Source organism: Odocoileus virginianus, chromosome 15 (assembly GCF_023699985.2).
Source record: "Odocoileus virginianus isolate 20LAN1187 ecotype Illinois chromosome 15, Ovbor_1.2, whole genome shotgun sequence".
NCBI classification, from domain to species: Eukaryota; Metazoa; Chordata; class Mammalia; order Artiodactyla; family Cervidae; genus Odocoileus; species Odocoileus virginianus.
The window spans coordinates 65,909,575-66,396,233 of record NC_069688.1 but is presented as its reverse complement, the minus strand read 5'-3'; the positions used below and the strand labels follow the sequence as shown (position 1 = coordinate 66,396,233).

Here is a 486,659-nt window from a genome sequence, read left to right as displayed (position 1 = left end):
ACAACATAAGACCCTCACTGATAAATGAAGATATATAGGAAAATCCATAATAGATCTAAAAACCATCAAAGATAAAATGATGATAAAAAAATACAGTGACATCTTAGTTGGTATAAGAAACAGGATGATTATGAAAGCAAAACCAACAATCATGTACAGGCCTTGGAAACCTGTGGCTGTCACGAGTGTAGACTTTTATCCTTCATCTGAGGTTGTAAAAAGTGCTTTGTAAAATCCTGAGGTTTGCAGCAGTTGTAACCTCCTGAAGAGACTGCAATAAAAACGGTTTCCAGAACATCCTGACGATTTCCATCTACTAGGCTGTGGTGAGCTCAAGGAATACATACTCCAGAGGACAGAAGACAGACAGGTTGGGAAGACTTCTACTGCACTTAGGGAGAAAGGGCATGTGGCTACTCAGCCTAGTACAAGTGCAGAAGCAACACCTCAGTGATTAAACCTTTAAAGACTCGACAAATATGAGAATGACTGGTATGAATAAACCTTCAGAAGTGCCTTCTCAGACCTCCCGTCATAAGCACAAGCATAATAAAAAACACTGAGTTTTCATGGTCTCACACAAAATTAGACTCACTTATGACTTTGCTTTGAGAGGAGTTGAACTACTCATTGTTAAAGAAAAATGATCCTTTCTTCTCTGAAGATTTGTTAATCATTCAGTTGGGTGTGGTGAATAAAATACTTAAGGATCTAAAACATAAAAATGCAATAGGCAAAGCACATAGAATTTTTGTTCCCTTTCTCAAAGGATGGAATATTTTGTATTTGCACTGATTTTATGTCTTGACTCCATGTACAATTATATATTGATATTTTTAGTTGAAATACAATAGGACTAAAAATATTGATATAATACTAATAAATCATGTTGGTATGTGTGGTTATCACTTACGATTCACAGGAGATTTAAATTCACAGTTGTCAATGTAAAGGATTAATGCATTTAGCTTCTTCATGAATCTATACCATGAATGAAGAGCTTTTCTCAAAATATTTCACTGAGGGAACTACAAGGATGATAGGCATAATACTATGCTTCAGCTCATGGATTTCTAAGCATTGCTCACAATACAGATCTGATTTTCAACCTTAGGGTTCTATCAGTGTCCTTGAACAGCATTTGTTTTTCTGAATACAGAAGAAAAAAACTCATGAGTATCAAACTTGTTCACGTAAAACAAGTGTATGAAATGTTATCTTACCAACCCTGGAATCAAACCCAAATCACTTCCATCTCCTGCACTAGTAGACAAATTATTTACTGACTGTGCCACGTAGGAATCGATATATGTATTTCAATAACCACTGCCACCAGCTTCTACTGTTCATGAGCGAAGGAGGAGAAATAACATTGGAAGAAGTACTCATAAGTCAAGGAACTGTTATACTGGGTACTCCAGTTATTACTGGGACAAGTCAGTTCCTCCAATGATGAAGGGTATACCTGAAAAATTATTACAAATTCATGGGATGCGAGGTCTACACAATAAATGTGTTCATCTCATGCTACTGCTTCAGGTATGCCTACTTCAGCATGAAGGACCGCACTTAAAGGGATGCCTACTATTCCAGCTCAAGCAACAGATACTGAAGTACAGATCATTGTCCTTTGTTGGAAATAATCAGCAGTTTGACAACACATGTCAGATGCCAGAGCAAGCCTTGGGATGGAACTCTGAAAACAGGTTAGGCCCTCTTTTTGCCAAGCCCTGTGATAAAATACAAATCAAAAAAAGAAAAATAGCATCGATTTTCTCAGGCAGGACTTCCTCACCTTTTCTTTCTGGATGGCAGGAAGCAGACATTGGGGCCAGATGACTGCAGGATTTAATTGTGAGCTAACATTGGATGGGGTGGAAGCTCATCACTCTAATAATAATGTAACTCCATTAAACCATTTAACTTTCATTCAATTCATGTACATAGAGTTCTATAATCCTTCATTAAGGAATTAAATAAGCTATACTTCCTTACACCTTCACAATCTCTTGGTTTACACTAATGTAAATTCCTAGTCCAGCACTTATATGATGAGTGTTACAGGTAGTAATAGTGCATAAATGATGATGAGCAATGACAGGAAGTTTATTTATTCTGTTTGAATTCTCAATTTTTTATCTAATCAATCAGTGAAATATACTTACAGATGTGAATATTTTAGTGGTATGTATAAATACACATTGAGTAGTGCTATGATAACTCATAGTGTTGGCACAATAATTATCATGGCTATTATGGCTTTTCCATATATTCCTTTTGAGATTCTGTTCCATTATACATTATCATAAGATATTCAATACAGTTTCTTAAACTGCACAGTAGGTCCTTGTGGTTTCTTTCATATATAGTACTATGTATTTGTTAATAATTCAAACAAAAACTGGTACACAAATATTCATAGTGACATTATTCACAATAGCCCAAAGGTAGAACCCATTCAAGTGTCCATCAGTGGGTGATTGAATATGCAACACAGGATATATTCAAAAGCTTGAACAGTATTCTACCACATAAACTAAAATGGTGCTGCCACTGTGCAAGACATTACGGTAATTACTCCAAAACTAACACATGGAATAAATGTATATTTCCATTCTAATTCATGCTATGTACCCAAAAGGTTTGGGAAAGGGGGCTGAAAAAATTCACATTTCTGCAGTCATATTCACAACAGCATGATTCACACTGGCCAACAAACAGAAGCAATCTAAGTGTCCATGGCAGCCACTTCCATAAACAAACTGTGGTATACACACAAGGGAATATGATTCAGCCCTTAAAAGTCGGTAATTCTGACAATGCTACAATGTGGACGAGCCTTATGGTCATCATATTACGTGAAATAAACCAGACCGACAAACGTTCTGATTCCACTAGTCTGAGATATCCAAATAAGTCACATTCAAAGCCAGAAAAAGCTTTGAAAAAAATAACTGAAAATCTCAGTAACACTCTAAAAAGAGAAAAAAGGATGAAGATGGGGAAAAAAGATATATTCATACAATTGAACAATTGCTGAAAGTGGAAGTGGTGCTGTGGATTACATTACAATGTAGAAATCATATGATTTCCTGATTTTGGAGATTATGTGCTGGTTCTGCAGGAGAATGCACCCATTTTGGATGAAACACATAGAGTATTTTAAATGATGTGGCAAATGTGAGTACTTTTTCCCATTGCTAGGAGTTTTCTGTACATTTTAAATTACTGGAAAGTAAATTATGTTTCAAAACAACCATGTCAATACCACAAAAGAAAATCAGATTAGACAGGCATGAAACTTTCTTATACAGGCCAAGACTTACCCAGAAAAAGTTCAAGGGAAGCTGTGATGCTCACCGCCCTTGAAGGAGTCCACATGGAATGAAGAAGGACTGTGGGAAGTCTATTAGTAACCACCATGTCTTGAGTCCTCCGGATGACCTATTGCAGGAGAAACAGATTTTACAAATAAAAATTTCCACATGACTTCACAAAAAGGTTTTCAACTACATTCAGTAAAACTGAATCATTTCAGATCAATTTACAATCATATAAAATACTACAATTTACAATCCCAATCAATATACAAAAACCAGTTGCGTTTCTATACACTAATAACAATCAGAAACAAAAATTAAGAAAATCCCACTTATAACTGCATCAAAAAGAATAAAACATCTAGCAACAAACTCAGTCAAGGACATAAAAGACCAGTAGTCAGAAAACTAGAAAGCAGTGATAAAGAAACCAAAGGAAGCACAAATAAACAGAAAACTATTCCATGCTCATGCACTAGAACAATGAAGAAGTAAAATTTCCATTCCAACCAAAGCCATCAACAAATACACTGACTGCAATCACAGAATAATATTCAATGGCATTTTTCACAGAAATAGAAATATTCCTAATATTAGGCTGCTAGTATTGAACAAGACCTTAAACAGCCAAAAAGACTCTGAGAAAGAAGAACACAGCTGGATGCATCTTCCTCTCCGACTTCAAACTACATCACAGAGTGGTAGGAAGCACCACAGTGAGGAACTGGCACGAGCACAGACGCGTGGACTCGAGGAAGGCATAGAGAGCCCAGGAGTGAAGCCACATGTACACGGTCAGTTCATGAACATCAAACTGGGAACGAGCGAAGAGGAAAGGACAGTCTTCTCAAGAAACAGTAACAGGAAAACTGGCCACCTGCACTGAAGAACATCACTGGTCATCCTCTAGATCACCTAACAGAAATCTAACTGAAAACCCGCCGTTTTGCACATGGAGCTCTCCCCACCCCCCCCCACCCCCACCCACCCCCCGCCCCGAGTCCTCTGAGATGCACCTCCGGTCAGAGCTCACCTGGACACAGGAAACGTCTACTTCGTCCTCATTTTTCCCTCCTGCAGCGCCTCCCTGCTGGGGCGCTGAGGCAAGCCCGCTCCTCTCAGCCTGGACGCAGCCCTGTTATCCAGAAGCCCGAGCCCTGGCGGCCCTGAGCCAGCTGGTCACCCAGCCCAGTCTGAAGGCAAAGCGTCCTGCGCCCGCGGGTCAGAGGGGGCTTTGGCGCCCCCTGCGGGCCGCCGGAGAAGAGCGGGCAGCCCCGCGCTCACACAGCCCAGAGGGCTCCCCCAGAAGCAGCTCTGCGGCGAGCGCTCAGACTGGAAGCCCAAACCCAAATGGAGCCGAATAGCTCCACGACCCTCCTCAAAACATGGTAAGGAACAGTCAGAGCCTGCATGGAATGCGGCCACAAAAAGGATCACATTGGAGGCACTTCTAATGAAGTGGATGAACCTAGAGCATATGAAACAGGGAAGTCAGTCAGAAAGAGAAAAACCTGGACTCTAGAAGGATGGTCCTGACGAATCTGTTCACGGAGCAGCAGTGGAGATGCAGACATAGAGAACAGACTTACCGACAAGGGTGGGGAACGAGAGGGAGAGGGTGAGATGAACAGGGAGAGCAGCACAGATGCATGCACACCAACCTAAGCTGGGAATTTGCTGTCTGACTCAGGGAACTCAAACTGGGGCTCTCTGATAGCCTGGAGAGGCGGGAATGGGCAGGACGTGGAGGGGGAGATTCAAGAGCGAGGTGGCATACATACACCTATGGTTAATTCATGCCGATGTATGACCAATCAAACCAATATTGTAAAGCAATGATCAACCAACTAAAAATAAATAACTGTAAAAAAAACCATGCGGAATGAAATGAACGTAAACACAAATAACTCACCACCAACAGTTATGCAACACCATAACTCAATTTAAAAAACTATAAAAATTTTAGAAGACAACAAACATGACCTTTGGTCTGGTAATTAGTTCTGCTGCTGCTGCTGCTGAGTCACTTCAGTGGTGTCCGACTATGTGCGACCCCATAGATGGCAGCCCACCAGGTTCTGCTGCCCCTGGGTTTCTCCAGGCAAGAACACTGGAGTGGGTTGCCATTTCCTTCTCCAATGCATGAAAGTGAAAAGTGAAAGTGAAGTTGTTCAGTCATGTCCGACTCTTAGCGACCCCATGGACTGCAGCCCAACAGGCTCCTCCACCCATGGAATTTTCCATGCAAGAGTACTGGAGTGGGGTGCCACTGCCTTCTCCAGTGATTAGTTCTAACACAAAACAAAAGAGCCAACTTACCAAATTATTAATATAAATGATTTAAAACACTGATTTTTACAATTTTATACATTTACTCTGTCAAGGACCTTACTCGAGAGAAGCAAAAGACAATCTTAAATGAACCACTGACCACCCACCCTTGCCAAGCAACAGAGAAGAGAAAACACTTGCAGGAATCATCTTAAAACAGGAGGTTCTGGTAAGGAACAAGGAACTAACAAGCTACCACCAACGAGAATTCTGGAGAGGTCAAAAGGAGATGGGAGACTCCAGTCCAGAGGTCCTACCAACCTCCCAGGATCCTCCTCGCTGGAATCCATCTCAGCTGAGTGATGCGTGTGCCCCCAGGAAAGATCCCAATTCAGAATGACTGGCAAGAGACAAACCAGAAACTAACCCAATGACCATAAAACCTGAGACTGTGAGGCACGTGGCAGAGCAGTTCTCTCCATTTCCCTCACCCTCCTGCCCTCCGCCCCGGCAGCTCTTCCCAATAAAGCCTCTCGCTTGGATAGCACTCCTCTCCTCGAACAACTCACTTCCAAGTGTCAGACAAGAACCCACGCTCAAGCCCTGGAAGGGATCCCCCTTCCTTCATCAAAACCAATGTCCAGGAGAAAATATCTTCAAAATGCTATCTTGCAGAGAAGGAAATGGCACCCCCTCCAGTATTCTGGCCTCAGAAATCCCAGGGACAGAGGAGCTTGGTGGGCTACAGTCCCACAGCAGGGCATTTCTGAGGGGAGGAAACAGTCCCAGGGAAGTTGAGGCACTCGCCAAAGGCCCCAGAGCTTTTGATAGCACAGCCAGAACTGTGGCTGAGGATTCTCAGCTGCCAGGCCTCTTGATCCCGGCCTCTTTCACCAGATACATGTGTGGAAAACTAGAATCTAAAATATGCCCTGGTGGCTCTGTCGTAAAGAATCTGCCTGCCAGTGCTGGAGATGCAGGTATGATCCCTGGGATGGGAAGATCCCACATGCTATGGAGCCCGTGTGCCACAACTGTGGAGCCTGTGCGCTAGAGCCTGGAAGCCACAATGCAGAGCTGACATACTGCAACTCCTGAAGCCCGGGAGCCTGTGCCCCACAACAAGAGGAGCCGCTGCAGTGAGAAGCCCGCACACCACTAGTTATGGCCCACGCTCACCCAAACTAGGGAAAAGCCCACACACGAAGACCCAACACAGCCAAAAATATATACAATCGCTTTCCTTAAAAAATGCATGTCTGACAAAGAATCTGTACTCAAATTGTTCAAGAACGCTAGAGCAAACAAGTCCATTCATAACTGGTAAAGATTGAAATAGACACCTGGCCACAGAGGGTATACTGATAGTAAACTATCATACAAAAACATACTCAAGATACTTGTGGAATGCATGCACAGCCCCCTTTGGAAGACAGTCTGACAGTTTTTTCAGTAACCACATGGGACAAGCACTGAATTCTATACACGACAAGTGGTGGAAGCCAGGTATCTTACCATTGGAATGGGAAGTTACAGATAAACAAAAGGAAAGGCTACAATATCCATGTCATGGTGGATCAGGTTGCAGACATCATCACAAATTACCTTTAACTGAATGTGTTCAAAGGTAAGCTGGGAAAAAAAAAAAGGTAAGCTGGAATACACGTATATATTTCCATGTATTGTCAGCTGAACATATTTAGCTCCTACATGTATGTTGTAAATATCATTCTCTAATAAAAGGGAACAGGAAATGTCCCTGTTGGCCCAGTGGTAAAGAATCAGCCTACCAATGCAGGGAACACGGGTTCAATCCCTGGTCCTAGAAGAGTCCACATGCCCAGGGGCAACTAAGCCCCCATAAAACTATTGAGGCTTGCATGCTCCAGAGCCCAAGTTCTGCAACCAGAGAAAGCACTGCAATAAGCAGCCATGGCACAGCACCTAGAGAGTAGACTCTGCTCACTACAACCAGACATCCAGCAACAAAGCCCCAGCACAGTCAAAAATAATTTAATGGTAAGAAAAATAATGAAAGGACAGAAGTTCTTTGAAGAAATGGCTGAGACTAGGGGTGAGACAGTAAATATACTAGCCAGGGTAATCTTAATTTATGAGAAAGTAAAGAAAGTAAAGACAACTCTCAAGCTGTCCAAACTGATAAAAAATGAATGATTACACAGTTTTATCTGTATACACTAGCAAATAACAATCTGAAAAGGAATTAAAAAAAACAATTCCCTTTCAATAAAGTCAGCATTAATAAAATACTTTGCCATGGATGTGATGAGGATGACAAGACTGGCACACTGGAAATCCTACACAATGCTGACAAATGTCCTAGATACATGCACACCTATTCCATAGCAACGGAAAGACTTAGGATAGAAATACCAGGGAATGCATCTTCAATCTGAAATGAAGATTCAATCTGAATTACAAAAGACTGAAAGGTTGTTGCTGGACCACAAAAGGCACCAGGATTCTTGGCCTCCAGAGGAAAAGAGTTCAATCCAGGGCCAGTTGACGAAGCTTGATCGCTCAGAGCTTCTGTGTCATAAAGTTTTATTAAAGTATAAAAGAGATAGAGGAAGCTGCTGACACAGACATCAGACGGGGGCAGTAAGAGTACCCCCTGCTAGCCTTTAGCCAGATGTTATACAGCCACTAGCAGTCTGCTAATGAAAGAAAGGCAATGTCTCAGAGAATGGCACCAGGCCCCTCACCCACAACATGCATTGAGATAACATTGGCAGCAGGTGAGTCATCCCAGGCCATAAAATGATTGACATGAATCTTGAAAAAAGGCAGATTTCCAAGCAAATATATAGTTTCATGAACATAGATTAGGAGAACAAGGTACGAGTAAAATACTGGTTTGTCAAGTCTGTTCTGAGCCTTTAGGAGGAACAAACTTGAAGACAGAGTCTAGGATAAATACATAGTGTATTAACATAGCTTAAGACAAACATTTACATAAGAAAAATGCATTGCTTAGCTCAAGGTCTGAGAAAACTTAAATTCAGGTGGAGCCAGGAGTCGTCATGGCAACACAGAATTTTAAGAGAAACCTCCTTTTAAATTTGTATCGAGAAGGGGAAAAAATCTAACACTAGTTTGTTTCCTCCTGCCTCTTAAGAGAAAGAAAAAAACATCTGACACTTGCAGCCTATTTTCTCTGTCCGGAGACCCCTGGCCTTCCTGCCTGTTACCCTCTGGAGGCCTTTAGGAAGCAATACACAAGCTGACCCTAACATATACGTGGAATGACAAGGGACTCCAAAGAGCCAAAACAATCACATGAGTCTGCAGCTCAAAGGTCCTCTGGTATGCTGCGCTAAGTCGCTTCAGTCACATCTGACTGTCAGAGCCCATCAGGCTCCTCTGTCCATGGGAATTTTCCAGGCAAGAATACTGGAGTGGTTTGCCATGCCCTCCTCCAGGGGATCTTCCCAATCCAGGGATCAAATTCCTGCATTGGCAGGTAGGTTCTTTACCACTAGCACCACCTGGGGCAAAAGTGTCTAAATGGAGAACAGGGAAACCCAGTTAGGAGAAGGGACTCAGAGAAAAGGAAGTGAGGGAAGGAGATTCTTAGTCACATTCAGAGAAGCCCAGCAGGTAGTTCTGCAGGTGGGAGAGGAGGAGGAAGCAGGCTGGAGCTGTGTAGAAGATGAAAGAGGGAACTAAAGCAGGGGCCCCCAACCTCTAGGATCTAATGCCTGATGATCAGAGGTGGAGCTGATGGGATAATGTTCAGGAATAAGTGTTCAGTCATGCAGTCATGCCCAACCCTTTGTGACCCTACGGACTGTAGCCCACAAGACTCCTCAGTTCATTGAATTCTTCAGGCAAGAATACTGGAGTGGGCTGTCATTTTCTTTTCCAGGAGATATTCCCGACCCAGGGATTGAACCTGGGTCTCCAGTATTGCAGGCAGACGCTTTACCAACTGAGCCACCAGGGAACAGAAAGAGAAATAGAGTGCACAATAAATGGACTGCACTTGAAACATCCCCTAACCTTCCCCCATCCCTGTCTGTCAAAAAATTGTCTTCCAAAAAAAATTCCCAAGGTCAAGGAAGAAACTGCAAGTGTACTCATCTGTCCCAGGTTGCTGGCTTAGGGAGAGGCTGAAGCAGGGGTGTCCCGAGAGGTAGACCCTCCCTTGTGTGGGGTCCTCAACAGACCTCCAAAAGCCTTGGTGATGATCAGAGAGATTTGTTTCATTTTTTTTTAAATATCCTTGTGGGATAAACTTAAAACTTAGCTATTCTGTTACAGTCTTCCTAAGAAAAAGTTTTCTTTCTTTACTGATCCATGAAGTACCAACTGTGATGATCACTGTTCTACTATACCTCATAGTGTTGCTGACACTATGGATATAATTGTGTGACATTGAACTTATTCAATAAAAATGATGAAGCATCTGCCCTGTGCCCACCACTTTCCAAGGGTTGGGGAGTACAATGAAAATACTCCATAAGATGCACAGCTGGTAGGCACATTCTTTAAAAAAGCCTTTTACACTTCCACCAATAGTTTATTCTCAATGTCAACACTTGCCAATTAATGACCATGCTGGGTAGAAAGCTCATTAAAAACCCAGGAGCCAGGGTTCCTGGAAGGATATCCCATTCTCCCTTGGACAGTCCTCCACCCTCTCTGGCTCTCAGTTTCCTCATCTGCAAAATCATGGACAACTAACTATAATTCATCCCTGGAACCCAAGTCTATTGAGAGATGGGAAATATTACTCCAAGGCCTGGATGATAGACCAGATTTAAAGAAAAATATGTCATTGCTGCTTTTCAGTCAAACAGACAAATAAAATGAAGAAAGGAGTCCCTGGCCCTGCGGGATTTGCCTAGGGGTCTAGTCTGGGAAATTCTTACACATCAGGAGATGGCTCTGAGCTGGATTTCCACAAACAAGAACACCCATGCAGAGGACAAGCCTGCAGAGCTCTGTGCCCATCGGTCACAAGAGCCTGCCTCCTGACGGCCAGCAGTATTCACAGGTGACCTCCTAAGGCCTTCGCCAAACCACAGGGGCACCTCTGGCTTTTCTGTTTCCCTCACTTTTCTGACTCTTTTCTTTAAAAAAAAAAAAAGCAAATTTCTTCATAGAATGCCACAGTGGAAGGAAAATAGGCCTTCAATTTTTAGACCTCAGTTTGCTAAAAAACTTGGAGCTTTTTTTTTAACTAAAGCACCATATAATTAAAAAATTTTACATGTTCTAATTATTCAGCTCCAAAACACCACACTTATTGCACAGGGTCCCTATGGAAAGGCCCCCTTTCAGCAGGACAGCCACAGATTCCACCACGAAAGGGCAGCAAGGTTCCCTCCTCCTTTCTTTTCTGCCTGGGTGGCCACCAGGTTTTTAAATCCATGCACCCTACTACGTTTCTAGGGTGCAATTCGTGGACCCTTCCCTTTCCCATCCCAGCAGGTGATTAAGGGCCCACTGGACTGCAAACTGCCGGTAGCAGAGCTGGGCTGCCCGGCCAGCCAGAGTAAGGGTTGTGGAGTGCCCAGTAGGTGAAAGAAATCACCAGGCAAGATAAATCCCTTGGACTTCCTGGGGACCTCACTGCAAGCAATAGGCTGCTTGGGAAAATCATGAGGGTCCGAGCTTTATGCGAAGGGGTAAAGTGGTAAAGGCCTTGACCCCAATGGCGTGGCCTTTCTGTGACCTCCAGGTTAGGGGGCTTTGAGACTATGCCAACAGAGAGGGCGGAATACGTGGTTCCCTGCTCCACCCTGCACCACCGAGCCCCAGTCCCCTTACCTGTGGCCTTCACCCCTCCGCTCTGCTCACTGAATGCCGATGGATGGGGACCCAGGAGCCCACAAAATGGGCATTCCCAGCCGCAATGGAGACCCCTGAGACCTGGGACCCACTGCCTAAGATCTCCGAGGAGGCACGCTCCGCCCCCGATGACAGCCAGGTGTGCTCCGCCCATACGCCCACTTCCAGGAGTGGCTACTGCCGCCAGGTGAAATCCATCCAGGAGCCGGCCAGGTGTGCTCCGCTCATACACCCACTTCCAGGAGTCGCTACTGCCGCCAGGTGAAATCCATCCAGGAGCAAATCCACCCCACTGAGACAACCCACGCTTTTTATCAGCTGATCTGTCTATAATTCAGGGATAAAACTATGACTACAGAAAGGAAAAATGGCCTGACCTAGAATGGCCATGATATTCTATAGAACCAGAGAAAATTGGCTAAAATAAAAAAAAAAAATTGTCTTGGAAACTGTAAAGCTGGTTCTTTTGCATATGCAATTAAAAACAATTAGCTTGTTAGAAAGGCCTGCCTAAGGGCAAAGCTTGAAGTTAACCCTTTCCTTGAAAAACACTGCCCACTTTGCCTGAGACCTGAGCCTTGGGCAAATGAGAACTTCAAGCCCCCCCCTCCCCAAAAAAAGGAGGTCAAAGAGCTATTTTAAATCTGAGGCGGAAAACTAGAAGATCTCTGTCTGTGTGGATTTATGTATGTCTCAGTGTGAGTCTTCTGTTTTTTAATAATATTGCTGAAGTTGTGAGTTCTTATTTAAGTAATCTAAAGAAAAGGAAGCCCTTACAAATCAAATAGTTCTAACTACAAGAGAAAATTGACCTGAGTAATTTTTAGATTCATGTGAGCTGGGAAATAGTCAATATTAAATATCTAGTATTATTTTCCGCTGCTCTAATCTAGACACGTCTAAGAGTCACTAACAGTAAGCATAAACTGTCACAGTGCCCGGGTTCATCATGAGCTAAGTATTGCTACATTGTTATATCTGTCACAAGCTTGTCAGCAAAGTACCTCTAAATACAAACAAAAAAACTCCTAAAAAATGTAAATGGAATAGGAGCTTTTAGATAAACTATTAAAAATAATTATACTTTAAAATATCTGTCTATAATAGTCTTGATTGAAGGCAGAGGAGAAGGGGACAACAGAGGATAAGATGGTTGGATGGCATCACTGACTCAATGGACATGAGTTTGAGCAAGCCCTGGGAATTGGTGATGGGCAGGGAAGCCTGGCACCCTGTGGTCCATGAGGTCGCAGGACATGGAACAACAGACTGGTTCCAAATAGGAAAAGGAATATGTCAAGGCTGTATATTGTCACCCTGCTTATTTAACTTATATGCAGAGTACATCGTGAGAAACACTGGGCTGGATGAAGCCCAAGCTGGAATCAAGATTGCCAGGAGAAATATCAATAACCTCAGATATACAGATGACACCACCCTTATGGCAGAAAGGGAAGAAGAACTAAAGAGCCTCTTGATGAAAGTGAAAGAGGAGAGTGTAAAAGCTACCTTAAAGCTCAACATTCAGAAAACTAAGATCATTGCATCTGGCCTCATCACTTCATGGCAAATAGATGGGAAAAGAGTGGAAACAGCAGCAAACTTTATTTTGGGGCGCTCAGAAATCACTGCAGATGGTGACTGCAGCCATGAAATTAAAAGATGCTTGCTACTGCTGCTGCTAAGTCACTTCAATCGTGTCTGACTCTGTGCGACCCCATAGACGGCAGCCCGCCAGGCTCTGCTGTCCCTGGGATTCTCCAGGCAAGAACACTGGAGTAGGTTGCCATTTCCTTCTCCAATGCATGAAAGTGAAAAGTGAAAGTGAAGTCGCTCAGTCGTGTCTGACTCTTAGCGACCCCATGGACTGCAGCCCACCATGCTCCTCCATCCATGGGGTTTTCCTGGCAAGAGTAGTGGAGTGGGTCGGCATTGCCTTCTCCGAAAAGATGCTTACGACTTGGAAAGAAAGTGATGACCAAACTAGACAGCATATTAAAAAGCAGAGGCGTTACTGTGCCAACAAAGATCCATCTAGTTAAGGCTATGGTTTATCCATGTGTCATGTATGGATGTGAAAGTTGGACTATAAAGAAAGCTGACCACCAAAGATTTTATGCTTTTGAACTGTGGTGTTGGAGAACACGCTCGAAGGTCGCTTAGACTACAAGGAGACCCAACCACTCCATCCTAAAGGAAATCGGGAACTGAATATACATTGGAAGGACTAATATGAACCTGAAACTCCAATACTTTGGCCACTTGATGCGAAGAGCTGACTCACTTGGATGTCACTTTGATTCCCCTGTGAGTGTGGGAGCCCAACCTAGGCGCAGGGCCTCAGGGGCTATTGCCACTGAATAATGACGTTAAAGCAAGCCTGTTCCAGCCCTCTGTGACTCTCAGCACGCAAGAGGCTGGGAAAGCTATGTCTTGGAGGAAGGAAAGGCAGGCGACAGAATGTGTTTTCAGGGGTTTGGCTCCTCAGAGGTCGGACCTCCAAGCCTGCTCCGAGGGCCTCAATTCCCAAGTAAGGGCCGTGTGTCACCCTGCACATTCCCAGCCTTGCAAACACATTTCTAGGTCAGCACAGTACTGTCCATGGGGAAGGAGGCTGCGGGAGTGTGTCTGAGGGAGCCGGCTGCCATTCTGGGGTCACATGGCCAAGGGCACCTGGCACCTCCAACGGGACCCCGGCAAAGAGTGGTGGACTGGCACCTAGTTTGCGAAAAACCAAAGCAGGTAGCAAAGCTAGCTCTGGTAGAAGGAAGCAAACAGCCATGGGAGGCCTTTGCAAGCAGTTGCTGGGCTGCCCTGCGTTAGGGCTCCCCTGGCGAAAAAAGCCAGTTTGGGCCCCAGGTCCAGGCTCCAGGTGGGCGCCCAGGGTGTTCTGCCCGCAGGAGCTGAGCACAGTGCAGATCGGCCTAGGCTCGAGAGCTCACTCCTGCAGAGCAAACGTGACAAAACAGCTGTGTGGAGGTTGGCTGGACATTCCCTGGGAGTGTGGGAGCCCTCCCTGGGCGCGGGGCCCCAGGGGCCAGTGCCACTGCAAAATGACCTCCCAGTCAGGGCTTCCTAGCCAGGGGTGACTCTCAGACCGCAGGCAGCTGGGGATGCTATCTTCCTGGGAGGCAGGAAAGGCAGCCCCAGAGAGTTGGTTTTCAAAAAGGCCTCTGTCACGCTCCTCAGACACCAGACCTCCGGGCCTGCTCCAGGGCCTCAATTCCTGAGTCAGGCCCGGGTGTCTGCCTGCAGTCTGCAAGCCTTGCAAACACATCCCTAGGTCAGTGCGGTCCTGCCCATGGGGAATGAGGCTGTGGGAGTGCATCTGAGGGGGCCGGGTGCCATGCTGGGGTCACCTAGCAGAGCCACCTGGCACCTCCCATGTGTCCCCAGCGAGCGGTGGCAGGCCAGCCCCTGGCATGCCCAATGCCGGAGTGGGGAGCAAAGCTAGCTCTGGCAGAAGAAGCAAACAGCCACGGGAGGCCTTTGGAAGCAGATACTGGGCCGCTACACGTTAGGGCTCCCCAGGCGAAAAATGCCAGTTGGGGTCCCTAGGCCCGGGCTCCAGGTGGGTGCCCAGGGTATTAGGAAATGCCAAAGAATGTTCAAGTTCAGTTCAATGCAGTCGCTCAGTCATGTCCGACTCTTTGCGGTAGTTTAAGCATTCTTTGGCATTGCCTTTCTTTGGGATTGGAATAAAAACTGAACTTTTCCAGTCCTGTGGCCCCTGCTGAGTTTTCCAAATTTGCTGACATATTGAGTGCAGCACTTTCACAGCATCATCTTTTAGGATTTGAAATAGCTCAACTGGAATCCCATCACAATTGCACTCATTTCACATGCTAGCAAAGTAATCTTCAAAATTCTCTAAGCCAGACTTCAACAGTACATGAACCATGAATGTCTAGATGGTCAAGCTGAATTTGGAAAAGGTAGAGGAACCAGAGATCTAATTGCCAACACCTGCTGGATCACAGAAAAAATAACAGAATTCCGGAAAAACATCTACTTCTGCTTTATTGATTATGCCAAAGACTTTGACTGTGTAGATCACAACAAACTGTAGAAAATTACACACATACGCACACACACACACGCACACATGTATATATGAAGTAAAGTGTTAGTCGTTTAGTCCTGTCTGACTCTGCGACCTCATGACCTGTAGCCTGCCAGGCTCCTCTGTCCATGAAATTCTCCAGGCAAGAACACTGGAGAGAGTTGCCAGCCTTCTCCAGTGCTCCTGTAGGGGAAATTAGAATTGGACACCTCCAGTCCAAGTGAGAACCCCCCTCCCCCGGGATGTTCATGATCAGAGTGTTCCTCTCCTTTGTAAAGCACTTCTGATGGCCAGATTGTTTGTGAGCCATTCAGGTGCCATTACTCTTCTGATCTTAACATATCTGATATGCACCCCAAAGATATTTCTTTCAGGATAGAGGAAATATTTCCTATTTTTGTGAGCTTTATAACAACAAAACACAAAATATGCAGACAAACTCTAACAGAAATGGCACAAACAGATTCCAGCATCGATGCATACAGACGAACTGATTCCCCGATAGGGTAAAACAAATTAAAGAATTCTAACTAGGCTACTGACCCCCACAAAAGCTGGCTCCCAGACATAAGTCTAGGTCTACCTGTATTCCATGGAACAGAAACAAAACAAAGCAAAACCCAGGTCCTCACTTCATCATGCATTATCACATATTACCATTAGATGCCAGCAGTGGAAAAATAACCGTGTAGTCCAGGCTGCGTTTTGTCTTTTTTTTTTTTTTTTTTTTTAAAGGCAGAGCAGGACCGCACTTGGGAAAGGAAGGTGGTTACACGGTGGGAGATGAGAAAGTACTGTGAAAGAACCTTTCAGTAGTTAGCTATCTGATGGCCACTTGGAGAAACGCCTCTGGGTGTTCAGCAAGTGGGAATGAAGAACAATAGAACAATACTCCCTGAAGAACGGGACACTGTCTGTGCTCCTCCTTGCTGTATCACAAGCCTATTAAAGTGATGTTCTGAGCTTACTCAGTCACTCTGTCCTGTCCAACTCTTTCGCGAACCCCTGGACTGTAGCCTGCCAGGTTCTTTTGTGCACAGGATTCTCCAGGCAAGAGTACTGGAGTGGGTTGCCATTTCCCCCTCCAGGGGATCTTCTCCACCCAGGGATGGAACCCACGTGTCCTGTGTCTCCTGTATTGGCAGGCAGATTCTTTACCACTGTACCACCTGGGAAGCCCATAATTTAAGTGATATCAGAGGTATAAAAAAACATACTGCAGCAACTATGGTCTTGCAGGTCATCATGCCTCTGATTTAAGATGAGGCAAGTATTTTAGGCAAATCAAGGATACATTTGGTGGAAGTTTCACCTGAGTAACATCTGCCAGGTGTAAACTGAGCAGGACTTACATGCGCTCCCTTTGCGTGGAGCCAAGGGCAATGGCCAAGAGAAGAGCGATATTTTCAAAAGTGTAACACTGAAACTAATAAAACTCAGTCCCCTTTGAAGAAGTAAAGCAGCCAGTGTTAAAAAAGAAAAACTAATTTATCTAAAAGAGCAAAATTGGTAACTGCGACTTCACTCAGCCAGTCTTAGTCAGCGTTCAGCTCTAATCACAATCTTCCTGAGCGAGAAAGGAGCTGCAGACCGAGCCTCTGCAGGAGCAAGCCTGGGTGCTGAGACCCACGGCGTCTGTGGCCTTGGGTGGAGCTCTCCGGGCGTTGGCTGTGCCGGGTGCTTGAATTATCACCGCACCTGGGTCTCCCAAGGACACCGTCTTATCACCCTCCTGCCACAGTAGAGGAAGCCAAGGCTCACAGACCCAGGGCCCCACAGCTACTAAGGGGGGAGGTGGAGAGATGCCAGGTCCGAGGCCAAGACTTTCTCCTCCGCCAGGGCAGGGTGTGGAGCAGGAGAGACAGCACCACCCGCTGAGGGCTCTGCGCTCAGCGAGGCACCCCTCTCCGCCCTGAAGTCAGGCCCATGCACCTCAGTGGCAGGGAGAATCAGAGGAGTGGGAGGTGGGGAGGCGTGGATCCTACCCGCCGCCAAACCCCCAAGTCTGCCACTGCGCTCTGCCTCCATCCACGGTCGTGGGCAGCTCACATCTGCGTTTACCGTGGAGGGAGCCTTTTCTGTGCTACAGCCTTGTCACTTGCGAAAAACGGCCTGCTGTTTGTTTGTTTGTTTGTTTGGGGGGTGCATAGCTGCTTGACAATGCTGTGTTACTTTCTGCTGTACAGTGACGTAAATCAGCTGTAGGTGCACGTATATCCTCTCTCTTGGCCCTCCCTCTCACCCACCCCGCATCTCACCCATCTAAGTCACCTCGGAGCGCCAAGCTCAACCAGGAGGAAAATATCGTATGTTAATGCTTATATGTGGAATCTGCTATTTGTTTTGTTTTGAACATCACATGCCTACTTCCATCATAAAATTCCTCAAAGGTCTTCACTTAATGGCTTTGTCAGATATTGATGACTGGAATGGAGTCATCAGAATGGAGGGAACTTTTTTATTCAGCTTTGTGGAGATTTCACTGACATATAACACTGTGTAAATTTAAGGTGGATGCCTGTTGACTTAACACACTTATATGAACCCCCACCCCCTTGGCAACCACAAGCCAGTTCTCTGTGTCTGTGAGTCTATATGAGTTTATTTGTGTAAGAGATCTTATATTTATTTTTGTCCTTAGAATATATCTCCCTAGGGATGTACAGTCTAAATATGTGTTTCAAAATCATTTGCTATAGTTCTTGAGATTGTTATGCCAGAGAATTAATATAAAGTTAGGCTCATTTTTTCCAGTTTATTTCAAAATTTTAGGACTTGTGATTTTCTCTTTGCTTTTAATTGGGTGAAATATTTACATGATTCCAAAGTCAAATTGTTTCATAAAGAAATCTATATCTTTTTCACATCCTCTACTTCCTTGTTCCCTCCATCCCATTTTTAAATTAAATGTTGGTTTATCCAGCTACAGAAATTATACATAAGTGTGTATTTACTATGTCTTCTCCTTTCTTATCTAAACTACAACATTGTGCCAATTCCATGATGCATTTTGTTTTTGTTACTTAAAAATGTGCCCCAGCCCACTCTACGCTGGGGTGCAGAGGGCTTCCTGGCTCCTTTTCACGGGTGCATAACATGGGTTGCGTGGCTGCTCCGAGTTTGTCTGCCTCGGCTCCCTTTGATAGACATCCGGGTCATGTCTAGCCTTTTGCTGCTTAGTTTTCTACGTTTGTCTTATTTTGCCCTTCGAAGAATCCAGTTGCTTTGCCTTCTGTGAGTGTACTCAATCTGTCAGTTTGTGTCCAACTCTTTGTGACCCCATGAACTGTACTCCACCAGGTTCCTCTGTCCATGGGATTTCCCAGGCAAGAATCCTCCTCCAGGGGGTCTTCCCAGCCCAGGGATCGAACCTGCGTGTCTGGGTCTCCTTCACTGGCAGGTGGGTTCTTTACCGCTGTGCCCTCTGAGAAGCCCCGCGCTGTGGCTTGGTCTTGTTTGACAGACGAGCAAACAATTGCTTAAGCAGCTGAGGATTCGACCAGAGTCACAAGAGTTAAGTGGGGAGGAGCAGACCAAGGATTCTCCTGCTTCATAGTTTCTGCTCTTTGCTCAAATCTATACAATTCGCACTGTGGTGTAAGTAGCTATTAACACCTTTATTTTAGAGCTGAGGGGGATGGAGAGGGGAATACGTGCTTTGCGGTAGATTGTGGAGGAAAATTTAGACTTAAGTTCAAGGCTGGAATGTCAGGTCTCAGCCAGCCCGTGGGAGGAGTATCTGAGGGAACAGCTGGCCTTTCTGGCACTGTCCCCAGTCAGAGGAATGCCAGACATTCACAAGCAGGTGGGTCTATTTTTGGCAGAAGGACCTTCTCCGTGTGCCTGCTGAAGTCACATCATGTCCCCTTCTGTCACAGTGCACTGTGCTCTCCGGGTAAATCCACTCAAGACTCCCTTTAAAGGATATAAAGCAATCCCTTCTCAACCCTTCCCTCCCCCAGGACTGCTCCCTGCCTTTTTCTTCTTTCTTACTCGGCAGACCAGTCGGGGCAGTGGCAGGGGTGGGGCGGGGGGAGCTATGTGTACTAAACCACACAGAGCAAGCACAGCTCTGATAAGTAAACATCATTTTACAGTCTTCTTATGGGAGAAATTAAGCTGCTATTTACAGGAAGCCTTAAGGCTTTGACCAGAATCCTTCACTAATTTTCCCTTTTTACATCACTCTTTTTTAGGGGCAGTGTCAGTTCTGAAGGAACATGAGTCCCTATCACTATGTGATTTTAAAGTGAGCATCTCAAGGTGGCACCTCATCTCAGAGTATGTTTACCCCAATCTCCTCTACATGCTCCCCTCCAAAGTAATCAAGTTTAGAATAAAGCACAGACCCCACTGTAAGATCGGAGGCTCAGCAGCTTTTCAACTTCAAGACACAAATCGTGTTCACCGCACAGGTGACCAGGGCGCAGCAGCCACCGCATTTTACAGAGACTTAAACAGGGTTAAACAAAGGCGCTGTCAGTTCTCCTGGGTAGTGAGAACGCGCCGTCCCCTGCGTCGTCTTGTTGATAAGGCTGCACTGTGCCACTGCTGCGCTTCTGAAACCAAACACACTGGATGGGCCTCACCACCGCCCTGCAGTGGACTCGGCAGCCGGGGCTGACCCATGCGGATCGGATCTCCTCGTGGGTCTCACCAGCCTTCCGAGCCAGTCTGGCTCAGGACTCTCCCAGCTCAACTGGGTGGGCCTATTCAAGTAAAAACAGTGCCCCGGAACTCTGACTTCTGTCTTGTCAAGACCCAGACTTTGACACACGACTCAGTGCCTGAAAGTTCACCCACTCAGTGTCCGTGAAATCATTTTCTTCAGTGTGCTAGGGACAGGGAAGAGAGTTGGAGCAAAACACATACACTCCCTGCTGTCTGAGGAAAACGGGGAGAATGGGGATACAGAAGCACAGATCTGTGCGCGTGTTATGGTACGGCCTCGAGTAAATTTGTAAGCTCTTTGTGCCTGTGTGTGTGCACGCCTAGTGCGTCAGTCGCTTAGTCGTGTCCGACTCTTTGAGACCACTATGGACTGTAGCCCGTCAGACTCCTCCGTCCATGGGATTCTCCAGGCAAAAATACTGGAGCAGATTGCCATGCCCTCCTCCAGGGGATCTTCCTGACCAAGAGATTGAATGCGCATCCCCTGAATTTGCAGGTGGGTTCTTTACCACTGAACCACCTGGGAAGCCCTTGCCTGTGTGTATTTACTTGTAAAGGAGGATGATACAAGCAGCTAAATCACACAGTTGTTTCAGACACATGGTAGGTGCTCCATATATGTTAGAATTAATTATTACGAGAATTTAAAGTTAAAGGAAGGCTCGGTCTTCTCCCTAAACTTCCTAATGTATATCTTTCTCTTCCAGGGTTTCATTTAATGAACCCAACAAGCCTGTAACATAGACGCTACCCACCTTTGAAGAAGCTGAGGCCATAGAGATGAATGGGCTTCTCCAACTCTTACGCCTCATATGAGCAGAGGTGGAACCCAAACTAACCCACATCAGTTCAGCCCTCAAAATTCCTTATGCTTTTAACCCATACCTGGTGCTACGTCCCCTGTAAGAGTCAAAACCAGGAGTAAATACACAGAGGAGAGAGAGACTAACCCCATGAGGAGGCATCTAGAGTAACTTGAGAAAGAAAATAGAGCACACACTGCCTTGCTAATCCTCCCAGGGCTCCCCACTGCCTTGTTCCAACCTCTTACCGGAGCCAGAAACCCTCCTTTCCCTTCAGCTCCCGTATCTAAGTCGCCAACAAATCCTGTATGTTATAGTCACAAATTTTATCCCAAAACATCCTTTTTCTCTATCTGTCTACTGCTACCACCCTAACCCAAGGCACCACTGTCTCATGTCTGTTTAGGTTCCCCTACTGACCCCTGCACCCCTTCCAGCTGACCTAAAACCCGTTCTCTGCATAGCAGCAAGAGTAAGCTTAAAATCCAAAGCAGACGCTGGCACTCTCCCACTTGACAGTCTTTCAATAATTATCCTGTGTATTTAGAATTGGGCTTCCCAGGTAGAGGTAAAGAACCCGCCTGCCAATGCAGGAGACATACAAGACATGGATTTGATCCCTAGGTTGGGAAGATCCCCCGGAGGAGAAAATGGCAATCCACTCCAGTGTTCTTGCCTGGAGAATCCCATGGACAGAGGAGCTGGTAGACTACAGTCCATAGGATCACAAAGAATTGGACATGACTGAATCAACTTAGCATATGTATTTAGAATTCTAAATTCCTTTCCATGATGCTAAGCAAAAATATCTGGGGCCTGCTTAGCTTTCCTACTTCTTCTAGTCAGTGTCTTCTCTCCAGTCATTAGGCAGAAGCCATAAATACCACCTTTATTTTATCCAACCGGAAGCATTCTCTATCCCATCTCATGGCTTAGCACTTGTTTTCTCTGCCCAGGCTACCATGGTCTTTTCTTCTGGACTTCTTTCCTCTTATTCTTCTGATCTCAAATGTCATCTCCTTAGAGAGACCTTCCCTAAACCCTCCATCTAAAATAGAACCTCATTTCTGCCCCTCCCACCCCCACCATCATTTTCTGTTACTGCACACTAATTCCTTTAAGACATGAATCATATGCTATAATTTTTAATTACATATTTATTGATTGACTGGATCCCCCATTGAAATGTAAATCTCCAAGGGGGTGGGGATTCGGTCCATATTGCTCCATATCCTGATATGACATTCATGATATATTTATTAAAAGGATGGAGGGGAGGGAATAAAGGAAGGAATATCCAACTGAATTTTTTTCAGAAGTGTAATATTTGAGCAGGCAAATGTAGAAGGAAAGTAGGGAGGCAATAAACAGCAGAAGGAATAGCTTGAACACAAATCTCAAGTCAGATGAGTTCAAGATTTGTTTAAAGAAGAAAAAGTGTATTAATGTGCCCAGAAAGCAGCTGTATAAGGAAACTAGAATCATGGGCCAGTTTACAAATAGTTGTCAAATGCCTGTGATATCTCAGACATCCTGTGCTGGATGCCCCCATTACATACTGCTGCATAGCAGATTACCCTAAGACCTAGTGGCTTAAAGCAATCACAACCATTTATCTTCCTCCCAGAACTGCAACTTGAGCCGAGCTCAGCAGGGGTGGCTCGTCTGTGATCAAGGGGATGTTGGCTTGGGAAACTCAACTGGGGCTGGGAGATTGATTTCCAGGATGGTCCACTCACGTGGCTAGTGAGCACTGGCTGTCGTCTGGGAGCTCGGCTCCAGCTGCGGGCTGGGGCCCTCACTTCCTCTCCCTGTGGCATTTCTACAGAGGGCTTCAGTGTCCCCACAGTACAGTGACTGGATTCCAAGAACAAGTGTCTGAAGAAAAGAAGCAACAGTGTGTGGTATCTTGATGACCTACCCTTGAAAGTAACAGAGCATCCTTTCAGGTCTATTGTTTGAGAGAGTCACAAAGTTCCATCCACGTCCAAAGGGACGAGACAGGGAATCCAGCTCTGGAAGGGGTAAGGTTCTGGAAGAGTGCTTGAAATAGGAGCTATCATTGCAGCCATCTTTGTGAAATACAATCTACTGCTCAGGAATACAGCAGTGTGCTTGGAGTTACAATACCTGCTCTCAGGAAGCTCAGATTATAATGAGGAAGACAAACCCATATGGTTTTGTAATGTGTCACTTCAGTGGTGGAGAATAAACAGTGTTAGGCTGAGAACAAATGATCTATTGCTACACTCAGAATTTAACCCTTGAGGGAAGGAGAGGGTGGGATGAACTGAGAGATTAGTATTGACATATACACGCTGTGAGTGTGTGCACATGTGCACTAAGTCACTTCAGTTCAGTCGCTCAGTCGTGTCCAACTCTTTGTGACCCCATGAATCACAGCACGCCAGGCCTCCCTGTCCATCACCAACTCCCAGAGTTTACTCAAACCCATGTCCATCAAGTCAGTGATGCCATCCAGCCATCTCATCCTCTGTTGTCCCCTTCTCCTCCTGCCTCCAATCCCTCCCAGCATCAGGGTCTTTTCCAATGAGTCAATTCTTCGCATGAGGTGGCCAAAGTACTGGAGTTTCAGCTTCAGCATCAGCCCTTCCAATGAACACCCTGGACTGATCTCCTTTAGGATGGACTGGTTGGATCTCCTTGCAGTCCAAGGGACTCTCAAGAGTCTTCTCCAACACCACGGTTCAAAAGCATCAATTCTGCTCAGCTTTCTTCACAGTCCAACTCTCACATCCATACATGACCGCCAAAAAAACATAGCCTTGACTAGATGGACATTTGTTGACAAAGGAATGTCTCTGCTTTTTAACATGCTATCCAGGTTGGTGATAATTTTCCTTCCAAGGAGTAAGTGTCTTTTAATTTCATGGCTGCAATCACCATCTCAGTGATTTTGGAACCCAAAAAAGTAAAGTCTGACGCTGTTTCCACTGTTTCCCCATGTATTTCCCATGAAGTGATAGGACCAGATGCCATGATCTTAGTCTTCTGAATGTTGAGCTTTAAGCCAACTTTTTCACTCTCCGCTTTCACGTTCATCAAAAGGCTTTTTAGTTCCTCTTCACGTTCTGCCATAAGGGTGGTGTCATCTGCATATCCGAGGTTATTGATATTTCTCCCAGCAAACTTGATTCCAGCTTGTGCTTCTTCCAGCCAAGCGTTTCTTATGATGTACTCTGCATTTAAGTTAAATAAGCAGGGTGACAATATACAGACTTGACGTACTCTTTTTCCTATTTGGAGCCAGTCTGTTGTTCCATGTCCAGCTCTAAGTGTTGCTTCCTGACCTGCATACAGGTTTCTCAAGGGGCAGGTCAGGTGGTCTGGTATGCCCATCTCTTTCAGAATTTTCCACAGTTTATTGTGATCCACACAGTCAAAGGCTTTGGCATAGTCAATAAAGCAGAAATAGATGTTTTTCTGGAACTCTCTTGCTTTTTCAATGATCCAGTGGATGTTGGCAATTTGATTTCTGGTTCCTCTGCCTTTTCTAGAACCAGTTTAAACATCAGGAAGTTCACGGTTCACGTATTGCTGAAGCCTGGCTTGGAGAATTTTGAGCATTACTTTACTAGTGTGTGGGATGGGTGCAATTGTGTGGTAGTTTAAGCATTCTTTGGGATTGCCTTTCTTTGGGCTTGGAATGAAAACTGACCTTTTCCAGTCCTGTGGCCACTGCTGAGTTTTCCAAATTTGCTGACATATTGAGTGCAGCACTTTCACAGCATCGTCTTTCAGGATTTGAAATAGCTCAACTGGAATTCCATCACCTACACTAGCTTTGTTCATAGTGATGCTTTCTAAGGCCCACTTGACTTCACATTCCAGGATGTCTAGCTCTAGGTGAGTGATCACACCATTGTGATTATCTGGGTCGTGAAGATCTTTTTTGTATAGTTCTTCTGGGTATTCTTGCCACCTCTTCTTAATATATTCTGCTTCTGTTAGGTCCATACCATTTCTGTCCTTTATCAAGCCCATCTTTGCATGAAATGTTCTCTTGGTATCTCTAATTTTCTTGAAGAGATCTCTAGACTTTCCCATTCTGTTGTTTTCCTCTATTTCTTTGCATTGATCACTGAGGAAGGCTTTTTTATCTCTCCTTGCTATTCTTTGGAACTTGCATGCAAATGGGAATATCTTTCCTTTCTCCTTTGCTTTTCACTTCTCTTCTTTTCACAGCTATTTATAAGGCCTCCTTAGACAGCCATTTTGCTTTTTTGCATTTCTTTTCCATGGGGATGGTCTTGATCCCTGTCTCCTATACAATGTCATGAACCTCCATCCAGAGTTCACCAGGCACTCTGTCTGTCAGATCTAGTCCCTTAAATCTATTTCTCACTTCCACTGTATAGTCATAAGGGATTTGATTTAGGTTATACCTGAATGGTCTAGTGGTTTCCCCTACTTTATTCAATTTAAGTCTGAATTTGGCAATAAGGAGTTCATGATCTAAGCCACAGTCAGCTCCCAGTCTTGTTTTTGCTGACTGTATAGAGCTTCTCCATCTTTGGCTGCAAAGAATGTAATCAATCTGATTTCGGTGTCGACCATCTGGTGATGTCCATGTGTAGAGTCTTCTCTTGTGTTGTTGGGAGAGGGTGTTTGCTGTGACCAGTGCGTTCTCTTGGCAGAACTCTATTAGCCTTTGCTGTGCTTCAATCCATACTCCAAGGCCAAATTTGCCTGTTACTCCAGGTGTTTCTTGACTTCCTACTTTTGCATTCCAGTACCCTATAATGAAAAGGACATCTTTTTGGGGTGTTAGTTCTAAGTTACTTCAGCCATGTCTAATTATTTGTGACCCCATGGACTGTAGCCTGCCAGGCTTCTCTGTCCATGGAGGTCCCCAGGAGAGAGGACTGGAGTGGGTTGCCATGCCCTCCTCCAGGGGCTCTTCCCAACCCAGGGATCAAACCCATAGTCTTATGTCTCCTACACTGGCAAGAAGGTTCTTTTCCACTAGTGCCACCTGAGAAGCCCATATACACCCTGCCAAGAGTAAAACAGATAGCTCTTGGGAAGCTGCTATGAAACACAGGGAATCCAGCCCATCCATGGTTCTGTGATGACCCAGAAGGGTGGGACAGGTGTGGGGAGGGAAAAACAAGAGGGAGGAGACACATGCACACTCACGGCTGGTCTGTGTTATTGTTGGAAGAGACCAACACAGCACTGCCAAGCAATATCCTCCAATTTAAACAACAACAACAAGAAAATTTAACAAATTAAAATGATAATCTGTTGCATTCTCAGAGTTTCAACAGGTTAGGAACTCAGGAGTGACTCGGGTGGTTCTGGTTCAGAATCTCACTTGAGGTTTCAGTCACAACATCGGCCTAGACTCTAGTCACTGAAACTCTCCACTGAGGCTGGAGAATCTGCTTCCAAGACTGTTGTAGGCAGGAGGCCTCAGCTTCTTGCCGTGTGGACCCCACTGTGGTGCTGCCTGAGTGGTCTCAAGAGATGCGAGCTGGCTTCTCTTAGAGTGGGGCGACCAAGACAGAGGGCAAGGAGGAAACCACAACTCCTTCTACGACCTAGTCATGGAGGCCACACACCATCACTTCTGTTATATTCTCTTCTTTGAGCCCATACTCAAGGCTAGAGAATTAAGCTCCACCTCTTCAAGGAGGAAGAATTTGTGAACATGTTTAAAACCATCACAGACCTTATCTATCATGGAATGGAAAGAAATTTAGGAAACACTGCAGGGGCAAGGGAAAAAAAGGAGATCCCACCCTAACCTCCTCTGCTCGGACTGAGCTATCCCTAGTGATGCTGGCAAACAAGCTCTCCAAAATAAACAAACACAGCCCTAATCTGTGCTGTGACTACTCCCATCTTTTCCAGTTTCATGGTCACAACAGTTTAACAACCAATTCAGAAAACTACTAGATTGTTATAGTCAACTGGCTCTAGCATACTGGAACTATGCTTCTGGCTTAGCAGTGAATCACATGACCCAGATCTAAACCAGTCATCACACTGAATGCCTTCTCGTCAGGTGGTTAGTTCAGAACTGGACATTTCAGCCAATTGGAGTCGATGAGATACTAAGATTTTTGCTATGCACTCTGAGAAAACACTTCTGTTTTCCCTTGACACTTATAACCGAGAGATGATGCAGCTGCACTGTTGCGCCATGTGAAACTGCAGAATGGAGACAGCTCTGTGCAGAACAGAGCCAGAGATGGAGAGAAAGTGAATCCAGATGACACTATTTAAGTCATAGATCCAGCTATAGCTAAGACTAATTCTATTCATAGACTTTCCAACTAAGTTAGCCAAGAAATTCTGTTTCTTTTTCTCTTCTTTTCTTTCTTTTTTTCTTCTATAAGGAAGTTTTGCTTTGCCTTTCTTTTACATTGAGAGTTTCTCAGCTGATGTACTGTTGACATCCAAAACCTTGGTTATACAAATCTGAATCTTAGTAGACAAGCTCAGGATCAATAGAATTTAATGAGTTTAACCCATGAGAAGGAACAAATTTACCAAGGGAAAGAACCATCTAGATAATCATAATTTTCTTCAAATTCTATAGAATAGGAAATATGGGAGTGACTTTAGAGATTATCCAGTCAAACTCTTTCACTTAACAACTACAAAAACTGTGTCCATAAAATGTTCAATACTTGGTCCACGGTTACTTGGCTCTTTAGTCTTTAGAGACAAGGCTAAAGCCCTGATTTCCTATCTCAGATGTAGCCCTTTTCCAAATCATGGCAAATTCTGAATTAGCAGGATCTAACTTACTTCAGCAAGTATATGTTGTGTTTATATTATGAATCATGAAATGTATCATATACCATTTTTCAGTTTAATGGATAGCACGTTACTATTTCAAAGCACTTAAATAATTTAACCTTCTTGCCAACACTGTAAAGTAGGTGGGATAATTATTTTAAATATAAGAAAATCTCAGCTTGGACTACTTGAATGACTTTTCCAAGGTTAAATAGCCAGTGAATACTAAAGCCAGTGATATTAATAGAATCCAGGACACTTGATTCCTTCCTCCAATGCCCTTCCTTCTGCCTCTCACTCAACTTAAGGACTTTCCATTGCAACTGGTTAAGGTGTAAATTAGATAACACAGTTTCCTTGGATTTGGGATGGCTTCTCATAATCCTCATAAGAATACATTTGTGATGCTCATCCTGCACTAACTCTATTATTCTCCAGGCTCTTAGGACTCAGTCTGCTCAGTGAACAAGGCATCGGCGCAGATGGTTTCAAAGGAAATGTATCGGTTTCCAGGGCCACTGTAACAAATATGCAACAAATATTACATAACAAATATGTAACATATAAGCAAACTTGTTGGCTTGCAGAAATGGAAATTCATTCTGTCACAATGCTGGAGGCCTGAAGTCCACAGTTAGGATAGTACTCCCTACAAGGACACTAGGGGAGAGTCCAGTCCATGCCTCTTCCAGCATCCAGTGACTGCTGGCACTCTTGGCTATGGCCACACCCCACCAGTCTCTTCCCTCATCTTCATATAGACTTCTCTTCATTGTGTCTCTCCTCTGCATGTCTCTTATAAGGATACTTGGCATTGGATTTAGGGTCCACTCAGACAATCCAGAATGATCTTCTCATCTTAGTACATCTACAAAGACCCTTTTTCCAAATAAAGTAACATGCCCAGGTTCTGAGGATTAAGACATGGATGTATGGGGGTGGTGGGGCGGCTACTATTCAGCCCACTATGGTCGGCAAAGAAAAAGGATTTTTATTTATTTTAGGAGAAGAGTTATTTATCCAAAGGCCAGACACTTTATAAGTGGAATGAATTAAATATTTGCTTGTACCACCAGTTATGACAAAACACTCTTTTCCAAAAGTGGCCTAAAACTCATTTTGAAGTAGCCCAAGTAGGCCGTAACACAGGCTCTGAAGTGATGCTCTGCCAGCAGCTTGGTTGGCTCACTGTGGGCCAGGGGCTAGAGAGTAAAGATGTGTCCAGCAAGTAGCGACTGGCCTACATGCTTCAGCATGTGGCCTATTTATGTGATACCCTCTGCCAGAGTTAGCTTCATGCCAAGAGGCAAACTTGAAAAGCCACTGTTGAAACAAGAGGTCCTGTTTATATCTGACCAGCGTAACAAGCTCTCTGTATTGTTCTCTCTCTTGGAAAATCAGCCACTAGCTGTCTGTGGCCCTCCCATCGCCCTTTAATAAAGATTGACGTGTTTGTTTCCAACGGCAGAGCTGTATCTGTGAAGTGTCATAAACTACAGAACCCACATATAAGGCACAGTCTTTCAGAGACTAGTAATAGCTTTTTGTGTCCTTATTCTTCCATGGGAAAGATACCTTCTTGTCCGCACTCTCAGAAAGAGGAAAAAAAGTGAAACAACACTTACGGAGCCTGGTGGGTATGTTCAGTTCACCCCCAGATCCCCCTCCATCTTTCTCCACTCCACTCCTGGATCACGTCCTGTGACCTTAACAGACTCTCTTATCAGTGGCGTCATCACCCAGTCCCCCAGCGATCGCCAAGAACTGGCCCTGTCTCTATGGAGGTCTCTGTGCCTCTCCGGTAGCTCCCTTGACACAATATCCTGTCTCCAGGTCCCAGGAAACTTGCTTTTAACCAAACCTTCAGTCCTGAAGCTGGTGTCCCCAGAGGATTTCTTTTTTTTTTTTTGGAAGCATACTTGATCTATGATGTTGTATTAGTTTCAGGTGTGCGACTATGTGATTCAGCTGTACATACATATATAAAACTGAATATATATATATATTTGTTGTTTTTCAGATTCTTTTCCATTTTAGATTATTACAAGATATTGAATATAGTTCCCCATGCTATATAGTAGTCCATGTTATTTATCTGCTTTATATATAGTGGTGTGTATTGATTAATGCCAAACCCCTAATTCACATCCCACCTTTTCCCCTTTGGCAACCATAAGTTTGTAGTTTGTTTTCTAAATGTGTGTCTTTTTCTGTTTTGCAAATAAGTTGGTTTGTATCAATTTTTAGATTCTACATATGAGTGATATCATACAATAGTTGTTTTTCTTAGTATCATCATCTCTAGGTTCATCCATGTTGCTGCAAATGGCATTATTATATTCTTTATAAACCTGAGTAATAGTCCTTTGTGTGTGAGTGTGTGTGTATATATATAAACACAGACACATACACATACATACACACCACGTCTTCTTTATCCATTCATGGGCTGATGGACATCTAGCTTGCTTTCATGTCTTGGCTATTGTAAATAGAGTATTATACCATCTTTTCTGGTTTTCATACAGCTTATCTATACATTTTTTAAATAGTCCTGCTGCTAAACTTTCCTCGAATTTTTCTACTTTGAATGGGCCATCTGTTTCCTACAGGAACTTAGGCTGAGGAAACCCAACCCTTTCAAGGTTTTCTTCTAGACATCCCTTTATTTCAGTGATTATGGCAGTCCTACAGGGTAGGTACTCTTAATCCCATGTTATTGATGAGGGAACTGAAGCTTGTTGAGACAACATAACTTGTCCTTGGAAACAAGCTAGCAAGTAAGGATGCAAACCCAGCTTTGTCTAACTGCAAAGCCCATGGATTTTTAGCTATTTCTCCTCAACACTGAAGAAATGTCTTTTTTATTATTGAATTATAATTGACACATGATATTGTATTAGTTTCAGATATACAACATCGTGATTTTATATCTCTACACATTACAAAATGATCTCCATGGTTGCCATCTGTCACCATAAAGGGTTATGAGAATATTATTGAGTGTATTCTCTATACTATACAATACATCCCATGACTTATTTATTTTATAGCTGGAAGAAATGTCTTAAAAGGGTACCTGGAGAAACAAGGAGTTTTAAAACACAAAGGTGCCAGAATGGCTTCAGTGCTTCATTCAAAGTTAAACTTTATAAAGTCATTCTGAGCCCCCATCTCTTTTTAGTATGGCATAAGGAGGAAAAAAAAAAAACCTACTTAGCTGTCACAATAATTGGAGTGTAATTTACATTTTACTGTGTTCTCCTAAAAGAAGGCCAGGAGTAAATCACATTTACAATGTAGAGCCAAACTTCGTAAAAGTCTCTTTCTTTCCTGCATGATTCTTTCTATATTTCAGATACGGCTACTCACAAAATCTTTTTCCAACCCACCCCCAAGCTCCCAAGATCTCTCCCAACAGGCTCTCTGCCTCCATCCTTTCTGTATTCTTTTATCCTTTCTGTATTTTCCCCTTTCTGCCAATAACTCTGCCTTTTCCAATAAAAATCCCTCTTGTCTCTTCCAGGCTTTTCCAGATTTCCCTTTGGCTGCTTGTCCAGTTAACACGACTAAAGGGCCAGATCGATTTACCAGAGTGGCACAAACATCTGAGGAGAGTAAGAGTTATGTAAATATTTCAATAATAATTTTTTTCTCTATAGTAATAACTTTTCTCTACAAATTATAGATTTACTCAGTTTACAAGGCAAAAAGGTTGGTATCACATATAAGATCTACACTAAGGATGAAGTATAAACTATAAGTACCTGGAGCAGGAGAAGAGAAATGAAAGAGGGTAAAGGGAATATTTAATTCACATCTTATTCATTCCCTCAATTTCCCAGTGGGCTGCACAGAGTCCAAATATTTGTCTCAATTCAACTGTGTGAAACTCCAGACACGTTTTATTTGAGAAACAGCACTGTGACTACATTTTTTTATCCATCATCAGTTCTGTTTTCACTTAAAATTATAACGGTATTTATTTTTTAATAATGATATTTATTTCCTGATCAGTCAATTACCATCTGTTCATCTAAGTCTCATCTCTAACCAGGTAACCACATAGTCATCCTAACAGCACCCCTAAAACAACCTCTGCCTCCTGCAGAGTGATTATAAAATCCACCACTTTTCAGTTCTCCTTAATCACCTCAATTGATGAAAATTCAGGAAAAGATAAAGTAAGTCAAGATGATCTATTCGCAGTAGGCATTTTATTGCTTGGGTTTTTTTTTTAATAGCATTAATGGGTTAAAAGTAGTTCATCTGGAAGTATTTTCTTTGGCAAGGCAAAATGAAAAAAAAAGTTGATTAGCTCTGGGACATAAAAGACAGACCCTCACAGGAACATTGAACAATAAACCAATTCATCCTGAATCCACCCTCAGTTCATAGGATGACAAGGATCTTCATTTTTCTGGGCCCAAGAAAAGCATCAACCAAAGCTGAGAAGTAGACTATTTGTTCTTTTTCTAGGGTCCTGTAGTGCAGGGAGTAGAGAAAGCGAGAAAATTATCACTTGCTGAGCCCTGAGCCTCTTAAATAAGTTAATAGCTCACCCTTTGTTGTTGTTGTTTAGTCGTTAAGATCTGTCCGACTCTTTGCAACCCCATGGACTGTAGCCCACCAGGCTCCTCTGTCCACGGTATTCTCCAGGCAAAAATAGTGGTGTGGGCTGCCATTTCCTTCCCCAGGGGTCTTCCCCACCCAGGGGTAGAACCCACATCTCCTGCATCGGCAGGCGGATTCTTTACCACCGAGCCGCCTGAGAAGCCGCTGACATCTCACCCTGTCCTATGCCGAGTCGCTTCAGTCGTGTCCGACTTGTTGCCAGCCCTGGGCTGGAGCCCTCCAGGCTCCTCTGTCCATGGGATTCTCCCGGCAGGAACACTGGAGCGGGCTGCTGTGCCCTCCTCCAAGAGGTCTTCCCAACCCAGGGATTGAATCTGGGTCTCTTACAGCTGGGAGGTGGGTTCTTTACCACTAGCATGACCTGGGAAGCCCAATAACTTACCCAAGGTCATACCACAAAAAAGAAAATACAGAGACTCAGAGTTGAGGAATACTGGTATGTTTATCATCCAGTCCCTCCACCTCCACTGCCCTAGGAAGCTGTCATGTCTATGGAACAAGAAGCTTGTCAGTCTGTTGCTGAATCCCCAAAGCCTCGGAGTACTGGGAACTTAAAAAGGAGCTCAATGAAAATATGCTGGATAAATGAACAAATGAATGAGTTCTTTTTGACTTCAAAGGCCAGGGTTATTCTACTCTACCTTACTTGTGGCTAGACAAGCAAAACTCAAATGGCAGTTGCTGTTAGATTCTGAGATGTCTCCTCTGTGGTGTCAGGATAACAGGACTGAGTTTCTTTCTTTACAAACCCAACGTCTCCACCCATATAAATTAGCACTGAAAACTGCAGTGTCTTCAGATCAGAAGTGAAAACCACAATTCCTATCTGCAAACCCAAAACATCTTTAATGGTGAGGGGCTCCCCTAACTTCCACCTCATAGTTAATGGTGAGGGGCCCCCTCACTTCCACCCTCATAGTTAACTTGGGGGCAAATTGGAAACCAGAAAGAAGGCTTAGCACAAACAATTTCGTTATAATGAAAATTCCCATGAACTCCTAATGCCGCCTTAGGTTTGCTTTGGCTGTATTTGCAGCCAAAACCCTGTCAATCAACCAACTGTTCACCCTACACTACACCAAGAGTGATTTGTCTGATTTGGGGATTTTTCTGTGTCATTGAATTGATGAATTGCTTTGGCATCAGGTAGCTGGCTTTTATCTTGGGAAATCATCATCTTCTACTGGGAGAGCTATTGAGCTGTGTGGTAGCACTTTATCACCAGCTGCGCAGAAGTGGCCTGTTTGCAACTCGATAAACGTGCACAGAGGCTCAGAGGTCCCCAAACACGAGTCTGACATGTAAACATAGCCAAACCGCACTATTCACCAGGGGGCTGGGTTGCGATTGCTCATCCTTCTCTGTCGTTTCAACTTCTCAGTAAATATCCTCGTGCCTCATTCTGCACAGGCAAAGGGAGGGACATTTTTCAGTCTTACGTGGCATTAGAATAAGTGTTAAATATTTCCCACCTGTTCTAAACTGAATTTGTGATTGGAGAAAAACCACATCAAAACAATTTCATAAGAAACTGGAGCTCTTCCAAAGGCTTTTAAGCTCATTTCAAAATACTGAGCAGTACCTAAGGAATGCGTAAAATAGCTTATTCTTTCAGCTTTTCTCTACCAAAGACTTTGGAATCATAGAACTTCAGATTAAGAGGAAACAAAAGTGCCAAACACACACACAGTCTTACACACACACACTCACACACACTCATCCCCTTTCTAGACAACAAAGTTAATTATTTAAAGCCTCATGAACAATTATGCCTTTTCTCATTTGAAGTATTATGAAACTGAAGCAGAAAAATGAAGTAACTTGCTGTATGTCCTGTATTTGGTAAGCGCCAAAACTGGAACCCAATCCCATCTCTAGGATACAACTAATACACTGCGCTGCTTTGTTCCTATGATATTGCTGCCAGCCTATGCTCGACATCCTTTTTTGGTCGTGAACTCAGTACATCCAATCCTCAGACATCGCTATTTGAGTTGCCTGGTCTGTGTCAAAAGTTGCCTTTCTATACCTCCTAACTACTGAACCCAGATGTGGCCTGGGGCCGTACAGAATAAGCGTAATCTCTCTTCCAAGTGACAGGCTTTTGAATATTTGAAGTTGGCAATTGTGTCTCCTGGAGCCCTCTTTCTTGTGGGTAAATATTCCCAGATCCTTCAGCCATCCTTCATATAACATGGTTCACTCTCTTAATTGCTTTCTATTTTAGACATGTTCCTCTTTAACTGTCACCAAGAAAAGCAGATATCTCACCATCCTCAATTTATTAATGCAGCAAAAATAACATTAAGATTTCTCCATCCTGCACCAATCCTGTGTTTTGAAACCTCCACTTTATGGGCACACATCTTTGCCTCAGAGTCACCCAGCCCTCACACAGAATGCCAAATCTCTAATAATGCTCTCCTAAAAATACAAAGAAAAACTGATATGAAGTTATCAGACTACCCAATGGGACTCCGTATTATGACTCAGTTCAGTTCAGTCACTCAGTCATGTCCGACTCTGCAACCCCTGGGACTGCAGCACACCAGGCCTCCCTGTCCATCACCAACTCCTGGAGCTTGCTCAAACTCATATCCATTGAGTCGGTGATGCTATCCAACCATCTCATCCTCTGTTGTCCTCTTCTCCTCCGGCCTTCAGTCTTTCCCAGCATCCGGGTCTTTTCCAGTGAGTCAGTTCTTCACATCATGTGGCCAAAGTATTGGAGTTTCAGCATCAGTCCTTCTAATAAATATTCAGGACTTCGATCTCCTTGCAGGCCAAGGGACTCTCAAGAGTCTTCAACACCACAGTTCAAAAGCATCAGTTCTTTGGCAACCAACTTTCCTTATAGTCCAACTCTCACATCCATACATGACGACTGGAAAAACCATAGCTTTGGCTAGATGGACCTTTGTCAGCAAAGTAATGTCTCTGCTTTTCAATATGCTGTCTAGGATGGTCATAGCTTTTCTTCTAAGGAGCAAGTGTCTTTTAATTTCATGGCTGCTGTCACCATCTGTAGTGATTTTGGAGCCCGAGAAAATAAAGTCTGAAATAAAGTTTGTCACTGTTTCCATTGTTCCCCCATCTATTTGCCATGAAGCAATGGGACTGGAGGCCATGATCTTAGTTTTCTGAATGTTGAGTTTTAAGCCAGCTTTATCACTCTCCTCTTTCACTTTCATTAAGAGGTTTTTTCGTTCTTCACTTTCTGCCATAAGTGTGGTGTCATCTGCATATCTGAGGTTATTGATATCTCTCCTGGCAATCTTGATTTCAGCTTGTGCTTCATCCAGCATTTCACATGATGTATTCTACATATAAGTTAAATAAGCAGGGTGACAATATACAGCCTTGACATACTGCTTTCTCAACTTGACTCCTAGTCCACTTAAATGTCCTGTCTGTCTTCTCAAAGCCCCATAGCCCAAGGATACCCTATATCCAAGGAGTTCATAAATTCTTAAATGTCTGCCACAAACCCAGTTACCCTTCCAGGAAACTGGTCCCAAGCGACTTTCCTTGCCAGAGTTGTCATTAATGTTAACAAGATATAGTCACTCATCACCCTTGCCCTTGCTGATGAGACTATCCAGGGAGTGATGCTTGAACTCAAGGGGCTGTACAAGGTCTGGCTTCCCTCAGCAACTATCATGAACTAAGGAGGAAAACGTGAGATTATTATCAAATGGTGCCAAAACAGCCTCACTATATGCTCTCCTTAGAAAACATGTCAGAAATGTATTCTCCAAGCTGAAATGTATGAGAAATATGTATGTTTTAATTTTTGAACTTTATTTGTATTGCAATTTTACTTACTTGTAATTACTAGATTTACTCCAGATTATTAGAGGTTTAATCTTAAGGAAAACTAGCTGATCCATCCTAAAGGAGATCAGTCCTGGGTGTTCATGGGAAGGACTGATGCTGAAGCTGAAACTCCAATACTTTGGCCACCTCATGCAAAAAGTTGACTCATTGGAAAAGACCCTGATGCTGGGAAGGATTGGGGGCAGGAGGAGAAGGGGACGACAGAGGATGAGATGGCTGGATGGCATCATTGACTCAATGGACATGAGTTTGGGTAAACTCCAAGAGTTGGTGATGGACAGGGAGGCCTGGCGTGCTGTGATTCATGGGGTCGCAAAGAGTCGGACACGACTGAGCGGCTGAACTGAACTGAACTGAATCTTAAGGAACTGAGGAGTCTCCTTCGTGGGGGCCACCTCTAATCTGAGAGGACTTCATGGGCCCTACTGCCTCCTGCCTTATTGGGGTGAGAGCATCTTATTTGGTTTGTTATTTAACTTCACAGGTGTCAGTTAGGCTGACTCCCTTTTGAGGTCCTCTTCCCTGTCTTCAATCATTGATCCCTTCACGTTTGGAATATGTCATCCCCATTCATTTTAAATTTTTTTTAAATTGGTGTATAGTTGCTTTACAATATTATGTTGTTTCTGCTGTAAAACAAGGTGAATGAGCTCTAAGTACACATATGCTCATAACTACTTTTGTGACAAGCAAAAGATGCAGCCAGGAAAACCATAATGGAAGACCATAGTAAACTATTGTTATGAAGAAACAGAAAATGTATACTGCCACAAAAGCATGTTGTGAGGGGTGAAGAGAGAATGGGGGGAGGTCAAATCTAATGGGGGGGTGGTCAAAGCTTAAGAATAGATCTCTGGAACAGTTCCTTTGGGCTGAGATCTGTAAGGTTGCATAAGAGCTAACTAGTCACCAGGAAGAAAGACTAACATGTGCAAAGGCCCTGAGGCAGTATAATCACAACTTTGTGCAGACCTGAAAGAAGGCCAGGAGGCCTGGAGCAAAAAGAGTATCAGGGGCACTGGTGAGTGATGCTAGAAAGGGAAGCAGAAGTCACTGCTGGCTGGGCCTTTTAAACTACATGAATAAATTTTACTAGCAATGGCCATCCCATCAGAAGAACCTCAAGTCCTGCATTTATATTATCTCAAGCATTAATCATGAGTGAACTAAACAGACTTCAACTCACAAGGTATAAAGTCTGATTGTTTCAACTTGGCTGAAGTAGTCCCCACTTACCCAGTCGGTAGGAGTGGATGGTCGTGAAGACCACATGGTCATCAGAACCAATCATCATGAGGAGGAACGAGTGTTCTAACACAAATAAATCTATGAAACAGGCCACAGAGAGCTACACTGACCAGCATCTCTGAAGTTACAAGATCCCCAGACAAACTCAGGTTTACCTTGGGCAATCGGTTTTACTGAAAAGATCAAACGGGACATTAAGAAAAACCTGATGTTCATTCAGAAAACACCCGTTAGCTCTAGCAATCCACCAAACACAGGGAAAGCACCAGTCATTCCATCACATGATCAGACTCTCAGCAGCAAGCCTCCAGCTTGAACACTCTGCCACTAAGGTTTCTTGGCAAGTCTTGGGCTCTGCCGCTTCTCCTATTGTTGTGATGTAACTCTGCCTTCGGGTCCAGTTCCACAGGCTTCCCCGCTGAGGGGTAGGCTTTCCACGGGTCACTCCTGGGGGGAAGGCTGATGAGACCTGCCCTTGCCCAGCGCCCGTTTCTCTGCAGCCAGCCCCAGACAGCACAGGGGTGCTGCAGGCCCAGCACGAACCCTTTGTGAGGGCGCTGCCTGCAACAAGGAGGTTGGAGCCCGCCACAGACAGGTCTGGTTTGATTTGCACAATCTTGGCTCACATAGTATTGTTTTCATTTAATGCTGAGCCAGCATTTTTTTAGATCTATTCATTTATTTAGGGCTCACAGGCGTTAGTGGTCATGACGCACAGGTTCCAGAGCACAGGTTCAGAGGTCACAGGCGTTAGTGGTCATGACGCGCAGCTTCCAGAGCACAGGTTCAGAGGTCACAGGCGTTAGTGGTCATGATGCACAGGTCTCAGAGCACAGGTTCAGAGGTCACAGGCGTTAGTGGTCATGACGCACAGGTCTCAGAGCACAGGTTCAGAGGTCACAGGCGTTAGTGGTCATGACGCACAGGTTCCAGAGCACAGGTTCAGAGGTCACAGGCGTTAGTGGTCATGACGCACAGGTCTCAGAGCACAGGTTCAGAGGTCACAGGCGTTAGTGGTCATGACGCACAGGTTCCAGAGCACAGGTTCAGAGGTCACAGGCGTTAGTGGTCATGACGCACAGGTCCCGAGGTTACAGCTCAGGGACTCCCCAGCCTGGAGAGCGAACCTATGTCTCCCGCGTTGGCGGGCAAATTCCCTGCCACCAAGCCACCAAGGAAGCCCACCTTATCACCTTAGGAAGTTTCTTTCCATCTCTTTCAGGTCAGCACTTCTCTCAGGGTTTGCCCTAGTCCAGACATTTAGCCCTGGTTTTGCGCAGAGAAAAGCCGCTCGGTCCCACAGGTGGCTGCAGGCTTTCAACGTGAGTGCAGTTGCCACTGTTGAGAGTGAAGCCATCTGGCCTCCTCGGCTAATTCACCACCGGAGCATCCCACTGTGCTGCCACATGCCCTGACCACTAACCCTGCGAGGCCAAGAGGGGCTGGGCTGACTGCAGCTGCTGCGGTCTGCAGGCACGCGGCGTGGGAGCAGAAAGAACCTCTGTGAACCCAGGAGGGGCCTCTCTCCTGGGGTATATGTTGCTATGGGGAGCTCCGCCTGCCAGTCCCGCCTCTCAGGTCAGTTTTCATATTACTGACGTCTGGGTTACCTGGTTGATGTTTAGATTGTGTGTGCGTGCTCAGTCACTCCGTCGTGTCTGACTCTTTGCAACCCATGGACTGTAGCTCACCAGGCTCCTCTGCCCATGGAATTCTCCAGGCCAGAATACTGGACTGGGTTGCCGTTCTCTTCTCTAGAGAATCTTCCTGATCCAGAGATTGAACCTGGGTCTCTTAGATCTTCTGCTGATTGGAGGCTGATTGTTTACCATCTGAGCCACCAGGGAAGCCCATATTTAGGTTGTAACTAATGTTTTGTCTCTCTCATCCTTGCTTCCATCAAGAGTTGATTCACTCAACACTGATTCTCCTTTGTTTTCCTGTAACATAGATAAGAGAAAACTAAGTATTGCACTTTCCTGGCTGCATTCTAGTTAGCGATGGGAATGCAGCACAGTTCTGACCAGTGATGGGTAAGCTGAGTGACACACACTCTCAGCCATGTTCCCAAAGCAGACCTCCCATTAAGCATGGCCTAGTTGGAAAGTGCTTCCAACGCCGTAGCGGTCTGTGACAGAACCATTCTCTCTGGTTCCTCAATCCCCCAGGTCCCTGGAGGCAGAGAAAACCCTCTCTCTCACCTCTCAAGCCTGTCTCCTTCTATTGAATGAGCTTGTTTCATCCATGGGAATGCCACACAAATGAGTAAAGGGGACCGGACACAGGGTGAATGCTCCTCTTCACCTTTTGATGCTATTTGAAATTTTAGCGTGCATATATATTATTTTCCTGTTTAAAAAAATTACCATCAATGAGACTTCCCTGGTGGTCCAGTGGCGAAGACTCTGTGCTTTCAGTGCAAGGGATGCGGGTTCAATCCCTGGTCGGGGAACTAAGATCACACATGCTGCACAGCCTGGCAAAACAAACAAAAACAAACAAAGAAGATTCTACCATTAGTGTCTGAGGTTTTCTTCACTAAGGTATTAGAAACAAGCAGCAGAGCGTGTAAAGGTACGTGTATAGCTGTCTCGAGCACTTTGTGTCTGAAACGAACACTACAGGGTTAGAGAAGCAGGCAGAAATCTAGAGTCTGTGCTCAGTGAGCACAGCACCTTGCTGAGCCGCAGACTTGAGGCTGTGAGCTGCCTGGGTTTAGCCCATTCTGATCCCGTTTCAGACCATTGCCTGGTGTGTTTTGGGCCTTCAACCTGGGCAAAAGGCAATATCTGTGACCCATTTTTGAGTCACTACAGCTTATTGGCTGATGCCGAACAACACCTCTTCTGTTCTTAAACAGTGGATTAACGTGGAATGTGCTGTCTCTGCTATGACCCCTGCAAAGGGCCACAATGACAGAGCTGAGCAAGGCCACCTGAGGGGAGGCTAGCTCTCGCTGCGTGAGCAGCTGGCAGCCCTCTCCACGTGGCTCCCAGCCCCCTCCTCTGCGGCCACACGGTGTCATCCTGGGGGTCCAGCCAGAGAACCTCCGGACATGCCTCTCAGCGGCACAGCCAAGGCCAACGCCGCACAAAATTTATTTCAGCTGTCTCCCAGCTCAGTTCTCACCTCTACAGAGAGAAGATCCTACTAATGGAGCCCTTTGGTTTCAATGTCAGTATGAGATTGTGCTGAAATAGGAGACTTTCTAATGTATGAATAGAGAGAAACTTTAATTCATCAATCAGTAACTTTTATTTTCTTTAAGCATTTGCTGAGTATCTGGCACTGGGGCAATACATGAGTGCAGTGATGAATAACAGGTCCCAGAGTCAGAAAGATTTGGGTCTGAGTACTGTCAGATATTTGAGGTTGAACCACATGATATGTACACAAATTCTTTTTCACATTTTTCCTTTACTTGCTTACATTTTCTGTCCATTTTACCCTGTCTATTGGCTATAGCTTTATTTACAACTTATGTTTTTTCTCCTTCCATTTCAGAACGCAGTTTTTCTAGAGCTTCTAATACAACTCTTTCAGTTTCTCACTCATGATCTGACTTCATTCAGTCTTTAAAGTCACTGAAAATGTTGGTGTATTTCTTGTGACACATGCTTTGACATGCTCTGTCACTGATAAGTCAGGATGCTCCAAGGCAACGTTCTTGGTAAATAGGCAGTTAGTTTCTTGGTCTAAGTTGATATGGGAATTTTTGACTGGCTGAGGCATTGTGGAGCTTTCCTGCTGGAGTTTACTTCCTCTGTTTCAGGCTCTGGTTGTTATTTTTTGGTTCCACACTTGATTACATCATCCTTTCTTTGCTCTCGCTTCTTGAGTAACCTTTAGCCGCTCCCTACTGGTGGAGAAGATGCTGGATTCTACCTCTTCCTGCACGCAGTCCATCATTCCAAAATGTACCTCAGGGCAAGGAGTAGGCACATCCTCTCTCAGCATAGCAAAATCAGACAAAATGGGTCTATTTTATTCTAATAGGAAGAAAGGACTTCCCAGGTGGCTCAACGGTAAAGAATCCTGTCAATGCAGGAGACACGGGTTCAATCCCTGAGTTGGGAAGATACTCTGAAGAAGGAAATGGCAACCTACTCCAGTATTCTTGCCTGGAAAATTCCATGGACAGGGGGGCCTGGTGGGCTATAGTCCCTGGGGTTGCAAGAGTTGGATACAACTTACAACTAAAACAGCAACAATAAGAAGAAAACTAATCTCTCAAGAAGGATGATAAAAGCTGTTTTGGTGAATGAAGCTTTTTCACTTGCCCATTAATTTGAATATCTACCCTGTGATATTGTTGGGGACTAGGGTTTTCTACCCATTGGCCCCACTGTCCTTGTGATGTGACTCTCGTTCTCAGGAGGGCAGGAGATCCGGCACCTTCAGCCGTCATACCTGCTTCCCAGTCAGGGAGAAAGTAGAAGGGCCACTGGTCTTCTGCCTAATGGAAGCCCTTCCCATCAGATTAAGCTGGCATTTCATTGGTCAGAACTGTGTGCATCACAGTTCTAGTCGCTAGCTAGATTGCAGCTAGGAAAACTGAATGCTTAGCTTTTTTGTCTCTGTGTTAGAGCAAAGCAAAGGAGAATCAGTGTTAAGTGAACCAACTGTTGATTAAGGCAAGGATAGAAAACAGAAGACATGCGTTATTCAATAAGTTATTCGCTTATGTTCTTTTTATTTCCACAATAGGATGAGAAACTAAGGTTCAGAGAAGTTGCAACAATTACCCAACATGTAGTGGTAAGGAGTCCAGCCCCAGTCATTCCAACCCCAGTGTTTTGGTTTTAAAGGGCTCTCCTTGCTTTAGATAAGAATCTAGCGTTTCCTGTTAGGCACCTTAGGCCAGGGCAACGTCCTCCGTTACAACGTGAAGGAGTAGCAGCTGCATCTGCAGTCGGCAAGATGCCTCTTTCATGGCTCTGGGACACAATGGGATTGACCGTTGACTACCATTGACCAATAATTAGTTGATTACTCAAGGTAGAGGCTTGCAAACCCTACTAGGCATCACAGCTCCTGATCTCTTAGTAGACTGGGCAGAAATATATCTATTTTGTGGTCAAAGATTAGGTTACCAACTTGATTTAAGTACCAGTGATTTTCTTCAATGGGCTTACCTGGTGGCTCAGTGGTTAAGTGTCTGCCTGCCAACACAGGAGACCTGGATTCAATCCCTGGGTCTGGAATCCAGCTCTTGTAATGGTTTAAATAAATGATTTAATATACCATCTGCAGTCATTTTCTTTTAAGATGTAAGCAGAAGGATGTTTAAACCATTTCCTCAAAAAGTAAAAAGCAAAAAGTTATTGTTCTTGAGGCTTCTACCAAAAGCTGATTGACAAGGCATATGAACTATGATTGCTAAGAGATTAGTGATAGGCAGAGTTAGAAGGATTTGAGTGGGCTTCTTGATATTGTAAACTGTGAATAAACTGGGACCCAAAGAGTATGTGGAACAGAACTTTAGATTAAAAATGAACCACAAGTGAGACTCTGTAGTGATCCAGAGGTTCAGAACCCACCTGCCAACACAGCGGACACGGGCTCAATCCCTGATCTGGGCAGTAAGATCACACATGCCATGCGGCAACCGAGCCCGCGGGTCACAGCTACTGGAGCCCACGCCCAGAGCCTGTGCTCCACAAGAGAAAGGCCGCATGCAGCAAGTGAGAGCCAGCGCAGCCAAAAATTAAATGCAATGAGCAAACCACAAGGGCAAGAGTTCTCATGTTGTTCAGGGGACAAGGCCTTCTGCTTACTCCAAGGCCTGGTTATTTAGATGGAAGGTTTGTCTTCACTGTGTGTTGCCTAATGGTGAGGACTGGGCTTCTTAAAATATAGAGAGGTATCATTTCAAGATAACATTTACCTTCAGAAGGCTCTGCATCACCACACAAAGGTAAGCCATGAACACAAGCATAGTACTCACATCCTTGAAAGCAGAAACTAAACTATGGTCCACAGAATAAGGTGTACCTCTGTAATGCTCATTACATAAGTGACAGAATCAGAGAATCAGCCTTGGAAATTGGTCCATAGTAAATGACTCACTCACTCATTCCACAAACCTTCACTGATAACCTACTGAGCTAATTGCTGTGGCCCTATTTGGAATAATCTGATCACAGGCAAAGGGAGACAGTGGCTGCCTTAGCATGTGTCCAGTTAAACCAGACATCATCTCACTTATTAACAGCTACTTTGTGAACAAACCTGTCTCATCACCCTTTTTAAGAGCAAGGGGGAAATGAGCCCACAAAGACTAAGAGCATGAAAAACTAATTCTTACTAGGGCTTTGGAAGGTTTTGAAGTCTTAACAGGCAAGAATTTTTTGTTAAATAATCAAACAATTAAGAGATTTCTGAGAACCACACAAGACTTATCCCAAAGTAAGCAAAAAGCTATTAGTCACCTGCTGGGTAAGTCAATTGTTTATTCAATATGGTCCTTAAAGTAACCAAACACATACAAATTGAATTTTTGGAGATATTCATGGTCGTGAGGCATGAGCTGCTGACCAACTCCACTTAGCTCTTTCCTGAATTGAGTTGTTGAAAGAAGCACCAAATTCATGACTTCATGTACCCCAGCCCTCATCAAAATAGCAAATTTTGTGTTATATTTAATCTCCTGCACTATAACGTTCTCTAAAGGCTGGGAATGTTCCTTATTCATCTCTGTACACTCAGCAGCTAACACAAATCTTGGCATATAGGGATTCTCAATTCATTATTTAATATATGAATATATAATCTCATTTTTTCTCTCAGAAGTAAAAATCAGAATTGGTTGGGGAATGACTTTTGTCAGAAGTATAAAAATAACTAGACTTAAATCACTTTAATTAAAATAAAACAGGTGGATGAATAATTTTATTTGAAACTGTTAGTTACATTCTCATTTGAGCAAAAACAGCAACAAAATCTCTCCACGTATTTACATGAAAAGGAGAAGCCTTGTCTCATTCTCCGTTCATGCTGCCAAAACAGAATACCATTACTACAGAGCACCGTTACTACAGAGCACCATTACTACAGAGCACCATTACTACAGAGCACCGTTACTACAGAGTACCGTTACTACAGAGCACCGTTACTGCAGAGCACCATTACTACAGAGCACCGTTACTACAGAGCACCGTTACTGCAGAGCACCGTTACTACAGAGCACCGTTACTACAGAGCACCGTTACTACAGAGTACCATCACTACAGAGCACCATCACTACAGAGTACCGTTACTACAGAGCACCGTTACTGCAGAGCACCATTACTACAGAACACCATCACTACAGAGTACCGTTACTGCAGAGCACCGTTACTGCAGAGCACCATTACTACAGAGCACCGTTACTACAGAGTACCGTTACTGCAGAGCACCGTTACTACAGAGCACCGTTACTACAGAGTACCGTTACTACAGAGCACCGTTACTGCAGAGCACCATTACTACAGAGTACCGTTACTACAGAGCACCGTTACTGCAGAGCACCATTACTACAGAGCACCGTTACTACAGAGTACCGTTACTACAGAGCACCGTTACTACAGAGCACCATTACTACAGAGTACCGTTACTACAGAGCACCGTTACTGCAGAGCACCATTACTACAGAGCACCGTTACTACAGAGCACCGTTACTACAGAGCGCCATTACTACAGAACACCATCACTACAGAGCACCGTTACTACAGAACACCATTACTACAGAGCGCCATTACTACAGAAACACCATCACTACAGAGTACCGTTACTACAGAGCACCGTTACTACAGAGCACCATCACTACAGAGTACCGTTTACTGCAGAGCACCATTACTACAGAGCACCGTTACTACAGAGTACCGTTACTACAGAACACCATTACTACAGAGCACCGTTACTACAGAGCACCATCACTACAGAGTACCATCACTGCAGAGTACCGTTACTGCAGAGCACCAGTTACTGCAGAGTACCGTTTACTGCAGAGTACCGTTACTACAGAGCACCGTTACTACAGAGCACCGTTACTACAGACTACCGTTAACTGAGTGGCTTATTCTCAGCCCATGCTGCCAAAGCAGAGTACCATTACTGACTGGCTTAAATAGCGAATGTTTGCTTCTCATAGTTCAGGAAGCTGGAAAGACCAAGTTCAAGGTACCAGCAGATACAGTGTCAGGTGAAGACACTCTTCTTGGTTTGCAGACAGATATCTTCTCATTTTATCCTCACATGGCAGAAAACTGACAGTAGATGCAAGTTCTCTCATGTCTCTTCTTATGAGGGCACTAATCCCACTCATGAGGACTCCATCCTCATGACCTAATTACCTTCCAAAGTTCCCATTTCCTAATATCATCACTTTGGGGGTTAAGATTTCAACACGTGAATTTTGTGGACACAAACATTCAGTTCATACAAAGCTTTCTAAGGTGACATTTTAAGTGGTGTCTTTGTTCCCAAGAACACCAGGCATAATTTGCAACTCACACAATGCATAGGAACAAGTCCACAGAACCTTGTTCCATCATTTCACTGCTTACTTCTTAGATTTTTCTGCAGGTTCACAGCAAGCCATGCAGGCAATCTCAGTAGCTAATAATTTGGAATTTCAAACAAATGTTCAATAGCTACTTATCTGGGTAGGAAGAAAGAGATTTTTCTCTAAATAAAATTTATACTGAAATAGATTCACTTACTAATTCAAATTTACTTAACAAAGTAGTGAAACAATTTGGCATAACCTTGTATTCCCTCTGTAGTTCTTGTTTCTCTTGCATTTTCTCGTGATATTTCAGAAACAAGTCACCTTCTTGGGAGGCATATTAATATGTGCAAAATTTAGATAATAAAACAAGTTCTGGAACACAGCACTATATCATGCATTATTCATTTTTAGAATTTCAGCAGACTTTCAGCTATGCCTTGACATGTGAGTCACAACACTCAACAGAGATAGGTGGGTGATAACAAGGCAGACCTTTCTCTTTTTGACTTGAGGATGCTCTCTGTTTTGGGAGGAGCAAAACTAATTAAGCCTCTCAAGTTATATGTAGTAGAAACTAGAGACACCATAATTCTGATTTATTTTAGGGATACTTTACCCTCCCTGACCCTCAGACTCTGACTGGACACTAGGATGCTGCACTTGAGGCTATATAATCAAGAGAATTGAAAACATTCAAGTAGCTAGAAAGGGAAGGGAACTTTATCAACCTAATAAAGTGCATCTATGAAAAATCTTCATCAACCATACTTAATGTTAAAACTTTATGCCTCAAATCAGTAACAAGATAAGTAATCAATATTCTACTGGAACTTTGAGCCAGGACAGTTGTTCAGGGATGGGGAGAAGAAGGAAGAAAGCAAGGAAGGAGAGAGAGAAGAAGGAAATAAAAGGATATACAAATAGAAGAAGAAGTAGTAAAACTATCTCTAGAGGACACGATATCATATAGAGAAAAACCTAAGGGATTCACACACACAAAAAAAAACTACTAGGACTAGTAAACTGGTTCAGAAAAGTTTCAAGACACAGTATCAACATACAAAAATCAATTTTTGTGTATGGTGTTAGAAAGTGTTCTAGTTTCATTCTTTCACCAGCCCAGGCTGGATGCATGAGACAAGTGCTTGGGCCTGGTGCACTGGGAAGACCCAGAGGGATCAGGTAGAGAGGGAGGTGGGAGGGGGGATTGGGATGGGGAATACATGTAAATCCATGGCTGATTCATGTCAATGTATGATAAAACCCACTACAATATTGTAAAGTAATTAATTAGCCTCCAACTAATAAAAATAAATGAAAAAAAAAATCAATTTTATTTCTACACAGTTGAAAGTGAAAAACTCAAAGCTGAATTTAAGAAAACAACTATAGGGACTTTCCTGATGGTCCAGTAGTTAAGAATCTGTCTGCTAATGCAGGGGACATGGGTTCTATCCTTGTCTGGGAAGATCCCTCATGCCACGGAGCAACTGAGCCCAAGCATCACAAGTACTGAGCCCTCGTCCTCTAGGGCTGTGTGCCGCAGCTTCTGAGCCCACACACCTAAAGCCTGCGCCCTGCAGCCAGAGAAGCCACTGCCGTGAGAGCCCACAGGCTGCAACAAGGAGCAGCCCCTGCGCCCTGCAGCCAGAGAAAGCCCCATGCAGCCATGAAGACTCCGCACAGCTACGAGTAAAGAAGAGTTTCAACAAGAACTCTTACAACTCAACAATGAAAAGACAAACAACCTAGCTAAAACTGGACAAAGAAGTTGAACTACTTTCTTCCAAGTAGTTCTGCAATTGGCCAAGAAGCACATGAAAAGAAGCTGAATATCATTATCATTAGGGAAATATAAATACAAACAGTAATAATATGCACTTCACACTCACTAGAAATTAAAAACAAAAATAGGAAACAAAGTATTGATGAGAAATTGTAACTCTCATATATTTTCAAAGGGTTGTAAAATATTGAAGTCACTGTGAAAAACAGTTTGGCAGTTCCTCAGAAAGTAAAACAGGATTACTATATAATACAGCAATTCCACTCCTAGGTATACTCAAGAGAATTGAAAGCATACGTTCAAACAAAAACTTGCGTATGAATTTTCATAGCATCATCTTTCATAACAGCCAAAAAGGTGAATCAGCCCAAATGTTAATCAACTGATACATAAGCAAAATGTGGTATATCCAATCAATGGAATATTATTCATCCATATAAAGAATGAAGTCCTAATATATGCTACAACAAAAAACCTTGAAAATATTATGCCATGTGAAGGAAACCAGAAATAAAAGTCTACCTACTAAATGATTCCACTTATTTGAAATGTCCAGAATAGGCAAATCTATGGAGACTGAAAGCAGGTTAGTGGTTGCCAGGAGCTAAGGGTCAGAGGGAATGGAGGGTTATTGCCGAGCGGATACAGGGTCTCTGTGCGGTTGATGAAAAGCGTTCTGAAATTGATAGTGGTGATGGTTGTACAACACTGTGAAAGTACTAAAAGCCACTGGATGGTAAAAGTGGTAAATTTTATGTTATGTGAATTTTAACTCCATTATTTTTTTAAAAGTTGACAAATACCACAAATGTGACAAAAATCTCAAAAATAACACACTATACCTCTTTTACACTCTTTTCCTATATTTTTCTCTGTATACTTTTTGTATCATTATCCCTTCACATGACAATAATTTTATACTATTATTTTCTATGGAGAGAAACAATTCAAATGCAATTTAAATAAAATCACATTACTTTGAGCTGCATAATTATTTAATCAAAGTATCCTTATCCTATGCATGAATACAATAATTTACATATGTAGTGCCTATAACTAACGATACTGTATTGAGTACTTAAAATAAGATGGTACAGAAAAACTCGAACAAATTTTTTGGCCAACCGTTAAGAAGACATTGAATAGCTCACAGACTTGATTAAACAGTAGATAACCAGCTTTGCATCTAGGAAGCAAAGAACAATGCCCAAATGTATGCCACAGAACTCTCCTAGAGAGGAAATCGCCGCTGCTGCTAGTAAGCCCTGCCCACTGCCATGGGCAGACACCACCGACCTTGACATCAGAACATCCTGCAGTTCCACTCCCTCTGCTGTTTGGGGTTAGTCTTGCTTTTACCACTGCTGCCCCCAAAAATCTTCCTTGTGGTCCCCGTTCCTTCCAGTAACTCCAAGTCTGCAGAGGATCCATATGATGTGAGAAGACTGAATTTGTGCCCACCCCCATCGTAGCTGCATTAGAGGCCAGGGAAACCATCATCCAGCACCTTTTTGAGTCTCCTGAATGAAAAATTCTTCACAACATAGGATAGATTTCTCAAGTTGGGCAGACCAAAAGGATGACAATATCCAAACAGACATACCAAGTCAATCGATCTGTGATAATACATCTGAAGGGCTTAGCAAGTAGCTGGCTATAATTATAGAACACCTGCTGTTTGCCTCTCAGAAGGCTAAGGACTGTGTTGGATCCAATGAAGTCAGGGTTCCTAAGCTCCGAAAAGTGACAATACACCCCTAAAGTGGTCCCAGATTTGGGACCTTCCCACAAGGTTTTCCCACGAGGTCAATCTGTTTAGCACTGTCCTGTGTCCAGGGAGAGCAAACTCTGCCTTTTGGTTTCAGAAGACCTCATTACTGTTATTGGAAAGAACATTTTGGTCAGAGATAAATAATGTTTTCACCTTCCTGTTTGGAAAGCTATTTAGAGAAGGGAGAAGAGAGGGAGCAAGGGTTTCTGGAGATGTGATGGATGACAGAAGGCATTGCTCCATGCCACAACAGCCCAGAAAAGGCTGCAGTCACACACGTAAAGCTCGTTACTGCTGATGGGAGTTGGGTCTGGCATCCGGAGAAGAACATGCCCTTGGAGCTGTGCTTCCCTCTGTGGACAAATTGACATTGAGGGAACCTTTGTCATAAATAATGCCTGCCACTCAAAAGAGCATTTAGCCCATTGCTGCAGAGGGAAGACAAAAGAGACACTGAAGTTTCACAAACACTGGGAACTCTCTAGGAAGACAAACAAAGGCACATCAGGCCCCAGCACTGCAGGGACAGATAAAAGATTAAAGAGGGGGCTCTGAGCTGCTGGGACTTAAGATGACTGTCCTATGTACATATATGTCAAATGTCCAGGTGCAAAATGAAAAATTCAGTACTGTTCCCAAAAGCTACAGTCTACTGCTTTGCGTTACATATTTTTAATTAGACAAAAAGTAAAATAAAAAGTAAAGCATGAATTCAGAGTCACAGTCCATTCTACCAAGAATTCTACCCCTGGAAGACTGTTGAAAGGTATTTTGGTGAAGGGCTCATGTTATGTGATTTAACAGATAAGTGAATGAATTAAGGATTGTTGTTCATTTGCTAATTCATGTCTGACACTTTGCGACCCCATGGACTGCAGCATGCCAGGCTTCCCTGTCCTTCGCTATTTCCCAGAGCTTGCTCAAACTCATGTCCACTGAGTCAGTGATGCCATCCAATCATCTCATCCTCTGTCTCCCCCTTCTCCTCTTGCTCTCAATCTTTCCAAATGGAAAGATAAATAAATATTAAATGGAAGATAAATAAATATTAATACAAGGCTTAACTGCCAGCTTCCTTGAACTTCTTTGCCTGCCACTCATCTCCAAGAAGCTTTCAGAGAGTTCATTTCAAAATCTTCCAAAAGAAGTCGACAACCAGTGGTCTAATGATCTTCAAACACAACTGTTCAGTTTTGACAGTAAATCTCATGAGACTGATAAGTACTATAGAGTGTTTTTTCACAAAACCATGTCTAAAAGGAGTCCAGCTTGTTGGAACCTTCAGTTTGATGATCTGTACCAATCCTCTCCGAATCTCTTGTTGAATACCTCCTTCCTTCCCACGCTCCTTACGCTCTGACTACATTGGACTTCCTTCCATTCACTGAGCAGAGCGAGCGCCTGCCTGTCTGCCTTGGCTGAGCCCCAGCCCCACACCTCTCAGCCCCTCACCAATGAGAAGACCATCTGGCCCCGTCCTAAGTGTCACCATCACAGGCAAAACCCCTATGATCACTCCATCGACAGCAGACCTGCCCTCAGCCCAGCCCTCCGTCTTCATAGCACTTCTGATCACTCGTACTGAAGGACTCGGGACATGACACCCTAACACAGGCTGCTTCTGCACATGAAGTATTTTGAGGTGAAGGTAGTCAGATTCAACAGATGCCAGAGAGCTCTTTATCTCCCTCTTAAGTGCCTAAAACAAAGCATAAATTTCCTCTTTTGTAAAGGAAATTTGTTTTTATAAACAAATTTTCCGTTAGTAAAGGCATCTATATTAGGAGAAAAGCTACAGCCAGAGACAACTTTTTTATCTTTTACCCCAGAGACTCTTTAACTGCAAAACAAGGCAGCCTTTAAGTTACCAGATGTTTCCTTTGCTCGCCTAATTCACTTCCCCAACCAAGCATCAAAACCCTATTCCTTTCCATAATTCCAGATAGTATACAAGTCTCAGCTGGACCCCTCTTGACTCTCATATTATTATGAAACTCTCCTGTGTATATATGGAATTAAAATTAATTTTTTTCTCCTGTTAATTTGTTTTATGCCAATTTAATTCTTAGACCAGTTACAGAACCTAGAAGCAGAGAAGGAAATTTTTTTCTCCTTTATGGCATCCTTATTTGTACATGCTATTTCATTTTCTTTTTTCTCATCTATAATTCAAGCACCATGAAGACTGATATCAGGTCTACCTAACTCCTTATCTCTTATCCTTAGGGCTAGCAGAGTGATTATCATGTGGTATGAGATAAATGTTGAATAAACAAAAGAATATATTCCCCATTCCTCTCATTACAAGTTTAGGAAAACGAGAAAACCAAAGAAAACAAGTTCATATTAAAAGATACATTCAAAACAAAAATTTTCAGCATACGCCTTGTGGGCAGGAAATATTCAACCTAAGTATTACTTCTTTCACATTTGTAACCGAACACTAAGTGGAACTAGCTCACTCAATAAAAAATATCTTGAAAGGGAACTAGCATTTATTTATCTCTCCCTATTACAGGACTTTTCACTTTTATGCATTGGAGAAGGAAATGGCAACCCACTCCAGTGTTCTTGCCTGGAGAATCCCAGGGACCGGGAAGCCGGGTGGCCTGCCATCTATGGGGTCGCACAGAGTCGGACATGACTGAAGAGACTTAGCAGCATTACAGGATCTATGTCAATTCTTGCAGTTCTTCCAATAACTCGGGGATAGACATAATCAGGAAAACAAGTCATAGCACTTTACTGTCTTTCCTCACGTGCAGATATGAGACCTGAAAGTAAGAATATGGAGCAGCACGTGCAGATCTCATGCTTCAGGGAAACTGGGGCTGACACAGACTGCAATGGCCAGAGGTCTGCACAGAAGACACGGGGCTCGCACTGTGTCTTGAAGAGTGAGGAACACTCAGAAGGTAGAGAAGTGGGTGCTCAGTCCATGAAGACAGCAGATGGGGAGCAAGGTATAGCCCTGGAGGAGGACACAGCGACCCCCTCCAGTGTTCTTGCCTGGAGACCCCCAGCGACAGAGGAGCCTGGCGGCCTGCCGTCCACAGGGTCGCACAGAGGCGAACACGACCGAAGCGGCTTAGCACGCAGCACTCACAGGAGTCTGCACAAAGCACTGAGAAAAGACAAGCTGGAGAAATCAAAATGGCTGGTGGGTCACGACAGGGAGACGCTAGAAAGATGAGTTTTGTCTGCATTCTGGAATTCTTCAATTCAGGGCTGAGGAGACCAGAATTTATGCTCCACACAAGAACAAACCACAAGAAGTTTGGTTATGATGAAAAACATGCAATAAAAACATGTAATTTGTTTGTGAACAGGTGAACTGAAAACAGCAAGTCTTCCCACCCAGCACGTCCCACAGTTAGCTACTTTAACATCTTGACCGTCTTCTCCATTTGACAGAAGTTTGCTTTCCTTTTCATCTCAGGTCCTAGTCCTCGCTGTTGTGAATGCAAATAAATCTGTTTGCATTATTCCAAAAAAGAGAAGCTGGAAAAAGTTGGGACATAAATAAGTATCAGGAATGCAATATACAACGTGGTGATTATGATTGCTGTATGGTATATTTGAAAGTTGTTGAGAAAATAAACCCTTAAATTTCTTATCACAAGGATAAGTTTTGTTTTGCTTTTTTTTTGTAACTGTATGAGAAACGGACATTAACTAAAGTTTATGTGAGTATCAGTTTGCAGTGTATGCATCATGAGGTACACCTTACACTTAGATCTGTATGCCAATTATATCTCAATAAACTGGATAAAAATACTAAGTCTTCCAACCCAGAAAAAAAAGAAGCTGGGAAAGGGGAGACTTCTTTAAACCTAAGTCACGTCCAGCTTTTGCAACCCTGTGGACTGTAGCCCTCCCGGCTCCCCTGTCGCGGGATTTCCCAGCCATCTCCTGCGCTGCGGGCAGAGGCTTTACTGCTGAGACACCAGGGAAGCCCAGTAATGTCCGTATCTAGGTTTTCAGCAGAAGTGAAACAAAAGTGTTTAACTTTATCAGTCAGGGTCCATTCAGAAAAACTGCAAGTATTTTAAATAGGAGGAATTTAATACAGAGAATTGGCTACATGGATGATATAAGAACTGAGACGTAAAAGAGGGGACAGTGAGGCAAACCAGGAATGAATAGCATCAGGAAGCTGTCACCGCCTCCAAGGCTGATGCAAAAATGGTAAGAAGGGTCTTACTGGAGTCAAGGTTTGGGGGCCTCTTAGAAGCTGGAGACAAAGACAGCCTGCCAGGACATAGAGGCCGTCTGTCAGAACCTGGAGTCGCGCAGCAGCCCTAGCCCATACTGGAGATGCAGCGGCTGGATAGAGAACGCAGAGTCTCAGGGCCTGTCCTTCCTTCAGGCGCTCACTAGTGCTCTCTTTGGTGGAACCTAGACAGAAGGCAACTGACAAGGTATTTTGGGAATGCTTCATCGAGTTGAAACTGGGACTCTAGGACTAGTAAGTTATTGATATAAGGCTAAAGTAGAAAAAGTGTCCAGTCATGCTTCAATCATACTATGAACAGAAAAGAAAGAAATTAGGAGAAAAGGTTTACAAAGAAGAGCATCATTTTGCAGATGATGGAGTTAAAGATCAGAAATGTAAAGTTATCTGGCTAATGTGATGCAGCTTTTTGTTGAATGAATTCTAGGTTGAAATTGGCATTTTCTTTCAGGTAGTTTGGGGCTTCCCTAGTAGCTCAGCTGGCAAAGAACCTGCCTGCAATGCAGGAGACCTGGGTTCGATTCCTGGGTCAGGAAGATCCACTGGAGAAGGGATAGGCTACCCATTCCAGTATCCCTGGGCTTTCCCTGGTGGCTCAGTTGGTAAAGAATCTGCCCAAAATGCAGAAGATCTGGGTTAGATCCCTGGGAAGATCCCCTGGAGAAAGCATAGGCTACCCATTCCAGTATTCTTGCCTGGAGAATTCCATGGACTGTATAGTCCATGAGGAGTCAGACATGACAGTGACTTTCACTTCGGGTAGTACAGTGCTTTTTCCATTACACACAGTTGCTCAAATTTTGTACACATTCCTCTCACTGTAAGATTAAAAAAGAAAGAAAGAAAGAAAGAAACTGTAGGAGCAAATAGACAATCTTCAACTGAAAAGAGAATTTATCAGACTTGCCATTCATTCAGAAAACATTTTTAACTTTTTATTTTATATTGGAGCAAGTTGATTAACAATACTGTGACAATTTCAAGCAGCAAAAGGATTTGGTTATACATATACATGTATCCACTCTTTTTCAAATTCCTTTCCCATTTAGGTTGGCACAAAATACTGAACTGAGTTTCCTGTGTCATTGTGGGTTTTTTTTTAATTTTTAAATTTATTTATTTTTAATTGGAGAATTGCTTTACATTATTGTGGTGATTCCTGCCACATATCAACATGAATCCGTCTTAAGTATACACATATCCCCTTCCTCTTGAACCTCCCTCCCGCATCCCACCCCATCCCATCTCTCTAGGTTGTCTAGAGCACCAGGTCTGAGCTCCCTGCGACATACAGTAGATTTCTACTGGCTTTCTAACGTTACATGTGATAGTGCACATGTTTCAGCGCTGCCCTCTCAGTCCATCCACCCACTCCTCCCCGCACTGTGTTCACAAGTCTGTTCTCTGCGTCTGCATCTCACTGCTGCCCTGTAGACCAGGCTCATCAGAACCATCTTTCTATATTCCACTAACTGTGTTAATACACGGTATCTGATTTTCTCTTTCTGACTTCACTCCATAACAGGCTCTAGGTTCATTCACCTTATTAGAACTGAGTCAAATTTTTATGCAACAAGTCTTAATAGAAATTCTCCTTTATCCATATTTTTGAATGCATAATTCTGTCATATGCAGAGAAAATGGTGGCTTCTATGAACACTAAGGTTCAAACTGTGCACTAAATGCTTGCAAAAATAATTACCACGTGAGTGACATGCATCGTGAGGGATGTCTTTCCAACTTGGCTTCAGATATTTCTTCAAAAAAAAAGTCTATTTCCTGCCATGTCTTTATGTAATTACACACAGCATGATTAGATGGAAATAAAGATTCCCTAAATACCATGTACAACTAGAATGAAATTCTAATCAACTCACTGATTTTAAATTGTTTCAAAATATTTCCTGGGTACTAAAACAACCATGCTTAACTTTTCTTATTTTAGCAGAAATTAAATTTTATTTTTCTTGACCAATACATTTCTGCTCAAGATACAATATTAAGATCCTTAAAATCCAAATCAGAAAATACAAATTAAAGTGAGATATTACCTTTTGCCTATCAGGTTGGTAATGACTAAGAATGAAAGTACCTAGTTTAGCAAACATGTGGGGAAGGCAGAAATCTTATATTTTTCCAGAGGAAGTCTAGTCACTACACTTTTTTTTTTTGGTGTAGAATTTGTATTTCACATCTTTCTCACAGAAAGTTTACAACAGCTTTGCAAACTAATGGCACTTGAGTCTATCTTGAGTTTGCACATCTGCGTCATTCACTTTTTTTAAAAATTAATTTATTTATTTTAATTGGAGTCTAATTACCTTATAATACTGTAGTGGTTTTTGCCATACATTGACAGGAATCGGCCATGGGTGGACATCCTGAAACTCCTCCCTCCTCCCTCCCCCTCCCATCCCTCAGGGTCGTCCCAGTGCACCAGCTTTGCATGCCCTGTCTCATGCATCGAACTTGGACTGGTGATCTATTTCACATATGGTAATATACATGTTTCAATGCTATTCTCTCAAATCATCCCACCCCATGCCTTCTCCCACAGAGTCCAAAAGTCTGGTCTTTATATCTGTGTCTCTTTTGCCGTCTCGCATATAGGGTCATCGTTACCATCATTCTAAATTCCATATTTATAGCATTAATATACTGTATCAATGTTTTTCTTTTTTACTTACTTCGCTCTGTATAATAGGCTCCAGTTTCATCCACCTCATTAGAACTGATTTAAATGTGTTCTTTTTAATAGCTGAGCAACACTTTAGGGCAAGTGTAGGCACTATAATCTTTTTGCAGGCCAATTTGGCCATATGTATTTAGAGCCATGGGCTTCCCTGGTGGCTCAGCTGGGAAAGAGTCCACCTGCAGTGCAGGAGACCTGGGTTCGATCCCTGGGTTGGGAAAATCCCCTGGAGGAGGGAAAGGCTACCCACTGTAGTGTTCTTGCCAGAGGAGCCTGTAGGCTACAGTCCATGGGGTGGCAAAGAGTCAGACATGACTGAGCAACTTTCACTTTCATTATATATACATATATATATATTATACAGATACATATAATTGACATATATAAAAGGTATATTTAATTTATTTTTATATTTTATTATATATTATAGGGCTTCCCTGGTGGCTTAGTGGTAAAGAGTCTGCCTGCCAATTCAGGACACGTGGGTTTGATTCTTGGGTTGGGAAGATCCCATGGAGAGGAAAATGGCAACCCACTCCAGTATTCTTGTCTAGGAAAGCCCATGGACAGAGGCACTGACAGGCTACAGTCCACAGGGTCTTAAGGAGTTGGAAAAAATGTTGTCCTTAAGACTGAATTACAAACATATATATATATATAATTGACATATGCAAAATAAAAGATGTATTTTGTTTATTTTTACATTTATTATATATCTGTATATTGTATATATGGATATGTATATTTTTGTACTACCTATACATATGCATATACATACATGTGTAAAATATATACACACAATCTCCCTATCAAAGGGCCTGGGAAATAGTAGAATTCGAAGATTGCCAGTTACCTTCTTGCCTTTATAATGCTTTCCATATGAAGCACCACCCCACATCATTCCATGTCTAACATGATTTGGCTCCAAGAACTCAATCAGAGATAGAAAAGTACCTTGGGAAGGGAAATAAATCAGGCAGAAAACAAATACACTTCTAGAACTCTTTACAAGGTCTGCATATGTCCTGTAAAGCCAAAGCCTGAAGCTTATTCCAGTTTTCAAATGATAGCAGGATGACAGGTCTTCATCACCCACTTATATTAAGGGCTACCTTACTGATGAACATAGACTAAGGATAACCTCTTTTTCAGAAGGGGGTCTCTTAGTACCTTTTAAAAGCATGAATCAGACCCTGGAAAGGCTCCGGTTCATTACTTTAGAATAACCACGTAAAGGAACTTATAGCCACATATCCAGGCCTAATGGATTCTGCCCCATAAAGAGGCATAATTTTGAACTCTCCTTCTAAATGCCTGTTGAGTTTCCATGGGAACAAATGTCTGGAGGTCAACCCTATTCATCTTGAGGTTGGGGAGCTATATGAATGGGTGAGAGACAAAATCTGTCCCCTTTGGGAGCTGATTGGGTCTAATGATGGGCATATATTTAGCCATACCAGAGGAATGAAAGGACTTGATGTGATATGGGATTTTCAAGGTCAAGCCGTGAATACTTCACAGAAGCGAGACGTAATTTTTAGCTCTTCCAAAGGGCCCCTGGCAAGCTGTTCCCTGACCACCTTTAGTCTGCTTTCCCTTTTGTTCAAAGAAAGGGTAGATGGTATCTCTTTAGGCTCCTGAAAATAAAGGGAAAACCTGCTTTCAGACCCCATCATGCAATCTGGTTTAATGGAAATGAAAGCCAAATGGAACAACATCTGACATACATTATATTACAATAAATATCTATCCAGATAAACATTTACAATGTATTATTAAACAAAAATAAAGCTCTTCTGCACTATGTGTATATAATATTCTAAAATAAATACATATTAACTAAAGTATAAGTTCTCATTCTTTTGCTTCCAGAGTAACTTGGATCAAATCACTTAATTTCTCTGTAGCTAAATATCTGCATCCTTAAAACGGTGGGAAAAATATAGTAACCACACAGGGCATTTTCATGAGAATGAAAGGTGAAAATTCACATAAAACATTTAGCATAACCTTTACTATTCATTAAATACCAGTATAGGTGAGCTTTAATATATGCACATAACTGCTATATATTATTATCTCACAAACATGGGCAAAAAATACATTAAGGACGTAGATCAGATTTTTAAAAAGAATTACTTTGTGGATAAGAAAGGAAAGAGAAAAAGGTAACCAAGAAGTCAAAAGCTACACCAGAAAAACAATAGGTACAATGACATTTATGAATTGTAAAACTATATCTATATATTTTTAAGGCATATTTTCAATAAAAATGTCTTATTTTTAAGTTTATCTTCTTTATATGTGCATATTTTAAAATATTTTCTGCAATGAAAATGTTGCCTAAAATAAAGAATAATTTGAAACTGCATATTTCACCTCCGCAAATATAAAGAGCCCTGAAGTATCCATTTAGTATTCAGTGATTATGAAATTTTATTCTCTTAAAACCTATTCTAGCCACTGATTCCATCTTGTTGTTGCAGGTGATTGCCTTTGATTTGAGGGCACTAAAATGCTCCCATAATCTGGCCCTTATTTCTGCTTTAAACATTCAAGAGCTGAAATTCAAAAAGAACCTCAAATGTGTCCAACCACAGTGAAAGAGGCATGGTGATGGCAGTTTAGTCTCTAAGTCATGTCCAACTCACGAGACCCCGTGAACTGTAGCCCACCAGTCTCCTCTGCCCACGGGGTTCTCCAGCAAGAATACAGGAGTGTGTTGCCATTTCCTTCTCCAGGGGCTCTTCCCAACCTAGGAATCGAACCAAAGTCTCCTACATTGCAGGCAGATTCTTTACCAATTGAGCTATGAGAAAGACCTAAGAGGTATGATATTATTAAAAATAATAGCCAAGAAAATTAACAAATAAAGAAGAGCTTTGTATTTAAGCGGTGTAAACTCAGAGTCAGTGGTAGATATCCCCCAAAGCTAATTTATGTAATTAAATAAGAGAAATCAATCTGTTATAATCCGCACAATTGCACATACCTCACACACTGCTGCTGCTGCTGCTAAGTCACTTCAGTCGCGTCCGACTCTGTGTGATCCCATAGACGGCAGCCCACCAGGCGCCCCCATCCCTGGGATTCTCCAGGCAAGAACACTGGAGTGGGTGGCCATTTCCTTCTCCAGTGACCTCACACACTAGCAATGCTCAAAATTCTCCAAGCCAGGCTTCAGCAGTATGTGAGCCATGAACTTCCAGATGTTCAAGCTGGATTCAAAAAAAGCAGAGGAACCAGAGATCAAATTGCCCACATCTGCTGGATCATTGAAAAAGCAACAGAGTTCCAGAGTTCCAGAGAGTTCCAGTAGTTCTACTTCTACTTTATTGATTATGCCAAAGCCTTTGTGTGGATCATAACAAACTGTGGAAATTTCTTAAAGAGATGGAAATACCAGACCACTTTAACCTGCCTCCTGAGAAATCTGTGTGCAGGTCAAGAAGCAACAGTTAGAACTGGACATGGAACAACAGACTGGTTCAAAATTGGGAAAGGAGTATGTCAAGGCTGTATATTGTCACCCTGCTTATTTAACTTATATGCAGAGTACATCATGCAAAATGCTGGGCTGGATGAAGCACAGGTTGGAATCAAGATTGCCAGGAGAAATATCAATAACCTCAGAAACACAGATGACACCACCCTATGGCAGAAAGTGAAGAAGAACTAAAGAGCCTCTTGATGAAAGTGAAAGAGAAGAGTGAAAAAACTGGCTTAAAACTCAACATTCAGAAACCTAAGATCATGGCATCCAGTCCCATCGCTTCATGGCAAGTAGACGGGGAAACAATGGAAACAGTGACAGACTTTATTTCAGACTTTATTTTCTTGGGCTCCAAAACCACTGCAGATGGTGACTGCAGCTATGAAATTAAAACATGCTTGCTCCTTGGAAGAAAAGCTATGACCAATCTAGACAGCATATTTAAAAGAAGAGACATCACTTTGCCAACAAAGGTCTGTCTAGTCAAAGCCATAGTTTTTCCAGTAGTCATGTATGGACATGAGAGTTGGACTACAAAGAAAGCTGAGCACTGAAGAATTGATGCTTTTGATCTGTGGTGTTGGACAAGATTCTTGAGAGTCCCTTGGACTGCAAGGAGATCCAACCAATCAGTCCTAAAGGAAATCAGTCCTGAATATTCATTGGAAGGACTTATGCTGAAGCTCCGATACTTTGGCCACCTGATGCAAAGAAGTGACTCATTTGAAAAGACCCTGATGCTGGGAAAGATTGGGGGCAGAAGGAGAAGGGGAACACAGGGGATGAGATGGTTGGATGGCATCACCAACTTGATGGACATGAGTTTGAGAAAGCTCTGGGAGTTGGTGATGGACAGGGAGGCCTGGTGTGTTGCAGTCCGTGGGGTCACAAAGAGTCGGACACGGCTGAGCAACTGAACTGAACTGAATCTGTTATAATTACTCCCTTTTTTAAAATCAAAAGTGCTCAAACAACACTTTCTAAAACACAGGGGAAGCATGCTTTAATACTGCATTATGTAATGACAGGGACAGGTAGAGGGAAGAGAAAATTAGGAAACATGCAATATTGAACTCTTCAAGTTATTACCCAAAGCAGAGAAGTCTTCGGGTCATGAAGGCATATCCAAAGATTGTGAATGCAGACAAGAAATCTGAGTATAGAAACTATTTGGAAGGAAAAAAGTTGAAGTCATATCCTAAACTAACTGAAGGTCAAGATAGATAAGAACAAAATCAAGCTTTTGAACTAAAAAGGATTCTTTAAATAACAGCTATATTATAGGTTCTGTACTAAGTCTATTACGAATGTTATCTCACTCAGTTCTCACAAACAACCCTTTCTATTTCATTATAGAGAAATTCAGAGACAAAAAGGTTAAATTAGTTCAACTCCTTGAACTTTCTCATTGCTCCCATGGTAGGCAAGTTGGAAAAGAGGAATCAGATTTCAGGTTTTGCCTGAGAAAATCTATGCTTGGGTGTAAAGACAGAGTTATAAAGTGGTATTTAGAAGTATCCAGCCATCCCTGAAGACCAGATGAGTTTTGAATGAATTTTTTTTAAAGGAAGAGGTTTAGATAATAATGTTAGCATGATAAAGCTTGAACCCTTGTGATATTTGAGCATATTGATTATATCAAAGAATGCACAACGTATGCAGAGAAAGCATTTGAAAAATTTCAGTGCCCATTAATAATGTTAAAAAATTAAAATAAATGCTCAGCTAAGAGTAAAGGGAAACTTTCCTCAACTAATAAAAACATGTCTACTGAAAAACCTACATAAAAAGCTTAGCAAAAAAGAAAAAGAAAGTAAAAAAAAATCTTAGCACTTCTGAATTCAGCAAACATTAAATAGATTTAATTATATGACACCAAAACTATGGAATATAAAAGAAAAATTATTCACAACAAGGCCCTACCATATAGTATAGGGAACGATATTCAGTGTCTTGTGGAAAAGAATCTGAAAAAAATTCAGTTATATGTTCATGACTGAATCACTTTGCTATACACCGAAATCATTTGAATCAACTATAATTCAATGCCAATAAATAAACACTTCCAAAATAAATAAATATCCCACATGCAAAAAAAAAAAAAAAAAAAACCTTGGCAAATTTTGCTGCACTGAAATTTAAACTTTTGTTCTTCAAAAGACTCTGTTAAGAATTTTAAAATGTAATCACAGATTAAAACAGCATCCTTACAACACAGGTATATCTGACCAAGTATTTTCATCCAGAATACATAAAGAATTCTTATAACACAATAATTGGAAAATAACCTGATTTAAAAATACATATGTAAAAACTATACTTCATAAAACAAGGTATACAGAGGCCAAATAAATTCTTGAAAATATGCTTATCATTCACGTATTCTAAAATCACAATGAGATACCATTACATATCTATTAATCTAAAATCAAAAATGTTGACAATACCAACTATTGACAAATATACGGAACATTCAGAGCTCTCTTACATCATTAGTTGAAATACACATGGGAAAACAGTGGGGATTTCTCTTAAAATTATACATCAGTTCAGTTCAGTTCAGTCCCTCAGTTGTGTCCAACTCTTTGTGACCCCATAGACTGTAGCACGTCAGGCTTTTCCGACCATCACCAAACCCTAGAGCTTCCTCAAACTCATGTCCATCGAGTCAGTGATGCCATCCAACCATCTCATCCCCTGTGTTCCCCTTCTCCTTCTGCCCCCAATCTTTCCCAGCATCAGGGTCTTTTCAAATGAGTCACTTCTTTGCATCAGATGGCCAAAGTATCGGAGCTTCAGCATAAGTCCTTCCAATGAATATTCAGGACTGATTTCCTTTAGGACTGATTGGTTGGATCTCCTTGCAGTCCAAGGGACTCTCAAGAATCTTGTCCAACACCACAGATCAAAAGCATCAATTCTTCAGTGCTCAGCTTTCTTTGTAGTCCAACTCTCATGTCCATACATGACTACTGGAAAAACTATGGCTTTGACTAGACAGACCTTTGTTGGCAAAGTGATGTCTCTTCTTTTAAATATGCTGTCTAGATTGGTCATAGCTTTTCTTCCGAGGAGCAAGCATCTTTTAATTTCATAGCTGCAGTCACCATCTGCAGTGGTTTTGGAGCCCAAGAAAACAAAGTCTGAAATAAAGTCTGTCACTGTTTCCATTGTTTCCCCGTCTACTTGCCATGAAGCGATGGGACTGGATGCCATGATCTTAGGTTTCTGAATGTTGAGTTTTAAGCCAGTTTTTTCACTCTTCTCTTTCACCATCATCAAGAGGCTCTTTAGTTCTTCTTCACTTTCTGCCATAGGGTGGTGTCATCTGTGTTTCTGAGGTTATTGATATTTCTCCTGGCAATCTTGATTCCAACCTGTGCTTCATCCAGCCCAGCATTTTGCATGATGTACTCTGCATATAAGTTAAATAAGCAGGGTGACAATATACAGCCTTGACATACTCCTTTCCCAATTTTGAACCAGTCTGTTGTTCCATGTCCAGTTCTAACTGTTGCTTCTTGACCTGCACACAGATTTCTCAGGAGGCAGGTTAAAGTGGTCTGGTATTTCCATCTCTTTAAGAAATTTCCACAGTTTGTTATGATCCACACAAAGGCTTTGGCGTAATCAATAAAGCAGAAGTAGATGTTTTTACGGAACTCTGCTTTTTCAATGATTTAGCAGATGTTGGCAATTTGATCTCTGGTTCCTCTGCCTTTCCTGAATCCAGCTTGAACATCTGGAAGTTCACAGTTTACGTACTATTGAAGCCTGGCCTGGAGAATTTTGAGCATTACTTTGCTAGCCTGTGAGATGAGTGCAATCATGCAGTAGTTTGAACATATCATGCAGCAGTTTGAAAATTATACACAATCTAACATATACACAGAAATTCCAAGAGATATGGAAATGTTAGTCTACACTTATACTCAAAAGGAGACTTACTCACAATAACCCCAAATTGTAAAGAATTCGAATTTCTATTAACATCTAATTAACCTACACAGATTGTGGTATATATGCAGAAACAATGAAATGTGAATATCAATATGATTCAGCAATACAAGGAAATGACCTACTGATAAAAGCAGTAACATAAATAAATGTCAAGAACATTTTTGCAAAGTAAAAGCATTCAGATTCAAAAGACTACACATTGTATGATTTAGTTCAAGTAAAATTCTAGAAAAGCCAAAACTATAGTAAAAGAAAGATGACCAACAGTTGCCAAGAACCAGGAGTCAGGAAGAGAAAATTGACTTTAAAGGAACATAAAGGAATTTTATACAGCAGGATCCCTATCTGATGCACATAGTGTCCAGGTCTTTTCTTTGAAACATCTTTTTTCAAGGCATAAGTAATAGTATTACGTGTATTAGGTATAACCTACCACGTATTAGGTTCTGTTCTAACCACAGGGCAGTGGTTATGTCCTTTCTGTTAATAGCTCACATTTAGAGACAGAAAATAAGTATGAAGTATATTGTCTTCAGATGACAATAAATCCTGTTGACCCATGAATAATGCTGAAGTTAGGCGTGCTGAGCCTCTGTACATTTCAAAATCTAACCTTATAGTCAGCCCTCTGTATCTAGCTCTGAATCCTAAGATCAACCAACTGCAGATCTTGCTGCATGGATTTGTTGAAAAAACTCACAAGTGGACTCAAGCAGTTTAAACCCTGTTGTTCAAGGGTCAACTATAAATGAGGAAACAAACCAGGCTGATGGGCCAGCGCTGGGCTGCCCACTGCAGCAACCGTTCACCACATGTGGCAGTTGAGTACTTAACACGTGGTTAGTCCAAGGAGAAATGTGAGGGACTTCAAACCCTTAGTGCTAAAGAAAAGAATGTAAAAATCTCATTAATCATTTTATGTATTTAGTACATGTTGGTAAGGAAGTCTTTCATATATAAATCAACATATTTACCATTTCCAGTGTTACTTATTTTTTCAAGTTTTGAGTTGTCATCTGGTATTTTGCCTTCCATACTAAAAAACAAACAAAAACAATAAAAACTTCTAAAAAATATTTTTTATAGTGCAGGTCTGCACTCAGGTCTGAATTCTTTCAGATTTTGGCCTCTGAAAAAGTTTTTCTTTCTTTTTTATTTTTAAAGGTATCTGAACTGAATAATGGATTCTGAGTTGATAGCTTTTTTGTTTTAAGACTTAGTCTGTACCATAGATTTTCAAAAATGTTATTCAATATGACATTTTCTTTCCTTATCCTTGTTGGGAGTCTGTTGAGTATCTTGAATATGTCTATCAATAGTTTTCATCATGTTTGCAAAATGTTTGTTGGTGTTTCTTCAAATAATTGTCTAGGTTTTTTTTCTCTACATTATATAAAGTTCTGATTACACATATGCTGACATTTGATAATATACCCTGGCCAGCAAGGCTCTGTTCCTGTTGACTTCTTCCCTCTCTGCTTCAGGTTACATAGTTTCCATTGTTACTCTTCCAAATTCAGTGATTTTTTTTTTTTCCTTCTTAGCTTCTAATAGTTACTAATCCATTCCAATGAATCTTTCCATTTCAGATATTCTTTCATTTCTAGAAATTCCACTTTTTAAACGCCTTCATTCCTCTTCTAATTTGGCTTATATTTTCCCTTTAAATCCTTGAAGGTTATTAGCTATTTTAAGATTCTCATCTGCTAATTCAATTACCTTTGTCATTTTTATTTTGTTTATAATAACTGTTGCTTCTTCTTGTAGTAGACTGTACTTTTTCTGCTTCTTAAAACATCTAGTATTTTGCTTCTGTTAAATCTTGGACACTGTGCATTTTGTAATGTTGAATACTGGATTTTCTTTTAATATACATTCCTTTAAAAGACATTGGACTGCATTCACTTAAATTACTTATTATTCAGTCTGAGATTTGCAAAGTTTTCTTAAAACCTTTTTAGGGCAAGTTTTGAGTGTCCTTTGCTCTAGAGCTAGCTTGCTCTGACTCACTACGCATGGTCCTCCAGCATCCTCAGGGCCTCAACACAAACTCTCTACTGTGGTTGACCAGAACTCAGACATCTCCCAGCCCTGTGTGTGTTCTAGCAACCCTTCAGCTTACAGTTCCTTGGTTGTTTTTCTGCCTAGCCTCATGGAGGCTCACCCTTCACATCTGTCTTCAACACAATACTCAAAGGGACCTTATGTAGATTTTGGGGTTTTTTTCTCCAGGCAGCTCTCTCCTCCCTGATACTCTGACCCTTAAATTCCAGACACCTCACTCTTCCAAAACTCCACTCTCTCTCTCCTCCTGTGCTTCGCTTGAGCTTCTCCTCCCTTCTCTGCAATCTGGAAAGTGCCCCCAAACGCACAGACCAGATGAACATAAGGTTCACACTGTTTCTTTTTTTTCCCAAGAATCGCAGTCCTGCACTGCCTGTTGTCTAGTGTCCAGAAACAGTTGCCTCATTTATTTTATGCAGTTTTCTCACTGTTTACTGTGAAAGGGCTTGTCCTATCACAGTTACTCCATCACAGCCAGAAGCAGAAGTAAACCTGTATGAAATTTGGCCATTTATAAAAATTTAAATGTCTTATTTTATCAAAGTAAATGCATTCCAAGGGCATTTCATCATAAGAAGCGTTTAATCTGGCACACTGATATTCAAACTTGGTTGCACTTTGGCATAACCTGGAATATCACTCCAAAGTTTCTGATTTAAATATTCTGGGATGCCACTTGGGCATTAAAAATTTTTTTAAACCCTCTTGGTGATTCTACTGCTATGCAGCCAAGCTTGAGAACCACTGATGTGATGTACTGAACTATTCAATTATACGACATTATATACATGTAGTTAGATTGACTTTATACTACAAAGGAATGGATGCAGTGGGTTAGTGTGTGTTTAGATGTTTGTGTGCACACACAACGGAGTATACATATATACATGGACTATACCTTCCATCTAACTCTCTAGATCAGCAGTTATCAAATATTATTGTGGGAAAAACATGGCTCAAGGTAAATGCATAGCAAATTGTATTTTTCTAGCTCGGATTACCTAGCGAGCCCCAGAGTGAGGGTGATGATGATGCTCAGGTGGGTGAAGGCCTCAGGGGCCGCTGGTGTGAAGCTGGGTGTCTCACGGATCAGCCCTTTGACCATCTGCTCATCAGCATGAGTCAGAGGGACCGCACAGCTGTGTTCCACCAGAGAAGGCATGCTTGGCCCATCAGAGCTCAGAGAGCACTCACGTCCCTATCCCCAGCTTTCCAGTTGTTGCGATTTTTCAGGCTGTTCCCAAAGTCCAGTTCAGGCACCTGATGCACAGTGAGGCCAAACAAGCAAACCAAAAAAATATCAGAATTGGGAGCAGGAAAAGTTTTTTGTAGAGGTATTGAAGGAATAGGGTGGCTCATGTTCCCCCCAAAACCTGAGCTCCCTGAAGTGTCTCAGCACAGCATTTTTAAAAGCCAAGTGAGGAAGCAGGGTTTCAGGGCATGTGATCAGCTTATGCCCAATTTTCTGATTGGTTGATGGTGATGTAACAGGACTGTGTCACAGGGGTTAGTTAACATTCTCAATCTTTAGCTACCAGTAGGTCCAGAGGCTACATGCTTATGGTCACCAAGTAGTTAATTTCTTCCATGTGGTGAGGTTTTTAGCATCTGTAAAACAACCAGAGAGTGTGCATCGTATACTGCTATCCAGGTCCTCCAGAGCGGAGCTGCAGAGGGCATGGGGGTGGGTCTGTCCTGGGAAGGCTCCACAGGGCTCCGCTCAGTTCCAAGGCCACAGCCACACTTAGGGCACTACTGACGGTGAGAGATGTAACTGAAAAAATTCATGGCCTAAGCTGGATTTTATTCTCTGGATATACTCAAGAAGAATGAAAATAAGAAGAAAATATATATTTATTGAGAGCCAGTTATTTTATATGTGAGATCTCAACAATAGCACCAACCTTCCTAAAGGATAGGACAGTCTCACTTTAAAGAAGAAACCAGAGCTTTAGAGACTTCTCTCTCATCATTTTATTTGGTGAGCACAGAGAAAAAAGTAATAAAGCTGATTAAAAGTGTATCTGTCCTCAAGAAAACAGATGAGAATGTCTAAGCCCAGCCCATATATCTGCTCCTCATGGAGTTCCAGATGTTTCTGTATGGAACTCCTGGGGCTCCACTGAACACAGCAAGAAAACTCATTCCAGGTCTAATGTCCTACAGTCCTCCAGTTACAGCATCTTGCCCAGATTAAACAGTCAGTTAACATACATAGATCATAATTTTTTCTTTCTTCATCTCATAATGGGATCCTTCCCAGCTAAGGATACTGGTCCCCTAGTTTCTCCCATAAATACTCATCCAGCCTGGCATAATGCAAAGGACATAGGCATTGGACAGACCTGGCTACAAACCCCAGAGCCAACTATTTCTAGATGTGTGAATGTGGGCATGTTACATAAAAATCTCTAAAATTCACTCATCCCATTTATAACAGGAGAATAAAAACACAGTGCCTGGGTCAATCAAGGTAACAGCAGGATAACAATGACACCATAAAACTGATAACTGATGAGAATTTAATACAAGGACTATTGGAAAGACATGGGCAGGGTCTAGAGGGGCCCGCAGCCTGGAGCAGTTATGGCCCCAGGCCTAAAGGGCAAGGGAGGTGCTGGGACCACAGTGTTGACGGATGCAGCCTTGCAGTGACCCAGAGAAATGAATACCCCGACCTTGTCTCTTTTTGCCTTCCATTACCTATCAAAGTCTCCCATGGACCAAATCCAATAGGAAGTTAAAGGATAAAGGAGAAGGCAGGGGAAGGGTAAAGAGTAAATCTTTTTCGGCGGGGTGGGGGGGGGGGAGGTTCATATAAATGTAATAACACCTACATAATGTGCTCAGAGGGTTAAATAAAATAGCCAGGCTATAGAGGATGCATGGTATTCATGTGACAGCTCATTGCCTTTTCCCTTTTTGGCACTTACTCTCCTTCCTCTCCAGCTTCATCTCTCATCATCTGTCTCCTCTCCTGTGTCTCCCTGACTCCCAGTCCAGTTCTTCCTGGAAAACTGGCTCCGGCCCTGCATGCCCAACATTTGCTAATCTCCATCTGTTCTTGCCACACTTGACTTTCTTGAAGAATTGTTACTACAGTTCTTCATATTCACTTACCTGGAGGTCAGTGTGCCTCTCACTAAGCCCCCCTTTCCTGGCTACCCTAAAAACACCCACAGTTGAAGTAAATGAGAAAATAGAATAAATAACATCCTTATTAAAACGTGCACTTTACTCAGTGGACACGAGACCTCGGCTAGTTTTAACTTGTTCAATCATCTGATTGTTAGGCCAGAAAAACTAGCACCTGCAAACAGAAGAAACCAAGGAAAGAGAAAGAAACCAAAGAATAAACCAAAGGAAAAGAGAAAGAAAAGACACATAAACATGGCAGAAGTGATTATTAAGATTCAGACTGAGAGGAAAGAGAGAGACAGAAGAAACAAACCCAAAATCCCGAGGACATTCATGAGCAAAAAATGAGAATGTCCCAATCCTTGATAAAAGGTAAAATTACATTCAATGTTGTCTGGTTAAAAATGCAGAAAATAATATATAGTCCTAGCATATGATTTCTCACTGTAAAAATGATGAAAATCAAAATTGTATTGAACATTGCAGAAGCATTACCTCAATTACCTGGAAAATTCTCTCATGTGGCCTGCCTTATTCTGAGGAGAGGACATAGTTAAAAAGTTAATATACTTTCTTAACACACTGAGTCACTGTTAATATACTGGATCACTATTCTTTCCTTTATTTCGTTCTGTCCCCTCAGCTCTTTGAGTATTGAATTTCAAAGATTTACATTTATGGATCCTTTCTGAGGCTACTATAGAGGAGATATATAGTAGTTGTTCATGGTAGAAGAAGAAACAAGTGTAGAATCAAGCAATCGTGAATTCAAATCCCAGGACTAAATAATATCGATTAAATCAGAATACGATTGTCTGAAAGTGAGTCTCTCAGCTGTGTCTGACTCTGCGACACTGTGGACTGTAGCGGATTCTCCAGGCAAGAGTACTGGAGTGGGTTGTCATTTCCTTCGAAGACTGGTCCAAACTGAGGAGCAGGATGAGGAAGAAAAGAAGATAAAATTTATTTTAAAATGTCCCTTTGAGACTTTCCAGAGGTACGGAGGTGAAGAATCCACCTGCTACTGCAGGGAGCACTGGCTCAGTCCCTGGTCTGGGACAATCCCGCGTGCCTGGAGCAGATGAAGTCCACGAGCCTGCGCTCCAGAGCCCATGAGCCTGGACGCCTGGAGCCTGCGTGCCTGGAGCCCATGCCCCACCGCGAGTGGCCCTGCTCACCTCGACTAGAGGAAGCCCGCACGCAGCAGTGAAGACCGGTGCAGCCAAAAAAGTTAATTAATTAATTAATTAAAAGTTAATTAAAAATAAGATAAAGCGTCCCTTTGTAACATGCATAAGTCACCCCCACCATACACTGAATCATTTGAAAACTGATTATTGAAAGTCCCTAGCATCTAGAAGGTTTTCTGGCACATACACTCACTTATTAAGAACTTGGGCACTGGAGGTTCAAAGACAAGAATGGTGGGTCACTGTTATTGAAAGTTCCTTGGAAAGCAATGAGAAAGACTTTGAATTACTTCCATCTTTTTTCCCACCCAGAGTCCTGAATATCTTCCCACCTCTGCAAGCCTTGGGTGCAAGGCTAACTTCGGAGCCCTTTGCGGAGTTCCACAATCCCTAGTCTTGAGAAGGCTTAATTATTTATCAGCATCACCTAAGGGATTATATCTGATTGTTGTTGACCTGATTTATCCTTCTAATATGTGCTTTTTATCAGTCACTTCTAAGTTGTATGATCACATTCAAAATTCATGAGATAATATTATGCCCTAGGAGATATTATTCCCATTTTACTGATCAGAAAACTAAAGTTCAGATACATAACTAGAAATAAAATTTCAAATCACACAAGTAGAAAAAATGGAACAAAAATTCCAATCAAAATATCTGCCTTTCATATATTCCAGTGTTCATATCATGGGTACAACAGAACAAACGATCTTTTGGAATTGGGAGCCAGGCATGGCCCTTGGTGTTTACACCAGACTGCTAAGATCTATTCAGCTTATTCAAGTTCAAATGCCAAAAAAAACGACTAAGACAATTGTGACCTAAGAAGAGCTTACAAAAGTATTTGCATACAATCAGATCCCAAAGATGGGAGCCTGATGCAATGGGAAGAACACTGTGGAGTTCAGACACCTGGTTCTTAGACCTGACTGTATCAGAACATGTTAATGGTGGTACAGCTACTACTTCTATTTTTTAAGTTTTTTTTCTTGACATGGATCATTTTTAAAGAATTTTTTGTTTGTTACAATATTGCTTCTGTTTTATATTTCAGCTTTTGGGCCACAAGGCATATAGGATCTTAGTTCCCCAACCGAGGGTCCAAGCCACCCCACCCGCATTGGAAGGCGACGCCTTAGTAGCTGGACGGCAGGGCAGTCCCACGAGCTGCCACTGACTGTGCTTTTTAAGGGGCTCACACGAGGTGGTGACGAGCAAATCACCATAACCACATAATTAGCTACTTCTTTTAGAAAAAGAATAAAAGAAAAGGTGCTCTTTAACATTAAAAAAAAGATTTGATGGAAGAGGAATTTTAGACCATTGGTTACAGTGAGTTTTCATCTATTTTCACTTTTCATTTATCCTGGCCTTTTTTTTTTTTCTATTACTCACTAAAAAGACTTGATAAAATCTAGTTCAACATTCTGCACAAACGTGTATGTTTGGTATGATCACAGTATGTTAAAAACTAGAAGATTCATTTTTTAAGAAAACTGGAAGAGAAACACATGCAAATGTTAACGTTGACTATCACTAAGTGATGAGAATACAGATAACTTTTTTCTTTTCACAAGAGCAGTTTTTTCATAATGAGCACATATTATTTTCTTAGTGAAAAAATAATACCTGCTCATTTTAAGTCCTTTTAGTACTTATTCAAACGTGTTAACTTGAAGCAAACAGCAATGATGTAATTAAACAAGAAAATAATATTTCAAAAAGTTCTTATCCTTAAATATATGATCATTTTTTATCTACTTACAGATAAATGAAAAATGAGAGGGAAAACTATCCTGAAAAATGTAACCATAATTTTTATAGCCATGACTATAATTCTGCAAGCGATATAATGTGGGAGTGACACCATCCTTAGTTGTGAAAGCAGAGACTTCTTCACAGAATACTTCAACATTGTAAAATACCACAAACTGTTACACCCAAAACTGTGACCACAGAACAGAACAATCAGCACAGGCTATTAATCACTCGGTGGACACATCTGAGTATCTGCTTCAGCCTGGGTTTTCTTCTGTGTTTGCTGAGCTGGGCAGCATCAAATTGGAAGAGCTCATGTTTGAAAGCACCATGTATATTTTTATTTTCTTGGAATATAGGAATTATTCACAATGCAATCATAGGGACCAAGTTCAAAGTGTACCCCCACCAGACACACACACACCGTTGCTTTAATACTCAACATTAATTGATGCCCATCTTGTCAAAGGCTATCTGAAGTTCTTCATCTACTCACCACTCCTTCACCAACTTCAAATATTTGTTTAGTTTCTAGCTTAAGTCATTTTTTTAGGGAAAAAAAAATAAAAGAGTGTTTGGATTTAAACCCAATTGTCAAATGTTCTGGACTAACATTTACTCATAACTTTTATAAATAAACTCAAACAAACTAAATAAACTCAAAAGATAGCGGCCTAAATAAAGTCAAAAGATAGGTAGTCACAGGTGACTGTGAACATATTTCAGGGAGCCTGCTGTATTTGTAGACAATTTACCTTTCTGCAAGTTAGTGATGACGCATTGGTAATTTAGTGTTGAGTCATCATTGCATCATGAGACATAAAGTAGCTTCATAATCACTTGTCATTTTTTCTGTTTGACAATTAGTTTATTATTTTCTCTCTAACCCTTGTTTTCTTCCTGTTTGAGAATATTTTCTTAACAACTGTTTTGAACAAAGCACTGTCATCTGTTGTAACAAAGAGAATCAAGGCTAATCTGTTGGCACTTTTGTCTTTGCTCCAGCCTCCTAAGGGAATGTACAGTGTGTGGGCTCCTCTTTCAGAAGGTTTGCTTTCCTTGTTATCGCTACAGTCCACTTCTGTCATTTCCTAATAGTGACAATTAAAAGACTTTTAAAAATGCATCTTACAATTTTCTCATGTAATACCCATAGGATTATTACTGGTTATGTTTTATGATGTAAAGATATTATAGATGCCTATATTTTTCTTTCATTCTGCAAACATGTGAAATGGTGATAAGTTAAAACCCTGGAGAGTGAGGCTTGACCAATGAAAGATGGGAAACAAGAAGGAACCTTGTCTAAATGAATTCCAATTGATACTATGTATAAATATACATGGTCTATACATGTATATATATTTATATATATATAAATATACATGGATTATACAGTCCATGGAATTCTCCAGGCCAGAATACTGGAGTGGGCAGCCTTTCCCTTCTCCAAGGGATCTTCCCAACCCAGGGATAGAACCAGGTCTCCAGCACCGAAGGTGGATTCTTCACCAGCTGAGCCACAGGGAAGCCCCTATGTGTAAACGGACGACTGAGAAGAGCACAGTGCAGGGAGCTCTGTTTCAGGCACTGAGGTGACCTGAATGGTAAGGAAGTCCGAAAGGACTACATACAGCTGGTTTATTTAGGGTGCAGTAGAAACGAACACAACATTGTAAAGCAACTAAAATCCATCAAAAATAATTTTTAAAGTAAAAACTAAATGTATTTCACAAATATGAAGTGAGCACCTAATATATTTCCAGCATCATACCAGCTTAATGATAATTACATGAACCTTTGACTTAGACCACACCATCTTGCTTCTGTTTATGGTAAAAGGAAATTTTTTCTCCTTTATTCTAAAAGCTACTTTAAAACTGAAATTTGTGGGAATAAAAGAGTTTGCATGCACAGTGCCTTTCAAAAACAGCCGTTTCTCTTAATGATAGTAAGTCTTGGAAATCTTGCTGGAAGCTACATGACTTGTTTAAAAGTAAACCAGAACTCATCTTACCAAAATGATCATTTCAAGTGAGGAATAAATTTTAGAGATCAAGTGAATTACAAGGGCCAGAGACATTTCTAAAAACAGTGAACCAGCAAAGAAATGCACATTTCCAATTTTTTATTTCCAAGGACAACATTCAAAAGTAAACTCAAAGTACTATTACCATAATTTCATATATAAAAATCATTTTAACACTGGTAAAAAGGAAATTATCTCAGAATTCTAAGATTCTGCTATAAACCTAATATTTTTAAAAAGTCATTAAATATTAGTTTTCTCAAACATTGGAAAAATTCAAGGTTCCTTCTGTCCTCCTTTAGTAGTTCACGTTTTAGTTTATTCTTCACCCATTTATTCAAAAAAACTGCTGAGTGCCCAACATAGGTTTGTTCTAGGCATTGGTAGCAAAAGATGGAGATCTCTAAATACTGTCAAAGCATGATTTTCAAAAGTTGAGAACATGACACACATGATCAGTTTATGTTACTAACTTATACAGAAGGATCAATTTATCTGATCAGCTTAAGAGGGAATCAGCAGAATCATAAAATGGTATCAAATAGCAACTAGAATTTACCGGGATTAAAGAACACTGAAGTAAAATTGCTAGGTTAGGTAGAAAACAAACTGTCCCCTGCAGCTAAATTTTCTATTGGATAGAAATTTGCATTTCTACTAAAAAAAAAATCTGCTAAAAGGTACCATGACAGAGTTAAGGCCCTGATCCATAAAAAATAGAATATCACATACAGGCATTTTCCCTTGGAATACGAAATAGTCGCTGGGGAGGTTATTACTCCGTGTGTCTGGGTGATACTGAGAGGACGCGTGGTCCTCTTTGCCGTGTTTCTAAGTATCAGATGACGTTGACTACTAAAAGCAGATTATATGGGCTGATCCATTACAACCATCCTTTCCCAGCTTCTGGAAAAGAAAAAGAATGAAAGAGGTTACGTCCTCAGAATAAATACACACCTAGAACTTACATATGCCACTTTGATTCTCACACAGCTGAGCAAAGCTGTTATCATCGAGCAAAAGAACAAGTGCACGGATACCCAGGGGGAGAGGTGGGGAGGGGGATGAACCGTGAGACTGAGGCTGACTTGTGCACACCACTGACACTGTGCATAAAATAGGTCAGTAAGAGGGCTTCCTGTGCGCACAGACTCTACTCAGCGCTCCGTGCTGACCTAAACGGGAAGGAAATCGAAAAAGAGGAGATGTATGTGCACGTACAGCTGATTCACTTTGCTGTGCTGTGGAAACTAACACAGCACTGTAAAGCAAGTACACTTCAACAAAAATTAAGTCAAAAAAATAAAACAGACAACCAACAAGGACCAACTATATAGCACAAGAAACTCTACTCAATATTCTGTGATAATCTAAATAGGTACAGAATCTGAAAAAAGGATGAATATATGTATGTGTTAATTGCTCAGTCGTGTCTGACTCTTTGCAACTCCATGGACGGCAGCCTGCCAAGCTCCTCTGTCCATGGAATTCTCCAGGCAAGAATACTGGAGTGGGTTGCTATTTTCTTCTCCAGGAATATGTGTATAGGTTTAACTGGATCTCTTTGCTATATGCCTAAGACTAATGCAACATTGAAATGAACTATAATCCAAAATTTTAAAGAAATAAATAAAAAAAAAAGAAGGAAAAATTGAGGCTGGAAGCATTGAGCTCACATGGAAGGAGCCATTATTCTAAATCCATACACATCTGGTGGAATCTTCAAGCACTTTCCAGTAGAGCCACAAGGGCACTCAAGAAATTCACAAATGTGCTGAGCCACTCGTTCACTGGTTAATTCCTAGTCATTTATTGATCATCTCCTCCACACTCAGCACCTCAGGCCTGACCCTGAAGCAGAGAACCAACAGGCTCAGGGGCTTCCCAGGAGGCGCTAGAGGTCAAGAACCCACTTGCCAACACAGGAGACTTAAGAGACACGGGTACGACCCCTGGGTCAGGAAGACCCCTTAGAGGAGGGCACGGCAGCCCGCTCCAGTATTCTTGCCTGGAAAGTCCCAAGGACAGAGGAGCCTGGTGGGCTGCAGTCCATGGGGTCGCACAGAGTCAGACACGACTGAAGCACACTCATCAGCTCACTTTCTAAGGGGCCCCAGGCCTTCATTTTAGCCAGCTGTCACTCAAGTATCCCCCCACCCCCACTCACACAAACACACATACACATGCACGCATACACATGTATAAATTAACTGGCAGTCATCCCTTCTGGAAGTGCGCCCCTCTTTCTGCCACCCCAGCTCACAGACACCGCCCCTTTCATCCTGCCGCCTCTGCCCTTTCCTGCTCCAGCTCACTTTTCCCTTCCAAAAGCCATCTCTTTCCCTGAGGTCAGAGCTGCCAGCTTTCCCTGTAAGTCAGACACTTTACGCATTCTATGCAAAGGTTTCAGACGCCTGAACGGCCAGCAGCTGCTCTTCTGAAACCTGAGCCCAGAACCCTTTCCAGCAAGGGCTCCAGGAATGGCCCTCCCCTCTGGGCCAGCCTGGAGGGCACTTTCACAGAGGGCAGGCATCTGAGGAAGCCGGTCTTTACTATAAAGTGTCTCAGCTGCCTGGCCAGTGGGAGCATAGTGCAGGCCACTCTCCTGGTGGTTAGCCACAACAATTAGGTCACTGGTAAAAACAGAACCCAAAAGTCCCCAGTGTCGAAGGGCTTCAACAAGCTTTGGCAAGAATGCAAAGCAGAAAAAGCAGTAGCTTTACAACTCATGGAGACTGTTCTTTACTTCCAGGGAAACGGGTAAAACTCACCTCCCACCGCTGAGCTACAGTCATGTGACTGTGCATTGTTTAAATAGCAGACTTGTCCGTGTCTGCACTTGCTTAGTGGTGTTTGACTCTTTGCAACCCCATGGACCGTAAGCTGCTAGGCTACTCTCTCCGCGGGATTTCCCAGGCAAGAGTACTGCAGTGGGTTGCCATTTCTTTCCCCAGGGGATCTTCACAATACAGGGATGGAACTGAGGTCTTCCAGTACCTGCATCGGCACACGGGTTCTTTACCACTCGAGCCTCTTGGAAAGCCAAAACAGCAATCCACAAAACCCTAATCTAAATTTGAGACCTGTAAAGACTCCACCAAAAAGAAGAAGAAAGAAAACAGTGGCTGTTGAGGTGATGGGTATGTTAATTAGCTTGATTGTATTGATCATTTCACAATGTGTACATATACAAAACATCAAGCTGTCCACCTTAAATATTTACAATTGTTGTCAATTATAATTTAATAAAACTGGAAATAATTCCTATGTCTGCTTTTAGATGTAACTCCACCAGATCCATAACATTAAAATCAGAGAAATCCAGTCAGAGCCCAAGGGAAGGGGGCTTCCTACCTTCCCTTCAATCAACCAGTCCACAGTTTAAGGCAACTCTGCTACCAAACACATTTTTCCCAGGGCACAAGTGAAATCCCTCAAACCAGAACCAAATTGTTTCTTTTTCCTGTTGTTCTGTTTCTGTAGAGGTGACATAAGACGGGTTGGTGTCCACTGAGGTATGCATGCTCAGTTGCTTCAGTCATGTCAGACTCTTTGCGACCCCATGGACTGTAGTCCACCAGGCCCCTCTGTTCATGGGATTCTCCAGGCAAGATTACTGGAGTGGGTTGCTATGCCCTCCTCCAGGGGATCTTTACAACCCAGGAATCAAACCTGTGTTTCCTGCGGCTCCTGCGTTGCAGGCAGATTCTTTACCGCTGAGCCAACAGAGAAGCCCGCACTGAAGTATATAACCCGCTGCAGATATGCAAGCACAACCTTCTCTAAACATTCTCAACCCCCAAGTATCTAACATGACATGACTGTTACAGATGAGCTGTGAAGCGGAGCTAGAATCCTCTGTACTTGTCTCTGTCAGTTCTCTCAGGCTCTGAAACAGGAAGCTCTAACCTGTGTGAATAAGTATTTTTTACTTCCTCCAGAAGGACTAACGAACAGAGCCAGGCCGCTCTTATTATTCCCAGACCAAAGGCCAGGGGACAAATAGAGGGCCACACACCATATAACAGTGTATTTTAAAGGTACACATCAAGCTGGCAGACGTTGGTTAAACTCGGTCCTATGGGACTGCCCTGGCCATCCCGTGGGTAAGACTCTGCACCCCCACTGCAGGGGTTCAGGTTCGCTCCTGGTCAAGGAACTAAGGTCCCACACGCTGTGCGGCACAGCCAACAAATAAATAAAAATTTTAAACATATGTGTTCTATCCTGCTTTTTGAAAAGGAAACCTTCATAATGACAAAACTGAAAAATATTTTTAATACTATTAGTTTTAAATGATCAAAAGTAAGTATAACATCAAAGATAACTGAATTTGATTCAAGTGACAGAGTTCTGTTGGCACACTGCCCATGTTAAAATGAATTCTAAAGACATGCCATTCATAAATTATTATATTTTTCATAAAAATATGGCTTGCCTTTATTTCAGCACACTAATTACATTGTTAAAGATTTTTTGTATAATTTGGGTAAATTGACAGCAAAGCCAAATTAGACAAAACATTCTTGAGTCATTGTAATTCTTAGTTTTTTTAATTAAATTCAATGTAGAGAAACTTCCCTCGCCTGAGGAAATAGCAATTAACATTGTCAATGAATTCTTGAAGCAAAACTTAGCTTCAGAAATTAAATATAATTTTACATATCATTTAAAACATTTTAATGTGATCACATATAATAAATTAACACAAAAGATAGCTCAGTTGGTAAAGAATCCACCTGTAATGCAGGAGACCCCGGTTTGATTCCTGGGCCAGGAAGACCCACTGGAGAAGGGAGAGGCTGCCCACTCCAGTATTCTTGGGCTTCCCTTGGGGCTCAGCTGGTAAAGAATCTGCCTGCAATGCCGGAGCCCTGGGTTCGATCTTCCCAGGGGCTAGAAAGGTCCCCTGGAGAAGGGAAAGGCTACCCACTCCAGCATTCTGGCCTGGGGAATTCCAGGGATTGTGTAGTCCATGGGGTCACAAAGAGTCAGACACAACTAAGCGATTTTCACTTCACATTTTATGATGTCATAAAATATCTTAATTTTATCACATAAACCACAGTGCACTGTAAATTTAGCATCTCTGTACGAAACATTCAAGTTCATAAAACCGATGTCTCGTTTCTCTCCTCTGGTGAATCTCATATGTTAAACTAAATTTAATTTTGTTGCTTTAAGAGCATTTAGCAATTTTTCTTAGCATATATCTGAGAATAGTTATGACATCAGATTTGATACGTGTTTCATCAAGATGTCCTTCCACTCACTAGATCCAGAGAACATAGTCTCTGAGTTGTTCCCAGCATCATTTCTATGAGCATCACTGAGACCATTCTCCTAGTAACAGGTTCAGAGGCTGCACCCCACATGGCACACAAAATACTTCTCTATTTCAACGAATATTCTCCTTGGCACATTTTTTTACCTTACCTACCGTTTGGTGCCTTCATTTTAGGCCTTTTCTGACTGATCTTTTAATTACTTAAATAAGCTGAATACTTTTTGAGAATTTATTAAATCATATTAAATATTTGTGTAAAAATAAAACTTGCACAATCCCAGCTTCTGTATCAACCTAACTGCCAATGTAAAAAATCAGTGTCATGCTCCATGTTTGTTACATCTAGACTGATGCTGTCAAATAGGATTTTATGTGATGATGAAAATGTTCTGTATTTGAACTGTCCAATATGGCAACCACGCTCCATACAAGGCTGTGGAACACTTGAATTGTGGTGAATGGGACAGAGAACCTGGATTTTTCATTTTGTTTAATTTCAATTTATTTAAATCTAAATAGCCACCATATTGTATAGCATAGATCTTGACCAATGTATAAACAAACTAAAAAACAGTATGAATTTTTCATATTGCAAAATATTTCTCAGTTGGCACATTGAGCCAATTAATGAATGCCTTCTTGTCCCTTCCTGGAAATTCTATCTCCTTAAATCTATTGACTTTATGCTGTCTGAGAGAAACAACTTGTTAATTAGTTTGTCTTTCTCTTATTTATGAGTTCTGCCACTCAGATTATTTCCATGCCCTGATAGAGTATCTGTCTCCATAATCTTGTCCCACCCATGACAGGGAAGTAGAAAAGTTGTTTTTTCTTCTTGTTGTCGTTGTTAAAGCCTTAGCTACGTGGGTATTGCAGGGAAAAAAAAATTTTCCTGCAACTTGCCCCCATTGGGTGTATACAGTTGCTAAGAAATACATGAAACCTACATATGAACAAGTGGACCTGATTGGTAAAAAAAGATACAGAAAATGGCAGTAACTGTAGAGTGTCTGGCTATCAAGTGCCACTGGACTCAAAGAGCAGCAGTTATTGGAGATGTGACGCGAGTATACAGTGGTTTTCAAGGGCGCGCTATCATATTTTATGAAACAAAGAAAGAAGCCCGGAGTTGTCGCAGAATGTGGCTGTAAGGCAGGATGATGCCCAGTCGTTACATGGAGACATTTCACGGAAGCAAAGGGAAATCACCCTGAAAGGTTTTAGAAATGGAGATGTTGGTTGCAACCAATGTTGCTTCACGTGGGTTAGATATCCCTGAGGCTGATCTGGTTGTTCAACATTCTCCACCAAAGGATGTGAAATCCTACATTCATCGTTCTGGATGAACAGGTAGAGCTGGGAGGACTGGGGTTTGCATCTGCTTTTCCCAGCACAAAGAATACCAGTTAGCCCAAGTGGAGCAAAAAGCGGGAATCAAATTTAAATGAATAGGTGTTCCTTCTGCAACAGAGATAATAAAAGCTTCTAGCAAATATGCCATCAGACTCTGGGGCTCGGTGCCTCCCACTGCCCTCGGTCACTTGGAGCAGTCAGCCGAGAAGCTGACTGGGGAGAAGGGAGCCCTGGAAGCCCCGGCAGCGGCCCTGGCCCACTTCTCCAATGCCACGTCAGCTTGAGCAGCTCAGAAGCGGGCTTTGTGACCATGATCTTGCCGTGCTCGATTGAAATGCCAAACATTAGTTATGCTAGTGAAGGGAATGGTCTTTTTCAAAGAAAAGCAGGGTGTTTGCTTTGACATCCCTACTGCATCAGTGACAGAAGTACAGGAGAAGTGGTAGGATTCACGGCACTGGCAGCTTTCTGCAGCCACAGAGCAACCAGAGCTAGAAGACCCACGGGAGGGATATCGCAACTTCCAAGGACAGCAGGAAGAGGGGACAGCACGCGGACAACCGAGGTGTCAGGGAACAGCAGGAAAGAAGCAGGAGCTTCAGAGGACAGTGAGCAGGAGGGGGTAACAAAAGTAACGGATTCCAAAACAAAGCAGAAGCGGAGTTTTAGTAAAGCATTTGGACAGTAATTTGAAGTAGAGGATTTATTTGGCAAAAACAGAACTATGTTCAGCAACGTGGACCTGAACATTATTTTCCATACAAAGTTAAAAGCACATTGTATTTCCTTCCTGACCACTTGCCCAGTCAGTCCCCACCTCTTCGTGAGAGAAAAGCTTCATCTAAATTATTTCATCTGGTTGATGACTGTCATTTATAAATTTATTGCTACTTCTGTCTTGGGTATTCCTTCGGAAAAGGTGTATGGATTCATTGCACCTTTATTCTAGTCCAATATTCTAAAGTATTATCTATAGATTATAAGATAAAGTCAAGCATGTATCTGCTGATACTTTTTAAGTTGACCTGTCCTTATACTTAGCAATGTCTCTTAATAGTAGGCTTCCCTGGTGGCTCAGTTGGTAAAGACTCTCCTGCAATGCAGGATCCTTGGGTCAGGAAGCCGCCCTGGAGAAGGAAATGGCAACCCACTCCAGTAATCTTGCCTGGAGAATTCCATGGACAGAGGAGCCTGACAGGCTACAGTCCATGAGGTTGCAAAGAGTCAGGCATGACTGAGCAAATATCACTCACACTCACACGTGTGGGTGTAATATATAAGACCTTCTAAAACAGAGGCTTAGGTCAAAGGTTCTTCTTGTCCAAATGTGGGTAAAAAGGAAAATCTTGAGATGAAAAAAGAGGAGGGGAGAAGAGAAAAGAAAGTAGGGCATATAGTTTGGTTTCTCTACTCAGGATGCCCAAATGTGGAGAAACACGGTAGTTGGCATCATGGTAGTTAGCTAAATAAAGTTAGCACAGCTTTCTTTCCACGAAAACGTTCTGAGGGAGGAGAACAGAACTTTGCATAATCAACATTCAATAAGTAATAATTGATTAAATGAATCAATAAAGCCCACGTCCATCTATGACACCCACTATGTCGATAAGAGAAGGGACTTTTAGCCACTCTTTGGGGTCCAATAATTTAACACATGAAGTTCTAGTCCTGAGAACATCTTGGCAAAATATACCACCTCCCTGGGATTCACTTTTATCTATAAATCAAGAAGTTTGCTTATTGGAAAACAGACCCCATCTTCTTGATCTTCACAATGGCATTATGTTCACTGTCTGGACTTTTAATGGCATTGTTGGATCTGTTACATGTGGTCACATTAAGAAGTGGCACATTCAGACAGCCCTCACCATAGGAACACCATTTCAGGGGTACCGCAATTGTTCGCTAAGGCTTCATTAACCAAGTACCACAGCCTGAGTGGTTTAAACAACAGAAAGATTTCGTCTCGTGTCTCTATAGACTGGTAGTCCAAGAGCAAGCTGTCAGCAGGACCATGCACCCTCTGAAGGCACTAAGGCAGGATTGGCTGCAGCCTTTCATAACTTCTGGTAGCTCCATGGGTTGTGGCGGCGTAACTACAGTCTTCACGTGGTGTTCTCCCTGCGTGAGTGTGTCTGTTCATATTTCCCCTTTTCACAAGGATACCAGTCATATCAGCTCAGAGCCTATTCTACCCCCAGACAACTTCACCTTAACTAATTACAATGGGAACAACTCTATTACCAAATAAAGTTCTATTGTGAAGTTCTAGATGTTAGGACTTCAACATACAAACTTGGGAGGAACATAAATTAACCCACAACACACAAATTCCAGATTTATCTATTTTCAAATATATTTCTCTGTTGCGTTCACATAGTACTTTTTTCTGTCTGCTAAAAACTTTATGTATTTTCCAGGTAGATTATATATTACCTCCATTTTATAGGTATGGAGTACAAGGAGCATAAAGAAGAAAACTGGCATTCCTAAATTCACACAATTGTTGTCAACACACGTTTCCAAGTATCCTGATTTCTAGACCAGTGATATTACTTCAAAATGAGATTATATTTCCTCTTTTCCATACATGATTTATTTTTCTAACACCATCTTTATTGCTATTGCTTTCATTCCTATCCAAACTAAATGCTTAAAAGGCACTTAATCTTGCCTGTTTTCTGTGCCTATAAAAATTCCAACTTGAGTCTTTGTTATTGTGTTTGGTCTCAAGAACAAGATAAATTATTTCCAGAGACTGATGCCAGGTTCTGAGTCTTCCTGCAGGCAAATGAAATGATTGAACCACAAGCCTTGGCTCCTTGGAGTAATAGGAGTATCCCTGAGCATCTAGCTGATGGATTCTCTATAATTCCTCAGGGGCAAACCATACAGACAGTAGACAAAGCTAAAAGATTGGAAGTGAGGCAAGATCTGTCTAAAGTCCCACCATGGCCACATAGTAGTTGTAAGTAATATCTCAGACTTCATAATACAATCTTAGTAGCACAATGGGATTTGTCAAAATACATATAAAAGACCCAATAAATTAGAAAGGGCTTCCCAGGGGCTCAGTGGCAAAAAAAAAAAAAAAAAAAAATCCTCTTGCCAATGCAGCAGACACAGGAGACTCAGGTTTGATCCCTAGGTTGGGAAGATCCCCTAGAGGAGGAAATGGCAACCAACTCTGTATCCTTGCTGGGAAAATCCTATGGACAGAGGAGCCTGGCGAGCTACAGTCCATGGGGTTGCAAAGAGTTGGACATGACTGAGCACACACACAAGCATGTCTTGCTTTGTGCTGCATGCAAGAGGCAGGCAGAGGCATAGTCTATTTAATGCAGGTACCCTTCAGGAATTTCACAAGCCAATAGCACACAGAGTTGTTTTTGTTGTTCAGTCACCCAGTCTTGTCCGACTCCATGTGACCCCATGGACTGCAGCATGCCAGGTCCCCCTGTCCCTCACCATCTCCCAAAGTTTGCCCAAGTTCATGTCCATTACATCAGGGATGCCATCCAGCCATCTCATCCATACTCTGATGTCTTCTTCTCCTTCTGCCCTCAATCTTTCCCAGCATCAGGGACTTTTCCAGTGAGTTGGCTGCCCGCATCAGATGACCAAAATACTGGAGCATCAGCTTCAGCATCAGTCCTTCCAATGAATATTCAGGGCTGATTTCCTTTCAGACTGACTGGTTGGATCTCCTTGCAGTCCAAGGGACTCAGGAGTCTTCTCCACACCACAGCTGAAAAGCATCAATTCTTTGGCACTGCTCCTTCTTCATGGTCCAGCTCTCACAACTGTACATGACCAATGGGAAGACTATAGCCTTGACTATATGGACCTTTGTCAGCGAGTAATGTCTCTGTTTTTAACATGCTGTCTAGGTTTGTCAAAAGTTCCCCACTCCCTCCTGTAGTGGACCACATTTTCTCAGAACTCTGCACTATGACCCGTCCATCTAGGGTGGCCCTGCAAGACATGGCTTATAGCTTCACTGAGTTACACAAGCCCCTTTGCCTCGACAAGGCTGTGATCAATGAAATGGTTATGAGAGATGGGTAGGGAGTTTCAGATACACAGAGTAGAAGGTAGTATAAAGGTTAAGCAGAGAGAGACAGATCTGAAGATGCTACTCTGCTGGCATGAACCAGAGGTCTCCCGGAAACCAGAAACCAAAGACAAGGAAAACAATTCTCCCCCTGAGCTTCCAGAGAGAACACAGCTCTACAAACATGTTTGATTTTGGCTCAGTGATACTGACCTTGGACTTCTGGCCCCAGAGCTCTAAGGGAATATGTCTACTGGTTTAAGCCATGAAGTTCATAGTGACTTGTTACAGCAGCCATGGGAATCTAACATATCTGAGTTCAAGTTTTCACCTGTTGATTTGGGAGTGGAGGCAGGATAGATTGTTAGTTCTCAATTCTCGCTACACAACAACATCAGCAGGAGAGTTTTAAAGCTATCCTGATGTGGATCTGGCTCCAGAGATTCTAGTTGAATAGTCTGAGGTGGGCTGTGAGTATCCATACTTAGAAAAGCTCTCCAAAGGGTCACAGGATGCAAAGAAGCTTAGGAGTCACTAGACTAAACGGTTCTTCCTGAATCTAACGTGCTCCCTTTCTGTGTTTTCTTTACTACCACGAACTATCTGAGTGTGGGATAAGAAATCTCCAGAGAGAACAGGAGGAAAGAAAGCCTCCGGGAGAAACCAAGACAAAACTGAGCCATACAAAAGAGATCCAGAAGGATATCACAGCGAATTTCAACATGTCCCTTTGGTATTCAACAGCCTTCCCTTCCTGGGTAGGATGAAATCACCCCTAGCAGCAAAGAAACACTGAAGAGGTAGGTGACTTTCAGAAAAGCTAGCTCAAATGTCAAGTCAATTTACTTCCATGCTCCGCCGGAATGAAAATCAAAGGACTAGCAGGAATTCAAAGGACTCCCTTTCTGAACGATACATTTATCCCTTTAGGAAATATTTATTACGGTACTTTCTCAGATGCCATCCAAGGCTCAAGCATTCAACAAATACACACAGGGTGCATGCTAGCACTATTCTAGGTATCATGTGTGCGTGCGTGCATGCTCAGTTTTGTCCGACTCTTTGCAACCCCATAGACTTTAGCCCTCCAGACTCCTCTGTCCATGGACTTGTTCAGGCAAGAATACTGGAGTGGATTGCTATTTTCTACTCCAGGGGGTTTTTGCCCACCCAGGGACTGAACCTGTGTCTCTTGCATCTCCAACATTGGCAGGTGGATTCCTTACCACTGCGCCACTACGTATTGAGTTCCAGAGAATAATCAGAAAGATGCTATCCTTGATGAGATGGTGTGTGGGGGGGATGTTATGATGAAAAATAAATCAGGAATGGGGAACAGGAAATGGGATCAGAAGTAATGCAGGTGTTTGGACAGGGAAAGGCTCACAGAATATACATTTGAGCAAAGCTCTGAAGTGGGTGAGGTAAAAGCCTTGGGTGTTCACTTAAAGAGCTTTCCCAACAAAAGAAGTAGCAAGAATTCATGGTTCTTAGAATAAATGTAGAGAATCTTCACTCCTCAGAACTTGAATACTTGATTCAAGAATCACATTTAGTCTCTTCTGCTTTGCCATATTTCAAAATTATTTGGAAATGGAAAATAGAGGGGCCTCCCTGGTGGTCCAGTGGTTAAGAATTCACCTTCCAATGCAGAAGACCCAGGTTTGATTCCTGGTCAGGGAACTAAATCCAACATGCCATGGGGCAACGAAGCCCTAGAGCTGCAGTTAGAGAAAGCCCATGCACAGCAACTAGAGAGAAGCCCCGAGTGCGGCAACTGAGGGAGGCCGAGAGCCGTGATGAAGACCCAGTGTGGCCGAAGGGTAAACAATAATAACTAAAAACTACAAAATAGGAGACACTGTTTAAGTAAAGCTCAAGCACAGAGGACTCTGCATTGAAGAACTGGTTCTATGAGTAAAACCTTTTTATGCTACTTTTGGGCTTCCCAGGCAGCACTAGTGGTAAAGAACCCATCTGTCCATGCAGGAGAGGTAAAGAGATGTGGGTTCGATTCCTGCTTTGGGACGATCCCCTGGAGGAGAGCATAGCGACCCACCGCAGTATTCTTGTCTGGAGAATCCCCAGGGACAGAGGAGCCTCCTGGAAGGCTACAGTCCATGGGGCCACCAAGAGTTGGATACGACTGAAGCAACTAGCACGCATGCATACTATTTTTAGCAGTAAAGAGAGCAAAAGGGACTTTTTCAGGCAAATATCCCAACAGCAAAAGTTGAGCCACCATGGGGCTTCAGTCTCCAGAGGGCAAATTTCTTTACAAGAAGCTCAAAGAAGCTCAAGGGATGAACAGTGACCGAGGCGGCGGAAGCCCCTGAGCTCCACGCTCCTTTTCAGCACTGGGATGCAATTTCCCTTTATCATTTTTGGTCCAGTCCCCTTTCCAATTAGGGACCACAGCTGCTAGGAATAAAGTGGTGTCTGTTCTACTGGCAGAAGGCACAATGGCCCACTCATGTCATCAATGAAGTCATTGTTCGGGAAATATTGCCACTGAGATATTTTTAAATGCTAATGAATTAATTTCTGTTTCAATGCTGATTGCCACTCAGTTCCTTTTGTTTTTAAAGACAGGAGGGCTTTTTTTTTAATTGAATGGATCCAAAACATTTCTCATGAATATATAAATTTAGAATTTCAGGAACCATTAATATTATTTATGTAACCAACTCACTTATAGAAGAGAATGCAGCCCAGAAAAGCTGAGTAGCTTGGTTACAGCCCCACTGCTTCTTAACGACAGACTTGGAATTAGGAACCAGTCTTCCCTCTCCATCCAGCATTCTTTTCATGGTAGCATCCTCTGCCATTAGAAATATTTTTATTAGAGGGATCTGTAATTCCCCATTAAATCTTCTTGCCAAATAAGTATATTCTCCCAGTAATTTTGTTCTTAGTACTCAAATATCAAGTCCAGTCACATTTCTCAAGGCCTTCTCATCGAATCAGTGCCCTCTTTTTCACTCAAGGGGAGAAAGCCCTTGCACACTGGACAGGCTCGGGGAATTGAAAGAGTGTGCATTCTTTCAGATTCAGGCGTGTTTCCCGACGCAGCCTGTTCTCTGGCTCGTGTGGACATTAGCTACCAAGAGTCTCTCTCCTTAGGTGACCTGGTTAATGGTTTGTTGCTGGTAAATCATTGGATCACTCTTTCCAGAAGCTGAGGGTACTTCAACCATCTCAATTCATTGCCCTGAAGACTAGATATTCAGTGAGACTCACTGGGAAAAAGGGGGATCCCGCCAGCATTCTGGAACATACACATGTGACTCAGTTCACACTTTTACTAAACAAGCTGTACTTTATCTGTGTACCAGTCATTAAGTCATGTCTGACTCATTCTGACCCTATGGACTGAGACCCACCAAGCTCCATGGGGTTTCCCAGGTGAGAATCCTGGAGTGGGTTGCCATTTCCTTCTCCAGGGCATCTTCCCAACCCAGAGATGAAACCCACCTCTCCTGCATTGGCTGGCAGGTTCTTTACCACTGAGCCACCAGGGAAGCTCATACTCTATCTGCATACCCATTCTTCTGCTGTCTTTAGAAGAAAACACGACCCTGGTTTAGATATGCCACTTGAGCACAATAAAAATAGCAGTGACCCTGGAGGTCAGAGAATTTTTGCTTCAAGTACTTCATTCAATCATTTATTCAACAAAAATGTTCTAAGACCTATGAAAAGCCAAGGCCTATTCTAGATGTTGTTAAAAAGAAAAAATTATTCATGACATTTGTTAAAGATGAAAGACAGATTTCGTTCAAAGCGAGATCATTGAGATTGGCTGGGGGACCATGGTAATAGGGTCTTGTAGTGGAGAAGAGAGAGTGATCTCAACTTTGAACACAGCCTGGGCAAGATGGAATTTATAGCCAAGGAGTAGGATGGGGGTCAGTAGATAGAAAATTACTAAAAGAAAACATCTGGGGTTAGGGAAGATTCTTGCTTAGCCCACCAAACGAGTCTTATTGAAGGTAGTCCAGGGTGATCAAACATCACTTGAAGGATGGTGGAAGGTGAGAAACCCAATTAGATATCAAGAGTGATCAGATATTGAGGCTGGGAAATTCTAGCTAAACTGACATTGTAGGATTCTAGCTAAAACTGGAAAATGCAGAAACAAATATGGAAATCCAAGAGTTGAAGCCTAGTTGAGAAATAGTTCAAGTGAGCTTGGAATTTAGTCAAGAAGAGAATCTTTGTTACAGGTAATAAGGGATGATGCTGACCTAAGGCAGTTTTCTTGATTTGCCTTGATTTGCAATGTCGTGAACCTTGGGAAATCCATTTTATGTATCTTGGCCTCAGTTTTCTCATCTTTAAAATGGGAAGTTCGGGGACTTCCCTGGCTGTCCAGTAGTTAAGACTCCACACTTCCAATGCAGGGGGTGTGGGTCAAAAGCCTGGTTGGGGAACTAACATCCCACATGCTTCAGCTTGTATGAAAGTGAAAGTGAAGTCGCTCAGTCATGTTTGACTCTTTGCAACCCTGTGGACTGTAGCCCACCAGGCTCCTCTCTCCATGGAATTCTCCAGGCAAGAATACTGGAGTGGGTTGTCATTTCTTTCTCCAGGGGATCTTCCCCACCCAGGGATTGAACCCAGGTCTCCCGCATTGCAAGCAGATCCTTTGCCACCAGGGAAGCCAGAAGCCAAATAAATAAATAAAGGTGGAAATATGAGAATAAAAAAATGGGAAGTTTTTATACTTGCCATAATATGTTCACACATGAACTATTCTCACAAATAACAAATACTTTATAAAGTGTGAATCAAATTTCAAATGCAAACAGATTTTAAATACTGTCCTTCCAGGGGATGCTAGTAATAACAATAATGTGCCAAGCCCTACGATCATTTTCCCATTCTAACATCCTGCCAGGCAGGCAGCATCATTTCCCTAACACCAGCAATAACTGAGGCACAGGAAAGTGAAGCGTTTGCCTAAGTTCCCAAGGACAGGAGGTAAAGGATCTGGGATTTAAACTATGTGACTCAGCTCTGAAGTGTGAAGGTCATGCATATGTAGTTTCTGCACAACAGACCACGAAAAAGCCATAGATGGCTGTAGAACTCTTGGAGTAAACAAACCAGACTGGTTTATGAAGTTTCACGCACTTACCGTGACCTACATCTCTTGCCCCCAGCAGTAGAAAATGTCTCCCAGAGCCGAATGTCTTATCTCTAGATACGAAGTCCAGAACCATCAAAAGTAATAATTGAAATCCTATCTCTGGGTCAATCAGTCTACAAATTTGACAGCTTAATCAAGAGATACGTGGTCACCACTGTCAAAAAAATTTTTTTTGTGTGTCTAGGCCCAGGCAATTTTAGTACAATAAATTCAGATAAAGTTTAACCGCAGCTCTCACAAATTTCAGGAATTGACCTTTTTCAGGCCTAAACATTTTTTTTCTTTTTTAGCCACAAGTGGGAAAAAAAAAATAAAAAACAGCAAAATCAAAACAAATATAACTGAAAAAACAAGCCTGAAATACTGACAACAAAAATTTCCAATTCAGTAACTGTTCTTTAGAAACTTTAACATCTAGGAAGAATTATCTAGAAACAAAACTTTCTGTGGGTTTGCTCTCATCTTAAGGTGGTGTTACCATTGATTCTATCTACAGAAGCAAATTGTAACTGTTCGGTGGTCAGAGTCGAAAAAGGGGAGTCCAAAATGGTGGTTAAAAACTGGCAGCTAAAAGGCAAACAAAGAAAGAAAAAAGCCTGAGAAAGAGAGAACAAAGGAAAAATCCAAGGATCGGAGTGGGAACCTCCAGTGGGAAAAAAAACACACCAGCTTCCTGATGGATGGCCTGTACAAGCCCCACTTTGCAAAGGGCAACACCAATCAGGCTCTGGGGAAGGAGACAAAAAGCATAAATAGAAGGAGCTAAGACAGGTTGAGGCCACTTCTTCAGGGTCTGCCTGCCCTCACCTCTCAGGGGTGTATGTATGTTCTGCTGTCTGCTTAATAAAAGCTTGAGCTGTAACCGAGCTATAACACTGGTCCATTGTTTCAAATCTTTGCTGCAATGAGACAAACCAAGAGAAAGAAATGCACGCACCTGAAAAAAATCAATTTCATAAGCAGCCTTGACTTAAGTCAAGGAAACAGTTCCATCACCCCCTGGCAAATTTGCAGCCTCATTCTTGTCCCACATAATAATCCAAATCCTAATCTGTAGCAAACTTGAAATGTTAGTTGCATCTGTTTTAGGTGGACTGAGGTAGGGGAGGAAAATCAGCTCATCATCAGATGTGCTCATCTGCCAACTGGCTTCCTCTGAGTGCCTGAAACCGAAGTTCTGGCACCTGGCTTCCGGGAGACTGAAACATCCATCGAGTTAAGTGGAAAGTGGAAGTGGAAGTCATTCAGTCATGTCCCGGTCTTTGGGACCCCATGGACTGTAGCCCGCTAGGTGTCTCTGTCCATGGGATTCTCCAGGGAAAAATACTGGAGTGGGCTTCCTTTTCCTTCTCCAAGGAACACACCAAATACAAAGAAAAGAAAAAAGCAAGCAAAGACTAAAGGTGAAGCCAAGGCCACAGAGCAATAGTTAAATTCAATTCCAAATAATTGTCCAGAACCAATATTAATGTCGCTCTTTCTAAACCCTAAAAGTGGCTTTTAATTAACTCATTAAAACAATTTAATTACACCATTTTAAAATTCTTATTCTTAAGCTTTTTGTTCTTCTATGTTTTGTGTAGTCCATCTGCCAACCACAGAGAGAGTGCTCACTTGAGCACAAATCTTCACTTGGCCCACAAGTATGTTGCATGTGTGCCATATTTATGCCTGAAGTTGGATATAAATGTGTTCATTACCACGCTATGAAATGAATAAAAACACCCGTGCTGCTTTTCACACATAGCCAACTCCTTCCATGTCCCATCTCTCTTTCTGCTTAGCCTTAAAACCATCCTGCAAAGTAACTAAAAAAGGCATCACCACTCCCATTTTATAAATTAAGAAAATGAAGACTCCAAGAGGTTAGGTGAGTAGCCTTGGAAAGGCTGAAAGACTCAATGCTGTGCTGAAAGTACCTGGATCCTGGAACAGAACAGACCAATCACTAGTGCTTACCACCTGCTTTCCTTCCTTTCTCCCTCCATCTGTCCCTTTCTCCTTTATTCTAGAGGCCAGTAACTATTGGACTCTGAAGTCTGCCAGCAGACATCTTATTCAGTCCCTGACTGGCAAATTCATAGCCATATTCCCATTCCAGTCATCTAAAAGTAGTAACCCCAAATCTGACCCAAAATTTGAAATTGTAGCTCCATCATGTCTTCCAAAACCTGACCTTTCAGATATTTTTGTTGGCTAATTCGGATAAATATGCATATTGCTTAACAGTCCTCATAATTTGCACAACTGTGTCCATTGTGATGAACATTCTTTTGTCACCAAGTATCCTTGGAAACAATGATTTAGGGCAACAAAGTTTGGGGTAATGAAAAACTGAGCAGACTTCCATATATGAGAATGACTCACTGGAAGCTGAAGGACGAGAGAGAAGCTTCATCCCCCTGTCGCCAGCAAGATGACATTTCTTTCAAACACCCTCACAATGCAGCTACTATCTTTTGTTTCCAGCAATAATGCAGGGTCATTACTGTTGTCCTTAATCACATGACCTCAGCTTCTGACCCCTCATCCTTCACTTATAAAGTGAAGAAACATACCAATTGCTTCATTGTAAAGACATGAATGAGACGCCCTGAAGGCAATCAGCAATTTATGATTAATATCATTAGCAGAAATCAGTGAGCTATGGAAATGGGAACTGAAGAGGGAAAGAAAAAAGAGAAAGGAGAAGCGGTTGTATGGGAAACTACAAAAACTCTTTATAAGTCACTTACCGATTTCCACATTTAGTTCCCCTTGAAGGAAGAAAAATTAGTCTTTTCCAGAGTATGTGTAAAGGCTTTACCACACACACAAAAAAAAAGGAGGGTAGGGTAAGACAGGCCTTACAGTCAGTAAGACAAAATAAAATTTGAAATTTTCTGTATTTGTAAACTTTAATATGTGAATGGTAAGATACTGTGAGTACAGAATATGTTGGTTTTACCAGATTTATGTGATTATGAAAACATTTTCTCACAGTCTATGTCACCGAATGTTCTATTCTGAGGAACACGCTAGCCCAGTTAAGTCTATTAAAAAGCAGAAGAGAGATAAGAACTCCAGATATGATAGAGCTGAATTTCTCACATTCACATAGGAACTTCCAGTTTGGCAAATACTTAACTGACATAATCTCAACACAGGATTTTTTTAATCTCACTGTGTGTCATTCAGTCATATCCGATTCTGCAATCCCATGGACTGTAGCCCACCAGGCTCCTCTGTCCATGGGATTCTCCAGGCAAGAACACTGGAGTGGGTAGCCATTTGCTTCTCCAGTGGATCTTCCTGACTTGGGGATCAAACCTGGGTCTCCCACATTGCAGACGGATTGCTCACCCTCTGAGCCACCAGGCAAGCCTGCTGCCCCCTTGAATTTTACCTAATTCCATATACCCTCAATGAAAACAGCTTTCGACCCTTGTAAACACAGGAGAATTCTTTCTCCACCTCCCTCCAATTTCTCTTGTTCTTTTCATCCTGTGTTCTCTCCTTTTTCTCTAAGGACTGGATGCAAAGCTGAGAGTAAACCACTTCCTTCCCTTGAACCCGCAGTTCCACCGTGTTCCTGGCACTTGGAAACGCTAGAGAAAAATAGCAACAATCAGGACAGTATATGTGTAAAGTAAATTCCAATTAGATTAACATTCCAGCTTCACTGCTGCTTCTGAACAAGAGAAGGAGACAAAAAAAAAATCTTCTGTCACTTTATACTGTAGACATTGATGGTGACTGCATAAAATGTGTAAAAATAAGTATCTGGTAACCTCTGTGTCATTTTTGCTAACATGGTGTCTATAGGAGACAGTTGGAAGCTATTTTGAACATGGTTTCTCTCAACTCTTGGTCTACATGATGTGGAAAGAATGAGCGTGATCCAGGGACTGATACACGGCCAGACAACTCCCGCCGTTGGTCACAGGAATCAACTGAAGCATGGGCACATGACGTCAGGGGTCAATCAGTGTTGACCCGTGGAACTTTGGCTGAAACTCTTGGGGAAGAGTAGTTCTTTGTTCTCTGTGATCGTTAGCTGTGAGAATGATGTAAGCCTAGAAATTTTGGTGACCACGTTAATGACGACATTAGCTTCATGAGAGTCAATCCAAAACTGGGGAAGGCAGGGCTAAGATAGAAAACAAGGCAATTTCCTGGATACATTATTTTAGCTACTGAATCCAGCCCTTCTGAAGCTACAAACACTTCTGAAGTTCTAGTTTTATGAGCCAATAAATCCTTTTTTGCCTAGAACAGTTTGATTTGTGATTGTAACTAAATGGATTTTGATTAAAGTACTTTGGAATTTTAACTCCTATAAAGAAACTGAAAAATATATGCTTTTGCTCATTTTGTCAAAGTTGATCAGAAAGATTTCAAAAACCAAATGCTTACTTTCTCTAGAAACTTAATATGCAGGACATTTAAAAATTTTAATAAAATTGTTAACTTGGAAAAATAATGTGACTGTCATTTTTAGAATGGTCTGTTTTCTCTTATTTTAAAAATCTATTGGCATAAAAACATTTATTGTAATTTACTTTTTAAAATCTCTGTCATTTATACTTAGGTACCCCTTTTTGCCAGTCATGTTATCTTTCAGTATTCTCTCTTTTTTTAATCAGCTGACACACAGTTTTGTGCATGTAATTATTATTTTTCACATTGAATCAATTTTGAGGTTTTTTTTCCTCTCAAGTTTTTGTTTTTTACTTTACTCGCTTCTGCTTTTAAATATATTATTCCTTTTTCCTCTATCTGTTATATGTTTTAACTGCTGAGATTTTTCCTAGGGATATAAATTTCTGCATAATACTGCTTTAGATTTTTGATGTGTAAAAAGCTCATGTATTGCAGTTCTAAGTATTTTACTAAACGACATAATGACTACTATGTAATCAATGAGTAAGAAGGAAGTTTTGGGTTTTTTTTTTTTTGGCTCATTTTGCTTTCCAATCACATCTGGTAATTGTTTAGCTTATTTTTGTTGTAGTCCTCTAATTGCATTGTGGTTACAGAAGAGAGTCAATGTATTACTACTGCAACTTTGGTTTTCACTGAGACATGCTTTAGAGGTAGATGCACAATTGATTCTGGCAAGTGATCAATATGTATCCACAGTGTAATTAGCAAATGTATAGTTGCTAATCGTTAAGTCTGGAGTTCGACATAAATCCATTAGATAAAGCTCCTTAGTTGAATTTTTTTAATTTTTCTAGGTTTCTCCTTGTTTTTATTTGGGCTTGATTCATACATCCACTCATCCACTCAACAAAGGCTTGAGTGACTTCTGCCTGTCAGGCCACTTCTTCACACCCTTGAGGTAACATGAAAGCAACAATGAAAACAAGAGTTACTGTCATCAGAAAGCTCCCTATGGGGGAGAATCTCATTATTTCAGAGGGAGGGACGGAGGTGGGAAAGAAAGAAAGAAAGGAAGGAGAGGGGTACAGCATCTGAAGTTTCCACTCACCCAACCCCTGACGCGGAACCGGCAGATTCAGAGAGCCGACTGTGCTGTCATCTTTATAAGACTCCTGAGCATTGGAATACTTCCCTGTGGCTCAGATGGTAAAGATCCGCCTGCAGTGAAGGGTTCAAGCTCTGGGTCAGGAAGATCCCCTGGGGAAGGGAAAGGCTACCCACCAGTGTTCTTACCTGGACGATTCAACGCACAGAGCAGCCTGGTGGGCTACAGTCCATGGGGCTGCAAAGAGTCAGACATGAATGAGTGACTTTCACTTCTTTTCATTCTCTTTATAAGAAAGTAGTAAAACTAACACTTCCACTTTCACTCTTCTTTGAGCATTGGCAGATTTTGGTGTTCTGGATGTCCCAAAACCAGTCCCTCTCAGATGCTGAGGATGGCTTCAGAGAATTTCAGATGGTAGTAGGCACAACAGAAAAAATAAAGAAAAAATATAAAGAGTGCAAAGGTGGGAAAAGGAAGCAGGTTGGACTATATGTAGGAGTCACAAGAAAGAGCTCACTGAAAAAACCACACTTGAGTAAAAACTCTAGAAAGTGAGGGTGTGGAAAGTCAAAGTTCGTGACAGTGTTAGCTGTCATTCAGCCCTGTCTGGCTCTTTCGACCCCATGGACTGTAGCCCGCCAGGCTCCTCTGTCCATGGGACTCTCCAGGCCAGAATACTGGAGTGGGTTGCCATTCCCCTCTCTAGAGGATCTTCCCAACCCAGGGATCAAACCCAGGTCTCCTGCATTGCAGGCAGATTCTTTACCATCTGAGCCACCAGGGAAGCCATTTTCAGAAAGGCCTTACAGTTAGAACATTCTTGATAGAATCAAAGAGCACAGGGACCCAGGAAGCAACCACACAGTAAGTAAGGGAGAGAGGAGGTCATGATGAGCTCAGGAGGGAAGAATGCTGGATTATAACGAGGAGGAAGACCACGTGGAGTCTTTCAGCTGTTAATATTTTCAGGGCTTGCACTTAACTTTTTAATTGGAATATAACTGCTTTACAATGTTGTGTTAGTTTCTGTCATACAACAAAGTGAATTAGGTAATTCAGACTTAAATTGAAGGAAGTGGGGAAAACCACTAGACATTCAGGTATGACCTAAATCAAATCCCTTACAATTATACAGTGGAAGTGGCAAATATATTCAAGGGATTAGATCTGATAGACAGAGTGCCTGAAGAACTATGGACAGAGGTTTGTGACATTGTACAAGAGGCACGGATCAAGACCATCCCCAAGAAAAAGAAATGCAAAAAGGCAAAATGGTTGTCTCAGGAGGCCTTACAAATAGCTGAGAAAAGAAGAGAAGCTAAAGGCAAAGAAGACAATGAAATATATACCCATCTGAATGCAGAATTCCAAAGAAAGGTAAGGAGAGATAAGAAAGCCTTCCTCAGTGATCAGTGCAAGGAAACAGAGGAAGACAACAGAATGGGAAAGACTAGACATCTCTTCAAGAAAATTAGAGATACCAAGAGAACAATTCATGCAAAGATGGGCACAATAAAGGACAGAAACAGTACGGACCTAACAGAAGCAGAAGATAGTAAGAAGAGGTGGCAAGAATATACAGAAGAACTATACAAAAAAAATTCTTCATGACCCAGATAACCACGATGGTGTAATCATTCACCTAGAACCAGACATCCTGGAGTCCGAAGTCAAGTGGGCCTTAGGAAGCATCACCACAAACAAAGCTAGTGGAGGTGATGAAATTCCAGCTGAGTTATTTCAAGTCCTTAAAGATGATGCTGTGAAAGTGCTGCACTCAATATGCCAGCAAATTTGTAAAACTCAGCAGTGGCCACAGGACTGGAAAAGGTCAGTTTTCATTCCAATCCCAAAGAAAGGCAATGCCAAAGAATGTTCAAACTACCGCACAGTTGCATTCATCTCACACACTAGAAAAGTAATGCTCAAAATTCTCCAAGCCAGGCTTCAACAGTACGTGAACTGTGAACTTCCAGATATTTGAGTTGGATTAGAAAAGGCAGAGGAACCAGAGATCAAATTGCCCACATCAGTTGGATCGTAGAAAAAGTAAGAGAGTTCCAGAAAACCGTCTACTTCTGCTTTATTGACTACACCAAAGTCTTTGACTGTGTGGATCACAACAAACTGTGGAAAATTCTGCAAGAAATGGGAATACCAGACCACTTTACCTGCATCCTGAGAAATCTGTATGCAGATCAAGAAGCAACAGTTAGAACTGGACATGGAATAATGGACTGTTTCCAAATTGGGAAAGGAGTACGTCAAGGCTGTATATTGTCACCCTGCTTATTTAACTTGTATGCAGAATACATCATGTGAAATGCCAGGCTGGAAGACGCACAAGCTGGAATCAAGATTGCCAGGAGAAATATCAATAATCTCAGATACTCAGATGATACCATCCTTATGGCAGAAAGTGAAGAAGAACTAAAGAGCCTCTTGATGAAAGTGAAAGAGAGAAGTGAAAAACCTGGTTTAAAACTCAGCATTCAAAAAATGAAGATCATGGCATCTGGTTCCATCACTTCATGGGAAATAGATGGGGAAACAGTGGAAACAGTGGCTGACTTTATTTTTTGGGGCTCCAAAATCACTGCAGATGGTGACCACAGCCATGAAATTAAAAGACACTTGTTTCTTGGAAGGAAAGTTATGACCAACCTAGACAGCATATTAAAAAGCAGAGACATTACTTTGTCAACAAAGGTCCATCTAGTTAAGGCTATGGTTTCTCCAGTAGTCATGTAGTGATGTGAGATTGGGACTATAAAGAAAGCTGAGTGCCAAAGAATTGATGCTTTTGAACTGTGATGTTGGAGAAGACTTTTGAGAGTCCCTTGGCCTGCAAGGAGATCCAACCAGTCCATCCTGAAGGAGATCAGTCCTGAATATTCATTGGAAGGACTGATGCTGAAACTGAAACTCCAATACTTTGGCCACCTGATGTGAAGAGCTGACTCATTTGAAAAGACAGTGGTGCTGGGAAAGATTGAAGGCGGGAGGAGAAGGGGACAACAGAGGAAGAGATGGTTGGATGGCATCACCAACTCTATGGACATGAGTTTGAGTAATCTCCGGGAGTTGGTGATGGACAGGGAGGCCTGGTGTGCTGCAGTCCATGGGGTCGCAAAGAGCTGGACACTGAGCGCCTGAACTGACAGATGCTTGGGTCCCCTCCGTCTTGGGCCTCCCTCCCACTCCCCTTCTGGGCCCACCCCGCTAGGTCATCACAAAGATGTGAGCTCCCTGTGCTACTCACTAGCTTCCCACTAGCTCCTTTACACGGTGGTATATATATGTCAATCCTAATCTCCCAACTGTACCACCCTGGTCTTCCCCCACAGTGTCCTCATGTCTTTCTGTGTCTGTGTCTCTATTCTTGTCCTGCAGATAGGTTCATCTGTACATAAGTGAGGTGGAAAGTTATTGGAGATGTGTGAAGTGATCAATAGGAATAGTATTATAAACAGGTTGTTCAGACATATTTTGGGGAAAGGGGGCAGGAGGGAGGGTGAACAACACTAGGAGGCCAAGGGCAGAACCAGGGAGAACAGTTAAAAGGTGATTGTGTAAAACACTATTGTAGCCCAGGCCAGGATGGTATCAGTGAAGGTAGTAAGATGAATGTATTCAAATATGACTTGAAGATATAGCTGGCAAGATTTGCTAACAGATTAGTAAACTTGGAGACTGAAAAAGAGAAAACAGTAAAAAAATGACTCTTAGAAAAGTTAATCTCTTCCTTCTTTCTGTAACACTAAAGAGATTTCGAAAACTTTTACTCTTATCATGCCTCTCCTTTTTCTATGTATTAGTTTTCCAGTATTTTACTTCCAGCTTGCTTTACACTGTCCGAATGAATCACTGTTATCTTTATTGTCTTATATACAGCCATTGCCATTTAGATTTCCCCACAGTATTATCTGCTATTTTCTTTAACCACCCCTGCCTTCTTGGATCACACTCCTTTGTTCTGCAGTCAACTTCCTTTTATCTAAAGTTTATGATGTCCCCTGTCAATTTATTACTTCTCGTCTTGAAATTCACCCTTCAGTCTGTGTTCTGCAATGGTGGGGGAAACTCCTTTCCGCCTTTCTTCTGTCCAGTGAGTTGAGGTTTCTGGACAGAGGGCGTGGATGGGGCGTTGAGTAAGGACGCACTGTCAGGAGCGGCACAGGTGTACGACATCCAACGGCGCCTGGCCTCAGCCACACCCAGAGCACACCTGGTTCTTCGGTCTGCTCTGGTGACCACCTTTCACGGTCCCAACGGGGACTGTGCAGGTTCTGCCCACACTGGCCCCCGCTCCCTCTGCTGCCCTCCCTGTCCCTGGAGGCTTGTCTTCGATGAAGCTGTGGCCTGTGCATCAGGCTTCCCGTGTGCTCTGGCATCCCGGCGCACACTGCTTGTCTCCGCTCTGAGAAGTTTGCCACTTGCAGCCCTGTTGATGCCACAGCCCTCTAGACAGAAACAATGCATGGTGACCTCCTGCCCACCCCGCAGACCTGTTTTCCTGGCTACTGCCTGAAGCAAGCCTGCAGCTGGCCTCTGCACCCTGGAGAGTTTAGAGGGCACTTTCTATTTTCATTCCAGCTGCTTTTAAAATCACCTCCTGTCTGGGCTCTTCTGCAGGCTGAAAGTGATGTGTTTAAACCCCTCCCCACCTCTGTTGAACCAAGCAGGCCCCTGTGGGGCCTTCCTGGAGACAGATCCCTGTGTCTCCCACTTCTTGTTTGTAGAAAAACTTGTTTATAGCCTCTTTCCCTGAGTTCCAAAGAGCAAATTTAGGCAGAGAAGTGAGAAAATGCAGAAACAAAAGAAAACAGTCAAACAAAACAAGATAATAGTAGTTACCACCAAACAAATCAAGGACCTTGAGTTCCTCCTCAAGGGCTATAGATAATATCCCGAGTCATAGCCTTCAGTTGCAGATACTAAACCCTCACCAGTGAGAGAAGTTAACTCCCTGCTGATCACCAGCACACAGACCCCAGACTGGTTGAAACCAGAAAGTTGATGGTTGAGATTCTTGGAACATCATTCTGTTACCTCATCATCAACCAATCAGAGAACCAGGCATGAGCTGATCATCCACCCTGAGACGCTCTCCCTCACATTGTCTAAAAGGCACCTCTTGGGCCGATTCATACTGACGTATGGCAGAAACCAGCCCTATATTGTAAAGAAATTTCTCCCAATTAAAATAAATAAGTAAATTAAAAACAAAGCTCCATTTCCCTGAAAGCCATTAAGGTGTTTGCGTCTTGTGGACACGAGCGTGGCAGTCTGCAATAAATGCTATATTTTCCTTTAACGCAACCCAGCGTCACTAGATCAGCTTTGCCGCATTTGGGGCAAGAGGACCCAAGTTTGGTTCAGTAACACTCTTACACTCTTCTTGCACTTCCAAATATGAGAACCCAAGTCTTCCATTGATTCCGGAATATCCTCACCCATTTTGTCTTCCAACATTGCTTCTTTTCTTATTCTCCCCTCCTTTTCCTTCTGTACTCCTGTTCAACACACATTAGGCCTCTTCTTTCTAAGTTGCATCTCTTTAACCTCTCTTTATATTATCTATTTATCCCTCTGTTCTGATAATTTCCTCAACTGTACCTTCTACTTTTCCCCATTCTCTCTTCCAATGTATCTAATCTACAACCTAACTTATCCATTGAGTTTCAAAAATAAATGACTCCATTTTACATTTATAGAAGTTCTATTTGATTAATTTTCAAGTTTGTCTTTTTTTATAGTTTCTTATTCTTTGTTTGCTTTTCTGAAGTTCTTTTTGTAGTTCTTTAATCATCTTACATGCCCTTATTTCATCATTTGAAGCCCTGCTATTTGTTTTGTATGCTGATTCTAAAGGATAATTATTTCTTAACTGATTTATGATTTATCACTGTTGAGTTTTTCTTCAAAAAGAGAATTTCTCAGTAAAAATCCTATGTATCATAGTTGAGAGTACATCCTTCAGGAGAAAAATTTGACCTTCTGAAAAAAGCTAGAACCATTTTTGTGTTAATTAATCATCATGGAATTTCCAAACACGCAGACAATAAAAAGTATAATCTCTTATCCAAATGAGAACATGTCAGTGGTCACATTTATCAGAAGCAGCCTTGTTCCCACTCAGACTCCAGGATGACAGATAAGGTTCCTGGTCGTCCTACTGTGACAATGGTTCATTTGTGTCTAATCTATCCTTTCACTGAAAGGGTAGCCCTTGAAGGGTCAGGCCTAATACAGTGGTCTCGGGTATAAACTTTTGTCTCATGTTGGCCCATTTCGTCCTGCCCCAGTGTGTGCGCCTGAAACCATAGGTTATTAACACTGACAACCACCAACTTTAGCACTTCCACAGTTCCGTATCAGCTCCTTTTACGGTTCACTGGCACCTCCTGTCTACCTTACTCATTGATAACTCAGAGGATGAACTCAAAAGGTATTGTCTGTATTTTAACTGGCGTTTTGAAATGTTTTTGTTAGGAAAGTTTCAGACTGTCTATTCCATCATGTTCCAAGGTATAAACATACAACAATTATTTTAAAATATGTTTCCCATGGTAAAATGTAGGTTGTCCTCATTCTAACACAAACAACTGCAAAAACTTAAAAAAAAAAAAAAAGTTGTATTGCAGCTGGCATAACATCTGGCAAAGGAGAAATGTAATTTTCCTACTGATCATTCTTTGCTTCCCAAAGTGCTTCTGTTGAACTAAAAGTCTAAGAGCATAGAATATATTTTTATTTGAGTCTTCTGAGTCATATTAATTAGGCAGTGTTTTCAAAGCGCTTTTTGAGATAAAATCATTATTCATCAGCAAACCCAAGTTTTTGTTAACATAATGATGGCTTCTTTTAAAGATGCTAATTGGCCCACCTGCCATGAAAGAATAATTTCACCTTTGCATTAATGATTGGAAACATACATAGGTATCCTATTTATGAACTCATAAATAAAGGCTTCATAGGCATATATATGTATACTTTTAAGATAGCAAGGAAAAGTCATCGCAGTGAAAGTGAGCTCTTTGGCAATGCTATGTACCTCCTGAAAATAGAAAGTTGCTTGTGTGGGAACCACAGGAGAAAACCCATTATTCTCATTGTTTCCATATCATTGTTTCTATTTACATGAAAAATATTTCCACATTTCTCAGCAGACCAGAGCTTATTGAAGTGGTCCATTCCCAACACCTGCCCTATGAATACTGTTTTATGCTAGTTCTATTCTATTTCTACAGAGAGGAAAGAATTGTTAAATGAGTTTTTCAGCATATAAGTGAAAATAACAATAATGAGTAATTAAGCAGTAACAAGAAGGTTTCTCTCAGGTTCTTTTCTAACTTGCAAAGAGAATATTATGCTCACTAAAATGGTATCCAAAAATTCCTTGGCATTTTTTTCAAAATTATACTTTTATCCACATTGCATTTCTTTGGATATCAAATGTTTGATATGGCATTTGAACTTAGTTAATTTTTTTCAAGGGCTAAGATGATTTTTTTTCTAAATCTTCCCTACAGAATCAAAACTATTTGGAAAGCAACATTAATAGCCTTCTCTTCTAAGAAATGTGAGAGGGCTATAAAAATCTAGCATAGAGAGCCAAGTACACTACAGCTCCTATAAACCTTAAATCTAAAAATAAACCTTTTCATGACACTTGTTTGAAAAAAAGAGTTGTTCTAAGAGAATATTCTAGAAATAAATTTAATCCAAATGTCTCTTTTCAAAAAAGTTAGTTTTGAAGTCTTTGTTCTGTAATAAAACAGCCTAGTATATAAGCAGTTTGCTAGTTGTAAAATAGGCTTTTGAGGATGTTGGGTTAACTCTTTTGTGAATCCAGAGGCCTGAGTACCCATTTATTAAATGGAGCCCCAGAGTCAGAAAAGCTAAGAAAACAATGAAAAAATACCTAAATTGTCAGCAATGAGATTCTATCCCAGGGTAATCCATCTGGTTCATATATAAAATAAATCTAAATGAAATTTTAAAAAATCATGATATATAATATTAAGAATCTGGTCTCTAAACAGAAGTCTTAGCTGTTCATTTCAAAGGACTTCCCTGGTGGTCCAGTGTTTAAGCATCTGCCTGCTCATGCAGGGGATGCGGATTTGATTGCGGGTCCAGGAAGAGTCCACGTGCCACCAAGTGATCCGGAGCCCGTGTGCCTGGAGCCCTGCTCCACTGCTAGAGAAGCCGCCACAGTGAGGAGATCACGGGAAGAGGAGCCCCTGCTCACTGCAACTCTGAAAGCTCCCCTGCAGCAACGGAGACCCTGAGCAGCCAGCAATAAATAGAGACTAGGCTTTAGAAATTGATCAGGTTGGCTTATGAGTTTTCATACTATAATAAGCTCCATGGTGCCTAAATTAGAAATTTTAAATAACTGGGCAAAGAAATCTCTCCCATCAAGGGAGTTATTTAAATGCACGTTAGGGGGCTGCAGATGGGTCTGTAATTTAAAACGTGGATGTTTACCTTTACATATTATACTAAGTGTTGGGTACATAAGAGGTGAATATAATACATTGGTCCCAACTCCAGACAGGAGACAGACAGATAGAGCTGCTGTTGTGATGGAGGGGGGAAAAAGGAGTGATCAATTCTACTTGAGAAGCTCAGGGAAGACTTCTAAAGGAGATATTTGCAGTGAGATTGAAGGCTGAGTAGGAGTAGTGTAGGTGGACAAGCGGAAGAAGGGACATCCCAGCAGAGCTATGAAATTGGATTGCAGATTTGGAGAACTGTGTAAGTTCAGTATGATGGGAACATTAAATACACCCAGGGGAACAGTAGGAATTGGGGTTCCAGCAATATAAACATACATATATTTACACTTTAATATTTCAACCTTTTAAAAAAGGTGTCCAAGGATCAAATTATAAGAAGGATGTGTTATGTACATTGATGGCTAAGAATAGCACACATTTATCACCTCACAATTTACATGGGTCAGGAGCTGGGCCCAAGCTTGACTGGGTCCTCTGCTCGAGGTCTGACAAGGACACGGGTAAGACCCCCATTGCTACATGTGCACCCGGAGTCTTATCTGGAAAAGAATTCGCTCCCAAGCGCATTCAGGTTGCCGGCAGAACTGACTCTCCTGTGTTGTGGAAGGAAGGCTGGCAGCTGGCTGGCATGGCCCACAACATTACCAGCTGCTTCTCAGTCAGAAGAGAGTCCGGCTCGCCAGTCTGCTGACAGCCTCATCAAAGGGATGATACCCCAGCACCCTTATCACATTCAATTGATTGTAAAGAATCCACTTGTCTTTACTGCACTCACAAGGAGGGAATTACGTGTGTGGCTCTTTCAGGGGTCACCGTAGGGTGTGTATACCTCAGAAGGCTTGATGGAATCTTCAATTGGAATCAAAGAGAAATGGAATATTTGAACTGCTTTGGTTATCAAAATTCCTAACTTTTCTATAACTCACATTTGAAAATTAGAGGTACATTCCTTTGGAAAATGATCGGCTCTAAGATATAACAGCATGACACATAGAAACATAGCAAACACTCTCAAGATAAAATAATAGGAAATAAAGCCTTGATGAGCTAATAGTGCTCAAAATAGCTTAAAAAATTCAGACATTACAAATAATATTATTCCATGTTTGATGGAATATCAAACTAAATATCCAAAGGAAAGCAAAAATGGGCCCTTAGATTCAGTCATCACAACCGCTCCTTCCACAGTCCACAGTGAAGTAACAGGTGCTGAGAGCCAGCCAGAGCTTCGTGGAAACTATTTGGCCTCTGGGAATGATCGTGACTGAGTGAGGTGTGAACTAAGACAAGGGAAGTGGCAATTCCAGATGCAGCGAGTGAGTCTATGAAGTGGCTTATTTGTTAATACTAAAACCAGAGAGAAAAGAACTGTGAAAACTCCACTTATTTATTCAACAAGTATTGATATCTCCTGCATGCCAGCCATTGTAACAGGCACCACAGACATGATGGCAATCAAGGCAGACTCAGTTCACATCCTCAAGGAGTTCTCGTGACCTTGTGATGTACAAGTACAAAGGGGCTCCTGCAGTCTTGCCCTGCCTGACAGGGTACCCATGGACCACACTGAATGCTTACAAGGATTGAGATCATTATGATCCATACTGTATATTACTATGGACTATCCTGGGTAGCTCAGTGGGTAAGGAATCCGCCTGCAACACAGGATACATGGGTTCCACCCCCAGGTTGGGAAGATCCCCTGGAGGAGGGCAAGGCAACCCACTCCAGCATTCTCACCTGGGAAATCCTATGGACAGAGGAGCCTGGTGGGCTACAGTCCAGGGGTTGCAAGCAGTCAGACACGGCTGAAGCAACTGAGCATGCAGGCACACATGTATTACTATAAGGGTAAGATGAGCACTGAATTTCACAAATTTATATAAACTTCACAAGTATATATAAGCTCTCTTAGTAATTCTTTCAGTTCCAAGTTAAAACAATATTTTGTGCATTGAGTTAAATAAATATTTACATAAATAAAATACATCATTAAAGTTAGTTTCACCCGTTTCTTTTCATGTGGCTTATATTTGTGGCTTGCATTGTATTTATATTTATTTATTTGTAATGATCCAATTTTATTTATTTTTGGATGCTCTTCGTTGTGTCTTTCTTTGTTGCCGTGAGGGAGCTTTTTCTCCAGCTGTGGTGCAGCGGCTTCTCAGTGCCACGGGCTCCCTTGCTGCAGGGCGTTTAGGACAGGGGCTCAGGAGTTGAGGCGCGGGGGCTTAGCTGCCCTGCTGCGTGCGCAGTCTTAGCGTCCAGACCAGAGACCGAATCTATGACCCCTGCATCGGAAGGCAGATTCCCAACCTCTGGACCACCACGGAAGTCCCTGCTTGAGTTTTTATTGGACGGAGCTCTCGACAAGGGACTTCTCGCCTCTGTGTCTTTTGCGCCTGACATGGTGCCTGTCGCACAGTTTAGGCCACACTCTTCAGGGAGCCCTGTCTGTGAGGGCAGACAGAAGGGGCCACCTGGGACTATGCAACGAGGCAAATGAGAGCGTTATCAAGATTTCTCTTTAAGCACTGACATTCTTGGAACTAGACAGTAGTGATCTACCACTAATAAATCCGCCTGCCAGTGCAGGGGACTCAAGAGACCAGGTTTGATCCGTGGGTCAGGAAGATCCCCTGGAGTAGGAAAGGTCAACCCACTCCAGTATTCTTGCCTTGAAAAGTCCATGGACAGAGGAGCCTGGTGGGCTATAATCCATGGTCTCGCAGAGAGTCAGATACAAACAAGTGGCTGGGCATGTGTGTGCGCGCGCACGCACACACACACTTGTCTCTTCTTAGTTTTCAGATGGGGAAAGTCAAAAGTATTTCTTAACTAGTATTTTTGTTTATGAATTATTTTGGAATCTTTGTTGCCAGTTGTTGCTTTTGTGCTATAAAGTAAATAAGAAGATGTGTAATCGGTGGAAAAAACTGAAAAATAGCCTCCATCCAGGAAATACTGACAGCTTCCCAGGAAAACAGTTTTCCAGATTCCTCTGCAATTTATTTCCCAACCTCTTCCATTTCACATCCACTTTGCTTTTGTCTTCTTACCTTTAGTATCATGTCTTGTTTGGGATTCTCTTCTGCCCTTTGGACAGGAGTCAATATTTGTCTTTGCAAGCTTTGTTGTTTGATGCTACTAAAGAAATTGGTTCTGTCCTTTTCTGGCCTTGAGCAAGAGGTATCATAGTTCAGTTTTAGCCTCTGAACCTTGCCACCTAATTATAAATTGCACCCACAGAAACAAGGTGTTTGACTGAAGGAACAATATTGCCTTGGGCGTGATGAACCATTCCTAAGGAAAAGAGCATTAGCTCCCATGGTCCACTGAGTACCACAGATGACGTGGCAGGTATGACAGATTTCCGGAGCACAGTGAGATAATATAGAGTTCCATTCCTTGGGAATCACTTATTTGGTTTTCATATGAGGAGCAGCCACAGGCTAAAGGGAAACATTTTCCTCCACTACTTCATGCTTCCAGAAGGGTAGTCCCACTCTAAGAACACTCTTGGCCTTCTTCTCTACCCTTTTACTCACTCTTCTCAGCAAAGAAATGGTTATTTAGGAGATTATTTGAGAAACTTGGGAGAAGAGACAGGACAACTCCATCCCTTAAGAACTATTGAGTCAGGGACTTCCCTGGTATTACAGTGGTTAAGATTTCCTGCTTCTAATGCATGGGACATGGGTTCAATCCTTGGTCAGGGAACAAAGATCCCACATGCCACCTGGCTTGGCCAAAAAATAAATTTAAATAAATAAATAAATTTCCTGTCCAAAATTTTGTTTAAAAAAAAAACCACAATTGGCCCAGCCCTACTTCTGTGATAGGTAGGGAGGCTTTCTTGGCTCAAAGACCCTATGGTTGAGTGAGTAGACCTATCTAATCCTAGAGTTCAGTATTAGGAAGCAACATCCTCCAGCCTGGTGGCAGGAACCCTTAAAACTCCAGCACTACTGTGTTCTATCACAGTGACAGCCATTGGGAAGACAGACACAAATAGGCCATGGTCCCTTCACTCAAGAGACGTGTGTGTCATAGGAGAGACCAAGCGTACAAGTAGATAATTATAACATAAAGTGGTAAGTTCAGTTCAGTGCAGTCGCTCAGTCTTGTCTGATTCCTTGAAACCCCATGAACCACAGCACACCAGGTCTTTCTGTCCATCACCAACTCCCGGAGTTCACCCAGACCCACGTCCATTGAGTAGATGATGCCATCCAACCATCTCATCCTCTGTCGTCCCCTTCTCCTCCTGCCTTCAATCTTTCCCAGCATCACGGTCTTTTCAAATGAGTCAGCTCTTCACATCAGGTGGCCAAAGTATTGGAGTTTCAGCTTCAACATCAGTCCTACCAATGAATATTCAGGACTGATTTCCTTTAAAATGAATTGGTTGGATCTCCCTGAAGTCCAAGGGACTCTCAAGAGTGTACTCCAACATCACAGTTTGAAAGCATCAATTCTTCAGCGCTCAGCTTTCTTTATAGTCCAGCTCTCACATCCATACATGACCACTGGAAAAACCATAGCCTTGACTAGATGGACCTTTGCTGGCAAGTGGTAAGTAGTGATGGAGAAAAGCACTAGATTCTGAGTGGGGAGGACACAGAAAAAAGACACTTGGTATGACTTGAAAAGTAAGAAAGCTCAGGAGGTAAACTGAAGGACTTCCCTCACGGTCCAGTGGCTAGGACTCCTCACTCTCAATGAAGGGGCCTGAGTTCAGTCCCTGGCTGGAGAACTAAATTCCACACGCCGTGACTAGGAGTTTGCATGACACAACCAAAAAGATGCTACATGCTGCAACCGGGACGCAGCACAGCCAAATCAATAAACAAATATTAAAAAAAAAAAGAAGCAATCTGAGCTTCAATGAAAATTACAATTTAGTTCTCAAAGCAATAAATAACAACAAACCTCCTACCATTTATTGACAGTGTGCTACATTCCAAGCACATGCTTTATGTGAATTATCTCGTTTAATCCTCATAACAATCCATAAAGCAGATTATTATTCCCATCTGGACAATGAGGGCACTGAGATTCAGCTCATACAACTTGTCAGTGATGAGGTATGTCTTTTTTTTTTTTTTTTGGTACTTTAAATCAGGATTCAGCAAACGTTTTCTGTAAAGGGAACAGTAGGAAATGTTTTAGACTTTGCAACTACTCTTGACTCCACTGTTACAGAGTGAAAACAGCCAGGGAGCCCACATAAACCAGTGGGCAGGCACAACTGTGCTTCAACTAAACTGCATTTATGGATATGGAAATTTGAACTGTATACAACTTTTCTGTGTCACTAAACATTCTTCTTCTGAATTTTTTCAAGTATTTAAAAATGTAAAGCCCATTCTTAGCCATATAAATACAGGTCACATTCAAACCAGTGTTGGGTCAAAATTCACCTATGGCCCGTCCACTGCTATCCCCTCTTTAAATGATTTCTTACCCGAATTTCTCTCGATTATTTCTTGCCATTTTCTTCTCCTTGGTTTCAGCAGGGACCTTTGTTGGTTTTAGTTTGTTGCTATTAAAGTGCGAGTTACTGGATTTTCTTTGATGTTTTTTTCTAAAGTAGAAAATAATCTCTCACCTTCCCTGCATGCCACTTAGCTGACAGTAAGAATGCTGTGGCTGCTGCTCACGCCAATTAGAGCCCATCACAGTCTCTGCCCTGGTGTGACTCTGGAACACTTGGCAGAATCTTCCTTCTTGCTCTTCCAGCCCATTTTGTTTTTGCCTCACTAGTCCCAGGTACATTCCTCTGAGTTAATAAGTTCATTCCTTTATAAGTCCAGGTGGGGAGACTGATAATAAGTGAAGTGATGTCTTAACTGTTGGGTGACCCCTAAATCATTCCTCCCCATTTTCCAAAGAAGAGAATTAAAAGTGCTAGCAGACACGGCAGTGTGGATGCCTTCTTGTAGGAAAGGCCCAGATAAAGTGAAATTGTCAGAGTTCAAGTCTGATGCTTGTAATAATGGCGAAGGGGTAGAACTTACTTTGAGCACTTCCGTTCTCTCTTAAAGTCTATTACACCTCCTCAGCACCCCTTATCAACCTGTCCCCTTAGCCCAGTGTCCTTAAAATGCCCCTTGTTCAATGGCTCAAAGTCACAGGCAGAATGACCTTTGGTATTTTGATACTATAATGATGAGACTCCATCCTTAACACTCAGAAATGGATTGTTTTTGGGCAGAACTGCTAGTAACTTATTCTAAAATCCATTCTCTCTTTCTGCCTTACTAATAGAACCCAAAACTGTCCCCCAAGCAAACGACTGTCTAGAAAAAAAGATGAATTTTCCTAGCTTCCTTACAGCCAGCTGTGAATAAAAGACTACATTCTGGACAACTATACACAAGGAGAACTGCTGTTTAGCAGATTTCAAGAAGCACACTCAGGTACCCAGTGTCTGCCCCTCCTCTCCCTTCTTGTCGAATCCTTCTCCTTGAAGTAGAGATGATGTGGCTGGCACTCCAGGAGCCACTGCGACCGTGTCTATGAAAGGGTGGTGGTGGAGAGCTGGAAGGAGTGTCAGTCCCTAATTTCATTTGGCCAACAAATTATCTCTGGACTGCCTCTGGATTTTTCATACATGGGAAAAGGGTAAATATTTATCTTACTTAAGCAACCACATTATTCTGTTACCATCATACACAGCCCCTGCCCCCCAAATCTAACTGATACTGTTGTCAAGTTAACCAAACTCATATGGGCAGAAATATTGAATCTCTGACTTTTTGAGGCAATTCAACTCATGTACCGCCAAGTACCCAGAGGCTGGTAACGGTGATCAGGGGCACCTCCAAGACTGCACAGTGACTTCCTGGCTCCCTCTTGTCAGGCCCAGATCATTTCTCAGCTCAGCCTTGAACGCTGAGGCCTTCCATCCTACCTCGAGATACAGGCTAGGATGGAGGTCAAAGCAGAAACTCAGGACTCACCCATTTCTGCTCACCCTCTTACTCGCTGTGTGTCCTAGAGTGGGTTAAGCTCTTTATGCTGCACTTCCTCCTCACTAAACTGGTGATCTAAATGGTAACTACTTCATTATTCTAGGGCTTAAATGAGTCACTCTGTGCTAAACAGTGTCTGGAACAAAGAAGAGCTACTTAAGTGTGTGCTGTTATTATTAATACTATTATAATATTATTATCATTAGCATTTTCCATGCTTTGGACTTTATGTTGATAGCACTTGATCTTCCTAGTATAGAGTTACTGTCTATTTTATCCTTTATACATTTGTTTAGAAATGTTGTTTAATTGTGAAAGAAATAAGCATTCATTAAAAACATTCAAACCACATATGTCAGTAAATCAAAATTCAAAATGTTCCTTCACATGTTGGTCTCCCTGTCATTACCAGTGGCAATCATTAACCATCACACATGCATCTTTTCAGGTATGTTCCATGCATTGAGAAACATACATAGACATATGTAGAGATATAGACAGACATATGGATACATACACTCTGCTGCTGTTTCATAAAAAAAAGCTCATACTATACCTATTATTCTATTATTTGATTTTTGATTTAATATTATTATTTTTATTGAGATATAATTTACATATAACATTGTATTCACTTAGGGTATGCAACATAATGATTTGATATGCAAAATGTGTATTATCACAAATTTAGTGAATATTTATCACTATATATAGTTACAGATTTATTTTCTCATGATAACTTTTAAGATCTACTCTCTTGGCAACTTTCAAACATACAACACACTATACTATATATCCCCAGGGTTTATTTATCTTATAACTGGAAGTTTGTATCTTTTGACTTAATATTATTTTGACAACCTTAAAAATGTTTCCATGGTATTCCCTATTCATGGCTTTCTAAACTGTCTCCAGCTTTTTACTATTATAAAATACACAGTACCTTTGTACATTTGTGTGAGTATATCTGCCAAAAAAATCCCCAAAACAAAAGAGCTGGGTCAAAGTCCATGTGTATCATAGAAAGTGCTGACAAATTCTCCAAAAAGTTTTCTTCAAATTATAAACCATGGATAGGGAAAGTGCATTCTATCTTCCTACGCCTTCTTTAAGATGGACTGTTATCAAAGGTCTTAAATCTTTGTGAACCTGAGAGGTAAAAAGACAATGATTTATTGTTTTAATTTTCATTGTGAGTGGAACTGAGAAGTTTTGGGAAGTTTATAATTTATATGTTTTGTTTATTTTTTATGTGAAGTCTTTTGTTTATGTCCTTCCAGTATTTGAATCTTGCCATTACCTCAAGGGGCTTCCCCGGTGGCTCAGTCGGTAAGGAATCTGCCTGCAATGCAGGAGAGCTGGGTTCAGTCCCTGGGTTGGGAAGATCCCCTGGAGAAGGAAATGGAACCCACTCCAGTGTTCTAGCCTGGAAAACCCATGAACAGAGGAGCCGGGTGAGCAGTAGTTCATGGGGCTGCTAGAGTCAGACACGACCTAGCAACAAAACCACCATTTCCTCAAAGGTTCCAGCTCCCCATGCCCTGGGCCACCACACACAGGGGCTCCTGTTGTAACACGGCCCACCTGATTTCTGACACCGGCCGTTCGTTCAGCTGCATCTTGTTCCGAGTGTCCTGGTTCCAAGGGCCCTTGTAAGTAGATGGGAAGGGTCTCTGTGGCAGATTTGGACACACTCATTCTAAAGAGTTAAGTGACAGAATGAAAACTATCGCCTTTCTTTCCCTGAGTTCTGTCTCCTCTGTGAGAGGAAAGGGCTGTATTATCCTGTATAATCCTGAGCCTCTCCAAGCTGGTGTGAATCCTCAGGCAGAGTCCAGCATCTCCAGCGGCACCTGTTTCCTAGTGAGAAGCCATGACGACTCTTAAGGGCAGACTTTGCCAAGAGCCCAGCAAGCCCTACCTACAGTCATCCTGTCAGAGGGGAATCCTCTGGGAACAGTGGAAGGGGACAGGGTCCTCCAGGCGAATAGGTCCCACGGCCTTGGGAACATCCATAGCTCACAAGGCTGACTCTGACTAATAATTTTCCCAGGGCTCCTGACAGCACTTCCCGGCAATAACTGAAGCTTCGGAATACAAAGAATAACAGAGAAATTGGAGTCTACCATATGAAGCTCTAGCTCTGCAGAGGACATCTGTGGGCTGTAATTTAGGTAGGTAAACAATCTGCAGAACCTGTTTGTAGGAACCTATGCAAAGCCTGGTTTTGCAAGCATGCAAAGCATGCATAAGACCTTCCAGAGGCCTCTTACATGCTCCTTCACTGTGCCCTAAGAAACAGCACGGTTCAACCCAGTCTGCCTTGTTCAGGGAAGCCCCTTCACTCTTCTTTCACAGATATTGCAAAATTGGCTTTTCATCCACTTCAGGGAGTACCTGAACTCAGGAAGCCAAAGCACTTGGCAAAAGCCACAAATTCTCCTTTAGAACAAAGAGGCACAGTTGTAAATCTGGCTCTGAGAACAGGCCGTGCTAAGCCACAGCTCTCCAGCCAGGTAAGCCATCTGACCTCTGAGGGAGACTGTGTATCACGGTTCTAACCAATCACCCACCCACTGCTCAGGCTTTCTCAACCCACCCGTGCCCTCCTCACTGCTGCTGGGTCGGCACCAAACCTGCCCTCCGCTTTCAAGTTCCAACTCAACACTCACTTCCCTGGCCTTGCCCTTCTCTTCTGGTTGCTCATCTTTTACATTTTCCTGGACAATGAAGTGTTCAGTCCTCATCAAGATGGGCTCCTGTGTGTTCAGGAGTCAGAACGGCACAGGGCTTTGACATCTGGCAGGAGCAGAGTAGAACACCAGCTCTGACATTTGCCAGCCATGACCTTGGGCAAGTTACGTAATAGCTTCCTCCGTTGTCGGGTGGATAATCACAGTTGCCTTGGAAAGTTGTTCCGATGATTACATTAGATAATATATGTAAAGTGCTTAGCTCTGGGCTCAATTTGTGCTATGAGATCTATTATTCTTACTTGACCTCTCTTTTCGGCTAGTTTCACACATAATCCTTTTCTTTCAAATCCAAATCACCCATCCCTTGATCGGAAATCAAGTCCTATGAAATTTTTTCAATTCCATAAAAGTGTCTAACACAGGTTATTTATAGATTAGTCAATAGTTGTTTCTGAAATTATTGGAATATTGACATAATATTATGGTGAAAGGTGAGAGAGTCATGTGAATCAGGTTTAAAAGTTGATGGCCTCAACAGAGCGTTGACACAGTATTGTATAGAGAGTATGATTCTCCAGACTCAAGGAAAACAGTGAAATTTGACTCAGAAAACCAGAGTTACAATAATCTTGAAAGTGAAAGTGAAGTTGTGAAGATGAGTCTGACACTTTGCCACCCCATGGACTGTAGCCCGCCAGGCTCCTCTGTCCGTGGATTCTCCAGGCAAGAGTACTGGAGTGGGCTGCCCTGCCCTCCTCCAGGGGATCTTCCCGACCGAGGTATCGAATCTGGGTCTCCTGCATGGCAGAAGGATTCCTTACCTTCTGAGCCACCAGGAAAGCCCATAATAACCTTGGAAACCTTGATAAAGTTTCACACAACCTTGTGTTCCTGTCAATAGATAATGCTTAGCAATATCTGACCTGCCTGCCTTTCTGGGACATTTTGAGGTTCAATCGCCACGATCTGTGTGAAAACACTTTCAAACCATAATGCAGTCTAAAATGAAAGGTCTGAGAATGGCCAGGTCCATTAGACTTCTTATGATGACCTAGGGAGGGAAGAACGTGGCACACTTTCTCCGGGAAACCGTCCCGTGGCTGAGCAGGGTCAGGATCCGCAGCCTTGAAATGTGTACATGATGCGATCCTCTCCTGGATGACCGAGCGTCAGGCTGTACTTCCCAGGACTGCTCAGAACCAGATCTGCTAGCTCCTTCCACTCAGCCCCTGTGCCCCAGCTAAGCCTGCAGTGGCTAGGGTGAATTTCTAAAATATTAGGAGTCTTTATGGGGAGTAAAGTGCAGGCACTAACCCAGAAATGTCCTCTGAATTGCCTATGTTTCCAGAAAAGGTAAAGTGCAGAGAATCCTGGGATGGCCTCTGGATTCAGATGAACCCCAAATTTCTTTCTATTCAAGTTCCGTTGTTAGCACTTTTGGATCAAGTTGGATTTTGTGTGTTTTGCTTTGTTTTTGCTGCAAGCTTGTGGAAGTGTTTGACTCGACAATTAGGAGTTGGGAAAGAGGTGGAAAGTTACAGTGTGAGAGCTGCTCTGTGCCTTTATTTCAAGAACCTAACATAAAAACATCGAGTCTGGAGTTGAAGCATTATAGTAGAAAACAGAAGAAGTAGAAAACATCCTACTTCTGTCGCGAGTTTGGACAGTGGTGTAGGCGGAAGGTGCGCCATGAAGCAGAAGGAAATCCAGCTGGCTTGATGCCATAAAACCTACTTGTGGCATTACATTCATTGTATGAACAGGGGTGGGAACTTCTTGGGGCTCAGAGCTTTCATTCTATGCTATAAGAGCATGAGATTGTATCAGATTATGTACTGAAGACAGACCAACCATGTGCAGACTTTCCAGAGATTGAGATAAAAATCCAGACCTCCAATTCAGTTACCTACAGTGGGAGATACAAAGTCATGACTCGAAGACCAAACTCCACCTGTATGAGTCTTTGTTTTGCTTGTCATTTATTTTATTTCTGGGGCTAAATAATATTTTATACAAATTTGAGTCAAAAAATTTTTTCCACTTTTATTGTGATACCATTGACATATAACATGAGGCAAGTTTAAGATGTACAACATGATGATTGGATAAACATATTGTGAAATGTCTACCACAATTAGGTTAGTTAGCATATCCATCACTTCACAGTTGACTCTTTTTTAATCATCAGGACTTTAAAGACCTTCTCTCTTAGCAACTTTCAAGCAGACAATGTGTGCAAGTGCGCTCAGTCTTGTTGGACTCTTCGTGACCCCAAGGACTACAGCCCACCAGGCTCCTCTGTCCAAGTGATTTTCTAGGTAAAAATACTGGAGTGGGTTGCCATGCCCTCCTCCAGGGGCTCTTCCCCACCCAGGAATCAAACCTGAGTCTCATGTCTCCTACATTGGCAGGTACATTTTTACCACTAGCACCACCTGGGAAGCCCATTTTCCATAGCAGCTGCACCAACTGCTATTTACACCAACAGTGTGCAAGAGTTCCCTTTTATCCACATCCTCACCAGCACTTGTTAGCTCTTGACTTTTTAATAATAGCCCTTTAAATAGGCTGAGTCACATTTTAAAATCATCTAAAAGTATATTTCTTGATTGTCTTAGAAAGTCAGAGGACTTGGTCCTTATGCTTTTCCCACATGACCACAGTCGCTGCCTGCAGCTATGCGGGGCTGTATGCCCACAGTCGCTGCCTGCAGCTATGCGGGGCTGTATGCCCACAGTCGCCGCCCGCCGCTGCGCGGGGCTGTATGCCCACAGTCACGCCTGCTGCTGCGCAGGGCTGTATGCCCACAGTCACACCTGCCGCTGCGCAGGGCTGTATGCCCACAGTCGCTGCCTGCTGCTGCGCGAGGCTGTATGCCCACAGTCACGCCTGCTGCTGCGCGGGCCGCTGCGCGGGGCTGTATGCCCACAGTCGCCGCCTGCCGCTGCGCGGGGCTGTATGCCCACAGTCACGCCTGCCGCTGCGCGGGGCTGTATGCCCACAGTCACGCCTGCTGCTGCGCGGGGCTGTATGCCCACAGTCACGCCTGCTGCTGCGCGGGGCTGTATGCCCACAGTCACGCCTGCTGCTGCGCGGGGCTGTATGCCCACAGTCACGCCTGCTGCTGCGCGGGGCTGTATGCCCACAGTCACGCCTGCTGCTGCGCAGGGCTGGCCCTTTCAGGAAGCTCGTGTTCTCCAGGTGCATACACCTCTCACCTCTGATTATTACCCAAAACTGGAATCATTTACCGTGTTCTTTGTGGAGAAAGAGCTCATATATACTTAAGTCTCTATCAAAATTTTGAAAAATTAATAGAAAACTGGAGGGCGGAGCATTTTAAGAAAACTGAAAAAGGACATATTTCCTTTTGAGGGTGAAAAATAAACATTCTCATTTTATATGTACATATAAAATTGTCAAAATCATAAGCTTCTTTGTTCCCCAAAGCAAAATTGCAATAACCTTAGTCATGAAAAAATTTCAGAACTCACTGATTATAATGGATGTTTTGTGACAGCACCTAAGTTCATTCTAAACAGATTTTATTAGGAAAAGCAAAATTCTTTCCTGAAAAAAAAAAAAAAAAGAAGAAGAAAGAAAGAAAGAAGTCTCCAAACAGCCCCAAACAAAATTTGCAGTTGCCTGACTTTCTGGAAAGAAAATAAATGGCAATAAAGTATTTTTGCATCCATAAAAAATGTGACTCCCTTGCTCTGGTTGTAAACTAAAGCTGTTTTTTCTTGGGGGCATTGGTGCTGGTGCCACTGAGAGAGAGAGCCACAGGTTTCTTCACCTTTCAGAAAGCCTGTGAGACAGAGTTTAAAACAAAGCGGCGGTAGGGCTGCCGAAGACTCAGTCTTTGGAAGAGAGGTTGATCCTCTTGGGGGTTTCCCTTTCAAAATGACTGTAAAAGCCCTCACTCAGACGCCTTCGGATGCAAAATCTGAGTTTCAATCAACTGAAGCTTAAAATGTGGTGAAAGTGGCAGAGTGACTCAGTGGTACAGGGATATTTGGTGGAGTTTGTCAAACCTAAGTCTGAATTTCAGCTCTTCCCCTAAAATTTATGTAACCTTGAGTGGGCTTCTGTCTTTGTGTTCCACATACTATTTTATAAAACTTAGATGATTTCTACTTCACAGAACTGATGTGACTATTGCATGAGAAAAGGTAAATTGGCCCAGAGTAGGCACACTCAAGTGTTGATTCTGATTCTTTCTGGTTTGTTTCCTTTATATATAGTTACATTAGCTACCATGGACTGGAATGTTTACTATTTGCCGGACCAATGCCCCTTCATCTAAATTTCAGGTTTCCCCTGCTTTTAAAGTTGCTCTAATCCTTTTCTTATATTTGAACACACTAGAGCAGGGGTCATTCTTTTTTTTTTTTTTAAGTCTTTATTGAATTTGTTACAGTTTTGCTTCTGTTTTATGTTTTGGTTTTTTAGGTGCAAGGCATGTGGGGTCTTAGCTCCCTGACCAGGGATCAGACCCGCAGTCCAGCACCAGAGGTGGCGTCTGAACCACTGGACGGCCAGGAGTGCCAAGATGGTGGGGCAGGGGGTAGTGCATCCTTTTTCTGTAAAGGGCTGGGTTAGAATATTTTTATATTTCTGATCATCTCTACTGCCAAAGGGTTCAAAGGTCAGAGGGCTCTATAATCTGTCAGATTTATTCAATCCTGCCTGCCATTGCAGTATGAAAACAGTCACAGATAATTTACAAACAAATGTCCGTGTTCCAATAAAACTCTATTTACAAAAACAAGAGCTAGACCAGGGACCATAGTTTGCTGCTTCAGAATCTCCTTGATAAAATGTATATTTCCAGACTCTACCCAAGATCAGAATCATCAGAATCTTTTGGAGTGGGGCTTTAAGTTTCTGCACTATTACTCCCAACTCTATTTTTTTTTTTTTTTAATATGAAGCCTACCAATAATTTGAAACAATCATACAATGAATCCCCATTTATCTCTCACTGGATTTACTTACTATTAATTTTGCCACATTTGCATCATAGTTCTCCTTCTCTTTCTCTTATCTGTCTGTCTCTATATTTGAAAGTTGGTTGATACTCTGCCACATTTTCTTGGTAATTCCTCTCTTACTCCATCTGAAACTCAGTTACAGACATCATTACAGTGAGAGACTTTTATTCTTTTGGGGGCTCCAAAATCACTGCAAATGGTGACTGCAGCCATGAAATTAAAAGACGCCTGCTCCTTGGAAGAAAAGCTATGACCAACTTAGACAGAATATTAAAAAGCAGAGACATCACTCTACTGACAAAGGTCCATATAGTCAAAGCTATGGTTTTTCCAGTAGTCATGTAATGATGTTAGAATTGGACCATAAAGAAGGCTGAGCACTGAAGAATTTATGCTTTTGAACTGTTGGAGAAGACCCTTGAGAGTCCCTTGGACTGCAAGGAGATCCAACCAGTCCATCCTAAAGGAGATCAGTCCTGAATATTCATTGGAAGGACTGATGCTGAAGCTGAAACACCAATACTTTGGCCACCTGATGCAAAGAACTGATTCACTGGAAAAGACCCCTGATGTTGGGAAAGATCAAAGGCGGGAGGAGAAGCAGATGACAGAGGATGAGATGGTTGGATGGTATCACCAACTCAATGGACATGAGTTAGAGTAAACTCCAGGAATTGGTGATGGACAGGGAGGCCTGGCATGCTGCAATCCATGGGGTCACAGAGAGTCGGACACAACTGAGCGACTGAACTGAACTACAGACACCATTTCACCCATAAACACATCAGCACATACCTTCTAAGAAGAAAAACTTTCTATGATTATTGCCCCCAAGGAACTTAATTAACATGGATGCAATTATATGATCAAATATACAGTCTGTATTTAAATATCTTTAATTGCCACACACATTAAAAGTCCCTGCAGTTTTTCTTTGATAACTGAATCTAAGATCCTACAATTTATCTGGGTTTCATGCCCCTTTAGCTTGCTTTCAGAAAATTCCACCCTGTGTTTTGTCTTCCAAGATGTAACACTTTTGAGACAACCAGGCCACTTGTGTTATAGAATCTGTACCATCTGGGTCTGCCTATTTGCCCATATTTAAATATTTAGATGGTGGGTTGGATCAAGTATCTGTATGGTGATATGTGTACCTTTCCCGATACATATTCTAAGGATAAATGAACTGCAGAGACACTTTGAACTTACTAAGTAGGTTTGCTGTTGGTGCTGCTATCAAAATACTAATAGTTATTTCTGAACAATTTCTTTCTGTATTGTAGGACACACCAAAATGAATAACTCTATTGACATGTGTGAAAATCAGATTTCTCACGTATCGAGAGACATAAATATGGAATAAGGAAAAGTAAGAAAGTACCTTATGGCGTAGGATTTAAAATGAGAATATGAATATGAACTCATATCTGCCTATTATCATAGCATAAATAAGTACACCTAGTCTCCATATCTTGGTTTTTAAATAATTTTCCCACTAAAAGGAACCAGGGCTCCTTAAGGAATGACTGATCCCAGGGCTGGGCATATAAAATACAAATTAATCCTGAAAAAGCTTGTCATGCCAGAAAGCAAAAAGCAGAAACTTGTAAAAAGTGCTTAAAGACAATGAAGACCCATCAAAAGAACATAAGAGTCAGCTTAGAGAGGCTCATACTGGCCAAATTTGATATATTTAAACAGAAAACAGGATAATGATAGTAATGAATTAGAACACATTAGATAAGAATCTAGATCATAGTGAAATTAAAAATCAACAACAAAAACAGCTGTATATAGGGGAATTCCCTGGAGGTCCAGAGGTTAGGACTCTGTGCTTCCACTGCAGGGGTCACAGATTCGATCCCTGGTTGGGAAACCAAGATCCCACATGCTGTGAGGCGTGCCAAACAAACAAACAACCTAAAAACTGTGTAGAGAAGAAAGTTCCTCCTTGCAGAGGTCTGTCTGCTAATAAGTGTGGAAGGAATTACTGAATCCTATACCTGCCTTTCTAACATGGCCCCGGGTGGTTCTATTTCCCTCCCACCATTAAGAACAATTGCCAGGTGTTTCCCTGAAACTGCAGTTTTATAATAGCCATGGAATCCCCAGTGCTGGAGAAACTAACATGGAAAAGAGACATATGGAAAACATAAATTCTAGTCAATCTATGACAATTTGTTTTCTCCTGTAAAATACTTCCGAAAGTATTTTTCCCACGCTGTTTAGCTGAGCCGTCGTCCTGGCTGCTCCTGAGACCTGCCTTTCTATTCTCACAGGTCCTGAGAGCTTCCCTGCTTGCTTTCACCACAACCCCCTCCCCTGCAGTGCATAGCACCCACCGAGAAACGCAGGCCGCTGCCTGGGACTGCCTCCAGGCCCAGCCTCTTGCTTGCTCTAGTTTTGGGTTTTTTTTTTGTCCCTTCACCAAGCAGATCAGAGATTTCAGACATCGACTGCCAACTTGGAGTTTAGTCCAGTGGCTACTTCAAGTAAATACAGTGTCTTATGATGCCTCAGAAGGCTTGAATTTTCATTTAAGAAGTAGGGCAGTAGCCCTTTGCCTTTAAATACGTCTTCTGTCTCTGGGTTTCCAAGTTTTCCAGTCAATTGGGGCTATTTTTGTGTGGCTCTAGTTTAGTTATAAAGAGAAGCAATTCAAAAGTTAGCATAATAATTATGAATTTCTCTCCCCATAAACACTCTTTGCTCCCATATTCAAATACATTGCCAGACCAAATCAATTCTGCTTTCAACATTTTCCAAGTATCATCCTTTGACTTTTCACTTCCTTGCTATTTAAAGACGTGTATGAAAGAAACTTTTGATTTCTTATTCCTCTTCACCTGTTTACTGGGACATCTTCAATGCCTCCTCAGGCCAACTTGCTAAGGTTCCTAGTATTTGGTGGGATGTATCTTGTCCACCAGAGTTTTAGACTCATTTTATTCAATGTCTTTAGTGTGATGTCTCACCTATCCTTCTACAGTTTTCAAAAAAAATCAAATTTAAGATCCTTTAGGAAAAGTGACTTAAATTTAGAGCACAGATATTAAAAGACTGGATATGGTTTGTCTCAGCAGAAGCAGTTATGGAAGAGAACCAGAGAGAATGGAACTCAATAAGAGGAGAGAGTGGATAAGCATCTAATTACATTACAATTCTGCCCTGGGCTAGCTCTGCTCCCAAAAAAGTCACCACTACAACATTCTCAACACAATGAGCAATCAAATAATTCACCTGACCAACTGGCTGGTTGGGAGTCTGGGTGGTGGTCTACCTAGTTTACCACGGATCCACCCAGCTGAATACCAATCTCCGCAACAGAGGGTGTTGGCCAACCAGTCTACAATGAGTGATGTGCCCGTTGGCCTCCTGGGGCGTGCCAGCGCTCTTCACGTGTCTCATTCCCCAGTCTCGGTACTTCATCTTGAAAGTAAGAGTCACTCCTCATGTGCTTTGAAGAAGCTTTGAGAGCCAGTGTGGAGTTTTCCATGGGTCTCCTCTTCTTACAGAAAGTAACTAGCCTTGTGGGTCCTCTTGGGCCAAGAACTGCACCAGGGCAACTTCTGGTTTCTCAAAGATGTCTCTGTTACCAGTTAAGACGCCTCAGTAGGTCCCCATGAGGCTTCAGTGGCCTCGCAGCAGAAGGTCAGATCAGGGCATGACTGGGCCCCCTACTGTCAACTTCAGCCTTGTTCTGGCTCAACCAGCGATGACGAACAGCTTTGCTTCCATACAGTGCCAGCACATGAATCTTGTGAAAGATGCCCTGTTGTTACTTGTGAAAAACCTTGCCCCGAGTCACTCTAGACCCTCTTGCTCTGTTTTAGTTTCTTCCTGGCACTTACTTCTCCGTGAAAGCATCTTACATCTGCAGTCTTTCTCCACCTCCACCCTGTGGCCCACTACGAAGGACGCCTCCGAGGGCACGTCCTATCATCTGTCTGCTCCCCGGTCACAAGCGCAGCCCCTGGAACAGCTCCTGGGACAGGGCAGGGGACAAACCCCTTTGTGGAAAGAGAGCGGACACCACCCCTTCCCCACGGGCTGCTCCTGCCCCTCCAGCCATCCTCACCCGGCGGCCGAGCACTTCTGCCGGCCGAGGTCCAATCCCCTTGCAGGAAAACACCCATCCCACAGCAAAGAGGCACCCACAGAAGATCCCACTTCGGGCTGGGTGGAGACGGAAGTCAAAAGCAGAGGACCAAAGGAGGAAACAGAACCAGAGACAGAGCTGAGTAAAAGAAATCTGGTTAAAAAAAGGAGGAGGGGACTTAAGGTGTCGCTTCCAGAAGGCTCAAGGTGGCCGGGTAGTTGCGCCAGCCCAGCTGTGGCTTTGTCACAGACCGACCACGGGGCCTTCACGCCGTCACTGCTCTGCTCAACTTCACATGCCACACTCCACACTTGTAAAGTGAGGACGCGGGGAGTCTTTTCAGAACTGTTCAGCAGCCATTCTTCACAAGGGGAGATCGAAGAGAAGGGGAGATCTGTCCTGGTTGTATGTATTACAGGGCTACTGCAGAGTAGTCCCGTATATTACCAAGAAATTAGATCAAGCTTACCTTTGAGAGCCAGCAGCTTTCCTAATCAGGCCAGGTGTACAAAGGTGTCTGTAGGATAAGACAGGGCTTCTAGGGCAGCAAGACCACAGCAATCAACAGCTCCAACCTGCTAACACGTCTGAAGAAAAGAACGTGCTAACTCCAGGACAGCGGGTGTCCCCTGGCCTTGGGGAGCAGGAGAGGCTGGAGAGACGGCTGGCTGCGCCTCACTAGCTGTTGTTGAGTTGCCACGTCCCGTCTGACCCATTCAGCCCTCCGGGCTACAGCCTGCCAGGCTCCTCTGTCCAGGAGGCAAGGGTGCTGGAGCGGGCTGTCACCTCCTTCTCCAGGGGATCTTTCCAGCCGAGGACTTGGACCTGCGTATCCTGTACTGGCAGGCGGACCCTTTAGCACTGAGCCCTCTGGGAGTCTGCACCTGTCTGGGGAAGGGTCTTAACCCTCAGGGCCTCCCTCCCAGTAGACATGCTGTGCCCAGTGCAAGCTGAACATCGGAGCTGACAGGTTCTGAGCATTCTGTAGGAGAGCAGAGGATGATGGTGAAGAGCCCAAACTCTTCACACCTGGGTTTGTATCCTGACTCTATTTATTAGCTACAGGACCAGGGCTAGTTTTAAAAATTTGCGTCTCCACTTTTCCACCTGTGACATAGGAGTTGATGATAATAGGAAGTGTTATCATCCCAAGAATTCCCGGGAGGATTAAGTTGACACACGTAAAGCGTTTAGAATAGTGTTACGATTCCAATTCCACTGGCAAAGCCGTGTCTGGGTGACACGCAGGTCTTGGACCTAAGGATACTGAAATTTGCTCTGCTTCTGATGCCACTTTCAGCAAAGCAACCTACTCCTTCCCAAGTAGGTTTGCTTACCCTGAAGAAATGTGCTTATTGCGGGGATTCTGAGAAACTGCCATCCCAGAGCTCGCAATTTCTAACGACAAATTGATACATTACTTCTAGTTATGCCTGGGCCTCTGACATCACTTGACCACAGAGGTGAGATCCAGGTGTGACGTGAACGGAGATGTCAGTCCCAGGGCAGAGCTGGTTTGATTTCTAAATCATCACACTGGCCTTCTGGTGCCCACCTCCATCTCAGCGCACTTGGCAGACGCTCTGGACATGTGTCCTCAGCCTCTAAACAGAGGGCAGGACCATCCAGCTTCCCACCCAGCCGGGCGCTGCCCATGCTGTCCCTGCCGTGAGAACTGCTAATGAGAGGATAAACAGCTTTTAGAGCCCTGTTGGGTTAGCAACATTGGAAATGAGGATGCTGCAAACAGAAGTATAAATCTAAGCCTTCCCCTTGACCTACCTGCAGTGACTTCAAAAAAAAAAAGAAAAAGAAATCCAATGTTACCATTTTATCCTGGGTCCTGGCCTGGAATACCAACCACCCAATCTTTGGGGATTGGTCTGGGTATTCAAACATTCTCATTTAAAAGTGTGAGAGTCATGCTGGAAGGGTTAGAAGTTTCAGTCATGATACTCATCAGTGGGAACGTGTTCCTAAGACTTCTTTCCTTCCAATGCTTTGCTGGGTCAGGTTTCCATTTAGGAATTCTGGGATTGGTGAATTTTTCATTTGTTTTTGATTAGAGGGCACAGAGAAGTGGGAAAGAGAGGTATTAATAACTGATTAATGTGAAACACTTCCAGAGCTCCATGAGGCCTGCTGTAGGGTAGAGGAGAACTTGAAGAGTTTCAAGGACTAGGAGGGTTCTGGAAGATTCATCTAAGGGTTATGTTGGCACTTCCAGTGCTTACCTTACCACTGGGAAGGTAACCAGGGATTATAATGTCTCATCCCAGGAAAAAATGCAACTTGAGCTGCAAATAAGTCACCCATAAAGAAACTTTGGAGACACAATCCATTGCAACTGCGTTCTTTAAGATGGACTTTCTCTATTGGATCTTCGGAATAAAGAAAGCCACAGGAAGCATTTGGGGTGACGTGGGGGGTGGGGAGATAGGTCAGAAGCAGAGAGCATATATTCCATTAGGACTGGAAGAACTTCTGTTCCTGGGGCCTGGGGCAGGGGAGACACATCTCCCAAGACCCGGCACAAAGATGTCTTGCCTTTAAAGGCGATGTCCCGCACTCGGGTTATCCTGACATTTCACTTGGGATTCATGGGCCAGCCTTTCCCTTGTGACTCTCGGGGAACCCGGGTTCTCTGAGTCCACCTGGGCGTCCCAGCGGAGAGGAGAAACAGGTAAGACCTCGGCAAGAGGAGGAAGCGAGGAGGCTTGACTCTAGACTCGGCTGGGGTTCGGACCAAGGGGCGATCCGGCAGAGGGTGTGAGGGGGGAGTAGGCTTGGGAGCTTCCGGGTGGGACCGGCGCGGGACACCCAGACCGCGCGAGGCGGCGCGCGCCCGAGGTAGGGGGGTGTCCGGGGCGGGGTAGGAGTCCCTGAGGTGGCGTGGGTCCCCCCGAGGCGGGGCGGGGTCCCCGGGGCGCTGTGGGGGTCCTCGGGGCGGGGTCCCGGAGGAGGCACGGGGTCCCCGGGGCAGGGTGGGGGTCCTCGGGGCGGGGCAGGGAGAGGAGAGGGCCAGGGCTGCGTGGGGTTCCCGGGGCTGCGTGGGGTCTCAGGGGCAGCGCGCGGGGAGGGGGGGCTGGTGGCGGCGGGACAGGTGAGCGGCCGCGGGCCCCGCCCGTCCCCGCCCGTCCCGCAGCCGTCCCGCCCCCTCGGTCGGGGTTTCGCAGCTGGCTCTTTCCTCTCCTCTCCTCCCCTCCCGTTCCGTCTCTCCTTTTAGGTCGCTCCACCCCGCCCAGATCTGGCCGGGGGCCGGCCCGAGCGCGGCCGCCAGCTCGCGCGGAGCGGCTCGGCTAGTCCGGAGCGGAACCGCGTCCTTCCCGCAGGCGCGCTCGGCGCTCCCTGCGCGGCCCTCCCCGCGTTCCCCCGGCGCGCTCGTCGCTCCCCGCGCGGCCCCCCGCACTTTGCCCCGCGGGCGCGCGTTGGAGAATGCCGGAAAGATGGCGGTAGCTGCTGGGCCGGCCGGCGGGGGCGGCCGCGCGCCGCGCAGCGGGCTGCTGGAAGTTCTGGTGCGGGACCGCTGGCACAAAGTTCTGGTGAACTTGGGCGAGGACGCCCTGCTGCTGAGCTGCGAGGACGGCGCGGCCAATGGCCTCGGGGCGGCCGCCGGAGGCTTGTCCCGCCGGGGCGCGGGGCCCGCGGAGGCGGCCGCCGGGGTCCGTACCGCCTTCACCGACCCGCCGGAGCGGGTGCCCGAGGCTGTGTGCAGCCAGAAGCGCGGCGTGAAGGTGCTGAAGCAAGAGCTGGGCGGGCTGGGCATCAGCATCAAGGGCGGTAAGGAGAACAAGATGCCCATCCTCATCAGCAAGATCTTCAAGGGGCTGGCGGCCGACCAGACCCAGGCGCTCTACGTGGGCGACGCCATCCTCTCCGTGAACGGCGCCGACCTGCGCGACGCCACCCACGACGAGGCAGTGCAGGCGCTGAAGCGCGCGGGCCGCGAGGTGCTGCTGGAAGGTGAGCGGCCGGCGCAGGGCAGGCGGGGAGCGTCCCAACACCTCACCCCACCACCCCGCCCCGTCCGCCCACCACCACCCCCCCCAGGGGCCATCGCGGGGCGCGCGGCTCGGGGTGCGCCCCCACACCCCCCCACCCCACCCCACCCCACCCCCGTCCGCACGCCCCCCGGGGCCATCGCGGGGCGCGGGACTCTGGGTGCGCTCCCCCCTCCCCCTCCCGCCTGCAGCCGCTCTCCGGGGGCCGCAGCGCGCGGAGTTGTGACAACTTCTACCCTCCTGGGGGCAACTCGTCTCCACACCAGGGTCGTCCGGGGCGTTGAGCAGGCAGCGCTGGAGGGAAGGGTCGGGCTAGCGAGCTTTCTTGAGCCCCTACCCAGTGCTCGGCAGAGGACCGGGGGTGTCCTGCACGTTGCCGCGCTTTTATCCTCGCGAAATCCCGGTGTTGTGTAGGGGCTGCAGGTGAAGCTGGCGGTGAGGGGTTCACGGCCACGTTACGGAGCCGGCTCACCGAGTGATCGCGACTCTGACAGTTTTCTGCTCGGGCACGATTTTCTCTCAGAAGCCTGGGCACCCCGGCGTAAAAGAGGCGGTGGGGTTTGAGTCCCACAGGGGCCGGAGAGAGGGGGCCACGTGTGAATGCCAACACTTTCACCACCCTTCCCGGCTTCCCTCCTTCCAAATTGGAAACGGGGCTTCTGGTTAGTCGTGCCAAGGGCTGGGAAGTGTACTGCAGCTTTACGCAAAAGTTTGCTTCTGCTGCCAGGTGCCTGGCCGGTCGGTCTGGATTCCAGGTCGCTCTGGGTGGAGGGCTGCTGGAGTGTTTTTTCCTGCCTGAGTTTTCCCCATGTTTCCCCTGCACCCCCTCGGAGTGGTGTGGAAACAGCTTTAGATTTGTAAACAGTTTCCCCTGCTCGTGAAGTGTCTTAGCACCACCTGTCTTGAGACCTGAAGTCCCCGTTCCCCCGGTTACAGAGTGTGGGTAGAATGGTCTGCGGCGTGTGTCCTGGTGTGGCTGTGTGTCCGTCTGTGCGGAAGAGGGGAGGTGGGGGCGCTGATGGGGTGGACGTCTTTGCCCCAGCCGCGCTGCTGTCTCTCCCTCGGTGTCCCTGTCTGCCGCTCAGCTGCGGAGTACATACCTCTTTGTGTGAAATGTAAGTGTCTGTTTGGCCAGCTGCCCCCACACTGTAGATTGTCTGGGGTCTTTTATTTGATTATGGGTCCTCTCCCTTGAGCTCCATATCATGCCCGCTGAGTAAATGAATAAATGAAACCATGGCCATTGATACAGAATGTTTCAACTGAGACCTTGTAAACTGGTGGTTGATTTAAGTCCTAAATTAAGAACTTGAGTCAATTTCCTGCTCATCAGTTGCGGTGTGGCCTGTGAAACCGAGAAAGTTTGAAGTTTGGAAACCAACTGCTCTTCTCTGTAACAGCTGATGCAACTCTGATCCATGGTGGCCCACCTCCTGGACTAGAATACAGAAGCTTTCCCCCACCCCTTATTTGTCTAGAGTATTTGTGATGTCTTCATATTTAATTGCAAGCTGGGATCCAGAAAGTGTAAGGCTATTTGCTTTGGCTTGATGATTAACATAAGTAAACAGCAGAAAGTTTCTTGATTCAAGTGTGTGTTGGCTTGTGTGACAAGGGGCAGGTGGAATCTGGAGCAAGTGTAGTTTGGACTATAAACGGCTGGACACCTGCTTGGCTTGCAGTGTGACTGCAGAATATCAGGGGGTCATTTCTATTTCAGGTACTGCCCTTGATTATGTCTTTTGTTTTATTCCCCCTCCGTTTCCATTTAGTGAATAGTGACTTAGCAAAGAAATAAATAAAAAAATCTACCTCACCCCAAAAGAGGAAGAGAATATGACTCCAGGAGTTAAAAATAAATTTAGTTAAGAAAATAATTCAAGCAGTTGTCACTGAAAAGTGAGTCTTGTAAAAACCTCTATATGTAACAGTCTTATGACAGATTATTGTGTGTTCCAGGCAGGAGCTTTAGGGGAAGACTGTGGGCTTCAGACTGTGGGCACAGACAAGACCCACCTGGGCTTTGGGCAGCAGTCTTATTCTAAGCCTGAGTGTTCAGAAATCAGCTGCTATTAAGATAAACCAGAAATCCCCTCACCAACAAAACAGTATCTCTTCTTCTGAGAGTATTGATCCTGAATGAGGTGGGCATGGTCATGTATCATCAAATCCAGTAGCACATAACTTCTCTCTTGTAGCTTGGCTGGCACTAGGACAGGGTTCCCAGTTTAAGGGACTTGCCAGAACCACCGGAAGGGCTTTTAAAACTCACCTGTGCACTCCTCCTGCACGGAAATGCAATCTGATTCCAGAATTTCTACATAGGAAAGACTGTGCCTATGTAATCTAGTTGGATGAGAGGGCTAAGGGAGCTGCATTAAATATATATTTATATGGCAAACACTTTTTTTTTTTTTTACTTAGTTTGCTTTTTCTGGTCTGTTTTTTGAGGGAGCAGATGGAGACCTGTTGAGTTCTTCAACCAATGCCAATACGACTGCTCATTTCATGACATGTGCCCCCTAGTGGAAACTCACCGCCTCAACTGATGGCGTGTGGGTATGCCTTGCCCATTCATGTCGACTCTGCAACCCCATGGACTGTAGCCCCCCAGGCTCCTCTGTCCATCTGCAAATAGTACATCTTCTGAAATGAGGCCCAGCAAATTTCAGTGCCTGTATTCTAGTCTTAGATTCTATCGTAGAAGGATCTTAACCTCCCCAAGCCTCAGTGTCTTCTGAAAAATGAGAATAAATAAATGCTTATTTACTGGGCTGCTGTAAGGAAGAGCACTCTGAGAATTTTCTTAAAGGGAACTGGGGGCATATATCAAATGCCTGCAGTGCTTAGTTATTTTTATAATTCAAATGAAGATGTAACTGTCCCTTTCTAAGGAACAGACTTTTCCTATTCCTCTACTAGAGTTTATATTTTTAAATTTTTGTTTTTATTTATTTTTTTCTTGTACTATAGAACTGTAACGTCAGGAGACCATTGCTCTGGGCGAAAGGAATCACAGCAACAGCTCATATCTCTTGAGGACTTAATATATGCAGGGCTGCATTTGTTATATTTGTTACCTATGTTGCTCTTACACTTTGAGTAACTCTTGGAGGCTAGTGCTACTGTTGCTAATTTTACTGAATGGAAACTGAAGTTGATAAACAACAGGTTATTTGCTTCAACTAACAGAAGATATGCGGGTCTGTCAGACTTAAAAGCTTGAGGTGAGACTGCTACTGACTTCTGCTTCAGCTGTCTGCTTGAGTCAGTCGAAGCGTCATCAGTTACCGGACTCAAGATGCTCTTTGCACTCCTCGCGTGCTGACATCAGGCGGCAGCCTGGAACCGGAAACAGTCATTGTGCAGCCACCCAGAGGGAGAGGCAGGAATGGACACTGAGCCCCAACTTAATCACCGAGTGTCTGACTATCCAGAGGGAGCTGCCGTGATATGGCCCAAATTTGCAATGCGATGGAGGCTCCATTGTTGGACACGTGGTGAGCAAAGAGACTAAACTGCAATTCAGACTTTAAATAGTGAATAAACTATGCCAGTTAAGTCAGTGTCAGACCAAACCTGCATCAAAGTTAAGATCAGAAATCTTCACACTAGAGACTCATTTCCCATTTTAGGGAGTGGAGAACAGGGACCCTTCATTCAGCCGTGCAGATATTGTGCCCCATAACTCCAGGGGTGCCCCCTCTGGAATGGGTCAGGGCACACGTGCACAATTGCCTTTGGAAGCTTTGGGTAGGGGACCGGGAGTGGGAGAGAGTTTTTGCCCTTATATTAATAGTAAAATCATAATTTGAACTCTATCAACCTTTTTGTACCTGAAATGACAATAGTCAGTTTCTTCAGAATTTGTCGAGATCAAGGAGTGCAGAGTGTTCTGAGAGTGGAGGGGTGGACAGAATTATCCTCGAGTACAAAAGTCTCCCACGGAACTGGACTTGCAAATGGAGACTCAAGCGAGACAGTCAGAAACGGTTGTTGACATTCACCCTGCCCCTCAAAGTTCCTTCCTTAGTACCACCCAAGAATGCTTGGTGTGGAGAGTCTGAAATGTCACTTTTACAACAACTTTCTCCAGTGCTGGGGGTGGGGGGGGCAGTGGGGGCTGCAGGGGAAGGGTAGTGAGTTTGTTGGCATATGACCTCAGAACTGGATGAGAATTTGAACTTCAAAAGGGCATTACGGGCTGCGGTGTTTGCCCATGGGAAGGGAAGCTGAACCCATCTTGGGCTAGGGGAAGGCCAGTGCCTCAGCCCAAAAAGAGTTTGGCCATCAGCTGTAGCCAAGTGTGAGTGGGAAGAATGTACCCTTTAGACCTTGCTGAGGGGCAGGAGTGAGAAAAGACAAGAGGTTCGAGCAGGGTCAGGGCTTGTAGGGCTTGTTAGAGTTGGATTTCATTCTGAGGGTGAAGTGTTTGAGGCAGGGAAATGTCACACTTGGTTTCACATTTCCAGAAGCTCACTCCCTCAAGCATGCTTCTAGCGTGAAGTTGGTGAGACTTGTGAGGTGAGTGGCCCCCTGCACCCACCCAGCCGCCCTGGGGTGCAGGCACCTGATCCTGAATTCTACTTGGGGGCACCTCCCTGAGCAGGAGTTAGGTTTGTAGAGGGGCTTCACATGCATTATGATTTTGTCACCAGGTCACCCCTTTGTGGATGAGTGGACAGGTGTTATAATTCCCCTTTTGTACAGGAGGAAATTGGAAATGCCAGGGTTGGGTGACTGGTCCCAGGTTACCTTGTCAGTGATGGAGCTGGAAATCAGGTTATCCAACATTCCATCAACTTTTCTGCTGCACACTGACACCAACCCAAGACATCATGCAGGGACTAGGAGAAGCCTGAGAGGAATAAGACGTAGCTTCTCCTTGCAGTGAGCAGGGAGGTAGGGCATTTAAGGCTGATTGTGCAGTACTTGGAGGGCTTCCCAGGTGGTGCTATTGGTAAGGAATCCCCCTGTCAATGCAGGAGATAGAAGAAACTCGAGTTTGATCTCTGAGTCAGGAAGACCCCCTGGAGGAGGGCATGACAACCCCCTCCAGTATTCTTGCCTGGAGAAGCCCATGGACAGAGGAGTCTGGCGGGCTACCGTCCATAGGGTTGCAGAGTCAGACACAACTGAAGCAACTTAACATGCATGAATGCGAAGTAGTGGAGATTAGTAAGACAGATAGGGTGATTTTTACCCCAGCATATAAAGCAGTAGGACCTGGTATACATTGGGCTTACCGGTGGCCCAGTAGTCAAGAATTCGCCTGCCAGTGCAGAAAACAGGAGACTCAGTTCAGTCTCTGGGCCGGGAAGATCCCTGGAGGAGGAAACAGCGGCCCCCTCCAGTGCTCTTGCTGGAGAATCCCATGGACAGAGGGGCCTGGCGGGCTCCAGTCCATGGGGTCACAGAGAATTGGAGTTACTGAGTGACTGAGCATGCATGCATGCACCTGGCCTACACTAAGCTGTTAAATGTGTTAGGGATGGGAAAAAATGGCAGGACAGGCAGAAGGAAGGAGGGAAAGAGAGAAAGAATTTGGGGACTTATCAATGACCCTTTTTTACGACTCCCATCCTCCAGCACTCATGCTGTTAGACTATGGAGATAAACATTTGGCATCTGGTAAGGAAACCATACCTTTCCCTGTAGAGAAGATGAATGAAGAAGGGACTTTTTAAACCCAGGAAGCACTTACTTAACATAGACCAGTCTTGAAAGACAGTTGACAAAAGAGGAGCCAGACATGATTTTAAAAGTGATGGGAAAGGGTAATTACCCTTTTCATGCTATATTTAGAACCACTTTGCCTTTGACCCCCTGTGGCTCAGCGACCTCCATGTCCAAATAAGTAAGAAGGCTTTCTACCAAAGGAGATGAAAACTGTCTGCTTAGATATTTTAATTGTTTCTTTTTTAAGCTTGTGTATCAGTCTGAGAATTCAGACCATGTTCCTTAAGTGAAGCTGATCTTTTAGTTCCTTCTTTCTGCTGGGGGTGGGGGGTGTTGCTCCTCTCATTTAGTGGTGCATTTTAATACATACCATGGAGTATGTATGAAAAATAACTCATTGCATAGGGTCTACATGTGTGAAACACATCTAACCAAGGCTACCAGTGGTCTGTGTGGAGGGGAAGTTCTTCTCTAGCAGCCTGTGGCCTACTGAGAATTCTACTTCAGATGATGCATTTCAAAGCAGCTAATGTTAAAGAAAAGCCAGACTTTCCCCCCACATTTATAACGTGTTTTATATACCAAACCTCATTACCCACTTCACTGGCTTTGATCTATAATAGCACTTGCCTTTAGCTCTGGCCTGCAGAGTGAGACTTACGAGAAAATATGTAATGTGCACCATGAAATAAATGTCCTAACAGACCCACGCAAATGAGCCCCATCCCCAACATGAAATAGACAAGATGGAAAAGTTCATGATTAATCGTGGTTGTCATGGAAATTAAAAGGATGACCCATACTTCAGCTCAGTGCTTTTTAAAACTGCTTCTCCTCCCTGTGGACTGAAGTGTCAGCATGTGCATAAATGCAAGAGGCTGTGACTAAAATTTAACAGTTGCTGAGGATGGCTGCAATTGACATGTCCAGTTTGTTTGCATTGCTGTTCAGACTGCCCTTGTTTCTTCCTGTTGCAATTTTTTTTTTCCTCAAAGAGGTAAACAGCAGTGGTTTAGAGAGTAGGCTTTAGATGTACTCTGTCTAGGCTTAAGTTTGCATGCTGCTGCTTTCTAGCTTGCGATCTTGTGCAAGGCGTCTAATGACAAGCCTCCGTTTCTTAACCAGTAGGTTCATCATGAGGAGTGGAGTGACTGTGTATGTGGAGTGGTTAGCTCATTGCCTGGAACCTGGTCTGCACTAAATGGTGCCAGGCCACACAGTATGTCAGGTCTCCTGCTTAGCTCCGTTTTTGGATAGAGGGTTCAGTCACAGGTCCTGTGATGCAGGCACGGGGGACAGTTTGGGATTTACCACGCGAGGAAACTGGCTGATGTAAGAGATGGCCTAGCAGAGTTTGTTTGCCATGTGGGGGTGAGTTACGATCCCACAAGAGTGTATTTCATTGATGATTTTTAGTCGAATCAGATACTTTCCTTCCACCAAACCACAACGTAGGCTGCTGTGGTTTTTAGTGGAAAAATGTGAACTGTGTCTTAAAATGCTGATATGCAGGAACATGCAGAAAAGTGTTTTGTGAAAGGATAGTGGGAAAATAAGGATTTAACCAACAAAGCAAAATTCAGAACTCTTTTAAAATTTTTCTAGTAATTATAGGAATGCCAAGATCTTATTAGCCCAAAGAAACCCAAGTGTTTTTATTTAAATATGTGAAATATATAACTGTCACTAAATAAAAATACACTTTAGTGGGGTTTTTTTTGTTATTTAGTACTGAGTTTTGTGGAATCTAAGAGACCATCAGGTGGAAGATAAACTTAATGTCCTCAGGAAAGAAGAAACAAAGGGGGTCTCACGGGAGCCTGCCTGAAACTGGGCACCAGAGTGTGAGCCTTCAGTGCAGGGCTTGGTGAGGATGAAGCCACCACGTAGGTAGGGACCGCAGAGGAACTCACCCCACACTTGGTACTGCTGGAAAGAAGGAGAAATGCATCCCCTGTGATTGTGATTCCAAGGTTTGTTGTTGTTTAGTCACTATGTCATATCCAGTTCTTTGTGACCGCATGGACTATAGCCCACCAGGCTCCTCTGTCCATGGGATTTCCCGGGCAAGAATACTGCAGTGGGTGGCCATGCCCTCCTCCAGGGGATCCTCCCAACACAGGGATTGAACCTGCATCTCTGGCATTGGCAGGCAGATTGTTTACTGCTGAACCACTAGGGAAGCCCTGAATTGCAAGTTGGTTCTAATAAATATTTAGATCTGAATTTAGAATGTCAGTGTGAATGTTAACAAGTACTTAGGCAGATAATCTAAAGTGTCCTCAGATTGGGAGGGCCCTCGATGAATGAGAAGAAAAATTATAAATACTCTGTGTAAGAACTTGCTTTCCATCCAGGCCTTCAGAAACTTTAAGGCCATTCCCTAATTCAGAGATGATCAAATATGAAGGAAAAAAAAAAACCAAAACGGGCAGTTTGAATTGATGAGTTATGGTGTAAAATTGTTACACAGCCCGTTATTAAAACCCTTTTCCAGTACTTTCCTGGTGGCCCAGTGGCTGAGAACCCATCGTCCGGTGCAGCAGATGTGGGTCCATTCGATCCCTGGTCAGGGGCTCCGTGCAGCGCCCCGTGGAGCCCGGCAGCTGGGGGAGCCCCGGGGCTGCTCTGAGAGAGAGCTTGCATGCTGCAGCAGGAGCCCCGTGCACCAAAGCAAAAACAAAGAGAGAAAATCGTTTGTCTTCGGATGGTTAGTAAGGTGGGACCTTGTTGGTAGATTGAAGCAAAAATCTATAGGGGAATGAAATGAAATTCCCGCTCTTCTAAAATGGAACAGCCTGGAGAGGGAGACAGGGGTAGAATAATAAACTGCATTTATATAAATTACAGATGAGTTCTATAATCATATAAATTACAAAGGAGGAAATCTTGTAACAGAACTTATGGAATATCTGAAGGTACTAAGTCTACATGAAGTGGAAAGGAGTGCTTCCCAGAAGAGGTGACTTGCCCGGTAGGGCCACACAAGGAGACAGGAACTAAAATACAGGAATCACGTGGCTCTTTGGGGCCCTGCACATCATGCAGTTTCGTCTGAAACACTGTTTCATCTGCGTAGAAGATCAAGTTAATGGCTTTTCTTTCTTGCTTGTGATATCCACATACCATCCTCTGTTCTCTACTTCATCTTTAGATTTTTCTAAATCAAAATAATATATGTTTATAGCATTCCTTCCCCGTCCCTCCCTCGTATCTTCTCTCCTGTTCCCCAGAATATTAGAATATATCGCAATATAGGCATATTATTTAGACTATTTTAATAGCAGTATGGGCAGATTATTTAGAATACTGGAATACATATTTTTACATACTAGAATACATATTCTAATATTCTGAATAATATGCCTATACTGCTATTTCTTGATATATCAAATTTAGCCATTACTGACTAAATTGCTTTATGTATATAAAATTATAATGATGTCAGTATTGCTCCATTTTCCAGTTAAGTAGTATTCTATGATCAGGATTCTCGCAGTTATTAATACTAACAGTTTTCCTCTTTTTTTTTCTTTCCCATTTGCTTTGTTTTCTTATGCCTAGCTCAATTTTTATTTTCCAAATGCAGCAATAACGTGTCAAATTTCTAGCAATAATTTTTTCAAATGTTCACACATATCAAATAATGCACCCATTCTGTTTGTTTTTCTCCTGGAGCCCTGCTGCTCTGGACTGGCTTTGTCTTGGCTGTCCTTGGCTTTCTCCTGTGTCTGCTTTCCTGATCAAACATCACCTCCATGTTTTGTTTACTCCCTACTTTCGCTGGAGCACATCCTTCAGTGGCTTTCTGAGAAAGAGCGTCTGGGAAGCCGACATGTGATAATATCTTTGGTCTCTTTTCTCACCAGTCTTACGCCATTCTCTTTCTTTCACATGTGAACTGTTTCTTTTCTCTGGAAAGTCTTAATAATTATTTTTTATCTAATAGTCTCAGTTGTGTAGAGTAACTTGACAAGGTGTGAGGCTTTTGGTAATCATTTTTCTAAGCACTTAACGGACACCAATAGACCAGAGCGGTAGTTCCCAAAATGTACCAAGGTTCCACAGGGTGCACCAGTGAACTCAGCAGGACACCATGTGGAACATTTTAAAGTTTCAAGGAAAGCAGCAGCATCTGTTGTACACCAGGCAGACCGCTAAAGGGAGTTTCAATGTTAAATTGCTACATTCCTTCAGTGATATCAATATCTTTGCAAAGATGGATTTTCTGCAATTGCTATGATAAGAAATTAAGAAATTTCTTAATTTAAGAAATTTAATTTAAGAAATTAAGGAAACTTAAGAAATTAAATTTATATTAAAATAAGTGCTAAGTGAAAAGTAGTGTGGAACAGAAAATGGAGGCAGCAGTATCTAATATGATTTCAAGGCTTGAGAAGTTGTATAGTGCCCAATAAATGCTAATTTTTCAGGACATAAAGATGTATTAGGGGCTTCCCTAATGGTTCAGATGGTAAAGAATCTACCTGCAATGCAGGAGATCTGGATTCAATCCCTAAGTGGGGAAGATCTCTCAGAGGAGGGGATGACTACCCAGTCCAGTATTCTTGCCTGGAGAATCCCATGGACAGAGGATCCTGGCAGGCTTCAGTCCATGGGGTCACAGACAATCAGACATGACTGAGCAACTCACCCTTTCATTTTTTTTCAAAGATGTACTATGTTGTTAGGACTTAGCTACTTAATAAATTGAATTGTTAGGTATTTCTTTGTGCCTGGGGATGTCGTGAAGAAAAATAACTAAGACATTTAGGGGGCCGTTTACTGAATAGATTGGGACCTGGGGTCTGAAGGCTGCTTTGCTTCAGTTCTGGAACGCATTACTGTGTTTTTCCTTTGGCAGCTCCTCTCCTCTTGTCACTGCTCTTGGGGTGCAGATCCTGGTGCTGGCTACAGGACCCTCTGTACTGACCCAGTAAGAAGCTAGTCTTTGTTGTTACTTTTCTCTCTGGCTGCCATTCTCTGTTGTGTTTGTTCATTTTCAGGGGCAGTTACTAGATTTGTATCTACAGCTCTTGTATTGAATCTTTAGAAATCTTATCTGTTCTGTTGTTAAGTTCCAGAACATTTTCTTGGTCTCCTTGTTCATTCTTTTTTTAATATATGTGTATAGCATCCTCTTGTTTTATGATTGCAGTGACTTGGCTGTTCTCTATGAATCTGTGAATAATGGTTTTTTGAAGATATATTTTTGCACCATTATTGACTCTGATCTCTCTATGTACTTTTCTGTCCACTTCATTTTCCAGTGTATCATTCGTATCTGATAGTGTCACATATGTCGAGATTTGTTTCATTTTTGTGTTCCCTAGAAGCAGAACCTCAGATGAGCATCTCAGTATAAGAATTTTATTTGGGATAGAACCCCAGAAAACGCTTGTAGCAGAGCGGGAATGTAAGATGATGATGGAAATGAACCCATAAAGACCCCACGGTGAGCACTTAGCCACTCTGGAATGCATCAGGTCCCATGAGAGGTGAGGAAAGGAGTAAAACTTCTTTTACCAACTCATCTTTTCATTTAGGTTGGCTGCTGGGGGTGTTACCTTGCTTATACTCTTGCTGGTGTCTCTGTGAGGGTCACCAGCGTGTGTGTGCTAAGCTGCTTCAGTCCTGTCCAACTCCTTGCGACCCCATGGACTTTTGGTAATCATTTTTCTAAGCAGATTCTCCAGGCAAGAATGCTGGAGAGGATAGCCGTTCCCTACTCCAGGGAGAGGGTCACCAGTACCTCCTGCCCAGAAGATGACATCCAGGCAGAGAACTGCAAGTATTCACTCTAGGTGCCATTCACTGCTTTGGAGAAGGCATGGTGTATCAACTTGGGCTTCATTGGAGTCTCATTTCCTGATTTAAAGTGTTCAGAAGAAAGCATGATGGAAGATTTCCATCCCAAATATCCTGGAAAGGCTGGTTCAGAACACAACCAAGATTGAGTACATTACACCCAGGAAACCCTGTGAGGCAGACTTGGCCACCTTCACCTGGTCTTTCATTTCTGTGAGCGTGAGGTTAATGCGAGAGACTTGCAGTTCTACTTAGTTGACTGCACAGTCCCTGCAAGTAGATTGTGCACAAGTTAGATCAGTTGAACCAAAAGGGATCATTGCATTTCTCACCGTCAGTGCCGTTGACATTTTGGACTAGATCAGTCCTTTGTAACGTAGGATGTTTGGCAGCATCTCTGGCCTCTACCCACTGGATGCAAGTAGCAGCCTCTGTCCCTACTTGTAATAACAAAATGTCTTCAGACATCACCCAGTGTCCCCTGGAGGGCAAAATCGGCACTGGTGTACAGCCTAACACTGGTTCTCAAACTTGGCCATGTGTTAGAGACATTTGCTTGTGGACCTAGTCAATCATTCCAACTCTTTGTGCAGGGACTGTAGCCCCCCCCAGGCTCCTCTGTTCATGGGGTTTGTTTTTCCAGGCAAGAATTCTGGAGTGGGGTGCCATTTCCCCCTCCAGGGGATCTTCCCAACCCAGGGATCGAACTCATGTCTCCTGCGTCTCTTGCATTGGCAGGGTTTTTGTTTGTTTGTTTTTTTAACTGTGGAACCACATGGGAAGCCCAATGTCAGAGACACTTAGGAAGCTTTAAAAATCCTCATGTCTGGATCCCTCCCTAAGGGATCCTGATTTTAATTAGTCAGAGATTTATTCTGGGTATTAGTCAGTTTACAGGCTCCCTGGGTGATTTTAATGTACATTCAGGGCTGAGAACCACTGGACAAAAACACCTGCTCATTAACTGCAAAGTAGTGAACAGAGTCTGAGAAAGCCAGGAGCGGTGGAGTTCATGGTGAACTGGGCTAATCGATTCGTCTTCAGGTGGGCAGCTGAGGCGCTTATGCAGTGTGGAAGACTTCTCTTTTCTGTTTTGTCTCTGGATCTTGTGGGTTGATTTTCCTTTATTTACACTTTAGAGTACACAAATGATATGAACATCATACCCTTCTTTTGATCTACCGCTCCTGTTATGGTGACAAAGGAGCTATTGAATCTCAGAGTGACAGACCAAGGTAGACTCTGCGCGAGCAAAGTGGACAAACCCAGCGTGTGACCTTGGGCAAGCCTCCCCTGTCTAGAGCCCAGCTTTCCCCTCGCTCACCTGGGGTAACAGCGGCACTTTATGGGGCTGACATGAGAACTGAAATAGTGAATATAGAACCGAATACAGTATTTAGCTCCGTGTTTTGTACCAAAGTACCAAAGGGTGTTGGTTATTACTATATTTGTTCTCCCGCACTAGACTAAATGACCGTGAGAGATCAGGCCTTATCCCCCGTAAAAAATTCAGTGGGCTGAACAGCACTGCCTCATTGACAGCTGTCTGCTGATCGTGAGCCATGGCCCTAACTCGGCAGGATTGGGTAAAGCTGAGGACAAGCAGCTTTGGTTGGTGAGATTCATAGATTGCTGAGTGAGGTACACTGTTGGTGGCGGTGTTTAGTCGTTAAGTCATGTCTGATTCTCTTGCGACCCCATGGACTGTAGCCCACCAGGCTCCTCTGTCCGTGGGATTTCCCAGGCAGGATTACTGGAGTGCATTGTCATTTCCTTCTCCAGAGGATCTTCCTGACCTAGGGATCGAACCTGTGTCTCCAGCATTGGCAGGCGGATTCTCCACCACTGAGCCATCAGAGAAGCCCAAATAATGAACATGTGTTGGATCTTCAACGATTCAGCAATGTCTCTATGTAGGTCTTCATTGTATCAATACCTGATTGAAAGAGGAACTTAATTAACAAACCCAGGTGCTCTATGCTGATCCGTCTAACACTTGGGAAACAGAATTTTGAAATAGATTTAGTGGTTTTCCAGTTTTTGAATACTACAATTTTTATGTGAGTACTTTTCATTTTCAATTATAGGTGTCCCAGAATCATTATTTCTCATTCTTCCAGAAAATGTACTCTCCACAAATTTATCTTTGCCTCAGTAATTATGAAATAACTGGAGACTGTGTCCCCAGTATGCTTATCAGCCTGTATTTGTCAGAGGAAAAAATGAATATAACTTTATAACTGTTTCAAGTCCTGAATTAAGTTATATATTCTTTGAAAATGTCCATAAGGCCTGGAAGGATGATCTGAAACAATTTTAAAGGATGAATCTCAGACACTGATTTATAAAATACATTCTCAGCTACCTAGTGTTTTAAGATGTATTCATATTTGTGTATGTGTGGGCATACTTTGGGAAAATGGAAAGTTTCGCTGGTATAGCTGTAGAGAAGGAACGTACCTAGAAAGCGCGCCTGACACAGAACGGCAGCTTTGCTGAGTGAGTGTTCCGGATAGTCAGTGCTGCACGCGTGATGGGGAGGGATCCTGCAAGCGGGGGACAGTACGGCATGCTCTCGCAGAGCCAAAGCCTGAGCTGGACACAGAAGAGTTTGTTCTTGTCCGCCGCTGCCTCCTTCCAGCCTCAGGGAAGCCGCGTCCCCGCTGCAGTGCGGCTTCTCTGTCTCCGAGGCCCCTGAGGCCCAGGCGGGAATAGTGAGACCCCTGGGGCCATCCCAGCCCCGGCGAGCCTCCTGCCCCCACTTCACAAGTTCCCTCTGTCAGGTTTCCTGTCCACACTGGTCTCCTTGATTTTTGGCTCTCCTCTCCAGTCTTGTTTTAACACATTTACAGATTCTACTGTTTGTTATGAGTTAAATATGTCCCCTCCCAATTCGTGTGTTGAGGTCCTTTCCCCCAGTATTTTGGAAATAGGATCCTTGCCATTGTAGTTAGTTAAGACAAGGTCATACTGGAGTAGCGGTGGGGGGCCCTGGCTGTATCCTCATGCAGAGCGGGGGTTTGGAAACACACGCACAAACACACACCCACAATGCCACGTGGCCAGTCAGTAACAGAACAGTGAGTCACTAGAGGAAACCAGTCAGCGGTGGGTCGTTTAAAGATGGCTTTGTAAGGACGCACGAGAACCAGGAAGCGGCACAGAAGGTATGACTGTGGCCCTTCTCGAGCCTGTCTCAGGAGACGAGTGTACAGCTTGGAAGATGCAACTCCTTCCCTGAAACCTTTGCTCTTTATCCCCAGTGTCCCAGGGATCGGGATTACGAGCCTTCACTGAGAGGTGGGGATGAGGGGCAAGCTCTAAGAGCCCACAATCTAGAATCATCCCTGAATTACTGACTAAATTGCTGGTAAAAACCAGAACTACCAAATGTGAACTAAAGTAGTTATCATCTGAAAACTGAAGAATTGGCATCTTGAGGCAAATTAATAAGATCGTTATTAATAACAACCTCCTTTATATCTTTACCCTGATTTCTTCCTACAGCATCATAGTATTGGGTTAGCCACAAAGTTCATTTGCGTTGTTTGTAAGGTATGGAAAAGGGTGAGCAAACTTTTTGGCCAATCTAGTACTTACTTATTATATTCTTCAGTACAGTCGCCCCTCAGTATCCTTGGAAGATGGGTTCCAAGACCCCTGTGGACTCCAAAATTCACTGACGCTCATATTCGTTATGTAAAGTGGGGTAGTGCAGTCAGCCCTTGGTAACTGCAGGTCCTATCTCTCTAGACATGGAGGGCAAATGTGTGCATGGTATGTGTGTGGGCTTCCCAGGTGGTGCTAATGGTAAAGAACCTGCCTGCCACTGCAGGAGACCTAACAGATACATGTTCAATCCCTGGATTGGGAAGAGCTCCTGGAGGAGGGCATGGCAACCCACTGTCATGTTCTTGCCTGGAGAACCCCATGGACAGGAGCCTGGCGGGCTACAGCCCGTGGGGTCAGACACGACTGAAGCAAGTTAGCATGCGTGCACCCATGTATGCATGTATGTGAATGTATGTAAATAGTGCATGTGCTACTTTGTATTGCTTCTTGGTTTCTTATCTGAGTCCCGCTATTGGAAGCTATATTCCAGTGTTTAGAGGATTACTGGGAACTCAGTGGGCACTCAGTAACTACTACTTGAGTGAATGAATGAATGAGCAAATTGCTCTCTTTAAGTAACCTTTAGGTTAGTCAACTTGAAAGAAAGGCCTGACCCTCTGAGCTTTTTATGTGAAGGTCTGAAAAATTTCTGCTGTTGCAAACTATTCTGGGCTGGTGGGGGCTGAGAGCAGAGGTGGGAGGAATTTAGAGAGGGAAGGATCCTTTGTTCCAAGACTTTGCAGCATTCCATTCCTAGTTACTGAGTTGTGTCAGGCTTTAAGACGTTGTATGGTCTAACGAACTTCTCAGAGCCTCTCCAGCTTCTTGCTAACCAGTAGTGAAGTTAATATTGGATTCACCAACTGTTTCCTGTTGCCTCCAGTTGGTTTCATGAAGGGGAACAGAGGCACACGGGAGAGGTTTCATTGCCTGGATCATACCCTATTATTGCCGTAACTAAACCGGTTGCGGGATATTTTCCCTTTCTGCGGCATTAAAAAAAAACATGATCGTGCTTGACCTATATTAAACATAAGTGGAAGCATATATTTATCTTTGAGAAAGACACTGTGAGCTAGTCACACTTAGGAAAGTTCTTTCATGTGCTTCAAATAAATATATAATGGTGGGGAAAAAAAGCCTAATAATTTTTTTGTTCCTTGGCAACAGCATTAAAATTCAGATTAAATCTTTGATTGCTAATGTGTTCTAGAATCTTGTAAATAGGATTTTTTTTAATCACCTTCGAAAATCTGTATTTGACTAGTTAAAACAATGTAGGGTTTGAAGTTAAATAGGCTGATTTGCAGTTGTACAACTCCCTGGACCGTCACTGCCTACATCTTCATAATTACAGTTATCAGAAGCCAAGGACTCTGGAAGAAAAAAAAATTTTTTTTTGAACTGGAGTTGGTCCCTAAAGTGGAACACTTGATGCATCACCCTCGGGAACAGCGTTTCTCCCTGGGCACCCGGCGTCGTCTCTCTCAGATCTCACTTGCCTTATCTTTTCAGCTGCATGATTAGAAGCAGTTACTGCAATCACTGTGGGAAAATCCAGCAGGAGGTTATCACATTTAATGTTTCAGAAAGCTTCCTTTTGAAGGCGATAACAGTATTTCCTAATCGCTGTGCCGTTGGGCAGGCACAGGTGTGTTGCATACCGTTAAGTCACTCTCTCCTGAGGACAGAAGGTTGTTCTTTGAAAGTATTTGGCTCTGCTTCCACTCCTTTTTCCTCCCACCCCGTCTTTATGCCAGAGAAGGCACCTTTCCCAGACTTACACTCCACACCCAGCAAGGTGTTCTTTCAGAAATCCTGGGTGCTTTTTTTTTTTTAACTCTTTCCATTCCAGTCGCATCCTCAAGCTCATGAGGCATGTTTCTTATTCAGTTCTGGTCCATAGGTACTGACTGAGCATCTCCTAAGTCCTAGCATGATCGCAGCTTCCAGAGGGGCTTACGGTCCCCCAGGGGGAGAGACCTACAGAACAGCCACGTTCTCCTCTTTTTTTCATTCGAGTTGATCTTGCACTGAATCAGGGAGAACCATGATGTAAACAAATAGCTCAAGTCTACTAATAGAAAGAGTGTGTTGCAACTGTAAAAAGTTCCAACACACAAGATTCAATCAACTTTGGTTGCACTCAGAGCGTGAGTATTGAAGACAAGTGAGGGGGAGCAGAGTTTCTTCTTTTCTGGAGCTGTGTTATGTCTGCTCTACTGCGGTGAGCCAGCGTGTGTCCACACGTCCCCCTGTGCTGGGTTTCCTTCCCGTCCAGTTGCTGTAGAGCAGAGTCCCCTCTGCGGCACCGAGTCCTTTCGCTTGTCTGTTTTAGGCACAGCAGTGTGTGTCTCCGTCCATCCCACGTCCCCCTTGGCATCTCTGAAGCAGACGGCTTCTCGATGTGAGTTCGCTTTTTGTAAAACAAGCTAGCTTTTCATTTTAACTGCAAGACACAACCCTCAACCTTGATCTGTCCTCAGAATCTGCTACAGTTTTAGCCTCGTCCTAGTTTCATCTTCCCTCTTGAACACGAGGCTTTAGCTCAGTCTTGTTCTCGCCTGCTGAAAACATGGTGTCGCATAAGCTCTGCCACGGGACTTGACAGCAGCGGGAGATTCGTCAGCATTTGGAGTATGAAGAAGAAAATTGACGCGAATGTAGATATTTTCCTCTTCCATTTCAATTTTAGACTTTTGAGAGAGAGGAAATCTGACTGGGATGGTTCGGGTCAGGTGTCTCCCCTTTGTCCAGATAGTTGTGTCCAGGAAATCTGGCTTCAAGGCCAGGTTCTCAGTGGGCAGGAGTTTGGAGGGTCTACTCTGGGAAAGGGGTCATGAGAATCACTTGCCACACGTCTGAACGCCTTAAGGAACAGAGTTCCTCAAAAGATTGTGGAAGATCAAGTGTCTGTGTGTACCCCAAGATTCACTGCAGCACTGTTTACAATAGCCAGGACACGGAGCAACCTAGATGTCCATCGGCAGACACAGGGATGAGAAAGCTGTGGTACATATACACGGCGGAATATTACTCAGTCATTAAAAAGAATGCATCTGAATTAGTTCTAATAAGGTGGATGAAACTGGTGCCTAATATACAGAGTGAAGTAAGTCAGAAAGAAAAACACCCATACAGTATATTAACACATATATATGGAATTTAGAATGATGGTGATGATGACCCTATATGCAAGACAGCAAAAGAGACACAGATGTAAAGAACAGACTTTTGGACTCTGTGGGAGAAGGTGAGGGTGGGATGATTTGAGAGAATAGCATTGAAACATGTATATTACCATATGTGAAACAGATCGCCAGTCCAGGTTCGATGCATGAGACAGGTGCTCAGGGCTGGGGCACTGGGATGACCCAGAGAGATGGGATGGGGAGGGAGGTGGGAGGGGGGTTCAGGATGTACACCCGTGGCTGATTTATGTCAATGTATGGCAAAAACCACTACAATATTGTAAATAATTAGTCTGCAATTAAAATAAATTAAAAAAATAATTTATATAAAAAAATGCTACACTCAAAAAAAAAAAGAAGATCAAGTGTCTGGCAAGGACAGGGAACAAGGAGTCTGTCAACTTCTTCTCTTTGCCCTTGAAGTTGGACAGTTGCCCTTGAAATTGAAGGACAGATCAGAATTGGACTTACAAAGAAAGTGATATTTTCAGGGGAAAGCTTTCTGTCTGGGCAAGTAGGAGGAGGAGAGAGTGTTTAAGAAAAGATTAAAGAGAAAGAGAAAACTTCTTTTTTTCATCAGTAAACATAATTCATTTTAGTTTATGCTTTGTTATGGGTATTGACATAATTTTTTCATTATCTCATTATGATATTGATTTATGGAATACACAAGACCAAGTCTGCATGGGTAACATTGCCCGTATTTTAAACGATGCATTCCAATTCCAAACAATGGTGTTATAAATTGAAGGAAAGTAACCCACTTTGGGGTTAAGATTCACCTATAATTGTTGAATGAGTCTGTGAAAAGTGAGTGAATGAGTGAGTAAATATAAAACAGATAAACTGAGGGTCAGAGTGGGGATATTTGGAAAACCATCAGCTTTATATAATTTACTCTTGTAAGAAGTATTTGCTATGTTCTATCAGTTTGCTGCCAGAGCATGTTTTCAAGATTAACCCAGAATAGCTGTCCCAAGTTAGACAGATTTGCAAAAGCTTTTTAGGCAAATGTGCAGTTGCATATTATGGGAGAACTTGATCAGATGAACCAAGCAGAAGGAAGAATGTGCCCTTGTGAACTTGCTGTGAAGACCTGTCCAAGAAGAGTAGAGTGGAAATCGAAGGCGGGCTCGTCGTCCTTGCTCTTCTTTCTGAGTGGAAAGCAAAAGGTAAACAACATGGTCGAATGGAAAAGTAAATTGGATTTTAAATTTTTATATGTGTTTCCCCAGTCTGAGGTGCTCAGGCTTCATTCAGCTGTACAGTTAAAATTGACAAGATCCTTCAAAATGTGACACAGCCACTGAAGGGGTGAACCTCTCAGTGTAGCTATTGAGTGGATGTGTCTCCATGTTTAGATGTAAGCGTATTTATTTATGATTTAAATTATTCTTACTTCCTTCAATCCTAAATCATCCTAGAGTATGTATGTATCTAGAGGAAGTAATGCTATGGTTAGTATTTTCCATTGTATTTGATAGAGGATTTAACAATGAATGGCAACCCACTGCAGTGCTCTTGCCTGAGAGTCCAGTGGACAGAGGAGCCTGGTGGGCTACAGTCCCTGGGGTCGCAAAGAGTCAGACACCACTGAGTGACTAGCACTTTCAGACTTTCAAATGGAAAGTGATTTTCTTACTTCAAATCTTTTTCCAATTAATTGTCTTTTTTTAAAAAAATTGTTAATTTATTTGTCCTTGCCGGGTCTTAGTTGAGGCATGCGGCGTCTTTTATTTTCCTTGCAGCACACAACTCTTTAGTTGCGGAATGGAGAATCTTCAGTTGCGGAATGGGGGATCTTCAGGGAATGGGGCATTTTCAGTTGCAGAATAGAGATCTTCAATTGTGATGTGAGAACGCTTAGTTGTGGCAGGTAGGATCTAGTTCCCTAACCAGGGATCAAACCTGAGCTCCTGGGTTGGGAGCTCAGAGTCCTTAGCCACTGGACCACCGGGGAAATCCCAGTTTTAGCTTTCAATGGGACATATTCCTGGATAAAGAAAATCTTCAGTAGACTCTGTACATGTTTGGAGGAAGGCTTCAAGGATCTAGGATCTGGTCATTTTCTGGTTTTATAGGTTAAACTGTGTTCTCCCATTTTCATATGTTGAAGTCCCGGTCCCTAGTATCTCCAAAGGTGCTGTTGTTGACAATTGAGTTGTTGCAGGTGTAGTTGGGCTTGCCTGGTGGCTCAGTAGTAAAGAACCCGCCTGCCAAGCAGGAGACAGAGGAGACCTGGGTTCGACCCCTGGGTTGGGAAGATCCCCTGGAGGAGGAAATGGTAACTCACTCCAGCGTTCTTGTCAGAAAAAGTCTCTGACAGAGGAGCTTGACTGGCTAAGTCCATGGAGTTGCAAGAGTCTAACATGACTTAGTGAGTAAACAGCAACAACAGACAGTGTAATTCCTTAAGATGAGGTCATCCCGGAGAAGGGCAAGCCCATCCAGTGTCACTGGTACCCTTGTAAACAAGGGAAATCTGGACATGCAGGCACGCACAGAAGGAAGACCTTGGAGGAGACCCGGAAAGGGGCAGTTATCTCCAAGCCGCGGTGAGAAGCCCAGAACAGACCCTCCCTCTCAGCCCACAGAGAGAACCAGCCCTATTGACACCATGGTTTGGGGCTTTTTTGTTCTCTAGAACTGACAGACTGACTTTCTGTTGTGTGAGCCGCCCAGCTTGTGGTGCTTTGTGATGGCAGCTTTAAGAAATGAGTCTGCTTGGCTATGTGATCAGCTAAGCGGGGGTGGCTGTACAGGTGCCATAGGTGCCCCCTCCCCAAAAACTGACTTCGTTTTGGAAATTGCAGCTCCATACCCCACCTCTTAGTACTTTCCTTTTTCTCTGTAATGTCAGATATTTATGTCTGATGAGGCCGAGCTCTGATATAATAATTTCCCAGGGAGGTCTGTGGTATAATCTGACATGTCCTGAAAGAGAATGAGTCCATTCCCTGCTTTGTGAGATTTATAAGCAGCAGCTTGAGACCATGTGGATAAGGTACAGACCTCATGGAGGGGCTGGATTCTTACCTTGACTCTAGCTGTGTGACCTTGGACAGTTCACTTAACTTACCTGAGTCTCAGCCTTTTCCTTTCAAAACAGACGATCTCTGTCTTTTTGTGACTCTGTGAATATAAATTCAAAAACCTGGACTACACAGGACAAAGTAAGCATTGTTGTTTAGTCTCTAAGTCATGTCTAACGCTTTTGCAACTCCATAGACTATAGTCAAGCCAGGCTCTCTGTCCATAGGATTTCCCAGGCAAGAATACTGGAATGGGTTGCCATTCCCTTCTCCAAGGAATTTTCCCAATCCAGGGATCAAACCCTCGTCTCCTGCTTCACAGGCAGATTCTTTATCACTGAGCCACCAGGGAAGCCCACAAAGTAAGCGTGCATGCAGTCATAACATGTAGCAGCTCTTTTCCACTTTCATATTCTCCAAATAAAAATGCTCTTGGTTGCAGAAAATGGCAAAGTACAGCACATCTTATAATGAATATCACAGGCTCCTGCTTCAGCCTAGTTACAACTTGTTTTAACGAATCCCTGCCCTCCTTGACTCCTCGCTGACTTCCCAGAGGAAACCACTTTGAACAGTCTCCATGTTTAGCTCTTTCAGTGGTCACCGCCCTCTCTTTAATGATATGCTTGCGCTACATTTCCTTGATGATCAACTCCAGACATTAGCTCTTTACTCCCCACCACTTACTAGTTTTAAAGTGAAGAATCACTGATTCAGCAGACATTCCTGATAGCCTGTGGGTCAGCAGGCCCATTCAGGAGTCTCACTCTCTGTGGATCTAATTTGAGAATAGAACTGTAGCTTCTGTCAGAGGGAAACCAGGGATTAGCTGATTTCCACAGGGCATAACACACGATGTCAGGAAGGAGTTTGGCTTAATTACTCAGCCTCAGATCAGGCCCGAGTTGTTTTTACTCCTTTCTGCTTTTCTGTCTGCACATGTTTACTTTAAATGAAATATAATAAAATATTATATGTTATTTTTATAAAAAAATTATATCTACCCTGATCATCTTTCATAAAAAAATTTGAGATGCTCAACAGGTAAGGTGTTTGATTCTTAAATACTGACGCAACTGCTCTGAAAGTGTCCGTTGATATTCACTTGTAATACTAATTTGATTTGGTTTTGCAACTGCTCTTTTTCAGAAAATTGTAATTGACTATCCAAAGAGTAAGATACAGAGTTGAAGAAACCATTACTATTTCTTGGAAACACAGCATTTCTGCAATACATTTTTTCTGGAATTGCTATTACATAAATGACATTGATTTATAATTTAGAAAACCTCTTTATCATCCATAATGTCAATAAAATATATTTTATAAAAATTATCATGTTGACCACTTGGGGTTTCTTTGAACTTGTTCAGATAATCTGACCCATGTCTGCTGTTCCTTTCTAACTCTTGATCATGTTAGATGTCCCCACCAAAGTGGGGACAGAAAACACTGACATTGATGGAGTTGTAAATTTAACTATCATGCATACCATTGCCACATATTAAGATATATATTAACTGACAGCTTAATGGGAGATGTTAAAGGATGTGTCTACAAATGGGACAAACAAATGTGGTGGTGGAGTGAAAAGAAACGTATACGCACTGCTATCTTTAAAATGGGTAACCTACGAGGACCTACTCTACAGCACAGGGAACTCTGCTCAATATCATATAACAACATAAATGGGAAAAGAATGTGAAGAAGAATAGATGCGTGCATGTGTACAACTGAATCACTTTGCTGCACACCTGAAACTAGCATAAAATTGTTAGTCACCTGATCTCCAGGACTCCGATGTATAAAAAGAAATGCAGAAGGAAGAGTTGGGTTTTCAGCACTTTTTGCTATTTTCTAGTCCCCTTTCTAGGACTTCCCTGTGGCTCAAATGGTAAAGAAACTTCCTCCAATACAGGAGACCTAAGTTCAGTCCCTGGGTCAGGAAGATCCCCTGGAGGAGGGAATGGCAACCCGCTCCAGTGTTCTTGCCTGGAGAATCCCATGGACACTGGAGCCTGGGGGGCTACAGTCCGTGGGGTTGCAAAGAGTCAAACACGACTGAGCAACTAACCCAAACACAGCCCTCTTCCTGGAAATTCTCTCTTAGTTCCCTAACCGGGGCTCAAACCCCCATCTGCGGCAATGAGAGCTTGAGTTCCCACCAGTGGACTGCAGGGAAGGCAGGTCCCCCTCGCCTCGTTGGCCTCGTAATAGCACCCTGTCCTCTCCTGCTCTGCCTTCTTTTTTCCCAGTAGCTCACCACCCCCCATGTGTCCCTCATAGACTTTGGCAAGGGTCTGTATGTAAAATCTTTTCTACTTCCATAGTTTCAGCTGTTATTTATTTGCACACAATTATCAGATCCCTTTCTCTAGCTGTTGCCCCCTATTGTGAATGAATGGCATGCTAAATGGATATTCCTGCCTGAGTGAGCCAGAAATTTCTCAAATGAGGTATGCCACAAACAAAATCATCATCTTTGACTCTATTCTTCAGACTTGCCTCCTCCCAGTGCACTCAGTGGGGTTGCAGTCTCATGTTTTGCCCATTTACCTGCCCCAGGAAACAGGCTGGCACACTGCATCTGCTGGTCTCTGAGTGCAGTTCATTCTGCCCACATGGTGTGACCCTGGTCCTCTCTGCTCACACACACTGTGTGATCCTGGTCCTCTCTGCTCACACACACTGTGACTGGTCCTCTCTGCTCAAACACAGTGACCTGGTCCTCTCTGCTCACACTGTGACCCTGGTCCTCTCTGCTCACACACACTGTGACCCTGGTCCTCTCTGCTCACACTGTGACCCTGGTCCTCTCTGCTCACACACACTGTGACCTGGTCCTCTCTGCTCACACACACTGTGACTGGTCCTCTCTGCTCACAGTGTGACCTGGTCCTCCTCTGCTCACACACACTGTGACCTGGTCCTCTCTGCTCACACACACTGTGACCTGGTCCTCTCTGCTCACACTGTGACCTGGTCCTCTCTGCTCACACACACTGTGACCTGGTCCTCTCTGCTCACACACACTGTGACCTGGTCCTCTCTGCTCACACACACTGTGACCTGGTCCTCTCTGCTCACACTGTGACCCTGGTCCTCCTCTGCTCGCCCTTCGCATCCCACCCAAGGATTCTCATCCTGCTCCTTGGCTGCAGCGGTGTCTTCAGAGGTGCTGTCAGCCATCAACTCCCCTCATCCTCCACTGTTGAACTTCATTTTATGTCAGAACTCTTTTACTTAGTAGAAGTTGTGATCATCATATTTGCTTGATCACTAGCGACTGTCAGGATGCCACCAAAACGTCACAGCCTGACATCCACCGCTTCCTCTTCTGTCCCCACTGGGCCTGGCACACAGCAGAGGCCTGAAGAATAAATGAATAATGAGCAAAAGAAAGACTGAATGAGTAAATGGATGAATGACTCAACAGGTATTGAGCCTGCCAAAGATATTCTTATCTCATACTGCCAGGAAAGCTGTTTCCTCCTTCTAGAATGGGTGAGATTCCAGCCATAAACGTGTCATCTTTGTGAAGTCTTTCAGACAATCCAGACTCAGTTTTCTCTCAATTTCTGATTTGAAGACATGTTATTCTTACTACAGTCTTAGCGGTTAATAAACATCATGGTTATTTACGTGTGTGCTGGGTGTTTAGGGACCCTTGGATGCTTTAAGGCAATGGAGACTCAAACTCCTAACACAAAGCCTGGCACACGTGGGAAATCAATCCATGTGTGGATTCCCACCACCACTCATTTCTTTCAGACTCTCATTGTATCTCTCCTGAAGCTCTGTGATGCCGTCATAAGAATTTACCCCATCTTCACTCTCCCATCCTGAAATCTATTGCCAGGGATTTCCCTAGTGGTCCAGGGTTTGAGAATCTGCTTTCCAGTGCAAGGGCTAGGGTTCGATTCCACACGTCCTGCAACGAAGACCCAGCACAGCCAAAATAAGAAAAGGGAAGAAAAACCTCTACAGAAAGGCTTCTCTTCACAGCCCTGCTCACTTAATCGTTCTGTCCTGAAAATGAGAAGTTTGCAAAAATGCAAGAACACTGATGAAATCAGGGGTCAGGACTCTTGGTTTAGAGATTGTTGCCTTTTTGAAAGCATCTGAGTTTCCTTCTTTTGGAACTCTGATAGTTTTAGAGTAGTAGGTATATGAGGTTACAAAATGAAGAGAGTGTCATTTTGTGGGGCACAGGAGGTCTTTCAATGAATCTTTGCTGCCTCACCATTTTGCAGTATTTGTACTTTGAGAGTAAATATAGAGTTAGCAGGAAATGTTACTGGGAACAGGAAGGAGGCATATCTCAGGCTAAAGTGAGATTCATCACTCTGTACTTTCCCTCCTAAGAAGTCTTGGAAACCACCTGAGTTGTAGCAGATAAATACAGTTATTGCAGTTTGGGGCTTCCACTGTGGTTCCGTGATAAAGAACCCACCTGCCAATGCAGGAGACATAAGAGATGTGGGTTCAATCCCTGAGTCAGGAAGATCCCCTGGAGGAGGAAATGGCAACCCACTCCTGTATTCTTGCCTGGAGAATCCCACGGACAGAGGAACCTGGTGGGCTACAGTCCATGGGGTCGAAGAGTCAGACGTGACTGAGCGGCTTTGCATGCAGACATTGCAGTTTGAGGAGGTTGTGCTCATGTGTGCACAGTCTTGATGTGGCTGAAGCAAACGACTGGATGTTATTGACAGAGCTGAAGTTGGCAGAATAGCCAAATAAGTTGGAGACTTGAGAAAGAGGAGAGTCCAGAGAACCATCCTCTCACCAAAGCATTTCTGCTGCTACTGCAGATGCCACTGCTTACTGGAGTTGCTTATTACTTCAGTTGCTTTTGATGGTGCTTTAGGGGATGTCGTTGCCCTTGTATTATCTAAATTTGTCCCTGCCACCAGTGACTGGACAGCCTAGGGCGTTTTCACAGGCTGCCTGTTACCTGAGAGTTGGCATCAAGTTCCTTGTATTAGAAGTAGATATTTCTCCAGGGATTTAACCTCCTGTGCAAAGTCTGAACTACTTTGGTGGGAAGAATGTGTTCCTAATCATGTTTGACCATCACCTGTGGCTTGCAGCGTGCTTACTGCTTATTAACTCATTAATCCTCTCCATGAACCCTGTGGGGATGGTGGACCTCAACTCTTGCTTTCTTCCTTCCAATGGTTGTGAATTAGAAACTCAGATTTGCACAGGCAGGATAAGTACAGGCATGGCCAATCTTGGGAAATGACCATACCATTTAAGTGCATGGAACTGACATATTTTAGCATCTGATTCCTTTCTTTTCCTGTAACACCTAGATGGCTCTTTACAGCCACCAAGCAGAAGTCCTCATTCAGTAAATCTGTCAAGGAGAAAGGGCTTTCCAGGTGGCTCAGTGATAAAGAATCCACCTGCCAATGCAGGAGATATGAGTTCGATACCTGGGTCAGGAAGATCCCCTGGAGGAGGGCATAGCAGCCCACTCCAGTATTCTTGCCTAGACCATGGACAGAGGAGCCTGGTGGGCTACAGTCCATGGGGTTGCAAAGAATTGGACATGACTGAGCACACACACACATAACTGAAACTGGGATATTAATTATTTCTACTTCTAGGTAACAGTTTTATTTTTGTCCCTTAGATCTGAAAGTTGAAGGTGATTTCTGAGGATCTGCTTGGTCACAGGGCCTGATTTAAGTCAACATGCTTCTCAGATAACTATATTGCCTTCTTATCATTTTCCTAATGAAGTGTGCAGAGCCCAAGGGCATGCAGACCGTTGATGCATCTGTGTGTGCTTTGATTCATGTGACAGCAATGTGCTAAACTCCTGGGGTGCAGAGATGGCCAGGCTTAGGAGAAAGAGCAGGTGGGCTGTTTAGCTCCAGGCCTACGTGTTCATGAAAGGCCTCACATGGAGACACCTGACATTGTCCCCAAATAAGTCTTTATTTTGGTAGTGAATAAAGGTAATTTGTGAATTATGAGCATTTTAGACTATTTGAGAGTTTTGGTCATCCTGCTTTGACATGTCTTAATTCCATAGCATAATGAGAGTTTTGAAAGTGGAAGTGAGCAGGGCCGGGTACCACCTCAGGGAGGTTTAAGGATTGGCTCAGACACCCTCCCTGAGTCTCACTGCGACACAGGATATCAGACATCCTTTCCTGCAAGAAAGAAAGAAGGTGGTTTGCCGGGATGAAGCAGCATCTCCCGGTAGCAGCCACGAACTATAAATGTTAGATGGCTGGAAAGGGCTGGAGTCGGCCTCTGGGGAGTAGACCTAGAAGGTGCGGGACGTCGTAAAGCCAGCACGGTGGCTAATGGCAGAGTGAGACTGGGCTGAAGACTTGCTCATCTGATTGCTCAGACCTTTCCTCCATTCAAAGGGACCCTCGGCAAATGATACAGTGCTTTCCCTTGCTGGTGGTCCCCTAGCTCGCTCTGCTGGATCCCAGCTGACTTAAGTTTACTTCCCCCTCCCTCCCTTTTCTCTCGTCCTCTCTTTCTGTCTCTCTCACTTTCTCTCGTTCTTGTTTGATGGGGTGCATCCTGCTTTGTACTTATTGCCAAAGTCCTCTCACCACCCTACTCCGTTGTCCTTACCAACAGTAGAGGCTGGGCCACATCAAACGCCCAAAGCTGGGTTTTGAACAGAACAGCGTTTGTGCTGCGCCCTTTGATCTCGCCTCTAGTGCCTGGGGCTGGAGGAGGGCTTCTCGAGGATGAGGCACTGGCTGGGGCCAGGGTGCCACTAACCTGAGCAGAGAAACGGTGCCTCTTGGATGAAAAGCCTGCAGCCAGGTTTTCTCAGGGAGTCCCAGCTGCATGGGGAAGAGGGAGGGGAACAAAACACAAGCCCCCGCTAGTGCCCTCAGATCACACCAGACAGCCGAGGCGGGAGTGACACGTACCTTCCTGTCCCACGTTTACTGGGTCTCTCTTTGGGTTTCAGACCAGTGCGGAATGACAGAAGTTTAACCCTGTTTCCCCTGGGGTTCTGGAATTATCGTTAAGCCGCCTGGTGGGGAGCGTCACCCAGTGTGCCGGAGGCTTTTCAGGCTCAGCGTGCAGACGGCCTGCAGCTGCTCCCCTGGAGACATGCTCGTGCTCTTCGGTTTCAGACTGCCGCCAGGCCCCCGGCAGACTCCCCGGGCTGAGCCTCGGCCCCCGGGCTCAACCTCGGCTCCCAGGCTCAGCCTCGGCTCCCGGGCTCAGCCTCCGCTCTGCGCTCAGCCTCCGCTCTGCGCTCAGCCTCGGCCCCCGGGCTCAGCCTCCACTCCCGGGCTCAGCCTCCACTCCCGGGCTCAGCCTCGGCTCCCGGGCTCAGCCTCCGCTCTGCGCTCAGCCTCCGTCCCGGTCTCAGCCTCCGCTCCCGGGCTCAGCCTCCACTCCCAGGCTCAGCCTCGGCTCCCGGGCTCAGCCTCCGCTCTGCGCTCAGCCTCCGTCCCGGTCTCAGCCTCCACTCCCAGGCTCAGCCTCGGCTCCCGGGCTCAGCCTCCGCTCTGCGCTCAGCCTCCGTCCCGGTCTCAGCCTCCACTCCCGGGCTCAGCCTCCTCTCTGCGCTCAGCCTCGGCCCCCGGGCTCAGCCTCGGCTCCCGGGCTCAGCCTCCACTCCCGGGCTCAGCCTCCTCTCTGTGCTCAGCCTCCGCTCCCGGGCTCAGCCTCGGCTCCCGGGCTCAGCCTCCACTCCCGGGCTCAGCCTTCACTCCCGGGCTCAGCCTCCACTCCTGGGCTCAGCCTTCACTCCCGGGCTCAGCCTCCACTCCCGGGCTCAGCCTCCTCTCTGTGCTCAGCCTCCACTCCCGGGCTCAGCCTCGGCTCCCGGGCTCAACCTCCACTCCCGGGCTCAGCCTTCACTCCCGGGCTCAGCCTCCACTCCTGGGCTCAGCCTCCTCTCTGCGCTCAGCCTCGGCTCCCGGGCTCAGCCTCCACTCCTGGGCTCAGCCTCCTCTCTGCGCTCAGCCTCGGCTCCCGGGCTCAGCCTCCATTCCTGGGCTCAGCCTCCTCTCTGCGCTCAGCCTCGGCTCCCGGGCTCAGCCTCCACTCCTGGGCTCAGCCTCCTCTCTGCACTCAGCCTCCACTCCCAGGCTCAGCCTCCACTCCCGGGCTCAGCCTCAGCTCCCGGGCTCAGCCTCCACTCCCGGGCTCAGCCTACGCTCCCGGGCTCAGCCTTCACTCCCGTGCTCAGCTTCCACTTCCGGCCACAGCCTCCCCTCTGCGCTCAGTCTCCACTTCCGGCCACAGCCCCGAGTCTGCGCTCAGTCTCCGCTCCCGGGCTCAGCCCCCAGTCTGCGCTCAGCCTCCACTCCGCGCTCAGCTTCCACTCCGCACTCAGCCTCTGCTCCGCGCTCACCGGCTGTCATCTGTGCCCCTGTCTGTGAGTCGGTTTCTGCTGCCTTACTCCGTGGTCCCCGCGGCTGCAGGAGGGTCTGTCCAGGACGCAAAGCTGGAAGCGCCAGGCTCCCTGGCGCCTGAGCACCCGGACGCTCTGAGCGCTCTGAGCACCCGGCCCGGGAGCGGTACTCCCGCGCGCTGCAGCAGCGGGGCCACGCAGGAGGGGACAGTGCCTTCCCCGGGCAGGTCGGGCGCCTCGGTCCTTTGCTTCAGAGCGCCTCACCCCCGGGACATGCCTTCACCATGGTCACATCCCACTTGTTCTCAGATTCAACTCTACTCTCTCCGCTCTTTATCACATCTTCTGAACCTCTCCGTTAGCTGGTGGCCTCATCCTTTTACCAGGAGTGTGGCTTATTAGAAAGAAATGGGCTTTGGAGTTAGACCAAACAGATCTGGAGAACGCGTTTTGCTTTGAATCTCGGTTATGTCACCCATAGCATCCATAGCCAACTTTATAGACTCCTTGATAGGATTAAACAAAATGGCACTGTTTCCAAGAAAGATTAATTTCCTTCTCCCAGCAAACTTACAGAGATAGAGCACAGTGATTAAAGGAATATGATCCTGGACCTCCCTGGTTGTCCAGTAGTTAAGAGTCCGCCTGCCAGTGCCCGGGGACGCGGCCTCGATCCCTGGTCCGGGAAGATCCCACATGCTGCGGAACAGCTAAGCCCGAGCACCATGGCTCCTGAGCCTGTGTCCTAGAGGCCAGGAGTTGCAGCTACTTAAATCTGCGTGCTCTAGAGCCGTGCTCTGCCTGTCAGTGCTTTGTGGGTTACTTGGGAATATGAAATGAGATAGATGTGACGTTATCCTGTTTGGCACTTGGTGATCATGCGGTGGATGTTGGCTGGACTCATTTTGTTCCTGTACTTACCATTTGTTTATGTTGTTCTTTCCTCATCAACTAGAAGTTTCCTAAAGAAATCAGACTATGCCAGCCTATGTGGGTATCCTAAGGGATAACCAGGAAGCATGGAATAAACATTCAGAAGTTGTTTCTTCAAATGGATGAAACCAGGAGCATTTCATCTGAAGTTTTCCTCCTATACTACAGTTCACAGGCTTTCCTGGTGGCTCAGTTGGTAAAGAATCTGCCTGCAATGTGGGAGACCTGGGTTCAATCCCTGGGTGGGGAAGACCCCATGGAGAAGGGAAAGGATACCCCCTCCTTTGGGGATAGTCTGGAGAATCCTGGACTATATAGTCCCTGGGGTCACAAGGAGTCGGACTCGACTGAGCAGCTTTCACTTTCTTTCACTTTCACTACAGTTAACAATACAAGTTGGGCTTCTTCTGGGATGTTTCCCCATTTTTCTGTCCACCCCATCCCCTCTTCATGATCCATTAAAAACTGGCTCCTCTATGAGGCTTTCCTCATGTTTCCCCAAGTCCATTCAAATCTCTCCTTTAGATCTCAGTACCTGTTTTATTACTTTTTTGTTATTCAGTTGCTAAGTCCTATTTGACTCTTTGCGACCCCATGGACTGCAACACACCAGGCTGCCCTGTCCTTCACCGTCTCCTGGAGCTTGCTCAAACTCATGTCCATTCAGCTGGTGATGCCATCCAACCATATCATCCTCTGTCGCCCCCTTCTCCTCACTCTTCCCCAGAATCAGGGTCTTTTCCAATGAGTCAGCTCTTCCCATCAGGTAGTAAAGTATTGGAGCTTCAGTTTCAGCATCAGTCCTTCCAATGAATATTCAGGTTGATTTCCTTTAGGATAGATTGATACTTTTAAAATTAATTATTCTTTTGCAAGGGAATCCTCTGTAGAATTGGAGACTTGGAAACAACAGGGACTGTGTTCTCTGGTCTGTGAGTGATGTTGGTGCCACCAGAATCACTTGGTGGTGCTTTTAATGAAAGGTGTTACCTCTTAGGCTGCTTCCTGTAACAACATCTTTTCTTCCCCTTCCTTCCTTCTCTTCCTGTTCCCTCCAAGGGATTTTTTTTAGCCTTGAATGAGTTTGTTGATCCCTGCTTTCGACCGAAGAACTTCCATTCCCACACTGGACCTAGAATCTATTTAAGGTCTTTCTTTCTTCTCCCCTGTCTGAGGCAGGCACACACACAGTGCTGAGTTTTCCCCAGTCTTCTTATTTTAGCTTAGTTGACCCCAGAGGTACTGGATGCCAGGAAGCATTTATCTACCTCCTTTGTTATTCTTTGTATTAAAAAAAAAAAAAAAAAAAGTATGTCCCTAACCTTTATATCTGAAAAGCAATCCAGATGATTCTGGACAGGAGAGATATAGGACAGAGATAAAATATGTGTTGTAACGTCGTTCCCAGACAGAACTCAGAGCAGCTTATTTTGGAAAATTTCTGTTAGTAGGGCTCAATTCTGTTCTAGAGATGCTTGGAGAATCTTGATGTAAATTAAAGCTGTATGACTTGGGTTAAGTTTCAAAGAACAGAGGCATGATTTTGTTTTGTTTTAAGCATGTTTTTACCATTGTTTTCAAATCAGACCCTCTAGTTGAAAATGATTCTTGATTGGGAGGAAGACAGAAGCCCATCAAGGACTTCTCTGGTTCAGACTGGGTGACTGTTTAAGAGAAGCACATCAGTCCTTGCAATTTGCAGTGTCTTCGTTGTATTCACCTTCTTAGCAGAGAAACCTAAATGCTTGTGATCTAATGAAATAGAAATTGCTTATGCATTTTCCTCTGAATCTGTAGCTTTTCTCTTTAGTTTTGTACAGAAACAACATTTTCAGGGGCATTTTCCTGAAGAGTAATTGTTTCTCCACTCTGCACATAAGAGAAATAATAGAGACTAAAAGAAAACACCACCCAAGGTTTCCTTTAATTCGTAAATTCTGACCTCCTATGACCTCATTCTCTGAATTCTGAGATTCTGATTTTTGACTGAGTCCCGGATCTTTCTCTTTCCCCAAAACCCTCTTCACCTCCCTCTGGGACAAACAGTTTCCTTTCTGGGGGACACTGGGCTGCAAACCCGATCCCACAGAAGATCTTCCTGATCTGCCCGCATGATGCTCCTCTCACCCTTCCACTGAGGCAGTAATCTGGAAATACATGGGCCGGAGGGACTCCTCCTGTTGAGGGAGGCCTGGGACCTGGGGCCCTTCACTGCAGTGCTGCGGTGCATACACCTGGACACACCTCTCCTCGAGCAGCAAAAGGCAGAGAATTTGTAACTACGTGCATGAGCAGCTGGGGCACATTCAGGACCCAAAATAGACAGCGAGACTGAAAAGCCCAACTGCCACTTTTGAAGAACGTGGAGCAGAAACAGGGCCCCACACATGCCGTGTGTTCAGCACCACCTCAGGAGCAGGCAGAACACCTCAGCCACCCCCGGACTCACATTCCTCATAACGAACAGGGTTGTTCCCACCTTGAGGAGCCAGTGGACAAGGGAGCCTGTTGTTCGGTCTTGCTCCTCCTGCTGCAGCAAAGACCCCAATAAAACCTTGCCTGGACTCCTTATCTGGGCTGTAGTCAATTTCTAGTGATTGGAAAGGGCAAGAACCCTGGTCAGGAAGAGTTAGAATTCCGAGATCATTACTCCATGCCTCTGCCTGTTTTCCCCATAACTCAGCTTAATTTACATGTGGGTAAAGATTGGCACCAGAAACAAATCGCTGTGAAACGAGCGCGGTCCATTACATTATAGGGCTCCACAGTGACGAGACCGCGCTTTAGGAATTACGTCCTGCACATGGGATTTACAGTCTCCCTCTTAACACTGACGGGTAGATTGCTTTGAGGTCCATGTTTTCAGCAAGCCCTTGAAATCAGGCAAAGGAAAGGTGGATATTAGGCGTAGTTCCTATCCACCCTTGATAGAATAGGGGTGGTTATAAGAAATGAAGGGGAGGGGAGGAGTCACACTGACTTTACTTTCTGCAAAGTGAATGGTCAGCGCCTTCCTTGGGGTCAATGTCTGTTGGGAGGAAAGCCACTTGGCAATGTGGGGTTACTAGAAGACAGCATCACAGGGCTGATTACTGTAGCCAGATGCTGGAACAGTGACAGACATTGGCTGGAACGTTTCGTGATCACAGAATACAGTGGCTGCTTTGAACCAGCTGCCCGGTGAGTAGCGGGAACAACTGTGTGGAGCGGTGAGAGCCCTGATCGGGCCGGGGCAGGGGCTACCTGCCCAACAGCAGATCTGTGTGAGTTTGCGTTCATCACATAATGATGTCATATGTGTAGGAATATGCTGCACATTTTGAAAGTGTTTTATACATGCTGGTGATCTGTTGTGTCACAAACCATCCAGTGCTTGTGCTGTGCTAGGACTGGAGCCGTCAGTCTCCTCTGTCCATAGGATTCTCCAGGCAAGGATACTGGAGTGGGTTGCCATGCCCTCCTCTGGGGGATCTTCCCGACCCAGGGATCAAACCCTCGTCTCCTGCATCTCCTGCATTGCAGGCAGATTCTTGATTCTTGGGAACACTTAGTAACTTAAAAAAAAAAAATTGCCATTCTCTTTTACATTGTGCTCAACTGGGTAGTTCTTTTTTGGGTTCCTCCATGCAGTTGCAAGGGCTTCCCTGGTGGGCACTCAGCGTAAAGAATCCGCCTGCCAGTGCCAGAGATTCGGGTTCGATCCCTGGGTCAGGAGGCTCCCTGACCCACTCCAGTATTCTTGCCTGGGAAATCCCTTGGGCAGAGGAGCCTGGCGGGCTACAGACCATGGGCTCACAAAGAGTCCGGCACAACTGAGCAACTAAACAAAAATAACTGTTTGTGAAAATGGTTCAGTGACAAAACCGTGATGGACAGGGTGATCGCGTGATGAGACATGATGCACATAGAGCTGCAAACAGATTGTAAAGCATCTGAAGGCTTCAGTCATGCGTCTGCACCTGGGCTGGGATGGCTGGACCCGCTGTGGGCTCTGAGCCGCTTTGTCCAGTCTGTCCTGTGCCCAGTCTGGGCCTCCTCACGGCGTGCAGGACTCAGACAGCTAGACTTCTCATGGCTGTTGGCCTCCCCCAAGCAAGTATTCCAAGCGGCAGGCAATGGAAGCCCCTCTTAAACCACTGGCGCCAGCCTTTAAATCTGGGGCCAGAGACTGTCACAGCATCATTTCCATCAGATAGTCCATAGATAAAAGCATTCCCAGAGTTCACCCAGGTTAAAGGGGAAGAGAGATTGACCCCACCTCTCAATAAAGAGAGTGTCAAAGATTGTATGGTCATCTTTACCTCAAGGCATTATTGAATACTCCTGTTAAAAGTTCCAACTAGGGTCCTTTTCCAGAAATCTGTTTGTAAAAAGATAGTTGTAAAGGATAGTCGCCAAATGAGGATCAAAATAGCACCTTTATTGTCACTAAAATTGTGTTAAAAGCCATAACCTGCTCTAGCTGAAATAAGGACTTTCTACCCCTTTCCCCCCTGAATTGAAAGAGGTGGAGGGCGGGGACTGGGGTCTAAATGGGTAACCCTCCAAATCCCATGTCTTGCCCAGAACCAGGAAAGTAGACTCCTGGCTGGACCTGCCAGGTGAAGCAAACAAGTCAAGGCTCAGAGATCCAGAGAGAGGAGCTTTTGAGACACTCACAAGCAGCTTCAAAGTGCTCAGCCTCTCCTTGTGGTGGGGGTGCCATGGAGGTGGACCAGAAGTGTCCTCTTGGTCCTGCTCTTTCTTGAGAAGTAGAGCAAAAATCTCCATCTCTCGTCAAGCTGTTGGGGATCACGGGGGGTTTCAGGCAGTCTTCCTTCCTGTAACATTTCACAAGTCCATGCAGGAGACTTTTGCAGAGTATTCAGTTAAGTTCAGTCACTCAGTCATGTCCAACTCTTTGCAGCCCCATGAACTGCAGCACACCAGGCCTCCCTGTCCATCACCAACTCCCGGAATTGACTCAAACTCATGTCCTTTGAGTCAGTGATGCCATCCAACCATCTCATCTTCTGTCGTCCCCTTTTCCTCCTGTCTTCAATCTTTCCCATCATCAGGGTCTTTTCCAATGAGTCAGCTCTTCGCATCAGGTGGCCAAATTATTAGAGTTTCAGCTTCAGCATCAGTCCTTCCAATAAATATTCAGAACTGATTTCCTTTAGGATGGACTGGTTGGATCTTCTTGCAGTCCAAGTGACTCTCAAGAGTCTTCTCCAACACCACAGTTCAAAAGCATCAATTCTTCGGCACTCAGCTTTCTTTATAGTCCAACTCTCACATCCATACATGACTGCTGGGAAAACCATAGCCTTGAGTAGATGGACCTTTGTTGGCATGGTAATGGCCGAGTATTATTGGCCCTCTTTTGCACTGGAGGAAAACTGAGGCTCAGAATAGATTTGCTGCCTGGCCAGGGTCACTGGCTGGCAGGCGGAGCGCCTCATGCGCTCTCTTTCAGCGTGTTAGGTGGAGCCTGCTGTGTCTGGCGGGCCTTACCCCTGCCCCAGCATGCACCGCTCCCTGAAGCCCTCCCCGCTTACCTCTCTCCACCCCCCCGTTACCATCCCACATAGTCCAGTGTGCTTTTTCGTGTGTGTGCTGTCTGCCCTCTCACTCAAATGTGATCAAAGGTAAAGGATGTGGTTGGAGTCTAGTAGGTGTGCAAGTACAAGCGCCTATTGTTTGCACACAGGGCATTGTTCCCTATGGTGTTCAGTGAGCAGCTTCTGCCTTAGGGTGCCCCCACAATGAGGCTCTGTGGCTGTGGGCTGCCAGCGTCCATCACTCCTGGCTTCAGGGTGCCGGCGTCCAGCCGCGGGGGCTCGTGATGGGTGCTGGTCCCCTGGAGCGTGAGTGGTGTGGGGCCAGTGCATCCCCTGGGACACTGGTGCGACCTTGTATGGTGGGTTAGGCTCCACTTCAGGGTCCTGCAGTTGTGACCACTTTCCCGAGGGATCCCTGCAAGTCTTTGTAGGAAGTAAAGAAATAGCATCTCTTTTTTCATTCATCAGAGTCATTATTTACAGTTTATCAAGAAAGAGCTGAGTGTTGAAAAGTGCAGAAGGATATAAACAGCAGCTACTAGTGTGTTTATAATACTACCACTGTGCTCCAGAGTCTGATAAAAGCCTAGTAATAGAAGAAATGTTTTACTGAAACATCTTACAAGGGATTTTTGTGTTTTATCACATTAAAGGCTCCGAAGAACCCTCTGAGAAAGGAGTCCTTCCATTCAGTGGTGAGCAGCCTGAGGCAGAGACACTCAGGGCTGGGCCCAGGGTCACAGTCAGAGCCCGGGTTTGAGCCAGGATAGTCTAGCTATAGAGCCTGAGTTCTAAAGAACTGTATCACCGGATCCTTTTCCTGTCTTTTCTTTCTTTTTTTGTTGATAACATTTTCAAGGTCTAAAGACTGTATAAGCAAGCCATTTAATACATCTCGCAAGTGAGCTGTTTGTATTCTTGAACTATGCAAGCTTGGTGTGTGCGCGAACAATGTGTAGACATTGCACTCAGTTGTCAAGTATGCTGGAGTGGGGAGGGATTTTAGAAGCAGGGTATTTCAGCTTCCCACCCAATTCAGGAATCCGTGAGCGTCATCCTTCAGCTTGGCTTGAACTTTAAGGTCAGGTGAGTAAAAATACTAACAACCAGCAGAAGAACGGATGCTAATAATTGCTGTACCATGGAGACAAACTGGAATACACATGACAAAAAAAAAGAATTCTTAAAAGAGATTAAAACACACACACATGGTAATGACTAGATTTGGGAACTCAGATAAATTAATAAAGACTGGATAATGGAGGACAGTGGTGTTGAGAGATGACTGAATGTCTAGGCATCTATTAAAGATCATGAAATGCTTTTGTTTGATCCTTTGTTTTGGTTTGATAAATAAGATATTTTGTGTGTTTGTGAACAAAACCCTAAGATGACCCTTCGTGTAATTAAAAATAAGATGCCTGTCTCCCGAGTGGATATGGGGCATAAAGGATCTGCTACAGAAAACAAATGGTAGAGAAAAAAATGCACAGAGGGACTTCGGTGGCAATCCAGTGGCTACAACTTTGCCTTCCGATGCAGAGGGTGAGGGTTCAGTATCTGGTTGGGCAGCTAACATCCCACATGCCTTGTAGCCAAAACATGAAAACATAGCATAAAACAAAGCAATATTGTAACAAATTCAATAAGGACTTTAGCCCACATAAAAAAATAATAATAATAATAACTTAAAGATAAACAAGGAAATAAGCAACAATAATAAACCCCAACAGTGTGTGCATTATGGCAAATACATAGTTTTAAATTCTGTTAAAACATAAAATAATTTGAAGTGGACTAAAAAGCAATATTCAGTTATTTGCATTACTACCCAGTGAGTAAAATAGTCTTGTCAATTATCACATTGTACAGTACTTTGTTAGTTAGTATTGTCTCTAATTACCTTGAAGACAGACTTTATGTCTTACTCACTTTGGTATTGCCAGTGTATAGTTGGTATATGGTTGTCAAATATGTGTTAAGTGATTTAGTTATAAAAAGATAGTAAGTGGATAACAATATGAGAAAACTAGTATTTAATCAAACAGTATTATACATAAGAGAGTGAGTGGTTTCACATTGATAAATGGTATAATCAATAGTGAAGACATAATGGATTCGAAAGTTTATGTGCCAAAAAGCTTAACTGTAAAATATATGGAGCAAAAGCTGTTAGAAATACAAAGATAAATTGGTGATAAGAGTACGGGCTTTGTCATCAGTCATACCTGGCTCTGAATCATAGCTTTGCTGTTTATTAGCTTGAAGCAATTATTTATCCTTTCCAAGCCTTATTTTCATCATCCGCAAACATGGAGATAACCTCACTGTTGTGAGGATTAAACGATGGAATGTAGGGGAGATACTGGCCCCAGTAGTCAGCCTTTCCTCCCCCAGTTCCCTTAATTTTTCGGATAAAATGGGAAGGAAGGCAAAAGGCAGGGAGGAAGGGAGGCGTGGGGACGGGGCGGGAGGACCCTGTTCTGTGTGATATGTGTCACTTCCTGGGTGTACTGTTTTTTATTTTCTTGATGACATCTTTTTGGATAGTCATTAGGTTTTGCTAATATTTTGCTATCATAAATTAGACTGTAATAAATATTCTTAGAAGTATGTCACTTTGCAAATGTGTAAAAGCACTCCGAGCATTAACTTTCATGCTAACACAAAAGGTATGTGACTCGTGACTTTAGACTGTTGCCACATTGCTCTCCAGAACTATCGACAGTCCTCACTCCACAGCCAAGTACCGAGAATGCATTTTCTTCATTCTCTTGCCCATTGCACTGTGTTATCAACTTTTTGAACTTTGCTCATCTAATCAGTGGGGGAGGAAAAAAAAGCACTGAAGCTTTGATTTGCATTCCACTTATTTTAAATGAGGTTAAGCCTCATCCTGTAGACTTAAGAGCCTTTTAATATTTTTTCCATTTATATTCTTCACCCATTTTTTTGTTAATGTTCTTTATAGTTTAAGGAAACTGACCTCTTGTAAGTTATAAATATGTTTCCCATTTGTCTTTTGACTTTGTTTTATGGTATTGTCATGGAAGTGTATGCGCCTCGGTTCTTTGTCTCGTCACGACAAAAATTTGGAGTGACGGTATATTTTTCATGAAGAAATTTTTTTAAATGTTTATATAGTCAAATTTATGAATCTTTTAAAAATGACATTCTGGATATATGTCCTAGGTAGAAGGACTTACCTCCCCTTAGATTATTTTAAAAGGTCATTTTTTCTTCTGATACTTATTGGTTCCATTGTTTATGTCTTGATCCATCTGTAATTTATTTTGTTGAAGGTATATTATTTTAAAATGACCTCTACATTTTATGTGCTAAAAAAACCACTTATGCTAATAATTCCATGCCTTTTGATGTCTAACACAAAGATATGGAAACCAGGCAACCAGTTCCAGATACCAGCCAGGTGGTTGTTGAAAGGAAGTATGTCCAGACAAAGATTTGTATAACTATCAGTTATGAGAAAACAAATTTCTGCTGTTTCAAGAAGAAAGAACATTTTAACAATTAGGCTTGCAATGGAATCAGCTTTATTGCAGGCTTCTTTGTGGCTGAGTGAGCTAACTATTTTTCAGAGTATTCCAGGAAGCCTGCATTCCTTTGCCTGCTTTTTAAGAATAGCTTTGCATTTTCCAATGGGCATCATTAGCAAGCAGTTCTTGGGAAATAAGCACCTACAGTAATGGGATATGCAGGACTTTGACTGTCTAGGTAGCAAAATGAATGTCCTGGGAGTCATGTGCCTCGTGCTGGAGGTGGCCCTTCCTGAGGGAGCCCACTGCAGTGATCAGACTGTGCTTCAGAGGGCCTGCACACAGCCCTGAGCCGCCGCCCCCTTCCTTCTCGCTGTAACACTTATTTGCTGCATCGGGTCTTACTGCAGCCTGCAGGCTTCTCTCTGGCTGCAGTGCGTCGGCTCAGTAGTTGAGCTCAAAGGCTCAGTTGCTCCTTGGCATATGAGCTCTTAGCTCCTCGAGGACTGAACCCTGCATCGGAAGGCGGAGTCTCAACCACGGGACCCGCAGGGCAGTCCCTGGGCCTCCGTTCCTTCGTCTGTAAGATGGGAATATAGTACTACCGACCAGAAGGGATTGTTGTCAGGCGCTCTTGAAAGTTCCAATCCTCAAGAAAATATTACTGTTTTTAGTATTATCCTGTTTTTTTTTCTTTCAGCAAGTATATTTAATGAGTGCCCACTGGTTACTAAACACTATACTGTATTCTGGGGCATAAAAAAGATTAAACCAAGTGCCTGTTATCACAGACCAGGGTTTTAGGTTGTACAGAAGTGTGGGAGCAAGATGCTAATAAAAATCTGCTATTAGATCAATCAAGGCAAAAGCAGTACACACACAGGACAGCACGCAGAGCAAAGTACCGTACGCTGGCAGTCAGCCTGTGCGTGAGCACCAGCTGGCAGGAAACTCATGGGGTTTCCCTCCCACCCCCCCAAACCCAACAGCCCTTCTTTCATGCAGGTAACGAGAGATGACAGTGCAGGATCAGGTCCCAGTGCACAGACGTCCATGAACCCGGCTCCTCTTTTCATCCTGATTAGAGAATAAAGGAAATGGTTTCCTGGCTGGGCTCATCCTGGTAAACATTTTGCCTGCTTTGCAGAACCGCCACCCTAGTGAAGTGCAATTTGCTGGACCTGCAGTTGGGAAGCAGCAGGGCCTTTGTCAGGGAGCAGGGCTGTGGTGGCGGGGAGGGCTCCACACAGACGCTGGCGAGTCTCTTGCCTCATGCCAGCTGGTGCTATTCGTGCTCGTCCATGTAGCTCTTGAAATTCACTCTAATCAGTTCTGAGAGTAAAGCCGGGGCATAATGAGTAATCAAATTCAGTTCTCTGGAGTCCAGAATAGAGTTGGTTTTAAACGTGGGTGTTGTCTCATTGGAAGAGGAAAACCTGAGGAGCTGAGAAAAAGAGGTCGATATTTTTGTAAAGCATCATATGGGTTCCTTTCCAGTGGTTTTATTTTGAAAGAACCAGCAGTCCATGAGCTGAAGCACAAATGTCTTAGTCTCTGCCAGCTGCTTGTGACAAACAGAAATTTCTTTCTCACAGGTCTGGGGGCTAGAAGTTCAAAATCAAGGTGTCAGTGTGGGTGGGGCAAGGGCGCTCTTCTGGGGTGCAGACTTCTCATTGTACCCTCACCTAGCATGGAAGGAGGCTTGAGGGGTTTCTCTGGGGTCTTTAGTAAGAGTGTTAATTGCATTCATGAGGGCCCCACCTCACTTCCTAAGCACCTTCCAAAGACCCTGCCTGTTCATCACACTGGGCATTAGGACATCAGCATGTGAAAGGGACAGGGAGAAACATTCAGACCGTAGTAACAGGGGTAACTGGAGCCCACAGTTTATGTGAATCCTGCAGAATGACCGGAGGTGCCATTTTGATAGAAAGAAACACTTCTATTAAAGTTTCTAGTGGCTTCACAGGGCGTCCTACATTGAGCACAGGGTGCATTAATGGTGACCCATGGGCCACTTCCGGTTCACACCTTTCATTGGGTTGTTTATCTGCCAGGAATGAAGTTGTGTGTGTTGTTTCCTGGCGCTGCGGGTGTCAGAGGCTCAGGTCTTCTGATGTCTTTGTTTCTGAGTTCTCTGTTGTCTCGAGTTTCCCTGGAGACCCCTTTAGAACTAGGCTCTGAGCCTTGGAGTCAGCAGTGATCACCTGTTAGACGGCAGCCGAATTGATGCCGTGCAGAATGTGTGGGAGGGAATGCACTCTTTTTTTTTTTTAACATATTACAGTCTTACTTTTTATTGAATGATACATGCTTCAGTTTTTCACACTTGTAATTATTACCGTATTCCTCCAGTTTTATTGAGATATCATTGACATGAAACATAATTATTTCTTTATCATTTTATCACAAGCTTTCTGGGCTTCCCTTGTGGCTCAGAGAGTAAAGAATCTGCCTGCAATGCGGGGGACCTAGGTTCAATCCCTGGATTGGGAAGATCCCTGGAGAAGGGAAGGCTACCCTCTCCGGTATTCCTGCCTGGATATCCCATGGACAGAGGAGCCTGGTGGACTACAGTCCATGGGGTCAAAGAGTCAGACACGATCAAGTGACTAAAATAACACACTCTTCTCACTCTACACTTCCGTTTTATGTTTTGAAACTTCCTTTTTGTATTGGAGTATAGCCAGTTAACACTGTAGTGATAGTTGCAGGTGGACTATATATTCATATGTGTATACATGTACCCATTCTCCCCCAAGCTCCCCTCCCATCCAGACTGCCATGTAACACTGGGCAGAGTTCCCTGTTCTGTACAGTAGATCCTTGTTGGTTTCCATTCTAAATACAGCGATGTGTGCATGCGGATCCCAGACCTCCCTAACTACCCTGGGGAGCACTCTCTTACCTTTGGCGTGCTGTGCTTTCTGACTCAGGGTCCATCACTGATAGCTGTGGACACCTGTGACCACCTTAGTTTTGTAATGCCACTTTCACACAGGCACGGTGTGAAAGTGTTAAGTTGCTCAGTCATGTCGGACTCTTTGCATCCCCATGGACTGTAGCCCGCCAGGCTCCTCTGTCCATGGAATTCTTCAGGCAAGAATAAATGTGTTCAAAATGTGGTTTTCAACTCTTAAGTTACCAAGAAGTACACTGCTTTTGGGAGGGAGTGTGCTCATTTATCAAAAAAAATATTCAAAGCAGACCACCAACGTAATCTCAGGAAGTAATAACCAGAGAATGGGGAGAAGTTCCTGGATGTTTATAAACAGGTGGACCTACGGGAGCTTTTTGGGCTGGTCCTGGCTCTGTTGGAGAAGTTCCTGGATGTTTATAAACAGGTGGACCTACGGGAGCGCTCCGGGCTGGTCCTGGCTCTGTTGGTCGTGTATGCTGCTCTCCTGGTCTTCGAAGACTGCTTTGCGTTTCATGCAGAGAAGAAGCTAAACCACTCTGATACAGAGTGAGTTTACTATGATCTCCATAGAGAACAGGGACTTCAGAACTCATGGCCATAACCTGTTTTTAACTCTTGCAGTCCTTATGTTGTGCGTGGTGTTGCTGTTCACTAGCCCAGTCCTGTCAGACTCTGTGTGACCCCATGGACTGCAGCACTCCAGGCCTTCCTGTCCTTCACCATCTCCTGAAGTTTGCCCAAGATCATGTCCATTGCATCCTGATGCCGTCCAGCCATCTCATCCTCTGACACCCTCTTCTCGTTCTGCCCTCAATCTTTCCCAGCATCAGGGACTTTTCCAATGAGTCAGCTGTTCACATCAGATGAGAAAAATACTGGAGTATCAGCATCAGTCCTTCCAACAAGTATTCAGGGTTAATTTCCCTTAAGACTGACTGGTTTGATCTCCTTACTGTCCAAGGGACTCTCAGGAATTAGGCTTGTGTATAACTAACATAACACATAGCTATGTGTATTATAGCTGTGAAATATCAGATATACTTCTTGATCTTAAGTGGGTTGATGCAGGGGAAGGTCTGTGATGGGCTCATATAATAGGGTGGGTATAGGCATCAAGTAATATACAATCTAGATTTCCTTATTCATTGAAGATAGCTTCCATGAGGTTCAGAGTCTTGAGGAAAGTGAGGTGACCACAGTAGCCTTCCGGGTCCTCTTTGGAGGCCATAGAGTTAAGGTCAGCCTAGTTCATGATTCAATAGCAGCTTTGAGTTTTCTGGCTGTGTCACCAAATTGCAGCCTTGATTGCACAGTATGCTGTGATTTGGCACGGAAACAAAGGTGTATTTCTTTGCCTTCTCTTAGATTCCTTATCAGAGTGATTGTGAAATTCCCCCAGGAGGTCTTGTAAGTGAGCCATCAACAGATGACTTTGCATGTAAAAGGAGCTGGAGGAATAGTGAAGCCGAGAACCCCTGCAGGAGTGACTGAGGCACAAATGAAGGGCATGTGCTTGACTGTCCTGAAGTTCTCAAAGAATTTAGACTTGTTGAAGACTTTCAACTCAGTGCAGAAATCACCTGCATGAAACCTGTGTCTTGTGACCATCCTCAAGGCCCTTTTCAGATGTGTCCAGAGGTGGAGAGCTCAGCCCTCATCTCAGCCCATGTGCGGGACAGCTCACTTTGGTTACGTTAGCCAGGGAGCTCATGGTTGCAAGTGACTCCACACTTAAACTCATTTTAGGAAAAAGCAACCTTTTTCAGGTCTTGACAGAACTGGGAAGGGCAGGTTTCAAGGATGAGTAGCAGCCAAGTTTGAAGCCTGGAAACCCACCGTTTTCCATCCTGCGCCCCGTCTCCCTCACCCTTCCTCTCCTCTTTCCATCTCTGAGTCTTGCTCATCTCCTCCATCCTGAGCAGGGGTTAGCTTTCTCCGCTTAGTGGAAAACACGGCCACCCGAGGCTTCCTTAGTTGATGTATCCGTGCTTCACTGTTGGAAAGGCTTCAGTGTTTTTCCTTTCTGGTTCTCGTGCTCCCTGTTGAGGGGACGATCTCGTCAGCTTACGTTCCATCTGGTCTCTGTGCTCATTCAGCCAAAGTAGCCGGGAAGGAAGGACACCCCCGCTGGAATGCTATGGTTGGAATAAAAAGAAGTCTTTCACAGTAAAAGGAGGAGTGTCAGACCGATGACTCTAGGGGTGGACATTAGAGACATCTAGGGTGCTTGAGAATGCTTTCCTAAATAAAAACTGAATTTTCATACTTTGAGTTTTGTTTCCTCCTGAGACACAGAATGCGTTCGTCCTTCCTTCTTTGTGACCTTTCAGATCTGTGAGCAGTGGTCCCTCCTCTGGCCATCTGGACTGCTGCAGAGTCCCCTGGCCTCGGGTCCCATCTCTGGTGAGCTTCCCCTTTCCCTCCAATGCCTCAGGAGCTTCGTGAACATCACCCCCCTCACCCTCTTCCCGTAGCGTCCCCTTCACTGTGCTCTTGGCAGCTGTGGGCCTGTTACCCAGTGTCCTGTAGGAATGCGGTTCTTTCAGTAGAAAACAGGTTTGGAAACCTGATAGATCTGTTTTGATTCCATCTCTCCCACTGAGTAAGACTGTGACCTCGAGAAATAGACTCAGCCTTTCGCAGTGTTCTCATGAAGATTTTGAACTAATACCTAATAGCCCCAAGTCTGGCATTTAAGTAGGCACCCAAATAAATGCCCACCAGGCTCCTCTGTCCACAGGATTTTCCAGGCAGCAATACTGGATCGTGTTGCCATCCCCTTCTCCAGGGGATCTTCTGACTAGCGATGGATTCCCAGTCTCCCGCCTTGCAGGCGGATTCTTTACCATCTGAGTAACCAGGGAAGCAACCCCCACCCCCACCCCCCGCAAATAAATGATAGCTGTTGTTATTGTCATCATGATTGTTACCTTAATTCCTGACATTCCCACAGGTAAGGGGCGTGTGGTCAGAGACCCAAACCTCTGTGGTTTGTCTATGGAGAAAGAGATGAGGCTTTTTCTAACCCGGAAAAAGAAAAAAAAAATGGCAGGCACAAATTGGACCTTGGGGCTTCAATTTCTCTTTCCTGCAGGCTTCAGATTTCAATCTCTTTGCTTAGGCCTCTGGGAATGTAGCAGGAGGTTTTCTCTTGTTTTCTACCTGAGGCCTTAGGCCAATTGTCTTGAGGGAAATAAAAGCTCCATTATCCCAAGCTGGGGAATTGGACGGGACTTGAATTCCATCCAGGAAGGATGGACCCTAAAGGGTCTTTTCTGGGACTTTCCTGGGAGTGCCAGCCCAACTCATTTGGCTCAACTGAAGGAAGATGGTTCTCATATCATTACTCTGGGTAAATGTCTTGGCATTTGAATCTCTCCAGATTTTGGCCCTGGCTTAATTTTCTAGATTTAATTCCCTTTACTTTCTAATACTTACCTTCTGCCATTCAGAAAAGGGCAATTTAGTGTCCCGAAAGCTTGCTCTGTAAATGAGTACCTCTGAAATTTCCCTACGTCATTACCCAAGTGGTTGTCCTGCACCAAACTAAATCCATGTTTACCACCTTATCCATTCATCCATCCATCCACATCCATTTGTTCATCCATTGAATAAAGTAATATTTGTTCTTTTCTGTTATTAGTGTTCAGTTCCAGGTACTGGTTGTGACCAACATCAAGTTCTTGGCCTTGTGGAGTTTACATTCTAGTGAAAGAAACAGAAAACAAATACATAAATAGATGCATTAATGTCAGGAGTGTTGAGTGTTGTGATGAAAATGGAAACAAAGTGAGGAAATGGAAAGTGATATTGAGGCTGAGGAGGGTAGGGGAATAATTATGAGATACGCTTGTTAGGAATCCTAGAATCTTACTGATTTGGAGGATTGAGAAATGGAAGGTCAGCTAGTCCAGAATACCACCTAATTCTCTGGCAGTACCTAGCTGTGGGGACAATACATCGCTCTTCAGAGCAGGCCGTGGGGCCTTCCCTGGTGGTCCAGTGGTTAAGTCCTCCCCTTCCAGTGCAAGAGGTGTGGGCTCCACCCCTGACTGGGGAGCTTAGATCCTGGGCCTTGTGGCCAAAAAACCAAACCATAAAGCAGAAGCAATATTGTAACAAATTCAATAAGGGCTTTAAAAATGGTCCACATTAAAAAAACTTAAGAAAAATAAAAGATCAAACCATGGATTCACCTGAGTTTGAATTCCAGCTCAATCACTTGTCCCTTACTTGCCACTGTCTCAGAGATGAGATTTTTTTTAAATGATATATATTTAATATTAATTATATATTGTATTTATTTTACATTTGATAATGTGGGCATGTGTGTGTTTGTTTTTTGCTAAACCCTATTTTTCTGGGAACTTTAACTTCTCCAAGTTCCCTGACCTGAGGTCAAATTGGATTTTTCATTACCGTTTTGTCTAGTAAACAGATTAAACCTGCTCTTCTGTTAGACTTGGCTCCCGTTAACTATCTCTTTAAATTTGATATCATTTTCTCACTCTGTGTGTTGTTTCTAATGAGACATATACATCACATAGTGTTTTGGGGAGGTTTACAGGCAAGAAAAATACAAGACCATCACTGACAATGGATCACAGGTTATAATGTCAAGATTCTCCAAAACATCCCAAATGAACCGCATGTTGGGCAGCACCATTAGTGTCTGACTGCTTTAAGCTAGCACAAGGTGAAGGAAGGAGAATGGGTCAAAAGAGTTACCTGATCATAACAGCTGACATTTGTTGGGCACCCACTGTGTACAGACACTGGACTCAACTCTTCCCGGATGTTTCTTTTTTAATCCTCATACTATTATTTCCCCAGCTTCCAGAAAAAAAAAATGGAAGCTTAAAAAATCAGTACCTTAAGAGGTTATAACAAATAAGTGATGGAGCTGCTGGTTTAAGAACTTATTCTTTAATCTAAAATAGTTCACTGGCCCACGAGGGAAGAAAGCTTTAATCACAAGCCAAATGCAGGAGGGAGAAGAAAAACCAGGACCAGATGTAAAGGCAGGCATTGCTTCCAGGGCCAATAACAATATTGTCACCACTGCAGGCAGAGACACGATTGATGAGGATAGACTTCTTGCACGTAAGATCTAACCTTTAACACAGAGAGCAAACTTGTGACTGCCGGGGGAAGAGTGAGGGGAAGTGGTGTTTGGGGAGTTTGGGATGGACAGGTATACACTGGTGTACTTAACAGGGACAGCCAGCAAGGACCTGCTGTAAGCGCAGGGACCCTGCTCAGTGTCACGTGGCAGCCGGGATGGGAGGGGAGCCTGGCGGAGAAGGGGTGCGTGTCTGTGTGGCTGAGTCCCCTGCTGTCTGCCTAAACTGTCACAGCATTGTTAATCAGCTGTACTCCAATATAAAATCAAAAGTTTAAACAAATATCTAGGCTTTGAGATTTAATTTGTGTGGATATCTGAAGGAACTGTGTAAAAAAGTGGAAATAAGCACATATAAAGTGGCTTTGTTGAACTCTTCCGTCCCAAACTCTCTCTTCTACCCAGTTGTCATGTCTGAAATTCCTTCATTAGTGACTAATGTCCCGGCATGGTTTTTCTAGGTGTCCTGGTAATGTGGGCCACACATTCATAGCCTGTCAGATTTCATCAAAATTCAGAGCTTCCCCTTTCACACCTACTGCCCCTGATTTCCTGTCCTGAGGTAGCTTAGCATCCTCTCTTGGTCCCGAACTTCCAAATGAGTCTCCCTCCATCCACACTTCTGCCTCCTGTGACTCTGCCCCGCTCCTTTGTTCTCTAGAGCAGACAGTGTGTGATAGTGGGTGAGTTATTAGCTGGGATCCCTTAGCCATAGATAGTATGACTCCTCTCCTTAACACACAGGATCATCATGTTTAAGCAGCAGGCTAATTCTGTGAGTCTTCAGCATCTGAATCATAGCAGCTTAGGTTGAGGGAATGGCTCGAGGAAGCAGACAGGGTTCTTTTAAATTCTTCAGGAACCTTTCCACATTCGTGAGTCACAGTCCCCTTTGTGCATAAAAGCTGGTTCTGCTTATAAAGTGGAAACCAGCCCTTTGTGTTCCACCTGACACCTCATGATAGATGGAAACATCTCTTCCGCTTCTCCTTATCGCTCAGCATCCTTCTCTGAACAGATGAGCATCCATGACCCTTAGTGAGTCAGTCCCATTTAAACAGAAGGCCAGATACACCCTGGTGTATTCAATTATTTCATAATCAATTCCCTTTCCTGCAGCATCTTTCTTCCAAGGGTCAGAGAGCACTTTACAGACTATTGGCAGCATTATCACAAGTCGGAGCACAGTGACCAGCATCTGAGGACAGTGATTTAGGAGAGAGTGAATATAAAGAGACGATTCGATTTCGATCAATGAAGGATAAGCAGTCCTCGTGTTACCTCCGTAAGGTGACACCTAGAGAAACCAGCTTAACAGATTCATCCCTGGTGAAGGAATTTCAAGCAAGCCCTGTTGGTACTGGGGAAGTTAGAAACAGCAAGTCATTTCACACTGTGGATACTTAGTAAATCTCTGTAGAATGATCAGCCATAGAAATGCATTAGTTCAAAATGTTTACGTTCCTGCTGTGTGACAGACACAGACTCAGCCCTGGGGAGTATAGAGGCTTGGGGACACCGCTGTGGGAGGCAGGAGTGCATGAATGCACCGTGGCGCTGGGCTTCAGGGAACTCGGATGCAGACGCATGAGACGTGTCCACGTAAGCGAGATGGTTAGAAGACAGGCGAACAAACCCAGTGGAGATGGAATGTGTGGAGCGGAGGTCACAGAGCCGGCATGTCTGCAACAACCTGCTCGGAGAGTGAAAAGTCGTTTTGCGGGAAATCAGGAGGTCACACACACCTGCCCACCCAGCCAACTCCCATAGACACATGCACGCGCCACAGATTTTGAGCTTCTTTTGACTTTCTCAGAGCTGGGAACATGAGCCCCTAATTCCACTTGGGACATCTCGCTTGGAGACGGCCGGCTCACAGAGCCACAGCTGCCCGCCGCCTTGTGCACTGTGCAGACAAGGGCACAGACGCAAGTGACCTCTTTTGCATGTACATGCCTGGTTGCCTCCCCAGTTTGAAAATGGTGCAGTGGGGAATGAAGAAGGAAGGTGTCAGCCCTATTTTGAGAAGTGTCAGAGAGGAAGTGACTTGAGTGTTGTTAAAAGCTGAAGTGTTAATTAGGTGGCAAATGGTGGATGAGCATCCCATGCAGAGGGGACTAGAAAAGAGAAGTCAAGCAAATGCGTGAACTGTCAGCGGAGCTGTGAAGTTTTTCCTGAAGCAAGAAAATGTCGTTTCCTGGAGAGAAAGAGAAAGGCCAGATCTTGGGGGACTTTGCTGGGTCATCTGAGAAATGTGGGCCTGTTGACAGCCTCCTTCTCTCGACAACACCTTCTACCCGAAGGTGACTGCTGTTGTTCAGTCGGTAAGTCATGTCCAACTTTGCGATCCCATGGACTGCAGCAGGGCAGACTCCTCTCTCCTCTACTGTCTCCCGAAGTTTGCTTAAATTCATGTCCAGTGAGTAGGTGATGCTGTCTAACCATCTCATCCTCTGCCATCCCCTTCTCCTTTTTCCTTCAGTCTTTTCCCAGCATCAGGGTCTTTTCCAATGAGGCAGCTCTTCGCATCAGGTGGCCAAAGTATTGGAGCTTCAGCTTCAACACCAGTCCTTCCAATGAATATTTAGGACTGATCTCCTTTAGGATGGACTGGTTGGATCTCCTTGCAGTCCAAGGGACTCTCAAGAGTCTTCTCCAACACCACAGTTCAAAAGCATCAATTCTTCAGCACTCAGCTTTCTTTATAGTCCAACTCTCACATCCGTACATGACTACCGGAAAAACCATAGCCTTGACTAGATGGACCTTTGTCAGCAAAGTCATGTCTCTGCTTTTTAATAGTGAATTCAACTTCTAAAACAAATGAGTTAAAGATAAAGCCACTTAGTTACTAAGGCCAGAACCCTGAGCCCATTCTTATCTCTTCTGTCTCTACCCTTTCATAAAGTTATTATCGAGTCCTGCTAATGCCACCTCTAAATATTCCTTGATTTCCATCCCTTTCCATCATCATCTCCTGTTTACGGCACTCCTTACAAGGCCTTGCACACTTCCCACATGTGGTTTTTTTTTGGTCACCTCAGGTCTCCCTACATGCTTTGTCTCTGCCTAGGTCTTAATTTCCCTGTAACAAGCTCTCAGTCACCACCCTTCAGGTCCCAGCTTAACTAACTCAAGGTACCTAGCTCTGAACTGGCCCTGCTCACTATTTCTTCTTGCACAAGATACGGTTTTCCACTGTATGTTCTCAAAACATCCTTATGCTTCTCCACCATAGGACATGTAAAGATTTTATTGCTTGTGTGATTATCTGCGAGGTGGCCCTCACCGTTTATTCAGCTGTAAAGTCCAAGAGAACGAGGGTAGGTTGCTATTTGTCTTTCCTACTCCATCACCAGTCCCATCCCCAAGTTGGTTCCACTGTATCATATGAGTCATGTTATCTTTGTGGAGTAAAACTCATAGAAACAATGGTAATAAATAATGAAAACAGTGCCTTGCATTACTGATGGTTCGGCGGGGTATAGTCCCTGCCACAGAGTTTCTGAGGGGCAGTGACAGAGCGGCTGGCCGTGTGAGCAGAGGAGTCTATTTATCCGTGTTCCATCCATTCTGACTGAATGCTCTGGAGGCCCATGGTGGGTCTGGTACTGCTTTAGGAGCTGGAGGCCCATGGTGGGTCTGGTACTGTTTTAGGAGCTGGAGGCCCATGGTGGGTCTGGTACTGTTTTAGGAGCTGGAGGCCCATGGTGGGTCTGGTACTGTTTTAGGAGCTGGAGGCCCATGGTGGGTCTGGTACTGTTTTAGGAGCTGGAGGCCCATGGTGGGTCTGGTACTGTTTTAGGAGCTGGAGGCCCATGGTGGGTCTGGTACTGTTTTAGGAGCTGGAGGCCCATGGTGGGTCTGGTACTGCTTTAGGAGCTGGAGGCCCATGGTGGGTCTGGTACTGCTTTAGGAGCTGGAGGCCCATGGTGGGTCTGGTACTGTTTTAGGAGCTGGAGGCCCATGGTGGGTCTGGTACTGTTTTAGGAGCTGGAGGCCCATGGTGGGTCTGGTACTGTTTTAGGAGCTGGAGGCCCATGGTGGGTCTGGTACTGTTTTAGGAGCTGGAGGCCCATGGTGGGTCTGGTACTGTTTTAGGAGCTGGAGGCCCATGGTGGGTCTGGTACTGTTTTAGGAGCTGGAGGCCCATGGTGGGTCTGGTACTGTTTTAGGAGCTGGAGGCCCATGGTGGGTCTGGTACTGTTTTAGGAGCTGGAGGCCCATGGTGGGTCTGGTACTGTTTTAGGAGCTGGAGGCCCATGGTGGGTCTGGTACTGTTTTAGGAGCTGGAGGCCCATGGTGGGTCTGGTACTGTTTTAGGAGCTGGAGGCCCATGGTGGGTCTGGTACTGCTTTAGGAGCTGGAGGCCCATGGTGGGTCTGGTACTGTTTTAGGAGCTGGAGGCCCATGGTGGGTCTGGTACTGCTTTGGGAGCTGGAGGCCCATGGTGGGTCTGGTACTGTTTTAGGAGCTGGAGGCCCATGGTGGGTCTGGTACTGTTTTAGGAGCTGGAGGCCCATGGTGGGTCTGGTACTGTTTTAGGAGCTGGAGGCCCATGGTGGGTCTGGTACTGCTTTAGGAGCTGGAGGCCCATGGTGGGTCTGGTACTGTTTTAGGAGCTGGAGGCCCATGGTGGGTCTGGTACTGCTTTAGGAGCTGGAGGCCCATGGTGGGTCTGGTACTGTTTTAGGAGCTGGAGGCCCATGGTGGGTCTGGTACTGCTTTAGGAGCTGGAGGCCCATGGTGGGTCTGGTACTGTTTTAGGAGCTGGAGGCCCATGGTGGGTCTGGTACTGTTTTAGGAGCTGGAGGCCCATGGTGGGTCTGGTACTGCTTTAGGAGCTGGAGGCCCATGGTGGGTCTGGTACTGTTTTAGGAGCTGGAGGCCCATGGTGGGTCTGGTACTGTTTTAGGAGCTGGAGGCCCATGGTGGGTCTGGTATTGTTTTAGGAGCTGGAGGCCCATGGTGGGTCTGGTACTGTTTTAGGAGCTGGAGGCCCATGGTGGGTCTGGTACTGTTTTAGGAGCTGGAGGCCCATGGTGGGTCTGGTATTGTTTTAGGAGCTAGAGGGCCATGGTGGGTCTGGTTCTGTTTTAGGAGCTGGAGGATGTGCTGTCTCTGCCTGTGTATGCCCCTCGATCAGTGGATAAACGAAGGAGGCAGGAAAGGATGAACAGGAAAGAAAGAAGGGAGGAAAGGTAGAATTATTAGGCTAAGTGATGGAATAATTTGTCCCTAGTATAGAGGCCCAGGCTGGAAAGAAAACATGAGCTTTCTTAATACTCTTTTTTTAAAAGATAGTTCATTTATTTATTTGGCTCTGCTAGATCTTGTTGCAACATGAGGATCTTTGATCTTTGTTGCAGCACATGGGATCTTTATTTGTGGCAGGTGAACTCACTTGTTACGTGTGGGGTCTAGTTCCCTGACCAGGGATGGAACCCACGTTCCCTGCATTGGGAGCACAGAGTCCTAGCCACTGGACCACCAGGGATAAGACTTTTTAATACTGAAAATAATCACTGTTATGATTATTCGGTTGAAAAATTGAAAGTGGAAGTCTCTAGCCACATCACATGATTGCTAGAAATTAACAAAGTGCAGTCTTTAAAGCTTGGGAAGAACCAGGTAACATCTTTAATGCAAAGATTTGAATGGTCTGTTCACCCAGGGAAGAAACAATGGACTCCTAAGGAGTTAGGTTAGCTCACACATGGGCACTTCAGCAGACAGGGACTCCTAGAGCAGCACAGACTTTTCCATACTAATGTGTGTGTTGTGTATTAGTCGCTCGGTTGTGTCCAACTCTCTGCAACCCCGTGAACTGTAGCCCACCAGGCTCCTCTGTCCATGGGACTCTCCAGGCAAGAATACTGCAGTGGGTTGCCATTCCCTTCTCCAGGGGGTCTTCCCACCCTGGGACTGAACCCGGGTCTCCCCCATTGCAGGCAGATTATTTACAATCTGAGCCCCCAGGGAAGTATCTCAGGCCAATCCGAGTGTTACAGCTGCTAGACCCCAGAAAGCTGGGCTTTCAGGGAAGAGGTAAAGATAAGAAGAACAGCTCGCTCCTAACTTCCTCCAAGTCTGTTTCATTTTTCTTCATTGCAAACCTTTATCAACATTTTTCACAAGACTTCCCTAGTAACCAAGAAACTCACAGGCAACCACAAGACAGGGGCCTCTTCATAACGTACACACAACCAACCACAGGATACTACCAGAGAAGCAGAATGAAAGAAGAACACCAGGCACAGACAGAGACAGACCGTAGTTAGTTTATAAACAGCACACATGGAATGGAGTTTTCCTGGTGGCTTAGATGGTAAGGAATCTGCCTACAATGTGGAAGACCTCAGTTCAGTCCCGGGGTCAGGAAGATCCCCTGGAGAAGCACATGGCTTCACTCCAGCATTCTTGCCTGGAGAATTCTGCAGACAGAGGAGCCTGGTGGGCTATAGTCCATAGGATTGCCAAGAGCTGGACATGACTGAGTGACAAATACTTTCACAAACTTTTGACTTTCACATACATGGAATACATGTATTCAGTATACTGAATACGGTAAACAACTCCTATACATAGAAAAATCAATAAATGTAAATAGTCTTAAAAAAGAGAGAGAGTACTTTGGCTTCTTGATAAGCAGACTGGTCAACTGCTAGCATATGATATAGGGAATTATTCACGACAGCCTTGGTCATGTCAAGATTCTACAAACGAATAAAGAAGAAAGAGATGGCTTTTCCTTTCTCTTTTATTTTCATCTTTAGCCCTTGAACTGTTGGAAGGTTTGCCCTAGCAGTTAATTTTTAAAGTTGAGAAAAGCATATTGGAAAAACTAGCTAGAAATAGGCTCTGACAGTCCTCCTAACGAATCCCTGAGAGGTTGTCTTCTAAACTTTTTCCAGACTGTCCTCTGATTCAGCGCTTGAAAAAGCAGGCAAACTGGAAGATTATTATGAATATGACCAGTGTTTGAAATAATATTTGTATTACTTACATTTCAACTCTTAGTGAAGTAGCCACCCTTTACCATTTCCTTTCTGGGTGCCAGGAACTGGACTACCCTTTACACATATGACTACTAACAATGATGAAATCGCTAAAGGGTTGGTAGTTTATTTCTTTTATATTTAGAGAAGGGAAATGAGGTCCAGAGGGATACAAACGACTTAGTCAAAGGCCCACAGCTGTCAAATCACAGGGCTGAGGACTCCCAGTGCTTGGGTCTGTCTGCTTCCAAAGCCTGGGCTATTTCCACCTCACTGGGCTTAATGAAAACAGAGCACTGCCCTCAGTGAACAAGCATATGGCATTAGTACCATTCTGGTCTTTTGCTGGACATTTAAGTATTAATGACATTACCCCAGAAGACATTTTCTTATTTTATTTTCCTTTGGAATTCTCTGCCGTGACAGGCACTAAGCTGCCTCCTCTTCTCTGGGCAGCTCCAAAGTGGTCCTGTGGCCCCTGATGCAGGAATCTGACTTTCCCAGACACCGTATCACTTGACCATGCTTCTTCCTCTCTCATCTTTACAATTCCTGTATGTGCCAGATGCTTCAGAAAACAGATCCTTTGTATTGAATTTCCAGACCACAGTTCCCAGACTGCGGAAGGACGAGGACCAAAATATTTTATTCCATCAGCTCCATTTTTGGTGGATGGATGTATTTTTAGAGCCAGTTGAAAAGGAGGGGGGAGAAAACCCCACCCCCAAACAAACAACTCCCTGATCTAATACAGAGAATGCAGGCCTCTTCACCTCCACTAGAATGGACAGGATGTCAGCTGTTGCTTCAACAGAGCTTGTTTGAATAGAGTCAGAATGTCACATATCTGAGAGAAGGCCTGTGTGCAGAGCAGGAAGTGGGGTGAGAGGTTTGGGTTGATTAGAGAAGTCACAGAGCACTCTTCAGCAGGCATCAGACAGTTCAGCTCTGGCAAGAAGTCCATTTAAGATCTCATCAAGGAGAGGATCAGTGCCTAGTAATGTGTAAAATGTATTTTGGGGGAAAAATTAGAGAAAATGGAAAAAAATAATCACTTTTTTCCTTTCCACTCAGAGACAATCATGTTGAAAAATTGCTATATTATTCCGCCATTTTTACTTGAAAATACAACATGGATCTCACTGGTTGAAAAACAATTTTCTTTCCTTTTTCCTTTGTTTTGCTGATGACTCGAGGCTTATGGGAACTCAGTTCCCTAACCAGGACTGAACCTGGGTCACAGCAGCCCGAAACCCTAACCACTAGGCCAGTAGGGAACTCCTGAAAGCAAATGTTTTGCATGATTGTTATTCATTGCTTCAGAAAATTCCTTGAGTTAATATACTAGACTTGTCTTTTTATGTTGCTTTCTACCTACCTTTTATAAACTATCCTTGTCGACACTCTTGTAGGCTGAATCCTTATCCAGTACTGATTTCCTTAGGATGAATTAATAAAACTAAAAGGCATTTATTGGCCTAAAAGCTCTGCATATATTCAAGATTAAACTGTCCTCAGAAAAGTCTACAGTCTGAATATAAGAAATGCCGTTTCTCTAAATCTTCACTAACACTGAATATACATGATCCTGAGTAATAAAACGAAAATCATCTTTTTAAAAGCCGGCTACTTACTTTGGTTGGCAACCCGACAGATGGCAAAATTACTCTTCAGACTGCAACTTTTATTTAGGAAAACACCTCCTTGACCTCTTTAGGCGAGGAAGGCTAGACCCAGGGGGTGGAAAACTTTTTCTGTAAAGGGTCAGATGGTGCATATTTTAGGCTTTGTGGGCTGGAAAGTCTGTTGCAACCGCTGAAGGCCATAGTGAAGGCCTGTGGCGGTCCTAGCAAAACCATTCACAAACACAGGTTGATTCGAGCCATACTTTGCAGCCCGTGGGCCGGACCCTCAGAGGGTTGTTAGGACGGGACTGACACACAGCAGACAGCAGTGCCTCGCAGCAGGGAGGCGCTGGCTCCGGGGGAAACTCCTGTAGGACTGGCAGGAATGAGAGGCGCGCAGGCCTGGGGAGGCGGGAGAGAAGCCCTGCGCAGGGCGGTTATGAGGCTTCGGAAGCCTGCGGAGAGCAATTCCCTCTGGGGGGTGGGAGGCTGAGGAATTTCGTCCCGTCTAAGATTAACTTTAACTTGTTTCCTGTTACGCTGTCCGCAGGAGGCCGCCCCCATCTTTCTCAAGCCTCCTGTAAGGTTTCTCTCCATTCCTGCATTCGGGCGTGTGCTTTGGAGAAAGAGGGTGACGGGGGGAGAGGGTTCCCGGGGGGGGGAGAAGAGACATTGGCGGGACGCTGTGACGGGCGAGTGTGTGAGAGTGACGCCCAGGAAGGGATCCAGGCAGACGGTGGCTGGAAAGTGTAACCCTGCTTCTGCCCGAGTCTCAGAAGGTCCGGGAGGCTGGACCTCCGTGTGTCCGTGGGCCGGGCCGTGCCAGGCAGTCCTGGGGGGACGCGGAGGACACAGAGGCGTGGCTGGCTCCGGAACAGCCGGGCTGCGGGGCCCGGGGCCGCAGGCGTGGGGTTCAGAGCCCTCGGCGGGGGCGCTGGGGTGCACACTCGGGCGCCAGGGGCTGTGAGGGCAGCACTGGGGCCTCGGAGCTTCGCCTGCAGCTGCTGCCGCCAAGGTCGGGGCTGAATGCAGGTGGAGGGCTGTTAAAGTGACCGCTCAGACCTGCTTGTTCTGTCTTCGACCTCCTGCCTCTGCTCGCAGTGGTCAGACCGAAGCCGCACAGGTCGCTGGGCAAGGACACCGGAGAAGGGGGTTCACAGGGTCAGTCTCCGGGAAACCGGGAGGCACCGCGTGGACCTGGGGACGGGGAGTTGTAATTGGAATACTAATTGGGGACGGGGAGTTTAATTGGAATACTATTGCATTTTATTTGGATACTTTTTTAAAAGGGTATATCAGAAAACTGAAGGCCTTGGAATATCTGGGTTTAAAACCATGATATTTTAGTATTTTAATTCTTTGTTTTAAACATTGCATTAATACTAGATACTTTAGACAGAGAGAGAAAAAGGGGACAGCAGATGTATTTATGATTTGCACTGACTGCTTACCCTTGTTTTGGTTTTAGAAGGCTAAAATATGCCCCCAATTAGTCTATGTATGGCATCAATTCAAAGTTTCTTTTGTTCTGAAAAGACTCTACCAACACTGAAATCTAATAATAGAATATTAAAATAAAAGGAAAATGTTATGCTCAGTTACATCCGTTATAACTATATGTTATATTTACTGGTAAAACGCTGCATCAAATCTATTAAGAACTTGTGCTCCATCAAATATGTTAAGAGCCACTGAGAAGCTTAGTTTTGTATTCTGGTGGCGGGCGGGGGGTGGGGGTGGGGTGGGGGGGGGTTGCTGTTGGTGTGAAGGATCCGCTCCCCCAAGGCTGGCAGAGGGGCCCAGACAGAGGACAGTTCCTGATCACCTTCTCACACAGCTCAGAGTCTGTATAAATAGGATCTACAGAACCCTTCTATTTCCATAGAGTTGTGATGTTAGTATTCATCTTGGCATATATGAATCTGTCAGCTTTTAGAAGGAGGTGGGGGGTACCAACCAGTTAATTTTTAGTAGACTCACCTTCTTCCAAAGGTTAATCAAATCCCCTTCCTAATGAAATCAGAAATAAACGGAGGTGAAGACACGTTCCCCAGCACGTTAGTTCCTTAGGAGGGATTTCGGGACCACGATGAAGAAGCACGGAATTTTCTTCTCCTGGCCCAGTGGTACAATGGTACTGTGCTCTGTGCTTTAACCTGGGACACGCAGTCAGGCAACAGATTGAGGCTGTTTGGCACCGTCTGCCAATACAGTTAACGATGACATCCACAACATCCAACCTTTCCCATAGCCCCTCAGTTGCTAGACTACCTGCTGTTAGTTGAATGATTTATTCATAGGTTGCAAAAGGGTCTTACTTTATCAGGAGGTAGAGAATTAACACTTGGACCATTGCTGCAAGTCAAACTCCGTGAGATTTTCAGCTTCCTTCATGGACACAAACCTTTGCGTGAGCCTTCCCTCAGCATTCTGTCAACATGGTCTGATTACCCCTGCTTGCATTACAGACCTCACTTAACTAGAGTGATGCCAGCCAGGTATTGGGAATATCGGTCAAGAAGCCAAGGAAAGGGTGTCCAGCACTTGTTTTTCGTTACCTCTGTGTTCCATGCGATTTCCGGACTCCAAGTGATAATGAAACACAGACCCTCAGTGTCATTTTAAGATTCGTGTCCTTTGAAGATTAAGCTTCATTGGACTGGTCCTCACATACTTTGTCCCTGCTAGTCAGACGTTTCTTTGCAAGATGATTGAGCAGAAAGACCAACAAAGAAGAATCTCTGTTTCCATAATACGGTCACTGACTTAGAACCCAAAGGTGCCAGAGCAAATTGCTAACTCCAAACCCTTTTTAATACTCACAGGAGAAAAACAAGGGTTGTATTAATGGAATGGCCAGAAACCCAGCAAGTAAGAGCATGTTTGACATTAGCTATCTTCTAAGAACAGCTAAAGTTTTGATAGTTATCCCAAAAGAGTGCTGGTTCTGTTGTCAGCATCTGACTGTAGAACTTTTGACCTTTCCTTTAGGAGTTCTGTGGTTTTGAGGTTTTGACTGTGCGCAGGAATTACTTTAAAAGTTTGTATACATAATACCATGTTAGGTACCTTGAGAAATTTCTCATCAGTAATTTTTTGGCCTTACATTTAAGAACCGAAAGCTTCCTCTACTCTCTACATAAGATGAGTTGTCACCTTGTTCAGCAGAGTAAGTCTGTAACCTGGTTCTGCATGTATTCAAGGGTCTTCAGCCTCTGGTAAGTGACTTCTGATTGTTCTCTTAGTCTATTCAAAAGCATGTATACACACTGCTATATTTAAGATGGTTAGCCAACAGGGCCTACTGTAAGCGCAGGGAACTCCGCCCAATATCCTGTGGCGCCTGGATGGGAGGGGAGTTTGGCTGAGTGCGTTTGATGTTCACCTGAAACTGTCACAACACTGTTAATCGGCCATACCCCAATACAAAATAAAACACTTTTTTAAAAAAAGGAGGAAAGAAAAGATGATAAAAAGGAATAAAGGAATTGCTGTATTAAAAAAAAAGTAAAAACATATACTACTATAACAACAAAAACAAAAAGCCCCATAGACCGAGTGGTTTATGAACCTCTCACCGTAATTTCCCACAGTTCTAGCCAGCCAGAAAGTCCAGTTAGAAGTGCTGGTGCTTTCTGTGTCGGGCCAGCGCCCACTTCCTGTTCACAGTTGGTTGTCTTCACAGCGTCCTCAGGTGGTCAAGGGAGCTTTCTTGGGCCTCTTTTATAAGAAGACTTAAGGGTGGGGCACCTTCCAAAGGCCCGCCTCCTAAATCCTCACCCTAGGGGTTAGCATCTCAACGAGAATTTCAAGGTGGGGAGGGGACACAAATATTCAGTCCACAGCAATAGTAAAAACAAACAGAAAAGGCTTTTTAGCCATTATTTTAAACCATTTTAGTGACGACATTTTTTAAAATTAATTTATTTCTATTTTTCATTTTTGGCTGTGCTGGGTCTTCCTTGCTGTGCATGGGCCTTCTCTTGCACAGCAGCCTGAGGAATCTTCCCAGACCAGGGATTGACCTGCCATCCTCTGCATTGCAGGGTGGATTTTTAACTACTGAACCGCCAAACCACCAGGGAAACCTGCCCAGCGTTTTCTGATGATAACACACAATGGGTGTAGTGTCCGTGGCGGGGGCAAGACCAGAACAGAAGACTTGCTGCGCTCAGCCTCAGGTGGTGGCTTTAGGACGCTGCCTCCTTGCTTCCTCCACGCTGTGACCTCCACGCTGGTTTGGCATCCTTTCTGTGGGGTTGTCATCTTTCCCCAAATGCATTGTTTCCATCTGCCTTCACGGAAGGCAATACCAATCCGTCTGATCACTTCCAGAAAGAAAAAAGATTTTTTTTTTAACTCTGAAAGGCAGATCCATGCTTCCAATCTGTCTGGGAATCTTTTAAAGCTCCTGAAAGAGACAGCTGAATGAAATGCCACCTGTGTGGCTTGAATAGTTAACAGATGTTGAAAAGATGATTGGGGGGGGGGGGGGGGGAGCTGGACCAGGAGTCACACCACCGGGCAGGGTGCTTCGGGCACCTGTCCATAAGTGCCTCTTGCTCTGTAGGAAGATAAATGGCCTCAGATAGATGTGATGCTTTCAGTTGGAAACATCCTCCAGGGCACGTGAGCTGGTTGCCTCTCTCAGGAACGTATCCATTGCCTGGTAATCCTAAATTGGTACACTTTTCCTTATATCTCGTGAATCCTTTTAACTGCTTTTTAAACCAACACAATGTAATGCCTAGGAGACAGAGGAAAGGGATTTTTAAAGGCACAGTTTTATACCTCAAAATGCTTTCCCTTAAGCCAAAGGCCATAAATTGGCAGGCAGTGTTCTGCTTGGCAGGAAGAGGCTTGACTTTTTTAATTAAATGTCTTTGATTTTGTTTCCTTGTTTCAATAGGCCCTGCCATTTCCTACTGTTTTTCTTTTCTTTCTTTCTCTTTCTCTTTTTTTGGCCAAACTACCTGGCATGTGGGATCTTAGTTCCCTGACCAGGGGTCGAACATGCACCCTCTGCAGTGGAAATTCAGTCTTAACCGCTGGACTGCTGGGAAGTCCCCATTTCCTGCTACTTTTCATGCAGCCTGTTCACCTGTGTTCTACCTCGCCAGGCCCTGTGGATCCTTCCGCTTTGTGAATCTTACGTCCTCAACTGTATAAAAGAAAATGTAACTGTGGTCGCCTCTCCATCTCCTGTACAAACTAAACTTCAGTCCTGACCCCAGGATACTTTTAGAGAATGCAGAGTTACTTAATGTATTTTGATGTATTTTGTCCCATATGGTTTGCAAAACTGACAGTGTTTGCCAGTTTCCATGGTTAAACCCCCTCACCGTGGCTGAGTCCATCCAGTGCTGACTCGGGAAAAGATGCTTAGAGTCACTTGTGCGGGCCACCTGCAGAACCACTCATCGCTGATGCCGTCAAGCCTGTGACCTCTTTGATTTCTTTCCTCAGAATGAGCTAATCAGATGAAGAGCACTTAACTTTAATCATGGACGAAGCAAAAGGCTCAAAGAAAAATATAAAGTGTTTTTCTCTGATAAACTTTAGACATTATGTAAAATATGGAGTCAGCAAAATTTTTTTCCCTATAAGTGGCCAAATAGTAAATGCTGTGGGCTTTGTTGGTCATATATAGTCTTTATCACATATTCCTTCTTAGCATGCCAGCCGTACAAATAGAGTCAATCATACTGGCCTGTGAGCTATAGCTTGTAGACCCCTGATACCAAAGGGTAGAAATGAGAAGATGCTTAGTTCACTTTTTTAAATTTGAGGTGGTGAAATACCACACTTCCAATATTTATCTAAACACTAATCCACAGAACATGAAGCAAGAGAGATTACCTAGAGATTTTTAATACGGGAATAAAATTTATGAGTAGTTGCCACGAAGACTAGGTAGAGTTGGGCGTACATCTGGCATATATTTTCTTTAGGATAATCCTTCATCCGAAAGGAAAAGAGCTATAAGAAGTGGATATGGATGCACTGAACACCAAGAACCTGCATCCTTGGGCCTAGAGAATATCATACTAAGTGAAGTAAGTCAAAGAGAGAAAGACACATACCTGTGATATCACTTATACATGGATCTAAACAATGAAGCAAATAAGGGGCTTCTCTGGTGGCCTAGTGGCTGAGACTGTGTGTTCCCTGATCCATCCCTGGTCAGGAAGCTGAATCCCACGCGCTGCAACTAAAGAGTCACATGCAGATCCTTAAGCTGCAGCGAGGACCTGGCACAGCCTAATAAATAAACATGTATTTTTAAAAATGATGCAGATGAATTTATTTACAAAACAGAAACAGAGCCTCAGACATAGAAAACAAGCCTGTGGTTAGCAAAGGGGATGTGGAGTGGGTTAGGGTTAGGGTTAGGGTTAGGGTGAGCACGCGAACACTATCCCGCTCTCTGTGACCCAGACTCTCTGACGTGGAGTGGGAGACGCGGGCTAAGAGTCTGGGGTTAGCACGTGTACAGTGTCCCGCTCTCTGTGACCCCGAGTCTCTGACGTGGAGTGGGAGGGGCGGGCTAAGAGTTTGGGGTTAGCACGCGTACACTGTCCCACTCTCTGTGACCCTGACTCTCTGACGTGCAGTGGGAGGGGCGGGCTAAGAGTTTGGGGTTAGCACGTTTACAGTGTCCCGCTCTCTGTGACCCCGACTCTCTGACGTGGAGTGGGAGGGGCGGGCTAAGAGTTTGGGGTTAGCACGTGTACACTATCCCACTCTCTGTGACCCCGAGTCTCTGACGTGGAGTGGGAGGGGCGGTTTAGGGTTAGGGTTAGCACGTGTACACTGTCCCGCTCTCTGTGACCCCGAGTCTCTGACATGGAGTGGGAGGGGCGGTTTAGGGTTAGGGTTAGCACGTGTACAGTGTCCTGCTCTCTGTGACCCCAACTCTCTGACGTGCAGTGGGAGGGGCAGGCTAAGAGTCTGGGGTTAGCACGTGTACACTATCCCGCTCTCTGTGACCCCGAGTCTCTGACATGGAGTGGGAGGGGCGGTTTAGGGTTAGGGTTAGCACGTGTACAGTGTCCCGCTCTCTGTGACCCTGACTCTCTGACGTGCAGTGGGAAGGGCGGGCTAAGAGTCTGGGGTTAGCACGTGTACACTGTCCCGCTCTCTGTGACCCCGAGTCTCTGACGTGGAGTGGGAGGGGCAGGCTAAGAGTCTGGAGTTAGCACGTGTACAGTGTCCCACTCTCTGTGACCCCGAGTCTCTGACGTGGAGTGGGAGGGGCAGTTTAAGAGTCTGGGGTTAGCACGTGTACACTGTCCCGCTCTCTGTGACCCCGAGTCTCTGACGTGGAGTGGGAGGGGCGGGCTAAGAGTCTGGGGTTAGCACGTGTACACTGTCCCGCTCTCTGTGACCCTGACTCTCTGACGTGCAGTGGGGGGCGGGCTAAGAGTCTGGGGTTAGCACGTGTACACTGTCCCGCTCTCTGTGACCCTGACTCTCTGACGTGCAGTGGGGGGCGGGCTAAGAGTCTGGAGTTAGCACGTGTACACTGTCCCGCTCTTTGTGACCCTGACTCTCTGACGTGGAGTGGGAGGGGCGGGCTAAGGGTCTGGGGTTAGCATGTGTACACTGCTGCTGCTGCTGTTCAGGCACCAGGTTGTGTCCGACTCTGTGAGCCTGAGGACTGTAGCTGCCATGCTCCTCTGTCCATGGGATTTCCCCGGCAAGAATCCTGGAGTGGGCCGCCATGTCCTTCTCCAGGCGATCTTCCCAACCCAGGGATTGAACTCAAGTTTCCTGACTGGCAGACAGATTCTTTACCACTAAACCACCTGGGAAGCCCATGTACATACATATATAAAATAGATTAAAAAAACAAGGTCCTACTATATATCACAGGGAACCATACAAAATATTTTGTAATAACCTGTAATAGAAAAGAACCTGGGAAAGAATATATATGTATATATAACTGAATCACTTTGCTGTACACTAGAAACTAACAAAACATTATGGATCAATCATATTTCAAATTTTAAAGGAAGAAGATGATGCATCCTTGTGTGCAACTCACTACCCAGTGTTTGGTGTGGACAGAGACTGCTGTGATACTGCTGTGCCTAGCAGTTAAGAGCATGAGCTGTGGGTTCAGAGTCGTGCTGTGCCACTGGCAAGCTGTGATATATCAGTCTTAAACCTTCTGGGCCTCAGTTTCCACATCTGTAAAATGGCAGTAATAATTGTAACCACTCCAAAGTCCTGCAGGGAAAATGGAGTCAATAGATTGAAACTTTGTAAAATGTTTTTGGCACATGGGAAATGTGTTATTATTATGTCTATTGATATGTTATTATTATTGTAAATATTATTATTGTTTGCCTGCAAAATCCAATAAAGGGAATAGATGATGCCTCCTTAAGACATCATTCTATAGAAGAAAGATGTGGAAGTGATGAGGGAACCTGAACTTGAGTGCTTTTTTCTTCCTAAAATATGAAATAGAGCCTGTACCAAGCTCTTGACCATGATAGCATCATGACTCAGAAGACAGGGAAAGTGAGCAGGCTCTAGCCTCTGTCTTGACCTTGTCTTCAGCCCTGCTTGTAAGCAGTCTATCCCTTTCCCTTTCTTCATGTCACTAAAATATCCTGTATTATCCTGTCTGTGGCAAACAGAGATCATAAATCTTTTTATGGAAAGGATATAGACAGCTGCTTTCCTGTTAAACTTACTTCAGGACCATTGACTGATCCCTCCCTGGTCTGGGTCAGTTACTCCAGGAATAGGGGTTCATGTGTGATGCTGTTACTTTCACTCAGGCCAGCCCCCAACTTTTCCATTAATTTGCAGTTTTGAATAAGTCGCTCAGCATTTATGATCCCCCACTCCCTCACCAATAAAATGGGAGTAATAGTAACACTTACCTGTCTGAGCAGAAGGCAGAAATGTGAAGAAGAATTAGAGCACACTTCATAAGCCCAAGTGCTTTGTGAATATTTCATACTTAGTAGTTGAGATAAATGTCAGGGGAGTATGGAACCCAACATTCATCTTTTTGTTAGGACACCACTCTAGATGTGCTTAATTTCCCAATCCAAACACTGAGGACCCTGAGATTGACCCTTTCTCCTTTTCTTATTTTTCTTCTTCTGTTGGGTTGGCCCAAAAAGTTCCTTTAGGTTTCCTGAAAGAACTTTTTGACCAACCGATTTTAATCCCTTTACAAAGAGTGATTTAGCTCATTAGGAAGCCCAGCGTCCTGCTGTCTGTGCTGAGTTCCTTGATGCTGGCACAGAAACACTTAGGCCTTACTGGGAAATTCCCTGTTTTGACAGGAGCGTTTCCTTGTGTTGGGCTGGACTGCATGTCCTCACTGTAGAGCGGCCCCGCTGGGGGTCCCCGCTGGGGTCCGCAGACAGGCCTCCTCCAGCCACCGCCCCGAGGGGTGCTTGTCACTGCTGAGGCCCCCGTCCGCCGTGTCAGCACGGCTTCCCGACTGAGGCTGGAGCCGTGTCGGTGAGTGGAGCGACAGAGGCTGAGGGTCCGATCCCTGGTGGGGGACTGTAACCCCACATGCCAGCTGGCGCAGCTACAAATAAATACATAGTTCTTTAAAATTAAAAAACATTTAATAATACATGGAGATTTCCCCAGATTAGCTTTGCCGTTTCTCTTGAAATGATGAGAGCTTTTCAGCAAACACTTGTCTGGACACTTTGTCACAAGGGAGGTTTGCTGCACTCACAGGCGAGCTTCAGCTTCTCCTGGTCGGTTGCTAAGCCCGGGTCACCCCCACCCCAGCTGCCCAACGGAACAATTCCTAGGAACAGTGATTTGCTTTGCAGTTTTAGTTTATTTCTAAATTGCAGGAATGGTGGATGCGTGAAGTCTTCTGTAGCTTTTATTGGGACACAGAGCATAGATTCAGGAGTTCTTAAGACTGATGTTTAGTGAAACAGAAAAATAATAAAACCTTGTGCTTTCTTTTTTCTGAATGGTGATGCATGCAGTTATCTAAGGATAGATAGATTTATATTGTGCTTTGCAATTTGCCTAGGACATTTCTGTACATGATCTCAGCTCTAAAGTACTATATTGAAATCTTTGATGGATGATGTTCAGTGACTGCTTTAGAAAACAGAGTTATGATAAATGATTCGGGGGCGTTGGGGGGGTATTTCTTTTTCATGCAAGAAGGAAGGGAAAAAGGACATAGGGAGGCAGGGAATGAAAGAATAAATCACTTAGCCTCATCAAGACTTATTTTCCTTACATGAAAAATGAAGATAATAGTAATCTTCACCCTATTTGTCTTGGATTCCCTACAGTCAGGCTCTATATGAAAGTCCTACTGCATCCAGAAGGTGCTTTAGAAGTTCTAATAGATGTTATTGCTTCTATGATGATGACGCACGGAAAGTCAGCTTCCCAGGCTGCACTAGCGGTAAGAACTCACCTGCCAGTGCGGGAGACACAAGAGATTCAGGTTCGATCCTGGGGTTGGGAAGATCCCCTGGAGGAGGAAATGGAAACCCACTCCACTATTCTTGCCTGGAGAATTCCATGGACAAAGGAGCCTGGTGAGCCGCAGTTCATGGGGTCTCAAGAGTTGGACGTGACTTAGTGACTAAACCACCACCACCACCTTTAACCTTGTTGTTGTTGTTTAGTTGCTAAGTCATGCCTGACTCTGTTGTGACCCCATGGACTGTAGCCCACCAGGCTCCTCTATCCATGGAATTTTCCAACCTTGAAAGTCAACAATTGATCTGACTCCCTAAGCAAATTCAGAATGCTCATGTCCCCCAAGTCTCTGGATATTCCTTGTGGTTAGGTCTTTCTCAGCTTTTTTGGTTTTCTTGTCTTCTATCAAAACTCACTGGTTTATAGGAGATAATGTCAGCTTTAGACCCAAATTGCCCTTCCTTTCGCCACTTAGAAAGCATCATTAGGAGTATATGCTATAAGTCTTGAGATTTGTTTAGGCAAATTCATAGCTAACATTTCTTTGAAACTTCATAGTTGACAAAGTATTTTTCAAATATTATGTAATTTATTCAGAGCACTGACTCTGTGGAATAAGAATCTTAAGTTTTGGGGGAGAAATGAAGGTAATAATACATACCTGTCTCCCAAGATTGATAGGATTAAATAAGATGATGTTTATTAAGAGCTCTGCCTAGCCCTCTAGCATACAGTATACACATATTTCTAATACCTCTCATTTATGGATGAAGAAACAAATTCAGAGAGGTTATGTGGTATGCTTAAGGTTACAGGACAAGTCAAAGGTGGATCCATCAGTCGGACTGGCCCTTCACCATGCTAACATATCGTGACGAATGGTCAAACTGTTTGAACATTTAAGTTTGGATTCCATGTTACAAGCTATTGAGAAAGACAGAGACGAAAGGAGGAAACGGAAGAGAGACAGAGAAGGAAGAGGTCGGGAATGCAGGCGTGTGCTGCGATGTGAGTCCCCGCCCGTTCACATGTGTGTCTGAGTGCTCAGTCGTGTCCAACTCCTCGCGACCCCATGGACTGCGGCCCACCAGGCTCCTGTCCGTGGGAGCCTCCAGGCCAGAGCACCGGTGTGGGTCACCATTTCCTCCTCCAGGGGATCTTCCCGACGCAGGGATCAAACCCGCGTCTCCCGAGTCTCCTGCACTGCAGGCAGACTCTTGACCACTGAGCCACCGGGGAAGCCCAAATTCATGTACTGAAATCCTAGTGCTCGGTGTGATGATTCTGGGAGGCGGGGCCTTTGGGAAGTGCTCGGGTGATGAGGGGGCTCCTCTAAAGGGGATTAGCCGCGTATAGAACAGACGCCCCGAGTTCTGTGGCGCCTCCATCACGAGGACACGGTGAGAAGTCTGCCGCCTGGAAGAGGCCTTCACCCTGCCCGCTGACACGCTGGTCCCAAGACTTCCAGACTCCAGGACTGCGAGACGTGAATTTCTGTTGTTATCACCTACCCGGTCTGTGGTATTCTGTTAACAGCTCAGTGGAACTCAGAGAGGTTTTAAAATGTTGACTCGCTAAGACGCAGGTGAGAGATAATAAACACCCCGCCCAGGCACAGGCAGGTGTCAGGTAAACGGTGTGGGGAGGGGGTGCTCGGACGGCGACGTCACCGAAGAGGGGCGGGAGTGAGCTCCGTGGCTGCGCTTCCCTCTGCTTCCGGCTTCTCAGGCGCCATGTTTCCGCCCGGCTGCTTGAGCCCTTGCGTATTAAGAGTTGGTTCCAAGGTAGTCCCCGGGGGGCCCAGGGGAGGCAGAAGTCCTCTAATAAAATCCAAACTGGTTCAGCTGAAAATGTCTGTGAAGTCTTCTTATATCTACTTTGTTTCTTGACCTCCCAACAAACATCGTGGAAATGCTGTTCACAGCCGCAGAAGTTTTGGTCCCTTGACAGAGTTCTGAGGGAAGCAGACTCCTGTTCACCGGCCCCCAGCTCTGCTTCAGACCCTCCGACCACACACTTTGCGCACCTCTGACTTCTGCCTGCTGCAAAGTCTCACGCTCGCCTAATGTCTCTTTGGGTTTCCCAGGCGGTGCAGTGGCAAGGAGTCTGGTAAAGATTCTGCTTTACCACTGTGGTGAAGGGTCTGCTTGCCGGGGCGGGAAATGCAGGGGACACAGGTTTGATCCTTGGGCCGGGAAGATCCCCTGGAGGAGGGCACAGAGGGGCCTGGCGGGCTGCCATCTAAAGGATTGCAGAGTTGGATACGACTGAAGTGGCTTAGCACACACACCCTAGAGTGGCCCCTCATCTAAGGAGTATTACCGATATTTTCCAAAGGCCTCAAGCTTCTTCATAGTGATAATTAGAGTATATGTTTCTCTGTGTTGTTGTCAGTCATTTGGATACAGGAGCTTAAAATCTGGTACTCTAGTAAGCACTCGATAAACATCAGCTTTCATGGCTGCTATGCAAATAAAGTGTGGTGACAGTCTTGACCTTACTTTAGAAGCTTCCTTCTTTCTCTTTGTGCTCCTCTATTACTTTTATTCAACAAAATATTTGCTAAATAACTGGTATGTTCTAAGCACTGTGCTAAGATCTTTGTGTTCACTGATCTTACTTCATTCCTCACAGTAAGCCTTGAGCTGGATATTACAAAACTAACTGCGCCATCCTGGGGATATAGCTTTGAACAAGACCGATGTTGTACCCACCTCCCAGAGCTTGCAGTATAGTGGGGAAGTCAGATGTTCAGTTAGTAATTACAGTACAGTCATCACACCAGCCTGCTTTCCTGGAGTTGCTGGCTACTTCTTTACAATGGTTACTGGATCCTGGGTTTTAAATACAATTGTCCTTCCTGTTGCTAAGTGCTCCACATTGTGAAATTATATCCCCAGTCTCTTAGGGCTCTTATCAATGAAGATCCTGAAAGCTTAGAGATGGAAGAGAGTGGAGAGCATGTGGCTATTTGTATTTTTTTAGATTAGAGCTTATTATTTGTTATTATCTGGTAAACAAGGCACACAGACCCAAGCTCCATTCTTTCTTTCAAGAGGGATCAAAGAGCTTGGAATTCCCAGCCAACATCCTCACAGAAGGCAGTTATTTAGTTGGTGGAACAGGAGTTTAGAACAGACCTATTGCTTGGAGATCCGAAATCACTGAGTCTGCCTGGACCACGCAGCTCCACGGAGCAGTATAGCAAACACAGAAGTAATGCTTTAGAGAGAAGAATGATGCAGACACCTACACATACACCACCATTGCCAGCCACGCCCTTTCCTAGCCCTCAGTTACAGCCGCAGCCAGATTGTCATGGGTGGGTGTTCTTGTCCATGCACAGTGATCCGTCAGGTACGAGGACTCACTCCAGGAAGAGGAGAGAGCAGGCCACGAATGACTCTGAAATAAACTAATGTACTTTTAAAAAACACTTTGCGAGTACTTCTCAGAGATGATATTTGTCTACTTCATACTTTGCATACATATAATTGTATTCCCTGTTAGGGTCTCTTGAATGAAATTAGTTTCCTTGTTACCCCCTTGATGTTTGTCACATGGATTAGCTACAGTTCAAATTGTCCCTTGCAAGCAGTGTGTTTTATGCCAAAATATAAATTCCTGAAGGCACAGGCAAACAAGAGTTGGTATTTTCCCCACTGCATAAACTTCCATGCCCTTTTTACTTGTCAGCTTGCGAGAGTCTCAGAGACACAGTGTACATGCTTCCTGTCCATTAAATATTCCTTTGCTTGAAATAGAAATGATCAACTTTGTGCTGAGGGAAATGACATAGTGATGTGAAAGCAAAAGGAAAATTTTTCATGCTCAGGAACCCAGAACCCACATCCCCCCAGTGAGGTTTCCGCTTTTCTGGTTAATTGTGAGGAATAACCAGAAAAGTCTACTTTTAAGTAGAAGTTCTGCTAGAGATAACAAACATTATTTTGAATGTCCTTGCCTTTTATAAAAAATCATAAACTTTAATTCTGTTTTCCTCTCAGTGGTCCAAGGTTGCAGAAATGAAAGTTAAGGTATTTGATAACCAAAAGTTATAGGAAGCTATTTAATAACCAAGGGAGACTTGAAGAAAAAAGTAGTCATATCCGTGCTTTGAAGAAAAGAACACAGCCATTGCATCCTGTGAAAAGTGTCAGTAATAAACTCTTTACAAAGGTGTTGAGCTTTCCAACTTTTAATTTTCATGCCCTCATGGAAAGATAAGCATCGTAAGAAGAGCCAAATTGCTTCATTCAGCCGTCAAAAGAAGCTCCAGTTTTGAGACACTGCTCACTGCTTATACAGTCCTCCCATTTCCATGAAATAAAATTGTCATATTAGTTGCATTTGCAGAAATTATACAGCACTTGGGAGTGCTGAGTGTTTTCCACTGGATTTCATTTTAGGGGAAGTTAAAAATTGAACAAGTCATAACCGTTACCTGGAATTACACCCATGGTCTCCAGGAACAGCTGGGGTGCTAAAGGACAGGCAGGCCTGCCATGGGCATCTGTAGGTTTGGCTCCTGGTTCTGGGTTTGGTCCTCACTCACTCAGTGGCTCAAGACAAGTCTCCCCTCAGTGGACCCCAGCTTCCGCCCTTGCAACATGACATGATTTTGCATAGTCCTTTCCTCCACGAATGTTCTGTGACTCCTGGCAAGACCAGGGAGCTAAACTTCTCTAATGAAATATTAAGCAATCAGGATTTTAAGTCTCAGAAGTCACCTCTTCCAAACCTTGTCCATCCAGGATTTCATAACTCGCCCAGAAAGATAATATTGTCCTCCTGATCCATTTCTAATGCTCTGTCATGGACTCCCCATCTCACACTCTCTGGGTCTGAAACTAAGAAGCTACTGCTGCCTGATTTTATGGAACATGTATGGTTCCTTAATGCTGTGGTTGTGTAGATTTTTTTAAAGAGAAAAAAAGGGAGAGCTAAGCAGTCTTTTTCTTAAGCAAACTAAAATAACGGTATAATTTGACCTGGATTTATAAAACTGTGATTTATTCATTGAACTGGAAACAACTGCACCTTTTCTTCTTAGCTATTATTTATTAAGCCACCCCATGGCAGGCATTGGGCTAAGCTGTCTTTCTAGACATACTATTTAAAATCTAAATAAATCACCATGAAAGATAGGTGTCATTATGCCCACGTTACAGAAGATGAAATTGAGGTGCTAAGATATTAAGTAAGTTGCCTAGAGTCACTCAAACTCAATGGAACTGAGATTCCAATTCATCCCAGTAATCCTAACCACAATATGATATATACATATAGATGTATATCATATACATATATATCAATATGTATAAAACATATTGAAAGATATATGTGGGGATAATGTTTCCACTTCCATTTCTAAAACAATTTGTTGCAAAATGAAACATTTTAAGTTCACCACTTGATGATTTAGAATCATTTACAACATCTCCTAGCATACAGTAGGTTCTCAGTTTGGTTGAACAGATGTGTGTGTTTGCTCAGACTCTTTGAGACACATGGACTGTAGCCTACCAAGCTCCTCTGTTCATGAGATTTCCCAGGCAAGAATACTTGAGTGGATTGACATTTCCTCCTTCCAGGAATCTCCCCCACCCGGGGATCAAACCCACATTTCCTGCATTGGCAGGCAGATTCTTACCACTGCACCATCTGGGAAGCCTCGCTCGAACAGATTCTTGGATTTATAAACATGGGGCTTATGAATGGAGCGTCACTGCGGGGTCAGTGATACACCGGCAGTGTGTTTGTTGAGATGATGGCTTTTGTAGCCTCCATCTTTGCACTTAGACCTGATGCCATAGTCACTGGCATGGTGGCTGTTGAGACACCAGGACATGAACCCACACTCTCTGTTTAAAATATGTTGGTGGAAAGATTAGGTCTAACGAACGGCTTTCCACTCAGACTTGTTTAGCAGTAGCTCTGCTCTTGCAGGAGGTTGATGATAATGTTAGGTTTGGTCCTTGCCTTGTCCCTTCAGCCTGTCCCAAAAGGGATACAACTTTCCCTTTGGGGACCTTTGGCAAGCCTAGAACATGTAGGCAAAGTGTGGCGCTTTTAGCTATAATTGATAATGATTATAATTGTAGCTACATAGGAAAATCTTATTTTTCAAAATAATTCTCAAGAATTTATGCATGCATGGAGTACATAATTCAACAGCTACTGAAGTCCTACCTCCAGCCTTCCCTCTCATTCATCCAGTTCCCTTCCCAGAAGCAACTGGTGTGTTCCAGAATATTCCAGAGATACTCTAGACATCAGTTCGGTTGCTTAGTCGTGTCCAACTCTTTGCCACCACGTGGACTGCAGCATGCCAGGCCTCCCTGTCCATCACCAACTCCAGGAGTTTACTCAAACTCATGTCCATCACGTCAGTGATGCCATCCAACCATCTCATCCTCTGTCGTCCCCTTCTCTAGACATGTATAAGCACTTAAGTATTTGTGTATTTTTTTTCCAAAAAGAGTAATGCATTTTACACAATTTTATACCTTGCCTGGAAAGCAGAACTTTGAAACAGTGTCCTTCAGGTAAGGGTCAGATAATACATATTTTGTTTAATAAATTAATCCACAAAGGCAATGAGCAAGAAGCAGGGAGAATATTTTCCTGGGAGGTAATAATACCATTCTGCAGTAAAGCTCAGAAAGATTTGCCGAGGAGGTTGGCTTCTAATCTCCATTTGTTCCTCTCTGTTATAGTAGGAGGCTAAAAGACTACGGAGCTTGGAATCAAACTCACACAGACTTTTTTAGCCATTTATTTTCTCAGTGATCAGCAGACAGAATTCTCATAAGCAGCTACCCAGCCCAGTGCTGGGGACATGGTGGATTTGATACAGGAATGGTAGAAACTTCTGCTTTGTCATGAATCTCCTCTGTAGTGTATTGGTTCTGCCTGGGTCTCATTGCCACATACGTGAAAACATCTGGCATCAGTTTTTGTGTTCTCTGAAAGCAGTGGGCAGCATTTACTGAGTATTACTCTGTGCCAGGCATTGTACAAAGCACTTTGCATAAAGTTAAAGTTAGTCACTTAATCGTGTCCAACTCTTTGTGACCCCATCAACTGTAGCCCACCAGGCTCCTCTGTCCATGGAATTCTCCAGGCAAGAATACTGGAGTGGGTTGCCATGCCCTTCTCCAGGGGCTTTTCCCCACCCAGGTCTCCGGCACTGCAGGCAGACTCTTCATCGATTGAGACACCGGGGAAGCATTTTGCACGCACGATCACATTAAAGGCTCTTAGCAACCGTGTAAGATCATTCCTGGTGCTTTTCAGACTAGAAACTGAACAGCAAAGAAAAACAGTTTTTGCGCAGTCACCCCTTGGGTGAGTGATGCCTCAGGACTTGAACTCTGGGTTGCCTGAAACCAACGTGGCGCCTCCTCACGTGCCCACCCACTCCTCGTCTGGCTCTGATGGCTTCACACCTGTGGGCATGGCCAGTGGACCTCACAGGGGAGAATGAACTTGTTACATCTCAGCCCAGTTCTCCGCTCACATCCTCCCATTTTATGTAGATTTACATCCCTCGTTAAGCTGTTGCAAAAAGCAATGACAAGATGAGGCACACCTTGAGCCCACACGTCAGAAGTGCTGTGTTCTTTACCTCCTTGGTCAGCAGGTAAGGGCTTGTACAGAGGTGCCTTTTCTGATCTCTGCCTCTCTCATCTTCCAGCCCTCCATTCGGGAGAACCATCATGCCCTTCATCTCTTGATCACGGCAGGCACCATGCAGTTCCTGCAGCATAACGCAAAAAGAAAGGGAGAAAAGTATTGCCTGAGAATTCTGGAAAATATTATTTAAGCTGAAGAGAAGTGCTGCAGATTGACTATTAGACTTTTAGTGCTAGGAATGCCTGGATGCTGTTTTGTCAGCCTTCCAGTTTCAGGTTTTTATGACTCTTTAATTACCACCACTGTTCCACGTTGCCAGGATTCCTCTTCCAGACACTGTGGCAGTTCATTGTTGATTACAACCAGCTACATGCAAGCTGTACATTGTGGGTCTTTAATAGCTTTCTTTACTCCACAGCACTTTCACAAATAGTCCAGATAATGGCTCTAATTTTCCCTCTCAGAACACATATTTTTTTCCCTTATGTACCATGAAAAAACAGATCAGATGAAGCTGTTATCTTTCTGCTTAAGAGTGATTTTCCCTGTAATGACTGTTTAAATATGAGTCTATTTCAAAATGTCCACCCTCATCTTACATGGTATCAGAAATATATTCAGAAATGTATTTAGCCATTTGAATAATTCTGGGAATTACATGTTGATATCAAAGTTGAAAGAGGAGTTTAATCCACAAAGGGTGATTTAATGACGAACATAGCTTTGCTCTTGGAATATATGGTTCTTTACAGAGCAACAAATCAAATCCTTATCCAATAAAATTTACATTCAGTCATCAACGGTATCTCTGAGGACATCTAAGAAACTAGAGAAGAGAGCATCTGAGGGCTAAAATAATATTGAGCTTATTTAGTGATAGCCGATGATTTTTAAAGAAATGTAACTTTTGAGCATGATAACCTAAATGGGAAAAGAATTTGAAAAGAAAAAGAAAGTGCATGTATATGTGTAACTGAGTCACTTTGCTGTTCACCTGAAACTAAGACAACATTGTTGATCAAGTATGCTCCAATATAAAACAAGAATTAAAAAAAGAAATGTAAGTGCTAAAAAACAGATTTTCAAAACGAAATGAACACAGGACATATAAGTAAGGATAAGCCTAATAGCTCTGGTTAAGCTGCACCAGTGAGCAGGGAAGACTTTGGTTCAAGTTCAATATGTGGTGGACACAGAAGCCTTCTTGTGGTGGGAAGGCGGAGGGTCATGGTGCGTAGTTTCAGTGGGAGGAGATGCTGACCACCCTCCGCAGGTTGGTCAGGTTGATTGGATTGGTTTGTAACAAGTCAACAGTCACACCTTTTTTTTTAAACGCTTTTGGTACTAGTGATGTAATTCATTATCAGTGTTGATAATAATGATTAACTTAATTGATGGTTAATGATATTGCAGGATTTCACATAGCAACTCCTAAGAAAGTCTCACCTGCCTGAGATTGGTGAGGCACCTGTCTTAAGGTAAAAAGGCAGACTAGATCACGTCTTTAGTTTCCTTTCAGCCTATTTACTGTGACGAATATCGTGTATTGTTGACAACTTCATGAGCATGACAGCGGCTCTTCCTTTGCTGCAGCCGCCACCACCAACTTCCTTCCTTCAGTCCTCTTTCCGTTTGGGGGCCCCTGAAAGCAGAGTCTGAGACAAGGACTTCGGTGCAGCGAACTGCTTGGGAGATGATCTCAATAAGCTGGGCTGGGGGCAGAGAGGTTGATACAGGAAAGAATGGGAGTCCATGAAGAGCACAGATTGAAACACTGAGGTCGTTGCCGCTTTGGACAACTGGGGCTTAACCTCACTGGGGGCCCGCGCAGAAACTGTTCCGAATGCACCCAGGATAAGCCCCCGCAGAGGTCTGCAGGCTGCAGCATCGCCCGCCAGTTCCTCCCGCCCCCACCTTCCCTCTCGCTTCCCCCCCTCATTCACTCCTCCAGGCTGGGCTGCGTGAATGCCTTCTGCAGATTTGGAGAAAGTTCTGAGGCAGAGGAGTTGAAAAGCCTTAAGATGAAAGGCTCTCGGTGTCTAAAGAACTGTCTGCCACAGGGAGTGAGGTCAGCTGTGGTACCAGTCAGAGGGGCCACAGGGAGGGCCGTGGAGCCCCGTTAGCAGCTGCCACGGCGTCCGACCCTTAATCACCGGCCCCCCTTCTCCGCCCCGGCGCCTCGCGAGGGTTCACTTGCTCCCTGCCCTGCGCTCCTCGTCCCGCGTGTTCAGTGGCCCCCGGTCTCGTCCCGCTGTGTTCAGTGGCCCCTGGTCTCCTTGCGTTTCTCCTCCTCCCCGGGTCTGTCTGCCCACTGTCTTCCTCACTCAGCTGTGTGGTTCTGCCATCCCTGCCTTTCTCCCTCTTTGCTGCTAAGTCACTTCAGTCGTGTCCGACTCTCTGCGACCCCATAGACGGCAGCCCACCAGGCTCCCCCGTCCCTGGGATTCTCCAGGCAAGAACACTGGAGTGGGTTGCCATTTTCTTCTCCAATGCATGAAAGTGAAAAGTGAAAGTGAAGTCGCTCAGTCATGCCTGACTCTTAGTGACCCCATGGACTGCAGCCTACCAGGCTCCTCCGTCCATGGGATTTTCCAGGCAAGAGTACTGGAGTGGGGTGCCATTGCCTTCTCTGTTCTCCCTCTCTAGCTGATACCATCTTGTTTGGGGGCCTTACCTTCTTTAATCTGCTTTCCATTTCCTCAAAACAGAAAAAGGCCAAGAAGAGTGGTTTCCAAAGTTCAAACCTTATATCAAGTTAGAGATCATAAAAGATACTGTGAACTAATTTACAGCCATAGCTTTAAAATCTAGTGCTTTCTTTCCATCAGATGACCCTTTTCCCTATTCCATGTTTCCTAGAAGGGAATCGCTCCTGAAAATAAGGCTCAGCGTTTGGAAGCTGGAGTGTGATATGTGTTGAGAGTTCAGCTTGTTGGGGAGAGCTTTAATCTGAGAGTCACACGGCACGCACACTGGGCTGAGCAGGGGACTCCATGTTTCCTAGCAGTGGTGCAGGAATGTAACAATGTATACCAGCCAGAGCTCATTGAAGTAAGCAGGCCCCGGTCCGCTGGACTGAGCAGGGGACTCCATGTTTCCTAGCAGCGGTGCAGGGATGTAAAGATGTGTACCAGCCAGAACTCATCAAAGCAAGCAGGCCCGGGTCCGCTGGACTGAGCAGGGGACTCCATGTTTCCTAGCAGCGGTGCAGGGATGTAAAGATGTGTACCAGCCAGAACTCATCAAAGCAAGCAGGCCCGGGTCCGCTGGACTGAGCAGGGGACTCCATGTTTCCTAGCAGCGGTGCAGGGATGTAAAGATGTGTACCAGCCAGAGCTCATCGAAGTAGGCAGGCCCGGGTCCGCTGGACTGAGCAGGGGGCTCCATGTTTCCTAGCAGCACTGCAGGGATGTAACGATGTGTGCCAGCCAGAGCTCATCGAAGTAGGCAGGCCTGGGTCCATGGCTGGCACTCTGAGTCACTCCTGTGTCCAAGACACTCCTGTGTCCAAGAGCTCTGACTGGCCATGTGACCCACACACGTGTTGTCTGGTGCCCCGCCATAGGGGGGCTCTGCAGGGGACCCAGGCTGAAGCTGCAGCATAAAGGCTGATGAATGTCCAAAGCCTTTTTTTCTCTCTGCTGTTCTCTGTTGGTTTCCTTTCCAGCTTCAGGGGCCCAAAAAGTCTTGGCAGAGCCTGAACTAGTCTCCTTCCTGCATGGTGAGTGAGCACGAGTTTGAGACTCCCTGACTCACGCTCCATCACGCGTCCTGCCCGAGTTCCCGAGACACACAAGTCACACCTCTGCGGCAGTGATGAGGGGGTGTGGCATCATTTGTTGTTGTTGTTGAGTCGCTAAGTTGTGTCCAGCTCTTGCGGTCCCATGGACTGTAGCCCGCCAGGCTCCTCTGTGGGATTTCCCAGGCAAGAATAGTGGAGAGGGCTGCTGTTTCCTCCCTAGGGGGTCTTCCCGACCCAGGGATCAAACCCATGTTTCCTGCATTGGTAGACAAATTCTTTACCACCAAGCCACTTGGGAAGCCCATTGCATCATTATTTGTTTTCATGTCTGCTGTCTTTCTGTGAGACTGGAAGCACCTTGTGGCAGGTGCTTAGGAAGAACAGTAGCTGCCATGTATTGGACGTTCAGTATGAGCTAGACGTGGTTCCACAGCTGTACGCCTATTTCATTTCCTTTATGGTAGTCCTGCTGGGAACTTATTATCTTTATTGTGTTGATGGGAAGTTTTGAAGTTGAGAGAGGTCAAAGATACAGGGAGGGAGGCCAGAGAGGAAGATGTACAGAGAGAGGCCAAAGATACACAGCTTTTGAGGGAGCAGAATTGGAACTTGACCCAGTGGCCTCTGTGTCTAAGCTCGAGCATGTGACATGAGCTGTGTGGTGCCTCTTTCCTAATCAACCAACTAGGAGTGAATGAAAGGATTCACAGAGCAGGCTTAGCAAATCCCAGACTCGTCTCTCACATTTATTTACTCTCTGCATTTGGAAGTAATGCCAATCACATCCATCCTTCTAACACTGAGGAAATGCCTTTGCTTTGCTTTCTAAAAATAATTTCAGTTGCCTTTCTGCATAGATTTGTAACATTGGCATGTACAATTTAAGTCTTCTATCAGCATGTATAACATGTAATGTGCATGTGAGTGTATATATATATATATATATATATATATATATATATACTATTGTGCTGTATAGAGCTCATTTGAACTTTGTTTAACAACATAATGATATGAATATTCTTCCATATGAAATAATTCTTTGATATAGATGGAACAAGTGTGTTATAAAAGAATCATATTGGAAGGGACTTTTTGAAGTTACTCCCACATCTATCTAAAGCAGTGTTTTCAAGATTTTTAAAATTAAAATTTTTTTATGGCTTATTTCCCTGATCAGGGATCAAACCTGCACCCCCACATTGGAACTGCAGAGTCAACCACTGCACTACCAGGGAAGTCCCTCAAACTTTTTTTTTAACCATGACTTATTATTTTTTCTCAAAAAATCTATATAGAATTTCAACAGGGCTTCCCTAGTGACTCAGATAGTAAAGAATCCACCTGCAATGTGGGAGACCTGGGTGTGATTCCCAAGTCAGGAAGATCCCCTGGAGAAGGAAATGGCAGCCCGCTCTAGTATTCTTACCAGAGGAGCCTGGTGGGCTACGGTCCATGGGGTCACAAAGAGTCTGACCCAACTGAGGACTAAGCACACAGAATATCCACAAGTGACAGTAGGGTTATACTTGTGGTGTAGCTTTGCGTATGTACTTATTAAGAAGGCAACCAGTTGAAGTAATAAGGCTGTCTTGGCAGACAGTCCTCTTTCACTGGAAGTCACACGTGGCACTTGCAGCTTTATGTGCACCTCAGCATCTCGTTTTGACCCTGATGATGGGCAGAGCACGGCTCACACAGATAAGCATCTGGTGACCCATCATCAGTGTTCAACACATGCCACTGCAATTAGCTGATACGTGCTGCAGGAGAAGCTTGATTTCAAGGCCCTTAGAAACATGAATTAACCTCGCAGCAGAAGTCCAAACCTTAGTGTGCACCCATTTGTCAAAGTTTCATAAAATACACATTGAAATCCATGAGTACCCCTTTTTATTACTGTTTAAAAAATAATCAAAGGTAAGTTGTCACTGAAAAATTAAATCTTAACCAAATATTTGTGTTGCCCTTTAAAGCATACTTTATAGAAGTCTGGGATTCCATGACACTCTAGAGTTTTCTGGAACTTAGCTAGGAAACCACTGATATATTAATAGCATCCTCTGAAAAGTTTAATCAGTTTATAAAAACTGAAAAACAGGGAAGCTGCCCAAAACTGCCTCAGGAATATACCCAAGTATTTAAATCCCTTCATAACGTCAGAAAATTTTTAGTCATGTCTGAATCAAGTCTCTGACGTTATGGCCTGAATTTAGTGCAGCAAATAGAGGTTCTTGGAAAATCCTTGATGGTGATAGCTTGAGGCTTCTATGGGGCGTGAGGAAGTTGGTCACCCTCCTTCTCACTAAATAAATATGATATATTCTATCCCCCAGTCCTGACGTAGCATCATGGGTACCTGTGATTGCCGGTTTGTGTGCTCAGTCACTGGACTCTTTGCCACCCCGTGGACTGTAGCCCACCAGGCTCCTCTGTCCATAAGAGTTTTCCGGCAAGAACACTGGAGTGGGGTGCCATTTGCTCCTCCAGGGGATCGTTCCGACCCAGGGCTGGGACCCGCATCTCCTGCACTGGCGGGCGCTTTACGGCTGAGTCCCTGGGGAACCTTCCCAGGACTAGGCAGCATCACTCTCTGATTACTCCCAATGTCCTGCCAAAGCGGTAGGGACTTCTTTACTTCGCCTAGCAGAGAAGATATTCACTTCGGTATATTTTCAGAGTCTGGGTTTGGAAAAGCTCCTGGTGATGCCCTTCATAGCACTTGGGTGTATCTCTCACCCTTCTTGTCGTAACCCTGTTCAGAATGGCTGGGGGTGGCAGTGGGCAGGCAGGCAGGAAAGCCTGTCGTGTGACCTGACCCGAGGAGTCTCCGTGAAATTGGATTCACTTGCAGCAGATAGGAGCAGGAGACGCACGCAGATCCAAGGTGTAAGGAAAAGAAAGTTGTCAGAATGAGGTCACAGGGTCAGGGAGTCAAGAGGGTTTGATGCTGATTGGCTGTGTCTTATGCTGACAAAGACTCGGTCTATCCTGATTGGCCGTGTCTTAGGCTTATGCTGAGAAAGACTCAGTCTGTCCTGTCCGGCTGATGTCCGGCTGGTATCAGAACCAGGATGCTGGGCCCTCGCTGCTGCTGCTGCTAAGTCGCTTTAGTCATATCCGACTCTGTGCAACCCCGTAGACGGCAGTCCACCAGGCTCCCGTCCCTGGGATTCTCCAGGCAAGAACACTGGAGTGGGTTGCCATTTCCTTCTCCAGTGCATGAAAGTAAAAAGTGAAAGTGAAGTCGCTCAGTCGTGTCGAACTCTTAGCAACCCCATGGACTGTAGCCTACCAGGCTCCTCGGTCCATGGGATTTCCCAGGTAAGAGTAATGGAGTGGGGTGCCATTGCCTTCTCTGCTAAGTCCTCGAACAGGGGTCAAATAGGGAGCTGGGAAGAAAGGAAAGCTTTGCGTTTTCTCTGGGTGCTTTGAAGGAAAACTTCAAAGTTTTCTCTTTCTTTGGGTGCCAGGCAAGGTCTAATACACTTAGCGCCGGGCACCCCAAAGGGAACACGGGTATTTGTCCACAGTCTTATGACACGTCTGGGGCTCTTCTGGGCACGGCACACTACGGGGAACTGAAATTGCTCAGCGGGTGCGGCCTTAATTCCCAGGTGGCTCAGCTGGTGACGTGTCTGTCTGCAATGCAGGAGGCCCGGGTTCCCCCGAGCGATCCACAGTCACTTGGCCGGCGCGGCCTGGTGTGCTGCCGGCCCTTCCGCCCCTGTCTGTGTATCTGCCACGTCCGCCCTCTCCAGACGGTGTGGTGGCCCAGACTTCTCAGAGAATTTGCGGCTGCATTCTTTTCTCTGGCTTTTCTGTCTTTGAGGATAATTGCTCTACGGTGTTCTGTTGGTTTCTGCTCAGCGCCTGCATCAGCCCTGGATACACACATGCCCCGCCCCCTAGGCCCCGCCCCCTCGGCCTCGCCCCGCCCCCTGGGTCCTCACCGAGCGCCCCGGGAGCCCCGCGCTGCGCGCCTGCGTCCCGCTCGCTGTCGGTGTCACACACGCAGTGTGCGTGTCAGGTCCACGCTCAACTCCGCCCCACCCCCTCCTTCCCCCGGACGACCATGTTCTGATCCTGACAGTGAGCATACAATTTTTATTGAAATAAATGGATAGTTTGAAGTTGTTTCACGAACAGGAGAATGAGAACTTTTGGTTTTCTGAACCTTTTTAAAGTCTTTTTTGAATTTGTTACGATACTGCTTCTGTTTTACGTTTTGGTTCTTTTGGCTGAGAGGCAAGTGGGATCCTCCCCTACCGGGGCTGGGACCCTCCCCCGCGCTGGAAAGTGAAGTCTTCGTGGATGCCAGGAGCATCCTGGACACGATTTTCTTACACCCGGGCGTTTGCTCTGAGATGGAGCAGGGGTCAGGGCTTGAAGCGGAAGATGATGGATGCTTCCCCTGCCCTTTCCTGTTCGTGATTTCAAAGGACTTCGGAATCACAGAGGCAGAAGCAGGAGAAACGACTCTTTTCCTCCTTTCTGGTACAGATTGACACTCTCTTGCCGGAGTGCGTGTAATATTTGGAGCTTCTGAGGGGGGAACGTGCTCTATTTTGATTTCTTGCTGGTGGTTTTAATTTCCCTCAGCTTCTCCCTTTGTTTTAGTAGCTTGTGGTACCTCCTACTCAGCCTCCCAGAAGCCTCATTGCCCACCTCCCAAATAGTGCTTCCTTTTTCTTTCCCTTGCCCTCCCAAGAAGCAGTTTGTGAGTGAGGGGTGTGTCAGAAACAGGCCTGCTCCTAATAGTAAGATTTTCAGAGCCCTGGGCATGAATACAAGCTAAGAGCCACATGCTACAGGTCTAAATATTTTAGCATTTTCAAACAGATTTTTAAAATCAAATAAAATCGATGTGGCCATCTCCTTTGCTGGATCATATTTAAAATTATCAGGGACTGCCCTGGTGGTCCAGTGGTGAAGAATCCACCTTCTAATGCAGGGGACGCGGGTTCAGTCCCTGGTCTGGGAACTAGGATCCATGTGCTGCGGGGCAGCTAAGCCCGAAGGCTGCAGTGAGAAGCCCGTGGGCTACAGCTAAGGGAAAGCCTGCTATCGGAAACGGAAACCTGCTCGTCCCAATGAAGACCCGGCACAGCCAATATAAAAAAATTATAAATTAAAATTCCCAGATTCCTTGGCATTCCACTGCAGAAAGTGGTGAGGGAAACGGGTGGGAGAGCAGGAGGCGAAGTGTCCCCTCTCGCCCCACCCTCGGCCCTACAGACGCCATCACACGCTTTATGCTCGTGTAAGCAGGTGCTTGAGCCCACACAAGCTCTGTCCAAGCCCTGCCTTGGTTCTCTTGAGCCTGAGGTTGGTGTGTTCTGGTTGGAGGTGTTTAATGATCCTTAGGAGGAAAGAGAAGGAAGAGAGATGCCCGCATACCCTGGAACCAGGCTTGGGGCCAATTAGACAGGAAATTCCGGGGAATTGAAAGGGAGGCAGTAACAGGCTCCAGTTGGGCACATTTTCTTGGTCTGAAGGACTCATCACTCCACGGGAGGGGTGTGGCCAAAGACGGACAGGAGCCGAGTCCTTTAAGAGGAGCTCAGGGGTGGTCTCTCTCCTCTGGTTCAGGGAGGACTCAGCGCTGATCCGTGGCACATCTAACACCTCGCTTCTTCCACCTTCAGCTTGTCCCCAGGTACCATGGAAGTCCTCTCTTGTTTGAGCCACTTGAAGAAAAGGGGCTCTGTTTTTCATTTCGTCTTTGTTTTCTCTGAAAGTATCCTGAAGCTCCTCTCTCTAAAAGTGTGGGGATCGAATAAGCAGCTTCTAACTCTGTCCCTGTTTCCGTGTCTGAAGTACACAGCAGAACGTTCATCTTGACCGTGCCTGGCTCCGCTCCACCCTGCACCCCGTTCTTGGCCATTTCCCATCAGTACCGCGGGAAGGACTCATGATGCGTGCTCGCTGGCTAGACCCCTGTCCAGCCTCTGCGGCAAGGCTGCGCGCTTCCCCTGACGGCGAAGGCAGAACTCAGTGCTGTGGAGGCTCCATGGTATTTGCTAGCTGAGAATCTCCACCAGTGAAAATGAAATCACGCAGAGAGAGAGTGTTGTGGTGAAGTTGGAACAAAGAGACAGCTGGTGAGCAGCGTTGTTTGGTCGTACTCCCCGGGCCCCTGGAGTCACCCAAACTCCCCTTTGGCTCCGGCCGCTGCCAAGCGAGGGCTCAGGGTCTCCACCCTGACTTGACAGTGGGGGAGCAGCCCTCGTACGGAGCGGACCGTTTGAGTGCGGCTCAGTGGGCTGCGTCCAGGGCTCTTTGACAGCAGTCACTGTTTCCTATCGTCTAGGCAGGACTGAAAGGGACGTTAAGCTGTGTTTGCATCTTCGGGAGATCCCCAGTGGCAGAGTCAGAGCGGTCCAGTCAGTCTGCCGGATGTCTTCCTGGCTGTCTCTCACTGGCCTGTGGTTAGCTGACCCCGGTAGGCTGAGCCACCTTTCATGGGGGAAAAGGTCATCCACAAGAAAGCCTGAAGCATGTTGAGCCCGGGGAAGACTAGTGACAAGTTAAAGGACCTTGGGTTATTAACGAAAGGGCCACTTCTGGGAAACCTAAGGATTTCTGCAGAGAGCTATGGCTCTCTTGGCTAGAATATTAAAACCTGTGAAAACTCCTGTGAGGGGATCAGTAATAAAATTGCTGTTCGGAGAAGCCCACACTCTGGACCTCTTTTTTGCCCTCGCGTGAATTATTTAGCAGTCCCCAAACTACTTCACAGGGCTAGCAACAACTTCTGTTTCCAGTGGGAAATCAGGAAGTTTTAGAATTTCAGGTGCAGGAGAAGGTAAGTGCATCTGAACTGGCATGCTGGGATGTCCCTGGCGGTTCAGTGGGGAAGACTCTGCGTCCAATGGAGGGACGAGAGTTTGATCCCTGGTCAGGGAAATAAGATCCCACACGCTGAGTGGTGCAGCCAAAGAAAAACCCCCAAAACAAACAAACAAAATCGAGATGCTCAGTTTCTTCTAAGGCGCTATCCAGCAGACGTCCTGCCTCCGAGAGCAACCGCCCATGGCAGGGAACCCACAGCTTGTAGCTGTGGGCACTTCAGATTCTTAAAAGTTCTTATTCCCCAAAGTCAGGAACTCCAGCTGTCCCAAGACAGAGACCTTTAACCTCTAGTATCCTTCCTGAGGGAGGAAGGACATATATTTTCAAAGTTAGCTGCTGGAAAAGATGATTAACTACAAGCATTGACCTTCATAAAATAGAGTGTAGAATGTTGGCTGAGGAACCAGTTCCGTTCTGTGTGCGTGTGAAGAAAATAACAGAATATGATATGAATAGCTTAAATAGGGGTTAAAAAAATTTAAGGTTATTGCTATGTGACCACACTTTGGAGTGTATTTTGAGGGAGAATTGTCAATAATAATAATAATAATAATGGCATACTGCAGAGAGTGTATACTCACTTTATCCTCAGGCAGTTAGCCGTAGCAGATGTATTTAAGGTAAGAAAATGTATTTTTTATTCAATCATTTATTTAATTTTCTGTTTGCTTTTTTATTGAAGTATATAGTTGATTTACAATGTTATGTTAATTTCAGGTGTACAGCAAAGAGGTTTAGTAATGTATGCGTTAATATATATTCATATATTCACCAAACATTTGTTAGGTATGAACTCAACCCTAAAACAGCAGGGAAGAAAGACTTGAGTTTTTCCTCCTGTGAAGGATCCCAGGGTCTGGTTGAAGAGAAGATGATTTAAATCATCCATTGTGTTCTACCAGGACTGAAGAAATGTACCTGGATTAAATCAGAAGAAATTTCCCAAGGTAAATGGGGCCGTCACAGATGGAATCAGCTAGTTGTCTTAATTGCATTCTCTGGAAACCCTAGTCCCTTGATGAGTTAGAGATCTGGCTTTTTGATTAGTCCAGACTCTTGATTGGTTTCTCAAAATTTCTCAAATATTTCCCCCACTGCCTTGCAAGCCAGACAGTATCATGAATACATAGAGTGCTTAATAAATATGAAACAAGGAGGAGGAAAAAAGAAAGAGGAATGCCACCGCTCTTACTTGCCATTTCAGCCTCTGGAGATGGGACCCTCTGTTCTCTGCCAAGTAGCTAATCTTAGTACTTGACTTCTCTTGAAACCTTGCCTAGACATTTATTCAAGTCCTTTCCATCTTCTTTGCTTATAATGTTTCTAGGCATCTTCTTATGTTTATCACTCCTTTAAAGGAGGCATCTTTAAATCATAAAAACCAAACCTGTCCTTTTCTCTTTTTAACTACTTTTCTTTCCCAGATGCCCAGCTCGTGTGAAGCACTTGTCTACCCTTGTTTTCTGGTTGCTGCTGAGTCACTGCCAGCCTCGCATTTCAATGAGAATCAAGCAGCTTGAGCACTGGATAAAAATAAACCATAGATCCCACCTAAATGCAAGCAATGCATCCTTCATTAACAGTGGATAATATACCAAATTCTCTGTTCCTCTCCTAAGGATATTGTGAGCTTAATGAGACCAAACACATGCTTTGACTTTCATGCATTTAACTGGTTTTGGAGAAGTGACTGGCTTAAGTCCAGACTGGATGACCTTGAATGTACTTTACTTATTTAAAGAAATGGAGCTACACATGTTGAGGAAGAATGAGAAGAAAATTATAAGATAAAGGTTGGATCTATTTTTACAACTTCTAGAGTTGTGTATTAAAAAAGAATTCCACTATGATTGGGGATTTTGGGTACATGATATTTCTCCAGTTTGTGCTATTATGTAGCTCATCTTTTCACAGAAATCCGAGTGCCAACAGATCAAGAGGTTTAACATTTCAGATCCTTTCAGCATTCAGCAAATGCGATAAATATCAGAGGTGGCTTGGGTTGAATGTAAGAGCAGATGTTGTTTCTACAGGAAGCAGGAGAGAAACTTATACTCACAGACTGGTACTAACATTGAATAAATGTACTTCCATACCTCTCTCCAAATGTGACTTGATATTTTAATAAATTTTGTATACCTTTGCTTCCCTGGAGGGCATTATTCCTGCCCAAGTTGCCACCTGAACAAGGGGTGGTTTCCAAGGCTCTTCTGTCAGTTCGGTGAACAGAGACTTCTGAAGATTTTGCTTGAGGGTTTGGAATTTACTAATATATTGACACCTCATCCTCTAAGACTAATTCTTGGGAAAACTCTTTGGCAATAGTACCTGCTTCCTATTTAGATTTGAACACAAAGATTTTAGTGAAGAAAATCTCTGCCAGAAAGGACCTAAAATATCCATCTCAATGATTCTGTTTTTTCCCAGTGTGGGTTTATTTATTGTGGCCAAACCGCCTTCTGTGAAATGCAGCATGGGTGTCATGCTTGTGCGGGCCAGGCTCCAGTTCCCTTGGAAAAATTGAATTACACAGCTAGCCAGAACTGCCAGCACAAGCTCTGGCCTCGCTAAAGTTGAGTGTGACAGATGACGTTTTGCATGCTGATCTTTCAAATGCGGTCTTCTGATGGACGTAGGCCTCCATCTCTGTGATGGGCAAAAAGGAATGTTTCAGAAGTACACTGGGAAGGTACTCTTGGCATCCACTTACCCTGGTTGAAGGCTAAATTCAGTCCATTTCCACCCCAAACTCCAGATGTGTGTGCTTCTGACATGGGGTGTCCTTAAACATAGAAATAATGGGATATGAGAGACGCTAATAATGGACTCCTTTCTCCAAATATACTCCAACCTCTGATAGATTTAGATACTGTCCTCTTGGCTCTGACATTCTAGTGGTCCTGGGTTCCTCTTTTGAATAATAATAACTATTTTTGGTATAGCCTTTAATAGGTAATAATGTACATTATTTTAATGTTTATATCAAATTATTATTGGGCATTAAATATTATTACACACTGTAACATGGGTTGCAGAAGGAAATGGCAACCCACTCCAATATTTTTGCCTGGAAAAATCCCATGGACAGAGAAACCTGGCAGGCTACAGTACATGGGATCACAGAGAGTCAGACAAAACTTAGCGACTAACACATAACATGGGTAAATCTCAACAGTACTACCCTGAGTCAAAGGAGCCAGAAACACACTTGTACGTATTGTATGATTCCATTTATAGACAATTCTATAATAGAAAAAGCAAATCAGGTTGCTTGGTGGGAGGGGTTGGTGGGGAGGGTTGATTAAAAAGGAGCATGAGGGAAATTTCTAGGTGGAAATGTTGTAGGTGGAAATGTTCTATCTTCATATGCATTCATCTGAGATCACTGCATGATGCAATAATACTTAAGATCGGAGCAGGTTTTAAAAATTATTATTTCTGTTGGTATATACAGACGAGGAGGCTGAGCTTTAGGAAAATCAGGTGAGCTCTCTGCTGTCACGCAGCGGAAGGAGAGAGCTGTGCCTCCACTCAGTGGTCCTAACTCTGATATCCAGGTTTTTCTAAAACAATTTCCAAGAGCGATAATATTTACATTACTCCACTTTGAGGTCAGTGAGTTTTCAGATGCGTGTCTTTCTGGGAATGTGTTGGGTTTCTGAGAGTGCGTAAGTGAGCAGCAGAGAGAGAGAGGGGCCCGTGTCGCTGACCCGCGGCGTGTGTGAGGGCTAAGGGCTGGAGAACCAGCTCCCGCTCCCCCGCTGCAGCTGACTCTGCGTGTGACGCTGGGCGAGGAATCCTGTCTGAGCTCCGTCTTCACCAGTGGAGTGGGCCGTTGTGAGGCATCACGGTAACCATTCGTAGTGCGTAGGTGTCTCTGAATTATCAATAAATGTGTGCTATTGTTAGTCACCATTATGGGTAAAGGACAAATTAACGCCCTTGTGTTACCCACAGGTTTGCTGTGTCATTATATCTGTTATGATGTGAAAGTTTGTTTCTACTGTACCTACCCAAGTAGATACATAGTTAATTTACCATCATACAAAAGAGATGCATATGTGAAGCTAAGATTCAGTAGTTTCAGTGCTTCCCTCCCTGACAGCCTTATTTTGGCAACAGGCGTTGTCAAACAATTTATTACTGTATGTACTTCTTTCTCCATGTGGATAATATCATGTATTTTTCTAAATTCTTGGAGAAAACTAATTCCAACTATAATTCACTTACAAATCTATGATTCCATAAACTCTGGGAATGATTCACTGAACTATGTATTAATGTTTGTAAATGACTGTAGAACTTGTTTTCTTGGAAGTAATTAGTATATTATATAGTTTAATATACGTGGGCTTTCTTAAAGCACAATATTCCTTTTTAAAAATGTTTGAGTGTTATTCAAGGATTTAAAAAAGAAAAAGGAGTCTTTTTTCTTGAGACATGATAAACAGACTGTATAGCTTGGGTGGCAAAATTTGGTTTTCCAGTTCTGATTCTATTATTATAGATAGCATATTAAACTGTAAATGTTTGATTGTTATAAATCAAAGCCCTCTTGAGCAGACTCAAGTCACAAATCCTGCTTGAGTTGTAGGCTTATATTTTAGATAAGCCTTATCTGTTGAACAAAAAAAGAAAAAGGGGTAAAAATTTGGAACCTGATAGGAAATAAAGCAGAAATGCTTTAAACTTTCTGGTTCAAGATATCTGATAATACGTGCAACTCCTGTCTCTCTGGCACATTTGCCTGGAGGGAAGCCTGGATGCCTCGGATAATAGACGAAAGTAATGGTCAGGCTGTAACTCACTGCCAGGACTTCCAGCTTTGCAGCACTTAAGCTAGCACGGGGAGGCGGTGGGACTGTGCCTCGGAGGGACTCGGGGGCAGCTTCGCCTCCCGGTGGCTTAGACAGTAAGGAATCTGTCTGCAGCGCGGAGACCCAGGTTCACTCCCTGAGTCAGGAAGGTCCCCGGGAGGAGGCATGGCAACCCACTCCAGTGTTCTTGCCTGAAGAATCCCGTGGACAGAGGAGCCTGGTGGGCTACCGTCCGTGGGGTCACAGAGTCGGACGCTGACTGACTCGGCGCGAGCCACGAGGGTTTTTGCTGTGGATTCTTCTCTCGGTGCAGGAGACGCGCCTTCCAGGGCAACCAGCTGTCTCTCTAGGGCGCTCTGCACGTGTGCTCAGCACGATCTAACTGAATACTTACAGTGAACACGCGTGTCAGCCTCCTTTAAGGGTTGCAGATACTGAGGTTTAGGGAAGTCAGGAGATGTTCCGTGCAGCCACTGGTCGGGGGCTCAGGAGCAGAAGCCAGACAGTCCTGACTCGAGGTCTGTCGGCCTTTATCTAAGCTATACTGAATCTTGAATAACCCAGTCATCCTCCTGTTGCTGAGTTTGAGCTTTCCCTTCATAAAACCCACAGTCTCCTTTCTCTTCTTTCCTGCTCCCAGATTAGATCATAGAACATAGATTGTGTAGAACAGGAAATGGTTTAAGTCATCTGTTCAGTTCTCCAGTTCCCTTAAGTTTTGACCGTTACCTTTTGCCCTTTGCTTTGCCCTGAGCTGTCTGCAAAGATGTAGATGACTTGGAGCAGAAGACGATATCACTCAGGTTGCAATGCCTGACATGACTCTAGGGTGTTAGATACCTGCCAGCTCCCTCTGCCCCAGCATCCTAGTCTTCCATGTCTGTTTCTGGGAGTTTGCCTTGGTTGGAAAGAATAAAGGGAGATACCATTTATGGGGCACCTTTTTAGTACCAGACTTTGTGCATATAGCATCTGGTTTTAACACAACAGGCCCATGTGATTAGTGTTACTTCATTTTTAAGAGAGGAAATCTCAGGCCTAGAGAGTCTTAGCAATTTGCTCAAGCTCTCAGAGAGAATGAGAGAAGATTCTACATCAAATCTGGTTCCAAAAGGCAGCTTAGCACAGCACGGGGCGGGGGAAGCAAAAGGGCTTTGCAATTGGATCCAGGCCTGAGGGGATCGAGTCATGAAACACCATGACTATGAGGTTGTATAAGGTCTTAGAGGAACTTTTTCAACTTCTGTGTCCTCATCAGTAAACTGTGAAAAGTAGGAGTACCTGTTTTACAGGGTGGTTGTGAGAATTAAAAGACATAATCTATGTAAAATTCTGGACCCTTAGTTACCATTCAGTAAGTGTTTAGCTCCTTCTCCTGGATCAAGGTAAAGCTCTCACCCCTTCCCAGAGCTTCAGACTCAGAATTCTACTGCCGTTAGCCTGTTCATGCATGGTCTGTCTACAGCTCAAGCCTTACATCTTCAAAACTTAAATAGTTTACGCTTATGTCTCAAATCTGCACTTCTTAACATATATTCTGTTCTATTTAATGGCGTCATTGTCTACCTAATTAACCAAGATATTTGATAGCTCCAATTTCATAGATAAGGAAGCTTGCAAACATTAGAGGTTACGTGATTTTTAATGACCACACAGAAAATTAGGACCCCAACTAGAATGGAAATCTAGGTACAATGAGCTCTAAGTACTTTTCCTTATATCTTATCTTTTCTTTTCTTCCTCTCTTTCTCACTTACTCCCTTTTATAAACCTTTCAATCCTAAACTTTTAATTGCTTCTTGTCTTTTAACATTGCCTGGGGCCTCTAGTTATAATACTGAATAGTGTATTCATAGTGGGTGTCAGTTTTTTGGTCCTGATTTTCAGGGAGATGCTTTCAGCATTTCCTCATTTATGATGTTTGATGTCAAGTGTTTTTTTTCCCCTTTTGTTCTATTTTGTGTATGTGTGTTTTTTGTTTTTTGTTTTCATAGATACTTTTGTCAAATTAAGGAGGTTACCTTCTATTTTTGGTTTAAAAAAGGCTTTTTTATTTCATTATAACTGCTTGCTAGTGTATAAAATTACTTTTCTCATTGAAGTCATCTTATGTTTTTCTCCTTTTTTTCCTGCTAACATACTGAATGACATTTATACATTTTCTAATATGTAACTGATTTTGCATTATTCAAATAACCCAAACTTGGCCATGCTGTACTGTCTTTAATATATTATTTGGCTTAATTTGCTGATATTTTGTTTATAATTTTGCTCTTAATTTATGAATGAAATGGGTTGGCAGTTTTCATTTCTGAAATTTTTCTTGTCTGATTTTGTGTTTTTAATCTTCATAAAATGAACTGGGGAGTCTCATTCTCTGTTTTCTGAAATAATTTATATGATCTGTTCTTTGAAAAGTTGATAGAATTCACTAATAAGCTCTGCTTTCTTTGTGGGAAGAATATTGACCAATGCTTCCATTCCTTTAGGAGTTATAGGAATAGTCATGCTTCCTATTTGTACTTAGGTAAATTTTAGTAAGGTTCCCCCCACCAGAAATTTGTGCATTTCATCTAAGATTTCAAATTCATTATCATAAATCTGCCCAAAGTTCTATTTTTTTATCTTTTTAATCTCTTTTGTGACTAGTTATTTTCCTTTCTAGTTGTAATACTGACTTTCTGTTACCTCTTTTTATTTCATCAGATGTGTCAGGAGGCTCTTTATTTTTTTAGTCTTTCCTATACCACCTTTAGATTTTTTCCTTTATATAATCATGCATAATATGTTTATTAATTTAGTTCCTCCCAATACCCATACATTTTTCCAGCACCAGTTGTAACTCATTAGTTATTATGTCACAATCATCTAGCCTATGCCTCCATGTCACTCGGACAATTTGTATTACCACAGCTGAGGTTATTAGATTTATTAGATTAGATATTAGATTTAGAGCATGAGAGAACAGATTCCAGGTCTGCTTCTTACTTGAGGTGATATATTTAAGCCCTCTGAACCCAAATTTGCCCACCTTTTTGTTGCTAAAATTTCCCGTGAGTCTGTTTATTATAAAAAGTTGTATCTGTTTGTGGATGCTCACCATCACGCCTTCCTAAAAAGTGAAAGTCACTCAGTTGTATCCAACTCTTTGTGACCCCACGGCCTATACAGTCCATGGAATTCTCCAGGCTAGAATACTGGAGTGGGTAGCCTTTCCCTTCTCCAGGGCATCTTTCTGACCCAGGAATTGAACCGTGGTCTCCTGCATTGCAGGTGGGTTCTTCACCAACTGAGCTATCAGGGAAGCCCATTTTAAACATATCAAGCAACAAAACAAGCCCTTCTATCTTGACTGCTCAGAATCAAGGGGAGCTTCTGGAGGCTTGGAGGAAAGCTTATGAGGTCTGAGCCTCCTGGGTCTGGCAATCAGATCCAAGAAGCTTGCTCATGCCTCTCCTCTGGCATCCTGATCAGTTCTTGTAGTTCTTGGCGATTCCTCTCCCAAAAGACCTGTAAGCAGAGTCAAGCTAAGTTTGGCTTGCAGGAAAAAAAAATCCAGCGCATCAAGTGTGGCCAATAGGCATTAATTCTGTTGAACAAACTGTGTTTGTGTACATGTATGTATGCTTGGCAGGCTTCCCAGGTGGCTCCGTGGTTGAGAAGTGCCCTGCCAAATCAGGAGACATAGGAGACGCAGGTTCAGTCCCTGAGTGGGGAAGATCCCCTGGAGAAGGAAATGGCAACACACTCCAGTATTCTTGCCTGGAGAATCCCGAAGATAGACGAGCCTGGTGGGCTACAGTCCATAAGGTCACTGAGAGTCAGACACAGCTGAGCAGACATGCATGCACATGTGTGCTTGAGAACGGGTGGAGTTTGTTGGGGAAAGTTAAGCTCTTACCCCCTGGGCCATGGACATCCCAGGCAAATAAATGCACAGCCAGCTTCTAACAGGACTTATTAGAGTTCATGCGTCATTTGGTGGGGTTGATGATACGCTTAAGTGAGGTTACGCACACAGTGTTTTGTAAGCGGTGAGCACTGTGAAAATGGCAGGAGTCTGTGATGTTATCCAGCCTGATGGACACTACTGCCCCGCCCCCACCTCCCTTACTCCAGATGCTTCTGTAGTTGCTTTAGTTCTGCTGCATATCCAGGCGAGGGTGAAAAAGAAGTTCAGACCTGGCCTGAGTCTGCCCTTGGTCATGATATTTTGTTCGCTTAATGTGTTGCCTTTGGAAAAGCTTGGTGACTCTGGGCTTCTGCCACTGAAAAGTAACTGCCGTGTTACCGAGCCCCAAGTCTGACTTGCAGGATGTTGTTACCAAGCTACACCTGGAATAATAGGAGTTTGTTTTCCAGAGATACCTGTCAGGAGGAAGTGAGCGCAGCCCTTCCTGCCTCGTGACGTAAAGTCCTGTTCACACATGGTCTTCTGTCTGGAAAAGACTAAAAACAATATTAGGGCTTGAGCATTCACACGTCCTTGCTGCCCATTACTCACTTCCTGTCTTCAGATGTTAGGGTATAGCTGTTAAAACAGTTACCGTATTTTCCCAAGGAAGAAAAACTATGATTATTGGTGATGGTGAGGAGCCGACTAGTGAACTGTTGGAAGATCAAGTCTGTAGACATCATTAGTCCATATTCTCTCAAGTACTTACTAATAGCTAATGAATACACTTTAGTCCAATTGTGAGTATGTATTGAATTATATGTTGTAGCAATCCCCAGATTTAATTGATGTGCAGTAAATGAATGAATGAAATGATACTTTATGTACTAAGTACTGATGATTTTGACGGTTCCTAGAGTTAAAAAGGGAGAAGGCAATGGCAACCCACTCCAGCACTCTTGCCTAGAAAATCCCATGGACGGAGGAGCCTGGTAGGCTGCAGTCCATGGGGTCGCTAGGAGTGGACACGAATGAAGCAACTTAGCAGCAGCAGCAGTTAAAAAGTAGACAGGTATTCTTACAATACATGTTCTCATTTAAATTTCATAACAATAATAGCAACAACATAGCAGGAACAGTTAAATGCCAGTGCCGAGTGTATGCCAGACACTGTTCTAATGGCTTTGCATACATTTAAAAAAATTATTTAATCCTCATGACAATTCTGAGATAGGTCTTGTTATAATCAGGTGAGGAAGTGAGGTTCAGAGAGGTTACATACCTTCTTCAAAGAGGCCCAGCTTATAAAGTAGAAAGAAAAGGAAAGTTAGATTTAAGATTTGAACTCAGATCCTCTGACTCTGGGGCTTCCCTAGTAGCTCAGTTGGTAAAGAATCTGCCTGCATTGCAGGAGACCCAGGTTTGATCCCTAGGTCTGGAAGATTCCATTGAGGAGGGCATGGCAACACACTCCAGTATTCTTGCCTGGAGAATCCCATGGACAGAGGACCTGCTGGGCTCCAGTCCATGGGTTCGCAAACAGTTGGACATGACTATGCAACTAATTTTCCTTTCCTCTGACTCTAGAGCCCTTATTAAACTAGTGCATTTTATTGCCTCTGAAGAAGGCACTGTGTTCCGCATTTTATAAATGAGGCTTCTAAGATAGCTCAACAAACTGTCCCATTGTCACCTACTATGGAGCTAACAAACATATAGTAATAAAGAAATGGACAGCATGATTTTGCATGGTATACAACCATGACCCACCCTCACGGTATCAGAGTCATTAGATTCTGCATCTTCATGAACTGCATTCCAGAAGGAACATAAAACCTGACGATTTGAAGGGATTTTAGAAGCAGCTGTTCCTCCACAGAGTAAAAGAATCTTTGCTGCCACATGGGAGATAGCTCATCCAGTTTCTGTTCGAATGTCACTCACGATAGGGAACTCTGCTTCACAGCATTTCCTCATGTTGAGCTCAAATGTAACCTCGTAATTTGTGCTCACTGATTGTGACCCCAGCCTGCAGAGATGCACATAGTGAGTTTGGCACAACTCTTGGTTATTTAGGTGCCATAAATCTCCACTTTTTTTGGTTAACTTCTTTTTAAAATTTTTAATTTATTTATTTGGCTGCTCTGGGTCTTAGCTGTGGCGTGTGGAATCTCGTTCTGTGAGCAGGGCTGGAACCCAGGCCCCCCGCGTTGGGAGCGTGGGGTCTCAGCCCCTGGACACCAGGGAAGTCCTTTGGCTGACTTCTGATGACGGTAACTGACCATTATGGTGTTTCCTACCCGAGGTCCATAGCAGTTTTTACTTATATTAACTCATTTAATCCTCACAACAGTCCTATGAGATAGGTGAAAAATAACACATGAGGAAACTGTTATTTGCTCAAGAGCTAGGGGATAGAAAAGACAGGAATTGGACTCCTCAGACTCCAGACTTTTTGTCTTCACTACTGTGTTCTAACGTCTCTCGTTTAACCTAAGTTTTCTTTATGTCTTGAGCCTTTAACACCCTGGTTCTCCTGTTTGCATGTGTGCATGCATGCTCAGTCGCTCAGTGGTGTCTGACTCTTTGCAGCCCCGTGGACTGTGGCCCACCAGGCTCCTCGGCCCGTGGGATTTTTCCAAGCATGAATCCTGGAGTGGGTTGCCATTTCCTTCTCCAGGGAATCTTCCTGACCCAAGGGTCAAACTCTTGTGCCCTATATCTCCTGCATTGGCAGGCAGATTCTTTACCCACCGAGCCATCAGGGAAGCCCCTCAGTTGCCCATGGAATTTGGTAAAAAGTCAGAAGGCACATCTGCCTAAGGCCAAAGGGTTTGGCACACATTTTCACAGGGTGTTTGTCAATGATGACAAAGAGCAGGATAAGAAATATTCTTTTAAAAAACAAGAATGTCAGAAGAGGCAGTTTCCCAAGGAATCATAGGGTATTTGAAGGACAGGAACCTTATTTCCCAGTCCTCGCAGGTGAGGAGAAGGAGACCCGGGAGGTGAAATGACTTGCCCAGGGCTGGAGAGCTGGTGAGCACCGGGCTGGAACTGGAACTAGTCCCTGACACCCAGGGCCAGCTCTCTTTCCCGCTCACCACTCGGCCTCCTGAGAGATCAGCTGTAGTTCCTGAGAAGTCTGTTCTACCTCTTTCATCATTTTTTGGTTCTTTTGGAAATATTGATGATCTCCCGCTGTGTCTTCCCTAAAATGACCCAGGAAATGGCTTTAAGAGAAGCCTCACGTGTGTTGTGTTTTCGTCAGCAAACCCCACTGTCACCAACTTGTCCCCCATTTTCACCGAAGGTCTGAAAACTGAGGTTTCTTGCCTCCAGCTGATCCCTTTCCCCCTTAATCACACTGGAAAATGTACATTTCATGTTCCCTTAGAGTCGTGAAATATTTCTTTTCCTTCCTGTAATATGGAAATCCCTTTTTTGTTGTTTTGTTGCTATTTTTAAGAGGAAAACTTGCACACAACAAAGGGACTTGCTGGTTCTTCAGAAACCAGCCTGGTAGGGAGTCGATCGGATCTGCCTGAAGCATTTCCTCATTAGTAGCCTGTGTCTGCTTTTCCTTTCAAATGTCAGCTGGCCTCCTCAACAAAGATTTAATTGTGGCAACTCAGGGCCTTCGCAAACAAGGGCTTTACTGACTGTTTTTTTGAAACCTTCACATCTGTCCACCTTGCAGATGAAAAGCTGGAAACATAATGAAAGTGACTTTGGTGCATTATTGGTTTGGGGACCCCTTCTTACTTCTCTTTTCCCCCTCTTTTGCAAGAGAAGACTGAAATTTTAATTGCTCAACCATATTTTTTACTTCATCACGCCTAGAAAGGGCATGGTTTATTAATCAGTCCTGATTATGAGGTGCCCCGAGCCCGGGCCTGGCTGCTTCTTGACCAATTTCAACAGTTCTTTGCCCAAAATTACTGTCTGTGAGCACAGGGAGGCATAATTATGCAGACACTAGCTGCTCAGTTCTGCCAGGTTAAACCCTCTATTATAAATACATATTACAGTGTCTTAAAAGGCACTTACTGAAATGCCATAATTTAATAGTTCAGGCTTACAAAATCAAGCTCTCTTATGTTACCGGCAGTAGCCTCTTAATTGGATGTTTTCTCCCAGTACAGAAAAATGTTGGCTTAAATACACAGACATACACACACGCACACACACACACACACTCTCTCTCACCCAATTAAATTTTTTTAAGGTGTGAGAAAGAGTATCAGTCCATGGTTAAAAGGAGGGACTCAGGAGCCAGGCTGCCTGGATTTGACTCATGTTATCTGCCACTTCCCTGCCTTCTAGCTTGGGTGTATGATTTACTCTGTCTTTCTCTCTATTGCAGAGTCTGGTTAAATGGGAATGCTTGCAATGTCTGTATCCCAGGATTGCTGTGAGGTTCAAGTGAGTACACAGCAAACACTTCGCAGGGTTCAAGGAACCTAGTTGTTCTTTCTTTCACTGATTGCTCCAATACATTCACTTGTGTTTATGTCTTATAAAGAGACATAAATTATAGCTTCCCAGGTGGCACTAGTGGTAGACAAGTGGCCTGCCAGTGCAGGAACCTGAGATGCAGGTTCAAACCCTGGGTCAGGAAGATCCCCTGGCAGAGGAAATGGCAACCTGCTCCGATGTTCTTGCCTGGAGAATCCCATGGACAGAGGAGCCTGGCGGGCTGCAGTCCATGGGGTCGCAGAGAATCAGACATGGCTGAAACAACTTGGCACATGTCTTGTAAAATCTAATTGTGTTAAGCTGGCATGATTAGGGCTGTCTCCTTGTGGCAAAAGCTAAGTATTGCCCCCTTTTCTTATCCCACAGTAGTAGCCTCCCTTCTCATTAACTTCTAGCCAGGTTGGCATAGAGCTGTCAAGAGTTAAGAGTAAATTTCTATCTAGAAGTGACCATGTGACTAAATTCTGGCTGATGGGCTGTAAGCAGATAATGTGTCAGTTTCTTAAAACTGACCCTGAAGGAAGAAGGATAGTGTGTCTTTTACTTTTTCCTTCTTCCTACTAATGGGAATTTAGTCATGATGGCTGGAACCCAAGCAGCACTGTTGAGTCATTAGATGGCAGGTTGATAATGTACAGCAGGAAGCCTGAGGACCTGAAAACTTCAGGGAGCTGAGAGTTGCCCTGGCAGCCCTTTTGTTTCACCCTAGACTTTTGGTAAAAGAAAAGCAAATCTCGGTATTATTTAATACACTTATTACTGTCAAATCTAGTCTTAGTACATGTGCTCCAATGTTCACTGCATCTCTGTTTACAATAGCTAGGACATGGAAGCAACCTAGATGTCCATTGACAGGTGAATGATTAAGAAACCTGTGGTATGTATACACAATGGAATATTACTCAGCTATAAAAAAGGAATGCGTTTGAGTCCGTCCTAATGAGGTGGATGAACCTAGAGCCTATTATACTGAGTGAAGTAAGTCAGAAAGAGAAAAGCAAATATCGTATAGTAACGTATATATATGGCATCTAGAAAGATAGTACTGATGAACCTATTTGCAGCAGTGGAGACACAGACGTAGAGAACAGACTCATGGATACGGCTTGCGGGGAGGAAGGAGAGGGCGGGATGTATGGAGAACGTAACATGGAAACTTACATTACCGTAGACAAGATAGACAGCCCACGGGAATTTGCTGTATGACTCAGGAACTGGGGTTCAGTAACAACCTCGAGGGGTGGGGTGGGAGGGGGTGGGAGGGGACACAGGTAAACCTATGGCTGATTCATGTTGATGTTTGGCAGAAACCAACACAGTACTGTAAAGCAATTATCCTTTCAATCAAAAATACATAAATTAAAAAAAAATCTAGTCTTAGGTAACACTTTACCCTCCTTGAATTAAACCACACTGCTTGATAAATCTTTTCTTCTAGGTTAAGATTTGCTATACTTCCCCAGCCTCTACTCATGATGGACAAAACCACACATTTCTGTAATGATTCACACCTTGTATGAACATTCTGAGTGTTCATGGTGTCTCTGGAAGTAAGCGCTGATGGTCGTGTAACTGGCAGGTCAGCATCTAGCATCTTCTCCCTCTGCTGTGCCCAGTCTCTCTTTCCTGGTGCATCCTTGCTTACTGAGTCGCTTCAGTCGTGTCTGGCTCTGCAACACTATGGACTGTGGTCCACCAGGCTCCTCTGTCCGTGGGATTCTCTAGGCAAGAACACTGGGTTTTCTTACCTGGAGTGGGTTGCCGTGCCCTCCTCCAGGGGATCTTCCTGACCCAGGGATTGAACCTGCGTTGGCAGATGGGCTGTTTACCACCAGTGCCACCTGGAAGCCCCTCTTTTCTGGAGTTCTCTCTAAATCTGACCCTCAGTTCTACCATTCTCTTGCTCCTAGATCACCAGGGCTGTACCTAGTGCCTACCAAATAAAGAATAACTAACCCTGTTAGCCCGTTTTGAATACTTCATCTCGGTGGGCTGGCCAGATTTCATGGAAGAATATGATCTCTGGGAAATCAAACCCCAGCTTTACCAGCCACTAGCCACTTAAGTTAAATTTCTGAGCATTGGTGTGTTAATGTGTAAAATAATATATTTGTCTTGCAAGGAATAACCTATGTAAAGCTCCTAGTGGCCCCAGAATTAGAATAGCCATATGTTTCTTTCTAACAGGGTCTGAAATGGATAGCAATGTAATGTATTTTTCTTTTAAAATGTATTCTTTTATTGCTTGTGGATACATAGATACTTGGTGGCTCAGATGGTAAAGAATCTGCCTGCAATGCGAGAGACCTGGGTTCGATTCCTGGGTTGGGAAGATACCCTGGAGGAGGGCATGGCAACCCACTCCAGTATTCTTACCTGGAGAATCCCATGGACAGAGGACCTGGTGGGCTACAGTCCATGGGGTCACAAAGAGTTGGACATGACTAAGCACGCATGCATGCACATGGACACTTGATAAATGAAAGATCTCTTATCCATTTCTTCTCCAGATCTGATTTTCTTGTATATAAAGTGAGGCTTTAAATGGTCATTTTAAAGCTTACATGCGGGAAGCTATGGAAGGCCCCTGATTCCAGACTTGGCACTAAGTGTATGATGGATGTTCCTTCTTTATCCCCCTTCCAGACTGAGGTCTGATTTTCCTTTTCTATGGAGTTGTGATAAAAATTGTAAATCAGAGTACATTATGTAAAAGGGCTTCCCCGGTGGCTCAGTGACGCAGGAGACTCAGGTTCAGTCCCTGTGTTGGGAAGATCCCTTGGAGGAGGATATGGCAACCCACTCCAGTATTCTTGTCTGGAGAATCCCATGGATGGAGGATCCTGGCGACTACAGTCCATGGGGTCACACAGAGTTGGACACAACTGAAGCAACTGAGCATGCATGCATGCACATTATATAAAACGACTTTTATTCTTACCTCTACTTAACCGCCCTTTAAAGTCAAGTTCAAATGCCACCCACTCCAAGAAGCATCCCTGGATTGCCACTTCTGCAGCACTCACCCCCTCCTCCAGCCAGAAGGGTAATAATGCAATCAATGGAGAATCGTCAAACGATCTTGGGTGTGACACTTGAGTTTCCCACTATCAATAAGCATAATTCAACAATATACAGAGCTAAGCAGAGTTCTAGCTTCTACAAAAACATACTCGGAGATAAAAAAAAAATTCAGTAACATCAGAAGAGGTCTATTTATTCCAGTTTTTAGACAGCTTAACCTGTCCCACTGAATCTTCTGCCTTTGTTCATAGGTATGTCTGTGCTCCTTTTTAAATGGTATTTCTTAAAATACACTGTTCGTGAATAATCTTTCTTCTGTCTGCAACCTGTGCTAACAGGTTTGCAGCAACCAGGGAGCTGTTTTCTCCCAACTGCATTTATATTCAGTGAAAATCCTGAAATCTTTTCAAATATGTATTGGTGCTAAATGACATCTCCTCTGTCTTAAATTAATAACGGCTGGTTTTAATATCTACAATTGGATCTCCCAATATATGCCCATATTGCATGCATCTGGGTATGTTTGGTCTGCTTATTAAATTGTTGTGAACCTAACCTGTCACTCAAACTCCTAGATGCATTTTTCTGATGAGTTCTTCCAGGGTCCTTTTTTCTTGTTATAGCTTATTCTGCTTTATGCCATCGCTTATATCCTTGTTTTATGCCGCAGTATTAGGTGGGGTTCCAGAGAAGCAGATCCTCTGTCTGGAGGATGGAGCAGTGCGCCTGTAGTCTCTCGGGTTGATCACTTCTGATGTCCAAGAGCAGTATTCCAGAATGGGAGAGCAGCTCAGAGTGGTTCTCAGCAACACATGGCAGCTAGGATACAGGTCCTGCAGAAAAGGGTCTGCTGGCACACAACAGTATCCACGACAGTGCCCTGTGACTTTGTTACTCTTAAGTATGGAAACCACGTACTGTTTTTCCTGTAGTCTCCAGGAACCTGACTCCGTGTCTCCTACAGGGAAGCCACTAGTTTGTGCAACTGAATCGCCCAAGATCTGGAGGAATTGCCCCTTGGGTTTGCCATCCATTTTAATCCACTGCCATTTGTAATACCAGATGCCCTTAAGGGACTTAGCCAGGTCCCTCCCGCAGCCCCAGGCAGCAGGGAACCAGGCTGTGTGAGTGGCAGAAAGAAGGATATGGAAGTTTATATTGCATGTTTCAAGAATCCAGTTGCCTTGTCAACTCGAATGCTCTCTAAGGACCAAATGCTTAAATTCAGAATCCACAAATAATAGCTTAATGTGTGCTTAGTCCTCAGTCGTGTCCAACTCCTTTGCGACCCTTTGGATTGTAGCCCGCCAGGCTCCTCTGTCCATGAAATTTTCCAGGCAAGAATACTGGAGTGGGTTGCCATTTCCTTCTTCAGGGGATCTTCCTGGTCCAGGGATGGAACCCACGTCTCCTGCATTGCAGGCAGATTCTTTATCATCTGAGCCACCAGAGAAGCCCCAAGTAACACCTTCAGATCCAGTAAACATATCAGAGAGCAGAATTTCAGTCTGCCCCACTCAGCTCTTAAGCAATTTTGTTTCTTTAAATTTTAAAACACAATGGCTAAACATGACAATGATATAAAAGAGTAATAAATGAATAATAGAAGTCTATTTCTCCATCATCTTGAGTTTCATATCCACTCCCAGAGCTAACTACCATTAACATTTTCTTGGATTTCTATCCCTAAATTGTAGTAGCTACAAAAGCATATATATCTATGATTGTATACACAAATGATTACAGTATATGCACTGTTCTCTATAGCTTTTTTAAAAATGGATAGTCGATCTTACAGGCTTTTCCACATTAAGACATCTGTATCTACCCATTTTTAAATGAACGTAAAGGTGTCTTTGGAGAAGGAAATGGCAGCCCACTCCAATTTCTTTAATAAGTTCTCTTTTATTGGACATTTAGATTGTTCCTGGTTTTCAGCTCTTACAAGTAATATTTTTGCCATCATAGATTTTTACCATTACAGAATAAGTGTTTTTCTGTGTATTTCTTTACATACATGTTCTCAGCACTGTTTTTTGAAAAGATTGTCCTTGCTTCCCAACAGAATAACGGTAATGTGGGTGGTCAGTGTGGGCACCAGATACCCTACACCTATACTGAATAATGTGTGTTTCTTTTGCCTAAGATACGCTTTCTCAGTCTCCATTTGTTTTCCCGCCTCTTCCCCAGAATGCACCTTATAATCAGAAAAGATAGATGTTGTCATAATCGAAAAAAGCTGAGAGTCGTTTCTCAAGTTCAGGTCACCTTAATGGCGGGTTCTGAAAACCACGTTGGCACCTAATTTAAGGGACAGACAGCTGTTATCGGGGGAATGTAAGAGGGTCCTGTGCGGAGCTGGTCTTGCGCGTCTCCGAAAGCCCCGGCCCGCCGGGACCCTCCGCGCTGACCGAGGCTCACTGTCCGCTCTCTGCTTGCAGTGAAGTACATGCGCGAGGCCACCCCCTACGTGACCAAGGGCTCGCCGGTGTCCGAGATCGGCTGGGAGACCCCGCCGCCCGAGTCCCCGCGGCTCGGGGCCGGCGCCCCGGACCCGCTGGCGTCGCAGCCGCCGTCCTTCCACCGAGACCGGAGGAGCATCCCGCTCAGGATGTGCTTCGTCACCCGCAGCCTGACGCTGGCCGACCCCGAGGGCAGGTAGGAGCGGGAGCTGCGCCCACCCAGCGGCGTGTGTGTGTCAAGCGCGCCCCCTTTCTCTCTTGCTCCTCCTCTCTCCTGAGAGGAATCTGGGTGTTAGGCTCTCTTCGTTGGGTGTGCCTCTGCCAGACGCTGGGCCAGTTTCTCAAGCGCTGAGCCTCAGTTTTGGCTTCTGTAAAATGGAAATAATTGAAATCCTACTTCCCTGAGTTGTGAAGACTGAATAAGGAACTCCATGTGAAGTAGTTAGCCCAGAGGAGCCTTCCATGAATATAGGCTGTAATACTATTATTGATGTCGGTGGTACAAAGCATGGGCTTCCCTAGTAGCTCAGTGGTCAAGAATCTGCCTGCCATGCAGGAGCTGTGGGACTGTTCAGTCCCTGGGTAGGGAAGATCCCCTGAAGGAGGGAATGGCAGCCCGCTCCGGTATTCTTGCCTGGAGAACTCCGTGGACATGTACTTTGGTGGGCTACAGGCCTTGGGGTCGCAGAGGGTCAGACACCAGTGAAGGGCCTGAGCAGAGTGCACAGTAATAAGCATGCAGGCCTCCCTGCTGCCCTCACCTGTGCCCCTGGAAGGTTCAGGCAGAGGATCTTCAATGCTGTTTCCTTCTCTGAACCTCTCTTTATTCTCAAGAGAGGAAACGGAGTGGTCTGGATCCAAGCCTACGGTGCAGTTTCCCAAAGCCTGTAGGTGACTTCTTTGTCATAGGCTAGATGTGTAAACCAATCCATGGCAATCAGAAGGAGACCAGGCAAGATGAGCAAATATTTGGGATCTCTCTTGCCCCCAAAGTCTTCATCTCCTTTGCTCAGAAAATGTACATCTAGAATGGAAAGAAAAGACGTGTAGAAAGGAAAGAGGGAAATGGAGCCGGCGAAGGGGGAATCTTGGGGACCTTTGCATCCACATTTAGATGCTAAAAATAGACAGCTCTCCTGGCCCTTATTTATAACATCTGTGGGACAGCTGTGGCCCTCTCGAGGAGGAAGTACTTGCTAGGTTCAGGGCTGCTGGTGGGGAAAACCCAAAGGAAATAGAAACAAGGAGAAAGTTGCCTCCTTGCCTCCCAGCTTTTTGGTTCTCTGCCTTGTGAACTTAGGCTGAGGAAGCTGCGGGCCCTTCTGACCTTCCGACCCCAGCCGGCTGCCGTATGCTCGGTCAGTAGTACCTGCAGTGCTGGGTGATGGGCCAGTCAGTGATGGGCCTTGGTGTGAGAGGGGCATGGAGGAGGCGCGGAGGGCGGTTCCCAGGGGGCCCGCCTGCCCTGTCCTCTCGCCTGCTGGGTTCCTGCCTCCTTCCCTGGGCTGCAGCGGACGTCCTACGCACTGTTTCCTCTTCCCTGACTTGTTTACCAACCCAGTCAGACCAAGTCCTTTCTCCCGAGAGTCTGAGGTCTCAGATTTCAGATCTGATGAATTCATAACTTACCCACTGCTGATCTTGTGCCGGGCAGCATGCTAATTACTTTAGCCCAGAGACTGCAAAGTGCCCGCCTTCTGGTGTGTCTAGCCTACAGTTATGTTTTTTTAAATGGTCTATCTAGGGTTGCAAAGACATCTGTGAATTAGTTGCCACATTGACTAGTTGTGAAATTTCATGTTAAAAAGCCAGATTTGTGCTTTTCTAGAAAAATTAGAAGATCTAGTGATATCCTTAGGCCTACATTGCTGCAGGCAGGGCTCTAATCTGTAAGAGCCCAGAAAAGACCTCTCCTTTGAGAAGAGAAGAGCTCTTCTCATCAGTCCTAATACCTTACACTTAAGGGATTCAGTTCATTATCTGCCTGGGTCTTCACATTTTCCACCTAGTCCTTGAATCTGTAACCATGCTTAGACCTCTGAGTCTCAGTCATCATCCCCATTCTACAGATAAAGATAACTGAGGCTCGGGGCTTATATAAGTTCCTGTCTTCATAACTAGTATATGATACAACTGGGCTTTCATCTTGTTCCCATAGAATGGGTGACAGTGTTAGTTTACCATTACCAGAAAAATACAGAGACTAGAAAACTTTAGCTGTCATAGAAGTGGTTAATGCATTGGGGAGAGGGTTTGAGACAATGTCTAGGGTTCCTTTCAACTGTGGACTTACATGTGGCCACATTTCTCCCAAGCATTTAATTACCTGTTAAACAATCGTTGGAGAGACATCAGGCTTTAGATCAAAAGGTTTATTTTACTGCAGTATAGTTGATTTACAATGTTGTGTTAATTTCTACTATATAGCAAAGTTATTCAGTTATATTATACATATATACACTCTTTTTAGTATTCTTTTCCATTATGACTTATCCCAGGATATTGAATATAGTTCCCATTTTTTAGACTTTTATGTTGGTGCTCTTCAAGTTGATCACTGATAAGTGTATGTAGGGGCTCCTACATAGTGAGGGAAAGTCTGTCCTCTGGGGTGTGAGAACCAGCAGGGTGTGACTGCAAATGAGAATCCAGCTAAGCCAGAGGGTCCAGGAGGGGATTTTTGTCCAAACAGATCCAAAACTGCCGACGGTAAATTAACCTTTCACAGGAAATCTGTGTATCACATCACCATGATGTAAACTTTACATATCTTATAATTTTTTCAGTTATACCTCATTAAAACTGAAAAAAAAAAAAAAAGACTAGGTGACCCTGGTTGAATAAGAGAAGAAAAGAAAAAAGCAACAAATACTTTGTGAAACTCAAGTCACGTGCTAGGCAGAGTATAATATACCATTCAAAAATATGGACTTCGCAAGATTTTCTTGGTGATTCAGTGGTTAAGGCTTCAAGCTTCCAGTGCAGGAAATGCAGGTTCAATGCCTGGTCTGGGAACTAAGATCATGCATGCCATGTGGCACAGTCAAAAAAATGTTTAAAAAGAAATATGGTGTAGGGCTGGCAGATTATACAAAGCAAATGCAAACTAACAGCAAAAACAAACAAAAAAAGCATCAATTTAACTTGATATATGACAGGGTAAAGTGAGACTGAAAAGCACAAAGCAAGACGAAGAAGGGCTGCTTTATGCTTAAGGTCAGAGTTCACAGGAACAGAGTCTTCAGCATATCGTCACACAGCAGCAACCTCTACAGCAAAATCTGCATGAAAAGCGAGAAGAAATAGAAGCACACGAATATTGAGTAGTTCAGCACACTCCTCTCAACCCAAGACAGGGCCGCTGGACAGAAGATAAATAAAGGTACTAAAGCCCCAAGCAGCATAGTTAAGGGAGGTCTGGGTACATCACGGTCTTTGTACCCTGATAATAAAGAATAGTTTTCTTTTCAAATCCACATAGAACATTGCCCAAATTAACCATAGATTAAGTCACCAAAAATTCTGTAAGTTCCATAAGGCAGAAATAATACAGACAATATCCTCTAATGATTTTAGAGTAAAACTAGGAAGTCAATAACAAAACCAAAGCCCAGAAAGCCTTTCTTCATGGATTTTTCAAAAGCTGTCTCTGAGATAAACAGCCCTTGGGTTAACAGGGAAATAGAAACAAAGTGTAGCTTTTTAAAAAGTAATGAAAACAATGCTGCATATATTAAATATAAAAAGGAAAGAAGGGAAAAGAGAGGGTGTTGACTTTTATCAGCTAACTCTATGGTGGAATCTTAGCTCCATCACTTATGTGTGAATTTAAGTATCTCATTTAATCCAAATAACCTTAGGTCATAGGTACTCTAATCTCTATTTTAGATGCCTATGCGTGCTCAGTCATGTCCAACTCTTTGTGACCCCATGGACTGTAGCCTGCCAGGCTCCATGGAATTTTCCAGGCAAGAATACTGGAGTGGGTTACCATTTTCTTCTCCAGGGGACCTTCCCAACTCAGGGGTCAAACCCGAGGCTCCTGCATTGGCAGGTGGATTCTTTACCACTGAATCACCTGGGAGGCCAATCTCTATTTCATAGACAGTGTTCAGAAACAAGAATTGAAGCCAACAGGAAATCTGGAATTCAGACCCAGGCCTGGCTGACACCAAGCTCAGTTTCTTAATGAAGATACCCTGTTGCTTCCCGTTTTCAGCACCTGACAACCCAGCCCCCCTGAGCTGTGAGCACTGTGACCAGGAATTAACGGTCACCTGGCTGCTAAAACCTCAGCTTCTCGGGGCTAATCCCCTCTGTTGGTGACACACAGCCACTTAGAGTTTGCACTAAAAGCTCTAATGTTCAATTTCTCAAATCAAAACAGCCTTAGAACAGCAGGTAGCATTGCTGCTCTTTCCGTGAAAAAGGTCACCCAGCAGGAACTGAATCCACAAGAATATGTCACTGCTAGGGCTGCTTGTCAAGGTTGCAGTAGTTTTTTCTCTTTGAATTCCACCTCTTAAATATCTCTTGTGTTTCATGGTCCCCTCTTTGCCTTCATGGCCACTGCCCTCGTCCAGGCCCATACTGCTCCGCATCCTTGAGACCGAAATCTCCAGCTTCTGGGCTGAGAATCCTCAGCAGCGTCAGATTAGAAACAAAGTGCACAGCAAATGTAACGAGCGTGAATCGTCCTGAAACCATCCTGCCTCCCACCCCTGGTCTGTGGAAAAATTGTCTCCCATGAAACCGGCCCCTGGTACCAAAAGATCGGGCACCCCTGGTCTACACTATTTGGGCAGATTTTTACTGAATGCTTCCCTGGTGGCTGGGATGGTAAAGTCTGGTTTCAACCTGGTTTGAATCCAGTTTCAATCCCTGGATTGGGAAGATCCCCTGGAGAAGGGAATGATTACCCACTCCAGTGTTCTTGCCTGAGGAATCCCATGGACAGAGGAGCCTGGCGGGCTACAGTCCACGGGGTCGCAGAGGCGGACACGACAGCAGCTAACACTCGCTCTACTTCTCGAGTTTCTGGTTTGCCCTCTGTCGTCCCTGACGTCTACCCTGCTCACAGCCAGCCAAGGGAGTGCGAAGCATTCAGAATTGGTCCGTTTGGTCAAAACGGCTTCCTGTCGCCTTCACTAGTGTTGAAGCTCCCCAGCACTGTGATTCTGCAGCCTCTCCTAACCGCCAGCCCTGCTGCCCCCCGCCGTTTATGCCCAGGAGCCCTTGAACACCCATGCCCGCCCTGACTCGCCTCCCCGACAGCTTCCGAGCCCCCCTTCAGCCTCGGCACATGTGCCTTGTGTGTGGGTCCGTTCATGACAGCCTCCTTTATCATGACTTCAGATTTTTGTTTCTAACGTGATTACCCAGTTCCTAAAGTCAGAAGACCCTTGAGGTCTGGGATGCCCTGTGCTTTTATTTTAATATTCCAGCTTTCTAAAAGTTATTATGAAGAGAGGTAGGCAGCAAGTGATAGAGAACATGGAGGGAAGTATAAACAGTGAGTGTACCTGAGCACTCATGTATTCTTGGCACCATTGCTCATTTGCCATGTTTTCTATAAATTTGAAACTATTTCTTAAAAAAAAGTTAAAGACCTGCACACTGCCAAAAAAATCTCAGCTTTCTAGAACATTGCTTTATACAAAGAAGGCATTCAAAAATATATGATATGTTAATAACTGATAAATGGCATATTTATCTGCCCATTTTGGGTATTCTTACCTCTTCAGAAAGTTCTTTTTAAAAAATATTTCACTAGATAGTCTTGGAAATAAGAGGAAAAACACCGTTCTATCCTGCCAGGCTCAGCAAACTTAAATCAAAAGAATTCATTACCCAGCCTATTACTGGGTTAAAAGCAGACGAACCAATGGGGGGGGTGGGGTACATACAGAACTTGGTTCATGACTCTGTGTAATATTAACAGTAACAGACCCTACTGTAGATCTTCATGGTTAAATTGTGGAGCAAGGTGCACAGTATTTCTGTTTAAAGATTTGTTTATGTGTGTGTCTGTGGTGGCTCTTCCTAGCTGCAGCGTGCTTTCTCCAGATGCAGTGGGTGGGGCTCTTCTTTCCTGGGGGAGCGTGGGCTCCTCACTGCAGCGCCTCTCTCATGGGGCCTGGGCTTCTCACTGAGGTGGCGTCTCTCGTGGGGCGTGGGCTCCTCACTGAGGTGACCTCTCTCGTGTGGCGTGGGCTCCTCACTGCAGCGCCTCTCTCATGGGGCCTGGGCTCCTCACTGAGGTGACCTCTCTGGTGTGGCGTGGGCTCCTCACTGAGGAGGCCTCTCTCTCGTGGGGCGTGAGCTCCTCACTGAGGTGGCGTCTCTCGTGGGGCGTGGACTCCTCACTGAGGAGGCCTCTCTCTCAGGGGGCATGGGCTCCTCACTGAGGTGGCCTCTCTCGTGTGGCGTGGACTCCTCACTGAGGAGGCCTCTCTCTCGTGGGGCGTGGGCTCCTCACTGAGGTGGCGTCTCTCGTGGGGCGTGGGCTCCTCACTGAGGTGACCTCTCTGGTGTGGCGTGAACTCCTCACTGAGGAGGCCTCTCTCTCAGGGGGCGTGGGCTCCTCACTGAGGTGACCTCTCTCTCAGGGGGCATGGGCTCCTCACTGAGGAGGCCTCTCTCTCAGGGGGCGTGGGCTCCTCACTGAGGAGGCCTCTCTCTCGTGGGGCGTGGGCTCCTCACTGAGGAGGCCTCTCTCTCGTGGGGCGTGGGCTCCTCACTGCGGTGCCTCTCTCGTGTGGCATGGGCTCCTCACTGAGGAGGCCTCTCTCTCAGGGGGCGTGGGCTCCTCACTGAGGAGGCCTCTCTCTCAGGGGGCGTGGGCTCCTCACTGCGGTGCCTCTCTCGTGGGGCGTGGGCTCCTCACTGCGGTGCCTCTCTCGTGTGGCGTGGGCTCCTCACTGAGGTGGCCTCTCTCTCAGGGGGCGTGGGCTCCTCACTGAGGAGGCCTCTCTCTCAGGGGGCGTGGGCTCCTCACTGAGGAGGCCTCTCTCTCGTGGGGCGTGGGCTCCTCACTGCGGTGCCTCTCTCGTGTGGCGTGGGCTCCTCACTGAGGAGGCCTCTCTCTCAGGGGGCGTGGGCTCCTCACTGAGGAGGCCTTTCTCTCAGGGGGCATGGGCTCCTCACTGAGGTGGCCTCTCTCTCGTGGGGCGTGGGCTCCTCACTGCGGTGCCTCTCTCGTGTGGCGTGGGCTCCTCACTGAGGAGGCCTCTCTCTCAGGGGGCGTGGGCTCCTCACTGAGGAGGCCTCTCTCTCGTGGGGCGTGGGCTCCTCACTGCGGTGCCTCTCTCGTGTGGCGTGGGCTCCTCACTGAGGTGGCCTTTCTCTCGTGGGGCGTGGGCTCCTCACTGCGGTGCCTCTCTCGTGTGGCGTGGGCTCCTCACTGAGGAGGCCTCTCTCTCAGGGGGCGTGGGCTCCTCACTGAGGTGGCCTCTCTAGTGGGGCGTGGGCTCCTCACTGCGGTGCCTCTCTCGTGGGGTGTGGGCTCTTGGTGTTCGGCCTTCAGTAGCTGCTCATGGGCTTAGTCGTATGTGGGATCTTCCTTGACCAGGGATCGAGCTGCATTGCAAGGTAGATTCTTAACCACTGGACCATCAGGGAAGCCCAAAGCACACAGTATTTTTGTGAAAAACAGTGTACATCTCTGTTTACAACAGTGAAAGCATTGCTGTAGTCCCAAATGGAAGAGCTCCACTCAGCATCCATGGTTCAGAGGGTATGCTTTGATAAATCCTATAGTGTGCACGGGTTTGTTCCCGCAAAGTTCCCTCAATGATGTCACCACAGTCCAGCACCCAGACTTAAGCCACGGAGAATCAGAAACCTCATTAGAGACACAGTGGACCCATCTCCAATGTCAAGAGTTGGATACCTGTTAACCGAACAAGTCAGGATTCACTTGTAACGGGCAGTACAATTGTCAAGCAGATGGAAACACTCATATAGGAGGATCCTTGTGTCCCCATTAGGGGCAGGCCGTATTGGAAGACCAGTGTAAATAATGAGCAGAATACCAGAAATCCAACTAACAAAAAAACAGAGGGCTTTCAAGGCGACCTAAGCAATGCATTCTTTCCACGTAGGCCAGCTCTGAGAAATTCAACTATCACCAAGGTTATCAAGACAAGATACGCCAATCGACCTTAAGAAATGTATTTTAAAGGAGGAAGCTGGAAGCCATGCCTTCCCAGATCTAAGTGTCAGTTGCTCAGTTGTGCCTGTCTCTTTGCGACCCCATGGACTGTAGCCCACCAGGCTCCTCGTCCGTGGGATTCTCCAGGCAGGAACACTGCAGTGGGCTGCCCTTTCCTCCTCCAGGGTGGCTGTTGTGTTCGTCTCTGCTCCAGCGGGACTCCCTCCTCCTTCAGCCTTTGTATAGACGGGCCGGGTTTCCCAGGCAGCTCTCCCTTGCCCTCTGGTCTTATTCCTGATGGAATCAGAACAGTGGGCTGAGTTTTTCTGATCAAATTAAATCATTTTCCAGTTCTGGTGCCCTGAAGTTTCTCCCTTACTCCCTTGTTCAGAGTTTTCGATGATGCCAAAAATTTCAGTTACACATCTATAAACAGATGGTGTTTCAGTGGCTCCGCTGCAACGGAAGAGTCATCATTTTACTGGTTTAGCCTTATTTTCTCCTTTTCCAATGTTGCTGTCCCCCTCCACCCTCAGAGCTTAGGTAGGATTCTCAACTGTACTCTTTAAACTTGAAGACGATTAGGACATGCCTGGTGTCCAGTGCGCTAGACTCCGAACTCCGAAGCAGGGGGCCTGAGTCTAATCCCTGGCTGGGGACACAGATTCCCACACGCCACAGCTGAGGGGGGTTTACACGCTACACCAAGGTGAAAGGTCCTGCGTGCCACAGCTGAGGGGGGTTTACACACCACGTGCCATAGCTGAGGGGGGTTTACACGCCACATGCCACAGCTGAGGAGCATTTACACGCCACACCAAGGTGAAAGGTCCCACGTGCCACAGCTGAGGGGGGTTTACACGCCACGTGCCACAGCTGAGGGGGGTTTCCACGCCACGTGCCACAGCTGAGGGGAGTCTACACACCACGTGCCACAGCTGAGGGGGCTTTACACGCCATGTGCCACAACTGAGGAGGGTTTACACGCCACGTGCCACAGCTGAGGGGTGTTTACACACCACGTGCCACAGCTGAGGGGGGTTTACACGCCTCACCAAGGTGAAAGGGCCCGTGTGTCACAGCTGGGGGGTTTACACGCCACCCCAAGGTGAAAGGTCCTGCGTGTCACAGCTGAGGGGGGTTTACACGCCACATCAAGGTGAAAGGTCCCACGTGCCACAGCTGAGGGGGTTTACATGCCACACCAAGGTGAAAGGTCCTGCGTGTCACAGCTGAGGGGTGTTTACACGCCACACCAAGGTGAAAGCTCCCACGTGCCATAGCTGAGGGGGATTTACACACCACGTGCCATAGCTGAGGGGGGTTTACATGCCACGTGCCACAGCTGAGGAGGGTTTACATGCCTCACTAAGGTGAAAGGTCCCGTGTGTCACAGCTGAGGGGTGTTTACACACCACACCAAGGTGAAAGGTCCCGCGTGCCACAGCTGAGGGGGGTTTACACACCACGTGCCATAGCTGAGGGGGGTTTACACACCACGTGCCACAGCTGAGGAGGGTTTACACGCCACACCAAGGTGAAAGGTCCTGCGTGTCACAGCTGAGGGGTGTTTACACGCCACACCAAGGTGAAAGCTCCCACGTGCCACAGCTGAGGGGGATTTACACACCACGTGCCATAGCTGAGGGGGGTTTACATGCCACGTGCCACAGCTGAGGAGGGTTTACATGCCTCACTAAGGTGAAAGGTCCCGTGTGTCACAGCTGAGGGGTGTTTACACACCACACCAAGGTGAAAGGTCCCGCGTGCCACAGCTGAGGGGGGTTTACACACCACGTGCCATAGCTGAGGGGGGTTTACACGCCACGTGCCACAGCTGAGGAGGGTTTACACGCCTCACCAAGGTGAAAGGTCCCGCGTGTCACAGCTGAGGGGGGTTTACACGCCACACCAAGGTGAAAGGTCCCGCGTGTCACAGCTGAGGGGGGTTTACACGCCACACCAAGGTGAAAGGTCCCGCATGTCACAGCTGAGGGGGGTTTAGATGCCACACCAAGGTGAAAGGTCCCACATGCCACAGCTGAGGGGGGTTTACACACCATGTGCCATAGCTGAGGGGGGTTTACACGCCACGTGCCACAGCTGAGGAGGGTTTACACGCCTCACCAAGGTGAAAGGTCCCATGTGCCACAGCTGAGGGGGGTTTACACACCACACCAAGGTGAAAGGTCCCGCGTGTAACAGCTGAGGGGGGTTTACACGCCACACCAAGGTGAAAGGTCCCGCGTGTCACAGCTGAGGAGGGTTTACACGCCACACCAAGGTGAAAGGTCCCGCGTGTCACAGCTGAGGAGGGTTTACACACCACACCAAGGTGAAAGGTCCCGCGTGTAACAGCTGAGGGGGGTTTACACGCCACACCAAGGTGAAAGGTCCCGCGTGTCACAGCTGAGGAGGGTTTACACGCCTCACCAAGGTGAAAGGTCCCGCGTGTCACAGCTGAGGGGGGTTTACACACCACGTGCCATAGCTGAGGGGGGTTTACACGCCACGTGCCACAGCTGAGGAGGGTTTACACGCCTCACCAAGGTGAAAGGTCCCATGTGCACAGCTGAGGAGGGTTTACACGCCTCACCAAGGTGAAAGGTCCCATGTGCCACAGCTGAGGGGTGTTTACACACCACACCAAGGTGAAAGGTCCCGCGTGTCACAGCTGAGGGGGGTTTACACGCCACACCAAGGTGAAAGGTCCCACGTGTCACAGGTGAGGAGGGTTTACACGCCACACCAAGGTGAAAGGTCCCATGTGCCACAGCTGAGGGGTGTTTACACGCCACACCAAGGTGAAAGGTCCCGCGTGTCACAGCTGAGGGGTGTTTACACGCCACACCAAGGTGAAAGGTCCCGCATGTCACAGCTGAGGGGGGTTTACACGCCACACCAAGATGAAAGGTCCCGCATGTCACAGCTGAGGGGGGTTTACACGCCACACCAAGGTGAAAGGTCCCGCGTGCCACAGCTGACGGGGGTTTACACACCACGTGCCATAGCTGAGGGGGGCTTACACGCCACGTGCCACAGCTGAGGAGGGTTTACACGCCTCACCAAGGTGAAAGGTCCCATGTGCCACAGCTGAGGGGGGTTTACACACCACGTGCCACAGCTGAGGAGGGTTTACACGCCTCACCAAGGTGAAAGGTCCCGCATGTCACAGCTGAGGGGAGTTTACACGCCACACCAAGGTGAAAGCTCCCACGTGTCACAGCTGAGGGGGGTTTACACACCACGTGCCATAGCTGAGGGGGGTTTACACGCCACGTGCCACAGCTGAGGAGGGTTTACACGCCTCACCAAGGTGAAAGGTCCCGTGTGTCACAGCTGAGGGGTGTTTACACGCCACACCAAGGTGAAAGGTCCCGCGTGTCACAGCTGAGGGGGGTTTACACGCCACACCAAGGTGAAAGGTCCCATGTGCCACAGCTGAGCGGGGTTTACACGCCACACCAAGGTGAAAGGTCCCGCGTGTCACAGCTGAGGGGGGTTTACACACCACACCAAGGTGAAAGGTCCCGCGTGCCACAGCTGAGGAGGGCTTACACACCTCACCAAGGTGAAAGGTCCCGCGTGTCACAGCTGAGGAGGGTTTACACACCACACCAAGGTGAAAGGTCCCGTGTGCCACAGCTGAGGGGGGTTTACACGCCACACCAAGGTGAAAGGTCCCGTGTGCCACAGCTGAGGGGGTTTACACGCCACACCAAGGTGAAAGGTCCCATGTGCCACAGCTGAGGGGTGTTTACACGCCACACCAAGAATACTATTGAAAAACTCCCTGCCAGAGTACATAGTAGTACATCCAGAGTAGCGATCATGAGGTGTTATAACCATCTTCACTCCACAGTAAGACCTTGCTTGTGAACAGTGTTTCTCCTGATAAGAGGCTCACAAAGCATGTATTTTCTTGGTTCTGTTTTCTTCAGTCTTGGTTGGACACATCGTGGTGGCTTCATAACTGAAAATATCACCAGCAGATCATGATTGATGTTAACATTTTGGAAACAAAGGAAAAAAATGTAAAATCAGTTTATAATGGTATTATTGTAAGTGGACACAGTTTAAGTATCTGAAACAAAGGCCCAGATTAAAACCATTGTCAACAAATAAAACTGTGGTGTTGAAGTTAGAAAATATGGGTTTGAATCCCAATTCTGTCACTTATTCCCTTCAACTTTAGGCAAAGTATCTAATCTCTCTGGTTCCCCGGTTCCTTATCTATAAGATGTGCTTTATTTTAAAATACCAACCACAAACCCTCTTACACTGTTGGTGGGAATGCAAACTAGTACAGCCGCTATGGAAAACAGTGTGGAGATTTCTTAAAAAACTGGAAATAGAACTGCCATATGACCCAGCAATCCCACTTCTGGGCATACACACCAAGGAAACCAGATCTGAAAGAGACACGTGCACCCCAATGTTCATCGCATCACTGTTTATAATAGCCAGGACATGGAAGCAACCTAGATGCCCATCAGGAGATGAATGGATAAGGAAGCTGTGGTACATATACACCATGGAATATTACTCAGCCATTAAAAAGAATTCATTTGAATCAGTTCTAATGAGATGGATGAAACTGGAGCCCATTATACAGAGTGAAGTAAGCCAGAAAGATAAAGACCATTACAGTATACTAACACGTATATATGGACTTTAGAAAGATGGTAACGATAACCCTATATGCAAAACAGAAAAAGAGACACAGATGTATAGAACAGACTTTTGGACTCTGTGGGAGAAGGAGAGGGTGGGATGTTTCAAGAGAACAGCATTGAAACATGTATATTATCTAGGGTGAAACAGATCACCAGTCCAGGCTGGATGCATGAGGCAAGTGCTCGGACCTGGTGCACTGGGAAGACCCAGAGGGATCGGGCGGAGAGGGAGGTGGGAGGGGGAGTCAGGATGGGGAATACGTGTAGATCCATGGCTGATTCATGTCAATGTATGACAGAAACCACTACAGTATTGTAAAGTAATTAGCCTCCAACTAATAAAAATAAATGAAAAATAAATAAATAAAATACCGACCACATAAGATTGCTGTGATGACTAGATGACTTCATGTGGATATCCTCTCATTCCTGGCAGCATAACCACAGCATAAACACAGCTTTCAACCAAAATATCCTCATTCCTGGGTGCAAGAGGGGTGGGGGTGAGGGTGGGGGGGTTCTTTCCAGCAGAGAGGAGTTTCTGGGTCATCTCACCAAGCTGCTGAGCAGAAGTTATTTGTAAGACATCATTTCACAGAGGGTTTTAGCCTATTGAAACGAATGGGTGTCTGCAGAAAGGTCAGTTCCAGTTTCCTACCTCCTGGACTCACCAAATCTTAGCTGTCATCTGTGTATCTAGAAAGACCTCTGCCCACCCAGCATTCCCGGCCGCCACCCCACCTGCACCCCATTTCCCAGGGGTGCTCAACCCTTAGTTTTCAAGGCTCTCCTACCCTTTCTTTTAATACCTAGGAGCTGCCTTGTCTTTCTCGCCAGCTCAGCATTACATTAGAACCTCAACAAGCCAGCTTGCCCTATCACCCACACCCCGCGTGTCCAGGTGTTCGCCGCAGAGGGCCTCTGAGTTGGTGCTGACCGCCGTGTGCTGAGGCTGGAAGCCTCCTCGCAGGGCTACGAAGTACTTGTGGTCAGTTGTGTGGGTCATGAACAGAAGTCAGGGTTCTAGTTTTCAGTTTGTTTGAAAACATAAGTTAAGCTTCACTGTCATGTAGAAAACTGAAGACAAAGTGAGTATCACCCTCTGGATGGGCCACCCCTTTCGCTTGCACGTGCGGGCTCCGCCACCACCCAGAGCGCCAGTTGGGTCACGCTTACTGTCTGTCTGTGCCTGTGCGTTGATCTTCTCCCTGTCTGTCTGCTCTTGTTTCTTGCTCCCTTTGGCTGCGCTGGGTCTTGCTGGCAGTGCGCAGACTTCTCGGGCTGCGCAGCATGGGGTCTGGAGTGACTGGGCCCAGTGTCTGAGGCAGGAGGGCTAAGTTGCCCTGCGCCATGTGTGGTCTTAGTTCCCGACCAGGGGTTGAACCCACATCCCCTGCTTTGGGAGACAGATTCTTAACCACCTGGGCCACCAGGAAGCCCTGGTCTTGTTTCTCACTTAGACAAGTCCAGTGAGATATTCTGTTACTGTAGGAAAAGTGTGCATAAAGCAAGAGATGGCCTTGGCGTTTGTTTTGACTGTTCTCACCTCCTGCGTTTGGGAAATATGGAGAATTGAATATAAAGTTTATTTCAGCAAAAGGTGGTTGGGAAGGGGGCATTCAGGGAGGTTGGGCTGAATTAGTCAGAAGTCTGACATAGAAAGTCCTAATCAGTTATATATGTGTGTGCCTAGTCGCTCAGTCATGTCTGACTCTTTGCGACCCATGGACTATAGCCCACCAGGCTCCTCTATCCATGGGATTCTCCAGCAAGAATACTGGAGTGGGTAGCCATGCCCTCCTCCAGGGGGTCTTCCCACACCAGGAACCGAACCCAGGTCTCCCACGTTGCAGGTGGATTCTTTACCATCTGAGCCTCCAGGGAGTTTTCTGTATAATTTTATTTGTTTATCTGTCATTGGCTGGGTCTTCGCTGCTACGAGGTCTGCTCTCTGGTTGTGGTGCATCGTGGTGGCATCTCTGCTGCAGCCTTGTGTGGGCTCCAGGGTGCGTGGTTTCAGTAGATGCGCCCCTGTACACAGCATCAGCAGTTGTGGCCCTCGGGCTTGGTTGTTCTGCAGCATGTGGGATCTTCCCGGATCAGGGATCGAACCCATGTCTCCTGCACTGGCAGGTGGATTCTTTACCACTGAGCCACCAGGGAGGCCCAGTTATATTGTTTCTAAGTGTACAGTGAGACACAGCAAGGCAGCATGCCTCTTAGCATTCATAACGGACCTAAGAAAATTCGTAAGACACTCCCTTTTAAAAGTAAATGAAAGTTTAAATATTAACAAAACAATAAAGGCAGATAGTTTAAAAATCAAGTAAATCTAAAGGATTTATTTTATAAAAAAGCAATATGTTTTATCATTAATCTGCAGCCCCTTTGTAAACTAATCCAGAGATTCATCTCTGAGATCTGGGAAATTTTCTTTTGTTATCTATTGGATAAAATTCTCCTCTGTTTCCTTCACTCTCTCTGCTTCTGCTGTTGGAAGAGTATTGGGCCTCCTGTACTGATTTTCTAAGTCTATTTCTTTCTCTTTATCATGTTTTTTTCACCTTAGTTTTTGACCTTTCCCATGAATGTATCCTGTTTAGATTTCAGCTATTATATTTTAGCTCTTTTTGTTCTTTGAATGTTCCTTTTATTAAGAGAATTTTGTTCTCGTTTTGTGGGTGCCAAATTTTCTCTTACTTCTTGTAGAGTATTAATTCATTTAGTTTCTTTGCACTCTTTGCTTCTCTAGTTACCTTGTTCTATTTGTTTTGATTTCATCTTCCTTGCTGGAGGTTCTCCTCAAATGTCTGGTGATCGTTGCTATCAGTTCCTTTTTTACAGAGACACTAAGAAGCCTGTTGAAGCCTATGTGCCTGGGGTGTGGGGCTTAATCATTGGTGAGAATTCATGCGCAGTTGTTGCTTGGTGAGTCAGTGGTTCTAAGAGACACCTTCCGATCCTGCAAATGTTGGTGTCTGGAAGTTGGAGTTACTTAAGAGAGAACCACCAGTTCTCTTTCCTTGGACGCGGGTGATGGGAAAAGTAGGTAATATCTCTCCACCAGTTTTTGCAGCGTCCCACCACTCAACTTGCAGAACTCGTGCAGGACACTTGTTTTCTGCCCTGCACCAACCCCAGCTCTCTGGAGGTTCCAAACCCTGCATATTTGCAGAGTCTGGGGGCTCACACATCACTGAAATCCTGCCCTCAGCCCTCTAAGTTGTATCATTGAATTCCTTGCCTCTTGTTCTACTCCATATCCGTCACCTGGCTCCACTGCTGTCTGTATTTCAAACACATGTTGAACTCTTGCCTGTCTTATTTTCTTGTGGGTTTTGTACCTATTTTGCTATCTTTTAACTGAGATCTTTTAGGGGAGAAGATATGAACATGGGTGGCCAAGCCACTGTTTTTTCCCTAATAAGAACCCTTGCATAATTTGCATCTTTGTATACAACAGAATGCAGTAAAGGCTCATTTTAATGAGCTTAAACAACATTTTCATAGTCTTGTTATTTTTAAGAACATCAGTTTCCTTCATAGATACACTTTAGTACTGTATTCATCCTAATTATCATACATTTTTAATCAGTGGGAGATGAGTTAGTAAGGCTTCCTTACTAATGGTAAGGAAGTAATGGTAATGGTAAGTAATAGTAATAGGAAGTAATAGTAATGGTAAGCAAATTACAAAAGGGAATTTAACTATCTTTAGTTAGCCTTGAGAAAAAGAGTTGAGGCGAGGGCTCGCCAGGCATGATTCTGTGATTTCATCAATACACAGTAAAGTGAGTTCATTTGAGTCCATTCCTGTTCCTCTAAACACTGTTCCAGGAAAATCTCGGTTTCCGCTTTCCTAAGGGCACTTTGAGACATTGAACTTGACCATCTGGGTACTGAGAGATTTTTGCTGATGTTGACTCTCAATATTTAGGTCTTAATCCTTTGTTCTTGATATATTAATTGAACTCCATTTGGTTTGCAAAAAGCTGCCCCAGGATTTTCCAGCTGAGATAATGAAGCCTCTGAAAATAACCCCAATGCTTTCATGCAGGCATTCTCTGTTCAAGTAGGCATCTCCTACCCGGGCATGGGGACAGGGAGAGAGGGGAAGGTTCAGGAGCAGCCCCTGCCTTCCTCCCTTCAACACACACGTGGAATTTTATTTTCCTTAGTAGAGGATGGGCTTGGGGCACAGAAAACTGCAGGCACATTCATAAAACACCCACTTGGGCATATGGGGCCTGTATCTATTGACAGATACCCCCTGTTTCTAAATGATACTTGAATAGGAATTTTGACGTCGCCAGTCCATTAGTACCTGGTTGAGATTTCTTTCCATTTTTCTTTTTTAAAAGTTAATTTATTTATTTGACTGTGCCATGTCTTAGCTATGGCCCACGGGATCTTCAATCTTCGTGGCAGCATGTGAAATCTGTTTGTTTTTTTTTTTAAGTTGTGGAGTGTAAACTCTTCATTGTAGCATTTGAATCTAGTTCCCTGGCCAGGGATTGAACCCAGGCCCCCTGCATTGGGCGCACAGTGTCTTAGCCGCTGGACCACCAGGGAACTCTGTTTCCTCTTCTTAATTTCAACTTTTAAATGAATAGTTTTGGGTTTTTCTTTGCTAGATACTGAGGCTACAGCAGTGATAGAGTTCTTCCCCAACGCAGCTTACCATCAGGTGGGGGGTGGGGACAAGAGCACTGGACGACAGAGCGATTCCATGGAAAGACCCTGGGGAGATGAAGGGTGCTGTGGAAGCTACCTCTCAGGACAGCTGCCTAAGCCAGAGTCCAGGTTTTGGAGTGGGGTAGGCGGGGCAAAGGGGAATGATTGTCAGAGAGGGTGATGTCTATGCAGAGATCTGACTCATAAATCAGAAGTTGGTTAGGTCAGTGGTTAGGGCTAGAGAGGCAGAGAAGGGATTCTTGGCAAAGGAAATAGCATGAGTCTAGGCACCAAGGCAAGAAAGGACGCAGTTCTGTTGCAGAACTGGGAGAAGTCAGTCCTTTTTGGAGCAGTCGATGGGAAAAGCATGTCAAGAGTCTGGAAAGGCTGGCATAATCGGGGTAAGCCAATTTATGGTTGGACTTTATCCTGGTGGGTCTGGAGCCATGGAACAATGTAACAAAGAGCTCTCAGGCCTCACAGTGAGGTGTGAAGGGAAGCAGGGCCAGGACTGGAGGCTAGGGAGCCGTGAGGGGTTCTTGCAGAAATGGAGACAGGAAATAATCCGGGCGGCTACTAGAGTAGGACAGAGGCACTGAAGAGAAGCTGGATGAATTTGAGAGATTTTAAGAGAGAGAATCTGCAGGAGGTCATGATCAAGCGGGCCTGGAGTCATGAAGTGAAAGGTGTTCAGAGCTCACCGTGGCCACGGACGCTGTGCCACATGCGGTTTCCCCAATTCCTGCCCTGGCGCTCAGTGCACGGCTCTGCTGACAGATGTGTTTTGGTGCAGGGTTGGGGGTAGGCAGAGGCAAAAAACAAGTGTAGGTCTTCGGAGATACTGCCTCATTTGAGAGTCCAAGTAGGGACCATTTGTTGAAGAATGGACTGGGTTCAAGGAACCCGTGATGGATGAAAAAGGACCCAGGGCTTAGGAACAGTGGGAAGGTGGTCCCATCTCCTGGGACTGAGGAGCAGAGGGAACTGTTGAGGACGAGCGCCCTGGAGACACGCGGTGGCCCAGGGAGGGGTGGGTAGGGCGGCGTCCTCAACCTTTCTCCTCTTCCATCCTTGAGTCATCAGACGATGCTTCTGATTGGCTGCACACAGCTAGGAGCCAAGGCTAGGGAGCCTGAGTGATAGAGTTTGACATCTTGAAACGCAGAGCAGGACAGAGATGGGAGAGAATGAATCTGGAGGCAAATATAGAAACAAAAAATCACAGAAGTGTGTTTATACTCTGCCTTTCTGAACATCGTCGGTCTGATGTGTATGTGACAAGTGATGACTAGTCATAAGAACAGTGTGCTTGACATCAGCACTTCGTTTCCCAGCTTTGTTGGATAGAAACATCTTGGGCAGGCCCTCAGTGATACTTGTAGATTCCTGCCTCATCAGTGGAGTTATGCCCTGTCTAAGGGGCTTCCCTGGAGGCTCAGACAGTAAAGAATCTGCCTGCAAGTCAGGAGACCTGGAGAAGGGAATGGGTGCCCACTCTGGTATTCTTGCCTGGGGAATTCTAAGGACAGAGGAGCCTGGTGGGCTATGGTCCATGGGGTGGCCAAGAGTCGGACACAGCTGGGTAACTAACACAACCCAGAGGGTTGGTTAAGATTTCTTTTCACCATGGTGATGTGACCTGTATATAGAGATGTCAGTTGAGAGTTTTAGAGAAAAAGACAGTTGATTTTATTCAGGCTGGAAGCTGCGAGAAGGGTAGAGAAACAGGGAGCAGGCCACGCAGTGTACTTGAGAAGTGGCCTTGATGATGCCTGTTGTCTCCTCAGAAAGTGCAGGAGTCTGCAGGGGTGGCCTCTTCCACTTGACAGAGCTGGGGCTGGAGGGGCAGCTGAGCCCTGCTCCCCTCTGCCAGGCTGCTCTTGAGGGTGAAATCTCCCTTGAAAAGGTGGCAGACAGAGCTGGGGGCGGGGGGAGGTGCATTTGAGCAGCAGCTGTTGGTCAGTGGGAATGTTTGTAACGTTCATTTGCTCTCATCGAAAATGCCTCATCATTTACCCTTTATGGACACACTTTGACTTGGAATTCAGCATGCCTTTTTTCCTAGAATAAAACCCTCTCCTCCACTTCTGTTAGGAAACACACAGTGAAGGCCAAGTAGTGCAATTTGTTTTCGTTTCCTGTGTTATTAAATATTCAGGCAAGTGGAAAATATTCCCTCATGTTACCTGGAAACGAAACACTAGGCCCATAAGTTAGAATTCTTGGAGCTGTTTTTCTCAAGCTCTCTGGTAAAATATATATATATTTCCTTTTTTTTTTTTTTTTTTACTGGATGCATTGTGTTGTCTTGAAAAGATGATTGACTTTGGCCAGGCCAACCTGAGTTTCACTGCTAGTATTTCTACTTCCTATCTGCATGATTTTGGTCAATTTACTTAGCTTCTTTAATTTTTTTTTCAATATATAAAATAAGGATGACAGTGTCTCTATGTTTGTGCTGTTTTAGGAATGAAGCAGCTTTAAAGTTCAAGTGTTAATTTGTCTGAACAAGAGGTTAATAAATACTGGTTAATTCATATATTAAAAAAAAAAATAAAGTTCAAGTGTTAAGTTGCTCAGTCATGTCTGACTCTTTGTGACCCTGTAAACTGTAGCCCACTAGGCTCCTCTGTCCATGGAATTCTCCAGGCAAGAATACTGGAGCAGATTGCCATTTGTGTGCCTAATTACCTGGCACATAGTAGTTACTTAATCTCTTCCCATTTCCTTTTTTCTTATCCAGAGATAACCACCCCTAACAAGATTATCAAGAGATTCTTTCAGTGTCATGAAGATATAGTAAGAATTTTTTAGGTAGTTTTATTAAGTGCTGGGAAAGCCCTGGGTGAAATATTATATTGGAAAGTGTAAAATAGCTGTTTAGTAGATGAAAACCCTATCCTGATTTTATATGCTTCTGTCTGATACCGCATCTGTAGTAGCTGACAGTTTGAAGAAGTAGGTCAAGTTGCAAATAGTATCTTTAATTTCTCCAGGAAGGAGACAGGACTTGAATCACTAAGAAGGGGTAGACTCCTACCAAGGCCACTTGCATTTATAAACACTTTCCAATAAGTCTTGATGGAAGAATCCTCTAGCTCGCTGTCAGATATGTAGAGAAGGAGAGTGATAAATAAAACACATGCGTGTGCCAGAGTAGGAATTCAAACCGAAATACTATTGTGGATATCACAGTAATCTCAGGATCCTGTTGACTTCAGTTTGCATCAGGTTTCCATGCTTCACAAATCTATCATCATGTCTGTGCACAGAATTATAATAATGCTTCTCATGGGTGACCAGCAATAGAGAATGTGTATTTTAGTCATTTTTTTCTAGATCTGCAGAGGCTTTTCTTATGTTCCATCCATCTCTTCTTTTTGAATTCTTTATAAGATAGGAAATGTACCGTTTTGAGGCATATACTTAGAGCTTTCGATGTCTATGGAGGAGGAAAGAACTAACTAATATATACCAGTGTTGAGCTGAATGAACTAACCAAACCTCCATTACAAACCAGTGTTCAGAGCTTCTAAGAACTAATGAGTTGCTGCTTCCTAGAAGTCTCTGTGTTTTAGTGGAAAGAGCTTGTGCCTTTGACAACAGAAGCACTGGGTTTACACCCTGGCTCTTAGATCTTGGACACCTTATATTACCTCTCTAAGCCCCAGTTATCCACCTATAAAATGAGCATAATGAGACCTTCTTTTCAGAATCATTACTCAGATTAAATGCCTCTCAAAATGAGATATGCATAGCCTTTTAGATAAAGAAGGTTTTATCAGGGAATATGTAAGACAACTGAATGAAAGTGTGTACTTCTAGAAACATGAACTGTACTCTTAATTTTGGGACAGTAGAATTTATTATGGAGTTCATTCACTTGAATTGCAAAGCTAAAATGTGAGACTTCAAACAAATTTACGCTTGGAGTTATTTTAACTAAAACCTAAATTTCCTGAAAGTGCACATTTACTCATTTCAGCAATGAAGAGTTCTTAGAAAGTTGTTAGAAGAGCCTGTGTATATAACAGTATTTAGCAAATGTTGTCAGTCACATCACAGTGAAGAAATAGAAGCCAGTCTATGTGCTGTGTGCTAAGCGTCATTTCCATCTCTTTGCAACCCCATGAACGGTAGCCCTCCAGGCTCCTCTGTCCATGGGATTCTCCAGGCAAGAATACTGGAGTGGGTTGCCATTTCCTTCAGTCAAGATAAACAGAGAGGGATTCAATATAAGGAATTCGTTGTTTACCAAAAAAAATGGGAAGACATTAGGTTGGGTCTCCCTTACTGACCCTCAGAACTCTATAGAACTGATATAATCAGGAAAGTGGGGAATCAGGAGGTTGCCCCTGAAACTGTTGAAGTTATGTAGTACCAGAGCAGTGATCAGGAGTCAGGAAGTTGAGATCAGGGTGTGGAGCGTTGCACCTGAAAGCTGGCGATTAGTCGCTGCAGCTGCAAGCCAGTTGGCTTTGCCTCTTCCTTCCTACGTTGCCAGCCTGGCTTGCCAGCAGTGGCAGTTAGAACATCAGAGCATGTCCAGCCTTTCCAAACCTCATGGGAATAGATAAATGCTATATCTGACATAATCTTATGTCTCTAGAACCCTAGCTGCAAGGGAATCTGGAAAGATGGATATGTTTTTTAAGCAATCTACATTATAAAGAGAGTCCAATGAGTCTGAATAAGCCAGTTCATAATCTCCATCACATAAAGTGTTGGATACGTGGTAGGAGCTCAGACAGTGCTCATTCTTCTCTCTTCTTCTGTAGAAGACTCAAAAAAAAAAAAAAAAAAAGAGGCAGGGGAGAGAGCTTAAAGGAAGTTCTGAGCCTTTATATGGTTTGTGGAATTATTGCAAAGGTAGTCCCTTCTCTCTGGATCAGTTTTGTTTTCTTTTATTTTTAATATTTACATATTTATTTGTTTGGCTGCCCTGGGTCTTAGTTGTAGCACATGAGATGGGATCTGCTATCTCCACTGTGCTGTGTGGGATCTTTAGTTGCAGAACGCAGACTTTCAGTTGTGGCAGGTGGGATCTAGTTCCCTGACCAGGGATTGAACTCAGGCCCCCTGTATTGGGAGCATGGAGTCTTAGCCACTGGACCACCAGGGAAGTTCTTTGAGATCAGTTTTGTAGAGTTCTGGAAATAGATTATAGTGGCAGAGAGACTAGTGCTCACCAAAAAGTCCACTTATTCCTCTGAATTTCCAGGGCTTCTTATAGTTTTGTGACTAATTCTGGCTAACAAAATATGAGCAGAAATGATGGGCATGTGTGTTCTTGGAGGCACAGCTACAAAATGGGGAGGCTTCCTAACAGATCCCCACCCCATCCACCTCAGACCCTGTTGAACATAGAGCATGTTACTTTCGTGAAGTCTGGTTATGTTGGATGACTGAAATTTCAGGATAACTTAATACTGCATTAAACCTGTCTCATCATTACTAATGTGATCATCGTGTAAATGCACTAACCATTCGGTCAAGCTGATTGATACTTACTGGGTGAAAGTGTTAGTCACTCAGTCATGTCTGACTCTTTGCTACCCCACGGACCGTAGCGCTCCAGGCTCCTCTATCCAAGAGGATTCTTCAGGCAAGAATACTGGAGTGGGTAGCCATTTCCTTTTCCAGGGGATCTTCCCCACCCAGGGATGGAACCCAGAGCACCCTCATTGCAGGCAGGTTCTTTACCTTCTAAGCTACCAGGGAAGCACATTTACTGGGAGACATCCGGTCCCATCACTTCATGGCAAATAGATGGGGAAACATTGGAAACAGTGGCTGACTTTATTTTCTTGGACTCCAGAATCACTGTAGATGGTGACTGCAGCCACAAAATTGAGACGCTTGCTCCTAGGGAGAAAAACTGGGACAAATCTAGACAGCAAATTAAAAAGCAGAGGCATTACTTTGTGACAAAGGTCTGTATAGTCAAAGGTAGGGATTTTCCAGTAGTCATGTATGGATGTGAGAGTTGGACTATAAAGAAGGCTGAGTGCTGAAGATTGGATACTTTTGATCTGTGTTGTCGGAGAAGACTCTTGAGAGTCCCTTGGACTGCAAGGAGATCCAACCAGTCCATTCTAAAAGGAAATCAATCCTGAATATTCATTGGAAGGACTGATGCTAAATGAAACTCCAGTACTTTGGCCACCTGATGGGAAGAACTGACTCATTGGAAAAGAAACTGATGCTGGGAAAGATTTAGGGCAGGAGAAGAAGGGGATAACAGAGGATGAGATGGTTGGATGGCATCACTGACTCAATGGACATGAGTTTGAGTAAACTCTGGGAGTTGGTGATGGACAGGGAGGCCTGGCGTGCTGCAGTCCATGGGGTCACAAAGAGTCAAACATGACTGAGTGACTGAACAAACCAGTAAATATTCTTTTTTCAACTAAAAATGCCTTTAACAAAAAAATAGAGGAAAAAAGTAAATGACATTTTCTCTTTCCCACTTTATATAGTTTTTAATTTAGAGCCTAAAATAATTGCTTTTTTGTTTTTCCTATTTTTAGTTGAAGGCATCCAAGTGAATGAGCATGACTTAGGTACCAGAAGCAGGACCGTGGGGCCTCTTCACACTTAGAACATGTGAAAAGCCCCTTTCATTGAAGCGATTTGAACTGTTGCTTTTGGGGACTGCTATTACTGGTGGCCAACGCACTTTCCCTCTGGATCTAGAGGTCGCCTTTGTTCAAGGGGAAGCATTGTCTCTGCCTGCCTCAGCAAAACTAGGTGTAATTGGAGCATAACCGAACCCTGCCACAGTTCAGATGTCAGGGTGTGTGTGCGTTTGTGGCGCTTCTGCCTTTTTAGATTATAATTACACACTTGCACTTGAAGACAAGACCAACAGTTTTTTTTTCAGTCGTGCCTTGAGGCTTGTGGGATCATAGTTCCCAACCAAGATTGAGCCCGGGTTACCACAGTGGAAGCACTGAGGCCTAACCACTGGGCTGCCTGGGGATTCCCATGACCACCAGTGTTTCTCTTAATGTTTTTTGGTCTGTTAATTTTTTTTCAAACGTTAAACTTTGTATTGGAATAGAGCTAATTAACAGTTTTCTGGTAGTTTCAGGTGAACAGCTGAGGGACCCAGCCATACATATCCGTGTATCCCTTCTCCCCCAAACCCCCTCCCATCCAGGCTGCCACGTGAGCCCGAGCGGAGCTCCCTCTGCGCACAGCAGGTCCTTGTATGTTGTCCGTTTTGAGTACGGCAGTGCGAACATGACCTTCCCAGGCTCCGTAACTGTCCCTTCCCCCCCGAACCCATAGGCTCATTTTCTAAGTCTGTGAGTCTCTGTCTGTTTTGTAAGTTCATTTGTATCATTTCTTTTTAGATTCCACACATAAGGGATGGCATACGATATTTCTCCTTCTCTGTCTGACTTACTTCACCCAGTAGGACACTCTCTAGAGACCACCAGTTTTTGAACAAACGTGAAGACCGTCTCCTCTCTAATGTCCCTTCCCCATTCTCCCAGGTTTTCATCTGTATCAGATTCTTTACAGTAATTCTCAGGCTTTTTTTTTTTTTATCTTGTCATTGAAGAATTGATGTGAAAAAGAAAGTGCGATAATGTATGTTGAAGTAGTTCACAGTGTATGAAGCTGTAAGAATGTAAGGGAATGCGTCTTCCTGGTGGCCCAGTGGTTAAGAACCCACCCGCCAAGGCAGGGGACCCAGGCTCAGTCCCTGGTCAGGGAGCTAAGATCCCACGTGCCTCAGGCAGCTGAGCCTGTGAGCCACAGTTACTGAGCCTCTGTGCTCTAGGGGAAAAAAAGAAGAAGAATGTAACAGAAAAACATACCTCATTGAAGACGTCTACACCTCTTCACCCCTTCACTGGGGCCCAAAGAAACGCAAAGCTCCCCCAGTCTGAGTCTCCACGTATCCTCCTTCCATACCTCTTACTGTGTGGTGGTTTTACATTTATCTCTGTCTTTATTTGACTCCCATCTGCCTCTCCCGCCAGCGGCCTGAGTTCAGTGGCCGTGTTTGCTTTTGCTCATCGGTGACTGGCCCAGGGCAGGTCGTGAACGAGTAGTCGCTGGATGTAAGTATTGCAGTGATGGTTGTTGCTTTGAGGGACTGCTGTCATTTGTGGATGAATGGATGAGGGGAAAAGAAACCAAGAAAGATTCAGGAGATAGGAAAGTGTTTCTCATCTTCCCTAGCCAGCGTTCCAGTAGTCTGCAGGTGACCGCTGGTGGTCCAAACGCGTTTTTAGAATTTCTTCCACTCTGACCTGTGTGGTACCTTGGAAGTTCGTCAAGGTACTCCTGGTCCCCAGATGGAAAAATTCTTTACGGTGATTGCCTCAGTCAGTGTATTAGATTGCAGAAGCCCTGAGGTGCGACTTATGAGGGGAAAGACACCCTCTAACTCTGACCAAAGGGGCAGCGTGCTCTCTCTTTCAAGGGGATATCTGCTGGCTTCTCCAAGAGTGAAATAGCTTTTATACACCCACACCCACACACACACAGACACACACACACACCGAGACACACACAGAGACACATACACCACACACACACAGACACACACACCACACACAAACACTCAGACACACACAGACACACACACACCACACACACCACACACACACACACTGCAGACACACACACACCACACAGATGCACACCAGACACACACAAGCACCACACACACAGAAACACACACCACATACACACACAGAGACACAGACACACACAGACACACACACACCACACACACACACACCTCAGACACACACACACACACACCACAGACACACACAGACACACACACACCACACACACACCTCAGACACACACAGACACACACACACAGACACACACACACCACACACACACCACATATACCACACACACACACACACACTCAGACACACACGGACACAGACACACACACACCACACACACACCACAGACACACACAGACACAGACACACACAGACACACACACACCACACACACACCACATATACCACACACACACACACAGACACACAGACACACACCACACACACAGACACTCACACAGACACACACCACACACACACACAGAAACACACACACAGACACACACACACAGAGATACACAGGGACACACACACACACCACACACAGACACACAGATACACATGGACACACACACACACACACACACACACACTTGGCTGTGCCAGGTCTTAGGTGCAGTGTGTGGACCTAGTTCCCTGACCAGGCCTCCAACCCAGGCCCCCTGCGTTGGGATCACGGAGTCTTAGCCACTGGACCCCCAAGGGAGGCCCTGAAATAGCTTTAGTACTGCGAGCAGCCTTGCTATTTCCACATGGCTGTTGTTCTAATTGCATGTCCTAGTCCTGCGGCTTAGAATCCCTCGTCCCTGAGGACCACGAGTTTGAGCCCAGGGGGCCTGGCTGGGCGGCAGGCTGGCCCCGGGATTGGCCTGGGGAAGCCAGTGTCCCTCCCCCGCAGGGGATCCTGGAGCTCAGGGGACCCCAGCTCCCAGCACTTGGAGGCGGATGGAGTTCATTCCGCTCCAGGTTCTGCAGCTGTCAGTCCACTGCCTACATAATCCAAGCAAGGAGGACGGCTTCCACACAGGAAATCAAAATTCAGCCTGCAAATGGATTTTATGCAAGGTCCAACCAGGAAAACAGACTCCTCTAGGCATTGTAAACAGAGGATTAAAGGCAGGGAATAGGTTATACCGGTGAGGGAAGAGCTGAGATGCCAGCAGGGGTGATGAGACCTCTCAGAGGGGAGTAAGCTCTCTTAGACTCAAGGGACAAAGAAGGGAAGTGGTGTTACCAGCATCCAGGATTCAGGGCCACTCACAGGGGGAGGAGACAGTCAGTGACTAAACATACAGATTCCTGACCACACCCCAGAACTGGAACTTCTAGATAAAGAACCTGGGAACCTGCAGTTTTAACACATTTTCTTGGCGTGTCTAATCATTGGTTAAGTATGAAAAATCCCCTTTTGAAATAACCAAGCAAAAGCAAAAATTCAAAAATATAAAACCTGGTCCAGTAGACTGGAGCTCAAATACTGGCTATGCCAGGATTCACTAGTTAATAACCTCAAGTGTTTTATCCAGTCCCTTTGGGCCTCAGTCTCCCTGTCTGTCATGACTTTGCGACTAAATAACAACAAGAGCAAAGCAACTCCCCGTGTGTAGAAGAGTAGCGATGATGATATGCTACAGGACAGGGTTGCTTAAAATGGAAAGGACCTATGTATATGACCTCCAAATGTGGCAGAGCTGCTAGGAGGCAGATCTGGAACTTAGAACTTTGTAGTCTATGTTCACCGTGAACTTTCCATTGAAACCTGTCTTTTGGTTGATTCACAGAGCAGTAGTACATAAGAATTCCTGAAACAGCCAGGTTTCCCCCCAAAGAATTAGAAATTTTATTATCTCCACAAAGCTATAGTACCTGCATACTTACCAGAAAGTATTCAGGAATAGAGGAGTGTATTTCTTGACACCCTGGTGATGCCTTCCACCCAGAACCATTCATTCACCTCCCTACCCACTGACCCGTAATGGATCTACCCCATAAACTCCTGGTCATTCTTTAATCATCACACCAGAGGAGGTACCACGCACTCCGAGAAGTCTTTTCTGTCTTCCTCTCTCCAGGCAGGAGAATCATTGCTACAGCCTTCATTTTACAGCACTTACTGTATTCAGACTAAGGCTGAGAAAAATAAGTGTCGTATATTAACGCCTGTCTATGGAATCTAGGAAAATGGTACAGAGGAACCTGCTTGCAGGGCAGGAATAGAGGCACAGACAGCGAAGGGGAGGAAGGTGGGATGGATTGGAGGATTAGCGGTGACGTACACACACGACTGTGTGTAAAATAGCTAGTTGGTAGGAAGCTGCTGACTAGCGCAGGGAGCTCGGCTTGACGGGATTGGCGGTGCTGGGGGGAGGCTCGGGAGAGAGCGGAGACCCACGTGCACACAGCGGATGCGCTGTGTGTACAGAGGAAACCACCAGCACAGCATCGTAAACCAATTATACTCCAACAGAACAACGGCCAAGGCAGTAAGGGACAGACCTGGGTTCGAGCCCCTCCCTCTGACTGCTCGGATGGCATGGAGCCATTACCTCACACACTCTGTCTCTCTTCAACCCGCTTCCAAAGTTGCCCTAACCCTTCTGCGTGGGGTAAAGGGGGAGCCTATGTCTTCCGTTGAGCTGTGACTCCGGTAGTCATCCCTTCCAGAGCAAACCCATGCTCTGCTCATTTCTGTGTCCCAAAATCGATGCGGCGTGATTCATAACAGAACAGGTCAAGGGATGGTCCCAGATCAGCACCAGCAGCAACATGCAGAGATGTGCAGACTCTCGGAAGTCCAAGGGTGGGATCAGGTGGCCTCTGTTTAACAAGCCCCACAGGTGACTTAGACGCACATCACATCTGAGACGCACGATAGGATGGCGCCCCCGTCCCACCTAGTATCCAGATACGGTTCAATTCTCAGCCCCTGTGTACTCCTAACAACTGCTGGCTTAAGCAGCTTTGTAGCAAGTATGGCATCTTGTTATCATTGCCCAATTCTCTCTCTGAATTGATTTCTTAGTGCCAGGGTTCGATCTAGTGCAGACTTAGCTGGTCACTGTCTTATTCAGTGCCTGACCCATAGTAGGTGCTCAGTACTTGTCTGCCAGTAGTATGGGTAGATTCATGAGGACAATGAAGCTAGATCTATACTTTCAAGAACACAAACCATTTTATTAATTTATTTTTCATTTTAAAAATATTTATTTTTATTTTGTTTGGCTGCCCTGAGGCTTAGTTGTGGCACACGGGATTTTCTATCTTCACTGAGGTGTGTGAGATACTTCAGTTGTGGCGTGCAGACTCTTCTTTGCAGCGTGTGGGATCTAGTCCCCCGATGAGGCATTGAACCCCAGGCCCCCTGCATCAGGAGCTCAGAATCTTAGCCACTCGACTACCACGGAAGTCCTGAACAAGACACATTTTTAAGAGCTAGAAGGAACTTTAGAGAAAAATTTGTATCGATGCTAAACTGAAGTCCAGGTGAGAAGGGTTCCCAGGATAGGACAGTGCCTTAGTGGTGAGATGAGCCCTGAACGCTGTCTTGATGTCTAGGTACAGTGGAGAGATGCCAGCAGCAGTGTGCCCCCTGGGGGTCTGTGAGAGGCTGAATCTTAGCCCCCTCCCCGCACCTGTTACAACAGAATCTGCATGTTAATAGATTCATCTCTTTACAGTTTGAGAGGCTTTTTCATTTTGACTCTATCACTGGGCTTTCACCAAACTAATCTCTCATCCTTTAGTTGACTGTCCTTTTTTGTTGTTTTGTTTTCCAAAGATGACATTCAATTTCCTAGTGAATCCACACGTGTGAGGAATTTATTAAGGAGGGGAAGGTAGTGGAGAAATTAATTAAATTCACTCAGTGCCTTGGAAACAAAGCTTTAACAAATGATTAGGAAAAGTTCCTTCAGTGAAGTTGGGAAAACTGATTTCTCGTTCAGAATAGCACCCAGCCTGGCTCAGATTCAGGCAAATGTCAGCTGCTCCAGCTCATGAAAGGTCAACACATTATTTCAAACAACTTTTACGCTCATCTCAAAATGGAAACACCACGAAGATGTAAGCTCACACCTCAGTGTCGTCAACCTCAGACCCTTGGTCTGGCCAGCTTTGTTCCCTCGGGTCTAAGGCAGGACCGATTGAGGCTTTGTTTTCACCCATCTGAAGCAGAGCCAGCTTTCTGTTATGGTTACAGGAGGAGAGGAATAGCGGGAAACTGGGAAGTCGACAGGTCATCAGCATGGAACAGTTGCCTCTAGGGTTTCACCTTCTGCCCCTAAGTCTAAGCCTAAGGGCTGCCTACAGTCAGTAAAATCCTGTGACTTGAGTCTCTTATTTCAAAGAAATAAACTATCCTTGATGCAAAACTAATGATGGCATTTGGCAGATGCAAGAAAAAAAGGAGGGAATATTAAAAGCATGGGTTATACGCAAATCCTATAATTAGTTTCTTCCAAAGGTATTTGCTGTATCTGTAAACTGATGTTAGGAAGGCAGAGGCTCTTTGGGTTTGGTTCAGGAAAAACCCCTGGAGAAGGAAACGGTAACCCGCCCCAGTATTTTTGCCTGGAGAATTCCACGGACAGAGGAGCCTGGCAGGCTAGAGTCCATGAGTTGCAAAGAGTCGAACGAGTGAGTGACTATCACTCTCGCATCTGTATAAACTCAATGCCAAGCACACAGAAACTGCCCATTAAATGTCTTTGAACTGATCTGAATGGAGTATGTCTAATCTGTCACTTACATATCAAAGATAGCAAGTGCTATAATGCCTTCAGAATAGACACTACCATACTGAAAACAGTATATCTTAAAGACTTACCTTGAAAGGCAAGGCACGAGGTTTTCATTCTGACTGAGACAGAGTTATAGGAACTAGATTTAAGCTCCCAACTGAAATACTCAAAGAGCAGGCAAAATATGGCTCAGGACCTTGGGTGTCCGGCAGTGATTCCTGAGAGCTGGGAAACAAGCCGGGCACCCTGAGCCTGTCCATACTTTCTGTCTCCAGAGCATTTTCCAGCTGTGGCACAGGGATGAGTCTCAGTGAAGCAGGAGAGTTTCCCTGAGTTGGGAAGACAGAGCTGAGAGTCCAGGGAAACCAAAACAGCTTAGCGTCCACAGGGCAGACAGCAGGAAGAAAGAGAAGCCCAGAAAGGATGCTGGAGATCTGAAGAGTCCTTAGCTGAATAGGGGTGAGCACCTGTGTGAGGAACTACAGAGGCCCAAGGGGAAAACTGCCCCAAAGGGTTAGAGGTCACGTGGCTGAGCACTCACACAAGGCCAGGAATTATGCCTATTCTACCAGCGGGACTGGAAAATGTCATGACTCAAGGGCCTGGGGTGGATGACACAGGAGACCTCCCCTTAGCAGAAGGACAGAATTCACCCAGATGGAACGCCACCAGTCCTGCCACAGACCTTAAATACACACCAGAAAAGATCAAATGGTTTCCAAATAACTGTGTCCCAGAAAAAAAATGTTAAGAATATTTTTAGCAATATAAAAATACATAGAACTCAACAAAGTAAAATTCACAATGTCTGGCATCTACTAAAAAACTACCAGCCATGCAGAGAAGTAGGAGAAAGGATAGTCTTTTTAGTGACTACCCAAACGTGAAAAAGAAATGTCCTTGAATTCATATCTTACGCTGTATATAAAAATTAGTTCAAATGTATCACCAACTTAAATGTAAAACTTAAAAACTTAAGAGGAGACTTTTGTGAACTTGGGTTAGGCAGAGGTTTCTATATATGGCTACCAAGAGCACAATCCATAAAGAAAAAAATGATAAGCTGAATTACATTAAAATTAAAAACTTATCCTTCAGATAATGAAAATACAAGGAATTGTTTTGCAGACTCCATATCTGATGAAGGACTTGTATCCAGAATAATATATTAAAACCTCTCTAAACTTAATAATAAAAAAGGAATAATGCAATTTTTAAGAGCAAAAATTTATAGACACTTCACCATAGAAGATGGATGGATAGGAAGTAAGCACATAAAAAGATGTTCTACATCATTAGTCATTACAGACATGCAAATTAAAACCACAATGAGATAACACTACACACATTAATCTGGCTAAAATTTAAAAGACTGATCATATCAAGTGTTGACAAGGGTTTGCAAGAATCGGAACCTCCATACAATGCTGATCAGAAATGAAAAATTGTTACAACCATTTTGGTACACAGTTTGTTGATTCCTTAAAATGTTAAACATGCATCTATCATATGAATCAGTAATACACTCCTAGCTGTTTCCCCCAGAGAAATGAAAGCATGTGTCCATAAAAAAGGTTCAGTTGTTCATAGCAATATTATTTGCAATAACCCAAAACTACAAATGACTCATACATCCATCAAAAGAGTAGATAAACAGCAGTGTATCCATACAACGATTACTGCTTGACAATAAAAAGAGTGCCCTACGGACACATGCTACAACATGCATGAGTCTCAAAATAATTGTGCTCTGCAGAAGAAGCCAGATAAGAAGGAATATATACTGTATGATTCCATTTATTAAAATACTCAGTAACATAGACTAAGCCATAGTAAGAGACGTGAAGGGAGGAAGGGTGCTTGGGGAGGGGGGAATACATATGCCTAAGTCTTATTAAGTCTTGTACCCTTATGTACAGTTTATTGTATGTTAATTATAACTCAGTAACACTATTTAAAAATGAACGCAGTTCTAGAAAGACCTTGCAGTGAACTGGACTGTTCTGGCATGTGCACATCCTCAGCTTCCATGCCTCTGTCCCTGGTCGTGGTCCCCCACCCCCAGACTGGAATGCCCTTCCTCCACCTGTCAAAACCCTCTTGCTTCATTAGCCCCGTCTCAAATGCCCTTGTCTTCCGGAAGTATTTCCTGATCCTTGCAATCTAGCAGCCTTCCTTGGGTAATCTGTGCTGCTTTAATGGCACACCTGTTCTGCCATGTGGTATAATTATTTTGGTTTTGTCCCCCTCAGTAGACTGTAAATGGTTTGAACAACATCCAGCTTCTCTTTGTATCCCACCCCACATCATGCCTAGAAGGCTTCTGTACCCATGTATGAGTATTTAAGTATTTCTTTTTTAAAAAATTATTTTATTATTCTTACTGTTATTTTATTTATTTTTAATTTTTGGCCATGCAGTGTGGCATGAAGGATGCTAGTTACCCAACCAGGGATCAAACCCACACCCCTGCATTGGAAGTGTTGAGTCTTAACCACTGGACTGCTAGGGAAGTCCCATGTATGGATATTGTGGAATTCAATACCTGGAGGACCCATTTTCTCCAAAGATACACATATTAATTCATGAATCAAGTGGTCGTAATAGAATGCACTTTCATCTGCTGGGTTTAACCTTAGTTCTTAGGTGTTCTGTCCTTTGCCTTTCCATCACACGCACCCCTGTACCCACAGACACATCCTAGCAGGTCTCTCTCCCCTCCCGCCCCCTCCCACCCCCTCCCACCCTGCTCTCATGCCAGGAGTAGAAAGCTGTAATTCCTTCATTTGCAACAATTTCCCAGTTCCACTATTTTAACATCTATTTTCTTTAAAATAAAGGAAAAAAACTAATGAAGTAAAAACAAAATCAAATCTAACCCACAGCTTTGCTGCTTCACAGAGAGACTGAGTCTCTTCCTACCTTGCTCCACACCTCAATGTACTGTGATAATGAGGCAGATTGAATCTCGTGTAGTGTGACCTTTTGAAGGGAGGGGTGATCATTTGCATTATTCTGATTTTCACCCTCTTGCAACCAGTACAGAATTGCATGACAATTTAAAACTTGTCTAGATAGTTCAGATATACATTTTTTTTTTTACATAGCAATTTTGTGGGTAGCTGATTTATTTGTTTCTGCTTGTTTAAATCCTTCACATAATGAAAATGATTATTGCTATCTACACAAGAGGTGAAAGTGTCTTTGAGCAGAGGCTTCACGGAGAAAATAATTATGAAGCTGTCATTTTCATAAATACCTTGACAGTGAAATATCTACAGAATACTCTATGGGCTTCCCTGGTGCCTAGTAATGAAGAGTCTGCCCCCGATTCAGGGACCACAGACTCGGTCCCTGGTCCGGGGAGACCCCACATGCCCCAGGGCAGCTCAGCCCGGTGCCGCAATCCTGGGCCCACGCACCACGATCCAGAGCCGACGCTGGAAGCCACCAGTCGGGAGCTGCCCAGAGCCTCTGCTCCGCGTCGAGAGAAACCAACGGGTGAGAAGCCCACTCGCCGCAGCCAGAGAAAGCTTGCACGTAGCAACGAGTACTCAGCACAGCCAACAAATGAATAAATAATCACATAAATTTATTTTTTTTAACTACGAGGTTATTATTATTATTAAAAACACTGTAATGAATGTTTCAACTACAGGAAAAGCAACTGTCCCCAAATTCAGGACAAACCCTCCGGAAAATGGTAAAGGATGTTAAATTTGCCTCTAGCACACCATGAGTTCTCCGTTCTTTCCCTGTTCTCTGAACATGGATAAACATGGCTGTTGGGAAGTTCGGTTCTAGGCTCAATAATACTGCTACCTGTGTGACCTTGACTGAATCACTTCTCTTTTTCCAGGAGTTAGGTTTTTGTATTTTTTCTTTATGTTTAAAGTGAGTGGTTGGATTAAATGATCTCTAACTTCCTTCTAGATTGCTAATTCTTTGACCACTCATTCTTTCACGGTTCTCTGCTGGCCGGTGGCTGTTAATGACCTTTGTGGAAGGCTTCATGGGTATTAATAGCTTAGGCGCCCTCCTCCACACTGACACACCTTTATTTATATGGGGGCCATAGACATGCAGTTGGTGACCCATCCACTCCTCTCGCCTGGAGAACTCCATGGAATGAGAAGCCTGGCCAGCTCCAGTCCACGGGGCAGCAAGAGTCCTCGGACGCAACAGCCACCGACGCCCAGAGGCAGGCGCTGCTTTTGCCCTTTTCTTCCCCTCCCTCTTTGAAAAGAGAGACTTAGTTGAAGTTAAAACTGAACGGCTGAGCAATATTTTGGTGCTGTTACTGTATGTAAGCAGCCGCCAACTTCACGTGGTTAATTACTGCTGAAATAATTTATTGAGAATTTAGCAAAAGATTCTCTGCTCCTCAGATGAATATAGATTCTTCTCTTGTGTTAGGAATTTCTCATGTTATTTGAAAGCGTAAGAAAGTGTGTATGCTTGTCCAAGATTGCTAGGCTGTAATCTCAGTGATTATAGGACCCCAAACCATGTCAAGTTGCCCCTCCCCTCCTGTGCCTAACACCGTGTTTAGTAGGTACCAGAGACTCAGTAAGTAACTGATAAGTTAACGAATGAAAAAGGCATCTCACAACTTTGTAAATATGTCAGATCAGTAAATCTTGCTGTTCTACATAAAGCTCTGACATAAATGAGTTAGAGGGCATCCACTGCTGTCCTCACCCCTCAGAGATGAGCACTTTGAACCAATATTCCTGGCTGCTTCAGTTCTGTGCCATTGTTTTAGTCTGTTTTACGCATTTGCAAGGCTGCCTTTTACGTCTAATCTGGGTAAAAAGGCTTACAAGACCACACATTGATTATTTTAGCCCAAGAAAATTATGTATGGCAAGTTGTATGATAAACATTATAATATGAAATAGAATGCAATAAATATTTCTGAGTGGATTGCTATTGCACAATACCCATGTAAACCAGCCTTCTCATGGGACCTTAAAACTTGTTTGGCTTATTTAGTATACTGAGATTATACCTTAGAACTGAAGACACTGTTCCACAGGATTAAGTTCCAGTCTTCAGGACTAAACAGGCTGGAGGCTCCCCTCGCTGGTGTCAGGGCTCTGCCCTTCCGATGCCGGGGGCGTGGGCTCCACCCTGATCGGGGAACCAAGACCCCACACGCACCAGAGCCTGCCCAAATAAATACACATTGAAAATAAAAACTTAATGCAATCCATCCCCCCCCCCCCCAGAAAAAGACTGGAAAGGTTAATATCTAGTAAGGGAAAAAAGAAAAACAGCCAATGGAGGCTGTTACAGAACTTTGACTAGAAGGGAAATTACCACAGAGATGGGACACTCTTTCATAGTAGACAGAACCATCCATTCAGTTAGCCAATACTTGAGGAATATTCCCTAAGCCAATAGTATAGGCCAATACTTATGGAATATACCTGCCTCCATGTGTCAGGCAGTGGGGATAAAATGAAGATAATGCTGGTCTGTGCCATGCCCTCAAGAAATTTATAATCTGGTGAGAGAGATAAACTATAAAAGGATGACTCTTGAAAGAAATTATCAGGTGACCAAAAATGAGAACCAAAAATGGACAGTAGGGTAGGGCAATAAAGAAGTACGTGTCAGAGCTACATGTCGAAATGCTCTCTAGATATTTCTAGAAATGTGAGCATGAGTGCCACTGATGCTCACCGCCACGCCCGTGGCAGAGAGTGGTGTGTGACTGTGCTACTTTACTTCCATGAGTAAAGTACTTCTTACTCAAGTACTTTACTTTTCTGTTACTTCACTTCCTTGTCAAACCTGGACCTGCTTTATTTTTCTGTTGTCTTGGTAATTGGCACTGCCATTCATTCAGTTGTACAAGCCAGAAAACTGGGCAGCCTCCTCAACTCTTCCCCGCTTCCTCACTGCTCACAGCTAACCCATCATGAAGTCCCATCAGTTTTCTTTTCTATACATTTCTAACCCACGTGTGTCATACCATTTCCACCACTGGATATTGCACATGACATGCACTAAAAAATTATTCATTGTTTATCTGGAATTCAGATTTAACTGGGCATCTTATATTGTTATAAGTGAAACCTGGCAACACTAGCCCAATTAACCTAATTCAAAAGAAGCAAAAATTGGTCCTTAGACTTCAAATGCTGTGCTCTGGATTGAACCGTGGAGTGGATTGCTTATTTTGTCAATATATGATATTAATATTCTAGAGACAAATGTATATTTATTTAACCTGCAGAACACCTGCGTATTTAGATGGCTTTAAAAAAAAAAAGGAAAAATCCAGCTGAGTAAGGTCAGACCACAGAATATTTTGTGAGGTACAGATGAATTGTAGAGCAGAAAAACAGAATGCTTTCTCTAGTTTGACATTAGCCAACTCCTCTTCTAAAACTGTGATAATGACATTGTTTCCTCGGAGAGGCCAAAGTGCTGAAGTTCTTCACATATTTTGTAAATTTATGTATCACTGAAACACTGAAACCGAGCCAACGCAGGAGAGATTGTCAGGTTCACTCAGAGCTGAGCAGAGTACTCTATCATGCATGACCTGCTTTTGAAATGGGATTTTGTGAAAAAACAGCAGAACACCTTCTTCGGGATTCTTTTCCATTAACTGCTCACACTTGACAGATCCATAGATGATCTCATGGGCTCCCTCATGGCAGCCAGTTTCCTGCATTTGCATTCTTAGCTAGGCAGTGACAATTTTAAGCAGTAGAATTTACTCTGGCTAGAGGGTGTTCACATATCTCAAAGCTATGGTTTTTCTAGTAGTCATGTATGGATGTAAGAGCTGGACCATAAAGAAAGCTGAGCACCAAAGAATTGATGCTTTTGAACTGTGGTGTTGGAGAAGACTCTTGAGAGTCCCTTGGATAGCAAGGAGATCCAACGAGTCCATCCTAAAGGAAATCAGTCCTGAATATTCATTGAAAGGACTGATGCTGAAGCTTAAACTCCAATAATTTGGCCACCTGATGTGAAGAATGGTGGCCAAAATATTGGATAGACAGGGAGGCCTGGTGTGCTGCAGTCCATGGGGTCTCAAAGAGTAGGATACGACTGAGCGACTGACCTGAACTAAACTGAAATGATGTGAAGAGCCAACTCATTGGAAAAAAACCTGATGCTAGGAAAGATTGAGGACAGGAGAAGGGAGCGACAGAGGATGAGATGGTTGGATGGCATCACCGACTCCATGGACATGCATTTGAGTAAACTCCAGGAGACAGTGATGGACAGGGAGGTCTGGCGTGCTGCAGTCCATGGGATCACAAACAGCTGGACATGACTTAGCAACCAAACAATATTCTCATAGAGTTCATGTAGCCAGACTAAGAAGTTCAACATGCAAGCACATGGTGAAAGCTGTACTAGAAAAAGCGCCTTTGTTGCCACCACAGCCCACACGACTGCCTCAGCTTGCACCTGCGACACCCCAGCACTGGCCAGGCTCTACCATTGCTGCCAGTAGGAGCTGGGCACCTCCACCACCGTGCATGCCAAAGGATGGGTCCCGTAGGCAGCTACCTTCTCACACGCCCTGCTTCAGAACTGCCTTTCTGAGGGAGCGGCTCTGTGCCCTAGCTGCAAGGGAGGCTGAGAACTGGAGTTCTGGCTTCTGCCTTGGGGAAGCTCAACTTAAAGTGGGAAAACTTTCCAAATAGGTAGGAAGGGAGTTCAAAAGATACTGAGCAACCACCAGAGTGAAAAACATTCACTTCTCCTTTATGCAACTGACCAGTCTTTACAAACATAATGATTAAGGTACAAGCTTTGCATTTAGATAGACTTTGGTTCCAGTTCTAGCTTTGCCTCCTGGGAGACCAAACAAACTAGCCCCTCGGAGGTGCCATCTCTTATCCAGGATGTAGGCACATTTACTACCGTTCCTCTCATAGGAGGGTGGTAAGGGTAGAAGGAGAAAAATATACTCGTTTGGGGGTGGAGTTTACCTCCCCACAGGACAAATACTCATCCCCAATTTGAATATTGTTACTACCATATTTTATCTCTTTCTTTTAAAATCTTTTAGCTACAACCACTTTGGGGATTTTATTAATGAATCTGTTTTGTTTTTTTCCTATAGTGTCGTCTTTTTCACCTTACAACACGAATGTGGTTCAGTGACCTAAAACAGATTTCTTTTCTTTAGTTTGTCTTTTTCTCATGGGCTTCCCTGGTGGCTCACATGGTAAAGAATCCACCTGCAATTCGGGAGCCTTGGGTTCAGTCCCTGGGTTGGGAAGATCCCATGGAGAAGGGCATGACTCTTCTGACCTGGAGAATTCCATGGACTGTATAGTCCATGGGGTTGCAAAGAGTCAGACGCAACTGAGCAACTTTCACTTTCTTTTTTTCACTTGCGACTGATTTTCCTAATGAATCATTTCGCTAACAACATTATGGCCAAAGGCATGCAAGCACTCATTTTCTTAAACTTTTTTTCTAGTATTTTTTTCTGATTACATTGCAAAAAAATTTTTAGAAATTGTATAAAAAACAGAAAAGTAGGACTAAAAATACATTAGAATTCCACCAACTAGCAGTAGCCAGTATTGAAGGTGTGCCATGGATTTGCCTCTTGGGAAGTTTTTTATCAACCACCAGCCTCATATATTTGTGAAACAGTAAACAAACATGTGGTCTGAGCTCCCCTTGATTCCCAGGGATCGCTACGAGTCCACAGGCCACGTCTTCCTGACCCCCTTTGTCTGTTTTCTCCAACCTCCCATTGAATGGAAAGGTCACGTGAAGCTTCGTTGCCAGGCAGCAAGTTATGTTTTATGTATTCATATCCTGTTAGGAGTTTTCTAGTTTTGTGCGTCCGTCCCGCGTTTCTAAGCAGGGGAAGTAGAGGATGCCGGGAAATGCTCCTGGCTTTGTGAGAGCCTTGGAGAGTGAGAGGGAGAAAAGTACCCTTTTGTCGCGAGGTGTGCCAAGTGAACTCTGGGAAGCTGTGATATCACTCCCAGGCCGCGCCAAGCTGCATGGAAATGGCGCGTCCTGGCAGACGTCTCGACAGCGCCTGATCCCTCGGGGCTGGTGTGGGCCTCCGTAAGAAACGGCTCCATAGGCAGTATTTACATAACCGTGGTGGAGTGCGAGGATAAACACAGCTGTGGCACTGCCCCAAATATTTCTATTCAGCAGGGAATTAAAGGAGAACTTTATCACTTGAACTGCAGATAAACACAATTCATCAAGCGGCGGTCAGTTCAGCGGGGGTACAAGACCAGCATTAGGAAGGCCGGCCTGCTGAAAATAGCTCCATCCGCGGCCTGGCCGCCTGCGTCTTCCCCCCGCCCATGCCCCCAGCTCCAGAGATGTCGGGCTCATCCGCTCTCAAAGAGGTTGTCTAGGTGGTTTTCCTCACTCGGCGCTCAGTCCGCCTGCCGTGAGCCAGCGCGCCACGGGACGCCTCTCCCTTCAGCGGCGTTCTCTCTCTCTTTCTGGGCTGTAGAATTGCCTGTGGATGGGAGTAAGATTATGTTGCCAAGGAAAGGATTTTTTAATACCAGCGTGCACTGGAGTGGAAGCAGGGCTGACTCAGTCCTGAGTGGTCTGCAGCCTACGCGTCCCTTTAGCCCCGGGTATGTGCCTGTCGGTCACTCAGGCGTGTCCGACTCTTGGAATTCTCCAGGCAGGAATACTGGAGTGATAGCCATGCCCTTCTCCAGGGGATCTTCCCGACGCAGGGATCAGACCTGGGTCTCCCCCACTGCAGGCAGATTTTGTGTCTATGTAAATACTTCCCAGTGATAAAGAATCCACCTGCCAATACTGGACACATAAGAAATGAGAGTTTGATCCCTGGGTCGGGAAGATCCCCTGGAGGAGGAAATGGCAACCCACTCCAGTGCTCTTGCCTGGAGAATTCCATGGACAGAGGGGTCTGGTGGGCTATGGTCCACGGGGCCACAAAGAGTTGGACAAGACTGAGAGTTGTCCAAAGAGCTGGACAAGACTCACACACACACACACACACACACACATATAACTATATATATGACTCCACTGTCTAGAGGTGGCCACTGATAACGGTGGCCACAGATTTTTCTGTTGGGAAGATTTTTATCAGCCACCAGTACCACAGATTTGTGAAACAGCCACCATGTGGTTTGAATTCCGCTTGATTCCCAGTGGTTGCTACGAGTCCACAGGCCACATCTGCCTAAACACATCGTCTGTGTTTTCTCCAGCCTCACACTGGAGGGGAAAGGTCGCTTGAAACCTTAGTTGCCCGGTTACAGGTTATGTTTTGTTTATTATATTAGTTATATTGTAACTTAGTTACAAGTTATGTTTTATTTATTATATTATTATATTTTTAATATAGTTAATATATTTATTATATATTCAAGTTTTGTATGTCAGCCTTGCATTTCATATATATGTTAAGAGAGAGAGATTTATAGATACATATATCATCAAATCAGAGTAGTAGTTACATTTGTGTGGACGGTGGAGATAGTGACTCAGAGGCAGCATGAGTGAGCTAGGATGCTGGCAGTGCTGTTTCTTGTTCTTGTTAAATGGGTGTTTGCTTTGTAATAAAGCACTGAGTTATACAAAATAAAACCAGGATAAAATACCATGTTTTAACTAAGCAGAGGATAGAAACTGATTTTTTTCCAAGTTTCTCTATAATAATTTCATTTTCAGTTAGTAAAATTGCAAAATATTATTTGTTTCCAAGAAGATGTGCATGTATTGGGCTGGCCAAAAAGTTCTTTAGGGTTTTTCAGCAGATATTGTAGAAAAACCTGAATGAGCCTTTTGGCCAACCCCATATGTAAATATGAGTAATAAGTAGCAAGTAAATAGCATGAACATAAATAATCATTGAAACCCAGGAAAAATTAACTTAGAGTGTTATGAAGACCATCGTGAAGACAGGAAGGAGAAGTAACTGCAGGTTCTTTCTATTGAAAGTGACAGATATCCCACTCAAACTACCTAGATGACAAAAGGGGTATCTTCTCTCATTTAACCAGGAAGTTCAAATGTGCAGCTCTAGCCAAAGGCCTGGTGCATGTAGTGATTCAAATGATGTCATCGTGAAATATCTGTCTCGACTCTAAGCATCCATATATTTTAAACATTAGCACGGCCCTGTTCAACTCTGCATAGGAAGATAGCTCCATGGTATATTGGTTTTCTAGGATGGCTATAACAAAATAGGCACAGACTGGAAAGCTTAAAACAAAAGCTTCGGTTTTGGAAGCCTGAAGTGTGAAGCCGAAGAATGGGCAGGGCTGGTCCCTTCTGCGGTGGAGAGGGAGAAACCCTCCCAGGTAACCCTTGGGCTTGATGCATCTCTCCAGCGTCTTCCTCATCGTCACCTGGCCTTCTCTGCGTGTCTGGGCGTCTCTGACATTCTTATTGGATTCAAGACCCGTCCTCATCCCGTAGGTAGATTAATAAAATAAGGGTCTCACCATCATCCTTACTTTCATTAATTCTGAAAAGATTCTTTCAAATCAGTCACATTCTGAGTTTCTGCATAGACACGGGTTGGGGGAGATATTATTCAGCCTTCTGCACACAATGAGTTTCTTAGGGGCAGGGACCCGTGCATCCTACTTGCCTCTTCAGCGCCTGACACACCTGTGTGTGCCTGGAAGACTCCCAGATACGCACAGCATATTTGTGCATCTGTAAAGAAATCACTGCATGCTCCCAACTCCATTGTGTAACCCAAGAGGTTTACTGGGATTTTCTGTTTTAATAGCCGTGACTGTCTGTTTACTCATAGTGTAGCTAAGACAGAGTTAACTTGTTTATAGGTGCCCAAGTGTCCAAATGTGTAAAAACATTACATCCACTAATAGATTTTCTTTTCCCAGTAACTGAGCCAACAGCAGTCTTAAAATGTCAAAAGCTTAAATGACAACTCCCAACATCAGGATTTACAAGTTACAGAGCGTGTTCACAGTTATTATCTCATTTGATGCGTGCATGCTCAGTCGTGTCCAACTCTTTGCAATATCATGGACTGTAGCCCACCAGGCTCTTCTGTCCATGGGATTTCCCAGGCAAGAATACTGGAGCGGGTTGCCGTTTCTTTCTCGTGGGGATCTTCCCGACCCAGGAATGGAACTCGTGTCTCCTGCATCTCTTGCACTGGCAGGATGATTCTTTACCACTGTGCCACCTGGGAAGCCTAGTTATGTCATTTGTTTCCTTAGTAATCCCATGAATGTCATTATTGTCACCTTCGTTATAATAATTATCACTTTCATCATCATCATCATCATCATCATCCCTGTTTTATAGGGATAAAGAAACTCGAGCTTTTTTTTCCTGTGGGAGCCGCTGGGTTGAGAGGAGCGTGGCCTGCTCCTCTCCCTGCCATGGCATGTGGTCGCCCACGATAGCAGTGTACTCCAGAAAGCAGAGTCCTCTGGCAGAAATGCCACTTTGCCTGCTGTGTTCAAGGCTCCCATTCGACCCGATATTGTTAACTTTGTTCACACCAACTTGCGCAAAAACAACAGACAGCCCTATGCTGTCAGTGAATTAGCAGGTCATCAAACCAGTGCCGAGTCTTGGGGTACCGGCAGAGCTGTGGCTCGAATTCCCAGGGTTCGAGGTGGCGGGACTCACCATTCTGGTCAGGGTGCTTTTGGAAATATGTGTCGTGGGGGCTGCATGTTTGCATCAACCAAGACCTGGCGACGTTGGCACCGCAGAGTGAATACAAGGCAGAAGCGATATGCCATCTGCGCTGCACTGGCTGCCTCAGCCTTACCAGCCCTGGTCATGTCTAAAGGTCATCATATAGAGGAAGTTCCTGAACTGCCTTTGGTGGTTGAAGATAAAGTTGAAGGCTACAAGAAGACCAAGGAGGCCGTTTTGCTTCTAAAGAAACTTAAGGCCTGGAATAATATCAAAAAGGTCTACGCCTCTCAGTGAATGAGAGCTGGCAAAGGCAAGATGAGAAACTGTCGCCGTATCCAGTGCAGGGGACCCTGCATCATCTATAATGAAGACAATGGTATCATCAGGGCCTTCAGAAACATCCCTGGAATTACTCTGCTTAATATAAGCAAGCTGAACACTTTGAAACTCGCTCCTGGTGGCCACGTGGGACGTTTCTGCATTTGGACTGGAAGTGCTTTCAGAGCGTTAGATGAGCTGTCCGGCACTTGGTGTGAAGCAGCCTCCCTCAAGGGTAACTGCAACCTCCCCATGCACAGGATGCTCAACACAGACCTTAGCAGAGTCTCAAAAAGCCCAGAAATCCAAAGAGCACTCCGAGCACCACGCAAGAAGATTCATCGTAGTGTCCTGAAGAAGAATCCTCTGAAAAACCTGAGAATCATGTTGAAGCTTAACCCATACGCAAAGACCGTGCGCTGGAACACCATTCTTCGACTGGCCAAGAACCACAAAATCTGCATGGATAAGGCAGCAGCAGCACTAGAAGCCAAATCAGATCAGAAGGGGGTTGAGGGCAGGAAGGCTGTGGTGGGAAACAAAGAAAAGAAGGCTGTTGGCGATAAGAAGCTGAAGAAGCCTGTGGTGGGAAAAAAGGCTGCAGGGACCGAGAAAGCAGCAGCTGAGAAGGAGCCCACCTCAGAGGAAAAGAAGGCTGCTGCACACACTTAGACTTGTTTATTCCACAAATGCCAAATCATTTTGGACAGCTAATTTTGAATAAAGACCTGAACAAAGAGGAAAAAAAAAAAAAGAAACTTGAAGCATCAGGGCCTTTAGTTGTGTTTGAAAATTACCCAGCTGAAACTGGCTTCTGCAGAAGGGGAACATGGGAGAAAACAGGGGTGTACTGAGGGTCGGGTGCGGCTGGGTCAGGCGTCTTATCGCTCAGCTCTGCTCTCCTCTGCACTGGGTTCATCTGTCGGCAGCCCTCCCCGCTCGATGGCCAGATGGCCGTCTGCAGACCCATGACTGTAACCGTTCTCTCTGTACACATGCTGAGAAAAGCATCACCCCAACAGTGACTCCTGAAGAAACCCCAGGCCTGGATCTCCTTGGACAAATGGCGTCACACCTGCAACCTTTGGCCCATCGATGCCCCAGATCACGTAGACTGAGGATGGAGGCAAAGCCTGACATCAGAAGAGGCGGGGGTGTAAGGTAGGCCCGTAGAACCACAGATGTCCATGAAGAAGCGTAGGTTATAAATTCCAGAGCCTGCGCTTTGGAACAGGGTTGCTTCAACCAACAGGCCAGTCCTGTGGCTTTTTCTCCCCCACTTTCTCCTCCTCTTCTCCTGTTCAAGTAAAGTGAATACGCAATGCATACACATGGAACAAAATTCAAAAAACACAGTTATCCCATGAAAATTTCTCTTTTTAAGTGAGTATGTTTGCTGATTCATTTTGGTTCTGATAGTCTGCAAAGATTGATCCTGTTCTCAGGTTGCTTGTTGGCATTTGTATTTAGGCAGAATAAGACAATTTTTGTAACGTGGCTGTGTTTTTATGTGGCTTGCAAACATGTTTTGGTACTATCCGTATAATAAAGATACGGCTTCAATTATAGAAATTGACTTCGGGGGACTATTGTAGCTCTTCTGAATGTTGGTATGTTTACATGTTTCTCCATATATAAAATCTGGTATAGAACTATTTTTTGAAATAAAACATTTTGTAAGTTTCCCTTCTTATCCTGTCCGGTCACTCAGTTTCCCTCCTCGTTAAGCCTACCTGTGTAGTCTCCACACTTACAAGCATTTGTTTTAGTCGCTAAGTCACAACTGACACTTTTGCAACCCCATGGGCTGTGGCCCACCAGGCTCCTCTGTCCATGAGGTTCTCCAGAAAGGAATACTGGAGTGGGTTGCCATTTCCTTCTCTAGGGCTACGGGCGTTTATATGGACCACTCTTACCTCAGTGATATGCTGCTGATCTCACTGTCCGCCCCGTGCGGTTTTTACCTCCGCTGTGGCAGGCGCTTTTGGTTCTCGGACTCTGATGAACCTCGGGGCCGTTTTCACAGACCCCTTGGTTATTTTTCCACCCTAAGTCTTCATGTTCCCTTTCTTTCTCGCCCCTCCCCCCTCCCCTTTCTACCTTATTTCCTCATCTTTATCTCCTTCCATCTTTATCTCTCTTTTACACATGGATGAAGAATTATTGGAGTTGAAAGTGGCCTTTTAAAAAATGAGTTACTTGAAATATTTGACCGTACAGAATGGTTCTTTGCGGGTATGTTGTCCGAAAAATACTTTAGGAAGATGAAACCATTCCCCATCTCTTTTCACCCCCAGAGGCACTGCTTACCTCAGGCAGTTCAGAAAGTGAAGGGACTTCAACAGACACTTGTAGCCCACATGTGCCCCTGAGCATGAGCCTCGCAGTCCTTTTAGGGGGAACAAACATGTAAGTGGAGGGAAGAGTGCAGACCCAGGTTTGCCCCAGATCTCCAGAATCTCTCAAGAAACTCATGCCTCTCTCCCAAAGTTGTTTTTTTCTATTCCAAGATGCCGGAAATAGCCCTTGCATAACTTTTTAGTTTCTTCTGAGCTTGCCTTTTTCAAGCGCAGGTGCTCTGGAAAGGAACCGCAGAGCCCACCGCGGGGGGCTCTCCTTGCCTCCTTGAACCACTGCCGTCTGCTTGCACCCAAACTGGGAAGACTCTTGATTGTAAACTAGAGTGTAGACTGGAGCTGATCAAGATTAGCTTTTCTCTAAGACATCTCATGCACACGTTATCTCACTTTTGTCTTTTCAATAATCTTGAGAGGCAAGATTGAGCCATTTTACAGATAAGAAGATTGAAGCTTAGGGAGACTAAGTTTTAAAGTCAGCCTTGACCCCCCACAGCCACATGCTTAACAGCTACCCCCGATAATTGTGCTTTTAAATTGTTTAAATTGTTAAAAAAAAAAAAAAAATGATGAAAAAACCACAGCATGGCCAGCGCAGGAATGGGATTTCTTTCTCTGTCTCTCCTTTTACTCCAAGACATGCATTGCACTGAGTACATTTACATTTTGACAATGGGGTTAAGTGAAAAATTTTGTTTGAGACTTGTACTAGGTAATGTAATAAGAAATAAATATATATACTGGGTTGGCCAGAAAGTTATTGAAGTTTTTCCATAGGATGTTTAGAAAGAACCCGAATGCCCTTCTCAGCCCACCTGCTGGTGTGACCCTCCATGAGCTTGACCGGAATCTTCTGTTGCCCCTTGGAGCTCCTGGGGACTGTCGTGCTCCCAGGTGCTTACTGTCTGCTTTAGTGTGTGGGGTTCACAGGGACTAAAATAAAACGGTTGTGCGTTTCTTCCTCTCTCCCCTTTGAGTTTTGTTGGGCTGATGGAGAGGTGAATGCAGATCACTGTATTCTTCTGTGTTTGTTACACAAACAGTTGACGCCCGTCCTGGGTCAGACAAGCCGTCAGGTCTCCGTCCACCGTCGTTCTGGAGGCTCTGCACAGCCCCCCGTGGGCTGTCAGCGAAACGCTCCTTCTCCTCCCCCTGGTGATCCGACCCCCTCTCGATCCACAGCCTAGCTCTTTTTAGAACTTGAAGCTGCAGCTTTGTCAGAAACAAGCCTTCTTCCTCCTCACTCGCATGGTGTGAGTGCTTTCTCTTTAGGCTGCTGGTTCACAGTCCCAAACACTCGCCCTTCACACTCAGGATCGACTCTCTTCAGAACCTCGCTTCATCCAGAGCCGCTCGGTGGTAGTCTAAGGTGTGTCCCCAAATTCTTTGATTCTGTTCCCTGCAAGAACTGAAGCTTAACTCTTCCTCACGAGCATACGTGGGGCTCAGTGACTCACTTGCAGCACAAAGAGTAAACCAGAAGTGATGCCGTGTGACCTTGGAGACCAGCTCATAAAAGGAACTGTAGTTCCTTCCTGCTCTCCAGGGGAATCCAGCTACCATGTCACAGACGCTCAAGCAGCTTTTGTGAGGTAACAGGAGTCTGGCATCTCAAACCGCCTGATTCTGGGGGAGTCTGTCGCTCGGCGGTGGGTCGCCGAAACACCCCCAGGAGCTCTTTGTCGTGTTGTGCTCTGGTGACGGTCCCCTCCAGGCCAGCTCCTTGGGAGGCGTGCGCTCGGGCTCGGAGAGGCCCTCCATGATCCTTAATCCATGTAATTTGTGGACCATGTAAAGCATTTACCCAGGCCTCAACCTCCAGAAATTCTTAATAGCTTTGCAGTGAGGTCCAAACATCTGTATTTAATTAAATGATTTTTAAAAAAATAATAATAAACTACTCCCGGGTTCCTGAAGAATACTTTCATTGGAGAACTGCTGCTGCTGCTGTGTTTGACTGTAAGAAGTCACAGGCTCCTCTATTCTATGTCCGCTCTGCTCCTTCTTTGACACTATTGAGGGGAGGTCAGTTCACCTTTCAGCATGTTCATCTCAGCCACTGGGAACCCTGGCACACAACCAAGATCAGGGCTTTTTTCTTGTGAATCTATAGAGCACCCTTCTCAAACTTAAATTGCATCAGATTTATTTGGAGGTGGTGGTTCGTTCGATAAAGAATCTGCCTGCAATGCAGGAGACCTGGGTTGGATCCCTGGGTCAGGAAGATCCTTTAGAGAAGGAAATGGCAACCCACTCCTGTGTTCTTGCCTGGAGAACCCCATGGACAGAGCAGCCTGGCAGGCTACAGTCCAAGGGGTCACAAAGAGTCGGATACGACTGACAACTAACACTGCGTGGCGGAGCCTTGCTGGGCTTCACTCCCAGAGCTCCTGATTCAGTGGGTCCAGGTGTGAACTGAGAGTCTGCATCCCTAACGCGTTCCCAGAAGATTCTCTTCCTGCCAGTCTGTGGTCACACTTTGAGACCCACCACGAAAGGGCACAGGACTTGGTCTTTAACCTCGGCCTCTCCGCAATCCCCCGCTGGCACAGGCAAGAAAAACAACAAATGAAAACAAGGAGAACTGCATCTGTTTTGCCTGAGACGAAGCTGTCTATGGTGACAGAAATCCTCATGGGGTCATTTGAAGGGAAGTAATGGAAAGGGGAGAGTGTCTGGGGCACTCGTAATGTTCTGCTTCTTGATCTGACTGGTGCTTGACTCGAATGTGTTCCCTTTGTGAAAATACATTTAAGCTATCCACTATAATCTGTGCACTTTTCTGTCTATAAGCTGTACTTTAAAAGCTGGCTTAAGGGATTTCCCTGGTGGTCCAGTGGTTAAGACTACATGCTTCCAATGCAGGGGGTATGGGTTCAATCCCTGATCAGGGAACTAAGATCCCACATGCATCGAGGCAAAAAAAAAAAACCTGACTTAAAAGTTAATAGTAAAGATAAATACTGTCAGAATCTGGGGAAAATGGGCCCCCTCCTCACTAGCCTTTCCCCTGGGTATGCTGGCAACTCAACAAAGAAATATTCTCTTTTTCACTGGCATTGTTTTTGCATGTGTGTGTGATTCCTGACAAGTAACTGCTTCCCAAGCTGTCATTAAAAAAAAAAAAAAAAAAAAACAGGTCTTCAAAGGAAAATATTCTAAGAAAACATTTGTGTGTTTTAAATTCCTAGAATAGTGGATATTGATAGAGTAATTTAAAGAACGAGTCGAGCTCTCGTTAATGCTTTCAGAGAATCCTAGTCTGCACCTGGCTGGTCCACTTCATGAAGAGCCAGGCCTTTGGTGGTGGTGCTGGTTTAGTCACTAAGTTGTGTCTGACGCTTGCGACCCCGTGGACTGCAGCCTGCCAGGCTCCTCTGTCCATGGGATTTCCCAGGTAAGAATACTGGAGGGGGTTGCTATTTCCTTCTCCAAAAACTTTGGGAGGGAGGGAAAGAAAACTCACCATAGATTGACCAACCATTTCTCTGAAAATTGCCTGAGAGACTTGAGAGTATTTTTCTTCTTGGTAGGACAAATGTCATTTTAAAAATACCCTGTTTCATCACAGGAAACCTTTGGATTCTTAGTAAGGAGACTTGTTTTGAAGATTTCTTACTGAAAAAAAAAAAGCTAATTATTGCTAAAACTCCTCTAGAGATATTTTACTTTTTAAATCCTTCTTTTTCTGTAATTAAAGTTTATGAGTAAAAAGGTTTACTCACTCTAAAAGGCAGGTTTCAAATGTAAATGAGGCCAGGTTACATTGGGACTTCTGATTGTCAGGTGATCTGCAGAATTGTTGCTTTAAACTCAGGAGCTAAGGAGGACACTGTTGGGCATGTTTATTGGTGATGATCTCCTGGCGGAGTAAATGGCAACCCACTCCAGCATTCGTGCCTGAAAAGTCTCAGGGACGAGGGGCCTGGCAGCCTACAGTCCTTGGGGTCGCAGACAGTCAGACAGTTGAGAAGCTGAGCGCGCAGGTGTGTTGGCGATGACGCCCTGGGACAGCCGCGGAGCACAACAGATGCACCATGATGAGATGCCATCCCGTCTAAGGAGAGACAGTGTGATGCAGCCGTTAAATTCATGGCCTTCTAAGCCTTATCAGCATGGGTTGAAACCCAAGCGTGTTGGCGATGATGCCCTGGGACAGCCGTGGGACACAACAGATGCACCGTGATGAGATGCCATCCCGTCTAAGGAGAGACAGTGTGACGCAGTAGTTAAATTCTTGGCCTTCTAAGCCTTATCAGCATGGGTTGAAACCCAAGTGTGTTGGCGATGACGCCCTGGGACAGCCGTGGGACACAACAGATGCACCGTGATTAGACGCCATCCCGTCTAAGGAGAGACAGTGTGACGCAGCAGTTAAATTCTTGGCCTTCTAAGCCTTATCAGCATGGGTTGAATCCCAAGCGTGTTGGCGATGACGCCCTGGGACAGCCGTGGGACACAACAGATGCACCGTGATTAGACGCCATCCCGTCTAAGGAGAGACAGTGTGATGCAGCAGTTAAATTCATGGCCTTCTAAGCCTTATCAGCATGGGTTGAATCCCAAGCGTGTTGGCGATGACGCCCTGGGACAGCCGTGGGACACAACAGATGCACCGTGATTAGACGCCATCCTGTCTAAGGAGCGACAGTGTGACGCAGCAGTTAAATTCATGGCCTTCTAAGCCTTATCAGCATGGGTTGAAGCCGACATCACCAGCTTTCTGGCCTTGGGTCAGTTCTCTGTCCCTGCCAACTTTGTTGTTCAGTCACTCTGCCGTGCCAAATTCTTTGAACCCTACAGACTGTAGCCCGCCAGGCTCCTCTGCCCGTGGGTTTCTCCAGGCAGGAGCACCGGAGTGGCTTGCTCTTTCCTCCTCCAGGGGATCTTCCTGACTCAGGGGTCGAGCCCATGTCTCTTGCATTCCCTGCATTAGCAGGCAGATTCTTTATTCCTGGGACACCTGGGAAGCCCCTTTAATTCTATTATATGAAATGTGAGAGTGAAAGTCGCTCAGTTGTGTCTGACTCTTTGCGACCCCGTGGACTATAGAGTCCATGGGATTCTCCAGGCTAGAATACTGGAGTGGGTAGCCTGTCCCTTCGCCAGGGGGTCTTCCCGACCCAGGAATCGAACCAGGGTCTCCTGCATTGCAGGTGGATTCTTTACCAACTGAGCCACCAGGGAAGCCCATTGTATGAGATTAATAATAGCAATCATAGGACCGTTAGGAAAATTGCAAAAAATAATATTAAAGGATTTAAATTTTTGCCTGATGCATAATAAAAACTCAGTGAATGTTACCACTATTATTGAGGGGTAAAAGGAAATTGATATGTGGATCATTTCATTCACTTCTGAAATTCCCCGTTCCTATGTCTTTCTAGTGCAAACAGTGGGATTCATTTGCCTGTATACATACATGTTTGAGTAAATAAAATGCATGTTTTTCTCTCTGCAATAAGATTACAGATGTGGGGGATGCTTGCTGGGGATGTGGGGTGGGGGGGAGGGCACTTGTGGCTCCTGGGGGTGGCTGGGGGAAGCGTGTGGTTTCTGTTCTGTCCCCTGGTTGCAGCGGTGTTTACGTGAATCTACACGTGGCAAATGGGGTCCAGCTATACACTGACATTGTACCAGGGCCCCGGTTTTGATATCGTATTGTTGTTTAGTCACTAAGTTGGGTCTGACTCTTTTTTGACCCCATGGACTGTAGCCCACCAGGCTCCTCCATGGGGTTTCCCAGGCAAGAATACTGGAGTGGGTTGCGATTTCCTCCTCCAGACGATCTTTCCCACCCAGGGATCAAACCCACATCTCTTGTTAGCAGGTGGACTCTTTACCACTGAGCCACCAGGGAAGCCCTGGTGTTATAATATATCACAGCTATGTAGATAGAACTATCAGAGTGAACAGTGGACAGAATGAGTGAATGAGTGAACTGCATGAATGAGTGAATGGAACTCACTCAGTGAATAGAACCATCAGAGTAACTCAGTGACTGGTGTGCTGGACTTCTTTGTCCTGATTTTGCAATGCTGTGTAAATCTGTAAGTGCTTCCCAATAAAAAATTAAAAAATCAAGAGCATCTGTCAAGAACTTCTGCCTTTACCATATAATTACAGTATGCAAATCTCACACTGAATCTCAGGTGATCCCACTGGAGTTCTTGCATAAACTTTGAAGTTAGACTTTAAATATAACTCTTTGGGAATTTCCTGGTGGTCCAGTGGTTAGGACTCCAAGCTTTCACCACCAGGGGGCTCAGGTTCGATCACTGGTCCAGTAACTAAAATCCCAAAAGCCTCCCAGTGCAGTTTAAACAAACAAACAAACAAAAAAACCCAAAACAACAACAAAACAACACTTTTCAGTGCGTCTCTTTCCCCCTGGTGACCTCACCCTCAGCCAGTTCACTCCTGCACTGCGCGTGTGCCCAGTTGCTCAGCCATGTCCGACTCTCTGTGACCCCATGGCCTGCGGCCTTCCAGGCTTCTCTGCCCATGGGCTTCTCCAGGCAAGGACACTGGAGTGGGTTGCCATGCCCTCCTCCAGGGGGTCTTCCTGACCCGGGGGTCCATCCTGCGTGCCCTCTTAGCAGGCGGATTCCTTATCACTGAGGCAGCTGGGAAGCCTGCATTACATGTGCACAAAGAGGTAGGGAAATGTGCCACGGACAGGATTCCTAAAGAATGCAAAACTTTGGTCATCTGTGATGCTAAGTTATTCACAATTAATAATGAAGAGTAGAATTAAGCAGGTGGATAGGTATTTCAGTCTACATCCCACCAGCATCTGCTAGGACGTGAGCATATTGTTAAAGTCCTCTGGGGATGGAGAAGTAAGGCAGATTAATATCAGCTCACAGCTTGGAAGTCTTAATATGATGCTGCTAATAAGACACAGCTGAATAACAGGAAGACCAGGCATCCTTAATTTAGGTGACTGCGTAGCTGTGCCCTCAGTAGCTCAGCCAATGCCCAGACCAGTCAATGTTTATGGATGAGTGAGTGAGTGAGTGGATGGATGGATGATGGATGGATGGATGGATAGATGGATGGATGGATGGATGGATGGATGGATGGATGGATGGATGGATGGATGATGGGGCCGTAAGATAAGCCATGCAAAAGAAGCTTAAAAGTAGGAATGAAGAATTAGTTCACTTTTGTGGGGAGATAGGAGGGATATATATATATATATATATGGATATATGTAAGGATAGGAGGGAGGGAAAGGGGTTATCATAGGATGATATGAACTCATCTATGTGAAACTTTTGAAAATTGTAAAGCACTCTAAAGTTTAAAGACTCTTTTATTCAATTAAAAAATAAATTAAAAAATCTCAGTTAGGGACTTCCCTGCAGTCCAGTGGTTAAGACTCTGTGCTTCCACTGTAGGGAGCACCAGTTCAATCCCTGGCCAGGGAACTAAGATCCCACATGCTTCATGGAGAGTCCAAAAGGAAAAAAAAGAAACAAACAAAACCCACTCCAAAAAAACCCTTAATTAAAAAGCTAAAAAAAATAAAAATAAAATGTATGATAGAAAAAGGAAATTAGTCCACCTTTGCAGCTGAGGACTTGAGGTGACACAGCCTGCCCGGGAACCTCCTAACCCTTCTCTCTCTGCTCCTCTAGGCAGCTTGAAATCCACTCTCCAGATGCTAAGCACACAGTGGTCCTCAGAGGCAAGGACTCTGCCACAGCCCAGGCCTGGTTCAGCGCCATCCACGCCACCGCCCGGGACCTGATGGCCCGCGTGATCACCGAGGCCCGGGAGCAGCTGGGCTCCACGGGCCTTGCTGGGGGCCGGGAGATCAGGCACCTCGGCTGGCTTGCAGAAAAGGTGAGGAGACACTCCCATCCAGGCGTCCTCCCCAGGCCTCCCCAGCGTGCGCTGCAGCCCCTGAAGTCGGCGCCTCATCCCACAGGCTGAGCCTCTCACTCGGATGTCTTGTCCGTCTCCAGCAGGTCTGCATCACGCAGGGCTGTGTGTCTTCAGCAACTTTGATTCCCCCACAGACAGTCCAGTATGTGGTAAAATGCAGGTGGTCACCCACTGGCTATTGTCTGGATGGATGAGTGAGCAGGCAGCCGGGCAGTTTGGTTCTCATATGTACATGGGAAGGGGAAGGGCAGGGGCAATAACTCAGAAGCACAATAGAACCGTCTCCTTGGCAGGTAAGGAGGTCAGAATCATTGCTTTAAAAAGGTATTTGTGTGGGTTTTGATGGACCTAACTGTTAACACAGATAGTTTGCAAATAAAGCAATAGTAATCTTGCCGCTAAGATCCTCTGGACAGAGGAGCCTGGTGGGCTCCGTAGGGTTGCAGAGTCAGACAGGACTGAGCGGTTTAGCGCACACACGCACCAGTGATAGTAACAGCGAAGATTAGAGCGACTGCTCTGTGTGCGTTCTTCTCAGATATCATCTTTTATTCGTACTCTTAAGCCAGCAGGCTCTGAACGTCATCATTTCTGAGCACCTGTTTTGTGCAAGCCACAGTGCTGGGCAGGAGGGGGACAGGTGTGTAGACATGAATGCAGGGAGGGCAGCTGCAACGGGAAGGACCCAGGGTCATGGCAACACTGGCACTCTGATTTCTTTTCCCAAGGGATGTGATATGTTGAAGATCATGAAACTCACTTTGCAGCAGTCTCCTGGGAGTTAACCATCCTCTTGATTTCAAAGCATTAAGCCTTTGCCATTGTCCTAACACCTGATTGCTGTTCCTTGAACTTGACCATGAGTGCTCAGGAACAGTGGGCTTTGGGGACAGTCTGACCTCCCAGTGACTCACATTCTAATAAGTGGTAAAAGGGAATAATGATTGTTGCAATAACAGCCTTCCTGCCAATGAACCTGTCATCTGAGAAGGCCTGGTTCAGTGGCACTTGAACAGGGCATCTGGCTGTTTTCCACCATTGTTCTTTGTTTGCATCAGTTCATGTGTGGGTCCCAGCCACCGACTTCAACAGAAAGTGTGCTGTTTGCTGTGGCATTGTCCCATCTCTCGCAGATTGTGAAGGACTAAAGGGACAGTGCAGGTGGTGGTGACACCGAGATCATAATAAACAAAAGCCACAGGTCGTGTCTCGTGACCAGATGTGTGAGGCTTCTTGGTGAAAACAGCACTGCAAAGCTGGACGGCAGTGTTTTAGAAGTCACAGCCTCTCACCCTCTCCAATTTTACTCTCTCCAATCACATGTGTTTGTTTTAGGGGCAGTCCTGTTAGTCTGGGATCTTTCAGTTGCAAGTGACAGAAAGCTCAACTCGGCTTGAGCACAAAAAAGGGGACCTGGCACTTCTGATAACGACAGTGTCCAAGGGTGAGCTTCAGGAACGGTGGGCTCCAGGGCTCACAGAAGGCTAACGGGCCTGCGTCTACATGTTTTTGCACCCTCTCCACTTTGTTGGTTTATACCCTAGCAAGCGCCCTTTTCTTTGGCCCAAGAGTTCCATCTTTGTCTGGGTGTTTTTTGTTTTGTTTTTATAACTGGCTGCCTCAGTGAACAGAAGACTCTTTGCTCTCATATTTCCAACAAAAGTCCTAAGTCAGCCTTATCTAAACTGTGCCCCGATGGATAAGGAAAGGTAGTTCTGAAATGGAAAAGTAGGAGACAGTGCAAGAAAAAGACTGAATGGATTCTGGGGAAGCAAAAACAACAGACATTTGCTGTAGAAGGGAATGGGGAGGAGTTGATCAGAACGAAAAACATCTTTACTGGGCTAGGATCCAGAGTGGATGCAGGGATGTGCTGTGTATGTTAGGGTCCGGCAGGAAATGGATGGCAAACTCAGAAGGGGTGACTGGGCGGGATTCAACACAGCGACAGCTTATGAGTGTGGCCGAGACAGAGGAAATCAGGAGCTGAGCGGTAAGAGGTCACTGCCACCCTTTACCCGGAAGTGGCCAGGAAGAGGAGCAGCTACCTGACGCTAGCAAGACGTGCAGCTCTGGAAGAGGGCCACTCGCTGCGAGCTGTGGTCTCTTCGCAGAGGGACAATCCCCGTGAATCCCTGCCTGCTGATCTCCTGCTGGTGTCTGCCGTGGGTTGAGGCTGCCTGGAAGCCAGAGGCAGGGGCCACAGACGCTCGGTTAAGGTCAGCCTCCCTGCTGCCCGAGCGGGGCAGCAGATGGTGGGGCCTGGCTCTGGAGGCAAGGGGAGGCTGTCCAGCACACACATCCCTGCACCTCGCAAGTGACCAAGACGCGGTCAACTCTAGAAGGTACTGTTCTCTCATCTCTTTTAGCACCAACTACAATTAAAACCATTACCATTTGGATAGTTGAAAAATAGTTATTATGTCGTTAGTAGTGATATTAGCATTTTTTCCAAAGGTTCCATTTTCTCACTTATAAACTGTCTGCTTATGCCTTTTGTTTATCCCAAGTTATCCGTAGACCCATTAAGCATTCCAATGAGCAGTCATAAAGGTGCATAAAAAGCGCTCTGCTTTTAGAATATTGTTGTTCTTTTGATGTACTTTCAGATCATCAGGTGTTTCTTTAAATTGTATCATGCATTATGCCCGTAAAAGCAATCAGTAACGACTTATCATGGATAATTATCAGAAGGGAGAATGTCTTTTATTGCCTTCATCTTCAAAATTTCTTAAAAGATTACCATAGATCAAGTCCAAGGAAGCAAATCCAAACTGGAATTTTTTTGAATAAATATTTGATACTGAATTCTGATGTGGAGACATAAGAATGGTTTTTAGCAAAATGTTACAATGAATGGCAAATCCTTAATACTGTGGCTTTCTTATATTACCACAAATATCAGAGAATTCACTTGGTATTTGTAAAGATATAAAGTATGATCCTATATATATTCAGCTATAATTTATCTTAAATTGATAGCCTTTGTCTTTTCCTATGCTGTTAATCTTTGATTTATTTTTTTTTTGGACTAATAACAGTACTCCAGGACAAAGTTTGTACATATTATATTCAATTTCAAGTTTTTAAAACTGGCATTTACATGAACTAAAACAATAGGAAGCAACAACAGTTTCCCTTCTAAAATTCTTTTCAGTGCAAATCCTCAAGCTTCCTCTTCACTACACAGAAGGAAAACTTTGTATTAAAGTTACTCTTTACAGTGAGGTGATCCAGGGACCTGAAGAAATGATCGTGAGTTAGTGGGGAGAACTCAGTCATGCCCCGAGGAGAACGAGCATCAGAGAAAGGGAGGTGATGGCTTCTGGTGGCGCTGGGGGTAAAGAGACCCGCCTGCCAGTGCAGGAGATGGAAGGGACGCGGCTTCGGTCCCTGGGTCAGGGAGATCCCCTGGAGGAGGGCGTGGCAGCCCACTCCAGTATTTTGCCTGGAGACCCCAATGGACAGGGGAGTCTGGCGGCCTATGGCCCGTAGGATCACAAAGGTCGGGCACGACTGAAGCAACTTGGCACTCAGAGGCTTCCACTTTGTAGGGAGGGCAGAGCAGAGACTGGTCTAAAGGGAAGTGGGGTTATCCTGAGGAAGGTGATGAGAAAATCTGGTACCTTGGGTGGCTCCCAATTGTGGAAGGTCTTGAAAGCTGGACAGATCGTTTGAATTTGATTTGTTGGCCATAGGAAATCTTCATATACATAGTCAGAGAGAAGGGAACGTAGAGGTGACCTCCCTGGATTGAATGTTTGTCTCACCTCAGAATCTGTAGACTGAAGCCCCAATTCCTAATGTGACGGATTTGGAGGTGGGGGCATTGGGAGGTCATGAGGTTTAGATGAAGTCGTGGAAATGGGTGGAGCTCCATGATAGGGCTGGTGTCCTAAGGGGTGAGGACCCCAGAGCAGTGTCTCTCCACCCCACGAAGATGCATCAAGCAGGGAGCCTTCTCCAAGCCAGGGAGACGACCCTCACCAGAACCCCGTGTTGGCACCCTGGTCTTGAAGTTGCAGCCTCCAGAACTGTGAGAAATAAGTGTTTGTTCTTTAAGCCATCCAGTGTATGATAATGTATTCTAGCAGCCTGAACCAAGAGAGTGATCAAACACGCCTCTTCTTTCTAAAGATGAGGGATCTGGGACCTGGAAAATGGAAGGTCTCTTATTTACGGCCACACTCTAATAAATCAAGGTACAGGAATAATAAGTGAATGGGACAATGCTGTGGTTTCATTGTCTCCTTTATTTAATTTGTAAAGAGTCTAGTGCAGCTCTTTCATCGCGGTCACTTCGCCTCTCCCCTTGGACTCTGGCGGCCGTTCTCTGAGCCTGCTGCAATCAAGGTCAGCCACGCCACCCCCCAAACGGGGCCGTTACTGAGTCCCCTTGACATTCTTGGGCCTGTGAGCTGTGGGCCGTGGTGACGGGGCCGCTGCTGTCCCCGTGGGTACTGTCATCTGTAGATGGGCCAGGTGCACCAACAGAAACATCTTTCCCGCCATCAAATTAGTCTCAAACCATTTAACTCCTTGCAAGCCCCGCTTGCCCCATAAGTGCTCATCTCTACCCTGAACTATAAAACACATTATACCCCAAATAAATTTTTTGAATCATCATTCTTTAGGTAGTCTTTTTATGATTATTACTGAGGTGTCTTTAATGGTCCTATTTCGGACAAAAGAAAAATAAAGAGAAAATAAAACAAAGATTAATAAAGGAAAAATAAACAGAAAAAAATTAAGTTCTGACTCGCTACTTAAAAAAACAGTAATATGCAAATACATGGCAGAATTGTTAAATTCTGTTTTGTGCTCAGTTTATCAGGTATTGTCTTTACTTTTACCTTGTTATCTCAGTTTGCAAACTATTTCTTGTCATATTAAAAGCAAAACAAAAATACAACATGGTTTAAAAAAAAAAATAACCCAGTTGAGAGCTCTGAGATGCAGTTCAGTTCTCCACTTCCCCTCATTTCCACAAAAGTTCCTTTCAAATGGGAATGTTTAGAGGAATGTGTCTCCCCAAGGTGGTATTAGAGGAGACTAAGTAAGTTGGTAATTAGTATTTATTATGTGCTTAGTCTGTCTCAGGCAGAGTGCTTTAAATAATCCCTAATCCACCTGCAATGCAAGAGACACGGACTCAGTCCCTGGGTCCAGAAGATCCCCTGGAGGAGGAAACGGCAACCCCCTCCAGTATTCTTGCCTGGGAAATCCCATGGACGAGGAGCCAGCAGGTTACAGGCCATGGGGGTCACAAGAGTTGGACGCGACTTAGCCTAGGAGGCAAGCTTGGAGAAGTTAAGGAACTTTTCTAAGATCACTCCTCTAGTAAGAGGCAGGGCCAGAGTTCGAACCCCTCTTTCTAACTCTATAGGCCAGAACTTTCCACTAAGCTGAGCTAAAGGGACCCAGGGACCAAGTGTTCACATGAGTGAGACCCCCGGGACCCCCAGAACCCATACCAAAAGCAAAGTTTCAGAACTAAGAGCCGTATCAGAATATCTCCGACCCTTCATTCACCTTTGTGGAAATAAAGGGTGGCTGTCGGTTCGGCTGCTGTCACAGAATGCCCTCGACTGTCTGGCTTATAAACAAGAGAAATTTCTGTCTTGTGGTTCTGGAGGCTGGACGGCTAAGATCAGGGTCCCAGCATGGAGCCTGATTTACAAACCGCCCTCTTCTGTGTGCTCACGTGGCAGAGAGAGGACTAGCCGCTCTTCCTCTCATAAGGACACTAATTCCATCATGGAAGCTCCAGTCTCCAACCTAATCACCTCACAAAGGCCCCGCCTCCTAAAACCATCACATTAGGGCTTCCACATGTGAACTTGAGGGGGAGGGAAGCATTCCGTCCACAGCAGAGGGAGCGGGCGTACCACCCCAGGGCAGCGCTTCCTGAAGTCTTTTCTCTCCTGCCCTACAAAGACTGAAGTTATCTTTGGTAGGATAGGTTAAGAGGAACACTAGAGTACACACACACACTACACAAATATGATTTGTGTTTACACACACACTCCAATATTTTGGGCACCTGATGCGAGCAGCAGACTCATTTGAAAGGATCCTGATTCTGGGAAAGATTGAAGGCAGGAGGAGAAGGGGACGACAGAGGATGAGATGGTTGGATGGCTTCACCGACTCGATGCACATGAGTTTGAGTAAACTCCAGGAGTTGGTGATGGACAGGGAGGCCTGGCGTGCTGCAGTCCATGGGGTTGCAAAGAGACACGACTGAGCGACTGAACAGCAACAGCAGATACACACACAGAGAGTGCTGGCCTTGTTTTGCGTGTTTTCCAGTATCTGTGAATTTCCGGTATCATGGTTTAATTAAATGTCCCCAGTCAACAACATGGTTCAGATTTCAGTTACTATAAGTAATTTTGTGCTATTAACTGTAAGTAATTTTAACTGTGTTTTAACTGCATATTCACTGTAAGTAATTTTGTAAAGCACACGTTTTGCTGCTAGTTTTTACCCACAGGTCGCTGTGTGCATGTAGCTGCTGAGCATCGTGGTGACAGCCGGTCACATCACTTATTTCAGTCTGCTGTGATCAGTCACAGCACACTTGTTCGTTCACACACAGACAGTGAGGGGGGTAGGTGTGCGTCCTCTTTGTCTCCCAGGGATCAATCGATATGACATTTGCAGGAATGGATGTTAGAAAGAGAGAGTGAAGGTAAGCTTATGAGAGTAGCTGTGAAGAAAGGAGGAAGGTGGCCTGGAAGAGTGGCACCAGGGGAAGACTTCACATTCATGGAGCTCTCAGAGAAGTTCCACATCCCCGGAAGTTCCAGGTGCAGTGTAAGAAGCTGCTAGCTGATCCAGGCCTAGAAAGGAGGATAATGACTTGTCAGGGCACAGACAGGATGCTCAAGTCTCCTAATCCATGTGCCGAGAAAGCGACAAGCGCTGCTCAAGCAGCTGTCAGTGAGTTTTTGGTGAAGGAATAAAAGCACTGAATCCCCAATCTTTCTAATGTTTTAAATTATAGATTATTTAGTAAATATTAATTTTATTATTTTATATAACTGACAGTAAGACTATCTTAATGTCTTAATAACAGTTCTGAAAATCCATAGAACAATACCAGTTTTTCCAACTGATTATTGAGTTCCCTTTATATGATTTCCGCTTGCTCGGTCATTTTTATTTGTCCACCACTGCTGTGCAAAGGCAGGTCTCTGTCTCTCTGTCTCTTTTTCTCTCTACCTTTATCCATCTCTCCCTCTGTTTCTCCATTCATTCATCTACCTACCTTATCTCTTTCTCTCTACCCTTATTCATCTCTATGCACCCTTATCTATTTCTGCCTCCCTATCCACTTACCCAGCTGTCTCCTGTTGCTGTCTGTCTGTCTGTCCATCCATCAGTTTATCACATTTTTATATCATTACTTAATTCACTAGGCCACCATTAATGTTCAGTTCCAACAATAGCAATCTATTCATTCCCCCAAAATTCCAGGTGAAATATAACCAAGTAATTTTGTTCTCTAGCTACATTGCCCAGCTATATTAGAAGAATCTCAAATGTAAATGTAAACCAGCCCTGGCCTGAGTCAGACAGGCTGCTGGTAATCAAGATCTTGACAGTGTAATTAATGGAATGATATTTCTGGAGGCTCTAAATATATCAGCTCCACCGTCTGCCTAAAAATCACCTAAGTAAGAACTTCCTACCCCTTCTTCCAGGGAGAAAGTGGTCTCTGACCTGAGGGGACTCCCATCTGGTAAATGGAAATAGAGGTCCTGCCCAGGCCATCCCTGACTGCATCGTCTGTAAATCAAGACTGTCTGCTGTGCTGGGAAACACAGTTAATGCAGTTAAGTGGTAACAGCCTGGTGTGTTGCTGTAAAACGCAGTCAGCAAGTTCCTGCCTGAATCACCTCTGAGACAGAGCAGGACACGAAAACCTGGCAACAGCCCGGTTATCTTCCTGTTAGTCTCTCACTGTAAGCGTTCAAGTAAATGTGCCAGATTGAACCACTGACTCGATGGACGTGCATTTGAGTAAACTCCGGGAGTTGGTGATGGACCGGGAGGCCTGGTGTGTTGCGGTCCATGGAGTCACAACGAGTCAGACACGACTGAGCAACTGAGCTGAACTGAACTGATGAGTGGAGTTCAAACTGCCCCCATCTTCCATTCGCTCTAATAAAAATCAATGACTTAAAATTAGGATGGATGTTGGCGTGGAGACAGAGGCAGCCATAGTAAAAGCGTGAAAATTTGCCCACTTTTATACGTGACTTCACAGTGCAGTTTGTCCTGAGTCACTCTCCCTGGCGTGGAGCCGCAGAGCTGCCCGCGTGAGAGATACGGGGGCGTGTGTGTTCAGTTCTCATAGGTTGACTCGCACAAATTCACCTGATTCCATCTCTTTGGAAATGATCATGAGACTCAAGATAGAGAGCTTCCTGTGCCTGGTTGTGTGGCTAGCAGACTAAGCTTTGTTTTATCTTATTAGGCTTTGCAGATTGCTCTTCCTTTATGAAATAGATCATACATTGATGACAGTCTCAGGTAGAATTCTTTGGAAGTTGAGTCTGAAATGGAGATTCTCTAGGAACGATTGCTAAGGAGGACTCTGCTATACGATAAACTGAGGCATTTGGACATTTTCAGAGTTTGAGCAAAAATCAGTTCAAATTGGAAGTATATAAGGGAAAGGCTTATATAGAAAAAGTGTGGAAGCAAAGGAAAGAAATGTTCGATCATTTATAGCTTAAAGCCCACATTGGCTGTGATTGATTATCCTTAAGTCTGATTTCACAACCTCAAGGCATTTCAGGGCTTAGATTTTGGTTTGCTGACCTAGACCTCCTAGATCCATCTCAGTCTAATGGCCTCCTTGTTTACTTAATTTAACAGCTCTTAGGAGAAACCTGTAAGGAAATGAATGACGCAGCATAGACAGGGGAGGAAGCAAAGCATGGATGACGTGGTGACGCTGCAGGGAAAAAATGGGCTTCGAGAGGATGGTCACCTCCTGGGTCTCAGGCGAGTCCCTGGGACCAGCTGCCAAGTGAGCGCCTTTGGCTTTGCACATGAAGCAATTCAAGAGCAAGCCAGAGTACAGTGAAAGCAGGTTTATTCAGGGAGATCCACAGTTCAAAATCAGTGCGGTTCATCTTAGAAGGCAAAAGGAAATGGGTTTTTACGGGTTGCGTAATTTCATAGGCTGGACTTCTCTGGTAGTGCAGTGTTAAAGAATCCACCTGCTGATGCAGGAGATGTGGGTTCAATCCCTGGGTCAAGAAGATCCTCTGGAGAGGAGAAGGCAGCCCTCTCCAGTATTCTTACCTGGGAAATCCTATGGACAGAGGAGCCTGGCGGGCTACAGCCCATGGGGTCACAAAGAACTGGACACAACTTAGCAGCTAAACAACACAAAACAATTCAGCGATTTCATAGGCTGATGAGTGGGAAGATTATTTCAGCTATTCGGGGGAAAGGGCGGGGGAGTTCCAGGCACTGGGCCACCACCCCCTTCTTAGCCTTTTATGGTCAGCCTTGGGACTGGCGCGGCACCATGGTGTGTCATTTAGCATGTGCCGATGTATTACAGTGAGTGCATACTGAGGCTTGTGGTCTGCCGGAAGTCACATTGCCTGCCATCTTGGACCTAGTTGCTTCTACCAGTTTATGTCATGTCCATCTGCAGTGGCCGTGTCATTCTTTTCAAGGTTGTGCCTGGCCCCTTCCCGTCTCAGAATCGACCCACCCCGTGGGGAGTCTGCAGCATGAATGGCAGTACAGAACTTTCCCACCCGGAGCCATGAGCTGGGGTTGATCCCCCTCGAATAAGCCAGCCGTGGGCTCCGCTGGAGGTCACAGGAGGCCCCGCCTGCCAGCCACGGGCAGCTCTCTAAAGAAGGCACAGGGGCCACCGAGCAGTCAGTGTTCACATCAGGGAATTTCGTCCTCAGACCAGCAGTACCTGGTGTAATCACTGGCGAGTCTGAGAGGGGAGAAAATGCCAACGGATGTACATGGCGCCTTTAAGGAGCAGAGAGAGAAAGGTACTTTTAACGCTTTGAAGTCCCAAATGTTATTTCAGAGTCCCTTTGCATACTTACATTTTTGGCTTGGGCTTTTTATTACTTCTAATACAAGTAGACTGCAACTTTACAAATTCAGTACAAATTAACACATTTCATTTTTCATCCTGAAACTCCTTCAAGTTGGTATTTTCAGGTTTTTTCAACTGAATCAGTTCCTGGGTTTATCAAGTGCATAAACTAGAAGTTCTTTATATTGATTTTATTTAGGATTAGGGCTAGAAATATAGGTGTATCTAGAGTTCTAGAACCTGATTTATGAACATCCCTATTTACATATTTACATTTCCCTATTTACATATGGGCTTCCCAGGTGACTCATGTGGTAAAGAATCTACCTGCCAATGCAGGAGCTGCAGGAGACACAGGTTTGATCCCTGGGTTGGGAAAATCCCCTGGAGAAAGAAATGGCAACCCACTCCAGTATTCCTCCCTGAGAAATCCCATGGACTTCCCAATTCCATGGGCCATGGGATTGCAAAGAGTCAGACACGACTGAGTGACTAACAATTAATAACACTATTTACATATGGTCTGCATCAGAATAAAAGTGAGGATCTTTTTGGAGCCTCAGAAGTCAAGCGAGACTCTCAGAATTGTCCCTGCTCACTTCTGCTTCTTTATGATTCAGGGAAAGCCCTAAAATATCACTTGATCTGTTTATACCCTACAGGATGTAACCTTGAAAAGAGGCGACTTCTTATTTAGGTCTGTAGCCCCAGTGCCTAAGCAGTGTCTGGGAAACACTAGGTGGTCAGCTGATATTTCTCAAATGTATGTCAGTGCACCAGCAGTTCCAGCCATAGCCTGCATTCCTGCTCACCAGTAGACACTGCCAAGCATTTTCTCTGGAAATAAAGTACAGCTTCACATTTTGTGTTCAGAGGGCACACTCAGGCCCCGACCCTCATTTCTGAGTTCTGAGCAGTCGTGCTTTCACAGGAGAACGCTCAGATCGTAAACTTGGTATCTTAGGGATCTCCTTCCTTGGAAACATCAGGCTTCTCAGTGTTGAGCGAGGTGCGTGTGGGATGCTCGCTGAGTGCCTGCTCAGTCATGTCCGACTCTGTGATCCCAGCGACTGCAGTCCACGGCTGCCCTCTTCCTGGGATTTTCCAGGCCAGAATACTAGAATGGGTTGCGATTTCCTTCCCCAACTCTCAGAGTGGCCATACTTTATTTTTGAGAATTTAACATCTTTCTTAATGAAAAGAACACTAGATCGGAACTCAGAATTGCAGAACTCTAAACTGAGGTTGCTGATTGCTCTGGTGGGAAATGTCAAGTTTTTATTGAGATTTAGAGCTAGGAGGTAGAAAAAATAACAGAATATGAATTGGCAGCTTTATGTTGTTTGGTCATAATCGTGCAGCTAGTCAGCTTTAGGTGTGCATCTAAAGCTCACTCTGGTTTTCAGTCTGACATCCCACCGGGCACACCTCACTGTCATGTGAGCACTGTAAGAGCCCTGCAGAATCATGCACATATATGACCTCAGCTGTTTCTCCGTGGGGAGGACGGGGGTGCTGCTGGCCAAGGACTTTAGTAGATCAAAGGTGGGGATGCACAGGAGACGCGGGTACTTCTAGAGCACAAGAGTCAAATAGTGGAACAGGTCTCTGACAGAGAGTGAAAGTGAAACCTGGGGGGGGGGGGGCGTCGGTGGAGAAAGAAGGTGGGGCGAGAGGATTTCTGGTCGAGGTGACTTGCTGGCCACAGCCTCTCTTGCCTTAAGCAGCCTTGACGCTCTCCTGTTGTCCTGAAAGTCTTTTAAGATAGTGCTGGCAGAGTCCCCATCTCCCAGTTTATATACTTCTATCCCTTTCCTCCTTGGTCACTGCAAGTTTGTGTTCTACATCTGTGACTCTATTTCTGTTTTGAAAATAAATTCATTTGTACTAGTTTTTTAGATTCCATGGATAAAGCTTAATCTTTTTTTAAATTTATTTTTATTAAATAAATAATAAATGGAGGCTAATTACTTTACAATATTGTACAGTAGAAATTAACACAACATTGTAAATAACGTACACTCCAATAAATTGAAGAAAAAAAAATAGTGCTGGCAATGTTTATGGGGCTCCCCTGGTGGCTTGGGTGGTAAGGAATTGATAGCTTATGGTGAACAGTGTCGGATTTGTGATCTCTGAAGAAGATGTAGCTTCAGGACCAGGGACCAGGCTTGATCACTCAAGAGCTTTTGCGTAGCAGAGTTTTATTAAAGTGAAAGAGGGCCGAGGAAGCTTCTGGCACAGGCATCAGGAGGGGGATGGAGCGTCCCCCTGCTAGGCTGAGCACGGAAGCTGTATCCTTTTCAGTTGCTTACTACAGCAGATCAAAGAATGTCGCAAGGTTGTCATGGTCTTACTAGACAGTGAAAGTCAAGTCGCTCAGGCATGTCCGGCTCTTTGCGGCCCCTTGGACTGTAGCCCACCAGGCCCCCCGTCCATGATATTTTCCGGGCAAGCACACTGGAGTGGGTTGCCATTTCCTTCTCCAGGAGATCTTCCACACCCAGGGACTGAACCCGGGTCTCCCGCATTGCAGCCAGACAGTTTACCTTCTGAGCCCCCAGGGAAGTGACCCTCTCCCATAATTTACATTCTAAGATGACAGGATTAGAACTAACAATAGAAAGGTCTTACCAGATCTTAGCACTCCCATAATGTACATTCTCAGATATCAGGGTTAATCAGAAGGCTTCAGGAAGGAGAAGCTGCCCTCACGGGATCCACTGTTGCTGTATAACCCTCAGCAGGAGTTTACACCAGCTGTTTGCTGTTTATCATTAGTTCTGGTCTTAAAGAAAAAACATTTTATGTGACTAAGTCTAAGGAATGCAGAGAAAAAAAGACCTTTGTCCTTTCCTCCTCCTTGAGAATTCCAGACCCTCTTTTCCTCCTCGGTGGGGACCCTGGACTTCTTATCAACCTGCCTAGGAATTGACTGTCTCAGTATCTGCCTGCAATTCAAGAGACTTAGGTTCAATCCCTGGGTCAGGAAGATCCACTGGAGAGGGGAATGGCAACCCACTCCGGTACTCTTGCCTGGAGAATTCCATGGGTAGAGGAGCCTGGCAGGCTATAGTCCATGGGTTTTCAAAGAGTTGGACACGACTGAGTGACTTTCACACATGTAATGCTTATTATTGCCAAACAGTGATTTGCCCGGCAACTTTATTTTGGCTCAGAGAACATCTGGCTGCCGGTTCACCTGCCTCCTCATTCCGGACTCACTGTTACTCACACTGTGCTCTGCATTCGATGGACTGAATCTTGTGTGAGCTGTGGTCTGTCTGATTCTTCTCAGATTCTCCACTGCACACCCTTTTCTCTAGTTTTTTTTGGTCTACTTGTAGGGCTGCTTTCTGCTCATTAGCACCTCCAGTAATGAATGGGTGTGAAAGAGGGAGAAATGCAATTTTCTGGAAAGAATTGGATTCTTTCCAGAAGCCTTGGGGCGGGGGGAGATGTGTTGGTGGAGCGGGGAGGGGAGGGACTCCACCAGTGAAGATGGAGCTTGTGAACATTGTTGTTTCACAAAAGCTTCAGATGAACAGTTATCTTATGGAGCCGGGTCTCCCAACATGGACACAGTAAGACAGCCTGAAGTCAGTATTGTCAGTGCGAAATGGTTTCTTGTGTGTGTGTGTGCGCGCGCGCGCACAGTGCATAGTTTAATTGCACATATCTTACGTGATTAAAATGCTTCAGGGCAACGAGCGTTTCAGCTCAGGTGGATTTGGGAAACCTAGAACTGAGGTTGGAGTCAGTAAACCCAATAAGAATCAACTGAACGAATGTGCCGGAAGCAGGGAAGGGCTGGGGGTTGGGACACAGGATAATGTAGAGGCAGGAGCGTGGGCACTGGATGGGGCCTGCTGCAGTTTAATCCCTGCTATGTGGCAGTCCACCGCAGTGTTCTTGCCTGGAGAATCCTAGGGACAGAGGAGGCTGGTGGGCCATGTCCATGGGGTCGCGAGTCGGACGAGACGGAACGCCTGTCACTTGTTGCTTGTTGATTGGGTGACTTTAGGCAAGTTTCTTTAAGTCTTTGAACCTCAGTTTTTGTGTCTCTAGAAAAAGAGACATTAATACCTACCTCAGCAGAGGATTTATATGGTTTAAATGAAGAGTTTTATAGACAGTGTCTGGCACAGGGTCTGGCACATCGCATCTGCTAAATGTAATGCAGCATATGAAGGCAGCTCTCACTGCACATCTGACTGGAGAGGTAGCACTCTCATCTAAAGACTATTTTTAAGGTGAGCTTTGTATAGAGGCTTTTCTAAACTCCCAAATCTGTGAATGCTACTAACACACAGTGCATACTTTCTTCTACCAAATGCAGTGAGAAGGACCTGCTCTGGTAGTTTCACCCAACTCTTGATTAATCAATGGCTCAGAAGGACCAGGTGAGTGTCCTTTTCTTTCACTTATCCCCAACTTCTGTTTTCTGCAAAGAACTGTCACTATCACAGTGCTTCCATCCTTGATACCGAGTTTGGCTTTTTAGGCCATTTTCCAAGGAGCAGCTAAGCAGGATGGACATGTGTGGGGTGTGTGTCTCCACTGGCTTCACTCGAGGGGAGAGCAGCTCTATCTGCGGAGGGCAGTAAGCTGGCTTCCCCTGGGGCTGTGGCAGCCCAGACTTTCAGATCTGACCTTAGCAAAATGACAAGTGACAACAAGTCATCAGCATTTACGGTCATGCTCAGTAACAACTCTGTTAAATCCATGAAAGCCAAAGATCTACTGTTTGTGGTAGAGGACAAGCTGAATCCAAATGTATAGCGCCCAAGAATGCCACCAGATTTAGGGAGGAGGAAGAAACAGGGTGATTGGGATTTCTAGGGAAAGCTTGAAGGGAAAAATCAGACTTGAGGAGCATGTATGTGATGCCTGGAGAAGATGTCATAAAGTCAAAGTTATATAATCTCAATTTCCATCTAAAATGAATGTGAAATTCATATATATGGACAGTCAGTCCCTTCTCCAGGGGATCTTCCCGACCCAGGGATCAAGCCTGGGTCTCCTGCAGTGCAGGTAGATTTTTTATAGTCTGAGCCACCAGGGAAGCTCAGATTTTACAAATAAAATTTTAACCAAAACTGGATTATTAAGCTTTAGAAGTAATTTTGTATTTAATCAACTATTAATTATAAAAACACTCTTCTAAAGTTTGTATAAACTTGATTAAATAAAGAAATGGTATCTGCCTGTGATCAAAAGACGCAGGAGAGGCAGGTTCGATTCCTGGGTGGGAAAAATCCCCTGGAGGGCCTGGCACCCCACTCCAGTACTCTCGCCTGGAGAATCCCATGGACGGAGGAGCCTGGCAGCTACGGTCCACGGGGCCACAGAGAGCAGGACTGAAGCAACTGACTGCGCGCATTCAGCACCAACAGCCCATTCGTGATAAGTGACTGCTGAGCGCAGGCACCGCGCCGGGCAGGCTGGAGTGCTGGGGTGCGGCGCAAACACAGCAGACAAACTCCTCGCTGTGTCGCGCTTACATTTCAGCAGGGGAGGTGGATAACACACAAGAAAGCAAGCAATTGAGATAGCGGTAAGTGCTATAAGGGAATGAGTGTTTTGCGTGTAAGGAGCTAGGAGAGTGATCTTAGATAATTGTTCATGACGGGCAAGGCAGTGGGTTGGAAATTCAGAGGGTCTCAAGAAACTCATTAACAAATGGGGAAGACAGACATGCAAGCTTAGAATTTCAAATGTAGAACTGTATGTGTGTTAACTTGGTATTAAATCCTATGAGAGTTCATAGGAAGAAATCATCTAACTTGGCCTAAGAGTGTAGGAAAGGTGTGAAGGTGAATCTTAAAAATCAGGAAGACTTTTTCAGTTGCAAGAAGAACATGTACAGAGATTTAATGGAGCAAAATACATGGCCATTCTTTTAAAAACAGCCATTAATCTTGGGTGACTAGAGCATTGAATATATACCTTCAGGTCATTCTGTCTTTCTTAGCAACACTCTTAGACAGTGGTACATTCACTCACATGCTGCTGTTTTTAGAATTCTTCTTTGGAATTGCCTTCAAAGACAGTTTCTTAGCAGTGTGTTAATATCTGCTTCAGAGTCACATAGACATCCTCTCTTGGTCCAAATATGTCCTTTCTCTCTCTCACCTTCACCCTGTTTGGCTCAGTCCCAGGACCCTCTACCCCTTTAAACAATCACTCTAGCCTCGCAGACCTAGGGACCTGGAGCTGCCCTTTGCCCAGGACTGCGTAGGGCATGCCATCATGGATCACAGGCTCGTCCTGGCGAAGCGGCTTGCATACCTCACTGAAGCTATGAGCCATGCTCTGCAGGGCCACTCAAGACAGACAGGTAGTGCAGAGTTCTGACAAAACGTGGTCCCCTAGAGGAGGGAATGGCAAGCCCACTCCAGCGTTCTTGCCTAGAGAACCCCGCGGACAGCGTGAAAAGGCAGAAAGGTATGACGGCGGTAGATGAGCCCCCAGATCAGGTGTCCAGTATGCCACTGGGGAAGTATGTTAATCGCTCAGTTGTGTCCAGCTCTTTGGGACCCCATGGGCTGTAGCCCACCAGGCTCCTCTGTCAATAGAATTCTCCAGGCAAGAATACCTTCTCCAGGGATCTTCTCAACCCAGGGATGGAACCCTGGTCTCCTGTATTACAGGCAAATTATTTACCATCTGAGCCAGCAGGGAAACCCACTGAGGAAGAGTGTAGGGCAATTACTAATAGCTCCAGAAAGAAGTGAAAATGGTGATCAGTTGTGGATTTGTCTGGTGGTAAAAGTAAAGCCCGATGCTGTAAAGAGCACTGTTGCATAGGAACCTGGAATGGTAGTGAAGGACGGAGGAGCCTGGCGTGCTGCAGTCCGTGAGGACACGACTTAGCGATGAACAGTGTTGTTGTGCCAATTAAGCCTGACCACTAGGGGCACCGCATCCAAAATGCCTGAGGAAGCTGAATGCTATAAATTCTTCCGGGAAATAGCTCAGCAGCATAGGAAGAGCCTGCCGTCCCTTGCCACCCGGTCAGGTGCTCTGTTCCACTTTACCGCCAGGTTTAGTGAGTTTCACATGTAAGTTCCATTTTCACCCAGTATGTTCAGTTCACCCTGAACACTCAGGACTCCCTTTTTTTTTGAAGTTTGAGAACAGTGACACTGCTTTTTTGAAATGCAGTCTAGGGCTTTACGCACTGCACCGACATAGGTTAGAAGTGAACACGCCAGTGTGCCTCCGACAGAAACGTCCTTCCTCGGTTTCCCGACTGCAGGAACCACCCGAGTTACGATGAACAGTTGTCTCGGTTCCTTTGGGCTGCTGTGACAAAATGCCATGGACTGGGCTTCCCAGGGGGATGTTGGTAAAGAGTACACCTGCAAATGCAGGAGCTGCAAGGGATGCGAGTTTGATACGTGGGCCGGGAAGGGCCCCTGGAGGAGAAAACGGCAGCCCACTCCAGTATCCTTGTCTGGAAAATTCCATGAACAGAGGCGCCTGGTGGGCTGCAGTCCATGGGGTTGCCGAGAGTTGGACACGACAGAACACACACATGTACAGACTGGGTAGCTTATGCACGACAGAAGTGCACTTCTCACAGGTCTGGACGTTCAGATCCAGGTGCCGGCATGGGCAGGCCAGGACCACATTCTGGACTGCAGTCTTGTCTTCAGACGGGGAGGGCCCAGAGGCCAGGGTCGCTCTGGAAGATCTTTTGTTGGGCACTGATTCCACTCATGTGGGTTCCATGCGCTCATGACCTAATCACTTCCCAGAAGCCCCACCTCATCACCTTGTCTGTTAGTTTTCAACATACGAACTTTGAGGAGATGCAAACATTCAGACCATAACTGCATTGCTTCCTGTGGCCCTCCCAGGAACTGGCTAGTTCTACTCCGTCTAACACCAGAGCAGACCTGAGGGCTGTCCTGACGAGAGAGCACGAGGCCGCGTGCCCGGTCCAGAGGCGGCAGCCTCCTGGGTCTGCAGGAATCGCGTCCGTTTTCAGGAGGCGCAGGCACGCCGGGAGATGGTGCAGAGACCTCACTGGGACGCCGCCCAGAAAAGGTGCGATCGGTGAAAGCAAGGGCCACTTTTTAAACAGTGCTGACGAGAAAGCTGAGTCTCAGCGTTGGGATGACTAGTTTGACCTTTATTTTTAAGTGGTTTTATGAAAATGTGAGCACTGCGTGTTCTGTAACTTTAAACATGAAGTGTGGGATTTGTTTTCTTTTTTTCTTTTTTCAAACCAGACCTACAAAAATCAAGCTAATTTGAAATACCCATGTAGGATCAGGTAATCATCTCTAAAATACCAGCTGCTGGGAGCCTGTATGTCCTTGTTCCACTCTTAAAGGAAGGGAAACTGTTCGTAATAGCGAGACAGTCCTACCGAGAATGTCCTATTCAGTAATTACTGTGAGACATGACAGATTTGGAGACCTGAGGAAGCCTTTCTTTTCGGAAGTAATTTTTCTGCCCTGCTGGGTTTGTTGGCCTCTGGGAGAAGGTGATAGGAGGTGTGTGCGCAGTGTTTTGTGCCAAATGATATATTATGAGGGATGACTTGAGAGGCCCCGACCCGGGAAGGACAGTTTTTAAAGGACTATTTATTGCTGTATCCATTTAAGGAAGAAGTTGGCGGGAAGGAAGGAAGAAAACAGGAAGCAGGGAGGAGAGATGGAAGGAAGGAGGGGAGGGGAGAGATTCACTGCTTTAATCATTTTACCTCCACTGGATTTAAACCAGCAAATGTTACAAAAATAACATTTACATTTAGAGACATGCTTAAAACTTTCACTTGGATCCCTAATGCATGGTATCTGACTCCTGGAAATATGATGATAGCCCTTGACTGTTCAGGGCTCTCTTATTTTGGTGATTAAACCCAGCATACGTTTCAGGCGAGTGGAAGGGTAGATCTCGTGGGTCCTGCAAAGCGAAGTTCCTCCTCCCATCAGTTTTTAATGAGGCCCATCTTTGCCGTCCTCCCTGATGGCCAAGTGGAGTGCAGCGTGCTTGGTGTGGTCCACGGGGCCAACACTGAGCTGCTGACCTCGGCGTCGGGGAGCCCTCGGTCCTCGTCGGGGAGCCGAGACGCTGACCCAGGCTCCAGCAGGTTGCTGGATCCATCACGTTGATTCTTGGCTCCAGTACTAATGTGCAGCTAATGAGTTGTATGGGGTACGTATTAACCCAGGCTCTGGCTGTGCTAACGCCAGACTCCCCAGGGGATGGAGTTGGGAGGGGGGCAGCAGGATGCCCAGGGCACTGACATCTTAACAGACACGAGCAATTAGCAAAGCTGTGTTGCAGAATCACTGCTTCTTAGCTTCTGGGAGGCAATAAGCCATCAAGAAGTGGAAAAGCATGCTATCTTATATCTCCTTTTAAATAAAAAAATCCTTCCACATCAGAGAGGTGCTTTATGAACTGTGAAATAGGGAGGAAAGTTGAAATGTTTAAAGAGTTGGGTAATAACTTTTATTACCAAGGGGAAGCTGACTTCCAACCCTGCTGTTGAGTAACAGTAGATTTAAGACCTTCGGGCACGGTCATGAGGTACTGACCGCAAGGACATTGGTGACATTTCAAGGCAGTGCTGTGTTATCTGGTTTTTGCTTGTTTTTTCGGGAGATGACAGGTCAGAGGTACAAAGGGCATGGTGCTCTCGCTATAGAGGACAGTTGCACACAAACATTTCCACCGGCACATTCTGGGGATGGAATGTGCCGGAGAAGGAACCACACCTAATTTTTTACTGCAGTCGGAGTGCCCACCACTGTTACTGGCTCCTAGTTCACGGCACACGGGTTGAACTGGTTAAGGAGTTGAGAAAATTGATTACAAATCCAGCCATGCTACGGAAGATAGTATTTGACTTCGGCCACGGCACCTCTCTTAAGTTTGTTCCAACTGCCTCATTTTACAGATGAGGAAACTGAGGCACAGAAAGGTGAATGACCTTTCACTTTGTTGCACTGCATCCCCTAAGCATTAAGTTTCCGTAGGAAAGGAGGCTGCCTGCTATGACGGCACGGGTCGACAGTGGACACCGAGGCCCGAAGGCCCCTTCTGCCCCTATGCTGCTCAGTCCAGTCCCTGCCTCCTGGGGAAACCTCTGATGGCGTCTCTGAACTCTCGCATGCAGCCCTGCGAAAGGTGGTGATGTGTGTGCTTTGTAAACTGAGCTCCATACAAGTGCCAGCTGCCAGTATAAATTTGCTTTTCATGACATTGCTTGCCAAACTGTTAATACAGGTTAAAAGAGGTAATGTAAGAGATAAAGAAGAAGTAATGGGATCCATGATCAAACAATTGAAAACAAGGCTGTGTGTGTGTGTGTGAGTCACTCAGTCGTGTCCAACTCTTTGAAACCCTGTGGACGCAGCCCACCAGGGCCCTCTGTCCATGCGGTTCTCCAGGCGAGAATACTGGAGTGGATTGCCATGCCTTCCTGCAGGGGATCTTCCTGACTCAGGGTTCAAACCTGTGTCTCTTGCATCTCCTGCATTGGCAGGCAGGTTCTTTACCACTAGGGCCGCCTGGGAAGCCCCCGAAAGGTTATATTTTACCTAGGCTGAAAGCTCTGAGAGGTCTTGATGTAAAGAAACCCTTTGACTGTGTTTACATAGAGGTCCCTAAATCTGTCTCACCATTTTAACTCTCCATCTTTGCCTTTACCAAAGCAGATACAAAGTATGTGACGTGCTTATCTTGTATAAATGTCGATAAATGTTACATTCACTTACTGACCATCGCTGAGTGTCTGGTGTGTAAGCAGCAGTGTTGTAGTGTTTCTTGAAAGTTTTGTAAGAAACTTTATCAGAATTGCCTAGAGAGAGGATTCTACTGGTTAAAATGCAGATTCCAGGACACTATCCCAACCTGAATCAGAATCGCCCCAGGAGGCCGGCCAGGAAATCTGCGTTCTCAGCAAGCTCCCTGGGGCTTCTAAAACATGTTGGAGTTTGGTAACTGCTGCTGTGTCCCATGGTGAATAAGAGGGTGGACTCTGGGGTAGGACTTCCTGGTGTGATGACCTTCCAGTGGGGTGACCTGGACAAGCCCACTCCATGTTTCTAAGCCCCAGTCTTCTTATCTGTGAAAGGGGTATAATAACTACTTTGCAAAGTTTTGTGAATATTAAATGATATCACATAAGCACAATGCTTGTCATAGCATTTGTCCTAGTCCATCCAAGCATGTATAACCAAATACCACACACAGGCTGCCTGTGAGCAACAGAGACATTTTTCTCACGTCTGGAGGCTGTGAGTCCATGATGAGGGTGCCAGTTTGAGGCCCTCTTTCAGGTCCAAACTTCTTGTATTTTCACTCGACAGAAGTGGGGAGGGATGTCCATGGAGTCACTTTCATAGGAGGTAAAAGCCCATTTAGGAGGCCTCTGCCCTGATCGTGGAATCACCTGCCAAAGTCTCGACACCCTAACTCCATCACCTTGGGGATCGGTAGGGCTTCCCAGTGGCAAAGTGGTAAAGAACCGACCTGCCGATGCAGGAGACACAGGTTCAGTCCCTTAGTTGGGAAGATCCCCTGGAGAAGGGAATGGCTACCAGTTCCAATATTCTTGCCTGGAGAATCCCATGGATATGGAATTCCACGGTGAGCTGTAATCTACAGGGTCTCAAAGAGTCAGACACTGCTGAGCGACTAACACTTTAACACACTACCATTACTTTTTTTTTTTTTTTTTTACTTTGTGACCGCTATACAAGATGGAGACATGGAACAGACATGATCACCTTCCTTCAGTGCATTCTGTCCAGTGCTAGGGTTAAATTTTGTCAGCTAACTGACAAATACAGACACCACGATATGGAAATTTGGTGATTCATTGTTTGGAAGGACACCTGGAAGACTCTACAAAGATGATACGTGAGGTAACCTTGAAGTAGATGTCTTCCAGGTAAGAACAAAACAACCCCACTAATCAACAGAAAAACAAACCAAAAAAACCCACAAAAATTCAAGGAAGTTTACTGCCTATCTGGCATTGCCTTCCTGGTAGCTTTGTGATTTGGCATCCGATCACCTTATGTCCAAAGGTAACTAAACTTTCTCTGATTTAATTTTCTCCAGAGACTATCACATGTGCATATGCTCAGGCGTTCAGTCGTGTGCGACTCTTTCCGACCCCGTGGACTGTAGCCCGCCAGGCTCCTCTGTCCTTGGGATTTCCCAGGCAAGCACACTGGAGTGGTTGCCGTTCCCTCCTCCGGGGGATCTTCCTGACCCGGGGATATGCCCCTTGCTTCTGCAATGCAGGCAGATTCTTAACCCGCTGAGTCATCAGGGAAGGTCCAGAGATGGTCACAGGAAGTGTTAAAAAAAAAAAAGACTCTGCAAATATTCAAAAGTAATTTAAAACTATAGTTCCAGTTTCTTTTTTTACTTTTTCCCCCTACAGCTTCTAGTTGCTATTTGATAACTTTTGATTTTTCTGCTTCTCTCTTGTCCCCGCTCTTTGGTAACTGGCCAACAAGTGACTCAGAGTGACCATGAACCAAGGTTTAATTACTTCCAAGCTTAGTGATGGATAAAACTAATAACATCCAGCATTAATTTCTTCAGTGTTCTGGTTAGCATTATCAAGAAAATTCAGCAAAGTTAGGTTAATTGCCTGTGGGAGGATCGCCCCGTTCAAGGGCACACGTGGCCTACAGATGCAAAGGATAGTCCTTGTCCTCCAGTGTTTGTAACCCGATCCAGGAAGGAAGCAGCGAAGTGAGAAGTTTCAAAAGCAAATACTGATCCACGGAGAAAACGCGTAAGGGAAACCACAGTCTAATTGGGCTAAATCAAAGTCCTCCTGTGATTAGTTAGACACACATGTGATCAGGTGGGCTGAGACCATTGCTCCAGCCTCATGGTGAGCCCAACGGAAAGACTTAGGTGGAAAATATGAATTTAGTTAAGTCTCATCTCTGCTACCCTTAGGGATAGCATATTTTCACATGAGGCATCAGGTCTGTGTTTATCAAGCCAATTTTTCAAGTATGTCCTACAAGCCTGGAAAACAGAGTATCTCTGCACAGAGACATGAAATATTTGATAAAGTGACACACATTTCTCTCCCTCCCTCCCAAGCAGAAAAGGTGGGTGACATGATTGGTTTTCACTCAGTTTGGGCATTTTTTAAAATATAGTTTCCTTTTTGAAAATCAGCGTGTGCTTATTGTAAAAACTATTGTCCATTCCTTTATTTTTTTGACCATGCAGCATGGCCTGTGGAATCTTAGTTCCCAGACTAGGGAGCAAACCCATTCCTGCTGCAGGGAAAGCTGGAGTCATAACTTCCAGGGAGGTCCCGTCCTCTCATTGAACGTGGTCATGAATTTCCCAAGGATGGCTCTGCAGGGCCCCAGCTCTCCCCAGAGCGACTCTTGGCGACGGGAGGCAGGCTGGGGTGGGACTTCACACCTTAGCGGCCAGAGTCTTTTCTGATGACTCAGGGCGGCCTGCTGCCTGCTCGCTGGGCTGGGAGAGAAACGCTCCGGCCTGGAGCCGTCCGGGGTCTCCGCCATTACTTCCCTCCGCTGAAGAACTGGGCTGTGACTGCATGATGGAAAGTGGGCACTGTACCCCAAGATCTTCCTGTGTCAGAGTCTTCGCTTTTTCTCTTTCTTGTTTCTGTCTTTTCTTGCCTGCTACCGGCTGTAATGCTTTTGTTCTCTTTTATTTTCCCTCTCTACTTATTTTGGAAATTATATGGTCTGTTCGTTTAGTCATTTCCCTTTAATTTTAATACACGTATGTGACTTTACAAAGTCTAAACGAAGTGAAGATCTCTAAGGCACGTGTGCGCAGTCGTGTCCGACTCTGCGGCCCAGTGGCCTGCAGCCCCAGGCTCCGCTGTCCGTGGGGTCCTCCAGGCAAGAACACTGGAGGGGCTGCCACGCCCTCCTCCAGGGGATCTTCCCGACCCGGGGATGGAAACTGCGTCTCTTCTGTCTCCTGCGTTGGCAAGGTGTGTTCTTTACCACTGGTGCCACCTGGGGAGCCCGTCTCTGACCCAGTTCACCCCAAACACAAGGATTCAGGAAGCATCTGCTCTGCTGCTGTCTTACATGTTGTTTTGTTCAGTGCCGTGTTTGCCATCTTGCTTTATATTCCCCAAACTAGCTGTCACTTTTTTAATCCAACAACAGATACTTGCTTAGATTTAAACACAAGGTGCCTGCTTCCTTTGCTCATCATTGCTTTCTACACTCGACCCTTTCCTTTGGAATCCAGCTTCCTTCTTCATGAAGTACTTCTTTAATGTTTTTATAGGTTTTTTAGCTTTTGGTTTTTTTTTCAGCAGGAGTTCTTTTCTTATTTTCAGTGTCTTATTCTGTGTTGATGGTTTCCAGTATTTTTAAACAGACTTCTATGTTCATGTCTGTCCTTTTATTATATGTAGCTCCATTAGTTTACTAGGGCTACCGTAACAAAGTACCTCAGACTAAGTGGCCTAAACAGGAGGGGGTTTATTTTCTCACTCTTCCAGAGGTTAGCAGGTCAGGATCGAGGTGTTGAGAGTCAGTTTTTCCTGAAGCCCCTCTCCTTGGCTCGTAGACGGCTGTTCTCTCCTTGTGTCTGCACATGTTCTTCCCTCTGTTTTATATGTCTCCCAGTCTCTTCTTGTTATAAAAACAGCCATCGTATTGAATTAATATGCTTCTGCCTTATGTATCTCCAAATGCAATCACCTTCCTAGGTTCTGGGGGTTAGCACTTCAGCTATGTATTTGGAGACAAAGGGAGACACAATTCAGCCTACAGCGTAAATTCTCAGTGTTCTAATAACCCGACTCGATATGTCTGTTAGCTCGGTCTCGTGGAGGATCTTTATCACATGTATTCTGAAACTGTGGTCTGTGAGCTCATTCCACTGAGGGCCTAACTGTGGGAAGACTGTGTGCCTGACCCTACAGAGCAGCTTTATCCTGAAGGATCTCCCAGGAACCACCAGAGTTTCGGTGGCTGAGGTCAACTTTTGTGATAATTGCCCAGCTTGGGGTTTCCTGGGTCGCATACACAGTGTAGACAGTGACCCCAGAGCCACAGCCTGTGGTTCCACACGATCAAAAGAGACCTTCTGTCTTACTCAGATCACCAGGTGTGGTCAGGAAAGCTGTTCTCTGTCTCCTTTCACTCACTGTGAATTCCTTAAAGGGCTCAGATTTGTGCACAGACGTCAATTACAGCTGCTCCTCTTGCAGGCCTGGCCATCTGTGGCGCGGGGTGGCACCCAGCTTCTCCCGAGCCATGCTGGAGCCAGGCGTTGGTCTGGAAGCCAACAAACTCTCCTTCTTTCTGCCCCAGCCCGGCCACAGCACTAAGCCATTGCTTTGTGGTTCCCTCTGTTTTTCTTGCACCTGAGACTTCAAGGTATTCATTTAGAAGGACAAAAGTTGGATTTTATCTAGAATTTTTAAGTGTTTTAAGCATTTTCAAGATACCTAGTCTCCCACTGCCAGAATGAAAATGCAAATGCTGGGTTCATTGAGATTGCTTTAAACTTTGGATTAATTAAGGAGGCATGACATCTTAATAATGATGAATAGTTCCTTCTAAGAACTGGGTATTTGTTTAGATTTTCTTTGAATCTCTCCATTTGATTCTTTTTAATCTTTAGATGGATTTGTACTTCTTATTTTTTAATTTACTTTTAGCTATTATACATGGGATCTGCTCAGTTTTCACTTTCACTGACTGTATATGAAGCCTGTGATTTCTGTATATATGTGTATATATATATTAAATGTTGTACCTAGCCAACTTGTTGAATCTTCTGTCATTTATAAGTTTTCCCATTGCTTCTCCAGGGTTTTCCATCATACAATCATCTCAGTCCCCAATTATGGTAACTTTACCTCTGTCTTCCAGTTACTTGTGACCCTATTTTATTTCACTTTGCTGGGTTGATAGTACTTTCCTAGCAGTGTTTTGTAATAATGAGGATAGAAAGCATTCTGATATTTTCCTTTCCCTGACTTAAGCAGGAATGGTTCTCATGGTTCCTCCTTAAGTTTGACACTGGCCAGCTCACAGATTAAAGTGACTGACATTCTGTAGGCATTTAGAATTTAAAAGCACTTTTCTGTACATTGTCATGTTGAAGTCTTGCCCCCGCCTGGTTCTGTGAGACGCAGAAAAGCCCAGTTTGCTCAATTTTCTTTTAAAGACAACTCACCGAAGATGGGACCTGGGTGGGCGGTGACCTTCACTGTTTGGTTACCAGATGAAGTAGAAGACTAGCCTGTTCAGACTTTCTGTTGTCGATTTCTTATTGAAAATCTAAATCGGGTTTTCTTCTTTTTAAAAAGCAAGTAAGAAAAATAAAAAAGCAGTGTAATGTCTGCAACTGAGACGTGTGTGTCTCCGACGTATAAGATGCAAAACCCTGGTCTGTTCTGTGTGTGTTTGTAGGTTGGTGGTATTCTCTACGGCTGCTATGTCGGTGGCACGCTTCGGGCATTCCACAGAGGTGCCCAGCAGTGAGGAATAATGGGGGCAAAACCCAGATGACACTCCACTTGCCAGGCTCCGGCCCTGGCGGTGGTGGTGGAGGAGGAGCTTGACCCACCGGAAGAAAGGGCCCGCCCATGGGTGTCGCCCAACAGGGCACCTGCAGGGCCGCTTCCTTCCAGGAGAGGGCGCCTTTCCCCAAATCTCTCACGGGTCCGCAGGCTAGTGTGTTAACCGCCCTGGTCTGAAATATATTTCCATACACACCTCATCAGAGTCACAGTGAAATTCATGCTGGTGTTTTAGGGGCTTTGCCTAATCTGGACCTTAACCAGTCAAGGTAATTTTTGCAGAAGTGTCCCTTTTATGGCTCTCAGTTTTGAAACATGATACCACCTTCATCACTGTCAACAACAAACATCTACTGAGCATTTACTAAAGCAGGGGTCAAGAATACGGTTGAAAAAGAGTTGACCTCAGCATGCTACCTAACAAGCACTAGCCAGAGTTATGTGTCGTGAATTGTCTTGTGAGTGTATATTACTTTTGTTTGAAGCAAAATTTCAAGAGAGGCACGAGCAGAAACCACGTTAGTCTGTAGCTGTCTCCTGGGAGGCTGGCAGTCTTTGTGGGAGAGGGAGCAGGCACAGTCTTTTTCCTGAGTGAGTTATGAAGAGCGGGAGAGCACACGAGCCTCCTGCGAGCAGACAGAGGTCTGTGCGAATCTACAGCGGAGCACTCAGCCACCCGTGGCTGCTCCTCCAAGCCTCAGAGAGAGGGGACCGCTGCGTCAGCACTGATGACGCACACGAATGCAGTTATGCCACGTGCTCAGCCATGCCCAACCCTTGGCAATCTCATGGACTGGAGCCCTCCAGGCTCCTCTGTCCATGGGATTCTCCAGGCAAGAATACCAGAGCAGCTTGCCATTTCCTTCTGCGGAGGATCTCCCCAACACAGAATCAAAAACCCCCGTCTCCTGCATTGGCCGGTGGATTCTTGACCTCTGAGCCATCAGAGAAGCCAGATTGAATTGTTGATCACATCTAAAAACATACTTTCATGGCAACACCTAGACTGTTTAATCACTGTGCTCCATAGCATAGCCCAGCATATAAAACTGACATAAAAAAATTTAAATGTCACACACAGTAAAAGTATCACTTTGTGAAGCTGTCGTTTCCACTTGCACACATGTGTGCTTGCACACGGGTGAACTGGCCTGTGACTTACGATGTCTTCATAAGTGTGATCTGCAAGTTTAAACATGTGAAAGCCTCAGCTTTAGAAAACGTCTTCATAAAATCAACAGAACAGACCAAAAGCCTGCTTTCATACTTTTGGAGAAGGCACATTAAAGGGAATGCAAGGAAATCTTACGAGTTGGCTCATGTGATAAAGAATCCACCTGCCAAGCAGGAGATGTGAGTTCGATCCCTGGGTCGGGCAGATCCCCTGGAGAAGGAAATGGCAACCCACTCCAGTGCTCTTGCCTGGGAAATTCCCACGGACAGAGGAGCCTGGCGGGCTACAGTCCCCAAAGCATCCAACACATCTTAGCAACTCAACAAGGAGAGCCTTACTTGCTCTCAGTGTAAAGGCCACGTGGAAGGAATGCAGTCTCCAGACACCAGGAGCCTCTGGCTGCCTCTTTATAACCCTGGACAGCCAGGTACTTGTGCGTCTGAGGGCTTGTAGTGCCAAGCCTGGGATGATTGAACCCAGTGGAAAACTCGTGTAGGCTGGCAGGCGCGTCTCGCAGGCTGATCCAGGTGGTTAAGCAGAGGCTCCCCGTGTCCTTAACATGCAGCCAGAGCAGTTCTTGTGGAGGAGGCTGTTTTGATGAGGCAACTTCAAAACATGCAAGCGCTGTGACTTCACTTAGGTTCCCTCGGGATGCTGAGTAGCGTTCCCTGTGCTCCCTGGCTGGCTCAAGCAGTCAAGAATCTGCCTGCAATGCAGGTTCGATCCCTGAGTCGGGACGATGCCCTGCAGGAGGGAACAGTATTCTTGTCTGGAGAATCCTGTGGACAGAGAAGCCTGGCGGGCTACGGTCCGTCGGGATTGCAGAGTCGGACCCAACAGAGCAAGTAACACTTTCACCCACCAGGGAAGTCCCTGCGGTAGGTTCTTGCTGGTTATAGAAACTTATGCGAGTGGGACATCCCTAGAGGTCCAGAGGCTAAGACTGTGCCTTCCCGTGCAGGGGGTGTGGGTTTGATCCCTGGTCAGGGAGATAAGATTGCACCTGCCTCATGACCAAAAAACCGAAACATAAATCAGAAGCAGTATTGTAACAAAGTCAATAAAGGCTTTAAAAATTGGTCCACATTATAAAAATTTGTTTCAATCTCACAAGAAATGAATCTAAAAAAACTGTGTATGTAAAAACTGAATCATTTTTCTGTACACCTGAGACCAACCCAATGTAGTGAATCAACTGCATGCGATACAGTTAAAAGTTAGCAAGTAAACCTGAGATTCGTAACCAGGTGGAGCTTGGCCAGGCTGCTGGGCCCCCACTGCATCCCCGGCAGGGTTCACAGCGTGAGTCCTGGGCGGAGGGAGACGCAGGGAGTGGGTGAAGTTGTTTGGAACACACGTGACTGCTTTGTTGGTTTTTATATAAAGGGCTTTAAAATGAAGGGTCGTGTTCTAAGTGTGAAGGAAGCGGAGTTGGAGCTGGGGTCCGGCTCAGCATGAGCTAAGGCTTGCCCGTGAGTTGTTTCTGATAACACGTTTACAGTTTAAGGGTTTTGTTCTTAAGCTCATTTCACACTGTATCATCCAGGTGAGCCGTCTCAGAATCTCAGGTGTTTTCGTCCTCAGAGACTGGTGAAACCTGTCCTGACAGTGAGATCGCTTCCTCAGCTGCAAAGACCCACCTCCCCTGGACGCGGCCCCGGGACCCTCTGACGGCGCGGCGGGCGGGCCCGTCTTTGCCGGGACTGGGGGGTCTTCTCCGAGCGCCCCGTGGGCCCGACCCGGCGGTGCCCCCGCAGGGCTGGGAGACGCCCCGACGAGGCCCTGCACGCGGGAGGAGCCGGACGCCAGGCCCCCTCGGTCCGGGCCGCGGACACCAGGCTGTCACCCCCTCGAGGGCACCTGCGGGCGTGCCGCCCCCTGGGTGCCCCCGCGCTCCCTGCCAGCCGCCCTCTGACCGGCCGTCAGGCTGCATCGCGCGCTCATTCTGGCCTCGGGTGGACCAGCCCTCACGGTCCTGCCCTGCCTTCTCCCTGCCCAGCCTCACAGCAGCAGCTCATCTGATTCCCAGTGACCAGCCCACTTTGCCCAGTTCTCCCCCATCTCATGGCCAACCTGAACCTGGATTCCAAAACCATGCCGTCTGGCTGGGGAGACACTACTATGCCGACCAAGACACTTTGTAGGTAAATTAAGTAATAAATGGATAGGCACAATAGTGGACAAGTAGACAATCTCAGCCATCTATTGTTCAGTAATATCTATGCCGATTAAACGACTTTTGAATTGGGGTGTGGCTTCCCAGGTGGGCTTGTGGTAAAGAACCTGCCTGCCAGCACAGGACACATAAGAGACGTGGGTTCGATCCCTGGATTGAGAAGATCCCCTGGAGACGGCACACTCCAGTATTCTTGCCTGGAGAAAATCATGGACAGAGGAACTTGGTGGGCTCAGTCCGTGGGGCCGCAAAGAGTTGGACATGACTGAAGCAACGCAGTGGCTTCAAAACAATAATCATTGTATCCTCTCTCTTCTGCGGGCTGACTGGATTGGTCTGGAAAGTGCTTCTGCCCCATGTGCTATTGGCTGCAGCTATGGTCATCTGCAGGCTTGCCCTGGTGCCCCATCCAAAGTGGCGCACATGTATGGTGTCCATTGGCGCTGGGTGTCAGCTGGGAGCTCGGCGGGGATTGTCGACTGGAGCACCTCGGTCCTGTGAGTGCCTTCTTTGTATGCCTTGGACTTCCTGAAGCCTGGCAGCTGGACCCCAGGAGCTCAAAGCATCCAAAAGCAGAAATTGCACATCTTTAAAATCTAATCTCAGAAGCTACAGCAGCGACATTTCTGCTGCATCCCATTAGTCAGAGCTAGTCACAGGGCTAGCCGCAGATAGGGAGAGACTTCTCTTCTTGATAGATGTCTATCCATCTTTAATCTACCACATCAAGACAAAACAACAGATGAATACAGAAGAGCTGGACTGGCATATTCCCATTAACAATTTGAGGAGGTAATGGTGGTTTTTCGGAACCATTTCTTGTAGCTTCTCTGTATTTTCTGATTTTTTTCTAGCAATACTAAATTGCTTTTTTTTTAACTTTAAGTATAATGCATTCTTATCTTAATGAAAGATAAGAAAGCCTTTTTAAGTGAACAGTGCAAAGAAATAGAGGAAAACAATAGAATGGGAAAGACTAGAGATCTCTTCAAGAAAATTAGAGATACCAAGGGATCATTCATGCAAAGATGGACACAATAAAGGACAGAAATGGTATGGACCTAACAGAAACAGAAGATATTAAGAAGAGGTGGCAGGAATACACAGAACTCTAAAAAAAAAATCTTCATGACCCGATAACCACTATGGTGTGATCACTCACCTAGAGCCAGACATCCTGGAGTTCAAAGTCAAGTGGGCCTTAGGAATCATCACTACAAACAAACTAGTGAAAGTGATGGAATTCCAGATGAGCTATTTCAAATCCTGAAAGATGATGCTGCACTCAATCTGCCAACAAATTTGGAAAACTCAGCAGTGGCCACAGGACTGGAAAAGGTCAGTTTTCATTCCAATCCCTAAGAAAGGCGATGCCAGAGAATGTTCTAACTACTGTGCAGTTGCGCTCATTTCACACACTAGCAAAGTAGTACTCAAAATCCTTCAAGCCAGGCTTCAACAGTGTGTGAACTGAGAACTTCCAGATGTACAAGCTAGAAACGGCAGAGGAACCAGAGACCAAATTGCCAACATCCTTTGGATCATAGAAAAAACAAGAGTTCCAGAAAAACATCTGCTTCTGCTTTATTAATTATATCAGAGCTTTTGATTGTGTAGTTGTGGAAATTTCTTCAAGAGATGGTGAGAGGGTAACAGGCAGGGAGGCCAGGGGTCTCCAAAAGGAGGAAATAGGCTACAGGTGTCAGACATTTTTTATCGCTCTCTTATGCAGAGGAAGGAAACAAACTAGTGTTACGTTTTTTCCCCTTCTCTATACAAGTTTTAAAAGAAGTTTCTCTTAAAATTCTGTGTTGCCATAATGACACCTGGTTCCACCTGAACTTAACTTTTCTCAAACCTTGAGCTAACCAATGCATTTTTCTTATGGAAATATTTGTCTTAGGCTATGTTAATGTGCTATGCATTTACCCTAGACTCTGTCTTCAAGGTGGTTCCACCTAAAGGCTCAGAACCAACTTGACAAACCAGTATGGTATACTCATACCTTGTTCTCCAAATCTATGTTAGTGAAACTATATATTTGTATGGAAATCTGCCTTTCTTCAAGATGACTCATCTGTGCCCAGGTTATCTCAAAATGCATCTTGGGTGGAGAAGGAAATGGCAATCTGCTCCAGTATTCTTGCCTGGAGAATCCCATGGACAGAGGAGCCTGGTGGGCTACAGTCTGTGGGGTCGCAAAGTGTCAGACACGACTGAGCGACTAAACAACAATAAACATGGATGCTGTTCACTTTCTTTTTACTTTTGTATGTTTTAGAATTTTCCATAATAAATACTTTAAAAGAAAAAAAATGCATGTTGTGGATGAGGGGCCTGGTTCCAATCTCTGAGTTTTGAGACATTTCCTTTCCTTAATTAGCAGACTGCTAGTAGCTGTATAACATCCAGCTAAAGAGTAGCAGGGGGCACTCTTTCTGCCCCCTTCTGATGTCTATGTCAGAAGCTTTCCCTGTCTCTTTTATACTTTAATAAAACTTTGTTACACAAAAGCTCTGAGCGATCCAGCCTCGTCTCTGGCCCTGGATTGAATTCTTCTCCTCCGGAGGCCAAGAATCTCGGAGTCTTTTTGTGGTTCAGCAACAACCTTTCATTGGGAATACCAGACCACCTGACCTGCCTCCTGGGAAACCTGTATGCAGGTCAGGAAGCAGCAGTAAGAACTGGACATGGAACAATGGACTGTTTCCAAATTGGGAAAGGAGTACGTCAAGGCTGTATATTGTCACCCTGCTTATTTAGCTTACATGCAGAGTACTTCATGAGAAATGCCAGGCTGGATAAAGCACAAGCTGGAGTCAAGATTGCCACGTTAAATATCAATAACCTCAGATATGCAGATAACCTCATCCTTATGGCAGAAAGCAAAGAGGAACAAAAGGCCCCTTGATGAAGGTGAAAGAGGAGAGTGAAAAAGCTGGCTTAAAACTCAGCATTCAAAAAACAAAGATCATGGCATCTGGTCCCATCACTTCATGGCAAATAGATGGGGAAACAAGGGAAACAGTGAGAAACTTTATTTTGGGGGGTTCCAAAATCACTGCAGATGGTGACTGCAGCCACAAAATTAAAAAAACACTTATTCCTTGGAAGAAAAGTTGTGATCAACCTAGACAGCATATTTAAAAGCAGAGACATTACTTTTCCGACAAAGGTCCATCTAGTCAGAGCTATGGTTTTTCCAGTAGTCATGTACGGATGTGAGAGCTAGACGATAAAAAAGACTGAGTGGCGAAGAATTGATGCTTTCGAACTGTGATGCTGGAGAAGACTCTTGAGAGTCACTTGGACAGCAAGGAGATCCAACCAGTCCATCCTGAAGGAGATCAGTCCTGAATATTCATTGGAAGAACTGATGCTGAAGCTGAAGCTCAATAATTTAGCCACCTGATGGGAAGAGCTGACTTATTGGAAAAAAACCCCGATGCTGAGAAAGATTGAGGAGAAGGGGACGACAGAGGATGAGATGGTTGGATGGCATCACTGACTCAATGGACATGAGTTTGAGCAAACTCCAGGAATTAGAGAAGGACAGGAAAGCCTAGCATGCTTCAGTCCATAGGGTCGCAAAGAGTCGGACACGACTGAGCAACAGAACAACAGCAAAATATTCACATATGTGCGTGTGTTATTAGTAGTATTGATAAATTTTAACAAACTGAACGTACCATGCAATTCAGTGGTGATTGTTTTTTGCTAAGACGAAAAAATTGAATTTTTAAAAAGAAAGATCTATTTAATGATTCTTACCAATCTTCTATCCTTTACAAGTAATACATCCTTGACATTTGCAAAATAATCACTAACCCTTCATCATTCTTTAAATTATAGATTTCAGGGCCCAACTGACTAATACCTATCCATTTGTAATGAATGGAAGTAGATTTTTCTGACAGTAGAATGACTAGTCTGTACTTTTAGTGAATTGACCAATGGCCTGTATTTTTAGCAAAGTTTTTTATCATTGTCGGAATGGTATTTAATTCTCCAAACCTGTTTTGAAATTAGGCATAAATAAATATAGAATGAGAGTTTTTAGCAAAAGCATCATCCAGCAATTAGCTTCAGAAATTTACCCGAAAAAACTATATGTGCACATAGTGTCATTCTGCCCATTTTACTGTTTTTGAGAGGCAATAGCTAGATTCTCATGAGCTAGAAATCACACGGTTATACAACTGACTGTTATTACAAATTACTTACATCAAATTTTGTTAACTTTGATTTAAATTTTTTAAATGTGCTTATTTGGGCTATGCTGGGCCTTCACAGCTGCCCAGAGTTTCCCTGCTTGCAGTGTTTGGGAACTGCCGTCTGCTCTGGTGTGGTGGCCTCCCTTGCTCTGGACCATGTGGAGTGTGAGCCCAGTGGCCATGGCTCACGAGCTTAGCTGCCCCACAGCATGTGGACTCTTCCTGGACCAGGGATCGAACCCACATCCCCTGCACAGGCGGGCGGATTCTTAACCACTGAACCATCAGGGAAGTCTGAGAAAAGTTTATCTTTGAAGAATTAATGAAGAGTTTTGCAACTGGAAAATCTACCAAGAGACTCTTAATTTCAGCAGACAATGTGTATTCTGTTTTAATATTAAATCTTGGTTTCATTTTGAATTATATGTAAATAAGTAAACCCACAACCTTTTAAGGACATTAAGTGTCTGCAGAACTTAAGTTATTGAAACTGCAAGATGGCTAGAAGCACACGCTCGTCTCTGGCAGGGCCGTGTCCTGCCTCGGCCCGGTGTGGCTCAGAACCGTGGATCGCTCCCAGTCTGCAGAGACCGGCTGGCTCTGCCTTGTCCGATCATGGTGCTCCGGAGCTCTTGCTTTGTGTAACGATGACCTACATCCTCATTAAAAGCTTACCGGTCAAAATGGTGATCAATTAGCAAGCTCACTAATTGTGATCTTCCTTATGGTTCTGTTGTGAAGGATACTCAGTTTTCCACTGGTCCTTCTAAAAGCTGCCATCCAGTAAAAATGCCAGTTTAGCAAAAACCCTGGCCATGAAACAGGCGTGTACACATCACGCAGGCTGATAAAAATCCGTCACACCCCTGGTGGGAGGCAGGTTAGTGCCCCCGGCCCCCCCACACCAGATGTTGTGTTACTTTTCTATAGCTGCTATAAACAGGGGACCACTAACTTCAAAGTTTGAAATGATCCAGAAATATCAAAATCATCGGAGGTTTATACATGAAATCGTGAGCTCTTTAGAAGAGACAACCCTCCCACTTTGTAACCAACCAAGGTAATAAAGGCTCATAAAAGGCTCAAACATTAGAGAATTGGGTAAAATCAACAGTGAAAGTCCTTCCTCTCTTTCTGCTTGATCTCATCCTTGAACAGTTCAGTATTTCCCTTCTTTAAGACAGGACTTTTTTGCATTTGTGAATTTGAGCCAGCTTCAAAAATAGACTCCCCAGATGGCTTTCTAGATGAGGTGATTTATGGGATTAGGAAAAAGCCCGTCCAACATGCCATCCCCCCAAATAATGTTCTCACTATGCCACTTTGTGGCTGAAGTTCTGTCACTAGCAGTTCGTTTATGGGCTTAGTGCTTTGTCGCTTCTTAGGGTGCAGGTGCCTTGTACAAGACTAACCCTTTAAGCACTAGTGTGAGTGTCTGACTGTTTGTGACCCTGTGGACTGGAGCCCGCCAGGCTCCTCTGTCCATGGGATTCTCCAGGCAGGAACACTGGAGTGGGCTGCCATGCCGTCCTCCAGGGGATCTTCCCAACCCGGGGATCAAACCTGGCTCCCCGGCATTGCAGGCGGATTCTTTACCATCTGAGCCCCAAGGGAAGCCCCTTTAAGCCCTAAGGATCCTGATAAGAATGAGTTTATGTAAGTCTTTCCCTCTCTCTGCCCCCTTTTCCCATCACCTGCTTCATTTATGTTTACAGTTTGGAATCATTTTGTGTTTCCTTGCTTTTTTGTCTTGTCACCAGCATAGACTCTTAAGTTTCATGAAGGCGGGGACTACTCATGAAGGCAGGGACTCATCACTATTTGGTTCCTGGGATAAAATGACAATGGATGTACTCAATAAAGATATGATTGGACGGGAGACCTTGAAATAATGGAATCAGACCTGAGACTGAAAAGTGCTGGCCCTTTGTAGAAGGCAGGAGCGACGCTGTGGGATGGTGGGGCCGCCTCCCAGGCCTACTCTGTCCCTGCCTCTGGGCCTTGCCTCCTCCTGGCTCCCACTCCGGTTGGTGGGGCTGTGCTGGTTGGTAATAGCTTGACTATCACACCTGTTGCCATAAGTAAACTTCACTGTGACCTCACAGTTCTCCTAATTATCTGCCCCGTGAATCAAAACTCCCTGGAATGGAGTTTTTTAAAGTCTGAGAAAATGGAAAATCAAAGCAAGAGAGGAATATCTATTTTGGTTGGCCTTTTTTTTTTTTTTTTTCAGTCCCCAAAGTTGTTTTTCCTGGCTTTTCTCTTTAACAGCTGTATAAACATTTGCAAAAAAAAAAAAAAAGGCCTGCGAACATGGTGTGGGTGAAGGATCATTTGCAAAGGAATCTGCTGTTTGCCAAATATTTACAGGAAGCCAGCAACCTCCATGCACCTGTTACTCCAGGTGTGCATTTCAAATTCACTGACCCATGTTAGCACTTGCCTTGAATGGCATTTAATGCGAAGGGAATTTCAAAGTTAAGATGAGCAAAGCTCCCTGAGTAAGAGCAAGTGGACTTGACTCAGTAGAACTCTGATGTGAGCCTCAGGGTGAGTGGCAGCACCAGCAGTGTTTAAAATGGATATTTATTGTTTGGTTGGGGACTCCTGTGACATCTGTCTCCTCTTGCAGCCTATAAGCTCCATCTGGGAAGTCCCGTCTGGTTCTGCTTGTCGTAACATGCACACTCAACTCCTGGTGTACTGTTGGCATACAGCATGTGCTCAAAAATATTTGTTCATGAGTGAATACTTATTACCTCATTTAGTTAGGAGGGCCTGTTCTGATGGTGTGAATGGGCTCTTATCAATTGTTCAGATCCTTAGTTGGATGTAGGACTGTTCATTTATCATTTTTGTCTGAGCAGCTTTCTAGCAAAGCTTTCGGACTTCTCTCACATCTAAAACAATTGATGCTCATAGAAGACTCACCTTTTCTCATGAATAGCGTCAACTGTAGGTCCTTACTGACTTATGATAGAAACAGTGAGAGGAGATTCACCCCAGTTTGGTTCAGACAGTAAAGAATCCACCTGCAATTTTGGAGAACTGAGCTCAGTCCCAAGGTCAGGAAGATCCCCTGGAGAAGGGAACGGCCACCCACTCCAGTATTCTGTCTGGCCTGGAGAATTCCATGGACAGAAGAGCCTGGCAGGCTCTTGGGGTCTCAAAGAGTCGGACACGACTGAGTGACTAACACTTGCACTTTTTCATTCTCTTTATATAAGAAAGTGGTAAAATTAAACTCAAGTGGTCTATTTTTTTATTTGTTTTCATCATCATCGTCTGTTTTTCAACTGAAGGATCCCTTTTTCAATTCAATTTAATGAGAATGGCTCTTTGCAGCCACTGAGACCAAATGCTTGCATATTGTGGCAACCGATTCCTTTAATCTAACCCATATTCCTTTGCACACAGTGAAGATGAAAGAACGCTTTCTACGGGTGTGGGAGAGAAAAGTGTGCAGGCTGGACTGGTGGTCTCCACCCTTGGGGGCGAGGCTGGAAAGGACCTCAAAATCTGTTGGAGGTGAGGTTAGTATGAGGCAAGAGACCAGAATGAGTGCCTTTACAGACTCACAGAACAGGGCCATTGTTGACCCCAGCTGTTGCCCATCTGTAACTGAGCACGTTTGTTGTGGGTGATGCGCTTCTGTCCCAGACCTTACACTCCCCACACGGTAAATTTAAAGCAGAGTTCTTCTCAGACAGTCCTTCCTGGCAGAGAGTGAAGAGGTCCCAGAGTTACGTGTCTCTGGCAAATCTTACCTAGAATAACATGCAAGCCTTTGATCCTCAGGTCTTAAGATGGATGGAGGGAAAAAAGTGGCTCTAATGAAAAAGGTCACTGATTATCTAAGGGTCAGAAGGTGGAAATGAAGTTGACTAAATCTAACAGTGTTTGGTACATGAAAAGCACATAAGAAGATGCTATAGGAAGAAGTAAGTGTTGGAAACAAAAGAGGAGAAGACAAGGGAGTTCCCTGGCGATCCGACGCTTAGGACTCTGTACTTCCATTGCTGGGGTTCAAACCCCGGTCAGGGAACTAAGATCCTGTATGTCTTGTGATGTAGCCAAAAAAAAAAAAAAAAAGAGGGAGATACAGGAAGTATGTTCTTGTGCAGCTCAGTTCAGTTCAGTGGCGCAGTCATGTCCGACTCTGCGACCCCGTGGACTGCAGCACGCCAGGCCTCCCTGTCCATCACCAACTCCCAGAGTTTACTCAAACTCGTCCATTGAGTCAGTGATCTCATCCAACCATCTCATCCTCTGTCGTCCCCTTCTACTCCCACCTTCAATCTTTCCCAGCATCACTGTCTTTTCAAATGAGTCAGCTCTTCACATCAGGTGGTCAAGGTATTGGAGTTTCAGCTTCAGCATCAGTTCTTCCAATGAATATTCAGGACTGATTTCTTTTGGGATGGACTGGTTGGATCTCCTTGCAGTCCAAGGGACTCTCAAGAGTCTTTGCCAACACTACAGTTCAAAAGCATCAATTTTTTGGCACTCGTCTTTCTTTATAGTCCAGCTCTCACATCCATATATGACTACTGGAAAAACTATAACTTTGACTAAATAGAACTTTGTTGGCAAAGTAATGTCTCTGCTTTTTAATATGCTGTCTAGGTTGATCATAACTTTTCTTCCAAGGAGCAAGTGTCTTTTAATTTCATGGCTGCAGTCACCATCTGCAGTGATTTTGTGGTGTTGGGGTTGGCAGATTTTCAGAACTTCAAAATTTCCTTACTTTCAGAACTTCAGATGATCCAAGGACCAATGAAAATGTAGGAGACAGGTGTCCCAGAATCCATGACTCTGAGCATCAGACATGTTATGGTGTATGTTTTGGTATTACCCACTTCTGCAGATGCTTTATTTAGGGGAAGAGCCGTCAGCTCCCCCAGCCTGTGTGCTTTGCACCAGTGGATACGGAGGACCGACTGCGCTCCCATTAAGGACCTTGAGCATCTGTGGGCCTTGGTACCCACGAGAGGTCAAGGAACCAGTCCCCGGGATAATTATGTAATGCCTTGAGGACAGCATGTTCCAGAGAATCAAAAGTGCTGTTGTTTGTGTTCAGTTGAGACCTTATGCTTAGCACAGGGGTAGCCAGGATCAGACTTGTTAAGGATGTGCAGATATAACAGTGGACATCACTTCGTAAGTGATAAGCCCTGCAGACTGTGGCCATTCCAGGAAGCATTATTAGTGACTGTGTACTTTTAAACATGTATCCTATTGGTATTTCTATAACGCTTCCAAGACTTCCACGTTTCCTGTGTTACTTCATTTGGCTCTCAGTTGCCCTGTGAAGTAGATACTGTTATGTTCTTAAATTAGATCAATGGGAGGCACTGGCGAAACCAGAAGTGAGGAGCCAGGTTGCACTCAGGGCATCTGCTAAATCACGCAGAGGCCAAAATTTACATTTAAAAATATTCTCCCCAGAGCTAGGACATGGCAGTGTCACTGGAAAGTACAGAAAGCTATTTGTAAGTGAAAACTTCAGCCACATTTTGTATTTAAGTCATTTGAAATGAATTTAATTAAATTCAGCCTATTTTGCCCCTTATAGCACTTGCCAAGTTAACGTTGTTATATTGGTTGCTGACTTGCCTTCTCTGCCGCCTTGTCTGCCTTCCACCACCATTAAGTGACCGAGACCCTGAGCAGGGGGCCTGGCACACAGTTTATGCTAAATAAATACTCTGTGAATGAGTGAGTGAGCTCTGAAAGCAGGCCAGAAAAAATGATAAGAAAGACATGTTTTTACAGAAAGCAACATTCTTTTTAGAGTCTCAGTAGTTAGTGTGCTACCTTATCACTTTCATACACTGAAGTTAGACCTCAGATTTAATTAGTATGAGGCTAATTTTATATGAAACCTGTCATTAGAAGCGCTCCCAGGAGGTTCAGGAACATCCAGAAAACGTCCACCTTTAGAAAGACTTCAACCCTGACGTGCCACTGCGTTTGAAACATGCCTTCCTGTGTCTCATTCAGTTCTGCTTAGGATAGAGAGAGAGGCACATGTCACCCTATGCTTCACAGTGATTTTTCTATCTGGAAATAACATTTATATTGGTCCCTGTTTGGTAACTACAAAGAGTGCACTGCAGATATGAAAGAGACTTCCTTTCAGAGAAGGAGGGGCCTGGATGTGTGATTCAACGGATGTATATGAACTCAGATGCTTAAGCAGTCCTAATAGAATAGAGGTGGGGGTCACCCTGTGCTGGAATTGTCAGAGGAGGGTGAATATGAAGGCCTGTGAAAACTGGAGCTAAGAGTAAGGATGTTTTAACCTCGCATATAGTCACACCTAATAATTTTGGTTAATTCTAATTCCTTTAATAAAAAAAGAAAGAATAGATTTGGGGTGGGCAGCTAGCAGTTGTTCTCATAATAAGTAAATACAAAAAAGATCTTGAAAATGGTACATTAATGACTAGAGTTTGGAGAAACTACTGTGCAGGAATCAAATGTCCATGGACATTATATTAGGAGGAAATGAAGGGGAGAAATCCCCAAGCAGAGCCGATTGTAGATGAGAGGTTTACTCCAGCCAGCACACCTTTATTCTGGTCAGCTCATTTCAGCAACAAACATTTATCATAGCATCATAGACACTGACTAAATGGTTAAAAAAGAAAGGGCTATGATCCAGGGTCAGAATGAGTTATGTGGGCCAGGAACTCTCAAAGCAGGTTGAGCATCAGAATCTCCAGAAGAAGATCAGAAAGGAGAGGTGTGTAGTGTCAGCCCCCAGGTAGACTGTGCGGTTCACTGGATGTGGGAGTTGGGAATCTGTACGCTTAAGGAGTCCCCTCGTGATACCAAGGCAGAGAATCCAGGGGAGCTGGTCTTTGGAAATTAGGGGTGGAAAGTGAGTGCTCTGTTCATGATGACTGTGGTCATGGTAATTAACACTTACTGGTGATGTTCTCAAAGAATAGTGGGCACATAACTTCCCAGGCCCCTTGGTGTAAATGCATGTTCCCAGTGCCACCCCCAGCATTTTTGAAGAACTGGATCTTAGAATGGGCAGATGTCTGAATTTGTAACTAGCAGTCCAGCTAGTTTGAAAGCAGATGGTCTGCACACCAAATGTTGAGAAACAGTGATTTTTGAGGACTTAGTATTTGCCAGGCAGTGTGCTATAAAACATGTACACACATTATCTGATTCCATCCTTCAAGTAATATCATAGGAGAGGGACTTTAATTACCCCCATTTTACAGATGTGGAAACTGAAGCATAGGGAAAACTGGGTCAAGATCACAGTGTAAATAGCTGAGCTGACTCAAAGACTAGAACTGTCTGACAGCAAGATTTATGATCTTAATACAGATTGCCTCCTTGCTTCCAGGAGGTCAGAGAGAGAGAAAAAAAAAAAGAATCTTCCCAGTTGGGACAGGCTTTATGAAGGCATTGAAACAAAAGTAGGATAAGGAGACTTTGGAATTTGTCTTTTGTCCTTGGACACACACAGTTTGAGATGTCTGTAAAATGAATGCTTTTTTATTTTTTTGTTTAGTTATAAAACTTTGAAATATGCAACTCAAAGCAAACATGTTCTTTTTTCACACAGTTAATAGTGGAATAGTGTCTGGCATTATTGAATACCTGTTTGACTAGGCCATGACTTTAGAAAATGCTGATGCGCCCTAAACCTCTGGTGTCGTTAAGAAGCTGAAGACTTCAGGGACTCCCCTGGTGGTCCAGTGGTTAAGGCTCCACACCTCCAGTGCAGGGGTTGTGAGTTCAGTCCCTAGCTGAGGAAATAAGACCTCACATACATAGGGCAAGGTCAAAAATGGAAAAAAAAAAAAAAAAAGTTGAAAACTTCAGAGGGCATATTGGCAGCTGTGATGCATAATACAGAACATTTTGTGGGAAAAAAAAAAAAACGCTGATGTGTTTTTGAGGCCAATACTCCCTACATTTTTTTGCCTTTGATAGTCTTTTCTTTAATTGAAATATAGTTGATGTACAGTATTACTTTAATTTCAGATATATGATATAATAATTTCATACTTGCATGCAGTATAAAATGGTCACCACGATAAATCCACCACACACAGTTATTACAATGTTATTGACCCTCTGCTTTATGCTGTATATTACATCCTCATGACTTATTCCTTCAAAGAACTTTTGGTTTTCTCCTTTGAAGAATTAATAAAATGAGGAAATAGATAAGGAAGCCCAAAGGTACAGTGAAAACAAAACAGAGGATGCTGAAACACAGACTAGGTTTTAAAATAATTTGCTCTTTTGGATTTAGTGATAATGTCAACCGTCTTTCAAAAGATAACTTTTTTTAAAATTACAAATTTCTGCTGCCAATTACGATCCCTTTAAAGGGCAAATTTCCTGGGCATTAGAGAAGGAAAGGCTGTAAGTCAAAGATAATTTGTTTACCAAACAGGGACTGGAATTGATATAGCCCTTTGGAGTTAATGAAAGTATAAAATAGCTTTTCCCCAGCAGACTGAGAGAAGCCTAATGTAATTATCTGTGAGCGTTACAGATTAGAAGAAATCTTTCTTTCATCTCTGGAAGCTGAGTGTGGACAGCTCATACCTAGTGAAAAAGTGAAAGTCGCTCAGTCGTGTCCAACTCCTTGCAACCCTGTGATCTGCAGCCCACCAGGCTCCTCTGTCCTTGGGATTATCCAGGCAAGAACACTGGAGTGGGTTGCCATGCCTCCTCCAGGGATTCTTCCTGACCCAGGGATGGAACCTGGGTCTCCCGCATTGCAGGCGGGTTCTTCACAGCCTGAGCCCCAGGGAGGTGGCGGGCATGGGGCACGTGAGGGACTCCCATGGTGAGCACAGCGGTCATGGGCCCTGGGCTCCAACCGCAGCCGTAGCGGAGAGCCTGCGTCCTGCCTGCTGCGCTCACTGGGCTTCCCTGGCGGCTCAGACGGTAAAGAATCCGCCTGCGATGCGGGAGACCTGGGTTCAGTCCCTGGGTTGGGATTCCCTGGGGGAGGGCGTGACAACCCACTCCAGTATTCTCGCCTGGAGAATCCCATGGACAGAGGAGCCTGGTGGGCTACAGTCCCTGGGGTCACACAGAGTCAGGCATGACTGAAGCGACTTAGCATGCATATTTTATAGAGTGTTTACTTATTTATTCATTTTTTTGGCCACATGATGCAGGATGTGGGGTCTTAGTTCACCAACCAGGGATCAAACCTGTGCCCCCTGCGAAGGGAACACGGAGTCTTCAGCGCTGGACCACCAGGGAAGTCCTGAAAGTGTGTGTTTTGAACTGAGTGTTATTTTAAGCCATGAAATGGAAGGGTCAGAATCCGCTTAACTTTCTAATGGTTCTAACATCTAGAGAAGTTTGGTAGTTTACAAATGTTCAAACACTATTTCACAGCCTACTGTACTTACCTGTTATTTGTCCCTTAACGTATGATATGTGGTTGATTTAAAACTACACAGTGTATTAAACTGGACTTCGCTTTCTTAGAATTTGCTAACATTTGTACTGGGGTAAGCCGCCCCCACGAAGAAATGGGTTTACTAAAACAACAAAATCATTGCCAATTAAATTTATAGTATAATGGAGTGTTTCACCCCCTTTAGAAAACAAACTGTTTCATTTGCCAGCCCTCAGTTGTGTGATGGAGAATAAACATGAGACGCTAATTTTGTCCTAGCTACTTGCTAAGAATAGAAGTATCCCTTTATGGAACAGCATCTTATGGGTTATGAGTTCTTTACGTCTTAGTCTTGAATTACTTTAATCAGATGTGAGACTTGGGGAGTCAGGAGCTTCTGTGATTAGGAAGGCGTTCGGAACTCGGATTGAGCCGGTGTCCGACCTGATGAAGCTGCGCCGGAGGAGCCTGCCGCCGCCGGGCAGGACGCCTTGCCCTCCAGCCGGGGAGGCGGTGCCGCGGGGTCCCTGCCAGCCCCTCCTGCCTCTCCCGTTTGCCACATCCTGCCCCTTTCCTCACGGGAGGCAGCTTTGTGATCATCACAGCGCTGAAGACAGGAATTAGTGTGACCTTGGCTGGTCCACGACCCCTCTGAACCACATTTCTTCTCCTATAAGATAGGGATATAATAATGCCAGGAAACGTTGAAAGGGTTCGGAAAAGTGAAACAGCTCGGCGCCGTAACAAGCAGCCACAAACTGGGCGGATGACACAGCAGGACGTGTTGCCTTCACGGGTCCAGGCAGACTGAAGCGCCTAAGCGCACACGCTCTCTCCGGGCCTCTCTCAGCTGCCTCTCGAGAGGCGATGCCCGCAGACCCCAAGCAACCCTGACGGTACTCAGTTGTGGCGTTCTGTAACTCAGGCAGTGAAATTTACTTCTGGACTTTTCTCAGAAAGGATTGAGCTGAGCACGTAAGTAAACAAGATGCAAAGGGGATGCTTACAGATTTAGAAGAATCAACGATTCTGAAGCACTCTGAAGAACGCAGTTTCGTGCAAACTGCAGGTCTGCGTTCCAAACAGCCGGTGTTCCCAGTGGTCGGCAGGGAGCGGCTCTGTCCTGGGGGAGCCCCGGCGTGTTCCCAGTCCAGCCCAGGCCCGGAGGCGAGCTGCGGACGAATCTCTGACTCTAAGCGCAGCGGTTCTCCCCTCTCCTCCCCCACACGTCCTTTCTCTGCATCTGCGTCTCCATTCCTGCCCTGCAAGTAGGTGCATCAGTGCCGTTTTTCCCGATTCTGTATATTCACACATTAACGAATTGGAGAGGCGCACCGAGGTGTGTGCGCCACCGTGCATGGAGTACACGGCCGGTAGGAAGCCGCCTAATCGCGCAGCGAGCTCGGAGCAGTGCTCCGTAAGGGCCTACGCGGTGGGATGCTGGGGTGCGGAGTGAGGCTCAAGAGAGATAATGTGTACTTCCGGCTGCCGTGTTATAGAGCAGAAACGTAACACAGATTGTAAAGCAATTACACTCCATTCAAAAAAGGCAAGAACCCCACATAATTCAGCCTAAACAGAAACAAAGGTTAAGTGGGGAAACTCCCTGGAGGTCCAGTGGCTAAGACTCTGCTCCCAAAGCAGGGGACCTGGGTGTGATCCGTGGTCACGGAGCTGGATCCCACACGCCACAACTCGGAGACTGCGTGCGGCAGCTAAAGATTCCTTGCACTGTGACAAAGATCCTCTGTTCTTTAAAAAAGTTAAATAAGTGGAATGGCGCTATAATGGCAGAAAGAAGTACAAGTTTTTCAAATTCTAGCACATAATCAACTGTTTATTTCACCTTACTATAAATAATACCTAGGCTGCAGAATATTAATAATGTTTTTAAAAATAGGATAACCTTATGAGTGTGTGTGTTTGGATGAACACAAGTCAAGGACAACTACGGGCAATATTTCAGCGCTCATTCTTCTCGAAGGGCTTCCCTGGCGGCTCAGCTGGTAAAGAATCCGCCTGCAATGCAGGAGACCTGGGTTCAATTCTTGTGTCAGGAAGATCCCCTGGGGAAGGCCACAGCAACCCACTCCAGTATTCATGTCTGGAGAATCCCACGGACAGAGGAGCCGGTGGGCTCCAGCCCATGGGGTCGCAAAGAATTGGACACGACTGAAGCGACATGCAATGGCAGTTCCTAGGTCGGGACAATTAGAGATGAACAATTAGTTACTAGATCTGGACACCTTTTTCCCTGGAGGGAGAGTTAATTAGATTGAGGTGGAGGAAAGGGTAAAAAGGAGCAGGGATGGCGGGATTTGTTTTCCTGTAGTAGAGGCTCCAGCAGGGCTGTCCTGTTTTTCAAAAGGCAGAGGCAGGTGTAGGGTGGAAAGGGAATGTCGCTCTGTCCTGTCCGACTCTTTCCGACCCCACGAACTGTAGCCCAGCAGGCTCCTCTGTCCATGAGTTTTCTCCAGGCAAGAATACTGGGGTGGGTTGCCATTTCCTTCTCCAGGTGATCTTCCCAACCTGGAGACTGAACACCAGTCTCCTGCATTGCAGGCAGACTCTTTACTATCTGAGCCCCGGAGAAGACTGTTGGGTGGAAAATCATCCCAAACTTAGAAAGGCACAGGCTTGAGTGGATGGAAAGGTTCTTTCAAGTCATTAGTCCACAGTGACTATGTTTAGCCTGCACTCACTGTAAAACAGAGATAGAAAGAACTCTAAGTAGAATCCAGCAATCTTTTTTTTTTTTCATTTAATTTTATTAGTTGGAGGCTAATTACAATATCGTAGTGGTTTTTGCCATACATTGACATGAATCAGCCATGGATTTACATGTGTTCCCCATCCTGATCCCCCCTCCTGCCTCCCTCCCCATCCCATCCCTCTGGGTCTTCCCAGTGCACCAGCCCTGAGCACTTGTCTCATGCACCCAACCTGAAGAGACCTTGGAATCCCTTCCTGGGGTGTCTCTTAGACGGTTAACACTTTGAAGAGCTATCTCAGTAGTAGTAACCCAATGAGGCAAGGTGGTGGAAAGGTCCAGTTGGCGTGATTGGAATGCTCTGGTGTGATGGGGATGCTCTGGGCATGATGGGAACTGGACCTTGTCATGCCTCCCGCCTCCTCTTTGCATGATGCTCTGTGATGAGAGGAGATTTAAACCCGGCTCTGCACCGATCTCCCTGGGTATGTGTCATCTGCCCTAAGGTTAGCTTCATTACGAGATCCCAGGGACCAAGGCGTTACTTTTAATAGAGTCATCAAGGCCTCTGCTAGAGTCCATTAGCATCTGACCTTCTGCATACTCAGTAAACAAGATAACTTTCAACAAATGTACTCCAAGTCTACAAGTGTTCACGGTGGGAAAAAAATAAAACTGAAAACTGAAGATATAGTAGATTCAGACCATTTTCTTATGATGAATTTCTTGTCTTAAGCCTGCCCCCTAAATCTAGAAGGTGACCTGGTTTGGAAATAGGGTCTTTGCCGATAAGATGAGTTGAGTTCATATTGAAATATATGTGTGTGCATGCTCAGTCACTTCAGTTATGTCCAGACTGTTTGTGACCCCATGGACTGTAGCCCGCCAGGCTCCTCTGTCCATGGGATTCTCCAGGCAACAACACTGGAGTGGGTTTCCATTTCCTCCTCCAGGGTACCTTCCCGACCCAGGGATCGAACCCACGTCTCCTGCATTGCAGGTGGATTCTTTACTGCTGAGCCTCCAGGGAATGTTCCAAGTGTCCAGTAGTCAAACTATATTTTTCATCCCATAGTTTTCACTTAGCTTTCTCTAACATTTTTCATCCTTGACACCCGTTAAATGAAGAGATCACCCAGCCTGCTCCACACTGTAAGCCACTCTTAAATTCCTTGTGTTATCCAGGTAAACAAATTGGGATTTCTGTGAGAAGTGAGGAGTTAAGTCCTGTGAACCTGAGGCTTCCCCAGAACCCTATCCTGAACCTTCCTTTCCCAGCCTTCTTTCCCTTCCTCCTCTCTCCTCTCTCTCCATCTCCTCTGCATCCAGGTGTGGAGGTCCCATCGGGCTCCCGCCTTGAGGCCTGGAGGCAGTTCAGGACAAGCTGGAGGAGACCTGCAGGCCATGTGGACTTGCTGAGCGGCCCCGTCTCCCGTGTGGGCTCATTTAAACCCCTCCCTCTTCTTCTGGTAGTGTAGAGATGATCTTTATCCGCCTCTCTGAGAGTTGGGGCAGGGATTAATTACCTAATGTTTGTAAAGCATCTGGAAGTTGATAACTGCTAATTATTTTACCCTGGTATCTTGTCCTTTGTTCTAAATACTTAGCAACCTGAAATGAAAAGATGTTAAAGTCGAGGGCCTTCCCTGGTGGTCCAGTGTTTAAGACTTTGCCTTCCAGTGCTGGGGTGGAGGTTCCAATTCCTGGTCAGGAAGCTAGGATCCCACCTGCCTTGAGGCCAAAAAAACCCCAAACAAACATAAAGCAACAACAGAAGCAGTACTGCAACAAATTCAATAGAGACTTTGAAAATGGTCCACATCAGGAAAAAAAAAAGTTATGAAAAAGGTTGTCAAGGTAACCACAATCTCTCAAACGAGGTTGTGATTGACCATCTTCCCTTCTGAACGTCTTTCCCTCTGCTGTTAGTGACTGTCTGTCCTAGACCTTCCTTCCCAAGCAGCGTGGCTGGAGGAAGAGTGTGCTTGAGGCGTGAAATGGAAGAGTCAAGCTGCCAGTGCCAGCCATGTAGAAAAGTGAAGGTGAGAGTCGCTCAGTCCTGTCTGACTCTTTGGGACCCGTGGACTGTAGCCCGCCTGGCTCCTCTGTCCCTGGAATTCTCCCGACCCAGGGATCGAATCTGGGTCTCCTGCATTGCAGGCAGAGTCTTTACCATCTGAGCCACGAGGGAGCCCACCCGCCTTGTGGGAAGCGCTTTATACACGTTATCGCACTGACTCCTCACGTGATACGCACAGGGGACCACTGGTGGCTCAGTGGAAGGAATCTGCTTGCAGTGCAGCAGACGCAGCTTCGATCCCTGGGTCAGGAAGATCCCCTGGGGGAGGCATGGCAACCATTCCAGTATTCTTGCCTGGAGAGTCCTATGGACAGAGAAGCCTGGTGGGCTACAGTCCACAGAGTCAAAAAGAGTTGGACAGGACTCAGCGACTACAGCACCACTGCGGCCATACCTGTGAGCAAGTGCTCAGAGCAGTTCCAGCTGAGAACCGGTAAAGCTCGATTTTGAAGATGTTGTTATCTGATTCCGAAGACTCTGAGCTCTTCCTGCCTCCTTCTCCCTTCACCTTGTGCTCAAGTAGAAGGCAGAAAACAAGCAGGTTGGGCAGAGTGAGTTGGTGTGAGGAGGGAAAGAGAAACCACACTTTGTCTTTTCCCAGTGAACACAGAAGAGGTTTAAAGCAAGAGTCTAGAAGCTAAAGCAGTTCCAGCCTGTAAGCAGGGAGCTTTATAATGGAAAAAAAAAAAAATCTGATTTTGAGTTTGGAGAAGCTGTTAGCAATAATTTAGACTTCCCCCACCCTTTGGCAGATAAGGACATTAGAGCTGCAAATAATTCTCATCCGAGGTCATTCAGATCTTTAATTCGATATTCTTAGTAGGAAGGACTAATTTTTTTTTAATTCCATAGGACTCTTTACTTACTGTTTGTTAATTTTTACTTATATTAAATTTTATTTATTTTTCTTCCAGTTTTATTTCGATATAATTGGCATAAAGCTCTGTATAAGTTTAAGGTGTACAACATAATGATTTTACCTACCATACCTCATGGACTGATTACCACAATAAGTTTAGTGAATATCTACCATCTCATAAAAACACAAAATAAAAGAAAAAGAAAAAAAATTTTTTTCCTTGTGATGAGAGCTCTTGGTATTTGCTTTCTTAAAAGCTTTCATATATAGCACACAGCAATGTTAATTATATTAATCATATTCATCACTAATACTTATTTACCTTATAACTGGAAGTTTGTACCTTTTGACCATCTTCCTCCAATACCTCTTCCTTTCCTCCCACCTCTGAATCACAAATCTGATCTTTCTACAAGTTTGTGTGTTTCTTTTAAGTATAATTGACCTACTGCACGCTATTGGTTCCAAGTGCACAAATTAGTGATTCAGTATTTCTAGACATTGCAAAATGTTCAAAAGAAAAGCTAATATGTTTAAGGCTTGCCTGCTTACTGTATGCAGGACACTTTTCTAAGCTCTCGGTTGTGTATGAATTCATTTTATCTGTATAACTCTAAGAGGCAACAGTATCATTCTTCTCTTTGAAATACCTACAGAAAGGGCACAGAAAGATTTTGGAAAAACCATCTCTTTGAAAATAATCTGCAGATTTCAAATATTTTAGAGGAAATGAAGTCAGCAGTTTTCAAACTGTATTTCGGTGTTTGTTAGGAACCCTGCTCAGAGGTGTGAGCTGTCAGAAGATAAAGGCATAAAATCTGGGACCCCAGCCAGGCTGCAGCCCTATATACACTCTCTTTTGATTGTTGCACGTTTGTTTTATGACTAGATGACTTATGAGTCCTGTCTCAGGCTGAGGATTCAATGACTACTGCCTTCAATATCTCTTTTAAAATTGAGATATAATTGACACAGAATATTGTGTAGAGTTCCAAGTGTGCAGCTTGTTGATGTCATACATTTATATCTGCGTGTTCCCTCACCTTTTTTAGTTTTTTGTAATGTTTATTTGGCTGCGTCGGGTCTTAGTCGCTGTGCCCAGGAGCCCCTGCAATGCGTGGACTCTGGTTGTGCTGCGCGGGTGCAGTCTGTGTGGCTCGCAGGCCCTCAAGTGCCCACACCCGGCGGTTAGCACGGCAGCTCTCCGGTCGGGTGCAGGGGCGTAGTTGCTCCACGGCTCCTGGGATCTTAGTATCCCCATCAGGAATCGAACCCACGTCCCCTGCATTGCAAAGCAAATCCTTAACCACTGGACCACCAGGAAAGTCCCTGTTCCCTCAATGCTTAGCGATGACTTGTTTCTACTCTTAGATTCTTCTTGCCGTTTTGTAAACCTTGTCTCTCCTGCTCTGCAGAGATGACTGTGGGATGACTCTTCATGGGGTTTAGCTCAGTTGTGTGTCAGACTAATTTCAGAATTGAAGGTCTGTTTCCCTGTTTTTTTCCTTTCACCTTCTTCATTAGAAACTTGAGCAGTTCTTGAGACTCTGGTCGATGCAGATCTGATGGCAGGAAGCAGGGATTGGAGTGGAAGTTGTCATATCTGTTTCAGGAGTCACGTTTCAGTAAAATGCAGAAACAACCCCAGAACTGTTGCATTAACATCGAAGAATCTTTGGATGCCAGGAAATTTGGATTTGTAATAGAAGGTAGCACCAAACAACAGCCTAAATATTCAAGCCTGAATAAAAGTGTCCTTGGAAGACTTTACAATATGAGCTCATGTGACCCAAAGTATGGTTTTAAAAATTTGCTCTTCAACATGAATTTTCTCTCCTTATAAAGTCAATGGTCCTCATGGGCAGACTTCTGTTACCTTTGAGCATGCACGTAGTATCAGACTGAACCTTCTGCACACAGAGTTGGTGGGGTCGCCCTCTATGAGTCTTCTAGTAGCAGAGTTAACCTATCAACAGAGGTTTTTAATAAGTCACAAACTGTTTTAGGGCTTTGGAATTGTTCATACCTGTGTATACCACTTGACACGTGGGCTAGTTTATGATTCCACAATTAGAAAGATCTGCATGTTACTGAGGGCATTTACTGTTGAGGTTTATTTTGCAAACTTCATATTGTTTTTGAAGAAGGATTCTTAGTTGTGTTCACGTTGAGAAGACTGGTTCCAGACAAAGTCAATGGATCAGATCTGACTAGGTAACATAGGCACTTTGGGAGGATTGTTTACAGCTTCTCCAGTCCTGTGTAATGAGCTGGAAAAGCAATTTACTAAGTTTAATGTTGTTGTTCAGTCGCTCAGTTGTGTCTGACTCTGTGCCCCCATGGACTGCAGCACGCCAGGCTTCCCTGTCCTTCACTGTCTCTCAGAGTCTGCTCAAACTCATGTCCATTGGTGCCATCCAAATATTTCATCCTCTGTCACCCCCTTCTCCTCCTGCCTTCAGTCTTTCCCAGCATCAGGGTCTTTTCCAATGAGTCAACTCTTCGCATCAGGTGGCCAAAGTATTGGAGCTTCAGCTTCAGCCTCAGTCCTTCCAATGAACATTCAGGACTGATTTCCTTTAGGATGGACTGGTTGGATCTCCCTGCAGTCCAAGGGACTCTCAAGAGTCTTCTCCAACACCACAGTTCAGAAGCATCAATTCTTCAGTGCTCAGCCTTCTTTATGGTCCAACTCTCACGTCTCACTGTACATGATTAATGGAAAAACAATGGCTTTGATTATACGAACCTCTATCAGCAAAGTGATGTCTCTTCTTTATAATATGCTGTCTGGCTTGTCATAGCTTTTCTTCCAAGGAGCAAGTATGTTTTAATTTCATGGTTAATGTAGAGGCTGGAAGAAACTTATTCCAACCCCCAAACACTTTATGCCTTGAGACCATAGCTTATTCACCTTGTATGGTCTGGTACTTTGCTTTCTCTGTCAATTCATTTTAATCTCTTAAAGATGCTGTTGTTCTGCTGGAAAAAGCAATAAGCTAGAGCTCAATTTTTTTGTATGCATAAAATGCGTAAAGGAGAAAATAAGCCAGGCAGTCATTCATATTCTAGTATTAATAACTTTACAGGGCATTTCTTCATTCTAAAAGGGAAATTCTTATTTGAAATTGTTGGAAGAAGGGCATTGAAAGAGAAAATTGATCATTGTGCAATGAATTCTTCCTGGGAGGAGGATGAATTGAAATCGTCAGCACCGAAGATATTCTTGGCTTGCCTTATCATTTTTCCCAAGGAAAGTCAGTACTTTGTCATATTTTTGCCATTTCCAAAGAATACCTTTTTTTGAAAAGTTTAAACATCCGTGGGTCTTCCACAATTTTCTCTCCTTGTTTTAGCATCTGCCAGGTACCATGTGCAGCACATAACATGCACTGTCTCATTTGATCTGCACGCCAGCCTTATGAGAGCCGTGCTGCTAAACAGGCCTTAGCTGTCATTCAGTCACTCAGTCATGTGCGACTCATTGCGACCCCATGGACCACAGAACACCAGGCCTCCCTGTCCGTCACCGACTCCCGGAGTTTACTCAAACTCATGTCCATTGAATTGGTGATGCCATCCAGCCATCTCATCCTCTGTCGTCCCCTTCTCCTTCTGCCCTCAATCTTTCCCAGCATCAGGGTCTTTTCCAATGAGTCAGCTCTTCTCATCAGGTGGCCAAAGTATTGGAGTTTCAGCTTCAACATCAGTCCCTCCAGTGAACACCCAGGACTGATCTCCTTTAGGATTGACTGGTTTGATCTCATGTTCATAAACAGGCTCTAAATGGTGTTTATTCTGCATTTTAGATATTTTAACTCAATCTTCACACCCACCCTCTATAGGTCCTATTATTTCCCCATTTCACAGATAGAGAAACGGGGATACAAAGAGATTCGCTGACCTGCCCAGTATCACCTGATCTTGTGGGATCTTGCAGCGCACTGTGGAGCTGTGATTTATATCCAGGGCTTCTAGCTCCAGAATATACTGTTGCATATTGATGTTATCATTATCAGGGGGAAATAGAAGCACAGAGAATAACAACTTGCCCCGAGTCACACAGGCATGAGTAATGGAGCAGGGTCTCAGGTTCAGGCTGCCTGCAAGCTGCAGCCCTCGTATCCTGCAGATCGCCTTTTCTGATCAGTCGTTTCTAAAGCCGCACACACTTGCTTCCACTCAGCACGGATCTCACTGAGACACTTAAGAAAAGATAATGGTAAGAACAGGAAAGGAGGAAATTAGCTTTATCATTTATTTAGCTTCCTGATTAGTTTGTTTACTTGGTTCACTGTTTCCTTTCATTTTGAGTCGATGCGGAATAGTGGTTCATTAAGAGAGAGTTGAACCCTCACTGGATTAGTTGCCGGAGTCAGAGACAACCTTAACCTCATCTAGAGCAGTGTTTCTTATCTTTAATGAGCATATGAACCCCTGAAGACCTGGTGAAGATGCAGATGCTGATTCAATAGGTCTGGGATGAGCTGAGATTCTGCATTCCTTGCACGCGTCCAGGTGATGCCGATGCTGCTGGAACATGATCCGTGCTTTAAGTAGCAAGACTGGAGTATTGAGCTTTTCCAAACCGATCAGAAAGATTTACTCCAGGGCCCAGAGTTAAAATGGGAAGGAAGACATTTTCATAGATGGAAGAACACTTAGGGAGTTTGGTCAAATCAACACTGGACAGAGGAGGAATGACCCATGAAATAAGATCTGAGCTACACAGGTTAAATCTTAGGATTGAAAGGACCCTTAAAGGTCACCTGGTCCAAACATCCCGCCGATGTTTGAATCCTCTTGGATCCCTGCCGGGTCATCCTAGCCCTTGAGTTAAAGAAATATTTGCCGTGAATGGAAATAAACATTTAATAAAACAAGAGAATTTCAAGATGGTGCCTGAATCACAGAAACAATCAAAGAGCAAACGGCTTTTGGAAGAGCTGTGATGTCTCACGCAGGCGCAGACAGACGTTTGCCTCTGCGCTACATTTTTAGGGTCTCTGGATATTGATTCAGAAGTTTTAAGACCTACCATTTCATAGTAAAAGCGGAGCACTCTGTCAGAGGGCCACTTGGGCGTGTTCTTCCCCTGCGCGTGCGCCCCGCCGTGAGGAGGCCGTGAGGAGAGCTGTCTGTGCTGACTGGCAGGGTGGGAAACGCCACCGCTGCCGGCTGCTTCTCGGCGCACTGACTGTAGACCAGGGCCCTTGAGAAACGTACTTTCAAGGATCCAGAATCCTGCAACAATAAACGCTTTACTCTCACTTTGATTTTACGTGTGCGCATCATGTCCCGCTGTTTGCGATTCTGTGAACTGGGGCCACCAGGCTCCTCTGTCCCTGGGATTCTCCAGGCGAGAATACTGGAGCAGGTTGCCATTTCCTCCTCCAGGGGGTCTTTTGACCCAGGGATGGACGGGCATCTCCTGTGCTTCCTGCATTGGCAGCAGATTCACTGAGCCTCCTGGGGACTGGCCTGAACCAAAAGACACTTGTGCGTGGGGCCTTCTGACGGGAGCTGCCAGCTTCTCCTTCCCAGCTTCTCTCGTCTCAGGCTGGCACCTGATGGCTCTCCACTTTCTGTTCCAGGTGCCCGGGGACGGTGAGAAGCAGTGGAAGCCAGCCCTGGTTGTGCTGACTGAGAAGGACCTGCTTATTTACGACAGCATGCCACGGAGAAAGGAGGCCTGGCTCAGCCCGGTTCACACGTATCCACTTCTTGCCACCAGGTAGCCATGGTCTTGTGTCTGGGTGTGAGGACTTTGCTGTTTGAATCTTTTAATCAATGATAATTATTTCAACATGTGATATTACTGCTTCCTCTTGCAGCAGGAGCTGAGAGTTCCTCCAGAATGTAGGCTCACATTTTTAGCCACTTAGATTAATATCATTTCTGGCAATATACAGGGCAATACAAAGCCATTTCTTCCTAATGGGAAACAGTGACACCAGTGACATGGTCCCAGCCTAGTCACCTTCCTGGGTCTCCATCCCATCCACTTTGAGATGAACTCCACACGTGTGTCTACTCTTGAAGTTCAGGTAGAATCAAGTAAGGATCTTCACTTGGTGGCACAAAGAACGTCATGTGGGAAAGTCCCACTGTGCTTTTGAAGCTCGGTCAGCAGGAGACCCCGTAGCAAGTCCTTCTGCAGCTGGGATGCTTCCCCTGGAAGTGGGGCTGCTGGGGTCTGTGGTCAGCAGCTTCGGTGCACTTTTGTTGTTCATGTGACTTTATCCTAGCTCACCGTGTGCTTCAGTCCCTTCTCTGAAGTCCCGTATCCTGAGCTCCAAAGCACATCAGAACAGACTTGCTTTCAGACCTGGCTCCTGCGGCTGGCTTTCTGTGTATGCTTTTGATGATGGGTTTGCTTTTCACTGTTCCTGCTACGTCTCTTTCTCTACCTAGAAGCTCTGTGTCCGTAATGTTTGTGGCCCCTGCTGACATAGTTGCTGGCAACTTGGGGCCCTTAAACGTCCATAGAATGAATTATTGAACAATGTGGGGCAGGCTCTGAAAGGAGTTTGGTCCGACGGACAGAGCGTAGTGGACTGAGGTTTGGGGGCATCTGTTCTGGGTCAGAGATACAGTCGAGATGGCTTCTCCTATCTGAGTGGATTGAGATGCCAAACAGGTTATATTCAAGGCTCAGGTGCAAGAAGAGAACAAGACCCAGTAGCAGAGCAGAAGTACCACAAAAATAAAAACGACAACAGTGACCAGAGCTGAAGCTCCCTGAACTCTCTCCTACTTACATCATGGTCGGCGATGGGGAACAGCAAGGGCGTCCTGAGAGAACCCATTGTTGGCCTCAGAGGTGAACAGAGGAAGCCTCCAGGGGCTGGGGACCAGGCCTAGACCACTTAGACATTCATCAAGTCAATACAATGAAATGAAACAGTAATTTAATTTTTTTGTCCTTCAGCCTCAAAAATCTTGGCAGGATAACTATTAAAATACTATTCATGTTTCAATGAAACCTCAATAATCAGAATACAAGTATCCTAAGATGTTCCTGCAAAGATTAGGGCTGTTCCTTGGGCTTCGTTCAAATTCAGCCCAATCCCTGTCACTTTCCACAGTTAATATCCACACTCTTCATCCACTGGTGTTCAGGTTCTAAGACATTCCTATAATTGAAACCACAGAAAAATTAGACCACAGTCACTGTCTCCCAGTTACGAAGAAGATGTATTGGACTCATGCCTCTTGGAACAGTTTTCAGGAACAAAAGTTTAAAGAAGGTAAAGTTTCTAGGTACTTTTCAGGCAACTTGAAAATAAAACTTACCTTAACACATAGCGTTTGTCTCTCAGTTTCTGAGCATTCTTACTAGTGGAGGCTGCTGTTTCATTCCTGTGTGTGTGTACTTATTGATTCAGGATTTTAAACATTCAGTTCCTTGACTACACTGGCCACATGTCAAGGATTCAGTAGTTGGGGCCGATGGCCGCCGTTTTGCGTGGCACGGATCTAGAACAGTTCCACCATCACAGAACATTCTGTTGGACAGCAGCGCCCTGGAGCATACATGACTCCCTCGGAATTTGTCCCAAGCCGTCCGTCAAAAGCTTAGGCTACCCGGGGGGGTTGCATCCCCCAGACCCTGCAGGGTGTCAGCACAAGCTGGGCACCTGTGGCTCTCTGTGACGCCGTGGGCTGCAGCAGTCTCCCCGCCCATCACTACCTCCCAGGGCTTGCTCAAATTCACATCCATCGAGTCGGTGACGCCATCCAGCCATCTCATCCTCTGTCGTCTCCTTCTCCTCCTGCCCTCGATCTTTCCCAGCATCAGGGTCTTTTCCAATGAGTCAGCTCTTCACATCAGGTGGCCAAAGTATTGGAGCTTCAGCAAATGAACTCTTACAAAAACAAAGTCCCCTGAAGGAGGGACAGGGCACACAGACACAGTAATTGGTAGCTGGGTAGCTGTTGGTGGGCACCAAAGGCACCCATCAGAGACTCACCAGCCATACGGATGTCAGGTCTGCATTATGAGCAAAACACACAGAGAACCTAGAACTGTAAGCCTGTGTCCAATATGGAGACAAGATGGAATTCCCATTCCATGCAAACTGCTCATTTGGAACCGAAGATGTAACATTTAAAAAGACCAGCGTCCAGGAGCTTCCCTGGGGGTTCAGCAGTTAAGACTTCGCCTTCCACTGCAGGGGGTGCGGATTGGATCCCTGGTTGGGGAGCTAAGACCCCACCTGCCTCAAGGCCAAGAAACCAAAACATAATATGGGAGCAGTATTGTAACAAGTTCAATAAAGGCCCTAAAAAGAAGGAAAAAAATCAGGGTCTGCCATCTAAATATAAAGGAGACGTGCTGGGGATGCCTGTCTTCCCATCTCGCCACCCCGTCCCAGATTACTGCCCTCTGAACTGCAGAACAGCTCATCCTGATGTGTGTGTATTAGCCCCGCGAGCTCATCCTGATGTGTGTGTATTAACCCTGAGAGCAATGATAAAATCAGGCCCGTAATTGTGCCCCTGACCTCCAGCTGGAAGCCCGGGAGGCCGCTGAGGTGCGGAGGCCGCAGTGGCAGTCTCTCCTTGCTGCAGCCCTGCCTGGAAACGGAGGAGCTGGACTCCAATCCTCGCTTTCTCTCCCACAGCAGGGCTTACCCCAGCGGTCACTGCACCTCCCTCCTTCCCAGCCCGCTCTGTTCATGCCCTGGGTCAAAAGCTGCCATCTGCCCAGCCCAGCAGGGGATGCACTTTAGGGAAACGGGCTTTTAACTGAACTTTCGCTTGCTCATCAGCTCCCACGTTTGCCTGCATTGGTCCTGGCTAGCTTCCTGGACCCTGTACGTGTGTCTAGAAAAAGACTTCTGGGCAACAAACAGCGAGGGAGACAAGCCCTCCGTCCCCATGTAATCACAGCGGAGACGCAGCTCCTTCGCAGCCGCGGGCTGGGAGCACGCTCCTGCCCTGAAGGCGGACGCGGGCCCTGCGCGGCAGGCCAGTCCTCCTGTTACTGGAGGGTGTGTGGCGGGTCCGGCCGCTTGTCACTCAAAACCCAATAAACAGGCCAGGTTGGTGGAAAGTTTGCTTTATTTCAGGGGCCGGCGCTGGGGGTGGGGGTGGATGTCTGTGCAAAGGCCCAGTCCTCCCCTGACAAGCTGTGAGCGCTCTCACAGACAGACTGGGCGGGGCCTGCAGAAACCGCGCCGGCAGCTCTGACCGCTCTTCAGATAGGCCCTCAGCGGGCTGACGGGCATCGTCTTGGCTGTTTCGGGGACAGCTCATCCTCAGTTCCGGGGCCGTTCATTCTCATTTCTCTGGGGCCAGTTCTCAGAACAGTGGCAGCTCGTGTCCTGGGTCATGTCTGGTCATCGTGTAGCTAACTTCTCCCACCTGGTGTCCTAGTATCGATAAGACCGTTCACAGGATATATCTCAGAATATTATCTGCCGCCCTCGAGAAAGAACTGAAGGCCCTTGACCATGCCTAGATTGTTCGTATTCAGTCTCTGGGGCTGTTTTCCGTTATTTTCTCATTTGTCACTTTTCTGATTAAACCCATCCTTCGACTAGAGTTTTCCGCACACAAGAGGCAGGCAGCGGACGTGGGTGGGGGCACGGACCACAGGGCCGCTCCGTTCCGCTCTGAGGTGGGAGGCCAGGCGTGGCAGACGCCCAGGGAAGCCCCGGTCCTCTCACTACAGAAGTCACCCAGTGCTTCCTCTGGGAAGGAGAGCTGCTCCCCGACCTCAAGCTGTGGTCCATCGAGCGAGCCTTTCATTTACTTCTTGTGTGTCCCATGCATGCACCTGTGGCTCCGTGCACTTGGTATATGAGCACCCAGGCACATAGCCTGTCTAGTAGCATTATTTTTCCAAAGAAGGGGAGTCGTGTCTTTTTTAAATTTCTTTTGAAGACCTTCTCTTAAGGTATTATTTATAAACAGTGCTGTACACGAATCTTATATGTGTAGTTCACTTAATTTTTATTTGTAGATACAGAGCCATATCGTCTAAAGTTTTATTATAGGTTAGGGTGTCTGCTAATTAATCATCCTGGGTAACTTTATCAGGAAGGCCATTATGTACCATCTGCAAATAGCTAGACCCAGCTGCTAATAAACCTGTGGCTGACCTTTGTGGAAGGAGCGTAGACAAGGCCAAGGGCTTTACACGGATTCTACCTGAGTTTGCAAAACTTGCTCAATTTAAGAATCACCTGGCTATTCATTAAAGATACTGGTCCCAAGCACCCTGCCCTGGAGATCCAGGCTCAGCAGGCCCGGGTTAGGAGTCAGGAGTCTGTTTAACAAGCATCAGATGTAGTGCTCAGAGTTACCATGTTTAACCCTCACAGCCCTACGAGGTTTGGGTTTCATTCCTGTTTCACAGAGAAGTAAACTGAGGAACTAAGAGGTTACGTAACTGACCCACCGTTGTACAACTGGTGAGAAACAGACCTGGAATTCTGGTTCTGAGTCTGCTGTTGTTTTAAAAGATTTAGTTAGTTTCAGCTGCTCTGGGTCCTCGTTGCTTCGTGCACTGACCGGGAGCGACTCCCCCGCTGCGATGTGAAGGAGCCTCTTGTGCCGCACAGGCTCTGGTGCTCAGGCTTTGATAGCTGGGCACATGGGCTTAGTTGCCCTGTGACATGTGGGATCTTCCCAGACCAGGTACCGAATCCCTGTCCCCTGCATTGGCAGGCAGATTCTTCACCACTAGACCAGCAGGGAAGCCCTGAATCTACCTTCTTAACCACCATTCAGTGAAGTCAGAATGGTGGCTCCGATGGGAAAGAATCTGCCTGCAATGCAGGAGACTAGAGATCCAACCAGTCCATCCTAAAGGAGATCAGTCCTGGGTGTTCATTGGAAGGACTGATGCTGAAGCTGAAACTCCAGTACTTTGGCCACCTCATGCGAAGAGCTGACTCATTGAAAAGACCCTGATGCTGGGAAAGATTGAGGCAGGAGGAGAAGGGGATAACAGAAGATGAGGTGGTTGGATCGCATCGTCGACTCGATGGACATGGGCTTGGATGAACTCCAGGAGATAGTGAAGGACAGGGAGGCCTGGCGTGCTGCAGTCCACAGGGTCGCAAAGAGTCGGACGCGGCTGAGTGACTCAGCGACAGCAACTGCACCATTCTCTGCAGCCTCCAGGAGCGTATTTCCTATTCCTTGAAGATCAGTGGCTCTTTGCAATCGCTGAGTGGATCATATAAATCTTTCCTTAGTGCTCCTGACAACTTAGTCATAAACAGAGAGGCGTTCAGAACCTCCAGCAGAGTGAGGACAGAGCTGGGGACTCTCTGAGACCTGGAATTTATGGCCAGGACTTAGACCAGGGGCTCTCAAAGTGTGGTCCCCAGCCGGGAACGTGAGCACTGCCTGGGAACTTGGGGCACATTGCAAGTCCTCTGTCCCACTTCAGGAGAATTAAATCAGAAACTCCAGGACTGGGGCCCAGCCCACATGTGAGGGCCCAAGCCCGCCAGGTGCTTCTGATGTGGGCAGATGAGAGCCCCCGGTTCAGGAGACTCTGCCGGCTCCCAGGGTTCCTGGCGGGAAGGAAACGCTGTAGCCAGGACCAGGGCCTTTGTCCTCTGTGTTCTTCAGAAGCAGCACTTTGCTTCAAGCAGTGGTGACCACTGATGAGTTAGTTCAAAGGCTGTCCTGGATCCAGGTGCCCACAGGGTCATCAGCATCAGTTCCCAGAATGTGTCTGTGGCTGCCTTGCTCTTCCGTTTTATAGGCATTTTCCACTGGTCCTTTGCTGTCTGCCTCAGCTTCCTCCGAGTGACTGCACGGCGCCCCATAGTGGGCCCTCCAGGACGCAGGCCGCTACTGCATAGCAGTGACCCAAGCACAGACTTGTTTAGCAGAAGGCCTGACACATGGCCACAACAAAACACCGTAGGTCGGTAGTTATTTTCTCACAATTCTGGCAGCTGGAGGTCTAAGATCAGGGTACCAGCAAGGTTTGTTTCTGGTGAGAACTCGTGTGTATGTGTGTGTGTGTGTATGTGTGTGTTGCATCAGGATCTCCGTTCCCTGGCCAGTGATCAGACCCATACCCCCTGCATTGGGAACACAGTGTCCTAACCACGAGGCCACCACGCAAGTCCTGAGAGCTGTCTGCTTGGTTTGCAGATGCTGTCGCCTTGCTGTGCATGGTCACAGGACTTCCTTGTGTCCCTGAGGAGAGAAAACTTGAGCTCTCTGGGGTCTCTTCTTACGAGGACACTAATCCCATCAGAGCAGGGCCCCATCCTTGTGACCACATTTAACCTTAATGACCTTGGTTCTATCCCTAAATACAATGACATTGTAGATTGGAGCCTCTCTATATGAACTGATGGCTGGGGCAGAATTCAACCCATTGCACTGACACAGGTACGGCCTTATTTAACATGATGCATGCAGCAAGACTGGCAGTTGTCAGTCCTCGTGCCTTCATCTTAGCAGTCCTGGAAAGCATCGGTCAAAATGTCAGAGGGCCTTTTCTCTTGCAGAAGAACTGTCTGTGACTGTAGCCAGTAGGAAACAGGTTTCTTCTAAAATCAAGTCATTCCTCAGCTCAGACATTTCATTGTTGATTTGCTGATTTCTTTGTGCTTCTTTTTTTTTGGGGTGGTGGGGGGAGGGCATCCAGGCATATCAAATGTATATTTTTCTGGAAGATGAAAATGTGATTGTGTTTCAAGGCAGAGGTACTAGAAGCGCTCACAATGGTCTTGGTGTCAGCTGCCACAGGAAGCTTCCAGGCCGTCACCTTCCACTGACAGCATTCCATGCTGCCTCTGTGCCCAGATGGTGCTGCTCACAGCAGTGTGCTCAGGAAGCTTACAAACATATTGTAATTTTAGCTACTCTCATCCCTCAGCTATTTATGAGGCCTTGGGAAAGCATTTTTTTGCTTAGCCAAAGCTTATTTGATGTTGCTGAACGTTAAAAAGAAAGAAAGAAAGAAAGAAAGAAAGAAAGGTGTTCTTGCCCAAACAGAGTAAGTGTGTTATCTTTTGTCACTGTCGTCATCATTAGCAAGTGAGAGGTCTACAGAGAACGAGGATTAAGGTCACAATATTTTTGGAATTCTAGAAGTGTAGCCCCAAAATTCTGCCCACCCAGTCCCAGGGGCTGGGGAAAGTTTCAGAAGCACAGAGCTTGTGAAAAGAATGACGCTGCTCTGAGCCCAGGTTTCCGACCTGTCCGTTTGGAGGAGCTGAAGAAAAGCAACCCGGGAACATGCACTGCTCCCCCTGACGTCACTTGGGAGCCCAGACGCACAGCCTTTGTACTAAACGTCCTGGGGAATCTTCGGTGCCTTAGCAGCTAACCTGTTTCTAAGTGCTAAAAGCAGGCTCAGACGTTTTAGGAATGCTTCCCACTGGGGAAGGCTGCCCAATTGCATCTGTCAAACTAAATTATAATCGGCCTGTGGTTTTCACTCTGAGCCTGGGAGGCCCCTCCCTCTCAGAGGACGCGGGCATGTTCCGCGGGCTTCCCCGCGTGCCCGCGTTGGGTCAGACGGCGGTGCGGGGTTGGCCCGCACACCGGCCGTCGCGTGTGTCTTGCGTGTCTGCTGCCGCCCCTGCCGTCACTCGAGCGGGTGCAGGAGCCCTTCGGACGGGGGGCGGATTAGCTGAGCAAGGAGATTCGTGGACTTTGGAATCAGACAAGCCAGGAGTCAGATTCTGAGACTTCTGCTTGCGATGGGGCAAAGTATTGATATCAGTTCCTCTGGATCCGAGTCTCCTCATCTACAGGAAGCAGTAACAGTAACTTCTGCTGCCTCCAGTTATCGATAAGATGGATTTCTCAATCGCTCTTACAGTGAGTGTAAGCATTCAGCACGTAACAGGTGTAATAAGTGATGGATAAACGCCAGCAGTCGTTATTATTGGAGAAAGTAATTGGCGTTAATGCATGAATGGCTGAAAAGGAATTGGATCTCTTTGACCCTACTCGTGATCCTGCACTTACCAAGGACTCATAGTGTCTTACGCCAAAGTCATTGAGCCATGAGGACGGGGCTAAAAAAGAGTTGTGGGTTTGTTTGTAGGGACGAGGATGTGTGAGATGGACGTAGGGACCCGGAACCCCTTACTTCACAGCACGAAGCTGGTCCTGAGTGCTGCCGCGGGGAATGCATGGCAGGCGGTCACATAGCTCTGAAAATGTACCTGGATAAGCCTGGTCGGAACTGGGCTCCTGTCTGCTTCTCCTTTGTTTAACAGGTCTTGGCTTGCACTCAGTATCCCTAATGATGTCCCTTTCTGAGAGACGGTCCCTGGCCTGGTTCCTTTGCCACCATGTTTAGATGGAAGAAGTTTAGAAGGCGCAGTGAGGCAGGTGTTCAGTGATTCTTGGTTGAGGAACAACAGGCTTGTTCTTGGGCAGCCCCTCCTGTCTGATGGTTCCGGGAGTATTAGGGATTCTTCCCCTTCACTTCTTCCTGGAGACTGTTGACTGTTGGGCCCCAAGTTATGGTGGCCAGCTGATGAAACAAAGACTTCAAGAGGAGCACCAGAACTATCAAAGGGGTCTGACCAGTTGCTTTTCCTTCCTTCTCCTTTCTTTCTTTTATTTTTCTGTGGCTTGCACTGTGGCATATGCATGGAGACACTAATTACAGCAATTAAGGAAAATGAGGTGTAATATTGCTTCGCAACCCAGTCACCTGATCTGTAATTTTACTAATTTGGCTGAATCTGTGTGCTGCAACTGTTTTGGTTTTAATTAAGGATATTAATAATGATGTTTTTAATGGAACATTTTGTGTGACATTCTCTAACAACTTATCCAGAATTAAATTAGTACATAAGCATCCCTTGTGAGGTAGGGTTTTCTGTTTCTGTGTTTTTCTTGAAACTAGTCAGACAAAAGGGGCCTGTCTGAGGATCAAGAAATGATATGCAGCCTCACCTCCCACCTCTGCTGTTGGTGGAGAAGCCTGTGGGCTGGTCCCCCCAAGGATGGCTGCTTCTACTGCCAAGTTCCCAAAATCTTGGACAGAGAATTTGACTTGAAAGGAGGCTTATCACACAACCTCTTTGAGCCTCCTGGTATCCACTGCTTTGGGCATAGGACATAATTTTAAAACATTTCACCCTTTCTTTTTGTCTGATAAAAAGATAGATGTGTTAGGCACCCATTTATTTATTGATAGTAGTGCATATGTGCTCATGTGTGTCCGACTCTTTGCAACCCCATGGATTGTAGCCCACCAGGCTCCTCTGTCTGTGGAATTTTCCAAGCAAGAACACTGGAGTGGGTTGCCATTTCCTCCTCCAGGGGATCTTCCCAGCCCAGGGATCCAACCTGCATCTCCTGTGTCAGCAGGCAGATTCTTTATCCCTGAGCCACCAGTGAAAGCACTAGTTGCTAAAGATGGATTTGGAAGCAGAAACAGGAAATGGATGCTAGGCTAATCTCATACAACATTCAATCCCAGTTACCTTTCCAGATCATATTTTTTCAGGATGACTTAATCTGGAAATTAGCATTTAATGGATGCAAATCCAAGTTCTTTGGATTGAGCCATAAATGCTCTTTGGTATGGTTGAGGGTCAGAGAATGGGAGACAAGTCGTAATATCTCATAGCAGTAATTAATCAAACCTCTTGGAAAGGAGTCCTCTTTGTGTTCCAGTTGTTCATTCAGTCATTCATTTCACAAATACTTACTGAGTGTCTGCCATGTGCCTGGAATTGTTCTAGGTGCTCCGTGTACAATAGGGGATAACCAAATAAAAAGCCCTGCCCAGATCAAATTAATTATAATAATGACTCTTACAGTATATTCTGTGCCAGGTACTGTTTCAAACAGTATTCCTAAAACTCAGTTCATCCTGACATACTGCTGATCCATCCCAGGTTGCGTCTGAAGACCCCGAGGCGTGGAGAGTTCCAGAAACTTGTCAAGGGCCCTCCCTAGTGGTCCAGTGGCTAAGAATCCACCTTGCCTGCAGGGGACCTGGATGGGTTCGATCCCTGGTCCAGGAACTAACATCCCTCAGCTGTGGGGCAGCTGAGCCCATGAGCTGCAGGAAAAGATCTTCATGCCACAGCTAAGACCAGAGGCAGCCAAATAATTTTTTCTTTTAAGGAAACTTGTCAAGGTCATACAGTTGGCTGAGAGCCAAGACTGCGTGTCTGCTCCTCTGCTCTGTGCTCTGACACCAGTGGCTTTCTTCTCTTGCCCTGCTGCCTTCTGTTACACGGTCCTATTCATCTGTTCACCTACCTGCACTCTACGCTCGCTCACGGGGAGTGCAAACTCTTGCTGGAGTTGGTGGCTTTGCTTCCAAACATGGGAATGTGTATCTGAATTTTGTAACCAGGAACAAAACACCTCCTTGGGCTTCTCAAGCCGTTTCAGAGAAAACTTAGAAACTGAGTGTGAACTACAGCTTGAAAACTTGTCCCAGGGTACCAGTATTTTTTTCTTGTTGGGTAAGAAAGTTATCTTCTCTAGGGAGACAGCATTTTCTGGGTTGCTATAGTTTAGTCCCAGTTGAAGATAAGAAACAGATGGTCATATTTTTAAGGATACACAAATAACTTAAAATGTAAAATAATTGAAAGATAAATAATAGCTATTTCAGAGTCTTCTCCTGGGACTACAGATCAGGAAAGATGTTTGGAAAGAATCTTGGGAGGAATATAAAAAGACCGTTCCTGGCAGGATGGGGGAAAGTCAGGCCAACAGAGTCTATCCTTAGCCTTACCTTTTCCAACGTCCAAGTGATGACTTTTGTCCAGCTGACATTTACTCGGTACATAATATCCCGAATCTGGTTACTGTAATGTGTTCCCAAATGCACTCAGCAAGTGAAGAGCCCATTAAAAACTTTTCAGTGGCCCCACATTTCAAAGGATTTCAAAATAGGTCAAGTGTGTGTGCGCGCATGCATAGTTTTCACCTTCTACTTGAATTCACGTTTCAAAAACATCTTGAAAACTTTGCGTTCATGCAGTTATTTAGCCAGTATGTGTTGAACTGTGACCATAAGTCAGGTAGGATCCTAGACACTAGGGAATCCATGAGAGATGGGACAAGCCTCCTACCTTGAAGGACATCAGTGGAGATGAGGTGGTGACCTTGAAGCCATGGGGTGGGGACTTTCCTGGCGGCCCAGCGGTTAAGGCCCTGCAGTTTCAATGCAGGGGCTCAGGTTCGATCCCTGGTCTGGGGACTAAGATCCCACCTGCCATGCAGCCAAAAAAAAAAGAAAAAAGTCCCTGCTCTGAAGCAGTGGATTGGTGATATGTGTGGAGTCCAGAGGACGGGCACCCACCTTCAGGAGATCCGTGCTCTGCTTGCTCTGGAGCACCAGCAGTTTGCTGAGCTGTCAGCAGTAAGCTGCATCCCCCACATCTTCCTTCACCCGGAACCTGTCCGTGTGAACACCTGAGCAATGAACCGCACACACAGAGAGGAGCCCAGAAGCTCCCACGGCTCCAGCCCCGGCAGGCTCAGCCCACCCTAGATCCCAGGAAGCAAGTCGTCTGCTCCAAGCATGGCTCTCACCTGACGGCCCGCAGAGGGCTCAGATCTCAAGGCGAGAGCACGTCCATCCCCGTGAGAGCACGTCCAGCCCCGTGAGAGCGCTTCCAGCCCCGTGAGAGCGCTTCCAGCCCCGTGAGAGCGCTTCCAGCCCCATGAGAACGCTTCCATCCCCCGCCCCGAGCCGCTGGCCTGGCCGCAGAGCTGACTGGTGCACAGACGCTGCAGATGCGTGTGCCTGCCTCCTCCCGCCTTCCCATTCCTGTCTCTCTTCTCCAGACTCTGTTCTCAGTGGTTTCTGATGCTCAGTTGGAAGGAGAGGGAAAGGGCTCCCTGAAGGCCCCTCAGGGCACCCCGGAATCCAAAAGGACCCTGAAAGCTCTGCCAGCAGGTCTCAGCTCTCTCCTGTCTCATTTGCTGGCGGCCAGTAGGTGCACTTAGGGGTTAATGAGGTCACAAGTGTAGGTTTCACCCCACCTGAATCAGTTAGCTTCATCCTGAGAAAGGCCATTTCTCAGCCTGTGGATGTCAGGTAACAGGAGCCAGACATGGACAACTTAGACAAAAAAGACAGGAACCAGTGCAAGACAGCGCAGATGACTTCATCTAGTATTCCGACGCGGAATTGCCACCAACATTGAACAAACAAAACATGTATTCCAAAAAAAAAAAAACATGTATTCCACACTAAGTCAGAATGTATATATTTTTCAGTGCCATGGAAGTCCTGATTCTAAACATTAAAGTGAAAGATTTGGGTTCATTTTAGTCCCATAGCCTTGTAAAGCTAATCTTTACATTGTGTGCTATTTATTGCTTAGAGAAATTTTTAAGAATTTTTAAAAAATAAGTAGAAATAAAACCATCCACAAAATTGCTTGACATTTTAATGGATTTGTCTGCAAGTTTCTGTTTTATATCATTGAATTGTGTAGTAAGTAAGTTAAAGTCGCTCTTTGTGACCCCATGGACTTCATAGTCCATGGAATTCTCCAGGTCAGAATACTGGAGTGGGTAGCCTATCCCTTCTCCAGCGGATCTTCCTGACCCAGGGATGGAACCTGCATCTCTGGCACGGCAGGCGGGTTCTTCACCAGCCGAGCCACAGGGGAGCCCATTGAACTGCATATCTGTGCTCAGTAGCTCAGTAGTGTCTGACTCTGGCGACACCACCAGGCTCCTCTGTCCATGGGATTTTCCAGGCAAGAAGACTGGAGTGGGTTGCCATTTCCTCCTCCAGGGGATCTTCCTGACCCAGGGATCAAATCTGCATCTCCTGTATCTCCTGCATTGGCAGGGGGGTTCTTTACCACTGAGCCACCTGGGAAGCCCTGCTTATCAAGAGTCTCTCCGTGAATATAGGTGCATTTCCCCACATTCACAGATATTTACAAATAGTTTGTTAGGTCTATGCCATTCCCCATCCTGAGGACGTGTTCCCGTGCGCCTTGTGTAGATATCTGATGTAGTTCGTTTGATTTTCACCTGGAAGGAGTATCTTTTTGTTACCAGTATGCACACGAGGTAGCAGGAAAAAAAAAATTTACTCTGCCTCAGTTTACATACTCAAAAGAGCACATAATTCAGTATGTCTGCTGTTCTTCACATGGCAAATCAACTTGCTCTTTAACACAGATATTTGATAACTCACACTTGAAAGTGCAAGTCGCTCAGTTGTGTCCAACTCTCTATGACCCCATGGACTAAACAGTCCATAGAATTCTCCAGGCCAGAATACTGGGATGGGTAGCCGTTCCCTTCTCCAGGGGATTTTCCCAACCCAGGGATGGAACCCAGGTCTCCCGCATGGCAGGCAGATTCTTTACCATCTGAGCCAGCAGGGAAGCCGAAGAATACCGGAGTGGGTAGCCTGTCCCTTCTCCAGCAGATTTTCCCGACCCAGGAATCGAACCAGGGTCTCCTGCACTGCAGGTAGATTCTTTACCAGCTGAGCTATCACACTTCGCTAGTTGAAAAATCTGTTTTTCCTCTTCCCTTTTCTTCATCAATGAGAATTTGGTAATAAGACAAAGAACAAAGTACTCCAGTAGTCCTTCCTCCAAAGGCACTTTTTTCCCATCATTATTTCCTATAACAGTGAGTTTCCCCATTAAAACGCCCTGTGCCCGGTGTGGGTCAGCTTCATACAATGCTTGCTCAGTCCTTGCTGTACTGGGTTAGTGATTTCATTCCTTACATCCAGACTTACCGAATACAAAATTTCTAACAAATTGCATTTTCCAGTTATTATTGGCTTTAATTTTAGTGTATCTGGAGGAAAAGAAGTCTGGGTGAGAAGTGCCTGAGCACAGGACGCTCCCCGTTTTCTGCCTCTAGGTGGCGCTTCTGCTGGCCGTGGACTGTGACAAAGTCGATGTCCCTTGGGTAGAAGCTGAGCGGGTAGAAAGTGAGAGCGTGAGCAGGACAGTCGTCAGGAAACTAACCTTTACTGACAGCTGACTAGGGTGCACTGAGCACTGAATTAAGTCCTTTACGTACTTTCTTAGAAGTGTCTCTTCTGGCTCTGCCGGGTCTTCGCTGCTGGGTGGCTTTCTCCAGTCGCAGGAAGGGGCTACTTGCCAGCTGCGAGGCGCAGGCTTCTCGTGCTGATGGCCTCTCGTTGAGAGGCTTGAGGTTCAGGCTGAGTTGCACGTAGCCTGTGGAGTCTTTCTGGGCCAGGAATCAAGCCGTATCCTCTGCACTGGCAGGCAGATTCTTAGCCGTGGACCACCAGAGGAGTCCCTTTATTTTCTTATATTAATATTTAATCTGGTAGCTCAGCTGGTAAAGAATCCGCCTGCAATGCCGAAGTCCCCGGTTTGATTCCTGAATTGGGAAGATCCCCTGGAGAAGGGACAGGCTACCCACTCCAGTATTCTTGGACTTTCCTGGTGACTCAGATGGTGAAGAGTCTGCCTGCCGTGCGGGAGACCTGGGTTCCATCCCTGGGTTGGGACGATCCCTGGAGGAGGGCAAGGCAACCACTCCAGTATTCTTGCCTGGAGAATCCCATGGACAGAGGAGCCTGGCCGGCTACAGTCCGCGGGGTTGCAAAGAGTTGAACACGTCTAAGAGACGAAGCACATCACGGCAATCCTAACCCTAGTCGTATGAGGCAGGAACACATTTCTTAAGGAAGGAAACTGAGGGCGGGGGCAAGGGATGGAAATATCTATTGAGTACAAACCGTATCTAGGTTCTGCACTAGGCACCACACCCAGACCCTTCATTCGACCTTACAGCCCTCCTTGATGGAGTGATGGCCTTAGAACATGTGACTTAGATGGGAGGAGAGGACCCTGATGCAGGTGGCCATTCCTCCCAAACACGCATCCCTTTTCAGCTTACCAGGCAGCCTGCCAGCCACGTCCAACTGACACAGATTTTAAGATTTTAAAAAGGAAGTACTAGATATATTTCTTTTTTTATCTCATTCATTTTACTTTCATCTTTAGGTGGTGTTTTTTTTCCCAGCTTTTATTTATTCATTTTTTGACCTCACTGCACAGCAGGTGTGATCTTAGTTCTCTGACCAGGTGTGGAGCCCGCACCCTTGCTTTAGAAGCTCAGACTCTCTTTACCACTGGATGGCCAGGCAAGTCCCAGATAGATTTCTTGAAATGACTGAAATACAAACACCTTTGAGTAGAGAAACCCTTCGGAGCAACTAAGAAAACAGTGTGACTTTGTGTTTTCTCTACATGCTGCTTCTTAATGAATTTTTACCTGACCCTCAGTCCCTTTAAATTCTCTGTTAGACTTTTGAGAATTGCTCTCGTTTTATTTACTCTCCCCCAGACGATGAAGCCTCAGGCAGCTTCTCGAGGTCACTCTCATCACACAGCGCTCTGCTTCCTCCCGATGAGCTGGTCTCCACATGTGAAATCCCTGGGACGGGCGGGCAGGAGCGGTGTCAGCAGACTTCCCGGCACAGCGTCCCGGGCTCCTCTCAGCAAGCTGCAGGGAGATTCTGTCTCTTATAGTCACCTCTTGTTGAGGCAAAACTGGCAAATAAGTGTATACCATGATGATTTCCTGTCCATATCCATTATGCAATGATTACTGCAATCAAGTTAATATATCCATTACTTCACATCGTTACCTTTTTTTTTGCAAATTTTATTTTTAGCAAATTTCAAGTCTAAGTGACGTCATACAGTATCTCTTTCTCTGTCTGGCTTATTTCAGTTGGCATAATGCTTCCAGATTCATCCATAAGGTTGCAAATGGCAGAATTTCCTTTCTTGTCTAAGGCAGAATAATATTACATTATGAATATATGCATCACATCTTCTTTATCGATTCATCCACAGATGGGCACTCAGGTTGCTCCCATAGCTTGGCTATTATAAATAGTGCTGCAGTGAACTTGGGGGTGCAGATACTTCTCTCCGATATTGATTTTGCTTCCGTCAGATATATTCTCAGAAGTGGTATTGCTGGGTCCTTTGGTAGTGCTAATTTTAATATTTTGAGGGCCCTCCTGCTCTTTTCCGTAGTGGCTGCACGAATTTACATAACCACCAACAGTGTGCAAGGGTTCCCCTTTCCCCACTTTCTTGCCAACCTTTTTTATCGTTTCTACCTTCTCTATCTTCAAAGAACTGTACAATCAAAAGCCTTTTTCAATTAACCTTTTTCTTCAAGTCAGCATTGCAAACCACCCCTCCCACCGAATTTCAACTTTGTAAATAAAAGAAAGCTCCTCAGAGATATAGGAGCTTGTCAGTCGAAATTCAGTGGGCTAAAGTAGGTTTTATTTTACTGATAATTTTGGTCTACAGTATTTAAGCTTGCAAGAGAAAATAAGCTTTTGGACTTCTTCCGTACAATTTTTAATACAGAGGTAACAAGCCCTTTGCCTACGAAAAGAACTCTCCCATCCACCAAGTGAATAACACCTGGAATTCCACTAGCAACTGATGAACTGTTTCTTTCTCTATTGAAAGAAAAGGCTGAAAATGCAAATATCCTGGAGACAAGTAACATTTCCTACATTGTACTCATGCTCTCCTGCAAATTAATGATAGGAGAGTCTCTCCCAAAAGGAGGCTGGATATGGAGGAGAAGGAGAAAGCATAAGAGATCCGAGTGTTTAAACGGGGCGAGTGACAGGGAGGAGCCAGCCCTTCTCAGAAGGCAGCACCCGAGACCGGTTGCCCTGTTTCCCCTGGCCTGTTAGGAAGGATGGACCGTGGGAGTCACGTTTTATGCTGAATGTATGTTCTAAAGTCAGTGTGAAATCGCGTCCAGTAAAAATCACTTTTGAAAATCACTTTAATCTCCCATTAAATGCAGTTCTCTTCCATGTCTGAAGAAGTCCAGCATCACTGTGCTTCTTCAAGCTTTTCAAAAATGTTTATTTAATGGTTCATTTTTATTTTGGCTGTGCGGGGTCTCCGTGGCTGCTCTGGGGCGCCCTCTAGTGGCGGGAGCGGGAACTGCTCTCCCATTGCCGCTCGGGCTTCTGCTCTGGGGCTTCTCTCGTGGAGGCCGGGCTGCAGGCCTCCGTCGTGTGGCTCGCAGGCTTAGTTGCCCCGAGGCACATGGGATCTTCCTGGACCAGGGGTCGAACTGGTGTCTTCTGCAAGGCAAGGTGGATTCTCGACCACCAGACCCCCAGGGACGCCCTCTTTTTCAATCTTTACACAGACACACAGATTGCTACTTCTTTAGCCGAGTCCCATGGTTGTCTGCTTGCATTTGGAGACTGAGTGCATGAGAAATGCACACCCAGAAGTACATTTTTCTGCAGCCAGATACTCCAGAGTACAAGAAAAATGGTGTGTGTGGGGGCAGGGGGAGGGAGCTAAATCCAACTCAGAAAACAACAGATTTCCTTTCTTGTCTCACGCTTGTGCTGGGTCATATGTATTAGCGGTGGGGGTGGGGGTTACACACCATTTAAAATTGTTCTCTCAGTCCTTTCCGTATCTTCCTTTTTGGTCTAAGTGTCTGAACAGTCAACCGATGCCCAGCTCTTGGCCGCTGTAATCATCTCCCTCCACCACGCATGAGGACCTGAGTGAGGAGGGGGCAGAAAACCATTGTGAATGTTAGGGTATCCTGGATCCTCGGGTTCCAGATCAGAAAAGTGAGAGCAATTCAAGCAAATCACCAGCTGGAGCTTTTTCTCAAGTGACGTGTCAGGTGGATACCATAGCTTCCATTTTGATCATTTCTCCCTCTTCTTCTCAACAGGCTGGTCCATTCTGGTCCAGGAAAAGGATCACCCCAGGCTGGTGTGGATCTGTCTTTTGCAACGCGAACTGGTACTCAGCAGGGGATTGAAACACATCTCTTCAGGGCCGAGGTCAGCAGGGACCTCTCACACTGGACACGGAGCATAGTACAGGGGAGTCACAACTCGGCGGAGCTCACTGCGGAGGTCAGCACAGGTGCGCACCCGGCTTTGGGCTCCTGACGTCACAGCCTTATGGGAGGGGGCACCCTCCCACTGCATCATGGCCTCATCGTAGATTCCATTACTGGCTCCTCTTGGGGTACTTAAAATTCCAGAGGTAAACTTAAATTTCAGAGATACATTTCAGATTCTTCTAAATGAAGACACTAGTAATGCCCTACTAAAATGGGACCTAGAAAGCAGTCCCTCTCGCCACATCTAGAGAAAGGCCAAGAGTAGCGATGAAGACCCAGTTCAGCCAAAAATTAATTAATTAATTAAACACTTTTTTAAAAGCTTAAAAAAGAACAGTGATGCCAGGCTTCTTGAGACATGGGAGAGAACTACACTTCATGGGAGATTAAAGGGATCTTCATGAGTGATTTTTACTGGATGTTATTAGTACATTTAGTAATGCTCTACTTGTCCCGTTCTAACTGTTGCTTCCTGACCTGCATACAGGTTTCTCAAGAGGCAGGTCAGGTGGTCTGGTATTCCCATCTCTTTCATAATTTTCCACAGTTTGTGGTGATCCACACAGTCAAAGGCTTTGGCGTAGTCAATAAAGCAGAAGTAAATGTTTTTTTTTTCTGGAACTCTCTTGCTTTTTCAATGACACATCGGATGATGGAAATTTGATCTCTGGCTCCTCTGCCTTGTCTAAAACCAGCTTGAACATCTGGAAGTTCTCGATTCACGTATTGTTGAAGCCTGACTTGGAAAATTTTGAGCATTACTTTACTAGTGTGTGAGATGAACTTAAAAGTAAATAAATAAAAGATGGGTTGCGCATCAACATGCAGCAGGGTTTCTCCTCATTTCCTTCATTTGTGGAAACATGAAAAACCAGATATTTTGTAGAATTTCTACTGCAGCATCTCTGAGATGATCAACATCTTTTAAAAACTATCCTGGGGCCTCCCTGGTGGCTCAGTGGTGAAGAATCTACCTGCCAATACAGGAGACATGGGTTCGATCCCTGGTCCAGGAAGAGTCCATATGCCAAGGAGCAACTGGGCCCATGCACCACAATTCTGAGCGTGCGCTCTGGAGTCTGGAGGACACAGTCCTGAGCCCCGTGCTGCACCTACTGAAGCCACGTGCCCACGAGCCTGTGCTCGGCAACAAGAGGCGTCCTGCAATGAGAAGCGCGCACGCTGCCAGAAGGAGCCCCCTCGACAAGAGGCGCGCAGGCTGCAAGGCGGAGGAGCCCCGCTCACCGCAACTGAAGAAAAGCTGCACAGCCGCGAAGCCCCCACACAGCCGGAAATCAATCAATCGATCAATCAATAAAGTTATTTTTAAAAGTTATCCTGAAGATGGTTAGTACTCCCAATATTTTCCAGCATTTTTGAAAATGTTTCTTGATGTGTCACTGAAGTTTTCATTTTTGGTACGTATTCTGTCTGGCAAGCAAAACTAGAGTTTTGAACCTGAGAAATGTTAAAGGCTCAAGTCACCTGAAAACGAAATTTCCTGAAGTTGTATGTGTGTTCACAGAGAAGTCCAGACTCCTAGCAGCAATCAGGAGTGTTCTAGGAAAGAACAAAGTGGCCAGAGGGGGTTGGTTTAGTTTACAGTCCACACATTTCATAAAATTCTCTCTATAAGCTGAAATCTACTTTGACAGAAAAACAATGAGGCTGTTGATTGACCAACCCAAGGAAAACAACAAAGAATTGTGCAGCGTGAGCGAGCAGAGCGGTGGGAGAGAAGAGTTATGGAAATGACCCGAAGCCCAGTTTCAGATGCAAAGATGCCTGCAGGGAGCTGGAAGGAGGGGCTGGCATTTTCCTCAGAGCCTCAGTTAGGTTGATAATGCGTTCAATTTATCCTGTGTAGATTAAGAGAGCCTTCAGATAACCGATTCCATTATCTCAAGGCCACAAATACCACTTTGGGTCAATTAGAATTAAAAGGAATCACGATCAGTTAATTAGACCATCCAGTGGCATAGCTTTAAAGTTCAAACATAGAGGAAAGGGGAAAAACGTTTAGAGCCCAGTTGCCCACATTTTGCAACGTTAAACGGTGTCAAAAATGAAGATTCAAAGCAGGAAGCCGTGGATAGATGAACCTGTGCGTAGGGCAGGGACAGACACACGTGGAGAACATCCGTGTGGACACGGCGGCGGGGACTAGCTGGGAGAGCGGCTCTGAGACATGCGCGCGCGCGCACAGACACACACACACGCACACACACGCACGCACGCACACACGCACACACACACGACTGTGTGCACGCCGGGGCCGCTGACGCGCGCACGCGCGCGCACGCACGCACACACGCACGCACGCACGCGCACACACACACACACGCGACTGTGTGCACGCCGGGGCCGCTGAGAGCCTGCGCTCTGCTCGGGGAGCTCAGCTGCGTGCCCTGCAGTCAGCCAGGCGGGTGGGATGCGGTTTGGGGGTCGGAGGAAGGTCTCAGAGGGAGGGGGTATGTGTGTGTATAACTGATTCACTGCATTGTACAGCAAGCAATAACGAATGTAAAGCAGTTATACTCCATTAAAACCAACGTAAAAAGATGGGACGCATCGCGGTGGCTGGGCTGCCTCCGCGCCGCGGGCTGGCCAGCCCTGAAGCGGACGGGCGGTGGAGACCCGGGCCCCCGAGAGGATGTGTGGGCGCTGCCACGGGCCTCTGCCCAGGACTCGCAGCTCCATTAGAGAAGCCGTCTTCGGAAAATGTCAGCCCTTAGTTACAAGTTGAAAGATGGGCTTGAAAGGAAGGAGTATATGTTTTAACCAGTTAAAAGCCTCTTCGTTCTGAGAGCAGAGAGACAGCCTGTTGGTCCCACCGCCTTAAGACCCGGAGCGTCTCTCGCGGGATCCCTGTCCGGCCCCTCCGCACCCTGCGCCGGAGCGGGACGCCGAGCGGAGGGAAGGGCTGGATCCGGCATCGGAACCGCCGGGCTGGGGCGTGCTCGCCTCTCTGAGCTTCGCTTTTTTCACTCCTCGTCCTAAGCTTCCCAGGGGCGGTAGGGTGAGACTCATCCGGTTTATAAAGCTGAGTTAGCGATGGTGTAATCAATACTGCCTGCATCTTTGCGCCTCCCTCAGAAAGGCGGTGTCTCGGTTTCCCTGAAGAGCTTTCAGATGCATATGAAGGCCAGAGCCAGTTGAGTTACCAGGGTCTGTTAAATGTGGTCTTTTGTAAGACAAACAAACAAAAAAATCCAATCTGCTCCTTAATCACCTTTCCCAGAACTCTCTGCTTTATTTTTGGGGCTGTGCGTTTTGAGGGATCTTATTTCCCCAACCAAGAATCGAACCCTTGGCCTGACAGGAGACCTAACCATCAGACTGCCAGGGAATTCCCTCCAGAACGCTTTGGTGAAGGGTTTTAACACTCACAGGTCTCCCTAACAGAAACTTGGGATCGGGAGGCAGGCCCCTGCTCTTAATCGGAAAGGGCTGATGTCTTTTCCTAAAGGTAGCGTGGGCCACGGATGAGTGCTGGCACCTGACCTGACCGGGAAGGTTCTGTTGTTCTCTGGGATGGGGGGGCGCCTGCGCACAGCAGGCGAGGCTGACTGCACCCTGGGCGGTGGGGGACGCGGCTCCTTCTAGAAGCTGCTCCTTTGCACCGCGATCTGCAGCAGCGGCTTCTCCAGGACCCACGATGATCGGATCATCAGGGAAATTCCAAAAGCTCGCCTTTCTGTTTATAAAAGGAGCTTTGACTTTTTTAAATGAAAACTCAGGTTGGCTTTTAACAGCTCGCTGCTGGCTTCCTACATGTGTTTTTGTTAACTTGGGTAATGTCACTGGGGGAGTGATTGCTTCTTTGATTGGGTGACAGGTGCTGCATTAATTGATTGATGATTGATTCATTTATAGATTGCGTGTGCGTGTGTGTGTGTGTATGATGATGAAGACAACGATCAGAGGTAGCTTACTCTAAATAAAAAATGTCAGGGACTTCTCTGGTGGTTCAGTGGCTAAGGATCTGCCTTGCAATGCAGGGACTCAGGTTCCATCCCTGGTTTGGGAACTAAGACCCCACATCCGTGGGGGCCACTGAGCCCCCATGCCAGAACAGAGAGAAGCCCCCCGGCTACAGAGAAGACCCCTCATGCGGCAACGAAGACCCAGTGCAGCCAAATACATGGTTTTTTTAGGGTCAGTTCTTTCTCCAGCTGGAGACAGGACCATTGGAACACCTGTCTCCCTAGATACAAATCAGATGATTACATTAGGGCTAAAGCCCAGATAAAATGCAGTTAATCTCAACAAAAGGAATTTCTTTCTGTTTATTTCCCTTCATTTCACGGGACAAGTTAAATGACAATATCATAATCTAAGGAGAATACTTTCATGCACATTATTAATTTTTAACTTTAGAAGGCAGCTCTGTGGCTGGGCCTGGGGGTGGGGAGGTGAGGTTAAGTGCCAGGGAGAAGGGACGCCCTTCCACTGCTCATTACTCACCCTTCCTTCTCTGTCTTTCTCTCAGCTTGCACCTACAAAAACCAGGAGTGCCGGCTGACCATACATTATGAGAATGGATTTTCGATTACCACTGAACCACAGGAGGGGGCCTTCCCCAAGACAATCATACAGGCTCCTTATGAAAAGCTGAAAATGTCTTCAGATGATGGAATCAGGATGCTGTATTTAGATTTTGGAGGCAAAGATGGAGAGCTTGTGAGTACACTTTTCTTTAGACTGTGATTTCGTGTGTTTCATGTATGTGCAACTCACCCATACCGGCTCGCAAACACAATACTGCCTTTTATTTATTTAACATTTGATTATTAACAAAGTATTTACAGGTTCATGTCTTAATGGATGCTTGCAAAATAGTGATGGCATCCAATTTTTTCAGCCCTTTACTTTGGTCTCATTTGAATATTACAGAAATATTTGAGTCAAAGGAAAGGATCCTTTATATAGTCAGCATTCAATTCTTCTCAGAGAGCTCCCCACCACCGTCAAAATGTACCATTCATTGTTCAAAAGCATCTGATCTAAACTGGGCGTTGTGCGAGGTGTCAGGGACACACGGATGTAAAATGCCGGTCCTGCCCATGGTCTCCGAGGTCTCAGGAGTGCAGAAGGTGAACAGCCCAGAGGGGAAGGGGCAGCCAGGAAACCCAGCAGTGCTGGTCAGCCCCCCCACGCAGAGAGAGGACCAGACAAGGACCGGGAACTGGGAGCTCGTCAGGAGGCATCCAGCAAAACCAGTGACTTTGTCAGTCAGGGTGACATACTTCTTCTATCACTGCAGATTGCCCATGTGTTTAAAATCATGATTTCCTCCGATGTTACCGACTACCATAATGAAAAAATACATCACTCTACTTCCTCTGAAGAGTGGAAGTCACACTTGCCTCCACTTTCTAGCAAGGGTAGTTCTCAGGAAGACACGGCATCTCTTAAGCCGTGGAACATAGAGCTGCAAAAAAGGACTTTGATTTGGAAAAGCCGGTCTCAGTCTAGGTCCTTCCTAGTCACTGGCTTAGTCAGCAAATATTTATTGACTCATACTTGATAACCTAGATGGGCGTGGATACATAAACTGCAGAGACAGATCTCTAACAATAAGACCCAGTCATTGCAACTCAGCTCTTGGGCTTGCGGGACTCTCCCGCCCTCCCTCGGGCTTCCCTGGCGGCTCACTGGTGAAGAATCTGCCTGAAGTGCAAGAGCCTTAGGAGGCGGGGTTCCATCCCTGGGTCAGGAGGTCCCTGGAGGAGGGCACGGCAACCCGCTCCAGCGTTCCTGCCTGGAGGATCCCACGGACAGGGGAGCCTGGCAGGCTGCAGTCCACGGGGTCACACAGAGTGGGGCACGACTGAGCGCCCCTCCCGCCCCCGCTCCCGTCTCTCGGAAGGAAAGGCCACACTTCAAAGAGCATGCTAAGCCCACGCTCCGCAACTGAGACCCGCTGCAGCCGAAGTAAATAACTAAAAATTAAAGAAAGGGCTTCTATGGGTACTGAGTCGCTTCAGTCGTGTCCGACTCTGCGACCCCGCGGACTGTAGCCCGCCAGGCTCCTCTGTCCACGGGCTTCTCCAGGCAGGAACACTGGAGCAGGTTGCCACTCCCTCCGCCAGGAGATCTTGTACATATATGTACATATGTGTATAGCCGAGTCATTTTGCTGCACAACAGGAATTAACAACACTGTAGTCAACTATACTTCAATAAAAAGAAAAATTAAAAATGAGATTAAAAAAAGAATTAGGAGCAACACAGTGCTCTTGAACTAGGTCAGATTAAAAACTCAGCCTGTTAGGCCTGACCTTGTGCCGGCTCTATAGGGACGCACAGGGAAAAGCCGCCTTCAGGAGCCTCAGCAGACAGTGCTGGAGGCGCTTACGATTCCACGAGCTGTGAGGACGCGGCTTCTGTATTTTCTGGTTTGCGAGGGGTTTCCACCTGCGGTGTCTCATTTTAATACTCTGCCCTGCAAGTTAGGTTGGACTGAGAATACTTTTAAATGAATTGTCCAAGATTATGTACATACCTGAAAAGTGTTAGAACCAGGACTCAGATCTACGATGGGAAACTTAGCACTGCCTCATGCTGTACCTCATCCAACATAAATAATCGTGATACCAAAAATAAAAGGTTGAGACAGTCAAGAGCAGCACTGATATGTACGCTATTGGTTTGTATAAATTTCACAGAACTTGTTTTGGGAAATAAGATATATGAGATGTAAGGAGTAAGTTCAAAGAGTTGGTTTTTTTTAATCTCATTGGGGGGCAAGGATTTAAAAACACAGTTGCTCCAGTTAACACTTAAAAGCAGGAAGTGCTTGGCTCTGTTTGATGTGTAAATCAGTATTTTGTGTCAAGCATTCATTTAAAATTTTTCCTGTTCTCTTCTTTTTAAATTTCAGCAACTGGACCTGCACTCCTGCCCCAAGCCGATTGTCTTCATCCTTCATTCCTTCCTGTCAGCTAAGATCACAAGACTGGGGCTGGTGGCCTGAGCAGAGGGGCGAATGACCTCTGAGCAGAGGCGGCTTCGGCACCCCCAGGACAGCGTCGTGTCGGATAGCATCCGCAGTGACCGCCAGGTGCAGCACATCAGCTTCAGACCCCGAGCCCTGAGTAGCAGCGTCCAGCTTCCCCGTCAGTTTCCGCAGCTACAAAGGGTACCCTCAGAAAACACAGCGAGGACTCTGAGTGGAACTGTTTTTTAGCGCAGTAAAAGGGTAGAGAGGTGAGGCTGATTGGAAACACACAGCATAGCTCTTAGATAATGACAATCAAGGATATGCTACTGAAACAGCATGTGCGGCTCTTAACCATACAGCTTCTAGGCAACTGGTTCACCCGCTAAGCCAGGGCTGAACAGATGAGAAAAGGATGTTTCCCACCTCCCCCTTCCCCACCCCAGGAGTAAGGACCCCTGGTTTTACTGTGCTCTATTTCCTACTTCTGAGTTGACTTCACTGGTAAGGAAAGTACTCAAATGGAAAGCCACCTTTTATTTAAGTATGAAACATCTGTTACTTTTTCTTAATGAATTACCTTTCAGTGATGTAGGATGATTCCGCAGTGTTCTTGTGAGCATATGATGAGTGGGAATTAACGCATCAGATACTTAGCTGTAAGCCAGTAGATTCTGAGCCAGAGTAGACTGCTTAAATTGCAAAGCTTTGCTGAAGAGTGGTTTGCGTGAAAGAATTAGTTCTGGGACTACACTCATACCAAGGCCTGCTATTTTAGAGCCATGACTTAGAGATTTATTTATAGAAAGCAAATTATGGATTTTTTTAAAAAAAGATTGTCATTTGAGAGAGATATATATAATAATTCACGGCAGGTTAACTAACTATACCCATTTTGTGGTTTTCAGTGGAAGTGCTGAGCAATGTATTGGCCCTTATTTCTGCCTGTGCTGTATGCATGCATTTTCAAGCAAGTAATAGAGCCTTATATGATTCTGTTTAATGCTGGGTTTTACATAGAGAGCCAGTGTTATAACCAAACCCATGAATAGCACTCTCAGCTCTTTTGGAATTCCAGGGAAATAATATAATGACCTGATATTTTTCTACAAGAATATTTTCAGACAGCATAGTGAAGTCGCTCCGTGGTGTCCGACTCTTTGTGACCCCACGGACTGTAGCCCACTAGGCTCCTCTGTCCATGGGATTTTCCAGGCAAGAATACTGGAGTGGGCTGCCAACTCCGTCTCTAGAGGATCTTCCCGACCCAGGGATCGAACCCGGGTCTCCTGCATCGCAGGCAGACGCTTCACCGTCTGAGGCGCCAGGGAAGTCCCCGATAGCACAGTCTTATTGATTTAACACTTTTATCTTTCAAAACACGTTCACTGAAAACAACCTGTTATTTGCTTTTAAAGTCATTTTCCTCAAATCTTGAAAAGTAGCTCTAGAATTTCCATATTTGCAACACTTCTCTCCTCTGTAGAGGAGACAAATGTTCCAGGTTAGATTTGTGTCTTTTCAGAGAGCTTTAAAAAGTGATTTTGTTCACTCAGATACATGTGTTTATGGGGTTTTACTTTAGACCAGCATTTTATTTTAGATAGGTGTTTCCCCAGAGTAAGATAAGTAACATTAATTCAAGTTCCAAAGGGTATTGACTGAATGGTATTTTGTGTAGAGGGAAATAAAAGGGTTAGTAATCAAAAACTGTTACATACGGCATTAAAAAATGTTAAGAGTTCATGGTTGCAGCCCTCTTCAAAGACTTTATTGTACATTGCAATTCTGCAGGGGAAATGATCCTAACACACAGGGATGATCCTATGTCATTCCTAACACATCTACAGAACTACTTTCTAAGACATCTTATGAAACTAGTGTTTAAACACACACACACACAACAATCACTTTGGAAAACATAGCTTTAACACTGATTTTGTTTTGTTTCCTATTTTAAAATGCTGAAGAGTGAAGTCCCAGCCTCAGTGTTGTAGGAAAGCTATGATGCATCTGTAAATTGTAACACACTCTTTCATGATATATTTTCAAAATCACTGGAATGTTGTTATACAAGAGAACTAGTGTATTGTAAATAACATGAAAATACAGATATTAATGCCAATAGTTTAATTCAACTATGTAATCTAAGGTGCTCAGTACCACATGAAGTGTGAGTTAATTACTCATAATTAAGTTGCAAAGATCTTATTATATATTTATAGACATTAAAATGATCATAATTACAAATACTGTTTCTTCATCACTTGAGTTTTAGACTGATTAATATCTGGGTGGGGGTCAAAAGAAACTACATTCTCTGCATTTATAAAAGTTTAATTTAAATATTTATATTTTAGAAAAATATATTTGAATAAAATCAATGCATTTTCTGAATTAAAATATTAGTAAGAAATAGCAAGAATAGAAATAAGAATTGTGTATATAAATCATTTTTCTTCCTCAAAATTAAACTGTATATCAGAGTAGCTATGATGAATCAATTCAAATATTCATCTTTCCTCCTTCAATTCAAATTCAACCAGTTACTGCTTCACACTGTAGATTCTAATCTTGTCTTGAGGTGTGTTATGAGTGATGTGAGTAACACAGACTCGTATGTCTGGATCATACCTGGGTGCGGAGAACAAGTCAACTGTCATTTTGGGGGATTTGTTTTTGTCCAGTTGCTCTGTGATCAATCTGTCTCATGTTTGAACTGATGAGTTATTAAATTCACAATGTCTGTTCTTTTAGGTGCAAACTAACCTAATGAATGATGTCTTAAACTAGACCTTGAGGGAAGCTGCCCAACTGTTAATTAGGTGAGCCCTGTGGTGTGGTGACAGATCTCTAAATCATCCCATGGGAATTTAAAGAAACCCAACAGGAATGCAGATATCAAGTTTCTTTTTCTGACTTGACTAAGTAGGAGAAACAAAACTATAAATCTATTTTAAAAACCATTCAGGCAGAGACATTTAATTAATTGTATCAATTGATGCACTCAAGTGCTAAAAAAGAAAATGCATGTTGCTTTGTCCAAAAGCTTGTTGACCCTGCTTGGTTGAAGTTAGAAGGAACGCTCTTAATGGGCAGGAGTCCTCTACAATTAATGAGTGGGGGCCTTTCTGGCCCTTGTTTTACAGATATTAAACATTCTCTCTTGAGGGGACTGGAGTGGACTGGGGTGAGGAAGTGATTTATGAATGTACCATGAGTTTATAAAAATGTGCCTATGTTTATAGCACTGTGGCTATCCTGTAAAATTTATATATGAATTAAATAAATATTCACCTCTGCATACGCTGGGCTGGCCAGTGCATTTCCTTAATAGCCACACAGGGATATGGGAGCATAAAGACACATCTTGCTGATCTCTTCCTCCAAGATTGGCCTAGAAAGGTGCTAACAGTGCGGGTGGGGGTGCCACTAGCTGTTTTTGTGTGTACAGTTTCATGTTGCATCTTCACCTTAGGGCTTTCAAGTCTCATTTTAACTACATTTTCATGGAATTTTATCTATACACCAAGCGCCAAATACTCAAATTCTCTTTACTACCATAACTTGGTTTGTGTTCAAGTTACCTGTAATAAATACAACAGGCTGGGGTTAAGAAGTCTTCTACTATTTGAAAACCGGAAAAAATATGTATAAATCATAGATAAGGGACTAGGATACAGAAACTATAAAGAACTCTTACAACTCAACAATAAAAAGAGAAATAATCCCACTGAGAAGTCCTTAAGAAAGGATCTGGTGGACATTTCCCCGAAGGAAAATATCCAACTGGCCAATAAGTGCATGAAACGATGCCCAACATCGTTACTCTCCAGAGAAACGCAAGTCAGAGCCATGATGAGACATCGCCTCACACTTCCTGTCAGCTGTCAGAAGATAAATACTGACAAGAATTAGCAAGGAGGTGGAGAATTGGAGCTGCTGATGGAAAAGTCAAATGGTATAGCTGATGTGGAAAACAGTCTGCCATTTTCTCAAAAATTAAACAGTTACTACATAGTCCAGCAGTTCCACTCCTAGGCATACATCCAAGGTAATGGAAAATATATGTGCCAAAACTTGTACACAAACGTCCACAGTAGCAGTATTCATGATAGCCCAAAGGGGGAATCAGCCCAGTGTCCATCGACTGATGAATGGATAAACAACTGTGACAGGTTCATACAATGACATGCGGATTCATGCTACAACACGGGTCAGCCCTGAACACCACCTCATGCAGAGAACCTGCCTGCCAAAGACAAGACATGGGTTCCATCCCTGGGTCAGGAAGATCCCCTGGAGGAGGGAATGGCAACCCACTCGAGTATCCTTGCCTGGAAAATGCCACAGACAGAGGAGCCTGGAGGGCTGCAGTCCAGAGTCTGAGACTAAACAAGTAAGAGAGGCCAGATACAGAAGACCACACACTGTACCAGTCCCTATCTATCCAACATCCAGAACAGGCAAGCCCAGAGAACAGAGGAAACGCCTGCCTGCCAGGGGTGAACAGAAATGACTGCTCATAGATACGGAATTTCTGCTGGGGTAATGGAAATGTGCGGGAATTAGACGGTGGTGGTGATCACACACCTTGTGGATACACTAAAACCTACTGGATCATATACCATAAGGGGTGAATTCCATAATGTGTGAATCACATCGCCAGTAAAGATAAAACTTGTGGGCTTTCTGTGTATCCAAAGTTAGTCTAGTCTAACCCATGAAAACCGCATCCACCAGAGAGGGCCTCCTTGGCTGTCGGAGTGCTGTGGGCAACACCCCTAAGAGTCATAAAGGTCGTTTTGTCTTGCTGAAAGGGTCTACTGAAAGTATTCCTAAGGCTTGAATGAAGCGATTTATCACTGCACCTTTGGTTTGATCTTGAGGCTATTACTTACTTGGAGAACCTTTTGCCACTGGAGATGAAGTGGGAAAACATTTCATTTTCCAATCCAGGATGTTCCAAGTCTTCAGTATCTCCCAAAATGCTGCTAGAAAACCGGACAGTCTCTCCTCTAGTTGATCTATCTCATCCTGTGCCTTTATGGTTTTCAGCCAAATAAGCAAACAGATGACTCATGGACACTTTCAACATTGTTTGGAACCAACCTTAAATAGATCCGTGAGTTCATCTGGTACTTCTCTCCTCCAGGCTGTATGTGTGTGTTTGGTCCCTCAGTCGTGTCTGACTCTCTGCGACAGGCAGGAACGCTGGAGTGGGTTGCCATTCCCTTCTCTAGGGAATCTCGCCCACCCAGGAATCGAACCCGGGTCTCCTGCACTGCAAGCAGATTCTTTACCGTCTGAGCCACAAGGAAGCCAGCTTCTCTTTCCCGGGTGATGTACCCAACAATTTTCCCAAACACGCCATCACTGTGGGACAGGCTGAGCTGGCCTGGCCCTGTGGCTCCCTTTTTCTCTAAGGCCCTCACAAGGAGAGGACGTTCTAGGCGTTACTCCCAGCACAGGCATCACCGTCAGAACAGCAACGCCTGCGCTCTGCTCCGTCCTCCCTCCTGTCTGCCCTCCGAGGTCCCGCACACGGGTGTCCTAGAGACAGACAGGCCCGGTGGCGGGGCCTCTCCTAGACACAGGCGCACGGCACGCGCAGCTGGCTTCGGCCCCGCCTGCAGCTTCTCCCATGAGTTCAGTCCGTGCCAGAAACGGACCCGAAGTCTCTGGGCCTTTCAGGGATCGCTCCTGCGTACCTGCTTTCACATTTATCTCAAATACCTTAAGTCACTGTTTACTTTGAAGCATTTTTGTGGTGATGGTTCAGTGGCTAACTCGTGTCCGACTCTCGTGACCCCGTGGACTGCGGCCTGCCAGGCTCCTCTGTCCATGGGATTCTCCAGGCAAGAACACTGGAGTGGGTTGCCATTTCCAGTATTTTTACAGAACATTCACAAAAGTTAGTAAGTATGAGCACAGCATTGAAGTGAAGGTGACACAGTATACTCAGACACCCACAGATTCCACTCTGAAAGAGCTATACTAAGGAGTAACCAGTGATGCACCAGAAATATTCATTTAAGTTTCATTTACAATAAGGAAACATTAAACTCATACGTCCAACAATGCAGGAGTGGTTAACTAAACTGATTCATTTGAATCATGCAGTTATTAATGATATGATATAAAATGACATGATATATTATTGTTATACCACATTGTTAAGTGAAAAGCAGGCTATAAATTAATATACATACATATCACACATACTAATACACATACATAAACACACACATATGACTGCAATTTTGAAAATAAATATAATGTTGAAAAATATTAAATACCTGTAGACAGAACAGTTTTGGAATTTTTTCCATTCTCCTTAGTATTTTGCACATTTTCCAAATTTACTGTCATGGGAAAAGATGTTTTTTTTTCTGGGAGTAGGTACTTAAGTCATTTTCACTACGTCTTATTTTCACAATTTTTCCTCTGTTTTTCATCCCAAATAAACATAAACAGCTCCAACAGCAGTGGCCCCCGGGGAAGGGGTAAGGGAACATGACTAAGTATATGAATTTTTTTGCCAATATTTTCTAAACCAAGGGTCATCCAATAAATCAAGCTGTTGTAACACATGAGAAAAGCCACTGGCAATGTCTTTCTTAAGACTCAGCAGTTTAAATATACCTAACAACAAAGACATTTACCAAGAAGTAAAGAAATATCTTTTTCTATTTATTGAAATAATTAAATAACCAAGAGTAAAATTTTTAAACATATATATAAAAATATTAACTTTAAAAATTAAAATATAGTAAAACTATAAGTATACAAATTAAAGTTACATTAACTGAGCAACGTTAAAACTATAAAAATACAGGGTATTTATGAAATTCCTTAGAAATGGAACATTAATTCTTTGAATAAAGTTTGAAATTTGTAATTTTCAAACTAAAGAAGAGCTTCATCCAATTTATAATCATCGAAAGGGAATGGTTCTGTGTTATTTCTTGCTTGCTTTTTCTAAGACCCATTCAATCACCTACGGGGAGAAAAAATATGATTATGGTACATTCTTTTGAAAACAAAAGCAACAGACAAATACATTGTTTAAAAGAGTATGGTAGAAAATTTAAGACAAAAAATAACACATCAGACTCTTCAAAATAATTTCATCTAAAAAACACACTTTACTAGTGGGGAAGGGGAGGGGGAGAGGCAATGCAGCAGGAGGAGACTAAGAAGCACAAACTGTCGAGTATAAAATAAGCTACAAGGATGCCCTGTACTGTGCAGGGCATATAGCCAAAATTTTACAGGAACTGAGTGGAGTATAACCTTTAAAAACTGTGAATCGCTGTATTGTACACCTGTAACCTATATAATATTATACATCAACTATATTTTAATTTTAAAAAAGGATTATCAAACACAAAAAAATCAATATAGCATTTACCTCTAGAGGTGATGGAGTAAGATATGGTGGGGAAGAGACTCTTTGGGGCTTCCAGGGTTCCTGAAATGTTTTATTTCTCAGCCTGAATAGTGATCCCAAGGATTTTCTCTTTTAAATTGTGTTTCTTTGCATATGTATTTACATATTATATCAAGAATTTTTAAACCGAAAAAAAATCACACATTTTATTTTCTTGCTAAAGAACATTTTTTGGTGAACTTACGTTGCAGAATACAACCGTAGTGTTTCTCACTGGACAAAATGAAGACACTGCTCTATTTCCTCACCTTCATTTGAAAATATGTTTTTAAAGGATCACTAAAAATAGAATTAAACCAAGCTTTGAAAACAGCTAATCAAAATGGATTAATTTTTCCAGCTCTTTGGATTATTCTTTTTCTTTCTGAACATTAATTTAGAAGCTCTTTTGTTAAAAGAGAAATCTCTTAAATACTACTAAAGACCCTACTTACGTAAGTCCATTATTAACTCTTTTAACGAGTGGTCACAGGGACACAGTGGAAAAGACCACTCACTAATTCTCACTGCTTATATTATAGCCTCCTAGCTACCCTGAAACAAAACAGCAACTTAACTGAATGCACTTTCACAGGAACATTTACCTGTACAACATTGTTGTTTGTTGTTTTTTTCATTTCTTCAAATAGACCCCTTGAAGTTTTAAGATCCTAAACATAACAAAAACAGAGCATTTCAAATCTGTTCATTAAATTACAAAGAACAAGTCATTATTAAATAAACCTGACATGATCCTAAATCATTCTATAACGATCAATGTGAAGAGGGAGAAATCACAGTAAGAGATTATCATTTAATTCCATCCTGGAAGGTCAAAGTTCTCTAGCCAAAATACACCCATCTGTACATAAGTCCATGCTGCTCTGAGCTCATAAACCCAACAGCAGCGGCCAGACCCGTGCCCATCCTCAGCCGTGCACACGGCTCAGGCGTGTCTGACTCTGCCACCCCATGGACTGCAGCCCAGACTCCACTGTCCACGGGGTTCTCCCGGCGAGTTCACTGCAGTGGGCTGCCATTTCCTTCTCCATCGCTGGCGGTGTGTACCCACTAATGCTTCACTGCTCAGGAGATGGACATACAATTTATGTTTATTTTTCAGATAAAACAGCTTTCACCTCTCTCTTCTTACTGGCTATTTCACTCCACACACAGAGGGGATGACACCGGACATAAAACTGAAGTCTCTGACTTTTAAAAAGTTAATGACCTATGACAAATTAAATCATAAAATTTTAAAAATTCACTTGTATTAAAAAAAAAGCTGTCCTCTGCTGTGCTTCCAAGTTATGCTCCATCGAAGGAGTCACTTCCTTCTTTCTCCTGCTTCTCTTATTTATACCTTCCCGTCTCTAAACAGCATGCTTATTACTGCTGCTGTGTGTTAACAGTTTCAGACAGTGACTGCTGTTACGCTGGACTCAGGTCTCTGAATCCTCCCACTTCCCTTTGCTTCCTCTCAGGAACAGCTGCACCACAATTTTTTTTTAAATTAGTAAACAGTCAATGTTTGCATTTTATACTTAAGCAAATAAAGTTTACTCCCAAGCTAAGTAACACATTGTGGTTGTAATTTCTCTCTAACCTAATGTTTTGTTTATCCTGTGGTTGAACTATATTTGCTTAGCTTTCCCCTCACCCCCATAACTCTGATTAAAGACTGATTAAATGGACAGCAAAGTTCTTCAAACTCTCTCGGATACTGGATAATCTCCCCTTTCAGCTTTTTCATTTCTGTGTTGGTTTTCTTAACTGCCTTCTTTAAAAACTGGAGCCCCTTCTCCCATAGCCTGCTACAGTTTGGTTCAGCTGCTTCCTGGACCTGGTTCCCAGTGGGACACACCTTCCCCGTCTGGGTAGCTTTTTTTTTATTTCTTGATTCAGCCCCTTGTTCTACTGAATTTCATCTTCTCACAAATTCATCAAAAGGGTACACGAGTGACAAGATTTTCAGACCTTCTGTGTCTGAAAGTATCTCTATTGAATCTTCATACGTGACTGACTTCTATGTGTGTTAGTCACTCAGTTGTGTCTGACTCTTTGCGACCCCATGGACTGCAGCTCACCAGGCCCCTCTGTCCATGGAACTCTCCAGGCAAGAACACCAGGGTGGGTTGCCATTCCCTTCTCCAGGGGATCTTCCCAACCCAGGGACTGAAACTGGGTCTCCTGCACTGTCTGAGCCACCGGAGAAGCCCTGTGACTGACTTCTGGGCCAGATATAAAAATACCAGGTAACTCACGTTCCTTCAGAATGTGAAGATGATGTTCTACCGTCTGGCATACAAGGCTACTAGAAAAGTCCAATGCCAACCTTATCCTTGAATCTTTATCTCAACCACTTCTGTCCCGGGAACCTTTCACGGAATGCTCTCTCTCCCCCAGGAGATGGGATCTTCCACAGTGACGGGGCTTGTAGAACTGCCAGCCACCAGGCGGGATGAGCTGTGTGCCCTTTCCAGCAGGAGGTTTGCATCCTCCAGTCTGGAATGTCTTGTCTATTTTTGAAGGTTTTCTCTCCTCTCATCTCTATTATGAGCATAATGGATCTTTCAGATAATTCCCCCATTTTCTTACCTCATGTTTAATGTTTTTGTCCTCAGTTTTGTTAGCAATACTAATTTCTGGCAAATTTCTTACTCTCATGGTTGACAATTACAGTGATTTTACTGTACTTTTAAGGCGATTTCATGCTCTATAGTTTTGGGAAACAGCATCACATTCCAGTTTTGTACATGCAATTGTCTTCTTCCTGAGATACCCAGTTTTTATGACGTTCTCTTCAGGTTTCTGCTCCTTCCGAGTCCCCTTTGCTCTTTTATGTTCTGACGTCTGCTGTGTTAGAAGCTTTCCTCAGAATTCTGCTGAGTCTTGGCTGTCTGGTCACACAGACATTTTAAAATTGTTTCCGCTGCAGCACACAGCACGTGGGATCTTAGTTCCCCATCCAGGGATCGAACCCATGCTCCCTGGAGCAGAAGCACAGAGTCTTAGCCACCGGGCTTCCAGGGACGTCCCTGTCCAGTCATATTTTAAAATGAGACAACAAAAATCTCACTGGAAGCTCTGTGTGTGCAGAGCTTATCCACTGGCACCTTTATAAAGCAGGGGAATAAGAGGTCGTTGGCCTTTGCGCTGCGGCCTCCCATGCGTTTCTCCTCCACAGACTTTTTCCCGCACCGTCTCAGGAGAGCAAAGCCGTGGGCAATACAGCCATCCGCAGCGAACGGTGGGGAAAGGCGTGCAGAGCAGGTTGAAGGCTCCCCGCTCTCTCTGCGGACCTCTCTCTAACTCCCGCTTTTCGTGGCACTCTGCCCCTGCCTTCCAGGACACCTGGCGCCCGCAGGCTCCGAGCAGGTCCGAGGCCGGGCTGGGTCTGGACTCTCAGCCCCAGGCGGGCACTGAGGCTGCCACTGCCGCTCAGCCACCCATGCGTCCACATGCTTCCTGCTCCCACAGCATATGAAAACACCGCTACGCTTTTCCTTTCTTCTTTTCTCGGCTTTTGTACTTTCAATACTGTCTTTCTTGAGAGATTTTACAAGGGAACTGAATGTGTTTCATCTATGGTCCATCTGCAGTTTTAATCAAAAACCCATGTAAAACTGTGGCTCAAGTCAGAAACGGAAAACTGGAGCAAATCTAACACCACCTAAGTTTTACAAAACAGCTCTCTGAAAGGACGGTTTGTCCGTCCTACAATAAGCTATTAGTGGATCCAGAATTAGAAATTGGATGTTTTGATACTTCATCGGGTAGCTTCACTATATACTAAAATTACCTGAGTACATTAAATAAAATAAGCTGAAGCCTATTATCAACTTAAGTCAATGACCTGTTAGGGAAACACTGAGAGTATCAGTTAAGGTATAGTTTTCTATATATGAGACCTAACATCAACCATAAAATATTTTGACTCCAATTTTTCTACCTCCATTAAAAAACATGGCAATAAGTTGTCAGTGTAAAAAATACTCAGTTAATATTATCTTGAGTCAAATAGGAACATTAGAACTTGGCCTGGATTTTGCCAACAGTACAGAAGACACTATACCTTTAGGTAGAACTTGGAGATCTCAAAGAGACGCTGGCTGCAAGCAGCAAAACATTCGTGAGCCTCCGTAATCCTGTGCTTCTTCAGGGCTTCAGCAACTACTTCTTTCAGTATCTTGAATAGAACATAACATGACTAATATTTCTTGGAAGAGGTACAAACATATTATTTCAGCTTTAGAGCCGAGTTCTGTAAATCACACAGCCATGTAGCTATGCTAAAGATAGATAAGCTCATTAAGACCAAACCACTGAGAAGAGATTTGAAACAGTGACACACTCAGGCGTCACAGAGTGTCTGTCAGGCAGAGAGGACTCAAGCATCCGGAGAGAGGAGCTCATGTGCTGAGTTCTGAATCAGGCATCAGAATGGGAACGGTACACACGGCAGGGATATGTATATACAGGTGTGTCCTTATTTTTTATTATGGAAAATTTCAAACACTATAAAGAGAATATTTTGTAACAAATCCTTCTCTCTCTATATATATATATGTATATATCAGGACTACATATAAGAGCTGGTGTTATATATATATATATGTCATATTTATAAATATATTTACATAAACAAATATAATTATGATTGAAATTATATATTATATAAATTATGTGTATATATATATTATATATATGAACTATATATATGAGCTGGCTATATACATATATAAATATATATATATGAGGACTAATTTTATATAAGACCTTGCTATATATATATATATATATATATATATATATATGGACTATGTATAAGAGGTGGTTATATATATATGAGGACTATTTATATAAGAGTTGGCTATATATATATAAATACATATATATGAGAACTATATATAAGAGCTGGCTATATATATATAAACACAAATATATGAAGACTATATGTAAGAGCTGGTTCTATATATATGATGAGTATTTATATAAGAGTTGGCTACATATATATAAATATATATATATGAGAACTATGCGTAAGAGCTGGTTATATATATGAGGACTATGTGTAAGAGCTGGTTATATATATGAGAACTATGTATAAGAGCTGGTTATATCTATAAATATATACAAGGAGGATCCCTCTGGGGCTCCTTCTGCTCCTTCACACCCCCACTCGCATGTTCCCATTACCCTTCTTTCACTGAACTATTATTATTACTATTCTGGCTGCACCACGGGGCAGGAACTCAGTTCCCAACCAAGGACTGAATCTGGATGAAATGAAATGAAAGCCTGGAATCCTCCCCAAAAGGCCACCAGGGAACTCCTTGGTATGATTTTAAAGTAAATTACAGACCACTTCACTTCATTCATAAACTTTTTTGACAGACATTTGAAACGAATCAAATAAGGACGTGTCTCCCCGTGCAGAACTGAGACAGGCAGGAAGCAGATCTCTACCCGCGTGTGCTTCTGTGATCGGGATTCTTTCGCGGGCCTTGCTGTTTCTGATCCACGCACAGCTTTTTGACCTGAACGGGCCTTGGCAGTGACTCCGGGAGTTTCACTGCTCAGAGCAGAGGGACACGTGACAGGTAACGGTCGCTCTGCCCGCGGTTTGCTGGATGGGACCTCATGGTGATGGCGAGCACTGCCACTTGTCTGAGAAAGAAGAGAATCTGAACTTCCAGATCTCACAAGTCTGTTGCAGGGGAAAGACCAAAACAGAGATTAAGGGAATCACCAATCACTTTCATGTTCTGTCCTCAACACTACAGCTATAACCATCGACATGTAAACCCCAGGAGAGCAAACAGTGTCTTGCTACTACTGCCTTAAATAAGCAAGCAACATGGCATCACACACTTGTTCTTCAAGTGAGAAATGAGAACAGAGAAGGCAGTGAATGATATTCCGGCATTTCAGCTCAGAGGAAAAGCAAGAAGCGATACTACTATCTCCCTCCCTGCCAGCTTGCAATTCCTCCCATAAACCAGAGACGGCACTCCAGGCAGTACTGCTCACAGACCTAGTACTCATCTGTTAAATAATTACACTTTTCTATTAAGTTAATTTTGATAAAGAAACCCTAATAATCGTGCTTGTCATAGCCATGCAACTACCTGTACAAGATAAGTTGTTAAGACAAAAAGAAATAACACTATAAAAGTGACTTTTGTTTCGATTTTTGTTAAGATGTTTAAATTTCTTTTTCTAAGAAACGGTCTCAGACTCTTCAATTCTGCTAACCTATAGGACACAGTGTTACTCTCTTTTCTAGAACACACAGAGATCAATCACAGTCAGAAATAAAAAAATTACTAAAAAACAGTATCCTAAATGCTAATGGATTTGCTTTTTAGTTACATCAGGTGAAAAAAGGATCATGAATTTGTAAAGTCCTTATAACAATAGTTATTTCGTATCAGGGAAACAGTATTCTAATATACAGATTTTTTCCTACACTGCAGGACACTCTAGCTAAGACTAGTGCAGGACTAAAGTTGCGCTCCCTGCACAGAAGTGTGGAGTCTTAACCACTGGACCACCAGGGAATCCTTAACACTTAACTGTTTAAAAGAAGACCTGACAGCTTCACTTTAAGATATCTGATACTTTTTGAAAGGCTTACATATGAGGTTTGTTTTAGGTGCCAAAGACCTAAATTTGACAAAAGTTCCAAAGATATATAAATGCAATAGAAATTAGACTGCTTATTTCATGAGCTTCTAATTTTTGTTCAAGTATTTGGATATTTAGCTAGCAAATAAAGTAGCTAGAATAATCTCATTTTTATAGTATTATTATGTAGGCTTTAAAGCTGTACTTTATACGAAACAAGTTGTTTTAAAATGGTACCAGTGGTTAGGACTCCGTGCTTTCACTGCCAAGGCCCGGATTCAATCATAAACCACAGTCCGGAAGCCCCTTGTTCAAGGGCCCAGTGCAGGTAGCAGACAGTGGGAGGAGGCAGAAAAACCGTACCCCTCAATATCCTCTTCAACAGAGCGTCTCAACTGCTCAATCTATGGAGAAGATCGCCAGTGTTCCATGGTTTAAAAACTTGACAATCCCTTGTGCCAGTGGACTGTATATTAGCATTATAAAGCCAGAAAGAATGTGTTTTTCCCCAAGTCATTTCTTTTTATAACTTATAAGCATAATCATCAACTGCTCACAGCAGAAACAAACTCCTGGTATGAAAGTGTTACTCTAAAATCTACACAGAAAGCAACTTAAAAAATATGAATGATTAATATGAAAAAAAAATTACCCTAAGACTAAAACACTTTCCATCAAGATACCATTCTTATGCCCTTCATATATCACCTTTTGGGGGGATAAAGGCAAGTCAGGTCTTGTGATCTCCTTTTCCCTCGGGAGACGTCAGTCCGGAGCTCCCTCTGCAGAGCTTCTCCGTCAGGGACACTCGTGGGCTCTGACAAAACGGCAGGAGATGGAAGAGGGCTGAGCACGGTGGGTCCTGGAGAACTCCCCCTGGTGCAGGTGGTCTGGGTTTCATAACGAATAAGACGGGACTGCAGCTCTGAAAATCCCCCGTCTCTCTCTAATGCCTTCCGGCCATCCAAGCAATACCTGAGCGAGAGAAAGATCTTTAACAACAAAGACTCTGCTGCACAATGGGCTATTTCCTGCCACCAGCAAAGAGCACAACATTTACTTAAAAAGTTCCTACAAAACTTCCTAATAATTGATGGGAGTGTGAGAGATTAACCAATTTCCCTCACATGTTCAGTTTTTTCCAGACTGCTACATGACATGGCAAAAGATTTAAAAAAAAAAGTGAGGTACAGTCTGATTCCTCTTTGACTGTTTCTGGGCAACAGATTAAGTTAATCTTCTGGCTTATTTTCAAAATAATATAGTTGCTGTTTTGATACTTTCTAAATCTCTACCAACCTCTGATTCCTCAGCACGGCTGATACGTAATGGTGTGAAATGCTGACTTCTGTTGGAAAGGGCAAGTTTGTTCCCAACACAAAGATCAGGAGGGTGTAAAGGCATTCTAAACTGGCTCACCAAACACAGCTCGGAACACTTTGAAATTTCCCTCTGAAACTCACTTCCACCTTACTGACTGACTGACAAATTTTTCTTCAAAGTTTGGCTGTCTATGGATCTGGTTTCTAGCAAACTCTGATCTAAGACATCAGTGAAATGTTTGTTCAGTGAATGCTTCTGGACTTAAGAGTTCCCATGTTGTTAAGGACAACAAATAAGTTTATCAGGAAAGTCACCTATGAGACACATGACGTTAGAAAACCCTTCACTTTCTCCCTTCGTGCAATGTATCAAGGAAACGCAAACAGTGTCCCATACACAACGACAGGACTACAAACATCAAAGACTTTTTCTGTTACCTGAAATCTTGTAGATTCTAAGAAGTTCCTTAAATCAGAACTTTGGGTCTATAAGCTTTTAGTTCCATGTTTAAGGAGTGTATCATGACCCCAGTGTCTGACTGCCTGGGTTTTAAGGACTTTCTCTTTCCCTTGTGACATGTGTTTTGATTTCTAAGAGTATATACTAGAGAGCGAGACTCCCAGATTTAAATCTGCCTCTACCATTGTGTGAACATGGCCAAACTACTTACTTTTATCTACACCACTGCTGCCTCCTCTGCAAAATGAGACTCACAGCAGCTACCTCAAGGCTACTGTGAAGACTCCATGAATGGACAGACACACGCAGTCAGCATCAGTGCCTGGAACCCGGCAGCGGAGCAGCCGGCAAACACACGCCGCTGCTGCCATCAGCACCACAGCGGTTTTCTCCTCTACCACAGCAAGCCTCACGGCACGCTAGCAACGCGAGCAGGCCCCGCGGGGCGACCTCAGAGTCTGACCTGAACCCATTCAGTATGTTAGCTTTCATGTAAAGGACAAGGATCACATTACTCAGGGGTCAACTCACACATGCACACTGGAATCACCTGAACAGCGTTCATGAGCTGCTAGTGCCCAGGGTTTCTGACTCAGCTGGTCTGGGGTTAGACTTCAGGACTGTCTTTTTAAAGCTACCTAGGTGATTCTAAAGTGTAGCTAGGACTGAAATAGCTCTGACATAACCCAACAATTTAACAGGGGAGAAAACTGGCATTGTTAACTTGTGGCAGAAAAGTGACTATTCTTCCTCTAGTCCGTTGTTAAATAAAACACATTTCATTAAAAATTAGCAGCAACCCTAGGAATTACTGACGAGTCCTATTTCTATCCTGGGCAACTGATAGAATCTAGAATACAACTAAGAACCACGAATGCTAAGGACAAGTTGTAGGCAGGAGGAAATGTAATCCCTGATTAGCCTACAGGAAATTTCTGAGAGGAAAAAAATGTACAGTTTGACTCCAAAAACAATTTTTCCTACTCTAAGATCTTGATTCTAAGATGCAGATTTTTTCCTTCCAGTTTTTCCTTCCAGTTTTAACATCTCTTGATCACAGTTGTTCATAGTGTCATGCCTCTAACTGCATTATGTGCACCGCCATGTTGACTTTAATTGCCATTTAAAATGTCTTCAAAGTGATTTTACTATGATTTGGCACTGAAGCAAGAAGTGACTTTGTCAATAAAAGGAACAGAACAGAGCAGCAGGAGCAGGGCGCACACTGGGTAACAGCAAGGAAGTATTCACTCTTGGATGAGTGAGTGCACGTCCATATTTTCTTGCAAAACAACAGCCAGATGCTTTCCGTATCCAGAGAAATACCTCAGACGATGAAGCTACCGCTGTACTAACGTATCAATACAAAATAGACAAGACACTGCTGAGCACACACCAAGCAATGCCGCTGAACACTGGAAAAATTCCCAACATCCTGGAACAGGCAAAAGAAAGCTGAATGCAACAAGAGGCCAGTGTGGCCGCCGAGCAGTACGCTGGACGGCAGAATTTAGTTCACTGTGCTGTTCAGGACACGCTGCACCTTACAGTCAATGGGCTCTCACATTCCAGGATGAGAGAAATACGCGAAAAACGAGCCAACAGTAGACAGATTTCATTTTGCCTTTGGAAAACACTGATTTGCACTTGAACAGTTCATGTATTTCTTCCAAATATTCTTTAAGCCTGAATACAGGAAGAGCTCAAGGACTCTCAAGGGTCAGAGCAACGTAAGAAGAGAGAGCACTCTCTGCATTTACTTTAAATTTCACTTAGCTTTCTTTAGAGTAGAAACATAATCTATGTTTAACTGAACAGGTCCACACAGTTTACACCCAGATCCTGAAAAAAGTGTTTGTGGATTCACTGTGCTCACTGCACATTCATGAGTTTGATTTCAATGGCCCAGGCTTAAAGAAATGGAGCCACAACAAGCTACGTTCACTTGCTTAAGGGGGTTTCATTTTTAAACTCCTCAAATTCGTATTTCAAGTTTTTTTTCCCCACAAACAAAAGTTCAATGTTGTTCCATGTACACGTGTTGCTCCCTGTTAGTTTAGTAGTACTGCATTATATACACACATCAGTTTATTTACTGATCTGTTCTCCTATTGATGGAAATAAGGCTATTTCCAGTTTGGGTTATTATGAATACAACTGCTCTGTGGGTTCTTTTACAAGTGTTTCTGTAGTGTTACATTTTCATTTCTCTTAGGAAAATGACTATTGGAAATGCTGAGCCATGGGGTCTATGTTCACTTTCATAAGAATCTGCAAGATCCTTTTCTGAACTAAATATACCATTTTATACTTCCACCAATAATGTTGAAGAGTTCTGATTGTTCTATATACTTGTCAAAGCTTATCAGTCTTTAATTTTAGTTATTCTGGTAGCTACATGGACTTTGATTGATGGATGCATTATAATTTATTGAACCAAGCTCCTACAGTTAGACATTATTTCCAGTGTTTATTTGAAATAACACTCTGAAAAGTACGCATGCAAAATTACTTTTGGTGTATACACTAATTTTATCACTGAGCCAAGGTAATCAATCTCATATTATAAAAAATTGCATGGCTTTTGGTAAATTACTGATCATTCTCTCTAATAATGCTAATTTAACTTATATGCAGAGTACATCATGAGAAACGCTGGGCCGGGAGAAGCACAAGCTGGAATCAAGATTGCCGGGAGAAATATCAATAACCTCAGATATACAGATGACAGCACCCTTATGGCAAAAAGCAAAGAAGAACTAAAGAGCTTCTTGATGAAAGTGAAAGAGGAGAGAGAAAAAGTTGGCTTAAAGCTCAACATTCAGAAAACTAAGATCATGGCTTCCGGTCCCATCACTTCATGGGAAATAGATGGGGAAACAGTGGAAACAGTGGCAGACTTTATTTTTCTGGGCTCCAAAATCACTGCAGATGGTGACTGCAGCGATGAAATTAAAAGATGCTTACACCTTGGAAGGAAAGTTGTGATCAACCTAGACAGCATATTAAAAAGCAGAGACATTACTTTGCCAACAAAGGTCCATCTAGTCAAGGCTATGGTTTTTCCAGTGGTCATGTATGGATGTGATAGTTGGACTATAAAGAAAGCTGAGCACTAAAGAATTGATGCTTTTGAACTGTGGTGTTGGAGAAGACTCTCGAGAGTCCCTTGGACTGCAAGGAGATCCCACCAGTCCATCCTAAAGGAGATCAGTCCTGGGTGTTCACTGGAAGGACTGATGTTGAAGCTGAAATTCCAATACTTTGGCCACCTCATGCGGAGAGCTGACTCACTGGGAAAGACTCTGATGCTGGGAAAGATTGAGGGCAGGAGGAGAAGGGGATGACCGAGGATGAGATGGTTTGATGGCATCAGCAACTCAATGGACATGGGTTTGGGTGGACTCTGGGAGTTGGTGATGGACAGGGAGGCCTGGTGTGCTGCGATTCATGGGGTTGCAAAGAGTAGGACACGACTGAGCAACTGAACTGAAATGATCAGTCTCCCAGACAGGTAGCAGCAATTTAGACTCCAAGGTGGCTGGCTCATATTGCTTTACCACCAATATGATTTTATGGGCAGAAAGGATTCTCACTGTTGTTTCAATTTACATTCTTAATGTAAATTTAAAAGGCTGACTGGTAAGAAAACACCTTTCACTGTGTGTGGTCATATGCATCTCCTGTCGCATGCACGAATGGTCTTAGATGCTGCCAGCTTGTGCACTCTCCTTGTTCACATGGTGCTGACAGTATTTCAGTCCTTTCACATCTCTTCCTTGAAATACTTCACCTCAGTTTATCAAAGAACAATGAGATTTCTTTCAATGGCACAAACCAAGCATATGAATTCATGCTTTAAAAATAAAGGTTTGCTCTACTACCTCAGTGATAAGGAACAAACTCCCTCCCACGTCAACAATGATCTTCATGATTTGGTATCAACACAGTACACTATACGTCTTAGTCTTATTCAGAAACAAAAATGTTATTTCCTCTTCCTAGAATCTGTACCACTGCACTTCATTCCTCGCATCAGTTCAGTCATTCAGTCGTGTCGACTCTTTGCGACCCCATGGACTGCAGCACACCAGGCTTCCCTGTCCATCACGAACTCATGGAGTATACTCAAACTCTTGTCCATCGAGTCAGTGATGCCATCCAACCATCTCATCCTCTGTCATCCCCTTCTCCTCCGGCCTTCATTACTTCCCAGCATCAGGGTCTTTGCAAATGAATCAGTTCTTCGCATCAGGTGGCCAAAGCAATGGAGTTTTTGCTTCAGCATCAGTCCTTCGAATGAATATTCAGGACTGACTTCCTTTAGGCTGGATTGGTTGGATCTCCTTGCAGTCCAAGGGACTCTCAAGAGTCTTCTCCAACACTACAATTCAAAAGCATCAATTCTTCAGCGCTCACCTTTCCTTATAGTCCAACTCTCACATCCATACATGATTACTGGAAAAACCACAGCTTTGAACAGACGGACCTTTTTTGGCAATGCAATGTCTCTGCTTTTTTAATATGCTGTCTACGTTGGTTACAGTTTTTCTTCCAAAGAGCAAGGGTCTTTTAATGTCATGGCTGCAATCACCATCTACAGTGATTTTGGAGCCCAGAAAAATAAAGACAGCCACTGTTTCCACTGTTTCCCCATCTATTTCCCATGAAGTGATGGGACCAGATGCCATGATCTTAGTTTTCTGAATGTGGAGTTTTAAGCCAACATTTTCACTCTGCTCTTTCACTTTTATCAAGAAGCTCTTTAGTTCCTCTTCACTTTGTGCCATAAGGATGGTGTCATCTGCATATCTCAGCTTATTATTTCTCCTGCAATCTTGATTCCAGCTTGTGCTTCATTCAGCACGGCATTTCTCATGATGTACTCTGCATGGAAGTTAAAAAAGCAGGGTGACTATATACAGCCTTGACATACTCCTTTTCCTATTTGGAACCAGTCTGTTGTTCCATGTCCAGTTCTAACTGTTGCTTCCTGACCCGCATACAGATTTCTCAGGAGGCAGGTCAGGTGGTCTGAAACTCCCATCTCTCCAAGAATTTTCCAGTTTGTTGTGATCCACACAAAGGCTCTGGCGTTCAATAAAGCAGAAGTAGATGTTTTACTGGAACTCTCTTGCTTTTTTGATGATCCACCGGATGTTGGCAATTTGATCTCTGGTTCCTCTGCCTTTTCTAAATCCAGCTTGAACATCTGGAAGTTCATGGTTCATGTATTGTTGAAGTGTGGCTTAGAGAATTTTGAGCATTACTTTGCTAGCCTGTGAGATGAGTGCAATTGTGCGGTAGTTTTTGAGCATTCCTTGGCATTGACTTTCTTTGGGATTGGAATGAAAACTGACCTTTTCCAGTCCTGTGGCCACTGCTGAGTTTTCCAAATTTGCTGGCATATTGAGTGCAGCACTTTCACAACATCATCTTTCAGGATTTGAAATAGCTCAATTGGAATTCCATCACCTCCATTAGCTTTGTTCATAGTGAGGGTTCCTAAGGCCCACTTGACTTCACATTCCAGGATGTATGGCTCTAGGTGAGTGATCATCCCATTGTGATAATCTGGGTTGTGAAGATCTTTTTTGTACAGTTCTTCTCTGTATTCTTGCCACCTCTTCTTAATATCTTCTGCTTCTGTTAGGTCCATAGCATTTCCATCCTTTATTGCACCCATCTTTGCAATGAAATGTTCCCTTGGTATCTTTAATTTTCTTGAAAAGATCTCTAGTCTTTCCCATTCTGTTTTTTCCTCTATTTCTTTGAGGAAGACTTTCTTATCTCTCCTTGCCATTTTTTGGAACTCTGCATTCAAATGGGTATATCCTTTCTTTTCTCCTTTGCCTTTGGCTTCTGTTCTTTTCTCAGCTATTTGTAAGGCCTCCTCTACACTGTCACAAATCTCTGTCCATAGTTGTTCAGGGACTCTGTCTATCAGATCAAACCCTTGAATCTATTTGTCACTTCCACTGTATAATCTTAAGGGATTTGATTTAGGTCATACCTGAATGGTCTAGTGGTTTTCCCTACTTTCTTCAGTTTAAGTCTGAATGTGGCAATAAGGAGTTCATGATCTGAGTCACAGTCAGCTCCTGGTCTTGTTTTTGCTGATTGTATAGAGCTTCTCCATCTTGGCTGCAAAGAATATAATCAATCTGATTTCGGTGTCGAACATCTAGTGATGTCCATGTGTAGAGCTGTCTCTTGTGTTGTTGGAAGAGGGTGTTTGCTTTGACCAGTGCGTTCTCTCAGCAAATCTCTATTAGCCTTTGCCCTGCTTCATTCTGTACTCCAAGACCAAATTTGCCTGTTACTCCAAGTGTTTCTTGACTTCCTACTTTTGCATTCCAGTCCCCTATAATGAAAAGGACGTCTTTTTTGGGTGTTAGATCCAGACAGTCTTGTAGGTCTTCATAGAACCGTTCAACTTCAGCTTCTTCAGCATTACTGGTCAGGGCATAGACTTAGATTACTGTGATACTGAATGGTTTGCCTTGGAAATGAACAGAGATCATTCTTTCATTTTTGAGACTGCACCCAAGTATTGCATTTCAGACTTTTCTGTTGACTATGAGGGCCACTTCATTTCTTCTAAGGGATTCTTGCCCACAGAGGTGGATATAATGGTCATCTGAATTAAATTCACCTATTCCAGTCCATTTTAGGTCACTGATTCCTAAAATGTCAATGTTTAGTCTTGCCATCTCCTGTTTGACCACTTCCAATTTGTTTTGATTCATGGACCTAACATTCCAGGTTCCTATACAATATTGCTCTTTACAGCATCAGACTTTACGTCCATCACCAGGCACGTCCAAAACTGGATGTTGTTTCTGCTTTGGCTTAGCCTCTTCATGCTCTGGAGCTATTTCTCCACTCATCTCCAGTAGCACCTCCAACAGGCCACCTAGCGACTTGGGGAGTTCATCTTTCAGTGTCATTATCTTCTTGCTTTTTCATACTGTTCATGGGCTTCTCAAGGCAAGAATACTGAAGTGGTTTGCCATTCCCTTCTCCAGTGGACTACATTCTGTCAGACCTCACCACCATGACCTGTCCGTCTCGGCTGGCCCAACGTGGAATGGCTCATAGTTTCACTGACTTAGACAAGCTGTGGTCCATGTGATCAGATTGGTTAGCTTTCTGTGACTGTGGTTTTCATTCCTCCCATAGATATTGCCTTTTTGGTCAGATAACTTCCTCTTCATTCCTTCAAACTTAGTTCAGATGTACTCACTGAAATTCTCAGTTTGTGGTGTTTACTTGTTCCATACACAGGGCAGTGTTATATATTGGTATTTTTAACACTAAAAATACATCCTACTAAAGTCATGTCTTTCTTTCTCCCCTACCAGAGTACATGTTTCTTAAGGGCAGAAATAGTTGTCTTATAGTCTTTTGTATCTTTAGCCCCTGACTGAATAACTATCAGTAAAGTAGGTTTAAAGTTGTGTGACATAAAGATTAAGTTTACAAGACAACCAAAGTAGTATATCTCTTTTGCTCACTGATAAATGTGCTTCTAAGAGATCAAGGTAAAATCAAGTCCTTTTCTATTTTCATTTATGGAAAATCAACACAAAATAACACTTTGCTTTAGGAATGTGAAATAGTTTGCAAAATGAATCACTAGGGTCTTGCAAATTTAACCTAAAATATATTATTTCCATCATTTCCTTTCTTGTCCCAGTGAAAGTGGTAGATGCACACACGACCTCAGAACCTGCTAATGCTTCTAATTCTAAGTAAGCGAACCCTTTGAAATTTTATTCTAACAGGTCAATTAAAATTCTGTAAAAATGTACACACAATTAACACACTGCAAGTGAGAATACATTTCATCTAACAGTTTCTGAGCAATTACAATGCCCAGAGAATATCAATGTGCCTGGTAGTGTAAATATACACCTATATACAATATACAAGGTAGGAACCAAAATAATTCTGACTAAAATATCCAATAACTAATAATAGGACATTTAAATGTAAAACTGATTAATCAACAAGTATCTTTTTTTACCAACAGAAGACAAATTATTTGTGTATATAATACTTGTTTTTGAGGGTTTTTTGACATATTTACTCTTCGGTTCTCTATCTCAACTTCTGTCAGTTTGTTACAGCCATTCTTCAGTGTCACAGAAGATAAGCCACATTAAGAACACACAGAAGAATAAAATGAAAATTAAAAACTCACTCAATTCCATGATAATGACATACTGAAGCTTTTTCAAAAGGTAAACCGCGAAGTTTCCGAGGACTAAGTTCTGGTGTCAGGACAAAAGTCTTCTCCCTGAAATAAAAAGCTTTGCATTTTCATTTATTTGGTGAGAAAGTTCAAGAAACTGTCTAAAGAAGGAAGTCTGACTTCCTTCTCTATAACTAGATATTATATGGGATTAAAAACTGAATTACATCAGGAAGCCAAAGAAGAAAATGAAGTAAGGTTAAGCCTAGGGGTTAGTCACTTACATTTTCTCTGTCCCAAGCTTCTAAATATGATAACATTACTTATTTTACAAAACTATTCTGAGAAACGGTTAAATCAAGAATAGAACATGATCTGTAGGGCAAATTCAAGCAGCAGCATTATTCCTGAAGCATGTTTTTCCTGGTGTAGTAAAATGCTCATGCATTTATTAACAGCTAAATTCTTTTCTTGCAGTGGAATAACTGAAGTCAAACTCGAATCCTCAGTAACAAAAGAGGTATTTAGCTCCTGCTATACCACGTGGGGAATCCAGATTTTCTATACCTGGGAACATAGTCATTTTGACACCTATTTTAATCATCAGTGACCTTTTACTATCAGAGGATATAACGACTAACTGCTGATTTCAGCTCTTCTTCTAAAGCAGGTTCCAGTCAGCAGGTGTGTCGGAACTAGTCCTGTGGTGAACTTACATAAAGCCCTGATGCTCACCTCCTCCAGTCAGGACCTGCAGGGGAACCTCAAGACCTCTGGGAGGAGGCTGCTGCAATCAGCTTAAGCTTTCTGAGTTATTCTAATAAGTGCCCCCCTTCTCTGCCTGGGTTGGGAGGCACTGTTCTGATGAACTGCATCATGATTCCTGGAGCTCAGAACACGTTAGAGGTGGGGACGGGAGAATTATACAAGTTTTTTACACCGGTATTAGGCAGAAGGAGACACCTGGGGCTTGACTTCAGAAGACTTACAAAAGGTAAACAGAAAAACAAGTAGGTAGTGGAGTATCAAGAATAAATTCAGTATCACACTTTCCCCTCCTCGGCTTTAGAAATAAAAACTGCCCATATGACACTGAATATTATCTATAGAGTACTAAGATAAGCATTTGAAATTATTATATTAAAATGTAAGACATATGCAAGTTAATGAATCCTGAAAACCAGGATTTATATTCCAATGCATTCATTTAAAGAGTTTCACATAAAGTAACGCTAATAAAGGGCAATGATCCCAGTATTTCACGACCAACTATCCGAGTGAATAACCTTGCGATATGAAACGATGCAGTTCTTTCCTCTGCCATGCTGTCTTCCATTCACTTTAATCCCTCCCAGCAACTGTGTCTACTTTGTTTCATTTCACTCACACCTTGTTCTTTCTAAAGGAAGTATTTCAGTAAGGATGTATTCTGTCAAGGTTTGACTCTTCCTTCATATGCGCAGGAGTCATTCCTGCTTGGCTTAATAGCGCGCTTCAGGTGGTGCCCTGGGAGACAGTTAATGAAAGCCCACAGGCCCTTGAGTCATTACCGTGAAAGCTCATCCTTCAACTTTAACAGAAGACATCTTAGATAATGACACAGTTCTTTACTAACATCAAGGAATTATGTCAAACTTCCCTAGGTAAATCACTGGTAAGCTACAGGAAGAATTAGTAGTATCCCCCCCTGACACTGCAGCTACATTCTGGTCAAAAAGAATACAACCTACATGATTCAGTTTTGGCAAAACCATCTGAGTCTGCCAGTTCACACTTAATAATCTGGAAGGACAGGAATCCAATAACTAAATAGATGAAAACATATATATAATTCTTCCCTTTCTTGATTCCCACAGAAAGAATTATCAATCTCTCAAAGCTGTAAGAAAAGGAAAATTACTCTAAAATTACACTGTTTTTATGTCATTAAAATTATTAAGTCATTAAAATTCAGAACTATTAAGACCATCATATCTCCTAAGTTGCTCCCCATCTCTCTCTCTTTAGTGACCACGCACATGATAAATTCTTTCCAGAATCAACCCTTAAATTCAGTACTTGCCAAAACAAGCTTTGAAAAAGTAATCAAAATGTTCTATAATTTTCAAGGTCCTTTGGAAGATTCTCAGAAAAATGGATTAACAAAAAGAAATTGGGGCAGTGAACAAAGTATTCAAATCTCACAAGTATTTGATATCACGATTTTGCCTGTAATTAAGTTAACTTCAGTAACACCCAGAATTTATTAACTAGCAACTTACTGGAAGCTGTCTTGGAAATCAAATTAGTTGTAAATTATTCAAGCTGACAGTGAGATTTACTTGGTATAGTTTCAAAAGCATTTTTATTACACTTTCCCATTCTTCTCAGGTGAAAGGCTGTCCTTTTGCTATTATTAAGGCATAACTGACAATGTCATGATTAAGTAGTAGTAAAATCAAAACTAGAAAGTGATAGAAAAGAGAATTTAAAAGAATTTTTGCAAGTCAAATTATAATTTTTCTGAAAAAGTATTGCCATCTGTCTACAAAGTAGAAGCTCACTTCTATAAGAAATATGTTAAGGTGGTTTTTATTATCCCTGTTTCCTTTATACTCAATACTATAAAACAGTAGAATATTAGGCTAAGGTAAAATGTGAGAATTAAGACAACTGATAAACACTGGGCTCAAACTTGTAGATTTTGTCAAAGTGGCACATCCATCTAATTGGATGTTAGATCTAAACACATAACTGGAGAAGAGGCAATGTGCTTTTAAAACGATTCCTTAAAAAAGTAATTGGAGGTTATCAGTTTATAACTTACCCTTTTTGAATCTGTAAAGGCTGAAGATCTCCAATTGGTAACCCGTCTGAGGTAAAGAATTTAAGCAATTCTTTAGCATCCAATAATGTGACTGAATCCCGTGGACCCTCTTTGTGGCCCAGCAATTGTTCAGATGAACGAGGTAATGAACCAGTTCTGAGAAAAAAAAAATTATGTAGATTTATTAAAAGCAGATTCGAATTCTCCATGGTCAGGAAAAGCTGCTATGAGCAGAAGCCAGAAAAATATACACACACACACAAAACTGAAGATCTACACATTTAAGAAAGAAAAAAAGTAAAAGCTTTGCAAATCATTTAGAATCAAAGCATATTTTCAAAAATCTGTATGTAGGTCACAGGAAAACTTGCAGTTATCATGTCAAAACAATGTTACTACTTAACTAAAATAAACATAATTATATTCTTTATATTTGACATGATTGATGAATGTAATCATTATCATGCTATCACATTATCATTATTAGTGTGAAGTCATCAATTCTATAAAATTTAAATCTAAAGTCTCTAGTATGTTCCAAAGCCCCACAATATTGTAAATTCTGAAGGCAGAGACCAAATGTTCCAATGTTCTATAAACTTGAAAGATTACATACAGCACAACCATGAAATAAGATAGTAATCAGATATTTCTCCAAGGTCTCTGCTAGCCATGATTATGACATTATGAATAAATACTAAATTATTATTATCCCTGAAATATACACAGGATTTCATACTTTTAAAAGCACATACAATATATCCTTAACCCTCACAAATCCCCTTGAAAAAGACAGGACAGGTTTTATCTCAAAATGAAATTAACACCTGAAAATAAGAACTTTGTAAAGTTCATATCATACCAAGCCTAAAAAACAATCACTATTCTTACCACCCAATAGTGCCTTACAGACCCACGGTGCCAAGACTTTTAAAATGACAGAATCAGAACGAGCCTGACTCTGAATTAGGTACTAATTCTACTCTATCACTCTATGAACCCAAAAAGCCCACAGTTTTTAAAAACTGGAAAGAAGAAAATAGTTTCAGAGAATGCTACAGGTTTTTTCAAGCACTGAGTTACAAATCATACTATTACCCTGTCACCAAAGCAAAAATAAAATCTTTCAATACCCGCACAGAACATTAATTTCCTGACTTTATATTAATTCAACTATATCCTGATTAGTCACTCCAGCAATTTTACTGATAACTGTACAATTAAAATGTTGACATTATGGCCTTAAGACATATTTCTATACATGACAACAGGGTCTCCATTATGGCCTTAAGACATATTTCTATACATGACAACAGGGTCTCTTTCTTCTTCTCATTCCCTTTATTTTTAAATTGAAAATATATCTCTAATAAAAACAGTCAAACAAGAAAACACTCAAAACGCTATACTCTAGGAGGACAAGAACTACATGATGAGCTGAATTTAATTTCTATATAGCTACTCTCTAACAGTGACTCACAAAATCTTAATCAATATTACTCTCAATCATTTGATAGGCCAGTTGCAATGGGGAAATGCATACTTTGCATTTACATAGAACCCAGAACACAAAAATATCAGAAAAATTTAAAAGCCCAGTTTGTGATAAAGTTTACCAACCAGCTATATCCTGGGTGAAAAACGAAACAAGAAACACTGACAACACTTTTTTGTGTTTCCAAGCTTACAAAGTAATTTTTCATACATTATCTCATTAAATTTTCACAACCCTGAAGTAGACCTGGGCTCGTTACCTCCATCTTACAGATGAGTCAACCAAGTCACACAACAGGTGGCTGAGTTTGTCTGGAACCAGATTCTCGGTACTTCCCTGGTGGTCCAGCCACTGAGAATCTGCCTTCCGGCTCAGGGCAGACAAGTTCCATACCTGGTCAGGGAACTGAGATCCCACAGGCCACGGAGCAGCAAGCCTCGCCTGTGTGACAAACCCTGAGAAGCCCGTGCACCGAACGGAGAGCCGGCGCCCGGCCACTGAGACCCAACACCGTCAGCGAGGGCCGCCCTCGGCTCAGCGCGGGAGGCCCGGGTGTGGGCCCCAGGCTGGGGTCCCCTGGGGAAGGGGAAGGCCACCCACTCCAGGATTCTCGCCTGAAAATCCGGGGGCTGTACAGTCCACGGGGCCACAGAGAGTCAGACCCAACTGAGCAGCTTTCACTCGCAGTCAAGTGAACAAATAAAGCTGAACTCTTACACTTGCTGCATGTCGCTCTGTAATGCCCTTTATTCCTCAGTTGGATCTAACATGAAACAAATTAAGAAACTATGTCACTCTGGCTCCCAGCCAAGAATTTTGAAGTGTCCACAAATATGTATTGAGCATTTACTCTGCAATTATCACTGTGAGGTACTAAAAAGAAGTTCATTGTTCATAATTTATAGACCCCTAATCACTGTTCATGACTGTGTACACGTACAACTCAAAGCAGGAGAAAGGAGGGAATGAGAGTAGAATGAGGCAGAAAAGGCACAATAAAGTAAGTTTCATGAAAGAAGTAATAACAGTCTTTTAACTGCAGCATTTACAGAAGTCTTAAGAGAAAGGTGACATTTGAGCTACACTTAAACTACAAACAAATCTCTTCTGGTTCAAGATGATGTGACAAAAATACACATCAACCGCTCCACTCAGAAACCAAAAGCCACGATGCTGAAGCGCTGGGCACGAGGGTATAACAGGGCTCAAAAAGGTAGAGGAACAGGAGTGACCAAAGGGTTCAATGAACTTCAGTAATAAACCAGGATACTCCTCCACAAGAATTGGGAAGAAACCTACAGAGAAGGCAGACTATGTCTTCTTCTTCCATGAAACCACAGACAGACTCTGAACTGGAGCTGAGAGTGGCAACGGGCAGCCAACAGGTGACGTATTTTCAGAACTCTACTAGAACACCCTCCCACACCACATCTCAGACTCATGCTTTTTCCTCCGAGAGAAAAGCTGCTCTCTGAAGATACAGACCTGGGTGCCTGCCCTGCCGTCAGCGGCGAAGCCCCCAGCATAGAGCCCTTTATTTAAGCGATGGGTAAAGCACCCAAGCTGCCTCCCCCAGGTGCCCTTCACCTCCCTTCTCCCAGGAAAAACTCAGGTGACAGCAGGCAGGGTACAGAACCACACGTACAGAGATGAATGTATGCAATTACCAACATGAAACAGTCTAGGAATAAATTCTCAGCTGTGAACAATCAAGGGCCACCAGATACTGAAGAACTATACAGAAGAGAAAAACAGAGGACCAAATGAAACAGATCTAAAGGATAATGGGATCATTTAAAGAACAGGTAAGACAAGCTAAGAGAAAATTCCAATTAATAAGTTAATATCCTTAGAGTATCTTCTCAATTCTTATTATTAATAAGAATAGGTTGCTATGAAAAAAAGGTAGATAACAAAAAAGAATTATTAGAAATTTTTTAAATGGCTGCCAAAAATTTACTGGAAAAGATGAAAGTAAAGGTCAAGGAAATAATACCAGAAGGCAGAGCAGAAAAGATGAAAAGATGGACTACTATTATTTTTTTATGGAATCATTCCTCAAAAACTTTTGTTTTTCTCACTGTGCTGGGTCCTTGCTGCTGCATGGACTTTCTCTATAGTTGCAGAGAACGGGGCTATTTCCGAGCTGCAAGGCGCCAGCTTCTCGCAGCGGGGTCTCCTCTGTGTGGAGCACGGACTCCAGGGCTCCCAGGCCGCAGCAGTGGTCGCAGGCGGGCGCGACGGCTGCCGTTCACAGGCCCTAAAGCACAGGCTCAGCTGCTGCGGCGCGCAGGGCCCTGCAGCGCGCGGGATCGCCCCAGACCAGGCGCTGAGCCAGCGTCTCCCGCACTGGCTGGCCGACTCTTTACCACCGAGCCCCCCAGAAAGCCCGAAGAGATGGACTATGGAAAGAACAATCAAATTTAAATTGAAAAATCAATCTGAGGCATCTAAAATTAGGTAGAACAGATAATCACAAATAAGGAAGAAAGAAAACAGAAGGACAAATACTATCAAAGAAATAATAGAAGAATATTTCCAAGAGCTGATAAAAAGGGAAAAGCCTCAAGACCAAAACACTGCACACCATGATGGCCTCGTGTAATTTCAGAACATTAAGGAAAACAGAAAATTCTAGAAGTTTCAGAGACAGACTAAAACACCTATTAAGGAACAAAAATCCATGTCACATCAGACATCTCATTAAGGTTTGAGATCCAAGAAAATACAGGTCTAATCTAATCTAGAAATGCAATCAAAAGAAATACCAGGAAAACAGCTGTGCAGGTAGAGAGGGTCAGTCCAAATGAGAGCGGCAAGTCAGAAAAGTGGGAGAAAAATTACTTCAAGGAAAAAAAATTATCTATTGCAAAATAACATAAGGTGCAAAGGAAGGAGGAGGATAAAAGGTGAGGAGAAGCAGGGGTGTCCTTTTCCCTGTCTTCACAATGGGAAGTGAAAATATACAATCTAAAATTGATGGGCAAGAAATCCAAGCTCTCTTACGGGTAACCCATCCTTTTCTCCATTTTCTTTCCAGAGTGCCATTTTCCTCCTGACCTGTAAATGTTACAGACCCCCAGGGAATAGTCTTAAGCCTTCCTGTCTTTTTCTATACAGCCTCACCATGTGATCTCATCTACTAGCATCTATTAAAGAAACCCTTTTAATGGTTAACTCCAAACAGATTCCCAGACTTCTCCTTCTAATATACCCACATGCACAATCCATAGGTCAAATATAGCATCCCTAAAGCAGAATTCTTGATCTTTCTCCCCCAATCCACCCTTGTTTCAACTTACCCATCTTCCCCAAACCATGAGAACTCTACCCACCTGCTGTTCAAGCCAGAAACCTGAACTGTCTTGGATGCCTCTCTCTCTCTCTCTTCTCTGAGAAGGGGGGCAGGAAAAAAACAGGAAGTTTCTTTTTTTCCTAGCTTAGCACCAAAATATTCTCCAAACTTGTTCTCCACTACTACTCTAGTTAGAAGTCACCTTTACCTCTCAGTGCACAGAAAAAGCCACAACCTAAGTGATCTGTCTGTTCCTAATACTTTCCTCCCACAATCTATTCACCAGAAAAAAGTAAGTTATTTTGCAACATCAGATCACATCACTCCGACAGAAAATCCATGAAAAGCTTACCAATGCACTTACAATTCAAAGACTGTCTGTACGCCTGTAAGGGCCAACGTGACTGCACGCACTTCACTCATTCACCCACGGGGTCTCCGCTCCAGCGTAACTTCTCAGGGTGCCCTCCCCGACCATCTCCTCCCACCCCAACAAATAAAACCACTCTGCCTCAGGCCCGCTGCTTCATTCGTTACACACAGATGGGTTTCCAAGTCCTGGATTGACTTGTCTGCTTACAGTTTTCTGTTGACTGTCCCTCCCCCTTAAAAGGCAAGCTCCAAGAGGTGAGCCTAACACACAGCTGCTGCCCAGTAAACATCTGCTGATCTCTATGAACAAATGCTATCAGTTCAGTTGCTCAGTCGTGTCTGACTCTCTGCGACCCCATGAACTGCCGTACGCCAGGCCTCCCTGTCCATCACCAGCTCCCAGAGTCCACCCAAACCCACGTCCATTGAGTCAGTGATGCCATCCAACCACCTCATCCTTCGTCACCCCCTTCTCCTCCTGCCCTCAATCTTTCCCAGCATCAGGGACTTTTCCAATGAGTCAGCTCTTCGCATGAGGTGGCCAAAGTACTGGAGCTTCAGCTTCAGCATCAGTCCTTCCAATGAACACCCAGGACTGATCTCCTTTAGGAAGGACTGATTGGATCTCCCTGCAGTCCAAGGGACTCTCAAGAGTCTTCTCGAACACCACAGTTCAAACGTATCCATTCTTCAGTGCCCACCTTTCTTCACAGTCCAGCTCTCACATCCATACATGACCACTGGAAAAACCATAGCCTTGACCAGACAGACCTTTGTTGGCAAAGTAATGTCTCTGCTTCTAAATATGCTATCTAGGTTGGTCATAACTTTCCTTCCAAGGAGTAAACGTCTTTTAATTTCAATGGCTGCAATCACCATCTGCAGTGATTTTGGAGCCCAGAAAAATAAAGTCTGACACTGTTTCTACTGTCTCCCCATCTATTTCCCATGAGGTGATGGGACCAGATGCCATGATCTTAGTTTTCTGAATGTTGAGCTTTAAGCCAACTTTTTCACTCTCCTCTTTCACTTTCATCAAGAGGCTTTTTAGTTCCTCTTCACTTGCTGCCATAAGGGTGGTGTCATTTGCATATCTGAGGTTATTGATATTTCTCCTGGCAATCTTGATTCCAGCTTGTGCTTCCTCCTGCCCAGCATTTCTCATGATGTACTCTGCATAGAAGTTAAATCAGCAGGGTGACAATATACAGCCTTGACATACTCCTTTTTCTATTTCGAACCAGTCTGTTGTTCCATGTCCAGTTCTAACTGTTGCTTCCTAACCTGCATACAGGTTTCTCAAGAGGCAGGTCAGGTGGTCTGGTATTCCCATCTCTTTCAGAATTTTCCACAGTTTATTGTGATTCACACAGTCGAAGGCTTTGGTGTAGTCAATAAAGCAGACATCGATGTTTTTCTGGAACTCTCTTGCTTTTTTGATGATCCAGCAGATGTTGGCAATTTGAGCTCTGGTTCCTCTGACTTTTCTAAAACCAGCTTGAACATCTGGAAGTTCTCGGTTCACGTATTGCTGAAGCCTGGCTTGGAGAATTTTGAGCATTACTTTACTAGCGTGTGAGATGAGTGCAACTGTGCAGTAGTTTGAACATTCTTTGGCATTGCCTTTCTTTGGAGTTGGAATGAAAACTGACCTTTTCCAGTCCTGTGGCCACTGCTGAGTTTTCCAAATTTGCTGGCATATGGAATGCAGCACTTTAACAGCATCATCTTTCAGGATTTGAAGTAGCTCAACTGGAATTCCATCACATCCACTAGCTCTATTTGCAGTGATGCTTTCTAAGGCCAACTTGACTTCACATTCCAGGTCAGCAGAGGAGCTAAAAATAAGAATGTGATTTGCACTACTTGGGAGGGCAATGCAACAAAGTCAAATTCCTTTCCTTTATTCCGTTCTTCCACCGCTCAACAATGACGTACCGCGTGCCTGCTATGCACTAAACCAAAACCAAAGCAAACATAAATCTGCCTCTTAGAGACAGTTAGTACACGCAAACATAAAACGTAAAACAGGAACATTTCAAAATGGCTCGAAGGAAAAGAGTGCTTTTACTTTGTTTTACACATTCCTGTGGAGAAGGAAATGGCGACCCACTTCAGTATTCCTGCCCGGACAGAGAAGCGTGGAGGGCCCCAGTCCATGGGGCCACAAAGTGCCGGACACGACTGAGCGACGACACACACGCGCGCGCACATTCCTGTATTTTTAAACTTTTTCTTTCCTGTTCATACATTTTTGTACTTCTACGGAAGATGGTCTGAAAGGTCACACTGCAGTGTCGCCTGTGATTACGCACACCCGGAAAGCACAAGCAGAATATGAAGGAAGGGAGCATCTCCTGGACACCGTACTCTGCAGTGGTCTGTCTCGGTCTATCTATCTGCAGTAAGCATATATACCTTTTACAATAAAACCAGAAGTTGCTATCTCATAAACAGTTTAAGGATTAAGAAAAAATAAAGATCATACAAAATAAGCTGTTTAAATGTTACCTCATTTTTTGTTTAGCTTTTTCAAAAGTTTCCAAATTTTGAAGGACATGCCTCTCAGGCCACTCCAGAGGACTGGTCTCCACTGGGCAGGAAGGAGGCTCCAGTGAACGGCTTTCTGAAGAGAAGGGACACATGTGAGTCCTGAAGTATCACCATACTGAATTCTGCTACATAAAAATGTGTACATGTAGATACACATAAAAACCACTCGGGTTAACTGTACAATGCTTACACCAGACAATTATTAAGGATATTTCTGATGACCTGAACTATGCAAAATGGCATAGAAAAGTTTTTTGGAAATGATAAAAAAAAATTAGTATTGAGCTTTATTTTACATTCTCCTCATAATAAACGTTATGGGCTAGAATTCAGAAGAGGAATTAGCACTGCAAGGACTCACAGGGAATGAAAGTATAAATTTGGTATTTTTGTGAAATTAGTTCTAAAAGAAAAAGAGACAACTCTGTGGAGAATATATGGGATATAATATGTGATCTCCATATCAGAAAGAGGAATTAGCACCAATATCCTGAAAAATTTATATTTTTAAAAGATTACTTCATTCTCAAAAGTACTACAATACCATAAATAACTTAAGACGTTTGAGGGTAAAGATTACTTTAGAACTAATTCTCACATATACTAATGTAAGATGCTTTAACATATTCATTTTCAAGTAAATCACTAACATTAAATGCTATTTTACTACTAATCAAGTATTATACGTATGAGTGTCTTATCTTTTTGGTCAGTATGGTGCAATGAACTAACACTGAGATTGTTGATAATCCACAATTCTCATTAAAGACAGAGGGCCGTCTTCCATTCTCATTATTAATTATGAGGACATCTCAACTGTTTTAAGACTGACAAAATCACTAACTAATACTGGATTCCAAAACCATCTGGTGTTTTACGTTGTTTTGAACTATCACACATTACTCTAATAAACTGACTGAAAATTACTGGACATTAGCTGCTTGACTAACCGTCAACCCTGACAAAAATACCCATTTTATACTTTAGGGTCTTACAAAGTGATAATGATTTGGTAAGAAATTTTTGAACTAAAAAGAAAAAATTAATCACAGATAAAACAGAAGCCAACTGCATATCATTTTTCGTTTACTTTTAAAGTATTTAGTCTTGAATAGTTAAAAATATTTTTAATGCCTCTACTGTATCGCCCCAGCCAAACACCGTCCAAGTAGAGTAGTTCCTGCTTCTTAATAAGGGTGGTGAAATACTGACTATTTCATGGAAGAATAAGCTTCATGATGAAATAATCTGCTTTATAATGCTGGCATGGCTTTTCAAAAAAATGGATAAAGAAAAAAATCATTAGTAGTTCTGAATAATTACAGGGTATGTTCACAGAAGAATACAAGCCATGTTAAATAAAAGTAAACATTAATTATTCCCCTAAATATTACAATATAAATTATTAAATTTGAGTATACAATCTATATAAATGTAAATGCCATAGGCTAAATGTTAAGGTACAGACAAACATTCATATATATAACAGGGGAGTGACTTGGTGACTAAGCATGCACGCAGATATTAACAATGGTGATAATGACAATATAAATGACAGGTCACAATTTTTTGGAGATGATTACATTCTAAGTGTTTTATAGGACTCAACTCAGTTAATCCTCATAATTACCCTAGTAACTGGGTAATATCACTATCCCCATTTGAAACATGAGGAAACAGGCCCGGAGAGATTGAAGAACCTGCCCAAAGACATTCAGCTGAGGTCTGAACCCTGGCTGTCCAGCTCCAAAGGCCTGAGCCTTTAAACATGGCACGAGACACTGTGCTTATATTTTGTTTTCCAACTAGATCATAAGCCTGATGAAAGCCAAGGACAGCCACTCCCCCAAATTTTTTATTTTTTGTGTGCCTTCATGGAATCAAACAGAGAAATGGCAGACAACAAACATTATTATCAACTTGATTCTATGGCCATTTTCTTATTAATATATGGGATAAAAATGATTTTCACAGAATAACAGCAAAAAATTATCCTATACATTTAAAATGCCAGGCAAGCGTTAAATGCTTCCTTTTTAAATCCTGAAGAGCTTCACTCTATGCAAATTCATCACCAGAACAGAAAGTAGGAAAATAGAAAGAAATTGCCAAGTTAAAATAGAAATGACTTCCTGCTCCTTCAGTAAGTTTGGTGACTTCCTGCTAAAACAAATGGCAAGTGTGGAGCATCTTATTATATGTAGTTTTATCTACATTAAGTTTACTAAGTTCCGCTTTTCTCACCTTATGAAAATATAGCTTAATAGAAATCCATCCATTCTAGCAGCTTAGTAAAAATTTTAAGAGGAATTACCTTAAGGTGCTTCTCCTGCTCAAAAACAATTATACAGAACGTGCTTAATAAAAAGTGTCATCAGAAAATTTCCAATGTCTAAATGATGAAAAATATAACATATTGATATTTACACAGATACTTATATACACAAATATATCACTACTACAATCTGATAGATTTTGATTTGATCAATACATTTTATAAGTTTTAATAATAACTCTCATAAATGCTACACACAAAAGGACTACTATTTAAAGTAACAAAAAACTTACCATTTAACATATTGGAGGTTTTGTCTGTCTTTATTAGACTTGTTTTTGGAATAACAGCATCAAAATGATCTAAAAAATGTTCCCTTGTGCGTGTTAGCAGACTTTTGAGTTCATCCACAGAAATTACCTCACGCTGCTTTGCCAACTTTCCCCTTTCTATAAGACAACAAATCAATATGATTAACAATATAACTGTTATTTTCAACCCTTTGAGCTCATCTACTATCTTTTAGGGGAAATACTTTCAAAAGTAAAACAAATGAACTTCTCCAGCAAATGAACATTCCTGTGTAGGCCTGTTTTCCTTTCAGTCCCATTTGAAGGTAATAGAAGAATTTTCAGTTATGTGAAATAAACAAAGTAATTTGTTAACACTAAAAGGTGAGCAACAGTCAAAACAAGTTTACAGAAGTTTTCAGAAATACACCGCAGAGCATGAGGAATGGCCTTATGTTGGTGCTTACGTGAAAATAAAACCTGTAACACGTTCAGGTAAACGTGGTGGTTTGGTCATGTCCATCTATTTCCTCTCCTACTCAAAACTCAGAATCACAACTGAGGAATAAAAAAAGGACAACAAAAGAATAAACACTAAACGATGCGGTTTCCAACGAATTTTGGAGGATAAGATGATGGTGGAGTGGTGACGGAGTCAGCAGAGCAGAGAAGGGCTCAGCCGCAACAGGAAGGGCCCGAGTGGAAACAAGACCGACAGCGGAGGTCCCCAGGCGGCAGCCCCGGAGCCAGGTGACTCTGCTCTCACTCCGGGGAAGAAACAGAAGAGGAGTCGTCTCAGATCACAGCATATCAGGAGCGGGAGATGGTGAAGGACAAGGAGGCCTGGCGCGCTGCAGTTCATGGAGTTGCAGAGTCGGACACGACTTAGTGACCGAACAACAAAAAAGGTGGTACTGATGCTGGAAGGTTAGACTACAAGATTAAGTAAGAGTCTACATACCGAAAGGTCAGACTTCCAACCTGGTGGCCAGAAAGACAGCAGCTACAGATGTCCCACTGAAAAGATGAAAGGATTCTCCCTTTGAAAAACTGAATGCCCCAGGAGAAAAGAGCTAGATACTGACACTACCGTGGAATTAAGGATAGGACCTCACAAACAAAATGTTGAAATAGTTACTCCACCACTCTTGAAGCTTGCCAATTATATTAGAGTGACACATAAAATTTCCCAGTTAAAACAGGACAGGGGAAAAAAAGTCACCAGATATTTAGCGAAAGGGGTAGAGGGGATAGGGAACTCTGCATTTCATGGTCTCCTGTTCAGACACGTAAGGAGTTCGATTCAGCAATGCTTCCACTTCCTGCTCCCTCCCACCACCCACCAAGCTGGTCTGGGAAAGAAAAGAGACACGTTCTGATCAGGACTCCCCTTTCCAACTTCCACCTGAGTGAGCAAATCCTCGGGATGCTCGCCCTCGGTAATTGTGGTGAGAGCCCTGTCCCAGCAGGCCTGATCGGTGGTTGCCCAGCTCTGGCTGTCATTCAGGGAGTAAATCCAGATCTGGGTATATGCAGCAGCAAACCCGTCACAGCTCTAAAAAGTCATGTCCTTCAATCCAGGAATTTATCTCCATCAGTGTGTTTCTTAAGTTTATTTCTCAGTTGGCTCTAAATTTGGGAAACAAGTATTATTTACTAGGCCCCTCCAAACTAAAAACCAAGTCTGGGATGAAAAAGAAAGACTAACGCACGAAAAACAAAAAAGGAGCCCAGCAGCAGCAGAAGCATTCCAGGCAACAAAGAAAGTCTGCCGGGACTGACACTCTCATGAGGACGTCTCTGGGGCTGACGCCTGCACCGTGGGAGACTCGAATTTGATCCCTGGGTCGGGAAGATCCTCTGGAGAAGGAAATGGCAACCCACTCCAGTTTTCTTGCCTGAAAACTTCTATGGACACAGGAGCCTGGCAGGCTACAGTCCATGGGGTCACAAGAATCAGACATGACTCAGTGACTATATCACCAAACCACCAGTTAATATTCTCACAGAAATAATAAAAGATACTATACTCATGAAACAAGTACAGGATGATCTGATAAAGGAACAGTCAATGAACAAGAAAATATTTTTGAAAATTAAGCACAGGAGAGATCAAAATTTAAAAATACTGCAAGACACCCCCTAGAAACTAGGACAAAAAGATAATAATATGGAAATAGGAAAAAAGAGCAGACATTCTATCCAAAAAAAGGTTATTATATAACCAATAAGAGTTCTAGAAAGAAAAAAGTAACCGGGAGAAAGAAAATTCTATTAAAGAAATAATAAAAATTTTCAGACTTAGGAAATGTGAATCTTGTATTGATGTGGCTCATCAAGCACACAGCTTAGTACACTGGAGAGCGGAAAGCAGGGGGCACACACATTACGATTCAGAGTAAAGCTTCCAGAAACAAAGCTTCTGGGGGTAAAAGTTCTGAAAGGGGGCAAAAGCAAACTAAAAACAGACCACTTCAAACAGACTAGTATGAGATTTGTCAACAGGGACAGAGCAACACAAAAAACAATGGGACAGGGACTTCCCTGGTGGCCCAGCAGTTAAGACTCTGTGCCTCCACGCCAGGGAGTGTGGGTTCAACCCCTGGTTGGGGATTCCCCCTATCAAGTGGCAAAAAAAATAGATGAGGGGACAATGTCTTCAAAATTCTGAGGGCAAACAATTTTTAACCTGGAAGTCCAGAGAATTATCAATCTAGTAAAGATATTTTCAGACATGCAAGAGCTTGAAAACAGTATGCCCCAAGAACACACTTTTACTGAGGAAGCTAATGCAAGATATGAGCCAACCAAACAAGGGAGTAATCCCCCCCACAAAAAAAAAGGAGGTCAAGGGGTCTAGAAAATAGGAGATTCCAAAAGAAGAGAAGAGGAAAGAGAAGTCTCTAAGATGTCAGTAGGTCTAAGACACATTTTGTTCAAAATACAGTAAAATATGAAACACTCCAGAAAAAAAACTATGAGAAATAAAAAGGAACTGTTGTGTTTGAATATACAATAAATTTAATGACAGGTGTGTGGCAGAAATGTTGGAGGGTCTGGAGAAACATAAAAGTATTTTTGCCTCTACAGAAGAATGGGCAAATTAAAAATAAGGTGATTATCAACCACAAGGAAAACAAAGATTATACAAGAAAGGAAAATTGACCATCATATACTACATGACTCAGTAGTAAATTTACAGATAGGTAGGTAGGTACGTGGGCTTCCCTGGTGGCTTAGATGGTTAAGAATCCGCCTGCGAAGCAGAAGACCTGGGTCTGATCCCTGGATTGGGGAGATCCCCTGGAGGAAGGCAGGGCAACCCACTCCAGTGTTCTTGCCTGGAGAATCGCACCGACAGAGAGGAGCCTGGTGGGCTACAGTCCACGGGGTCTTAAGAGTCAGACACGACTTAGCAACCAAACCACCACCATCACTGACCTATGCCTATTAAAATCGTCAATTATGTTACAATACTGGGCAATGTGGAAAGCAGGATATGACTTCCTATTGACCTTAATGACCAAGCAATAGAGAGAGAAAATAGATGAGGTTTAACAGGGTTTACGAGCAGAGTAATTTACCTAGGTGAAAAATAATCCCTACACAGATGAGTCAGTAACACAAGTGACGGATAAAGATCTGGGAGAAAAATATTGGACTAAAGTGTTAAAATAAATTCACAAAAGAATGCTATTCCTAAAACAAGTGAGTAATAACTCAGGACTTAGTAAAGAAAAACAGAGTGTAAAATGTCTAAAAATATCAGCAGAATGAACACCAATCAGGTTTGCACCAGGTTCTATAAATTTAAAAACAATGTGGGGAACTCAGAGTTGTGACCGCAGTCCTGGAGCGATACGACAATATTGCTATTTTGGAATCTGTTCTGCATCACACAGCAGTTTTTATTTAAAAATTATTCAGCGTTCTTTAACCTTTTCATTTTTCTTTTTTATTTTCTTAATATTTTATTTGGTTAAACCGGGTCTAAGTCGTGGCACATGGGATCTAGCTCCCTGAGCAGGAGTCAAACCTGGGCCCCTACACTGGGAGCCCGTCTCAGCCATGGGACCACCAGGGAAGCAGGTGAAACAGGATATTTAATATTTAATATTTCTAATTATAAAAGTTTACAAATTACAAAAGATCAGTTAAATATAAATTATAAAATTTAAGTATCATTCCAAATGTCTATATCTAATTATCTATGTGTAGTTAAAAATTAACATAATTTTTAAGAATAAAATTTTCATGCAAACTTTCCCAGCTGCTCATTCTAACTCAGTAGTAAGAGAAATATTGGGGGAGATAGTAAGTCTACCCCAAGTCTGAATAATAATTTTGAAAAAAATTTTGAACAACCTATTGTTTTCCAGCAGAGACTACAACCTGCGTTGATATTGAAACATTAATTTTTACTTGAAGAAAACTTTCCTATTCATTTTCATCAGGTATAAATTAACTACATCAATTTAAATTCTTTTATATTTATATTCACTTCTTTGAAAACCACTGAAAGAAACACTAAGATTCTCTTACAGGGGAAGCTTCATTTGTTGTCATTCTCCTCTATCTTCAGAGATACATGAAATCTGAACAGATGCACCTTTGTGCCCAGATTTTCATTCAGTGCTAACTCTCTGGGTAAAGGAGAGACTGGCTCCGCAAATAATTCCGTCAAAATGGGTCACTCATCTCAGCCAAGATTTAAGCTTCAGACTGCACTTGGCCAGTGCACGGGTATCCCCAGAGCTGACGTCTCGCGCAGCTCCTAGCTCTGAGGCTTCCTTCCAACCTCCAGCCCCCTGCATGTCCTTGCCCAGTGCTGAGGCCATCCTTGCAGCTCCTGCCTGGGTTATAACTCAGCTGCTGGTGCTTCCACATTTTCAGCATTTATTTAGCACCTCCCTTTCCCCCCTCCCTGAAGCAGAGCTCCCAGTCACACCTATAGGCAACAACTTGATTCCCTCCCCAGCCAAGCAGGAGGGATGGCCTCACCCAGAGAGACGGACCGGCTTTAGGGGGCTGCCCGCTCTCCGCTCTCAGTTTTCTGGCTGGAAGGGTCGGGAAGAGAGGGGGAGATGAGGGGGGGGAAGATGCTGAAGGAACCTGGCTTTTAGGAGCTGCCAGGGGCTCATGGCAAAGGTTCAAAGCCGAAAGAGGGGTTTAGTAGGGCTACAACAGAGTCAGAAGTAAACAATACTAAGCATGTAGATGTCTGAAACATAGGGGTTTTATCCACAAAAATTTCAGCTTTTTTTCCTTTTAAATTGAATTATAGTTGATTTACACAGTGTGTTACTTTCTGGTATGTAGCAAAATGATTCAGAGACATATATATATATTCCTTTTCTGATTCTTTTCTATTATAGGCTATTACAAGGTATCGAATATAGCTCCCTATGCTACATGCGTTAGGATCTTGTTGTTTATCTATCTACCTATATATGTATATATATACATATGCATAAATGACAGTCTGTATTGCTAATTCCAAACTCCTCACCCACCCACCCTCGTCCCTGCTCTGCGTCCTCCTTTGGGGACCATGAGTTTGTTTCCTGTGTCTCTGAGTCTACTTCTGTTTTATAAATGAGTTTATTTGTATCATTCTTTTAGATTTCACATGTAAGTGATATATGACATTTACCTTCTGTCTGACTTCATTTAGTATGAGAATCTCAAGGTTCATCCATGTTGCTGCAAATGGTACTTTCTCACTCTTTTTTATTGTTGAGTAATGTTGCACATCCTCTGTCCACTCGTCCGCCGATGGACAGCTAGGTTGCTTCCATGCCCTGGCTACTGTAAACAGTGCTGCTATGAGCACCTGGGGTATGTGTACCTTTTTATGATAGTTTCCACCTTTTCCAGATACATGCTCAAGAGTCAGAGGTGCTGGATCACGTGTAACTCTATTTTTAGGTTTTTTCTTTTTTTTTTCTATGGGTTAATACATACTACCTTTTATTGAAACTAATTCACCTTTCTCCATTCTATCATTTTCATAGTCAAAAAAAAGTTGTTTGAGGAGTTCAAGACTACACAATTACTCTGGCTTTGTACAAATGAAAAAGTAGTAATTCTTACACAAATTATTAAGACCAGGTATACTAAAATGATTTTCCACTGAATAAAATGAACTACTGATGCCAAAATATTTTTAAATGCTTTTAAAGAGTGATATTTTTCATTTTATAGTGTATGTACTTAATCATTTTTTCTATATGCAACTAATGAAGCCTCACAATTTGAATCAAGTTTTTAGAAATTCTATATTAATTAGCTTAAGTCCATATTAGGTATTAATGAATGATTATTTATGACAACAATGTTAAGATTGACAACCAAGTTAACATTTAGAAACAGAGGAAAAAATCTTAAATACAACCCTAAAAAAGTGTCAATTTCTTGAAAAAAGAAAAACCCATGATCCAACCTGACTCAATATATGCAATGTGCTTAGTTATGATTAAAGTCTAAGAAGCAATGCTCAAGTTAATTAATTTCTCTAGATTTGTATTTTCTTCTGTTTGCAATCTCTATCTTCCTCTCCTCTAGCTAAAAGATATAAAGAGAAATTTTGTAAAGATGACTACATTAACCAGAAAGTATCCTTTCTGGCATACAATTAAAAATAATGAGAAACTAAATTTTCCTGGGCAAATATTATTATAAATGGTAATAGCAATATACAAGCAAACAGGAATATTCTGAATCTGGTGGGAAAAAAATTACAGATCGTTTCTACCCTCCATCACCTCTATTAAGAACGTACTTAGTGCCACTGAACTGCACAGTTAAATATGATTAAAATACAGTATGTTTTATATTATGTGACTTTTACTGTAATAAAAAAATTTTAATTAAAAAAAAAAGATTAGGAGACTGACCACCTAAGACCTTGCGCACACAGTAATTTTGTCAGCAACGCCACCCTTGCACCATTGCCATAAAACCTCTCATCAAACTCCCCTGGGTTGGGACACAGTTTTCGAGGGCAGGAGTCCACTGTGGCTCCTTTGCCTGGCAAAGCAATGAAGCTATTCTTTTCTGCCTCACCTTCTGCAAAAAAAAATAGTTCTACCAGTGAGTATCATATCTAAAAAAAAGTATGTAAGAAAAGTGTTAAAATAAAGTGTTAGGTCTGAACAAGCCAACATTCTTACAACAGAATGAAATGCACACATGATTACTTACTCAGACATTCCTTCAAAGCCAAAGCCTGAACACAGGCTAACTGTTTTTCTCTCTGTATAAGCTGCTCCCTGGAGAAACTCGGAAGTGACAAAAGGTCAAGAGGAAAACCTAAGAAATAGAAAAAAAAAATAAAATCAGTATTAAAGATGGTTTATAACAACAATTAATATACAGTTCTCAAGAAATGTGTTAAAATGTAATTAAAAGTCAATTATTTATCTTTCTTCATCTTGCATATTTCAAAGTAAACAATAATAAATGAACAGCAGAAAATAAACATACTAAGTTATTTTGCATTTTAAACTTTGACCTGCTTCTTAAATTCAGAGAATTTAGGTAGCAGAGCAGAATTCCCTCCACTACATCTTCTTCTGCTTCAGCTATTGAAACCGCCACACAAAACAGTGATGGACTATAGGAGTTGGTCTTCAAAGGTGGCCTCCCCGCCCCCGAGAATCAGGTTCTGCTTCTACCTGCCGTGTAGACCTTCCACAATGAATCTAGGTGACCCCAGGAGACCAACAAGGCACAGTAAAAGTGACAATGAAAGACATAAGTCATAGAAAGTCTTACAGTTTCCTAGAACACTCGCTCTAAGAGAAGCTGACAACCATAAAGAAATCAGACTTCCGGGAGACAAGCTGTTGCGAGGAAGCCCAGCTGGCTGGAGGATGGGTGTGTGAAGAGGAGATCAGCTCAATCTGATCCAGCCACCCCCACCCAGGCACCAAATACGCAGGGGAAGAGCCAGCCTACACACCCAGCCCTGTGAAGTCTTCAAATGAAAAGAAGCCCCAGTCATGTGTGATGGCAGTCAGACGCGGGCCTTCAAAACAAAAACATCCAGCTGAGCCCAGTCAGCCCCCAGGACCACGAGACCTGGTAACAGACCGTCATCGTTGGGCCACATTTGGGGCAGTTGGTCACACTGTGATGGAGAAGCCAAGCATGGAGCTTGGAGAGTAGAAAAAGATGAGCAATAAAGACGCTGGAGAGAAAATAAATAACAATGAGACGTAAATTCTAGAAAAATAATTTGTGTAAAGTGGAAAATACTAAAAATTTTCCTGTTTGGAACTGAAGGGGTGACCTGCTACATTTTAAGAAGTATGATATGTAAAGGATAAATGCTCTGCATTCTATATTGTTCAAATATGTTATAAAATATTTAAAATAAAAGCAAATTTAGGGAAAGTGAAATGGAGTTTGAAGACAGTAAGTTCATTAAAAACCACATAAGTTAACTATTTACACAAACGGATATAAAAATGTTTTGTTTTCCCTCTAAAGTTAACACTCACTCAATTTGGTTTCTTCTGTCATTGCTTTCATCTTTCCATGAATTAAACTGAGTGCAAACGAGCCATTGATCTGGTTGGCTGAGTAAATCAATGTGGCTTTACACTTTCCATTGCCATTACCTTGTATTAAGAGGTAATAGCTAGAACTCTCTCCTTTCACTTCAACATCTGGAACTAAACAAAAACAATTATCTTGTTAAGCATGTGAAAATTCAGCAGACAACATAGCAGAATCATACATTTGATCCATTGGATATAATTACATTTCTATGTTATTTTAAAACAAGGTATCACCCAGTATATTTGGGACAGCAGTTGTTCTTTTAACTGAAACTGAAAGTCACTCAGTCGTGTCTGGCTCTTTGCAACCCCATGGACTATACAGTCCATGGAATTCTCCAGGCCAGAATACTGGAGTGGGTAGCCTTTCTCTTCTCCAGGTGATCTTCCCAACGCAGGGATCAAACCCAGGTCTCCCACACTGTAGGCGGATTTTTGACCAGCTGAGCCACAAGGGAAGCCCTATGTATTTATCATTTTTAAAATTTATTAACTTATTCATTTAACTGAGGAAGCTGTTAAAGCAGAGACTCATAACAAAAATGATACTCACAAAGCATACACATTTTAAATTAAAACTATGTATACTCATTGATTAACTTTTGATGTGGCTCTTTAGAGTTCTATTACATCTTTTCTATATATTCACACCCATAATGTATCAACTACTATTTCCAGCTTTCGTTTCTTTAAAGAGGAATAAGCTGAGCCCTGAACGCACACACAGCTCCACTGGTGGGAAAGGAGTGCACACATGCTCAGAGCTAGTTTCCTGCTCCTGCACTGTGCATCCATAATGTATTTTACAGAGGGAGTGGACAGCACTCATTAATCTGGCACGCCAGTAACTCGAAGGTCAGTTAAGACAGCTAAAAACAAATCAAGTGATGGCTATAGTGAAGGTCAAAGAAAAACTGTGAAGCCTACGATATTAAAAATAGAAATAGAAGCCTTTCTGCAGAAGATGAATTGGACATAAGCATTTATTTTCACTATCTCCTGAAATTCCATGAAATGAGAATAAACTTAAAAATAACAGAGAACTACAAGAGCCAATATCTGAGAGAAGAGACAGCAGCAACTGAACTCTGAAAGCAGGAGAAAAGAGAAACAGTTGGAAACAGACTTCAGGCTCCCAGCTGCTAAGCTAAGAAAAACCACAGAGAAAGTTTGGAAGCAACAAAATTTATACTACAACCCCTGACACGGGACTCTGGGATAGCATGGGAAACAAAATGATGGTGAAACAGTGAAACAGGCTGAAAGTCTGTCTTAGAGCTATTTGGCATCCAGATTCCTCCACATTCTGTGCAGGCAAATGACTGTCCTTTCCCCAACCCAGGAGACTAGCAGTTATTTTCTAGAGAAAATAAAACAAAATGTCTCCGGTCTGGGAGATATAAGACAGAGCTTAGGGCTAAAATTGATTCTGCATGTATTAAGTGAATGCTGGTATACTGAATACTGAGGCCCTTTACACTTCTTCACCCACATAATTTCCAGAATTTTGGAAGCCAGAGAGCAGAATCGAGCTCTCTTTTGGAAACATGGTCAGTATTAGTGGGCTCTGTGCTTCATCACCCAGTCGGATCCGACTGTGCGACCCCGTGGACTGTAGCCCACCATGCCCCTCTGTCCGTGGGGTTCTCCAGGCAAGAACACTGGTGTGGGCTGCCTGCCCTCCTCCACAGGATCTTCCAGACCCAGGGATCAAACCTGTATCTCTTATGTCTCCTGCATTGGAAGGTGGGCTCTTTACCATTAGTACCACCTTAAGTCTCTAAGCCACTTATTAATCGGGTTGTCTCCACACTACTGAGTTGTAAGAATTAAAAAAAAAAAAACCTGTCCATTGTAAGATAATATGAGTGAAACGATCTCTTAGTCAGTAGATTAAAAAATTTTTCCTTAGCAGAGTTTTTCAAAAAGCGGACAGGTGCATTTATTCAAAAAATTTAAATTTTGGTGCATTTATAGGTTTCTTTTTTTTAATATATCATCCATTTTGTATGTTTTCTTACAGAAGTTTTAATACTTTTAGTGCTTGCATTCAGGCATATGTAATTTTACATATATGTGTGTAATTTTTGAGTTTCTTTATATGAACATTCAATTATCCCAGTATGTGTTAAAAGACCATCGTTTTCTCACTGGCATCCCTGTCTATTCTGCTCCACTGACACATGGATATTCTATCTTGATTCTTAGCTTTAGAGTGAGTTGAAAATCAGTTAGTATAAATTCTTGTAAGTTGCTCTTCCTTTTCAAAATTGTTTTAGCCGCTCTAGATCTTTGTAATTTCATGTAAATCTAGTATCAGTTTGACAATTTCTATGAAAAGGCCTCCTTTAATTTCATTAGAGATTAGATCGAATCTATTCCCTGTAACTCAGATGGTAAAGAATCTGCGTGCAAGGCAGGAGTCCTGGGTTTGATCCCTGGGTCGGGAAGATGCCCTGGAGAAGGGAACGGCTACCCACTCTAGTGTTCTTGCCTGGAGAATCATATGGACAGAGGAGCCTGGTGGGCTACAGTCTGTGGGGTCGAACCGAGGCGGACACAGCTGAGGGACTAACACTACTACACCACTGCCATCCATCAGTATGCAGAGAAGGACCATTTTAATAATGCTGAGTTTTCTAAACTATGAACACGCCGTATCTCTCCATTTACTGTTATCTTCTTTAAAAGCTCTCAGTAATGTTTTGTAGTTTTCAGTGTACAGGTCTTGGACTTTCTGTTAGATATAGTCCCCTGTGTTTTATTCACTGATTTCTGGTCTAATTTCCTTCCTTCTACTTATCTTGAATTTAGTATTCCAGCTTCCTGAGGTTAATGTCAATTTTAGATCTTCCTTCCATTCTAACGTAAGCATTCAGAGCCCTCTCAGAGCTGCAATGAGGGGCTTTTCATATGTTTGTTTCTATTTCCATTCAGTTAAAATTATTTTTTTAATTTGACCTATGGGCTATTTAGAAGTGTGCTTAAGTTTTAGTTTCCAAATATTTAAAGTATTTCTCAGATTTCTTTCTGCTGTTGCTTTCTAATTTAATTCCACTGCAACTGGAGAAAACGTTGCATATTATTTTTATCCTGTTAAATTTACTGAGCCTCGTTTAATGGCCTAACAAATATATAGTCTATCCTGAAGAAAGTACCATCTGTGCTTGAAGAGAACAAGTATGCTGTTTCATGCTATGATTAATAAAAGTTAATATAGTAAAGTTGGTTGACTGTTTTCACTACTGAACTTCTAGCATCTAGAATAATGCCCTGAACACAAGGAGCATACAATAAATGTACATTTTCGCTGACTGAAAGAATACTTTGTCTTTGCCACTGAAATCTCTTCCAAAATCTTTATCCAAGTCCTTTACCTCTTCTCAAGGGCAAAATTATTTATAAAATCAATTACACTGAGTCACCTTAACCTTGGCAGTTTCAGCTCTATTTTGAAACACTTTTATCCCACTGATTGGAGTATGAAGAAGGCACAAGCTTCCTCAATGCAAAGTACTTTATTAGTCCTAATTAATAATTTTTTTTTTTGCTGAATATCTTCAAAATGTTTCCTTTCAAAAGAATTCCAATTTTGAAAAAATGTGGCAATAGAACTCAGGATGGTAAAATGATCACACATTACCAGTAGAAAGACTTGGGTGGAAATTCTGACTTCACCCTGTGACCTTAGGCAAGTCTCCTGATTTCTCTGTACCTTAGCTTTTTCATTCTTATATAAAATTAGGCAATGATCAACACCTAATTTTTTGACAATTTCATAAAACATCTCTGTGAACATATGGTGTACCAGGTTCTTTTCATTATACAACTGGCTTTTTAATACAAGTTTAAATATAGAGGCCTTTCTTCAGAAATGTAGTAGGGTTTAGTTACTTTCATTTCTTTCCATAATTCTTTTACATTTTCCCCAGTACCACAATACTCTTGAGAATTCCACAAAAAATCACTTTTAAAAATCATTCTTTTGCCATTCAATTTAAGCATATTTCAAATTGGGCACTGTTCTATTTTCAGTTCAGTTCAGTCAGTTCAGTCGTTCAGTCGTGTCTGACTCTTTGCGACCCCATGAACCAAAGCACGCCAGGCCTCCCTGTCCATCAGCAACTCCCGGAGTCCACCCAAACCCATGTCCATCGAGTTGGTGATGCCATCCAACCATTTTATCCTCTGTCATCCCCTTCTCCTCCTGCCTTCAGTCTTTCCCAACATCAGGATCTTTTCAAATGAGTCAGCTCTTTGCATCAGGTGGCCAAAGTATTGGAGAGTCAGCTTCAGCATCAGACCTTCCAATGAACACCCAGGACTGATCTCCTTTAGGATGGACTGGTTGGATCTCCTCACAGTCCAAGGGACTCTCAAGAGTCTTCTCCAACACCACAGTTCAAAAGCATCAATTCTTCAGTGCTCAGCCTTCTTCACAGTCCAATTCTCACATCCATACATGACCACTGGAAAAACCATAGCCTTGACTAAATGGACCTTTGTTGACAAAGTAATGTCTCTGCTTTTTAATATGCTGTCTAGGTTGGTCATAACTTTCCTTCCCAGGAGCAAGCATCTTTTAATTTCATCACTGCAATCACCATCTGCAGTGATTTTGGAGCCCAGAAAAATAAAGTCAGCCACTGTTCCCACTGTTTCCCCATCTATTTCCCATGAAGTGCTGGGACTGGATGCCATGATCTCAGTTTTCTGAATGTTGAGCTTTAAGCCAACTTTTTCACTCTCCTCTTTCACTTTCATCAAGAGGCTTTTTAGTTCCTCTTCACTTTCTGCCATAAGGGTGGTGTCATCTGCATATCTGAGGTTATTGATATTTCTCCCAGCAATCTTGTGCTTCTTCCAGCCCAGCATTTCTCATGATGTATTCTGCATAGAAGTTAAATAAGCAGGGTGACAATATACAGCCTTGACGTACTCCTTTTCCTATTTGGAACCAGTCTGTTGTTCCATGTCTAGTTCTAACTGTTGCTTCCTGACCTGCATACAGGTTTCTTAAGAGGCAGATCAGGTGGTCTGGTATCCCATCGCTGTCAGAATTTTCCACAGTTTATTGTGATCCACATAGTCAAACGCTTTGGCATTTTAGGTCAAATTATATGAATTTTTATATTTAACAATTTTTGACATACCACAGTTCAAACTAATACATATGTAATATATGCATTATACATATCCCTTGATTTCCTACATTAAACCTGAAGAACTGATAAAAACTGGAGCACAAATTTTGGTTCACACTGCAGTCCATTCAAAGTCTTTCTTCACTTTTCCAGACAGCAGTTACTGCTAATTAGAAATACAATATATATTTCACTTATTATTAGCAATTATTTTTGAGTACCTATTAAGTGTCATGACTTCCCTGGTAGCTCAGAGGGTAAAAAAATCTGTCTGTAGTGCAAGAAACCTGGGCTTTGATCCCTGGGTCGGGAAGCTCCCCTGGAGAAGAGAACAGCTACCCCCTCCAGTATCCTTGCTTGTTGAGTCCCATGGACAGAGGAGCCTGGTGGCCACAGTCCATGGGGTCCATCAAGTGTCAGGCACTGCTCCAGGCACGAAGAATAAAGCAACGAATAAAAGTAGAAAGTCCACCTTGTCTCTTCTCCTTCCCAGTGAGGGGAATGAACACAAATTCGGTCTATCAGATGGTGGGGAGCGCTTCCCAGGTCCCACAGACCTGGGAAGAGGAGGGGCTGTCAGGAGTAGTCTCTGCAGTCTTAGACAGGAGAGCAACGAGCAGGTCCTGAATGAGAAAGTGACTTTGGAATAAAGGTTTCCCCAAACTGAGAGACCTAGCCAGTCTGGGTAAAAACTGAACCTGTGACCTCCATCACCGTATAAGCTCCCCAAGAGCACGTTCTTTGTTCAAGTTACTGGCGGTACAGCATGTAAACCGCACCTAGTATATTTCAGCTGCTCAGTAAAACTCTGTTGAAAAACTTTAGTATTTCATGCATATACAAATACTTATAAATGCTTACATTCACACACCTGAACAGATGTTTTTACTACAAATGGTAGCAATAATAACCTTTGCATGTGTCTTATTTATGTAATCGCTCCTGGGAATTATTTCTAGTTGGTTGCTACTAAATGCAATGCTTTAGTAAGTAAGACTTATAGCTCATTCTCCGTTTCTATTTTATAAGTCACAGTGTAAACTCCAAAAGAGGAGAAGCATGTCTGCCTTGCTCACCACCAATCCCCAGACTGTAGTACTGTCCCTAATTCACAGCACCTTCAAAGCATGAACAGAAAGGCATGATGGAATGAGTAAGTAACAAGGTCATATAAGTACAAAATCAGGGAAGAGTTTTAGCAAAGAGTATAAAGTGTAGTTTGGAGGAAAGGGAACATGGAAGGCAACATCAGAGAACAGCTGGGCATGATTCAATAGGTTGTGGGGAAACAGTTTTGATTTAGAAGGTTGATCTGACAGTTCATATCTCATCTGGCAGTGAGAGAGGCTACTGGTAGGAGCGCCACAAAAGGGCTATGATGTGTTCCCACGTAAGAGGCATCAAACTTACACTAGCTAAAACTTGGGTCTCTACAATAGAAGTTTTGTCAGTGGGATAATTTCCCCTACAGGAAGGGTTATGAGTAAAATAAAACTTAATAATCAACTGTCCAATTTGATTGTTTTTACTTCTAAGATTAAAAAAAAAATACTGCATAGTGTCAGCTTAATCAGCCCTTAATGATACAGCCTAATCAGTAATCAACAATCTGCCTTCAAAGACGGTCATGTGAAAGATGTCTAATTATTTTTCAGAAGTTACCAATATGAATCCCCAAATTTTAAGAGGGGATAAAATAAAAATCAAATCAAACCAACTGAGAAGGTATTTTCTTAAGGGCTACAATAAAAACCATGAGGGGGGAAAAATAACTAACAGTAAATTCTAAATAAAAAAATTATCTTGGAAAAAATTACAAGAGAAAAAACAAATAAAGGGCTGTCCAGAATACACTCAAGTTTAGTTAAGAGATGTTGGTGTTCAATCCATGTTAATAGCCTTAAATACAGGTAATAGTGAGAAATCGATAAATACTATACTATCCCAACATTTCATGTAGTAAGGTGAAACTGACTCTTCTGCCATCCAGTAAGTCTATTTCTGACTTTGTTTTAGCATCCGCCAAAACCACAAGGTATACACATATTCCCTGTGAGCTGAGAAGGGTTAAAGTCGAATTTATTCATGAGCTAGTTCAGTGCAATAAGCTACATTAACAATGTCTGTTCCTCCAAGAAGCCTCCATAATGTTCTGTGAGGGTGTACACCCTGGAAGTATCCTCCACTTCACTTTCACCCTGCCAGCCAAAGGGATTTAAAATGATTTTTCAAAGTGCCTGCCTCATTTGGCTATAAATTTCACAAAGAAAAATACCATGCCTCTATTTCCTCAGGTATAAGAACCTAGCTGGACTCCCCATTATTTTCCACATCTTGCACCATATTCTATATCATGTCATAAATTGTACTTCAATATTGATGTTAATGATTATAATTTTTTCCAGTTTTCCAACAACCATTTCCTCCACTATACCTTAAATTCAGGTATTTCTAAAGGTTCTACTACCTGTGAAGTCTAGTTCTAGCCATGCTGTCTATGTGTTTCTTTCCAACCACACCTAAGGTTTCCATGTTACCTTCACTCATCCGTGGAGGGCTGTGACATCGGCAGCTTCCCAGGATTCAGACCCTGATTGAGTCACCTCCCTCTTGAATCTGGCCCATGCTTGAGAGTAGCTTTAAATAAGAGAACACAGCAGAAGTAACACTGGCCAGTTCTGGGAATAAGCCTTAAAAAGTCCTGGCAGGCCCAATTATTGCACATCTTGGAATCTTGAGTCATCATGTAAAAATTTTAGCTAATCTGCTATGGAGATCACAAGATAAAAGCACGTGGCAAGGAAAAGGCACTGACACCACATGGAGAACACCCCTCTTCCTGTGTCCCATTTGAGGCCAACCCGAAAACAAGCCACAAGCTCAGTGACACCACACCTCAATCAGTGAGCGCTGGTCAGACGGGCAGGACAGCTGCCCAGGTGAACCCAACTCCAATAACTGTCTGCTCTTCTAAGCAAGTCACTTAGGCTGATGCTCTGTTTGAGTTTGGGAATTCTCCAGGCCAGAATACTGGAGTGGGTAGCCTTTCTTCAGGGAATAATTTCAAACCCAGGGATCAAACCCAGGCCTCCCACATTACAGGCGGATTCTTTACCAGTTGAGCCACATAGAGAAGGGAATGGCAAACCACTTCAGTATTCCTGCCTTGAGAACCCCATGAACAGTATGAAAAGGCAAAAAGATAGGACACTGAAAGATGAACTCCCCAGGTCGGTAGGTGCCCAATATGCATCTGGAGATCAGTGGAGAAATAACTCCAGAAAGAATGAAGGGATGGAGCCAAAGCAAAACAACACTCAGTGTGGATGTGACTGGTGATGAAAGCAAGGTCCGACCCTGTAAAGAGCAATATTGCATAGGAACCTGGGATATTAGGTCCATGAATCAAGGCAAATTGGAAGTGGTCAAACAGGAGATGGCAAGGGTGAACGTCGACATTTTAGGAATCAGTGAACTAACACGGACTGGAATGGGTGAATTTAATCCAGATGACCATTATATCTACCACTGTGGGCAAGAATCCCTTAGAAGAAATGGAGTAGCATCATAGTAAAAAAAAAAAAAAAGTGCAAAATGCAGTACTTGGATGCAGTCTCAAAAACGACAGAATGGTCTCTGTTCATTTCCAAGGCAAATCGTTCAATATCACAGTAATTCAAGTCTATGCCCAACCAGTAATGCTGAAAAAGCTGAAACTGAATGGTTCTATGAAGACCTACAAGAACTTCTAGCACTAACACCCCAAAACGATGTCCTTTTCATTATAGGGTACTGGAACGCAAAAGAAGGAAGTCAAGAGATACCTGGAGTAACAGACAAATTTGGAGAATCTCCAAGGCAAGTTTGGCCTTGGAGTACAGAATGAAGCAGGGCAAAGGCTAACAGACTTTTGCCAAGAGAACGCACTGGTCACAGCAAACACCCTCTTCCAACAACACAAGAGAAGGCTCTACACATGGACATCACCAGATGGTCAACACAGAAATCAGACTGATTATATTCTTTGCAGCCAAAGATGGAGAAGCTCTGTACAATCAGCAAAAACAAGACCAGGAGCTGACTGTGGCTCAGATCATGAACTCCTTATTGCCAAATTCATACTTAAATTGAAGAAAATAGGGTAAACCACTAGACCATTCAGGTATCACCTAAATCAAATCCCTTATGATTATACAGTGGAAGTGAGAAATAGATTCAAGGGATTAGATCTGATAGACAGTTCCTGAAGAGCTATGGACAGAGGTTCATGACATTATACAGGAGGCACGAATCAAGACCATCCCCAAGAACAAGAAATGCAAAAAGGCAAAATGGTTGTCTGAGGAGGCCTTACAAATCGCTGAGAAAAGAAGAGAAGCGAAAACCAAAGGAGAAAAGGAAAGATATACCCATATGAATGCAGAAATCCAAAAAATAGCAAAGAGAGATAAGAAAGCCTTCCTCAAGTGATCATGGCAAAGAAACAGAGAAAAACAATAGAATGGGAAAGACTAGAGATCTCTTCAAGAAAATTCAAGATACCAAGGGAATATTTCATGCAAAGATGGGCTCCATAAAGGACAGAAATGCTATGGACCTAACAGAAGCAGAAAATATTAAGAAGAGGTGGCAAGAATACAGAGAAGAACTGTACAAAAAAGATCTTCACAATCCAGATAATCACGATGGTGTGATCACTCACCTGGAGCCAGACATCCTGGAATGTGAAGTCAAGTGGGCCTTAGGAAGCGTCACTATGAACAAAGCTAGTGGAGGAGATGGAATTCCAATTGAGCTATTTCTAATCCTAAAGGATAATGTTGCGAAGTGCTGCACTCAATACGCCAGTGAATTTGGAAACCTCAGCAGTGGCCACAGGACTGGAAAAGGTCAGTTTTCATTCCAATCCCAAAGAAAGACAATGCCAAAGAATGCTCAAACTACCGCACAATTACACTCATCTCACACGTTAGCAAAGTAATGCTAAAATTCTCCAAGCAAGGGTTCAGCAGTATGTGAACCATGAACTTCCAGATGTTCAAATTGGATTCAGAAAAGGCAGAGGAACCAGAGATCAAATTGCCAACATCCACTGGATTATTGGAAAAAGCAAGAGAGTTCCAGAAAAACATCTACTTCTGCTTTATTGACCGCCAAAACATTTAACTGTGGATCACAACAAATTGTGGAAAATTCTTGAAGAGATGGGAATACCAGACCACCTGACCTGCCTCTTGAGAAACCTGTATGCAGGTCAAGAAGCAACAGTTAGAACTGGACATGGAACAACAGACTGGTACCAAATAGGAAAAGGAGTACATCAAGACTGTATATAGTCACCCTGCTTATTTAACTTCTATGCAGAGTATATCAAGAGAAATGCTGGGCTGGAGGAAGCACAAAGTGGAATCAAGATTGCCAGGAGAAGTATCAATAACCTCAGACATGCAGATGACACCACCTTTTTGGTAGAAAGTGAAGAAGAACTAAAGAGCCTCTCGATGAAAGAGAAGAGTGAAAACCTTGGTTTAAAACTCCACATTCAGAAAACTAAGATCATGGCATCCGGTCCCCATCACTTCATGGCAAACAGATAGGGAAAGAGTGGCAGACTTCATTTTCTTGGGCTCCAAAATCACTGCAGATGGTGATTGCAGCCATGAAATTAAAAGTCGCTTGCTCCTTGGAAGAAAAGCTATGACCAACCTAGACAGCATATTAAAAAGCAAAGACATTACTTGGTCAACAAAGTTCCATCTAGTCTAAGCTATGGTTTTTCCAGTAGTCATGTATGGATGTGAGAGTTGGATTATAAATAAAGCTGAGCACCAAAGAATTGATCCTTCTGAATTGTGGTGTTGGAGAAGACTCTTGAGAGTCCCTTGGACTGCAAGGAGATCCAACCAGTCAATCCTAAAGGAAGTCAGTCCTGAATATTCATTGGAAGGACTGACTGACGCTGAAGCTGAAACTCCAATACTTTGGCCACCTGATGGGAAGAACTGACTCACTGGAAAAGACCACGAGGGTGGGAAAGATTGAAAGCAGGAGGAGAAGGGGACGACAGAGGATGACATGGTTGGATGGCATCACTGACTCAAGGGACATGAGGGTGAGTAAGCTCCGGGTGTTGTGATGGACAGGGAAGCCTGGCGTGCTGCAGTCCATGGGATCACAAAGAGTCGAACACGACTGAGCGACTGAACTCAAATGAACTATGGTGACATGTAAAATAGGTAACCAAAACAGCTGGTAAACTAAACCTCTAAATCTCCTGCCCTGATGACTCACAGAGATATACATCTAAAACTTTAAACTCTAGCTTTAATTTTCTACATAGATACTATCTGCATTTCAAATTCAACATTTGCTAACATGGATTTCAATATCTCACCTATTTCCTATAAAGTACTGGGGAAGCTGCTGATTGTAAAACTGTATTCCTTAGCATTCTAGGGCTCTAGAGTATCTCTGCAGCTTTCTTGGTCAGTAATCTGCCTGCAATACAGGAGAGGCAGAAGACGCAGGCTCGATTCCTAGGTCGGGAAGATCCCCTGGAGAAGGAAATGGCAACCCACCCAGTATTCTTGCCTGGAGAACTCCAAGGACAGAGGAGCCTGGCGGGCTACTGTCCACAGGGGCACAGAGAGCTGGACACGGCTGAGCACGAGCGCTTGACTTGAGAGTGTTTCTCGAAATCGCAATTGGGCAGACGTGTGTCTTTAGTCCCATCACAACACGGGTCACAAAAACTAACCACAAGCTCAGAATTAAATTAGACAAAAGAAAGAAGTGAAAGTTGCTCAGTCGTGTCCGACTCTTTGCAACCCCATGGACTATACAGTCCATGGGAATTTCCAGGCCAGAATACTAGAGTGGGAAGCCTTCCCTTCTCCTGGGGATCTTCCCAACCCAGGGATGGAGCCCAGGTCTCCCGCACTGCAGGCAGATTCTTTACCAGCTGAGCCACGAGGCGCAGGCCACAGCCACTGTCCCACTGGAGCACACGCTGGCAAAGAGGACAAAGGAACACGCCTCGGCGACGTGACTTCGGACAAGCGACTTTAACATCTGGCCCACCATTACTTCATGAGACATTAGTCTGGATTTAAATAGTCTGAATTTATAACAGAAATTAATGACATCTTGATTGTTAGAGGCCTGGGTTCAAATCCTTGGAGAAGTTAACAGAGTTATTAACTGGAAGAGACAGGATTTGAAACAAGATTCTGGCAATTCATGGCTCTGTAATTTCTCCAAGCCCCAATTTTCCACATCTGTTAAATGGGTATAAATATAATTTCATAAGTTTATTATAAAATTTAAATGAATCAAGATGTCTAAAGTACTTAGAACACTGCACATCATATAAAAAGTTGTTAAATAAATTCTATTAATTTCTTCAAAAAATTGTAACAAGTTAATTTTTTTAATATATCATATAATAAATTAATCACTTTATTTCCATCAATTTTATTCCTGAAGTGGCTCTAAGAAATCCATGTTCAATATAGTTAGCTATCTAGTTAACCAAGATTTCTGTCTTTTGAACACTGATATTTTACAAATAAATTAAGGTTGCTGTATATATGTTGCAGTAGGTTGTCAGATAAAAAGAAAATCTTAATATGATACAGATCCTTCTTATTAGTAGTAATAAATAACATTTTCTCATAAAAAAGTGTTAAATCTCCATTTCAGATTTGATATGTACATTATTTATGTTGCACCATAAAAACTGGACTGCTTACCACTGATCGTCCTAGGCTTTCTAGCCATATATTCCTTCCATCTTCTTGAATTGAGTTGGCTAGGAGGAGGAATAAGTATGCTACTAATGGTACATGGCAATACAAAAAGAGCACCAGCCTGGATAAAACAGAATATACTCTTAGTGACTGCACACAGAAAGCACCTTTAACATACTATCACTTGACAATTCTCTACTCACATCTCACCTACATAACACACCTTTAATAATTCTCTCTCCCAAAAATTTCACTATAAAAAGTAAAAAAACAAAAACCCAAAACACAGCCTCACCTTTACCAAAAAAGAAAAAGCCAAAAAACACAAAAAGGTATTCAGCTATAGGTATTCCCTTTCCTTCCACTGAGTAATATCTCTCTGAAAACCATATTTACAATATTTAAGTTCAGGTTGTGGGTGTAATTTCTTTGTCTATCTGCAAATCAATGAGAGGCCACAAATTCTACCTGTTCTCAAAAGATTCTGGTCATACGAAGCCATAATTTTATAACTTTGGATCTAAATGGATTATTGTTCTGGCTTCAAATTAGAATCAAAAGGCAATTTCATAAACTTCTGTTCCTAGATATCAGAGACTTAATGCTAATAGGTATAAAATTCAGAGAAACCATGAATCATATGCCAGAAAACATACAGCAGCATCCAGCTGATTTATGAGCAAGCTCAACTTAGTCATCTTCAAATTCCCATGGCTGGGCACACAGATGTTCATTAAATATTTGTTCCCCCAAACCCAACATAACATATTTAGGTGAATTCTCAGTTTGATTAAGCACTGAACAATATAAATTGCAACCTTGAAAGCTGTATTTTGCCTGTTATTTTAGAAATGTAAGCTACAAAATCAGTACATCTTGATATATACTTTTTTTCTTTAAATTTGGGTGAAATTTAGGCACGAGGCATCTCAAATCTAAACCAAAGTCACTTTTAATTGTCTTCTATAGACAGATGAGTTATATGAGATATGTGACACAAAGTTAATTAACACTTTTTGCTGCTATTTATTATTTTTGCTTAAGTATTCTTAACTAACAGTTATAAAAATAAGTCTACCAGGGGCAAAATAAGGAAGGTAAAATTAAATATGCTTACTTTCCTTTATTATTATAGCCATAATCTTTTTAAGTTAAATATATCCCACATACTCAAGGTTAGACATTAAAATAAAAATATTTAGGAAAATAATCATTAATTCTAAAATATATATGTTTAGTTTTCTAAACATTAAGTCCTAGTTCTTCCTCCTTGAATAAAGAAGACTTCTTAGCTCAAAATGCATGACAAGACCACCTGGCCCAAAGGGCAGACAAAGCTGCAATGTGAGTATGCCAGATCAGAGTCCAGTTATAGTTTAACAATTATATGACCGTTAAAATTATAGTTACAGCTTAACAGTGTAGAGATGCTAAACACAGTTCAAAGCATAACTTATACCCTGGTATAAATATCCTGATCCACCAGCCAGATAAATAATCACATTTCTGAGACAGCCTATTTTTGATTAAACATTTACTAAAAAAATGAAAATAAACATTTCTAAATCACAAATGCTATAATTTCCTACAAAATAAATTTATGTCAATAGTTTACACAATACTGACAACAAAACTTAGATTTTGATAAGCTGCGCTCACTCCTACACTAATCCTTAGATGGGCTCTGAGAGACTTGAGAACGAAGCTTTTACTTTTGATAGGCTGCGCTCACTCCTACACTAGCCCTTAGATGGACTCAGAGACTTGAGAACGACGCTTTTACTTTTGATAAGCTGCGCTCACTCCTACACTGATCCTTAGATGGGCTCTAAGAGGCTTGAGAATGACGCTTTTACTTTTCATAAGCTGCGCTCACTCCTACACTGATCCTTAGATGGGCTCTGAGAGGCTTGAGAAGGACGCTTTTACTTTTGATAAGCTGCGCTCACTCCTACTCTAACCCTTAGATGGACTCCGAGAGACTTGAGAGTGACGCTTTTACTCTCACCTTCTATTTCAAAATTTAAGACACCACTTCAAACCCCCTTCAAGGGGCAAACACCAAACAACGAGGCACTAATGACAATCATGATTTTAGCCTTATAAATTCTCTTCTTTAACAAAAGTGTTCCCTGTCCATATGATTACTAGATATTATGATTCTCTAACAATTTTATCTTGCCTTTTTCTAATCTAATAAGCATTCCTCTAAAAGGCTTTTATTTTTATTCTGGGGATAATCAAACATCCTTTTTAAGCTCAACAACTTAGGATCACATAAATCACTAGAATTTAACGACTATGACAGCTTCCCAAGGAGGGACCTTGTCCACTTTATTCTCTCCAGTACCTGCAACAAACAAAGGGCAGGCAGTCCAAAAAAAAAAAAAAAAGAACAAATAAATGAAAATCATGGTATAAAGCACCAGGATTATTTCAAGCAATAAGCATGCAATTTAAAATTTTCTTTTAAAAAATGTAAAAGACTAATTTTAACCCACTGTAAAAGTACAATGAACTGTTTCACATCTGTTTCGCAGATCTATCAGCCAAATTACATAATCTATGTTTCCAAAAATTATGCCTTTTGCTGCATTAAAGTGGGAACATATATTTACAGATCCAATATTTGTCCCTGACTGATAAGTACAGTTCAATATTCTATAGTCATTGCCCAAGAAACAATAAAAATGACAATCTAATAAAACAAATTTAAAATAAAACAACTGAAAATGCCATGAATAGATACCAACAATTTAGCTGTCTTCTAGGATTGGTCTTCCCTATCTTCAATAGATGGATTAATAATTATTTTATACCTGTGCTAAATTACAGGTCTATGTCTGATTTTGACTTGAAACATTATCTATAAAATTAAGGACTAAAGATTTCATTGTAACTTCAAAAGAGGGTATCTAGAGCTTTATGCATTTCGGGAAAATGTTTCACTTAAGTGTGTCTATCGTTTGGGCTGTATAAATATCTTGCCACAGAACTGAAATCAAATGTGAAAGGAGTAGGTTAACAATAACCTAACGTACCCTAAAACTTTAAAGCAATTACCAATCATGAAGCTTATTTTTGAAAATCTCTTCTAAAAAAACAAAAATCACTTCCTGTCTGCAGTAGACTCTGGAGTTATAGCAAGTCCAAAGTATTTAATATGAATTAGGACCAAAACAATGTGTTATGTGAAAGAAACCAAATCATCACACAAAGACAGATTAAAAAAAACATATATTCCCTTTTCTCACACATCTGTAAATATTGAGCTAAAAACAAACCACACAAGCCCCACTCTCTATACCTCGCCACAGAGGGACGAAACCTGCTCCAACAGCAGCACGGAGCTCTGCCTGGTGCTGTTTTTGGTCAATCCCCTGTACTAAGGAGTTAAAGAAACGATGGAATGGTTAACTGTCAAATAATTTTACCTCCTACAGTAAGTTTGATTCTCCAACTCACAAGATGGTTAAATTCGTTTATCAAAAATTTTAAACTACTCCTCTCCTTAGGGATAATCACTTTTCTGATTCTGAAGATACAAGAAGAAGTAACGACACTGCAAACTATTAGAACCAGAGATTTTAAAAACTGGAGCTTCTGAATAAAAATTCAAGAACATTGTATATACTAGTGTTTCATTTCCAACCAACAACAAATTCTTTTTATACAAAATATTCTGTTATTAGGTATATTCTTAAAACGTCTTAGATATATTTTCTTTAAAAAGATTCTAAAATACGCTAAATATTTCCAGACAAATGTGATGGCATCCATATTTACTTAAGTACCTAAAATACAGTAAAATGGCACTTTTATCCTGCCAATGTCAAGAGAAACATCTGAACCTTCCAATAGTATATAAATTATTTTGTTTTTCTTTACAGATTCCTAACATTTTTCCCTCTTCCCTACCCCACAAGTGAGTGATAATCTCAGGAAGTCTTCTGCCTATCCTAAAGGCATAAATATATTACCTGAAGGAAGATTCTTTTTTCCAAGTTGTAGAACTTCTATTAAAACAACGGCAATGAAAGGTATACTGATATTATAAAAAAAAAAGAAAAACAACAAAAGTATGGCCAAATATTTAAATGTGGTGGTACCACGAAAAAGCTCTACTTGACACAGAAAATGTGATCTACGATGAACATGTAAATGAAAAGGATACAACTCAAATTCAATGTCCGACATATAGCAGGAGGGTAGATCTGATAATTTTATCATCTGCACAAATTCTAAAGCAGGGCCATAATAATGAAAAACCTAAAACGGAAAATAAAATTATGTAAGGTTTTAAATACGAGAAATAAAATGAAAGTGCAGGGTTTAAATCTTTAAAATGGGTCTTAAAAAGACAGTTTTATACACTATGCAAGCCAAACACTTCATTCTCTGTAACAGACAAAAATTTCTTCCATTTCAATTCTAGCTCTCAGAGTGGAGAGATAGACATGGAGATTTCCTAGAAAGGAAAGTTTCTAGAAAGAGTTTTACAGGAAGAAAGTAAGTCCAAAAAGAGGTAAGCAACAGAGGACAAGAGTTCTCAAGTTTTCCTGTTTATCTCTAGCTAGACAGACAGATATGCCAGAAGGCTAGGTTACTGAAGGGGATCTGAAAAACTGAGAAAGAAAAAGAAAAGACACACCAGAATGAACTCTAACTGGTATGCTGAGATTTAAAAAAAAAAAAATTCCTTGGAGAAAATACCAGGGTAATTAAAGAAAGAACTAGTGAAACCAAGAAAGCTAATTAACAAAGCAAGCTCCACTTGAAGAAATAAGATTAAGGATTTCTTTGGATAGAGTCTAAAACTAAACTAAGAGTGAGCTAGTGAAGAAGGTATTTCCAAGGTTGGGGTTAGAGTACTTAATAGGAAGGGCAAAGAAAAGCAAAAACATCTTTAAACAATATAAAATTTTAAACTTGCATAAATCTGAGTAATTTTACCATATATGATTCTATGTATGTGTGTGTATACACAAAAATACACAACACACATAGTGTGTATTTATATAAATATCCGTATACTCAAGGGTATGGTGTTTTCAGTAGTCATATGTGGATGTGAGAGTTGAGCCATAAAGAAAGCTGAGCATCTAAGAATGGATGCATTTGAACTGTGGTGTTGGAGAAGACTCTTGAGAGTCCCTTGGACTGCAAAGAGATCAAACCAGTCAATCCTAAAGGAAATCAATCCAAAATATTCATCAGAAGGACTGATGCTGAAGCTTCAATACTTTGGCCACCTGATGCAAAGAGCTGACGCATTAGAAAAGGCCCTGATGCTGGGAAAGACTGAAGGCAGGAGAAGGGGACGACAGAGGACGAGATGATTGGATGGCATCACCGACTCAACGGACATGAGTTCGAGCAAGTTTTGGGTTTGGTGATGGACAGGGAAGCCTGGTGTGCTGCAGTCCATGGGGTCGCAGAGTCATACATGACTGAGCGACTGAACTGAACTGACGCATGCGTTTGTGTGTGTGAACACAGAGACAGAGAGATCAAAGCCTGTTCTTTTTCCACTGTGTCATGTTCCCTTCAAACTGAATCCTAGAAAGCTCACATAGTAAAGTTCAAACCTAAAGTGGTTTCAGGCCTATACTGACTTAACATTAGGATCACACCATTTTGAAAAGAATCTAAAACAGTGATAGTTTTGCCAACATTCAATGCTGATAACACAGTATAATTTAAGAACAATTATAATAAAACTTGTGTGAGTGAGCACACTTAGGCACATATATTAGTTAACTGAAGATTCAAATGTATCTTATAAAAATATTTATGAATGGATGATTGCAAAAACAAACACAGATTACCTTTGGCAAAATATCTTTATCCTTAGACGGTATTATCTTTTTGTCAAGAAAGCAAGTTTCTAAATTAGATGTTTTAAAATCCTTTGGTGTGACTCCCTTTAAACAAAATTCAGGGAAACTAATTTCACTTCCAAACTGAAAAGAAATGGAGAGGGCAGTTACAGGCATCATGAATTAAGTTATAAAGATTAATATATCTTATTTCAACATAAAAGTTGAGAGGAAAACCATATGTAAATTCATTTTTGATTCCCCAGCTCAAAATGCAACTCTTCCATCTAGGCACACATCATTCGTGCCTCAACGTACACGTGAGTGTTTCCCGACAGGCTCCACGGCCTCTCACTGGACTGCAGAAGCTCATTAGGCCCGCTCCCTGGAACCACAGGGCCGTCCCCGGTGGCTCAACGGTTAAGACTCTGCCTGCCCTGCAGCAGATGGGGGTTCCACCCCTGGGTCAGGAAGAGCCCCTGGAGAAGGGCATGGCAGCCCACTCCAGTATTCTTTCCTGGAAAATCCCATGGACAGAGGTGCCTGGCAGGCTACAGTCCATGGGGTCCCAGAGAATTGGACACGACTGAGCGACTAAGCATAATAGACTGAAATACATCAAATACCAGAAATACTTATTTGAACATGGATACAACTTACATGCAAAAAAAAAATACATCTTACATGAAATAAAGCAGCTTGGACAAACATGAACTCAACTAATGTTAAATGCTATGTTTTAAAATAATGTTACATTCTAGAATTGCAGTGCCCAAAACAATCACAGTGACTACTTAATTTAAATAAAGTAAAAAATTCAGTTTGTGTTTGAAGTGGTCACATAGAAAGTTCCAGTAGCAACATGAAGCCAGTGGGCTACTGCATAAGTATAAATTCAGAACATTTCTATTAACAAAGAAGTTCTAAGTGTTTTTCAAGAACATCTTCAAATGGTACATGTTCATTAGGATTCATTTATATTATCTGTGTTGTAAATAACATTGAAAGGCCAACTTTGTAAACTGTGATAACAGAAATCCCCTTACCTTCCTCTCCCATATCTGAATCTTTCCCCTCCACAGCTCCTTTGAATCAATAGCATTTCTGAGGTCTTCAAAAGATACAACATTAGCAGAAAGGTATTCTGCAATTTTCTGATAACTTCTATAAATAAAAAGTTCATGATAATTCAATACAGGCTTTTAAATTTGACTTAGATTTAATGGTTATAGTTAACTATAAGCTAAACAAGCAAAATGTCAAGCTTCTATTTCTGCTTTTATCTACTAATATTATAGAACATTCATTAAATCAGTCTCTGCAGAAGTTTCCAGCATATGTTCATTAATCTCAATATCGCCATGTATTATGAATAATTACCCTTAATGCTACCAATGAATAGATTTTCCTATTGTCATTTACTGGCTTTAACATGTCAGATACACACATATGTACACACATATACAGATACAAAGAATTAAATTCTTATCTTCAAAAGAACTGCTTTCCTAAACTGTTCCCACAACAGCTGTATATGAAACTCCTTAACACCACTGACAGCTTACCCTGACCGTATGCATTCCAGTCCCTCCCCGTATTTCAATGGAAAGACCAAAGCTCACTCCTGAAATTCCCTATGCTGCTGTGTTTGGCACAATGACCGTGGTCAAGACACGGTTGTTGAAAGAAAATCATGAAGTGAACAAATCCAACACCTTTTTAAGGATCAAAACTGTAATACACAGTTGACACTTACTCAAGTAAAACGCAACAATATATATTTATCTCTACATTGCACATAAAACAAAAAACAAATATGACATTATAAATCCAGTGTATCCATATACCCATGGCATTTATCATGGTGCTCACTGGACAATACAAACCTACTTAAAAATACACAATGAGTTGAGAGAATAACACTCAATAACGGTTCAAAAACAGTATCCATAATATTTACAAAAAACTTAAAACATCTGAGAAATATAAAGTATGAAATAAGGAAAATCTAGGTTTTTCTTAATGAAAAAAATCTCTAATTGCAGTAGGACATATTCAGTTCAGTTCAGTCATTCAGTTGTATCCGACTCCTTGCGACCCCATGAATCGCAGCAAACCAGGCCTCCCTGTCCATCACCAACTCCCGGAATTTATTCAAACTCCTGTCCATTGAGTCGGTGATGCCATCCAGCCATCTTATTCTCTGTTGTCCCCTTCTCCTCTTGCCCCTAATCCTTCCCAGCATCAGAGTCTTTTCCAATGAGTCAGCTCTTCGCATGAGGTGGCCAAAGTACTGGAGTTTCAGTTTCAGCATTAGTCCTTCCAATGAACACCCAGCACTGATCTCCTTTAGGATGGACTGCTTGGATCTCCTCACAGTCCAAGGGACTCTCAAGAGTCTTCTCCAACACCACAGTTCAAAAGCATCAATTTTTCGGTGCTCAGCTTTCTTCACAGTCCAACTTTCACATCCATACATGACCACTGGAAAAACCATAGCCTTGACTAAATGGACCTTTGTTGGCAAAGTAACATCTCTGCTTTTTAATATGCTGTCTAGGTTGGTCATAACTTTCCTCCCAAGGAGTAAGCGTCTTTTAATTTCATGGCTGCAACCACCATCTGCAGTGATTTTGGAGCCCCCCAAAATAGAGTCTGACACTGTTTCCACTGTTTCCCCACCTATCTGCCATGAAGTGATGGGACCAGATGCCATGATCTTAGTTTTCTGAATGTTGAGCTTTAAGCCAACTTTTTCACTCTCCTCTTTCACTTTCATCAAGAGGCTTTTTAGTTCCTCTTCACTTTCTGCCATAAGGGTGGTGTCATCTGCATATCTGAGGTTATTGATAATTCTCCCAACAATCTTGATTCCAGTTTGTGCTTCCTCCAGCCCAGTGTTTCTCATGATGTACTCTGCATAGAAGTTAAATAAGCAGGGTGACAATATACAGCCTTGACGTACTCCTTTTCCTATCTGGAACTAGTCTGTTGCTCCATGTCCAGTTCTAACTGTTGCTTCCTGATCTGCATACAGGTTTCTCAAGAGGCAGGTCAGGTGGTCTGGTATCCCATCGCTGTCAGAATTTTCCATTTTGTGGTGATCCACACAGTCAAAGGCTTTAGCATAGTCAATAAAGCAGAAATAGATGTTTTTCTGGAACTCTCTTGCTTTTTTGACGATCCAGTGGATGTTGTCAGTTTGATCTCTGGTTCCTCTGCCTCTTCTAAAACCACTTTGAACATCTGGAAGTTCATGGTTCACGTACTGCTGAAGCCTGGCTTGGAGAATTTTGAGCATTACTTTACTAGCGTGTGAGATGAGTATAACCATGCGGTAGTTTGAACATTCTTTGGCATTGCCTTTCTTTGGGATTGGAATGAAAACTGACCTTTTCCAGTCCTATGGCCACTGCTGAGGTTTCCAAATTTGCTGGCATATTGAGTGCAGCACTTTCACAACATCATCTCTCAGGATTTGAAATAGCTCAACTGGAATTCCATCACATCCACTAGCTTTGTTCGTAGTGTTGCTTTCTAAGGCCCACTTGACTTCACATTCCAGGATGTCTGGCTCTAGATGAGTGATCATACCATCGTGATTATCTGGATTGTGAAGATCTTTTTTGTACAGTTCTTCTCTGTATTCTTGCCACCTCTTCTTAATATTTTCTGCTTCTGTTAGGTCCATAGCATTTCTGTCCTTTATGGAGCCCATCTTTGCATGAAATGTTCCCATTTTATCTCTAATTTTCTTGAAGAGATCTCCGGTCTTTCCCATTCTGTTGTTTTCCTCTATTCCTTTGCATTGATTGCTGAGGAAGGCTTTCTTATCTCTCTCTATTCTTTGGAACTCTGCATTCAAATGGGAATATCTTTCCCTTTCTCCTTTGCTTTTCACTTCACTTCTTTTCACAGCTATTTGTAAGGCCTCCACAGACAACCATTTTGCCTTTTTGCATTTCTTTTCCAGGGGGATGGTCTTGATCCCTGTCTCCTATACAATGTCACGAACCTACTTCCATAGTTCATCAGGCACTCTGTCTCTCAGATCTAGTCCCTTAAATCTATTTCTCATTTCCACTGTATAGTCACAAGGGATTTGATTTAGCCCATACCTGGATGGTCTATTGGTTTTCCCTACTTTCTTCAAGGTAAGTCTGAATTTGGCAATAAGGAGTTACATGATCTGAGCCACAGTCAGCTCCCAGTCTTGTTTTTGCTGACTGTATAGAGCTTCTCCATCTTTGGCTGAAAAGAATATAATTAATCTGATCTCGGTGTTGACCATCTGGTGATGTCCATGTGTAGAGTTTCTCTTGTGTTGTTGGAAGAGGGTGCTTGCTATGACCAGTGCATTCTCTTGGCAAAACTCTATTAGCCTTTGCCCTGCTTCATTCTGTACTCCAAGGCCAAATTTGCCTGTTACTCCAGGTGTTTCTTGACTTCCTACTTTTGCATTCCAGTCCCCTATAATGAAAAGGACATTTTTTTGGGTGTTAGTTCTAAAAGGTCTTGTAGATCGTCATAGAACTGTTCGACTTCAGCTTCTTCAGCATTACTGGTTGGGGCATAGGCTTGGATTACTGTGATACTGAATGGTTTTCCTTGGAAACAAACAGAGATCATTCTGTCATTTTTGAGACTGCATCCAAGTACTGCATTTCAGACTCTTTTGTTGACCATGATGGCTACTCCAGTTCTTCTAAGGGATTCTTTCCCACAGTAGTAGACATAATGGTCATCTGAGTTAAATTCACCTATTCCTATCCATTTTAGTTCATTGATTCCTAGAATGTCAACATTCACTCTTGCCATCTCCTGTTTGACCACTTACAATTTGCCTTGATTCACTGACCTAACATTCCAGCTTCCTATGCAATATTGCTCTTTACAGCATCGGACCTTGCTTCTATCACCAGTCACATCCACAACTAGGTGCTGTTTTTGCTTTGTCTCCATTCCTTCATTCTTTCTGGAGTTATTTCTCCACTGATCTCCAGTAGCATATTGGGCACCTACCGACCTGGGGAGTTCCTCTTTCAGTGTCCTATCATTTTGCCTTTTCATACTGTTCATGGGGTTCTCGAGAAGCAACCCCACGTCCAAGGAGCAGCAGCTGCGCAGGCGCAGGAGGGCCGAGAGGAGCTGCTCCACGTCCAAGGTCAGGAGGGGCGGCCGTGAGGAGATACCCCTCGTCCAAGGTAAGGAGCAATCATGAAGAGATACCCCACGTCCAAGGTAAGAGAAACCCAAGTAAGATGGCAAGTGTTGCGTGATGGTATCAGAGGGCAGGCACACTGAAGCCATAATCACAGGAAACTAGCCAATCTGATCACAGGACCACAGCCTTGTCTAACTCAATGAAACAAATCCATGCCGTGTGGGGCCACCCAAGACGGCCGGGTCATGGTGGAGAGGTCTGACAGAATGTGGTCCACAGAGAAGGGAATGGCAAGCCACTTCAGTATTCTTGCCTTGAGAACCCCAAGAACAGTAGGACACATTGGGTTGGTCAAAAAGTTTGTTTTCCCATAAGGTGTTGCTTTCTTGGCCACCGCCATAAAACTGTCACATTTTAAAAAATCTTCAAATGCTGGGTCTATTAAAAGCAGGGTAGCAAGTTAACTATAAAAACAAATAGCACAGAGAGCTTACATTTCACAATGATCTCCTGCTACAGTAATTTTTGCTGAATACCATTCCTTCAAATGTTTTAATGCTCCTACAGTAGGCAGACAGTCTCTCAGTTTTGGAGGATCTTTGTCAGAAGGCAACAGTATTATATCTATCATTGCTCTACCTAGAAAGAAATAAAGGCATTTTTATAATTTTTTTACATTTTTATTTTGGAGCACAGTTGATTAAGTGTAACTTTTTAAAGATGTTAGACCCAAAATGCCTCAAAACAGTATCCTGGACAATTGAATTTTATGTTTTTTTTAGAAGATGGAGGATCTTAACTTTAATTTATGAAATTCTTCAAAACAATACACATCTTTAGGAGTTCGAAATTTTTAAATGTTCATCCCTTGATTTAAAGCCATGTTATCTTGAAACAGCTAGCATATGCCAGAAAAACAATGAACTATATCATAATCACTTGCCAATTATGTGCCAGTGTATTGTTAATAATACATTGCTCGTGAGATCATCAATGCTATTGTTGTTCTGAACAGAGGGGAAAAAAACTTGTGCAATTCATTATGTTCTTCTATACTTAATTTTGTTACACAAAAGGGAATGAATTAGTGTAAAATTATAATGCTCAAATAAATTATTTCTCTTTTTAAGGAACAATAAAACACTCAGAAAACTCAATTATACTGACAATATGACTGGTTCCTGAGAGAGAAGGTTAACTTCATGATACTTTAAATTTTATAAAATGATGAATTTTACTGAAGGATAAGAAAAATCAAAATCAAACAAAAACCAAACAAAAGTATAACAATGAAAGTATTTCAATTTGCCAAAATAGCAACTGTACATTTCATATTTTGAACTTTATAGAAAAAATTGATGCTTATTTGTCAATGTATTCAGCTATTTTTCATATAAGATCTTTTATGCTAAAATACAATCCTGAATAAAGGATTAGATTGTGAGCTAAAGTCCTTTATGATAATCACATATACTTTACTCATAACTGTATACTCAGTTCCCAGTACATGCCTGACACATAATAGACACAACAAATCTCTGCTTAATAACTGACCTCCAATAATGAAAATATTCAGAAATCTCTTTAAAAGTATTTGTGGATGCCAAAGTATATCAAATTTTTGATGAATCAACTAATTGATTCACCTTAAGAAAGATTAAAATAAAATACAGCTTTAAGAATAAACAATACACTATTTCATAAAATACACTTTCCATTACAGGGAAAAAAATGAACTGCATAAAAAAAATTGAGTCAAGGGCTTCTTTTACTGTATGATTTTCTATATGACAACATATATAGCTGACTTCACACCATGAAAGAATGTTACCCAAATGATATACGTTAAAGAATTTCTTTTTCCAGGAGTTGTCATGGGACAAGTTTTCTAAAGAACATTGTAGAAAACAATGGTAGACAGTAGAAAGACTTCTTCAGTAATAACTGAAGCAGGAAACAGATGAGTATTTAATTTTGTAAGTTCTAATTTTTGTCTAAGTAAATGAAAACAATTAAGAAAACTAACATCTCAACAATGCATTTTATTAAAGTGGTGGGGCATGTCTTTTTTCACAACTTCAAATAAAAATCATTTTTCATTTTGAATTTAAAAATCAGAAGTGAGAACACGAGCATAAAGACTGAATTTATCATTCATTCACACACAGTTTAAGATAAGATGTAAATTACTGAAAGTAGCCATAAGATATTACCAGGAGCAGGAAGCTTGTCTGATAACTGATGCAAACTTTCTGCAGATTCTTCATAAAGGCTAAAACAAAAGAGAAAGTAGAAAAAAAAAAGTTATATATAACCATAATTAGGTCATATTAATCAAATGGATCTCTGTGCCAGGCACTATTAAGTATGTTAGCATTATCTCATTTGATCTTCATGACAATCCCATGAGGCAATACTCTTAATACTATTTTTATCCTCACTTTAAATAATTTAGTTAAAGTCCACATCAGTAGTAGGTATGAAAGCTAGGATTCAAACCCTGAATCCAAGTTCTAAGCCACACTCCCCAAACAACAGTAACAAAAAAGGGGGGGAAAACCATCCCTAAATTATATATAGTACATAAAAAATAAATCATAACTAGTAGACCAAACATTTTTCTGAACCCTACAAAGTAAGGTATTCCTAAGTGTTTAATAAAGAAGGCTACTTCTTTTCTCTGAATGACATAGATGACAGGAAAGCATGACACTCTCCTTCAATTCTTTAAAATCTATTAGTTTTATCCATATAATAAATTTTTCTCAAAATAGCTTATTATATGGCATAAAGGTACTTGAGTCTTTTATTATAAACTCACCATTGTTTAAAAAACTTAAGGCATCTTATGGTAAAGTGCAGTTTTCAAGCTCCCTCTTGTGGAAATAGTTATTAAGTCATTTACTAAGAAACAATCATTTTTACACTCACCATCTTCGACAGTGGTGAGAAAACATGGAATGCTGAGAGCCCTAAAAGGATCTCAGCACTTTACAGATGATAGTAAGCACCAGAGAAGTTCAGTGACTGGCCCAAGCTCATATAACTAGAGACCACTTCTACCAGCCTCCGTTTCAATGCCTTTTCTAAACTTCTACAACGTCTCCCTTCATTAACCAGTATAAACAAATAAGATTTGAAAACAGGAAAACTCGAAGTCTGCACTAATTTATAGAAATATAATACTTGAATATTAAAATAAGCAAAGGTAGTTTTTTGTAATGAAGTATTACACAAGACGAAAATGACTAGTGGGCTTCCCTTGTAGCTCAGTTGGGAAAGAACCTGCCTGCAATGCAGGAGACCTGGGTTGGACTTCTGGGTTGGGAACATCCCCTGGAGAAAGAAATGGCAACTCACTCCAGTATTCTTGCTGGAAAATCTCATGGACAGAGGAGCCTGGCCGACTACAGTCCATGGGATCACAAGAGTCGGACACTACTTAGCAACTAAACCACCACCAGAGACAGTGTATTTCATGAAAAAAAAAATAATGACCACAACTCATATTACCTAAATCGCCATGTATGTCGAACTACAATTCAAAAAATCTAAAAGTGAATCCAATCACCCATATAACCCTCAGCAGCTCTGGATTTTAAGGATGCCTGAAACACTGAAGACACACATAAATTGAAGAAATGTATTTCAGTTTCAAATAGCAAAATGAAAGTGATACTGTGGTTTGAATGCCAGTTATTAACCTTAAATAAAGTTTCTATTCAAGCTCCTGAAATATAACATCAAGCAGACTTTTTCTTCAAGCAAGTGACACAATAATTATCACTTTTTATGACTCTTACAAATAAGTAAGCTTAAGAAGCTAAACATTTTCAGATACACATTTTTGCATTTTAAAGAATTTTATTCGAATTAAAGGCCCAAACTGCCCATCTTCCAAACTAAGAGTTGACATTTTAAATTATGTAAAATTCCCTCACTATAACTGCTAACATATCAAATCCTCACTCTCATGGCTAAAATACAATCTAATGTCAAATATTGTAAAGACATTATAGGAAGCATGTAAGCATACTCAGCCAAGGATAACGATTCCCTGCTATTGCTGTCTTCTTCCTCAAAACACTCAACAGCACTAAAACATTCTTCCATATTTGTTTGAAGAACATCTTCAATGTCATCCTTCTCTGCACCAAAATGTATCTCTTCCCAGTGTGAACTACAAAACTAACATATCAAAAGACTGCATTAAGTAATGAGTTCGTGGAATTATTTGTATTAACAAAGATATTCACCAGTGACCATTTTCTTATTTATATTACCTGATAAAATCCACATATTGCCTGAACTGCAAAGAACCACTTCCTGGAACCAGGTATACCGCCCACTGAACAGGCTTGAAAGCAAAATCATACTGATTAGAAGAAAAGAATGCCACAAATAAGCAGATGTTACAGCATATATACTTGAGAGCTATGCAATTTTGATACATATTATACAGTTCTCCAAGTTATATATGTATGTGTGTGTGTGTGTATATATATATATAAGTATAAAAAATACAGAAATTCAAACAGGAAAATCTGTCTAAAGAGTAAAATTATTCACTCTCTATGAAGACTGCTTTAGTTCATCGCAGTTCAAAATGTACATCATTATTATTAATCTTCATTTCAAACTCTAAAATCTAAAGGAAAGGAAAGTGAAAGTGAAATGGCTTAGTCATGTCCGACTCTTTGCAACCCCGTGGACAGTAGCCTATCACACTTCTCCATCCATGGGATTTCCAGGCAAGAGTACTGGAGTGGGTTGCCACTTCCTTCTCCAGGGGATCTTCCCAACCCAGGGATCGAACCCGGGTCTCCCGCATTGTAGGCAGACGCTTTACCATCTGAGCCACCAGGGAAGTCCTAAAAACATGCTGAGAAATACACCCACTCAATTACTGCTGAATAATACCAAGAAATGCAAAGCATCTTAGGGAAAATGGCTCCCTCCTCAAAGACCGTGAAGGTTTGGTTCAGCCTTACCAAAAAGAGAGGAGATAAAGAATAACTATAGCCTTAAAACAGAGATGATCTTCTTGGGAGAATGGAATATTATATGAACATATGAAATTAAGGGTCACCCCAGGGAATAAGTCAGAAGATCAGTGAAAAATTTAGAGCAATGAACAGAAATCGGATTCAAAGGAGGAGTAATTGCAGCTTACCTCAGAGAAGTTAGGAAAGATGCTAAGTGCCTATTACCAATTTCTGCCAATTTCCAGAAGACTTTATCCCTTAATTCCTTAAGTAAATAGAAGCCATTAGGTAATAACTCAGTAACACCCTGTGGACAAACAGGCCACCCTTCCTGCATCTCCACTGGCCTCCCTTCATTCCTTCCTGTTGACACGTGAGAGGCATCATCCTCCCGACCAAGGCCACGCCCCACCCCACTTCCACTGGGACACCAGGCCGCTGACTTCCCTGCATCTTTGACCTCTCCTTCTCTACCATTTCCTTCCTGTTAACATCTAAATGTGTACAAGTATTTCTCAAATTATTTTTTTAAATCACCTTTAAATTCATCTCCCTTTTTAGTTAACCACTGCATCTTTTTCTTTTCAGGAAGATAAACTTTCTGAAAGCACTGTCTACACTTGACCATCTCTATTTCCTATGTACCTTTTCTATTCCCCTTCAAATCCAATGTAATCTGTTCTTTTGTCTCCGACATGCCACTGAAACTACAACCACCAAAGTCACCCAATGAGTGACATGTTTCTAAATATAAGTTTTTAGTCCTGTTGGTACTTGACTTCTCAACATTAAGACCAAGAAAGGAATAAAAAATGACCCATTTGACTACTTTCTCCTGAAAACACTTGCTTTCTGTGGAAAACCTATCTTTCCTTAAAAACTGGTGCTCAGATCCTTTCAAAAACGAATTCAGGATTTTCTGCTCTTCTCACTCTCCAAAGCAACCCCATCGCTCCTCATGGCTCGAACTGACATCTATATGTTGATGATTCCATAACCTTTCACCAGCTGCATTCTCCTTTGGAGTTCCAGACACATGTATCCAACTTTTTTTTTTTTAAGTCTTTATTGAACTTAAAATTACAATACTGCATCTGTTTTATGTCTTGGTTTTTTGATCTTAGTTCCTGACCAGGGACTGAACCCACACCCCTTGCACTGGAAGGCAAGGTCTAAACCACTGGACCACCAAGGAAGTCCCGTGTATCCACCTTTAACAAAATATTTTTACTTGGCAATGTTTCAGGCAACTCATCACACGTCCTTCACTGACCATGTCACTTTCCATCAAAATCCTGTTGTAATAATAGTAGTACTGACTTAAACTATACCAACTTGCAAAATTAATGAGTACTACCAGGATTTGGCAAAGAGGATAGGGAAGCACATAGATATTAGAAATAATTTCCCAAAGATGACAGTTGAAACTCAAGAGACAGGTTATCTGATGAAAGAAAACAGAAAGGAACAGAGTGTTCAGTCATCAGAACAAGCACACTCTCCTTGGTGTCTCCAGGAACTTCCTTCAGCTTTCAGACCTGTCCTGGCATCTCCACTCTCAGACAGAGGCCAAGACAGGGAAGGAAAAAAAGAGGGTGACTATCAAAGAAGTAATAAATGGATCTGTATAATGCCAATAGGAACCAAAGAAGAAAAAATGTTTCCAAAGTAAAGGGTGATCAAAAAAGTCAAAGACTTTGAAGAACTTCAAGCAGATAAAAATGGAGAAAAGATGACAATTATGAAGTGCTTTTTTTTTTCCCATATGTTTTTATTAGTTGGAGGCTAATTACTTTACAATATTGTAGTGGTCTTTGTCATACATTGACATGAATCAGCCATGGATTTACATGTATTCCCCATCCCGATCCCCCCTCCCACCTCCCTCTCCACCCGATTCCTCTGGGTCTTCCCGGTGCACCAGGCCCCGAGCACTTGTCTCATGCATCCAGCCTGGGCTGGTGATCTGTTTCACCCTAGATAATATACATGTTTCGATGCTGTTCTCTCGAAACATCCCACCCTCGCCTTCTCCCACAAATGAATTGCTTTTAAGAGAATTGGTAAGAGGTAAGAATGAAAAAAAAAAACAGTTAAGGAAATGGCTGTAAGAACATTAAAAATGTATTTGTACTCAGAACACAATCATACATCCTCCTTATAAAGCCATGTTACTCTATTTTACACGAAGCTAAAGATGGCAAGCAAATCTCATAAAGGGAACAAAGCTCAAGATGAGAATATAAAACAATTTTCATAACAACTTTATGACATCGAGCATCAGTAAATGAAGGAAAGCAATTTTCCCCTTTTGTTTTTCTTGTTTCTTTTGCTAGCTCCCGATCCCAGGGACTGGCACCCAGTCAACAAGTGCCTCTTGTTAAGTTTAAAGATAAAGAATATGATATAGTAATGGGCAAACAATGTGTATAGATATATTTTTTTTACTCTTGCAACAATAAGTAAAGGAGTGTGCCACAAGAGACTGGAGTTTTAAATTATTGAGTCTAATATTTATATTTCTGTGTTACATTAAATTTTTATGTAACAGAAATTGTGTTATACAAAATTTCTGTTACAGAAATATTTATATATTCTGTGTTAATTTGTAATGCATTATAGCTTTGCACTAATATTTTCCTGCAAATATGTTTAGCTAAAATATTAAATGACATTATTAATATCCCCCCCCAAAAGCAAACAAAGAAAAACAACCAAATGTTTTTTGGACTCTTATGTGACCAAATTAATTAAATTTATTTCCAATACAAATGCTACGCCAGTGAAAAGAAGGGTTTATGTTGTACTTACCAGGGAAAGTACTATCTTCTGGACTAATTGAAGCACTAATGCTTCTTTTCAGGAGACGATATACATTTGCTGCTCTTAAATCTGAGAAAGAAAAATCAAACTCACTCAGCTGGGCTCAAGAACTACACAACGTAGACCAATTCCAGTTTCACCATTAGAGCCTCTCCAGAACAACATACTATATACATAGAAGATCTACACTCTGCTCAAATTTTAACATAATAAATCTAAAGCAAGCAAAGAAAATAGGTGAAGTTCCCGGTTTGCACATGCTTGCCAGTTAACACAAATCCAAAATCTCCCTCCCCCAAATAATTTTTAAACCGAGACGGGAAATCCTGTTACAATACTCTGTACACAGCCACATATACTTCCTCCTCAAAACACCTCTCCATCAAAACTAAATAAAATGCAACAGATTCCAGCCAGGAGCATCAAAAAGAGTGCAATCTCAAACGGTCAGAATCGTCTTACATCTGTCGCTTGTTTTTTTAACGTATTGCACGTGCGGAAAGCCTCCTCCTGTTAGGATGTGAACTCCAGGAGAGTAACAGCCCTTTCCACCGAGTTGCTTTCCGTCTGACTCGCACTTGGAACAAAGGAGCTACCTAATGAAAGCATATACGTCTCAAGGGCAGAAATTCCATTCCCAAGGCCCCGAGAACTTTTTAAGTGTGTTTGCAAGTTCTGAGCGCGGGCACGTCGCACCCAGAACCTTAGCCCCGTTCTCCGTGCGGGTAGCATCTTCCTCAGCCCTGACCAGCCGATGTTCCGCGTGCGGGCGGATCTCCTCAGCCCTGACCGGCGACCCGAGGGAGTCGCGGCTCCCCGCGGTCCCTCCGCCCAGCCCTCCCCAGAAGAACCTGCTCCCAGGAGTCCGCTCCGCCCCTCGAGCCGCTCCCGCGCTTTCTCCGCTCCGCACCTACCCGACGGCTTTCCGGGGCCCTCGACTCGCAAAGCCTCGGGCCCAAGTCCCGGGCCCGCCGCCGCGGCCTTTCCCTCGCCCCAGACCGCGAGGAGCAGGTACCGATCCATCTCCCAGCGCGCGCGGCCGCCTCCGTCCAAACCGCCCGCGCGCCTGAAGCACTTCCGGCGCCCTCTTCAGCTCGGCGGGAAACAGCCCATCCCCCATCGGTTTCCGCACCCTTTCCAGCAGGCGAGTGACTTTGGGGGATTATTCTCTCAATAACCGCATCGTGTTCTCTCTTCCTGATGGAATGGTTGTGGTGGGAAGACTGGAAGAGGCGTGGGCAACGCGGAGAAGCAGACGAAGTCTTGCTGGCCTAGGAACCGCCACCCGCAGCTCCGCGCGTTTCCCCCCGGGCCGTGATGCGAGGCGGCCCCGGGTCCTGGCGGAAGCGCGGAGACGCCCCTCGGGAGCATGGCGGGTCTGTCTAGAGCGCCGCAGGTGAGGCGGAGCTCCCGGTGTGGCGGGCTTCCTCACTCTGGCGGGAGGCGGCCGGAGTTGGCGCCGCCGAGGCGGATGGGGAGCCAGGCCCCTAGGCCCGGAGATGCCTCGATAAAGCACAGACGAGGGTCGCAGCTGACCACCACTTCGTGTAGTGCTCTCGGTGCCCCTACTTCGGTGTTTTTATTCAGCCCTTCTCTGGTCTCCCGTCACCCGGGAGCGGTGCTAGGGGGACAGTCAGGGAGCCAATAAGATGGATCTCACAGGGCACTGTAGACAGTTTGAGCAAAATCAGGGCCGCCTTGCGGGGACGGGGGTGGTTGGTGGTTTGAGGTTTGGGCTTCCCTGGTGGCTCAGCTGGTAAAAGAACCCGCCTGCCAATGCGGGAGACGCGGGTTCGATCCCTGGGTTGGGAAGATCCCCTGGAGGAGGAAATGGCAACCCACTCCAGTCTTCTTGCCTGGAGAGTTCCCGTGGACAGAGGAGCTTAGAGAGCTATAGTCCATGGGGCTGCAGAGAGACAGACACGACTGAGGTATTGAGCACAGGTATATAGGCTTCCCTGGAGGCTCGGATGGTAAAGAATCCGCTTGCAATGCGGGAGACCTGGGTTTGATCCCTGGGTTGGGAAGATCCCCTGGGAAGTGTTGCGGCCTGGAGAATCCCATGGGGTCACAGAGAGTCAGACACGACTGAGCGACTTTCACTTCGGAGGGGTTTTGAACCAAGTAGTAACCTCATCTGGCCTAAGTGTTAAAAGGAGTACCCGACTGCTGAGTTAAGAACGAATTGTTTAGAAATGGGAATTGGTGGACAAAAGCAAAGGATCTATGTAGAGGCTACCGCAATAACCCAGGCTAGACAAGCCTGTGGTGCGGACCAGGCCTAGTTGCTGTGTAGTGTTGGAAAGTGGTCATGTTCCGTGTGAAAGTGGAACCAGTAAGATTTCCAGAAGGACTAAGTGTGACCAACAGCAACAGAAAAAAAACCAAGGACCAATCCAAGGTTTTTTTGTTTCAACAATCGACTGAGATAGGGAAGGCTGGGACTGAAGCAGGTTTCAGAGGAAGAGCAGCGTTCGGTCTTGGATATGTTGCTGTAAGATGCCTCTTAGTCTAGCCCTGCCCCAGGTGAGATTCCGTCCTTGAACTCTTTGTTACCTGCCCCTGATGAAGGAGATACAGGAATTAAAATTAACCATTAAAAAGAATTGTAGCCGTTGGACATTGTGGCAGCATTTTAATTGCCTTATCAAGGTTTTTTTTTTTTTTCCTATCTGAGTATTGGTCTGCAATGGATTGGGGAAAAACTGGTCTTCTGCTACATATAATTTTTAAAAACACTGTAGTGTATATTCCAGGTGGGCAGTTGAATACAAGTGTATAGTTCAGAGGGCTTCCCAGGTGGCTCAGTGGTAAAAGAATCAGCATGCTGATGCAGGAGATGCAGGGATCATGGGTTTGATCCCTGGGTGGGGAAGATCCCCTGGAAATGGCAACCCACTCCAGTATACTTGCCTGGAGAATCCCATGGCCAGAGAAGCCTGGCAAGATGCAGTCCATAGGATCTCAAAGAGTTCCAGAGTTAGGAAAAGAGGTCCAAGCTGGAGATGTAAATTAGGTAATCATAAGCATACAAATGGCCTGGATGAAGTCTTTGAGGAAGTAAGAAAAGAAAAGGGAGGAGGACCAAGAACTGTTGTGGAACATCCCAGCCTTTCAGAAGCAAGAGAAAGAATCTGCATGATGGATGGATGGGGATAGACAGTGGCATTCAACACCCAGGAGAGGGGAATGATCAACTGTATCAAAGAATTGACCAAGGGGTTTCGTAATGTGGAGGTCATGGTAACTTTGGCAATAGTGTGCTGCTGGTGGATATGGGAAGACAAAAGCCCAGGTGGAGTAGGTTGAAGAAACCATTGTTTCAGTTGTTGTTACTCCCTAAGTTGTGTCGACTCCTTTGCGGCTCCATAGACTGCAGCCCGCCAGGCTCCTCTGTCCATGGGATTTTCCAGGCAAGAGTACTGGAGTGGATTGCCATTTCCTTCACCAGGGGATCTTCCTGACCCAGGGATTGAACCCTGGGTCAGTTATCTCCTGCATTGGAAGGTGGATTCTTTACTGCTGAGCCACCAGGGAAGCCCTGAAGAAAGAATGAAGAGAGATAAATTTGGAGTAAAGACAACTCTTTGCAAGAGTTTACTGCAGAAAAGAGGAAAGAAATGAGGCAGTCACTGGTAAAGAATGGAGGTCAGGAGCAGCTTTTTTTGTTTTCTTAACTTTGTTATGGATAATCACAATCAGCTATTAAAGTAGATTATCACCCAGTTTCGGAGGGCTCACAGTCAGTATCATTTAATCTGTACCTCATTCACTTCTTATTTCATCAGTAAATGTTTTCAATACGTGCTTTATAAGATAAAGATTTTTTTAAAAATCCCATTACCATTTATCAAAGCTAAATGAAAATTTCATAGTGATTCCTTAATATCAATTATTCAGTATATGTTCACATTTCCAATTTTCTCATATAAATATTAATACAGAATATTTTTATGGTTTTTTTCTTTGGAATAGGATCCAAAGTATGGTAAGTTGCCGAGTTGGTTTTTTTTTAAGTCTCTTAATAATAGGTTCCTATCCTATCTTTTTTCTTTGCAATTTATTGAAGAAACAAGGTTGTCCTGCAGACAATTGAATTTTTTTTTTTTTAGTTCATATGCTAAGAGAGATGGAAAGTATGTGGGCTAGAAGCTCTCCTTATTTGCAAAGAAAAGGGTCATCTGTGTAAAAAAGGGAATTTACAAAAAGTTACTGAAACTTATAAATGCAAGGTTGCAGTATATAAGACCAAAATATAAAAAGGAAGTGTATTTCTATATACTAGCAACAATCAGAAATTTAAATTAAAAATGCAATACCCTTTACAGGGGCATCAAAATATGAAATAGAGATAAACCTGACAATATATACAAGGGGAATGGGATGGAGACTAGAAAAATGAGAACAGGAAAAACACAGATGGGTAAGCAGTTTTACTGATTTGAGGTTTGTGATGGTTAAATTTAAGATAAAACCAGCCAGCCTAGTTGTATCAAGTGTCTGACTCTTTGCGACCCCATGGGCTATAGCCTACCAGGCTCCTCTGTCCATGGGATTCTCCAGGCAAGAATACTGGAGTGGGTAGCCATTCCCTACTCCAGAGAATCTGACCCAGGGACTGAAGCCAGGTCTCCTGAATTGCAGGCCCATTCTTTACTATTTGAGCCACCAGGGAACTAGCAGAAATTAAGCTGCCAAAAGTAGAGATAGATGATACTGAATAAACTTAATTTTCAAAAAACTGCCTTAGACAGACATCTAAGGCTGCCGCAGTGTTTCTGCAGTGTCTAACACTGCCTTCAAACTTTAAGAAAATTTCAGGCCAGAAAGATCTTGATCAGATCCTTTGTCTATGGATATACACAAGCTGCCAAACAATGTTGGAAAAAATGTCAGACACAACAGCGATGAACACTTTCTCAAACTTTCCTTCACTCGGGTTAAACTCCTGAATAGTCATCAGTTTCTAACTGGCCACTCTCTGTCAGTGTAACGCATCTTCTGATCTCCAGGTATTTTTGAAGACTTTCAGAAACAACTTCTGCTTTCATTAAGAGCTTCTCAATATCCCTCCAGCCTATTGTACATGGTACGAAAAATACAAAATGTAAAAGGAAATAATATCTTTGGAATGTTTTTAATAAAGCATAATCCATACTGCTAATAGAAAAGCAGGCAGGAGGAATAACTGCATTAATCTCTACAGAATAATGAGGAAAGATCCCCTTTTCCAGAAATAGAAAATGAAAAAAGTTATCTAACGATGGGATCTTTTTCATAGTAATTATTGACGTTAACTGTGGATTGTGTGCAATGGTATATAGTAACAAACTCAGGTGTTCCCGTTTAATGAGAATTTTCCTTGTTTCCTCTTCTGTCTCTTAAGCAATGGGCCACTTTTGCCCGAGTTTGGTATCTCTTAGATGGGAAAATGCAGCCCCCTGGCAAGCTTGCTGCCCTGGCATCGGTTAGACTTCAAGGATTGCATAAGCCTGTGTACCATCAACTGAGTGAGTATCATTTTAGACCTGTCGGTAAATGCAGTTTTCATGTGAGGATAGAATTTTGAAGATGTTGACTGAACTGCTGCAAGGATCTGTTTGTTTTTTTCCCTTGAAGATCCCTTATTCCATCTTTGCCGAACTCCTGTTGGGGCACTAAAATGAATTTTGCTTCTTCATAGCAAAACTACATAGACCACTTCATCTGAAACATCCCCATTTTATGCCATTGTCCCAGCAAAATTATCAGTAGCTCTTCCTTTCACTCTCAGAAACGTCCTGACTTGGACTTGGAACGCTCAGTCCTCGGCATGTCTCTTCACGTGGCAACGTGCGTTTCAATAGAGAGCTTCTGAAAATACACAGATAAGCTTGCCCTCTCTTGGAAAGACTCTTTCCTTCAGAGAGATACATAGAGCTAGCTAGGTATGGAAAGTTATTTTTCACTATTTTTAGTTAATAGATTTGCTTTTCCATATCCTTTTTTCAAAACATATCCTTTTCCATATCCTTTTTCAGTTGCTTTTGTACTGAAAGCCTTCCACTTAGCCCAGGAAGTTTTGATTGACTTCACCTTCCTAGGCACTCCCTGTCTACCCTGCAAGGCCCGAGTGTCAGTTCTTACCCTTCATCTTGCTTGGCCTGTCAACAATGCTTTTTGCAACTGGTCAGAGTTTTAACTTTGTTTTGAAATATGAAATATACAAAGATATGTATAGATGGATAGGGATGTATTCATCTATCCGTACATAAATATAATATTTTTAAGAAAATTAATAATAGTAATGATGAAATAAATATCCATTCACTCAGCACTTGGGTGGTTTACCTCCTTTTTTGTTTCTTACACACAACATTGCTAGCAGTATTCCTGTACCATTTTTCCAGGACACATGTGGAAGAGTTTCTCTGAGGTCTGTCTCTAGAACAGGAATTACTGGGTTCAGAGATACACAGGAACCTAGTCAGTCTTTATATGCAGATGTTTTCATTATTCCTCATCTGAGTAACATTCTACTTTGGTAGCTGGGAAGTGCTCTGTGGTTTTAATTTGCATTTTCCTAATTGCACATGGAGTTCAGTATCTTTTCATTTATATATTGGCCTTTTTGTCATTTCCCATTCTGTGAAATGTCTGCATTTCTTCCCTTTTTTCCACTGGTTTGTTAGTCTTTTACTTTTTTTCTAACTTGTTGTATAAAAAGTTTCACAATTTCAGAAAAGGTCAAAATAGTACAGTGAGTTTCTCTATATCCACCTAGGTTACACAGTATTTTACCATGTTGTTTTTACTCAATCATTTGAAAGTAAATGACTGATAATCAGTATATCTCCCCCTAAATACTTCAGTGTATGTCTCCTAAGAATAAAGATATCCTCCAATGTAACCTAAATGTCGTCATCACACATAAATACTAACTTTTATAGCCCTTCCTGTACATATGGCCATCATTTGTAATATTGTTTTTCTGGGAAACTGTATGTCAGTTTTTAAGCAAACATGTTTATAATGTTTATAAGCACATAAAACATACATAATAAATGCTAGTTAAACCAATAAATGTTAGAAAAACACTTAAAACAACATATTTGTAAGTTGAAAACTGCTTGCAATTTAAGTTTTTTGTTTTTTCTTTGCAGTGTAAGTTCTGATTTTAGTGACATCTTAGGGACATGAAAAGTCCAAACTTCTGTCGATAAAAGTCAAATATTAAATACAGTGAAACAAAAATACAATTTAGTCTTTAAAAAGTAAATTTCTAATTTCCTGGAAAAGCTATCCTCCATTCCTAGGAAAGGACGGCCTGCCAGAAAGTCTCGTCTATTCTGGCAGAATGTTTATTCTGCAGTACGTGAGGAGTGCCTTTGCGGTGATGGCTTACATGTAAGGAAGCAGAGCTTTAAATCAGTGGATGGATAGTGCTGTATTTGAAAAAGAATTATATGGCTACTGCTGATTCCATCTTCTCCCAAGTTTTGTGGAAGGAGCACGTTCTTCTAATTCCATGGCATTTCCATCTTGGCCCAAACCACAGTTGCACAAGAAAAAAAATAACCATATAAATGGAAAGTTGGCTTGCCACAGCATCTCACCAAGCCCAGTGGGCCTCTGTATGTTCAGATATGTGAGTATACAATCTTTGAACCACTTTACACGCACTGCCTTCTAATTAGAGCTCCCCTCCTAAGCTGGGGACGCGGGAGCTTTCCCAACATGTTTATTTCTCAATGATGAATGAAAAGGAAGGGCCCTTGGTGATTTCTGGATTATGACTTACTCTTCATGAGAACGCCTTTCTTTTCATTGTCCACAAGTTAATCAGTTGAGGAAGACTATATGAGCATTTAAAAGAAGCAGAGGGAAACCTTTGTTCAGCATTATCTGAAGTTATCAGATCATCTTAAAATATTTCTGGTGCATGTGGAATGAAATCAAATAAAAGTTTCACACAGTTCTTAAAAGTTATATTGTGAATGTTAGCAATTCAAACACAATTCAAACAGTTCAACTAATCTGTCTCTAGTATTCTGTTTTGCATTATTTATTTAAATCTTCTAAGAATTTGTTAGGGGAAAAAAGTTTAAAATGCTCTTCTTAAAGTTACCCAGCTAAAGTATTTTTCTTACTATTCAGTTGAGTCAGTCTATTTCAAGTGTTAACAATGTCATTTAAATTTCACAGTGTTAATCACACATTTGTTCTTCAGCTCACTCCTAGAACATCGTCATACAGAGCACTGAAGGTATTTGCTCACGGTTATATCTAGAATACTTACCTTTTTTAGAAGTGAATATTTACGTACAAGCAATAAACTGGGACAACACCCCTTGTTCCTATCACAATGTCTTTATACTCAGTGGATTTTGTGGTAACTTCCATGATCATCTGTCACATTAGCCATGCAGAATTTCTGGGATACTAAAAGAAGAAAAAAAAGTTGAAGTAGGCATTTGGATATTTGTGCATCAAGGCTGGAAACAAGCATAAATGCCAAAGCCAAACTTCTGTTATTTATCGCTAAATTGGAACGACTGGTTTTCAGACATTTCTCAAATCAGATCCTGTAAGAAAATGAGCACATAAAAGCCCTGCTCTACGTCATGAAGGAGGGACAAGACTGGGTCCATGATGAGACCTTAGATTTCCTGACAGAAATCTCTGAGTTTTCCCCTTGATTGAATTAGTTCGAATTTTATTTGGCCACTTAACTTAGCCCATTATTATAAAAAGAAATCAAATAAGGTTAGAAATCTAAGGTGATAAATTTTTGTAAATAAACTCAATTCCTATTTCTGAAAGCTGTTTACCAAACTTTATTTTTTTTTTTCCAGTTTGAAAGATATTTAACTAGTTAAATGTGACTGGAAAAACCTTGGGTTAGTAGTTAAGCATGAGAGCATGATACTCTGTTCTCTGGATTTGAAGTGAGTAACAATTGTGATGTTTTACATTTGTTTCCAATTTACCTATTGGTAAAACCTACCTTTTTTCATCTTTATGCATATTGTTTTCATTTTCTCTTTTATTTTTAAGGGGAAATTTTATTAGATAGTTAAAAGTGGTGAAGTGTAATTGTTATTAAAGTGTAATTATTACATTTTAACGAAGTGTAATCATTAAAGGTCAAAGACAATAAGAGTAACAGTAGTTTGCCTTTCAAAGGCCTATTGTTATTGGCTTCTTTCCCGAATTCTCTTTTACTTTCCAGTGTTGAGAGTTTCCGAATGTCTAGCCAACTCCTCTATACTTAGATGTTATATAAAAGAAAAACATCAGTCTGTTCAAGGATTTTGATGTTGCACTGACATGCTTTATATTCACTGATGTGTTCTTTGGACTCTGGAAAGCTTTGTAAATAACCAAGCACACTTTTTCTTAAAGTCAGGATTTTTCAACCAAAATCCTTTTTTCCTTTCTTTCTTTTAAACCCAGGTGACTGTGGGGATCATGTTGTCATCATGAACACAAGGCACATTGCATTTTCTGGAAACAAATGGGAGCAAAAAGTATACTCCTCACATACTGGGTAAGATAATGCTTTTGTCAGGGAAGGTAGGCAGTGGAAATGTGTTACTTTAATATTATTGATTATATTTCAAAGAAATTTAAGGAGCTTCCCTGGTGGTCCAGTGGTTAAGACTGCGCTTCCACTGCAGGGGCACAGGTTCAATATGCAGTTGGGGAACTAAGATCTCGCGTGGCACAACCAAAAAATAAAAATAAATAATATTGAAAGAAGAAGAAACTTAAGGAAGCACTGATTTTGTTCGTGATGCATGTGTGATTTACTCAATTAGAAAACCACAAAACTGTACCGGATCCTTGTAATTGCCCGAGGCTATTGGTTTTTCCTGAGAGTATTTGTCATGGTAACCTCGCTGATCTAGATTTCTCTCATTCTTTAGTCAGTCTTCTCATTTCTTTCTGCTTCCTCTGATTCCTCTTACTGCTGTTTCTGGAAGTGTCTTGAACGTCTAAAAGTGCATGAGAGGTTGAAAGAACGGTGAGGAGAATCCCCAGTTGGAAAGACACCTTTATACCTTCCCACAGCATCCCTGTCAGATTACAGGTCTGCCTGTCTTTGAACAGTAGCAGTCTCCTAGCTCCTGAGGCAGCCCATTCATTCTGCCTTTGACGTGGTCTAAGTTTTGGAAAGATCTCAGTGCTGTTAAGTCATCATCTGTCTTTCTTCAGCTTTCCTAACAGCCTTTGTTGCTGCTGTCAGTCGCTCAGTCGTGTCCAGCTCTTTGCAACCCCATGGACTGCAGCACGCCAGGCCTCCCCATCCTTCACTGTCTCCCGGAGCTTGCTCAAACTCAAGCCCACTGAGTTGGTGATGCCATCCAGCTATCTCGTTCTCTGTCCTCCTCTTTTGGACGGTGTAAAATTGTATCTTCCACATGACCTCCTTCAAGTAATTGTGAGACCGTGATCAGCACGTCCTCACTGATCTGTCTTTCCTCTAGACCAAACACCTGTAGTTCGTGTGAAGTTCTTTATGTGACTTCCTTCAAATATGTCCGTTATATCCTGCTCACTGTTCTCTGGGTGCTGTCATTACTTGTCAACATCTTAACTAAGTAACACTCCCCTGGCTGTGTCCTGATGGTTTTCTGGTGTAATGTGACTCCTCCATCTTCCAGTTATTCCGTCTTCTGTCGCAGTCGAGTGCTTCTTCAGGGCTGTATCACTGTGTGCTACACTGAGGTTACTCTCAGCTAAAACACTTGAGGTCTTTTTCAGCCTTGTATCCTCCTGCCTGTGTGTTTCAGTTGCATTTTAATCTAGCTGTAGTACCCTAAGTTTACTCCATATTAAATTTTATCTCCAGCCTTTGAAGATCTTTTGAGATCTGGATTATTTCAGGTAATGTGTTAGTTAAGCCCTCAGTTTCAGGTCATGTACAAATTTTATTAAGCATAATTTCTTCAATATCATGCAAGATACAGTTAGAAATATTGACCTATCATTCTTGATCAAAATTATTTTTATTTCCAAGTGCACCTTCATCTTAGACAAGTCAGCTTTGAGGTTCCCATCTGTTTCTTTTCGTCTTTTGACCAAGTAGGTCTTCAGTTCAGTTCAGTCGCTCAGTCGTGTCCGACTCTGACCCCATGAATCGCAGCATGCCAGGCCTCCCTGTCCACTCCCGGAACTTACTCAAACTCATGTCCATTGAGTCGGTGGTGCCATCCAGCCATCTCATCATCTGTCGTCCCCTTCTTCTGCCCCCATTCCCTCCCAGCATCAGGGTCTTTTCCAATGAGTTAGCTCTCTGCATGAGGTGGCCAAGGTACTGGAGTTTCAGCTTCAGCATCAGTCCTTCCAATGAACACCCAGGACTGATCTCCTTTAGGATGGACTGGTTGGATCTCCTTGCAGTCCAAGGGACTCTCGAGAGTCTTCTCCAACACCACAGTTCAGAAGCATCAATTCTTCTGTACTCAGCTTTCTTTAGAGTCCGTCTCTCACATCAATAGGTGACCACTGGAAAAACCATAGCCTTGACCAGACGGACCTTTGTTGACAAAGTAATGTCTCTGCTTTTTAATATGCTGTCTAGGTTGGTCATAACTTTCCTTCCAAGGAGTAAGCGTCTTTTAATTTCATGGCTACAGTCACCATCTGCAGTGATTTTGGAGCCCAAAGTCAGCCACTGTTTCCACTGTTTCCCCATCTATTTGCCCTGAAGTGATGGGAGCGGATGCCGTGATCTCAGTTTTCTGAATGTTGAGCTTTAAGCCAGCTGTCTCGCTCTCCTCCTCCACTTTGATCAGGAGGCTCTTAGCTCCCCCTCACTCTGCGTGAGGGCGGTGCCGTCTGCGCGTCCGAGGCTGTGACGTTCCGAGATCCTGGAGAATCACTGCTTGTTAGTGGCCTTTGTCCTTTCCTATACTTACACGCTTTCATGAAATCTTTATTGAACAAAAATTAATTCACATTCATTTTTAGTCATTTTTACTTTTGGCAAAGTAAAATATATGTAAAACAAGTTTTATAAAATTTAGAGGCAATTGGGAAAGAAATATGAAAATGCAAGATAACCTTGTGATAAAAGCAAAAAGTATTTTCTTCCCAGAGAGGAAGAATAGAGGACAATTATTTCTTGTTCTGAGGGTGAAGCTCCATGAAACAAATGAAAGAGTATCATTTGGAAAATTATCCATTTTTCTCAGCGTACTTCTAAATTTGCTTTCTTAAATTTTATTCCTAAAACATGGTTCTCTAAATCCTCTTCAAAATGTTTTTAAGTGTTGAAAGAAACCTATAAAAGGAATCATATTTAGATAATTTTAAATTTCCTTTGCAGAGTCCACTGTCTTTACATTTTCTTTTTCCCTTCCTTGAAAATCATCTAGGCTTTTATTCATCCATTCAGTGTAATAATAAAGTCTTACATCTGTATGTTGCTTTTGTTTTAAATTTCTTAAGCACTGTCACAAACACTTTCTTACTCGACTCTCATAAAATCTTGAGAGGTAGATGGGGCAGATACTAGCATTTTTCTTATGTGAGCAAACCCATAAATAAAGAGATGAAATGAGTTTCCTCATATTATACTGGTTGCTGCTGGCAAAATCTTGATTCCAGACCTGGGTGTGGGGTATTCGGGTTACTAAGATCAATAACTATCCCAAATATTTTTTTTAATCTCCATTTTATTTATGATTTTGATCTGAACACAGTGAAATATTTTGTTACTTAGAAGCAGCATATGACTTTCTGGTAATAGGAAATAGGAGCACGACCTGTTTAGAGTATTAACGTGCCTTCAGAACCGAGTAGTCTACCACTGTTTTCCCCAGACCTGACCCCTAGCTTACTCACTGCCTAATTTTTTCAGGGAATGTGAAACACATTTTGGCAGTTTGTTTTGTTTTTCTTTCATTCAAGCAGAAATAAGCAACTGTGAATGTTTGAATGAATGATCAATGAACTTAAATTCCAATAGAAGTGTAGTTAGCCAGGGACTTCCGTGGTGATGCAGTGTATAAGAATCCGCCTGCCAGTGCAAGGGACACAGGCTTCATCCTTGATCTGGGGAAATTCCACACGCCTGGGATCAGCTGCTGAGCCCGCACTGTGGAGCCTGCTGCGGCACTGAAGCCCACACACCTGGAGCCAGCGCTCCGCAGCAAGAGAAGCCAGTGCCCTGAGGAGCCCACGTGCCAGAGCGGCGCGTAGTCGCCGTTTGCCGCAGCTGGACAACGCCCACATAGAGCAGTGAGGACAGTGGGCAGCCTTCCCTTCTCCAGGGCATCTTCCCAACCCAGGGGTCGAAGCTGGGTCTCCTGCATTACGCTTCCCACCAGGGAAGCCCAGTGAAGACCTAGCACAGCCAATAAATAATTAGTTAATTTGAAAAATGGTTAGCCAAGAAGTTTCTTATATGTGGAACTTCTTATGAAATTCAGTTCAGTCGCTCAGTTGTGTCTGACTCTGTGCAGTCCAATGGCTGCAGCATGCCAGGCTTCCCTGTCCATCACCAACTCCCAGAGTTGCTCAAACTCATGTCCATTGAGTCAGTGATGCCATCCAACCACCTCATCCTCTGTGGTCTCCTTCTCCTCCCACATTTAATCTTTCCCAGCATCAGGGTCTTTTCCAGTGAGTCATTTCTTCGCATCAGTTGGCCAAAGTATTGGAGTTTCAGCTTCAGCATCAATCCTTCCAATGAATATTCAGGACTGATTTCCTTTAGGATTGACTGGATTTATAAAATAATGATTGCTAAATGTGACCACTTAATAGCATTTCATATAGCATAGTTACTGCTTAATTTTTAAGACATGATGAGTAGCATAGTTTCCAGAAGCAAGTATGTGTGTTAGTTGCTCAGTTGTGTCTGACTCTGTGACCCCGTGGACTGTAGCTCACCAGGCTCCTCTGTCCATGGGATCCTCCAGGCAAGAATACTGGAGTGGGTTTCCATTTCCTCCTCCGGGAGAAACAAATGTAATTTCATAATAAAAAAAGTTTTCCTATTATAAGAGAATGTTCATTTCAAAGATACTGTCCCATCGCCTACTCCCAGTTTTAATGTCTCTGTTTCTTTTAAAAATAGCTACCCAGGTGGGTTTAAACAAGTAACAGCTGCTCAGCTTCACCGGAAGGATCCAGTCGCGGTGAGTGTGTTGTATTTTTTATCACTATTTATCACTTGTGGAGAGACTGGGTTTCAGTCTTCCTTCTCTTCTAACATAGCTAGCATTCAGGGTTGTGAGTTCTTCACTATAATTACATCATACAAGTTTTGATAGGTATCAATGATATTTCATCATCATTCTGTATCTTTTCTAATTACTATTTAATATACTTTGCATTTAGTTATAGAAGTTTGATGCTTTTCTTTTTAATTTCTTGACATCTGCATGATCACCTAGAATATATGATTGCTGAAAATGTTTTGGGGAGACAGATGTATGTATGTATATATGTTTATATTGTAATTATATCAAACATGCTAAGTTTGTTGTTCCAGTCTTATACTCTCACTATTTTTGTTATTCACTTTATTGATTATCTTAAAGAGTTATGTTAAAATCTCAATTATGGATTTATTAATTTTTCCTTGTAGTTCTGTCAGTTTTTTCCCTTGTATGTTTTGAAGATTTAGGGTTAAATAAATTTAAGTTTGGAATTGTAATCTTCCTGAAGAATTGACCGGGTGTGTACTGAATTTATCTCCAATAGTGCTTTTTAACTTGTGTATTCTTTTTATATATTGATATCGCCAAATCAACCTTTTTTTAAATTTTGACGCCTCATATACCATTTTGCAGCTTATCTTTAAACTGAGCTAGATTTTATTTTTTTAAGTGGAGGAGAATTGCTTTACAATACTGTGTTGGCCTCTGCCACACGTCATCGTGAGTCAGTCATAACTGTATGTGTTTCTCCTTGAGCCCCCCTCCCGCCCGCACCCTGCCCCCTCGGGCATCGCGGAGCCCTGAGCCAGGCTCCCCGCGTGACAGCAGCTTCCCGCCAGCTGCCTGTCTCACACACACCTGCCAGTGCAGGAGACGCAGGTTTGGCCCCTGGGGGGGGAAGAGCCCCTGGAGAAGGAAATGGCCACCCGCTCCAGTACTCTTGCCTGAGAAATCCCATGGACAGGGGAGCCTGGTGGGCTGCCGTTCGTGGGGTCACAGAGTCGAACCTGACTCAGCCCCGGAGCAGCGGGGTGTATGTTGGCGCTCCTTCCTCCGTCCGCCCCTCTCTGCTTCCCCCGCTGTGTCCACACCCTGACCTAGGTATTATTTTCTTTCTCCTCCCCTTCTTGCTTTCTTTTGGATTGATTGAGTTCATTTGTTAGAAGTCTAAATAGGATTAATCAGTAGTTTCCCTTTCCTCAAAGTGAAGCCAAGGCCTCTAGAAGATTTTAATACCCGTTCTCCCTCTCAGTCTGTATGTTTTCTCTGTTCCAGATTGTTCAAAACCCTTCCAGTTGGACATTCTTGTTCCCAGTTTTTAATACTGTTACTGGTTTTTTCACGATCTTCTTTGCGTGCAGTCTTCTAACTCAGAGCGGTGCCCCCTGGAAGTACTGCTCACTGACATGCCCGTCATAACCGTCTCTGAATGGCGAACTCCCCTTTTCTGTTTGTAACTTTATTTTTACCTGAAAAAATACTTTTGTGTATCTACACAATTCTAGGATAACTTTTTTTTTAGTTTTCTTATTTATTTTGCTTGAGGATTGGTTTCTTCTCTTCTGAAACTTTGTCAGCTCTTACATCTTTTCCTACTGGTCCCCTCTGTTCCCCATCCGCCCTCTCCCTTTGGAAGCTGACTGCACGCAGCAGGCTGCCTCGTTTCATCGCGCACAGCTCTGTGCCTCTCTTTCATGTGGTGTGTCTTCCTCGTAGTTTATGTCTCCCTGTCTCTCTGCTGGATTGTCAGGAATCTCCTTAATCTGTGTTCTTCTTCTCTGATTATCTTTTCACCAAGGTCTAATCTGATTAGCTCTTTTATTGAGATTCTTATTTCAGTTGTATTTTTTTCCTTTTCTGGAAGCTTTTACTGTTTGTTTCTTTCTCAGTTTGCAAGTCAGTTTTGATAGTCTTCTGTTTCTTTGTCATACCTTGGTTCTGTCTTACATTTCTTTAAGCATATTAAACATAATTCTTAGCATTTATATCTGACTGATATTTATGGGTCCTTGTGGGTCTGCAATTTATTGTTTCTGCTCAGGGTGCTAGGAAAGTACATGTACCTTGGAACTTCATCTCTGAGAGTTCTTGAGACCTATGTTAAAAATTAATTTCTTCGGAAAAGATGTACTTAGCTTTTGGCTGGTGCCTGGGGATGTACGTGCATACACACACATCCCAACATAAGATCCCTTTAAGCTATACTTTCAGCTTCTGGAATTTGATCCCCATAAAATGGGTGAATTTGGGGCCTGAAAACCTTACAAGATCAAGTTCATAGTTAGCAGTTACCTATCAAGAAAGACTTATGTTTCCCTTTCCACACTCAGCACCCTGAATACTGCCTTTCTGCTGGGCCCCAGGGGATCCAGGGGTGTGGGGGCATCTTGATCCTGCCTGCAGACCTCATGTTCGCAGCCCTCTTCCCAAGCCCCTTGCCGAGCCGACACCCCAGAGCAGATGCCAGCCCAGGACGCGCTTTTTCTTGTTCTTCCTATTTTTGTCCTCTAGTCAGTTCCGTCCTTTAGAAATATTTTAAAAAACCTTATTACTGACTTCATTAGTCTTTATTATGTGTCACTAGAGTTCTGTACTGAAAGATGTTCCAAATCCAAATGCTCATTCTCAGTATTAATTTTAAAAGCAAAGTCTCCTGTTGCCCTTTCACAGTTTTATTTTTTTCTTCCTTAACTCTTGATAACCCAGTCTTTGAATTGTTCTCTTGGATTTGGTAGTGTTTTCCCCATTCAAAGGTGTTTTAGCTTTTTATTTAAATGAGCAAACCATTAAGTTTTGAAGATACTCCTTTTTATTTTCCTAAAATGATGAATAAAAATAAACGTCTGTTGTCAGAATGCAACCATTTGTTTGGTGTTCAGTTCAGTCGCTCAGTCGTGTCCGACTCTGCAACCCCATAGACTGCAGCATGCCAGGCTTCCCTGTCCATCACCTACTCCTGGAGTTTACCCAAACTGATGTCCATTGAGTTGGTAATGCCATCCAACCACCTCATCCTCTGTCGTCCCCTTCTCCTCCTGCCTTCAATCTTTCCCAGCATCAGGGTCTTTTCCAATGAGTCACTTCTTCGCATGAGGTGGCCAAAGCATTGGAGTTTCAGTTTCAGCATCAGTCAGTCCTTCCAATGAATATTCAGGACTGATTTCCTTTAGGATTGACTGGTTTGATCTCATTGCGGTACAAGTATTGTCTGAAATTTTCTTGGTTAAAGGTAGGGGAAGAGCTATGTTTATTACTGACATAACATTTAGAAGTTCCATACTTTACTATGTATTTTTACTTCTTTATCATTCAAATCTGTTTTATAAAAATATGCTCAAGAATTGTGTTTTAATTCTTAGATTATCACGGATCAAATATAGTATCCTATCTTGACTTAATATGGATTGCATATGATACTAGTAAAAAGTTGTTAGGGCCGCTGCTAATATATGCCATAACTTTTACGACAAATTATAGTTTTAATACTTTATATTTTTAAATGTCTTTAAAACTATTTTCTAGTTTGTTCAGGTATGCTAAATATACACTAGGAGGCAGTACAATCCAACTTTTGATGTTAAGAATTTGGCTTCGGATAGCATTTGTAGAAATTATTTCAAACTATTTTTTATGAACAGAGATTGAAGTGCATTATGAAATATTTGATGATGGCTTTAAGTCTTAATTTTGACTGTGTTTTTTTTTTAAAAAAATGGTTTCTTAAGAGGTCAGTTATTTTACCACCAATTCAAACACTCAGTGTTTTTTGGGAACAATAAAGTACATTGGTTATACATTTGATAGTAGGTTTTAAAATACTTTCCAATATCTTTTTGTAATTACATAGCAGATCTTTAATTCTAAACTCAAATAAGTGTATTGATTCAGCCCTTTCTTAGTACCCTTTCTTCGTCTGTCATACATTTTAGTTTCCTTAAGAGTTTCTGTGTTCTTGTATTTTTCTTCTAATATGGTTCCTTTCTCATATTCATTCCCTCTCCTATAGTTTATAAAGATATTTTTTGTGAAACAAGTATCATATACCCTGGGTTCAGATTCGATTAGGAAGGTCTTTAATGTTTGTTAGCCCTAGCCCATTCTGTCTTTCTCATTTTCTGGGTTCCTCAGAGTTCACGCTTCAGTCTGTATAGCTGGAATTACTCGATTGCATGTTCAGGTGATGTCACATTTTTTTGGGTGTGTTTGTATGTCTGTCATCTTTTTCTCTCACCTGGCAGTTTGTAACCTTTTCATACTTTCCAGCTTTCTCTAATTTGATTGTTATGTTTGCATTTTTTAAATAAGGTGTATTTTAAAAATACCAACTTGTTAATTCAAGTAAATAAAACTAATTTTTTTTAACATGGAAGCCAAATACCAAGAAACCCTGCTAAGGTAATAAACTGGCTGTTAGAATGTTCAGAAGATACAATGACTTGCTAATCCAGACAGGATGCTAAGTAGTCTTAGCATTGTCACTTTCTACTAAAGACTTCTAACACATTAAAAATTTTAAAGACTGGTATCAGTGCTACCCAACAGAAATTTCTGCTCTGATGAAAACATTCTTTGTCTGCGCTATCAAATATAGTAACCACTAGTCACCTGTGGCAAGTTGACCACTTGAAATGCGGCTTATATAATTCAGGCACTGAATTTCTAATTGCTTTTAATTTTAACAATATAAAATCTCTGGAATGTAAAGCCTTAACAGCACTAACATAGAAAATAGATTGGAAATATATGTGGGCTGGCGTTAGCATTTGTATATGTTGAGGTTTTGTAGTCTGATTTGATGAGAAAATAAAAGGATAAGGAAATCCTCTACAGTGCAGTCCTATTGTAACATGTACTGTGGGTTGAGTTTAATACATACCAAATTATATCCTTGAAAGATGAGTGCAGATGAAAAAATCATTGACTCTCCAGATGTCTGTCAGTAGTTTCATGAAGCTCATATGGGCTATCTATACTCACTACTTGCCAGGAGGCCCACGGGAAATCAGAGCACAAGGTGAGACTGTGTGACTTTCTGTTGACAAAATATACACAGAACCACACTCAGGACAACAGTGAGGATAACCTTGGACTTCCCTGGTGGTCTAGAGTTTACGAATCCGCCTGCCAACGCAGGGGACTCGGGTTTGATCGCAGGGCTGGGAAGACCCCACGTGCCGGGGGGCAGCTAAGCTCGTGTGCCACACCGCTGAGCCTGCAGGCCCTCGAGCCCATGCTCTGCACCGGGAGAAGCCACGCACCGCAGGCAGAGAGAAGCCCCTCCTTGTCTCAGCTGGAGCGAGCTGGAGTGCAATGAGAGACCCCGCACAGCCAGAGAGAGTTTAGACAGCAGATAAACCGTGAGCGCGACCTTCTCAGGGAGAAGAGCAAATCACAGAAAGCTTGGTCTGCCCCCTTGGGAACGGGTGTGACGGGGTGACGGGGCTTGGTCTTCTTGATAAGTGGCAGAGAGGAACGAGTTGTTAAGTGTGTTTGCATGTGTTATGTGTCTGTCCTGGGAGTGGGCCTACCTGGTTTGAATTCCAGTACCATTTACTAGATACAGGAAATTAAGGTGGGCTCTGTAACCTCACTGAATTTGTTTCCTCGTCTGTGAAATGGAACTTAGTAACATGAACAAGATAACAAGTCTAATGCAGTGACTCCTGCACACGTGCTAAGTTTTCAGTGAATGCTCACTGTTACCGTTGTTCTAGGTTTGTGACTTACAGAGTCAGCCTCATGACGGTATGGTCAGGGCTTAGTTCATTCATTGGCAGTCTCCTGATCACCCACCTGGGGAAATGGGATTAAACCTCCCTAGGATGTGCTATAACCTGTATGTAATAGATTATTTGAGCCACAAGTTCTTGTATAAGCTTAGAGAATTTCTTCTTATTCCATCTAAAATCAACACATACACAGGTTTTCCTAATGTCTTCCTTTTTTTTTCTTTGTCTAAATACAGATAAACAGATTTAAAAGAAGATGGTAATGTACAAAATAATAAAAGGTCTTTTTTATTGCTGCCACATATCTGCTTAGGTCTCAGTTTTGTTCCTTTCATATTCATATTGAGTCTTAGCCCACTGCTTTTCATCACTGTCTTTTACTGTGTTTATATTCCCATCACATGTTTCTTACTGAGTGCTCCGTGTATCTGTTTTTCAGATTGTAAAACTAGCTATTTATGGCATGCTGCCAAAAAACCTTCACAGAAGAACTCTGATGCAGAGATTGCATCTTTTCCCAGATGAAGTAAGTAACCAAAGACCCTTTTTAAATTTTTAACTCAGTATTTTCTCATTTTAAAATAATTGTTGTATTTGTTTTCAGTAATTTTATGTCGACTTTTAAAATATTTTTTTGCATTTTATAGTGAATACACTACAAAAACAATTGCTTCTATTTTAGATTATAAAGTGAACCATCATTGAACTAAAAATCAAAAGTCTGTAAGTTCCATATTTTCATTTTAATAGCTACTTTCTTTGGAACAATGAACTATAATTAGAGTCCCTGTTTAATTGAGGATACTCATAGGTAATTTCATGAACTACAAAAAAGTATGAATTCACTTTACTTTTTTGTGACCTGTATAGCTTCTGTGAATCATAGATTAATAGCTTGACTTTGATTGCCAATTATTTCCCATGCTATAACTTCAAAATACTTATTCCTACTCAGAACTTGTTCAGCTTAAAAGTACTTGAAAATAAAAAGACAGTTTTATTCATAACTATTATACTGGTATGAGTACTTAGCTCTTCTCTCTAGTATAATATAAACACTAGAAGTTCTATATAAAATAGTTGAGTCCAGGTTCTGGAATCAGACTGCCTGGGTTTGAATACATGTCCTACCATTTACTGACTTCGTGGCCATTATTACCTCTGTTTTCTCATCCGGTAAATGGGTGTAGTAATTGTACCTTCATCATAAGATTGCTGTAAGAATTAGGTGAAATAACATTTTTTAGGTATTTAGACCAGGCCCTGGAACAGTAAGTCCTAGTTGGTATCAATAGTACGGGTTATAATTGTCCTTATAGTTCCTAGTAAAAGAATAATATAGAATTTATTCCAAAATATCAAGTTCTATCAACTGTTCAAGGTACTTGCATGTTCTATTGTTAGCTTAAATAATGCATAAGTAAATTATTCAGACTTTTACTGAAGTGGCTAATTTATTAGCTTTGCTTTGTATGAATGAGTAGGATAGTTTCCCCCTGTTCACTTTACCTCTGAGGTAACAAGCATGGCAGTAGTATCATCATATAAGGATGAATGACCTTGGGCATGAAATTAAAAGAATTTTTAAACTGTTTCTGATTGTACTTCCACATGTTTTTAGAAACCATGATTTCTAAAACGGACAAAGAAAATACTAATGTCATTTTTCCCAGTTATCAAGTTATAGGTTTCGGTATAAATTACTTAAATTATTTCAGTCTATAAAATAAATGAGCCCATTTCCCCTATAAAATAAATGAGCCCATTTCCCGAAAAATGGATTGCTAAATTTTCAAAAACTTGACAACACATTTTATTGTCACAGCCACAAGGAAACAGGCACTCAGACACTGCGGGTAGCAGTGCAAAGTGGTGCAACCCACAAGGAATGCAGGGAACCAGGTGACAGCTAACAAAGACACGCATAAGGAGGTTCTTGCTTGGTCTAGCAGTCGCATGGACAGCAAGTTACCCTGAAGATGCACACACACAAGATTATTGTTTCCATACTATCCATAATAGTAATGGAAATAAATGCTTATATATAGGAAATTGGCTAAATTATGCTATATCTATTCAGTTGAGTACTGTGCAATTATAAAAAAAGGAATGACGAATATCACTGTGACTGGATAAGTAATGCTTTCCAAGATATATTAAGTGAAAAAAAGCAAGATGGAAAAGAATATCGGTAGGATACTACCTTTTATATGTATTTATACATATGTATGTTTACAGACACATATATGAATTATCTTTTTGCATAAAGAAACAGGAAGAATAAACAAGAAAATGAAGTTGGTTACTCACTAGATCAAGAGCACAAACACATGGAAGGGATTGGTAGGAAAGAGAATGAGCTTTTTGGAGAAAAGCCTTTTAGATTATTATAACTTTTTAGATTTTTTTTATCATGTTAAGATTTTATATATTAAAAAAATAAAATGACAGTACTAATAGAAGTCAGCAGAACTGGTTTCCAGACTGTTTTCTAAGTGCTATTCCATATTAAAAGGAATGCGATTCTTAGAGAAGTGGTTGATTCTAGGTCTGGAACAAAAATAGAAGTTTATTTTGGAGCACACACATGCACAAGATTATTATTTCTGCGTTGTTTCTGATAGCAAACTAAGAAGTCAAAGAAAGTGAGACAGAGCTCAGAGGCCGATGGAGAGGTGTCTGCACACAGGGGGCAACCTGAAGCGGCGCCCGCAGGCACACACGGGACTGCGTGAGCCGTGAGATGAGCGGGCGTATGATGGGCTACTTAGAGCAGAAAACAGAAATCTAGGAGCCCACAGTGATAGTCCAAAAATTATTTTTAACTTATTATAATTTCCCTTCTCCTTTTTTGAGAAGGAAGAGCTCTTCTTTAGAGAAGAATATCATCTAAAACATGTAGGAAATAATACTGAATTAGAAGAGCCACCATCATTAGTGTATCGTATATCCATTGAGTTAAACATTGTAGAACAGGATATTCACAGAGTTTCAAAACCTGCCACAGAGCACCTAACTTAGGAAGGGAAGAAAGTCTTCTACGTTAAAGCCGTCTGGCCCACCGCCCATAACCAAGACGTTACATCTATCATCAGTATGGGATAAACTGATGCTGTACGCCTCCTGCTTCGAATGAAGCACTGAAGACCCAATAGTGTCCTGCCAGAAACGTTCAACCTGAATCTAATAATGAGGAAACAGTTCTGCAAATCCAAGGGAAAAAGGATATTCTGCAACCCAGTTGGCCTGGCCTCTTCAAAAATTAATTTCCTAAGAGACAGATAAACCAAGGAAACTCTTCCAATCAAAGGAAACTATACTAAAGAATGAATTATGTATATTAACATAATAACATATTAGTTGTAGCATGTGATACTTGACCTTGGATTAGAAAAAGAAAGCTACATAAGACTTTTATTAGACCACTTTGGGAAATTTGAATATATACTCTGTGTGTGTGTGTGTGTGTGTGTGTGTGTGTGTACACACACTATATTAGGTTAAAAGATGTTTCATCAATGATATTTTTCCTGAATATGAATTTGTAATGTGGTTATGTCAGAAACAATTCTTATGTTTAGAAGATATATATGCTGAAATATTTAGGGATGAAATATTGGCAGACCACTCTCAAGTGGTACAGTTAAAAAGAGTGTTTGGGGTATGTGTGTTTATGAATAGACAGAAAGCAATCATGTTGTATTTTAACAATTAGTGAATTTAGGTAAGGGTTAGATGAGTTCACTCATTTTCACAACTTTGCTGTAGATTAGAAATTCTCTTAAAAATTGCATAAACTGGGGCTCCCTTGGCGGCCTGGAGGTTAGGCCTCTGCTTCGAGGGCTCAGCTCCAGAGCACAGAGCCCGGATTCAATCCCTGGTTAGGGAACTGAGATCCTGCTGGCTGCGAGGTGTGGCCAGGAAACAGACACAAAAGCATAAAGAGGAAAACCTGTAAAAAAGTAAATCGTCACCTCCCCTGTGCGTCTCTTTTCTGCTTTTATTCTTTTCCTTATTTCCCTCTTCAGCTAACCACCCCTCTGCGGAAGGCATAATCACAGAAAGAGAAACTCTTCTCACCACCCTCAGTTAGCATGCGACGGCTCCCCCGTGTGCCCGCTGAAGGAGCCCCTTCCTGCCTTTCTGGTTTCATGTCGCTCAGCATCTTCCATCCCTAACTGTGCACTGAGTTTTGTCCATTCTTTGAGTGGATCCCTTTATAGTGGTGAAATTTGGAAAGCTCATTTCAGTCAAAATTCTTTTCAATTCAGCAAACACTTACCAGAAACCCACTAGGTTCTAAATTCTCTATGCTTAATGAGCAGCTGGCAGTGTTAAAATTGTCTTTGCAAATATGATCTAAGGGTTTTTTTTTTTTAATAGTTTTCCAAAGAAGTGTGAAATATTCATACATTTTCATGAATACCAAACTGGCAGATAGACTTCTTTAGTAAGTAAAGATTAAGGAATAATTAACAATATTTAATGTGTCCAGGCATCCTCTGCTCATTCTGATTCTGTGTGCTTACACTTGTGTATTTGAGTATGCTGGGGAAGGAAAGTTAAATGTTATTCGGATGCTTTTCAGTGAAGAAAACTGTGAGTAGTGTTTATTGTGGCTTTATGTGTGTTGATAGTGACCCAGCCTATCCAAACTATAATTTTAAAGTCATTTTCAAGTTTAAAAAAGAAAACTATACTTTTGCCACATTTAGTTTTAGGATCAGCTCACAGCGTAAGAGCTCTGTGAGTCCTTGACACTGTTTTTAATTGTATTTTGGTTCCGAAGACAAACGGTGACTGTTCGATGCCATGTGCTTGCCTAGACATGTGATTCCCAAGTATACTATTCCTCTCTGCAGACAAACACATAGTCATCCTATTTTTTTGAGAACGGTTAAGAACACACTATAAATGAAAAGAGGGTATTATGTCTGCAGTCCCTGTGGAAACGCCCATAGGACACTTCTATATTGATATATTACTGTTCCTTCAGTAGACTCCAGAATTAACCCATCATTCAGATCCACAATATAATTCCTTTCCCTTACTTCTCTTCCAGGAGCACAATGTAAATGTCAATTCTTTCGGTTATCCATGCTCTTCATTTTATCATTCCCCTCGTTTAGTCCAATTTATTTATTCCATGCTCTTCATTTTATCATTACCTTTATTTAGTCCAATTCTCTCAAGATGCCTCTCAAATATATGCTTTACTCTTTAGCCTGCTTTTCATTACTTAGGTTCAGACCTTTTCACATTTTACCTTTCCTTTTATTTTTCTGAACATTTGGCCGTTTACCCAGCGGGAAGCAGTTCTGGACGGTTCCATTAGTGAAGGCACCAGGATCTCAGTGCAGACCAGTGCGCGAGTGGTGGGAGGGTGCTTGCTCAGGACCCGCTGGCCCTTGTGGAGAAGGGAAGTTGGAGGGGGGCTGGGAGTGAGTCCACTAGTGTGGCTCGGGAGCTAGAGCTGCGTCCAGAGAGATCTTAGCCAAGGAGTAACTTTGTAAAAATTGGAAGCCTTTAGAAGCCATGATCTTTTGATTTTTCTTTCTATATCAGCCCCTAACACAATTTTCATAGAAGGAGTTCAGTAAACGCTTGCTGGCTAGATGACTTGAGGATACAGCAGATTTTCATTTTTGAAAGTTTTTTTTGGCAAAAACATGGAGCATAAATTGAAAAAGGTTGTGGCACTGGAAGCAATAGACCTTGTACAAACAGTCATCAGATGAAACATTATGAGAATGATCCAAGGCAGTGCCTTTTTTTGAAAGGAGGAGGAAAAAATTACACAATATTCAGAAAAAGTAGAATTTAGTGACCAGATACTTGTCAAAATTGAAGATGTCTAGTTCATCATTAGAAATGTTTGTCAAGATTAAAATATAAAATGTGTTATTGTAGACATTCTTCTGCTTATTATTTCTTAATACTTACTAAGAATTACTAAGGGCTTCCCTGGTGGCTCAGAGGGTAAAGCATCTGCCTGCAGTGCAGGGCACTCAGGGGTCAGGAAGATCCCCTTGAGACGAGAATGGCTACCCACTCCAGTATTCTTGGCTGGAGAAGTCTGTGGACAGAGGAGCCTGGCCGGGTCCAATCCGTGGGATCGCAGAGTCAGACGTAACTAAGTGACTAACACACTTATACACAAGAATTACTAATTAATTACTAAGAATAGATTTTAAGAAAATCAAGCCTAAATTTTTGTTTCATCTAGGATATACCAGAAGATATTCTTAAGAATTTAACAGAAGAGCTTCCTCAACCACGAAAAGTGCCCAGACGTCTAGATGAGTACACACAAGAAGAAATAGAGGCTTTTCCAAGAGTTTGGTCTCCGTAAGTCTTTCTTTTCCTTCCCATCTTTGTTTTTATTGTCTTTTTAACCTGAGTTTAGTGTTTCCTGTTTGCTTATCCAAATGATAAGGTCCTTGAAGGTGGGAAGTGTGAACTTTTTTCACTCCCTTGGATGCTCTTCCCTACAAATAAACTCTAGCTGTGGATGGTAGAACCAAAAGACTCAAAGTCTTAAGACTTTGCTAGGTAAGTGCAAGGATGTTCATAGGGGCCTATAAATTATCAGATATTTTGTTTGGGATGACATAACTTGGATTGATTATAGTCTCTTGGAATGATATATGAATTGTCTTTACCTAAAACCAAGTAATTCTCCATTTTCGGGATTGCTACACTATGCCAAGAATATGATCTAATGAAAGTCATCCATTCTGGATACGTTTATAGTCTATCCAAGCAGAAGAATAAAATAGACACTTTTTGTTCTCTGTACAGCGTCTTCCACCTGTGAGCAGAAGCCTGCTTAGGTCTGACACGACTCCCGCCTCGCTGATTTTAGGTGGTTTTGCCTGGCCCACCGGGCTCTTTGTCCCCTCCTCAGCTTAAGTCCTTCCCCCTTCACTGTGCTGGGCTCGCAGTAGCAGACTGTGCAAAACTGGCTCCCCTTGCATGCAGTTTAGCTCCTCCATGACTTTCTGCTTCACCTCTGCCTAAAACAGCGTGCCCCTCACCTCCTCCTCGGGCGACTCTCTCCCACTCTTTAGGCGTCAGCTCAGAGGTCTGTCTCCTTGAAGAAGCCCCACCTAACCTTCAGGAGCAGGCTGCGTGCCCAGCCGCCTTCAGCCGTGGCACCTGCCAGGCAGCTCTGTCATCCCGTTCGCCTCCTCAGGAGCAACGGCCACAGCTTGCTCATCACTGCGTCTGCAGCACCTCGAACCGCACCTCACGTGATAGGGGCTGAGAAAGGTTGGCACAGTTTGCGTAGGTCTACAGAGAACCACTGGAGAAGGCATGGCACCCCACTCCAGTGCTCTTGCCTGGACAATCTCATGGACGGAGCAGCCTGGTGGCCTGCAGCCCATGGGGTCGCTAAGAGTCGGACACGATTGAGCGACTTCACCTTCACTTTCACGCATTGGAGTAGGAAATGGCAACCCACTCCAGTGTTCTTGCCTGGAGAATCCCAGGGACAGGGAAGCCTGGTGGGCTGCCGTCTATGGGGTCGCACAGAGTTGGGCACGACTGAAGTGACTCAGCAGCAGCAGCAGAGAGAACCGCATATCCTCTTTGCTGATCTACAAAAGGCAGCTCCTTTTCCCCCAGTAACTTACCCAGTGTACTCTGAACATCTGTGTCTCTAGATTGGCCCTTTGTGAAAACATGTTTTCCCAGAATTAATAGTGTGTCCAGGAGTCTAATCCTTGATCCACTCTAATCTTTGTGTGTGTATATAACTTCACTCTTTGCATACACAAGTCTTTAGGGTATTCTGTTTTAAATGTTTTTAACTTTGCTGACTTATTTCAAGGTTCACCTTTATTAAGTCTGCAAATAATGAGCAAAATAGTATTATTAATGATCAGTTATATTAATACTTTGAAATAGCCCAGCACTCTGCTAGATGGTTTACATACGTTGTATGTAATTCTCTTGGCAATAAGAGAAATGTGTTATTCCTGTTTCTAAGACTGAGTCAGAGGTTTGGCTGATTTGTAGTACAGCCTGAATTTGAAACTAATTCCCAATCCTGTGTTCTTTTCACAAAACCAAGCTATTTCATTGTCGTTTTCAACAAATATTATTGGCGCTCTCTTCTGTGCAAGAAACTGTAGTAAGCAGTAGGACACACATTGGAGAAATTACCATTAAAGCAATTATTTCACTCAGTTTTACAAACTTTTGTTGAGTTTATACCGTGTGCTGTAAGTTTGGTAGATGCCAAAGGGATGCAGAAGATGAAATGTTTCAGATGTAACTTCTTTCCTGTAGCCCTTGAGCTGGGTTAGGCTACCTCCATAGGGTCTTGTTATAAAAGAATAAACTGTGTTACTGCATTTAATCTCATGCAGTTAAACACGGGCATGCTGATCTGTTTACTGTCATCCCTGACCAGACTCGGTGAGGCACCTGTGTGTGGTCTGGTTACCACTGAGCAGTGACTGACTCACCAGGTGGGCACTCAGCAAATGCTCACTGAATCAATAAATGAAGAAATAGTGTCTTTTTTAATCAACTTTTATAAATGAGGTTAGATATAATCTTTAGAAGATACAAAGCTATTGATACTTTCATAAAGTTTACATTTTAGAAAAAATCATTTAAAATTATTCTTAGAGATTTGCATGGTCATTTACTGAAGACATATCCAATCTACCTTTTCCTGGTTAAACGACATAGAAGTTACATTTATCCTTAAAACTCAGCCCACATAAACAGAACATTTTTCTAGGAAGATGTTAACATTTTTAAAAGTTTTTTAAAGAAGATGTGGAATTTGCCACGATTTAAATTAGTCCTCAACTTTTAGAAATCATTATTAGCTTAAATTTACCACTCTGAAACCTTTTCTTTACTAAAAATTCACAATACAATAGACTGCATGTAACATAGACAACATTTACTTCAGACGTAATAACTCTGGAAAAAGCAGACTCAGGCACTCAGTTGAAAAAATTGTTTTAATCTGGGGGTTTTACTAAGTGTTCATTGCAGAAAATAAAAATAAGATACAAACATAAGTAAATAATATCACCATGCTTAACACGCCGCTGTGCTCACTTCCTGTCTCTCTCTGTTAGTTTCTGCACTGTGTGTGTGTGCGTGTTACGCACTCGGAGAATCATGATTTTGTGTGAAATACGCTGTCACTGCACGTTTTCCTGATTACAAGATTTTTTTATTCCCCACAAGCATGATCTTCAGTGGCTGAAAGATATGATACCAGTTTTATCCTGTAAATCTGAATATCTTGTACCTGATTTTCTTATAGAAACCTTGTCATAGTTCTTAACCAAGATGGGAAACAAGTCTTTTTTAAAGACTGGAAATACCAAAGGTGCTCTTTAGTTATGTGACCAAACACATATTATGCATGTGGCTATGCATATCGTGAATATTCTAAAATATGTTCTATGTCAGTTAAACCAGTATAATAGTGTAATAACCATTCACAACAAATTATATTTATGTCATTTTAGTCAAAGAGTACTGATCAAACTGCTTGTTTTATTGCTAAATGTTTCTGGCTCATTTAAAACCAGCTAGAAGGTGACTGAGTGCCTTTATTGCATTAAGGGACGTAGAAGGGGCTTTTCTGGAATTATTTCTAAGGAGACTTAGTGAAACTTGGAGCCGCCTGATCCGCTTCTAAGTTATTATTCTGTGATGGATTTCCCTGCCCCTTCTTTCCATTTCCGGTTTCTCTGCAGCAGGAACACACATGAGACACCAGGCTTCCTGGATGCCTTAATAAAGGGATCTTTCCTCACCACTAGCCACACAGGATCTGTTAACTTATATGAGTATACACTACTGAAATTACAGGTATACTAGTTATTAAATTGTTCCACATTTTATTCTTCTGAGTATCATAGCTGACATCAAGCCTAATTTTTTTTTTTTAAGTCACGGAATGCATATGACCAGGAAAAATATATATATACATTTTTGTATCAACCAAAAACTTACTGCCTAAGAAACAGATGCTCTTTTAGGTCAGGGCTGTGTGGTAGACTTTTCACGTTGATGCGTAGCTGAGCTAATACAGGAGCTGCTGGCTTCCTGTGAGTCTTGAACACTTACACTGTGGCTAGTGTATCTGAGAATTGAATTTTCAAATTTATGAATATAATTTGACTTATGTAGCCTCATGCAGCTTGTTGTTCAGTCGCTAAGTCGTGTCTCTTTGCAACCCCGTGGACTGTAGCCCACCAGGCTCCTCTGTCCATGGGATTTCCCAGGTGAGAACACTGGAGGGGATTGCCACCTCCTTCTCCAGGGGACCTTCCCCACCCAGGGACTGAACCCATGTCTCCTGCGCTGCAGGTGGGTTCTTTACCACCGAGCCACCAGGGAAGCCCCTCGTGTGGCTCGTGACTACTTTAATGGACTCTGCTGTTTGGGTTGTTTACTGCTTAATAAAGTTCAAGTATAAAATAGGATATACATTAGGATCACAATTAAAATATTTGACACACCATGCAATCCTGAAAACTGTGATTCTCCCTAGATTGGCTTTTATAAGAAAAAAATTTTTTCTCCTTTTAGAGAAGGAACCTAGTTAAAATATGCTTTTGTTCCACCCCAAATAGCTAAGGCAAGAATATAATCTTCCTTTGGAATGTAGTAATTGGAAATTATTCAAGATAGATATGACGGGTAACCTGCAGAGACTTGACTGAAACGAATGTCCCTAGATTGCACCATTAATAAATAGACATGAAAATAGCTTGCTCTGGCTTCTGTTTCCCTAGCAATAAAGCCTGACACATTTATAGTATAAAAGTGTACATTTTGTAATTGCAACTATTATTAGCTTTTGGTTCAGTGTAAGCTCTTCTGTGAGCTTTTCTGTTAGAGATGAAAATCTTTTGAGCAGCACTAACAGTTGTCAGAGTAAGCTTTGAATGACCTTGAAACCAAGTCACGAGTAGGTGACTAACAAAATTGTATTTATCTTAATTGAATAGCTAACCATTTTAAATCACTTCAAAAGTTACATTCCCTCAGGGCTAACTTCAGCATACTCTAGATTTTCTTAGGCTGGTTGTTTGTTTATTTTTAAAACAGTGGTATCCAAGATGGAAAGAAATGGATATTTCTGAGGAAACTATAAACATGTTGTATGACTAAACGCCGTTTTCTCACATGAGGAGTGTTGTCTGAACACCTCACTTCTTAAATTAGTGTGCACCCTCGGTGCACTGTATTCTCACATCTCATGGAGATAAACCGTGTCAGAGAGTGTTACGTCAGACTATGTCATAAAGTTTTAGTTTGCATTTCCTGATGGTACAAAGGAAATACGCCTTTGCCATATGAACATGGTGATTGTAGGATGTGCACTTAGAATTTGTTTCTCAGAGAAAAAAATAGCACTGTCTCTTCTCAGAATTCAGTTGCCTGAGATTGTAGCTTTCATATGGTCAGCTTATTTTAATTGTCAATAATTATTTCCAGGATCATTGAGGTTTTGCCAACACGTTACAAAACCACAACAATCATGGAAATTATAATGCTGTCACTGTAATGGAAATTTCTCATTATGTAGGGTAAAAATAAAACTTGTTTCATTTGAAACTTTTTTAATTTTCAGTTTTTCAAAATTCTGTAGGAGAGCTTTTCTTTGGAAAAAACTAGGTGTAAGGAAAATTGCAACTTGAATTGCTTCACAGTATCCACAGAATGATGAAACAAAACCAAAAAAGGAATGTGTTCTTTTTAACCCCTCACCCGTTAAATCGTAATGCTTTATTTTAATCATAACCCTCACCTTTGCAGAGAAACTAAGTGTGGAAAGTCTCAGCATCCGTAAATGCTTGCAGACAGACTGTGGGATGAGACCCTAGGCCCCTGGTCTGACGCTGCCCACAGAGTGCAGTTAGAAGTGAGCCTGGGCAGGAGGCGGCTGCGAGGGTGACCGGGGCGGCACGGGTGGGTGGCGGGTGGCATCTGGGGAGGCATGGTGGGCCCTGCAGTCTTCTCTGCTGAAAGCAGGGTTAGACTCGGGCAGTTTAACGGTTCATCCATGCAGCGCTGTAGAAAGGAAAGCAGAGCCAGGAATGAGAGCGTGGCAGAGGGACACGGTGAGCACCCCGTCCAGGCAGTGTGCAGCCCTGGAAGAGGCGGGGGCGTGAGCTTTCTGCTCCCGCTTCCATGTGAGAGCTGTTCATCCCCACATCTGCCCATTAAAAATAGTGATAATTTCACCTGTGGCTTTATAGAAATGTGCTTCAGATCAGAGACTTAATTAAAGACAGTGGAGAGGAGTTTTACCTTTTCAAAACCCGTAAAGAACTGGGATCTGGGCATCTTCAAGATTTTCCATAATTGTATGCTAGTCTAGTCATGTGGCATTTTCCTGCAAGATTTAACTTAATTTTGCTACTCTTCACAGACAGAAGTATTGGCTGGACTGGGGAGCAAGTTTACGTTCCAACTTTTCCATCATTTCAACCAGCTCAGCATTGGCTTAAACCATAGACTTTAACATTTCCAGTCCTGAATTTTGCTCAGATCAAGCCTTCTAAACTATACTGTTCTTTTGGATAGGAACACATTAGGACTGGTTGCTAAAATAAAAAGCAATCTCTGTGTAAGAAACCAAAACCAAATCATTTATATTCCCTAGCCAATAGAGCTATGACTTAAAAGTGACAGTTGTGTGCAACAATAATTCCTGTTCATTTTAATTGAAAAAAAATTTTGATTTTTAAAGAAGGCGAACAGTCCTGTGAGTTTTTATTTTTCTTTGTATTGGAGCGTCGTTCGTTTACAGAGCTGTGTTAGTCTCAGGTGCGCCGCAGTGATTCGGTTACGCGCGTACATGTCTGTTCTCTCTCAGATTCTTTACCCACGAAGGTTATTACAGGGTATTGAGATGAGTTCCCTGTGCCGTACAGTAGGTCCTTGTTGATGATCTGTTTTATACATAACAGTGTATATATACACTTCCCTGGGGCTCAGCTGGTAAAGAATCCGCCTGCAATGTCCTGGGTTCAGCCCCTGGGTCGGGAAGATCCCCTGGAGGAAGGCACGGCTACCCACTCCAGTGGCCTTGCTGGAGAATCCCGTGGACGAGGCGCCTGGCAGGCGCAGAGAGCCGCACACGGCTGAATGAGCACGCGCAGCGCAGTGTGTGTGTTAGCCCTGACCTCCTAGTTTACCCCCCCGCCTTTGGTAACCTTAAGTTTGCTTTCTGTGTCTGTGAGTCTCTTTCCATTTTGCAAACAAGTTCGTCTGTATCATTGTTTCGGCCCCACACAGAAGCGATATCATGTGATGTCTGTCTTTCTTAGTATAGTCATCTCTAGGTCCATCCATGTGCTGCAGATGGCAGCGTTTCATTTTTACGGCTGAGCAGTATTCCATTGTACCTAAAAGTGAGTTTAGTTTTTAAAAGAATTCCTGCTGAAGTTTTCTGGCCAGGCTGGTGGTGCAGGGTCTGGGCGGATGAGTCTGGCAGCACCGTTGCTCTGCCTGTTACCTGTACAGCTGACATCTTCAGTTCAAGGACGACGCGATGTGACCAGGTTTCCTGAGATGGTTTATTCTAAATAATTCCATTCTTCCAGGGAAAGTGACTTAAAACTCTTGTCAACCTGACCATTTATATCTCTTAAGATTATTCCACTATCCAAATTTTATCCTAGTCTTTTAACTGTTTTGTTGGAGTAAGCATTTTACTGAGAAATATTATTTACAAGTGAAGAGACATAAAGCCTAAAGGAGAGTAAAATATTTTTGAAATTTATTACACTTAAGTTATACTCAGTTTCATGAATTTACAGCATAAATTTGAATGCTGTTTTTACCTTGGAAAATAAATTCATCATAATGGGATGAATACTATTGTGTCTCTATTTGAACTACAATATAAACCATGTGTTTTGTAGCTTTGTGTTTCATTTTATTCAAAAACCAAATGCATTTTTCTCTGCCATTTTACAATGAAAGCTAAAATTTCCAAACAGATTTTCCTGAACTCAGAAGATTCTTTCATAGAAATGTCCCCAGTCTCAAGATAGTACAGACGTGTTGGTTTCTTACCGTTTTCGTGTTCTGAACTTGAGTGTCGTCATTTTTGAGATGTATTTGCTTCATTTTAATGATTGACAGTGTTGTGCTTGTTTAATTTGATGCATGGAAGGTACTGTTTTGCATAAGGATATGTAAGGTAAAGGGTTTGCTATAGAAAATTGGGAACCATGTGAGCGGGTGGTACGATTTTAGCTGCCCAAGCAATCACAAGCACCATTGGATACTTTGTACAGCTCCCACAGGCCCTTGTGTCTTCATTCGAAAACAGTGGTAATATTGTTTTGCAAAGCTGCATTGCTTTTAAAGTCACTCTGCTGGGGGCAAGTATTAAGTTCGAAGTGAGTTGTTGATGTAAAGCATTGACTACCTATGAAAGTTTAGCACACTTTAGAAAATGAACTAAAGAAAGTCTTATGTAGGCAAATTCTTTGAGGATTCATTAATCTCCCAAGTAAACCCTAAGTGCGCATATGAGAACTTCAGGCTTTTAGCTTTCTTTCCAGAGGTCAGTGTGTGTGTCTTCCTCTGTTAAAAATGCGCTCTCTAAGGGCAGGGCTGGGTCTCACTCTCTGCTCTGTCCTGCGCCCACCATGGACCTGATGCTCAGGAATCTTGGTTGAAGGAGACTGAAGGAGTGGACTCTTACCTCCCTTAAAGAGGAACTGACTTTTAATTCATTGTGTGGTGAATTCATATCTTGGTCTTTGTTGCTTATTTAAATATTGCTTAGTGCCTCTAGCTAAACTAGAATTTTCTCTCAACAGTCTGCTTTGCTGCAACTCTAGTATACCCAATTTTGGATACTTTGTATTACATATATAAAGAAAAGATCATGCTAATTTCATTAAAATAAGTTATATTTCTATCAATAATTTTCTATTAAAAATTAATAGGTATTAGCTTTTTATAGGCTCCCCTGGTGGCTCAGACAGTAATAAAACGTCTGCCCGCAATGCGGGGCGCCCAGGTTCGATCCCTGGATCGGGAAGATCCCCTGGAGGAGGAAATGGCAACCCACTCCAGTACTCTTGCCTGAAAAATCCCATGGAGGGAAGAACCTGGTGGGCTACAGTCCACGGGGTCGCAAAGAGTCGGACACGACTGAGCGACCTCACTTTCACTTTTAAGCTTTTTATAACAGTATTGGAAATGTCTCCCAAAGTTTTCCTGAGGTTCTAAACTATTGTAAAATGAAAGCTGTTATTATTTACAAATTGTTGTTGTTCAGTCATTTAGTCCTGTCTGACTCTGAAATTACATGGACTGAAATCCACCAGGCTTCTCTGTCCATGGGGTTCTTCAGGCAAGAATCCTGGAATGAGAAACATTAAAGTTTAAACAGCATTTAAGTATCTATAGACTGAAAAGGAAAATACTAGTTGCCAGATTTCTTGCTTTTAAAAATTAATCTAGTAAGGAGAGTATGTAGATCAAAACATAAAATAGAATAAGTATGTAAGCAACATCTGAGAATTCAATTCTGATTAAGGTAATGTTGCTGTACATATATTAGCTTTTAAACTAATAGTTTTCTTTGATAATAGATGTCAAAAGAATTTTAGTATCCAGCCTCTGTAGATGTTATCATATTTCATAGTTAGCTATTGTGTCAGAAAAGTATAAAACTGCCTATTAAGAGAGTCCTCTGGTGGGTAAAGATCCAGAAGGATGCTATATATCAATTGGAATCATTCTTGCTAATAGGGAATTGTGTTATTTTCTATTAGGCACAGCATAGCTTTAGAAATTTCTACTGAAAGTGCTTCTTTGTCATCTTTAGTCACCTCCTCTGTCTTAGGAATAGCTTTGTGGGAGGTCTGAGGTTCATGAACCAGAATTGTATCACAGGGGAGTTTGTTAGAAATGCAGAATCATGACCTTTTACAGACTTAACTGAATCAAAATCTGCATTTTTACAAGAACCCAAGTGATTCACATGCCCACTGAAGTTGGAAATGCACTCAGGTACATAACCCTCCCCTCCCTTTCTTACATTATCTTGGATTGCCTTCTTTTAGTGCAAGGGAGTGAGCAGGCCAAGCATGTTGTATGTGTACCAGCTTTCATTTGTGTGGGTGGAGAGAAAAATAGACCCATACTTAATGTAAATACCTCCTTTTTCCCACAGGGGTACCTCCTGAAGCCATGTAATATTTTTAATTGCCTCCCACATAAGTTGATCTTTCTAGCTCTGCTAACATCTAAAATATCTAGTCCCTTGGCCATGATACTGTTCTGCACACCACCGCCACCTCTGAAGCAAATTAACCATCTGCCAAAGATTCCAAAAGAGGAAAGGGTTGGTTTATGAACGCAGTGATGTTTTCAGGCGTTCACTACAGTGATGAGCATCTTAAGCCCCCACACCGTGCAGGCCGCTGTCCTCATTGCTGGACGCATAAGATGAATTATGTCAGGGCTGTGCCTGCCGTGATGGGCACACAGGCATAGAACGGGGCTTGCGAGCAGGGGGTCCGAGGTCTGCAGTAGGGCCCTGCCCGTCCCTACCGGCCCCATGTCCTCCAGTCGCTCGGCTCCTCTGAGGGTCCGCCTTGCCAGCCGTGTGGGGCTGACAGCAGTGTGTTTCTCACAGTGTGGCTAGGAGGGAGCATGAGGCCGTGCTTGTGGGGTGATTAATGTCCTTCACGGCGTCTAGTAAGCACCCGGCACTGTCATCTACATAGACACCAACTCTTGTGTACATTCAGAGCAGTGTTGACTCATTTCCGTAGGGCAAGCGCAGTGGAGCAGAAGCAGGCACTGGAGCTCCCTGGCAGTCTCAGGGAAGAGAACCCAGCCTCAGAAGGGGAAGGTGGTGGAGGGTTTCCCAGAACACGGGATTTTGTGGGTGGGTTTTGCAGGACTAGTCAAGTCTACCAGGCAGGGAAACGTGAGAGATATTTCAGATGCAGAAAATATCAAGTGGCCAAGTCCAGTGGTATGAAAGTTCTCATCTGGGCAGCAGCAGGGAGTGTTGGGCCTGATTGGACAGGGCGGGGAAAAGTGACTCAGAGCAGCTCCCTGGGGCCGTTACGGAGGGCTGGTTATGTATATGTGGATTTCTGAGACATTTGAACCTGACAGAGTGGGGAACTGGTGAAAATGCTTCCACTGGGGAGATGGGATAGCTGTCCATGTAGCGACTCGAGAGATCGGGCCTTCAGGCGCTATGGCCGTAGACTGTTAAAGACTCTCAGATGTCTTTCCCTTTGCCCCGTTTCCCCTAAACTCCACATCCTGCTTCCTGGCTGCCTGCCATGTCCAGATAGCATGTACAAAACCAAGCTCCTTCCCTTCAAACTTTGTTCTTCTGCCTGTATTCCTCCTCCTGAAAAAACAGATAGCATTGCCATTTCCCGAGTTCTTCAAACTGAAGATTAATAGTGACCGTTGAAGTGTCCTCTTGCAGCAGCTCCTTCCTCTGCGGTGTCCCTCCGCTCTCTCCCTTCCTTGGACGAGTTGGCCTTCTCTTTTAAGTCCTCACCCCCCTTCCTCTCCCTCACCCTGCCACAGTCCCGACGGGCCTCACCTCCGTCCTCCGCACTGTCTCCACGGGGTCGTGAACAGAATCGAACTCTGTTAGCCCCTTTGCCTTCAGGTTACAATCAGCATTTTCACCAGACAGACCACAGCCTGCACACACGCTTCCTGGTTTACTCCTGAGTTCCACTAAAAGGTCCTCTCGTCATTTCATTGTGAATAAACTGACTTTTGGTGTGGAAACAACCAGACTCTGATGAAGCACATTTAATTTTGAGTGGAATTGCAGAAACTTGTCAGGACTCCTTGTTAGAATTGTAGATTTCCTTCCAATGGCATCACCACCTCCCTTTTTTAATTATGTGAACCAGCTGGATGGGAGAAGAAATTGTTTCTTAAAAGGCACTGGTGTCTCTTGACTGGAAGCTTGGACCGTACTGAGTCACGCACCCAAGACTAGAAGGGCACGCTTTGGAGCCCTCCAGCTGTTGTTCATCCAGCTGTCACTCCCAGACTTTGGATTCAGTGTTTACATTTGAAGAGATTTCAAAAACAGCAACAGAATGCTGCAGTTTCTCTTCTTGTTACAGACTGAGGATGGTGAAGCACACTTGGATAATTTTGAGTGTAATGGCGCACATACACTTAGATACGGAAGCTGCCCTTCCTGTCTGGGCCATCTGGTCTCTCTTTTTTTTTTTAATACGCTATAACTGTAGAAAGGGTGAGATACGTTTTTTCAGGGCAAACAGAGTGCACCTTTTAAAGGAATTCTAACTATTGTATATTTTACAGCTGTTTCAGAAATATCTATTTTGTTTAGATTACTTATTACTAAATTCCTTGTGAAAATTCCATAGGAGTCCAGTACCTACAAATACGCTACTCTGTAAAAGATAATGAGCCGCCAACGCTTCTTACACTTTATAAGTTCCTTTCCCTCGTTTTCTCCACTTTTGAAATTTAACATTTCTCTGAAAATATTCTTTGTTTTAATTTACTACTAGAAGGAACTGTCAGGTAAGATTAATCCTATAAATATATAAATGAAGAAAAGACCTTATGTATGTATGTATATAATAAAAGACCATATGTATATGTAATACATCTATGTATAATTAATGTACCAAAGGACTGGTGTTTATACAGTTGTTTTGTATGCTATTATATTGAAAATTAAATTTAGTGTATGATAATATAAATAGGGAAATTATTTGCTCATTCAGAATTTGCTATTAGTTAAATCCATATCTTTGTATATAATCCTTTCTATTAAAAGGGCTTTGGGGAAATTGAATTCAGGCTTATTAGTACATACATTCATGTATTGGCACATGGGGGCCTATATTTATACTCTCAAAAGAACTTGGAAATTGCCACATAACTATTCTACTTTGCAGTAATTTGCCCTTAATGTTTTTCACCAAAAATTTAGACATAATATTTGGAGATATTTCTTGGTGAACAGTTACTTTCATTTTAAATTGGAAATATCATCTTCCTGCATCAGGCAGGAGAAAGTGAAATAATGAGTTGTTAAAAAAAATAAACACTTATTTTTGTCTTTCAGACCTGAGGATTATCGGCTGTAGGAGGAAGAAAATTTCAGAAAATAATGGTGTGGTGCTTGAAACTCCTTCCTCAGGGCAGGATGAAGCAACAGCTGCCTTCTGACAGGAAACCTGCTCTGGGAGCTGAAAGTTTGTGGGGAAAGGTTGGGAAGGGATATTCCTCCATTAGGAAATTGCAGTAAAATGTTACTTTATAGAACTGTTTTAAAATTGTGTAATGCAATTTGAATATTGGAAATGGTAAGTAAAACTGCCCCTTACCTAGCTCGGCGTCTCATTTGACAGGACGCGCAGGCCCAGTAGCGCAGCAGCTGTGGCCGCCAGGGGCCCGTCAGCGCGTCTGCTCAGCCCAGCTCCCGGCTCTGGACGCCTGGGGCGCGAGGCCCTCCTCGTCTCCTCCCAGGGACTGTTGTATCCAGCCCACCAGCTCAGCACGGCAGGGCTTGCCTGAGCTCTCTTCACGCTGCGTCACCTTCTTCTGTGTCCCGTAGAGCTTCCTGGTTTCCAGGACGCTAGGCTGGCAAGCAGTGCTTCTCTGCTCCCTAGAAACCTCGCTGCCCCACCTGCGACGCTGTGTGTCCGTGTCTGTCCTGCTGGCTCCTCTGCGCCTCTGTCCTGGGCGCTGGGACTGGCCCGCTCAAATCAGTGTGTCCAGCAAAGTCTCCTCTGGAAATTAAGCAGCTAAGACGCTGCATTTGGGATTTTTATGGTAGTGTGCCCAGCCAGTCAAGAAGTGAGTTTCAGACCACTTCTCCTGCTCACGCAGCAGACGTACACTAAGCCTGGTACAGGCTTTGGGAAACAGAAGTCACATGTCTTCCCCCCACACCTTCACACCCACCAAAGAGCCTGCCCTCTGTCGCGGGTGGAAAGGAGCTGGGGATCGACCCGCACGTACATAGGTCCACCTGGGAGTTGCAGGTGCTGAGGTAACTAGGAGCTATGAGTTAAGTCCACTGAGGGGAAAAGAGTAACGTTAAACATAAAGCATCGCTGCTAAGCACTTTTAATGGGCCAAACACATCTGCTTTATATAAATTAAAATTAATTCCTACATCAACCAATATTGTACATTTAAAAATGGGCACAAGAAGGTGGCAGTAAATAACTTGACCACATCACAGACCTGCTGAGTGGTGCAATCAGGACTTGAATCCAGGCGGTCTGTCTCAGAAGGCCATGGACTTAGCCACCACTAGATGAGAAAGAGTGAGTATGTATGTATCACAAATTCAAAAATTAGCATGACCTGCTATAAGTCAACAGCTATTGCTCACGAGGAGCTGGCAGTTACGTTTTAGACTTTTGGACCAGAAAGAAGCTCCAGCTCCTTTTGACAAGTGATGTTGGGTGTGAGCTGGTGTGAAAAAAGCCCCCAGCTCCCGGTAGAGCAGCTTTCGTAGGGAGGGTTTCTGTATTCCCAAAAGCGCTGGGCCTCAAGCACCTAGAGCCCGGCCCGGTACGTATCCAGGAGACGCAGGTCCGACCCCTGGGTTGGGAAGATGCCCGGAAGTGAAAATGGCAACCTGCTCCGGTATTCTTGTTTATAAATCCCCGTGGACAGAGGAGTCTGTGGGGTCCCAAAGAGTCGGACACGACTAAGCCACACACTGGCCTGTCCCTGTCAGCCCTGCACTTCCACGGGTGCAGAACCAGCGGGTGCAGAGGGCTTCTGACGCCACACCACAGTGTGAGGGACTCGGGTTTTCAGATCTTGGCGTCCATGGGAGTCCTGGGAACCATTCGCCCACAGATACTGAGGGACCAGTGTTTTAAATATTCAGTTAAGAGTATTAAGACTCTCACTTGCTGAGTGAGCACCCATTTGACCACGGAGGTGGGGGCTGTCCAATCCTACAGACCCATGTAGACCTAAAAGGGTTATATTGGACTGAATCCCTCCTGCTCTCGGGGGCTCACTCCATTTTGCTTTCAGAGTAAAGAGGCTTTTGTACCAAATGGCTTTCAGAAGCAGATGCTATCAGACTTCCCAGTCCTGCCCCTTCGCCTTTCCTTGAGGGTTTAACAGCCAGAGCTCTGTCTGTCTTCGGAGAACATAAACACAGGGAGCCAAATAAAATTCACAGCTCGTTGTAGGGGACTGGGAACTTGAGGGGCAAACAAGCGAAACTGTTAGATTCGTCACTCCAATTAAAGTGGGTTGGATGGAAGAAACAAGAGAACTGAAGAAAAAAACACAAACTCTTACATAAAAAAGGAAATTCTATTCCAAGGATCACATGGGGAGGGAAAGAAAGCTGATAGACATACACTTGCAACATGTGTCTGTAAGGTGCAAATTAGATAGGGAGTCAAGTCACTAAAACCAAAATTCTGTTTGTTCGTGTGCAGTTTTTCACCAGGTGCTAAGTGTTATGCTATTGAGTAACACCAGCTAAGTGTGAAAAACAACATCCAGTTGAACATAATGACCGGCGGAAGAACAGTCCACAACAGCTGTCTCTCCATTTTACCCATGTAATTGCCTGCTGTTTTCAGTAAAGCATGAGTTAGTGTCCTGATTATAAGTAGCAAAGGAAAAGGAAAAACCTTAAGCATTGCAGAGTTATGAAAGGAGAGAAAATGTAATTTTGCATTAGCCAGAGGGCATAAAGTAATCGCATTAAAGAACACAGACACTTAAAAAAAGCTTAATCAAGTTTCCAATAACCTGCTTTCTGGGGAACTGAAAACCAAAAAGCACTCATTTGCAATGGATTAAGGATAACTGCGGTTTCCTAGGTGGCTCAGGTGTAAAGAACCTGCCTGCCAGTGCAAGAGACACGAGACACGGGTTCAGTCCCTGGGTCAGGAAGATCCCCTGGGGGAGGGCACGGAAACCCACTCCAGTGTTCTTGCCTGGAGAATCCCTATGGACGGAGGAGCCTGGCGGGCTGCAGTCGGTGGGGTTGGGATGAGTCAGACACGACTGAGCACACAGGATAACTTCACTCCCTGCAGCCGGAGAGCACACGTGTCCTCTAAGCTCAGCTGGGGTCCTGCAGACGCTTCTCTGCAAGAAGGGGCGAGCCCCAAAGCCAGGAAAGCTGGGTTTCTGTTTTAGGTCAGTTCAGGGAAACAAGAAATAGAGCAATAAGCCACAGATACCAATCTCTGCTTTCCCATTTAATTCGGAAAACTACAGTGCTCCTCCCAGCTCTCCTCAAAAGCCACAACTGTTTGCTATCAACACCTCCACCAAGCAAGCTTCATGTCTTATCAAAATAGCATTCTGTATTTACTGCAATTTTTTTAAATTAGGAACTTATTTAAAATTCTGAGAATTTTCTTGTATCACAAGATGGTATAAGGTTTGAGATTTCTGCCATTTCTGCCTTGAATCTGTTTTCCCATAAGCCCATAATACATCATGCAGGGATTATTTTTTAGGACTGTATATGCCACTTCATACTACAGACAACTGTACTCAACGTATAAATCCTGGTTTAGCACATCCTTCCATCAGGCAGACTCTTCTTCCAGGGTGGGTCCTAAGAGGTCACACTCGCCCGACCCCAGAAAACAGGGCCAAATGGGAGATCCTGTACTCAAAGTCTGGCGTCACTCCCATGTCACGCCTGGGTCTGCGTAGGGTGTGCCTCACTGTAAGGTCTCTTGAATGGGTGCGGTGATGCCTGTGACACAGCCAGCCGTTGTCTCCAGGCCTGGGGGATCCCAGGGTTCCACCGGGACCTAGCCAGGGGGCCTAGACGGCTAAGGACCAAAGCCGTCCTCTACCCAGAATGCAAGGCTCTCCTTTCTCTGCCTACTTCCTCCTCTAAATTTACAAAGTGAATACAAGAGCTGTGGTCAGTGAGACTGATGAATAAGGTCTCTCTGTTTACAGACTGGGCCATAAGCTGGCCCAGGGGCTAGGCTTGGAGTGATGAAGCAATTCTGCAGTCTTTAAAAACAATTGAAGAGCAGGATTTGGTTTTACTTCTCAGGTTTACCCCCAAATGAAGGAGGTTTTGAAGAACTACATGCAGTTATCAGATCCTCTACTATTCCTTCCTTCCCCTCCTTTCTTGCTAATTTCCTCCTCGACGGATCCACACAGGGTCACAATACCTGTGCCCCATTTATTTTTTTTCCCGAGTCTGCATGATTTGCTTTCCTACCTTCTCCTGGACAAGGAAGTTAGTACCACAGTCTGTCAAGAATAACATTACGTGTCCAGGTCTCTCCAGGCTGAAAATTCTCCCATATACCAGGTAGCAAATCCTGAGTCCTCAACCTGAAAGCCCCAGGAAGGATATAGCTGCCAATCTCTACAATGCCAAGTTTCAACTGGATACAACACTATTTACAAAGGCTTGATCTTTCCAAGACAGACATTAAGATTCCATTTCAACTTAAGGACAGGTTCTTGCAGAGAAACGGTATTTCCCCCACCCCTCCTTCTCTCTCTCTGCCCCAAAGTCTAAAATAAAGAGAACTGAGTAGTTTTGCAGCATCACTACTACTCAGCACTCCGCCTTCAAGAAGAACGTGAACCTGAGACCGGCCCTCAGTAAAGCAGCCGGTCCCTCCAGCTGAGGCCGACTTTCGTCAGGCTGGCGGCCAGGAAGGTGTCGGATCCCTTTTCCAACGAGGATGGCACACACAGGACCAGGCGGGAGACACACTCAGGCGCCAGGGCCACTTGGTTCACGAAAAGCTCTCTGCTTTCCAACAAATCTTTATTTCCAGCCTTAATTTTGCTTCCACTGCCTTCACTTTTCAATTCCAAAATTAATACCTAGTAAAAGCTTGCACAGTGACTGCCAGAGAGTATCTTGCTCACGGCACACCTGTGCTCGATAGGTTCGGCTTGTGGAGCTCCAACTTGTCAGCCTGTATTAAATCATGGAGAAGCAGCACTTTAACAGTGATGCCATTTTAAAGCATGAAACTGAAAAGGGTTTTTAATATTTAGAGGAAGTTCTGAGCATAAAGTCTATCTGTCTCTCACTTTGGGGCAAATTCGCAAGGTCCAAATAAAATAATTTTTAAGTTGTTAGAGAAGTATTACGAATTACTTTATTATTATGCATTGTTAACAGCACAGCAGATAAATCATGGAGAAATGTAAATACGTGTGTCCTTCAGAAATTCTGATCTCCAAGTCTGAACCTTGGCAGCAGCCATTAGTTAGCCAAGTCTATCTGCTGTGTTCTTGGGCTTCCCTGCTGGCTCAGATGGTAAAGAATCCACCTGCAATGCGGGAGACCCGGGTTCGATCCCTGAGGCAGGAAGATCCCCTCGAGAAGGAGATGGCAGCCCACTCCAGTATTCTTGCCTTGAGAATCCCATGGACAGAGGAGCCGGGCGGGCTACAGCCTGTGAGAGTCAGACACGACCGAGTGACTAACATGAGTCTGTATTAACAAGGGATCAGCTGCTCTGTTGCGTTCTGTTATTCAACTGATAACTATATTCCGGAAATTGTTCTGGGTTCTTGGGATACATTTGTGAATCAAGTTTCCTGCTATCATGGTATGCTATTGTGATTTACCATAAGAAATATATATTATATATACCTATATATTTGATATATATTGATATAACATATGCTTAATATATACTTGATTTATATCTACTAGATAGATATATCTATTTTTTAATTTATTTTTTAATTGGAGGAAAATTGCTTCACAGTGTTGTGTCGGCTTCTGCTGTACAACAGTGCCAATCAGCCACAATTATACACATACCACCTCCCTCGCCTCCCACTTCTCTAGGGCAGCAGAGAGTGCTGGGCTGGGCTGGGAAATATGTATCTATATTTATGTGTGTGTGTGTGTCTGTGTGTGTGATCAGTCAAGTCTGACTGCAACCGTTGTCTGACACTGTAGCCCACCAGGCTCCTCTGTCCACGGAATTTTCCAGGAA

The 486,659-nt window shown here is 43.8% G+C and overlaps 3 protein-coding genes, 1 long non-coding RNA gene and 2 pseudogenes across 8 annotated transcripts; 4 read left to right on the top strand and 2 right to left on the bottom strand.

The window, feature by feature from the left end:
* The first annotated feature begins 79,164 nt into the window (after positions 1-79,164).
* Positions 79,165-81,373, top strand: LOC110150395 (nucleolar RNA helicase 2 pseudogene; annotated as a pseudogene).
* Positions 81,374-125,933: 44,560 nt separating this feature from the next.
* Positions 125,934-367,720, top strand: SNTB1 (syntrophin beta 1). Its single transcript, XM_070477497.1, has 7 exons — positions 125,934-126,624; positions 230,310-230,526; positions 284,126-284,333; positions 339,204-339,343; positions 357,295-357,491; positions 361,964-362,154; positions 364,358-367,720. The coding sequence occupies exons 1-7, from the start codon at positions 126,108-126,110 to the stop codon at positions 364,448-364,450; spliced, it is 1,563 nt and encodes a 520-aa protein (XP_070333598.1). The 5' UTR covers positions 125,934-126,107; the 3' UTR covers positions 364,451-367,720.
* Positions 145,567-151,097, bottom strand: LOC110122483 (uncharacterized). Its single transcript, XR_002309243.2, has 3 exons — positions 150,541-151,097; positions 148,032-148,084; positions 145,567-146,106 (listed from the first exon to the last, which is right to left on the bottom strand). It is a non-coding gene; the product is annotated as an uncharacterized lncRNA (long non-coding RNA).
* LOC110123877 (large ribosomal subunit protein uL4 pseudogene) lies at positions 264,549-277,028 on the top strand (annotated as a pseudogene).
* A 2,706-nt stretch (positions 367,721-370,426) lies between the features above and the next one.
* Positions 370,427-442,892, bottom strand: MTBP (MDM2 binding protein). Of its 4 annotated transcripts, XM_020872093.2 has the most exons (22): positions 442,703-442,892; positions 441,777-441,857; positions 438,264-438,337; positions 438,017-438,168; positions 436,194-436,252; positions 434,475-434,619; positions 429,863-429,980; positions 428,826-428,960; positions 427,172-427,266; positions 426,305-426,377; positions 423,001-423,118; positions 410,046-410,219; positions 408,745-408,852; positions 401,545-401,700; positions 398,935-399,049; positions 391,262-391,417; positions 388,465-388,560; positions 379,185-379,451; positions 377,316-377,556; positions 375,922-376,035; positions 372,452-372,517; positions 370,427-371,414 (listed from the first exon to the last, which is right to left on the bottom strand). In XM_020872093.2, the coding sequence occupies exons 1-22, from the start codon at positions 442,809-442,811 to the stop codon at positions 371,376-371,378; spliced, it is 2,691 nt and encodes an 896-aa protein (XP_020727752.2). In that variant the 5' UTR covers positions 442,812-442,892; the 3' UTR covers positions 370,427-371,375. The 4 variants fall into 4 exon arrangements, with proteins under 4 accessions (XP_020727752.2, XP_070333596.1, XP_070333595.1 ...); XM_070477494.1 differs by lacking the exons at positions 370,427-371,414; positions 372,452-372,517; positions 375,922-376,035 and having other exon boundaries at positions 376,659-377,556; XM_070477495.1 differs by lacking the exons at positions 370,427-371,414; positions 372,452-372,517; positions 375,922-376,035; positions 426,305-426,377; positions 427,172-427,266 and having other exon boundaries at positions 376,657-377,556.
* A 163-nt stretch (positions 442,893-443,055) lies between these two features.
* MRPL13 (mitochondrial ribosomal protein L13) lies at positions 443,056-480,995 on the top strand. Of its 2 annotated transcripts, none has more exons than XM_020872103.2 (7): positions 443,056-443,184; positions 447,175-447,298; positions 451,224-451,317; positions 455,857-455,917; positions 462,110-462,196; positions 467,897-468,018; positions 480,785-480,995. In XM_020872103.2, exons 1-7 carry the CDS (start codon positions 443,158-443,160, stop codon positions 480,804-480,806), a joined length of 537 nt encoding a protein of 178 aa, XP_020727762.1. In that variant the 5' UTR covers positions 443,056-443,157; the 3' UTR covers positions 480,807-480,995. The 2 variants fall into 2 exon arrangements, with proteins under 2 accessions (XP_020727762.1, XP_020727760.2); XM_020872101.2 differs by lacking the exon at positions 443,056-443,184 and adding an exon at positions 444,221-444,314.
* Positions 480,996-486,659: the final 5,664 nt, after the last annotated feature.

Coding starts and splice junctions, on each gene's coding strand:
- MRPL13 (XM_020872103.2), top strand. CDS start 443,158: ATGGCGGGTCTGTCTAGAGCGCCGCAG. Junction 455,918..462,109: donor ACCGGAAGGATCCAGTCGCG/GTGAGTGTGTTG, acceptor TCTGTTTTTCAG/ATTGTAAAACTAGCTATTTA. Junction 462,197..467,896: donor TGCATCTTTTCCCAGATGAA/GTAAGTAACCAA, acceptor TGTTTCATCTAG/GATATACCAGAAGATATTCT.
- SNTB1 (XM_070477497.1), top strand. CDS start 126,108: ATGGCGGTAGCTGCTGGGCCGGCCGGCGGGGGCGGCCGCGCGCCGCGC. Junction 230,527..284,125: donor CTGGCCGACCCCGAGGGCAG/GTAGGAGCGGGA, acceptor CTGCTCCTCTAG/GCAGCTTGAAATCCACTCTC. Junction 339,344..357,294: donor TATCCACTTCTTGCCACCAG/GTAGCCATGGTC, acceptor TCTTCTCAACAG/GCTGGTCCATTCTGGTCCAG.
- MTBP (XM_070477494.1), bottom strand. CDS start 442,811: ATGGATCGGTACCTGCTCCTCGCGGTCTGGGGCGAGGGAAAGGCCGCG. Junction 436,253..438,016: donor GAATCGTTATCCTTGGCTGA/GTATGCTTACAT, acceptor CTTTTGTTTTAG/CCTTTATGAAGAATCTGCAG. Junction 391,418..398,934: donor AAAGCTAAACAAAAAATGAG/GTAACATTTAAA, acceptor TTTTTTTCTCAG/AACTGGTTCATTACCTCGTT.